General features: G+C 39.8%; 1 protein-coding gene across 1 annotated transcript; it reads right to left on the reverse strand.

The window, feature by feature from the left end:
- Positions 1–138,648: 138,648 nt before the first annotated feature.
- LOC149199600 (uncharacterized) lies at positions 138,649–365,251 on the reverse strand. The gene is given in 9 exon segments (XM_089402501.1): positions 138,649–139,375; positions 175,251–177,253; positions 177,256–177,384; positions 177,494–177,697; positions 179,258–179,365; positions 232,020–232,205; positions 323,625–324,073; positions 364,716–364,802; positions 365,119–365,251. Coding segments are annotated over 8 exon segments (3,729 nt in total). The 5' UTR covers positions 364,792–364,802; positions 365,119–365,251; the 3' UTR covers positions 138,649–138,801.
- Positions 365,252–485,056: the final 119,805 nt, after the last annotated feature.

Genomic DNA, 485,056 nt, shown 5'->3' on the forward strand with positions numbered 1-485,056 from the left:
CCTGGAGTTGGACACTTGATGTATGGCTATTTGCAATCTGATTGAAAGCATTAAAGTAAAGCATCTTTTGGCTTTGTTGAAGCCTGGATAGAGTAGTTCTGAGACATGAAGAGGGAATAATGTGCTAATTGATGATAAAGCATCAATCCTTCTATCTTGAGTAAATAGAAGAAGAGCACCATGACAGGGGGAGTCACAGACCCATGAAGATCTACCATTCATGAAGAATGGAAGCAGTTTAATAGGGGGAGTCCTAGAGCACTCCTTTGCCATTGATGTCAAAGGGGGAGAGAAGAAGAATATTGCCATTAATAACAAAGTGGGAGCTTATTGACCTAGGTTGTCATTGATGTCAATATGGCAATATTCTAGATACTAGATGACGATATGAAACCAAGGGGAAGTAGAGTAGATCCATGAAGAGACAGGAGCAAGGCCATCAGGATAGCCAAGCCATAATCAAGAGGAGTTACCAAAGGAGGCAGATCAAAGAATATCACAGGATATCAGAGCAAGAGAGGCATTCATATATGCAAGTAGGTCTTTGAAAGACACTTCCAAGCCAGAGGAGCCACATTGGAGCAAGACGAGCTACAGGAAGAGCCATATATATATATATGTTATATATATGCCAAAACTGAGTTCTTAGAGCTACAAGAGCAAACAGAGTGAGCAGAACAGAGCATATATATATGCCATATATATGCCAAAGAAGAGGAGCAAATAGAGCAAACAAAGCAAATGGAGGAGCCATATATATATAACATATATATATATATGTGCCAAAATAGAGCCATCAGAGCAAGTGGATCACACAATCGAGAGCTATCAGAGGCCAAAACCCATATATATATATGCCTTAACAGCTATCAGAGCAAAAATGCCAAAGGAAGAACTATTAGAGGAGTAGAGCTATTGCATATGCCAAGAGTAAGTTGCTTAAGAGGAGGAGCATATAAATAGATTTAAAACAGCGGAGCAATATATATATAAACAAAGTTAAAGGAGCGAAGTATATTGATTGCGATAATACATGTGGACCCGCGGCCTTATTATATCGCACCTATTGTAATATCGCGTTTGTTGCTATATCACAAGCCGTAAAGCCTTGCCACATGAAAGCACCGATTGCGATAGAGCTGTGGACCCGACAGACCTATTATAAACAGTTTAATATAATATCGCATCCAGTATCATCCATCGGCCATCAACAATGTTTTAGGCTCGACTTATAGAAGAACCTCCGAAAGTGGTGATTGCAATAATGTATGCGGACCCAATGGTCCTATTATATAGCACCCTATTATTATATCACGTCTGTAGCAGGATCGGCCCGTTGGCCATCGGCGATGTCATGAGGTCGCTATATAAAGAACTCTTGGAAGCCTTGAGCGCCGATTGCGACATACACTGCGGATCTAATATAGGAATAGTTGTGGGTTAATTAAAATTGAAGTCCGCCCTTAGTGTTTCACTTGTGTTTTTTTCTTATTTTCCTGTGTTTCTGATATTTTCCATGCATGGGCCTTTGAGGCAGAAATGAAATACAATAATTCTCCCAATAGTTCAAGACCCTTGAACTATAATTCAGGAGGCTGAATCAAGCCGATTGCGATTGTGATTGGGACGTGGTTGTCTATTAAAAAATGTCGTCTCTGTGTATGCCTGTAATTATTGTAAAAAGGAGCGATGTTACAATTTAATGTAAGACATGACTTCTCTTTTCATTTTTGGACCTCTCTTAAGAACCAACGTGTCTCAAGAATGCTGGCGAGCACGAAGAGATAGAGGAAACCACAAAGACCGAGGAGGAAGCCAAAGGGCCAATGAAGAGAGGAAACCGACAGACAGAGGCATGAGGAATGAATAAAAGATAGGAAAAGAAGAGAACGCTATTTTTTTATGTTATTAGTGTCGTTGAAGGTTGTTGAATGCTGTGAAAGATAAGCTGGAGGAGACAGAGGCAGTGAGAGGATCCAACATAACAGAAAGAGGGCCGAAGGGCCAATAGGGCAGCAGATAGTCGAAGGGGAGAAGTAGCCAGCAAAGAACATAAGCTTGAACAGAAAGTTGTTCTTTATGTAGAGCTTAGTGCAGCTAACAGTAGACTGACTAAAGCTGTGTGAAGACATTATCAGAAGTCATGAAGGGTACTAGACACTTTGTGTGGGCAGTATGAAGAATTGGGAAGACTTCTTCATAAAAAGACTCGGTGTCATTGATGATGTAGCTTGGAGACTGCAGTGAAGCTATAATTAGATAGAACTCAGTAGAGAAGAGTTCTGAGAGCAGAACATTACTATCAAATGAACCTTGATAAGATTGGGTCAGAACCCTTGAGGTTGGTGCCTCAGAAGTAAGTAGGATTGGAGTCCTTGGGGTTGGTGCCTTAGAAGCAAGAAGGATAGGAGTCCTTGGGGCTGGTGCCCTCAGAAATAAGAAGGATTGGAATCCTTGGGGTTGATGCCTCAGAAGTAGGAAGGATAGGTGTCTTTGGGACTGGTGTCTCAGGAAATGGAAGGATTGAATTCCTTGGGAGTTGGTGCTCCTAAGTCCAAGATTGGTGTCTTGAAAAAATAGAGTTGGTGCTCAGGAGGTTGGAGCCTCACCAAAGTCTGAGTTGGAGCTTGGAAAATGATTGCAACCACTTATATATTGTATCTATTTTACTGCAAAGATTATATTAATAAAAGCATTTATTATTGTTGTTCATCTTGTGTTCTGAATATAAATTGTTTAACTAGTAAAACAATAGTAAGAAAAAGAAATACTGATTCACCCCCCCTCTCAGTATTTCCAACAGCTTCCTATCCATGATTGTTCAAGAGTTTGGATGTCATGGTGAGGACGCACAATATCTCTTCAATTAGTTCCCTCACCCAAGACATTAAGAAGAACCAAGTCTAGTTGTAGGTTGACAGGTACATTAACCAATTGATGTGAGAGGCCACCAACAATGACTTGCATTTGAGCACAGAAAACATGCAGAGGTACATTGGTGGTCCGGGCACACTTAGGACAATGTTGTGCATGCATCAATATGATTTGGACAAAGGTTCCATAACCATATACCTAGAAGCCATGGAGGCAAGAGTCCGTTTCTAGAAAGGCATCACCAAATAGTATGGGGAAACCATAGCGCAGTACCAAGCTTTGTATCAGTTCGTTTCCCAAGACCGTCAAGAGGATGTTGTCGATTTGGTCTTTCCCCAAGCTTCTAAGTGATGGTGTTTGGCTTATTAGGCTCATCTCAAGCCTATTTTGTCCCACATGGGTATATGTGGAAATTGTATATTATTTGTAAACATATTGTAAGTGAATTTGAAGTGTCATTAGTGGAATGTGAATAGTCACTATGTAATGTAAAGAGTTATTTATAAAGGAGTTGAAGAGTCATGAGGGTAGTCAAATATTCAAAAGGGAATGTCAAGGGTCAACCCACCCTTTGTTATATATATAACTTGATAACTCATAGTAGAGGCTTTTGGGAACCAAGATTTTGGCTAGGCATTTCTTAGAGAAGGCTTGGGAGTATTGTGACAAGCCTTGGCTTCTCCACAACATACAGAGAGTACACTTCTTTGGAGGAGTAGGTGGTGTTGACTATAATTTTCCACTATTGGGGCTAGTAGCTGTCAATGGTGTATGTGTGGATGGAACTTTCACTTTATAATATAACTGAGGAAACACATTTTCATGCATATGTTGTTATTGTAGTTGGGCTATTCTAGTTGCTTTAGCAATATATGTTGTTTAACTGACGCATTTGTGCATGAACTATTTTGTATGAAATTGTATGAATCTTGTTGAAGGCGTGTTGGTGGATTAACCTATTACTTTGGTTTGTGGACTATTCCACTTCCAACTTGTGATGTCATTCCACTCAGGTGTTTCTTTCATGTTCTGTGCTATTATAGGTTTTTAAGGAACACACTTCCTTTTCCCCTTTGTGTGTTAGAACCCTCCATTCATCTTCCTTAACTCGCTACAAGGTCACACACTTTCTTCTGACCAAAGCTATCATACTTATCTATGCGCACTACCGTGGTCAAGGCACCACATTACCACCCACTGCTAGGAATCCTACTCCAAACTGTGTGAGGTCTAGTTGGGACTTCTTACCGGGGAGTTCCCCTCAACACCTCGGTATGACACTTGTACACCCCTTGGTTAGGTGAGAAAAAGGGGATGTGTATTGAATATCTCTCACCTTGGGGACTCCACTATTTAAATTCTCGTTTGATCACCCTTGCTTTCAAAAGGCCTCATACTCATTCTGGCACTTCTCAACAGAAAACTTCCCTTGTATTTGACCCTGATTTTTTTTATCCATGAGAGTTTGGAAAGATAGGACTCCCATTACTACAAATCATGGGATCTCTTTTCTCGAAGTGTCAACTTCTAACTCTCAAAAGGTCGAGATAAACTACTCTGAATCCTATTCCAAAGTTTTGGAATATTCAGAAGAATGTTTCCCACTATTTACCTCATTCTCCTCAAGAGTCAAATCTGAAGAAGCTTCTATCAGTTCACCTCCTTTCACATTCCATACCTTCCCAAAATTTGAAGAGGTCAAATATATCCTTATTACTAGTTTGACTTTAAAAACTAGTAACACTTCATCTCAGCTTCAGGCAGTCATAATCCATACAGCTCCTCAACCAAGCCCTGTGATAAATCTTCTACCACCTCCATTACAAAACATGGTTGTCCCTGATTTTCTACTTGATAAATATTCTCCACTCAACTTGCAACAACCCCTAAATGGGATGCCAGAGATTACCTTAAATTCCTACCAAGGTTCACTGAAGAGGATGATATTCCAGCCTAAAAGCATATAGAAAAATTTTGTGCATTTTTTGAGAATCTAAATGTCGAACATCTGGATGTTGTACTAAGACCTTTTGTTCAGTATTTGGATGGAGAGGCCAAGAAATGGTTCAATATTCTACCTAATGCTTCAATTAATATCTGGGGGGAGATGGAGAACTCTTTCATGCAGAAATGGGGGGATAAAAGGGACCATGGGTATATTCTTACAGATCTTGGTGCAATTAAAAAAAATACTAATGAAAATGTCTCATAATTTATAAAGAGGTTTAACAAAGTGTATAACAGTGTTCTTGCCAAAATTAAACCTCCATAGGCTGCTACCAAAGTTGTTTTTATCGGAGCCTTTGAACCAGATTTTGGGTTTACCATCAAAGAAATAAAGTCTTGTTCTCTGGTTCAAATCCAAACAGATGCCCTGGAAGTTGAAGAAAATTTCATATCAACTGGAAAATAGAAAGGTAAGGATGAATATGGTGATAGGAGGAGGGGAAAGGAAGAATCCAACTCTTCGAGTCGTGTAAAGGAAACCCAAGGATAGAAATTAGATGAGATGAACAAGATGATAGTGATTTTATCTAACAAGCACGTAAAACTAGAGTTGGAAAGCAAAAACCCTCCTTGACAAAGTCAACCAACTCCTAATAGAAATTTTAATCCCCAATACATGAATCCACCCTTGCAGCTCTTGTAAAGGAAGAGAAAGGATCAACCAGATCATATTCAACCTCCGTTGTATCTAGAAAATGATCTTGAGGAGAATGCTGAAGAAACTATAGAGGTTCAGTAAAACTAGTTCTCTTCTCTTTCTGAGGAAGAAAATGAAATAGAAGCACATTAAGGAGAAATAGATGATTTGGATGCCACACTGGATGATGATGAGATTGATAATTATGTAAACAATTTGCTAACTTCATGCAGGCGCAATTATACAAGAAATATGATCTCAGGTCATCTTGGAAAAGGTCTAGAATGCAATATCAAAATGAGGAAATGCTTCACCCAAGTCCCCCTAAGAAAATAGATAAAGGGAAGAAATCACTCAACCTTGTCCCACCAACCAGAAAACAATCCTTGAATCCCATTCTCAATGAGTCTGAAGCCTCCAAAATAGAGAAATTTCCACCGCAAATGAATCCAATCTGCAATGAGGGAAAATAACCTACTGAGATTGTTAAAAATTGATAGGAATCCCTCTACCTTCAATCTTCAAAAATACCTAGAGAAAGTCAAGATAATTATCCCTTTGATCGAATTATTGAAACAAATAATTTATAAAGCTCAAGTGTCTCAATTTATGAACTCACCCACCACTACCCTCCTTCATGATAGACTTAACCTACAAGAAGAAAGGTCCATGGTTGTATTTGGACGACATGTGTGATGAAAAAGTGACTGAACTAAGATGGGGGTGAATTAGTTTAGTATATTCATGGACATTAAAGTTCTTTTCATTAAAATCATTAACTGAAACATTACACGAAAAACTTAAGAAATAATGACTAACAGATTGAATATGTGAACAACAAGTAATAAGCAAACCAAAACATCACATCAGCACATAATAACAACACATATTGACACTAGATATATGTGAAAACCCATAAAGGGAGAAAACCATGATTTTATTATTGTTGTGATGCAAAGGCAAGCTCCTACTCCTTATTACATCTCAACTCTCACACACTCTCCCATTCTCTAACCTATCGTTTGCTTCCAAAAATAACATCTTTTATAAAGATAATTTATTGGTTGTTTGTATTACACATAAGAATATGAAGTGAACAAGCTTGACTCTATTGGAAATACTGGGGGGGGTGAATAAATATTCCTTAGAAATTATCATTTTTAAATATTTTCAGAGAATTAGTTAATCTTCAATTATTAATAATGTTTATGCAGTAATAACAGTAAATAAAAGAACACACTAGACACAAGAATTTTAGGTGGAAAACCACCTCTGGGTCAAAAACCACTGAACGCTTTTCTAATAAATTCTTTAATCTTCAACGCCAACTGACATGAGAGAAACAACTTCCTAGAATTCTAGAAAATATTCTTCTCCAGATCCCACTGGAAGAACACCCCAACACCCTGGTCTCTTCAATGGTCGATTGAATGGATGCCCCAACATCCTAGACCAACCTACCACCCTGATGTGTTCACAGGCTCCAACCTATAGACGACTTCATGCACCAGCCTAGCACCTCCCTGCCACCCTATAATGGCTGAAATGAGACAAGAGTGTGGATTCCCATACCAGGGACAATGATCCACGATAAATATGATTTACAATTATTTTGACTGAACGCCCAATCACACTATGACCTGCAACCCAACCATGACATAATCCTAATAGAGACTCATATACCCTCCAATAATACCTTTTCGACTCTAGGAAGATTAACTCTTTTACAATAATGAATATTCCAATGATGACACTTTTACAAATGACTCTCTTACAACTTTACAGTGATGACTCTTGGCCTTGACACTTCTTCACAATATACAGATGGCTATCATGTCTTCAAAGGATGTTCCATTGCAATGCTTCCTTTGATTTGATATTTCTTAAATTGAATTCTTGCTTGAATTTTTACTTGAATATTCTTCTACCTGCATGCAAAATTTTCCTGGTGAAACTAATCTCAAAACAAAACAAAATACCCTTCAACTTACCTCTGCTTGCAAAACACATGTAAGTGCACAATAATGAATAAATACAAATTAAAAATTACAATGCGTACCTGAAGTGTGCTTGTCACTTTTGTTGTTTCCTTGTTGCAGCAATAGACAAAGACTCCCACTCTTGATATAGGCCTAGAATCCATGCAATACTATATCCAAAACTAACCTAAAGATATATACAATAAAAACTGATGACAAACCCTAGACTTGTGATGGACCAAGTTCTAAGTACAACAACAAAGACCATTCTATCAACTATGACAAGACAAGTAACATGAACTTACAACACCATATAGATTTACCAGACTTGGTGTAGCATTAAGAATATGTAGCATCAAATGTGTAGTATCAAGAATGGGACATCCAAAATGTGGTACCAAAACTAACTGTGACACATAGAGACATAGAGATATAACCGAGACCATGTATGTACTTATGTTGTCCTCCAAAAACATATGTCAAAGATGATACTTATATTTCAAATGTAAACACTAATCATACATACCTTGTTGTAGGAGACTTACCCTTGACTGTTGATGTGTGGTCCTTACTGCAATGATCCTTGAATGCATGCTTTTTCTTGCCTTCTAGGAGCTTGATATTGAAACTGTTGTATCTATGTAATTTTGGATCTCCAGGGACTGAAATGTCATCCTGCTGTATTCCTTTGAGTCCTATTTCCAACCCCACAGGTCTGATAAAGATTGGATTCTTCAAGAAAGAGTTATACCAAATCTCCCACAATGACCTGATTATACATTGGTTCAATAGAGTGAAATTGTACGAAGTGCCACGTGTCATTGTTGTGACCTTAGCCTTGAAAACGGTCCTCAACAAACTAAAGTCTGTCCTATTTCTACGACTATATACAAATTTTGAATCCAATGCTTAGAGATAAAGTTATGACGATTTTCCCAATGTCACCTGTTTGACATAGAATTCGAGGGCCTACAAACATCCTAACTTCCTAACATCATATCTCCAAACATATAGCAAACCAAGCTCTGAAATTTGGTCATACGATTCATCAACAGCTCGGAACAAATGGCTTTTAGTTTTATCTTCTGAAGCTTCACATAAAAATAGTTATAGCGAAACTTCCATGATGACTTGTTGGAAGCCACAAAATCCCTACTAGAGGAGGATATGAGGGTCATTATTTATATGAATGTCTTCAGTTGAGAGGGTCCTCAACAAGTGAACGTGGGAGGGATTTTAGGAGAAAAAAATATTTATTAATTATTGATTATTCAATGACCACAACCAATTATGAGTTCCATGCCACAACCCCATAGGCTTTATCCCACTAATTGGGGTTACTACAAACATGAATATCTCTCAAACTGTGAAAAATTACTTGGCATGCCATATATGAATGGAAATATCTCGATGAGTAGAATCCATCTAGAAGATCATTGACTCAAAATAGAGTAAGTTGTCAAGTCAAAATTCCCTTGCAAGATTTGGGTAGCCCCTGGTACTACTTTGGTTGACATCAATGACAACCACTGATCAACAATCTCCCCCTTTGGCATTGATGGAAACACAAGTACTCCCCCTGCGATCATGAAACCTCTTCCTACTACCTTCTCTCCCCATTTGTCATCAATGGAAAAGGGTAACTCCCCCTGACAATCATCCATCCTGCAGACCTGTACACACTTCCACTCCCCCTTTCTACTCGAGTGGATAAGAGAAAGAGTCTAATGAAAACTTGGGAGAATCCCAAGCTTTTGGTGAATATAATCAAATGGTTCATGAGGTAATGTTTTGTTAAATATGTCAGTAATTTTTTCCTTTGTGCGAACATATTCAACCTTGATATTCTTTTTGGAGACCTTCTCTCTAATGAAATGATATTTAATCTGAATGTGCTTTGTTTTGGAATGCATCATATGATTCTTGGAGATAATAATGGCACTGGTGTTACCACAAAACATAGGAATAGGCTCATCAAACTTGACTTGAAGATCTTGAAAAAAAAAATTCATCCAGAGAACTTGTGTACAACAAGTTGTTTCCGTGATATATTCTGCTTCTACTGTGGATAAAAAGATTGAAGACTTCTTTTTACTTAAGCATGAAACAAGACAACCACCTACATAGAATGCTGCTCCACTGGTACTCTTACGATCATCAACACTTCCTCCCCAATATGCATTTGTATAAGCTTGTATAACATGATCATTTCCTTTGGGATACCATAGACCATATTCCATTGTGCCCTTAAGATATCGAAGAATTCTTTTGACAACAATAATATGAGATTCTTTTGGTGCTGCTTGGAATCTTGCTACTTGTCCAACTGCCTGCATCACATCAGGCCATGAGGTTGTCACATATAGGAGACTACCAATCATGGATCTATACAACCTTTGGTCCACATCCTTTGACGAATCTTCTAAGCTTAACTTGAAACTTGTTATCATGGGGGTAAGGATTGGCTTGCAATCTTCCATCTCGATTTTTTTGAGAATTTCCTTGATGCACTTGGATTGATATATGAATATTCCTTTATCCTACTAATAAATATGAAGCCCCAAAAAGTATGTCAGCTCACTAAGCATAGACATTTCAAACTCACTTTGCATTTTTGTGGCAAAGTCTATACTTAATCTATCGTCATTTCTTCCAAATATTATATCATCCACATATACCTCGATAATCGTTAGGTTATCTTGATCCACTTTCACATAGAGATTGTTGTTAGCGCTTCCTTTCTTGAATCCTGTTGATGTAGCTATCCATCAAGATGATCATACAAATCCCTAAGAGCTTTCTTGAGACCATATAGAGCCTTCATTAATCTGCAGACATAGTCTTCTTTGTCAGAGAGCAAAAAACCTTAGGGTTGTTCAATGTAAACTTATTCCTCCAATTCACCATTTATAAAAGATAACTTAACATCCATGTGGTAGACCTTGATTTTTCTCAAGCAAGCATAAGCGAGAAACATCCTGATAGCTTCCATTTTGGCAACGGGAGCAAATGTTTCTTCAAAACCGATTCCTTCAACTTGTGCATATCCTTTGTAGACTAATCTTGCCTTGTTCCTGGTAACCTGTAATCCTTCAACTATTTTTCTCCCCCTAAACTTGTAATGAAACTGCCATCTTGTTGAAACTACCTTCCTATCAATTGTAGACTTGTGCCATATACTGTTGCATAGACTCCTCCTCTACAAACATTAAGAAGTCAACAAGCCAGATTGTTCAAAATAGTGAGTCACCTAATGGGCCATCTTGACTTGAGTCATTATCTGAAGCAAGTGCTAATTCCTGATGACATTTTGATTTTACAAATCTCGAAAGCATAACTGTTGAAACCTTGTTATTTGCTTTGTCTTCCTGTACCTATTTCATTTTCCAGACCTTCTTATTCCTGCAATCTCGAGCCATGTGCCCATAGTTATGACACTTGAAGCATTCAATGTTGTCCATAGGTGATTCCATCTGATATCTGCAATCGCGAGTGCTATGGCCATAGTTATGGCATTTGAAACATTCAATGTTTAGCCCATCTAGCACATATTATCTTCTGAAAAAATCATTGTGGGACCCATCTCATGATCCTGCAAACTTGCTTCTAGGGTTTTGCAAATAATGATTGTACATGTCATAAACTTCACAATCCCTAGCCATATGTCCATAGTTAGAACATAAAAAGCAATAACCATTAAATAAATGTGTGTACTTGAATGGTTCATTTGAATGCGATGGTCCTTGATAGTTGTACCTATCAATAACTTTACAATCCTTGGCCATATGTCCATAGTTAGCGCATGAAAAACAATAACCATTAAATAAACAAACATACCTGGAAAATTTTTCATCCTTCTTTGGAGGTGGTGTTCTAGTTTTTTGTGGTCCTTTGTTCTTGATTTCTTTGGTATTTTTCTTTGGAGTTGCAACATTCTGCTTTGGATTTTCACTTTGATCAACATCCTTCTTAGAATCATCCTGTGAAGATGTGGAGCTTGTACCTTCATCAACTGGAGCTTTACCATCTTTAATTGCCTTCATTTTTGCTTCTTCATCTGTCTTATCTTGTCTGTGTTATTTTTGCGGTCCCTTTACTTTTTTGATCTCATTATGGGTTGCATCAATTTCTTCTTTCTTTTGAGCAAGATCTTCTTGAAACCATCTTTTCAAGATCTTCCTTCTTTTTTCTGCCTCCTCAACCTGTAGCTTGAGAAGAGTGTTCTTCTCTACTTCTCTGTTAAGAACCTGTATTTTTTCCTTTTGCTTCTCATTTTCAATCCCGAGTCTACTTATTTCTATTGAAGATGTTTCTAATTCCTTTTTCTTTTGGTCAACAATGGATATGTATCTTTGATCATATTCATTCCTTTCAATTTCTGCTTCCTACATCTATTGTGTGATCCTTCTAATCTTTGCAAATGATGTGTCGAGTTCTTGTTGCTTCTGTTGGACTTCTCTCTTGAGGTCTCGTGTCCCTGTATTCTTGATTTCCTCCAATTGAGTTCAAATACTACTTATCATCTTCTCAGACTCTTCATTTTCTTTGATGAGTTATTTTTTTGTCTTCAATTCTGCTTCCAAAATTTTTGTCTTTTCCTTTTGACTTTTGAGTTCCTTTATCACCTTTATCACTTGATTTTGAAACTTTGTTTTACTCATTTCTCCCATTTCTTCATCAAAATCAGAAGGATCTGGATTTTAAATAACATCTTGACCTGATTGCTTTGTTGAATAGAGATTATGAAGCTTCTTTTCCGAAAGAGCTTTAGCTGTTGAACATTGACCAATTTTTGTTTTCACAAAATTTGGAAAAACATTCAAAATTACATTCATGGCCTTTGAATTGTACCTTTTAGCTTCATTAGTATATGTGTCTCCAGAAACAATTGATTCCCATACCCCATGTACCTGCAAATGTATTCCATCCTAGATTCCCATATCTAGTAATTATATGCATCAAAATCAGGGGTTGGTACATAATAATCACTTTCTTCATATTTTGTTGTACATGTACCTTCCTTTGAAATCCTTGTAACCTGCTTCTTTGACTTTCCCATATCTATGCTCTGAAAACTGACTTCCAGAGATCAATCTGTTACTGAAGGAACCAAGCTCTAAAACCCATTGTTGGAAATACTGAGAGGGGGGTGTGAATCGATATTCCTTAGCAATTAGCACTTCTAAATATTTTCAGAGCATTAGTTAATCTTCAATTGTTATTAATTTTTATGCAGTAATAACAGTAAATAAATGAACACCATAGACACAAGAAATTTAGGTGGAAAACCCCCTTCGGGTCAAAAATCACCAAACGCTTTCTAATAAATTATTTAATCTTCAACCCCAACTGAAATGAAAGCAACAACTTCCTATAATTCTAGAAAATCATTCTTCTCTAGCTCCCACTAGAAGGACACCCTAATGCCTTGGTTTCTTTAGTAGTCAATTGAATGGATGCCCCCACATCCTATGTAAAACTACCACCCTAAAGTTTTCACAGGCTCCAACCTGTAGGCAACTTCAAGCACCAGTCTAGAACCTCCCTGCCACCCTATAATGATTGAAATGAGACAAGAGTGTGGATTCTCGTACGAGGGACAATGATCCATAATACAATATGATTTACAATGATTTTTACCGAACACTCAATCACACTATGACCTGCAACCCAACCATGACTTCATCCCAACAGAGACTCCTATACCTCCCAATAATGCCTTTTCGCCTCTAGGCATATTGACTCTTTTACAATAATGACTCTTCCAATGATGAAACTTTTACAAATGACTCTTTTACAACTTTACAATGATGACTCTTGGCCTTGACACTTCTTCACAATATACGGATGGTTGTCATGTCTTCAAATGATGTCCCGCTGCAATGATTCCTTTGATTTGATACTTTTGCTCTTTAATTCTTTCTTGAAGTTGTACTTTAATATTCTTCTACTTGCATGCAAAATTTTTCCTGGCGAAACCAATCCCAAAACAAAACAAAATACCCTTCAACTCACCACTGCTTGCAAAACACATGTACGTGCATACTAATGAATAAATACAAATTAAAAATTACAATGCGTACCTGAAGTGTGCTTCTCAATTTTGTTGTTTCCTTGTTTCAACAATAGAAAAAGACTCCCACTCTTGATATAGGCATGGACTCTATGCAAGACTATATCCAAAACTGACCTAAAGATATATACAATAAAAACTCATGACAGACCCTAGACATGTGATGGACCAAGTTCTAAGTACAACAATAGAGACCATTCTATCAACTATGACAAGACAAGTAACGTGAACGTACAACATCATATAGATTTAGCCTAATTTGTGTAGCATCAAGAATATGTAGCATCAAATGTGTAGTATCAAGAATAGGACACCCGAAATGTGGTATCAAAACTAACTATGACATATAGAGACATAGAGATATAATTGAGACATTGTATATACTTACGTTAAGTCAGAGATGATACTCATATTTGAAATGTAAACACTGATCATACATATGTTTCTGTGGGAGACTTACCCTTGACTGTTGATCCTTTCTGTAGTGATCCTTGAATGCATGCTTTTTCTTTCCTTCTAGGAGATAGATATTGAATCTTTTATATCTATATACTTTCGAATCTCCAGGGTCTAAAATATCATCCTGTGGTAGCTCTCTGAGTCCTCTTTCCAACCCCATAGGTCTGATCAAGAATGGATTCTTCAAGAAAGAGTTATGCCCAATCTCCCATGATGACTTAATTATAGACTAGTTCAGTAGAGCGAACGTGTACGAAGTACCACAAGTCACTGTTGCAACCTTCGGCCCTAAAACTGCTACTAAATAAGCTACAATCTGTCATCTTTCTGTGACTATTTACAAAATTTTAATCCAATGCTCAGAGAGAAAGTTATGGTGATTTCCCAACATCACCTATTTGACATGGAATTCAAGAGCCTGCAAAAACCCTAACTTCCTCAGATCATATCTCTAAAAATATAGTGAACGAAGATCTAAAATTCGGTCACGAGATTCATCAAGATTGTGGCTCAAATAGGTTTTAATTTAAGCTTCTGAATCTTCTCCGAAATTTTTTTTATAGCACAAATTCCGCGATGACCTGTTTGAAGCCACAAAATCCCTACTAGAGGAGGATATGACAGTCATTATTTATATGAATGTCTTGATTTGAGAGGGTCCTAAACAAGTGAAAGTTGGAGGGATTTGAGGAGAAAAATATAATTATTGACTATTCGGTTACCACAACTAATTATCAGTGCCATGCCACAAACCCATAGGTATTTATCACACTTACTAGGTTTACTAACTTCAAACATGAATATCTCTCAAACTGTGAAGAATTACTTGGTATGCGATATATCAGCAGAAACGTCTCGACGAGTAGAATCAATCTAGGGGATACTTGACTAAAAATAGAGTAAGTTGTGAAGTCAAAATTCCCTTGCAAGATCAAGGTAGCCCCTAGTGCTGCTTGGGTTGACATCAATGACAACCACTGATCAACTATCTACCCCTTTGGGATTGATGGAAACACAGGTACACCTCCTGCAATCATGACACCTCTTCCTATTGCCTTCTCTCCCCCTTTGTCATAATGGAAAAGGGTAACTGTTAATTTTAGGTATGTTCTATGCCGAGAGCAAATTTACTTCAATTTTCCATATTAGCTCAATACCAATTCCATATTAGCAATCAAATTTAGCATGATAGTAAAATGCAGATAGAACATAAAAATAAACCATAGAAGACAAGCCAAGACAAGAGGACATAAGGTGTGGTGCTAGCCAGGGACAAACCCCAATGTGGGGAAACCCTTGATCAATTCTTCTTATGTTCTTCAATAGTTCAGCAGAGAGAGATAATACATATACATCAAAAGTCAACATTTTGACTTGACAAAATAAAAGCAGAGATCTTCACTAAGAAGATAACACATGAGATAGCTGATGTGAACACATGTGGTTCCATCACTGTGTTGCACCCATCACTGTGTTGCACTTCATTGCACCATGTTGCACTATGCTGCACCATTCATGCTGCATTATGTTGCCCCATTCATGATCACTATGTTGTACCCAACAATGTGCTACATTAACCATGTTGCATCCAATAGTTTGCTGCATTCATTGTCACTATGTTGAACCCAACAGTTAATGCATTCATCAATGCATTAATTGTCCATGTTGCATCCATCCAAGCTGCACCCAACACCAAGTTGCACCCAACATTGTGCTAAATGGATGATCTAAACAAACTCCAAACAATCTTAAGACAACAACCCCAAGGTAGTCTTAGCTATGGTGTTATGTCTTGCGGTCTAGCACATAGCAATGCTGAAGAGAGTGACTTTAAAACATCACCAATGCATGTGATACTATTTCCTCTCATTGCACACAAACCATGAAGAAGCACGAATACACATATGTATACTGAGACCTATTGTGATATCACTGATATACATATTGTTATCACCCCAAGAAACTCACCTAGGTTGTATATCAGTGATGCTTGGGAACATTACAAACTCCACAAAAATGTTGGAAAAATGGTGGATGAATGAAAGAAATGCTACATATTCAAGCCAGATAACCACTCCTACTATGCTTAACCCCAGACATGGGTGAACGCCCCCAGACTACAAGGCTTTTAACCACCAATTACTCACAGTTTTAGAGAAAATGTGATGATGGAGAATGCTAATCACACCAGCAGATGGACAGGACCCTGTGATGGCCAACTGCAACTAGTTAATAGGTCTGTAAATCTATTCTCTAATGCATAGACAGGATGACAGCTCTCTGGCATTAAAACAATAGAAACTTGCATACAAATTCAATAATACTAGCTAGATCTTAACAGAGAGGTGGGATGATAGCCCCTCTACTGCTAAACATCAAGAGCAAATGAAAATATGCATACAAGCATAGCCTGGAACAAAGAAGAAGTGGAAAATGATAAATTGACAGCAAAAGAAGCTTATATTAGTTGGAAATGAAGACCAGAAGCTGCAGGTCTCATAGTAGTTACAGTCTCCAGAAGTTAAAGCTTACAACAGAATAACACTCATCTAACATTCATCAACCCTATTACATCTTGTTTTTCAGTATATATAGAATCTATTTACAAAAAATCTCAGCTATCCTATGCGTGGAGGGGTCATAACTGACCACCAACCACATTTACAATTAGATATGGGTCTTCTGCTATAATCTGAATGTTTTAATGAACAAAATGGCCTTCTTGCTGCTCTGGTGTACTCCTTGAACAGGTGGAATGTTTCCTGCATAAATGTTCATAACTTCTGAATGAATTCAATTGCTCGAGGAAATACTTTATCATCCTTGACCGTGATATTCTTGAATGCAGGTAGCTGAGGATTGAATGCACTAAAAACTGGATCATCTCTTGCTTCTTCGCGCGCCCAAAACTAGCCAAAAAATACAACAATATACATTAAGAACGGACGAAGGGCCGAGGAGGAACACTGGCCGTTGGATGGCAAAAAGGACGGCCAAGATCTGTTTGAAGTGGCTTACTAGGAGTATACGGGAGCGGAGCATCACGGAACATCGGATCATACATATGGATGGACAAGATTAGCTTATGGAGGCTATCGGGAGATGGATAATTGTGTTAAATGAGGGCCGTCGGATCATGATCGAGGAGATCCGACGGTTGATGGGAGATAGAGATGTGAGCGTGTTAATCAGCGGGGGAAGGGTACGGCGGCGGTAAGTGGTTTCCCCGCACCGCTTACCCGGGCTCGGATGTTTTCGTAACGGGCAGTGCGATGGAATGAAAATGTGACGCGTATTTGACGGGATGGTGGGGAAACCACTTTCCCCGAGAGTTATATAACGAGTAGGTTCGCAGAGCGAGGAGAGCATATATCGTCGGATTACACAATGGGTGTGATCAGACGGTTGAGGTGAAAAACATGTGCTCCGGGGTTGATGTGACAGGTAAGGGGCGGGCCCGGGATTTTATTAAAGCTTAGGGTTGTGAAATTTATGATATGCGCGGGTTATAATAATTTTATTATATGCGCACAGGAATTAAACACAAAAACGGTTTATACAAGGCTTTAAAGAGCTTTCGGCCTTTTATAAAGGGTTAGCTGGTTTATAATATTAAAACAAGAGAAATGCCCAAACAACCTTTAAACAAGGTTTAAAGGGGTTAATAACATTGCAAGCAAAAAGCGCTCGAGAGGTTAGAGGGGCATGGGTTTAGGGGTTTTGGAACCAAAACAGAGAGAAACAAGGTGGCGGGAGTTATAAGGATATACAACAAATGAAGGGGAAAAGATTAAATGAACTGTTGCTAGCCCCTCCTTGCAGAAAACACCATGGCCAAGCTGTCCTTGACCCTCAAAAATGCTCAAACATGTAGCAGTGCTAACATTTGGCTCCTTCTGGGGATGAGATCCTCCCTATGAGGTCTCAAGAACCTGCAGAACAATGTCTTTCTAGTTGAAAACCAATTAACCAAAATTCCTAGTGTTCCATTGGGCATGGAGTCTACTTTGCCTGCACAAAACTGATAAACACAAAATATTTACAACCTTTAAGGCCAAAAGACCTTAAACAACATAAACTTTCAAAAACTGCCCATTAACTAGGCCATCAAAAACTGTCTCTCCTCCCACACTTTTTAGTATGAAGGTGTTGTTCCGTTGAATCTGTGAAATAATGAAAGGCCCTGTCCAGAAAGCATCAAATTTCCCATGGTTGCCTTTCTTTTCCTTCAGTGCATCCCATTTCAAAACCAGGTCACCAACCTAAAAATTATTTATTTTTGCCTTCTTGTCAAAGGCTTCCTTAATCCTTCTCTGATGTGCTGCATCTTTTTCAACCAGTTGTTCTCTAATCTGATGTATTTCTGCTAAATCGGTCATTCTTCTTGCCATGTCTTCTTCCTCATTCTGCTCTTCTTGAAGGAATTTTGCCACAGGGAGAGTTAATTGAATTGGGAATACAGTCTCAGTGCCATACACCAGCTTGAAGGGAGAACTCCCTGTGGATCTCTTAATGGTCACTCTGTCAGCCCACAATGCATACTTGAGCTTTGAACCCCAATTTCTTTTATTGTCCTCTAACAATTTTTTAATTATCCTGATCAGACTTTTATTAGAGGATTCTGCTAGACCATTTCCTTGTGGATAATATGAGGTAGAATGAAAAAGTTTGATACCCATTGAATCACACATTTCCACCAGTTCTTTTGCCCTTAAAGCTGCTGCATTATCTGTTATTAATTTATGTGGACAACCAAATCTGCTGAAGATATTCTCTATTAAAAACTTCATGACCACATTATGATTAGCCTACCTAGTAGGGACTGCTTCAATCCACTTTGTAAAATAATCAGTGGCTACTAATATCCATCTATGATGTCCACTAGAATGTAGATTGATTTCACCAATGAAATACAAACCCCATTGCTGAAAAGGTCTTTTTGCCTGAATTGGTTTTAGGGGCAAGGATTTCAGTTGTTGTTTTCCTTCAAATCTTTGGCACCTGTCACAAGATTTAAAAAAACAAGTACATCAGAAAATAAAGTGGGCCAATAGTACCCAGCTCTGAGAATTTTATGGGCTGTAGTCTTCCAATAATGGTGCCCTCCACACATACTGTTATGAAATTGCTGCATAACTTCTTTTGACTATTCCTTGTCCAAACACCTTAAAAATATTCCAGATGGATCACTCTAGTAGAGCAGATTTTCCATAATGCAAAATTTTGCTGCTCTAAGGTTTAAAGTTCTCGCTTGACTTGTGCTTAAACCTGAAGGGATTTCTAGCTTCAACAAAAAATTAATTATTTCAGCATACCAGATACATGAAGCTAAATTCTCGGCCACTAATTACTTCCTCTTTGTTTCAGTTGTTTGTTCTTCTATACTTGTCTTTCCATCTTTTGCCATTGTGCACAAGAAATCAACATCTAAAGACCTACAATTTTCCTCAGCCAATAACTTGGCAAGACCCTGACCTCTGACTAGCTTGGTGGGCTTCAGCTCTATATTAAATTCTATCATTTTTGCAATCCACTTTGCCCTTCTTCCATTAGCATTAGGTTGTGTTAAGACATCTTTAATTGCAGCAGAGGGTACATATGCAATTATTTTGGAATGAAGGATATAAACTCTAAAAGATTTGAGGGATTTGATAAGAGCATATGCCTGTTTTTCTATAATATCATACCTTAGTTCAGCATCCCTCAAATTCTTGCTGAAAAATGCAACTAGATGTTCTAAACCTTCTTCATCCTGTTGCAATAAAACAGCTGCAATGGTGTCTTCATAGGCAAATGAGAAAATATGAAACTCCTTGTTGTAATCAAGACTCATAAATGTGGGAGCTTCCATAATTGCCTTTTTTATGGAATCAAATGATTTTCTTATTGTTTCATTCCATCTTACCTCTGCTCCTTTCTTCAACATGGAGGTAACATGCTTTACCAATTCTGCAAAATTTGGAATAAACCTCCTTACAAAGTTAATTTTTCCCAGAAAGGATTGAATATCTTTCTTTGATCTAGGAACAGACAAAGTCTGAATTGCTTTGACTCTTTCTGGGTCAATTTGAACACTTGCAGCAGACACAATATGTCCTAACAGCTTGCCTTATTGTAAAGAAAATTGATATTTTTTGGGATTGACTGATATTCCAAACCTCCTTCACTTCAGAAACACCTTTTCCAAATGCTGCAAATGATTTTGATGGCTGCTGGAGTAGACTGTTATATCATCAAGGTAGATAAGCACAAATTTTTCCTTCTCTCCCACAAATGCTATGTCCATATCTCTCTGAAAGGTAGCTCCAACATTCATCAATACAAATGGCATTTTGGCATACATAAAAGTGCCCCAAGGAGTGGTAAATGCAGTCTTTTCTTGATCATCTTGGTGCACAACAATCTGATTAAAGCCTGAAAATCCATCCAAAAATGACATGAATTTAGCACCTGAGACCTTTTGCAGCAAATGCTTCATCTTTGGCAGAGGATAGTTGTCTTTCTTGGAACATTTGTTCAAATTTCTGAAATCAACACACAATCTGATTTCACCACTTTTCTTCCTCACCACCACTAGATTGGCTACCCATTTTGAATATTTGAGAGGGACAATGATCTTGGCAGCCAGCAATTTTTTAATTTCTTTTTCAATCAGTGGAAGAAGCATAGGATTTATTGGTCTCAGCTTCTATTTGAAAGGTATTGTGTCTTTTTCCAGAGGGATTTTATGTTGTATTATGTTCTTGTCATATGTTTTCAGGTCACTATACTCCCAGGAAAACACATCATCAAATTGCCTCATTAAATTGCAGTACTCAGCACTTTGATCAGCAGACAAATGAGTGGACAAATTCACATACCTAGGCTGACCTGGACTTCCTATATCATGCTTACAGACTGCAGATTAGTCTTCTTTTTGGGCAGCTTTGTAAGGCACATCATTTTGATCAAACAATCTTTCAAGAGGAATTAGGCCTTTAGGAATATGGTTACTAGGAAGTTGGACAATGTTGTCTTTACCAATTTTATTTCTAAGCTGGGACTGGGGGTTTTCTACCAAGGCATCATTCTCTTGGTCAATTTTCATTTCGGAAAATTCATCAATGACTTGCAAGAACCTATTTATCTCATCATCATCTTCAAAAACCTTCCAATGGTGGACATTATCAGGCAAGGATGGTCTGTATTTCATTTGGACTTCATACACTGGTCTGGGAGGCAAAGGAGGGATAAATAGACTAGCAGAAACAGTAAGGGAATCAGCAAGCTGATTTTGGGCTCTAGGAATGTATGAAATACAGAAGAAATCAAAAGAATCTCTGATTCTCCATACCTCATCTCTATATGCTTTCAACCTTGGGTGATTTTCCTGAAATGTTTTATTTACTCGCTGTATAATCAGATCAGCATCTCCAAACACCTTTAAATTCTTGATTCCTCTGTCTTTTGCTGCATTAAGGCCCAACAGCAAAGCTTCATACTCTGCTATGTTGTTTGTTACTTGAAAAACCAGCTTAAAAGATAGCTGAATACTTTCTTGTTGTGGAGATACTAGCACCACCCCTGCTCCTGCAGTCTCCCTGGAACATGCTCCATCAAAAACATCTCCCAAATCTGACTTCCTTGCTCCTTCTCGGCTTGAACTGTTGGTTTTCTAATCTGCAATACGGCCTTATAAGATTCTTCTATTTGGAGAATACATGCTCCAAAATCGGTGTCCACTACATATATGGGATGATTTGTAGGATTCTTCTCATCACTAATGATATATGCCAACTGTGCTTCTCTATATAACCTCCTACTTTCTCCTCCAAAAATTGGGACTATTGCATAAGGAAGATCATTCTGTAAGGTCCCACCTAGTCTCTTAATCCAACCTATAGACAGTAACATACAAAACTTAGGAGGCACATTTGCTACCATAATATCCATCATCATACTCTTCATGGATAGCTGAGTTAAGGTAATGGCAAGATATTTAATCAATCCAAGACATTTCAACTTCCTTGAATCAAAAGAAAATAAATCATGATAGGGTCTAGTGATGTCAAGGCCTAACTCTTCCATGACAGCTTTAGGCATTAAATTGTGGCTGACCCCTGTGTCTAGCAGGCAATTGTGGATGATTTTGTCATGAATAGTCAATGAGACATAAAAATATGGAGAATTATTACCAGCAGGTTCAATCATGGCGCTGAGCACAATGGCAGGCTTGTCATCTTGCAAATTAACAGAGTTAGTGGAGGTTTGTTTGGATTCTATCTCAAGGGCTTCAAGAATAGGCTTTCTAAACACTTCACTCTTCACCAACTCAACCAGAGGCACAGATATTTTCAATTTCTGAACTTCTGACTCAAAGCTGAAAGAAGAAGATGATTTATCAGAACTTTTTACCTCTTGAACTAGAGCTTTGAGGATGACTAGATCAACCGCTGGTCTTCTATGTTTGATGTTCTGCGATTCTGTCCGGATAACAGGTCTTTGGGCAACATTTTCTTTGATATTCTTGGTATTGGATCTCAAATTATATCTCTGTTGGTCACCAGTTTGTAGAACAACTTCTCTGTCCCATTCTTGACTGTTTTGTTCTTGCAGCAATGATTCTTCATACTCAGCCAATGTCAAAAATGCAGCGCTGCCTTTATCTTCCATGTAGTGAATTTCATCCTCATCTTCTTCAAATTGTTCCTCCTCCATGACTACATTTTGGAAGGGAGCTTTAACCTTCTGATCTTCTTTTGAATCTTCACCCCTCTGCATTATTTGTTGCTGCTCATTTGCTCTTCTGAATGGATTGGGGTTTCTTGGAGCAAATGTGTTCTACTACCTTGTTTTCCTTGAATTCTACTCAACCTTCAGCTTAGAAATTTCAGCAGCCAATGACTCTATCATCTTGGTCATTTTATCTAATTTAGGCTCTGAAGATGAACTAGAGGAAGTAGAAGCCTGAGCTCTTTTCTTCCTTCTGTCAGCTTGATTTTTTAGTTTCTCTACAGCCAGGATATTAGACTCTACTTCTAAGGTTGCATCCTGCATGTCAGCTAGATTAGCACATATTCTTTCTCTCAATAACAGGCAGAAATTAGAGTCAAAAGCATTGGCATAAGTGATTTTGGCAGAGGTAGGAGTAGGCTTTACCTCAGCTAGTATCTTGCTATACATTCGATTGAATCTTTTATTAAAATCAGGCAAAGATTCACCATTTTCCCTCTTTATATTACCAAACTCTGTATGATAATACATCAAGTCCTTTTTATCTCCCCATTGCTTCAAAAATGCATCATCTAATGCTTCAATATCTGTTATTGATCTCTGGGGTAATTCTCTAAACCACTTTCTAGCCTCTCCATCAAGGCTCTGAACAAAAACTCTCATCCACACATCATTTTCACTTATGTATAAATTATCAACATAACTGTAAAAAGCTTCTAAGTGTTCTTCTTCTATTACTCCCTCTGTTCTAGTGAATTTAGGCATATATTTTTTATATTCTCCCACAGGCATAGGATTTAAAGGCACATGCAATACTAATGGTCCATATCTGGCAGCTACAATTCTCTCTATTCTCGTAGGTGCTTGCTTTCCTACCATAATTGGAATATTTGGAAGAATACTAGCAGATTGAATGGTAGGGAGTAATGTGATGGATGGTAGAGATAAAGGGATGTTTTGGACTGAGTGAGAACCTTTCTTTGGACTGAGATTCAAAGGGAAGCTAACTATACAAGGGGTTGAACTGATCTCTGAAGGTTCTTCCTTATTAACAGTGTTGATTTCTAAATCTTCAAACTATAAATCTTCAGCAACAACTTTACCTTTTAGAGATGAATTAGATTTCTTAGGCTTACCTGATCCTGATGCCCCTTTCTGTGAAGATTTCTTTGCTTTGACAATCCTCTCAGGTTCAGGCAATGGTTCAGCTGGAGACTTCTGAGGATTTCTTCGAGTGTGTCTCACAAACTAAGCCAGAACTTCAATGTGGAGTCGCCAAAGGTTGGTCTTCCTCCAATGGAGTTGCCAGACAGATGATTACAACCAGAAACTATGTTCAAACCTCATTTGGCATCAAAGCTTGAAGCTATATCGTTCTCCCAGGGAAGTTGAGCTTCAATTCTCCTCTCCCTGGCAACGGCGCCAATTAATGTTATCACCCCAAGAAACTCACCTAGGTTGTATATTAGTGATGCTCGGGAACATTACAAACTCAACAAAAATGTTGGAAAAATGGTGGATGAATGAAAGAAATGCTGCATATTCAAGCCAGATAACCACTCCTACTATGCTTAACCCCAGATATGGGTGAACACCCTCAGACTACAAGGCTTTTAACCACCAATTACTCACAATTTTAGAGAAAATGTGATGATGGAGAATGCTAATCACACCAGCAGATGCACAAGACCCTGTGATGGCCAGCTGCAACTAGTTAAGAGGTCTGTAAATCTATTCTCTAATGCATAGAAAGGATGACAGCTCTTTGGCATTAAAATAATAGAAACCTGCATACAAATTCAATAGTACTAGCTAGATCTTAACAGAGAGGTGGGATGACAGCCCCTCTACTGCTAAACATCAAGAGCAAATGAAAAAATGTATACAAGCATAGCCTGGAACAAAGAAGAAGTGGAAAATGAACAATTGACAGCAAAAGAAGCTTGTATTAGTTGGAAATGAAGACCAGAAGTTGCAGGTCTCATAGTAGTTACAGTCTCCAGAAGTTGAAGCTTACAATAGAATAACACTCATCTAACATTCATCAACCCTATTACATCTTGTTCTTCATTATATATAGAATATGTTTACAAAAAATCTCAGCTAGCCTATGCGTGGAGGGGTCATAACTGACCACCAACCACATTTACAGTTAGATGTGGGTCTTCTGCTACAATCTGAATGTTTTAATAAACAAAATGGCCTTTTTGCTGCTCTGGTGTACTCCTTGAACAGGTGGAATGTTTCCTGCATAAATGTTCATAACTGCTGAATGAATTCAACTGCTTGAGGTAGTACTTTCTCGTCCTTGACCGTGCTGTTCTTGAATGCAGGTAGCTGAGGATTGAATGCACTGAAAACCAGATCATCTCTTGCTTCTTCGCGCGCCCAAAATTGGCTAAAAAACACAGCAATATACATCAAGAGTGGATGAAGGGCCGAGGAGGAACACTAGCCGTTGGATGGAAAAAAGGACGGCCAAGATCTATTTGGAGTGGCTTACCAAGAGTATACGGGAGCGGAGCATCGTGGAACGTCAGATCATACATATGGATAGATGAGATTAGCTTATGGAGGCTATCGGGAGATGGACGATCATGTTAAATGAGGGCCGTCGGATCATGATTAGGGAAATCTGACAGTTGACGGGAGACAGAGATGCGAGCGTGTTAATCAGTGGGGGAAGGGTACGATGGCAATAAGCAGTTTCCCCACACTGCTTACCTGGGCTCGGCAGTTTTCGTAACGGGTAGTGCGATGGAATGAAAATATGATGCATGTTTGACGGGACGGCGGGGAAACCGCTTTCCCCAGGAGTTATATAACGAGCAGGTTTGTGAAGCGGGGAGAGCGTATATCATCGGATGACACAGTAGGCACGATCAGATGGTTGAGGTGACAAAAATGTGCTCTGTGGTTGATGTGACAGGTAAGGGGCGAGCCCGGGCTTTTATTAAAGCTTAGGGTTGTGAACTTTACGATATGCATAGGTTATAATAATTTTATTATATGCACACAGGAATTAAACACAAAAAATGTTTATACATGGCTTTAAAGAGCTTTCGGGCTTTTATAAATGGTTAGCTGGTTTATAATATTAAAACAAGAGAAATGCCCAAACAGCCTTTAAACAAGGTTTAAAGCGATTAATAACATTACAAGCAAAAAGTGCCGAAAAGGTTAGAGGGGCATGGGTTTAGGGGTTTTGGAATCAAAACAGAGAGAAACAAGGTGGAGGGAGTTATAAAGATATACAAAAAATGAAGGGGAAAAATTAAATGAACTAATGTTAGCCCCTCCTTGCAGAAAACACCACAGCCAAGCTGTCCTTGACCCTAAAAAATGCTCAAACATGTAGCAGTGCTAACACATATTAATATAGCAAGGAGGTAGATCCATATACTATGAGATAAAGCTCTATACAAAGAAATGTTGAGATTGATATCATAGAAATTGTGATTACGTCATTCATATTAATACAGTGCCTTTTTTCTGCTCCGTCGATCTGAAGACTATCTTGACTACGTCTTTAATTTACAGGTGTGTCGAGAATGATACAAGCACATACCTGCTTATGTCCTTCTACCATGAGACTAACCTGTGGTGCAGATCTGGGTCTTCCGCTTCCTGCATTTGAGAGTCTCTTATAACAGTGAGTAGACATCTCCTTAGAACTGCATATGGGTTCCTTTATTCATGCCTGCGTTAAGCCTTCTTCTATGACTATGATAGGGCTATCTCCATGATAGAATTTAGGTTCACTTCTATGACAACGTTAGGGCTTGTCTTTAGTCCTCCTTTATACAGTCATTAGCCCTCCTATTCTCTGCAGCTAGGGCATATTCTGACCCTCCTAAATCTGCATCTAGATGACCATGTTTAGGAAATATAATGGCAGTCTCTTAGGGTCTGTGTTTAGGGAACATGGATTGTGCTATGAAAGCCTCCTTTATGACTCTTTTAAGGTCATCTCCTATGATAGCATTAGGCTTCTCCATGACAACGTTAAGCTTATCCATGAAAACGTAGAGCCTTATCCATGACAGCATTAAGTTTCTCCACTTAGGGTAGCGTATCATCTTAAGATCTCTCCTCCCATCAAAATCCAAAGACAAGTGGAGAGGAAGAGATCACAAGAGGTGTGTGTCAAATGACTTGCAAGAAACCTCTTTTTATAGTAAGACGTTGAGGATAGATGGGGGCAATTTGGTTGCTAGTCGACCTTGACGAATTGTCCCATAACACAAATAAATTCATATCTCCATGAATACATGTCGGAATTGGATGATCTTTAGATCAATCCTACACTTATCGACGAGAGGAATCCAAGAAAAATATCAGCTGCCATAAATAAGTAGACCCACATGGAATTTGGCCCTAGTTTCCAATTTTAACACATCCTCTCAACTAGGGGGAACTCCATCTACTAACCCATCTGCCAGACTTTGCTATCTTTGCCATTAGTTCCCTGCACTGCTCTGCTGAACTATGAAGAAGAAGAAGTTATCGAGAATGTATCATACCATCCTCTACTGACCCGAAGTCAATCCCATATAAATGAGAGTGTCTCATACCACTCTTACTAACCTGAAGTCAGTTCCAATAAAGAGAGTGATTTATATCACTCTTACTGACCCAAAGTCAGTTCCAATTGATCCTAGATCAATATCATCCTAGCATAGGGAGTACGGTAGTAACACGATGTGTCCGTCAATACTACTATGGTCCCTATCCTCATTTCCCTACTCATTGGCCAGATGAGAGGTACTTCCCATGAGTCCCAGATTGCATGGGTAGGATGTCTCAGCAGGAGAAGGATGAACCAATCATCCTTCCTACATGTCGCCAAGGGTATCCTAGGGGAAGGCTGAACCAATCACTCTATGACTATGTCTCAATAGGAGAAGGATGAACCACTCATCCTGCCTACATAGCAGACCACTAGGGGAAGGATGAACCACTCACCCTATGGTTGCGCATCACTCCAAGATGTACCCTCAAGCCCCCCTGGAGCTCGCAAAGCTCAATATCCATATCATATAGGAATATTAGGAGATATTCTCTCCACGAATCCTATTTGTTCTCAGAAAGTCAAGAATTTGACCTTTCCTAGGGGATTCGACAGAATATCAGTGACCTGCACATCAGTCCCAATGCGATGGAGCCTTCTTGCTCCTTGATGTACCATATCTTAGATAAAGTGGTACATGATGTCTATATGCTTGGAGTGATAATAGAACATAGGATTCCTCACAAATTGAATCCCCTTCTCGTTGTCACAAAATATCACGACAGTATCCAGTACGCATCCAAACAGCTCACTAAAGAGCTTCTTCAACCGAGGAGATTCACACGAGGTCATACTCGTAACTATGTATTTGGCCTCAGTGGTGCTCAAAGCAACCGACTTCTACTTCCTTATCATCTTGATATCAAAGCAGAACTCAAGGAGAACCAACACCCATAAGTGCTCTTGTGATCCTCCACACTGCCTACCTAATCAACATCAGAATAGTCATGTAGCTTCACATTTTTGGTAGTGTATCTCATTCCATTAGAGGTTGTGCCCTAAAGATATTTCAAATGATTCTTGGCACTAATCTAGTGAGGCTCAACCATATATGATCTCAACATGCTAACTGCAAAACATATATCCAGACGAAATTCAACAAGAACATCAATGCTAGTATGAGTTTATGAAACTCAGAGTCATCTCTCAAATCAGGTTCGGCATCACTACTGAATAACTTCTTAAATTTAGGCTTCATCGAGGTAGTCACGGGCTTGCAGTTCATCATTCCAAATCTGGAATCCAACCCCCTCTTACTTTTGTAAATGTGAGGGTCTGTACCTGCCAGAAAGAGATTGTCCACATAAGGCACCAATATGAGAGGTCTATCATCCACAACCTTAAAGAAATGGTTTGGATCGGGTTCACTTCTACTGAATCTCAGCTTCATTGGATAGTTGTCAATCCTCTCATACCAAGCTTGAGTTGTTGGCTTTAAATCATAGAGATATTTCCTTCACTTGCATACATCAGATTCCTGATCATGAATCTCAAACCCCTCGGGTTGTTCCACATCCATGGTCTTTCTATTACATGAGGGGAATGGTCCCCTTTTAATTTTTCATTCAGTACATCTTGGACATGTACCTTCATGCTCTTCTTTGAATTCAGGCATCCCTGTCACCATATGTCTCACATCAGGTAGGGCCCCACAATGAAGATGGGTAGACCTCCAGTGCTATAGAAGAGATGTGTCAACCGACATGGTCCCCAATGGACTTCCTGCAACTAGATACAAATTTCCAACCTTGAACTCAAGAGTAAAAGCATCTTGAAAAATTCCCTTTTCAAACACGTACCTTTCCATCGATAAATGCCACCTTGAAACCTTTGACTTCCATTGCCGAAATGGACACCAGGTTCTTCTTGATATCAGGTACATAAATAACTTCTTGTAAATGAATTGTGATACTCTCATTCAATTGAAGGGTAGCATTCCCTACACCCTTTCGAGGATAGGTGGCATCATCTCTAAGAATAATCTCCATGATTGTATCATTCTCTATCAAATTAGAGAGAGATTCCTTGTATCCGATGAAGTGCCTTGAAGCACCACTATCAATATACCACTTTTTCAAAGTGTCCAGAGGAGAGGTAGTGAAGAGGGTTGATCTCCTTTTGCTTATCTGAAACAACATTAGATTCTTGGTACCTTGAGATCCTTGCTTTCTTGAAGAGATGGTCATTTCCTTGATGACCTGCATTCCTTCTATTCCTTTGCCATTGTACCTGTCATTCCTTTGATCATTGAAGATTCCCCTGGAATGATTGTTATCATCATAAAGAGATGTGTCCCTTCTATTTGTACACTTCCTTGCATAATGGCCAAAATTATTGCAAGCAAGGAATTTGCCTTTCCTTCCATTCTTAGATCTAGACTTCCCATTAAAGTGACTTGTACATAGGCCACTAGATTCTTTCACTGTGCCACATTGATAATCTTATTTGCTTCGACTTCACCCTTGGTGAGTTTCAAGAGGGATGAGGAACCCTTTGAGCCTTTTCGTCCTTTCCAACTGTCTTTGGTGATTTCTCTTTCACTCTTGCTTGGGGCTTCGTCTTTACCTCAGGTCTGATACCATGTTACTTTTAGGAATGTTCTATGCTGAGAGAAAATTTACTTCAATTTTCCATATTAGCTCAATATCAATTATAGATTAGCAATCACATTTAGCATGACAGTAAAGTGCAGATAGAACATAAACATAAATAGAAAAGGACAAACCAATACAAGAGGACACAAGATGTGGCACTAGCCAAGGACAAATCCCAATGTGGGGAAACTCTTGATCAATTCTTCTTATGTTCTTCAATAGTTCAACAAAGAGAGAGATAGTACATATACATCAGAAGTTAACATTTTGACTTGACAAAATAAGAGAAGAGATCTTCACTAAGAAGATAACACATGAGGTAGCTGATCTAAACACAGGTGATTCCATCACCATGCTGTACCCATCATTGTGCTATACCCATCACTGTACTGCACCAATCACTGTGCTACACTTCATTACACCATGCTACACTATGTTGCACCATTCATGCTACACTATGTTGCACCATTCATGACCACTATGTTGCACCCAACAATGTGTTGCATTAACCATGCTGCATCCAACAATGTGCTACATTCATTGTCACCATGTTGCACCCAACAGTTAATGCATTCATTGTCCATGTTGCATCCATCCAAGCTACACCTAACACCAAGCTGCTTCCAACACTGTGCTAAATGGCTGATCTAAACAAACTCCAAACAATCCTAAGACAACAGTCCCAAGGTAGTTTTAGCTATGGTGATATGGCTTGCGGCCTATCACATAGAAATGTTGAAGAGAGTGACTTCAAAACATCACCAATGCATGTGATACTATTTCCTCTCATTGCACACAAACCATGAAGGAGCACAGATACACATACGTATATATATTGAGACCTATTGTGATATCACTGATATACATATTAATATAGCAAGGAGGCAGATCCATATACTGTGAGATAAAGCTCTATAAATAGAAATGGTCAAATTGATATCACATAAATTGTGACTACGTCATTCATATTAATACAGTGCCTCTTTTCTACTCCATCCATCTGAAGACTATCTTGACTACGTATTTAATTTACAGTTGTGTCGAGAATGATACAAGCACATAACTACCTACATCCTTCTACCATGAGACTAACCTATGGTGCAGATCTGGGTCTTCCTCTTGCTGCATTTGAGAGTCTCTTGTAACAGTGAGTAGACCTCTCCTTAGAAATACATATGGGTGCCTTTATTCATGCATGCGTTAAGCCTTCTTCCATGACTGTGATAGGGATATCTCCATGATAGCGTTTAGGTTCAATTCTATGATAGCGTTAGGGCCTGTCTTTAGTCCTCCTTTATACAATCATTAGCCCTCTTATTTTCTATGGCTAGGGCATAATATGACCCTCCTAACTCTATGTCTAGATGACTGTGTTTAGGACATATAATGGCAACGTCTTAGGGTCTGTATTTATGGAACATAGATTGTGCTATGAAAACCTCCTTTATGATTTTGTTAAGGTCATATCCTATGACAAAGTTAGGCTTCTCCATGATAGCGTTAATCTTATCCATGACAACGTAGAGCCTTCTCCATGACAAAGTTAAGTTTCTCCACTTGGGGCAGTGTATCATCTTAAGATCTCTCCTCCCACCAAAACCCAAAGATAAGTGGAGAGGAAGAGATCACAAGAGGTGTGTGTCAAATGACTTGCAAGCCACCTCTTTTTATAGTAAGACGTTGAGGATAGATGGGGGAAATTTGGTTGTTAGCTGACCTTAACGAATTGTCCCATAACACAAATAAATTCATATCACCATGAATACATGTTGGAATCAGATGATCTTTAGATCAATCCTACACCTCTCAACGAGAGGAATCCAAGAAAAATATCAGCTGCCATAAAGAACCACATGGAGTTTAGCCCTAGTTGCCAATTTTAACAGTGACTCCCCCTGACAAACAACCATCCTATGGACCTATACACACCTCCACTCCCCCTTTCTACTCGAGTAGATAAGAGAAAGAGTCTAATGAAAACTTGGGAGAATCCAAAGCTTTTGGAGAAGATACTCAAATGCATCACGAGGTAATGGCTTGGTAAAGATGTCAACAATTTGTTCCTTTGTGCCAACATATTCAAGCTTGATATTATTTTCGAGGACATGGTCTCTAACGAAATGATATTTAATCGGAATGTGCTTTGTTTTGGAATGCATCACAGGATTCTTGGAGATACTGATGGCACTAGTGTTATCGCAAAACATGGGAATAGGCTCATCAAACTTGACTGGAAGATCTTGCAAAGTTTGCTTCATTGAGAGAACTTGTGTACAACAAGTTGTTGCCGTGATATATTCTGCTTCTTCTATGGATAACGAGATTGAAGACTTCCTTTTAGTTAACCATGAAACAAGACAACCACCTAGATAGAATGTTGCTCCACTAGTACTCTTACGATCATCAACACTTCCATCCCAATCTGCATCTATAGAAGCTTGGATAACTAGATCATTTCCTTTGGGATACCATAGACCATATTCCATCGTGCCCTTAAGATATCGAAGAATTATTTTGACGACAATAATATGAGATTCTTTTGGTGCTGCTTGGAATCTTGCTACTTCTCCAACTCCTTGCATCACATCAGGATGGGAGGCTGTCACATATAGGAGACTACCAATCATGAATCTATACAACCTTTGGTCCACATCCTTTAACGAATATTCAAATCTTAACTTGCAACCTATTATCACGGGGGTAAGTACTGGCTTGAAATATTCTGTCTGGAATTTTTTGAGCATTTCCTTGATGTACTTGGTTTGATATATGCATATTCATTTATCCTGCTGAGAAACCTGAAGCCCCAAAAGTATTTCAGCTCGCCAAGCATATACATTTCAAACTCACTTTTCATTTTTGTGGCAAATTCTTTACTTAATCTGTCATCATTACTTCCAAATATTATATCATCCACATGTACCTCGATAATTGTTAATTTATATTGATCCACTTTCACATAGAGATTGATGTCAGCGCTTCCTTTCTTGAATCCCTTTTGATGTAGATTTCCATTAAGATGAGCATACCAAGCCCTAGTAGCTTTCTTGATACCATATAGAGCCTTCTTTAATCTACAGACATAGTCTTCTTTGTTAGAGAGAAGAAAACCTTTGGGCTGTTCAGTGTAAACTTCTTCCTCCAATTCACCATTTTGAAAAGCTAACTTAACATCCATTTGGTATACCTTCATTTTTCTCAAGCAAGCATAAGCGAGAAACATCCTGATAGCTTCCATTCTGGAAATGGGAGAAAATGTTTCATCAAAATCGATTCCTTCAACCTGTGCATATCCTTTATATACTAATCTTGCCTTGTTCCTAGTGCCTTCTTCCTAGTAACCTGTAATCCTTTAACTACTTTGCTTCCCCTGAACCTATAATGAAACTGCCATCTTGTTCAAACTACCTTCCTATCAATCGTAGACTTGTGCCATATACTACTGCATAGACTCCTCCTCTAGAAACATGAGTGATTCAACAAGCCAAATTGTTCAAAATAGCGAGTCATCTAATAGGCCATCTTGAATTGAGTCATTATCTGAAGCAATTGCTAATACCTCATGACCTTTTGATTTTACAAATCATGAAAGCATAACTGCTAAAACCTTGTTATCTGCTTTGTCTTCCTGTATCGGTTTCCTTTTCTAGACCTTCATATTCTTGCAATATCGAGCCATGTGCCCATAGTTATGACACTTGAAGCAATCAATGTTGTCCATAGGTGATTCCATATGATATCTACAACGCGAGTGCTATGGCCATAGTTATGGCATTTGAAACATTCAATGTTTGGCCCATCTAGCACGTATTCCCTTTTGACAAAATCATCGTGGAACCTATCTCGTGATCTTGTAAACTTTTTTCTAGGGTTTTGCAGATAATGATTGTACATGTCAAAAACTTCACAATCCCTAGCCATATGTCTATAGTTAGCTCATAAAAAACAATAACCATTAAATAAATGTGCGTACCTAAATGGTTCATTTAGATGCGAAGGTCTTTGATAGTTGTACCTATCAATAACTTTACAATCCTTAGCCATATGTCCATAGTTAGTGCATGAAAAATAATGACCATTAAATAAACGAACATACCTGGAAGATTTTTCATTCTTCTTTGGAGGCGATGTTATAGCTTGTTGTGGTCCTTTGTTCTTGATTTCTTTGGTATTGTTCTTTGGAGTTGCAACATTATTATTATTTGGCTTTTCACTTTGATCAACTTCATCCTGCAAAGATGTGGTGCTTGTACCTTCAGTAACTCGAGCTTTACCATCTATAATTGCCTTCATTTTTGCTTCTTCATCTGTCTTATCTTGTAAGTGTTTTTTTTGTGATCCCTTGAGTTTGTTGATCTCATCACGGGTTGCATCAAGTTCTTCTTGATTTTGAGCAATATCTTCTTGAAACCATGTTTTCAAGAGCTTCCTTCTTTTTTCTGCCTCCTCAACCTATAGCTTGAGAAGATTGGTCTTCTCTACTTCTCTGTTGAGAACCTGTACTATTCCTTTTTCTTCTCATTTTCAATCCTGAGCCTACTTATTTCTACTTAAGATGTTTCTAATTCCTTTTGCTTTTGGTCAATAGTGGATATGTATCTTTGATAAGATTCCTTCTTTTCAATTTCTGCTTCCTGCATCTATTGTGTGGTCCTGCTAATCTCTGCAAATGTTGTGTCAAGTTCATGTTGCTTTTGTTGGACTTCTCTCTTGATGTCTCGTGTCACTGCGTTCTTGATTTCTTCCAATTGAGTTCTAAGACTACTAATCATCTTCTTAGAATCTTCATTTTCTTTGATGAGTTCTTTTTCTATCTTCATTTCTGCTTCCAAAAGTCTTGTCTTTTCCATTTGACTTTTTAGTTCCTTTATCACCTTGATCACTTGATTTTGAAACTTTGTTTTACTCATTTCTCCCATTTCTTCATCATAATCAGAAGGATCTGAATTTTCAATAACATCTTGACCTTATTGCTTTGTTGAATAGAGATTATGAAGCTTTTCCCAAAGAGCTTTAGCTGTTGAACATTGACCAACTTTTGTTTTCACAGAATTTGGTAAAAATTTCAAAATTACATTCGTGGGCTTTGAATTGTACCTTTTAGCTTTATTGGTAGATGTGTCTCCAGAAACAATTGATTCCCATATTCCATGTGCCTGCAAATGTACTTCCATCCTGGATTCCCATATCCAGTAATTATCTGCATCAAAATCTACATAATACTCACTTCCTTCATATTTTGTTGTACTTGTACCTTCCTTTGAAATCCTTCTAACCTGCTTCTTTGACTTTCCCATATCTATAATCTGAAAACTGACTTCCAGTGGTTAAGTTGTTACTGAAGGAACCAAGCTCTGAAACCAATTGTTGGAAATACTGAGTGGGGGGGGGGGGGGGTGTGAATCAGTATTCCTCAGCAATTAGCACTTTTAAATCTTTTCAGAGAATTAGTTAATATTAAATTATTATTAGTGTTTATGCAGTAATAAAAATAAATAAAAGAACACAGTAGACACAAGAATTTTAGGTGGAAAACCCCCTCTGGGTCAAAAACCACCGAAGGATTTTCTAATAAATTCTTTAATCTTCAGCCCCAAATGAAATGAAAGCAACAACTTCGTAGAATTATAGAAAAACATTCTTCTCCAGCTACTACTAGAAGGACACCCCAATGCCCTGGTTTCTTCAGTAGTCAACTGAATGAATGCCCCAACATCCTATACCAACTTACCACCCTGAAATGTTGGGTGTGGAGCCTGATTATCTTTTGTATTCAAAGGTTTCAGCCAGATGTATACCCCAGGAATACTATACACCCCTCCATGCAGGGGGGTACAGGGGGACTTGTCCCCCTTGTAGGGGTTCGGGGGGGTTAATCCTCCCCCCCCCCCCGCCTAGGGGGTCCAGGGGCGAGCGGTCCCCCGACAGGGTTTCAGGGGCAGCGTCCTCAAAGTTAAAAATAGATGTAAAATTGACTTGTAAAATTATAGTAATTTCTAGTCAATCTGGGCCGTTCATTAGGCGGATGATCTGATGGTAGAAGTTATGCTTAATTTAGGGATTTTTTCCCTAGAAGGAAACCCTTCGCTATATATGAGGGAATTGTATTGCGTCTACATATACCTGTATTTTGGGGTGATGAAAAGAGATGAGATTGAGAGCGAAGAGGGAGTTACAACAGATTTGTTGTAGGTTGTATCTCTTCAGTTTGCTGGATAATATAATAAAAGAATGACTGGCTGTTTCTCCGTGGACGTAGCCCAAACTGGGTGAACCACGTATATCTGTGTCTCTCTTGTTTTATGTGTTTTCTATGTTTATATTTATGCAATATTTTATGTGTTCCATTGCTTTGTAATATATAATTTTCTAACAATTGGTATCAGAGCCGAAGGTCTATTTGGTTGATAAACTCGCAGGAGAGAAGGGTTCCTGGTTCGAGTGGGAGCAATGACAAAAGATGGTAGGTTTAGGGTCGAAAAATTCAACGGCCAAAACTGCCAACTGTGGAAGATGCAGATGGAAGATTATCTGTATCAGAGAGGTTTGTACCTACCATTGAGTGGAAAAACAAAAAAGCCGATGAGTATGACAGACACAGAATGGAATATTCTCTACAGAAAGGCACTTGGAACAATACAGCTGTGCCTAGCAGCGTCGATAACACTTAATATTTCAAAGGAAACGACAACAGAGGGTTTAATGTTGGCATTGGCCAAACTATATGAAAAACCCTCAACCTCAAATAAGGTATTTCTTATGAAGCATTTATTTAATATCAAGATGTCAGAAGGTGGATCTGTTGCAAACCATTTAAATGATTTTAATACAGTTACAAGTCAGTTAAGTTCTGTAGGGGTAAATTTTGATGATGAAGTTAGGGCTCTTAATTATTGTGCTCATTGCTAAAAGGTTGGAATGGTTTAGTTATGGCCATCAGTAACTCTGTCTCTGGATCTAGTACTTTAAATTTTGATGATGTTGTTGGTGCAATCCTTAGCGAGGAAATGCGACGGAAAATCTTCTGTGAGACATCAGGTAATGCTTTGACTGCAGAGACTAGGGGAAGAAAAATGGAAAGAGGAAAGAGTTGTGAGTATCACAGTAAGTCAGGAAAAGGTAGATCCAAGTCCAAATCGGGGATAGTGTGCTGGAAATGCGGGAAGAAAAGACACCTGAAGAAAGACTGCAAGTCTCGGAAGGGAAAAGAAGGAGATGCGCAGCAAAAAACTAATCATGAAGCAAATGTATCAGGTGATGTGTTGCAATATGCTTTGATTCTTTCTTTATAAAATATTAATGGTGCCTGAGTGGTAGATTCAGGGGCCTCATTCCATGCCACACCTGATAAGAAACATTTTCATGATTATGTTCAAGGATATTTTGGACAGGTTCAATTGGGTGATGATAAACCCTGTAAAATCGTTGGAATGGGTACAGTTTTCATAAAACATCAAAATGGAAAAAGTGGCTATTGAAGGAGGTAAGGCATGTTCTAGATCTGAAGAAAAATATGATTTCAACAAGGCAATTAGGAGGTGAAGGTCGCGTAACTACTTTCACAGATAAAACCTGGAAGGTCACTAAAGGATCCCTGGTAATAGTGAAAGGAGCAAAGGTTGGTACATTGTATTTATGCAATGGTATTTCTAATTTTTTTAATGCTTTAACCTCTACAGGAGAAGATACGACATTGTGGCATCATAGGATCAAGCACATGAGTGAGAAGGGGATGCAGATTCTTCACTCAAGAAATTTGTTGCCAGGTTTGAAGCATGTTGATTTAAAATTCTGTGAGAATTGTGTTTATGGAAAACAGAAGAGAGTCAGGTTCCTTAGAGTTGGGAAAGAAAAGAAGAGCGAAAAATTAGAGCTTGTGCATACAGATGTATGGGGACCTGCTTAAGTATCATCTCTTGGTGGCTTTCATTATTATGTTACTTTTATTGATGATGCAATCAGAAAAAATTAGATTTATTGTATTTGAAATAAATTTGATGTATTTGATACTTTCAAGAAATGGAAAGCTTTGGTTGAAAATGAGACAGGGAAAAGGTTGAAGTGTCTCAGATTAGATAATGGAGGTGAATATTGCAGCAAAGAGTTTGATAGGTGTTAACACCCAGGTTGTTCCCTATGACTCCCAAGGGAATACGGCCGGGGTAACCACTAACCAATCTTTGGATCACTGTTTCTAGCCAAACTGTGATCAGAGAGGGCTCTCTCTTTATGATTTGTAACTGTTTATGATAGGGTTTTAGGCTAGCTATTATGCACTGGTTTTGTTTATGTTTTGGTTGATGAAACTCCTTTTAGATTCCAGTGATGTAGTTTTCAGAGAGGTTGAGTACCATTGGGCAATGGAGTCTGTGGCTATATGTGTTTGAAACTTTGAGATGAAAGATGGAACTTACAGGGCCATTTGAGTGCTTAATAGAACAGGTTTTTTGATTAAATGACTGGAAACAGGTAACACAAACAGTGAAAGCATTTAAGAATTTTCACTTATTGTCTATATATTCCCAACAGACAACTTTAAGAGGAAAAGACAGAGGTCTCAGGGGCAAAAATTGAATCCCTGAGAATGCCTATCACAGTAAAAGACACAGTTTTGAAATGCAGCAATTAAGAATTACAATTCTGTCACTGTATCTGAGGAAAACATGTATAATAGCTCAGTTTGAGTCCAGGGTAATCATGGTTAAATCCTGGGACTATCCTTTCACCTTGCTATCAAGTGTAAAACATTCGAACAACAATAGAGAACAAAAGACTCGAAAAACGTATAACAAAGAGATTTGAGAATACTTATTGTTTTATGCAACACCCTGGAATCCTGTAACATTCATCTTTCACCACAATACATCAAAGAACACCAAGCCTTGGAAATTCCATTCTTCCTTTGTATTACTTCTCTGAAAATATTACAACGAGCGAGAGCTCTTCAAAAGAAAATTGCAACCACCCTTTTCAACTGCTGTGAAGGGTGAATATATACTTGCGGTGATTTACAAAAAATCTGAGTTCTGAGTTATCTCAGATCTTACATTCTTACCAGCTACTTAAGATATTATGACCAAAATTTAATGCAGCATTGATTACAGAGTACAGGCATTTTAATGCTCTGTCAGAAGATATTTTAGCCTTTGGGAACAGCTAAGTCGGTCGAGATATTCTGAATAAATGCTGGAAGACCTGTCTTTAAGGCTTGTACGCTGTATCCTGGACTTGTCAGCTGTGATTGTGACTGCTGCTTGTGGTGAGTCAATGGTCCTGCTGAGTTGGCTCAGCTTCTGCCTCGTCCTTGTAGATATCTTTCTTCAAAATTGTGCCTGCGCATGTATGCTCATTTGCCTGGAGAATTGGCGCTACTGATTCTGGCCTGACAAAACTGTCTGTGTCAAATTTCTCCAGGCATCCTGTGTGGGCAGTTGGTGTGCTAAGATTGCCCCTAGAGTTTCATCTGCTTCTGTGAATTTGAAGAAGTTAGGTGGTGTATCAAACAGATGCTCAACTTCATTCATGAGGAAAAACAGGTTCTCCACCCTGTCATACATACTCTGCCCGGTGGCTGGCCCTGGCTCTGCTGAAGTGCTGGGCGGTGTTGCAATCTCTGCTACTGCATGGGCATCAATTCTCTTATTGTAATTGTCTAGGGTGAGCAGTCTTCCTACACTGCTTAAAATGCTGGGGAGGCCTCTGTTCTGTAGTGCCACGAATTTTTCCAGGAATCTGTTGATTTCAGTCTGCATATCCTGTGTCCTCCTCTCCAGTGTTCCAACCAAGTTCCTCAATGTTATGACTCTTTTGGCTACAGCAATTGTTTCTGTCCTGTTGGTGATTCCCATGACAGCTAATTGAGAGCTAGTCTTATAGTTCAGAATATTGATCATCCTAGTAGCAGCTTCTGGCATGTGTCCAAGGCTTGCCCTGGCTCTCTGTATTTCTCTGTTTGCTTTAGTGATGAGCACCATTTGCTCATCCATGGTCTCAATATATTGCCACTGGTTGGCAATGGACCGCCCAATGTTGCTCCATAGCACTGCTTTCATTTCAGCTGTCACTTTTTCTAGTGCAAGCTCTTTCTCTAGTTCAGCAATTCTCCTCTTAAGAGCTTTTACCTCTCTCTCCTTGGCTGCCTCATTCTGTTTGCTCTTGTCAAACTTTTCATTTACCTTAGTCAAGGTTTTCTTAAGTTCATCCAGCTCTTTCATTTGAGATTCCATGGCTTGGATCTCAGCTTGCAGCTTTTGCATGTCTAAACTAGTAGCCTGTTCCGCTATTGTAGTTGTTGTTGCTGTGGATGGCGCTGTAGTTGGTGCTATAGCTTCAGTTTGCTGAGGAGGAGGAGTAGTCTTTGGAGGGATTTCCTCAAGATTTATTATCACAGGAGGAGGCTGGGAGGGTTGGCCCTCTTCTCTTTGTTTCAGTGTTTCTTGTAGTGCTGCCTTTGCAGCTTCAGTTTGTCCTAGCTGGTCCTGAGTCCTAACCAGCTCTTTGTATAGGGATACCAGCAGATCTGTAGCATCCTTTTCTTGCCTTTGCTGGGCAACTTCATCTGTCTGTGGATGGATGGTGGCCGGGAGTTTGATTTTCTTTCTTAGGGCCGCCATGTCTGCATCCCTTATCTTCAGGAGTTCTTGGATGCCTTTGACATCTTTAGGATCATGCCCTATCTCTATAATTACCTCTTCCAAGGACTTGATCCTATTGTCCTTGGCTTGTGATGATGCTCTTTCTAATTCCAGCTGAGAAGCTGTGTTATCCAGGCTGCTCTTTAGTTTATAGTTCTCCAATGTCTCATCTGCCAGGGAGGCATACACCATTTCACCAGTTTGCTTATGTAATTCAATCTTGTCCATGGGGTGTATGTCTTTGGCAAGAACCTCCATGTTGGTTCTTAGATAGTCCGAGGTGGACTGAGGCTGCAAAGTTGTGGGCATGAAGTGGCTCATTATCATTTTGCCTTCGCTCACATCGAAAGCAGACATGAGTCTCTGCTGGTTGCTAGGAGCTAGGTTTAATAAGTGATCATACAGCTGCACTTTTATGGGATCACTCCTCCTTTTGATGTCAATGAATTGCTGCTTTATACTTGACTGCCCTTTTCTATGTTGACCGGAGGAGCTGACCTCTCCTCCCATAGTCATGTCATGTCCACGCTGAGATGAGCTGGCCGAAAGTTCTCCACTGGGTGGGCCCATGCCCATGGCTTGCCTTACTGCTATGTCCTCCTCTTGGGAGTCATTCAGTCTTTGTCTCTTCTCTCCTCTGATGAAGGATGAGGTGTGGGGGGTCTCTCTCTCCCTTTTCCTGGTCACGTCCTCCTTCTGTGGTGTTTGGAGGACTGAGGTGTCTACATTGGTGTCTGTCCTGGGAGGCACCTCTGTTTGGGGCTGCTGCTCAGTGTAACTAGGTTGATCTGTCCCCTTTTCCTGCTGCAAGGGCTACTGTTCACTGGACTGTGCTTTTTCTTGTTGCTGCCCCAGTTCTTGCTGTTCCATTTCTTCTTGCTGCTGTAGCAAGGTGTCAACTTGTTCTTCTGTCAATATAGGTGGTTGTTCCACCTGTTTTCCTTTGTCTTTGCTAGCTGCCTGGGATGTCTTCTCAGTAGTTTGCTGCTGTGCTGCTGAAGATCTAGCAGCTGTTCCAATTTGCTTTCTGTAGGAGAGGGGCACCTGTCCACAAGTTTCCAAGTCAGTTTCTTTTTGTACATTCCTAGCTTCTTTCTCAAGTAGTTCTACCTCAGTGACTTGTTCTACTAGTGTACCCTCTTCCCAATCTAGTGCATTGGCATACTTTTCAATTTCAGGTTGTCTTTTATGCGCATAGTTGCCCAGTCTGTATCTAATTCTCCTGAGGGAGATAGTATGATTGGGGTCATAGGGAATCCATTCAAAACTGGTCTGCAATCTGAGGCCTTCCAGGATGCTGTGTGCCTCTTTCCACCCTTCCTCTTTCTTGTTATATAGGAAGGAACCTAGCTGGCTTCTTACCTTCAATTGTGACTTCTTGTTTCTACTCTGAAAGTGAAGGTAATCTGAGTTCCCAAACTGCCTGAAATACTCTAAGGCAAAAAGCCTCATGGGGACATACTTTGGCAACCTAAATGGGTTCAATTCATAGCCATATATCCTAATGACTGTGTGGTTCTGGTAGAAGTACAAGTTGCCAATATTGTAAGATTTGTTCAAATGTAGAATCCTCTTCATATCATCGGTTAATCTAGGAGGAGGAGTACCTTGCAGAGCTGTTAGGGCCGGATGAACAAATAAATCAATAAACTCACAGTATGTGTAGGGTGATACTGAGGTAAAATGAAAAACCGAGGTCCAGAAAACAACTGATCTTGGGCTTCCTTGGGCATTGAGTGGCCTCAAAGGAACAGAGAAGGTAGCTGGCTGATAGAAAAGGAATAAGTGATATATATAGGAGGAGTACCTGAACAGTCTCTCCCTTTTCAAGTTCATGAACTGATCATGGATTTTCTCTGCTATGTAAGTTGCATAATCATACTGCACAGCTGGAGGCTTACCAGGGGCAAATATAGACAGCATTGCCATTATGCTTTCATCTACATCTTCCAGCCCCCTGAATCCTAGGACATAGCCAATTAGATCCACCAACATTCTGCCCAACTCATTTAGATATTGGTACCCAATAGGAGGGGTTCTGACTGTTTCAGAACCTGGTGTGACAAACAGTTGGTTAATTTTGACAATCTGGTCACTGGACAGCTTGATCCCTTTGTTAATCAGATTCTGCATGGATAGAGGGGTCAATTTCTTGGCTGTTTTGAAGCACAGCATCTGGTTTATGCTCTCTGGGGTGATCTGGAACAGGACTAGGCCTGTGGGGCTCATGACTGCCCTTTGGCTGGGGTCATAGCATTCCTGGCAGCTATAAATGAGCTCTGGCATAGGATTGACTTGGGGAAGGTTGTATATGGGCAAATTTGACTCCCAAATCCCCAAGATATCTGCCCCACTGAGGTGCTGGGCTCTTAATTCATTCAACATTAGAACATTGTACTTGGTTCCCATGGGGAACCAATCCAGCATTTGGTAGTCCATGTCTCCCAGGGCTTTCCATGCTAATTCCTGGTGAGGAGCATTGATGGGCTTAATATTCAGTGCAATAGGGGTCTCCATAGCTCTTCAAGTTGCAAGAATTGTAGGTAGACAGGTGAAATGGTAAAAACACAGTCTGGAGGCAGTCCTCTGTGGAAACAGTTGATGTTTTGAGTATCCAAGGGGAATTCTCTCAATAGCAATTGAAATACTACTGGAGTCTAGTGACAGAACTTCTCTGTGGTCTAACTGAACTCTCCAATCGGGTGAATTATGTCTATTAGGAGCTCTGCCGGGAAAACGCAGAATTACAGAGGTTTTATGTGAATTGCAGGTTTCTAAAGCTCTGCAGGTACTTCTTGGCCCTCACAATGACAATGGTGGATGAACAAATGGAAATGAACGGTGCAAATACTGTTTTTATGGTTCTACTATCCCTCTGAGCAATTTCAAGCTTAATGAAGGTCGTATGGAGGGCGAAACGGTCTAAATACCTGTAATTCGATGAGCAGAGGTTGAAGCAAAGGTGCACAGTTGCTGCTTGAGGAGGTCGCCCGGGCTAATAGACTGGTTGGCGAAAATTGGAGTTCAAACGGTCATGCAGAGCATTCGGCAGAAATAACAGTGAAAGTGGTAAAAACACGGGAAAATTGGTAAATATGGGTTATTTTACCAATTTGGCGCTTTTTTCTGCTGACGTCAGCATGACGTCATTGGTGGGTCATGGTGAGGTGACGTCAGCTGACGTCATCGGGCGACGTGGCAGTGGGTGACTGGTCAAAGGGGCGGCGAGGTGGCAACCCAGTCAGCAGTGAGGTGGACCAATAAGAGAGGCAGGTACGAGCAGATAAGGACGTGGCGGCGAGTCAGCGGCGGGTAGGTGGCAGTCAAACTGCAGCGGTTACGGTTAAAGCCTTAACCGCCGCGGTTTCTCGAGGCGGTTTAGGTACGGCGCAGAGGCTGTCAGAGTGGGCTCCGAGATGGTTCATCGGTTGACGCGTGGAGGAGGCGTGACAAGGCGCAACGTCACTTTCCCGGAGGTTAAAGTGCCGCCATAGGATGCGCTCCGATATTGATGTGGACCGTCGGATCTGATGGGCTTGATCCGACGGCTGGCGGAGGGGAAAGACGCGCGTTTAATACTGCGGGCGGAAAAGATTAAAGTTTGTGGGTTTTATGGGTTTTTTCAAATGTTTTGGCTTAACCCACAATGTGGTAGGATTGGGAAACGTGCCAGAGGCGGGTATTAACCTTTGCAAAGGTTTTTATAGGCAAAAGGGGTTTGGAGAGGGGGTTTTATCAATGCAGAGGTGATTTGAGGGTAAATAAACTTGCAGCAAAGGGGAAATAGGGTGGAATAGGTTCACCAAAGTGGCCAGATGCCATTTGGTCCCTTTTGAAAAATACACGGCTATTATGCCTAGGGGAGGGAATATACATAAGATTTGGGGTTTTATACACCTTAGTGTTAATATTATTAGGGGTGGGGGTAAGATAGGGGAGGTTATATAGTAGAATTAGGAGTTAATATGAATGAAGGAGGGGAATTAGAAAGGGGGTGTTAGTGATGGACTAGAGAGGGAAAAGAAAAGAAGTTAGTGATCCTCTTTGCTGTGAGTTCATGGAATTCACCACTTTGTTTGCTGATAGATTTATTGCCTTGGCAAGAGACCTATTGATGCCTGTGTAATGGTGATCATATTCTTTCTGCAACCACAACTGCCTACCCAACTATTTTGCCTAGCATTTTTTGTTTCTTCTTGGAGGGGCACTTGGACTTGCAACCCTCAATTGCCTTTTCTTTTCTTTGGCTTTTTCCTTTTCTCTCTATCTACTTCTACCCTTATGTCTTCCAAGGTCCCAGATTAAACTTTTGGGAACCTTTGCTTCTCTACCTGAACTACTTGTCTGCCAAGATTAAGCTGTTTGGACAGACCTCTTTCTCTATTCTACAACTCAAAATTGAAACATGGCATGATCCAGTTTAGACTGTTGAATCATCCACAAAATTTGAAATAAGGTCCTCAATACTTAAAACACTTTACCCAGCTCTTGCTTTCTAGGAAATATGGGATCTTTGGGATACCAGAGCAGAGCATATTTGGCTTTTCTCTTGCCAATCATGAAATATGAAACCTATTACTATAGGTATCCAACAGTGGCTCCACATGGGGATGGTTTTTCTTTTGAAAGACCAAGAACAGCAGGTCAGATTGCCTTGTTCCTTGACTGCCCATCTTTGTCTTTGAAATCTGCTGCATGAATGTGTCAAAATAGTGTGCTTCTTTCTTGGAGAACCTCTGATTCTATCTGCCTGTTGCTGCTAGGTGCAGCATTTGGGAAAACCTCTTTTTACATTCTAAAATAGAAGATAATATGTAAGGCTGCATATATACAATGAACCTCTGAATTTCTATCATAGTGAACAGTCAAAATAGTGCTTCAGCATCCTGCCATTGACAGGACCTTCATCCATTTCAGTTACAGTCAAACTTTTTAGGAAGTAGGTGTTATTACCTTGTACTGCTTGGACAGAAAATGGTCCTTTCCATAAAGAATCAAACTTCCCATGTTTTCCTTTCTCTTCTCTTCTTGCATCCCACTTTAAAACTTTGTCCCCTACATTGAAATCTTCTGCTTTAGTTCTTCTATCAAAGGCCTTTTTCAGTTTCTCTTGTAGTATCTGCACTCTGCTGAAAACTTGTTCTCTGGTCTGCTGTAGACAAATTATCTGGTTAATCCTTCTTTGCATGTCATTTGGCTCTGCTTGGCTTTCTTGTAGGAGTTTCATAACCGGCACTCCTAGTGATGAAGGAAATCTGGCCTCTAATCCATAGACTAACTCATATGGGCTGGTCCCAATTGATCTTTTAGTGGTTAATCTGTCTGCCCATAAAGCATTTACTAGTTTCTTATGCCAGTTCTTTTTGTTCTCTTCCAGCACTTTCTTTATGATGTTTATCAGGCTTTTGTTTGATGATTCAGCAAGACCATTTCCTTGAGGATAGTAAGCTGTAGAATGGCCCAGGGTAATGTGAAATTTATGGCAGAAGTTCACCATTTTCTTGGATCTGAAGGCAGCAGCATTGTCTGTTATTATCTTGTCTGGGCAGCCAAATCTAGCCAGTATATTGTTCTCCAAAAATTGAATGATTACTGAATCATTTGCTTGTCTGCATGGGGAAGCTTCAATCCACTTGGTGAAGTAGTCTGTTGCTGTTAGAATCCATCTGTGTTGTCCTGAAGATGAGGGGTGAATTTCTCCAATGAAATCCAAGCCCCATTGTTGAAAAGGTCTCTCTGTTGCAATGGGCCTCAAAGGAAGTGGCAGCAACTGTCTTTTGCCTTCAAACAGTTGGCACTTGTGGCATGATGTTGTGAATTTCTTCACATCAGAGAACATAGTGGGCCAGTAATAACCAGCCCTTAATATCTTGTCCACAGTGGACTTCCAGTACAAATGTCCACCACAGTCTCCAGCATGGAATTCTTGCATGATATTGTCAGTTTCACTCTCAAGAAGACAGTGCAGCAAAATACCTTCATGGTTTTTCCAGAGTAGATTCTCATCTATCACACAAAATTTAGATGTTTTCATTTTTAGGAACCTAGACTTAGTTCTGGACAGTCCTGGGGGAGCACACAGGTTTTGTAACACATAACAGATATCAGAGTACCATGGAGATTGTTCAAAGGCTACATTGATCTTTGGAGTCGCCAGCTCTGTTTCACTGTCCAGTTGGTTGATATCTAAGGCTTGGAAATTTGCTTCTGTCATTAACTTGGCCAAACCTTGCCCTTTTATCAGCTTTGTAGGCTTTATTTCAATGTCAAATTCAAGTATGTTTGCAATCCATTTTCCTCTTCTACCCTCTAAGTTTTCTTGTGTGAGAATGTCTTTGACAATAGGACTTGGTACATAAGCCACAACATGGGAGTAAAGGATGTAAATCCTAAAGTCTTTGATAGCTTTGATCAAGGCATAGGCTTGTTTCTCCATTATTTGGTACTTTAGGGGGGCATCTCTAAGAGCTCTGCTGAAAAAAGCAATGGGCTTTTCATTCCCTTGGTCATCTTTCTGTAATAAAACAGCAGCAATAGTATGTTGGGAAGCAAAGGAGAAAATGATGAAGTCTCTGTCAAACTGAGGGTTAGTTAACACTGGGGTTTGAGTCAAGGCCAATTTTATACTTTCAAAAGCTTGTTTTGCTTCAACAGTCCATTTGACCTTTGAATCTTTCTTTAGCATATTGTTTAGTAATCTGATTAACTCTGCTAAATTTGGGATAAACCTTCTCAAAAAGTTGATTTTTCCTAAGAATCCTTGCAGCTCCTTGACATTCCTTGGGTGAGGCATTTGTAGGATAGCTTGTATCCTATCTGGATCAATTCTTATGCCATCTTTCGAAATGATGTGTCCTAAAAGTTTCCCTTCTTCCAAGCCAAATAATGACTTCTTGGGGTTTAAGGAAATACCATATTTCCTGCATGTTATGAAAATTTGTCTCAGATGTTTCAAGTGTTCTTGGTCAGATTTTGAAAAGGGTGTAAGATCATCTAAGTAAATGACCAAGAAATCATGAATTTCCTTTGCAAAAGCAATGTCCATTGCTCTCTGAAATGTTGCCCCTGCATTTTTCAATCCAAAGGGCATCTTTACATACTTGAAAGTGCCCCATGGGGTAGTAAATGCAGTCTTGTCTTGATCATCAGGGTGTACCAGGATTTGATTGAAACCTGAGAAACCATCCAACAATGATATTCTTGAGGCTCCTACTACTCTTTGAAGAATGTGGTCCATTTTGGGTAAGGGGTAGTTGTCTTTGAGTGACACTAGGTTCAAATTCCTTAAGTCTACACAAAGTCTAATCTCACCAGTTTTCTTTCTTGTAGGGACCAAATTTGAAATCCACTCAGAAAACCTGATTGGTGCTATGATACCAGCTTTGAACATTTTTTGTAATTCCTTTTCAATGGAAGGAAGAAGCACAGGATTGATTCTTCTCAATTTCTGTTTGAATGGTTTTTGATTAGGTTTGAGGGGAATGGTGTGCTGGATAACAGAGGTATCATAAGACTTCAAGTCTTCATAACCCCAGGCAAAGACATCTTGGAACTCTTTAAAGAGATCAATATATTTGGGTTTTTGGTCAGGGGGCAAAGCAGCAGATAGCTTTATTATTTTAGGCTTGTCAGTGGTACCAATGTTACATTCTTCAATTGTTGCATCTAATGGCTGCATCTTTGGTTTCCTGGGGACATCATTTGAGTCAAAAATATCCTCTAGTGGGGTAAGCCCTGTTGGAAGAAGATTGTCTTTGAGTTGTATGATTTCATCTTCAGCGTTGCTCAGCTCTTCACAGTCAATTTGGTGAATTTGCTGAATGTTTTCTTTGTTGAAAATGGTTGGACTGAGTAATTGTTTGGCTGTTCTAGGTGACATTGGGTGGGCAGACTGTTGAAACTGTAATTGTGATTGACTTGCTCCATCAACTATTTGAGATTGATTTGCTGTCTCAAGGTCAATATTTAATCCTGTAAACTCTTGTTGCAAGGTTAAAAAGTTGTTTATTTGCCTGTCATTCTCAAATACTTGCCACTCTTTGACATTGTTTGGAATAGAAGGCCTATATTTGACCTCTGCTGTGAAACAATTGTTGGGTTGTAGTGGGAATTTGAAGGTGCTGGCAAATGTTGCCAAGCTGTGAGCATGGAGATTGTGGCCCCTTGGAATCTTTGTGATAACAAACTCGGAGAAAGTTTCTAGTATTTCAATTACAGCAGACCTATAGGACCTTAATCTTTTGTCATTGGTGACAAAATCCCCTTTTACTTGTTGAATTACTAGATCAGAGTCCCCCATGATTGAGAGGCTATGTGCTTGTAATGATTTTGCAATCTTGAGGCCTAGTAGCAGAGCTTCATATTCTGCCATGTTGTTAGTGCATTTAAAGTTCAATCTATAAGCCCGGCCTTCTGCACAGCCTTTCTCTTTGTTATGTATCCATACTCCAGCTCCTGCCCCTAACTTGTTAACTGAGCCATCAAACTCTAGGACCCACAGACTATCTTGCTGAATAGGAGATTTAACATTCTTTTCATGGGATGGCAATGTGAGCATGAGTTGAGGTTTCTTTTCCCATTTGTCTCCTAGGATAATTTCATCATTTGTTTGACAATCTTTGACAACTAAAGGAGGGTTAATGGGTATTGTTGGGCTAATTGAAATTTGGCAGGTGCTACTTGTTTGATCAATGTTTTGTTCTTGTATGAGTGTCTTGGTCTTAATGTCATTGTTTGGGATGCCTGCACTGTCATTAAAGAGGATGAAGGAGTCTATGTCCGAATGGACAGCATATATTGGAAAATTTTGAGGCTTTTCTTCACTGCTGACCATATATTTCATGAGTGTTTCCCTATAAAGTCTCTTTGGTTGTCCAAAGACAGAGATGGTTGCATATGACATGTCTAATTGCAGGGAGCCTTGGAGCTTGGCTCCCCATGATCTTGATAAGAGCATCCCATATTTGGGTGGGATATCAGCAACAACAACATCCATTAAAATGGTTTTGTTGGGAAATTGAACCAGGGACACACATAAATCTTTTATTAGGCCCAAGCATTTGACTTGACTAGAATCAAAAGAAAACAGGTCTTTGTATGGTCTTGTTATATCCAAGTTTAATCTTTCCATGACAGCTTTTGGCATAAGGTTGTGAGATGCACCTGAGTCAAACATTGCATTATGCAGTATTTTATCATGAACATGCAAGCTGACATAAAAAGGTAAAACCCCTGTGACTACTGTTTTTCCATCTACCTCTGGGCCAAACAGTAATTCTGGAGTGTCATCTAGCACATTTACATCATCTTTGTTGTTGGTGAGCTGAAGGGATTTTTTGATCTGTTGCTTATATATGTCATGCTTGGCTAGCTCTGACAGGGGAATTGCTATCTTTAACTTGCCAATCTCTGTTCCTAGGTCAAAGGGTTTATCCACCTGAATTTTAGAGTCACGGATAGCAGTCCTTTCTCTGTTCATTGAATCTTCTTGTTGGGTTTCATCTTGATTTTGGAACCTGCCCCTCATGTTGATGTCTTGAGGGGTAATGTTCGGATTTGGGTGGGAGGATGAGGTTGCCGTGGGCTGTTGTGGTGTGGACAGTAATTCAGTGACCTCCTCAACCACTACTTCCTTTGTAGGCAAGTTTGTTTTGTCATTAGGTTCAGTGACTAAGGTTTCTTTAGATTGCTGTTTCTCCTTTACCTTCTCAGGCTGATTTGCATTTACAGTCCGACTTCTTAGTTTGTATTGTTTATGGACTTCATAGACAGCAGTATCATACCCTTGTTTAAAGTCAAAAGATTCTCCTGATTGTGTTTGGAATGTTTTGTTTTCATCCTCCTCATGGTCTTCTTGTGTTAAGAAAACATGGCTTTTACCATCCAGACCTATTAAGTTGATCTCAGGATCTTCATTGAGCTGATTAGCTGAGGAAGTTTCTGCATAATTTTCTTGAAAAGGGGGTCTGATATCTTGGTCAGCACCTGTTTTTCCTATATTGGGGTTCTGTGTTCTCCTAAAATTTGGGTTTCTAGGAGGATTGTTTTGTGGTGCCTCCCATGATGATTTCCTTTCTACTGATTCCACTCTCTCACCTAGTCTTTTCATGCTGTTTAGTATTACATCCAACTTTTGATCAAAGCCTGAGGGTTCTTCTTTGAAACCAACCTTCTTTTCAAGCTTTGCCCTGTTTCTTTTGGCAATTAGGTTGGCCTCTACAGTGACTGCAACCCTTTGAGCTTCTGCAAGGGTTGGAGGGTCTCTTTCTCTCAACTGATAGGCCATATCAGAATCAAAACCATCAGGGAAGTTATAAAGGGCCAAATCAGGAGGGGGCCTTAAGTTCTGGGGGATAGCATTGTATATGTTGTTAAACCTAGCACAATACTCCAAAACCGTTTCTTGGGGACCTCTTTTAATAGTGTTATATTCACCAAGTATATGGTGCGGATCTCTCTTTTTCTCCCATCTGTTGGTAAATTCCTGGTATAGAACTTCAGGGGTTGCAATGGAATTTGCATTTAAGGATCTAAACCAAGTTCTGACATCCCCGTTAAGCTTTGGACAAAAATTCTCATCCTAACACTGTCATCATCTATTTCAAAGGTCTCAAAGTGATCTTGCATCTTCTTAGCATGCTGGGTAGCTGTCAAAGGGCCCTGGGAGTCAAAAAATGAGAGTCTAGTTTGGTAGTCTTGGGGTAGAGCTGGAGCATTGGCTGGTATCTGCAGAGGTGCATATCTGTTAGCCATGTTTATGGGATTTATAGGGTTAATAGGAACAAATGGGACAGCTGGGATCACAGGTATAACAGGGGTAACAAGCGGGAAACTGGTTGAAAGAGTATGTGCAGATGGTGAAGATGGGAGAGGAGGGCTTTGAGGTGTTGATGATGAACTAGGGGAATTAGGTGTGGAACGGAAAAGGACTTTACAAGGAGTTGGAATGAGGATAGGTTGGTATGAACTTATATCTGAATCAGCAGGCTTCTCCTGCTTTTGCCGTCTCCTTATGTTTTTTGGAATGATATTTGGATTATCAACAATGATGGGTTGATCAGGGTCAGGGTTTGCCCTAGTGTGCCTTGGGTTTCTTTTGGGAGCCAGCTTCTAAGTATTCTTTTAGAACTTTATACAGAGGTTTTGTATGTACAAGGACTGAACAAGCATTCTGGAATGACTATATATTTTTCAAAGCTAGGATGAAGATTCCCTAGTTAGCTCTTCCCTAAAGCTGTCCCTGTGTTTACAGAAACAGTCCTAAGGCCTCTTCGCTAGTTTCAGGCTTGATGGTAGCTTTTGGAAATAGATAGTAATTGAAAAAATCTTAAGTCCCCAGTGGAGTCGCCATTTATGTTAACACCCAGGTTGTTCCCTATGACTCCCAAGGGAATACGGCCGGGGTAACCACTAACCAATCTTTGGATCACTGTTTCTAGCCAAACTGTGATCAGAGAGGGCTCTCTCTTTATGATTTGTAACTGTTTATGATAGGGTTTTAGGCTAGCTATTATGCACTGGTTTTGTTTATGTTTTGGTTGATGAAACTCCTTTTAGATTCCAGTGATGTAGTTTTCAGAGAGGTTGAGTACCATTGGGCAATGGAGTCTATGGCTATATGTGTTTGAAACTTTGAGATGAAAGATGGAACTTACAGGGCCATTTGAGTGCTTAATAGAACAGATTTTTGATTAAATGACTGGAAACAGGTAACACAAACAGTGAAAGCATTTAAGAATTTTCACTTATTGTCTATATATTCCCAACAGACAACTTTAAGAGGAAAAGACAGAGGTCTCAGGGGCAAAAATTGAATCCCTGAGAATGCCTATCACAGTAAAAGACACAGTTTTGAAATGCAGCAATTAAGAATTACAATTCTGTCACTGTATCTGAGGAAAACATGTATAATAGCTCAGTTTGAGTCCAGGGTAATCATGGTTAAATCCTGGAACTATCCTTTCACCTTGCTATCAAGTGTAAAACATTCGAACAACAAAAGAGAACAAAAGACTCGAAAAACGTATAACAAAGAGATTTGAGAATACTTATTGTTTTATGCAACACCCTGGAATCCTGTAACATTCATCTTTCACCACAATACATCAAAGAACACCAAGCCTTGGAAATTCCATTCTTCCTTTGTATTACTTCTCTGAAAATATTACAACGAGCGAGAGCTCTTCAAAAGAAAATTGCAACCACCCTTTCAACTGCTGTGAAGGGTGAATATATACTTGCGGTGATTTACAAAAAATCTGAGTTCTGAGTTATCTCAGATCTTACATTCTTACCAGCTACTTAAGATATTATGACCAAAATTTAATGCAGCATTGATTACAGAGTACAGGCATTTTAATGCTCTGTCAGAAGATATTTTAGCCTTTGGGAAAAGCTAAGTCGGTCGAGATATTCTGAATAAATGCTGGAAGACCTGTCTTTAAGGCTTCTACGCTGTATCCTGGACTTGTCAGCTGTGATTGTGACTGTTGTTTGTGGTGAGTCAATGGTCCTGCTGAGTTGGCTCAGCTTCTGCCTCGTCCTTGTAGATATCTTTCTTCAAAATTGTGCCTGCGCATGTATGCTCATTTGCCTGGAGAATTGGCGCTACTGATTCTGGCCTGACAAAACTGTCTGTGTCAAATTTCTCCAGGCATCCTGTGTGGGCAGTTGGTGTGCTAAGATTGCCCCTAGAGTTTCATCTGCTTCTGTGAATTTGAAGAAGTTAGGTGGTGTATCAAACAGATGCTCAACTTCATTCATGAGGAAAAACAGGTTCTCCACCCTGTCATACATACTCTGCCCGGTGGCTGGCCCTGGCTCTGCTGAAGTGCTGGGCGGTGTTGCAATCTCTGCTACTGCATGGGCATCAATTCTCTTATTGTAATTGTCTAGGGTGAGCAGTCTTCCTACACTGCTTAAAATGCTGGGGAGGCCTCTGTTCTGTAGTGCCACGAATTTTTCCAGGAATCTGTTGATTTCAGTCTGCATATCCTGTGTCCTCCTCTCCAGTGTTCCAACCAAGTTCCTCAATGTTATGACTCTTTTGGCTACAGCAATTGTTTCTGTCCTGTTGGTGATTCCCATGACAGCTAATTGAGAGCTAGTCTTATAGTTCAGAATATTGATCATCCTAGTAGCAGCTTCTGGCATGTGTCCAAGGCTTGCCCTGGCTCTCTGTATTTCTCTGTTTTCTTTAGTGATGAGCACCATTTGCTCATCCATGGTCTCAATATATTGCCACTGGTTGGCAATGGACCGCCCAATGTTGCTCCATAGCACTGCTTTCATTTCAGCTGTCACTTTTTCTAGTGCAAGCTCTTTCTCTAGTTCAGCAATTCTCCTCTTAAGAGCTTTTACCTCTCTCTCCTTGGCTGCCTCATTCTGTTTGCTCTTGTCAAACTTTTCATTTACCTTAGTCAAGGTTTTCTTAAGTTCATCCAGCTCTTTCATTTGAGATTCCATGGCTTGGATCTCAGCTTGCAGCTTTTGCATGTCTAAACTAGTAGCCTGTTCCGCTGTTGTAGTTGTTGTTGCTGTGGATGGCGCTGTAGTTGGTGCTGTAGCTTCAGTTTGCTGAGGAGGAGGAGTAGTCTTTGGAGGGATTTCCTCAAGATTTATTATCACAGGAGGAGGTTGGGAGGGTTGGCCCTCTTCTCTTTGTTTCAGTGTTTCTTGTAGTGCTGCCTTTGCAGCTTCAGTTTGTCCTAGCTGGTCCTGAGTCCTAACCAGCTCTTTGTATAGGGATACCAGCAGATCTGTAGCATCCTTTTCTTGCCTTTGCTGGGCAACTTCATCTGTCTGTGGATGGATGGTGGCCGGGAGTTTGATTTTCTTTCTTAGGGCCGCCATGTCTGCATCCCTTATCTTCAGGAGTTCTTGGATGCCTTTGACATCTTTAGGATCATGCCCTATCTCTATAATTACCTCTTCCAAGGACTTGATCCTATTGTCCTTGGCTTGTGATGATGCTCTTTCTAATTCCAGCTGAGAAGCTGTGTTATCCAGGCTGCTCTTTAGTTTATAGTTCTCCAATGTCTCATCTGCCAGGGAGGCATACACCATTTCACCAGTTTGCTTATGTAATTCAATCTTGTCCATGGGGTGTATGTCTTTGGCAAGAACCTCCATGTTGGTTCTTAGATAGTCCGAGGTGGACTGAGGCTGCAAAGTTGTGGGCATGAAGTGGCTCATTATCATTTTGCCTTCCCTCACATCGAAAGCAGACATGAGTCTCTGCTGGTTGCTAGGAGCTAGGTTTAATAAGTGATCATACAGCTGCACTTTTATGGGATCACTCCTCCTTTTGATGTCAATGAATTGCTGCTTTATACTTGACTGCCCTTTTCTATGTTGACCGGAGGAGCTGACCTCTCCTCCCATAGTCATGTCATGTCCACGCTGAGATGAGCTGGCCGAAAGTTCTCCACTGGGTGGGCCCATGCCCATGGCTTGCCTTACTGCTATGTCCTCCTCTTGGGAGTCATTCAGTCTTTGTCTCTTCTCTCCTCTGATGAAGGATGAGGTGTGGGGGGTCTCTCTCTCCCTTTTCCTGGTCACGTCCTCCTTCTGTGGTGTTTGGAGGACTGAGGTGTCTACATTGGTGTCTGTCCTGGGAGGCACCTCTGTTTGGGGCTGCTGCTCAGTGTAACTAGGTTGATCTGTCCCCTTTTCCTGCTGCAAGGGCTGCTGTTCACTGGACTGTGCTTTTTCTTGTTGCTGCCCCAGTTCTTGCTGTTCCATTTCTTCTTGCTGCTGTAGCAAGGTGTCAACTTGTTCTTCTGTCAATATAGGTGGCTGTTCCACCTGTTTTCCTTTGTCTTTGCTTGCTGCCTGGGATGTCTTCTCAGTAGTTTGCTGCTGTGCTGCTGAAGATCTAGCAGCTGTTCCAATTTGCTTTCTGTAGGAGAGGGGCACCTGTCCACAAGTTTCCAAGTCAGTTTCTTTTTGTACATTCCTAGCTTCTTTCTCAAGTAGTTCTACCTCAGTGACTTGTTCTACTAGTGTACCCTCTTCCCAATCTAGTGCATTGGCATACTTTTCAATTTCAGGTTGTCTTTTATGCGCATAGTTGCCCAGTCTGTATCTAATTCTCCTGAGGGAGATAGTATGATTGGGGTCATAGGGAATCCATTCAAAACTGGTCTGCAATCTGAGGCCTTCCAGGATGCTGTGTGCCTCTTTCCACCCTTCCTCTTTCTTGTTATATAGGAAGGAACCTAGCTGGCTTCTTACCTTCAATTGTGACTTCTTGTTTCTACTCTGAAAGTGAAGGTAATCTGAGTTCCCAAACTGCCTGAAATACTCTAAGGCAAAAAGCCTCATGGGGACATACTTTGGCAACCTAAATGGGTTCAATTCACAGCCATATATCCTAATGACTGTGTGGTTCTGGTAGAAGTACCAGTTGCCAATATTGTAAGATTTGTTCAAATGTAGAATCCTCTTCATATCATCGGTTAATCTAGGAGGAGGAGTACCTTGCAGAGCTGTTAGGGCCGGATGAACAAATAAATCAATAAACTCACAGTATGTGTAGGGTGATACTGAGGTAAAATGAAAAACCGAGGTCCAGAAAACAACTGATCTTGGGCTTCCTTGGGCATTGAGTGGCCTCAAAGGAACAGAGAAGGTAGCTGGCTGATAGAAAAGGAATAAGTGATATATATAGGAGGAGTACCTGAACAGTCTCTCCCTTTTCAAGTTCATGAACTGATCATGGATTTTCTCTGCTATGTAAGTTGCATAATCATACTGCACAGCTGGAGGCTTACCAGGGGCAAATATAGACAGCATTGCCATTATGCTTTCATCTACATCTTCTAGCCCCCTGAATCCTAGGACATAGCCAATTAGATCCACCAACATTCTGCCCAACTCATTTAGATATTGGTACCCAATAGGAGGGGTTCTGACTGTTTCAGAACCTGGTGTGACAAACAGTTGGTTAATTTTGATAATCTGGTCACTGGACAGCTTGATCCCTTTGTTAATCAGATTCTGCATGGATAGAGGGGTCAATTTCTTGGCTGTTTTGAAGCACAGCATCTGGTTTATGCTCTCTGGGGTGATCTGGAACAGGACTAGGCCTGTGGGGCTCATGACTGCCCTTTGGCTGGGGTCATAGCATTCCTGGCAGCTATAAATGAGCTCTGGCATAGGATTGACTTGGGGAAGGTTGTATATGGGCAAATTTGACTCCCAAATCCCCAAGATATCTGCCCCACTGAGGTGCTGGGCTCTTAATTCATTCAACATTAGAACATTGTACTTGGTTCCCATGGGGAACCAATCCAGCATTTGGTAGTCCATGTCTCCCAGGGCTTTCCATGCTAATTCCTGGTGAGGAGCATTGATGGGCTTAATATTCAGTGCAATAGGGGTCTCCATAGCTCTTCAAGTTGCAAGAATTGTAGGTAGACAGGTGAAATGGTAAAAACACAGTCTGGAGGCAGTCCTCTGTGGAAACAGTTGATGTTTTGAGTATCCAAGGGGAATTCTCTCAATAGCAATTGAAATACTACTGGAGTCTAGTGACAGAACTTCTCTGTGGTCTAACTGAACTCTCCAATCGGGTGAATTATGTCTATTAGGAGCTCTGCCGGGAAAACGCAGAATTACAGAGGTTTTATGTGAATTGCAGGTTTCTAAAGCTCTACAGGTACTTCTTGGCCCTCACAATGACAAAGGTGGATGAACAAATGGAAATGAACGGTGCAAATACTGTTTTTATGGTTCTACTTTCCCTCTGAGCAATTTCAAGCTTAATGAAGGTCGTATGGAGGGCGAAACGGTCTAAATACCTGTAATTCGATGAGCAGAGGTTGAAGCAAAGGTGCACAGTTGCTGCTTGAGGAGGTCGCCCGGGCTAATAGACTGGTTGGCGAAAATTGGAGTTCAAACGGTCATGCAGAGCATTCGGCAGAAATAACAGTGAAAGTGGTAAAAACACGGGAAAATTGGTAAATATGGGTTATTTTACCAAGTTGGCGCTTTTTTCTGCTGACGTCAGCATGACGTCATTGGTGGGTCATGGTGAAGTGACGTCAGCTGACGTCATCGGGCGACGTGGCAGTGGGTGACTGGTCAAAGGGGCGGTGAGGTGGCAACCCAGTTAGCAGTGAAGCGGACCAATAAGAGAGGCAGGTACGAGCAGATAAGGACGTGGCGGCGAGTCAGCGGCGGGTAGGTGGTCAGTCAAACTGCAGCGGTTACGGTTAAAGCCTTAACCGCCGCGGTTTCTCGGGGCGGTTTAGGTACGGCGCAGAGGCTGTCAGAGTGGGCTCCGAGATGGTTCATCGGTTGACGCGTGGAGGAGGCGTGACAAGGCGCAACGTCACTTTCCCGGAGGTTAAAATGCCGCCATAGGATGCGCTCCGATATTGATGTGGACCGTCGGATCTGATGGGCCTGATCCGACGGCTGGCGGAGGGGAAAGACGCGCGTTTAATACTGCGGGCGGAAAAGATTAAAGTTTGTGGGTTTTATGGGTTTTTTCAAATGTTTTGGCTTAACCCACAATGTGGTAGGATTGGGAAACGTGCCAGAGGCGGGTATTAACCTTTGCAAAGGTTTTTATAGGCAAAAGGGGTTTGGAGAGGGGGTTTTATCAATGCAGAGGTGATTTGAGGGTAAATAAACTTGCAGCAAAGGGGAAATAGGGTGGAATAGGTTCACCAAAGTGGCCAGATGCCATTTGGTCCCTTTTGAAAAATACACGGCTATTATGCCTAGGGGAGGGAATATACATAAGATTTGGGGTTTTATACACCTTAGTGTTAATATTATTAGGGGTGGGGGTAAGATAGGGGAGGTTATATAGTAGAATTAGGAGTTAATATGAATGAAGGAGGGGAATTAGAAAGGGGGTGTTAGTGATGGACTAGAGAGGGAAAAGAAAAGAAGTTAGTGATCCTCTTTGCTGTGAGTTCATGGAATTCACCACTTTGTTTGCTGATAGATTTATTGCCTTGGCAAGAGACCTATTGATGCCTGTGTAATGGTGATCATATTCTTTCTGCAACCACAACTGCCTACCCAACTATTTTGCCTAGCATTTTTTGTTTCTTCTTGGAGGGGCACTTGGACTTGCAACCCTCAATTGCCTTTTCTTTTCTTTGGCTTTTTCCTTTTCTCTCTATCTACTTCTACCCTTATGTCTTCCAAGGTCCCAGATTAAACTTTTGGGAACCTTTGCTTCTCTACCTGAACTACTTGTCTGCCAAGATTAAGCTGTTTGGACAGACCTCTTTCTCTATTCTACAACTCAAAATTGAAACATGGCATGATCCAGTTTAGACTGTTGAATCATTCACAAAATTTGAAATAAGGTCCTCAATACTTAAAACACTTTACCCAGCTCTTGCTTTCTAGGAAATATGGGATCTTTGGGATACCAGAGCAGAGCATATTTGGATTATCTCTTGCCAATCATGAAATATGAAACCTATTACTATAGGTATCCAACAATAGGTACTGTTCAAAGAATGGAATTCGCAAAGAGAAGACAGTTCTAGGAACACCACAAGAAAATGGTGTGTCAAAAAGGATGAACAGGACAATCATGGAGCATGCAAGGTGCATGAGATTGCATGCAGGATTGCCTTTACAATTTTGGATAGATGTTGTAGACACTGATGTTTATCTAATAAATAGAGGGCCTTCAAGTTCCTTGGATGATGGTATTCCAGAGGAGGCATGGACAGGTGAAAAGGTAAACTACTTTTTTTTGAAGACTTTTGGTTGTGAAGCCTTTGTCCACATTAATAAAGAAAATAGAACAAAGCTTGAGACAAAATCAAAGAAATCTACCTTTATTGGATATGGTGTTAATGATTTTGGTTATCACTTATATGATTATGAAAATTACAAAATCATTAGGAGCAGAGATGTAATATTCAATGAAAAGGTCTTGTATAAGAATTAGTTGCAGGAAAAGAAACAGGAAAAAGAAAAAAGAGAATACAAAGTGCTTGACAATATCACAGGAAAAGTGATGGTGCCTGAAAATCATAATGATCAATAGCTAGAACAACAACCACAATAGCAAAAAGCACCTCAAACACCTGAGAGTGGTGTTAGAAGATCTACCAGGATAAGTGGACCCCCTGAACGATACTCTCCTTCATTATATTATGTATTGTTGACTGATTCTGGTGAACCAGAATGTTATGAAGAAGTCGTGCAAGTAGAAACCAGGAAGAAGTGGGAGCAAGCCATGAAGGAAGAGATGAACTCCTTAGCACATAACCAGACTTCGGACTTAGTTAGGTTGCCTACAGGTAAAACAACATTGCAGAATAAATGGGTTTACAAGTTGAAGGAAGAAGATGGAGGTAGAAAAAGGTACAAAGCTAGATTTGTGGTGAAGGGGTTTGCACAGAAGAAAGGTATTGATTTTTATGAATATTTTCTCCTGTTGTGAAAATGACTTCAATCAGAACTATTCTAAGTCTAGTAGCAGTTGAAGATTTTCATCTTGAGCAGTTAGATGTAAAGACAACTTTTATCCATGGGGATTTTGAGGAAGAGATATATATGCAGCAGCCACAAGGATATGAGGTAAAAGAGAAGGAGAAACTAGTGTGCAGGTTGAAGAAGATATTTTATGGCTTAAAATAGGCTCCGAGGCAGTGGTATCTAAAATTTGACAGGTTTATGTCTGAACAAGGTTATACTAGATGTCACTCTAACCATTGTGTTTATCTCAAAAGGAAAAATGATGGTAGCTATATTATATTGTTATTGTATGTAGATGACATGCTTGTTGTAGGTTCTAACATGCAGGAAATAAATGTGCTCAAAAGGAAATTGACAAACTCATTTGCAATGAAGGATTTGGGTGCTGCAAAACAAATCCTTGGTATGAGAATAACTAGAGATATGAAGAATCGCAAATTAACATTGTCTCAAAGTGAGTACATAGAAAAGGTGTTGAAAAGGTTTAATATGCAGAATGAAAAACCAGTTGGTATACCTTTGGCTAGCCATTTCAAATTAAGTAAGGAGGCGTGTCCCAATACTTAGGAAGAAATGGCTCATATGTCTAAAGTTCCATATGCATCAACAGTTGGAATCTTAATGTATGCAAGGGTTTGCACAAGGCATGATATTGCACATGTAGTGGGAGTTGTAAGCAGGTACATGAACAATCTAGGAAAAGAACATTGGATGGCTATGAAGTGGATTCTCAAGTATTTGGGGAAAACTAGTGCAGCAGTTCTAAGAGTTTTATTATCAAGTAGCTTTTCTTTAGTACATTGGGTGTCAAACTGGCTCACTCGACAAAGATAAATAATTTGGCAGTAATACCTCCCTTCGGAAGTAGATATTTTGAAATTATACTCCACGAAACCCTCTCTAGCACAATCTGAAGCACTGCGTCAGCCCTCCTGGCCTCTGTGTTAGCCCTCCTGGCCTCTGCGACAACCCTTTGAGGCTCTGCGTAGCCTCTCTGGCTCTGTGTTGGTCTTCTAGCACTATCTTTTCTTCTTTGCCTCATACTCACTGCCCCTCGCTACAACTCTGATCACTGATTTGATTTCTCTTAGCAAACCCCACTTTAGAGAATCGAATGACTAATCACTCTTGTGTGTCTCCAACTTACCCTCAAGCCTCTTCTTATACTTTTTCTGTTGAGTCTTCAACGACTGAGATTACATCTCTAATCAACAACTAAGATTAGATTTGGCTTGATCCATGTCATTTAGAACCTTCTAACCTAGTTTTATATTAATACCCATTAATATTTTTTATTTTCCGAAGTTTAAACTTAAGAACCCATTAAAAATATTAATTATTTTAATATCTCATTCACCGGGAAGAACCCCAAACCATTTATGAGTCTTGGAGTTATCATTTGCTTTAGCCTCTCCACCAATTTTAATGGCTAGATCACATCCGATGCTATCCCAAATCAACATTTTGATGGACCCTGCTACACGTAAAATGAGAAATACATGAAAAAACGTGATTGCAGTCCATTTTTCATGTATTTCTCATTTTTTGTGTAGTAGGGTCGATTGAAAATACACAACATGGATACTCCTTGGATGAGAAATCAAATTCTACATCCAATGAGTGTTTCCGCTCGAAATTTGAGTAAACCCATAGGGAACTAAGTTGAAAATACAAGTTGAAAAAATAGTTTTTCATTTTTTCCCTCAAAAAATTGATGATGTAATCTAATCTTATTTTATTATTTCCACTATTATTTTATAATTTCCTTAGGAGGCCCATTTTAGACCTCAAAATTCCCCTAAAATCCCTGTCCAAGTTTAGTCTTCCAACAAGTATCAAATTATGCTTCAAGGTGTTGCTATATGCTCATGGAGATCTTCAAGTGATGCTCACCTACAACTCTTCATGTTTGTTATATTCTTCTCCAAAGATGTCACTGTAGGTCTATAATTGAAGTGCTTGGACGTCTTCTCAACTCTGTAAGAATGTCACTGTAAGTCTGCAATAGAAGTGCTTGGATGCCTTCTCAAGTCTGCAATCTAAGCCAAGTTCTACACTTAAAATATTCCTACAAATTATGCATTGATTTAGCCTTACAAGATCTTCAATTATCAGCAACATGGCCTGCAACTTAGTCTTCAATTTGGTTTTGTTTACTACTCCACTTTTTCTTGGTAGCTGTGCACTTTTCTGATTTTATGACAGACCTGGTTAGGGCACATGTCAGCCCTATTTTATTACTGCAAACCTCTATATTTACCCTTCAAAACAATCCTAGATACTTTGTTGCTCCTCCCTGTGTATGCAGCCTAGACTGGGGTGATTTCTATGCCTTTCGGCCTCCACAAAACAGAGATCTTAACCCTGAAATCTCCACAGAGGATCTGCAGCCTGTAACAGAAGATAAGTGTACCTCAGAACATAACCTAATCTGCCCAGATTTCTTCCCTATAGCCTTGACTTCAGTTCTCCTTATTTCTTCTTCACTTTGCCTATGAAATATTCACAAAAAATTATGCCTAAAATGAAGTGTCTGAACTCATATTAATATTTGTTTGACGTTTAAGATGAATGGATGTGTCTTATGGAGGGAGGCCGACATGACAGGCCTAGCACAAGTCGGCTCAAGGACCAGATTAATATTCCTAACTTAAAATATTAATATCTCCCAAACTATTTGGATTTTTGGGCCAAGTAATAGCTTATTGGAAAGCTAAAAATATGCTCTAAAGGATGGTGAAGGTCTCATAGAGAAATTTTGCCTCTAAAGTAGTAAAAAATAATTTTTAATGTGACTAGTCATTTATTGGTGCAAGATTGGAGGTAGGGTCATTTGCCTTCTTCAACATGTCCTTTCTTTCTTCATCATAGGGTCACCATATCATAAATGATATGTCATCAAACATATGCTACATCATGTAGTCTTCCATTATTAATATCACTAGAGGTAAGGTAATCAAGGATTATGGCTTCACATTATCAAAGGTTTGTCATGTCATCATGTGTTTTTCATCAAGATCATCGGAGGTAGGACATGTCATCATGTGTATGTCACATAAGTCATCAAGAGTTTCTAGATCATCAAGGTGTCTTGACATCTTTATCAAACATGAGTTATAGTCGTCCTCTGGCATGTCAAGAATATTTGTCAATGCCAAACTCACATCAATGAAAACCTAGATTAACACAACTTCGTCACTATTAAAGCGTTTCCCTACAAGATTTTGGAGGGTCTCCAATTTGCCAATTGGCCTTCGGCCATAAAATAAATAAAATATAGAAAAGATAAATAAATAAAATGAAAAAAATATATGAATTCATATTAAAAAAATTTAAAACAAAAAAATATTGAATAAAAAAGAAGTAAAATTAAAAATTAAAAAAAAAAAAAAAGAATAGCCAATATATGCAATACAAAAAGAAAAATAATAAAAATAAAAATAAAAATAAAGACAAAAAATGTGAACGTACATGCTGCTAATGTCGTCATGCTAGCCACAACCAAGTCATCCATGAATATTCGTTGTTCCTATATCTGTCTAATGTTGTTGCACCCAATCGACCACCAACTTGTTCCATCCAACAACGTTGGCGCAAGATTTAAAATTCAAAATTCAAAGATTTAAAATTAAAAAAAAAACAAAACAAAACAAAAAATTACCCTGGTCATCACATGAGTCGTCTAGATTCGTTGTTGGGCTTTCCACAGCACCATTGCAGACCATTAGTCTGACGTAGCAATAACAGACATCGTTGAGCTACCCATTGTAGGGCCACCACCAACCATCCATAGCTCCATTGGAAAACGAATTCTACCACCACATGATTTCGCTCGTAACTCTTGCTCAAATTGTAGTCGACGTAATTACAAGGGAAAAAACGACCATCCTCCATTGCCCGACTCACTGCCACTGTCTGCTGCCGCTGACCCTATTTGTTGGTTCTACCTGGTTCCACCATTCGATAATTTACGAATTCAACCAAACCCTCCTTAGATCGACACACCCTCCTCCACCTCCATCGTGTCCCCAATTGTGTAGTCGTTTTTTCTCGGTTAGCGTTTTGAAATTCCATTTCATTGGTAAAGAAAAATATTACACATTTAATTAATTAATTATATAAATAAATTAACTTCAAAAATAGATTATATTTATATAGTTAATTAAAAAAAATCATATATATATATATATATATATATATATATTAAATAGAAAAAAAAATGGGGTATTAAAAAAACCTAAAATTATAAAAAGTTTAAAGATTAAGTGAAATATGAATTTTGGTGAACATGGTAAAGTATTATTCGACGAAAAATTATCAAGAACATGAGGTCCAAGTCGAAACTGAAGGAAGCATGATTTTCTTATAAAGGTCTTTCAGTTATGGATTACAAATTAATTAAATTGGAAGGAAGTATCCAAGGAAAAAAAAATATTATCGCTATTAGCACAAGCAACGAGGAAAATTACATCAACATTTGGCCAATGAACGATTAATTCTAGAGCCAAACATTGGTGAAAGGAAAAATATTTTTGGTCAAAAAGAGTATAAAATTAGTGATTTACAAGTGACAATAGATCATTATGAGTACATATCTCAATTTCGTGTTGTAACTATGGATAATAGAGAGGTTGACATGATTCTTGGTCAACCTTGGTTTAAAAAATTGGGTGCGTTCATGTTAAACATAGAGAAAAATGTTTTGATGTTTTCTTATAAAGGGAAGATGATCACATTTCAGGACATGACAATGAAGTCAAAATCGATAATGTCATCATTAGAAGATTTTAAAGATGTTACGAAATTAATACCTCCAAGGAATCAAAACTCAATATTGGAAAATAAAAAAGTGCTTGAGGCCATATCCAGTAAAAATGATGAAAATTATTGTTTAAAAGGTCATATCCAGAAACTACTTGCACAATTCAAAAAGTGTAAAACTAAGAAGCAAAAGTTAGAACAAGAAAAAGAAAGTTTTGACGAGAAGCTCAACGAAAGTTTATCAAAGAAGGATGATGAAAATTTACAATTAAAGAACCTTAATAAAAAATTATTAGAACAAATCGAGTTCTTAAAAGACAAGAATATTGAATGCCAAAATGAAGTTGACTCAGAAAATGATGAACTCTTACGTCTCAAAAATCATAATCAAAGTCTACTCACTCAAATTAAGAAACTTAAAAATGATAAGAAATGATTAAACAACAAATTAGAATAATTTCTCACAAAGGAAGTATCAAAGTAGTCAGATGTAATAGTTCAAGTTGAAAATAAAGGAACAAATAATGATTCCATCAATATCATAACTCAAGAAGATGAGAAACCAAAGAAAGTTAAAACTTATGCAGATGTTGCAGTTCAAACAATGGAAATTCCAAATGATGATGCCAACTCAACAATGGCATGCCTTGAAGGAAATTAGGAAGTTGCCAAAATGATAAAGGAAAATCAAATCAGAAGAACTATTTATCAACATCTGAGTCATAAGAGCAGACTTTCCAATCAATCTATGTACCAGCATCACTCAAAACACAAGCAAAAATGTATGTTTCAAAGAATACCAAAGTTTGTAAAATCCAATTCTATGATAACTATCCATCAAAAAATTCCAGGGATCAAAAGATTCCACAAAAGGTTAATTTAGGATGGTCAGATCCTTCCTCTATGCAACAATTTTATTTGTTACTCAAAGGATCATATCAACTTGTATCGACAAAGATGATTGTCCTGAGACAAGAAGACGTTCGTAGTAGAAAAAGGAGATCAAGCTTTGAGGACAACATTTTGAAGGGCAAGGCAATGTTATGAATATAATTCATATAGAAATAATAATAAATATAAATATAATAATAAGTAATAAGTAATTAGCTAATGGTTAGTTAGTAATGAAAAGACATGTCTTAGAGACATGACTATTCGTGGAAGGGCACTTGCCTAGGGTATATAAGCAAGCTCTCATTCTCATTTGTACTCATCCTATATCAATTCTTCTATACAATATACAATTTATAATTACTATCTTACAATAGTTGTCTTTGTCTTCAAAGAATTTTAAATATTTCCGTTGCATATACGACTTTTGGTCATTACAGCCTATTTGCAGCAGGAGGAATTGAGATGAGATTTGTTGAAGAGCTCAATCAGTGGCAGCAGTAGCAACGAACCGAAGGTGGTGAAGGAGGAGGAGAATGTGGCCCTCACACCAAAGGGTCCTAGTCAAGGGAAAGGGGAACAAAGAAAGAAGAAGGACCTGTCAAAGGTCAAGTGCTTCAGATGTGGTGACCTTAGTCACTACAGCAAGCAGTGTCCTCTCGAAAAGAAGGACAAGTCAAAGAAGCAGGATCAGCAGGCAATGTCAGCTGAGATAGAAAAGTTGTCCTCCAAGTTGGAGGAGTACTTCACGATGTTGGAAGCCATACCTCCAAGAGTGAGGTGGGGTGACTTGGAATTGTAGCCACAATGAGAGACAAAGATTGGGTGGATCTTTGAGGAGTCCACCTCATGGATCATTACCTTGCTACAGGGGCCCACAATATTCAGTAGCAAGATGGATCAATGGAAGTTGATGCAGTCAGTACCAGAGTGAATGTTGCAGACTGGTAGCAGCCAAAGGCTGCGGAGCGTAGCGCGGTGTTGATAGTAGAGAAGGTGGCTCAGTGCAGAGTTGGAAGCAGTGCAGATTCTTCAGTGACAGTGCAAATGCTAGTAGCAGTGAGAGGCTTGGGAGACATATGCATCATACTAAACACAAATGATAAAGTATTTTGGATGTTTTTTCAGTTGTAGTAGTAGCATTTGCAATAGAAACACATGAAAAGGATTTGCAGTGCAGATGAATTGTTGGCAACAGTATGCCAATGTCAGGTGCGGCACAGATGCAACATCAAAGTTTCACAATAGTTGGTGGGCAGCAGCAACAAAACCTCAGCAGTGTGACAGAGGTGATAAAAAAATAGGGTGTTGTAAAAGTAGAATGCAGCAGATTGCAACATGATTTGTTGAGCACTAGTTGTAGAGAACACAGTCCTTGCAAAGAGGGAGTGTTAGTTTTTGTAACATCAGATGTATTCTACCATGAAATTTGGTGGAAATTCCAACTAGAAGTGTATCAATTAGATTATTAGTCCTTTTTTAAATATTTACTAAGTCTAAACTTAGGGAATATGGTTAATTAATTAGTATTAATTGAGATAAAGTGAGAGTCATCTCAAAATTCACACAGATCGACTCCAAGATGATCTTATCCATTGATTAAGTTTTAATCTTAGTCGTTGATGCTCCCAACATTAGATTATAATAAGAATTCGATGGGCACTTGGAGAAGACACTTGTGAACTTCAATTTTCTTGGCAGATCAATTTCCAGAGAGTAGCAACAGTTATCAGAGAGCCAAAGATCGAAGCAGGGTCAATAAAGGGCAGAGACAGTGATCTGGAAGATATTTTCCAGATCCAGAGAGGTAGTAGTAAGGGGTCAAGTTATTCCTAGTGAGGTGGCACAAAGGACTATGCAGTTGCTTCAAAAAAAAATTGATTTTGCTGGAGAGAAATTTGTTTTCAATTTCAGAGGCCGACAAGAGGGTCTAGAGTGTCGGAGAGATGATTTCCTCAGCATAGAAAGGAAGAACGAACTCATCAGAGGTAGTTCAGAGGCTTGAAGTCATAGGGGTGCGCAATGTAGCGCAGAAGTTGACACAGAGGGTCCAGAAGGACGAGTTTCTGAAGAGAATTTGTGTCGGGGTTGCTTGTGGAAGAAGGGTAATTTCCCTTAAATAATTTTGGGAATATTTACTTGTTGTTTGGATTGCCAGTTGGGCATCCATAGATTGTACTCATAATTTCACTACTGCATAATAATAAAACCCTTATTTGCTGCATTGGTTTTCCCGCATTGGGTTTTTCGGCAGACAATTGTCCAAAAATAACGGTGTCATTTTTATTGTGTGTGGTAGAATTTTATCAGTTTCCAACGCTATTATTTCTGCAATATTTTATTTGTGAAGGTTGCAGTGTGTTTATTTTGATGTTGTCATAACAATAAACTGAATAATTAATTTATTAGTTAGAAAAAATAATACCAGGTGTTGCAAAGGATTTCAGTTGTAGGACTTTTCACATATTGATGAGAACCTTTGTGAAGTAACCAAAGCTTTGTGGAAATACTATTTCTAAAGAAGGAAAAAGGCAAAATTCTATCCAGACCTAATCAGACACTTCAGTGGGAAAAATTATGACTTGACTAGGAGGATGGACCAGGTTTGACCTAGTTGATAGAGCTCTTCGATTGCACTTGAAAGTCAAATCATTATGATTATCATCACAGTGAGATGAATTGATGAAAACGTCACATCGGGTTTTGTCACCCCAACTCCTCTGCCCAATTCGGGAATGTCTCTGACAACAAAAAGATTGTGCCTTCACTATCGCTATTGTCTTACAACTGATAGTCCTACTGAACTTGTTATCACCCTAAGAAACTCTCCTAGGTTGTAGCTCGGAGACACCTAGGAACATATAAATTCAACTTATTGTTGCAAATGGATGAATGGAAGGAATGATGCTTGTTCAAGCCAGATAACCACTTCTACTTTGTTTAACTCTAGACATGCATGAACACCCCAGACTACAAGGCTTTAGACCACCAATTAATCATAGTTTAAGAATTGAGTGAATATGGAGAATACTGACCACACCAGCAGATGCACAAGACCATGTGATGGCCGGCTGCAACCAGTAAAGAAGTCTGCAAATCTAATTCCTTAATGCATAGACAGGATGACAGCTCTCTGGCACTAGGTGAAAAGAAACCTGAATAACTCATTCACTGATACATACAAGACTTTAACACAGAAATAGGATGACAGCTATTCTAATGCTAAACATTAAGAGTTCAGGAATACAGCATATCAAGCACAGCTTAGAAGAGGAAAGGAATGGAAAGTGAGCAATTAATAGCAAAAGAAGCTTGTATTAGCTGAAAATGAAGACGAGACGCTGCAAGTATCAAAATAGTTACAGTCTCCAGAAGTTGAACCTTACATCAAAACATCAACCATCAACCCTGATTACATCTTGTTTGTGGGTATATATAGAGTTTCATTACAAAGGCACTTGGCCATTCTAGGTATGGAGGGGTCATAATTGACCACCAACTACATTTAACTACCAGATGGAGTCTCTGAGCGCATTTACTTGTCTCAGTGAGTGAATTTGATCTCCTCGGGTGCTCTGTTGTCCTCTTGGGCAGGTGGAGTGTCGTATAAGATGGAGTTCCATAACTGTTAAATGCAGTTATCTGCTTGAGCTCTGTCATTTTCCTTCTCGGCCATATTTTTTGTTAAATATGGTTGTTGAGGAGTAGCTGCAACTGTTACTGGTGAGCCAGTCGCCTTCGTCCTTCGGGCACATGGAATGGTCAAGGGACGTGGATTGCATAGCGAGTGGATGAGTCAGACAAAGGAGCAAGATTGGCCGTCGGATCGGGAGGATAGACGGCAGAGATGGCTTGGCGGGGGCTATCAGAAAAAACAGGGGCAAAATGAATGTGGATCATTGGATCTCAAACGGACAAATCCAACGGTGATCAGGTGGTGAAGGTGTGCGGCGGTTATCGGGTGGGGACGGAGGACCGGGCGGTAAGCGGTATTGATCGCACCGGCTTTGGGCAGTTGGGCGGTAAAGGGCGATGGCGTGTGATCCCATTCAGCGTGCGACGCATGGTAATGGGGAGAGAGGAAAACCACCCTCCATCGCGTGTTAACGTGCCGTCACTTCATGGACGCGGGGAGAGCGAACGCCATCCGATCGTGGCGGAGATGATTGGACGGTGGGAAATCAATTGCACAAGTTTTCATCAGGCACGACGGAGAGTCGTTGGATCGGGAGGCGGAGATCGACGGCTGAGGATTACGGGCGAAGAGTTTGCGGAGGTGCAAGGTCGTATGGGGCGCAGTTTTATGGGGTTTTGGGTTTTAACGCCCGGGGCTTAAGAAACAGGGGTTTTAATAAGGTTTTTAGTTGAAAAGCACAGGAAAGGGAGAGAAAAGGTAAGAATTACCGTTTGGAGCTCGTTTGAAACATAACTGAACCAACCAAGCTTATTTCTGATCCTCCAATATCAAAGATATGTAGCAGAGCTAACACTGGCTCCTTCTGGGGATGAGATCCTCCCTGTGAGGTCTCAAGAACTGTAGGCCAATGCCTTTCCTATCAAAACCAGATGAACAAAATTTCCTAGTGCTCCATTGGGCATGGAGTCTAATTAAGCTTACACTAAAACTGATAAAACAACATATTTACAACTTTAAGGCCTAAAGACCCTAAACAACATAAATTTTCAAAAATCGCCCATTAACTGGGCCATCAAAAACTGTCTCCCCTTCCATACTTTTCAACATGAAAGTATTGTTCCCCTGGATCTGAGTGATGACAAAAGGTCCCGTCCATAGGGCATCAAACTTCCCATGGTTTCCTTTCTTCTATTTCAGTGCATCCCACTTAAGAACCAAGTCTCCAACCTGAAAATTATTTGTTTTTTCCCTCCTGTCAAAGGCTGCCTTGATCCTCTTTTGATGTGCTACAAACTTCTCAACCAGCTGTTCTCTGATTTGATGTACCTCTGCTAAATCAGTGATCCTTTTTGCCATGTCCTCCTTCTCATTCTATTATTCTTGCAAGAACTTTGCCACAGGGAGGGTTAACTGAATTGGGAATACAGCGTCAGTGCCATATACCAGCTTGAATGGAGAATTCCCTTTGGATTTCTTAGTGGTTACTTTGTCGGCCCACAGTACATACTTGAGCTTAGAATCCCAATCCTTTTTTTTGTCTTCCAACAACTTTTAATTATCTTTATCAGACTCTTGTTGGAAGCTTCTGCTAGACCATTGCCTTGAGGGTGATATGAGGTGGAATGAACTAGCTTAATGCCCATTGAGTCAGACATGTCCACCAATTATTTTTCCCTGAAGGTTGCTGCATTGTCTGTAACTAATTTATGTGGACAACCAAATCTGGTGAAGATATTCTCTGTTAAGAACCTCATGACCACATGACGATCAGCCTTTCTGGTAGGGATTGCTTCAATCTATTTAGTGAAGTAATCTATGGCTACTAAGATCCATCTGCACTGGCCACTGGAATGTGGATTGATTTCTCCGATGAAATCCAAGCCCCACTGCTGAAAAGGTCCACTAGCATGTATGGGTTTTAAGGGCAGGGACTTCAATTACTGTTTCCCTTCAAATCTTTGGCACCTGTCCCAAGATTTAACAAAATAAAAGACATCAGAGAATAAGGTGGGCCAATAGTACCTAGCTCTGAGGATCTTATAGGCTGTAGTTTTCCAATAGTGATGTCCTCCACATACGCTGGAATGAAACTGTTGCATAAACTCCATGGATTGTTCCTTGTCCAAACATCTCAATGGAATTCTAGAGGGATCCCTCCAATAGAGTAGATTTTCATGAATGCAGTATTTCGCTGCCCTGAGCTTGATAGTTCTGGCTTGGCTTGAACTAAGGCCTGGAGGAACTTCTAGCTTCAGCAAGAATTGAGCTATTGTAGAATACCATTCAGAAGAAGTTAGATTTTCTGCCAATGACTGATTTTGCCCTGGTTCAACTATCTCCTCTTCTGTTTGACCACCCTCTGAATTCGTGCTTATCAAATTCATGTCCAACATTCTGCAATTTTCTTCAGCCATTAATCTAGCAAGGCCCTAGCCTCTGACAAGCTTGGTGGGCTTCAGTTCTATGCTAAATTCAATCAGCTTTGCAATCCATTTAGCCCTTCTTCCATCAGCATCTGGCTGCGTTAGGACATCTTTTACTGAAGCAGAGGGCACATATGCAATTACCTTGGAATGCAGAATGTAAATTCTGAAGGCTTTCAAAGATTTGATAAGGGCATATGCCTGCTTTTCAATGATATCATACCTCAGCTCAGCATCTCTTAAGGTTTTGCTAAAGAATGCCACTGGATGTTCTGAACCTTCCTCATCTGCTTGCAACAAAACTGTTGCGAGGGTATCATCAGAGGCAAACGAAAATATATGGAACTCCTTGCTGTACTCTAGGCTGATCAAAGTAGGAGCTTCCATAATAGCTCTCTTGATGGATTCAAAAGATCTTCTTGTTGCTTCGGTCCATTTGATTTCTGACCCCTTTTTCAACATGGAGGTAATGTGTTTTACAAGTTCTGAAAAATTTGGGATAAACCTCCTTACAAAATTTATCTTGCCCAGAAAGGACTGGATATCCTTATTTGATCTCGAGATAGACAAAGTTTGTATTGCTCTTACTCTTTCTGGGAAGATTCTAACACCTGCAGCAGAAACAACATGTCCTAACAACTTGCCTTCCTCTAAAGCAAACTGTGACTTTTTAGGATTAACTGAAATCCCAAACCTTCTGCACTTCAAAAACACTTTCTTCAAATGCTGCAAATGGTCATAATGGCTGCTGGAGTACACAATTATATCATCTAGGTAGATAAGGACAAACTTATCCTTCTCTCCTACAAACGCTATATCCATAGCTCTCTGAAAGGTGGCTCCAGCATTCATCAGCCCAAAAGGCATCTTGGAATACATAAAAGTGCCCCAAGGAGTGCTGAATACAGTATTCTCTTGGTCATCTGGATGTACAACAACCTGGTTATACCCTGAAAATCCATCTAGGAAGGACATCACTTTGGCTCCTGAGACTTTCTACAGCAAATGCTCCATCTTGGGTAGAAGATAATTGTCTTTCTTATAGCATTTGTTTCTGAAATCAACGCAGAGCCTGATTTCTCCACTTTTCTTCCTTACCACTACCAAATTGGCTACCCATTTTGAATATCTGAGAGGGACTATGATTTTGGCAGCCAGTAACTTCTTGATTTCCTTTTCAATTAGAGGAAGGAGCAAGGGATTTATGGGCCTCAGCTTCTACTTAAAAGGGATGGTGTCTTTCTCTAAAGGGATTTTATGCTGGATGATATTTTTGTCATATGTTTTTAGGTCACTATATTCCCAAGCAAAAACATCATCAAATTGCTTCATTAAATTGCAGTACTGAGAACTTTGGGCAGCAGATAGATGGGTGGACAGATTTATGTATCTTGGATGCTCTGGACTCCCTATGTTATGCTTATAGATTGCATATTGCTCTTCTTTTTTGGCGGCCTTATAAGGCACATCATTCTAGTCAAACAGCTTTTCTAAGGGAACTAGACCTTTAGGTATCTGATTGCTGGGCAGTTGGATAATGCTATCTTTGCCAATTTTGTTTCTAAGCCAGGGTTGGGGACTTTCCTCCAAGGCTTCGTTCTCTTGGTCAATTTGCATTTCAGAGAATTCATCAATGACTTGAAGAAACCTATTTACCTCATCATCATCCTCAAAAAATGTCCAATGCTGGACATTATCAGGCAAGGATGGTCTATATTTCATCTGGACTTCATGAACTAGTCTGGGAGGCATGGGAGGGATAAACATGCTAGCAAACATAGCAAGGGAATCAACAAGCTGATTTTTTACTCTAGGGATATATGAGATACAAAAATTATCAAAAGAATCATTGAGTCTCCATACCTCATCTCTATATGCTTTCAGCCTTGGGTGCTTTGCTTGAAAGGTTTTTTTCACTTGCTGAATGATAAGATCAACATCTCCAAACACCTCTATGTTTATGATTCCTCTGTCTTTAGTTGCGTTAAGACCTAATATCAAAGCCTCATACTCTGCTATATTTTTGGTGACTTGGAAAGCCAGCTTAAAAGACAGATGTGTGCTTACTTGTTTTGGAGATATCAACGCCACCCCTACTCCTGTAGTTTCCCTTGAACATGCTCCATCGAAAAACATCTCCCAAACCTGACTTCCTTACTCTCCCAGGGCATGGAGGCCTTCTTAGATTCTTCTATTTGGATAATACATGTTCCAAAGTTAGTGTCCACAATGTAGATAGGATGATTAGAAGGATTCTTCTCATCACTAATGATGTAGGCCAGCTGTGCTTCTCTGTACAATCTCCTGCTTTCTCCAGAGACTGGGACAGTGGCATAAGATAAGTCATTTTTTAATGTCCACCTAGTCTCGTAATCCATCCTCTGGACAGCAGCATGCCAAACTTGGGAGGGACATCTGCTACCACAATTTCCATCATCATGCTCTTCATGGGCAGCTGAGTTAGGGTAATAGCTAAATCTTTGATTAATCCGAGACATTTGACTTTTCTTGAATCAAATGAAAATAGATCATGATACGATATGGTAATATCAAGGCCTAACTCTTCCATGATAGCTTTGGGCATCAAATTGTGGCTAGCCCGTGTGTCCAATAGGCAATTGTGGAGGATTTTGTCATGAATGGTCAAGGACACATAAAATGATGGAGAATTATCATCAGCAGGTTCAGTCATTGGGCTAAGGATAGCTACAGGCTTATCATCTTGCGAATTGATGTAGTCATTGGAGGCTTGTGAGGCTTTCAGCTCAAGAGCATCAAGGATAAGCTTTCTAAAAACTTCACTCTTTGCAAGTTCTATTAGAGGCACAGATATTTTTAACTTTTGGACTTCTGATTCAAAGCTGAAAGGGGAAGGAGACTTATCAGGACCTCTTACCTCTTGAGTTGGTGCTTTGAGGATGACTGGGTCTGCTACTGACCTTTTATGTTTGGCGTTCTAATGCTCTGTGGGGACAGCAGCTCTTTGGATAGGATTCTCCTTGACAATGCTTGTTCTTGATCTCAGATTATATCTTTGTTGTTCATCAGTTTGTAGAATAGCCTCTCTGTCCCATTCTTGACTAGTTTGGTCCTGGAGTAATGATTCTTCATAGGCAGCCAATGTCAAGAAGGCAGCACTACCCTTATCTTCCATGCAATGAATTTCATCCTCTTATTCAAACTGCTCCTCCTCCATGACTATGTTTTGGAAAGGAGCCTTAACCTTTTCTTCACCAGCTTCTTTACCCCTCTAAATGATTTGCATTAGTTAATTTGCTCTTCTAAATGGATTTGGATTTCTTGGAGCAAATGTGTTTTGAAGCCTTACCTTCCCTGAACTCTGCTCAACCTTCAACTTAGATATCCTAGCAACCAATGACTCTATTATTTTAGTCATTTTGTCCAACTTAAGTTCTCAAGATGAAGCAGAGGAAGAAGAAGCCTCACCTCTCTGCCTCCTTCTATCAGCATGACCTTTGAGCTTTTCTGCGGCCATGATATTAGATTCTACCTCTAGGGTTTCATCCTGCATTTCAGCTAAAGTGGCACATCTTCTTTCTCTCAAAAGTAGGCAGAAATCAAAGTCAAAAGCATTGGCATAGGTGAGTTTGGCAGAGGTGTGGGTAGGCTTTAGTTCAGCTGGTATCTTACTATACATACAATTGAATCTTTTATTGAAATCAGTCAATAGTTCCCCATTTTCCCTCTTCAGGTTACCAAACTCAATATGATAATAAAGCAGGTCTTTCTTATCCCCCCAATGCTTCAAAAATGCATCATCTAATGCTTCAATGTCTGTTATAGACCTAGGGGCCAGTTCTCTGAACCATTTCCTAGCCTCTCCATCAAGGCTTTGGACAAATACTCTCATCCACACATCATCCTCACTGATATCTAGGTTATCAGTATAACTATAAAAAGATTCAAGGTGTTCTTCAGCTGTTACTCCCTTTGTACCAGTGAATTTAGGCATGTATTTCTGGTATTCTCCTGTAGGCATGGCATTCAAAGGAACAGGAAGGACCAGGGATCCATACCTAGCAGCTATAATTCTTTCCATCTTTGTGGGAGCTTGTTGGCCTGCCATGACTGGGGCAGGTGGATGGATACTAGCACTTTGAAAGGTAGGGAGCTATGAAATGAATGACAGAGATGAAGGAAAATGATGGACTATGTGGGAGGTTGTCTTTGGACTGAGATCCAAAGGGGAACTTATTGAACAAGGAGCTTTATGAATCTTTGGAAGGATTTCTTCGCTAACAATGCTAGGCTCTATACTCTCAACACATACATGCTCAGCTACAAGCCTTTCTTGCAGAGATACATAAGCTTTTTTAGACTTACCTGATCCTGATGCTCCCTTCTGTGATGTTCTTCTTTGCTTAACAATATTCTCAGGGTCAAGCACTGGGTCAGCTGGTGATTTATGAGGATTTCTTCGAGTATGCCGCACAAACAGAGCCAGAACTATAATGTGGAGTTGCCACTAGGTTGGTTCTCCAGTAGAGTCGCCAGATAGATGATTACAACCAGAAAGGTGTCTAGATTTTGTCTATCATCAAAGCTGAAACTGTGTCATTCTCCCAGGGAAGTTGAGCTTCAATCTCCTCTCCCCAACAACGGCACCAATTAATGTTATCACCCCAAGAAACTCTCCTAGGTTGTAGCTCGGAGACGCTTGGGAACATATAAATTAAACTTATTGTTGCAAATGGATGAATGGAAGGAATGATGCTTGTTCAAGCCAGATAACCACTTCTACTTTGCTTAACTCCAGATATGCGTGAACACCCCCAGACTACAAGGCTTTAGACCACCAATTACTCACAGTTTAAGGATTGGGTGAATATGGAGAATATTGACCACACCAGCAGATGCACAAAACCCTGTGATGGCCGGCTGCAACCAGTAAAGAAGTCTACAAATCTAATTCCTTAATGCATAGATAGGATGACAGCTCTCTGGCACTAGGTGAAAAAAAACTTGAATAACTCATTCACTGATACATACAAGACTTTAACACAGAAATAGGATGACAGTTATTCTAATGCTAAACATCAAGAGTTCAGGAATACAGCATATCAGGCACAGCTTAGAAGAGGAAAGGAATGGAAAGTGAGCAATTAACAGCAAAAGAAGCTTGTATTAGCTGAAAATGAAGACGAGACGCTGCAAGTATCAAAATAGTTACAGTCTCCAGAAGTTGAACCTTACATCAAAACATCAACCATCAACCCTAATTACATCTTGTTTGTGGGTATATATAGAGTTTCATTACAAATGAACTTGGTCATTCTAGGTATGGAGGGGTCATAATTGACCACCAACTACATTTAACTAATAGATGGAGTCTCTCAGTGCGTTTACTTGTCTCAGTGAGTGAATTTGATCTCCTCGGGTGCTCTGTTGTCCTCTTAGGCAGGTGGAGTGTCGTATAGGATGGAGTTCCATAACTGTTAAATGCAGTTATCTGCTCGAGCTCTGTCCTTTTCCTTCTCGGCCATATTGTTTGTTAAATATGGTTGTTGAGGAGCAGCTGCAACTGGTACTGGTGAGCCGGTCGCCTTCATCCTTCAGGCACATGGAATGGTCAAGGGACGTGGATTGCATAGCGAGTGGACGAGTCAGATAAAGGAGCAAGATTGGTCGTCGGATCGGGAGGATAGACGACGGAGATGGCTTGGCGGGGGCTATCGGAAAAAGCGGGGGCGAAATGAACATGGGTCGTTGGATCTCAAGCGGACAGATCCAACGGTGATCGAGTGGTGAAGGTGCGCAGTGGTTATCGGGCGGGGATGGAGGACTGGGCAGTAAGCGGTATTGATCGCACCAGCTTTGGGGAGTTGGGCGGTAAAGGGCGATGGTGTGCGATCCCATTCAGCGCGCTATGTGTGGTGGCGGGGAGAGAGGAAAACCACCCTCCATCGCACGTTAACGTGTCATCACTTCGTGGATGTGGGGAGAGCGAATGCCGTCCGATCATGGCGGAGATGATCAGACGGTGGGGAATCAATTGCACAGGTTTTCATCAGGCGCGATGGAGAGCCGTTGGATCGGGAGGCGGAGATCGACTACTAAGGATTACGGGCAAAGAGTTTGCGGAGACGCAAGGTCGTATGTGGCGCGGTGTTATGGGGTTTTGGGTTTTAACGCCCAAGGCTTAAGAAACAAGGGTTTTAATATGGTTTTTTAGTTGAAAAGCATGGGAAAGGGAGAGAAAAGGTAAGAATGACCGTTTGGAGCTCGTTTGAAACATAACCAAACCAACCAAGCTTATTTCTAATCCTCCAATATCAACGATATGTAGCAGAGCTAACAAAACTCAAAGAGGATGGACCCGGTTTGACCTAGTTGTTGACTATGATGTATCTTTGTTGAATTGAAGATTTCTTATTGAAAAGGTTGTTGGGTTTTACCCCATGTGGGTTTTCCCAAAGTAAAATGTTGTTTTTTTGTGTGCTTCTCTTTATGATCCTCTAGCATTTTGGTTGATGTCTCTTATGTAATTGCTTAATGATGTTAGGATATTCTGACACATAGGAAATAGTTAAGTATAACTTGGTTTAGTGTATAGTTAGGTAAAGTGCGTTTCTTTACCATGTACTTTTTGTAACTTACAATCCTACAGTCATGATATGTTCTAAACATGAAATGATCTGACGGTTCATTCTCTCCTCAGTGTCACCGACACTTGATCTGTGGCTTGACCCCTGATTGGTCCATGATCTCTATTTAAATAACATGGAGGGTCATTTGTAAGGTGACCATTCATGAGAGAAGATTATGTAAATTTTCTTTCTTTTATAGTAATAAATTGTCTAAAGTCATTGCGTTAGCTCAGGCCATGGACTGTTTCCCTCTTTGAGGGTTTTAACCACATCAAGAATACTGGTGTACTGATCTATGATCTGTTTGTGAGTGGTGTCCTTTGGTGTTCTATCTAAGGAACTTACCCTATAAATTTCTACATGGTATCAAAACTATTTAAGGGTCGCATCTGTTGGTGATCCAAATCCGAAGCCACTACAACTGCTTTCGATTGTCATTTCCTAGATCTATTGTTTATGATCGTTCGAGCTGAGAGGACTACTATATTATGTTAGGAGCATTTGTTCCAGTGAGAAACCCCTTTCATCTCATGTGAAAAATTTTATGGTAGCTCTAGCTACATCATTTTTAAGATCTGGAGGTATACAATCTTTATCTGCATTTTTTACTTATTTATCTCTCTGTTTATTTCCTTTTACTTATCTCTCTGTTTTTTTATTACCAGATCTATACCTTTCATTTCTATGTATGTTCTTTTCCCTGTGACTCTGTGCGATCTAGGCAAATCAGAAACAGAAAGAAATGATTTATTTCCCATGTGTATGCTCTTTTCTGCGCACCTTAGTGTGATCTTGGAAACCAGAAACATTGAGGGAAATATATAGTTCCCAGCCAAATCTAACTTTAAGCTGTAAGGCTTGGATTACTTTTGTGTATTCATTTTGGTTTGTGTAGTTTCTTTGTTTATTTTGTAGGCAAAAAGGGGTTTTTCAAGTAAACATGCACTCCAAACCTTCAGAGGTTTACAAAAACAAAAACAAAAAAATCCTTTTTCTTTTCCAAAAATTACTAACCTTTTAAACTAGCTCAATTGGTCCAAAGTTACTTTATGAAAATAGAGGTCTTCAATTCAAGTCTTTATTTTTGTTAAGTTATTTTTTCAAAAAAACATGTAACTTATGTTTTAAAGTTACTTTATGTAAAAGTGTTTTCACCCATTATAAAAATGAGTCACTTATAATTCTAAAGTGACTTTATCTTTTATTTAAGTTACAATTTGGTGGATAGTTCATAAAGTACCATTGTAAAAGTGACGTTCACTTATTTATAAAAGTGGGTCACATAAAGTAATAATTTTTTTTTTAAAGTGAGCTAATTAGATTAAGTTTGGAAAGGGGATTTTTTTTTAAATATAACATTATCCTCCCAACACTCACGTGATTCGTCGGCATCTTCAACAACTTTTCTTCAAGAAGCCATAACTTCTTCATCCGGAAGCCATTTTCATAGCCATTTTTTTTAATTGGCTTAATTTTTCGAGATCTTTCCATTAGAACCCTTAGTTTCAGCATCCTCAGCTTTAGTTTCTTTTAAAATGGAAATTTCATTCATATTTCTTCTTAACAACACCAACTACTTCCAATGGCTATCCTACATTGTGGATTTACTTAGAAGTAAAGGTCTTTATAGAACAACCTCAAGCCAAAAATCTAAACCTAAAGATGAAGATAAGCTAGCCAAATGATAAAATAAGCAAGATCAAGCACATGGGTTGATAGGGGTGTCTACTTCTCCAGACATTAGATTCCATATCACAGAACTTGATACCCCTGATGAAGCAATGAAACAACTCAATAAAGTTTTTGGAATTAAAAATGAGATTAAAGCTATCAACTCGAAAATGAGTTGCTTACGTTGGACCCTAATAATTTTTCTTCCATTGAATATTTTTTTTCCAAGTTCAAGAACCTTAGACTTCTCTTAGAAGGTGTTAAGGTTAAGAAAGAAGATCGTAGCCTTATCTATTCCATTATTACTAAGTTAGGACAAGCCTACTCTATATTTGTTTCCACCTTCCATTCTACAAGAGAAGCCTTTATTTCTAAAAAACAAGCCTACAAGTCTCGCTCTTTTGATGCCTTTTGTGACTCTTTTATATGAGAACAAGAAAAACTATTACATATTGGTCTTCTTAATACTGGAAACTTTTTTAAGAAAACCTTAGCAGCTCAAAAGCAACCAAATTCAAAGAATCCTAAGAAGCAACATCCTAAAAAAAAGGGTCCTAAAAAAAACATGGGTCCTAAGCAATTTCAGTCTCAAAATGAAAAATCAATTCAACAAAATGATAAAGCAAATAAAAACAAAGGGAAGAAGATTGATAGACATTGCAACTTTTGCAATCGTGATGGCCACTTAGAATCCAAATTCTTTAAGAAGATGGAAGTTTTGGAAGCAGCAATGAAGAAGCATAACATCCATTTAGAGCACTCTTCAACTTCAACTTCATCTTCAGGAATAACACTTTTTGCATGTGGTTGTCAAGCATCTTGGTCTGGTTATGCAATACATGTATCTTCTTCTTCTCATTCTCATGAGTGGGTCATTGATTCTGGAGCTTCTTATCACATGGCCAAAAACAAAACCATGTTTTCTTCTTTAAATGATTGTAACACCAAAAATATATATGTTGATGATGATAGATCTCTTAGTGTTGTAGGGACTGGAACTATTCATCTAGACAATGGTCAATTTAATGATGTATTATGTGTTCCTACCTTATCCTGCAACCTTTTATCTGTATACCAGATAATTCATTCAAGTGAAGGTAAAATCGTGGAATTTTCAACTCATGATGTTGTAATTAAGGACCTAGGAGATCCTAAACAGATTTTAGCTACTAGCATTGCTGATGATTCTACAAGGTTGTATAAGTTTAACAAATTTGGGTCATCAACTCTTCCCTCGGTATTTTTTGCTCATAATGATGAAGTGAGCAAACTTTGGAATGAATGATTTGGTCACTTAAACTATCACTCCCTTCAAAATCTATGTAAAGAAAATATGTTGACAGGGCTTCCTATGGTATCTTACAGAGATGGTGTTTATTCTGGATGTGTACTCAGAAAACATCATTGGGATAGTTTTGAAAAACTTGCCTCTTGGCATGCCTCAGCCCCTTTATAACTTGTGCATAGTGATTTATGTGCTTCCAGTTGTTTCATTCTCTCGCTACAAGTATTTCTAGACTTTCATTGATGATTTCTCCAGAGTATACTTCTTAAAACTTAAGAGTGAAGTATTTAACATGTTCTTGGCCTTTAAGGCGTTTGTTGAGAAACAATCTGGACATCAAATTCTTAAGCCAAGATCTGATAATGGCAAAGAATATGTTAACAACAAATTCAACAACTTTTTCACTAAGCATGGAATTCAATTGCAACATACTGTTCCATATACTCCACAACAAAATGGTGTAGTTGAAAGGAAGAATCGCATCTTAAAGTAAATAGTTAATTGTATGCTTAAACCTAAAGGACTTAGTCTTAATTTTTGGGCAGAAGCAATTAGCTGTGAAAATTACATATTAAATCCCACTCCTACTAAGGTTTTAAAGAATATCACTCTAGAAGAAGCACGAAGCTCAATTAAACCAGATGTAAGTCACTTTCGTGTTTTTGGAAGTGAAGCATGAGCTCATATTCCAGATGAGAAACATAAAGCATTAGAACCTAAGACTGAAAAATGTATTTTGTTGGATATTCTGAAGATGTCAAAGGATATAGACTTCTTCAACCTAAATCCAAAAATTTTATCATTAGAACAAATGTAAATTTTGCTGAAAATATATCGGCCTACGAGCCTAGTTCGGCGGATGTGACACCTCTCTCTATCCCTTCTACTTCTAAAAATATTTCTTCTTCAGATGATGACAGAGGGGATGAAAATCCTCCCCCACCTTCTTGGGATCCTCCTTCAACTCCTCAGCTGCCAAAATGGGTCCGTGCTACTCGGGATGCATCAGGTGCTCTTGTAGGTGATCCTACACATCAATGTCGTACATGTTCTCAGTTTGATAAAGTCTCTTCTTTATTGGCTCAAGCTTCAACGAATTATGATCTTGACACCTTTACAAAAGCTTCAGACCATACAGATTGGGACACAGATATCAATGAATAATATCGTTCATTATTGGAAAATGATACATGGAACCTTGTTACTCTTCCATAGAGATGAAAACTTGTTAGATGCAAATGGGTTTACAGAACCAAGTTTGGACTAGATGGAAAAGTTGATAAACATAAAGCTTGTTTTTTTTCTAAGGGTTTTTCACAAGTTGAAGGCATTGGCTATACTGAAACCTTCTCCCCTGTTGCCAAAATGAACTCTATTTTCCTTGTTCTTTCCCTTGTTTCCTATTTCAAATGGGAAGTACATTAGATGGATGTTAAATCTATCTTATTGCATGGGGACTTGCATGAAGAAATCTATATGGAACAACTTCCTAGATTTATACAAACAGACTCTGGCCTTGTATGTCGGCTTAAGAAATCCCTTTATGGTCTCAAGCAAGCCCCTTGGGCTTGGTATACCAAAATGGATAACTTTCTTTTGGATACTGGCTTTTCTAGGTGTCATTCTAACAATACTGTCTACACCAAGAAAGTGGGTAAGTCTCTTATCATTCTTGTTCTTTATGTTGATGATCTTATCCTTACTAGTAGTGATCCCAACCTTATAAACCATGTGAATTCTAGCCTTAAAAAGTAGTTTGAAATGACAAAACTAGGACACTTGCATTATTTTCTTGGTCTTCAAGTCTTGCAATCCAAAGAAGGTATTTCCTTTTCCCAATCCAAGTATGCCTATGATCTTCTACGCCACTTTCACATTGAAGATTGTAAGCCATCCCCTTCTCCCTTTCAGTCTAGAGCCAAACTTTTAGTCACTTTACTTCCCCTGAAGTTAATGCTACCTTATACCGTCATCTTGTTGGAAAACATTTGTATCTGACCCATACCCGTCCTGACCTTTCCTTTATTGTTGGCCTTATTGCTCGGTTTATGAAAAACCCACATCAAAGTCATTGGAAAGTAGCTAAAAGAATACTTCGTTATGTCCGAGGTACAATTCAGTTTGGGATTCATTAGAGTACAAGAGCATCTCCTCTATTGGTTGGTTTCACTGATTCTGATTGGTCTGGTGACCCTAATGATCAGAAGTCTACTGCAGGTTATGTCATCACTTTTGGCTTTGGACCTATTACATGGCCTTGCAAGAAACAAAGTGCCATTTCTCTTTCTTTGGCAGAAATAGAGTATCGTGGCACCGTAGAAGCTAGTAAGGAATCCTCGTGGTTTCATCAAACCCTGTCAAAGTTTGGTTTTCAACAGCAGCATCCGACTACACTTTGGTGTGATAATCAAAGTGTCATTCAACTATGCAAAGATCCAATCCAACATCAGCGCAACAAACAAATTGAACTACACATGCACTTCATCAAAAAGCTCATTCATGACCATGTTCTTGAAGTGCAATATTGCTCAACCGATGATCAACTTGCATACATCTTTACAAAGGTTCTCACAGAGGTGAAGTTAACTAAACTTTGAATTATGGTTGGAGTTTAGGAGTTGTCACTAAGGGGGGATGGGCTCTAATGCCTCCTTCCTTCTCCTATTCTGTCATCATTTTACATCCTTCAATCTTATCCCAAATTGTTCTTAGGGGGGGAAGTTAGGATATTCCGACACATAGGAAATAGTTAAGTATAACTTGGTCTTGTGTATAGTTAGTTAAAGTGTGTTTCTTTACTATGTACTTTTTGTAACTTACAATCTGACAGTCATGATATGTTCTAGACATGAAGTGATCCAACGGTTCATTCTCTCCTCGGTATCATCGACACTTGATTCATGGCTTAACACTCGATTGTTCCATGATCTCTATTTAAAGAGCATGAAGGGTTGTTTGTAAGGTGACTGTTCATGAGAGAAGCTTATGTATATTTTCTTTCTTTTACATTAATAAATTGCCTGAAGTGGCCGCGTTGGCTCCAACCATGGATTGTTTCCCTCTTTGAGAGTTTTAAACACGTCAAGAATACTGGTGTACTAATTCTGATATGTTTGTGAGCAGTGTCCTTTGCTGTTCTATCTAAGGAACTTACCCTATAAATTCCTACAAATGAAATCAAAGATAAAAATACGTAAAAAGAATTAAATTCATTAGAATCAATTATCATAATAAAAGACTATAAAATCAACAAGAGGGAGGGTATCATGACAAGGTGTTTGCTCCAGTTGTGAGGTACACTTCTATTAGAACTATTATCATTGCTTTGAAATCGCACGAGGTGGATACAAAGATCATTTTTATCAATAAAGAGGAAGAAGTGTACATAGAAGGCTTTGAAGTACATCATAAGAAATTTCATGATTGAAGAAGGATTTGTACTATCACAATCAGACATGTTGGGCTTGGTATTCTTGGATTGATGGATATCTGATAAGTCTTGGTTGATCTTATTTGTCTCTGATGGAAGTAGAAGGACTGATGTCTCAGAGGAAGCAGTTGTGGCATAAAGAAATTCTTTTATAATAGAGGAAACAGTGATAGAGACTTGCTTTAGCTTTAGAGGGAGTTTACCTCTCAGTTCTAAATGATTGACTAGCATCAACATTGTCAAGCTAGATAGTTGATATGCTAGAAAGCAGCAGTGGCAGAGTGAACATCCAAGATTGCCAAAGCAAAAGTTGTTTCAACACCCAATTAGGGTAACCAAAAAGTAGCCGATCAGTTTATGGTTAAAGCAAGCCATGTGGCTCAACATGTGTTGAAGTACCAATAGGATACAATTATGACACATTCAGTCATGGTTTGAGATATGTCTCAAACAATGAAGTACAACAGTACTGATTCACAAATTCAGATTGGCTAGAGAATGCAAAGACATAAAGAGTTCATCAAGATATTGCTTCAGTTTGAGCTCCATTATGATTTCTTGGATGAGAAGGAAGCAGACATCCATTGCACTTAGTATTGTGAAGGACGAGTATATTATAGCTGGATTAGCAAGTTGAGCAGTATGGCTTCAGAGGCTACTTGTCGTACTATCTTGATTAGGTGCAGGTGACGACCATGATGGTAGGTCAAAGCATAGTGAGATCTAGTACCAAAACATGGTATAAAAGGAAGCAGTGTGGCTTCAATATTATTCTACAGTCCCAAGAGGAAGTCTACTTTGAGGATGAGCTTGGAGTGATTGAGCATGTCCCTATCAGCAAGAGGGAGTGATGAAATTGCAGCCTCAAGGATAGACATTTTTCCGGTGTCAAGTATGAATATATTAGGGAAAATAGTCCAGTGTATTGATAGCACCATGGACTGACATTCACCTTGTGTCAAATATATTGACCTGAATTAGGAAGAATGGTCTGGCAGAGGATGGTCATTTTTCATGTGTCAAGTATTTTGATTCGAACAAGGAAGAATGGTCCTGGAGCATCAAGCTCATTTAGCATTAGGCTCTAAATTACTAATATAGAGTAATTAAGAGCCTAATGTGTCAAAAATATTGACCGAAATGATGGTGAACCAAGACTAGTTTGTATACCATGCGTCAAACAAACCAGAATTATGGTGACTAGTTGATGCTAAATGATGTACCATATGTTAGGAGTACCGACTAGGATTATGGTGAGAATACACCATAGGTTAGAGGTACCGACCGAAATTACGATAACGTGTTGATGTTGTTGGCTTATCATGTGTCATAGTTGTTGACCAAATTGTTAATTTTTGGTATGTTCTATGCTAGAGAAATTTATTTAAATTTTCACGGTTAGCTTAATATCTTTTCCTGATCAGCAATCACATCAGCATTAAAGTAAACTGCAGATAGAACATAAATATAAATCACAGAAGACAAGCCAAGACAAGAGGACACAAGATGTGGCACTAGTCAGAGACAAACCCCCATGTGGGGAAACCCTTGATCAATTCTTCCTTTATGTTCTTCAAAGTTCAGTAGAGAAAGAGAGAGAGAGAGAGATAGTACATTTACAATAGAAGTCAAAACTTTTACTTTTGATATCTGCATGAGATCAGTTGAAGACATATTGCTTCAACTGATTCTCTAAGGTGACTCCTTCACCTATCAGAGTGTTGCCTTTTGTCCATTTGCAGCACATAACCATGTGACACCATGCTGTACTGTCACATGTGTTGGACCTTGATGACTAAGCTGCTCTCATCTTCATGCTACATCTTCCATGGTCTTATTCATCATCAAGTTGCCCATGCTTATATCATCATGCATCTCATAATGTTGCCCAGACATCATGCTGCTCATGATCTCATTATGTTGCTCATGATCTCATACATCATGCTGCTCATAATGCCATACATCATGCTACCCTTGCTATCCTCTTGTTGCTTCATTATTTAGTTCATATACATATCAACCTTAGCTGCTTGCTATGGCTTGCAGCCTAGCAAAGCAGCTAGGCTATCGTTCCAGTATTCTACACAAACATGCTGTCATCAGCTTCCTTGCACACAGTCCTATTATGCCCAAACAATCCTTGAATAGGCTACGCTGTCACCTACAGCAATGTGGTAACAGGTCTCTTAGGGCTACGTATTAACAGTAGCTCTAATACCTTTTCATGACAGTGTTTGAGGCTTCTTCAGGCAGCATATAGGTCTGTGTATAAATCTTCTTGAGTGTGGTGGATTAGGGCTCCTCAACAGCGGATAGGTGAGGTCTCTTGTGACTATGTTTCATGCCTTCTCCATCCCAGCGACACTGTAATTGGACTGCGTATCATGCCTTCTCTTTATTACGGCGGCCACCATCTACTGTGGGATTATGACTATGGCTCTTTCTCCTACAGCTACCCTTCACTGTGTTTAGAACCTTATATGATTGCGGCTGTCAGACTTCATGAACAGTGTAGGACTGTCTCTATGATCAGCGTAGATATGTCTCTATGACCTGTCTTCATCAGTATCCATGAGCAACGTATATATGTCATCATGATCTGCATATCACTGTCTCCATGACTGCGTGATAGGGTTTCATTTGCTTGTAAATAGATATCTCTATGACTTGCGTATACGTCACCATTGCCTGTGTGTAAGTAACTCTATGCCCTGCGTATGAAAATCTCCAAGACAGTAATTGAAAGACTGCATTTATTCCTTCCCTTATTGCGGCTTGGTGTCTCCATTACAGCATATAAATTAGGGTTGCGTATAAGGCCTTCATCACTATGTTTAGGGCATTATCCAGCGTATATTCTTGGTGTCCCTCCTCCTCCAAAAACCCAAGGCGTGGAGAGGAGGAGAACACATGAAGAGGATGTGTATTCCAAATGATTTCAAGTCCTCTATATTTATAATAAAACGTAGTTGATGAATAGGCATGACTATTGGGCTTCTGAGCCTACTCAAGTTGCTGGTCGGCTTGATAATAATTTCATAATCAAAATAAATTCATATCTCTATAAATACTTATCGGAATCGGATGATCTTTAGATCAATCCTACACCTCTCAACGAGAGGGATCCAATAAAAATATCAACTACCGTAAATAAGCTGACCCACATGGAGTTTGGCCCTAGTTTCCAATTTAACACTCCCTCTCAACTAGGGAGAACTCCATCCGCTGATCCATATGTCTGACTGTACTATCTCTGCCATTAGTGCCCTGCACTGCTTTGCCCAACTCTGCTCAGCTATGCTCAATTCTGCTCAGCTCGGCTGGCTCTGCTCTGCTCTGCTTAGCTCTTCTCTGTTGAACCATGAAGAAGAAGAATTGATCGAGAATGTCTCATACCATTCTCCACTGACCTAAATTCAGTCTCAGAGTGTGTACCACTGGTCCCAGACCACTCTCAACCGAACCAAAGTCAGCGTCATAGTGGGTACCACTCCTACCACTCGTCGTAGACCAGTATTATCAGTCTTAGAGAGTGTACCACTAGTCCCAGACCAATCTCAACCGACCAGAAGTCATCATAGTATGTACCACTCTCACTGGTCTAGAGCAGTCCTGCACTGACCCAAGGTCAGTCTCAGAGTATGTACCACTAGTCCCAGACCAGTCTCAACCGACCCGAAGTCAACGTCATAGTAGGTACAACTCCTACCACTGGTCCCAGACCAGTATCATTGATCCCATATCAATGAAGGTCATCCTAGCATAGGGAGTACAGTAGATACAGCGATGCGTCCATCGGTACTACTATGGTCCCTATCTTCATTTCCCTGCTCATTGATCAGATGAGAGGTACTTCCCATGAGTCCCTGACTGCATGGGTAGGATGCCTTGACAGGAGAACTTAATCAATCCCGTCCTCATAGGAGAACTAATCATCCTGCTACAATTGTCATGGAGAACACATCATCCAGACCTCACAGGAGAACTAATCATCCTGCTACATTTTTTCATGGAGAACACATCATCCAGACCTCACAGGAGAACTAATCATCCTGCTACATAGGAGAGCGAATCATCCTGTCCCACAAGAGAGCGAATCATCTTGTTCTAGTGCGCACCACCAGGGGAGGGTGAGTCACCATGTGGCCGTATGTTGTTCCAGTAAGAATCGCAAGCCCCTAGAGCTCCCAGAGCTCAATGTATGCAACATGCAGGACCCTTTTACAAGGGTCGCTCGATGACTCCAAGTCGTACGGGAAAGTCACAGATTTGATCTTTTCCCGGGGCTTTGTCAAAATGTTAGTGACCTGTACATCAGTCTCAATGCTATGGAGCCTCCTTGCTCATCGACTTACCATATCCCATATAAGGAAGCATCTAATTTTTATCTGCGGGAGCAATCATCGAATACGGGATTCCTCTATAATCGAATCCCACCTCTGGTTGTCACAGAGAATCACAGTGGTATTCATCATGTGTACAAACAGCTCACTAAAGAGCTCCCGCAACCAGACTGCCTCTTAGGTAGCCATGCTAGCAGCAATATACTCTGTCTTGCATCAGCGATGTTCAAAGCCACTGACTTCTGCTTCCAGCTCAACCAGGATATCAAAGCAGATCCCAAGGAGAACCAACACTGAGAAGTGCTCTAGTGATCCTCCACACTACCTGCCCACTCAGCATTTGAAATATTTCGTCAGTGTTTATTAATCCATGAGAGACTGTGCCTTGAAGATATCTCACAAGATTCTATGCACCAATCTAGTGAAGCTCAACCAAATATGAGCTCACCCTGCAAAACATATGTTAGGACGAAGGTTCACCAAGAACATTAATGCGAATGAGTTTTATGAAACTCAGAGGCATTTCCCAAATCTAGTCCGACATCACTACCATATAACTTCTGAAAGTTAACTCCCTCTGTCTTCTACAAATGAGAGGGTCTGCACCTGTCAAACATAGGTGCCAGTATGAGAGGTCTATCATCCACAAACTTTGAGTAATGGTTTGGATCGGTTTTACTCCTAGTGAATCTCAACTTCATTAGACAGCTATCAATCCTCTCATACTACGGCCGAGGTGTTTTTCATCAAGCCATAGAGGGTTTTCTTCCACCCGTATACATGAGATTCCCGATCATGAATCTCAAACTCCTCGGGTTGTTTCAAACCTGTGGACCTGCTGCATGAGGGGAATGGTCCCCCTTATATGATTTTCCCTCAATACATTTCAGACATGTACCTTCATGCTCCTTTTGAATTCAAGAATCCCTGTCATTATCGTCCCAAAACTGATAGTAAAAGTTTTAAATGCAGATGTGGGTCCACAGTGACCAGCCGCTCTCTGGCCTTACGAGAGGAAACAACCAGTTGCAGCCGCGCCAGCCCCACAGGACGAATCAGCAGAGGTTTTGGCCAAGTTGGAGGGTCATCTAGAGCGCTTGACAGGAGATATTTCGGAGACCACCACAGATGACATCCCTCGTCGACTTCAGCGCTATGTGATTGGGGTCCCAGGACCTTTTAGGAGGTTCCTTTGCAAGGTGGCCCGTGTAGTGGTTTCTTATCGAGATCATCACCAGTGATAGGATGATCGCCTATTGTGGGCACATATGACATTTGTTTTTTGTACTTATCATTTTTGCCGATCATAAGGTGTTTTTCAACCTATGATCAAGGACGATGTATTTTTTGACACACTCCTATATATATATATATATATATATTACTATTACTATTACTATTACCGGCTTATCTTGTAAATCATGTTATGGAATGATTTTAAATTTACATGTATGATTATTGCAAATGTCTATTTAACATTCGAGAAGCAATTGCATCTGCTAATGTATTTAAAGATCTTGGAATACGCTGATACTCAATATAATCAAATTCACGTTCCAAGACACGCACTCTAAAAAATAATCTTAATAACACTGGATTTCTAATGGCATACACTTTATTAAGTTGTAATACAACGAGTTTAGAATCTAACCTCACTATCAAACTCTGAATCCCAAATGAAATAGATTCAGATAATAAATCAATCACTGCACTATACTCGGCAATGTTGTTCGTTGTTTGACCGAGGCTTACCCCATGCATAGATACTAACTCGTCAGAGGGCGAATTGATAACCCAAGCTGCGGAAGAAATGTTCCGTGTATTACGACAAGCACCATCAGCGAAACCAATGTATGTTTGGAGTGGCATCGACATCTGCAATATCAAGAGTAAAACCAAGATAAGCAGGAATAATAACAAAAAAACACTCTCTAAGCTAAGCACACTGTTTAAGCTAAAACACACCAGCTAGAAAGAAAAGCTATCCTAACTAAAAATCTCCATATCCATTCTTTAAGCATAATACCTCTTCAGGTAAAGACCATTTCTGGGTTTACCCAAAGAGTCCCCGTCAAAGTCTACCAATTCATAGGCCCCTTTTGCTAGCTTTCGCTTGACAACATAGGGACCATGCCACATAGGAACGAATTTTAAAGCGCCTAATTTATCATTAGCTTGATCGTAAACTAAGACTAGATCTCCTTCCGAAAAATTTCGAGGAGTCACATTTCGATCATACTGAGCTTTCATACGTTTTGCGTGAGTCTCGATCGCCAATGCAGCATCACGTCGATTCTCATCTAATTGAGCCAAGTATAACAAATGCTTTTCCTCTTCGGAAGTGGCTGGAAGTAACTCAATGGCCATTTGCAGTGACAGGATTTCGCATTCAATGGGTAACACAACTTCCAGACCATAAACTAGTTGGAAAGGAGTGAACCCTGTTGATGTTTTTACTGAAGTACGATATGCCCAAAGCGCTGAAAATAGCATGTTATGCCAATTCAACCGATGAATGCCAATGATTCGTCGGATCATGATGACTAAAACTTTGTTGATGGATTCAACCAGACCATTAGCTTGTGGATAATAAGGAGTTGAACTATCGTGACGCAAACCAAGCTGGCCTGTAAGTTCGGTCATCATAACGTTTCGAAAATGATGCCCATGATCAGTGATTATCGCTTGTGGGACACCAAACCTAGCAATTATATGATTGAACACGAAAATTGCAGCTATCTTGCCATCTGCCTCAAAAGTAGGCATCGCCTCGGCCCACTTAGTAAAATAATCTACCGCAAGGATGATATACGCATGCCCCCCGGCCGAGTGAGGGTTACATTTGGCGAAAGGACCAACGGCAATTATAGGGTGGAGAGGAGCAGGTGGAGCGCGCATTTTTCGATCAAAAATTTGGCAGTTGTAGCATTTTCGGACCGCAGTAATACAATCTTTAAACAAAGACGGCCAAAAGTAACCAGTGCGCAATATATTTTGGGTTGTGGCATACCCAGACATATGACCGCCACACGCTCCAGAGTGACAGTCATTTAGAACCCTTTCAGCTTCCTCGTGAGTTAAACAACGTCGAAAAACAGAGCCCGCCCCACAGCGATAAAGAGTATCTCCAATAATCCTGAATTGTTGGGACTGGAATCGTATTTTCCGACGTTCTGACCTTGAAATTTCTGGCCGAAAGGATTGGGTCTGGAGATAACGATGATATCCCCATACCACGGATCTAAAGTGCTGATTAGAAACAAGGATTCGTCCGCAATGGGCTCCTCCGCCATAGTTTCCGTATCAGTATGCGGGAAATCACACATTAACTCCACAAAGACTAAAGATTTCTTAGACTTAGATTTTTCAAATTCCAAGTCGAACTCCTGTAGGATAACGATCTATTTTGAGTACTTGCCACCTAGCAATTGCTTGGTCAAAATGTAGATCATAGGGTTGCAATCCGAAATTACTGTAGTTTTACATAGTAAAATGTAGTGACGAAAACGTTGGACAGCTTGAACAGCTGCCAATGCCAATTTCTCCACATGTGAGTATTTTAGCTCAGTTGGATTTAAAGTTCGACTAAGGTAATATATCACATGCTCAGTTCCGAATTCATCTTCCTGAACTAAGACCATTCCAATGGTGGAATGAGAGGCGGCGATATACAAGAAGTAATCCTGGTTGTAGTTGGGAGGATGCAATAACGGTGCATGGGTCAACGCGTGTTTTAGTGCATCAAAAGATTTCTGAGCTATCTCATCCCACTAGAATGGAGTATTCTGTTTCAACAACCGGGTAAAACCCTTTGTAACCTCGACGTAGTTAGGAATGAATCGTCGTAAAAAGTTTGCTTTCCCTTGCAAACTTTGGAGTTGGCGAAGACTCGAAGGAGGAGGCAATTTGACAATAGCTTCGACCTTTGAAGGATCGACGCGAATGCCGGCTTTCGAAACTACAAACCCCAGCAATCGACATGTTTCTATACAGAAGACACATTTGTGTGGGTTCAACCGAATCCGATAATGCCTACACCTCATAAAGATTGCTCGTAAATGGACGAGGTGATCAGCTTGATGTAATGAATGAGCAGGCAAGTCATCGAGATAGGATTGCACAATGTGCTTGATGTCATGAAACGCATAAGACATGGCCCTTTGAAAAGTTGCTCCAGCATTCTTGAGCCCAAAAGGTAACTTGCAATAAGCAAATGTCCCCCATGGACAAATGAAAGCCGTTTTTGGTTGATCGGTAGGTAGAATATTGATTTGATTGTATCCGGAAAAACCATCCATGAACGAGAATATTTCGTTGTCGGCACAATCATCAATGATTTGATCGATATAGGGAATTGGGTAATTGTCCTTTGGACAAGCTCGATTAATGTCCCTATAATCAATACATATTCTTATTGTCCCTTGCTTTTTGTTAACCGGAACAATATTCGATACCCAATCTGTTAACGGGATCGAATAAATGAAACCTGCTTTGAGTAATTTTTCAACTTCTACTTTAATTGCAGCAGCTTTTCTTGGGTGAATCTAACGCAAACGTTGCCGGACGGGTTTAGCGTCCGGGTAAGTCTTTATTTCATGAACAACAATCGCGGGATCAATTCCTGGCATTTCCTCATAGGACCAGGCAAACACGTCACGGAATTCCTGAAATAGGGCCTTATATATTTGAATTTCGTCATATGTACACAAGGCACCTATATGAATGTTCTCAACAATTCCAAGTTTAACCGAAATGTCAATAGGAATAGTTCGAGAGATGTTTCCCAAATTTAACTCCGAATCAGGATGTTTCATTGGATTCTGAAGTTCCTTGACATATTCAGTCGTAAATATTGATGAAAAATCATTTTCAAAACGATCATTCTCGGGTAAAAACGAAGATCTGTGATGGAGATCTTCCCATGGTAAATCATCTACACATAGGATTTCACGAATTTGCTCATTAGAGTGAACAAGTTCAGAAAACGTGCTTGAATCCGATCTTGATGTGAAAAGTGATTCTTCACGGACCACATTCATTAAGTCAATTTCGGTTGAAGATGGGTCGGTAAACGATTGCACGGCCTCATACGCAATTTCATATGGACTCAAAGGCATGACATCACCAAATGAGTCTATCTCAGATTCAGAAGGAATGATCCAAGGATCATCATAAACAATGGTGTCTGACGTAATCATATGAATGGTTGCAAATGAAGACGATGCGTTGATCGGAGGAAAAGGAAAAGTTCCCAGCAAACCGGCATCTTTAACTAGTCCTACTCCAACATCCTTATACGGGATAGTCGTTTTACCGACACGCTGAATACTTTCAGAAGAGGCTGTGTTGGGTCCCTATAATACTAGTGATTACCCCATTACTATTGTAGTTATACCCCTTATTTATATTGATGTACCCATGTAGTGCCCATATTGTTACTATTGTGCCACATAGAAGCCCACTATTGTTATTGTTGTGCCCTACAATATTATTGTTATGTAGGCTCTGATTGTATTGGGACCACTTAGACTCCTATATATAGAAAGGAGGTATTTTCATTTGTATCATCCAAGAATTGTTCATTTATGTAATGTAAAGGAGGTTGCCCCCTCGAAGAGGCTGAATTCTAAGTCGTGGATCTCTCTTTTCTATCTTTCTGTGAGCTGGTTTCATAACATTTGGTATCAGAGCTTTGGATTCTAGGGTTTCGCTGCTCCAAACAGGTCATCGTGGCATTTTCGCTATAACTTTTTTTCTGGGACGTTTCAGAAGTCGCAAAAAAAAACCCATTTGAGAAGAATTGGCGCTGAACCTTGGGTCCGAATTTCAGAGCTTTTCTCGCGATAGGTTCGGAGATATGATCTGAGGAAGTTGGTCTTTTGGCAGACTCCTGAATTACATTCAAAACAGGTGACCTGGGGAAAATCGTCATAACTCTCTCTCTGAGGATCGGATTGAAATTTCGTAAAAAGGTACAGAAAGAGGACGGACTGTAGTTTCTTGTGCATGTGGTTCAGATTCAAAGGTTGAAACAGTGACTCGTGGCACGTCGTACAAGTTCGCTCTACTAAACCAGTCTAAAAGCAAGTAACTGTGGGAGATTTTACATAACTCTTCCTTGGAGAATCCAATTTGGCTCAGACTTGTGGCATTGGAAAGAGGACGCAGAAGGCTACTACAGGTAGCAATTTCAGAATTGGATGATCCAAAATTACAGAGATACATCAGATTCAATATCAGGCTTCTATAAAGTGAAAAAAGGTGTGTAGTTTTTTTTTTAATTTTTGTGTAAGCTTGGTTTAACGGAATTCAAAGGGCATAGTAAAACTTTATTATCGGTAACTGATGCCCCGAGGAAAGAAAATGCAAACACCTAGTAAGGAACCTGAAAGCTCTAGCATGACTCATGAAGAAGAGGAAGAAATGCTACATGATATATCAAAATTACAAGAACAAGTGCAACAAATGTCACGCTCACAAAAGCTAACAGAAGCTAAGATAAGTGGCGTGGAATCTAAGGTAAATGGCGTGGAATCTAAGATAAAGGGAATGGAAGCTAAGATGGATGGCATGGAAGCTAAGATTGATGCTAAATTTGATGGCATGGATGATAAGATGGATGAATTGAAGAAGTTGCTACAAGAAAGGGTCACTAATGGTGAAAAGGTAGTAAAGGAAACTCATGATGAGAACAAAAGAAATGTTAATCATGATACCATAGATGCTAATGTTGGATCGAAGACTCATCATGTTCCAAAAATCGATATGAGGAAGTTTGATGGCAAGGATCCCGCCACATGGATATTACAGATGGAGCAATTCTTCGATCTCAATAATGTGCAAAACACACAAAAGGTACGTATGGCAACTTTATATTTGGAACCAAATCAGTTTGTATGGTATCAATGGCTTTGTTCTCGTAAACAATTTATCACTTGGGCAATTTTTACGGAAGAATTGATAGCACATTATGAGGATACAAAAAGCAACACTTTTTTTAGCCAATTGATAAGTCTCAAACAAAAGGGTTCAATAATGGAGCACATTGAGGAGTTCCAAAAATTGAACATAAGGGTAAAAGATATTCCAGAGGAGCATAGGATTGATGTGTTCATAGGGTCTTTAAAGGATAATATCCAACATGATGTGCGCCTTTGGGAACCTGATTCATTAGAGAAGGCATTCAGGTTAGCAAGAAAAATGGAAAGCAAAATTATGGCAACTAGGAAGCATACCATTCACAACTATAAAGAAGGAAGTGTTGTTGCCCATAGTCTTCCACAACCTACAAGGTTGACACCACAACAATTGGAAGAAAAAAGAGCAAAAGGGCTTTGTTACAATTGTGATAGCAAATACACAAAAGGTCATAAGTGTGCTGAGAAGAAATTATTCTACATAGATTGTGAAGAGGAAGAAGAAAAGGAGCAAGAAAGGTCAAAAGAAGAGGATATATTCCAGGAACAAAGCCTAGATGAAGAACAAATAAATCCGACCATATCTTGTAATGCATTGGCAGGAATTACCACTCCTCAAACCATCAAGATAGAAGGACAAATCAAGAAGAAAAAGGTAATAGTGTTGATTGATTCAGGAAGCACCCACAATTTTATTCATTGTAGGGTAGCAAAAGAATTGAATTGCTTCCTATATCCAGCACCAGAGTGTCAAGTGATGATTGCAAATGGAGGAACAATAAATTGTTCTGGAAAGTGCCATAATATCAAGCTATCCATGGGAGAATATGTATTGACTAGCCCAATGCTTTCCATTCCAATGGGAGGTGCTGATGTTGTACTAGGAGTCCAATGGCTACAATCCTTGGGTACAATAGCTTTTAATTTTCAAGAACTTTTCATGAAATTTTCTGTGGAAGGAAAGGAAGTTGAATTAAGGGGTATTGCAGGGAAACCAGGAAAGATAATCAGCTCTAATGGATGACAAAGCTTCTAAAAAAGGAGCAAAGAGGTGTAATTGCACAATTATGTTCGCTAGATGTTTCCACATTGGAATCATCTATTTCTCCAGATCTCCAAAAAGTCCTGGACAATCATTCCAAGGTATTTGAGACTCCCAAAGGTCTCCCACCTATGCGTGATCATGATCATGCTATTCATCTGATTCCAGGAAGTGTTCCTCCAAACATCAGGCCGTACAGATATCCATATGTCCAAAAAAGTGAAATTGAACGTATGGTTGCAGAAATGCTAGAGGCTGGTATAATTCAACCGAGTCAAAGTTCTTTCTCAGCTCCAGTAGTATTGGTGCACAAGAAGGATGGATCATGGCGCATGTGTCCAGATTATAGGGAGCTCAACAAGCTCACTATTAAAGATAAGTTCCCCATTCCTGTTATTGATGAATTACTGGATGAATTGCATGGATCAATTTACTTCACCAAGTTGGATCTTCGTTCGGGATATCATCAAATCAGAATGAAGATTGAAGACATTCCGAAAACAGCATTTAGAACTCATGAGGGTCATTATGAATTTTTGGTCATGCCTTTTGGCCTTACCAATGCACCTTCAACATTTCAAGGTTTGATGAATTCAATTTTCAAACCATTCCTTAGAAAATTTGTGTTAGTATTTTTTGATGATATACTAATCTACAGCAAGTCTTGGAAGGATCATGTTGAACATGTTGACAGGGTGCTACAACTATTGGAGGAGAAACAATTATATGCAAAAAGATCCAAATGTTTCTTTGGAGTCCAGGAGGTGGAATATTTGGGTCATATTGTATCTCATGAAGGAGTTAAGGTAGACCCTAGCAAAATTAAAGCCATTAAGGAATGGAAAATCCCCACATCCATAAAGCATCTGCGAGGATTTCTTGGGTTGACAGGGTATTATCGCAAGTTTGTTAAGAATTATGGGAGAATAGCAGCACCTCTAACAACATTATTGAAGAAAGATTCATTTTCATGGACTTCGGAAGCAACAAAGGCCTTTGAACATCTTAAAGAGGCAATGTGCCAAGCACCGGTCTTAGCTACACCGGACTTCACAAAAACCTTTATTGTGGAATGTGATGCTTCAGGAAATGGAATTGGTGCTGTTCTAATGCAAGATGAAAGACCCATTGCTTTTGAAAGTCGTCCAATCAAGGGAAAGTTTTTAAGAAAAGCTATTTATGAGAAGGAAATGTTGGCAATACTCCATGCACTTAAGAAATGGCGACCCTACCTAATGGGAAGACACTTCAAGGTAAAAACGGATCATGATAGCCTTAAATACTTTTTAGAACAAAGATTATCCTCTGAAGAGCAACAAAAGTGGGTCACAAAGATGTTGGGTTATGACTTTGAAATCATCTACAAAAAAGGGAAGCAAAATGTGGTGGCAGATGCACTCTCAAGAAAGGATGAGGATGTGGAAGCATTGTTGTGTGCCATTTCTATTATCCAACCAGATTGGATAAACGAAGCAAGGGAGGAATGGAAGAATGACGAAGAAGTGTGGGCACTTATTCAAAAGCTACAACAAGATTCCAGTACTTCTGATACATTTAGCTGGAAAAATGATTCGTTATGGTACAAAGATCGCTTATACCTCTGTAAGAATTCCCAGCTAAAACAAAAGATTCTTATGGAATTGCACACTTCTCCCTTAGGAGGGCACTCAGGATTTTTAAAAACTTACCACAGGGTTAAGAAGGAATTTTTTTGGGATGGCCTTAAATCAGATATTCAAAAGTTTGTGGCGGAATGTTTGGTTTGCCAGCAAAATAAAGTTGAAACAATTAAGACACCGGGTCTATTACAACCTTTATCCATTCCAAGCCAACGTTGGGAGGAGGTTTCAATGGATTTTATCACAGGTTTACCCAAGTCTGAGGGAAAGAGTGTCATCATGGTGGTAGTTGACAGACTTACCAAGTATGCACACTTTTGTGCATTATCACATCCATTTAAAGCCAGTACAGTTTCTACTGCATTTATGGAAACAGTTCAAAAGCTACATGGAAACCCAAAGATTATTGTAAGTGACAGAGATCCCATTTTCACTGGAAATTTTTGGACAGAATTATTTTCTTGTCTTGGTACTCAGTTAGCTCATAGCTCATCTTATCATCCTCAATCTGATGGGCAAACTGAGATAGTAAACAAATGTTTGGAAGGATATCTTCGTTGCTTTGTATCTGATAAACAGACACAATGGGTCAAATGGTTGCCTCTGGCTGAATGGTGGTATAACACTTCCTTCATACAGCAACAAAAATGACCCCATTTATGGCACTTTATGGGTATCAACCACCATCCATCACATCATATTTAAGAGAAAATTCTAAGGTTCAGGCAGTGGAACATCACATCGAACATCAACAACAAGTCCTCCAACTCTTAAAGGATAACCTCGTGTTGGCACAGAATAGAATGAAACAACAGGCAGATCAACATCGCAGTGAAAGAAGTTTTGATGTAGGTGATTGGGTATTCCTACGGCTACAACCATATAAGCAAATGTCCCTCAAGCAAGCTAAGAAGGATAATAAATTATCACCAAAGTATTATGGTCCGTACAAGGTGTTGCAAAAGATTGGTACTATGGCATACAAATTGGAGCTTCCTGCAGCTTCTCGATTGCACCCAGTTTTCCATGTTTCATGCTTAAAGAAGGTTATAGGCGACAAGCTCCCAGTTCAAACAATATTGCCAGAACTTGACGAAGAAGGAAAAATTATATTGGAACCGGAAGCAGTTATAGAAACAAGAACTCGACAGCTACGAAATCGATCAATTTCAGAGTACCTTATCAAGTGGAAGAACTTATCCGCTGAAGATTCCACATGGGAGGATGAGAATTTTATGCAGAAGTATCCTGAACTACTCAAGCGTTGAGGACAACACTTTTTTGAAGGAGAGGGGCATGTTGGGTCCCTATAATACTAGTGATTACCCCATTACTATTGTAGTTATACCCCTTATTTATATTGATGTACCCATGTAGTGCCCATATTGTTACTATTGTGCCACATAGAAGCCCACTATTGTTATTGTTGTGCCCTACAATATTATTGTTATGTAGGCTCTGATTGTATTGGGACCACTTAGACTCCTATATATAGAAAGGAGGTATTTTCATTTGTATCATCCAAGAATTGTTCATTTATGTAATGTAAAGGAGGTTGCCCCCTCGAAGAGGCTGAATTCTAAGTCGTGGATCTCTCTTTTCTATCTTTCTGTGAGCTGGTTTCATAACAGGCTGGGTCTGATGAAAAGTAATCCAGCTGGTCTATTGTTATGATCTTTCCATTATGAGGAAACTTTATAACCCGAAAGACTGATGAAACGACCGCTGTCATAGCGTAAGACCAACTTCGACCCAAGAGAAGGTTGTAATCTAGAGGGGCATCAACCACCTCCACATCTAGATTAACGGTTTTCCTTCAACCCATATAGGAAAATCATGTAGAATGCCAAAAGGATGAAACCCACGGCCATCAAAGGCCTTTAGAATCATCGGGGATTGATTTAGCGAAGGAGAACCAAGAGATCTCCAACACTGTATCGACATAATACACATTGAGGCTCCCTCATCAATCACAGTCCGATGAATAGACCTGTTTTTTACTATCACTGGAATCTGGAAAGCCATTTGATGAGGTAAACGCGGTGTACTATTTTCTAGATCGAAAATTATTAGGTTCGAGTTCTGAACGTCAACAGCTCCTATAGCCGACAAAAGTAATTTACGCTGTGCTAGACATGATTGCAGCACTTCCAAAGCCGACATTGCTGAGGGTGAAACAGCTAAATCCTCAACAATGTTATAGTTCTGAGCCGCTCTCGCATGTGGATTGAAAGCTGACTTTCGAAATATACCCTTGGCGGGCAGTTTGATTACCAAGTCTGGATTAGGTTTCTCGATCTGTAGTGGATCGGAACCGGGAGCTAAGGTTGATGGATTAGAATTAGATGACTTTGCTTCTTTACCATCAACAGGACTTTTACTACCATAATCATGCGATCGAGTCGCAATCCTAACATGATACATCATCAGTATGGGTTCTTCATTGGAACTTGAGGAAGAACCTATCATCTTACTGTCTTGATCTGGAAAAGGATCCTTCAAAACAGCAGGCGTTTGGGAATCTTTGACAATCTTCGCAACCTCTGCACGATGAGGGCAATCTCTTGTAAAATGTTCATCGTCACAAATGAGACAAGGATAACGAGGTTTGCGTTTTTCATCATTGGATTCCGATTTTTCAGGTTTCTCCTTTGAATTTTTGTCCATTTTATTCTTCTTCTTTCCTTTCTTCTTTCCACCGAATTTTGATTTGGCTGTAGATGACTCTACAACTTGAATATCGGCGGAAATCTCTGCGGAAGAATCTCCTGTCGGGGAATCAGGCAAGGTTATGATAGGAGAAGAATTCTTGGAAGACTTCTTCTTACTCTTAGTGTTAACCGTACCAATCATACCATCGGCGGCATGAGATCCCAAAGGAGCTGCAGCGATTTGATTTTGCTTGGGAAGATCGAGGATTTTCTCGTGTAACGTACCTGACTGAGTATAGACCAAGTCAAGGTACTATGCTTGAGCAATTACTTGCTCCTCAGTAACAACTCCGGCTTTAGCTACATCTTCAGTGATTTTTGGCAACAAAGACTTTACAAACCATTCAGCCAAGATTTGATCCGGAATAAAAACCTTCACTAAACGCCGTCGACGTCTCCACTCATGAATATGATCTGAAATGTAAGTGGACATTGATTGTTTTAACGAAGTTAGTAATTCCGTGCCATTGTCATATCTGACCGGCAACTGAAAATGAGTTAAAAACGAGGTAGCTAACTGACTAAAATTATAAAAAATGCCTCGCGGTAACTCAATGTACCACTTGGCCGCAAGACCAATTAGAGTGCGCTGGAAAAGTCTTAGACGGATTAAATCATCTGAAATGGAGTTAGACGCACACCAGAGGTGATAAGTCATCACATGGTTCGACAGGTCCTCTCCTGATTTGCCTTCGAACTTAGGAATATCACTAGGCAACTTATTCGGCATTGGCGGCCAAAACAGAAGATAATTAATGGGATCGTTTGTTAGGCGCGACAAGTCAGGCAAGTCCAAAGTTGCGATAAACGGTAACTGACGATTAGGGTCCCTAAAACTCTGGGTCATGAAACCAGCCCCAGGAGGAGGATATCCAGGATAACTAGAAATAGGAATTGCATTTGGGATATTGTATCCTCCCGGAAAACCAGGATTAACCGGACCGTACTGTGGTTGTTGAGGTTGTTGATAAGTGTACCCAGGGTACGGTTGATACTGATAAACTGGCTGCTGCACAGCAGGACCAAATTGGTATTGTCCCTGGTACGGTTGATAAGTAAATTGTGGTTGACTTGTGACAACCGTACTTGAACCAGGTTGTCCTATAGGCATCTGAACTAAAGTTTGAATCGTAGATCCAGACAGTGGTAAAGATGTCTGAGGAGTAGATACAGGAACAGTAGAAACCGGAGCTGTTGATACTCCGGAAGTAGGTGGGGTAGATTGAACAGATGTTGCGGCAGTTGCAGCAGTCGTTTGAGGCGGAGTACGAGGCGTACTAGGCCCAGGCTGAGAAACTGCCGAAGGTACAGAAGTTTGAATATTAGACTGGACAGGTTGCTGGGGTGTACCAGAAACTAAGGGTTGTCCAGTTTGAGATGACCACTGTACATTTGGCTGCAACACCTATTGAGTTTGCGATGGATCCCACACTAAATTCATTCCGGGGTACTGACCCATAACAGGTTGAGAATATTGAGGACCATAACCGGGTTGAGGGTAGGATTGATAATGCAAAACTATATTTCTCGTTCCTTGAACATATGATTGACCGGAGGGTGGTTGGAAACCTTGGTTCGAGTACTGACCTTGGGGTTGATACCCTTGAGGCACGCATTGATACTGGGGTTGACCTTGGGGTACATATTGAGTCTGGGGTTGACCTTGAGGAACGTACTGTCCTGTAGGTATGTACTGTCCTTGAGGTTGCCCCCCAGATGCAAATTGGGTACCTTGAGGTTGCCCCCCAGGTGATAATTGAGGCTGCCCCCCAGGCGGTAACTGGCCACCTTGAGGTTGAGGATTGGGAATAGAACCTGACATCATGAGAATATCTTCTACGCTCACCGGCTTAGTACTGTTGCTTCCAGTTAATAACCCTTGTTCAATGGGTTGAGGAGATGCTCCCGAAAAAGTACCAGAAAGTGACTGATACCCAGAGGGAACAGAAGGACCGCTGTACAAAAAGGATTCTGGCGATTGAGTAAACATGGACGACTGTCTTGACATATTTAACGGAGGATAATAACCTCTAGGTGTTGGGTGATAAGGAACACAAGGTGGTGAAAAACTTAACCCTGGGTTTTCTAAAAAATTAGTGAAAGAAAGATACCAAGTACTACTCCTTGGTGGACTGTAAAAAATTGATTCACACTCCCTTAGCTCAATAACAGGTTGATTTTCAGGGATAGGGATGCCTACTTCTTCTTCCGGAGTAGCAAGTTCTTCGATAGCTATAAGTCCATAAGGAAGATCTTGGGTGATTATTCTTTCTACCCTAGGTGAACCAGGACCACTAGAAGCTGGAGAAGCAAACCCCGATGTCAGAGTAGCAGCAAATTCACTTTCAGGTTCGGATATTTCAGGTTCCTCACCTATATCACTAGTAGATGAAAAACTACCAGTAACTTCGGAAACAGACACTGATTGTGGATTATAATCTGCTACTAAAGCTTGAAAATCAGGATGTACCACCAAAGAAGATTCTCTTTCTTCAGGTGACCGAACTCTACTATCTCTAGGAGTTACGAGGACTTTCAACCCTTCAGGATGGCTCGGTGAAAACTCAGGAGGTTGGCCCCAAAGTCTACGGGACTTCCTCGGTAATTCAGCCACGGTTAAAAACTTTTAACTACTTCACACGCAAACAAAGTAAAATCTCAATGAAAACCACCTAAAGCCTCTAAAGAACCAAACAAATTTGAATCACACGCCTAAAGAATCTAGGAGATCAAACACACACAAACAGTAACTTTCCGTACTGAAAACACTAGTTGGTGATGAAATCCAACGTCGCGGAGTTCAATACAGAAATGGTGGTTGGAACAGTTACCCCGGCAACCTGCTTAATGAATATACTGGCACAAGTTCCTCCACTTAACCGTCTCGAGTGAAGAGAACCTCCCAGAAAATCCAAATGAGTCTAGCCGACGTCTGCTCCAGGTACAGTGGGATCTTCCCACCACTGTCACCTTAGGAAGAATCCTAAAGAATATGGCCACTAAGGTTACCAACTGAAACAAATATACCTGGGGGAACAGTCTACGATCCGATACGCACACAAGGGAAGAGTAGCAAGCTCAATCCCCTTGAAGGCTCCTTGACATAATCCAAGGTTTACCAACAAGTGACCCCAGGCTCCTCGACAATGGTTAATACGAGGTTTACCGTTTTTAATACGTGAATATCTGGCGTCGTTCCCAATGAGGAAGGATTGATTCCCACACTGGTTCGGACACGATCTCGTGCTTCTCTTTTAAGAGGAGCTATCCCAGAGCATAAATGCAACAATTAGATTTCTTCTCTACCACAAGATATAGCTACTTGTTTGTTTTTACTGTCTTGGAGAGTTAATTACTCTCCTACTCCAAGACACTAGCCTAAGCTATGTTGGTGTATCAGAGCCCTAGAAATAAAAATGTTGCTAGATGAATTTTACTTTAAGCATTATTTTTATTGGTTTTTGTTTAAGTCAAAAGGTGCGGAGATGAAACTCGTGATATGAAGACTCGACTCAAAATCACTAAAAATGCACCTAAGGTGATTTCAACAATCTTTTCTCTTCGATGAACTTCTAGCTAGGAAAGAGTTTGAGAATGCAAAATACTTTGTAAACACAAATCTTTCTTAACACACAAATTAAAAGAAGAGCTTTTGTCCTTTCCAATGCACTCAAAACGAGGCAACTAGTTATTTCACAAAAATTTCCTTTTTCTTTTCAAAGCACTCAACCACTACAAAAACAAACTTTTTCCAAAAGAGATTTTTTTTATTTTTTATAAAACACTCAAAACTATGGAAATGACTAACCTTGAGATCTATAAATTATAAAACCCTATTTGAAGTCAAAGCCTACAAGATGTATTTTTAAGGATGTTTTACTTAGCTAGATGTAAGCTAAAGACTAATTTATGCAGAATCACAAATCAGTAAAAAACAATCAATTTTGTTTTCTTTTTAAAAATGAAAATCCAAACTTTAAACACAAGCTTTTCGAAGTTTTGTAAAGAGAAAACACAAAGCGGATTCCTCAACAAGGGTAGATTTCATTAATGGTCAGACTCATAAGAAGGCTGGTAGACACCAAGGTGATCTGAGGTCCCTACAGCTTCTAAGCTCAGAGCTACTACAAGACCAAAACGAAAAACAAACCCAACAAGCAAAACTCCTAGGAATTTCACCTAAAACCCTAACACCAATGAAATCAACCTAAGGAAAGCTTCTGACAGGTTATATGCAGGTCTGGGCAGTGGATAATAACTTCTAAACAAAAACTAAGCTAACTAACAGAGGAAATCTTAGGTTTTTCAAAATTTTGACAGGGTCCACAGGCCCACAGTTAACACAGGTGCGGTACCGCTCTGTGCTAAAAGCAAAAGTGCGGATAAGTACACACTGTGTCAAAAGGCTAGGGTGTGGTCCTCTCCCAAAGCTATGAAAAACAAAAAATAACCCTGGATCTACAATTTCCACCCAATTCCACACACAACAGGCCAAAAACAGAAACAAAAACACAGTTTCTCTGGTCAAAGTAAAAACAAGGAAAAAATCAAGTCTCCAGTATGGTCGCCATTTTGTCACATGGCATAAGTCGATCTTGCAGACAAAATGGACCTTCCTAGAATCTAAAGAAGACCTAATGACAAGCAAACCAATCACACACTATCTTTCTCTAAATATGCTTTTATAAACAAAAGCAATCAAGTGTTTTAGGCCTACCTTAGGTCCAACGCAAGTTTGTGGAAGCCTTCGCTCCTTTGATCCAAATGAGCTCCCTTGTCGCGAATCTGCAAACACAAACAAGCAAACAAATTAAATAGCACCTGAAAAACCAATATCATAAAACATATTTAACATGAAAGTCAAGGAATTCATGAAACAAATGACATAGGACAATTTGTTGAGAAAAATGAGTTTGATTGTATTAATTCAAATCAAGAAGAACTTTACAACCTGTGCATTGACACTGTACAAGCTCCTCCCAGGGTCCAGCAAGAAGTCTCCTCTACTTTAACAAGTTTCACACTCTTCCCAATGAAGCCAAAAAGGTATGTGATCTCTCCTCTTTAGCCCAACTAGGAAGTCTTAATTTCACCAGCATTTACCCTCAAAAATGTTCAGCTTCTAACCTCCTCAACAACTAGCCCAATGCCTGAATTTATAGTGCAATGGAGAGAAGTTACTAGGTCCTCCTTCAAAGGGATAAAGCCCTCATTCAAAGGGTTAGCTCCTCTCATCAGGGGATTAGCTCCTTCTCTTTTGGGATGCATGAACCACCTAAGAGCGGCCAATCCACGTCAAAATTCCTTCTAGAATCATCTAGAATTAACCCAAAGTGAGTTTTTTAAAATAAACTTGCGCCTTTTTTACTTTCACAGGGGTCCGCACCCACACCTTTAGGGACAGAGCGGGCAGGTCCGCAGTTTTTGTAAACAGAAGGTGCGGGACCGCAGGTATTAGTGAGAGAAAGTGCGGAACCAGAGTTTTATTGATTTTCAATGTCTTTCTCTCATTTTCAAAGCTTGACTTGAAGAGCTGAGGTCTGAGACTTGCTTAGGAGGACAGTACAAGTGATGATAGACCCATACTGACTGCAAATAATCATGGTGACGATATTTTTGTGTAACAGTCATCATCTGACTCACAAACCTCCAGTGCTATGTCAATGGATGTGGTCCCCAGTGGACTTCCGGCAACTTGATACAACCCTGAACTCAAAAACATCTTTGAAAAATCTATTTTCAAACACGTACCTTTCCATCGATGAGTGCCACCCTGTAACCTTTGACTTTAATTACTGAAATGGACATCAAGTTCCTCTTGCGATCAGGGACATAAAAGAGATTTTGTAAGTGAATCGAGTTACCCTCATTCAGTTGACGGATAACATTCCCAACATCCTTTCCGAGATAGGTGGCATCGGCTCCGAGTACAATCCCACGATTGTTTCCATCTCTACCGAATTAGAGAGTGTACCCATCTATCCGATGGAGTGCCTTGAAGCACTACAATCAATAAGCTAGATTCCCAAAGAATCTGAAGGAGAGTGCCAATACAAGATAACGCTTCTTTATCTTATCAGAAACAACATTTGATTCTTCATACCTGGGGTTCCTTGCCTTCTCTGAAGAGTCGACCGTGTCCTTGATTACTTGCATTACTTATCAATCCTCTGATCATTGAAGATGTCCTTGGAATGATTATTATCTTCATCAAGAGATGTGTCTCTGCCATTCGAACACTATTTCGCATAATGGCCGAACTTATTGCAGCCAAGGCATCCGCCTTTCCTTCCACCCTTAGATCCGAACTTCCCAAAGAAGTGATCTTTAGGTAGGCCATCAGAAACTTCCATTGCGTTATTCTAATAACATTCTCTGCTTTGACTTCACCCTTGGTGAATTAGAAGAGGGATGAGGAACCCATTGATCCTTTTGTCTTGTCCCAACTGTCTTCGGTGATTTCTCTTTCACTCTTGCTTGGGCATTGTCTTCACCTCAACGTTGATACCATGTTAATTTTTGGTATGTTATATGCCAAAGCAATTTATTTAAATTTTCACAGTTAGCTCAATATCTTTTCCTGATCAGCAATAACATCAACATTAAAGTAAATTGCAGATAGAATATAAATATAAATCGCAGAAGACAAGCCAAGACAAGAGGACACAAGATGTGGCGCTAGCCAGGGACAAACCCCAATGTGGGGAAACCCTTGATCAATTCTTCATTTATGTTCTTCAAAGTTCAGCAGAGAAAGAGAGAGAGAGAGATAGTACATTTACAATAGAAGTCAATACTTTGACTTTTGATATCTGCATGAGATCAATTGAAGACACATTGCTTCAACTGATTCTCTAAGGTGACTCCTTCACCTATAAGAGTGTTGTCTTTCGTCCATTTGCAGCACTTACCGTGTGACACCATGTTGTACAATCACATGTGTTGAACCTTGATGACTGAGTTGCTCTCATCTCCATGTTGCTCATCATGCTACATCTTCCATGGTCTTATTCATCATCAAGTTTCCCATGCTTATATCATCATGCATCTCATAATGCGGCCCAGACATCATGCTACTCATGATCTCATTACGTTGTTCATGATCTCATACATCATGCTGCTCATAATGCCATACATCATACTGCCCTTGCTATCCTCCTGTTGCTTCATTATTTAGTTCATATACATATCAACCTTAGCTGCTTGCTATGGCTTGCAGCCTAGAAAAGCAGCCAGGCTATTGTTCCAGTATTCTACACATACATGTTGTCATCAGCTTCCTTGCACACAGTCCTATTATGTCCAAACAATCCTTGAATAGGCTACGCTGTCACCTACAACAATGTGGTAGCAGGTCTCTTAGGGCTGCATATAACAGTACCTCTAATACCTTTTCATGACAGCGTTTGAGGCTTCTTCAGGCAGCATATAGGTCTGCGTATAAATCTTCTTGAGTGTGGCAGATTAGGGCTCCTCAACAGCGGATAGGTGAGGTCTCTTGTGACTGCGTTTCATGCCTTCTCCATCCCAGCGTTTAGGGCATTTACGTGACTATAATTGCACTGCATATCATGCCTTCTCTTTATTACGGCAGCCACCATCTATGTGGCTACCATCTACTGTGGGATTATGACTGTGGCTCTTTCTACTACAGCTACCCTTCACTACGTTTAGAACCTTATATGACTGCGGTTGTTCCTTATATGACTGCGGCTATCAAACTTCATGAACAGTGTAGGACTATCTCTATGACCAGTGTAGATATGTCTCTATGACCTGTGTACATCAGTCTCCATGAGCAACATATATATGTCACCATGATCTGCGTATCACTGTCTCCATGACTGTGTGATAGGGTGTCTTCATTTGCCTGCAGATAGATATCTTTATGACCTGCGTATATGTCACCATTGCCTGTGTGTAAGTAACTCTATGCCCTGCGTATGAAAGTCTCCAAGACAGTGAGTGAGAGACTGCATTTATTCCTTCCCTTACTACGGCTTGGTGTCTCCATTACAGCATATAAATTAGGGCTGCGTATAAGGCCTTCATCACTACGTTTAGGGCATCATCCAGCGTATATTCTTGGTGTCCCTCCTCCAAAAACCCAAGACGTGGAGAGGAGGAGAACACATGAAGAGGATGTGTATTCCAAATGATTTCAAGTCCTCTATATTTATACTAAAACGTAGATGATGAATAGGCATGACTATTGGGCTTCTGAGCCTACTCAAGTTGCTGGTCGGCTTGATAATAATTTCATAATCAAAATAAATTCATATCTCCATAAATACTTATCGGAATCGGATGATCTTTAGATCAATCCTACACCTCTCGACGAGAGGGATCCAATAAAAATATCAGCTGCTATAAATAAGATGACCCGCATGGAGTTTGGCCCTAGTTTCCAATTTAACACAGATTATGGCAACCTATTAATGTTATTGGTTTACCGTGTGTTACAGTTGTTGACCAAATTACGGTAACTTGTTTTACCATGTGTTAAAACTATTGACCAAATTATGGTAATTGGATTTGTTATAACCTTTTTTTAGAGGAATTTGTCAACGTGAGAACATCTAGATAGTCATTATGAATACATCCCTAGCTAAGAGGGAGTGTTGAATTTTGTAGCTATGGTCAGTTTTCATAATTAATATTTTAGCCCTCAATGTATTTGTAAAGTTATTGTCAAAAGAAATATAATATACGACATGTTTCATGTCGACCTCAAAAGAGGGAAATTTAAATTTCAAATTATATAAAATCTACCTTCAAAATGTAAAGTCGACATCCAAAACGACGAGTTAGCTTGTCCCTATGGTCACACCCATTCGCCCTCCTAGACTAGTATAAATAAAGGCTTCGACCTCCACCAAAAGCATAACTCATTCATCATCTATACAGAAGTCATTCATATCATCTAAGGAAAAGGATAAGGACGAACCATGAGGAAAACATGCTAGCTTTTGTAGCATCAGAGGTGTTCTAGTCTCGAAATTTTGTGGAGGCTAAAACACAAGAGTTCTCCATAACCTAGAAATCATTTCTAGAAATTCCACCTAAAAGCGTCTCAATTAGATGATTAGCTTATTTTTAATTATTTCCTAAGTCTAAACTTAGGAAAAGTAGTTAATTAATTAGAATTAATTGAGATAAGGTGTGAATCATCTAAAAACTCACACAAAACGACAGAGAATTAATTTGGGCCCTTAATTAAGTTTTAGTCTTGGTCGTTGGAGATCCAACATAATATTATAAGAAAAAGTTGATGGGTAGACGGAGAAAACACTTGTGGAGACACAAAGATTGATTTCCTTTGGCAGTTCGATTTTCCAGAGGCAGTAGTCGAAAGAGTTTGAGCTTCAAAAGGATGCAGATATAGAGAGGGGCAGGGGTAGTAAAGCCGGAGGAAGATTTCAAAATACAATGAGTGCATTTGCTGACCGAAATTTCTCCAAGAAGTTGCACAGAGGCAACGCAAAAGCTTCAAAGGGAAGTGCAAATTTCTGAAGGAAGAAGACGTTTTCAGTTCCAGAGGTCTGGAGAAGCATTTTCCCAGTCAGTAGCAAGCAAGACGACTTTCTTTTCAGTTGTTCCAAGCATCCCGAGTGCAGGCAGTGTCAGTGCGGGCTGAGCATGTAGCAGACTACGTTAGGGTGACGCAAAAGTTGCCCAAGACTAGTTGAGCGACTTGATTTTGAGTGGAATTCAAGTGTCAGGATTGCTCAGAATGAGGGTAATTTCCCTCAAGATATTTTTTCCAATATTTTCTCTGCAAGATTGCCAATTTTCGTCATCCAGATTCTACTCAAAATTTCACTATTGCTTAATAATATATAAACCCTCAGATGATGCATCGGTTTTCCCAAGTTGGGTTTTCTCAGGGACTTGTCCAAACTTAATTGTCATATTTCATGTGCGTGTGTTATCATTTCTCAGTTTCCAGCGCTATTATTTTTCCCAACATTTTTTTTTCAAGGTTGCAGTGTGACTTATTTGATATTTTCGTAGCAAATAAATTATTAATTAATTAACAATTAGAAGAATTAATTCCAGTTGGTACAATAGGATTTCATACTTGAAATTTTCACATGGTATCAGAGCATGATTGATCAGACAGGGAAGCTTAAAGGCGGAAGAAAAAAATTTCGTTGTTCAGAGGAGGAACAAGCCGAAATTTTTAGGGGTTGCATAGTGTCTAGCCAAGCAGTGCAAATTGTTGGGAAAGGGTTTGATTTTTCAGTTTCACTTGCAAGAAAATTTGATTTGTCTAGAAAAGTGATTCCAGCAGACAAAGGGAGCAGCAATAGCTCAACATTTTCACTGAGCAAATATCTTGTTTGGGACCAGGAGTTTTGGCAACAATTTTCTACAACAGAATCTGTGTCGGCTAGAAAGAGAAAGAGCACACACAAGGCGAAATTTCTCTCTAGGGATCTCAAGTTTTAGAGATCTAATTTTTCTAGTTGCAGATTAGTAGTTGCTGTGAGTAGAATTTCTCACTACAGAAGGGAGTGTGTGTAGCATATCCAATGGCCGAGTAGAGGGAAAAAGGGAGAATTTTTAGAAGATTCAGAGATGGCCACAGTTGGGCTTACAGATCAGGATAGTTTGGAGGGAGCCTCCAACTATGTCATCTATAAGACTATGATGCCCTTCTTTCTAGGTTAATATGGTTTGAAAGCCTATGAGGAGAATGTGGTAGCAGTACCCCAGGATGTTGATCAACTCAAGGAGTACAAGAAAGAAATGGTGAAGGTGAAGCAGGTGATTTTAGATGGAGTCTGAGATCATCTAGCCTCACATGTGGTGAAAAAAGGCATGACCAAGGAGATGTGGGATGCCCTCTCTGAGCTATTTCAGTGTTCTTCGGAGCAACGAAAGATGTTTCTCCAGGAGAAGTTGAGGAGCATCAGGATGCAAAAGGGTGAAAGCATAGATGGCTTCCTCACCAGGATTCAGGAAGTCCGAGATTAGCTATCAGTCATTGGGGAGGCACCCCAACCCACAGAGCATGTACGGTTTGCACTAAATAGTGTCTAAAGAGAATGTAAGGTGTTTGACCAAAGTATCTTGGACAGAGACACATTGCCAAAATGGGACAGGATGTGGTCCAATCTATAGCAAGAGGAGTTGAGGTGGGCTCTAGTAAAGAGTACCATCAGCGGTAGTAGCAGCAAGGGCATGAAGGGTGAGAAGGAAGAAGAAAATGTGGCCCTAGCATCTAAGGGTCCCAGTCAGGGGCAGGGGAAAAAGAAGAAGAAGAAGGACCTGTCAAAGGTCAAGTGCTTCAGATGTGGTGAGTTCAACCACTACAGTACGCAGTGTCCTCTCAAGAAGAAGGACAAGCAGGAGAAGCAGGACCAGGCAGCAGTGTCCGCTGAGATTGATAAGTTGTCCTCCAGGTTGGAGGAAGATTTCGCAATGTTTGCAGTTATACCTCCAGGAGAGAGGTGGGGCGATCTAGAGCTATAGTCCCAGAGCAGTGCAGACATGGGCAGGGTCCATTGAGGTGTCCTCCTCATGGATCATTACCTTGCTATAGGGGCCCACAGTATTCAGTAGCAGAATGGATCAATGTTAGTTTATGTAGTCAAATTCTGGGGTGACAGTTGCAGACTAGTAGCAGTGAGATGTTATGGAGCGCAGTGCAGTGTTGATAATAGTGCAGAGTGGCACAGTGCAAAGTCAATAGCGACATAGATTCTCAAGTGGACAGTGCAATAGCTAGTAGCAGTCAAGGCTCGGGAGACAGATGCATCATACTAAACATAGTTGATTCAGTATTTAGGATGTTTCTTAGTTGCAATAGTTTCATTTGTAGCAGCAACAGTTGAGAGAGAGTTGTAGTGCAGATGCAGGGTTGGCAACAGTATGGCAATGTTAGTAGCAACACAAATACAGCGTCAGAGTTGCGGAGTGGTTGGTAGGTAATAACATGACAAAGGGTGGTACAGAGGCAGGGTGTTGTGGCCACGGGAGCTTCACTAGGGGAGAAATACCATACCACATGCATTCATATTGGGGGATATATATTGAGGAAAAAATGACATAATATATTGAACATATAATAGGGGGTAAAGGGTTTTAATATTGGAAGGTATAAAAATGAAGCTCAAAGTTAATGAAAAATATAAAGAGATATAAAAAAATGTTGAAGAAAAATGGATACCTACAATATCTAAATAAAGTAGGGGTTTTTTAAAATGGGAAGTTGTATTGGATTCGTATTGTTAGGGGGTTAAATAATGTGATTTTTAGAGGTATTTTCCAATATCTAGTCAAATTAAGGGCATTTTTTGGTATGTCAGGAATGCACGTGATATGTCATAGGTTCATTGAGTGAAGCCCCCATGGTTGTGGCAGAATGTGCAGCACCAAAGAGAACACCTTCCTCGCTAAGAGGGAGTGTTAGTTTCTGTAGCATCGAAGGTGTTTTAGTCTCGAAATTTTGTGGAGAGGCCAAAACACATAAGTTTTCCATAACCCATAAATCGTTTCAGGAAATTCCACGTAGAAGTGTCTCAATTAGATTATTAGCCTATTTTTAATTATTTCTTAAGTCTAAACTTGGGAAAAGTGGTTAATTAATCAAAATTAACTAACCTAAGATGTGAATCATCAAGAAACTCACACAGATCAACAGAGAATTAATATAGGCCCTTGATTACGTTTTAATCTTGGTCGTTGGAGGTCCAACACAAGATTATAAGAAGAATTCAATGGGTAGATGGAGAACACACTTGTGGAGACACAGAGATCGATTTCCTTGCACAATTCGATTTTCCAGATGTAGTAGCTGGAAGAGTTCCAACTTCAGAAGGAAGCAGAGATAGAGAGGGGTAGGGATAGTGAAGTTGGAGGAAGATCTCTGGAGATTCCAGTGAGTGCATTTGCAAAGAGGCCAAAATTTCTCCAGGAAGTTGTGTAGAGGCAACGCAGAAGCTTCAAAGGGTAGTTCAATTTGTTGAAGGAAGAAGACGTTTTCAGTTCCAGAGGTCGGGCAAAGGTTCTAGAGGGCTGAAGAAGTGTTTTCCCAGTCAATAGCAGGCAGAATGGCTTGTTTTTCAGTTGTTCCGTGTAGCGCAAGTGCAAACTGAGCGTGTAGCAAACTATGCTAGGGTGACGCAAAAGCTGCAGAAGGCTAGGTGAACGGTTTGATTTTCAGTGGCAGTGAAGTGTCAAGATTGCTCGGAGTGAGGGTAATTTCCCTCAAGATATTTTTGCTAGTATTTTCTCTATAGAATTGCTAGTTTTTGGCATCCAGATTGTACTCAGAATTTCACTGTTGCTTAATAATATAAAACCCTCATGTTGTTGCACTAGTTTTCCCAAGTTGGGTTTTTCCGGGGACTTTTATCCAAAAATAATTGTGTCATATTTCATGTTTGTGTGCTAGCATTTCTTAGTTTCCAGCGCTATTATTTTCTGCAACATCTTTTTGTGAAGGTTGCAATGTGATTTATTCAATATTTTTCGTAGCAAATAAATTGTTGATTAATTAACAATTAGAATAATTAATTCTAGTTGGCGCAATAAGGTTTCAAACTTGAAATTTTCACAAAACAAGTTCTTGGGAAGAATATTGAATTAGCACAAAATGACTAATTATGGGAAGATTCATCTTGGGCAGCGAAACAAATTCTGGAATAGACTAAATTCCTGAGGAAAGACCAAATCTCTAAGGCATACTTCTCTCTGTGGCACAAGTCCAAATCCTAAGGCAGGCAAATTGGTCAAATTCTGAAGCAAACCAAACATAATTGTTTGAAGAAGATATTGACTTGTCTAAGAGGTCAGTTTGATCAGGTGTGGCCAGGGCCATGCTACTAGTTACTTTGACATTATGACTTGATGTATCTCTATTTAACTTAATGATTTCTCTATGAAAAAGGTTATTGGGTTTTTTACCCATATGGGTTTTCCCAGGGTAATACGCTTTGTGTTTCTTATGTGGTTGTCTCTTTATGATCCTATCATACTTTGTCTATTGTTGATGATCTTTTGTATAATTGTTTAATGATAAATGTGAATACAAGTGAAATTAAATGAATATCATTAGCAATAATTATCAGTTAAGAAGACCACGAAAAATCAACACTTCATAGGTACGTTGTTCCTTTATACAAAGAGTCGTGCTTGGTTCCAAGCAAGAAGTACTTAAATCAAGCATCCTTTACATCACCTTGATCCTATTGACTTATAATACTCTTAGGTGATATATATTGGGAAGCCTCCCATGTGGAGAAATTCCACTAAAGTGTAGGAGGTGGAGTGCTAAGTTAGCAATGGTAGCCACCTCATTGTTGCAATATGGTCTAGCCCTTGCCTTGTGAGGTCTCTCAGAAGGCCTACTAGATTTTGAGGAGACAATACTCACAATTCAGTGTTCCTTCACTCTTTCATATTTTCAAATATTTCAATTTCCTATTTCCCAAGTTCCATTCACCTTTCCTCACTTTGATTGCCTTTCGATCCTTTGTATCCCGATCTCCCTTTCACGCTTATTAACATTGACATCCCAAAGCAATGCTTAGAGCCTTTTCTTAAATAATTTCCCCATTCTAAATTTCATTAGTTCATTTCCATCACAAATTCCTATCATCTTGTTCAGTTTCAAGCTCCCCTTTGTTAAACTAATTAATTAAGGTTGAAGTAGGTTTGAGCAATACTTTGAACTTATTCATCACCACACATTTCAATCACCATTGTCCAATCTAACTAAATAAAATTTACACTTGCAACTACTCCTTTGTCCAACTTGAATGAATTTCCATATGGCGAAGGCTCCAAATATGAAGAATATCACTTTCCATGAAGAAAGGAATGACATAACGAACGAAGGAGGAAAGTGATCGATGGTTGTGGCCCTACAAGGAAGAAGCTCCACTGAATTTCATGACATCAAGAAGAGAAGTTGATCAACCAGCTAAGGGACACATGAAGAAGAAGTTGTTGATGTATAGAAGAGTCCCTAACTGAGAGGGAGCTTTGAAAAGTTCCTGATTAAAAGGGAGCTTGGGCAAGTTTCTAATCAAAGGAAACTTAGGCATATCTTCCCTAGTTGAGAGGGAGAGATAGAGACAACATTCTTGTATTCACTTTGGAAGAAAGAATGTAGGATTGGGTAATCATTTGGCATCCAATGCTATTTGAGGCTGTGTAGGGCATCCAAGGCAAGAGCAAGCAAGAGGACCAATATTCTTTGAGGGTGGGAACCCAAGATAAGAATAGTCCTAGAAGGTTATACTCAATGAACACCCGGGTGGGTATGTACCTTGAGAGACAATGATGAAGGTGTTTATAGTCATTGGTCTCGCCAACGTTGTGCTATGATCTAATGAGAGATATAGTTGTCAGTGAAGGCCTTGATGTGGAAACAATGTTGGTTACTATGATGTTATACAGATGGGTTACCAATCTTATTCTTCTTATGAGAAATTATTCAAATTGAGAATGACCAAGTACCATTATAGATACCTCCCTAGTTAAGAGTGCTAAAATTTGGGTACCAGAGGACAAGTGGTTCCCTAAGGCTTTTGATCTTTGGACTAGGGAAAAGTGTCCAAATTTATTTTTTTACTTTTCTCCTAAAATGACTCTATAAGTGGTAAAGTCAATTTGATTTAAAAGTGACTTTGTAAGTGGTAAAGTTATATTCTAATTTAAAAGTGACTTTATAAGTGGTAAAGTTACATTCTAATTTAAAGGTGACTTTATTAAAGTCAATGAAGAATTAGAAAGTGAAAAGTGACTATGGAAATAAAAAGCTAAGTGGGTCTTTATTTAAGTGGGTGAGTTAAAAAATAGAAAGTGAGAATTAAATACACATTTATTATCATCCCTAGTTCTAAATGAATCTTAGCCATTAGATCTTAGGGTAACCCAAAAGGTCATTTGGAGATTAAAAGGAAAAGAGAAGAGGAAAAGATCAATCCATTCTTTCATGAGCATTTAAGAAAAAGAAAAGAGAGAGCAAAGAGAAAATTTCTGAGTAGTGAGGAAGTGAAGGAGAGCAACAAGAAAACATTTCAGCAAATTTGGGAAGCATCATTTATTGGCACGCATCCTAAGAAAAAATCGTACAACAAGAGAGGCATAGAAATCGAGGAAGAGGGACAGCAAGTTCTGGGCATGTTTTTCAAGGCTGGCCGTATAACATTTAATGTTGTTTTATTGCTATAAAAATTTATGTTTTGGCTATTTGCTAATTGGCACGATTTTTTAGGTGGATTTCAAGCACGGAAATCGAGATAAGTTGTAATTTGTGGTTGATGGAATTTTCACCGTGTATTTCAATTTCTCTGTAAACGCATTTTCAAAAATAAAGAAGAGCTTTCAAACTAGTTTTCTCGAAGAGTTGTAGGGGGTGTTTCCAGGGTCACATTGACCAAAATTCACTGTGTTATTTTCTATGTGTGGCTGTCATAATTTCGTTGTGTTTTATTTCTGCAATTTCAACTATTGTAAAATCTCTAAATTTGTGTTTTTAGTCAAAAAAAAAAATTATCATTTCCATATTTTAGAATTTTTATCATGCTTGGATTTAAAACTAAATGCATGAAGTGATAAAGAAAACTGATAACCGAAATGGGGGTTGAAATTTCTTCATGGTATTAGAGCTTGGTTGGCAAAAAAGTGCAGTTTGGGATAGCAAAGTGAAAATTACAACAGACTGATTTTTACACAGAAAACTGAAACCTTTACCACAGATTTGAAAATTTCAATTTGATAGAACAATATTTCTTTGGGTTTGAGAGTTGAAGACAGGTTGGATGGGCATAACAACTATAGTGCCTGGAAGAAGATAATCCAAAGCATCTTTGAGGAAGAAGAAGTTTGGGGCATTATAGTAAATACCACACAGAACCCAGTAGCAGTACCTGCTGACCCTATACAGTTGGCAGAGTTTAACAAAAAAAATGCTAAGGAAAAAAGAATGATTCTAGAAGGAATCAAAGATCATGTCATTCCTCATGTGAGAAGAAAGACTTATGCACATAAGATGTGGACAGCCTTGACCAGTATTTACTAGAGCTCAAATGAAAACAGAAAAATGGTCCTAAAGGAGAAACAAAAGGCCATTAAAATAGCTAAGACTGACAGTGCTACAACATACCTCACAAAGATCACTTCAGTGAGAGATGCATTGGCAGCCGTAGGTCAGATCATTGCACCCACTGAGTTGGTGAGGATTGCTTTGAATGGTCTTCCCAAGACTTGGGAGAATTTTGTGGATGGCATTGTTGCACAGGAAAACCTTCCCAATTGGGAGAGGTTGTGGGATAATTGCATTCAGAATGAGATCAGAAGGAACCATCTTGGAGCAGCCAAACAGGGGGAAGAGGATGAAAATGTGGCATTGTTAGCAAGAGGCAAGAAGGGCATAGCAAAGAAGCAAGCTTCCAACAGTGGAGGAAAAAGCAATGGTAAAGGCAAGCAGCAGAACAAGGAGAAGGGGAAGAAAAACAAGAAAGGGAAAGACAAACCCATGGCAGCTTCTGCAGAGATAGCGAGGTTCTCAGAGAGCTTTTATCGGGAGTTTGGGTTCATAGCTTGTGAGGCCATTAGTGCAGGATCACCTGCCATACAGGTTCAGAGCGAGTATGCATTCCCCACTACTAGCAGAGCATCTTCTAGCATTTGGTATGTTGACAGTGGTGCTTCCCGCCACATGACAGGAGTCAGAGAGTACTTCTCAAAGATTTCATAGGGTGATACTGATATGGAGGTAGTACTTGGTGATGACGGCATTGTTAGAGCAGTTGGTGTGGGGACATTGACATTTGATAGGGGAACCAAACCTCCCTTGAAAGTTTGAGATGTTCTATATTGTTAGGATATTCCGACACATAGGAAATAGTTAAGTACAACTTGGTCTAGTGTAGAGTTAGGTAAAGTGTGTTTCTTTACCGTTGTAAATTTTGTAACTTACAATCCGACGGTCACGATATGTAGTGATCCGACGGTTCATTCTCTCCTCGGTATTACCGACACTTGATCTGTGGCTTGACACCCGATTGGTCCATGAATTCTATTTAAAGCGCATGGAGGGTCATTTGTAAGGTAATCCGTGCATGAGAGAAACATATGTAAATTTTCATTCTTTTATTAATAAATTGCCTGAAGTGGCCGCGTTGGCTCAGGCCGTGGACTGTTTCCCTCTTTGAGGGTTTTAACCACGTCAAAATACTGGTGTATTGATCTGCGATCTGGTTGTGAGCGGTGTCTTTTTGGTGTTCTGTCTGAGGAACTTACCCTGTAAATTCCTACATGGTATCAGAGCTATTTGAGGGCCGCGTCCGTTGGTGATCCAAATCTGAAGCCGGTAGAACTGCATCCGACTGTTGTTTCCTAGATCTGTTGTTTCTGACTGCTTTCGGGCCGAGAGGAATGCTCTGTTGTGTTGGGAGCATCTGTTCCAGTGAGGAACCCCTTTCGTTTCACGCGAAAAGGTTTCCGGTAGCCCTAGCTGTGTCATTTTTAAGATCTGGAGGTATACAGTGTTTATTTGCAATTTACTGTTATTTTCTCTCTACTTATTTCGGTTTCGGTTTATTTAGCTTTTTTTTAACAGGATCTATACCTTTCATTTCTGCGTATGCTCTTTGCCCTGCGACTCTAAGCGATCTGGGCAAATCAGAAACAGAAAGGAAGGATTTTTCGCATGCGTATGCTATTTTCCCTGCACCTTAGTGTGATCTCGGAAAATCAGAAACATTGAGAAAAATATTTAGTTTTTCGGCTAAAGCTAACTTTGAGCCGCAAGGTTCATTTTTGAAAATATTTAGTTTTTCGGCTAAAGCTAACTTCGAGCCATAAGGTTTGTTTTCTTTGCATGTCCGTGTTGGGTTTTGTGTTTTTTGTTTTGTAGGGAAAAAGAGCTTTCTCAAGGCAAGCACGCAACCCAAACCACCCCCCTTCTCTCTCTCTCTCTCAAATTTTTTGTATAGATCAATTGGTTCAAAGCTATTTTAAGAGAGTAGAGGTCTTGGGTTCAAGTTTCCATTTTGTGGGGGCGGACTTTTTCATTTCCGCACATTCCCGCACTTCGTCGGCAACTTCAACAACTTTTTTTCAAAAAGCCATAACTTCTTCATCTGGAAGCCGTTTTCAGAGCCGTTTTTTTAAAACCAGCCTAATTTTTCGAGATCTATCCATTGCAGCACTTATTTTCAGCATCTTTAGCTTCAGTTTCCATTGAAATGGAAAGTCAATACCAAGTTACCCTTGACAGCACCAACTACTTCCAATGGTTGGCTTACATTGAGGATTTACTTAGAAGTAAAGGTCTCTACAGAATAGCCTTAGGCCAAGAAAAGAAACCGAAGGATGAAGATAAGGCTGCTAAATGGGAAAATAGGCAAGATCAAGCACGTGGATTGATAGGGATGTCTATTTCTCCCGATCTTAGATTCCATATTGTAGAAATTGATTCTCCTGATGAAGCAATGAAACAAATCAATAAAATTTTTGGGATTAAAAATGAAATTAGAGCCCATCAACTTGAAAATGAGTTGCTTACATTGGACCCTAATAATTTTTCTTGCATTGAAGATTTCTTGTCCAAGTTCAAGACCCTTAGATATCTTTTGGAATGTGTTAAAGTTAAGAAAGAAGATAGTAACCTTATCTATTCCATTCTTACAAAGTTGAGATCAGCCTACTCTGTATTTGTTTCACCTTCCATTCTACAAGAGAAGCCTTCATTTCTCAAGGAACAGACTACAAATCCCCTTCCTTTGACTCTTTTTGTGATTCTTTAATAAGAGAACAATAAAAACTCTTACACCTTGGTCTTCTTAATCTTGGAAACTCTTCCAAGAAAGCGTTAGCCGCCCAGCAGCAACCAAATTCAAAGAATCCTAAGAAGTCATATCCTAAAAAGAATGGTCCTAAACCAAACAAGGGTCCTAAGCAATTTCAGCCCCAAAATGAAAAATCATTTCAACAAAATGATAAGACAAATAAAAACAAAGGGAAGAAGACCGATAGACATTGCAATTTTTGTAATCGAGATGGCCACTTAGAATCAAAATGCTTTAAGAAGATGGAAGCCTTGGAAGCAGCAATGAAGAAGCATAACATCCATTTGGGGCAATCTTCAACTTCAACTTCATCTTCAGGAATGGCACTTTCTGCATGTGGTTGTCAAGCATCTCGGTCTGGCTATGCATTAAATGTATCTTCTTCTTCTCATTCTCATGAGTGGCTCATTGATTCTGGAGCTTCTTATCACATGGCCAAAAACAAAGCCATGTTTTCTTCTTTAAATGATTGTAACACCAAAAATATATATGTTGGTGATGATAGATCTCTTAATTTTGTAGGGACTGGAACTGTTCATCTAGACAATGGTCAGTTTAATGATGTATTATGTGTTCCAACCTTATCCTGCAACCTTCTATCTGTATATCAGATAACTCATTCAGGTGAAGGTAAAATCGTTGAATTTTCACCTCATGATGTTGTAATCAAGGACTTAAGAGATCCTAAACAGATTTTGGCTACTGGCATTGCTGATGATTCTACAAGGTTGTATAAGTTTCACAACTTTGGGTCATCAAACTTTCCCTCAGTATTTGTTGCTCATAACGATGAAGTGAGCAAACTTTGGCATGAGCGATTTGGTCACTTAAACTATCGCTCCCTTCAGCATCTATGTAAAGAAAATATGCTGACAGGTCTTCCTATGGTATCTTGCAGAGATGGTGTTTGTTCCGGATGTGTACTCGGAAAACACCATCGGGACAGTTTTGAAAAACGTGCCTCTTGGCACGCCTCAGCCCCTTTACAGCTTGTGCATAGTGATTTATGTGGTCCACTTCCTGTTGTTTCATTCTCTGGCTGCAAGTATTTCTTAACTTTCATTGATGATTTCTCCAGACGCACTTGGGTATACTTCTTAAACTCAAGAGTGAAGTATTTAACACATTCTTGGCCTTCAAAGCCTTTGTTGAAAAACAATCTAGACATCAAATTCTTAAGTTAAGATCTGATAATGGCGAAGAATATGTTAAAAACACATTCATCAACTATTGCACTGAGAATGGAATTCAAATGCAACATACTATTCCATATACTCCACAACAAAATGGTGTAGCTGAAAGGAAGAATCGCACCTTAAAGGAAATGGCTAATTGTATGCTACAATCTAAAGGACTTGGTCTTAGTTTTTGGGCAGAAGCAATTAACTGTGCAAATTACATAATAAATCGCACTCCTACTAAGGCTTTAAAGAATATCACTCCAGAAGAAGCATGGAGCTCAATCAAACCAGATGTAAGTCACTTTCGTGTTTTTGGAAGTGAAGCGTGGGCCCATATTCCAGATGAAAAGCATAAAGCTTTAGAACCTAAGAGTGAAAAATGTACTTTTGTTGGATATTCTGAAGATGTCAAAGGCTATAGACTTATTCCATTTAAGTCCAAAAATGTTATCATTAGAAGAGATGTAAAATTTGATGAAAATATATCGGCCTGCGAGCCTAGTCCGGCGGATGTGCCACCTCTCCCTATCTCTTCTACCTTTGAAAACATTTCTTCTTCAGATGATGAAAGTGAGGATGACAATCCTCCCCCACCATCTCAGGATCCTCCTTCAGCTCCTGAGCTTCCAAAATGGGTTCGTGCTACTCGAGATGCAGCAGGTGATCTTGTCAGTGATCCTACAGATCAGCGACGTACACGTTCTCAGTTCGAGAGAGCCTCTTCTTTACTGGCTCAAGCTCCAGTAAATTATGATCCTGGCACCTTTGCAGAAGCTTCAGGCCATCCAGATTGGGAAGCAGCTATGAATGAAGAATATCATTCATTATTGGCAAATGATACATGGGATCTTGTTCCTCTACCAAAGGGACGAAAACTTGTTAGATGCAAATGGGTTTACAGAACCAAGTATGGACCAGATGGGAAAGTTGATAAACATAAAGCTCGTCTTGTTGCTAAAGGTTTTTCACAGGTTGAAGGCATTGACTACACTGAAACCTTCTCCCCTGTTGCCAAAATGAACTTTATCCGCCTTGTCCTTTCCCTTGCTGCCTCTTTCAAATGGGAAGTCCATCAGATGGATGTTAAATCTGCCTTCTTGCATGGGGACTTGCATGAAGAAATCTATATGGAACAACCCATTGGCTTCATACAAATAGACTCCAGCCTTGTATGTCGACTTAAGAAATCCCTTTATGGTCTCAAGCAAGCTCCTCGGGCTTGGTATGCCAAAATGGATAGCTTTCTTTTAGAATCTGGCTTTTCTAGGTGTCATTCTGACAATACTGTCTACACCAAGAAAGTGGGAAACTCTCTTATCATCCTTGTTCTTTATGTTGATGATCTTATGCTTACTAGTAGTGATCCCAACCTTATAAACCACGTGAAGTCTAGCCTTAAAAGGAAATTTGAAATGACAGACTTAGGACACTTACACTATTTTCTCGGTCTTCAAGTCTTGCAATCCAAGGAGGGTATTTCCCTTTCCCAGTCCAAGTATGCTTGTGATATTCTACGTCACTTTCACATGGAAGACTGTAAACCAGCCCCTTCTCCCTTTCAGTCTGGAGTCAAACTTTCAGTCACTTGTACTTCTCCTGAAGTTCATGCTACCTTATACCGTCAACTTGTAGGAAAACTTTTGCATCTAACCCATACTCGTCCTGACCTTTCCTTTGTTGTTGACCTTGTTGCTCGGTTCATGCAAAACCCCCGTGAAAGTCATTGGAAAGTAGCTAAAAGAATACTTCGTTATGTTCGAGGTACAGTTCAGTTTGGGATTCATTACAGTGCCGAAGCATCTCCTCTATTGGTTGGTTTCACTGATTCCGATTGGGCTGGTGACCCTGATGATCGGAAGTCTACTGTCGGTTATGTGTTCACTCTTGGTTCAGGACCTATTACATGGGCTTGCAAGAAACAAGGTGCCATTTCTATTTCATCAGCAGAAGCAGAGTATCATGGTGCCGTAGAAGCTAGTAAGGAAGCCTTGTGGCTTCGTCAAATCCTGTCAGAGTTTGGCCTTCAGCAGCAGCATCCGACTACACTTTGGTGTGATAATCAAAGTGCCATTCAGCTATGCAAAGATCCAGTCCAACATCAGCGCAGCAAACACATTGAACTGCACATGCACTTCATCAGAAAGCTCATTCACGACCATGTTCTTGAAGTGCAATATTGTTCAACAGATGATCAAGTTGCAGACATCTTCACAAAGGCTCTCACATAGGCGAAGTTCACTAAACTTCGATTTATGGTTGGAAATCAGCTAAGGGGGGATAGGCTCTAGTACCTCCTTCCTTCTCCTATTGTGTCATATTTGTAAATCCTTCAATCCTATCCCAAGTTGTTCTTAAGGGGGGATGTTAGGATATTCCGACACATAGGAAATAGTTAAGTACAACTTGGTCTAGTGTAGAGTTAGGTATAGAGTTAGGTAAAGTGTGTTTCTTTACCGTTGTACATTTTGTAACTTACAATCCGACGGTCACGATATGTAGTGATCCGACGGTTCATTCTCTCCTTGGTATTACCGACACTTGATCCGTGGCTTGACACCCGATTGGTCCATGAATTCTATTTAAAGCGCATGGAGGGTCATTTGTAGGGTAATCTGTGCATGAGAGAAACATATGTAAATTTTCATTCTTTTATTAATAAATTGCCTGAAGTGGCCACATTGGCTCAAGCCATGGACTGTTTCCCTCTTTGAGGATTTTAACCACGTCAAAATACTGGTGTATTGATCTGCGATCTGGTTGTGAGCGGTGTCCTTTTGGTGTTCTGTCTGAGGAACTTACCCTGTAAATTCCTACATATATGTTCCTGGAATAAAGAAGAACTTGATATCCGTCTTAGTACTTGAGGATAGAGGGTATGATGTGTTGTCCAAGAGAGGGCAGGTGCTTATATATCCTAGGGGAACTCCAGATTCTTCAACTAGAGAGATTGGTGTGTGTTATGCCAAGGTGTACAAGTTCTCATTCCAACCCTTGATGGCATTGAGTAGCAACACCCGAGACATGACCAACAACAGATCTAGTAGTTCAGAGTTGTGTGATATTTGGCACCGCAAAATGGGGCACATGTATCATGGGGCCTTGAGTACATTGCGGGAGATCACCACTAGTGTGCCAGATTTCAGTTCTGATCACCTTGATGTATGTAGAGGATGTGCTATGGGGAAGTTTGCAAGATCCCCTTTTCCCAACAGTGACAGTAGAGCGACCAAGATCCTTGACTCGATTCATACCGATATGAGTGGTCGGATGTCTCATGTATCCTTGACTGGCTATCAATACTATGTTTTATTCATTGATGACCACTCCAGGAAGACATGGATTTATTTCTTGAAGACCAAGAGTGAGGTCTTCAAGCGATTTCAAGAGTTCAAAGCTCTTGTGGAGACCCAGACAGGTAGGAAGATCAAGGTCCTCAAGTCAAACAATGGAGGGGAATATACGCTTGGAGAGTTTGTTGATTTTTGTGTTGAGGCAGGCATTAGGAGGGAGTTCACAGTTCCTTACTACCCCCATGAGAATGGGGTTGCAGAGAGGAAGAACAGATCCAAGGGGCTGCCAAAGCCATGCTTCATGATTAGGGGTTACCTTTATTTTTGTGGGTAGAGGCCTGCAACACTGTTGTGTACTTGCAAAACAAGAGTCGACATCGTGCCGTGGGGAATGTGACTCCAGAGGAGGCTTTTTCTGGGAAGAAGCCTAATGTTGGGCACTTCCGTATCTTTGGGTGCCTTACATATTCCTATGTCCCCAAGGAGAACAGGACGAAGCTAGAGCCCACTACAGACAAGGGCATCTTTGTGGGTTATAACAAGACCTTGAAAGCTTATCGGATTTATATTCATGCGCAAAGGAAAGTGGTTGTCAGGTGAGATGTGAAGTTCGAGGAGGAGAGAGCTTTCAAGAGGTCATGGGAGTTAGAGTATCCAGAGTCACCAGACCCTCGAGAGTAGTTGAGTCAATCACAGGGATCCAGTGGTCAGGGATCAAGAGGTACAACGATTACAATGTCGGGTCCATCAGTGAGCAATGGCTCTTGGATACATTGCGCGAGGCCACATCAGTTGTTGGGCCAAAGAGACAAGTTAGAGAGAGTAAACCAACTTAGCGGTTCTGTAGTTACATGGCATTGGTAACAAGCATTGTTGACTCCAAGCCTTCTAGTTATGAGGAGGTAGCCAGCCAACAGGTTTGGAGAGAGGCCATGATGGAGGAGCATTCTTCTATTATGAAGAACGATGTTTGGGAGGTGGTGTCGAAGCCTGAAGGTAAATCATTTGTTACTTCCAGATGGCTCTACAAGATAAAGCATGTTGCAGATGGTAGCATCGAGAAGTTCAAGGCTCGATTTGTGGCGAGAGGGTTCTCACAGGTAGAGGGAGTTGACTATGAGGAGACCTTCGCTCATGTAGCTCGGTATACATCTATTTGCTCCATTATATCGGTTGCAACAGAGGTGGGTTGGGAGATCCACCAGATGGATGTGAAGACTGCATTTCTCAAATGCTTCATTTAGGAGAAGGTTTATATTGAGAAGCTGCAGGGCTTTGAGGTGCATGGGAAGGAGTCCCATGTATGCAGATTGAAAAAGGCACTCTATGACCTAAAGCAAGCTCCTAGAGCTTGGTACTCGAGGATTGATACATACTTGCATCAGTTGGGTTTCACAAAGAGTGAGGCTGATCTGAACCTATACTTCATTGCAGTGAGTGAGGAGCCTCTCATTTTGGTGTTGTATGTTGATGACTTGATCATCACGGGGGCAGAGAGACTCACTGAGGGCTGCAAGAGAGATCTTGCTTTAGAGTTTGAGATGAACGATATTGGCTTGATGCATTATTTTATGGGATTGGAGGTGTGGCAGGAGGAGGGGCATTTCTTCCTAGGACAAGGGAAGTACATTGTGGATATTCTTAGCAGATTTCACATGGAGGACTGCAAACCCATGTCTACACCTATGATCACTAATTGGAAGAAGCTTCACACTTCCGATTCCCAGTTGGTGGATCCTACTCTATACAGACAGTTGATTGGTTGTTTCGTATATTTGGTCAACACTCGACGAGATATATGTTTTGAAGTTAACACTATGAGTCAGTTCATGTGTGAGCCCAGGAGAGTGCACTGGGTGGCTGCAAAATACATTCTTCGTTACTTGCAGGGGACTGTGGATTTTGGTCTAGATTATAGAGAGGGTGATGGAGTGAGACTAGAAGGGTACACGGATTCAGATTGGATAGGTTGTGCTTTAGATAGGAAGAGTACTTCCGAGTGTTGTTTTGGGTTGGGTTAGGCAGTTGTGTCGTGGATCAGCTGGAAGCAACAATCAGTTGCATTGAGCTCAGCTGAGGCAAAGTATATGGCTGCTAGTTTGGCTATTTGTGAGGCCATATGGCTTCGCAAGATGTCGTTTGGTCTTTTTGGTCAGGCATTAAGACCTTTAGTAATTTACTGTGATGATTAGAGTTGCATAAAACTCACGGAGAATCCAGTTTTTCATGACAAGTCAAAGCTTATTGAGATCAAGTATCACTTCAATAGAGACTATGTCCAAAAGGGAGCTGTCAAGCTTGAGCACATTTCCACAAATGAGCAGGTAGCAAACATTTTCACCAAAGCCTTACTATGGGGCAAGCATGTCTACTTCAGAGACAAGATGGGAGTGGTGAGGAACATTTTCCTCAGTACGAGGGAGTGTTAAAATTTGGATACCAGAGGACAAGTGGTTCCCTAAAGCTTTTGATCTTTGGCCTAGGGAAAAGTGTCCAAATTTATCTTTTTACTTTTCTCCTAAAATGAATTTATAAGTGGTAAAGTCAATTTAATTTAAAAGTGACTTTATAAGTGGTAAAGTTACATTTAATTTAAAAGTGACTTTATAAGTGGTAAAGTTACATTCTAATTTAAAGGTGACTTTATTAAAGTCAATGAAGAATTAGAAAGTGAAAAGTGACTATGGAAAGAAAAGGCTAAGTGGGTATTTACTTAAGTGAATGAGTTAAAAAATAGAAAGTGAGAATTAAATGCACATTTATTCTCATCCCTAGATCTAAATGAATCTCAACCATTAGATCTTAGGGTAACCCAAAAGGTCATTTGGAGATTAAAAGGATAAGAGGAGAGGAAAAGATCAATTCATTCTTTCATGAACATTTGAGAGAAAGAGAAGAGAGAGCAAGGAGAAAATTTCTAAGCAGTGAGGAAGTGAAGGAGAGCAGCAAGAAGGCATTTCAGCAAATCTGGGCAACAGCATTTATTGGCACGCATCCCAAGGAAAAATCATACAACAGGAGAAAGGCACAGAAATTGAGGAAGAGGGACAACAAGTTTTGGACACGTTTTCCGAGACTGGCCATACAAAATTTAATGTTGTTTTATTGCTATAAAAATTTATGTTTTGGTTGTTCCCTGATTGGCACAATTTTCGAGGCGGAGTTCAAGCACGGAAATCGAAAGAAGTTGTAATTTGTGATTGTTGGAATTTTTACTATGTATTTCAGTTTCTCTGTAAAAGCATTTTCAAAATTAAAGAAGAGCTCTCAAACTGGCTTTCCCCAAGAGTTGTATGGGGTTTTTCCAAGGTCACATTGACCAAAAATTACTCTGTTATTTTCTGTGTGTGGCTGTCATAATTTTGATGTGTTTTATTTCTGCAATTTTAGCGATTGTGAAATCTCTAAATTTGTGTTTTCAGAAAAATATTGTCATTTCCAGATTTTAGAATTTTTATCATACTTAGATTTAAAACTAAATGCATGGAGTGATAAGGAAAACTGATAATCAGAGTGGCGGTTGAAATTTCTTCAAAGAGAGAGTGTTGAAGAAAGTGTAACTAGGTTCGGTATTTACAGATGTAATTTTGATCTTTGTACTTGTAAAGAAAAAGAATTATTATTTTTGTCATTCATAAAAATGAGTTTTTTGCTCATTGAATAGGTCAAGCACATAGTTAAGTGCTATAGGAAAGTCAAAGAATCAATGTCATGTAAAGAAGCTCTTCTTGAGCCTATGTTCTATGTATTTGAGTCTATAACAATGTCAGGTAGCCCTCCAAATGACAAGCACAATCCTCTTCGTCATGTCGATCTGCAAATCGAATTAATAACAGTCATGTCAGCTCAAAATTAGGAGACACAACTCTTCACTATCATGTCGGCTTATTATGGAGACATAACGACTATATATACCCAGCTAGGGTCTGCGCAAAATAGAGACACAGAAATTCAAACTCTGTGATTTTCGTATGGGGACAAGCCTGAGATCCACATTACAGGAGGACTATCATAGGAAGACTTTCAGATAGCACTTAGGAAGTCTGTCACAAGGATAGCTCTGCAACTTCATAAAGAAGAAACCTTGGCCTACTATGTCTCGATAATCACGGTCCTTGTGATTATAGTTTCAACCTCCTCTCTCGAGACTATTGTCTCGGCCTCCTTACAGTCTCGGCCTACTCTGAAGCAGCACTACAGTGATGACAATCTCGGCATACAAATGATGTTGATCTCGGTACTAAGAGGAACGCAGTCACATACTCCTGTATGGAGAAACACACTCTCAACTTACTAACAGTCTCAAACAATGAAGACCTTGATGCAAGGAAGGATCACAATCATTATGTTTGCAATGATAATGATCTATGTCTCGGCATAACTGTGATATCACAGTAACACACTCTCGACATACTTTGTCTCGGTATATTCAAGATTTCACAGTGACTCATCTCAACATAGTACCAATTATGATCTTTGTATAGATATGGTCTCGACCTTGATGGAAACATAGTCACAAGATTATGATATCGGTGAAGTTGCAACAATGGTGGTGTAGCAGTGATGAAGATCTCTATGATGCAAAAATGATGGCCTCAGTGGTGCAACAATTATGATGATCTCAACAGTGACAAAGGAGAGGATTGGTGTCTTGGCCTTGGAGTGGCGTAATAGGTCAAGGGTCATGGTCTTGGTATTCGTCAATTGGGATCTCTATAAGAAGAATTTTGTGGAATCTCTGCTTGTGATGTCTTTTATTTTCTTGAGTTAACTGTTGAAGAATCTAGGGCAAATTATTATTAATGATTCTTCCATAGTCATTGACAAATGTTGGTAATGTCTTTTTCTTTTAGTTAACTTCTTTATGTTTGCTTGTCCTTCAATCATCAAACAGTGATCAAAGCACGAAAATCAACAAAATACAAGTACACAAGATGTTGGCTCCAAGTCAGGGAAAACCTCTCCTCTTGAGAGTAAACCCTTGAATATCTTCTTATAGATGTTTAGATGAAGAATACCAATACCCTTGACAAAATAGACACCAAGTTACTTCCAAGACGATTGTCACTATCCTCTGCTCTGTTGAGTTCACAATTCCCTGCTCTCCTTCTCCTTATGTTCACTATCCTCGATTCCTCCTTTTCTCGACTGCCACAGTCCTTTATTTATGTTGATATCTTGGGATAGACTTGCATACTCTTTGTTGGGTTATGTTACTGTTTAGATTTACCACCACCGATAACTATATCTTCTACTGAGAGTTGTAGATACCATCGAGAGCTTTTGTATATGTGCCACCATTGAGAACTGTGTCTTCTACTGAGAGTTGTAGATACCACTGAGAGCTTCTGTATATGTGCCACCACCGAGAACTGTGTCTACCAGCGAGCACTGTAGTCACAGTATATGTGTTCACCGAGAGATGTTGCTACATATATCTACACAAGTAATCATTATATATATATATATATATATATATATACGCAATCTTTGAATACCTTCAGAGAGCTATCACAGCGTATCGATCTCAGAACAACCTCCGAGATATATATTACAGACTTCTGAGATGAGAGATACCGTATATTTATGTATTGCAGACTTTCGATATACTTCGTTTACTGTGTATGCGTTTTTTTCATTGACTATGCTTAGAACTTATCTGAAGACTTGACCCATTGATTCCACGTTACTCCTTGTATATATATGAGTCAACAATGGACCTTTGAGCCGACATGATAGCCTTGTATTCAAGTTGACATATCATCAAGGAGATTCCTTCATTTTCGTAGAGCGGATTTGCATGAGGATAGTGACACATCTCTTGGAGTATTAGCCTTTGACCTTATGACTTTCATAATACATATGATGTAACATAAAAACCTAAAGACATCAAGAATTCTTTTAACCTAAGGCGACCACATCTTTCTCATGAAACCCATGATGCAAGGAATAACAATTTGTTCTTCATAATATTATAGTTACAAGTCATCATGAAAACCGAACCTAGTTACTTTTCCTTCAACACTAACTTCTTTATGTTTGCTTGTCCTTTAATCATCAAACATTTATCAAAATAAGAAAAACAACAAAGTACACGTACACAAAATATTGGGTCCAAGCTAGGGAAAAACCTCTCCTCTTGAGAGTAAAACTGTTGAATCTCTTCTTATAGATATTTAGATGTTGAATACCAAGACCCTTGACAAAATTGACACCAGATTACCTCCAAGATGTTTGTCAATATCCTCTACACTGTTTGGCCTATAATCCAGTCTATAGACTTGATATCACTATACTCCTTCAGTTCTTGGTCTCCTTATACCTTCGTTGTCTAGTCACTGTCCTTGGTTCCTTCTTTATCGACTGCCAAAATTATCTACTCAAGAATAGATTACTTTGTTCATGAGACAATGATTCATGCTCTTTGTTTATGATAATGGTCAAACATGTCACCACCGAGAACTATACCGAAAGAGGTCATTGTATATATATATATATATATATATATATATATACTTCCGAGAGTTCTGTATAGACTTCTGAGATCTTGACACGATATATATGTAGAGACTTCACTGAGATATTACCCTTGCTCATTGTGTATGTATATCTTCTTCGCTGATTGTATTATCAATTTATCCGAAGACTTGTTTATTGACTCAACGTTTCTCCTTATATATATCAATCAGCTATGGTACATTAAGCCGACTTGAGTGCCTTAACGCTAGGCCAACATATCATCAAGGAGATCATTGTCTTTTTGTAGAGCCGACTTGCACGAGGATACTGACACTTGTTCTTGGAGCGTAATCCTTTGACCCTATGACTTTTATAATACTTATGATGAGACATAAAATCCTAAAGACATCAAGAAGAAGTCTTTGACCTACAATAAACACATCGTGCTCATGAAACCCATGATGCAAGGAGTAACAATTTTCTTCTTTTACATAATATTATAGTTACAAGTTATAATAAAAACCGAACCTAGTTACATTTTCTACAACACTCCCTCTTAACTAGGGAGGTATTCATTAAATGGCACAAAGCTATTCAACACTAAAGAGATCGGATAAAAAGAGTAGGACTAGTAATCCATCTATATAACATCATTATAACCAACATTGTCACATTGCAAGGCCTTGACTAACAACTCTATCTCTTAATAGATCAAAGCACAATGTTGGCGAGACTAGTGATGGTAGACACCTTCACCATTGTCTCTCAAGGTACATACCCACTTGGGTGTTCACTAAGTATGACCTTCTAGGACTATTCTTGTCTTGGGTTCCCAATTCTCAATGAATATCGGTCCTCTTGCCTAATCTTATCTTGTATGCCCTACACATCCTCAAAGAGTACCGGCCTCAAAATATATATTAATGTCAATTCAGCTCAAATAATAGACACATCCTTTCACTGTAACACGTCGCCTTATTTAGGGAGACAGAACCACTATAAATACCTCGCTAAGGTCACCATAAGAAATACAGAAAAATTCGGACAAGTCTCTGTAATTTCAGATGGGTGCATGCAACTCAGAATCTCGGACAAGGTACAATGGTATAGGACACTCGGATAAGGGTAACAGTTCAGCATTTCGTATGGACGAGGATTACTATAGCTTTCAAATGAGTATCATAGAGATATCTTCGCATATATTCCTAATATCTCGGACTAGTTAAAAAGGTCGCAACCACACAGTCTCAGCACAATTGCAACAGATCTCGGTGCAAGGAGGGCATACCTATAGTCTTGGTGAAGAGCACAGTGCAAAAGTATACACAGTCATAGTCTCGACATACATAATCTTATCTCGGCATACACAGTCGTGATGCAATCATGATCTTGGTGGGGTATTTCAATGAAGATATCAGTGGTGCAACTATGATACAACAGTGATCTCAGTGCAGCTCTCATTCGTGCATATAAAGATCTCGTTGTGATGTTGAAAAGCTCGATGAAGGAACAGTCATGGAGCAGCAAGAATGAAGATCTCAGTGGTAAAGTAGTAATGGCTTCAATGGTGCAGCATAATGATGATCTCAGCAGTGACAACGAAGAGGGTTGATGTCTTGGTCTTGGAGTGGCATAGTAGGTCAAGGGTCATGGTCTTGGTATTCGTCAATTGGAATCTCTATAGCAAAAAAAAAATTGTGCAGGTTTTCCTCTCCAAGAGGGAGGGGTTTTGGCCTTGGCAGAAAGCTAACATCATGTGTTCTTGTCTCTTTGCTTTGGTAGCTATTTGATGAAGTAAGAAATACGCACACTAATGATATCAAGAAAAGGGTGTGTTAATAAGCTAAAGATAAAATACCTCACAAATAGTTATCATGCTAAGAAGAATCTCATTAACTATAATTGCCCCAGATTCTTCAACACCACAAACACTACCAACTCTATATTCTCTTAACCTTCTAAGAAAACCATTTCATTCACATGTATGACAAGCACATGAGTGACCTACATACGACATAAAAAATAATGATTGGCACTGTGACACCATACAAGTGACCAACATATAGTTAAGTCCAAAATGAGAACTATTTGCGTTCATATTATATGAATGATCATAATCATGCTAGAGTGTGGAGCCATAAATTTGTGAGCCAAGACCTTATGAACTTTAGTCACATCGATGATGGTGATGAATGTCAAGTGGTGTTAACCATGTGAGAAGTATTGTTGCAAAAAGCATTTATTGATGAGCACGCTCCATCCCCTCAATGAAGTTTGTCATATAATGGATGATCACCAATTACCCTAAGTTGCATGAAACAGAGAAACGGGTAGGACCTCAAGAAGATGATGGGCCAATTCCACTTTCAGGTTGGACCTCAATGTTCAGGGAAGCAAGAGAGAGATCCAAATCAAGACTTTCTGCATCCACATCCCATTCATTAGAAGGACCACTGTTGTATTCTGGACCCCTACGAGATGCAAGGCGAAGGTTGGATTGCACATAAACAAGGTCCTCTGCCTTCTGTGAGCCCAACCTATTGCGCTTCACAGAATGAATAAAACCATAAGTGCTCCAATTCCTTTCTGCTGATGAAGAGCTTGCCACTTGTGAAAAAATACGAATGGCAAGGTTTTGCAAATGTACACCATTTGCTCCATGACAAATCCACCACCTAACTGGATTCATGATGCTTCTCTCCTTCAAAGCTAATATATTTGCATAATCATCTATTCCTGCAGCAAAACTGGCAAATTCTTCCTTTATCTCTCTGTGTAGATGAGAAGGAAACATTCTCATAAGGGCCTTTTTCACCCAATTAGCCACCTCTATCTTTATGGGGTGCCTTCCTCTTCCCATTGCTTTGAGCAATAAGCTCCTCATCATAAAATTTGGGGTTCAAGGCATGTGCTAAAGTGTGCAATGGAGTGTTGAAATTGTTCCACCTATCAACAATGATTTTCTTGACTAAACCAGCAAAATGATTATCAACAAACAAAAGTTGTGGAGACTCTTGCGAAATGATTTCCATAGTTTTCTCAACCATGGAATCCATGCCATCATATACCTCTCCTAAGAAAGGTTGGTTAGTGTTAGCACTCCAAAGAAGCTCAAATGCAGGGGTTGTGAACTTTAGCAAGAAATCTACCTTGCTCCACCAATCCTCATCAAGGCACTATCTACGCACCATATATCCTAGCTCTGAATCTGCTTATCTCCACTCAATCCAAAGTTGACTCGCCACCATAGAAACTAATGCATGCTTAACCTCAACAAGGCGGTGCAACATCATAAAGTTTGAGGCATATCTTGTCTCAACAACTTTTAACAACTCCAATTTGGAGTACTCTCGAAATATGGCCTAAGATTGGTGGTGGTTGGTGATGAATTTGACAATCTCCCTTGCTTCCCCTGTGATTTCCTTTATCCATGAAACTTTGTTGTCGATCTCCTCTAAGATCAAATTCAGATTATGGACAGTGCATGGTGTCCAAAAGATGTGGTCATACCTCCCCTCAATAATTAAACCTACAACTTTGCAAACTAGCGCATTATCTGTGATAACTTGCACCACCTTGTTAGGCCCTATTTGTTCAATAGCTTTTATAATAACATCAGCAATGAACTGTTCATCTTCTACCTCTCCTGAGCAATCTTCCACCCTGATAAACATTGCTCCTTTGGGGGAAGTGGCAATGATATTTATAAATGGTTTGCGCCTTGTATCTGTCCATCCATCTAAGACTATGGTAACCCCAGAGCTACTCCAAGAAGAACGAATTGGTGATAAAATATCCTCCACAAACTCCTCATTTTTGAGAAGTTGAGTTCTGACTTTCTCATAGTTGGGCCCCTTGTACCCTTGAGGAACTTTGCTAATTCCCCTTATCATATCTTGCCAGTAAGGAGGGCGAACAACATTGAATGGGATACCACATGCATAAATGCACTTAGCCACTCTGGAATCAGTTTCTTCTCTCGCTTGGGCATTCACCAATTTAGCAATTATGTTATCCTGAACTGAAGGGGATGCCCCTCTGGTATTTTTGGGCGCTGGTTGTTCATGTTGTTGAGTGGCACTGGCTCTCCTCTTTCCTGCTTCAACTACAATCTTTGGCTCAATGTTAGATGAAGCTTGAGGAGTAGCTTGACTAAACTCATCATGCCTTCTCTTAATAACATTTGCCTCATCTTGCACTCTTTGATATGCCCTCCTTGCCAATGGGTCTGCCGTTTTTGTGCAACCTACAATCCCATGTCCTCTTCCATGCAAAAGATGTGCCTTTACACTTGGGTAGGAGCCCTTGTACGAATTATTGCAAAGATTGCATCGCCATTCCCATGAGCCACCACCTCCACATTTTTGAAGCTTCTGAACATGCCTCCAAAGAGGATAATATTCAGCCCTTGGGTTGGCCCTAGGGCTTGAACTTGCAGCTGCACTCTGGTTGGAAGCCATTGCTGCAAAAATAAATAAATAAAACAAATCTGTAAATAAAAAACGTTTTTCATATTTTTGGTAGCATAAACCCTCGAAAAATTGAAGAAATAGTAGGAAAAAAACTAAGAAAATGAATGTTGCTTACTCAAATTAATTTTCTGTAGCTGAAGCTACCCCAAAATTCCAAAAAAGACGAGAAATATGGCTATAGCTGAGCCAAAAAGCCAAGAATGCCATAGCCGGAAACTTTGCACTCCTAATATGCTGTTGAAATCTTTTTCTCTTGCTGCTGAAATCTCCTTTGCTCACTGTTGAAAACACCCTAGCTGAAATCACTGCTCTCTTCCTCTCTTCTCCTTTGCTAAAATTTTTAGTCTCTAAGAGAAATGACTTGCTCAATTGTGTGATGAGAGAATGAGGCAAAGGTCACTTTTATAACTTGAAAGAGGCATCTAGAAGCAACTAGAAGCCACTTTAGTTGCCCAATTAAAAAATAGAAAACAAAATAATAATAAAAAAATAAGAAAAAGTGAATTTGCGTGGGGAAACTCCACTGTACGGCCCGGAAACTCGTTTCCGGCTGTACTGGCCACGTTTCCTCCTCGAGAAACAGGCCAGTACAACCGGAAACGAGTTTCCAAGTTGTACCGTACGGATTTCCCCATTTCCAGTTCGTTTCCATACGGAAACGGACCCTAGACCCATGTTTCCTGCAACTTAGCAATTACCAATAGAGTTTTAATTACATTCCATGCCCTCTTTCTCTCTTTCAGAGGTGCACGAAGAGTTTGTGGGAGAACTCAGGCAAGGAAAAGGTAGGTTTTTACTCTCTCTCTCTCTCTCTCTCTCTCTCTCTCTCTCTCTCTCTATATATATATATATATATATATTCTCTGGGCCAATATGTTGGCAAGGTCATGAAAGAGAACCATCATATACACAAAGAAAATGGGCATTGATGGACAGGATATGAAGTCAATGCACATGATGGAAAGAAATACCATCCTATCAAGGAAGCAATTCACCTCTCCTTTCAGAAAGATGGCAAAAAGATACATAAATTGTATGACAGTGAAGATATAAATCAAGTTCCACCCCATCCAACACCGTTCGTAGCCTCAATGGAGCAGTAAACAAAACAGAAAATAGTTGGCATGGATGGAATCAAAATTGTTACACTCAAACCCTGAGTCCACTTATAGCCCAACCACTAGCATGCTGGAACTAAACCCCCCAATGAAGGCAGCAACATGGTGATACTGGAGGAACAGTTTAACTTCCATAAGCGCAGCAACAAAGAACTATGGCAAAATCACTACAACAACCTAAGCATCATCAAAACCCTAAAGTTCCGGGTAGGGAAACCCAAGATGGACAACCATAAACCAAGGATCCAAAATGTAATTACGAAAGAAGCTAACTTATACCATGGAATGCCACCTAGAAGAAATTTAGAAATGAAACAAACACTTACTGGAAAACATAAAACAATTAGAAGAGAAGCTGCTTTGAAGGTAGGGAAGGCCTTACCAGAAAAAGGCAACATCAACCAAGAAATAGGAACACCAGGAGATGAAACCAACATCAGTCACGTGAACGAAGCAGAAATAGAAATCAAAGAACACGTAAAAAACTCAAATATTGGCATAGATAACGGGGGAGACAACTGAGAACAGAGGATTCTAACAAGTTAAGAGCATAGTGTTGGAGTAGGAGAGACAAATCAAACTCATCATTGTCAATGTTAAAGGCGTAAAATAAGAGGCAGATGAAGACCCTTTCGAGATCACAAGAAGCTTCCTCATCGAAGAATTGAGATGGCCAGGATCATTCAGATCAGCTGAAGGAATCAGAAAAAGTCACAACCAGTCAAATAAGGACTACCCCCCTAAAAATCATCTCGTGATGCATCCAGGACAGAAATCATACTCTTAAGAGGAAAAGGACATCTGAAAGGAACGTTGACCAAGACCTAACCCCCAAACAACAAGATAGGCAATAAATAAATCTTAAATTTGCAACAACTTAAACATAGCCGTACAAATAAATTGTTTGTTCTTAAGATTCTATGATATATATTAAGCCTCGGAGATATATGGACAATGCCACACTTGTTTTGCAATTTGACCATGTCAAACTCACTCTTTGAAGTTTTAATTTTATTGAGCTTCTATTTGGAACCAAACAGCTCCATAATTTTACTATGTGAGTGATATTAGAATAAAACAGATCTTGAATGCAAAGAAATGCTTCTAACTTTTAAGATAATCCCTGCCCTTAAGGCTAGGGCTTGATGCTGAATACAGGACCGGCATTTAAAGATGGCAAGTTCCAAAAATCACCTTTGTTGTCAAGACATGCACAGAGCCATAATGTTTTATATAATCCACATGGTAAACCTGAAACATCTAATAAACACATAGCGAATCCTTGTCCCCTCTTATCCACTTCAAATGTAACAAATGCCTTTCCTGTCTGTTGAGTGTTTTCAAAATTTGGGCCTCTGAATTGACATTTATCTAGCTCAAAATTAGCAAGTTTTGTTCCAGATCGTATCAACCTCATCTTAACAAACAACTCCTCAGTCAGGTTTAATATTTTCTCCGTTTCCTCCCCACTCCAACCTAGCCTCCAACCAGCATCATATTCTTCTGCAGTTCCTCCATGTGAATCAACTGATGGTTGAGCTAATAAGATACAACAGATCCTCCTCACTTTACGGGAGCTAGTGGGTAAAATGTTTTTGACCTGTATACAAAGGCTTAAGGGCAGTTGGAAGCCCTGTTGAATTGATATTCCATTCAGCTGGTTCTTCTTGTCCATGTTTGCAGCAAAAAGCTCCGCACCAATGTGAACCCTGAAAGGCATTGAAACAAACTTCAGCAGAGTAGAATCATTTAGATGCCACCAATCATATCTATTCTTTTATTAGATTACAACACGGCAATATTGTAAGCAGATACAGAATAATATATAACATATCTGGAAAAGCACCAGAAAACATAAATTTGCAGAGTTCAGTTGCTGTAAAATACGATGGTAAAGAATGCACTTGCCTAGATAACTTCAACAAAGAACATGAAAGAACAAATCCAAGTCTTCATTTCAGTACAACGGATATAGCTATTATGATTCCAACATTAAGTTCCATTTAGTTCTTAACTAACAATAGCTTATCTAAGTAAAAATCTAAATAAATTTGGCATGTAGTAGGATGTTCCTATAAAGTTTATGATTGCAAATAACTCCATAGCCATTTATGCTTTTATGGTTGCTCAAAGTGCTAATTTGATGTTTTCAATAAAACTTGATGTAATACTCAATGACCCTTTTGCCGTGTTGAGATTGATAAATGTATCAAAGTTCCCTTCACTCTTAATGTGATTTCGTGAGGAGCTATATGCTAGCAATGCACAAACTTGAGTTTGACTGTTTTTTCATGCAATTGACAGTAATGTAAACTGTTGACACCTCTGATCTGACTGAGAATAACTGCTTCAACCTAAATGCTCACACAGATGGCCAGCGTGATTAAAATGAAAAGACAAAACATGTCCAATCTTACTTGACAAAATATAATGATGTATGGATTGTTACTTGATAACATGCCCAATTGTGAATTTTTACCTTATTTATAATCATTTAAAAATACAAATAAATAAAACCTTGGAAATAAATCCCTCAAAAACTTCCAGGCACTTTCCCTCGTTTTAAAGATTGTACCCAATGCAATATGGGCAGTGTAGGCTTAATGCACCTGCCTAATGCAAATTAAACGAGACCTGCACAGCATTGAAAATATGTAGCTGCAGTCGATATTTTTGTCAACAAATTCAAAGGAAAAATTACTATTATTATGCTGTTCATGTCGGCCCCAGTTTGACAGGTTGGCCCCACCTCATGGAAGGTTTGACCCTTGTTCAAAACCCACTTGTTTGAACATGTATATATTGACAAGTGATCCTCCTCATTTGGCATCCAACACAACAAAAATTTGGACCTGTTCTAAGTGTCATCCGTTCACACACGCGAAGGAGAGAGAGAAGTTGACCAGCAAAGTTTGACCAAGACTTTTCTCTGTTTGACCAGCATTGACCTTGACCTTGTGGACTTGCTATTGACTGAATCTTTGACTGGATAGAAGGCCGAATATTCTAAGAATATTTGACTGGACATTTGTTAGTTTTTGTAGCATCGGATGTGTTCTAGCCTTGAAATTTTGTGGAGAGGCTTGAATACATGAGATCTCCAAAACCCAAAAATTGTTTCTGGAAATTCTGCCTAGAATGACTTAATCAAATTATTAACCAGTTTTTAAATATTTCCTAAGTCTAAACTTAGGGAATATGGTTAATTAATCAGTATTAATTAAGTCAAGGCGTGAACGATCTAGAAACTCACATGAACAGACTTCAAGATGATCCTGACCATCGATTAAGATTTAATCTTGGCCTTTGGAGTCCCAACAGAGGATTACAAGAAGAAGTCTATGGGCACTTGGATAAGACACTTGAGCAGCTCGACTTCTGAGCAAATCGATTTCCAAAGTAGCAGCAAACAATTGTCAGAGAGAGAGCCTGAGATTGAAGCAATAAGAGAGGAGCAGAGACAGTGACGCCGGAACAAGGATTCCAGATCCGGTGAGTGCATTTTCAGAGAGGTAGAAGAGCCACAGAGAGGCTGACACTGGGGCAGCGCAGTAGCCTCTAGAGGCAAAGTCAATTTGCTAAGGGAGATTGACGTTTTCAGTTCCAGAGACCGGGAAGGAGTCCCAAAGTGCCGAAGAAGCGTCCTTCCAGTTAGTAGAAGGAAAAACTACTTCATCAGAGTCCAGTTCGAGGCTAGACGTCTAGCCAGCTATGCAAAGAAGCTCAGAGGGTTGAAATTCTAAAGGTAAGTTGTGTCGAGAGATCGCCTGTGGGGTGAGTAAAATTCCTCACTAGATTTTTGCCAGTATTTCTCTGTAGGATTGCCAGTTTCAACATCCAGTTGTACTCAGGTTATTTCACTGTTGCATAATAACAAAACCCTCGGTTGTTGCTCCGGTTTTCCCAAGTTGGGTTTTTCCGAGGATTTTTGTCCAAAAATAACTATGTTATTTTATGTGTGTGTTAGCATTTCTTCCAGCATTTATTCTTCTGCAGTTTTATTTGTGTAAGTTGCAAACTGAATTATTAAGTATTTGTTGTAGCAAACAGTAAATAAATTGTTAAATTAAATTAACAATTAGGAGAATAATTTCTAGTCGTTGCAATAGGATTCCAGCTTGGAATTTTCACATGGCATCAGAGCGCAATTGATCAATCGGATAGCTCAAAGGCAGAAAGAGAAGGAATTTTGCTGCTCATTGTTGGCAGCAGGCCAAAATTCCTAGGAGCAACGCAGTCACTTTGGCAAGAGGTCGCGTTACTTGAGGAGATTCGATTTTTCTAAGGGGCAAAAAAATTCGATCTCTCCAGATTGAGTGATTCCAGAGGCAGAGGGAGCAACTCAGTATTTTCGCAGAGTAGATCTCTAGCTGGGCGCAGTGGTTTTGCAACAGTTTGCTAGAGAAGAGCTAGCGTCGAGTGGAAGGAAGAAGAGCACACATTGAGAGAAAATTTTCCTTAGGGAACTTATAGTCTCAAGAAGTTTGATTTTCCCTTGCAGATCAGCAATCATTGTGAACAAATCTTCTCACCCCAAAAGGGATTGTGAATAGCTAAATAGAAGGAAAGAGGAGGTTTTCAACATTTTGTTGAGATGGCCACTACTTGTGAAAATTCCTAAATAGAAATCCTACTGCAGTGATTAATATTATTTCTTCTACTTATTATCTCAGAAATAAGTTATTTACAGCAAATATCGAAACATATTCTACTACAGCCTTCACAGTTAAACCATTGCAGAAAGTAAATGTAAGGAAAAGTACTGGCACAAATACAATCACAATGACAGTTATTTTTGGACAATCGTCCTCGAAAAAACCCAATGTGGGAAAAACGGTGTAGCAGATGAGGGCTTCTTTATTATTCTTCAGCAAATTCTCATGTACAAATTACAACCAGCAAAATAGGGGTGAGAAATTTTACAGATGCTTCCTGACAAATTTATTATCTAGGTGAAGTACTCCTCTTCCCTAGAATCCTTCTGCGTTCTTCTGCGTCAAACTTCTCACACTGGCCCAGCGTCTAGTTTCCCACGCAAGCTCTGCGTCAATCTGCCTCTACATTGCCCCTTTTTGTGTCACCCTATTCCTGCTCTACGTCTTGCTACCTTGCACTCTTGAAAGATGTTGATGCCCTCTCTTCCTTTCTCACCTGTAACTCTCCCTCTAATTCAATTTTCTCTTGTCAAACTTCGACCAGCGAGAAAATCGAACTTACTCAGGTACCTGAGTATCTACCTTCAGTGTGTTCTCCACGTGCTCATCAAGTCTCCTCTTATAATCCTCTCGTTGATCAATCAACAACCCAGATTAGATTCTAATCACTGGCTAGGATCATATTGGCCTGATCTTCGCCTTCTTCTAGAATAATTAATTATTACCAATTAATTATTTTAATTTCCTAAGTTTAGACTTAAGGTCCCATCAAAAATAATTAATTATTTTAATAAAAGTGTCTCCAAGTGGAATTTCCCAAAACAATTTTTGGGAATTGGAGAATGCATCTGTCTAAGCCTCCCTGCAAATTTTGAGACTTAGAGCACATCCGATGCTACTAGAAATCAGCGCTCCCTCTTAGCGAGGAATGTGCTCTAACAATGTAACCTATTGAAGCATCACTTTGTTCTATACATAGTTTTAAAACTCCGACTCCGACTCCGACTCGGCCGAGGATCGACTTCGACTCCGCCTTCGACTCGGCCGAGGATCGACTCCGACTCCGACTCCGAAACGGTAATGACCCGGCCGGCTCGATTTCAATGACTCGGTCGTTGTAAAAAATACATTAAATATTTATTTTTTTATAAAAAAACATAATTTTAAAGATTTTAAACATAATTTTAAAGATTTTCATTCATGTTTCCAAACACACAGCATTATAATATAGATGGAAGACAACATATGATCAAAGTAGGCTCATGAACCAATCCATTATATCAAAATGGTACCCAATGGCAATACATAGTCAACTGTCATACATGATCAAAGACTCAAAACAAAAAACACATAACCAAGGAGGCTAGAAATGGCCTCTACAACAAAAGTAAACTGTGACGGTGACCAGACTCCAGTACTAGTACTACAGTACTACTAGCTAGTAGCTACTTCCAGAGGAGCCAAGATCATGTCGATCAATCTCTGGATCATCATTATCAGAATCAAACAGGGGGCCCCATGGCTCCTCCTCATCATCATCATCTCCAACTACAACTGTAGAAGTGGTACCACTAGCAGGCTGTGCAACTACAGTAGATGCAAGCTGAGATAGAGTAGATATGCGGCTGCGCTTCTGTCGTGGCTGAGCAGAGGAAGCACCTACAACTGGAGTCCTTGCTGGCTGTGAGACTGAGGCTGGTGGATTGGGATCTGCATTCAACTGAACAGGCTGAAGTTGAACAACATGTTCAAGTTCAACTGATGTCTCCATATCTAAATCTAAATCAAGATCCTCATCAGGATCAAACTCTGCTGGACGACTCTCCACTACCCAATCTGATGTTGGATCAATGTCTTCCAACACAATGGGATCTGAATCAGGTCTTTTGTTCAGCAAATGGTTTCGTCTGAGCCGAAGGTTGTATTGGACATAAACTAGATCATTTAACCGTTTTTGATTGAAACGGTTTCTCTTCTTTGTGTGAATCCTCTCAAAGACAGACCAATTGCGCTCACACCCAGATGCACTGCAAGTTTGACTCAAAATACGAATTGCAAACCTTTGCAATTCAGGACAATGGCCACCAAAGGCCTCCCACCATTGTGCTGCAAAACACATAGGAGTGTAATGAGTTAGCTCAACAAAATTACAAATTATATCTAACTTTCAAATTATAAACGATTTAACAAACTTTAAAAAAAAAAAGTAAAACTATTAAGAATTTGAAAATTGAAATTTTTGTTTACCTGGCTCATCTGCTTCTCTTGCAATCTTTGCTAGGTTCTTCCCAAAGGTACCTGAAGCATTGCTGAAGATTGTGGCCTGTCGGTGTATCTCCAGCTGATCAGACTCCAATGGGATCATGCGATCAATGCAATCAATCAGTCCATCTCTGACCTCCCCCCTCAAAGCTCCTGACTCCTTAGCTTTATAATGATATCGCGGGTTCAAAAAATACCCAGCTGCATGTATAGGGCGATGGAGTTGATTGTTCCATCTTTCATCAATGATTGCCCAAATGGGCCCATACTTTGCCACTCTATCCTTGTATACCGTCTTTATTTGCTCCTTTGCTTGATCCATAGCCTCATAAATGAAGCCCATAGCCAACCTTTCCCCATCCACCAACCACAACACCTTAACTAGTGGCTTAGCAAGCTTCACAATCTCTGCTGCCTTTCTCCAAAAAGTTTCTTCATAGACTTTCCTTTTCAATTCTTTGCCTTCCGGTTTGTTAGACCAATTGCTTTGATTCCATTCATCACTGGAAAACATATTTTGCAAGTTTCTATGTTGGGAAAGCATAGATTGCAATGTCAAAAAATGTGTAGCAAATCTAGTGATGGCAGGCCTAATAATATCCTTGCGCCCAGTGTGTTTCCTCATGAGGCTCAAAATCAATGTATGATTGTCGATAAATTTTGTTACGCTTTTGGCATGATCTATAGTGTTTTTGACAAAAAACACTCTCTAAGCTTTCTAGATATGCACCTAAAATTTACTAAGCAAAAACAGATTTATAGAGGTGAAAAAAAATACCTCCAGGCACAAACTGCCTCCTCAAGCTTGCTCCAAGAATCAGCTCCTCAATGCTGCTCCAAATGGCTGCCCAAGAAGCTCCTCACTCCAGCTACAATGCTCCTCCAAGACTCCTCACTGCTGCTCCAAAACAAGCTCAAGAACTGCTCACTAACTCTCAAAGAAGACTCTCACTCAAATGCATAAGATTGTTGTGAGAGAATGAGAGCACTTGGGTGTGTTAAATAGGGTTTGGGAGGGGGAAATGGACCCCAAAAGTCATTTAGCAAATTCATATAACTGCTTGGAGTCCAAACCAACCAAAAAACACTTTAAAAATCCATTAAAATTTTATTAAATCGCAGTTTGACGTGTGCCTGGGCGTTTTTTTGTGACTCGGCCGAGTCATAACGGAAACGGCCGAGTTGGCCGAGTCATGGCTGACTCGGCCAGTCGAACCGTTCCAAGGGTCGGGTCACAGCAGAGGGTAATGGCTCGGATCAACCCGACCGTTTCGGTATCGAAACAACCGTTTCTTAAAACACTGGTTCTATAGCATCTCCCTCTGCGTTGTTGATGTCTGTCATGTTATCCACCAACCTTTGCGCAAATGTTGCATCTGTACTATTGTTGACCTTGCCAATGTCAACATTGCATCCGTACTACAACTCCCTCTAAATTTCTACATCTGTGTTGTTGCTGGCACTGCCACTGCCAACCAACCCTGCGCTGCAAACTATTGTTGCTACTGAAACAGATTTTCTACCATACCCATATGCTCTCTGAATTGAGCGAACTTAACTCTTCTGAGAGCCTTTGTGAGTATATCGCTACCTGCTCTCCTGTGGGGATTGTACTGCACCACGCTGAACATAGTCTCTGATAAAGTGACATCGGATATCTATGTGTTTTAACCGATCATGAAACGTTGGATTCTCAAAGAGTTTGATACAACTCTGATTATCACAATAAACCATGGTCGCCTCCATCCCCTTTCTGAACAAGCTCACAAGCAATTTTCTAAGCCATATAGCTTCGCACGTAGCTGTGTTGGCTGCCATATATTCTGCTTCTACTGAGCTCAAAGCTACTGATTTCAGCTTCCTACTACACCAAGATATCATCCCTGATCCAACCTAAAGCAGTATCCTGAGGTACTTTTTCGATCTACTAAACTACCTCCCCAATCTGCATCCGTGAACCCATTCAATCTGATGTCCTCCCCTCAGGAGTATTTCAACCCATATTCCACTGTTCCGCACACATACCTAAGGACGTGCCTAGCTGCTGCGCAATGCACCTTTTTTGATTCTACCATGAACTGACTAAGAGTGTTGACAGCAAAGCAAATGTTCGGCCTAGTGTTGACTAGATACATGAGCAACCTGTTGTCACACAAAGTGTCTAGGCATCACGACATCTCAGAATAAGGGTTGTCACTCTAATCCTTACTCACTTCGTTTAAACTCTCTCCTAGACAAGTCAAAGGGGGTAGTCCCTAAGGTGAATGAGTGAGAATAGCCTGTGGAACATAGGCTCTAGGAGACTTAAAGATGGACAACTTGACAAATGTAAATGAGTCCTGGTTAATTGAGATAAATAGATCAAACACTAACATGACCAAGCCAGAACCACAAGATAGAAATGATTATAGACTAGTGCCTTTATATTCAATTAACCAAGGACTAAATAAAAGCAAGTTACCTAGAGCAATTTATAATGTGGCAAAGCGACGATCATGAACAATTAAGTGTGTGAATTCTCAAAACTTTAACATGCAATTAAGTATGAATTCTCAAAACTTTAACATGCAAGAAATTCCAGATTTAAGATCATTTTCATTAAGAACTCAAATCTAGGATCATTTATCATTTTCCAATAGGCAATATCATTTGCACTTGCCAATAGAGAAATCAATACCACAAAAATTAAAATTTTACATTTAACACCAATGACACCAAGGTACTTTAAATTTGAATTTTAATCATCCCTTAGGCAATCAATTTAATGTGGTAAATGAAGAAATCAATATTTTTTATGTGACAAAAGTAAAACAAATCAAAAGGGTTAGTAAATTGAAATTTTAATGGGCCATAGGCCACATTAAAAAAATTTAATGTGAAAGCGCAAATCCTCTTTTGATTGAATTCTTTTAGGAATTCTAGAGTCACCAAAAAATTTTAATATTTTTTAATGTTTTTTAAATTTTTTTAGATTTTTTAAATTTTAGAAACTTTTTAGGTTTTTTAATGTTTTAATGCTTTTCTTATGAGAATAAAAAAAAAATCAAAATCATAAGTTAAAAATAAAAAATAAAAAAAGTAAAACAGAAATCAAATCAAAAAATCAAAAATAAAAAGAAAAAGGAAATCAAGAAAATATATATAAATAAAAAATCAAATGAAAACAAATTGAAATGAAAAATAAAAAAATCAAGACAAAATCAAATTTCAAATGAAAATGAAAACATACATAAACCCTGACCCCTAACGCATATACATATTAAAAATAAAATGAGAAATTAAACTAACCTAATGCATATACAATGCAAATGAAAAAATTAAAAAGTCGAATGAGTAAAATGAAACTAACCCTAACACATTATATGAAATCAAAGGTGTGTTTCAGTGTGCAGGTTTGCAACGCCGTAAAGATGGAGGAGGTGGACTCGCACAGGTTTACAGGTCGAGGAGCCTAGGCAGAGGAGTGAAGAGTTGTGAATGCAAGGGAGAATGATGTAGGTTTGGGGAGGAGAAGAAGGTTGCAAGCATGGGAGATAGATAAAGGAAGGCCGCAGGAGGAGAGGGAGCAGAAACGGCGGAGGAAAACTGGACGCGGGAGGTCGAATGGAGGATGTGGATTGTTTGCAGGTTGGAGGGGAGGGTTGCGGACAGGTCGACGGGAGGAGAAAGGACCTGCAGCGATGGGAGATCATGCAACAACAAGAATAAAGCAAGTATGTAGTGAGCGCAACGGTTTTCGAAGAGGCAGCAGACTGGCAGAAGAGAGTTGGGTGCGGGAGGTTGAGGGAGATGTGCGAAATGGAGCTGCAAGTATGGAGGGTAACGCAATAGCAAGGAGAAGTCGTGGATGGGAGAAGAATACTATGGGAGAAGAATGGAGGACGCAGCAGACGAAAAAGACACGGACAGGCAGCGTGAGGGGTTTGTAGATTTAATGGAGAATGTAGGCAGCAGCAAAAGGCTATGGGCCTTCTTAAAAAAAAAATCGAAAATTCTGCAGTAAGAAGAATAAAAGGAAGAACCCAGGTAGAATTTCCAGGCAACCAATGGTAGCCTCAAGAAACCCAACATAAACCCAGAAAATCGAATTCCATGTCAATATATTTTTTATGCTTCAGATTTAGCCTTGAAAACTTAATGAAGGTTTCCAGATCTAAAAAAATTTTAAACCCTTGAACTATAACAAAATTGAATAATATCCACAGAGATCCAAATCTTACCCTCCAGGGCCTAGATCTGGACTCTACACAAATTTCCTCCTTGGATTTGTAGCTGCACGACAACAAGAAAACACCCAAACGATATAGACAATGATAAAAACTAAAACCCATAAAAACCCATGTTATAAAAAATTAAAATAATTATAGAATTTACAAACTGCACAAGAATGATAGATCTATCAGATCTGAGAAGTATGAGTCCAACTCCACTCCCAGATCTGATAATCTAAGGCTCTCAACAGCCATATCTATCAATTTCCCACATACAAAATTAATTTTTTAAATTTTAAAGAGGTGCTAACTCGAAACCCTTCATGCATCACCAACAAAAAAAATCTTATGCTAAGCCCAGGATTAATTTTACTGAGTTCCATAGAAAACATAGATCGGGAGATGGCTGGTCCAACTAAAAACTTCGCCTAACGTCTGAGGATCTAAAATCAAGATTTTCCTGCAAAACTCAATCCAACCATTAAAAATAGAGCAAAAAAATAATAATAAAACTCAGACAAATAGTGATACCTGCTATTACGTTCAAAATTTAGATTATTATTCAAACCCCAGCAACTGAGCAAGATACATGTACTCACGTCACTCTTTAGAACCTATCATCAATGGCTTTAGAAAAAATTATGCATGAAAACAACACAATTTACAGTTTTCCCATGAAAAGTAACACCAGCAAAACTTAACCCCAAAGTATTTCTTTATTATTTGAAAAAATATTACACAAGAGCTTCTTGCTAAGCACACGACTCAAAGGTCGAATGAATTGGCTGATGAATGACTTCCTATTTAAAGATAAATCCTCCAACGGCTAGTTCGAGTGATCCTCGTCAAAGCAATCTCGATTGTTGATGAAGATTAAAATTCCTTTTAATCTCATCCGTCGAAATATTTAAATATTTGGGGAAATTCGAATTTTTCAATTAAATGCATTTTAATTAACTCAAAAATTAAATTTTTGAGTTAATTTCCCCAAAATTTTGACTTTGACTTAACCCCAGGGATCAAAGGTTTAAAATTTATCAAAATAATTAATTTACCTTAGTCCCTGGGCCTCTTAAAATTTAATTTTTAAGGACCAACGAATTTTGCCTTTGGAGAATTTAAATTTACCTAGGACCTAGAATTAATTAAATTTCTGGCTTAGGATTTTAATTAATTTTTTGCTAGAAAATTTAATTAATTAACCTATGAGGGGATAAATTATTTTTCCAACCCTCAGGACACTTTATATCATGATTTTCATATTTTTTTACATCATAAGGTGGAAAACCCATTTGTAATATACCCTCACAGACTACCCATTTTTGCGACACAAATATAATCCAGCAGACCATGCAATTTGTAATAAAATAACCTAATGAAATAGTTAAGATTATTTCCAAATCTCTTTTACATAGACTCGATCTAGAACACTAGGACTCGCCTAAGATCTCAGTGACAAAATCCATTTTGACTTTGGGGTAAAACTGAAGGAAAACTCTGCCGACCATCCGAGAATGGATCGGTGAGACAAAAAAACTCCCCGAATGTAGATCGTCACCAAGAAAGTAGGTTTACCTAGGCAATTACATATATGACACGGATCTGCTGAGATTATTTACATCATATATATTCAGAGTGGGTTCACATTATAAGATGACGATGAGGCTGATGATGATAGCTGAATGGCATGGACACATCGATCAAGCACTATCCCTTTTGCGAAAAAAGCGGGTGTACTGCTATGGGTCGTTGACACGTAGTGGTCAACACGACTCAATCAGTTGCGTGTACAAGGTGGGGTCTACTTCCTTATCTCCTAATACATCTATTTTCTTCCAGTTGGTGATCATGGGAGTAGCCATGGGTTGAAAATCCTGCATTCTAAATCTCTTCAGAATTTTTGTAGCATATCTTCCTTGTCCAAGGAAGATCTCCCCATTCTTCTGCCAAACTTCCAACCCTAAAAAATAATGCACCAACTCCATGTTCTTCATGTCGAAATTAGCTTCAAGATTCTTCTTGCAATCCTGTATGAGCCTGGATGACCCAATTAGGAGCAAGTCATCTACATATAATACCAGAATCAATGGTTCATTCTCTACCATCAAATAGTAGAGATTGGGATCAACATCACTCTTGATAAATCCCAACTGCTGCAAGTAACTATCAATCCGACCATACCATGCTCTAGGTGCCTGCTTGAGCCCATACAGGGCTTTCTTTAATCTACAAACATGAGTTTTCTTCTCATGAGTTTCGAAGCCTTTGGCTTGTTCAATATACACCTCCTCTTATATCATTCCATTCAAGAATGTTGCCTTGACATCCATTTGGTGAATCTCCCATCCCATTTGCGCTGCTACAGATATAACAGATCTGATAGAGGTGTATCGAGCAACTAGGGCAAAGGTCTCTTCATAGTCTATTCTTTGTTTCTGAGCATACCCCTTTGCCATGAACCTTGCCTTGTACTTCTCTATACTGCCATCTGCAGCATACTTGATCTTGTAGATCCATCGTGATCCTACAACTGATCTATCTTCTGGTCTAGGTACTACTTCCCAAACATCATTCGTCATGATAGAGTTGTATTCTTCTACCATGGCATCCACCCATACTTTGTGTTGAACAGCTTCTTGAAAGCTAGAGGGTTCTTCAACCTAAGCTACCAATGCGTAGTATCTATCAAGTTGTCTACGCTGCCTTTTCTCATTTCTAGAAGCTCTAACAAACTCCTATGCGTCCCTCAGTGTCTGTCGTAATTCCTTGTTGGTTTTACCAGTGGTGGTGGGAGCCTCAACTAACTCCTCCTCCTGATCTTGTCGTTCCATCTGCTGAGAACTATCTGCATTTCCTCCTTCTGAGGCGATACTAGTGTTGGTCACTGTACTCAACAAGGTGTCTGTCCTCCTGCCTGTCCTCCTTGCTACCCCTGCTGCTCTTGGACTAATGGAACATCTCTCACTGATCCTCTGCAGGCATCTCACGAGATTTCCTAAAAGCTCTGTCGTCCATGAACTTTGCATCCAGTCTTACTAGAATCTCCCTGCTACTAGGAATGTAGATTTTGTATTGCTTTGAGGTCTCATTGTATCCTATGAGATACCCTTTCTCTGCAGTCTGATCCAGTTTACTGCGCTTCTTGTCTGGAACATGACAATAAGCCACACTTCTGAATTTCCTGAGATGACTGACTTTCGGCTTCTTCCCTATGAAGACCCCTTCGGGTGTTTTCTTCCTCAATGCTCTATGAGGAGTTCTATTTTGGATATACTCTGTTGTATTACAAGATTTTTTTCCATAGATACCTAGGTAGATCCTGATCATACAACATAGCTTTGGCTACCCCAACAATATTTCTAGTTTTCCGTTTTGCTACTTCATTTTGCTCCAGATTATATGGAGTTGTCCACTCTCTTTTGATGCTCTCCTTTGTGCAGAAATCTGTGAAGTCTTTGTTTGTATATTCTCTACCATTATCTAAACACAATACCTTTATCTTTTTCTTTGTCATATTTTCAACAAGAGCTTTAAACTCTAAGAAATGATCAAAGACCTCATCTTTGGTCTTTAAGAAGTAGATCCAAGTTTTTTTTGGAGTAATCATCGATAAAGGTGACAAAGTATTCACCACCACTATGAGCTCTTGTGAACATAGGACCATAGATATCTGAGTGTATCAATCCTAATACACATTCTGCTCTATTGTTACTTCTAGAAAAAGTTGCTTTAACGTACTTCCCTAGTCCACATCCTCTGCGTAAGTCATCATGTTCACTACTAAGGATTGGTACTACTATAACAGTGTCTCAGAGCATCCTCAGTGCTCCATGGTGTAAATGCCCCATTCACCTGTGCCATAATTCATTTCGCTCCTTCTCACCATTATAGTTGCTACCTATCAGTGCCATTGGTGACTCAAGCTGCAATCTATACAACTTGTTGCTTCGAATCCCAATTTGCTTTTTCTTTTTCCAACTTGCATGCTTGACGTATACTTTCTTTCCCATGAAGTATACATCGTATCCCTTGTCGTGTAACTGGGACAATGAAATCAAGTTCATTCCTAATCCTGGCACATGCAGAACATTGGTGGCTTGGATGTTGGTCCCTGCTTCTGCCTGAAATGCTATGGTGCCTCTCCCTATTGGAGTACATTTCATTCTATTTCCCATAGTAATTTGGAAGTCCATTTGTTCTTCTTGATAGCTCGAGAAATGTTCTCATACTCCAGTCATATGAGTTGAAGCCTCGCTATCAATGTACCAAACATCTGTTGATGCTGAATTTGCTAGGCATGTGAATTCTTCCTCTAATCTAGTAGATAACTTTAAGACATTTTGAATATCCATATTGTGCCAATTTCCAATGCTAACCTATCTCAACAACTGCAGCAGGAAAAACTACGTCCCACCTAAGACAACCCCTCTTGCTGAATCTTTTGTTGTGTTGTTCCTTCTACCACTAACAAATTTTGATCGGAAAGACTTACCTCTCTGTCGACTCACTCAAAGAGAGTTTTCCCACGAAATCTAATCCTCTTGGCTTTGAACTACGCAAGCCCCTTGGAGATTCTAATTTCTGGCCCTGCAAGAATTTCGAATTCCTTTCTTCCTTCAACGTTGGGTCTTCCAACTTCTTCCTTCTGCTTTCCTTACCTCCGATACCATGTGAAATTTCCTAAATAAAAATCCTACTGCACTGATTAATATTATTTCTTCTACTTATTATCTCATAAATAAGTTATTTGCAACAAATATCAAAATATATTCTACTGCAGCCTTCACAATTAAAATATTGCAGAAAGTAAATGTAAGGAAAAATACTGGCACAAATACAATCACAATGACAGTTATTTTTGGACAATCATCCCCGAAAAAACCCAATGTGGGAAAACCGGTGCAACAGATGAGGGTTTCTTTATTATTCTTCAGCAAATTCTCATGTACAAATTACAACCAGCAAAACAGGAGTGAGAAATTTTACAGACGCTTCCTGACAAATTTCTGATCCAAGTGAAGTACTCCTCTTCCCTGGAATCCTTCTGCGTCCCTCTGCGTCAAACTTCTCACACTAGCCCAACATCTAGCTGCCCACGCAAGCTTTGCGTCAATCTGCCTCTGCACTGCCTCTTTCTACATCACCCTATTCCTACTCTACGTCTTGTTGCTTTGCACTCTTGAAAGATGTTGACACCCTCTCTTCCTTTCTCCCCTGCAACTCTCCCTATAATTCGATTTTCTTTCATCGAACTTCGACCAATGAGAAATCGAACTTACTCGGGTAACTGAATATTTGCCTTTGGTGTGTTCTCCAAGTGCTCATCAAGCCTCCTCTTATAATCCTCTCATTGATCAATCAACAGCCCAGACTAGATTCTAATCAATGGCTAGGATCATATTGACTTGACTTGATCTCTGCCTTCTTCTAGAAGTTTCACCCACAGTTTAAATTAATACCCATTAATTATTTTAATTTCCTAAGTTTAGACTTAGGGTCCCATTAAAAATAATTAATTATTTTAATAAAACTGTTTCCAGGTGGAATTTCCCACAACAATTTTTGGGTATTGGTGAATGCATGTGTCTAAGCCTCCTTGCAAATTTTGAGACTTGGAACACATCCGATGCTACCAAAAATCAACATTGTTGGGCTTCGTGATCAGGACAGGTTGGATGGGGCTTCCAACTATGTCATCTGGAAGGCAAGGATGTCCTTCCTTTTGGATGAGTTTGGCCTGAAAATGTATATTTATGCAGTGGTAGTAGTACCACAGGATGAAAATCAGCTAAAGGAGTACAGGAAGGAGATGGCACGAGCGAAACAATTGATCCTAGAAGGTGCCTAGTATCATGTTGTTTCACACATAGCTGGCAAATACACTGCCAAATAGATGTGGGATGCTCTCTCTACACTGTACCAGGGTACTTCCGAGTAGTGGAAGATGTACCTAGAGGAGAAGTTGAGGTGTGTCCGGATGCAAAAGGGGAAAGGCATAAACCCCTTCCTTGCCAACATTCAGGAGATCCAGGACTAGCTTGCAATTGTTGCGACAGCGCCTCAACCCACAGAGCTAGTGCAATTGGCACTCAATAGTGTATCAGAGGAGTGGCAAGTATTCGTCCAAAGTATCTTGGCCAGAGATACCTTGCCGAGCTGGGACAGGATGTGGGCCGATTTACAGCAGGAGGAGTTGAGACGAGTTCTATTGAAGAGCTCCATCAGTGGCAGTAGCAGCGGATTGAAGGTGGTGAAGGAGGAGGAGAATGTGGCCCTCGCATCGAAGGGTCCCAATCAGGGACAGGGAGAGAACAATGAAGAAGAAGAACCTGTCAAAGGTCAAGTGCTTCAGGTGTGGTGAGCTTGGTCACTACAGTACACAGTGTCCTCTCAGGAAGAAGGACAAGGAGGAGAAGCAGGACCAACAAGCGAGTTCAACAAGGATTGATAGACTATCCTTCAAGCTGGAGGAAGACTTCACCATGTTTGCTTATATACTTCCAAAAGTGAGGTGGGGAGATTCGGTGTTGTAGTCCCAGAGTGCTACAAATGGGCAGGATCCTTGAAGAATCCACCTCATGGATCAATACATGTGGATTTGGGTAGCATCGGATGTGCTCTAGCCACGAAATTTGGTGGAGAGGTTGGAGCACATGAGATCTCCAATACCAGAAAGTGTTTGGGAAGATTCTAAACAGATTAGGAGATATTAAAATAATTAATAATTTTTAATGGAGTCCCTAAGTCTAAACTTAGGGAAAATAAAATATTAATGTGTAGTAATATGAATCTGTGTTAGAATGGTCCAAAAGACATGGATCAAGCCAGATCTAATCTTAGCCATTGATTAGAGACTTAATCTCGGCCATTGATATATCAGCAGGAAAAGTATAAGAGGAGGCTTGAGGGTCACTTGGAGAATACACCAAAGTGATCAGTCATTCTATTCTCTAGAGCGGGGTTTGCTAAGAGAGATAGAATTAGTGATCGAGAGATGTAGCTGAGGAGCATTTGAGTACAGAGAGGCACAGATAGTGTAGGGAGAGAAGCGCAGTAGCCAAGGAGAGCGACGCAGAGCCAGCCAGGGCCACGCAGAGGCAGCCGGGAGCTGTGCAAAGCCTCAGAGAGGCTAGCGTTGTTGACGCAGAGGGCCAGAGGGCTGACACAGGGCATCCCAGGGCTGACGCAGACCCATCCGGGGTGACGCACGGCCAACGTGAGGCAGAGAGGGGCTGACGCAGTCCAGAGAGAGGCTGACATTAGGGTTTCTGGGGTAGATTGGTGCTAAGTACCTGCCAGAAGGATTATCTGAGGTTTCAGCTAGTAGATTTGTCAGAAACTGAGAGGTATTACTGCAAAGAAAATTCTTTGTTGAGTAGGCCAGTTTCGGCACCCAGATTGTACTCTAATATTGCTTAATAAGCAAACTCTCAAATCACTGCACCGGTTTTCCCACATTGGGTTTTCCTGGGGACATTACTCCAAAAATAATGGTGTCATATGGTGTGTTTGTTTTTGTTTCTGTTTCTTTTAGTTGCGGAGCTGTAATATGTTGAGCATGCACTAGTGTTTATTTTCAGTATTTACATTGTAAATAACTTGTTAAGGAAAATAACAAGTAGGTAGGAATAAATCAGATAAAGTGCATGGAGCGTTTCTAACTAAGTAAACTTAGAAATTTCAACAATACATTGCTATGGGGGCCCACAGTATTTAGTAGCAAGATGGATCAATGACAGTTGGAGTAAACAAATGCCAGAGTGACAATTGCAGAGACAAGTAGTAGTCAAATGTTGAGGAGTGCAGTGAAGAGTTGGCAGCAGTGTAGTTGGTACAGTGCAGAGTAGCAACATCGCAGACTCTTTAGTGACAGTGCAGATACTAGTAGTAGTCAAAGACTCGGGTGACGGATGCATTATACTTATCACAGTTGATTCAGTATATTGGATGCTTTTCAGTCGCAGATGTTGCAATTGCAACAGCGACAGATGAGAGGTAGTTGCAGTGCAGATGCAGTGTTGCCAACAACGTCAGCAGTAGCACAGATGCAGCATATATTAGAGTTGCGCAGTGGTTGGTGGGCAAGTTGGCTTGACATCAGCAACGTGACAGGAGATGATGCAGAGACAAGGTGTTACTACAGGATGTGCAGTAGCACTAGAACACATTCCTCGCTAAGAGGGAGTGTTCATTTTTGTAGCATCGCATATGTTATAGCCTTGAAATTTTGTGGAGAGGCTAGAATACATGAGATCTCCAAAACCCAGATATCATTTCTGGAAATTCCGCATAGAAATAACCTAATTAAATTATTAACCAATTTTCAAATATTTCCTAAGTCTTAACTTGGGGAATATGGTTAATTAATCAGTATTAATTAATTCAATGCGTGAATGATCTAGAAACTCACAAGGATCAACTTCAAGATGATCCTAACCATCGATTAAAATTTAATCTTGGTCGTTGGAATCCCAACCAAGGATTATAAGAAGAAGTCGATGGGCACTTGGAGAAGACACTTGAGCAGTTCAATTTCTGAGCAGATCGATTTCCAAAGTAGCAACAACTAGTTGTCGGAGAGAGATCATGAGATCGAAGCAATGAAAGAGGTGCAGAAATAGTGAAGTTGGAGGAAGGATTCCAGATCCGGTGAGTGCATTTGCAAAGAGGCAAAAGAACCACAAAGAGGCTGACACTGGGGCACCATAGTAGCCTCTAGAGGAAAAGTCGATTTGCTGAGGGAGATTGACGTTTTCAATTCCAGAGGCCGAGAAGATGTCCCAGAGTGCCAAAGAAGCGTCTTTCCAATCAGCAGAAGGCAGAACGACTTCATCAGAGTGCAATTCAAGGCTATACAACCAGCCAACTACGCAAAGAAGCGCAGAGGCTGACGCAAAGGCTCAGAGGGCCGAAATTCTGAAGGCAAGTTGTGCCAGGAGATTGCCTGTAGGACGAGGAAAATTCCTCACTGGATTTTTGCCAGTATTTCTCTGTATGATTGTTAGTTCCGGCATCCAATTATACTCAGATCATTTCATTATTGCTTAATAATAAAACCTTCAGCGATTGCACCGGTTTTCCCAAGTTGGGTTTTTCCAAGGACTTTTGTCCAAAAATAACTGTGTTATTTTATGTGTGTGTGCTAGCATTTCTTCCAACATTTATTCTTCCGCAATTTTATTTGTGTAGGTTGTAGAGTGATTTCTTCAATATTTGTTGTAGCAAACAGTAAATAAATTCTTAAATTAAATTAACAATTAGGAGAATAATTTCCAGTTGCTACAATAGGATTCCAGTTTGGAATTTTCACAACGTTGACCAAACTTCGGGGCAGATTTTATGAGTTTGATCGGGCCTACTTTGGCCAATGTTGACTGCAAGTCAACTGTATCAGTTTGACTAAAAAATTCAAAGGAGTTGCCGGGCCAAAATTCATACCCTTTGACTGCAATTGACTAGAATCAGAGGAAGACCAAAATTTGGCCTGTTGACCAAGTTTGACCTTTCAATCATAAGTTTGACTTTCTTTCTCCTTGACCAGATTTGAATTGGAAAGTGGTATGGTTATTTTGACTATGTTTGACTGGGAATTTAGATGTAAAAATTGATTGAATTGAACAATTTCTCCTAAGAAAAGGCCGTTGGGTTTTCTCACTGGTTTGGGGTTTTCCCAAGGTAAATTTTGTGTCTCTTGTGAATTTTTATTTTATTGTGATCTCTACTGCCCTACTGTATTTATGGTCGACATTTTGAAGTGTAATTGCTTAATGATTTGAATGTGCTAAGAAGATAAATTGTATCATTGGAAGTAACTATCTGGCACAAAATTGTGCTATCTTAATTTGTAAGATTCGAGAAACAAATTTTCCCAAATATTCACTAAATTTCCCAAGTTTCCTATGTTAATCTGTGTGTGTGTTATTTTTGTCAGTCCCCTCAAATTACACTGTTGTAGCTACAATTTAGTTTTCTATCTCCCATATAACATGCACAGTGATAAAATGAACAAGGACCAGGCTTATTGTCAAACATTGTTGATTATTTTAATACTCAGGAATAAGAGATAGCATGGACATATATTGTCATTAAAATGAGTTTTTTATAAGATATATATATATATATATATATATATATATTGTAAAAAATTTATATCAATAAATAACTCATAACAAGTAGTAACTCATTAAACAAGCAAATACATCATTAGAATGCAAAGAGGAACTTGGTTTCCTATAGCAGCTAGAATGGGTTCCTAGAAAGGATTACACCAGCTGCTGATACCCCTTCCAGAAAGAATTAAATACACTGAGGTATCATATTAAGTTTCTTTAAGCACGTCCAGCAATGAGATGAAGGATAGCGTGGGCCCTCTAGAGTCCAAACAACCAATAGTCAAGCATCCAACAATTCGTGGTCTCCACAATATCTCCTCTACGCAAAAAAGGTTGTCCAAATCACGTATAGCAGCCACAATACAGATTTACCCACAATCCAAATGACATTCACAAACAACCTAAGGAGACAATAACCTTCAGCCAAGTAATACGCCCTCCCAAAAGTTATACGTGATGAACCCTGGTATTGCACCAAGGATGTTGTAACTCCCAAGGGCTTCTCAACTTAAATTATCAACCTAGGGTTTGTACAAACTTAGAGGTGACAGTGCTATATGCATAGTAGGTTTGGTTCTACTCATCTCACCCTTAGTCATGAAATCAAATCAAGGTGTTCAGAGACCACTCCTTCAGCTAACTATAAAGAGAAAAGCATGTCATAATTGCAAGGAGATGAACATGATTCTAGCTACAGAAATGAAAATGTTAATCTTTCAATGTAAATGCTGAATTGAAATTGCATAAAAAGGGAAAGAGCTAGTCTAGTTGCAAGAAGTCAACCATGCTATTATATTTGCATTCTTAATCAAATCAACAGCCTACTTGCATGAATCAATTATCTATTTGCAACTTGCTTGGAAATAAGAAATTCAACTTTCAACACAATTAAAAAAAAATGTTAATTCTAATTCTATTTGTTGTCCTATGGTTGCAGTGAGGAAAGGATGGGGTTGGAGTGGTCTTAAAATCTTCCCTAATCATGAAATCAAGGCTTGTGGGCCATTATTCAACTTCAATACTCAAGGGTCGAAATATGGAACAAATTTGGCTGAAGAAAACGATGTTACAGTTCTACTACAGGAAGAGCTACAGGATGCTTTGTATTGCTACAGGAGGCCCTGTTTTGCTACAGGAGGAGGCTCCGAGAGCTTTTTGAGGATAGAAATGGTGTCTTTAAGGTAGAAGAAGGTGGATGAAGGTAGAAGGTAAAGGAAGGGTGTGGGAGCCCCTTGGCCAATCCTAGTACCCCTCAAAGGTCTATCTTGCACCAAAGTTTGTACCCACAGTGTTCTCCATTTACCTTAGCAGAGTGGTCTCAGTGGAAGAGTTTGGAAGCAATGTGAGGTGTCTAGAAGGGAGATGGAGTGGCATAGGTGGATGTAGAAAGGTGTGCCCACCCCTGCAGGTCAACCCAGTACCTGCAAACCAATCAAACACATGCATCAAATGATCACTATTACAGCAAATTAAATTAACATGGAAAAGATAAGTTGAATTTTATTGAAATCTATTCTAACCTACAACACAACTTCTAATTGCCAAACCAATGCTACTAACTCCTAAAGTTTAGAAACTAAACATGCAAAAGGATTATAGTCCCACACTTGACAATTTCCAAGAAATCATAAACAAATATTTTTTTGGTTGTTATTGTACATCTTCCAATCACTCTTCCCACAAGAAAGGTCATAGGCAAACCTGCAACTACGAACTTTGTAATATAACACCTACTGAGACAAGAGAAGCATTGCTTGAGCAGGAACAAGAAAGAAATACAAGAGAGGGACTAAACCCTCTGGTTTGGACCCAAACCCAAGGGTTTCAACCCTCCAAAACTACTTAAGATGCAGACCAATAGTGAACTTCCCATTAACAGAAAATAAAAGTCACATACATCATATGAAAGATGGTAATATTGTCAAGCACTATGCCCTCATTAGCTCCTAGCTGCAACAAAAATTTGAATCCTAATGCGCCTTTTGTCTGGTTTATTTATACACAAAGTCGCTGAGGGCAGCTCCCTTGAGTGATTCCCCCCAAAATCTCGAGATTTGTGGATCTGGTTCCCCTTGGTCTTCACATGGATTGGAGTTCCTTGATTGCTAGTGAATTTGAGCTATTGGTGAAGATTCTTGATCTCAAACCGAGTTGGAGAGTTAATGAGGTAGACAAGCCTCCTATATTCTCTCTAGTTATCTCCATCAACCCCCTGCATAGTAAATATCTCCAAAAATGCTTCTTTTTCCTGCATATTAATCACATTAGGCCATGCAATATGACAAACACCCTTTAGTCTTCCTACTAAGCATATTATGGCTAAAAATGTGAATTAATGTGAGAAAATGAGAGTTTTAAGGGTTGGAGGATAGCACAATGAACCTCAAAATATACCTATTGATGGGCCCCATCATTACCCCCTGTTGAAGGTGTTGCTCACCCTTTGAGAAACTCAGTCACTGATATGAAGCTCATTCATGGCCCTGGTGGCCTCTCTGACATCCCAAGGCACCTCAGATGGTGTGCCTTCCTGTGGATAGAAACCTGCATTTGCTTCTATGTCTATCCATTCCTTTTGTTCTTCTACCTGGTTTCTTCTCTCTTGTAGGCCCAACAGTAAGGGAGGATTGAGTTTGAGTCCTATCCACTTGATCTTTAGCCTTTGCATAATCCTTTTGTATAGTGGGGTTCTCTCCAAGGCATTCCTTAGTCTTTCTGGAGAGTGATATTCTCTAATTTGCAAACTGTGAGGTAGGGCATGCCATCTTCTTTGGCAAGCCTGCAAACTTTCTATCCCCAACATCCTAAAGGTGTCCTCAAAATGTAGGATGGATTGTTCTTGGGTTGCCATATACCTAGGTGCCAATTCAGGATCAGAGGAGATGAGGTTGTGGTTGCTGATGACAACCTTTGGGCTCACCAATTCTACTCTGATGTATAAGGGCTCATTTTCTTCCTTTTCCATCACCCTTTTCACTTCTTCAGCCCTTGTTTCCTCATGGGTCAACCAAGAGGCTAATGCCATCAGTTGCATGTCTCCCAATCTTGAGTTGGGGTCCCAAAAATTCATGTCTGTGAGGATCAAATTGTGCATGTAAAACTCAGCTAGTTTGGCTCTGTCCTCCATACTTGCCTTTTTGCAAAATTCAATGAACTGTTTATAGTCTTGGAAAGGTAAGGAGCCATACTGTGCTAGTGTCTTTATCTGGAATTGCAGCCACTGCTCCTTGAGGAAAATGGCATAGGATTTGGATGGTTGCTTGCATTTTATGGCTTCCATAGATAAACTTGCATGTGGCAATTTGTGTCTCATTTTCTTGTAGTTGCTCTCTTAGCCTTGTGTTTTCTGCCTATAGTTTCTCCCTCATGACTGACTCCCTTAATCTCAAGTCATTCAATTCCTTGCCCATTTCATTGACTTTCTCCTCCATGAGGCCCACATCTTCCACCTTTTTGGATTTTGCAATTTGCATCCATCTGCGTGTTCTGCCTCTTTCCTTCTCCAATTCAAAGAAGTGTGGGCTAGCAAATTTCTTCGGTATAATGCTACCTCCCTCAATAAATTTGTAGTAGGATATTAGGTTAGGTTGTGGATGAGGCTCCTGGAGCTCTTGGGTGCCTTTTTTCTCTTCATTTGGAGTCTTCCTGTAGCACCCCCTATTGCTCCTATAGCAGCTGTTCGAATTTCTAAGTCTAACTATTAGAAACCATTCATGTACATTTCTGATTTATTTCTTCCTACTTGTTCTGATTAATTAACAAGTTATTTACCATGTAAATACTGAAAATAAATACAAGTACATGCTCAACACATTACAGATCATCAACTGAAGGAAACAAAACAAGCACACAAGTGACATCGTTGTTTTTGGACCAATGTGCCTAGAAAAAACCAATGCGAGAAAACAAGTGCAGCTATCTGAGGGTTTAAATTATTAAGCAGTTTCAGAATACAATCTGGGTGCCAAAACTGTCTCACCCAACAGAGAATAATCTCGGTAGTAGTACCTCTCAGTGGGAGACAAATGTTTCGACTGAAACCCCGAATAAAGACTCCGAAAGCTCTCAGCTCCAATCTGCCCCACGAAAACCCCAGCGTTAACCTCTAGGGACTGCATCAGCCCTTTCTGGCCCAGCGTTACCCTAGGTCGCCCTGCATCGACCTCTGGAGGCACTATGTCAGCCCTTAAAGCCTCTGTGTCACCCACGCTGGCTCTCTGAGGCACTCTGCAGCTCCTAGCTGCCTCTGCGTGAGCCCTGGCTGGCTCTATATGAACCTTTGGCTGGCTCTGTGTCCCTCTCTCTCGGCTTCTGCGCTGATCCTCCGGGTACTATCTCTACCTCTCTGCTTTTGTATTCACTGCCCCTCAGCTACAACTCTGATCACTCTTTCAACTTCCTCAGCAAACCCTACCCCAAAAAATCGAAATCATGATCAACTCGGTGTATTCTCCAAGTGACCCTCAAGCCTCCTCTTATACTTTTCTCATTGACAAATCAACAGCTGAGATTAAGTCCCTAATCAACGGCTAAGATTAACTCTAGCTTGATCCATGACTTTTGGACCTTTCTAACACAGTTTTATATTAATTCACATTAATATTTTATTTTCCCTAAGTTTAGACTTAGGGACTCCATTAAAAATATTAATTATTTTAATATCTCCCAAATTGTTTAGAATCTACCCAAACCATTTTTGGGTATTAGAGATCTCATGTGCTTTAGCCTCTCCACTAATTTTCGTGGCTAGGGCACATTTGATGCTACCGCAAATCAACACTCCCTCTTAGAGAGGACTATGCTCTATAATACTCCTCCCTAAGCATCAACTTGAGCATCCGGCATCGGTCCCTATGCCGATGCTAGCCCTGCTGCCCAACATCCTCTGCACTGTTGCATCATGTACTGCTACCCATGGCCCTGCCATTGCCACTGTTGCATCTGTACGACAACCCCTCTCATCATGTTGCATCGTGGGAGAACAGATAGACACCTTCCTCGGTCGATTAAAGGAGATCCGGGATCAGCTGACTTCCATAGGGGCTGCGCTGGATGAGGACATGTTGGTGAGGACCACATTAAACGCAGTCTCGGAGGATTGGGAGGATTTGTCCAGAGCATAATAGGCAGGTCGACCCTTCCAGATTGGGAGGAACTGTGGGCGACGCTTCGTCAAGAAGAGATCATAAGGATAACCAAGGCAGGAAGCAGCAGCAAGGGAGTGAGAATCAAGAAGGAGGAAGAGGATGATGCTGCCCTAGCATCTGAGGGAAAGTTGGAGAAACAAAAGAAGGACCTATCTAAGATCAAATGCTTTCTATGTGGGGAACTGGGTCACTATGCGAGCCATTGTCAGAGGAAGAAGGGCAAGGGAGAGGCTTCTAAGACCAAGGCTGTGCCAGCAAGGGCGAAGAAAGAAGTGGAGACAGATGATGATTGTGCCATGAGTGCTCATGCGCCACTTGAAAGGAAGTGGAGAGACATCAAGTTGTAGTCAAATGGACTATAGGTGATCAGGGGCAGGATCCTCGAGGTACCCAACCTCTTGGATTATACCTTGCTATGAGAGCCCCGAAGAGGAGTAGCAGGACTAGTGGATGTCGATAGAGACAAATGCGGATGAAGCAACATAGGGAGCTACAGTGCAGGAGTCCCAGGACAGCGTGAGGCAACAGTGCAAGATGCACAGAGTAGTTGCTGCAGTGCAGAGGTTAGAGAGGGAGCACTTGTCAATGACAGAGGAAGCTTCAGCATCGGGAGTGTTTTTAGCCTGACGAAGATGTCAGTTGGGAGATCAATTACTTACTTCTGAGTAACTAAGTTGCAGTGTATGTAAAAAATTTCTCATTTCCCACCCCGGTTTTCAGTTTCACCTTATTTCTCCAAAATAGTTAAATGCCCTTTCCCATAGCCATACATTCAACAACTGAAAATTAAATTTTGCTGAAAACACAAATTCTGGAAATTTTACAGAATGCTGGAAAATGTAGAAATATAAAAATCAACACATAAACAGCCATTCAACACATTTAAACACAGTGATTTTTGGTCAAGGTGACTCTGGAAAAACCCCTTACAACTCTTGGGGAAAACCAGTTCGAAAGCTTCTTCTTATTTCTGGAAAATGCCTTTTACAATGAGAGAAAATATTCAGCAAAAATCAGCAAGCAAATTTTACAACTTATCTCGTTTTCCATGCCTCACAGCCAATTGGAAACACTTGCAACAGCAAAACAGAACATCAATAAATGTTGTACGGCCTCCTAGAAAAGCGTGCCAAATTTCAGCGTGAAATTCTGTTATACAGCCTGCCTAAAAACTACTGTACGGACTGCTAAAAACTGTTGTACGGCCTGCTAAAACGTTGTACAGCCTGCTCAAAAAAACGTTGTACGACCATTCTAGAAAATCGTGCCAAAAACCTGCGTTTCATTGTGTGCTTACTCAACTGTACGGATTTGCTAAAATGTTGCCTTGGAATGTGTGCCAAGTTGCTACCTCCTCCTCCTCCCTATCCAAAAATCTCCCTTGCTCTCTTGCTCTCCTTCTCTCAATCTACCCATGAAAGAATGAATGACCTTTTCTTCCTTTTCCTCCCTTAATCTAACCCTAAGTGACTTTTGGGGAATCCCTAAATCCAATGGCTGAAATAGATTGAGATCTAGCGCTGAGATTAAATGCTCATTTAAATCTCACTTTTTATTTTTTAATTCACCCCACTTTAATAAAGACCCACTTAGTCATTTATTTCCAAAGTCACTTTTCCTTTCTAACTTTTCATTGACTTTATTAAAGTCACTTTAAAATTAGACTTTAGTAACTTTATCACTTAAAGTCACTTTTACATTAGATTTGACTTTATAAAAATTATAAAGTCACTTTAGGAGAAAAATTAAATTCTTTTGGACACTTTTCCCTAGGCCAAAGATCAAAGCCTTAGAGAACCACCTGTCCTCCGGTACCAAATTTCAACACTCCCTCTTATCGAGGAAGGTGTTCCTCACCACACCCATCTTGTCTCTGAAGTAGTCATACTTGCCCCGTGGTAGGGCTTTGGTAAGAATATCTGCAACCTGCTCATCAGTGGGAATATACTCAAGCTTCACAGCGCCCTTCTGAACACAGTCTCTGATGAAATGATATTTGATCCTGATATGCTTTGACCTGTCATGAAATACTGGATTCTCCGAGAGTTTAATGCAACTCTGATTATCATAGTAAATCACTGAAGGTCTCAACGGCTGACCAAATAAGCCAAACAACATCTTGCTAAGCCAGATGGCCTCACAACTAGCTAGACTGGCTGCCATATATTCTGCTTCCGTTGAACTCAATGCTACTGACTGCTGCTTCCGGCTGAACCATGACACTACTGCCGAACCCAACCCAAAACAGCACCTTGAAGTGCTCTTCCTATCAAAAGCACAACCTGCCCAATCAGAATCAGTATAACCTGCCAGTCTCACTCCATCCCCCTGCCTGTAGTCCAGACCATAATCCACTGTCCCCTGCAAGTACCGCAAAATGTGTTTTGCAGCCACCCAATGAACCTTCCTAGGTTCACACATAAACTGACTCATCGTGTTGACTAAAAAACAAATATTTGGTCTAGTGTTGACCAAATACATCAAGGAACCAATCAGCTGACTGTACAATGTGGGATCCACCAACTCGGAATCCGAAGCATGAAGCTTCTTCCAGTTGGTGATCATCGGTGTCGACATGGGTTTACAACCCTCCATGTGGAATCTGCCAAGGATGTCCACAATATACTTCCCTCACCCCAGGAAGAAATGCCCCTCCTCCTACCACACCTCCAAACCCAAAAAATAATGCATCAAGCCGATGTCCTTCATCTCAAACTCCGTCGCAAGATCTCTCTTGCAGTGCTCTATGAGTCTCTCTGCACCTGTAATGACCAAGTCATCCACATACAGCACCAGAATGAGAGGCTCCTCACCGATCACAATAAAGTAAAGGTTCGGATCTGCCTCACTCTTTGTGAAACCCATCCCCTGCAAATATGTATCTATCCTGGAGTACCAAGCTCTGGGAGCTTGCCTCAGGCCATAAAGGGCCTTCTTCAATCTGCACACATGGGACTCCTTCCCATGCACCTCAAAGCCCTGTGGCTGCTCAATGTACACCTCCTCCTGTATGAAGCCATTGAGAAATGCAATCTTCACATCCTTCTGGTGGATCTTCCAACCCATCTCTGCTGCTATCGATATAATGGAGCGGATCGAAGTATATCGAGCCACGGGAGCGAAGGTCTCCTCATAATCAACTCCCTCTACCTGGGAGAACCCTCTAGCCACAAAACTTGCTTTGAATTTCTCAATGCTGCCATCTACAGCATGCTTTACCTTGTAAAGCCATCTAGAAGTAACCACGGATTTGCCCTCAGGCCTCAGCACCACCTCCCAAACATCATTCTTCATGATAGAAGAATACTCCTCCTGCATGGCCTCTCTCCAGAACTGCTGGCTAGCTGCCTCCTCATATCTAGAAGGCTCAGAGTCAAGGATGCTGGTAGCCATTGCCATATAGCTACAAAACCTCTCAGGTGGTCTACTCTCTCTTACGGGCCTCTTAGGCTCAGCAACAGATGTGGCATCTCTCAAGGTGTCCTAAAGCCACTTGGGCTTCTTCTTCCCTGAGTGCACTTCTCCCATAGGAGAATGAAACTCCTCCTCCCCATCATCATCAAGAGCCTGAACTCCTGACTGTCTGTCTGTTGTCCTCCTGCCTGCACCTGAACCTGTAGAAGCTGAGGTACCGTGTGAACTGTCCATCAGTGGACTCCCTAGTGAACTGCTCTGTGAACTACTCTGCATGCTGCCCGGAGCACCACCCCTCTGGCTCGGTGAGCCACTGCTCATTGACGAACCTGACATCCTCATAGATGTACCTCCGGATCCTCCTAATCCCTGCCCACTGGATCCCTGCGACTGACTCAACTGCTGCTGAGGGTCTGGCTGATCCAAATACTCTAACTCCCGTGATCTCCTAAAGGCCCTGTCCTCCTCGAACTTCACATTCCATCTGACAACAACTTTCCTCTGTGCAGGAATGTAAATCCGAAAGGCCTTTGAGGTCTCACTATAGCCCACAAAGATACCCTTCTCTGCAATGGGCTCTAGTTTGGTCCTCTTCTCCTTGGGTATGTAGGAGTATGTAATGCACCCAAAGATACGAAGATGACCAATATCAGGCTTCTTCCCAGAAAAAGCCTCCTCCGAAGTCATGTTCCCCAAGGCACGATGCAGACTCCTGTTCTGCAAATAGACAGTTGTGTTTCAGGCCTCTGCCCACAAGAACAATGGCAACCCCTGATCATGTAACATGGCTTTGGCAGCCCCTACGATGGATCCGTTCTTCCTCATCGCAACCCCTTTCTATTGGGGGTTGTAAGGAATAGTGAACTCCCTCCTATGCCTGCCTCCGCACAATAGTCAACAAACTCTCCAAGGGTGTACTCTCCCCCATTGTCCGACCTCAGGGACTTGATTTTCTGACCTGTCTGTGTCTCCACAAGAGCTCTGAACTCCTGAAACCGCTTGAAAACCTCACTCTTGGTCCTCAAGAAATAAATCCAGGTCCTCCTAGAGTGATCATCAATGAATAAAACATAGTACTCATATCCACTCAAGGAAACATGAGACATCCGACCGCTCACATCAGAATGAATCAAATCAAGTATCCCAGTCGCTCTTTTGGCAAACTTGCCCATCGCACATCCTCTGCAAGTATCAAAGTGATCAATACTGAAATCTGGCACACCAGTAGTGATCTCCTGCAAGGTCCTCAAGGCTCCATAATACATATGACCCATCCTATGGTGCCAAATCTCACACTGCTCAGAACTGCTAGCTCTGCTGTCGGTACTACTGCTCAATGCCAAAAGGGGCTGGAATGCAAACTTGTACACCTTTGCATGGCATACACCTATCACTCTAGCTGAATCAGCTGGAGTGCCCCTGGGATACATCAACACCTGTCCTCCCCTAAACAGTACCTCAGATCCTCTGTCCTCCAAAGCTAAGACGGATATGAGGTTCTTCCTCATCCCTAGCACATAAAGAACATCTGTCACCTTCAAGAGAGGTTTGGACTCCCTTTGAAATGTCAGTGTCCCCACCCCGACTGCTCTAACAACTCTGTCATCACCGAGTACTACCTCTATATTAGTGCCACTCTCTGGAAGCTCTGAGGAGTACTCACGGACTCTGTCATGTGACGTGAAGCCCCACTGTCCACATACCAGATACCCGAAGATGCTCCGCTAATCAAGGGAAAAGCATGCTCCCTCTGAACCTGTGTGGCAGGTGATCCTGCACTAGAGGACTTACACGCAGTGAACGCAAACTCCCGGTCAAAACGATCTGCAAAGTCCTCAACCTCTGCTGAAGCTGCCATGCTCTGGTTCTTCCCCTTCTTCTTCTTCTTCTCCGGACACACAACTGCATAGTGTCCCATCTTTTGACAATTCCAACACTTCACCTTGGAATAGTCCTTCTGTGTGTTATCATGTTTACCTTTACCTTTGCCTTTTCCCCCACCATTGCTTGTGGAAGCTTGCTTCTTCCCTTTGCCTTTCTTGCCTTCTACCAACAGTGCTACATCCTCATCCTGCTCAACTGGCTTGGCTGCCCCAAGCTGACCTTTCCTGATCTTTGTCTGAATGCAATCATCCCAAAACCTCTCCCATGTGGGAAGGGTCTCACGTTCACAAACCCCATCAACAGAGTTCATCCATGAACGGGGGAGGCCATTCACTGCAATCCGCACCAACTCAGTGGGTGGAATGACCTCTCCAACTGCTGCCAACTCATCTCTCACATTAGTAATCTTTGTGAGATATCCAGCTGCACTATCATTACCCATCTTAATGGTCTTCAGCTTCTCCTTCAGGACCATTTTCCGGTTCTCATTGGTACTCTGGTAGAGATTGGACAATGCTGTCCACATTTCATGGGCATTTCTCTTTCCTCTCACATGAGGAATACAATGGTCTTTGACTCCGTCTAGAATCAGTCTCTTACCCTTGTTGTTCTTTTTATTATACTCAGCCAACTGAGTAGGCATCAGTAGGCACAACAACAGGGTTCTGTGTGGTATGCACCATGATGTCCCAAACTTCTGCCTCCTCAAAGATACTCTGCATTCTCTCCTTCCAAACGCTGTAATTGCTATGCCCATCCAACCTATCCTCCACCCTCAATCCCAATGACATCCTGTTGTCCTAATACTAAAAAATAGCACTGTTGTAGTAAGGATAAAACTGTTGTTTGTGAAAAATCAGCTCGCTGGAATTTTCTGAGTGAAAAATCAGCAAGCTGTAATTTTCTTCCTTGCTATCCCAAACTGCACTTCAGCACTCATGCTCTGATACCATGTAAAAAATATCTCATTTCCCACCCCGGTTTTCAGTTTCACCTTATTTCTCCAAAATAGTTAAATGCCCTTTCCCATAGCCATACATTCAACAACTGAAAAATAAATTTTGCTAAAAACACAAATTCTGGAAATTTTACAAAATGCTGGAAAATGCAGAAATATAAAAATCAGCACATATAAACAGCCATTCAACACATTTAAACATAGTGATTTTTGGTCAAGGTGACCCTGGAAAAACACCCTACAACTCTTGGGGAAAACCAGTTCGAAAGCTTCTTATTTCTGGAAAATGCCTTTTACAATGAGAGAAAATATTCAGCAAAAATCAGCAAGCAAATTTTACAACTTATCTCGTTTTCCATGCCTTAGCCAACTGGAAACACTTGCAACAGCAAAATAGAACAGCAATAAATGTTGTACGTCCTCCTAGAAAAGCATGCCAAATTTCAGCGTGAAATTCTGCTGTACGGCCTTCCTGGAAATTGCTATACGGACTACTGAAAACTACTGTACGGCCTACTCCAAAAACGCTATACGGCCTTTTTAGAAAATCGTGCCAAAAACCTGCCTTTCATTGTCTGCTAACTCAGCTGTAGGGATTTGCTAAAATGCTGCCTTGGAATGTGTGCCAAGCTACTGCCTCCTTCTCCTCCCTGTCCAGAAATCTCCCTTGCTCTCTTGCTCTCCTTTTCTCAATCTGCTCATGGAAAAATGAATGACATTTTCTTCCTTTTCCTCCCTTAATCTAACCCTAAGTGACTTTTGGGGAATCCCTAAATCCAATGGCTGAAATAGATTGAGATCTAAGGCTGAGATTAAATGCTCATTTAAATCTCACCTTTTATTTTTTAATTCACCCCACTTTAATAAAGACCCACTTAGTCATTTATTTCCAAATTCACTTTTCCTTTCTAGTTTTTCATTGACTTTATTAAAGTCACTTTAAAATTAGACTTTAGTAACTTTATCATTTAAAGTCACTTTTAAATTAGATTTGACTTTATAAAAATTACAAAGTCACTTTAGGAGAAAAATTAAATTCTTTTGGACACTTTACCCTAGGCCAAAAGTCAAAGCCTTAGAGAACCACTTGTCCTCCGGTACCAAATTTCAACAGTGTAGCAGTTAGCAATGGCAGTGCTATGGGCAGCGCAATGCAGCATGATGAGAGGGGTTGCAGTGCAGATGCAGCAGTGGCAATGGCAGTGGCAGGGCCATGGGCAGCAGCACGGATGGAGAGGGAGTTGTCATATAGATGCAACAGTGGCAGTGGCAAGGCCATGGGTAGCAGTACATGATGCAGCAGTGCAGAGGATGTTGGGCAGCAGGCCTAGCATCAGCGCAGGGACCGATCTCTGATGATCAGGGTGATGCTCAGAAAAGAGTATTACTAGAGCACAGTCTTTGCTAAGAGGGAGTGTTGATTTGGGGTAGTATCGGATGTGCTCTAGCCACGAAAATTGGTGGAGAGGCTAAAGCACATGAGATCTCCAATACCCAGAAACGGTTTGGGCAGAATCTAACTAGTTTGGGAGATATTAAAATAATTAATATTTTTAATGGAGTCCTTAAGTCTAAACTTCGGGAAAATAAAATATTAATGTGAATTAATATAGAACTGAGTTAGAATGGTCCAAAAGTCATGGATCAAGCCAGATCTAATCTTAACCATTGATTAGGGACTTAATCTCGACCGTTGAATTGTCAACGAGAAAAGTATAAGAGGAGGCTTGAGGGTCAATTGGAGAATACACCGAGTTGATCAAGAATTCGATTTTCTGGGGCAGGACTTGCTAAGGAAATCGAAAGAGTGATCAGAGTTGCCGCAGAGGGGCAATGAATGCAGTAGCAAAGAGGCGGAGATAGTACCGGGAGCATCAGCGCAGAAGTCGGGAGAGGGTTAACGCAGAGCCAGCTAGAGGCCACACAGAAGCAGCCAGAGGCCACGCAGAGGCAGCCAGGAGCTGCGCAGAGCCTGAGGAGGGCCAGTGTGGGAGACGCAGAGGCTGATGCAGAGCCCAAAGAGGTTGACGCTAGGCCAGAGAGGCTGACACTAGGCAAACGTTGGGCCAGAGAGGTTGATGCTGGGAGATTTCGTGGGGCAGATTGGGGCAAATGTCTGTCTCCGACTGAGAGGTACTACCGCTGAGGGCATTCTCTGTTGGGTGATCCATTTATGGCACCCAGATTGTACTCTAAAACTGCTTAATAATAAAACGCTCAGATAGTTGCACCAGTTTTCCCGCATTGGGCCTTTCCAGGGACATTGATCCAAAAATAACAGTGTCACTTGTGTGCTTGTTTTTCCTTCAGTTGATGATCTGTATGTGTTGAGACTGTACTTATATTTATTTTCAGTATTTACATGGTAAATAACTTGTTAATTAAAAGAACAAGTAGGAAGAAATAAATCAAAAAGTACATGAAGGATTTCTAACAGTTAGGATTAGAAATTCCAACACAAACGCTTTCTAAATTCTGGGTTTTTGTGGGTATTGGGAGGAGTTTGTAGCTATAGTTTCATATTTTCTAGTAGTGTACAGGGCAGAATCCTCAGTTTCAGTGGGCAGCCAGCAGCAAAATTTTTGGGCAGTGCGTATTTCCAGTTTGGAGCCATTTCAGCGCTTGGGTCAGCGAGATTCAACCTGAGTTTTGCATAGCTTGCTCAGCAAGCCTAGGTTCCATTCTTCCTACCCATTTCTATGTACTCAAATTCCCCATAATTCATAAAATGGCTTAGTTGTTTTGCCCTATTTTGTTGGCGTTTTGATTTATGTGCTTGGGTTTTAATTCTGCATTGTTGTTCCTAGTTCATAGTTCTGTTATTCACTGTTAATTTCCTAGTAGGAATATTACACTCCACCTAAAACAAGAGTAATGAAGTAGACTAGTGCACTGACCATCCCGCCAACACTTGTGTGGTCTTTATTAATTGTGAAAATTTTCATTATGAGCCATGTTAACACAGAATCTAGTAGGCATAGTTCGAATCCTCACTAAGCAACTGAGGTTTAATGGCAACAATGAGATTAGCCACCACAACCACCTCCTATCTCTTAAGGGTATTCACCTAAGGTAATTGAAAGTTTAAGGGACTTTTGAATAATATCACCCAACAAGATCTTCAATAAAATAAGGGCTCTATTTAATTTTTGTAGCTATGGTCGGTCTTCATAATATATGTAATCATAAATTCAAAAGACATCTTCATGTCATTTTTAAAAGAAAGAATTTGAATATTTAATTTTAAGTATTTTGGCATCAAGAAAGTCAAGTCGGCCCTCCTCATGATCAAGTTGGCCCAACCTTAATGTGGCACCCATTTGGCCTCCCAAGAAAGCTATATATACGTCATTCGAACTCCTCTTAGCACTATTCGACCTCACAAGAAAAGAACATCTTCTGATCCAAGCAAAGGCATAAAAGGACAAAAAGATGAAGACAAATTCAGAATCTTCTCTCTCTGTGTTTGACTTCACATGTGTCTTTCTCTCTCTGTTGACTTCGCACGTGTGACGAATTCCTGGGTATATCTGGCAGCAGGTCTGCGTTTTTCTAGGTTTTGGAGGAGGCTGAAATCCCACCCTAACACAGCAGATCGGGCCCCGTCTTTTGGGCAGCATCTTGACTTGATAAGAAGACACTTTGACCAGGTTTGACCTGCATTCTCTTGCCGGCCTGTTTGACTTTCTTTTGATTAGGAAAGATCAGTTGTATCTCTTGTTAAATTGAAGAATTTCTCTAAGGAAAAGGTTGTTGGCTTTTTTCCCCAAGTGGATTTTCCTATGGTAAATCTTCTGTTGTCTATATGTATCACTGTTTCATTGTGATCTCTATTGTCCTACTGCTTTTATGGTTCAATTTCTGAAGTGTAATAGCTTAATGATAAATTGGAAGTGCTAAAATAATATCTAGATTCTACATCATTGGAAGTAGTTATCAGTTTTCAGAAATTAGTGTTTGAACTTTGTATCTATTGCACTTGAAAAATCAACAAGCTCAAGGGTGTCAAAGGTCTAATAGTTATGGGGGAAACTGAAAAGTATCGGTAGGGCATTGATGGCCATGATAGTGATACAAGCAATCAAGCACACTTTTCACCAACGCCCATAGACTATAATAGGGCTGTTATAAGCTAGGGCAGATTAATAGTTGTACAGTGTGAGGGGTTTTCCAAAATCCTGAGAAACTTGTTGATCTCCCAAGCAGTAGAAGATAATATGTTTTTTGTATGCATTCAGAAATTCCAGACTTGATATCGAGAATATCAGTCGGTGGACAGTTATTGTATATATTTTTTCTCATAAATATATACAGTTTTTTTCTTTGAAAAACAAAATAAAGAAAAGAAATATATATGTATATATGTAGTCCCTCTCAATCATTTATTTCTCTTCCAGTGTTGCACGACTCTTATAAGATCAGTGAGTACCCGCAGGTCTTGACGGGTTCTATAGCAAGATGGGTCACTCGCATCGGACCCGTTGTCTCTACCCGTACTCGTCCGAACCCGCATAGAGCCCATCTACTCATATTGAACCCATGAAGAACCACAAGTGACCCACATAAGACACATAGACCCACTCAAAATTTGTATTCTTTTAATTTTTTTATTTTTTTTGGAGATCATATTTTTTTAAAGTTTTTTTGTATTTTTCCGAGTCTTATACGGGTCGTCAAGTCAATAGCAGACCAGTCTTATATGAGTACGAGTTGTGCAACATTGTTCTCTTCTTTAAACATGGCTATTGCAAGCAAAGTGAGGCATCAAGGTAGAATGCAAGCAAAGTTCAACACTTCTAACAGCAGTTTCTTTCCATTTCATTGGAAGTTCTATATTCATTTTTCAAACTTTGAGATGGACAAGGCATAGAAGAAGTATTACAAAATTTATTACTTGTTAGAGACAAATATTATAATTCATGATTGAAGCAGGGTCCATACCTTGTTTGAAAGTAGTATTTAGGCATCAGTGAAGGAAGGTGAAACCACTTCAGGATCACATTTCCCAAAAGCTTCAGTCCACTCTGCCATATTCTGTATTGTTCAACTTCATGTTTCATCATCTTTGCTTGCTTCTGCAGGTTCAGAACCCCAGATATCGCCAGTGTACACAGCTTTATTATCGCTCTCTCTTGATGTCCAGATCCAGACATACATGTCATTACCACCGAAAAGTTAGTTATATCTCCAATTTCACCAGAGAAGGACTCGAGCTCCTCCCAGATCTTACCATCCATTTTCCGTAATCGTTGACTTAGATCCTGAATAACTGCAGAACATAACTGAGTCTCAAAATCACTTGATTTCGGATTTGGTTTATGTTGACCATATGCTGGCTTTGGAAAATGAACTACAAACAGGGTGCAAAAAGACAGTAAGGAACAACAAAGTGCAACACCAGAGATGCTCAAGAAGCTTTTCGAATCAATATCCATAAAAGAAGTATTAAGAAGATCAAACTCCTTTGTCAATGTCCTGAATTCAAAACAAATATTACGCAACAAAGCTTTCAGTGACTCAAATTTTTGCATCTTCCACTTCCAGCCATTATAAAGACTTCCTTCAATATTAGGATTTGCTTCTTCTTGGTTCAATCCATTTTCAATCATATGTGAATGCCTATTCAACAATCCCAACAGTTCTGCAACATTTTTTATCACTTTGCCCCTGAGATTCAAAAACCACCTTTGAAATTCAAATGTTCTATCTAGATTAACAGCAGCTGAAAGACTGTTTGTAGCAGCATAATTAAGATTAAGGGCCTCAGCCATAATTTCACCAAATCTAGCAAGGATATCAAAGATTCCAGAGTTGTACAACTTGTTGTTAGTGTTATTTGAATCTTGTTTTCTGTTGTCATAACTTACTTTGCACTCAGCTAAACTGTCTAGACCATGTGATTTAATCAACACAACATGTAATTTATTTTCAGCCTCAGCAGACAGTGCTACTGATTTTAACCAGAAATAGCTGGCCTCTGATTGCACATTATTGACTAGATGCTTAAATACACAGCTGGCTGCAACCCAAGCACCATGACAAGCAGCACCAATACCAATTTTGTAGGCTCCCCATAAATTCCTTTTCTTCATCATGTCATTGGCAACATCCAAAGTTAAATTTTCATTTTGAGCCCAAAAGTGATCTTGAAATAGACAGAAATCTATCTCCGTATTTGTGTCTGTGACATGTGTAGTAGCATCTGTATCATTAATCACTTTGCAACCATCTAACAGTCCAAATCGATAAGCATGACATGACTTCAATAAAGCTGGAATTAGATAGTATAGAACGTAACTGGAAGAATCTAGCTGTATTACATATTTAGTCATTTGCTTCACTTTATTATACACTCTGCTATCAAGATCTCCCTCCACGTCAAGCTTATCCAGACACACCCACAAACAATGACAGAGAGACACCATGAGCCTGGAGACATAACAACCCTGCTTATTCAACTCACAATGATCAAGCCGACCTTCACCGCATGAAGGCATTTCAGTATCGATGCCCGTACCCAATTGCAAGTCCTCTACAGTATTTTGTGTGCCTTTAGACACATGAAGGCTTTCTCTTTTCAACACAACTTCAAGCATACCTTTGATACAGTCTATCACTGTCAAACACACAGTACAACAATCTTCTATCAAATTTAAAATGAGACTGAATAAGGAGTAGCTTAATTCTGTTAAAGTGTCCAACCTTGTACTGAATACTAGAGAAGAGTGTTTTGTCCCTTCCACACCGAAGGCTCTTTCTATTGGGCACTTGAATGCTAAAGCTAATTGATCAAAAATCAGAAAAGTTGCTCGTACTGGAAGGTCCATCTGACAATATTCTTTTCTAGCTGCATTTGTATTCCTACATGAATCCTCTGGAAGCACATCTGCTGCTGACTGATGTCTAGGTATCTCATTCCACACCCCTTTTCGCAGTCTCTCAATGATAGATCCACTAATAGCGAAAGTGCGGCATATCTTTTTGACCAATCTGGGTGCAGACAACTTATTTCTGTGAGGGAAACCAATTCCAGTAGCTGACAAGCATCCACATAAATCACATAATGACTGCAAAGCTGCAAAGCATATACACAATTGCTCATTATGATTACAAAGCATATAAATTTAAGACAAGAAAGATTGTTGGAATGACTATGACATGTTTAGAACAGCAAAAAATTCCACCTTGCTTAGAATTCGTAAAGCATGACAGTGCAGACTTGTTGGCAAACTAATATCTTTCAGTATAGTGAGCAAGGTCGTAAACAATTTTCCTTGAAAAGGCATACATCTACTTGCTTTAGCAGAGAGTTTGTTGAGACATTTCAATGACATTGCACGCACAATGTATCGGGGGTCAGAGCTTAGATACGAGGACAGCACATCCACCTGTGTAGACCAAATGAGGTTTGTGTTAATAATCATATGAACCCAATGCTCAATTAGTCAGAGACTCTGCATAAAAGAATAAAGAATATAAACCTCTAAAATTACAACTCCTAATTTCTGGAAACTGACATACAACAATGACAAACTAAACCAAAGCAATATGTATAAATCATTTGTCAGAGAGGCCTGATAAGATGCCTCTTGCCAAAGGGGTAACATATGATAAAATATTTTATCAATGTCCACAAATGACCAAGGAATAGGTTAATGGGACTAGAAAGAATTATAGTGACAACCAAATGCCTTTTATCTGTAACAGGTTTCACTTTGAGATGTCAAGGAAACATGTGTCTTATCTGTGAGCACAGTGGCTACACGAGCATTAACAAATTCCGGCAAAGCATTTCTCACCTGTGATTAATATTTAGCTTGGAACTGGTGAATTCAATGCCAATAAAAGTTATGTGATGCCTACTTGTAGCTGTGTCGTAACTATGCAAGGATGAAGTATTTATCAACCTTTAACAGTATTTAAATTTTTTGGTATAGCTTTTCACATGCCATGCATTCTTGTACATTTTTTATTTGACTTGGACTTCAAATACAAAAGAATAATGCTTTGTATGAATATATATATATATATATATAATGCTTTGTATGAATATAATGAGAAGCAGCGTTCTCAGATGGCTAGCTTAGCATTATTCTTTTATATTTGAAGTACAAGTCAAATAAAAAAGCTACAAGGCTGCATGGCATTTCAAATTCAATACCAAAAAACTTAGATACTGTTAAAGGTCAATATATACTTCATCCTTGTATAGATACGACACAGCTACAAGAAGGCATTATATACATATCAGAAAGATATAAATGTCCAAGTATAGTCCTATTGCACAATAATAATCACAAATGCAGTCAGAGATGCTAAAATTGGAAATCTCATATGTAGTTCATTTTGAGCATTCACCATTTACTAAGTAAATTAGTAGATCTGTCGGTCTAATTACATAACTTCAATTGAATGATATTTTGATCTTCCAGTTGATTCAGAAAAAGGATTTTAGTTCCTTCCATTAAGTTCATTAAAGCATATGCATGCTGAGTCCCAGACACTCTATCAGAGAACCAGGCACCCCCTATTAGATAAAGCAAACTGAACTTGAAGCAACAATACCAATGAAAACCCTAATTGGATTATTTTATTCACCATTAAATGTGAGTTAATCTTTAACCAAGCTATATTTTATATTATCCATTCGAGTCAAACTTGGGCTATTTAGTTGATCCATAGAGTTTGTGAATCAATATTCAACCATGTTATCTATCGTTGGAAATTTGATTTGAAAGAACTTAAAGATAGGGCAGAAGATAATGCCTTTTAACTTCAAGTGAAAATGGAAATATTAATACACCAATGGTATTTTATTGAGTGAAATTGTGCAATGATGAAAAATGCTACAATTACAACCACAATTGTTCACAACCTTCCAAAGAAAATTCTAATATCCTTGCATGCAACAACAAATTTAACAAACAAGGGAGCCTAAAAAAGCCTACCTGGTCTGGCAATGTTACTACTGATCCAAATGCAAGTTTTGAGAGTGATAACAGTGTAGATGTCACAATCTCATCAGTCGGTAGTTTCAACATCAAACCTTTGCCAGCCTGCATCAAAAAGGATAATATGATGTTGTACCTTAAGCCATGTTTTCACAACATGCCAATCAAAATAGAAAAACATTTATACCAACTAATAACAAGTAAATATAAAAAACGGCAATTTATTGCAGACGACTTGAAGAGTGCAAACCAATAAAGAGTACTTAAGTAACGAGACAAAGTGGCTAACTAATTAATTAGCACAGCCAACATTAGCAATGATAGATAAATAGCTGAAATATGTAAGTAATATCTGATGTGTTAACAGGTTAAATTGGACCCAACATTTAATCTTTGATGTTAATGAGGTGATTTAGGCTCTTGCAATATTATCAGACTGAACCAGTTGACCCCAAAAACCAAAACTGAACTGGAATCAGTAAAAAGGCCAGAAAAACAACAGTTGACCATTTGGAAAATGGAACAACACTACCAAAATCGGGGTTTCCCAAGTAGTACCTGTTGTCACCCAGATTGTACAAGCACCGTGACAACCGCTCAGGGTGGCGGTTGTCACTCTGATCCCTGTCCACTCCGTTCTGGTTGTCTCCCAACAACTAGGTATGGGGGGTACTCCCTATGGAATGAGATGACGGAAAACAAGTTGGGAACCAACTTGCTTGGGAGACACAGATAAGTGGCCTAGCTACTTGGTAAAATTTTAGCAAGATTAATGATTGGATTAGATTAGATTTTTAAATATGAGATCAATGCCTTATGGAGTCACAATTTGTGCTTATTATAAATTGAAACCAAGTAACCGGATGGACACCCTAGACATTCCTATATGACATGCAATTCCTAAGAGCTAGGTGTGTTGCAAGGATGTTGGTTCTTTTTTAGATTAAATTCCTAATCTAAATACAATCTTTCTGTTATGAACATAGATTATGTAAAAATAAATAAAAATAGATAATAAATAAGAATCATAATAATATAAATATAATAATAAATAATAAGTAACTTAACTAATGGTTAGTTAGTTAATAATGAAAAGGCATGTCTTAGAGACATGCTTGTTCGTGAAAGGGTACTTACCTGGATATATATACAGGACCCTCATTTTCATTTGTACTTATCCTACATCAATTCTTTATATAATATACAATTTACACTTACTATCCTACGATGGATGTATTTGTCTATGAAGTACTTTAATATTTCCGTTGCGTATACAACTAGTGGTCGTTACACTTTCCCTTAACTGTTTTGAGAAACAGTCTTCAGAGTAGGTTGTGAAATGGAAGTCAACGGGAAGTAGGAAAGGCCCAATTAATGATACCTCCCACTGTGTTCCACCCAACCAGTGTCTCTGGCGCTGTAGAGATTGTGGCTCTGATGTCTGCAACGTCACTGTGTTAACCACTAAGAAGAGTAGAATCCATCAAGCTAATTGGAAAAGAGTGCTCTAGATCTCTATTAACCTGGCTTACGCTAGGAGGTAAATTTTAATGCAAGCTAAAACTAGGATGCTTGTGCAAAGATTATGAATGATACTTTTAGGTGAGATTACTTAAATGTTCTTTTAAGTACTTAGTTGTATTTTACCCCAGTTATGATGTTAAGTACTTCACAATGTTTAGAAAAGATAATCTCAACCAAAAGACAAGTGTTAGATTTCAACAGTGCCAACAAAAGATAAAGATATCCACAAGATGTGATTGCTCAAAAATATAGATCCACAATAGATAAACAATAGAGCAACAGTTAACCAATGATTCAGTATGATAAGCCAATGACCATTATCCATAAAAGACAATAAGTGTCCTTAGCCAATATTCTTCAACACAATGTGATTTAACAATTTTCAAGTTAAGAACACTTAATTGCAATCTAGATTACCACCAATTGGATTAGAGAGACTCAAGGACAATTTATGTAACTTAAACCAAAGATTTGAAATGTGCTTAGAGAGTGAGCTTATTAGATGTGAATTTCAAACTTTATAGCATATAAACTCACAATGAAGACACAATGTTAGCTACTTCCACAATGTCAATGCTAGGAACAAGATATAGAATTATGAAAACACTTATACACTTTATGTTCCAATGACCCTTTTATGAGCAAATAGTGACTTATTTAAAAGTGGTAAGAAATCTATGACAGCAGTAAGTAAATATCAATTCCACAATGCATATGCTTGCCCAATGTCACAAAGAATAGCCCAACTACCAAGTAAACTTAGCTAACTCAAAAATTAGATGTATTAGCCCTTTTAAGATGTATTTTTCAGAGAGATTCCAGATCTGATCTATTTATTACAGCAGTAAATAAACCACAGATCAGCAAGCTAATGATGTTAGAAACAATGCCCAATATGCCCAAAAATAGGAAAATTTCACTGAAACTGAAAAAATCAATATTTTTAACCCTCTTTAAGTGGGTGATTTAGATTTGGCTTGATCCATGTCATTTAGAACCTTCTAACTCAGTTTTATATTAATACGCATTAATATTTTATTTTCCTAAGTTTAGACTTAGGAACCCATTAAAAATATTTATTATTTTAATATCTCCTTAACCGGGTAGAATTTCCCCAAACCATTTCTGGATCTTGGAGATCTCATGTTCTTTAGCCTCTCCACCAATTTTCATGGTTAGAACACATCTGATGCTACCGCAAATCAACACTCCCTCTTAGCGAGGAATGTGCTCTAGTAATACTCCACAACTTAGCATCACCCTGATCATCCGACAACAATACCTGTGTTGATGCTAGGCCTTCCTACCCAACATCCTTTGCATTGCTGCATATTGTACTACTGCCCATGGCCCTACCACTGCCACTGCTACATCTGTACGGCAGCTCCCTCTGCATCCGTGTTGTGTTGGTCCTTTCTCCCAACACTGCATCTGTACTGCAGTTCTCTCTCATGTTGCATCGTGCTACTGCTATTGCTACTACACCGCAACTCTGTTACTGAGAAGTAATTGTTCCACCCAACTACTGACTTCATTGTCAAGCTAGAAGCCCTTCTGATGTTGAAGCTCTCTTTGTCACTATTATGTGCTCCCTCTCCTACCTCTGCGTTGCTGCAACAACTAAGTGCCTCTTGCACCGCTGCAAACTTCTCTGTGTCATCCTACACTGCTGCAACCTCCTTTGTGCCTCTCGCACTATTGCAAGCCTCTCTGCGTTGCCAAGGACTACTCCACTCTTAACACTCTTCGTCGCTTCATCCGCATCCGCTTCTACCAACATCCTCCATCCCGTAGCCGGATATGATCCAAGAGTTTGGGTACCTCAAGGATCCTACCCCACATCTCCTATCGTCCTCCTGACTACAGCTCTATGTCTCCCCACATCTTTTCTAGAGGTACATGAGCACTCATGGCACAATCGCCATCTTCCTCTACCTCCTTTTCCGCCTTCACTGGCATTGCCTTAGAGTCAGACGCCTCTCCCTTATTCTTCTTCCTCGAACACTAGTTTGCATAAAGCCCCAGTTCCCCACAATTGAAGCACTTTATCTTGGAGAGGTTCTTTTTCTTCTTCTTCCCCTTCTCCCCCACAAATGCCAGAGATGCATCCTCTTCCTCCTCTTTCTTGACCCAGGCTCCTTTGTTGCTATTTCTCATCTTCGTTAGTCGTCTGATCTCTTCTTAGCGAAGAGCTTCCCACAATTCTTCCCAATCTGGAAGATTCACTCTGCCCAAAATGCTCTGGACGAATGTCTCCCACTCCTCAGAGACTGCGTTTAGGGCGGTCCTCACCATCAACTCCTGAGCAGGCATGGCCCCTATGCAAGTCAGTTGGTCTGGGATCTCCTACAACCTGCTGAGAAAGTGATCTACCTACTCCCCCTTCTGCATCTGGTACAACCGCAGTTGATTCTCCAGTAGCATCTTCCTCTGCACGGAAGTGCCTTGATACAATGTCTTCAAGGTATCCCACATTTCCTTTGTCGTCTCCTTCTCGGCAATATGTTGGACCACATGATCCTTGACCCCATCAAGGATTATGCATTTTGCCTTGGTCATCGCATCCTCATACTTTTCGTTGTTAGCTGGGTCGGCTGGGATAGCCACAGTTCTCAAGGCAAAGGCCTTGATGCGATGTCTATCTAGAACAGACAAGATCCTGGCCTTCCAGATGACAAAGTTGGACACCCCATCCAGCCTGTCCTGATCCCTCGGTCCATTCATGGCCATCTCTTTGCTCTTCTTTTCGACTCCTCTAAGTCTCTACTTCCCTCTTGGAAGTTCTCTCTTCGACTCCCTCTAAGTCTCTACTTCCCTCCTGGAAGTTCTCTACTAGACTCCCTCTGAGTCTCAATTTCCCTTCTAGAAATCCTCCTGCCAACCGTTGAATAGACCTCTCCAATCTCCTATGCACCTGCAACACTAATCTGGTTTTCTTGGCTAGAAATCTGCCTAGGTAGTGACTCCCTCTACCTTGGTTCTGTCCCGTTTGGTAATGTTCTGCCTCAACAACAACAACACCCCACCAGCTTCACTCTCCACAATCTGCCCATAGCTTCCTATGCCCCATCAACTGAAAATCGAGCCTCTAGGCTATGCGCAATCCCAAGAAGGTTGATTTGCTCCCTTGGCCAACTGCGCCAACCCTACTGGTCTCTGTGTTGCTCTTCGTGAACCTCTTTTGCCCCCTCCTTCCTTTGCGTTGGCCTCTCTCTGGCTCCAACTGATGACGCAAGCCCTCTGCGTCAACCCTCCACTGCCGCTTTCTGCCTAGGAACAACATCTGTCACTCGAGACAGTTGTTTCTGCTGCAAATTCTCTAATTCAGTTGGCGCCTTCAGCTCTCCTGTGACCTGCAACCCTCTGATACCATGTTAAAATTTATGAGTATTACCCGTTAGAAATTTTATCTGTATTCTTTGGTTTATTATGCCTTCTTGTTTAATTACTAACAAGTTATTTAACCCGTCTAGTCTATCCCGATCCCTTAGTCCATTTATGGCCATCTCCATCTCATTACTCTTCTTTTCAACTCCTCTAAGTCTCTACTTCCCTCCTAGAAGTTCTCTCTTCGACTCCCTCTGAGTCTTGATTTCCCTTCTAGAAATCCTCCTGCCAACCGTCGAATAGCACCTCTCCAATCTCCTATGCACCTGCAACACTGATATGGATTTCTTGGCTAGAAATCTGCCTAGGAAGCGCTCCCTCAACATTAGTTTTGTCTTGTTAGGTAATGTTCTGCCTCAACAGCAACAGCACCCCACCAGCCTGACTCTCTGCAATCTACCCACAGCGTCCTACACCCCAGCAACTGAAAAATCGAGCCTCTGGGGTCTGCGCAATCTCGGGAAGGCCGATTTGCTCCCTTGGCCAACTGCGTCAACCCTCCTGGTCTCTACGTGCCTCTTCGTGAGCCTCTTCTGCCTCCTCCTTCCTTTGCGCTGGCCTCTCTCTGGTTCGAACTGATGACGCAAGCCCTCTGCGTCAACCCTTCTCTGCTGCTTTCTGCCTAGAAACAGTGTCTGTCACTCAAGACAACTGTTTCTGCTACAAATTCTCTGATTTAGTTGGCGCCTTCAACTCTCCTATGACTTGCAACTCTCTGATACCATGTTGAAATGTCTAAGTATTACCCGTTAGAAATTTTATCTATATTCTTTGGCTTATTTCGCCTACTTGTTTAATTACTAACGAGTTATTTAACCATATAAACACTGAAATAAACACAATACAGTCTCAACCATCTACTGATCAACAGCTGAAAGAAATAGACAAACACACAAGGGGCACCGTTATTGTTGGACAATCGTCCCCAGAAAAACCCAACTTGGGAAAACTGGTGCAGCAGTTCTGAGGGTTTATTATTAAGCAGCTTTTCTTGAGTACACTAGGTGCCAAACTGGCTCACCCGACAGAGATAAATAATCTGGCAATAATACCTCTCTTCGGAAGCAGATATCCTGAAAGTCTGCCCCACGAAACCCTCTTCAGCACAATCTGAAGCACTGCGTCAGCCCTCCTGACCTCTACGTCATCCTGAAACCCTTTGCGTCAGCCTTTTAAGGCTTTGCGCAGCCTCTCTGGCCCTCTGCGTCAATTCTGCAGCCTCTGCGTGGGTGACGCAAGCCCTTCTAGCCTCTGCGTAGTCACTGTTGGCCTCTATGTGGCTCCCTTTGGCTCTGCATCTGCCTCTTTGCTTCTGCACTAGTCTTCCAGCACTATCTTTGCCTCTCTGCCTCGTACTCACTACCTCTCACTACAACTTTGATCTCTGATTTGATTTCTCTTAGCAAACCCCATTCTAAAAAATCGAATGACTGATCCCTCCGGTGTATCTCCAACTAACCCTCAAGCCTCCTCTTATAATTTGTTGAGTCTTCAACGGCCAAGATTACATCTCTAATCAACCGCTAAGAATAGATTTGGCTTGATCCATGTCATTTAGAACCTTCTAACCCTATTTTATATTAATACCCATTAATATTTTTATTTTCCTAAGTTTAGACTTAGGAACCCAATAAAAATATTAATTATTTTAATATCTCTTTAACCAAGTAGAATTTCCCCAAAACATTTTTGGGTCTTGGAGATCTCATGTGCTTTAGCCTCTCCACCAATTTTCATGGCTAGAGCACATCTGATGCTACCCCAAATCAACACCTAAAAGGGACCCCTAAAGGGACAACTGTTAGGTCAAGAGCAACAATGGAGACTTAGCCCACTGTCACCTCAGCTAAGACTCCCTACTCTTTACGGACTTTCACCAATGGGAGGAGACCCGATATATAGGAAGTCACTAGTGAAGGATGAATCAGCAAATGGATGTGAAGTGACCTTAATGATCTTTTTCCTAGAAGGAGGTTAAGAATGGAGCTTGCTTACTTTTCAGGCATGGTACAAAGCTTTCTACGAGAAGGAAGTGACAATTTAAGGGCTAAGTTAAAGGAATATGCCTTGTAAAGGAGTTTCCCAATCCCTAAAATCCTTATTGAACTTGATTTCCCAAGTAATTCTTGAAGAATTGACTTTTCAAAGGTATGGAACCACACGGGACCAAGTGGACCCAAGTTAGGTTAAGGGGAGGGAGTTTAACAACCAATGACGATCTTAACCTAAACAAGGAAGGGGAAAGGATCAAAACAAGAATTTTCACTTAGAGGTCTCAAATTGATCCTATGAGGTACTAGCCTAAGGAACACCCAAGCAAAGTTTGGTCTCAAGGCTAGGGCTTGGGATATCTCGCAATCTTACCATCAGAATTTCTTGAAATTTGGAGGAAACCTTGATGACACACCAACGCAGGAAAGGCCATGAGATTGAAATTTTTCAATGGCTACTTTGTTGGGAAAATGATGCCCTAGGTGGCCCACTGTGGCTAAACCTAGAAAAGTGGGGGAAAAGGTGAAGAAAAAGAGGTTTTAAGGTGATCACCTTATGGTGGATCAATGCCAAATTCCTTTAGGGATATGGAGTCAAGAAGAATTATGAGAATGGATCTTGTTTCTAGTTCAAGGAAGCTTTAAGGACAACTTTGTTTAACATTAGGGCAAAGAAAGTGAGTGACCTTAAAGCGTTCATACTTTATTTGCAAAGCAAGATGGCTTATCAAGATAACTTCGATCTATAGGAAAATTCATTCAACAAACATGGCCCATGCATAGAGATATGCTATATAGAAACATAATTCTACAACGAAGTAGTAAATGCATGCAGCAATTAACCCAAAAATAGCGAAAATCCCATGATCAATGTATGTGACAAAGTAAAAGAAAATATCATCAAGATTGTACTTACATGTAAGAGAATATATCAAATGTTATGTAATTAATTAATATGTAATTGGGGCATGATCAAAGTCATGCCCCTTCATGTACAAGTGCCCAAGGGATTATTTAAGCCAAGGCCCTGCCTGTAAAACAAGACATCATTCAATAATATATATATATATATATATATATATATTCATTTTATCTGAGTTTGTGCGTTCCACATGGTATCAGAGCGAGTTTGCTCCTTGGACTCTGTTGTTGTTAGACTCTGTTGTTGTACCCAATTCCATCGCTGCTCCACAATTACACACACAGCCACATGTTCTTTCCACCTCCTTCTCCGCCGTCAAAACCGCATTTGTTCCCACGCCCTCTTCTCCGTCGTCGAACCCTTTCGTTGTTCTGCTACGATTCATAGGACCAACGCCGCCTATCACGGACCACCAAACGGTCACAATTCGAATCGTGGGTCTTGATATAAGTTGCGGTTCGTTGATATCGTGGGTCGTTAGTTGTTGGTTCGAGGATCATATTTAATTATCGTCTAGTATATATAGTTATATAATAACAATATATACTATATAGTTAATTAATTTATATTATTACAAGAAAAAATAATAATACGTAGTATTTAATAAATATTTAAATATATATATATATATAATAAAGAGTAAAATTAGAATCAAGTTGAGAATTTTTTTGTTTTTAAGCTAGATAAATATACACCACCACAGACCCGATCATTGTCGTAGTCAATTTCAATGGCAAATTTTAGTAAAAAATTGATTAATCTTGAGAATAAGGTTACTAGGCATTCCAATGAAATCAAGGAGCTCCAGGATATATCAAAGAGGATAGATAGTCAACTCGAGCAGAACCATAATGAATTTAAAAGAAAGCATGCAATCCTTTCAAATACGATGAATCTAAATCATAATACCCCAGAATAATGAAGCTACTCAACACTATTGATTTCTGGTCGCATCGAATGTGCTCTAAGTCTCAAATTTTGCAGGGAGGCTTGGGTACATGTATTCCAAAGAACCCAGAAAGTGTTTTGGGAAATTCCACACAGTAACAGTTTTATTAAAATAATTAATTATTTTTAATGGGACCCTAAGTCTAAACATAGGAAAATAAAATAATGTTGGAAATACTGAGAAGGGGGTGAATCAGTATTTCTTTTCAATTGTTACTTTTACCAGTTAGATCACTTATATTTAGAACACAAAATGAACAATAGAAGTAAATGTTTTTATTAATATAATATTTATAATGAATCAAGTACAATATGGGTAGGGGTCCAACCCTTGATGAAGACACCCAGGCTCCAACCTAGGATGTGCCAAGTACCTACTTGGACTTTTGTAAGGCTCCAACCTCTGGGGCACTGACCCTATCTTCTCAAGGTACCAACCTTGCGTTTAGAGGCTCCAACTCCTAGGGAACAATCCTTTCTCTGGTACAGACTCTGATCTGGTTTCTTGAGGACTCCAATCTTCTAGGGCTCCAACCCTATCTTATCCAACGCACTAGCCTTGAGTTTAGGAGCCCCAACTCCAAGGACACCAATCTTATATTTGCCAAGCACCAACTTGGACTTCCTAAGGCACCAACCCTAAGGACTCCAACCCTATAACTTCACTTTGTCAAGGTATGTTTGGTTGTTCTTCACGGCGCCCAAAGTCTTCTTCACTGAGCCCTGTCAACCTTCAGCTTCACCGTAGTCTCCACGTCATATCATCAATGACAACCTTGTCTTACAAAAGGTGTCACCATTGCTCTTCATGTCACCAAACAAAATATTCAAGGTCACCTCATGATGGCTAATGCATCATGGTCTCCAAGAATCTCTACGAATCTTCAATATGTTGTTTTACCAAGACTTCAAATATCCTTCAATAATGCTTTGGTGATGTGTCAAGCAAAGCCCAAATTGTCTTCAGATGTCTGCTCCAAAGTACTCTCCAAGGTATGCTCAAGGATATCTTCACAAAGTGTCTTCAACGGTGCTCCAAGAGAAAACTTCCGAAGATGGTTCAAAATCTCTTTAAAAACACTTCTACGTTTGGTCCAATGTTTGCTTAAAAAGGGAATTCAAGACTATTCCAGAAATCTTCTAGGAACACTTCCATAATATTGCCTTTACACAACAATTCTCCTCCACCAAGTCCTCACACAATCCCTTAGCGTTCTTCAAAATCATTGTTCTAGGACACACTTAGCAGCGTCGTGACAGTGGTATTCACTCTCCAATATCACAGATAACTGAGCCACTGCATTGCTACAGGTCTGAGCTCATTAAAGTGACTGTCCTTAAGGTTGCAGCTTCTCCACAGGTGGGGATCTGATGTATAGGTGCTAAGTCCGAAATATCTATGGTTAGGTAAGGTAGCAAAGAATATCCAACAGGTTTGAATCCTAAACCCGAGCCTCTTATTTTCTCCACAGAATTGTCCTTCTGCAATCCAATTTATTCAAATACTTCTTCACAACTAGGTCTGAAGCCAGCACTTCTTCAACAAGACCAAGATTCTAATCTTCAACAAGGGTTGCAATCCAAGCCTCAAAAAATTGTTTGTTCACTAGTCCAGGATCTACAAATTGAGCCTTTTATCACAGGTCTGAGAAAGTGAAACTATAGATGCACAGGTGTAGGAGCTTCTAGGTGAATGTTTGTTGTCCAAGCTTCTAAAGGTGACAATCCATCACAGGTTCGTGCTCCATTAGCCTTCACACAAGTGTATACTGCTACATAGACTGAGTTTCTGAGCTTAAAAGATATCCTTCCACAGTTCTAAGCCTTGTAACAGTGGATCTGAGTTTCTTAAATACCACACAGGAGACTGACTGAGCTATTATGACTACCCACAAGTTTAACTCACCACAAATCCAAGGTATTGTAATAGTGAGTTGTAGATCCGAGCGTAAATATGTCATTGTTTTCCTAAGTCACAGGACACGTCCTCCAAGGTCCCGTGTCCCGTATTTTACGTGTCGGACACGAAAACAGCGCTAAAACGTGTCGAAAACGTTTTTCATCATGTCCTGTAAAATGTAAAACGTATTCGCCGGTTTTCGTCGTGTCTTGCATCTGGAAAACGAGTATTCCGTTGATAGAAAACGTTCCCTGCATAAGTTGCAATTTTTTTTTAAAGAAACAAATAATTTTTGAGTGGGGCAGCTTAATGATCAAGTCTAGGCCCTAGTATTGATATGCTATTGTAAATGACATTACGACTTATGATATGAGATACATTATTATATTTTTTGTTGATATTTTGAGGTTGAGTTGGGACTCAGGACATACTATTCAGGGCATGATTCATTGTTATGTGTAATGTAGCACTAGAAATGATTTTACACATCTTATATATTAGTTCTTCTATCATATGTATGTGTCAATGCATTTATTTATGTTATAGATACTTTAGATATTAAAATATTTGAAGAAAAGTGAATATTTTTGTATTTGCCGATCTTTTCGCAATTTTTCCGACTTTTTCCCCTCGCTGATTTAATCCTGATCGCAATGTTCGCAACATTGATCAAAATATAACAAATATATATATATATATATATAATCGCTCCCTGAATGAGACCCGAGACACAAATGTGCTAAAGGGAAAGAAACCAAGAACTTATATACATGTGAAGCAACTAATGATTCAAACAATGAAGAATCAGACGAAGAAGAAATTGAAGATTCTCCACAAATTTCTCCAGAACCAGATGATGAAAGTATTCCGCAAGTATCATTATCGGCCATGACGGGTATATCACAACCCCAGACATTAAAATTAAAAGGACATATCAAGAAGAACAATGTAATGGTCCTAATCGATACTGGTAGCACCCACAATTTTTTGGACTCAACCATGGCGAAGAGACTGAACATTTTCACATTTCCCATGCCCAACATGAAGGTTATGGTAACTGACAAGCGAGAAAATTGAAAAGGTAGGGAAATGCCATAAAGTCAAATTGCAGATTCAAGACTATAATCTAGAATCTCTGTTCTACACTGTGCCATTAGGAGGAGTGGATGTGGTCTTAGGTATCCAATGGTTACAAACCCTAGGCACTTATTCTGCCAACCATCAAAAGCAATTTATAAGATTTAAATGGGAAGGGAAAAAGTACAAGTTATATGGATTCCAGCCACTTGAGAATCAAGTTGTATCGTCATCCCAAATGATGAAAATGATTCGGAAGGGAGCACCAACTTATGTAGTACAGTGTCATCAATTAGAAATGTTAACTTCGAATCTGGTCAACGAAGAAGCACCAGAAGTCCAAGAGCTAATTCAAAAGCACGAAAAAGTCTTCCAAGACCTTCCAATGAAGATGCCTCCTAAAAGAGAAATCGAGCATACAATAGAAGTCAAAGCAGGATCAAATCCCATCAACATCAAACTGTATCGATATCCACATCATCAAAAAATTGAAATTGAGAGATTAGTCCAAGATCTTTTAAAGTGTGGCATCATCACAAAAAGTAAAAGTTTGTATGCTGCTCCAGTTGTACTAGTTCGAAAGAAAGATGGATCATTCAGATTATGCGTCGATTATCAAGGACTAAACAAAATAACAATTAAAAACAAGTTCCCAATTCCTTTTATCGATGAAATGTTGGATGAACTACATGGCGCTAAATACTTCTCAAAATTGGACTTAAGGTCAGGGTATTACCAAATCAAAATAAGGTTGGAAGACATAGCAAAAACTGTGTTCTGAACACATGAAGGTGATTACAAATTTAAAGTAATGCCTTTTGATTTAACCAATGCACCAACAACATTCCAAGCTGCCATGAACGAGTTATTCCATCCATATCTAAGGAAGTTTGTCTTAGTATTCTTTGATGACATTTTAATTTATAGTAAAACAAGGAAGGAGCACTTACAACAATTGGAACAAGTTCTTACTGTATTAGAAAAACATCAGTTCTATGCCAAGAAGTCCAAATGCACTTTTGGGAAGGAAGAAGTAGAATATCTCGGACATATAATATCCAAGGAAGGAGTAAAAGTAGATCCTAATAAGATCAAGGCTATAAGGGAATGGCCCATACCAGTGAATATCTCCAAGCTAAGAGGATTCTTACGATTGACCGTTATTATCGAAGATTTATTAAAAACTATGCCCATACTAAGTTGCACGAAACGCCCCAATGTTTCAGAGTTTCTGAAATAGGTATATTTAGAAAGGTCACCTCCAAAAAATGGAGCCAAAACGTTTTCCGAAACATCATATATGTACATACAAAATATATATAAATATATATATATATATATATATATATATATATATATATATATATATAAGTGAATACCACATTATCTTGCAAGAAAGAAGGGAATAAGACCCATAGATGACAATTTAGAAGGAAAAACAAGTATATATTAACTCTAATAGATGATTACATGATGGTCGAGTTTTGGTCGAGTTTTGTTCGAGTTTCGGAGTTTCGGGTACAGGTACGGCCCGAAACGTCAGGTTCCTTGAAGTTTCGTGCAAAATAGTGCCCATATCACTGCACCCCTAACGAACCTTCTAAAGAAGAACTCATTTTGATGGAATGATGAAGTAGAAAAGTGTTTTGAACACTTGAAGGAAGTTATGTCTAATGCCCATGTATTGGCAACTCCAGACTTCTCAAAACCATTTGTAATTGAGTGTGATGCTTCAGGTTTTGGCTTAGGAGCAGTACTAATGCAGGATGGACACCAAGTCGCATTTTAGAGCAAGAAGCTCAGCAAGCAAGAACATCTCAAGTCTACATACAACAAGGAAATGGTTGCTATTATCCACACATTAGCCAAATGGAGACAATATCTTTTGGGACGTAAGTTCTTAATACAAACAAATCATAATAGTCTTCAACATCTCCTCCAGTAGAAAACGCTATCTACAAAACAACAAAAATGGATCGAAAAAATCGTTGCCTTCGACATGGATATATTACATAAAAAAGGGAAAGATAATGTAGTAGTTGATGCTCTGTCTAGGAAAGACGAAGAACCATCATTACTTGTAGTTTCAGTTGTTGTTCCTGATTGGCTTAATGAGATTCGAAGTGAATATGCTAAAGATCCCGAAACAAGTGCTATAATTAATAACCTTCCTCAGAATTCAAAATTTGAATGGAAAAACGATATTCTATGATACAAGGGAAGAATTTATTTGGGTTCAAATTCCAAATTTAAAGCCAAGATTCTCAAAGAGTCGCATGATTCACTGTTAGCCGAACATGTAGGATTCTTTAAAACCTACTATAATGCACGCCAGTCATTCTTTTGGAAGGGAATGAATAGTGATATTCAAAAATATGTAGCAGAATGTGATCAATGTCAGCGAAATAAAAGTGAGAACATTAGGACCCCAGGGTTGCTCGAACCCTTAAATATCCCAAACCAAATAGTGATGAAATATCAATGGAATTTATTGAATTATTACCCATGTCAGACGAGAAAGATAAAATTCTTGTAGTAGTAGACAAAATCACAAAGTATGCACACTTCATAGGAATGAAGAAATCAGATTCAGCAAAAGAGATCACGAGATATGTTGCAAGAATGTCTACAAATTACATGGATTCCCTAAAGTCATTGTTAGTGATAGAGATCCGCAAACAGCCGATCAGACAAAAATTGTCAATAAGTGCTTAGAAGCTTACTTTCGTTGTTATGCAGCAGGAAAGCAAAATATGTGGGCTCAGTACTTACATCTCACTTAATGGTGGTACAATTCAACTTATCACACTTCCGCAAAGATGACCCCATTTCAAGCTCTGTACAGATATGAACCTCCCAAATGGAAGGATTTGGCCATTTCCAAGACAAAAGTTCCAGCAGTAAAGGAGAAATTAGAAGAAACCCAAAAAAAAATTCAAACATTAAAAGAAAATATAAGTATTGCAAGAAATCGCATGAAGCAGCAGGCCGACCGACACAGAACAGAGAGAGAATTTGAAGTTGGAGAATGGGTATTTGTTAAACTTCAGCCTTACAAGCAATTATCCCTAAAACAAAAAGGGAAAAACAAATTGGCACCAAAGTTTTATGGACCATATCAGATTAACAAAAAGATCAACCAAGTAGCATACAGCTTAAGCCTTCCAAACAAAAGTCGAGTTCACAATGTTTTCCATGTATCTTGTCTTAAAAAAGCATTGGGCAAACACCAATCAGCACAGACAACGCTTCCGATATTAGATGATGAAGGAAAGTTCATCTTAGAACCAGAAGGAATTGTTACCACTAGGGAAAGGAAGTTGCGATCTCGAGTAATTAAAGAATACCTTATCAAGTGGAAGAATCTACCAGAAGAAGAAGCCTCATGGGAGACAGAAACTTTTTGCCAAAAACACCCATCGTTGCGTATGCTTTGAGGACAAAGCATATTTTCAAGAGGAAGGCAATGTTATGTAATTAATTAATATGTAATTGGGGCACGATCAAAGATCATGCCCCTTCCCGTATAGGTGCCCAAGGGCTTATTTAAGCCAGGGCCCTGCCTGTAAAACAAATACATCATTCAATAATATATATATATATATATATATATATATATATATATATATATATATATATATATTCATTTTATCTGAGTTTGTGCGCTCCAAGGGAAAAGTTGAAGAAAAAGAGGTTTTAAGGTGATCACCTTAGGGTGGATCAATGCCTAATTCCTTTGGGGATATGGAGTCAAGAAGAATTATGAGAATGGATCTCGTTTCTAGTTCAAGGAGGCTTTAAGGGCAACTTTGTTTAGCGTTAGGGAAAAGAAAGAGAGTGACCTTAAAGCATTCATACTTCGTTTGCAAAGCAAGATGGCTTATCAAGATAACTTCAATCTCTAGGAAAATTCATTCAACAAACATAGCCCATGCATAGATATATGCAATATAGAAAAATAATTCTACAATGAAGCAGTGAATTTATGCAGCTATTAGCCCTAAAATAGCGAAAATCCCATGACAAAGTAAAAGAAAATAGCATCAAGATTGTACTTACATGTAAGAGAATATATCTAACCATCAATACCATTGCCAATTAAGAAGCTCCAAGATAAGAAAATGCAATCCAAACATCATAATTCATCCATGCTCCAATTTCATCCACCAAGAAAGAAGTGCGAAAATCTCAAGAGAGAGAATGATCCAATCCAAGTGATGATACAAAATGAATTCATGTCTCTCCTATTTATACACTCATTAGGAGTTCAAATTACCTAATTTGAGCCTACATTAGCCCATCAACTAAAAATAATGTGCAAATAACTATCTATTGGTGACAAGCCCACCAAACTAGCTCATAAACAAAATAACAAGCCTCCCAAGAGGTTGAATAATCAATAATGCATGTCGTTGGGCTCTCTAAGAGGCCTGATGAAGTCCATAAGTGCCAAAATGATGAATTGGACTTCCAAAAGTAATGGACAAGGGGTTGGCCCCTTGTTCTCCACATAATAAACCTGTGGTGCTCCCAATGGCTATGAGGGCACACAAGTGACCTCATGGATCTCGAAGTAAGCCGAAGATGTCTGCAGACCATTTGTAAGGGCTTAGATGATGATGTAAGTGATGCCAAATCAACATACAAGTCTTGGGTCATCTGCCAAGTGCATGGTACAACTGTAGGGTTGGTTGGGCAAAGGTGAACCAGGTGCATCTTTCTCGTCCAATAGGCAAATCTCAAGCAACTTCTGAACATCTCTGGGGATCCATGGAGTGTTGTCTATTGCTATGGAGACCCACGGCTCTCAACACACACCCTACATGTGCCAATGTAGCCATTTGGAGGGTTAGAACCCCATATAGGGAGACCAAACCCAAGATGGAGACCACCTACAATCTTGCATAAGATCCAAGGTGTTGATTTGGGGTAGCATCGGATGTGCTCTAGCCATGAAAATTGGTGGAGATGCTAAAGCACATGAGATCTCCAAGACCCAGAAATGGTTTGGGCAGATTCTAACCAGTTTTAAAATAATTAATATTTTATATGCGGCTCCTAAGTCTAAACTTAGGAAAAACAAAATATTAATGGGTATTAATATAAAACTAGGATAGAATGGTCCAAAAATCATTGATCAAGCTAAATCTAATCTTAGCCTTTGATTAGAGATTTAATTTCGATCATTGATGAACCAACGAGAAAAGTATAAGAGGAGGCTTGAGGATCAGTTGGAGGACACATGGAGAGAGATCAAGAACTCAATTTGCTGGGGCAGGGTTTGCTGAGGAAATTGAGTGAAGTGATCTGAGTTGCAGTTGAGGGGCAGTGAATACATAGCAGAGAGGCAGAGTGAGTACCAGGAGGATCAGTGCAGAAGCCGGGAGAGGTTTACACAAAGCCGGCTAGAGGCCACGCTAAGGAAGCCAGAGGCCACGCACAGGCAGTCAAAGGCCACGCACAGACAGCCAAGAGCTGCGCAGAGACAGTGAAGGCCAATGTGTGAGACGCAGAGGCTCTAGAGGCTAATCCAGAGCCCCGACAAGCTGACGTTGAGCCAGATAGGCTGACGCTGGGCCAGAGAGGCTAACACGGGCCTTAGAGGCAGCACTGGGAGATTTTCGTGGGACAGATTGGAGCTAGAGAGCTGGATAGGGTGACGCAGTCCCTATTGGGGTGAAGCAGATCAGAAGAAGTTGTATTGTTGTTGTGGGATTGTTCATCCGATGATTTAGCCGAAATATCTATCTCTGACTGAGAGGTACTACTGCCAAGGGCATTCTCTGTTGGGTGAGCCATTTCTAGCACCCTGGTTGTATTCTAAAACTACATAATAATAAAACCCTCTTAATAGTTGCACCAGTTTTCCCGCATTGGGTTTTTCCAAGAACAATAGTCCAAAAACAACAGTGTCACTTGTGTGCTTATTTATTTCAGTTGATGATCTGTATGTGTTGATATTGTACTTGTATTTATTTTCAGTATTTACATGGTAAATAACTTGTTAAGTAATTGAACAAGTAGGAAGAAATAAATCAAATAGTACAGGAAGAATTTCTAATGGGTTAAACTTAGAAATTCCAACATGGTATCAGAGCGTGGTTGCAGATCACAAGATAACTGAAGGCATCAGCCGAGCAGAGCAACAGCAGCAGAAACAGTTGTCTCGAGTGACAGAAGTTGTTCCTAGCAGAAAGCAGCAAGGAAGGGGTGACGCAGAGAGCCTGCGTCATCAGTTCGAGCCAGGAGGAGGATCAGCGCTGAGGCAGAGAGGAGCAGACCTGACCTACGTAGTGCCCGGTCATCTTTCTCAATCAAGTTGGAACGACGCTGTGGCTAGGAGGTGCATATTTTGCTAGTGTCGAGATTGCGCAGAGCCTAGAGGCTCAGACTTTCAGGTTGCTGAGGCATAGGAGGTTGTGGGTGAGTTGCGAAGCGAAGCTAGTGGGGTATTATGGTCAAAACAATACCTAACAAGGCAAGACCAAGGAGGAGGGAGTTGCTGCCAAGGATTTCTAGCCAAGAAATCTGGATTAGTGGTGCAGTTGCACAAACAATCAAAGTGGAGCATCTCGACATTGACAGAGGGGTCTCCACAAGGGAAATCGAGGCCCAAAGTGAGTCAAACCAAGAACTTCTAGACGGGAAGTTGAGAGACTCGAAAGAGTCGAAAGAGGAGCAGCAAAATGGCAGTGAATGGGATGAGAGATCAGGATAGACTGGACGAAGCTTCCAACTTCGTAGTCTGGAAGGACAGGATCTTGTCCATTCTAGACAGGGATCGCATCAAACACTTCGCCTTGAAAACAATAGCGATCCCAGCTGACCCGACTGAAAATGAGAAGTACGAGGAGGCAATGGCCAAGGCTAAGTGCATCACTATTGATGGAGTCAAGGATCATGTGGTACCAAATATTGTCGAGAAGGGCACAGCAAATGAGATGTGGGATGCCCTGAAGAAGTTGTATCAGCATACTTTTGTGCAGAGAAAGATGCTTCTAGAAAATTAGTTGTGGTCATACCAGATGCAGAGGGGCAAGCAGATAGATATCTTCCTCGGTAGATTGATGGAGATCCAGGATCAGCTAACTTCCATAGGGGCCACGCCGGGTGAGGAAACGTTAGTGAGGACCGCACTGAATGCAGTCTCAAAGAATTGGGAGGTATTTGTCCAGAGCTTACTGGGCAGGGCGAGCCTTCCAGATTGGAAGGAACTGTGGACGGGTCTTTGACAAGAAGAGATAAGAAGGCTGACCAAGGCGGGAAGCAGCGAAAAGGGAGTCAGAATCAAAAAGGACAAAGAGGACGATGTTGCCCTCGCATCTGCGGGAAAGCAGGAGAAACGGAAGAAGAAGGACCTCTCCAAGGTCAAATGCTTCCACTATGGGGAACTGGGTCACTATGCGAACCAGTGTCCGAGGAAGAAGAGCAAGGGAGAGGCTTCTGAGACCAAGGCAGCACCAGCGAGGGCGGAGAAAGAAGTGGAGACAGATGACGATTGTGCCATGAGTGCTCATGCGCCACTTGAGAGGAAGTGGGGAGACATCGAGCTGTAGTCAAACAGGCTACAGACGATGAGGGGCGAGATCCTTGAAGTACCCAACCTCTTGGATTATACCTTGCTACGAGAGCCCCAAAGAGGAGTACCAGCACTGGAAGATGTCAGTAGAGATGGGTGCGGATGGAGCAACAGAGCATGCTACAGAGCAGGAGTCATGGGACAACGTGAGGCAACAGTGCAAGATGCATGGAGTTGTTGCAACAGCACGGAGTTCAGTAGAGTGAGAACTTGTCAGCCACAGAGGGAGCTTCAGCATCCGGAGTATTTCCAGCCTGACAGAGGTGTCAAAATTGGGAGGATCAGTTACTTACTTCTCAGTAACTCAGTTGCAATGCAGCAGTTAGCAGTGGTAGTGCTATGGGCAAAATGATGCAGCATGATGAGAGGGGATACAGTGCAAATGCAACAGTGGCAGTGGCAGGACCATGGGAAGCAGCACGGATGCAAAGGGAGTTGTCATACAGATGCAGCAATGGCAGTGGCAGGGCCATGGGCAACAGTACAAGATGCAGCAGTTCAAAGGATGTTGGGTGGGGAGTTCTAGCATCAGCACAGGGACCCATGCTAGATGATCAGGGTGATACTCAGTGAGGAGTATTACTAGAGCACAATCCTCGCTAAGAGGGAGTGTTGATTTGGGGTAACATCGGATGTGCTCTAGCCATGAAAATTGGTGGAGAGGCTAAAGCACATGAGATCTCCAAGACGCAGAAATGGTTTTGGCAGTTTCTAACTAGTTTTAAAATAATTAATATTTTTAATGGAGTTCCTAAGTCTAAACTTGAGAAAAATAAAATATTAATAGGTATTAATATAAAACTGGGTTAGAATGGTCCAAAAGTCATGGATCAAGCCAAATCTAATCTTAGCCGTTGATTAGAGATTTAATCTCGATTGCTGATGGACCAACGAGAAAAGTATAAGAGGAGGTTTGAGAGTCAGTTGGAGGACACACCAAAAGAGATCAAGAACTCGATTTTCTGGGACAAGGTTTGCTGAGGAAATTGAGTGAAGTGATCTGAGTTGCAGCTGAGGGGCAGTGAATACATAGCAGAGAGGCAGAGTGCGTACCGGGAGGATCAGCGCAGAAGCCACGAGAGGTTGATGCAGAGCCAGCTAGAGGCCACGAAGTGGCAGCCAAGAGTTGCGCAGAGCCAGTGATGGTTAGCATGTGAGACGCAGAGGCTCTAGAGGCTGACGCAGAGCCCCGAGAGGTTGATGCTAGGCCAGATAGGCTGACGCTATGCCAGAGAGGTTGATGCAAGCCTTAGAGGCAGCGCTGGGAGATTTTCATGGGACAGATTGGAGCTGGAGAGCTAGATAGGGTGACGCAGAGCAGTAGAAGTTGCATTGTTGTGGGATTGTTCATCCGATGATTTAGCTGGAATATCTGTCTCTGACTGAGAGGTACTACTGCCGAGGGCATTCTCTGTTGGGTGAGCCATTTCTAGCACCCTGTTGTATTCTGAAACTGCATAATAATAAAACCTTCTGAATAGCTGCATCGGTTTTCCCGCATTGGGTTTTTCCGGGGACATAAGTCCAAAAACAACGGTGTCACTTGTGTGCTTGTTTCTTTCAGTTGATGATCTATATGTGTTAATATTGTACTTGTATTTATTTTCAGTATTTACATGGTAAATAACTTGTTAAGTAAATGAACAAGTAGGAAGAAATAAATCAGATAGTACAAGAAGAATTTCTAACGGGTTAAACTTAGAAATTCCAACACAAGGTGTCCCCTAGCCTCCCAGTACAACAAGTCATCAAGGAAATCGAGTAAAAAGGCTTTCAAATCATAGACAACAGGCAGGGACTTCATAATGGCATGCCCTTCCATAAGGAGCTTTGGCATGTGCTAATTTCTACAAGCTCCAAAAGGGGCTTACCAAGTATCCTATTTGGTGATTTCTACTTCTAAAGGGGATAATATGTCCAAGGTACATCCTTCAAAAGGTGGTGGCATGTGGTAGAAGGATGAATGGAGTAGGGAATGAAAATGGGCAGCCTTGGGCCACATGCTGGGGTACAAGGGTAGCTAGTAAAAGGGAAGCCCACACTTGGGTATATAATGTATAGGAGGGAGCAATCATGGTACATGAGATGCCATGGCTTTGATTTTTCCACCCTTCTTTAAATGCCACTTGCCTTTTATGATTTTTCTTTAATTAACTGCTCAGGGCTCAAGGTGTAAGAGCATGATGTGTGAGATATAGCAGTGGATACCCCTTTTAAGGTAGGTGGTTCATTGCCCACTAGGAGTTTGGGACAATCATGGGTTCCTAAATGATAAGCGAGGCTCATCTAGGGCCTGTAGGAACTAGAGTGATGGCCATGATGATGGGGTAAAGCTCATGTATTGGCTTTTTCCCAAGTGATAAATGTGTTTGTCCTAACCATTTTTTGCATTTTGTGGTACATTTTCCTATTGAATGTGGCCATTTATGCTTTTGCTTTTCTTCTCAACTGTATCAACCTCCAGGGCATCATTCCAGGCCTGACCCAAGGTGCGGGCAAGGGGAAGGGGAATGCTAACCCTATGTGGACCCAGTGAAGGAATGTGGGCCCAGGTGGGAGAAATGATGTATGGGGTTACAATGAGTGGAAAGGAGACAATATATGTGGCAGAGGGAGCGGGACCACGCAACCAAAATCAGGGTTTCCCATGAAGTACCATCCCTAACGCCAAAGGGTCAGTAAAACAAATCCCACGGGACTAGAATCCAAGGTTAACATCCAAAAGGGGTCTAGGGGACAAGAGCACAGACCTAACCCATTATTTTCGTTGAATCCCCCCATTATTTTCGTTGAATTGTCCAAGATAAGAAAACTACAAACTCAATTACTAAATGACAAGGCATAGCTTTAGATTCGGGAAGCCCACCTTCAAACATACGATCATGATAGATGGGTGAGGAACCACATGGCTAGCTCAGGTAGCGGAGAAATGGCACAACGAGCTAGTTGGTGGCTGTAAGGGGTTGTTGGCTGCTGGTTGAGGACCATCTTGGAGAAAAATTTTCTCCTAGGGATATCACCCACAAAATGTTAGGTAACAAGATCTAGGCTAGATCTAAGGTGCCCAAGTGGCCAAAACTTAAGAAAATGAAAATTTTGTAATTTTGACCAAATTTTACCAATTTGCATGTGATTTTAGGGCTTAATTATCATTGTTTTGGCCGTTGTAGTAAAACAGATAGAAAGTAAGGGTTATAGGTCAAACCCAAGGCCCAAGGCCTTGTAGATGCAGTTCCCGGCCCAAAATGTTAGAATGGAGATGCCACCTGAAAATCAATATTTTGGAGACCAAACACCTGCAAAACCACCAAGGAATTAGTCTTGAAAAATTCAGAGGAGGGATTAGGGAAACTAAGGCAAAAAAAGGCCATGGAAAGCCAATGCTAGGCTAAGGAAGGTTAGCATTGAGGGCAGAGGAGCCTAGTAGGGAAGATCAGGGGGCAAAGAGGTGAGAGAAGGTCAGAAAGAGGTAACGTTGAGGAGAGAGAGGGCCCAAAGGCTGGACGCTGGCCAAAAAGGGCTGAAAGGTTGGGTTTAAGGGCTTAAAAGCCCACGGCCTACCCTAAGGCAACCGTCAAGGACTCCATAAGGATGCCGAGGCCCTTTTGGGCCATGGCTAGGCCAAATTAGGCCTTAAACCCTTAGCGCATGGCTTAGGAGAGGAGGTCGGGGCCTCTAGGGCTCACATCCTAGGTTAAAAGGGTAGAAAAAGGATGACACAGGGGTCAAAACGCTAACGCAGGGGCCTTAAAGGTTGACAATGGCCTTGGAGAGGCCGAATCTGGTCCCGGGACGACCAGAAACTAAAACCCTTGTCTCAAAAAAAAATCTCTTTTAAATCTGAATTTTGCTGTAGAATCTTCAGTGAATAGCCCTGCAAAATTTTCTAGAGACTAGATCTTACCCGCAAGGGCCTAGATCTAGCTCTTCTTCAACTTGATCTCTTAATCCAACTTGCAAAAATGAAAATAAAAATACCCAAACCCCAAATATATACAAAATACTTAAAACCCCAAAACCCAAGTTAGAAAAAATAATTTACAAATTAGATTTACAAATTATTTACAAGATCTACAAATATAAAAGGCTTTTGAAAAAAATTTAAAATTTGAGAAAAATTATGGTTTTTCTTTGATGAATGGCTAAAAATATTTTAGAAACCCCAATGTATACTATAGCCTTAGCGAAGATTTAATCCCAAGGCTTGCACCTTTGTTGAACTTTCCATTGAATGAGCTACCTTTCCTCACTTCAAACCTATGACAAAGACATTGATCAAAGTGAGTAGTACTAGGACTCCCCCATCAATGAAAATTTGAGAAGAGCAAGGGACTTAGGTTGTGGTGATAGTGGGCCTCTATCCTAGGTGTTGTTGTTCCCTCTAGCTTTCTCCTCTTCACAAGGCCTGCTAGTTTGTGTAGCAATAGGAAGCAAACAAGCCCCGATGCAATCTAAGCCAATAACCTCCATGCATTTCTCCAAATCCCATGGTTGTCTCGGTCGAAACCCATGACCTAAGGAGATTCTCCGCCCCTAGATGCTATGACATCAACAATCCCCTCAATCAAGGGAAACATTCTCAATCACTCCAAGCTTGTCCCAAAAGTACACCAAATTCATGCAAGGACAGAGGCATTATGAGAATTTCAGCAACTAGCTCAACCATAGAAATACATAGGAGCCTCACTTCTCTTTTTGTACCATGCGCTATGACCTATCATCATTGCTCCTTTTGTACAATCTTGAAGCTACCCTGCTTCACAACTTGCCAAACAAACTACAATATATATTCAATCTGAATATGTTATATATCTTCATTAGAATCCTTCCAAGAAAGGACTCTTCCTCTTACTCACGGTGTTCTTCTTCAACTTCTTCAACACACTCAATGAGCCCTTACTTCTAGAGGGTTATATCCAAGTTTTGACAGCCTTCCTTAGTAGTTTGAAAACTTCTTCCTTTGTACTTTAGGAATTATCCAATCAATATAGAGAAAGAAGGAATGCTTTTCGGCCCCATTAATTATCAAGCCAATCTATGTGCCTAGATCTGATAGACATGATAAACAACTCAATGAGAACATCTTGATGAACCACATTGACCCTTGAAGCATACTTGATGAATTTAGCTAAATGATTAGCTGTTGCAGATGGATCACCATCAAATTTTGGCAAACCTCCCAAATAATTCCACTCGAGATTATTTAGATATCCAGGGATTCATGCAATATTCAAAGTCGGGTATATTCTTCCAAACCCCATGGGGCCATCGCTTTGAGTTTTGCATATCAACCATAAGACGAGTTGTGAGTGTAAATTTTAACATCACTTTAGAGATGCTTGCTTCACCATACAAGCACTAAAAATGGAGTTCAATGAAGAACAAGGGCTTCGTTCCGGTTAAATTTTAGGGCTAGATTGTTCTCTCCTGTATATAATTGCATTTTTTGAATTTTTCATCATTTACATATTACATTCACCCCATAGCATCATATCATCATTGGCAATTATGTAAGAGAGAACAATAGCATCAACAATGAAGTAGAACAATAAAGAACAACAGAAGAAAATCATGCACAATAGAGACACCAGGATTTAGGTCAGAGACTAGGGCAAAACCCCACAAGGGGGAAAACTCAACCAGAGTCTTCTTCTATTAGATATTCATCAAATGCTCAACTGAGATATAAAGTACAAAAAGAATGAGATACATCAAACCACATCAAGCCTCCTAGGGCCAACCCAAGTCAATTCACAACTACAATTGTGAACTGAATGATTTGATCTCTGATATTCAAACAAGACCATGGAGAATTGTTGTCATATCACTGTGTCAACTAGCATCAGCCATCTCAGTGCAATAAATGTCATCAATACTGTCATGTATCATAAGAGTAAGATCATTGTCATCATAAGAGTGTGACCACTGTCATCATGGTCACTATCATCATATATCAGACCAATGCCACTGACATCATGGAACAAGGTCACTGCTACTATCATTGTCAGTGATCAACAAGGGTCATTGTCATAGTTAGGCTTACTGCAATACATCAAAGGATTACTGTAACATACATCTATGTCATTGTTATAGTCATAAAAATCCAAATCACAGTCCTTTATCAAAGACTACTATCATAGACATACAAATCCAAGTCAATATCCTATAGGCTCACATCACTATTATAGTCATACAAATCTAGATCATTGTCGTATATATATGTCACTGTGATTGTCATATGCCTCCAAGACATTATCAAGTTGTTATCCAAGGATTCATTTGTGAATTACAAAGATATAATAGTGAATCAAACAGAGATAAGAAAGCGAACCAATGCAAGCCATACAGTATCATATAATCTACAGAGAAATATAGATTGCAAATCATTGTCTAGGATGCGAGCTTCCACAGAAAATATGAGTCCTGGTAACCAGAGATGTGATGCTACTGTCATTAAATGTAATGCTACGATATCACTGCAGTGCAATGTCACTTGTGTATAATATGATGTCGCAAACCAAGTGCAAGCCGTAGAATATAATATGTGTGCCACTATGTGTGTGTTAAGTTTAGGTATGTTCTATGTTGATAGCAAATTTACTTCAATTTTCCATATTAGCTCAATATCAATTCCAAATTAGCAATCACATTTAGCATGATAATAAAATACAGATAGAACATAAACCTAAATCGCAGAAAATAAGCCAAGACAAGAGGACACAAGATGTGGCGCCAGCCAGGGACAAACCCCAATGTGGGGAAACCATTGATCCATTCTTCTTATATGTTCTTCAATAGTTCAGTAAAGAGTGAGATAGTACATATACATCAGAAGTCAACCTTTTGACTTATCTAAATAAGAGCAGAGATCTTCTCTAAGAAGATAGCATATGAGGTAGTTGATCTGAGTTGAGTTGAAGGCATACTGCTTCCACTGATCCAAGGTGACTCCATCACCATGCTACACCTCATTGTGTTGCACCTCATTGTGCTACACCCAATCATCATGCTGGACCTCATTACCATGCTGCACACACCATACTGTTGCACCTTATCATCATGTTGCACTTCCCTATGTTGCATCATCAAGTTGTACCTTATTGAGCCCATCATGCTACATCTCATTGCAGTATTCATTAAGATATACCTTACTGTGCCCACCATGTTGCATCTCATTGCAGCATTCATTATCATAGTGCTGCACTTTGATACACTTGTGTTGCACACATCATACTACCCTACACTTCATCAATATGCCCATCATCATGCAGCAACATTCAACATCATGCTGCACCTTATCTTGCACTACATTAGTTCACTGTTAGGATCTCTATTTGTTGCATTGCATGACATTATAATAGTAGATAGGGCAGCCTTCATCATGGACTGGTTAGGCCATCAAGACAATCCTACCAACCCTCACATCTAGGCAACAACATCAAACTGATCCATGCTACTCCAACCTTGTTTGCTATCACTGTTTGTAACTCTCTGGTTAGGGCATATTGTTGTAGCCTTAGACTTTTCCCACAAACTCCCAAACAGCCCTTGAAAGATTGTGGCATACTTTAGGATAGCCCCTCCTTTGCTACATTGCTTCCTTTGGGCATATGCCAATCCTTAGCCGCCCTATGCAAGCCCAGCTGAGATGCTATTGCCTGCAGCCTAGCACAATAACAATCCCATTTGGATGATCCAGGTGGATGTTGGGGGCCACCCACCTATCCCATTTGGACCCCCACAACTGTCTCTTTCAGTTCTTCAGTTTCCATAATTGTAGCACAATTTAATATTTTTAGCAGTTTTTCAGGTCCTGAACTTCCGAAGCCGTTTTGAGGCCCTAAACAACGTTTTTTGGGAAATATGGGAGCAACATGTGACCATATTCCCAATGTTGTAGTGCTCGGATAGATCTTTCTAACGAGCTATTGTGCGTGTCAAATGAAGATCAGGTGCCAAAGTTATGACCTCGGGAAGTTGATGTACCAACTTACCCAAAACGAGGCCCACAATTTGGCGTTTCATCTTCTAGGGTTAGGTTTTGGGATGTTAACGGTTTTCCATTGTTTCTCAACAATAAATAGGCCTTTGAACCTCATCGTAACACAGTTCAGAGGCATGTAGCCACCACATCTCTTCACAGAGATAAGCTAACACCGCCCTAGCTAGTTTATTTCCATTTCTGTTTGTAAGCATATTTCAGTATTTTACATTAATGAAATGAAGTATTATTTCCACTGCATCTCAGTGTTTATGTTTACCTCAGTAATTTGTTGCATTCCTGTTTAAATCCGGATCAATGGTATCAGAGCAGTCACTTTTTCTTTGTTTTTCTTTGCATGTCCCCAACGAGGTAGGGATATAAGGAGTTAGGGCTTGAACAGGTCGAACCTTTGCAAGACCAGCCTCGCAAATCCCGACGACCTCCCATGGCAGATGAAAAGAAAGATGAGGGGGCAGGAGATCCTATCAAAATCTTGCTCGAAGAAGCCCTCAAGCAACAAAGGAACGTGATGATGGACAGCTTTGCCCAGATCCTTCAGCGGCTACCCAGAGGCGACGCATCAGCTTCCAGCAACAACTCTAGAAACACCATGCCCTTTAAGGTACAAGTTAATTTTGAAATCCCCATATTCGAGGGTCAAATAGATGCAGATGTCGTAGATAAATAGTTAAAATCTACTAGAGGGTTATTTTTCTGTTCATGAATTTTCGAGTTGGGAAAATATTGTTTTCGCTCTTCTCAAAGCAGCCCCCCACGTCAAGGACTGGTGGGAAACCTACTGCGAGCAGAAGGATGAAAGTACGGACCCACTATTCTCAGTCGCACCCACTTGGAATTCCTTCTGGGATGCCATCCAGGAGCAGTACTACCCTATCAAAAGCTATGAGGACAAATACATAAAGTGGACCACGCTGCGACAAGGACGAGACCAAGATGTCTCGGAGTTCACAAAAAATTTTCATACCCTTTGCACACAGTTGGGTATCAAAGATTCTGAGCTGCATCTGGTACTCAAATACCACGACTGCCTACACAAATACATCCAGGAAGAGATAGAGTTCCTGAACATCTCCTCGCTCGGCACAGCATACCGATACGATATCAAAATCGAGCAAAAGTTCAAACAGAAGAAGAGAGACTTTGGATCTGTGAATCTGAAGACCAAAGGACAAAGCCAAGGCAAGGTGACCCAAGACAATACGTCGAAACCACAAGAAAAGAACAACACTACGAAGTCAAAAAAGGACATAGGAAGGTGGTGTGAGTTCCATAAGAGCCCCACTCACAACACAAGTGAGTGTCGGACCAAGCAGTCGATGGTGGTAGAATTGAAGGCTTCAGAATCAGATGCACGTTCCGACCCTGAGTTAGAACCCGACAAGGGGAATGGCAAAGGGAGCTAGATCATTGATGCAGAGCCCAGCACCACTGTTTCCACCGCCAAGATCCAGAAGAATGAGCCCGAAGATCCAAAGGACAGGGAGCATCTTTTCCACTCACAGATGTGGGTGAAGGGTTCGCCACTGCAATTCATTGTCGACAGTGGCAGCCAAAAGAACCTCATTTCAGCAAAGGTCGTGAAGCAGTTGGGCCTACCGACTACACACCTGCAGCCGTACAGTATCGGGTGGCTTCACCAAGGATGAGATCTCCCAGTTCGCCAACAGTGCCGCCTTCCCTACAGCATCAAACCCTTCACAGACGAGGTATTGTGTGATGTTACACCTCTAGATGTTTTTAATGTATTATTAGGCCAACCATACTTGTGGAGGCGACATGTCGTGTATGAGTCAAGGCCTCACACTGTCATTATTTCTTTGTGTAATTCATTATACAGGATACTAGAGGTAGCCTCACCTACCGCCACCTCTTTGATCACTGCTAAGAAAGGCAGCAAGCTCATCTCCCAGACTAGGAAATTCATTTTCTGCCTCATTCGCTCCCAAAGTAAGGGGAAGAGCGTCGCCACATCCATGATCTCCGTGAAGGGTTCCTCTACGCAGCAGCAGCAACAAAGGGATACAGTCATGACAGAACACAGGAACAACTTCTCCTCACCCACATGGGTACCACAAAAGTTTCAGGTGGGCAACAAAGTCTTGTTGCATCTGCAAAAAGAACGCCTGACAAGAGCCCATCAAAAGCTCCAACCACTCTGACATGGTCCTTACACCAGTACCAAGGCTACGGGGAATAATTCTTTGGAGCACAGCATTCCTCCATTCCTTTGCCTACACCAAGTGTTCAATGTGTACTGCCCTCGACCATGCTTCCCACCATTACTGGGCACATCCGAGATTGCAGAACAGCTCACCAGGGACCAAGTTCAACAGATGGAGGAACTCAACGCAATGGGGACCATTGCTTCCTAAGGGGGGAGGAATGATCTAGGTAGATGTTGGTGGCCACCCACCTATTCCATTTGGACCCCCACACTGTCTCTTTCAATTTTTCAGTTTCCATAATTGTAGCGCAATTTACTATTTTTAGCAGTTTTTTGGGTCCTGAACTTCCGGAGACATTTTGAGGCCCTAAACGACATTTTTTCGGAAATCTAGGAGCAACGTGGGTTCATCGACCGATGTTGCTCTTCCCAAAGTTGTAGTGCTCAGATAGATCTTTCTAACGAGCTATTGTACGCATCAAACGAAGATCGGGTGCCAATGTTACGACCTCGGGAAGTTGATGTACCAACTTACCCAAAACGAGGCCCACAATTTGGCGTTTCATCTTCTAGGGTTAGGTTTTGGGATGCTAACAGTTTTCCATTGTTTCTCAACAATAAATAGGCCTTCGAGCCTCATTGTAACACAGTTCAGAGGCATGTAGCCACCACATCTCTTCTCAGAGATAAGCTACCATCGCCCTAGCTAGTTTATTTCCATTTCTATTTGTAAGCATATTTCAATATTTTACATTAATGAAATGAAGTATTATTTCCGTTGCATCTCTGTGTTTATGGTTACCTCTGTAATTTGTTGCGTTCCTGTTTAAATCCGGATCAGGCATATTGTTGTAGCCTTAGACTTTTCCAACAGGCTCCCAAACAGCCCTTGAAAGATTGCGGCATACTTTAGGATAGCCCCTCCTTTGCTACACTGCTTCCTTTGGGCATATGACAGTCCTTAGCTGCCCTACGTAAGCCCAGCTGAGATGCTATGGCTTGCAGCCTAGCACAATAGCAACTTGTGGCTTACAGTAACATTTCCAAAACAACAACATTTAGCCTTCCTACTACAGCGCTACAGCCCACACAAACACATAGATAACCCACCTTAAAACTGCCCCACAGACCTGCATTATCCTCTGTTGAAACTGAGCCCTCAAGCCAACTCTTCAGCCATCTAACAACAGCTCGGATATCCTTCAATAAGCACTAAACAGTCCCCAAACTACCTCGTTGTCTTTGCCTCTTTGTTGCATCTAAGGGTTGTCCTCCATGACAGCGTAGATTATTAGGAACCCTTCCATAACAGCGCATAGGATTAGGGCATTCCTTCCATGACTGTGTTTTAGGTGACATCTTCATGACTGCGTTTTAAGGCATAATCTCCAAGCCTGCGTTTAGCTAGGGCATCCTCTCCATAGTTGCGTTTTGGAGCATCATCTCCATGAATACTTATCAGAATCGGATGATCTTTAGATCAATCCTACACCTCTCAACAAGAGGAATCCAAGAAAAATATCAGCTGCCATAAATAAGATGACCCACATGGAGTTTGGCCCTAGTTGCCAATTTTAACACTCCCTCTCAACGAGGGAGAACTCCATCCACTGATCCATCTGCGAGACTGTGCTATCTCTGCCATCAGTGCCCTGCACTGCTCTGCTATGCTCTGATGAACCATGAAGAAGAAGAATTGATCGAGAATGTCTCATACCATTCTCCATTGACCTGAAGTCAGTCCTATATGAAGAGAGTGTCTCATACCACTCTTACTGATCCGAAATCAATTCCAAAAGACATTGAGTTATATCACTCTTATTGATCCGAAATCAATTCCAAAAGAGAGTGAGTTATATCACTCTTACTGACCCCAAGTCAATTCCAAAAGAGAGTGTCTCAAACCACTCATACTAACCGGAAGACAGTTTCATTGATCCCAGATCAATATCATCCTAGCATAGGGAGTACGGTAGTTACACAATGTGTCCATCAGTACTACTATGGTCCCTATCCTCATTTCCCTGCTCATTGCCCAGATGAGAGGTACTTCCCATAAGTCCCACACTGCATGGGTAGGATGTCTCGACAGGAGAAGGATGAACCACTCATCCTGCCTACATGTCGCGAGGGGTATCCCAGGGAAGGCTAAACCACTCACCCTATACACAACAGATCACTAGGGGAAGGCTGAACCACTCACCCTATGACTGTGTCTCAGTAGGAGAAGGATGAACCACTCATCCTGCCTACAAAGCAAACCATTGGGGGAAGGCTTGAACCACTCACCCTATGGTTGCTCATCGCTTCAAGATGTACTCCCATGCCCCCAGAGCTCCCAAAGCTCAATGTCCATATCATATAGGACCCTTAGGAGAGAGTCTCTCCACAACTCCTAGTCATTCTCGAAAAGTCACAAATTTGACCTTTCCCAGGGGCTTCGACAAAATGTCGGCGACCTACACATTAGTCCCAATGCAATGGAGCCTTCTTGCTCATCGATGTACCATATCCCAGATAAAGTGGTACCTGATGTCTATATGCTTGGAGCGATCATAGAATACGGCATTCCTCAACAACGAATCCCCCTCTGGTTATCACAGAAGATTACGGTGGTATCCAGCATGTGTCCAAACAGCTCACTGAAGAGCTTCTTCAACCAGAGAGCTTTACCCGAGGTCATACTCGTAGCTATGTATTCGGTGTCAATGGTGCTCAAAGCAACCAACTTCTGCTTCCTACTCATCTAGGATATCGTAGCAAAACCCAAAGATAACCAACACCCAGAAGTGCTCTTGCAATCCTCCACACTGCCTATCCAATTAGCATTCGAACACATTTCCGACAGTGTATCTCAATCCATGAGAGATTGTGCCCCAAAGATATCTCAGAAGATTCTTGGCACCAAACTAGTGAGGCTCAACCATATATGAGCTCAGCATGCTAACTGCAAAACATATATCCGAACAGGAGTTCACCTAGAACATCAATGCTAGTATGAGTTTATGGAACTCAGAGGCATTTCCCAAATTAGGTTCGGCATCACTACCCCATAACTGCTTAAAGTTATGGCTTCATCGAGGTAGTCACAGGCTTGCAGTTCACCATTCCAAATCTAGGATCCAACTCCCTCTTACTTTTGCAAATGAGAGGGTCTGCACCTGTCAGAAAGAGGTCGCCCTCATAACGTGCCAATGTGAGAGGTCTAACATCCACAACCTTCAAGCAATGGTTTGGATCGGCTTCACTCCTAGTGAATCTCAGCTTCATCAGACAGTTATCAATCCTCTCATATCAAGTCCGGGATGTTAGCTCTAAATCATAGAGAGCTTTCTTCAACCTGCATACATGAATCTCAAACCCCTCAGGTTGTTCCACATCTAAGGTCTTGCTACATGAGGGGAATGGTCCCCTTGTAAGATTTTCCTTCAGTACATCTCGGACATGTGCCTTCATGCTCTTCTTGAATTCAGGCAACCCTGTCACCATCTTTTCACCGATGAACACCATCTTGAAACCTTTGATTTCCATTGCCAAAATGGACAACAGGATCTTCTTAAGATTAGTTCGTGTTACCCTCATTCAATTGAGCGGTAACATTCCCTACAACCTTTCCAAGATAGGTGGCGTTAACTCCAAGTGTAATCCCCACAATTGCTTCCATCTCTACCAAATTAGAGAGAGCTTCCTTCTATCCGATGAAGTGCCTTGAAGCACTACTATCAATAAGCCAGATTCCCAAAGAGTCTAGAGGAGAAACAGTGGAGAGGGCCAATATAAGATAGCACTCCTTTACCTTATCAGAAACAACATTTGATTCTTCATACCTGGGGTTCCTTGCTTTCTTTGAAGAGTCGGCCATTTCCTTGATGACCTGCATTACCTGTCATTCCTCTGATAATTGAAGATGTCCCTAGAATGATTGTTATCATCATCAAGTGATGTGTCCCTACCATTCAGACACTCCTTCGCATAATGGCCAAACTTACTGCAAGCAAGGCATCTGCCTCTCCTTCCACCCTTAGATCAGGACTTCCCATTGAAGTGATCATTAGGTAGGCCATCAAATGCTTCTGCTACACCACTTGGATAATATTCTCTGCATCGACTTCACCCTTGGTGAATTTGAAGAGGGATGAGGAACCCATTGACCCTTTTTGTCCTTTCCAACTGTCTTCGGTGATTGCTCTTTCACTCTTGCTTTGGCTTTGTCTTCACCTCAACTCTGATACCATGTCAATTTTAGGTATGTTCTGTTAGCGCTTGAAATTTCACCTCAGGCTGAGAAAGGTAAACCTCAAGGCCACATCAAACCATTTAGCCTCGTAGCTAGCCCTACGGGGCAGGAGAAGGCTCTCTCCAGTCTATCTCGGTAAAATCTTCAATGGATGAGATGACCAATATGGTAACACTGATTTTAGGCTAGTAAACTAATCAGAAAGGTTGTTTTGGGGTTTTTAGGGTTTTTGGTGGCAAATTGAGGAGAGGGCAGTTTTGGGTGCGGGGATTGGACACAGTTTCTGCAGGGGGTTCCTTGGGGCGAGGTAGAAAACAGTATTGATGCCTTAAATTGAGATGGATGATCGGGAATGAAAGATGAGGAGCTAAAGAGAGCAAACAATGACTTTGAATTCTCTTTAGACAGTAGAAAACATTGAAATTAAACAAATTTAAAAGCAGAGCATGGCAAGCATGAATTCTTACTTTAACACTTCATTTGTTTAATGTGCAGAAGCAAAAAAAAGGAAATGATTCACATAAACACACTTACAAGAACATTGAGAAACACACCATCAACACATGAGTCCACAAGAATCCCAAAGAGGACTGCAAAACCCTGGTCTTCCTTAGCCAAAAATTGCAGAGATACAATGAAATAATACAATGATAGCTTCTCCCTCAAGAGTCCAACCATGAAAATGAGCAAGAAAGTACATAATATAGATGATCTAACCTCTTTCCCTGCCTCCATGGGTCGAGCTCACTATCCTAGGAGCTGTTTCAACCACTTCTAAACTAAGCACTACAAACTAGGCAGTCAAAACAACTTGCCTCTATAAACTTGGAAACCAATTCATTCATTTAATATTTACCCTTTTCATGAATGAATGTTCTAGAAGTGTTACATAAGAGTAAAAGTGTCTAAAAAGTACAATAATTACATCAAAGAGGATCACATTTCATCCCAAAAAGTCAAACTGAGTCAAATCTGCGTTTTCTAGGCTGTATAGTGCATTTCTGGACAAAACTGCGTGACAGGTCGCGCGCCCCTGCCTGACGGGTCGCGCGCCTTTGGAGCCATGTTTGGGGCACTTGCAGGTGGCCAAATTGAGCAAAAGTGGGCTTGTTGGAAAGGTCTGTGAGTCTACTTTCCAACCCAACTGGAATTTCTGAATTTGGAGTTCATTTGCCCTGTCAAAACTCAAAACTCCCAAGACTGCTTTCTACAATTAAAAAAAGTGGCAGAAAGTCAATTTTTGCATGTATTTTGACTTTCTGGAGGCCTAAAACTTCACCAAATCTCAAGTCCATCCATGAGCATATGTAACTTTGCATGACAAATCTGGAAATGTTGAGTTTTGGTCAAAAGGAGTTGCCCTGATGTAGCGTCGCGCGGGGGTGAGACCCGTTAATGGGAAAAACCTGCAAATTGCCAAAAAATGCCAAAATTCTCAAAATTTCTTGGGATTTGTGTTGTGGCTGGGCTATTTAGTGCCTTGATCCTTGAGTGAAGCCTCAGCCAAGATACGGAGGGGATTTGGCCTCTTTCTCCTTTTCAGTGCCTCGGTCAACCGCCTTTGAAACATTTTCATCTTTGCCTTGCACACATGCATTCTTGCCCAGTAATGGTTCTTCATGTTCCTTAGCAATCTCTTCTCTTGGTTGGCCTTAGCCAACAGCCTCTCCAAGTGTGCATTGACCCGGATGAGCATGGACTCCCTCTCAGCAGGCAATAGGTCACCGGGCCTCCTTCTGTTCAAGTTTCGGTCTCCTCTAATCCTCCATAGCTCATCAAGGACTTTCTCATCCTCCAACTGTTTGTTGCGCTGCTCCAGGTATGAGATTGTCCATTGTGCTCCCTCTAACTTCCTCTGCAAGGCATCATTTTCAGCTCTGAGATGCTGAATGATCTCCTTTGCCTCTTGGCTAGGAGAACTGGTCTCAAGATCCACAAGCTCAATATCTGGAACTCCTGATGGCCCCTCATGACTCATGGGCTGCTTGCCCCTCCCTGGTACCTGTGCTGGTGAAGAAAGCGAGGCCCCTTCCACCTGATGTGGAGATAACACTTGCTGAGCTGATGATGAAGGCGAGACCCCTTCCACCTGCTGTGGAGATAGTACTCGCCGAGCTGCTGCAAATAACGCCCTTGGGCCTTTCTGATAGGTAACCAGAGGTGAGGAGCTAACATGTCTAGTGACAGGGATGTCATGCTGCTGAGATGGTCCTCCCTCCTCGTGAACAACCTCAGGATGTGGCAAGAGTGGTGCTGTGAAAAACTCATGAGAGATGAACTCCTCCCATGAGATGCCCTGCTGAGTCAACTGATGCAATACTACAAGCTGAATCAAACCATAATGGTATAGGCTCCTATACTGCTGTGCCGGGCTCTTCCTCTGCAACATGGGCACCATCCTCTGAATGTTCTGATAGAAGAAAACCGGGATGTTCATCATCCTCACTCGGGTGAAGTGCATCATGAGGCGAATATGATATGAATATACCTGTGAAAATCTGCCCTCACAGGTAAAATAGTGCATAATGAGCCTCATCATGGGAGCATACTCGCTCCTGAGAAACCTGAACGGAAACACACCTTCCAAATGTCTCATGAATGGTGGCCGGACAAAAGGCTCAAAATGAACATAATCTAGCACCTTGCGCTTGTTCCACACCTCCCCAACATTAGGTATCCCTGTAGCATGTGAGATCACCTCAGGTGTCAATGTAAAGTTTACCCCTGCAAGGTTGACATGTCCATCATGCAAGTGTAAGACAAATAGGCGAGCCAACTCTCTATGGTGCTGAATCCGTGAGATCCTCTCACAAAACTCATAGCAAGACATATACTGAAAACATGTGACTGCCATAGGACAAGCCTGTAACTCTGCTAAAGAAGTGGGCTCCTCTCTCTTATGATGTCCACCCTTACCACCCTTATGAGGCCTCCTCTGTACCTCAATCTCTGAAGCTGATGACTGGTCATCACTTTGCTCATAGGTTTCGGTTTCTGACATGTTTAAAAGAGCAAAGTGGACAAAATGTACTGCTGCTTTTGCTTTATAAAATGCTGATTTCTATGCTGTTTCAAGGGGACAAGGACATGAGGGAAATGTTAGGGGAGGGACCTTTTTACAAGGAATTGGGAATATATGAATATAACAGGGAATTTAAGGAAAACATTGCAAACAATTATTGCATATAGGAATACATGTTTATAATCAGGAATATTGGGAAATCATTTGCAAAAATCACTGCATATGGGAATATGAATACATGCATTAACAGGGGAAGATAGGGAAACATATTTACAAAACTCTTTACATATTCACCAACAAATTCTTGTGTTTACACATGCATATGGTGCAGCAAGATTAGGGTTTGAGTTTTTTGATGCTTTGGGAGAGGGGTAGGGTTTGCATTTTTAGTGATTAGGGAGAGGGGAGGGTTTGCATTTTATTTATAAAATAGTATGGGAAAATAGATATAAATACAAATGTGAGTGGAAAGGGGAAGGAGGGAAACAATTACAAAGGGAAAAAACCTTGAAACAACACAAACCCTAGCACATTTTAACCATTAATATTGCAGTCATATGAAGCCTCTTCCACTTGCACAATTTGATTCTTAAACACAAGCATGAGGGCCTTCAATCATAACCAACAACCAAATTGAAGTGTAGAGGGCCTACCTCAAACAACTTGAAGATTTGGAGGGAGTTTGAGCGATTTTGAGTTGAGTTTGCAGGGGAAACATTGACGGGTCGCGCGCCTTACCCAACGGGTCGCGCGCGCTTGACGGGTCGCGCCCGTTACAAAACAACACTGCTGGATGCTCGCTGACGGGTCGCGCGCCTGGCCTGACGGGTCGCGCGCCTGTCTTGAGCCCGAATTTGACCAGATTTTGCCCAAAGCTCTTGGATACTTGCTCACTCGCACTTGCCAATGCCTTGGATGCATAATGAAAGTAAAAGGAGGGAGATTGGGGTTTTTATAAACTCCATTTGAAAAAATTTCATGCTCAAACCCACTTTCTAAAGTTTCTCATCGACACTTTACAAAACTGACTTTTTGGCTTCCTTTGTCCTGAAATTGACTCATTTAGTGCTTTGACTTGATTCTTTTTGCGGGTAGATCATCTGAGGGATCTAGGCAAGGGGACCAGGGTTGCATTTTGTTCGCTGAACACTTTTGAAATTTCATCAATTTTTACAAAAATTTAAAATGACCTTGGCTTTAAAAACAGAGTTTTTAAATCCAAGGTTAAAATTAACTGTACAATATTGAAATTTGTGAAGAAACACTTTTAAAATCATCCCTCTGGCTTGCTGGGCACCATTTGACCTTCAGAGACATGACCTTGTAAACCATCTTGACCAAAACCCTAGACCTAGGAATTTGACCTTATGACAAAACAAGACAAGCTTTGAGAGAGCTTAATGACTAAAATGACCTGATCCAGCAATGCCAGGAGGGGGACAAAGAGACCAGCTCCTCCATCAAGGTTATGGCATGCCTAATGGGATGCAAAAATTAACACTGATGAGACACCTACCTATGCAAATGCAAAGAGTTTTGATCTCTGATGGAGGGCTCAAGACCGACTCTAACATGTTCTATGCTGATAGAAAATTTACTTCAATTTTCCATATTAGCTCAATATCAATTCCAGATTAGCAATCACATTTAGCATGTTAGTAAAAGGCAGACAGAACATAAACAAAAATCGCAGAAAACAAGCCAGGACAAGAGGACACAAGATGTGGCACCAGCTAGGGACAAACCCCAATGTGGGGAAACCCTTGATCAATTCTTCTTATATGTTCTTCAATAGTTCAGCAGAGAGAGATAGCACATATACATCAAAAGTCAACCTTTTGACTTATCTAAATAAGAACAGAGATCTTCTCTAAGAAGATAGCATATGAGGTAGCTGATCTGAGCTGAGTTGAAGGTATACTGCTTCCACTAATCCAAGGTGACTCCATCACCATGTTGCACCTCACTGTGCTACACCCAATCATCATGTTGGACCTCATTACCATGTTGCACGCATCATACTGTTGCACCTTATCATCATGTTGCACTTCCCTGCGCTACATCATCAAGTTGTACCTTACTGAGCCCATCATGCTGCATCTCATTGCAGCATTCATTAAGTTGTACCTCACTGTGCCCATCATGTTGCATCTCATTGCAGCATTCATTATCACAGTGCTACACTTTGATACATGTGTTGCACACATCATGCTACCCTACACTTCATCAATATGCCCATCATCATGCAGCAACATTCAACATCATGTTGCACCTTATCTTGCACTACATTAGTTCACTATTAGGATCTCTATTTGCTGCATTGGACGACATTCTAACAGTAGATAGGGCAGCCTTCATCTTGGGCTGGCTAGGCCATCAAGACAGTCCTACCAACCCTCACACCTAGGCAGCAACATCAAATTGATCCATGCTGCTCCAACCTTGTTTGCTATCACTGTTTGTAACTGTCTGGATAGGGCATATTGTTGTAGCCTTAGACTTTTCCAACAGACTTCCAAACAGTCCTTTAAAGACTGCAGCATACTTTAGGATAGCCCCTCCTTTTCTACGTTGCTTCCTTTGGGCATATGGCAGTCCTTAGTTGCCCTACGCAAGCCCAGTTGTGGTGCTATGGCCTACGGCCTAGCACAATAGCAACTTGTGGCTTTCTGTAACATGTCCAAAACAACAGCGCTTAGCCTTCCTACTATAGCTCTCCTCCTGTACCTACAGCCCACACAAACACATAGATAACCCACCTTAAAACTGCCCCACAGACCTACGTTATCCTTTGTTGAAACTCGACCCTCAAGCCAGCTCTTCAACCATCTAACAGCAGCTGGGATCATAGTTTTAAAAACCGGCCACAAAAACCGGTAACCGGTCTAACCGGCCGGTTAGAGGCCTGGCCGGTCCGAACCGGCCTAAAAACCGGGTTAGATGCCTCATGTGACCGAAATCTGGCCCTAACCGGTCAAAACCGGCCGGTTTAGGGCGGAACCGGCCGGTTTGTAGCAAACCGGCCGGTTCTGTCCTAAACCGGCCGGTTTATGGACAGCCCACCGAATTATGACAAAAAGCATTGTGCTTTTGTGGTTTAGGGGTTTTGGGGGTGAGGGAAAGGTATTTTCCCTCCAAAAGCACCCTCACACTTGCTATAAGAGACCCCTCTCACTCTCATTTGTCTCACACAACTGATTTGGAGTGTTTGTGAGCTTGGAGAGTGTGGAGTTTTTGCTGAAGTAGTCATCTTGGAGTTGGAGTTGGAGCTATTTTGGAGATAGTGTGTAGCTGTCAGTGGAGTTGCCATCTTCAAGAGGAGGCTAAGGGAGCTAGTTTGCATTTCCAGGTAAGGATTTGCACTTGATAATTCCTCATTTGAGTCTGCTGTCCATGATTTTTTTTTTTGTGTTATAAACTTCTCACTTCTATGATCTACCATCCAGGGAGTCATCATGCCTCCAAAAGCCGAAGATACTGCATGGGCTCATTGTGATATGATTGATGGCAAAATGATCTGCAAATATTGCCAAAAATCCATTCAAGGAGGGGGTATTAACAGGTTCAAGCAACACTTGGCTGGGATAGGAGGCCATGTAAAGCCATGTGGAGCACCAAATGAAATAATAGGGCATATTAGGGCAGAATACCTTCAGAAGTTTGAGACTCAAGTCACTGAACCAATAGAGAAGTTTGTGGCTACACAGTTTGGGAGTCGAGACTCAACCAACTGAGTTTGATCATGATGACTGAGACTCATGAGAAGTTTCAACTTCAAGTGATAATGTTGATCACTATTATAGTATTACTATTATCATATATGTAGAGTCTAGACTGAAGTATTGTAGTAGGCCACTGACCCCATAGTTTGTAGGCTTTATTTTTGCACTCTAGTGGCCATTTAGAGCCTCATTGCTTATGTATTTTGTCGATGATATGTATTGCACTCGGTGCCATTTTGAAATATTCAACTTTAAGGCTTTACATGGTATATCAATGAACAATCTTTGCATATTTTGTCTCTATTGGCTTGGAATCATGGTTTTAAATCTTAAAAATAGTTTTTTTCATTAAAAAATAATTATTTAATGTATTTTTCTAAAACCGGTTCGTTTAGACCAAACCAGTCCCGGTTAGACCGGTTCCGGTCGGTAAACCGGTTCATTAGGTGGACCGGTCCGGTCACCGGTTCCGGTTTTAAAAACTATGGCTGGGATATACTTCAATGAGAACTAAAACAGTCCCCAAACTGCCTCGCTGTCTTTGCCTCTTTGTTGCGTCTAAGGGCTATCCTCCATGATAGCGTAGAGTATTAAAAACCCTTCCATAACAACATATAGGATTAGGGCATTCCTTCCATGACTGTGTTTTAGGTGGCATCTTCATGACTGCGTTTTAGGGCATCATCTCCAAGACTGTGTTTAGCTAGGGCATCCTCTCCATAGTTGCGTTTTAGGGCATCATCTCCATGAATACTTGTCAGAACCGGATGATCTTTAGATCAATCCTACACCTCTTGACGAGAGGAATCCAAGAAAAATATGAGTTGCCAAAAATAAGATGACCCACATGACGTTTGGCCCTATTTGCCAATTTTAACAGTATGTCAATGAAACAATGTGCAAGCCTTATAATCAACGCAAGCCATGAGCCATCATAGACAATAGCGATGCCAAGAAGTCACAGAAAATAATGATACCAGAATAAGGCGATGCCACTAAGCATCATATAGAATGAACCACAAGATAGAGTTACTGACCATCTGTGGATCATTACAAAGTACTCAGGCCACTATAAATATTAACCACAAGCCACACAGAGTCTCAGAAGATAAAGTGATCCTTAGAGAAGTTCGATCAACTAAGAATGAGAGCCTCAAATAGTACAGCGAGCCACCAAGAGTAATGCGAACTTTAGAAAAATAACGAGCCATAGTATAGGAAACAATCCACTGTAAAGAAAACGAGCCATTGAAAAGAAACGAGCCACATGTATAAGGTATACAAACCAAAGATATAATCGATCTCCATATGATGATATGAGCCATTATAGTGATGCGATTTTCAATAGATACGAGTCACCTTATTACCCCAGAGATTTAAAGATTATCCATATGGATGATTGTACCTCTAATGAGCCATACCATAACCTTATTATATAGGCATTTGATAGGTGACATAGATTCTCCAAAACTGGAGCCAACTTTACAGACATGGAGGGAAATGTAATTCAAGCCACATTAAATAAACAAATTAATAATTTCCTTTGATCAATTTGAACTCTTCTTTGGGGCAAGATGGGTTTTCTTTGGGGCAGCCGAGATTCCATTTGGAGAAATTCATCCCGAAGCTGCCTAAATTTCAACATTCCCTCTCAACTGTGATTTTGGGTAGCATCAAATGTGCTCTAGCTCCGAAATTTTGTGAAGGAGCTAGAATACATAAGATCTCCAAGACCCAGAAATCGTTTGGAGAAATTCCACCCGGATTGTGAGTTATTAAAATAATTAATATTTTTAATGGGGTTCCTAAGTCTAAACTTAAGAAAATAAAAATATTAATGGGTATTAATAAAAATATGGGTGAGAAGCTTCTAAGATATGATGATCAAGTCTGTTTTAATCTTAGCCGTTGATTAGGGACTTAATCTCGACCGTTGATTTGTCAACAGGAAAAGCATAAGAGGGGGCTTGAGGGTCAGTTGGAGACACACTATATTAATCAATGAGTTCGATTTTTCTGGGGCGAGGTTCGCTAAGAAAATCAAATAGGTAATTTGAGTTGCAGTGAGAGGGGCATAAGCATAGAGTTGGATCGGAAAGGAGTTCTGAGCCAAGGAGTACCAGACAGAGAGGCAATAGTAGCATCAGAAAGGCAGTGCAGAGACCCAGGCAACCCAGGAAGGGGCTCACGCAGAGCTGACATAGGCAAGAGGGTCTCCTGCAGTGGCAGAGCAGGACAGTCATTATAAGTTCGAGATTTTGCTGGGAGTTCCATGTTCTGAGCCGAGAGGGTTGAAGTCGAAGCTTCTAAGAGCAAATTGATCCACAAGGAGTGATGCAGTCTCCCAAAGGCAAGACGTTGGCCCACGCAAAGCAGATTGTGCTGGCATGTTCGCAGTGTTTGTCGGAGTCAACCACTCAGTGGATCAGTTGTGACTTCAAGAACGAGGTAAACCCTCGTATGTATTTCTTCCTGCCGAGATTTCTCTGAAAGGTTAGCCGGTGTGAGAGGCAACCTGTTGTACTCATATTTTGCTTCCTTAATAATACAAACCATCTATATGATGCACCTGTTTTCCCGCATTGGGTTTTTCCAGGGATGTTTGTCCAAAAATAACGGTCTCCCTTGTGTGTTTGTCTCGTATCTATTTCAGTTTATGATATGCATGTTAGTGTAGTCTGCAGTAGTGTTTTTCACCAGTGCTTAAATAATTAAATAACTTGTTGAATGTAAAAACAAGTAGGAGATGATAAACCAGTGATTGCACTAGGATTTCTGATGTGAAGATTCAGAAATTTTCACATCAACTAGGGAAGAATTTACATCTACATCGTAAGTCGCATCTTGGATGTCTCATCATTGTTACATCATATCTCATCTCGTCTCATCTTGTCATATCTTGACTCATCGAAGAAGAATAATCCACAACCGATGGTGGGGGAGATCGATTAGGTCCTCCAAACCCTACTGGACTCCAAGTCAAGTTCCATGACCTCATCACAGTTGCATCAACAAGTCATCCATTTCATCACATCTCATTTCGACTTGTCTCTCCTTTGATCATCAGTTGAACAATGATGCCTTTATATAAAGAAGAAGAAGAATCATAGGGGAGCTCCGACTTCAACCCTAATCCATGAAAAATAGGGGAGATTAATTTGCCACACTATATCCAATCGATAATAGGCAAGATACGACTTACCATGAAAGGTAAGGATCATAGTTATCCTATTGTCTGCTAATCTTCCCACCCAAGTGGTAGAACACCTGCATCCTCTAGCTTGGGAGCAGATACCACTTACCACATCTGGTAAGGATCAGCCCAAACCCAAGTCCTCCTCACCCACTGGCTAGATGGGTGGCAATCCTAACAAGCTCAACTTGTGGGTTGGATGCATACTAGGGTACACTCTGTCAAGTCCCATACTTGATAGTATGGGAAGATACCCAACTTGTCATAAATGACAAGCTAAGTTACCTAACATGGGGACACGAGACACACAAGACACGCAAATTTGAGTGTCCAACATGGGGCATGTAGACCCCTAGGAACAAGACACGTAGGACACATTATATATATATATATATAATACTAAATAGATATTTCAATGATTTCATATTACACAAATTCTCATTCATGATACAAATTCAGACATAGATCTAGATTCTACGTTGTAAATTTATAAGTTGTAACATTATGCAAACATATTACAAATACAATCGTGACAAATTCATCAATGATACAATAGGAGAAAGACAAGAAACTACATTTTTCTCATAAAGTCATCTCTTATGACATACCTCCACAATGGATATTTACTTTCTTGAGCCTGTTGTTTTTCTAAATGTATTCTGCCTTCAACATTTGAAGTTGTTGTTGCAACCCCACTTGCAACAAAGGGAACATTTGCAAACCCTTATGAAACTGGAACAGGAGGGGCATCACTAATGGGGACATTCTTCCCCTTTTTTTGCCCCTTACCTGATGCCCTTGATTGAGGCATGAATGTTGTAAAAAATAAAGAAAAAATGCACTAGCATGTAAACATAATGGATAAGCAAACTTCTGTAGCAAAAATGGAAAAAAAGTGGAAGCAAAATGCACTTATCGGCTGCTTGAATCACCTCCAATACAGTCCTAAACCCTTTGCTACTCGCTCCCACACACCCACAGCAAGAGAGAGACACAAGAATGAGGAGAAAGTGGCCCAAATCAAGCCTAAAAAGACTCGTGACACACTTTTCTAGAGAGACATGTCTCCCAAAATCGAGATACGCTCGGATACATGAATCCCACGTGTTCGGACACGCTCAAGCCACGAATCGAGTACGTGTCCCTCGAGATTGTGTCCTACACGTTGGATTCGGGACACGGGGGGGAGGACGAATCTAGTTTCTTAGATGACAAGGATCACACACACCCTATAGTGACAATAGATAGGATACTACTTGCCATGAGAGGTAAGGATCGCAGCTATCCTATTGTCAGACAATAGGTAGGATACTACTTACCATGCGCATTAAGGATCACAGCTATCCTATTGACCAGAGTTCCCTCAACCCCAAGAGCTCTCCAATTCAATTCCTCGCCCTAGGAGCTCAAAAATGGAGGAAGAGCATAGCTCAGTGTCCTCAATTAGTCATGACCCTTTCCCAAGAGGTTCACATCCACTAGTCCAAGCTGCTCTTTGGAGACCAAGAACTTCCCTTTCGGCAAAGTCTTCATGAGAATGACAGCAACTTGCTCATCTCTTGAAGCCTCATTGCTTCAAAAAATCAATGTCAGAGCCTCATTGCTCCCTCTGCACCATAGTGGTATCTAGTCTCAAAATGCTTGGATTGATCATAAAACACAGAGTACTCTGAATGTTGGATCCCACTCTTAATATCGCAGTATATCACATTCGTGCCTGGCGCATCCTCAAACAGCTCTCCAAAGAACTTTCTTAATCACACTGCCTTGCAACTAGCCATGCTAGCAATAATTTGCTTTGCCTAAGCGATACTCAAATCTACATTTATTTCCAGCTAATTTAGTAAATCATGGCAGACCCCAAGCTATAGCAGCACCCAGATGTGCTTTTCCTATCAACAACATTTTCCAGTCTCAGTCATCATTGGTGTATCCATCAAGTTTCTGGCAGTGTGTCTCAGTCCATGAATAATAGTTTCATGTAGATATCCCAATACATATCTAGGCTTAGTCTGACTCAGAGTATATGAAGCAAATCAAGTATCCATCTGGTTGTTGACTCATCATAGGATCCATCAAATTAGTAAAAGAAGAGGAGCTCCCTCAACTACTTCAGTGTGAATCATCATGCCAAGTCTCAGGAAGCGTTCTTCTCTTAACAAGGAAGCCCTCATCACCAATCTCAAGATGTTGATTATCTAGGCTCAGAGGTCAACTCCCTCTATCATTGAACACTAAGATGATTCGAGCCTATCAGGAATAAATTGTTAGTATCAAATCAAATATCAAAGACATACCTTTAGGCTTTAACCCTGAAGAGAGGTTGGGGTCTGCATCAAATCTCCATCAATCCAGACATTCTAGGTCTAGGGGACTAACTTGAGTCCATATGGGACTTTCTTCAATCTATAATCATGAATCTCATCTTATGTGCCTCAAAGCCTTTGAGGTAACCCTAAGTATAGCTCCTTCCTTAAGGACATCATGCAGGATGCTAACTTCACATACATTTGATAATAGTGCGTCTAGCAATAGGATCTATAATCTTATCATAGTCCTCTCCCTCTGAGAGTATCTTATCATTGTTAAACATGTCATTGTTGCATTTTGTCATCTAGAATGGTCCTTGCATGGACATTTTGCTTTCATCATCTCACCAGACTATTTGCATTCAACCTGACAGTCTACTCTCTCTGAATAGGAAGCCTCTTCAGCCATAGTCATTAACTTGGGAGACTCCAATCCTTCCTCTGAGATTTGGGCTCTTGTCCAACTTTCAAATGCTTATTCCAATCATAAGATGGCTCTGCATTCTTTTCAATCCCAATTTAAAGTAAATAAACATACTAAAAGTGTACCTGATGATGACGTGTTAATTTTAGGCAACAATGGTATGTTCTATGCTTTAGAGCAATTTTATTTCAATTTCTTTATTAGCCCAGTATCAATATTCAGCTTAGCAATCACATCAACATGATAGTAAAATGCGGATAGAACATAAACATAAAGAGTAGAAGACAAGCCAAGACAAGAGGACACAAGATGTGGCACCAACTAGGGACAAGCCCCAATGTGGGGAAACCCTTGATCAAATCTTCTTTTAGTTTTCAATAGTTCAGCAAAGAGAGATAGTACAATTTACAAATCTGATAATTTATAACAACAGCAAAAGAGCCCTAACCAGAAAAGTCAACACTGGTCAACAGGGCAGATTTGACCCTCAGCAAAACCGTCAACTTCAGCCTCCAAACAACAAAATAAAACAGCCCTCAAAACAATCAAATTCAACCCAGTCAAAGTCTAGTCAAACAGCCAACCTGCGATCAGTACTAGCTGCAGTCAACGTTGCTCAACAGTCAACGTTTAGCGTTGATTTCTATGCCCAGAAATGCAGCCTGCCCAAACAAAGAGAGCCCTCACAAAAACGCAGTCAAAGGAGGTCAACGCATGTTGGTCACCACTTGGTCAAGCTTTCCAGAACTTTTGTCTCCTGAAATTTCGGCCTCTTGAAATTTCGCTCTCCTAAAATTTCGGACGTGTGGAGAGAGAGAAGTGTGAAGATGAGTGTGTCCGAATGAGGCTAAATCACCTTCTATTTATATGCAACGTTGAGGATGAATAGACGTGGCTGCTGGACTTTTAAGCCTACATAAGTTTGTTGGCCGACCTTGACGATTTGACCATAATCAAAATAAATTCATAACTTCATTTGTACATGTCAGAACCGAATGATCTTTAGATCAATCCTATACCTCTCTAAGAGAGGAATCCAAGAAAAATATCAGTTGTCATAAATAAGATGACCCATGTGGAGTTTGGCCTTACTTGCCACTTTTAACACTCCCTCAAAACTAGGGAGAACTCCATTTGCTAACCCATCTGCCAATCTGTACTATATTTGCCATCAATGCACTGCTCTGCTCTGCTGAACTATGAAGAAGAAGAAGTGATCGAGAATGTATCATACCATTCTCTATTGACCCGAAGTCAGTTCTAATCAAAGGAGAGTGTGTCATACTACTCTTACTGACCCAAAGTCAGTTCCAAGTGATCCTAGATCAATATTGGTCATCCTAGCATAGGGAGTATGGTAGTAAACGATGCATCCATCAATAGTACTATGGTCCCTATTGTCATTTCCCTACTCATTAGCCAGATGAGAGGTACTTCCCATGAGTCCCAAACTGCAGAGGTAGGATGTCTCAGCAGGAGAAGGATGAACCACTCATCCTGCCTACATGTCGCCAAGGGGTATCGCAAGGAAGGCTAAACCACTCACCCTGTACATAGCAAACCACTAGGGGAAGGTTCAACCACTCACCCAATGGTTGCTCATCACTCCAAGAAGTACCCCAAGCCCCCCGGAGCTCCCATAGCTCAATGTCCATCTTCATACAAGACCCTCATAAGAGGGTCTCTCAGCGACTCCAAGTCGTTCTTGGAAGGTTAAGAACTTGACCTTCCCTAGGGGCTTTGTCAGAATATTAGTGACCTACTCATCAGTCCCAATGTGATGGAGCCTTATTGCTCCTCGTTGTACCAAATCCCGAATAAAGTGGATCTTCTTTTAACATATTCCGAAATTCTGATAATTTCTTTTGATGTACATCTTCTTTTAACATATTCCAAAATGTCATCCAGCAATTATACTTTAGAAATTCAACCATAAAGAACAGTGTTACAGTAAAGACCACAACGCACAAAAGAAGACAAGATTTACCCTGGGAAAACCCACAAAGAGGAAAAACCCAGCAACCTTTTTCAATAGAGAATTTCTTCTTGTTTAATGAGAGACACACCAACCATAGTTACAAATTCAACACACACATCATAATGCTCAGTATTGAACTCAGGTAAACTTGTAACCATCTCCCTCAGCATCCTAAATGCTCCATGGTGCAAGTGGGACATCCTCTTGTGCCATATCTCGCACAACTCACTATTGTTGGTCTGCGCCACTAAGGCTCTAGTAGGCTGAAACATAAACTTGTAGAGTCTCCCACTGCGGACTCCAATCACTCTAGCAGACTCGATATTGGATCCCCTTGGATATATGAGCACCTATCCTCCTCGGAACACCACCTCATATCCCCTGTCCTCAATACTAGAGACTGAAATCAAGTTCTTCTTCAGCCTTGGAACATAAAGAACATCTGTCACTTTCAAAGGAAGTGATGACTCCCTCTGAAAGGATATTGTCCCCACTCCTGCTGCTCTAACCTTGGAGTTATTTCCAAGCACAACCTCCAAGTCAATATCATCCTTTGTGAGACTCATGGAGTGCTCCCTCACTCCAGTCATATGGTGGGAAGCTCCACTGTCTACAAACCACACACCAGAAGATGTGACACTAGTGGCAAGGCTCACCACTAAGGCAAAATCCGTGTCAAATCTAGAGGCGAACTCATCCACCTCTGTCGAAGCTACTACACCTTCTTCTTTTCTTCTTGTTGGGAAACTAAATAGCATAGTGACCCAACTTCCTACAAGCAAAGCATTTCACTTTGCTCGTGTCCTTCTCCTTGGCCTTTTGCTTCCCCTTCTGCTGCTTGGATCCACTAGAAGATCCCTTCTTGGCTTTCTACTTGTTGTTACTACAAGGGAAACATTCTCGTCCTCAGCTACCCCACCACCATGGCTGCCACTCTTGGCACTCCTCTTGGTTTCCTCCTGGATGAAATCATCCCACATCCTCCTCCAGTCTAGAAAATTCTCTCTGGCCACAATGCCATATATGAACCCATCCCACTGCCTCCTCCAGTCTAGAAAATTCTCTCTGGCCACAATGCCATATATGAACCCATCCCACTGCTTGGTGAAACCAGCTAGTGCTATCCAACAACTGGTCCTCAAGGATAGCCTCTCCCACTACAACCAACTGATCTCTCAGTTGTGTGATCTTGGTGATGTATGAAGTCACATTGTCAGCCTTGGTCATCTTGGTGTTTCTTAGCTTCTGCCTCAACACCATATTCCTATTCTCATTAGAGCTTTGGTGTAGTGTGACAAGGGAATCCCACATCTCGTAGGCAAACTTCATTCCTGTCACATGAGGGAATAGGTGGTCTTTGATGGCATCAAGAATGATTCTCCTTGCTTTCACATTCTTCTTGTTGAATTCCACCAACTAAGTTGGATCAGTTGGAGGTTGCACAGGACTCTCCACTATATCCCACACTTCAACTTCCTCAAGCAGTAGCATCATCCTCTCCTTCCAGGGGCCAAAATTATCAGCCCCACTCAATCTATCCTCCACCCTCAAACCAGTTGCCATGACCCTCACAACCAACACTAAATCTCAAATCTGTTACTTCGCAAGCTGCCTCCCTCTCAACCACTGAATACTGGGTATCTGAAGGTAGCTTTTGTCCAGTTGTCCACAATTTTAGTAGAATTTTTGCTTGTTTGGTTTATCATATTAGCTGAAGAAATTCTTATATTTGAATATTTGCAAGCTCTGATACCATGTAGAAAATTGTTGACCTGTAGCCCTCCCAATTTCAAGTGTTTTGCATATAGTTTAATGCCCTCAGACCCAACCTTATAGCTGATATAAAACTTGTAATGCTAATTAATTTGAAACATTCAGGACTACTCTACACTTTTCATTTTAATTTGAAAATAATGGCAAGCACACAGAATTTAATACCACTTTTACACACTGATTTTTGGTCAACAATGACCCTGGGAAAATCCACAAGCGGAAAACCAGTCTTAAGGAAGATTTAGTATTAGCTTCTAAGGAAATTATTTACAGAGATAATAACAACAAAAATGTACTTATCTCTCCCTTCTGAAGAGTGTCACTGTAAGCCCACTTTCAGATTGAATTTTGAACCATAGATAGTGCTTCTTGTTAAGACTTCTGGCTGCTTTTCTCTCACAGGAAATCCGGGCCTTAAGAGAGACTTTGAATGCCTAGAGACTCGAGTCAGTCAACCTGCTATTTTATCCTTGATTTGTGTGCAGACTGTCTCTTTGCAACTATCCCAAAAAACGCGTTGACCATTATAGGAGTGACATCAAAAATTGTGTAGATTGCCTCTAGAAATGTATCCAGCCTGTAGCTTTTCTCTGCCAGGAAAATCCTTCAACCAGACCTCAATTTCTACCTTAAACTCTGTGCAAAAATGCTCTGGCTGCCTCCTGGATTTTCATGCTCCCTCTTTGGGCTTCAACTCAGTCTCCTAGAAACTCGAGCCTGTTGTAGCTTCTCTTTGTTTTATTTGTTATAAACTCTTCTCCTTCAGCTTGATTCCTCCTCTTCTCCTTGCTCCTTCTCTTCTCCAAATGCTCATGTGAAGAATGAATGAGCTTTTCTTGCCTTTACTCCCTTTTTGTTTCTCAATAGATAGGAGAAGCCTAACCCTATTTATGAAGGGTTGAGATTAGATCTCAGCCCATGAGATCAATGATGGAGATCGTTTCCTCACTTGACCCACTGTATCATATGGTCCCCCTCATTTAATGAATTCCTAGTCACTTTAATATGTTTTGTACCTTGTACCCCTTTCTCCTAATAAAGTCAACTTAAAAATATAAAGTGACTTTGCCTCTAGGAATGCGTGCAGCCTATAGCTTTTCTGTCAGGAAAATCCTTCAACCAGACCTCAATTTCTACCTCAAACAATGTGCAAAAATGCTCTGGCTGCCTCCTTGATTTTCATGCTCCCTCCTTGCGCTTAAACTCGGCATCCTAGGAGCTCGGGCCTGCTATAGCTTCTCTTTGTTTTCTCTATTATAAACTCTTCTCCTTCAGTTGTATTCCTCCTCTTCTCCTTGCTCCCTCTCTTCTCCAAATGCTCATGTGATGAATGAATGAGCTTCACTTACCTTTTCTCCCTTTTTGTTTCTCATTAGATAGGAGGAACCTAGCCCTATTGATCAAGGGCTGAGATTAGATCTCAGCCCATCAGATCAATGGTGGAGATCATTTCCCTCACTTCACCCCCTCTCTCATATGGTCCCCCTCATTTAATGAACTCCTAGTCACTTTAATATGTTTTGTACCTTGTACCCTTTTTATCTTAATAAAGTCAACTTAAAAATATAAAGTGACTTTAATATTATAAGGTACTTTAGTACTTTTCCTCATAAAGTGACATTTGTATAAAATACCTAGTACATGTACCACATAAAGTGATTTTTCACCGTCACTTTAATATAACGTATAAAGTCATATGCCAAAAAGGTAATTAAAGTGTCTTCTTAGGCCAAAAGGCTAATGCACTAGGAAACACCCCCTTGGTACCCTTATTATTTTTTATAGTGACCACTGACACCCCTAGTTTATTGTGCATTCTCCTTATCTGGGGAAGGCTTTGAAGTTTACACCAGGGTGCATGAATTTGCAGCAAAAGGTCCTTTGAACTGGTTACCTTATCTCACCTGGAGCCTTTCTTTATTGACATTATCCTTGGGTGTTTTTTTTAGTGGAACCCTTGGAGGGTACCTAACCTGGCAGTTATTGGGTTATCTAATCTCCAAGAGCCATTGGGGAAGCCTCCTTTGTGGGGATTGTATCCATCCACAGAATAGCAAAGTTACTAAGGTGATAGTGGTTGTTGATCCCATTGTTTCCCTTAAACTAGAGTTCTTAGTGGGGCTTCGCAGTAAGGTGCTAGATTTTGCAATAACAATGACCATTATAGCATATAAAGTTTATAAACTCTATCAAGTTTGTCATAAATATCAAGGCCAAGGTTTTTCAGGCAGAAAAAGTGTCTACTATTCTTCCATGCCTTAAACAAGCTCATTGGGAAAGATGTCATTCTTTATCAATAAGAACCATTTATCTTTAAATTGGAGATAGATGTGGAGCATTTTAAAAGCCATATCATGGGCGGCATAGAACAACTTACTTGGTGTATAATGTAATAGGTAGAATGTAATGTAACTTTTCTAAACCATAGAAATGATCTGTTTTTCTTGTAACAAACAAATTTTTCCAACAGCCTCTAGTTAGTTCAAAAGCTCGATATTAGCACGTAAACCTCCTTTTCATGAATTTGCCAAAGAATATTTGATAACCAAGAATTCAAGTGCCTAGGCATTTTGGAAATAACTGGAGGAATGGAAAAGGAAAAACCTCTTGGGCTGCACGTGCAAGTGTAGTTGAGTGGCCCATCTTTGCAAATAGGTGTACAGCTCCAACCTTTATTTCTGGTACAGTTTTCATAGCATTCGCCACTCTAATTGCTTTCTCCAAAACAATTGATGAAAAGTCTTTTGAAAACTTGCAAAGACAGCCTGCAGCGAATAGTGCTGCATTTACCTGCAATGTTCCTTATAAGACCACAGATAAAAACAGAAAAAATATGCATTGCATATTCACATAGTGTTATTGTAACATCTGCACTTAAACATAAAAAGATTTCAGGTACTTAGAATCAAACATATACAAGCATCCCCCCAGTCAATGGACTATGAAATAAAGCAAAACCTGCAGACATGCATTTATGATGCACTAACAAGCCAACTCCCTTATCCTATTATAGCGCTAAAGAGCATATGTCCTTTTTTGGCATGACTCTACAAAACTTGGTCTTGGCATGTCCTTTTTAGTTTTTCAATTTGAAATAATCATAACACAAAAGAATTACTGTTGTAGAAAACCAGAAAAGTAGGAACAATGCTTCTCACAAACTAATCCACAATGATGATTCTCCTGTAGATTGTATCTCTGAAATTGTGCAGAGATAAGGATTCTAACACTTGATTGAATCCCCTTAGGTCCTTTTGATAGCCATGATTATGATCTGAAATTATTCACACCTTGTACTTGACAGGTTTGTTCTATGCAACAAGAAGTTATTATTTTTCTTGGTAAATGGTGAACACTTGATTGTGTGATAATTATTTCATTTGATTGTTCTCATTTTGTATGGATGATTGTGTGATAATTCTTTCATTTGATTGTTCACATATGATTATGTATCCATATTGGAAATTCTTCCATCAGAAAGATTCAATGTTATAATTGCCATGCTGATATTCAATCTACTTCATTCATTCTTCTTTTTTCATGCACAATGGACATGCCAATCACTTGAAAATCAAACTTGATTGTTATTGCATTTTAAATTTTGGAGCTGCTCTCAAACAATTTATTTGCAGATATAAAGAATCTGATTTTCAGATCTACACTGATTAATTGCAGATCTGAAAAGTTGTCTTGTTGACTTGAAGTAAAAGTTGCAGATATTTTGAAACTGATGCTTCAAGAGAACTAAGAAACAATATTGAAGAAGCAAAAAGAGCTTGAAGAAATCATATCCAACAAAAACGAAGAAAATTCACATTTGAAGGATCATAGTCAGAAACTACTAGCACAAATCAGAAAGTGTAAAACTAAGAAGCAGAAATTAGAACAAGAACAGGAAAATTCCGAGAAGAAACTCAACGAAAGTCTATCAGAGAAAGAAGAAGAATAATTGTGCTTACAAAACCTTTATCAAAAGTTATTAGAACAAATCATAGATTTAAAAAACGAGAAGCTTAAGTATCAAAATGAAGTTGAATCAGAAGTTGAATAACTTTCTCGTTTAAGAAATCATAATCAAAGTCTACTAAAATTAAGAAACTTAAAATTGATAAGAAATCTTTGAAAAACAAATTAAAAGAACTTATCACGAAAGAAGTATCGAATTCTTCACACATAGCAATCCAAGTCGAAGAAAAAGGAACAAATATTGATCCTGTCAATATAACAACTCAAGAAAATGAAAAACTAGTTGAGGTAAAAACATACACAGATGTTGCATTTCAGATGATAAAAATTCCAAGTGAAAATTCTATAACCAACTCAACAACATCAATACCTGAAGTAAATTAGGAATTTGCCAAACACATGATAAGGGAAAATCAAATCACAAGAAGTCCTTATCGACATCCGAACCACAACAACAAACATCTCAATCAATCTGCGTATCTTTATCACTCAAAAAAGGAACAACAGACTTATGTTCCGAAGAATAATGATGTCAGCACAATCCAGTCTTACGATAACAATTTATCCCAGCTATCAAGTAATTGCAAAGCTCCACAAAAGATTGATTTAGGATGGTCAAATCCCTTTTCAGTTCGACAATAATGTTTACCACTCAGAGGATCTTATCATCTTGTATCATCGAAGATGCCAGCTCGAAGAACTTCGAAAGATACAAATAGATTACAAGACAAAGAAACAGATGACACGTCTTATCAAAAATAAACTTTAAGGACAGCGCTTTCTAAAGAGTTAGGCAATTTTATGAATATAATTTATATAAAAATAATATAAATATAAATAATAATCATAATAATGATTAACTACATATTGATTAGTATACTGAACAGGCATGTCTCTAGGGACATGACCGTTCATGAAAGGGCACCTGCCTAGATATATAAGTGGGCCCTCATTTGTAATCATAAACATCTCATATCTCTTGTATTCAAGCATTCTTATATAAATATATTACTCATCCCATGAGGGACATTCTTATATTCCAGATATTCTGAATATTTTGTTGCATATTCTGAATATTCCTAACCAAAACTATTATAAGGTGACCCCTTCACTACTTTTGTGGGGCATCTATTGAGAAAATATGTAGTAGTATATACTTCTTTAGCACAATCCATATTTGAACCACCCCAGTCTTCAATATACCCCTCGTCATATCAAGAATTGTGTGGTTTGTAACTTTGTCCTTCCAACAATCACATTCTCTTGGAGAATGTATTTAGACAATTACTTCTAGATATCTTCTTTCTTACAAAAATCAACAAGATCATTTCAAAAGAATTAACTCCATTATCTGTTTGAAGGATCTTAAAAACTTTACCAAACATTTATTTACTAATCCATTAAAATAACTAAACCCAAAAATCATTTGATTTCTTTCTAAGAAAACAAACTCACATTTTCCTAGAGAAATCATCAAGAAGACACAAAAAGCATCTTGCACCGGCCATAGAAAAGAATATCCAAAGGATGGCCTATTATATTGGAGGATGGCCTCAAGAGATGTCCAAGTTGGAAAGGAATGATGAGATTAGCAGTGTACCCTCATAAAGGTGGCCTAGGAAGATGTTCTACATAGATTTGAAGGAGATGACACAAGAACAAATTACCTTAGTCGATGATAGCCTAGGAAAATGTCCATACTTGAGGATGGTGTTCATGAGGATGTGAAGTCGGATTACGCCACTCAAGAATGACCTAGGAAGAGGTTGATTGCATTTATACGAGTACATCCTATCCCAATATAGGGCAGCCTAGGGAGGCATCCAACAATAAAAGAGGTGATTACAGTGATGTTACAACATCTAACATTAATAGAGAATGAACTTAAAGAACGTCCAACATAGATTTTGATACAACGATGAAATTAGAAATGTTATTTTTTCTTATCCAAGCAAACCAACAAATAGTTCCGACCAGATTTACGTCTACTAAATAAAAGCACTAGCTAGGGTATTAACAAAATAAATTCAATGGAAATCAAATTTACCAATCTCAATCACAAAAATGACACAAATTCTACCCAATCATAGTTCTACAATAAAATTTTGAACTTACTCGGGATCCCTTCTTGGGAAAATGGCCCAAGTGAGGAATTACATACAACATGGACTAATCCACCTAATCAAACCCTTCATGGTTGATACAGATCTCTTTGTTTCCCCTTCCTCTAACCCAATACACTTATTGAGATGCCTCTCTCAATCTCCTGTTGTTGTACAGTGTGTCTTCTCCTTCTCCTTAACATTGCTTTTACTTTACATTCATCTAAATCCCTAACCCTAATGTTCAGAGTGATTGACAGCCAAGATTAGATCTTGCCTCACTCAAGATTAAGTGTTGGGCTTAAAATATATGCACTAAAGTAATTTATTTTACTTTTCCTAAGTTTACTTTAAATCAATAACTCAACATAATACTCATGTTCTTTTCCTAAGTTTACTTTAAATCAATAACTCAACATAATACTCATGTTCTTTTCCTAAGTCTAACTTAGGCTATGTTACAAAAACACCTTGCTCACACTAGAGAAAGTGTCTAAGTAGACTTTGGGCGACCTCTACATGCCTAGACACTTATGCCTATGTAGAAGTACATGCCCGAGCTACAAACATCAACACTCCCTCGGAGCAAGGGAGGAGCTTTTGCCACCTAGAACTAACTTCGATCCCAAAATTGCATTTGTTGCCTTGGCCCTCTAAATTGAAGCCTTCCCTATCATCCGGTTTGGACACATCCTCGAAATCTTGTTGTGCTTGGCTTGGTTCCTAGAAGCCTCCCGCTCTTGAACATCGTATAAGATTATCTCACACCAAAAGACCTTCTTGACAAATTTGGAGGAATCTTTCCACTACTCTCATTTTGAACTTGAAAGATAACTCCCTCTGAGTTGCTCAACCATCAAAGTTACCTACTCCTTGTTCTCTATCACTCCTTTGCTTCGTACCTATTGTTTCTTTGTAGACAGTTCTAGGTTGGGAACTGTGCCAAAGCATCTAAGTAAGGTTTTAATTGAATTGGATGAACAATGTACTAAACCCTTAACACTTACAAAATCCAAATATTTCTGAGAACCTCAAAGGCATGACTTTCGTTCATAACAGGAATAAATCTTTAAATCAAGTTTGAATGTAGAATTAAGGAAAATATGTGATAATCAAACATCAATATTGAATATTTAACCAACCAAATACGGTTGATGCATGCAGGAAAAAATCTACAGCCAAACATAATACATTCAAGAGATGACAGAAAGCAACAATTAAAGATATAGAGGAACTAACTAAGACAGACTGTTTTAGTTAATTAATCTCTTCAATGATTATTGCTTTGTAGTGGGTTGTGAGGGAGATCGATACTCAATCTAGCCTTACCCTAACTCCTATGTTACCTTGAACATATATAGAATTAAATTATGAAAAACATAAATGAATAACAGGAAAAACTCACATGGACACAAAAGTCATTAAGAATGAATCTAGAATCCTTTGATTAGCTTCAGAAATATTTCAGAGTATTACAAGGGTGTCACTGGATTATCACAAGGGTTCAACCATTCCTTCTTCGAAATACAAATATTTATAGAGTGTAGTTGAAAAATATCTAGATCTGAAATAAATTTATTACAAAATTAAATACTATCCAAAACTGATTTGGATATTACAACAATAGAACACAAAAATAGCTATTCTAAACTGATTTAAACGATCAACACACAATTCGAGACTACTGTTTGGTGACTGTTGCTGGAAACTGAATTTTCTACTTTCTGCACCTTCTTTCTTGCTTTCTGCTCCTTTCTCTGCAACTTGTTACTGAATCTGTGCATTATGTTTTACTCAATGAGTTCAAGTAACGTATCCCATCTTTTATCATTTGGGATAGAAAATTTTGTTACTTTCCTATATGCCTCATCGACTTTTGTGTATTTCTCAAAGGTTGGCCTAGTAATAAATAAGTGTTGAATTTCATGTTGAATGAAAAGATCAAATTCAAGGCCTTCAAAGAATGCTTTATCACTTATCATCCCTTTAACTTTTGCAAAATTGGTTCTATCTGCTGCTATCTCATGCAATCCGTGCTGGTAATTTTCTAGTGGAATCAATTGGCCACTAGAATCTCGCAGAGCTAGAAGTCCTTTCTAAAAACATTGAAATTTTTATGAAACTTTTTAACCTGCACGTCCAAATTTGACATTTGTTTTCTAATTGTAACATTAAGTTTCTTTTTGTCAAAACCCTTCTTACAAGGACTATCTTGGTCCTGTATTCAATCCCAAACTCCTCCAGTTCTTCTCTTGTTTTAGAATTTAGCACTTTGATTATTTAGGTAGCTTCCCCTAGCTTGTGATCTAAATCTTCTTTAATCTCTGTAATGGTTGCCTTTGACTTCTACACTAATCCCTCCTTTTCAAAAATGATTTCAATGGATGTCCAAAGTTCAGTTATGGTTGAATTTATATCAATCCATATCTTTTCTTTAGCTTCTCATAAGGTTTGTGCAATGACTGATTCATTTTCATATTTCTTTAGTTGCTTGATTAACCTGTAATTTTTGTGTACTTCGGCCAGATATGCATCATCAGCATTTATCTTATTGTCTTGAGACTTCTCCAACTCGACTCTGAGGTTTCCAATCTCCATATCCTTTAATGATAAGTCTCCCATAGATTTATATAATTGTTCTGTTGGATTTTGACTAGTAGACTCTATTTCTATTGTGGACATTATTGTTGTAGATGTTGCTGCTGTAGATGTTCCTACTCCAGTGTTGATTTGGAGCTCTCTTTCCTTAATCAATTTTTCCATCTCTGCCTCCATCTTCTGTATTTGAATATTTTGCTCTACAATCATCCGAAGCATGTTTTATTTTTCCTTCTCCAGCTAACTTACTTCTTGTGCTTGAGGATGTTCAGTAGTTGGTAATTTCAGTTGCTTCCTTAGTGATTGTATATCTGCATTTTTGCTTTTAATTATTTCTTCAGCTACCTTGACATCTTTAGGACCCAATCCTAATTTAAAAACTAGATCCTCCAATCCCTTAATTTTTGTATCCTTTCGTAGAAAAGACATCTTTTCGAGCTTCAATTGAGAATGAATATTATTGGGAGATGCTTGTAGCTTAGAAGCTACCATGGCCGAACTTGTAAAAGATGTATATATCATTTCTCCTGCTTGCTTGTGAAGATCGATTTGACCAATAGGATGTATCTATTTGGTGTCAAATGATAACACAAAGGTTTTGTAGTCCTCCACACTCTTCGGCACCTTTGGTTCCAAAAATGCTAATTGGAATTGTCCTCTTTCACTGTCTAAGACAAAAAGTAACCTAGTCTGAGTTGTGGAAGGCTGTTTCCAAAACTCAGCATATGTAGAAGTTTTTAGTGCTTCATTTGTCTTCTTCATCTCTAAGAACCTTATAAAAATACTTTGTTCCCTTGAAGAAGGAGAAGAAGGACAATCTGCTGAAATGAAAATGCAGATTCTCCTAAAAGTATAACTATAGTAGGTTCCTTAGAAGTTTGAGCTTTTGAGGATTCTTCTTCAACATTTATGGTTTTCCTCCTCTTAAACACCTTGAATGTTTCCTTCTGTAACTCAGATCCTGCTAGAGATAGACTGTCTCTTGGTCTCTTCAATTACTTTTCTAGCATCCTTGGAGTTTCCAGTGTTGTTTGACTAGAAACTAACTCTTCAACTTCCTGTAGTGTATTCTCTTCCCATTCTTATTTGTTGGCATATTGTTCAATCTCCGGTTTGGTAATGTGCACATATGGTGCAGACTTCTAACCAACTCTCATTGATGATATAATCCTAATGGATCATATGACCAACATAAACTTAATCTAAACTTCATCTACTTCAATAACACATTGACTTATTTCTCTGCAGCTTTGGTGTTGACTATGAATGCGCCAACTTGGGCCTTTAGTTTGAATTGAGCCTTTTGTTTTCTAGAAAAAATATGAACATCATCCATGTTCATCATCTTCCTGATATTTTCAAGTGCAAAAATCCTCATGGGGAGGAACACCGACAATTTGTAAGGTGGAAGCTTGCAGCCATAAATCTTGATTTCTGTGAAATTCTGGTACAAATACCAGTCTCCAACTTTAGACTGCTCACTCAAATGCAAAATCCTCTTGATTTCTATTGAAACTCTGGGAACTGCATCACTATTTAATAAAAATATAGCCATACACAAAAATTGATTGATAAAATCATTGAAAGAAAATTCTTTAGAGGTTTTCCTCACTAATGAGGTCCAATGAATCATTGACTGTGGTTTGCCTTCAACATCCAATTTCTGCAAGGGAAACTTGAACCTTTCTTACTGATGATATAAGAATAGGTAAATCAAAATTGATTGGTGCTTGAATGAACCTTCGGCACTGAACTTTAAAAATCGATCATGAATTGTATCGAACAGAAACCGACTGTAATTGAACATAAAAGATGGTATTTTACTAGAAGAAAAGAGATCAAAAACCCAAAATGACCTCATCTACCTATTGATCATTGGGATATCCTAACAGAGAAGAAACTAGGGAAATGACTTGCCTACAAAATTCAGGGAACATTGCAAAGGGATAAGGTGGGTTTGTTCTAGGTTATTCTGAGTTTTTTCGTAAAAATGACTCAAAAATATGTGCTCTTTGTGAAAAAGAGAGTCTCTGGTAGATCTCCAATAAAAGATTAGTGGAAAAAGGGTGAAGGGAGTCTTGAGGATTTAATTGGAGGACCTGGCAGATTGACTTAGGGGTTATATAAAACAAAGTTTCATTATTTTGTGCAGTAACAGCGCTTTGGGTAGGAAGATATCGAGCTCCATACCAAGTACCAAATTCGGGAAAATGAAATGTCTGAGGGAAACAAAATTCGAGTAACAGTGATTCCTAAAAGGAGAATTCGTCACTGGCGTCTTGATACTTCTGATAAACCCAATTGTGAAGTTCATATAAGTCAAACTCACAATTGGTCTCAGCAATTTTGAAATGGATATCAATCAAGGGCAATTCATCTAAATTAACTACAGGGGGCAAGATAGGATTGTCTATAGTCATCTTAGATTTTCCTTTATGAGAAGCCATTGGGGATGAAACAGAACTATTGGGAACAATTAAATAGTTACCTGGATATAGAAATGGTCAAGTGTTGGAGAGCGCAGAAATTTTCTTGTAGTCTTGTACTAGAACTTCAGTTGCAAGCAGAAATGGTGAAAGAATGTAAATTGGATAGGGGAGCAGCTTTTATTCAGGCATTTATAGCAGCTCGCACTTACAATTAACCGTTAATGGCGCGGAGAAATAAATGTTTGAACGTTGGCGGGAGGATTTAATGGTTAACGGTCACCTGCAGGTTGCAACATTTATTGGAAATGTTGGTGACGACTCAGTGTAGTGGAAAGATAGCGATGGGTGGAATAAGCAAGAGATTTGGCGAGAGGAGTGAGTGGGAGCAATGAGTCGAAGGAACGACAGTTTGTGGGCAAGGGGTGGAAGCAGTTTGTGGTTTTGTGAGGAAGGAGGCCGCAATGATTAGGAAAGTGCCATGTAACAAAGGCAAGGTTGGGTAAAACAGTGTTGTGGACCCCCCCCCCTTCCGTTAACTTCCGATAATGCGGGGATCCTGCAATGTATCGGGGATCATTTGATCTCGGTGAGCCCGATCTCATCCGCTCGAAGTTGTATGAATATTAATTGCTTGACGGCAACCAATCACATTATATTATCACAATAAAATAATTTATTTATGTAGAGAAAAATGCTAAGGATAATAAAAACATAAATGTGGCATTTAAATGTGCTCGCTACTGTTAGGGATATTATATTTTTTTTTCTTTTATTCTTTTCTCCCTTTTATTTTCATTTCTTTCTTTGATTTTTTTCTCTTTTCTTTTCTAGTTCTTTTTTCTTATTTTTCTTTTTCTCTTTCTTTTTTTTCTTTTTTTTTTTCAAATGAAGGAAAAACTACTAGGGTAAAAATAAGTTACAAAATCGGCTCCATCTGGGGGCAGCTTCCCCCTGCAAGATGCAGAGAACATGCAGATCCATGTGCCTTCTCCTCGGGCTATGGAGTCTTTGTTGTGAAAATCACACTTGCTTGGAATTTTAAAGAAAAACCGGAAATTTACAATGATGATGATTAAAAACACTCAATACTGAATATAATGCTTGAGGTATTGCCCATTGACTGGCAATGAGAAATATTCTCCTTCCAGATTGCGTAAAATGAATGTATTATTTCCTTTAACTTCTACAATGCTGAAAGGTCCCAACCATAAGTTATCAAACTTCCCATGTTTGCCTCTTTCTTCTCTTCTTGCATCCCATCTAAGAACTAAATCTCCTTGTCTGAAATCTCTTTCTCTAGCCTTCCTGTCAAATAAACTCTTCATCTTGTCTTTATATTGTCGAGGTTTATGTTGAATTTCATCTTTGTTAAGTTATGGTATGTTCTATGCTTATAACAGTTTACTTCTTTTCCTTATTATATTCCAAAGATTAGCAATCACACGTACATAAAGTAGAGTGCAGATAGAACATTAAACGATCGACAAAAAACAAGCCAAGACAAGAGACACAAGATGTGGCGGCTAGCCAAGCACAAACCCCACAATGTGTGGGGAAACCCTTTGATCAAATCTTCTTTTATCTTCAATAATTCAGCACAGAGAAATACTACAATAAATCTGATTCATATCAGCAGTAGCAAACCCTAAATCAATAGCATCAGCATTAGCGGCTTCATTATCAAACTAGGGCAGACGATATCTTGCAAACCGTTCGTCAGATTGACTTCATTCCACCACCAAAAGTTGCAGCTTTCAGAGGAGGTTCAGATGAACCTATAGTGCAGTTCCAAAGAGGAGATCTTCTAGGCCACGCAGGTCAATCTTTACTTCTGCAGTTGCAGCTTCAGTTTCAGCAGTTTCCGGCTTCAAACTAGGGCAGTCGATGTCTTGCAAACCGTTCATCGGATTGACTTCATTCCACCACCAAAAGTTGCGGCTTTCAGAGGAGGTTCAGATGAACCTACAGCGCAGTTCCAAAGAGGAGATCTTCTAGGCCACGCAAGTCAATCTTTACTTCTGCAGTTGCAGCTTCAGTTTCAGCAGTTTCCAGCTTCAAATGTGTGAGAGAGAGACCCATTTCTGCGTAGTAGAGAGAGAGAGATGTGATGAGATGAGTGAGTCCAAATGAGGAAAAGTCCTCTTATATTTATACACAACGTTGGTGGGTGAATAGATGCGATTGTTGGGCTTCTGAGCCTACATGAGTTGTAGGTCGGCTTGATAATAATTCCATAATCAAAATAAATTCATATCTCCATGAATACTTATCGGAATCGGATGATCTTTATATCAATCCTACACCTCTCGACGAGAGGAATCTAATAAAAATATTATCAACCATGAATAAGATGACCCACATGAAGTTTTGCCCTGGTTGCCAATTTTAACACTCCCTCTCAACCATGGAGAACTTCATCTGCAATCTGTCTATCGGTCGTTACTATTCATCCATCAAATGCACTGCCCTGTACAGCCTGACCCTTGCCCTGCTCTGCTCTATTCTTCCTGTTCTGCTTTGTCTTGTTCTGCCCTGCACTAATCTGTACTGTTTTGCTCTGTTCTGCTCTGCTTTTGTCCGAATTATGAAGAAGAAGAAATGATCGAGGATGTATCATACTGACTCAAAGTCAGTCTCAGAGTATGTACCACTAGTCCCGGACCAGTCTCAACCAACCTGAAGTCAGCATCATAGTGAGTACAACTCCACTGGTCCTAGACCAGTATCATCCTCCACTGATTCAAAGTCAGTCTCAGAATGCATACCACTGGTCCCAGACCAGTATCGCAGTCTCAGAGAGTGTACCACTGGTCCCAGACCAGTACTACAATGACACGAAATCAGTCTCGGAGTATGTACCACTGGTCCCAGACCAGTCTCAACCGACCCGAAGTCAGCGTCATAGTATGGTACAACTCCTACCACTGGTCCCAGACCAGTATCGCAGTCTCAGAGAGTGTACCACTGGTCCTAGACCAGTCTCAACCGACCCGAAGTCAGCGTCATAGTATGTACCACTCTCACTGGTCCCAGACCAGTACTGCATTGACACGAAGTCAGTCTCGGAGTATGTACCACTGGTCCCAGACCAGTCTCAACCGACCCGAAGTCAGCGTCATAGTATGGTACAACTCCTACCACTGGTCCCAGACCAGTGTTGCTGTCTCAGAGAGTGTACCACTGGTCCCAGACCAGTCTCAACCGACCCGAAGTCAGCGTCATAGTATGTACCACTCTCACTGGTCCCAGACCAGTACTGCACTGACACGAAGTCAGTCTCGGAGTATGTAACACTGGTCCCAGACCAGTCCAACCGACCCGAAGTCAGCGTCATAGTATGGTACAACTCCTACCACTGGTCCCAGACCAGTAACATTGATCCCAGATCACTGGAGGTCATCCTAGCGTAGGGAGTACGGTAGATACAACAATGCGTCCATCGGTACTACTATGGTCCCTAACTTCATTTCCCTGCTCATTGATCAGATGAGAGGTACTTCCCATGAGTCCCAGACTGCATGGATAGGATGCCTTGACAGGAGAACTAATCAATCCTGTCCTCACAAAAGAACACATCAATCCTGCTACAATCGCCGTGGAGAACACATCAATCCAGGCTGCCATGGAGAACACATCAATCCAGGCCTCACAGGAGAACTTAATCATCCTGCTACACAGGAGAGCGAATCATCCTGTTCCACAAGAGAGCAAATCATCTTGTCCCACAAGAGAGCGAACCATCTTGTTCCAGTGCGCACCACCAGGGGAGGGTGAGTCACCCTGTGGTCATATGTTGCTCCAGTAGGAACCGCAAGCCCTCAGAGCTCCCAGAGCTCAATGTATGCAACATGCAGGACCCTTGTACAAGGGTTTCTTGCCGACTCCAAGTCGTTTGGGAAAATTACAGATTATATCTTTCCTCGGGGCTTTGACAAGGTGTATCAACCTGTACATCATCTTAATGTGATGGAGCTTCCTTGCTCATCGACTTACCATATCCCAGATGATGTCTATCTGCTGGAGCAATTGACGGGATTCCTCAATAATCGAATCCCACCTCTGGTTGTTACAGAGAATCACAGTGGTATCCAATGTAAATCCAAACAGCTCACTGAAGAGCTTTCGCAACCAGACTGCCTCACACGAGGTTATGCTAGCAACAATATATCCTGCTTCGGCGGTGCTCAAAGCCACCGACTTCTGCTTCCTGCTCATCCAGGATATTGAAGCAGATCCCAAGGTGAAACAGTATCCGGAAGTGCTCTTACGGTCCACCAAACTGCCTACCCAATCAACATCAGTATATCCAAGTAGTCTCACATCTTCGGCAGTGTATCTTAATCCATGAGAGATTGTGTCCTCAAGACATCTCAGAAGATTCTTGGCATCAATCCAGTGAGAGTCAACCAAATATGAGCTCACAATGCTAACTGCAAAACATATGTTTGGACGGAGGTTCACCAAGAACATCAATGCGAATGAGTTTTTGAAACTCAGAGGCATTTCCCAAGTCTGGTCCAACATCACTACCATATAACTTCTAAAAGTTAAGATCCTGGAGGTAGTCACAGGCTTGCAGTCCATCATACCGAATCTTTCCAATATATTTACCACATATTTTCCTTGAGATAGGAAAATTTCCCTTGGCTTCTGCCACACTTCAAGTCCTTGGTCCTTCATTTCAAATTCAGAAGCCATCTCCCTCCTACATTTGTGAATGAGAGGGTTTGCACCTGTTAGAAAGAGGTCATCCACATACAACACCAGTATGAGAGGCTTATCATCTTCAACCTTAAAGTAAAGGTTAGGATCAGCTTCACTCCTAGTGAATCCCAGCTTCATCAAGTAGCTATCGATCCTCTCATACCATGCTCAGGGTGCTTGCTTTAGCCCATAGAGATCCTTCTTCAACCTGCATACATGAGATTTTCAATCATAAATCTCAAATCCTTCAGGTTGCTCCACATAGACCTCTTCTTTGATAGAACCATGCAAGAACGCGGTCTTAACATCCATCTGATGTAGGTTCCATCCTTGTGAAGCCACAAGGGCTATGATCAAGCGGATGGTCGTATATCTGGCAACATGTGCAAATATCATAGTCTATACCTCCCTTCTGGGATAAACCACGAGCAACAAAATGAACCTTATACTTTTCCATACTTCCATTTGCTACAAGCTTTATCTTGTAAAGCCATTTTGAAGTAACAATTGTCTTGTCCGAGATCTGGGAACTACTTCCCAGACATCATTCTCCATAATAGACTCATATTCTATGGTCATAGCATCCTTCCATAGTTAATGCTTGATGACATCTGAGAATGATGAAGGTTCATTTTGTATGATCGTGCTCATGATGGTCAGGTATCCCTGATACCTGTTAAGTTTCTTACTTTGATGGAAGGTTCCTCAGGGTGCAGCATGTCCTTTAGCATCATCAAGTATCCCCCTAAGCCATGAAGGCCTCTTCCTAGAAGAGGAAGGCTCATGTGGATGAGGATCAATCGGATCCATGGGTTCTTCTACATCAGGCATTGATTCATCATCCTTTTCTTTCGATTCCCTGGTGTCAGCTTCTTGAGAGCTACTCAAAGTCAGCAGATTGTCCACCTTGCTGAGAGCCATATCTTTGTCAAAGGTGACATCATGACTAATCACGACTTCCCTTTGACCGGTGGTGAACATTTCTTTAGGAGTTTAGGAACCCAATGCTTGATGAGGGCATCGATTTTGTGCATATACGACGGTGATTGTAGTTTCAGCCCATAGAAACTTTGGAAGTCTTTGATCATGTAGCATGGCCCGGACAACTTCCATCATCGTGTGGTTCTTCCTTCCCACCACACCATTCTGCCCAGGAGTATGTGGTGTAGTAGTCTCCCTCTTAATGCCAACCTCAGGTATGCCTGAGTAAACCAATTGTAATATATCGGAGGTCTTGCTTTGGCTTGAGGGGAATGGTCCCCTTTTGAGCTTTCCTTTGGCACATCCTAGACATACACCTTCTTTCTCTACTTGGAATTCGGGCATCCCTGTTACCATCTGTCTTACATCGGGTAGAGCTTTATAATGAAGGTGGGCAAACCTCCGATGCTAAAGTTCGGACTAAAGAGTTGTGTCACAAGACATGACACCTAGCGGACTTCCATCGACCGATATAATGAATCAACACTAAACCCAAGAGTTAAGGCATCTTTAACATTATTTTTCCATATACATACCTTGCCATTGCTGAAGGTTACCTTGTAGCCTCTGTCTTCCATTGCCAAGATGGACACTAGGTTCCTTTTGAGGTCAGGTGCATTTAATACATCCTAGAATTTCTAGCCTTCTTGAATGCTTGTCCTCTTCCTTGATTCCCAGCTCTCCTCTTACCTTTGTTATTGAATTTGACATTCCTTTGATTGCCATCAGAGGGATTTCGAGTTGCACCACTGCATACTGTGTTAGTGTCAGTCTTTCCAGCCTTCCTCCAGTGATCAAATATGCTCTTACAAAGTGATCTCAGAGTGTCAAGGTCAAATTTTGTTATTTCAGTGAGTCTTCAAGTAAAATTTGGTTACTAGGCATTAGGTCTAGGGTTTGCTTTCACTCTTTTCAAAATTGCCCAAATGCCTATCCATGTCATCATTCTGCTGAGTTTATCATCTTTCATTGGGTTTTCATTATCATGTCAGTGTCTAATGAGTCATTTTACATCTTGTTCATGCTTCAGTTGCGCCTAGGCAGGGTCATTTCCCTCTCCTAAGGTTTTGAAAGCTAATTTCTCTTGGACGGTCAAATCATCGGCAAAACTTGTATCCAGATGTTCATACACCTTCCCCTATCCTTAAAGTACCTTATCAAACACTTCCCACCCCTTAGATCCGCCAAATTCCTCATTTTTGCACAAACCCTAGTTTCTAGCTACAACCTGCCAATTTTCTAGGTTTGGCCTGTGTTTTGCCCTTTTGGACCCCTTCCCCTCGCTCAATCTCTGAGATTTCACTTTCCCCTGCTTCCTAACATCCCTCCCTACTCCCAAAAATTTCCTCAAGAATTTAGAAGCCCCTGATCCCCTTCATTTCGCTTCATTTCGACAAAATCCCTTGTTCCACACATCGGGATACGTTGCACTCAAATGATGTTTCAGAGCAATAGAAGATAAATTTTGGAAAACTGAGAGAGATTTTTGTCCACAACATGCCAAGGAAGAAAAACCTCCTTCACTTTTTGCACAGGTGTCATGATTTGAGAGAAATGTCAAGAATACCGTTGCCTCAGGAGAATCAAAGACACCTCTGAAGTGACCTTGGGAAAATCAAGTTTTCTCCTAGCTTGGTTGGCCAAATTGATGGATAAAATGATAACTAGACACAAAGAGCTTTCCAATGAGCTATCATGAGCTCAATTTGGGGTTGAGAAAGGCATTCAAAAGTTGACTGCAACAGCACTCTTCCTTGAGGCAGCCTCATTTGGCACTTTTTGACCAGTCTTGGGAGATCTGATTTTTGACAGGGCAAATGAACTCCAAATTGAAAAATTCCAGTTGTGTTGGAAAGTAGACTCAAAGACCTTTCCAACGAGCTATCCTGCACCCGATTCCAACACCGGGAAGGCCTCCAAAAGCCTCCTAAAAAAGCGCGACCCGTTGAAGACGCGCGACCCGTCAGGGCACCTCCAGCAGTGTAAAAACTACACAGGCGCGACCCGTTGGGCAGTGCGCGCGACCCGTCAGGGTTTCCTCCACAAAAAATTACCAGCAAGCTGCCAAGTGACCACAAATTGTTCAAGCTTGTAAGGTAGGCCTTCAATCATATAAATTATGGTTTGCTAAAGCCTGAGAAAATCATGATAATTGTTTTGAAAGTCTTCATTTGCAAGTAAAAGTCTCCATTGTGCTTTTGGGCTTGAAGTTGTCAAAATTGCTAGGGTTTATTATGCTGTTTTGAGGTATCCCTTTTCTTTCCTATTGTCCACCTCCCATTACATATTCCTTATCATTTTATTTAATTTCCCTACCAAAAATACTTAAAAGCCCTAAAACCCTACCCCTATTCCTAAAAAGTCAAGAATCAAGCCCTAAAACCCTACCTCCCATAACATCCTTGCAAATGAAATTGTATGATGTTGTATATGTCATGATTCCTTCCCTTAATTCCCTTTTCATGTATTTTCCCTAATTCCCCTTAGAAGTCTCCCTTCCCTAACATCTCCCTAGTGTTATTTGTCCCCTTGAAACAGCATTTCAAACAGAGTAAAACAGCAGGTCATTTGAGCAGAAGCAGTAGTACATTTCAGCCACTTTTCTCTTGAAACCATGTCAGAAACCGAAACCGACTATGAGCAAAGTGATGACCGTGAGTCAACACCAGAAGTTGAGATACAAAGGAGGCCTCACAGGGGTGGTAAGAGTGGTCACCATTTGAGAGATGAGCACACTCTTGATGAGTTGCGGAGGATTCGTGAAGACCGCATCTTGAATAGAAGAAGACCCGGTGATCTATTGCCCGCTGAGCGAGAGTCCATGCTCATCCGGGTCAATGCACACTTGGAGAGGCTGTTGGCTAGGGCCAACCAAGAGAAGAAATTGCTGAGGATAATGAAGAACCATTATTGGGCGAGAATGCACGTGTGCAAGGCAAAGATGAAGATGTTCCAAAGGCGATTGGCCAAGGCACAAAAAAGGAGAAAGAGGCCTGATCCCCTTCATATCTTGGCCGAGGCTTCACTGAAGGACCAAGGCACTAAATAGCCTAGCCACAGCACAAATCCCAAAAAAATTTGAGCATTTTGGGTAAATTTTGGTTTTTTCAGGCAATTACAGGTTTTCTCCATTAACGGGTCTCACCCCCCGCGCGACCCTTCATCCCGGCAACTCCATTTTGCAAAAACTCAGCATTTCCATATTTGTCATGAGAAGTTACATATGCTCATCAATGGACTTGAGATTTTATGAAGTTTTGGGCCTCCAGAAAGTCAAAAAAGGAGCAAAAAATGACTTTCTGCCACATTTTTGAGTTGCAGAAAGCAGTCTTGGGAGATTGCAATTTTGGAGGGGCAAATGACCACCAAATTCAGAAATTCCAGTTGGGTTGAAAAGTAGACTCACAGACCTTTCCAACAAGCCTACTCTTGCTCAATTTGGCCACCTGGAAGTGCCCCAAATGTGGTCCCAGAGGCGCGCGACCCGTCAGGCAAACTTCTCCAGATTTCAGTGTACAGCTCAGAAAAACGCAGTTTGACCCTGTTTGACTTTTTGGGGTGGATTATTATCCTATTTGATGTAATTAATGTACTTTTATGACACTTTTACTCTTATGTACCTACTCTAGAAGATTCATTCATAAAAAAGGTGAAAATTAAATGAATGAATTGGTTTCCTAGCTTATAGAGGCAAGTTGTTTTGACTGCCTAATTTGTAGTGCTTAGTTTAGAAGTGGTTGAAACAGCTCCTAGGATAGTGAGCTCGACCCATGGAGGCAGGGAAAGAGGTTAGATGATCTATATTATGTACTTTCTTGCTCATTTTCATGGTTGGACTCTTGAGGGAGAAGCTATCATTGTATTATTCACTATATCTCTGCAATTTTTGGCAAAGGAAGACCAGGGTTTTGCAGTCATTTTTGGGATTCTTGTGGTCACATGTATTGATGATGTGTTTCTCTTTGTACTTGTAAGTGTGTTATGTGAATCATTTCCTTACTTTTCCTTCTGCACATTAGGCAAATGAAGTGTTAAAGTAGAACTCATGACTGTCATGCTCTGCTTTTAAGTTTGCTTAATATCAATGTTTTCGACTGTTTAAAGGGAATTCAAGGTTATTGCTTGCTCTCTTTAACTCCTCACCGGTCATTCTCATCCATCCATCTCTATTAAAGGCATCAATACTGTTTCCTACCTCGCCCCAAAGAACCTCTTGTGAAAACTGTGTCCAATCCCCGCACCTAAAATTGCCATTTCCCCAATTTTCCACCAAAAACCCTAAAAATTCCAAATCAACCCTTTTGATCAGTGTACTAGCCTAAAATCAGTGTTACCCTATTGGTTATCTCGCTCATTGAAGATCTTTATCGAGATAGACCGGAGAGAGCCCTCTCCTGCCCCGTAGGGCTAGCTACGAGGCTAAGTGGTTTGATGTTGCCTTGAGGTTTACCTTTCTCAGCCTGAGGTGAAATTTCAAGCGCTAACATACTGGCGACCATACTGGGGAGAACAAACTTGTTCGTGGATTGATGTGTTTGTTTCATAAGTCTTAGACGGAGCCTGAAGTTATGCCAGGTAGCCTTCGAAACGCTTTTGCTTTGCATCAGCGCAAGTAGATAAATGCTGCTTCAATCAATCTCCGTGAGCTTGTGAATACAGCACTTCATTTGTATATTACCCCAGTACATGCATCAAGTTCAGATCTAATTGTTGATAGTGGACAACGATCAAACACTCGAAACGCTGAAATCATTCACTTGGCGACTCTAAATCAGTTTTGAGATCAGATCCAAAGACTCCACTGGAGGATGATCTCGACCAGCAGAAACATGAAAGGACAACATGGACAAATCAGGTACTCAAGTTGGAATTTCATCCAAGACATTTTGTTCTTTGTCATAAATTATTTCTTCTCTTTTCCCAAGAATGTCAAGACTGTGTTGCAAAGTATACTATGTTTGAGAAGAGATCCCAGGCTTGCAGTTGATTCTTTCCCGTCAAAGATTGTGAATACCAAAGATTTGCATACCTTTGAGCTTGATCAAGATCCTTTTACCGAATTTTGTGATGATCATCTTCAAATTGATGAGCCCCAAGCAACCAAGACTGATTTTATACCTGCTGTACATACCCATACACCTTGTAAACTTCCAGATCGGTATAAACCTCTTGTTTTACCCTCTATTCTCCATGCTTTCCCCAAAAACTATGATCTGTACTTGGCGAGGTTTGACGGTGAATGTAAGAATGTCACCGTTGAGAAACATGTGCATAATTTTGAGAATTTTCTAGATCTTTTTGAAGTCGATGAAGAAGATGTCAGTATAAAGCTTTTTGCTCTTTCCTTGCAAGCCAAAGTGAAGAGTTGGTTCAAAACCCTACCTGATGCGAGCATTTCAGATTTCTAGCAGTTTGTCAAAGTTTTTCTCGACAGGTGGATGATCGGACAAAACCTTTTCTTGATTGTAGAAGAGTATAACCAGCTGAAAAGATTGCCAGGGGAGACAGTACAACAGTTTTCAGCCAGATTTAACCAAGTTTATTATTCAATGCCAGTTGATATAAGGCCTCCTCCTAGATCTGCTCTCTTGCACTATCCGGGTGCCTTTGATCCGGAAATGGAGTTTCAGCTGAGAGAAAAAGATATTGCAACACTTCACGAGATGCAAAACAGTGCAGTAAGTGTAGAGGCTCATCTGCTGATACGAAGGGCAAGGATGAAGGAAGAAGAGATGAAAAACATAGATCCGGAAAAATCAACATCTCTAGAGGTGAAGCTTGACATTTTGGTAAGTGCAGTGGAAAAGATGATGGACAAGATCAACGTGAGGAATGCTTATGATGTTCAAGCTCATGGCTTGCTGATTGAAGAAGAACAAGTTGCTGATCCAAAACATTTTGTTTCTTATCCTAGTTGTCATAGATCTGATAATGATTGTCTTGTAGATCACCTTGGCGAAGAAAGCACTGTTGATATGACCTGCATGCTTGATGATATGTTTTATACTGATGATTTGCCTCAGTTTGATCAGTATGATGATGATTATGTTCTCCAAAGAGAAGCTAATCTTGCAGACAAATTAGCAGCTAGTTTGTGGGAGGAAAAAGTTCATTTTCAGCAGCTTGAATACAATGTTCAGCCATCACATATCAGCTATGACATTGACGAGGAAAGTGCATCAAAATTTGAAGTGAAGGATCTTTGCCTTTTTGTTTTGATTCGTTTCAGTTCATCAGAGATAACTACCATGCAATTAGAAATCAAATATCAACAAGTCTTGATTTGAATCATCTTGAGAGCAATGAAAATTTTGTTCAAGACTTCTCATATTCAGATTTGCAACCCCCGAAAGCCATTGATTATCAAGTTGCAGCTGAAGACTTGGAAGTGGACACACATGATTTAATGATTCAAGGTGACTCCGTACCATTCTGTTTTGAATCATTTCAGTTTTTGAAGGGTAGATTGCATAGTAGATCTTCAAATGAACAGCCTATAACAAATCAGCAATCTCTCAGTGTTAATGTTGAGGATGAGACAGATAACAAAATTCTTGAGCAGCCTGTAGCATCCGATTTGCAGCCACCGAATGAAATTGAAGGGCAGATTACAGATGAAGTTGTGGAAGATGATTTGATGATGCCGGAAGATTCTATACCCTTTTGTTTCGAAACATTTCAGTTTATAAGGCAGAATCTTCGTAAAATCTCTCAAGAAAAAGATGAATAGCTAGAAGGATGTCATACATTTTCAATGGATACATTACAGCAGTCTTTTCAAGTTTTTCATGATCCAATCGCTGATGTTTTGGATGAGGTTTGCAGCCAAAGTCTTTCTCCATTGACTACATGTGAGCTTGAAACATGTGCTAATATGAATTTGATCCGGCAGCAAGTTTCTTTCTTATTTTCAGCAGAGGTCTCGTCACAAGGCTCAGATCAAAGTTTGCATTCATGGTATGAGGAGAAGACAAGTAATCCATTGGATGAGCTAAATCCCTGTGTGCATGAATTTCAAGATCCTTATGCAGTGTTTTTGGAGGCAGATAGAGAATTCATATCATTCAACGGATCTGTTTCTAAGTTGACATGGGAGTTGCCTTTCAGTAGTTCTCTCTTGTTGTTCATAAGTGAGCACTTGCAGAGAATTCGAACAGCAGATGGGATACTTACTTGGTTGCATTGGTTGTTTCATTTCACTTGATCAGGTGATGAATGAAACTGTTAGAGTAGGTTTTGATGAATAAGCTCCACTTTGAGCATCATTTCCAGTTTGTCAGTTGTGTTTAAGTATTGAGTCAGTTTTTAGTTGAGTGAGAGTCAATTTGTGTTGTCAAGTCATCAGTTTTCAGTCATGTTGGTTCGATAATTGTGTCGGCTTGAGTCAGGTTTCAGTCAATAAATGAGTCAAAGAATTGTATTGTTTGTCAAATAATGACTCCATTGCCCAATGATTATAAAGCACTGGTCTGCTCTCCCAGAGGTCTAAGGTTCTTGGCACCTCCAAGGAGCTACCATCCCCATTGGAGCCAATGTTAGTGTCAGTCTTTCCAGCCTTCCTCCAGTGATCAAATATGCTCTTACAAAGTGATCTCAGAGTGTCAAGGTCAAATTTTGTTATTTCAGTGAGTCTTCAAGTAAAATTTGGTTACTAGGCATTAGGTCTAGGGTTTGCTTTCACTCCTTTCAAAATTGCCCAAATGCCTATCCATGTCATCATTCTGCTGAGTTTATCATCTTTCATTGGGTTTTCATTATCATGTCAGTGTCTAATGAGTCATTTTACATCTTGTTCATGCTTCAGTTGCGCCTAGGCAGGGTCATTTCTCTCTCCTAGGGTTTTGAAAGCTAATTTCTCTTGGACGGTCAAATCATCGGCAAAACTTGTATCCAGATGTTCATACACCTTCCCCTATCCTTAAAGTACCTTATCAAACACTTCCCACCCCTTAGATCCGCCAAATTCCTCATTTTTGCACAAACCCTAGTTTCTAGCTACAACTTGGCAATTTTCTAGGTTTGGCCTGTGTTTTGCTCTTTTGGACCCCTTCCCCTCGCTCAATCTCTGAGATTTCACTTTCCCCTGCTTCCTAACATCCCTCCCTACTCCCAAAAATTTCCTCAAGAATTTAGAAGCCCCTGATCCTCTTCATTTCGCTTCATTTCGACAAAATCCCTTGTTCCACACATCGGGATACGTTGCACTCAAATGATGTTTCAGAGCAATAGAAAATGAATTTTGGAAAACTGAGAGAAGTTTTTGTCCACAACATGCCAAGGAAGAAAAACCTCCTTCACTTTTTGCACAGGTGTCATGATTTGAGAGAAATGTCAAGAATACCGTTGCCTCAGGAGAATCAAAGACACCTCTGAAGTGACCTTGGGAAAATCAAGTTTTCTCCTAGCTTGGTTGGCCAAATGATTTGCTTGATGGGTAAAATGATAACTAGACACAGAGCTTTCCAATGAGCTATCATGAGCTCAATTTGGGGTTGAGGAAGGCATTCAAAAGTTGACTGCAACAGCGCTCTTCCTTGAGGCAGCCTCATTTGGCACTTTTTGACCAGTCTTGAGAGATTTGATTTTTGACAGGGCAAATGAACTCCAAATTGAAAAATTCCAGTTGTGTTGGAAAGTAGACTCAAAGACCTTTCCAACGAGCTATCCTGCACCCGATTCCGACACCGGGAAGGCCTCCAAAAGCCTCCTGAAAAAGCGCGACCCGTTGAGACTGGCGCGCGACCCGTTGAAGACGCGCGACCCGTTGAGGGCGCGCGACCCATTGGGCAGTGCGCGCAACCCGTCAGGGTTTCCTCCACAAAAAATTACCAGCAAGCTGCCAAATGACCACAAATTGTTCAAGCTTGTAAGGTAGGCCTTCAATCATATAAATTATGGTTTGCTAAAGCCTGAGAAAATCATGATAATTGTTTTGAAAGTCTTCATTTGCAAGTAAAAGTCTCCATTGTGCTTTTGGGCTTGAAGTTGTCAAAATTGCTAGGGTTTATTATGCTGTTTTGAGGTATCCCTTTTCTTTCCTATTGTCCACCTCCCATTACATATTCCTTATCATTTTATTTAATTTCCCTACCAAAAATACTAAAAAGCCCTAAAACCCTACCCCTATTCCTAAAAAGTCAAGAATCAAGCCCTAAAACCCTACCTCCCATAACATCCTTGCAAATGAAATTGTATGATGTTGTATATGTCATGATTCCTTCCCTTAATTCCCTTTTCATGTATTTTCCCTAATTCCCCTTAGAAGTCTCCCTTCCCTAACATCTCCCTAGTGTTATTTGTCCCCTTGAAACAGCATTTCAAACAGGGTAAAACAGCAGGTCATTTGAGCAGAAGCAGCAGTACATTTCAGCCACTTTGCTCTTGAAACCATGTCAGAAACCGAAACCGACTATGAGCAAAGTGATGACCGTGAGTCAACACCAGAAGTTGAGATACAAAGGAGGCCTCACAGGGGTGGTAAGAGTGGTCACCATTTGAGAGATGAGCACACTCTTGATGAGTTGCGGAGGATTCGTGGAGACCGCATCTTGAATAGAAGAAGACCCGGTGATCTATTGCCTGCTGAGCGAGAGTCCATGCTCATCCGGGTCAATGCACACTTGGAGAGGCTGTTGGCTAGGGCCAACCAAGAGAAGAAATTGCTCAGGAACATGAAGAACCATTATTGGGCGAGAATGCACGTGTGCAAGGCAAAGATGAAGATGTTCCAAAGGCAGTTGGCCAAGGCACAAAAAAGGAGAAAGAGGCCTGATCCCCTTCATATCTTGGCCGAGGCTTCACTGAAGGACCAAGGCACTAAATAGCCTAGCCACAGCACAAATCCCAAAAAAATTTGAGCATTTTGGGTAAATTTTGGTTTTTTCAGGCAATTACAGGTTTTCTCCATTAACGGGTCTCACCCCCTGCGCGACCCTTCATCCCGGCAACTCCATTTTGCAAAAACTCAGCATTTCCAGATTTTTCATGAGAAGTTACATATGCTCATCAATGGACTTGAGATTTTATGAAGTTTTGGGCCTCCAGAAAGTCAAAAAAGGAGCAAAAAATGACTTTCTGCCACATTTTTGAGTTGCAGAAAGCAGTCTTGGGAGATTGCAATTTTGGAGGGGCAAATGACCACCAAATTCAGAAATTCCAGTTGGGTTGGAAAGTAGACTCACAGACCTTTCCAACAAGCCTACTCTTGCTCAATTTGGCCACCTGGAAGTGCCCCAAATGTGGTCCCAAAGGCGCGCGACCCGTCAGGCAAACTTCTCCAGATTTCAGTGTACAGCTCAGAAAAACGCAGTTTGACCCTGTTTGACTTTTTGGGGTGGATTATTATCCTATTTGATGTAATTAATGTACTTTTATGACACTTTTACTCTTATGTACCTCTTCTAGAAGATTCATTCATAAAAAAGGTGAAAATTAAATGAATGAATTGGTTTCCTAGCTTATAGAGGCAAGTTGTTTTGACTGCCTAATTTGTAGTGCTTAGTTTAGAAGTGGTTGAAACAGCTCCTAGGATAGTGAGCTCGACCCATGGAGGCAGGGAAAGAGGTTAGATGATCTATATTATGTACTTTCTTGCTCATTTTCATGGTTGGACTCTTGAGGGAGAAGCTATCATTGTATTATTCACTGTATCTCTGCAATTTTTGGCAAAGGAAGACCAGGGTTTTGCAGTCCGTTTTGGGATTCTTGTGGTCACATGTATTGATGATGTGTTTCTCTTTGTACTTGTAAGTGTGTTATGTGAATCATTTCCTTACTTTTCCTTCTGCACATTAGGCAAATGAAGTGTTAAAGTAGAACTCATGACTGTCATGCTCTGCTTTTAAGTTTGCTTAATATCAATGTTTTCGACTGTTTAAAGGGAATTCAAGGTTATTGCTTGCTCTCTTTAACTCCTCACCGGTCATTCTCATCCATCCATCTCTATTAAAGGCATCAATACTGTTTCCTACCTCGCCCCAAAGAACCCCCTGCGAAAACTGTGTCCAATCCCCGCACCTAAAATTGCCGTTTCCCCAATTTTCCACCAAAAACTCTAAAAATTACAAATCAACCCTTTTGATCAGTTTACTAGCCTAAAATCAGTGTTACCCTATTGGTTATCTCGCTCATTGAAGATCTTTATCGAGATAGACCGGAGAGAGCCCTCTCCTGCCCCGTAGGGCTAGCTACGAGGCTAAGTGGTTTGATGTTGCCTTGAGGTTTACCTTTCTCAGCCTGAGGTGAAATTTCAAGCGCTAACATACTGTACCATGCTTCTCTAATCACGATTATCATCATGCTGCCCATGTCCATGATTTTATCCATCATAATGCTGCTCAAACTAGTGTGCATCATCATCATGCTATCCTATATGTCCATGATCTCATGTTGCCCTTTATGTCCATGATCTCATTCATCATGATGCTCATGATCCCATACATAGTGACTTGCTTTATCGCAAATGTAACATCGTCATTTTCTTCTAGCCTTAGGTCCAGCCTTTCCTTTTGATTTAGTCCCGGAATTATTTCTTTTCTTTGCATGAGAAGAAAAGGCAACAAGAGGACCTTTAGGCATGGGCATTTCTTGCACTTCTTCCCTTGTTTCTTCTTGAATGCATCTAGCCATTAATTCCTCGAAACCAGGAATTACATTATAGTTCAAAAGAGTAGTCCTGAACACATACCATTCAAATGGCAATCCTCCAAGAGTTGTGAGTGCCATTTCTCTGTCAGTAATAGTTTCCCCAATAGATAGGAGATCGTTCTTGATCTCGATGATTATTAAGAAGTATGCTTGCATACTTTCATCTTTACCCTTCTTGATTTCCCTCAGCTTATTTCTAAGAAACAAAACTTGATTTGCATCATTAACTTTAAATAAACTCACCAGTCTATCGTAGATTTCCTTGGAGGTGTCCAGTTCAGAGATGTAAGCCACCAAGTGCTTGTCGATAGAGTCCCGGATGATCTTCTATTGTTTTGACTTCTCCATTTTTTCATGTGTTCCAGGCAGCAGCGGATGCATTTGATGGAGGCTCAACAATATTGCCTCTCACATGATCCAACACTCCTTGATTCTCAAGGGTTAGATCGATAGACATCTTCCATCCGTGATAGTCAGCTTTCTCACGGAGCTTGTCTTCAGCAGGAAAGAGTGTTGAGGACCCCATAGTTCTTTTAGGATAGCCTTGCCAATATTCTCTTCGATGATTGCTCTTGCTCTTGCTCGGGCTTTGTCTTCACCTCAGCTCTGATACCATGTTAAGTTATGGTATGTTCTATGCTTATAACAGTTTACTTCTTTTTCTTATTATATTCCAAAGATTAGCAATCACACGTACATAAAGTAAAGTGCAGATAGAACATTAAACGATCGACAGAAAACAAGCCAAGACAAGAGACACAAGATGTGGCGGCTAGCCAGGGACAAGCCCCACAATGTGTGGGGAAACCCTTTGATCAAATCTTCTTTTATCTTCAATAATTCAGTAGAGAGAAATAGTACAATAAATCTGATTCATATCAGCAGTAGCAAACCATAGATCAATAGCATCAGCATTAGCGGCTTCATTATCAAATTAGGGCAGACGATATCTTGCAAACCGTTCGTCGGATTGACTTCATTCCACCACCAAAAGTTGCGGCTTTCAGAGGAGGTTCAGATGAACCTACAGTGCAGTTCCAAAGAGGAGATCTTCTAGGCCACACAGGTCAATCTTTACTTTTGCAGTTGCAGCTTCAGTTTCAGCAGTTTCTGGCTTCAAACTAGGGCAGTCGATATCTTGCAAACCGTTCATCGGATTGACTTCATTCCACCACCAAAAGTTGCGGCTTTCAGAGGAGGTTCAGATGAACCTACAGCGCAATTCCAAAGAGGAGATCTTCTAGGCCACGCAAGTCAATCTTTACTTCTGTAGTTACAGCTTCAGTTTCAGCAGTTTCCGGCTTCAAATGTGTGAGAGAGAGAGACCCATTTCAGCGCAGTAGAGAAGAGACTCATTTCTGCGTAGTAGAGAGAGAGAGATGTGATGAGATGAGTGAGTCCACATGAGGAAAAGTCCTCTTATATTTATACACAACGTTGGTGGGTGAATAGATGCGACTGTTGGGCTTCTGAGCCTACATGAGTTGTAGGTCGGCTTGATAATAATTCCATAATCAAAATAAATTCATATTTCCATGAATACTTATCGGAATCGGATGATCTTTATATCAATCCTACACCTTTCAACGAGAAGAATCTAATAAAATATTATCAGCCATGAATAAGATGACCCACATGAAGTTTTGCCCTGGTTGCCAATTTTAACAATCTTTGTCCTGATTTAGCTCAATGATTTGATTGATCCTTCTTGAAAAATCATTTGCTTCTTCATATGACTCCTGCAAAAACTTCATCACTGGAAATGCTAACTGTGGAGGGAAGATAGCTTATGTTCCATAAACAAGTTGAAAAGGAGATTTACTAGTAGATCTTTTTGGTGAAACCCTGTTTGCCCACACTACATATTTGAGATGATTGTCCCGGCGTCTTTTGTGATATGCTAACACTTTCTTAATAACTTTAATCAGACTTTTATTTGATGATTATGCCATCCCATTACCCTATGGATAATAAGGTGTAGAATGATGTAAAGTAATCTGATATTTTTGACAAAATTCTATCATCTTTATGCTACTGAAAGCTTGAGCATTATCTATAACAATTTGTCTAGGACAACCAAATCTGGACAAAATGTTTTCTTCAATGAATTTTATCACCACTGTATCAATTGCATTCTTAACAGGAATTGTTTCTACCCACTTTGTGAAATAATCAGTGGCTATTAATATCCATATGTGTTGATTGTTGGAAGTTGGAACTATTTCACCAATGAAATCTAACCCCCACTGCGAGAAAGGGGCTTTTACTGAAACTGGGAAAAGGGGAAGTGTGTGTAGCTAATCTCTGTTTCCCTGCAAATATATGACATGCGATGCAACTCCTCAACTTCATTCCAACTTGTGCGAACAATTTTGGCCAATAGAAACCTGCTCTCAGTATCTTATATGCAGTTACCTTCCAAGTATAATGTCCTCCACAAATTCCTTCACGAAACTGCTCAATTACTCCATATGTCTCACTCTCGGCCAAACATAGTAAGAGAATATTTAGAGGGTCTTTCCAATACAAATTTGCATTTACTATACAGTACTTCATGGCCTTGAGTATGAGGGATCTACATTGATTCTTTGTGAAGTCAAAAGTGTTAAAATTGCCAACTAGGGCCAAACTCCACATGGCTCATCTTATTTATGACAGCTGATATTTTTCTTGGATTCCTCTCTCCGATAGGTGTAGGATTGATCTAAAGATCATCCGATTCTGACATGTACAAATGAAGTTATGAATTTATTTTGATTATGGTCAAACTGTCAAGGTCGGCCAACAAACTTATGTAGGCTCAGAAGTCCAACAGTCACGTCTATTCATCCTCAACATTGCATATAAATAGAAGGTGACTTAGCCTCATTTGGATACACTCATCTTCACACTTCTCTCTCTCTTTCCTCATTGATTGGGTATGGATTTCTGGGCCTCTCTCTCTCCACACATCCGAAATTTCAGGAGTGAAATTTCAGGAGGCTGAAATTTCAAAAGACCGAATTTCTGGACAGTTTGACCAAGCATTGACCAGCATGTGTTGACCTCATTTGACTGCATTTTTTTGAGGGCTATCTCTATTTGGGCAAGTCACATTTCAAGGCACAGAAATTGAGGCTAAACGCTAACTGTAGCTAGACCTTACCGCAAGTGGACTATTTGACTAGACTTGGACTAGGCTAAATTTCACTGTTTTGAGGGTTGTTTTATCTTGTTGTTTGGAGGCTAAAGTTGACTGAAGTTGATCAATTTGTTGAGGGTCAAATCTGCCCTGTTCACCAACATTGACTTTTCTGGTTAGGGCTCTTTTGCTACTGTTATAAATTATCAAATTTGTAAATGGTACTATCTCTCTCTACTGAACTATTGAAGACTAAAAGAAGATTGGATCAAGGGTTTCCCCACATTGGAGTTTGTCCCTGGCTGGTGCCACATCTTGTGTCCTCTTGTCTTGGCTTGTCTTCTACTGTTTATGTTTATGTTCTATCTGCATTTTACTAATCTGAATATTGATACTAGGCTCATAAAAAAATTGATGTAAAATTGTTCTAAAGCATAGAACATATACCATTGTTGCCTCAAATTAACAAAAAGGGAATTCAAAATCACGTAGAAAATGCACTATGTCTTTGTACCAATCTCCTAGTAAAAACTTTTCATCAATGTGTAAAGGAAGACGAATATGAACTGCACTGGAAGAAGGTTCTTGTGGATTCTTCTCACCCGAAATCTGAGAAGGTTCTTGTGGATTCTTCTCACTTGAAATCTGCATAATAGTATTAATACCAAGTATTTTGCAGTTTGATTCAGCTAAATGTTTAGCTAAACACTGTCCTTTCACCAAGTTTGTAGGTTTGATGTCTAAATCAAACTCAAGTATTTTAGCAATCCATCTTCCCCTCTTTCCATCTGTATCAGGCTAAGTCAACATTGTTTTCATTGCATTGTCAGGAACATAAGCAATTATAGGAGAGTGTAAAACATAAATCCTAAATGATTTCAAAGCTTGTACCAAGGCATAAGCTTGTTTCTCTATGATGTGATATCTCAGTTCAGCATCTCTCATAACCTTACTAAAGAATGCAATCAGTTGTTCCTGTTGATCATCATTTTTCTACAATAAAACAACCGCTATAGTGGTATCTGAGGCAAAGGAGAAAATACTAAACAGTTTTGTATAATCTGGGTTGGCTAACACCAGGGCTTTTGAAATTGCCTTTTCGATCTACGAAAAGGAATATCTAGCTTGGATGGTCCATTTAACTTCCTTGTCTTTCTTGAGCATGTTAGTGACATCTTTCACAATTTCAGCATAATTAGGTATAAACCTCCTTAAAAAAATATTTTTCCTAAGAATGACTGAATCTCTTTTTTATTTATAGGCAAATTGATTATCTGAATTGCTAAAACTCTCTTAGGGTCAATGACTCAATCATAACTCCTTTTGAAATTATGTGTCCCAACAATCTTCCTTCCCTCATTGCAAAAAGTGACTTCTTAGGATTAAGATAAATCCCAAATTTTCTGCATCTTTCAAAAACTTTTCTCAAGTGTTTAATGTGTTTAGCATTAGAATTAGAAAACATTGTCAAATCATCAAGGTAAATAACTATGAATTTATTTACCTTACCAACAAATGCCAGATCCATGGCCCTTTGAAATGTTGCTCCAACATTGATTAAACCAAATGGCATCTTGGCATACATGAAAGTGCCCCAAGGAGTTGTGAATGCAGTCTTCTCTCTGTCTTCTTGACTAACCAGAATCTGGTTGTATCCAGAAAAACCATCTAACATTGAGATCCTATCAGAACCTGATACTCTTTGAAGCAATTGATCCATTTTTGGTAACAGATAATTATCTTTCAGGGATAATTTGTTCAAGTTCCTAAAATCAACACAGAGTCTAATTTCCCCATTTTTCTTCCTAACAAGTACCAGATTAGCTATCCATTCAAAGTATCTTAAGGGAACAATTATTTTAGCATCCAACAGTTTTCTCACTTCTTTCTCTATGATAGGAAGTAAGACTGGGTTAATTCTCCTTAATTTTTGTTGAAATGGCTTAGCTTCTAGTTTAAGAGGAATTTTGTGCTCAATAATAGTTGTGTCATAGGTTTTCAATTATTCATATGACCATGCAAACACATCTTTGTATTGCTTAAACAAATTGACATATTTTTCTTTTATGTCCTAAGGCAAAGAAGATGAGATTTTGACATTTCTGATTTCTTTTGTAGTACCAATATTACAATCCTATACATCTTCCTGTTGTGAACTTAGCAATGAATTTTTTGATACATCATTCTAATCAAAAAGTTTTTCAATGGGAACCAATCCCTTTGGAATATAATTATTTGATAACTAAATGATATCATGATCAACAATTTTCTGTTTCAAATTTGGATCTAAATCACCATCATTTGATTTCATTTCAGCATTGTTTTCTTCCTCAACATGTAAACCAGAAAATTCATTAATTGCCTATAAGAAATTTTTTAACTGCTCATCATCTTCAAAAAATTGCCAATGTCTCAAATTATCTGGGATGGAAGATTTGTACTTTACTTCAATATGATAATGTAACTGCAAAGGAACGGGCGTTTTAAAAGAACTTGCAGATGTTGCCAAAGAATCTGCATGGATGTCATCTTCTCTTGGAATCGATGAGATTGTTGGAATTATTGAGAGGGGGGTGAATCAATATTTCTTTTCAATTGTTCTTTTTACCAGTTAGATTCTTCACAATTATAATAAGAAAAATGAATAATAATAGTTTTATTAAGAACAAGGGAGGACTCCAATCCTCTTTTCAAATAATTGAGTACAATAATAATTTGAGGGCACCAACCCTTCAATTTTCCAAGCACCAACTTGGACTTTAGTGAGGCTCCAACCTCTAGGGCTTTGACCCTATCCTTCTCAAGGCTCCAACCTTGTGTTTAGAGGCACCAACCCCTAGGACACCAATCCTTAGTCTTCTTTTGATAGAAAATAAGTGATGTACTTACTTATATGTCTTCAAACAGATTCTTCACCATTCAACTCTTCACATGTTCAATTAGTTCCATAAATTGTGCTTGACTGTCCTTTATTTAACAATGATCACTATAGGTCTGAGTGTTAATGTTGTTCCAAGTCCAAGGTTAACAATGCTTCCAGTGCTTCCACAGTCCAAGCTCAATGATGCTCAATCCGAGGTGAATAATACTTCCACAGTTAGTACGAGGGCGAAAGATGTGAAGCTGCACCGAGTGATGATCTTAGTTAGGGTTGTGATGTTCACTGTGTCACAGTTCTGTGGATAATTTGTGGGAAGATAGCCCGAGCTTGAGGTAGAACAGTTCTGTGTATGATAAGTGCACCAAATTTTGTGTTTATGATGAGGATCTGACCCATTGTTCCTGAGTATGAGGTAATTGCCACAAGAACGAGCTTTAAACAGCCACCCAAATCCAAGTTAGATTGCCACTAGGACAATCCACACCGAGGCACTGTACAGTACAGGAAAAGGGAGTCTAAGGCACTGAGCCAATGCTACACCAATCCGAGTTACACCAAGCAAAAATTGCTGCACCAACCAATGTCAAGATATGTTACTACAATTCGAGAGAATCTGAGAAGAATGTTAATTTTAGCTATGATCTATGCTGATAGCAAATTTACTTCAATTTTCCATATTAGCTTAATATCAATTCCAGATTAGCAATCACATTTAGCATGATAGTAAAATGCAGATAGAACATAAACATAAATTGCAAAAGACAAGCCAAGACAAGAGGACACAAGATGTAGCGCCAGCCAGGGACAAACCCCAATGTGGGGAAACCCTTGATCAATTCTTCTTATGTGTTCTTCAATAGTTCAGCAGAGAGAGAGATAGTACATATACATCGGAAGTAACATTTTGACTTATCAAAAATAAGAGATAGTACATATACATCGGAAGTCAACATTTTGACTTATCAAAAATAAGAGGAGAGATCTTCTCTAAGAAGATGTCACATGAGGTCGCTGATCTAGACTCAGGTGATTCCATCACCTTGTTGTACCTATCACTGTGTTGCACCATGCTGCAGCACCATACCATGTCCATCATCACTGTGTTGCACCATGATGCACTATGCATGACTGTGTTGCACCATGTTGCACTATGCATCACTATGTTGTACCACCATCACTATGCACTATGTTGCACCATCACCATGTCCATCATCACTGTGTTGCACCACGCTGCACTATGCATCACTGTGTTGCACCACCGTTACTGTGCACTATGTTGCACCATCACCATGTCCATCATCACTGTGTTGTAGCATCGTTACTGTGCACTATGTTGCACCATCACCATGTCCATCATCACTATCCTGCACCATGCTGCACCTTCACCATGTCCATCATCATTGTGCTGCACCATCACCATGTCCGTCATCACTGTGATGCACCACTGTCACTGTGCACCATCATTGAGATCATGATCTTCAACTCCAAGATTATATCTTGTGCCTGTGTCTTACTGTAGAGTGAGACGATGTATTGTATCAAGGCTAAGGTTGTTACTATTCTTGGAAGTACATCAAGACTGCATCATACTAGATCCGAATGATACCTCTTGAGACTATCTGTCTCCATTCATAGGTATGCCTAAGATCTCTTGTACATCTCCGAGACCTATTACACGTTTAGAGTTATGGCAAGGCTATAATACATATACATATACATAGTCTGTTGTTCACTGTCTAGTCTTCACCATGATCAACGTATGTCATGACCACTGTTAGATCATTGTTATACTGAGATAGATATGTCGAGAACATCAACCTATTTCTGCATCCTTACACATGGTCATGACTGCACCTAAGCCCAAGACATTGGTGCTTTCAATACCCTTCCGCGGATCTTTGTTTTTAAGACAGTGTATAGACTTCTTTTGGACAGACTTTAAGGCTTGCTAGAACACCATCTCATGACAGTGTATAAATCCTTATTAACTACGGATTGGAGACTGTGTTTAGGACAATGTAAAGTTTAGGCATCCCTTCCATGACAGCGTATAGGATTTAGGCTTCCTTAACATGACAGCAGATAGGATTAGGCTTCCTTAATAGCGTGTAGGAATATGCTTCCATAACATGACAGTATATAGGATTAGGCTTCCATAACAGCGTGTAGGAATAGCCTTCTACAACATTACAGTATATAGGTTTAGGCTTCCATAACAGCGTGTAGGAATAGGCTTCCATAACATGACAACGTATAGGAATAGGCTTCCATAACATGACAGTGTATAGGATTAGGCTTCCATAACAGCGTATAGGAATAGGCTTCCATAACAGCATATATTCTTAGTGACTTTTCCTTCCACCAAAACCCAAATGAGTGGAGAGGAAAAGATCACATGAGTTGAGTGACAAATGACTTGCAAGCCACCTCCTTTTATAGTAAAACGTTGAGCACATGTGGGGTTTATTTGGTTGCTGGCCAACCTTGACGAATTGTCTTATAACACAAATAAATTCATAACTCCATGAATACTTAACGGAATCGGATGATCTTTAGATCAATCCTACACCTCTCGATGAGAGGGATCCAAGAAAAATATCAGCTGCCATAGATAAGATGACCCACATGGAGTTTGGCCCTAGTTGCCAATTTTAACAGAGAAGCTACTGCAATCCGAGGAGAAAAGAGTCACCACTACAAAGGTATGTTATAGTCCGTGCAAAGAGATTGCAATCTGAGCCCTAATCCAAGCCCATTAAACAAGAATCCGAGCTACTTAAGCTTGTTGTTGCAAAGAAAGGAACTTGTCAAGATGTCTCATCACTTTCGGAGAGTATTTTGTTGTCACAGGTCCGAAGGCTTATTATAAATTTTAACCCAAACAAAAACAGCCTTCAAAATGTTCCTCAGCGGTCTAGTTCATGAGTTGTGAACTCTGTTTCTTCTCTCTATCTTTTGTTCACCAAAAAGATGATTGAAAAATGAATATCGGACTATGTATTAACAGGTTTCTTGTAAGGAGGAATGAAGAGACACGCCCCTTCAAGCAGGCTGACATGAGTAGGCCAGGTATAGGTCGGCTCATAAAATAATATAATTTTTATATCTTAAAAAATCATTTTCTCATCAACCATTTGGAGTTTCGGGGCAAGTAATGGCTCATTGGAAAGAGGAAAAAATCCTTTTTCAGATGGTATGGAAATCATTATGAAGAGATGCCTCTAAGGTGGTGAGAAACATTCTTCTTTGCGACTGCCCTTGAATTTTTTAATGCAAAAGATGATTTGGAAAGTATGGCTTCGTCATAGGAATCATGTCATCATGAAACTAGTGCAGTGATGGTATAGTAATCAATAGGAGAGCTCAACAGGTATATATTTCATCAATGACAATTATTGACCAACAATCTCCCCCTTTGTCATTGATGGAAATATTCCACCATTCTCTCCCCCTTTGACATCAATGGCAAATGGGGTGCCCAAGTACTCCCCCTATCAAACTGTTTCCTTTGTCATGTTGCTCCCCCTGTCATGTTGCTCCTACTCTTGTGAAAGTGATTACTTAATGTGATGCAAGAGCAATAACCCCCATCTTTTGGCAAAGATGTTCAAATGCTTCTCATGGAAGGGGTTTTGTGAAGATATCTGCAATTTGCTCCTTTGTATTGATGTATTCCAACTTGATGTTTTGTTCAATAACCTGTTCATGCAGGAAAGTGATATTTGATTGGAATATGTTTGGTCTTTGAGTGCATCACTGGATTCTTTGAGAGACTGATGGCACTAGTGTTGTCACAATAGATGGTGATTGGTTGTTTAGTTTCTATGTTGACATCCTTCAAAGATTCCTTCATCCATAGTATTTGTGTACAACAATCTGCAGCAACTATATATTCGGCTTCAGCTGTGGAAAGAGATATAGATGATTGCTTTTTGCTGAGCCAAGATACTAGACAATCTCCCATGAAGAATGCATTTCTGCTGGTACTTTTTCGATCATCCACGCTTCTAGCCCAATCAACATCGGAGTAAGTTGTCACAATAAGAGTTGAGCTTTTGGGATACCAAAGACCAAAATCAGAAGTACCTTTCAAGTATCTGAGAATTCTCTTCACAGCTGCTAGATGGGATTGTTTAGGAGTTGATTGAAATCTTGCCACCATTCCCACTGCTTGCATAATATCTGGCCTTGTAGCAGTTAAGTATAGGAGAGCTCCAATTATTGACCTGTAAAGAGTTGCATCTACAGAGGGAGAATCATCATCTTTGCTCAATTTGCAACCTGTGGTCATTGGTGTGCTCATGGGTGCACATTCTTCCATCCCATATCTTTTAAGCATGTCTTTAAGATATTTTGCTTGAGATATAAACATGCCTGTTGTGGTTTGAGATACTTGTAGTCCAAGGAAGTAAGATAACTCACCAATCATCGACATTTTGAACCATTTTGACATATTTTAAGCAAATTCATGGCTCATCTCATCATCATTGCTGGCAAAAATCAGATCATCAACGTATACAAGAGTGACCAGTAATTTATCCTTGTCCACCTTCATGTAGAGATTACTTCCTGCCACCCCCTTTTTGAAACCTTGTTGTTGTAGATAGTGATCCAATTTTGCGTACCAAGCTCTAGGAGCTTGTTTCAATCCATACAATGCCTTTTCAACTTGCATACAAAGTCTTCTCCTTCAACTAGGTCAAACCCTTCTGATTGCTCCATGTAGACTTCTTCCTTGAGTTCTCCACTCAGAAATGCTGATTTTACGTCCATTTGATAGACTTTGACCCCATCTGGGCAAGAAAATGCCAAAAACATCCATATGGCTTCCAATCGGGCTACTAGCTAAGTCACCAGGTTCGTGTTCGTGTTCGAGTTCGGCGACCTTGAAATTGGAATAAAGTTCGGCACCTGAAATTTTGCTGATAAAGTTCAGCATAAAATTCAACAGATAGAAATTTGAAAAAAAAATGTATATATATAAAAAAAAATCAATTTAAAGTCAAATTCAAAGTCCATAACGCACACTAATGAATTTCAAAATGATTTTCAAACGAATTTTAACGAATTTCAAAACGAAATTGAACGATTTTCAACGATTAAATTCACCTTGAAATTTGAATTCGTTTCAAGTTCGAGTTCGCCATTTTGTACGGCGAACTTGAACGAATAAATTCTAATTCATTTGAAGTTCGGCAAATTTCAAATTTTTTCGTTCAAAACCCGGTGACTAAGGCTACTAATGCAAAGGTTTCTTCAAAGTCAATTCCTTCAATTTGTGAGTATCCCTGGAAAACGAGTCTTGCTTTATTTCTGATTATTTGTCCATCCTCATTCATTTTGTTTTTGAACACCTATTTGGTTCCAATTATATTTTTATCTTTCGGACGAGGTACCAACTCCCATGTCTCATTCTTCTCGATTTGAGACATTTTTTATGCCGTAGTCTTTAACGCGACTTTTTGAAAGCCTTTCCGGCGATTTTTTCCGGTGAAAATCCGGCAGTAATTTATTGAAATCCAAGTTTGATAACTAGTTTCTGCACAATGAAAGCGTCCCAGGGGTTTTTCAGGGTGCTGAATCCGAATATGCAGTTAAAAAACCATTTTAACTGCAACAAATCATGATTTCATCTCCATTTCTTCCGCCGGAATCTCAAAAAGTCGCATTATAGACAACTCCATTTTTTATTCCATGGCTTTTACCTCATGAGGATCCTTGCTTGAGTAAAATTTTCTAGTTCTATCATAAATAAGAGAGCAACATCATCTTTCCTTGGTGTACTTGTCATCCTTCTTCGGGTTTGTATTCCCTCATCTACATTGCTAATAATCTCTTCTTCAAGATGATGTTTTTTGGAGGAATTTCACTTTTGAAGGAGTTTGAGATGGTTCTTTTTAATTTCTTGATCTTTTTCCTCTTTTCCTAGCTTTTCTTCGAATTCTTCAAGGATAGGATCTTCTTCATGGACTTCAATTTCTTTTTCTGGAAGAGCTTCATCAATTTTTGCATCAATGCTTTCTACTACCTTTCGTAGTCGATTATTGTAGCATTTGTAAGCTTTCATTCCTATAGAATATCCAAGGAATATTCCTTCATCAACCCGAGAATCAAATTTTCCGAGTGAGTCATCATTGATCTTCATAAAACATTTGCTTCCAAAGATTCTAAAGTACTTTATTGAATCAAGTCTTCCTTTCAATAGTCATATGGTGTCTTGTCGTTATTTGGTCTTAGTTGAGTTCGATTCAAGGTATAAATTGTTGTCCCGACTGCTTCTTTCCAAAACTTGGGCTGCAAATCAACTGCTAGTAGCATTGTTCTTGCCATCTCTTGTACAGTTCGGTTTCTTCTTTCTACTACTCCATTTTGTTTGGGAGTTCTAGCAACAGAGAGCTCTCTTTTGATTCCATGCACTTTACAAAATTCATCAAATTCTTTTGAAGTAAATTCTCCTCCTCTATCTATTCTAAGGCATTTAATCTTTGATTCTTTCTCATTCTCTACTAGAGCTTTAAAATTCTTGAAACATTCAAATGCTTCGGATTTGAATTTTATAAAGTATACCCACATCATTCTAGTATAGTCATCAACAAATAAAGCAAAATACCTTTCGCCTTGTAGAGCTAGAGTTCTGGTTGGTCCACATAAATCTGCATGTATGATCTCCAAAGGTTTTGATGTTGAGAACTCCTTAGTTTTGAAACAGGTTCTAGTTTGCTTTCCATGTTGACATGGGCCACACACAACTTGATCTGGCTTGATAATTTTTGGAATGTCCCTTACTGCATTAGTTTTGCTGATATTAATCAAGTTATCAAAGCTTAGATGCCCCAATCGTTTGTGCCATAACCAACTTTCATCTGTTCGACTTATATAGCATTTGTCTTCTTGAATTTTGCTCAAAATGTATACATTGTCTGGTGTTCTTACTCCTTTTGCTATACATTGTATAGTGTTCTTACAGTGACTATGGAAATAAAAGGCTAAGTGGGTCTTTATTTAAGTGGGTGAGTTAAAAAATAAAAAGTGAGAATTAAATGCACACTTATTCTCATCCCTAGATCTAAATGAATCCCAACCATTAGATATTACAGTAACCCAAAAGGTCATTTAGAGAGTAAAAGGAAAAGAGAAGAGAAAAAAGATCAATTCATTCTTTCATGAGCATTTGAGAGAAAAAGAAAAAAGAGCAAGGAGAAAATTTCTGAGCAGTGAGGAAGTGAAGGAGAGCAGCAAGAGGACATTTCAGCAAATCTGGGCAGCAATGTTTATCAGCACGCATCCCAAGGAAAAACCATACAGCAAGAGAAATGCATAGAAATCGAGGAAGAGGTACAGCAACAAGGGCATGAATTTCAAGGCAGATTTTGGGCACAATTTTCGAGGCAGCCATACTGCTGAAATCCATACGGCCGGTACAATCCGTACAGCAAGTTCCAAGCACAATTTTCGAGGCAATCCATACAACATTTAATGCTATTTTATTGCTGGAAAATTTTCTGTTTTGGCAGTTTGTTGATTGGAACGATTTTTTGAGCCGGAGTTCAAACATGAAAATCGGGATAAGTTGTAATTTGTGGTTGCTAGAATTTTTACTACGTATTTCAGTTTCTCTGTAAAAGCATTTTCAGAAATAAGGAAGAGCTCTCAAACTAGTTTTCCCCAAGAGTTGTAGGGGTTTTTTTCCAAGGTCACATTGACCAAAAATCACTGTGTTATTTTCTGTGTGGCTATCATAACTTTGCTATGTTTTATTTCTGCAATTTCAGTAGTTGTGAAATCTATAAATTTGTGTTTTCAAAAAGATATTGTCATTTCTAAATTTTAGAATTTTTATCATGCTTGCATTTAAAACTAAATGCATGGAGTGATAAGGAAAACTGATAACCGGAGTGGAGGTTGAAATTCTTCATGGTAACAGAGTTTGGTTGGCTAAAAAGTGCAGTTTGGGACAGTAAGCTGATTTTTACACAGAAAACAGAAACCTTTACCACAGATTTGAAAATTTCAGTTTGGTAGGACAGTGAAAGATGCCTTTGGGTTTGAGAGTTGAAGACAAGTTGGATGGGTAGAACAACTACAGTGCATTGAGAGAATCCAAAGCATCTTTGAGGAAGCAGAAGTCTGCGACATTATGGTAAATACCACATAGAACCCATTAGTAGTACCTACTGACCCTGTACAGTTGGTAGAGTTTAACAAAAAGAATCTTAAGGCAAAAAGATTGATTTTGGAAGGAGTCAACGATCATGTCATTCTTCATGTGAGAGGAAAGACTTATGCACATGAGATGTGGACAGCCTTGACCAGTCTTGACAAGAGCTCAAATGAAGACAGAAAAATGGTCCTAAAGGAGAAACTGAAGGCCATTAAAATGGCTAAGACTAACAGTGCTATAGCATACCTCACAAAGATCACTTCAGTGAGAGATGAATTGGCAGCCGTAGGTGAAATCATTTGTTAAATTATGGTATGTTCTATGCTTAGAGAAGTTTACTTATTTTTCTTCTTATTAGCCACAGATTAGCAATCACATATACATTAAGTAAAGTGTAGATAGAACATTAAATGATCAACAGAAAACAAGCCAAGACGAGACACAAGATGTGGCGGCTAGTCAGGGACAAACCCCAATGTAGGTAAACCCTTTGATCAAATCTTCTTTTATCTTCAATAGTTCAGCAGAGAGAAATAGTACAAAATCTGAATTCTGTAATTTTATATCAGCAGCAACAAACCCTAGATCAACAAAGTCAAACTTGGTCAAACTAGCTGAAATTGACCTCTAAAATGCTTGGTCAATTTCCGGTCAACTTGTCCTTGAACAGCCTGAAGAAACAGCCCTTGAACAGCCCCAAAAGTTCAGTCAATTTGTAGATTTCTGAAGTCAACTGCAGCCCTAAACTAGGGCAGTCAATACCGGTCAAACTAGAGGTCAGATCACCTCGATTTTCGTGCCAAAAATTGCAGCCTGCCTAGGAGAGGCAACCACACCCAATCCGCACTTCTGGAACGTCAACAGTTGGTCAACGTTGGACAAAGAGATGACCTACTACCCTAGCATCCTTCTTTCTGCGTCTTCCTTGCCCTAGAGCGTCTTCCTTTCAGCGACACGTGTGAGAAAGAGACAGGCTCCTTTTATGCGTAGGAGAGAGAGAGAAGATGAGTGAATTGAATTGTCCAAATGAGGAGAATGCTCCTTGTATTTATATGCAAACGTTGAGGTTCAATAGACATCACTGTTGGGCTTTTGAGCCTACATAAGTTTGTTGGCCGACCTTGACAATATGTCCATAACCAAAATAAATTCATATCTCCATCAATACGTATTGGAATCGGGTGATCTTTAGATCAATCCTACACCTCTTGATGAGAGGAATCTAGGAAAAATATCAGAAGCCATAAATAAGGTGATCCACATGGAGTTTGGCCCTAGTTGCCAATTTTAATATCATTGCACCCACTGAATTGGTGAGGATTGCTTTGAATGGTGTTCCCAAGACTTGGGAGAGTTTTGTGGATGGCATTTTTGCATGGAAAACCTTCCCGATTGGGATAGGTTGTGAGATGATTGCATTCAGAATAAGATCAGAAAGAACCTAAGTTGCACAAAACGGGGAAATGGGTACGAGTTTCCGAAACGGGCACGGGTACGAAACGTGACCCCCCCAAATTTTGGAAACGGGGAAACGCAATATATATATATATATATAGTAGGACATTTAAGAAATATGTGCAATCATAAAGCATATATGATACATTCTAATTTATTACATTATGATTAAATTGTCAATTGTTAATGCATAAACTATAAGTCTCTAAATTTACATCACATTTACTCATGAATGATCACATAATGAAAATAGCAATATCCAAAATTAGCCACGAGAAATTTCTAATTTCTTGTCTCGTGCTTGATTGGGAGTCTCCTCCTACATAGTCGAACGACCTTAGTGCTCTTGATTAAATACAAGTTCCATACCCTAGTACCCTACGTGCTCTTGATTATTGGGAGTCTCCCCTGCATAGAGGGCTTGGTTCTCTTGATTAAATACAAGTTCCATACCCTAGTACATGACAAAATCTAATGGAAACATTGCAATCCCCCCAATCCTGAAATCTTGAAAAACAGATAAATCTGTTGGATTTTGAGTGAGATCTAAAATTCTACTTTCTCCATATGAAATCCAATGAGGGCGAAACCACTCTCAAACATCCTAAGTCATTTCATGCTAATGTTAAAAATTTAAGTACAAGGATGAAAATGAAAAATAAAGGAGAATGACACCTTTACTTTAAGAATTTAACATTACCATGAATTGCATATCAACACTAGGGCCATAGGCTTGAACATTAGGCTACCCCACTCAAAAACATCCTCTTTTTTATAACTTGAGAGGCATCTAGAACTATCCAAAAGATATTTTAATCGCCCAATAAAAAATTAGAAGCGGAAAAAAAAATACAAGAAAAAGTCAAGTTAGAAGAGGAAACTCCGCCATACGGCCTAGAAACTCGTTTCCGGCCATACTGGCCATGTTTCCTCCTCGATAATCGGGCCAGTATGGCTAAAAACGCGTTTCCAGGTCGTACGGTATGAGTTTCCTCGTTTCCATTTCATTTCCGGCCGAAAACGAACCCTTCTCCAACGTTTCCTGCAACTTAGGAAAGAACCATCTTCGGGCAGCCAAACAGGTGGAGGAAGATGACAATGTGGCATTGTTAGCAAGAGGCAAGAAGGGCAGAGCAAAGAAGCAAGCTTCCATCAGTGGAGACAAAGGCAAAGGTAAAGGCAAGCAGCAAAACACGGAGAAGGACTATTCCAAAGTCAAATGTTGGAATTGTCGTTGGGACACTATGTTGTTGTGTGTCTGGAGAAGAAGAACAAGAAAGGGAGAGACAAACCCATGGCAGCTTTTGCACAGATAGAGAGCTACTCAGAGAACTTTGATCGAGAGTTTGGGTCCATAGCTTGTGAGGCCACTAGTGCAAGATCATCTGCCATACAGGAGGGAGTGTGCACTCCCCAGTACTAGCAGAGCATTTTCTAGCATTTGGTATGTTGATAGTGGTGCTTCCCGCCACATGATAGGAGTTAGAGTAATTCTCAGAGCTTTCAGAGGATGATACTGATATGGAGGTAGTACTTGGTGATGACAGCATTGTTAGAGCAATCGGTGTGAGGACATTGACATTTGATAAGGGACCCAAACCTCCCTTGAAAGTGTCAGATGTTCTATATGTTCCTGGACAGAAGAACTTGATATCTGTCTCAGCACTTGAGGACAGAGGGTATGATGTGTTGTTCAGGAGAGGGTCAGTGCTTATATATCCCAGGGTAACTCCAGCTTGTTCAGCTAGAGTGATTGGTGTCAGCTATGCCAAGGTGTACAAGTTCTCATTCCAGCCCCTGATGGCATTGAGTAGCAGCACCCGAGACATGACCGACAACAGATCTAGCAGTTCCGAGTTGTGTGAGATTTAGCACCACACAATGGGGCACATGTATCATGGGGCCTTGAGTACATTGCGAGAGATCACCACTGGTGTGCCAAATTTCAGTTCTGATCACCTTGATGTATGCAGAGGATGTGCTATGGGGAAGTTTGCTAGATCCCCTTTTCCCAGCAGTGACAGCAGAGCGACCGGGATCCTTGACTTGATTCATACCGATGTGAGTGGTCAGATGTCTCATGTATCCTTGAGTGGCTATGAGTACTATGTTTTATTCATTGATGACCACTCTAGGAAGACCTGGATTTATTTCTTGAAGACCAAGAGTGAGGTCTTCAAGCGGTTTCAAGAGTTCAAAGCTCTTGTGGAGACCCAGACAGGTAGGAAGATCAAGGTCCTCAGGTCGGACAATGGAGGGGAGTATACCCTTGGTGAGTTTGTTGATTTTTGTGTTGAGGCAGGCATTAGGAGGGAGTTCACAATTCCTTACAACCCCCAGCAGAATGGGGTTGCGGAGAGGAAGAATAGATCCATTGTAGGGGTTGCCAAAGCCATGCTTCATGATCAGGGGTTACCTTTATTTTTGTGGGCAGAGGCCTGCAACACTGTTGTGTACTTGCAAAACAGGAGTCCACATCGTGCCTTAGGGAATGTGACTCCAAAGGAGGCTTTTTCTAGGAAGAAGCCTGATGTTGGGCACTTTCGTATCTTTGGGTGCCTTACATATTCTTATGTCCCCAAGGAGAATAGGACCAAGCTAGAGCCCACTGCAGACAAGGGCATCTTTGTGGGTTATAGCAAGACCTTGAAAGCTTATTGGATTTATATTCCTACGTAGAGGAAAGTAGTTGTCAGGTGGGATCTGAAGTTCGAGGAGGATAGAGCTTTCAGGACGTCACGAGAGTTAGAGTATCTAGAGTCACCAGACCCGCAAGAGCAACTAAGTTAGTCACAGGGATCCAGTGGTCAGGGATCAGTAGGTACATCGATTACAGTGTCAGGTCCATCAGTGAGCAGTGGATCTCAGAGTGAGGTGGTTGGTTCTTTGGACAACATGCAAGGCAGTCCGCAGAGCAGTTCATAGGGTAGTCCACTAATGGACAGTTCACACAGTACTTCAACATCTACAAGCACAGATTCAAGCATGACATCAGTTGGCAGTCCTTCAGGAGTTCAGGCTTCTAATGATGATGAGGATTCTTTCACCCCAATGGGAGAAGTATGCTCAGGGAAGAGGAAGCCCAAGTGGCTTCAAGATACTTTGCGCGAGGCCACATCAGTTGCTGGGACAAAGAGACTGGTTAGAGAGAGTAAACCACCTGAGCGGTTCTGTAGTTACATGGAATTGGTAACAAGCATTGTTGACTCTGAGCTTTCTAGTTATGAGGCGGCAGCCAGCCAGCAGGTCTGGAGAGAGGCCATGATGGAGGAGTATTCTTCTATTATGAAGAATGATGTTTGGGAGGTAGTGCCGAGGCCTGAAGGTAAATCAGTGGTTACTTCCAGATGGCTCTACAAGATAAAGCATGCTACAGATGGCAGCATCGAGAAGTTCAAGGCTCGATTTGTGGCGAGAGGGTTCTCACAGGTAGCGGAAGTTGACTATGAGGAGAGCTTCGCTCTCGTAGCTTGGTATACATCTATTCGCTCCATTATATCGATTGCAGCAGAGATGGATTGGAAGATCCACCAGTTGGATGTGAAGATCGCATTTCTCAATGGCTTCATTCAGGATGAGGTTTATACTAAGCAGTCGCAAGGCTTTGAGGTGCATGGGAAGGAGTCCCATGTATGCAGATTGAAAAAGACACTCTATGGCCTGAAGCAAGCTCCTAGAGCTTGGTACTCGAGGATTGATACATACTTGCAGCAGTTGGGTTTCACAAAGAGTGAGGTTGATCCGAACCTATACTTCATTGTGGTGGGTGAGGAGCCTCTCGTTTTGGTGTTATATGTTGATGACTTAATCATCACTGGTGTAGAGAGACTCATTGAGGGCTGCAAGAGAGATCTTGCTTTAGAGTTTGACATGAAGGATATCAGCTTGATGCATTATTTTCTGGGATTGGAGGTGTGGCAGGACGAGGGGCATTTCTTCCTGGGACAAGGGAAGTACATTGTGGATATTCTCAGCAGATTTCACATGGAGGATTGCAAACCCATGTCTACACCTATGATCACTAACTGGAGGAAGCTTCACGCTTATGATTTCGAGTTGGTGGATCCTACTCTATATAGACAGTTGATTCGTAGATTGATGTATTTGGTCAAAACTCGACCAGATATATGTTTTGCAGTTAACACTATGAGTCAGTTCATGTGTGAGCCCAGGAGAGTGCACTGGGTGGCTGCAAAACACATTCTTCATTACTTGCAGGGGACTGTGGATTTTGGTCTAGATTATATAGACAGGGTGATGGAGTGAGACTGGCAGGATACACAGATTCAGATTGGGCAGGTTGTGCTTCAAATAGGAAGAGTACTTTCGGCTCTGTTTTGGGTTGGGTTCGGCAGTTGTGTCGTGGATCAGTCATAAACAACAGTCAGTTGCATTGAGCTCAGCTGAGGCAGAGTATATGGCTACTAGTTTGGCTAGTTGTGCGGCCATATGGCTTCGCAAGATGTTATTTGATCTATTTGGTCAGGCATTGAGACCTTCAGTAATTTACTGTGATAATCAGAGTTGCATAAAACTCACGGAGAATCCAGTTTTTCATGACAGGTCAAAGCATATTGAGATCAAGTATCACTTCAACAGAGACTATGTCCAAAAGGGAGTTGTCAAGCTTGAGTACATTTCCACAAATGAGTAGGTAGCGAACATTTTCTCCAAAGCCTTACCATGGGGCAAGCATGTCTACTTCAGAGACAAGATGGGAGTGGTGAGGAACACTTTCCTCAGTAAGAGGGAGTGTTAAAATTTGGGTCCTAGAGGACAAGTGGTTCCCTAAGGCTTTGATCTTTGGCCTCGGGAAAAGTGTCCAAATTTACTTGTACTTTTCTCCTAAAGTGACTTTATAATTGGTAAAGTCAATTTAATTTAAAAGTGACTTTATAAGTGGTAAAGTTACATTCTAATATAAAGGTGACTTTATTAAAGCCAATGAAGAATTAGAAAGTGAAAAAAAGTGACTATGGAAATAAAAGGCTAAGTGGGTCTTTATTTAAGTGGGTGAGTTAAAAAATAGAAAGTGAGAATTAAATGCACATTTATTCTCATCCCTAGATCTAAATGAATCTCAGCCATTAGATCTTAGGGTAACCCAAAAGGTCATTTAGAAAGTAAAAGGAGAAGAGGAGAAAAAAGAACAATTCATTCTTTCATGCGCATTTGAGAGAAAGAGAAGAGAGAGCAAAGAGAAAATTTCTAAGCCATGAAGAAGTGAAGGAGAGCAGCAAGAAAACATTTTAGCAAATCTAGGCAGCACCATTTATTGGCACGCATCCCAAGGAAAAACTGTACAGCAGGAGAAAGGCATAGAAATTGAGGAAGAGGAACAATAGCAAGAGCACAATTTTCGAGGCAATCGTACTGCTAAAATCCGTACAGTCCATACAACATGTTCTAGGCACAATTTTCGAGGCGGGCCATACAACATTTAATGATGTTTTATTGCTAAAAAAAATTTTGTTTTGGCAATTTGCTAATTGGCACGATTTTTCGAGACGAAGTTCAAACACAAAAATTGAGATAAGTTGTAATTTGTGGTCGTTGGAATTTTACTGTGTATTTCAATTTCTCTATAAAAGCATTTTCAAAAATAAAGAAGAGCTCTCAAACTAGTTTTCCCCACGAGTTGTAAGGGGTTTTTTCGAGGGTCACATTGACCAAAAATCACTGTGTTATTTTCTGTGTGCCGCTGTCATAATTTTGTTGTGTTTTATTTCTGTGATTTCAGCAGTTGTGAAATCTCTAAATTTGTGTTTTCAGAAAAATATTGTCATTTCCAGATTTTAGATTTTTTTATCATGCTTGGATTTAAAACTAAATGCATGGAGTGATAAGGAACACTGATAACCGAAGTGAGGGTTGAAATTCTTCAGATTTACCCTTGTTCTTTGAGGTCAAGTGGCTTGCTTTGTTGATTCTTATACCTTGAAGCATTCTCCTTATGAGCCTTGCAATGCTTGGCTTGATGAACAAAATTTTTACAATAAAAACAATAACCAAGAAAGATTGTTTGGTACCTGTTAGAATAGCCTTGACTTGAAGTAGTATTCTTCCTTGGAGTTGTCCTTCATTCCTTGGATTGATAAAGGTGGACCTTTTTTCATGTTGGGATGACTTCTCTTCTTTTGGATGACTAGAAAGAATGTCAGCATAGCTTCTTTGGATTTCCTCATTCACATTCTCCTTTGAAACCAATCCCGGATTTGTCACATTGAGGTCTTTGAGTATTAAGGATGTTATCAAGTGTTTGAGAGCTTTGCCAACTCTTTTTAACTTGATCCAATTCTTTTCTCAGGGAAACAATTTCAGCTTCACGTTTTTTGCAAATTTCTTCTTTCTCTTTTAGTTTATTGTTCAAGAAGTCTTCCCTCCTTTTTGCTTCCTCCTTTTCTACTTTGAGTGAAAAGATATTCTTTCGTAATTTCTCATTTTCTTCAATGGCACTTATTAGTAACTCGTCCATACTTCCTTCGCCTTCTTGTTCAGAGTCATCGTCATTTATAAATGCCACAAATAATACTTCTCTGTTTCCATCATAGTCATTTTCCTCATCTAACTCATCATCATTTCTTTTGTGCAAAGTGATATTTTTAGTTGATTTCTTCTTGGTGATCACGAATTCATCTTCATCAGAATCGTCTTGTTTGGAGAAGAAGTTCTTCTTATCAGATCCTTTCTTTTCGAACACCCCCTTTTTATATTCCTCGTCATCATCACTATCATATTTATGAGGACATTTTGCAACATAATGACCTATCCTTCCACATTTAAACAAATGAAAGGATACTTACCTTTTAGCTTGGATCCTTTTCCTAGCTTTCATACAAATTGTGCCAGTTCAAATTCAATGGCTGAGTCATCACTGTTGGTATTCCAATTCTTCCCCTTTTTTGTTGATTTTGAAGCTTTGAATGTTGCTTCCTTGGAATTTGGGATCCCTTTCCTCATTTCATAAGCAATAAGAATTCCATGAAGTTCATCCATTGTTAAAGTATCCAAATCCTTCATTTCTTCAATGGCACTTACTTTGGAATCAAATCTTTCTAGAAGAGATCTCGACACTATTTGAACAATTGTGCTTTCTTCAATATTTTCTTCTAAGCCTTTAAGTGAATTGACGACTTCAGCCACTCGGAGAAAGAATGATGCAATATCTTCTTCGTCATCCATTTTAAGACACCCAAATTGCCTTCTATGAGTTTGGAGCTTTCTTAACTTTGGAGTCCCCACGATATAAAGCAATGAGTTTGTCCCACATTTTTTTGCAGAATCACAGCTCATGACTTTTGTGAGTTCAGAGTCAGTGATTACACTAGTTATGGAATTTAGTGATTTAGCATTTGCAAAGTAAGTTTTCCTTCCATCTTGATCAGTCGGAAGAGTGGGAGGAGCTTTGTACTCATCCAAAACAGATTGCCATACTTCGGGTCCAAGGGGCATTAAATAGTAGGACATCCTCTTCTTCCAGAAGCCAAAGTTTGTACCATCAAACAGGGAAATCTATCCTGTCATATCCTAATTCTTCATTGTGACCTAAGAATCCTTCTTCCAATTGTTAGGCTGATAATGAAGAAGTTGGCTTTGATGCCAATTGTTGGAAATATTGAGAGGGGGGTGAATCAATATTTCTTTTCAATTGTTCTTTTTACTAGTTAGATTCTTCACAATTATAATAAGAAAGAAATGAATAATAATAACTTTATTAAGAACAAGGGAGGACTCCAATCCTCTTTTCAAATAATTGAGTACAATAATAATTTGAGGGCACCAACCTGTTACCAAGGAACAACTTGGACTTTAATGAGGTTCCAACCTCTAGGGCTTGACCCTATCCTTCTCAAGGCTCCAACCTTGTGTTTAGAGGCACCAACCCCTAGGACACCAATCTTTTAGTCTTATTTTGATAGAAAATAAGTGATGTACTTACTTGTATGTCTTCGAACAGATTCTTCACCATTCAATTCTTCACATGTTGAATTAGCTCCATAAATTGTGCTTGATTGTCCTTTATTTAACAATGATCACTATAGGTCTGAGTGTTAACATTGCTCCAAGTCCAAGGTTAACGATGCTTCTAGTGCTTCCACAGTCCAAGGTCAATGATGCTCAATCTGAGGTGAATAATACTTCCCCAATTAGTCCAACGGCTAAAGATGTGAGGTTGCACCGAGTGATGATCTTAGTTACGGTTGCGATGTTCACTGTGTCACAGTTCTGTGGATAATTTGTGGGAAGATAGCCCGAGCTTGAGGTAGAACAGTTCTATGTATGATAAGTGCACTGAATTTTGTGTGTATGATGAGGATCTGACCCACTATTCCTGAGTGTGACGAAATTGCCACAAGAACGAGCTTTGAACAACCACCCAAATCTGAGTTAGATTGCCACTAGGACAGTCCACACCGAGGCACTGTACAGTCCAAGAAAAGAGAATCTGAGGCACTAAGCCAATGCTACACCAATCCGAGCTACACCAAGCAAAACTGTTGCACCAACCACTGTCAAGATATGTTACTATAGTCCAAGAGAATATAAGGAGAAGCTACTATAGTCCGAGGAGAAAAGAGTCACCGCTACAAAGGTATGTTACAGTCCATGCAAAGAGATTGCAATCCGAGCCCTAATCCAAGCCCATTAAACAGGAATCTGAGCTACTTAAGCTTGTTGTTGCACAAAACGAAGCCTGTCACGATGTCTCATCACTGCCCGAGAGTATTTTGTTGTCACAGGTCCGAAGGGTTATTACGAGTTTTAACCCAAACAAAAACAGCCTTCAAAATGCTCCTCGGTGGTCTAGTTCACGAGTTGTGAACAGTGTTCCTCTTCTCTATCTTTTGTTGACGAAGAAGATGGTTGAAAAATGAATCTTGGACTAATAATTAATAGGCTTCTTGTAAGGAGGAACAAAGGGACACGTCCCTTCAAGCAGGTTGACATGAATAGGCGAGGTATAGGTCGGCTCATAAAAAAATATAATTTTTATATCTTGAAAATGCATTTTCTCATCAACCATTTGGAGTTTCAGGGCAAGTAAAAGCTCATTGGAAGGAGAAATGAATCCTTTTTCAGATGGTATGGAGATCATTATCAAGAGATGCCTCTAAGGTGTTGAAAATCATTTTTCTTTGTGACTGCCCTTGAATTATTTAGTGCAGAAGATGATTAGGACAGTATGGCTTCTCTTGGAACAGTACGGCTTCGTCATAGGAGTCATGTCATCATGAAACTAGTGCAGTGATGGTGTAGTAATCAATAGGAGAGCTCAACAGGTATATATTTCATCAATGACAATTATTGACCAACAGAAATGTTAAAGGCCTGAAAATAATTTTCCACATAATTTCATACTTCATTCCTATAAGCTCTAAGTCTAAGGTGCTTGGTTTGACAGAGATTTCTGATCTGTTTTACAATTAATTCTGAATCACCATAAACTGTCGGGCTTTGTACTTTCAGACTTTTAGCTAATTCCAATCCTAAAATTAAGGCTTCACATTCTGCCACATTATTTGTGACTTCAAAATCTAATTTAAAGGATTGGGCTATATTTTTCCTCTCAGGAGAAATGAGTACAATTCCTGCACCAACTCCATCTTTAGAAAATGCCCGATCAAAATACAGTTTCCAAATATTAATATCCGAAAATTGAAGTATATTGACAGTATCTTCAATTTTGTTTTGAGGATTAGAGGGATCATTTGCAGTGAAAGTAAAGCATCCAAAATCTTAATCAATAGCATAAATTGGATGATTTATTGCTTGATCAACTTTACAGACAATATTAATGAATCAATCTTCTTTGTACAGTATTAAATGTTCTCCTCCATAAACTGGGATTGTAGCATAGGACATGTACATCTGCACGCTTCCTCCAAACTTAGCACAGCAAGATCTTAACAACAGCATGCCAAATTTTGGTGGAATTTTTGTAACAACTATATTCAATACTATACTTTTCACAGGGATTTGAGCAAGTGTAACAACTAAATCTTTGATTAATCCCAGCCAAGGAAATTTCTTTGAATCAAAAGTATATAGATCATGATATGGTCTAGTGATTTGGTCCATGATAACTTTAGGCATCAGACTATGGGAGGCACCAGAATATAAAATACAATTTGTTCTCTCTGTGTGTAATTTTGAATGAACCCCAAGCCTCTTTCTTATACTTTTCTCATTGAGACTTCAACGGCCGAGATTAAGTCTCTAATCAATGGTTAAGATTAAAACTTGACTTGATCCGCTTTTTAGAACATTCTCACCCATATTTTGATTAATACTCATTAATACTTTAATTTTCCTAAGTTTAGACTTAGGAACCCCATTGAAAATATTAACTATTTTAATAAAATACAATCTAGGGGGAATTTCACAAACAGTTTCTGGGTTCTTTAGAACTCATGTGCCTTAGCCTCTCCACCAACTTTCATGGCTAGAGCACATCCGATGCTACCAAAAACTAACACTCCCATGACACTACCACTGCCACTATTGCATCTGTACTATAGCTCCCTCTGCATCTGCTGCTAACACTGCCACTGCTAACTCTGCACTGTGTCATTTTCCAATTGCTGATGCTCAGCAACAGAAAAGCATCCCAAATTTCTGAACTAACAGTGTTCAGCATAATACCATCTGAATGTTGGAATCTGATCGCTACTAGTCTCTGACTCTCTAAATCTCCTGCACTGCTGCTGACTTCTTCATTGTGCCATCTGCACTACTGCCAACCTTGCTCTGCGCTGATCAGTCCCTAGTCTTAGGCTACTACATTTGTCTCTCCAATAAACCCACTGCATCATCTGACACTAAGTCCATCTCGCTACTACTGAATCTTGGGATCCCGTAGCAAGGAATTGATCTAAGAGGTGGACTCCTCAAGGATCCTGCCCACATGTAGTCCTCCTGACTACAGTTCCATATCACCCCATTTCCCTCCTGGAGATGCGTGGGCACTCGTGGCAAACTCATCTTCGTCAATTTTTGCCGGAGTAGCCTTAGGATCATGTTTCTCATCCTTATCCTTTTCCTTCAAAGGACACTGGGATGCAAAGTCGCCAATCTCACCACATCTGAAACATTTCACCTTCGAAATGTCCTCCTTCCACTTCTGCTTCTGTTGTCCCTTTGATGTTAAAGTTGCGTTCTCCTCCTCCTCCTTGATCTTCATGCCACTCCCATTGCTGCCATTGAGGTTGACCTTAACTAGATCCCTCCTTAATTCTTCTTGTTGAAGGGCTACCCACATCTCCTCCCATGAAGGTAGTCTTTCCCTACCTAATATACTTTGGACGAAGACTTTCCATTCATCTGAGACTCCATTCCGGGTTGTCCTTACCATCGTGGTAGACTAAGGAGTAGACCCCACTACAGCAAGTTGGTCTCTGGTGTCCTAAAGACGTTGAAGATAGGAATTGACTCCTTCTCCCTTCTGCGTCAATGTCCACTGCAAATTTTGTTCTAAGTAAATCTTCCACTGTTCAGAAGAACCTTCATACAATGAAGACAAAGCTTCCCACATTTCTCGGGCTATATCTTTGCCCTGCAAGTGTGAGACAACATGATCTCGAACTCCATCGAGTATGAACCTCTTCGCCTTCACCTGCTCAGCCTTGTACTTCTTCTTCTGATCATTGTCTGCGAGAACAACAACAACACTCTTGACGTAGGCTTCAAGATCGTACTCCTCCAGAACAGCTAAGATTTTGGTCTTCCATATGACATAGTTGGAAGCTTCTTCTCCAAACTGTCCTGATCTCTGAGCTCATGTGATGCCATCTCACCCAAACTATCGAATTGACTCCTCTAGACTATGCTCAGGATTGATCTGTTGTCCGACAAGTGAAGAATTCAGACTTTTGGTGAGAAAAGTCCTCTGAGGAGAAAATTCCCCTTCTATGTGTCTTCACTCTTTTCTGACAGATTTCTGCCACAGCAAAAACTGTGTCCTTCAAGCACTGCATTGAGACTCTGCGTCACTCCTTCTACCTATGCAAGCTCACAATCTGGAAATCGCACCTCTCTGTCAACTCTCTTAGAGAGATTTCACAGGAATCTCTGCTTCCCGGCAAGGACTGTGCAATCCCATCAAGGGGATTCGAATTGCTGCCAAATGCAGCTATTGGCCCCTCTGCTCAGCATTCGATCTGCTCTTCCTGTTTCAAATCAATGCTCTGATACCATGTGAAAATTCCTATCCTCAAGGAACCCCTACTGCAACAAGATTGAATTTACTTCTCCTACTTAATTTTAATATACATTATCAAGTTATTTTCTGAAAAATACTGAAGTAAATTACTTCTACAGCCTACTCCAATTTAATTTGATTCCATGAAACAAGAAACTGAGCAAAGAACAAGATACATAGGACACAATTATTTGTGGACAAAATAGTCCTTGGAAAAACCCAATGCGAGAAAACCGGTGCAGCAGCTCTGAGGGTTTTATATTATTAAGCAATAGAAATGAATACAATTTTGTATGCCCTCCCGGCAATCTAGTGACAGAGGAAAATATAATGGCAGAAAACTAAGTGAGATTACCTCACTCCACCGATCAGTTTCCGACTGATCCGACAGCAAAACTGGATAACCCCGGCTATCTCTGCTGTGGCCTTGCGTCAGCTCTGCACTGTCTCTTCTGCCTCTTGGAGTTTCTACGTCAACCTCTCCTGGCTGTTTTGGCAGTTTCCGGCTTTCTACGTGAGGGCCGTCTCACTTCTATGCCCTTTTGGCTCTGCATCAGGCATGCATTGGCCCACACTAGCCCAACGCCAGTCCTTCTAGTTCTTGCGTTGCCTTCACTAGTGGCTCTCCATCTCTCTGTCCAGTATTCCCGAACTATCCCTACCCCTCTGCTTGAGAATGATCACCTAGTTCGAATTTCTCAGCTTCCTAGCCCCAGAAATCAAACTCTAGATCAATTCGTTCTCTCCGTGTGTATTTTTGAATGAATCCCAAGCCTCCTTCTTATACTTTTCTCGTTGAGACTTCAACAACCGAGATTAAGTCTCTAATCAACGACTACAATTAAAACTTGACTTGATTCGCTTTCTAGAACATTCTCACCCATATTTTGATTAATACCCATTAATACTTTAATTTTCCTAAGTTTAGACTGAGGAACCCCATTAAAAATAATAATTATTTTAATAAAATACAATCCGAGTGGAATTTCACCAAACGGTTTATGGGTTCTTTAGAACTCGCCTTAGCCTCTCCACCAATTTTCATGGCTAGAGCACATCCAATGCTACCAAAAACTAACAAGGCCAATATAAGTCCTTTGTGTGCCAAGATGAAAAAGAGGGCCCTCAAAGTGATGACCAAGGGGGTGGCCCCTTGGTTTCCAAGCAAAACATCTATGGTGCTCTCAAGTGGCTAACAGGCACAATGAATGGTCTCATGGATCTCCAACTGGATCAAACATGTGATGTTCCATAAATAAGGGCTAGAATGATAATACGAGTCCTCCCATGTTCCATAAATAAGGGCTAGAGAAGATGCTAGAAGGTCAAAGTTTGTTGCTAGAAAGAAAGCTCATCAAGAAGGAAGGATGACTTGGTCTTGGAGGGTCTTGGTCAAGGGTCATAGGTCTTGGAATTCATTAATTGAAGTTCTATAAGAAGAGAAGGATTCTGGTGGGTTTTCCTCTCAATTGGAGAGGTTTTGGCCCTGGTTGATCACCTATATCTTGTGTCCTATTGTCTCATTGTTCTTTATGATTTGGTAGTTGTTTGATGATAGAGAACACTAATAATAATAAAGGAAAGAAGAAGTTAATCAAGTAAAGTAAAAATACATCACAAGCAGTTATCAAAGTAAGAGAAATCACCTACACTTGTTGCCCCCCTAGATTTCTCAACATGGTATCAGAGCTAAGGTGACTACATCAAGGAAGGGCAACACGAAGAAGGATACTCTAGGGCCGAAGTATAAAGAGATCATCTTGGAAACATCAAGAGCATCAAAAAAGACCTCAAAACCCTAGCTCATCCAAAGAAGGGTTCCACACTTGAAGCGTTCTTGGGAAACTCACATATTCTACAATCATTATCACAAGGAAGGAAGAGCAAAGTACTTCTGGGTCTGTTTTTTTTGGGCCATATTCTCTACAGATGTGAAGTGTTGAGACATCCTTCTACAGCAGCAAGTATCAAATTGCATCCACCATTAGGGATCAAGTTTTGCACTAAGAAAGATCTCCTTTGCAAGCCGAAATAACAAGAAAAATAAGTCAAGTCAAGCGAAGTAGAAAGGAGGCAAATTTGTCCATCTTCTAGACACACATGTGAACTAGGGTTATTGCAAAAAGGTTGAAATTGCAAAACTGCTACATCAAGCCGAAATTTCAATGAAGGGCCAAAATTTAAGGTTGTGAAACAAGTTTAACAAGTGTTGTCATCACCATCAAGGAATCAACGTGATCTCCGTTTGAGCCAAGGATCACTTTTGAAGAAAGACATCTTCTATTATGTACATCATCATCAAAATCAAAAAGGTATCAAGTTGAAGATTTCATTATCTAGGAGTATCTTCACTTGACAAGTAAGTATTTTTATATCTATATTTGAATATGTCAAAATGACTTCATATTGCAAAGAGAGCAACAAATTGGTTGGGTCATCAAACTTTCTTGCATGGAAGAAGAGGATAGATTTGATCGTCATAGAAAATGAATTTGTTGGCCATGTTAAGGGTGTAATTGTCGAACCATCGAAAGAAGAAGCTCAAGCTCTACAAGATGAAGATATCAAAAGAAGAAGAAATAGCCTCATATTTTATAAGGGTGTCAAAAATAAGAGACCAACTCCAACTGTTGGGAGACATAATGTCTGACAAAGAAATGACTACCATAGTGCTCAATGCACTACCAGAGGAATGGGGCAAATTCACATCAAGCATCTATGGGAAGAAGGAAGCTACTCCATTCAATGAACTATGGTCATTGTGCAAAATCGAAGAAAACGGGTTGAAGGCAAATATAGATGTAGGATCAAGTGAGCAAGCTCAAGCATTCACTGCCATGGCTAGAAGAAAAGGGAAGCTTGGGAAGCTTGGTCCTTAGAAAAAGAAGAAGAACATGTCAAGAGAGATTGTCCAAAGCTCAAGAAGGACAACAACAAAAGAGGAAGGGAAGAAGCCCATATCACTAAAGAAGTGGAAGAAGCTGAAAAGAAGAAATCCAAGAAGGAGGAAGTAAAAGATCTCTACTATGATTGAGATAGTCTTCCTCACCTAGTTCTTTTCAAGTTTCTGTTTCAAGTTTTTTGTTGTAAAGTATAACTATCATGGTAGAAATCATTAGAAGCATGATAGGATGCATCATGTTAAAAGATGGCATCATAGAAGCATACGATTGAAAGCAAGAGCTCGTGACATCATCATAAAGAAGAATGAAAATAGCTGAAATATAAGTCTATAGCTATCACCTATAGAAGGATGTAGCTCTTGGTAACCTCATTAGAAGCATAAGTAGTACTTATGGGAAAAAGAAAGTCATCTAGTATAGAGCTCATCATACATCATTCAAAAAGGAGCATTTGCAGGATGAGGATGATCAAGATCCTTTGTTGGAATCTTCATCGGAAGGTTCACCAAATAGAAGAAGCGTGTCGCCGAGAATTCCACCTTGTATGGGATTCATGGAATGATGGTATGAGTCAAGGTGATTGAAGTTCTTTTAATCAAGGAAGTTGTTGAAGGAAGAGATGAGGTATGTATGCTTGTATTTGATAAAATTGAGCCATGTCATATAGTTGCAGATAGCATGGATAAATGCTCCACCTCATGAGCATGATCAAGAGAAAGGGATCTCCTCCTTTGGAAAGATGCATAAAGGCATGGTTCACATATTGACTAGATGAAATCAACATAATAAGTCCTCATGACATATTTGATGTGGTTGATAATAAAAAAATGACGAAACTATGAATGGAAGTTCATGGGAAGCAATATGTGAAGAAAGTGAGGAGAGATCGTGCAAGATGCGACCACTGTCACATAGGAAAGGAAATCAACATTTGATGACTAGAAAAATTGACCGTGTCATCTCCATTGAAATGGTATGAAGACTCCAAAGAAGTCTGGAAAGGAAGATGAACCTTGACATTTAATATCTTTTTGGAGATGTGTCAATATCAATGTAGGATGTTGATACAACAAGCAGATGTCATGATGTAAGACCATCACAAAGATAATTTAATGTTTATTTTTTATTTTTGAACAATATCTGGATGGGCTAATGCAGAGCTAGCAAAGGAAGAGTTGTAGGCGTCATCTACAATTGATACTCATGTGGTGGAATGATAAGATCCTGCAGAAAACATGATGTGGAGAAGATAGTTGTATGAAGGAAAGCCAAATATGGATTAGTCAATCACTTTCCGATGAAAGAAAGGTTGACATGACTAACATGATTCATGAATGAAAGTGATGGATGGTTGATGCCCTATGAAGAAGTCCCAAAAGATGTAGGCTCCATAACAAAGAAGAAATTCATGACATTGAAAGAGGGAGCCCTACAAGCAGCTAGTTGTCCCATGATCTCCACCTAGATAGTTGCTGGAAGCAAGTCCCTAGTTAAGGGTAGGCTTGGTCAAGCCCTTGGTTAAGAGGGAGCTTGGGTACATCCCTTTTATAGGAATGGGTATATCCTCCCTAGTTGAGAGGGAGAGGTAGACACATCATTCTTGTTTTCACTTGGGAAGAAAGAATGGAGGATTGGGTAAGCATCTGGCATCTGATACTCTTTGAGGATGTGGTACGGCATCCAAGATAAGAGTAGTCGTAGAGGAAAGATATTCTTTGAGGACTGGGAATCCAAGATAAGAATAGTCCTGGTCGAACATACTTTGAGAGAACTTGGGTGGGGTATGTTCCGAGAAAGACATTGATGAGTGTGTCTATAAATCATTGTTCTAGCCAGAATTGTGCTCTGATCTTGTGGAGAGATAGAGTTGTTATTCAAGGCCTTGTTATGTGACATTGTTGCATTATATGATGCTATACAAATGGGTTACCAATCTGACTCTTCTTATGAGAATTCTTCAGATTAAGAATGTCCAAGTACCTTGTATGGATTATGAATAACTCCGTAATTAAGAGGGAGTGTTGAAATATGTAACTAGGTTCGGTCTTCATAAAGGCATATGTAATCGTGATTCTATGAATTTAATGAAAAGAGAAAAATAAATTTATTATTTGTGTTCTTGAGGCATGGGTTTCATGCTTAAGGGAAATTTATTTTTAGGTCAACCAGCCATTGAGTGCTTCTAGGTTTGTCATAAAGTCAATTGAGTCATTGTCATGTATTGAAGACCCATTTGGGCATGTTACGTACTATAAAGAAAATTTTATTGAATCCAAATAGAGTCAAAAGACCCTCCAAGACCTTGTCATGGCACAAAGATCAAGTCGGCCTACATGAAGGGACAAGTCGGCCTCAAGATAGCAATTTGTACCCCTCACAAGCCTATAAATAAGAAGGAATTCGACCTCATTTGTACACTCACTCAAGAAAGTTCGATCTCCTCAAGATAGAAGCTAGAAAAGGACAAAGAAGAAGGTCTTTTGGGCCTCTCTCTCTCTCTTTTTTGTTAGGGTTTATACAGTTTATGGGCTAGACGAAATTTTGAAGCTGCATCAAAGTTGTGAAGCTGCAAGGTCGAAGTTGTGAAGTTGCAAGGTCAAAGCTATGAATTTGCCTCTAGATCGAAGTTGTGAAGTTGCTACGTTGATGTTGCTGAAGCTGCATCAAGGTCGACGCTGAGAAGTTGCTAGGCTGAAGTTGCTGAAGTTGTTAGGTCAAAGTTGCAGAAATTGTTGTTGGGGTCAAAGTTGTTGGAGAAGTTGTTGGAAGGTCGAAGTTTGTTGTTGGAAAGAAAGCTCATCAAGAAGGAAGGATGACTTGATCTTGGACGGTCTTGGTCAAGGGTCATAGGTCTTGGAATTCGTCAATTGAAGCTCTCTAAGAAGAGAGGGATTTTGGTGGGTTTTCCTCTCAGTTGAAGAGGTTTTGGCCCTAGATGATTGTCTATATCTTGTGTCCTAATGTCTCATTGTTCTTTATGATTTAACAGTTGTTTGATAGAGAACACTAATAAAAATAAAGGAAAGAAGAATTTATCAAGTAAAGTAAAAATACATCACAAGCAGTTATCAAAGTAAGATAAATCATCTACACTTGTTTCCCCCTTGATTTATCAACACCGTCACATGGCAGTGTCATGTAAAATGATTGTGGAACAGAGTGGGGCAATAGGGAAGGCTCCAAACCGAATGCCATAGTACAATGGTAGCTATAATGAGGGAAGCCCACACATGGGTGTATAGATGTAGGAGGGAGCAATCATGGTACATGAGTTACCCAGGCCTTTGTTTCTCCACCCTTCTTCATATGCCTTTTGCCTTTTATTGATTTTTCTTTCTTCTAATTGCTCAAGGCTCCAAGGAATGAGAGCATGATGCGCATGATAAAGCAGTGATTAACCCCTAAAGGTTGGGCAGTTCATCACACACCAAGGGTTGGGACAATCATGGATTCCTTAATGAAGCAGGGGGCACACATAGGGGCCATAGGAACCAAGGTGATGGTCATAACGATAAGGGATAGAGATCATGTTGCCCAAGCGCCAAATTTTTATGTCCTGGCTATCTTTTGCATTTTGTGGTACATTTACTGTTGTAAATGGCCAAATTATGCTTTTAACTTTCTTTTAGCTACATCAACCATCGGGGCATCGTTCCAGGCCCAACCCAAAGTGTGGATAAGGGGAGGGGGAAGGCTAACTCCTTATGGACCCAATGGACAAATGTGGACTCAGATGGGAAAATGTGAAAAGGGGCTATAATGAGCGGAGGGAAGTGATGTCTATAGTGTTAGGAAGTGGAACCATGCAACCAAAATTAGGGTTTCCCAAGCAGTGCCACTCCTAAAGCTAGTAGCCAATAAAGGAGATCCCACGAGTCTAGGATACAAGGTTAACCACGAAGTTGGCACAACGGAAGAAAAGTACAATCCAAGTCCATTCTTTCATCCGAATCCCCTCACTTTTCCCAGGCCCAACCCAAAGTGTGGACAAGGGGAGGGGGAAGGCTAACTCCTTGTGGACCCAATGGACAAATGTAGACTCGGATGGGAAAAGTGTGAAAAGGGGTTATAATGAGCAGAGGGGAGTGATCTCTATGGTGTTAGGAAGTGGGACCATGCAACCAAAATCAAGGTTCCCCAAGCAGTGCCACTCCTAAAGCTAGTAGCCAATAAAGGAGATCCCACGAGACTAGGATACAAGGTTAACCACGAAGTTGGCACAACGGAACAAAAGTACAATCCAAGTACATTCTTTCTGCCGAATCCCCTCACTAATCCATGTCCAAATGTGTCCAAGGAAAGCAAGCAAAAACACCCAATTGCATAATGAAAAGCCATATCTTCGAGGTTGGAAGGCCCACCTTCAAACATACGATCATAACATATGGGTGAAGGCACATCTTGGCTGGCTCAAGTGGCAAAGAAGGGTGGCACATCAAGCTATCTAGTGGTTGTAAGGGGCTGTTGGTTGCTGACTGAAGACAGGTTTAGGAGAAAAAATTATCCTATAGGTGTCACCCACTGGTGGTGGGTAATAAGGCCGACTTGATCTTGGAGGAATAAATGGCTTTTTCTTGAAAAAAAATAAATATCTTTTTTGTTACAACAAATCCAAATGGGACTACAATACATGACATGAATTCTTCCTTGACCTAGAAAGACCTAGAACCACGAAGAACATGCTTTTAACCTAGACTTGTGCAAGAAACCCATGCTTTGAATAAAATAAAATTATTTTTCTTTCTTTTTCTTTCTTTATACAAATATATACAATGTCATGTTTACAAAAGGTCATTATGAAGACCAAAGCTAGCAACAATTTCTAACATTCCCTCCTAACTAGAGAGGTATTCATAATCCCATCATGAAGTACAAGGAATCTCAATCTTGAAGCATTCTCATAAGAAGAGTCGGATTGATAAGCCACCTATCAAGCATATGTCTCATAGCCAGCATTGTAATTGAAGACCTTAACAAGACATGATCCTGGGAGGCTTTACATGAGCTGCCACACTACCTCTAAGGCACATACCCCTTCCGGATGTTCACCGGGTATGTCTTTTTAGGACTATTCTTTTATTGGATTTCCAATCCTGAATCTTACAAGAATATCAGTCCTCTTTAACTACTCTTATCTTGGATGCCCTACCTTATCGTCAAAGAGTATCAGTCTACAACTTCTTTCCTGGATTTTGTAATCCATAAGAAGTTCCAATCTTAGATGCTTATACAATCCTCCAGACTCCATTGTTTCCTTACGGCCTTCACTAAGACTTACGGTTGTTAGTCCTAGTCTAGTGCATGACCCATAAAGATAAGAACTATCTAACATCACTCCCTCTCAGTTAGGGTGGAGATGTCCACTAAACCAAGCTTACCACTCACTTACTCCAAATTCTTGTTTAGTAACGTTTTAGTCAGAATATCTACTACTCGTTCATCTATAGGTAGATAATGCAGCTCTAAAACCCCATCTCATACCAAGCTTCTGATGTAGTGGTACTTATTATTTATATGCTTCGTCCTAGTAGGAAACATAGAGTCTTCAATCAGTCTTATGCAACTTTCATTATGACAATCTATGCATGTAGGGCTAAGCAATCCTTCAAACAAATTTGATAATAACTTCGTGATCCAAACAACTTCCCGACATACTTTGCTTGCAGCACTATACTCAGCTTTAGCACTACTCAAAGTAATTGTATCTTGCTTTCTACTCATCCATGAGACCATGGAAGATCCTAAGCTGAAGCATCCACCTGTTGTGCTTCTTCCATCTGTCTCACTACCACCCCAATCGAAATCTGTATATCCCATGAGTTGAATCTCATTACCATTATAACGAAGGCAGTGATGTATAGTTCCATGCAAATATCTTAGGATGTGCTTGGCTACAATCTAATGATCATGTTTTGGCTCCATCTAGTACTGTCTGAGGGCATTTACTACAAAACAAATGTTTGGTCTAGTGTTTACCAAATACATCAAGGACCCAATCAATTGTCTGTAGCAAGTAGGATCCACTGGACTAGAATATGAACTCCTCAACTTCTTTAGATTGGTAATCATAGGAGTCATCATAGGCTTGCTATCCATCATGCTAAATTTATAAAGAATCTTGATCACATATTTCCCTTGACTAAGATATATTTCACCCGACTTCTACCAAACTTCTAGTTCCAAGTAATAATGCATAATCCAAAGATCTTTCATATCAAACTTGGCTACTAACTGCTTCTTGCATTCCTGAATTTGATACTCTACACCTGTAACAAGTAAATCATCCACATACAAGAGTATGATAACTGGTTCACCCTGGACTACTGTGATGTATAGGTTAGCATCTGCAGAACTCTTGGTAAAACCAAGTCTCAATAGGTATGCATCCATTCATGCATACCAAGTTCTCGGTGCCTGCTTTAAGCCATATAGACCTTTATTCAATTGCAGACATGAGTCTACCTCTGATTTATTTCAAATCCTTGAGGTTGCTCAATGAAAACCTCTTCATCAATAGTCACATTCAAAATGATGTCTTAACATCCATTTGATGGATGTTCCATCCCATTGTAGCAACCAAAGAAATAAGTGATCTAATTGTTGTATATCTAGTTGTAGGAGCAAAGGTTTCTTCGTAATCAATACCTTCTTTCTGTGAGAAGCCTCTTGCTACAAACCTTGCTTTATATTTATCATTGCTCCCATCTACAGCATGCTTTATCGTATATATCCATTTTGAAGTGACTATCGATTTGTCACTTGGCCTAGGAACGATTTCCCAGACATCATTCTTCATAATTGATTGGTATTCTTCCTACATCACGTTCCTCCACTCTTGATATTTAGCTGCATCTTCATAGGAGGAAGGTTTAGCTTCATTGAGCTTCGTCACATATGCTGCATATCTAGAATATCTTGTCGATCTTTTACTCTCCCTAAAGGTCCCCTTCGTTGTGTGTCCTTCTACTTCTTGTAGAGTAGTTCTCAATCAAGCCAGCCTTTTTCGATTTTCACGAACAATCACTTGTTGCATAGGCTCACTAGGACCTTCAAAATCTTCTTGTGTTGACGTCAAATCTTGACCATTATTGCTTCTCGAGATATCCTCAAAGATAGGTGTCTCTTCTTCATCAGAATTGACTGGAACATCTTTCGATTTGTTGTAAGGTATACTTTCGTCAAAGATGACATCCCTACTTACCTTGATCTGGTGATCCTCCTCAATATAGATTTTGTAAGCTTTTGATGAAGCACTATACCCAACAAAGATGCCCTTCATATCGATAGGATCCAACTTCTTCCTTTTGTCCTTTGGTATATATATATATAGGACACCCAAATTTTCGAAGATGATCCACACTTGGCTTCTTTCTTGTAAATGCTTCTTCTGGAGTCATGTTGTTGAGAAACTTGTGAGGACTTCGGTTATGCAAGTAAACAGTTGTCACACATGCTTCTCCCCATAGGAATTGAGGGAAATCTTAATCATGTAGCATGGCCCTAACACATTCTTCAATTGTTTTGTTCTTCCTTTCGACCACACCATTTTATTCAAGATAGTAAGGAACAATGAGCTCCCTCTTAATCCCTGCTTCCTTGCAAAAATCTATGAGTTCTTTGGAGGTATATTCTCCACCATTGTCAGACCTTAGAATCTTGATCTTTCTTTTAGTTAGATTCTCCACTTCATTCTTGAATTCTTGAAACTTCTCGAATACCTCGTCTTTGTTCTTAAGAAGGTATAACCAAGTTTTCCTTGAGAAATCATCAATGAAGGTCACATAATATTGATGCCCACCAAGATATTTTACTTCCATAGGACCACATACATCAGAGTGTATGAGATCCAAAACTTCCTTAGATCTAGTATCACTTCTTGCAAATGGTTTCTTCATGTTCTTGCCTAGAGCACAACCCTTACAGGTCTCTTCATGTTCTTCCTTCAATTTGGGGATGTCATTCACCATTTGATTTAGAGATGGTAAACTCTTAAAATGAAGATGTCCATACCTTTTATGGCATAGTTCGAAGGTTTCACATCTAAGTGAACTAGGGTTGAGCAAGAGGTGTAAACAGTCTATATAATGTCCCCTCGCGAATCCCAATTACCTTAGCATTAGCAATACTAGAGTCCTAGCCCCAAACCAAAACCTTTCCATCAACAAAAGCAATTCTATCACCCTTATCCTCTAGACAAGAAATAGAAAGTAAGTTTTTCTTCAAACCTAGAACATATAGGATGTTGTTGAGGTGAATACTTCCACCAAATTCGAGCTCCAACAAAGTAGATCCAATCCCTTTCACTGGATATCTCTTCTTGTCTCCAAGTTCAATTGAGTGAGAGGAGGTTCCTTTTGACAAAGTCTGGAGTTGGTTGCATTCTCCCATCATATCTCTAGAAGCACCATTGTCAATAACCCATACATTCTCGTCTTTGAAAGTCCCAGACAAAGTGGAAAATAAACTTCCATACATTACTTCTAGCTTGGAAATGATCTTCAAGATGTAACCCTTGATTGATGTAGCGAGATTTCTAAGAAGCTTGAAACACTTTTTCATAACCCTTGTCATATTGCCAACAAGGATGTGATCTTCAGTCTCCTTCTTGCACCTTAGCTCTTATACCATGTTGGAAAATCAAGAGACTTGTAGATTATGGATAATTTTCCTTAATTTGATAATTACTTGTGATGTTAGCTGACCTTTTATTACTTCTTTAGTTCTTTTTCATCAAGCAATTACCAAAACAATAAAGATCACAGAGAGACAAAGTACACCAGATATAGGTTCCAAGCTAGGGAAAAACCCCTCCAAGGGGAAAACCCAAAAAGAAAGCTTCTCTTCTTATAGAATCTTCTTACTGTTGATTTGGGGTAGCATTGGATGTGCTCTAGCCACCAAATTTGGTGAAGAGGTTGGGGCACATGAGATCTCCAATACCCAAAAAGGGTTTGGGCAAATTCTAAACAGTTCAGGAGATATTAAAATAATTAATATTTTTAATGGAGTCCCTAAATCTAAACTTAAGGAAAATAAAATATTAAAGTGTATTAATATGAAACTGTGTTAGAATGGTCCAAAAGACATGGATCAAGCCAGATATAATCTTAGTCGTTGATTAGGGACTTAATCTCGACCGTTGATATGTCAATAGTAAAAGTATAAGAGGAGGCTTGAGGGTCACTTGGAGGACACACCAGAGTGATCAGTCATTCTATTCTCTAGAGCGGGCTTTGCTAAGAGAGATAGAATCAGTGATCGGAGTTGCAACTGAGGGGCATTGAGTACAGAGAGACAGAGAGGCAGAGATAGTGTCGAGAGAGCAGCGCAGTAGCTAGGCAGAGTGATGCAGAACCAGCCAGGGCTCACACAGGGCCACGTAGAGGTAGCCGGGAGCTGGGCAGAGCCTCAGAGAGGCCCGCGTCGCTGACGTAGAGGGCCAGAGGGCTGACGCAGGGCCTCCTAAGGTTGGCGTAGGCCCATACGGGGTGACGAAAGGCCAGCACTAGGCAGAGAGGGGCTGACACAGTCCAGAAAAGGTTGACACTGGGGTTTCTAGGGCAGATTGGCGCCGGAAGGATTATCCGAGGTTTTAGTCAGGAGAATTGTCTCAAACTGAGAGGTATTACTACCAAGGAAATTCTCTGTTGGGTAGGCCAATTTCGACACCCAAATTGTACTCTGATATTGCTTAATAAGAAAACCCTCAGATAATTGCACCGGTTTTCCCACATTGTGTTTTTCTAGGGACATTGGTCCAAAAATAATGGTGTCATATGGTGTGGTTGTTTTTGTTTCCTTTAGTTGTTGATCTGTAATATGTTGAGCATGCACTAGTGTTTATCTTCAGTATTTACATTGTAAATAACTTGTTAAGAAAAATAACAAGTATGTAGGAATAAATCAGATAAAGTGCATGGAGGGTTTCTAACTAAGTAAACTTAGAAACTTCAACATGGTATTAAAGAGTGATTGCAGATCATAAAAGGACTAAGGACATCAGCCAAGCGAGCAATAGTAGCAGAAAATAGTTGTCCCGAGGTGGCAGAAGCTGTTTCTAACAGAGCAACAACAAGGAAGGGTGGCGCAGTGCCTGCGTCAAAAAGGGTGAGCCGGGAAGAGGCAGCGTAGAGGCTAAGGAAGGCGAAGGGAGCCTCACATAGAGCCACATAGAAGCTGGCAGGGCTGACGCAGTTGGCTGAGGAGGCCAGGTTGCTAGTGCCACGATTGCGTAGAGCCTAGGAACTCTCACCTTCAGGTTGCTGGGGTTTAAAAGGCTGTGGGAATATTGTAGAGTGGAGTTGGTGAGGTACTGTAGTCAGAATAGTACCTGACAAAGCAAGGCCAAGAGGAGGGAGTTGCTACCGAGGGTTTCTAGTCAAGGAACCCGGATCAGTGGTGTGGTTGCATAAGACGATCAGAGTAGGGGGCATCTCGACAACGGCAGAAGGATTCCCAGGAGGGAAATCAGGACTCAGAGGGAGCCCAGAAGAGAAGTAGAGACTCAGAGGAGTCAAATAAAGAACTTCCATGAGGGAAGTAGAAGAGCATCATGGCACTGCACGGAGTAAGAGACCAGGATAGACTGGACTGAGCGTCGAACTTCGCAGTCTGGAAGGCCAGAATCTTATCTGTACTTGACAGAAATTGTGTCAAGAACTTCGCCTTGAAGGTAATATCTATCCTAGTCGACCCCAATGATAACGACAAGTATGAGGAGGCAATGGCGAGGGCCAAGAGCATCATCCTTGACGAGGTCAAGGATCATGTAATACCACACATTGCTGACAAAGAAACGACATATGAGATGTGGGAGGCTCTCAAGAAGTTGTACCAACATACTTCTGTGCAGAGAAGAATGCTACTTGAGAATCAGTTGAGGTCGTATCAGATGAAGAAGGGAGAACTGATTGACACCTTCCTCGGAGGACTGAATGAGATCCGAGATCAGTTGACTGCTATAGAAGCCACGCCGGATCAGGAGTTGATGGTGAGGACAACCCTGAATGTTGTCTCAGAAGACTAGGAGGTATTTGTCCAGAGTATACTGGGCAGAGGGACTCTCCCACCTTGGGACGAGATGTGGGCGGCTCTTCGCCAGGAAGAGATCAAACAGCAGTCGAAGACAAGTAGCAGCAACAAGGGGATCAAAGTCAAGCAGGAGGAGGTAGATGTTGCCTTAGCATCTGAGGGAAAGCAGGAAAAATCGAAAGAAGAAGGATCACTCCAAGATCAAGTGCTTCCACTGGGAGGAGTTGGGTATTATGCGACCCAGTGTCGAAGGAAGAAGAGTAAGGGAGAGTCTTCCGAGACTAAGGCAGCACCAGCACGGGCAGAGAAGGAAGTGTTGACAGACGATGACTGTGCCATGAGCGCACACGCGCCACTTGAGAAAAAGTGGGGAGACATCGAGCTGTATTCAAGCGGACTACAGGCGATGAGGGGCAGGATCCTCGAGGTACCCAGCCTCTTGGATTAGACCTTCCTACGGGAGCCTCGAAGAGGAGTAGCAGGACTGGCTAAGTCGGGTAGAGATGAATGCGGATGGAGCAGTAGAGAGAGCTACAATGCAGGAGTCCTGAAACAACGCAAGGCTAGCAAGCTGCAACAATGCGAGAGGCACGGAAGTGTTGCACCAGTGCAGGATGGCACAGAGAGGTGTGCAACAGTGCGAGATGCAGGGAGTTGTTGCAGCAACGCAGAGGTTAGAGAGGGAGCACTTGTCAGCGGCAAAGGGAGATTCAGCATTAGGAGGGTCTCTAGCCCACCAGAGAGGTCAAATTGAGAGATCAGTTACTTACTTCTCAGTAACTGAGTTGCAGTGCAGCAGTGGGGGCAGCACGATGCAACATGATGAGAGGAGGTGCAGTGCGGATGCAGTGTTGGGAGAAAGGACCAATAGTAGCACGGATGCAGAGGGAGTTGTCGTACAGATGCAGCAGTGGTAGTGGCAGAAGCATGGGCAGCAGTGCAGAGGATGGTGGGCAGCAGGCCTAGCATCAGCATAAGGACCGATGCTGGATGATCAAAGTAATACTCAGTGAAGAGTATTGCTAGAGTACAGTCCTCGCTAAGAGGGAGTGTTGATTTCGGGTAGCATCGGATGTGCCCAAGCCACGAAATTTGGTGGAGAGGTTGGGGCACATGAGATCTCCAATACCCAGAAAGGGTTTGGGAATATTTTAAATAGTTCAGGAGATATTAAAATAATTAATATTTTTAATGGAGTCCCCAAGTCTAAACTTAGGGCAAATAAAATATTAATGTGTATTAATATGAAACTGTGTTAGAATGGTCCAAAAGACATGGATCAAGCCAGATCTAATCTTAGTCGTTGATTAGGGACTTAATCTCGGTCGTTGATATGTCAATAGGAAAAGTATAAGAGGAGGCTTGAGGGTCACTTGGAGGACACACCAGAGTGATCAGTCATTCTATTCTCTAGAGCGGGGTTTGCTAAGAGAGATAGAATCAATGATCAGAGTTGCAGCTGAGGGGCATTGAGTACAGAGAGACAGAGAGGCAGAGATAGTCCGGGAGAGCAGCGAAGTAGCCGGGGAGAGTGACGCAGAGCCAGCTACCGGGAGTTGCGCAGAGCCTCAGAGTGGCTAGTGTTGCTGACGCAGAGGGCCAGAGGTCTGACGCAAGGCCTCCTAAGGCTGACGCAGACCCATCCGGAGTGACACAAGACCAACGTTTGGCAGAGGGGCTAACGCTGGGGTTTCTGGGGCAGATTGGTGCTGAGCTGTCGGAAGGTTTATTCGGGATTTTAGCCAGGAGATTTGTCTCAAACTGAGAGGTATTACTACCAAGGAAATTCTCTGTTGGGTAGGCCAGTTTCGGCACCCAGATTGCACTCTGATATTTCTTAATAAGAAAACCCTCAAATAGCTGCACCGATTTTCCCACATTGGGTTTTTCCGGGGACATTGGTCCAAATGTAATGGTGCCATATGGTGTGATTGTTTCTATTTCTTTCAGTTGTTGATTTGTAATATGTTGAGCATGCACTAGTGTTTATTTTTAGTATTTACATTGTAAATAACTTGTTAAGTAACGGAACATGTAGGTAGGAATAAATCAGATAAAGTGCATGGAGGGTTTCTAACTAAGTAGACTTAGAAACTTCAACACTTACAATGAGACTTCCAAGACCCAATGACCAAAGCCCAAAATTCCTCCCAACCACCGAGTAAGCGCCCCAGCAAGATCTTCTCCAAGGCAACTTCAAGACTTCGACCTTCTGCAGTTTCACTCTAGAATTTCAACCTTGCAACTTCTCAAAATTTTGGCCCCACAAATTGTTGATTTGTGGTAGCATCGGATGTGCTCTAGCCATGAAAATTGGTCGAGAGGCTAAGGCACATGAGATCTCCAATAAGTTTGGGCAGATTCTAAACAGTTTGGGAGATATTAAAATAATTAATATTTTTAATGGAGTACCTAAGTCTAAACTTAGGGAAAATAAAATATTAATGTGAATTAATATAAAACTGTTTTAGAATAGTCCAAAAGACATGGATCAAGCCAAATCTAATCTTAGCCATTGATTAGGGACTTAATCTCGGTCGCCGACTTGTCAACGAAAAAAGTGTAAGAGGAGGCTTGAGGGTCACTTGGTGAACAAACCAAGAGATCAAGATTTCGACTTTCTGGGGCTGGGTTTCCTGAGAAAGCTGAGAGAGTGATCAGAGTTGCAGCTGAGGGGCAGTGAATACAGAAGCAGAGAGGCAGAGATAGCACCAGGAGGATCAATGCAATAGCCAGAGAGAAGGACGCAGAAGCAGCCAAGGGTTCACGCAGAGCCAGCCAGGAGCTGTGCAGTGCCTCAGAGGGCCAACATGGGTGACGCAAAGGGCCAAAGGGCTGACGCAGTGCCTCCAGAGGCTGACACATGCCAAGCCGAAGTGATGTTGTGCTAACACTGGGCCAAAGAGAGGTTGACGCAGTCCCTAGAGGATGACGTTGGGGTTTCGTGTGGCAAATTGGAGCTGTAGAGCTGCTGGAGTGTTTATCTGGGGTTTCAGCTAGAATATCTGCTTCTCAGTAGACAGGTACTATTGCCGAGATTTTTGTCTGTTGGGTGAGCCGGATTTGGAACCCAGATTGTATTCTGAAACTGCTTAATAAATCAAACCCTCAGATAGCTACACTGATTTTCCCGCATTGGGTTTTTTAGGGGACATTAGTCCAAAAATAAAGGTGTCACTTGTGTGCTTGTTTCTATTTCCTTCAGTTGATGATCTATAATGTGTTGAGCATGTACTTGTATTTATTTCCAGTATTTACATGGTAAAGAACTTGTTAATTAACAATACAAGTAGGTAGGAATAAATCAGTAAAGTGCATGAAGGGTTTCTAACATGTTAGACTTAGAAATTCCAACACAAATTTTGCCTCTTGCAACTAGTAGCTACACAGAAACCTTAGCAGCTTCACACATGTGGACAGAAAAAGAGATAAAAACCAAGAGACTTCGCTTTCTTCTTCCTTCCTTCGTCTTTCCAGCTCTTTCTTCTCCTTCACTATTGCAGATTGAGCTTGTCTTGGATGTGTTTCTCAAATGAGTCGAGCTCCTTCTATTTATAGCCTTCTTCAGGAGTCGAATAGCCTTCCTTAAGGCTGACTTCACCTTGACTGGGGTCGACTTGGTATTGGAGGAATAAATGGCTATAATGAGTCCAAATGGGACTATAATACATAACATAAATTCTTATTTGGCCTAGAAATACCTAAAAGCACGAAGAACATGCTTTTGACCTAGATTTGAGCATGAAATCCATGCTTTGAATAAAATAAAATTATTTTTCTTTCTTTATATAAAATATACAATTTCTTGTTTACAAAAGGTCATTATGAAGACCGAACCTAGTTACAATTTCCAACAAAGTCCTTCTTCGACTGTGAGGTTGACTCCTCACTTCTGCTCGAACTCTTTCCTTTTCCCTTTGTTATCAGAGCCATGTTCTCGTCATCTTCTTGCTTGCTAAATTTTCCCTTTGAATGTAACCTAATTTCCTCTTGTATACAATCATCCCTTAGTCTATCAAATGTGGGTATTTTATCTCAAGCACAAACTCCTTTGATGAGCAAATCCCATACTCTTGACAACCCATTCAACACCACATTTACTAGTTCTGAGTCTTCTATCGTTTACCCCATTATTGCAAGTTGATCGTGAATCTGCATGATCTTCATCAAATAAATCATCACTGAGTCAAATTTGGTCATCTACGTAGTTGGACGCATATTGTCTTGCTCTGGTATAATTCTACCAAGGCTTCAAACATCTTCTTAACTATCTTCTTCTCGATTAAGTGAGGTATCAAATGATCCTTCACGACATCCAAGAGTACTCTATGCACCTTTATCTCCTCCTTTGCTAGGATGACCTTCTCCTAAGGATTTGAGAGCTCCAGAATCTCAGTCTCAATAATCTCCTTGAGATTATTTTCCTTGAGAACCAAGGTGACCCTGGCCTTCCAAGGTAGGAAGTTTGACGCTTCCTCTAAACTATCTTTGTACCGAAGACCCACTGTAGTCATTTTGCCAAATATCGTCGAAAAATTTATAAAGAAAAAGAAAATAATTATTATTTATGTTGGTTGCAAGTCTACAGCCACAACCCTAGCCCGAGCTTTTTACGTCTCGTGTTCTGTCAATGTTGCGACTTTTACTATGGCAACAGCGGGTTATCTCTAGTGGCTTGAGCCAATTCCTTGACTTCACCCAGCAAACTTGTGACCCATTCCCACGACCTGCTTCTTTGGCCGACAATTGTCATTGTCGTCTACCCAACTCCCGACCATCTGCTCGAACTTGTCGTGTTTTTTTATAGCTAATAGATTTGTCTATTATCTCATCAGCAATTGTTGTATTGCCCCTGGCTACCTGCCTGCCACTCCACAAACCCTTCACGTGCAACTCCTTCCAACTGTCCAACACTAAGTTGCACAAAATGCTGAAACGTTTGTAAGTTTCCGAAATAGGTACGGCTGGAAACATAACCCCCCAAAAATAGAAATGTCAGGAGAAACGTTTTGTGTGTGTGTGTGTATTTTACAAATAAGTTAATAATGCATCTTGCAAGAAAAAAAGAATGAGACACATAAATGACATTTTAGAAGGAAAGCTCAATCTATGTTAACTCGCATAGATGATTACATGATTCAAAATCCAAAATTATCCTTTATAAATGAGGTTGTACATCCAAGATTCGAAAATCAGCTTTTATACACAAGGCTTTACATCCAAAATCAACATTTATACATTGCTATATATGTTGGAAATGAAATATAACATGAGCTAATGACAAATGCAATTACATATCTTATAATCCTAATCTTCATCTTCATTAACAAAAATAAAACAAGTTGTTTTTTAGCAGAACTAGAGTGTGGATTGATTATAGATAAATTAGTGTGTGGAGTGACTAGAAATAAAATTGAGTGTTCTATTAAAATTATTTTGGCCATAGAAGGGCCCCACAACCTTCTTGGGTGCTTTAGTGGACTTGCAAAAGAAAAGAAGTCATGGAAACAAGGCAAAAGTGGGTGGAAACAAGGCAGATTTGGGCCGAAACACCCTTGAAACATTTCAGTGGCGTTTCCAAATCAGGGAACGCCACCAAGACATTCCACTCGCGTTTCCGTCACGTTTCGGCGGTGTTTCGGTGTTTCGGGTATGGGTACGCCACCTTAGGGGGCATTTCCTGAACATAGGTCCAACATGTCACCTTGACTTCTTCACTGCTCCTTGCGTCTATGCTCTACTGTGTGCCTTCATGGTAGTTGTTGGTTGTTTCCTCTACCTTGACTAGATTACTAGGTGCTTCACATCACAACCAACCATCCGCACTCACTTTCATTTGGCTACTACCCTAGCACCATTCTTTGTACCCGTTGCAGCTATTGGCAACTAGCTATCAGGCCTCCTCCTATGCAATTGTCACTCAGATTGCCTCTATGGCTAGTAGGCCACAAACTTTCTCTACAGGTAACTGTCAGAGCCGATAGCCTGACCTCCCTTTTTTTTGGGTCATTGTTAACCCAGGCCCCCCCCCCCCCCACAATTTTTTTCTTTTCTTTAACTCAGCCAAAAAAAGATTTTCGGACCACAAAAAAAAAGAGTCCATGGCACTGTACGGTTGATTTCTTCTGTCTTTCTTAAAAAAAATCCGCTCATATGATCACAACCAAATCTAGCCACAACAATCCAGTACAAACTAGGCAATTCAAAGATTGGGTTTCTTCAGAGTTTACACTCAAGCACCATGTTGATTTTTCTTACACTAGCAACCCAACAATTAGTTCCCAACATATTTACATCTAGTAAATAAAAGTACCAGTTACGGTACTAATAAAATAAATTTAGCAGAAAGCAAAATTACTAATCTCGATCACAAAAATGAAAGGGAATCTACCCAATCACAATTCTTCTTTAAACTTTTGAACTTACTTGGACTCCCTTCCTGGGAAAATGGCCCAATTGAAGAATTACAAAAAACATTGAATTTGATTCAGTTGATCAAACCTTTCTTGCTTGATTTAGATCTCTTTTTTGCCCCTTCCTTGGACCCAACACACTCACTCAGATGTCTCTCCCAATCTTGTGTTGTTGTATGGTCACTAGTGTGTCTTGTCCTTCTCCTTAGCCTTGCTTTTATAACTTTACATTGAGCTAAATTCCTAACCCTATTATCCAAAGTTATTGACGGTCAAGATTAGATCTCGCCTCACTTGAGATCAAGAGCTAAGATTAAACCATATTTACTAAAGTATTTTACTTTACTTTTCCTACGTTTACTTTAGCTCTATAAGCCAACATAATATTCATGTTTTTCCCAAGTCAAATTTAGGCTAGTCACAAAAACACCTTGCTCACACTAGAGCAAGTGTCTAAGAAGACTTTGGGCGACTTCTACACGCCTAGACACCTAGGCCTATGCAGAGGTTAGATACATGACAGCAATGATGACTTCAAGGTATGAGAGCAATGAAACAATTATTAAGAGGATGTTGTGCTAAAGTAGAGGAAAGCCTACAAGAATCTCCCATTATGGAACAAGTAAAGTGATTCTTCAAAAGATGTCCTGCCCTGGCAAGGGATGACTTAAAGAGATGTTCAAATACAAAGATATATATGTGATCCTAAAGAGATGTTGAAGACCAGAAAGAGATGTTGAAATGTAAAAATACACACATATCCCCAAAGAGATGTTCAAATGCAAAGATATGTATGTGATTAAAAGAGATATTCTAAGGATTTTATTTTTATAGATGGATCATACAACCTTGTAGGGTTTATGGTAAACACCTTGTATGATTTTTTCAAGTGGCAGATGCTTTAGACGCCCCTGATATTTTTGTACATTTTACTTTCAGGTCCCATTGACCTATTTTGGTTATTCATGTACATTAAAATAATTTCTTTCATTTTTTCCTCCTTTGTGAATTGTACAAAGGGGCCATTAATATAAGTCAAGAGGTTGATAATATGAATTCTTCATTGGATAGTCCTAATTAATTGGGTTAACAGTTGCATATACAACCAACTTAAAATTATTATTCAATCTGCCAAACAGTTTGAGATCACCAACATGTCACGTGGATTGGCACAAGTCCAACATGAACATACCACTGTTGTACATGCATGAAGGGAAAGGAAGTGACCAGGATTGGAGAGAGGAATGTATGCATAGCACATTGATGCAGAGTCCCAGACATTACCACAGCAGAATATACTACATACCCCAATAATGATGATTTACATTTTATGAAGTAGTGGTCATTCATAGTCACTGCTATTCCTCCTCACACAAGGAACGACTGTAACAGTCCATTCATTGCCTAATCCAAGACAAATATATATGAATTATGCATTAACTTCACCATGCAAATGTATATGTCAAATAAAAATGTTTAATATGCAGAGTCATGCTCCCCATACATAAAAGAAAATATATCTTAACGTCAGCATTCTTTGAAAGAAGCATGGCAGATGTTTGATCACTTTACCCACATTGAAATCTAGCGGAAATGGAGAACAGAAGGTTGTTTTGTGTCATTTTTAGTATATTACAGCATTAAGATTTGGTAGACATCATTTTCTGGGAATGTACAAAAAGGCATTCATTATGGAAGCTTTCCTGACATATATTTGGTATAGTCAGCAGATACAACATGATTGACACTAAAATTAGCACGAGTGTTTTAAATTTACCAAAACAGAATGGACCTATGCTGTACCAGCAGTTTGTATCTAAAATATATTGCTGATGTTTATTTGGCACCTTGCAGCTATAAGAAATTATAGCAAATATGAAAGCAATTTGGAAAGAGAAAATTCCAAAAGACACCCTCTTACATTTAACACAACGTCTTAGTTGTATATTCACAATTGTCCATTGAGGGTGAAAGTTCCATTGTTTTAAGAAACGGCCGTTTCGAAACCGAAACGGCCTGGTTGATCCGAGTCAATAGCAAAAATGATGACCCGGCCCTTGAAACGGTTCAGTTGGCCGAGTCACCCATGACTCGGCCGAGTCATGGGTGACTCGGCCAACTCGGCCGTTTCCGTTATGACTCGGCCGAGTCATGGGTGACTCGGCCAACTCGGCCGTTTCCGTTATGACTCGGCCGAGTCACAAACAAACGGCCCAGGCACACGTAAACAGCGTTTTATTATTTTTTTAATGGATTTTTTTGGTGTTTTTTGATTGGTTTGGATGTCAAGTAGTTATATGAATTTGCTAAATGATTTTTGGGGTCCATTCCCCCCCCCCCCAAACCCTATTTAACACACCCAAGTGCTCTCATTCACTCACAGCAATCTTATGCATTTGAGTGAGAGTCTTCTTTGAGAGTTAGTGAGCAGTTCTTGAGCTTGTTTTGGAGCAGCAGTGAGGAGTCTTGGAGGAGCATTGTAGCTGGAGTGAGGAGCTTCTTGGGCAGCCATTTGGAGCAGCATTGAGGAGCTGATTCTTGGAGCAAGCTTGAGGAGGCAGTTTGTGCCTGGAGGTATTTTTTTTCACCTCTATAAATCTGTTTTTGCTTAGTAAATTTTAGGTGCATATCTAGAAATCTTAGAGAGTGTTTTTTGTCAAATAAATTAACATTGAATCAAGGTTTTTTTTTTTTTTTCATTTTCAGATTGTTTGCTTTCATTTCCTAGTCAAAAAATTGCACCTAGAGCAAGAGATCCTGCTTGGGCATATGTTGAAATGGTTGATAGTCAAATGCAATGCAAATTTTGCCATAGGAAAATTAAGGAAGGTCCTGGGGGCATTAATAGGCTGAAACAACACTTGGCAGGGATTAGAGGCCAAATTACCCCATGTACCTCACCAGAAATTGGGGAGATTAGGAAGAATTTGTTGGCCAGCTTTGAGAAATTTAAAGAAGATAAGGCTAGGCAAAGAGACATACAGGCTGAAATTGGGAGGAAGAGGGAGATACAAAAAATGATGGCTGCCAACCCCCATTATGATTTTGAGGGTTCTTCCTCTATCCCTCAAACTGATACATCCAACCCTTTCCGATATGTTCCTCCCTCTTTTGGTTCTGTTCAAGATAAGGGAAAGGGTAGAATGAAAAAGGGTGATGTGACTATCAAAAGTTATTTCACTCCCTCCTCTCCATCAAATGCACATGGTCCTGAAGTTAGTAAAACTCAAATGCAGCCCACTTTAGATGACCATTGGAAGAAAGAATTGAGGGAGACTGCTTGTGAGTACATAGCTAGATGGTGGTATGATGCTGATATCCCCTTTAATGCTGCTCGTTCACCATATTATGAGCCTATGTTTGATGCCATACATGTTGCTGGAAAAGGCTTCAAAGGCCCTACTATGCATGAGCTAAGGGGGTTTCGTTTGCAAAAAGAAATTCAATCCATTAATGAGTATTTGCAAGAGTTCAGGGACTCATGGGCAAGAACAGGGTGTACCATCATGTCAGATGGATGGACTGATCAAAGAAACCGTACCATCATAAACTTTCTTGTCTTCTGCCACAGGGAACCATGTTTTTAAAATCAGTTGATGCATCTGATAAGGTAAAAGATGGCCACTTGTTGTTTCAGCTATTGGATCAGGTTGTTGAGGAGGTGGGGGTGGCTAATGTTGTTCAACTCATCATAGATAATGCCTGTAACTATGTTCTTGCTGGTAAACTGTTAGAGGAAAAACACAAGACCATCTTTTGGACCCCATGCGCTGCACATTGCATAGACCTCATGATTGAGGATATTGGAAAATTAGATTGGGTCAAAAACACTATAGATCATGCCAAAAGCGTAACAAAATTTATCTACAATCATACATTGATTTTGACCCAATGACAGATTACAAGAGAGCTTCTTCAGCACAAGACTCCAAGATCGAATGATCTCAAATGACCCCTAGCACCCTATTTAAAGGAAAAGATCCCAACAGCTAGTTCAAGTGATCCATGTCAAGATGATCTCGACCGTCGATGAGGATCAAGATATCTCTTAATCTCATCCGTCGAATTTTTAATGCACTAAAAAATTGAAATTCTGCATTTATTTACTCAAAATATTATTATTTTATTATTTTTTAGTTTTTACTTTATTTTATTATTATTATTATTAATTTTTTTTTTTTAAATGGATCCTTGAACTTAGCTTTTGGGAAAATTTACCTAGGACCTAGGACTTAGGACTTATGAGGGGATTAAAACATTTCTTAACCCTCAAGACACTTTACATCATGACTTTTACAACTTTACATCCAAAGGGGGGAGAAACCCATCTGACATAGACCCTCATAAACCACCCAGTTCTGCGACACAACTATAATCTAGCAGATTAACACACTAGGATTCTCCTAAGATTCTAATGACAAAATCCATCCCGGCTTTGGGGTTAGGTTGAAGGAAAACTCTGTCGATCATGGATCGGTGAGACGAAAAACCTTCCGGAACGTAGATTATCACTTAGAAAATTAGGTCCACCTAGGCAATTTACAGACATGACCCATATCCGCTAAGATTATTTACAATTTATACATGCAGACTGGGTTTACAACATAAATTGATCAAGCTGTCGATGACTGTAGAATGGCATGGATATGTCGATCAAGCGCTACCCTTTTTACAAAAAAAAAGGGGGTGTACTGCTGTGGGCAGTTGACCGGTAGTGGTCAACATCTAGCTCTACTTGGGGACACGTTGCTGCACTGTAGGAATGTGAAAATCCAGAATCTGCATCCACGCAACACACAACAGAAATAAGTAGCGTCCATTCAAAAATAATCATATAACATTTAAGCACATAAAAGATAGAAGCTCTTTAACTATGAAAAGTAAATCTAATCTAAAACAGAAATGAAATGCTGAAATGACAAGGAATAGGGATAGAAATACAATACAAAGGATGCCTTATGGCATCAGATATCATCTCTGAAGAACAGCTTGAGCATTTGGCCATTCGCTGGTAGATCAAGTGGTTCGCCATCCAGTCTGCTCAAGTGGAATGAGTTTGGTCCAGCTATATCTCGAATGATGTAAGGTCCCAGCCACAAACTGTCAAACTTCTTATGTTTTCCTGGTTTCTCATTCTTGCGGTCCCAAAGCAATACCATATCTCCCACCTGCAAAGATCTAGATCGAGAAAATTTATCAAAGCTTTTCTTAATGTTAGATTGATTTTTACATATGGCATCAAAAGCTGTCCTACGAGTTTCATCTAACTCCACAATCTGATCTATTCTATTCTGAACAACATCTTTATTAGTAGAAAAATTCTGGAGGAGCTGATAAGCTGGCAATTTGAGGTGCACAGGTAAAGTTACATCCAAGCCATAAACTAATTCAAAGGGAGATTTACCAGTAGCTTTCTTCTTAGTGATTCTATCTGCCCATAAAGCATACTTGATTTTGTTGTCCCATGATCTCTTATTATCTCCTACTATCTTCTTGATAATGGTTATGAGATTCTTGTTACTTGATTCAGCTAGACCATTACCCTGAGGATAGTAATTTGACGAATGAGATAAGACAATGCCATACTTGAAACAAAAAGATGAAAACTCTAAAGAACTAAAAGCTTTGGCATTGTCAGTAGTGATCTTAGCGGGGACACCAAATCTAGTAATGATATTATTTTCAATGAAATCCATAATAAACTTTTCAGTGGCATTCTTAGCAGGAATGGCTTCAACCCATTTAGTAAAATAATCCATAGCAGTCAAAATCCATGAGTAGCCATTGCTAGAATTTTCATGGAACTTCCCTATGAAGTCCAGACCCCAATGCTGAAAAGGTGCCTCTACAATGACAGGTTGTAGAGGCAGGGCAGCAAGCTTCTGTTTCCCAGTGAATAGTTGACAAGCTTGACAGGCTCTAACAAACTTGTGCACATCAGAAAAGATTGAAGGCCAATAATAGCCAGCTCTCAGGATTTTGTGGGCGGTAGTTCTAACAACATAATGACCACCACAAAATCCTGAATGAAACTCAGAGATTAATTTCTTGGACTCAACGTTGTCAACACACCTAAGCACTATACCCTCAGAATTTCTCCATCCAAGGCCATCCTTCATAAGGCAATACTTAGTGGCTTTTAGTCTAAGAGCCCTTCTCTTATGAGCGACTAAATGGTTAGGACATGCAAGATTCATCAAGTAATAAACTATGTCCTTGTACCACTCATGCTCTCCTAATCTTTGCAACTCCGGCGAAGATAGATCGCTAAGACAGAACAAACCAAGAGTCTTTTCGTTACCTTCAGTTAACATCTGAGCTAAACCTTGGCCTTTGACCAGCTTGGTGGGTCTGATCTCTAAATCATATTCCTGTATTTTAGTAACCCACCTAGCGCGAGTCCCTAAGCAATCGGTTTGAGTTAATATATCCTTAACAGCAGAATGTGGGACGAAAGCAATGATTTTAGAATAACCCACATAAGTTTTAAAGTGCTTAAGAGACTTGACCAGGGCATAAGCCTGCTTTTCCATGGTATTGTACTTCAATTCGGAATTTTGAAGTGCTCTACTCATGAAAGCAATAGGCTGCTCGTGACCATCTTTATTCTTTTGAAGCAGGACACCAGCAATGGTATCTTCGGAAGCGAAAGAAAAAATCATGAAATCCTTGGAATAATCGGGACTAACTAAGACAGGAGCTCTTGCGATAGCACATTTGATTTCTTGGAAAGCCTTTTTGCCATCTTCTTGCCAAACAAATTTCGCATCTTTCTTTAGAAGATTTTGAATAGGCTTAGCTATTTCTGCGTAATTTGGAATAAACCTTCTAATAAAATTTATCTTTCCGAGGAAAGACTGAAGGGATTTAAGATTATGAGGGAGAGGAATCTTTTGGATTGCTTCAATCCTTTCAAGATCAATTTTGATTCCTTCTTTAGAAATGATATGGCTGAGTAATTTCCCTTCCATTACTCCAAAAACAGACTTAGCTGGATTCAAAGAAATCTCGTATTCTCTACATCTATCGAAAACCTGCCTAAGATGATTTACATGACTGATACCATCTTTAGAGAAAACAGTAAGATCATCTTGGTAAATTTCAATAAATTTCCCGATTAACCCTTTGAAGGCATAATCCATAGCCCTTTGGAATGTAGCCCCAGCGTTTGTTAATCCAAAAGGCATTCTGATGTATTCAAAGGTACCCCATGGTGTGGTGAACGTGATTTTATGACGATCTTCCTTCTTAACCCATACCTGATTTTACCCAGAAAAACCATCTAGCAGCGACATCATTCCAGAACCGGTTACTCTTTGCAACAAAGTCTCCATGTTCGGCAAAGGGTAATTATCTTTCTTGCATGCTAGATTGAGGTTTCGAAAATCGACACACAGCCTTATCGTAATATTCTTTTTCCTAACAATCACCAGATTCGAACACCATGTCGAATGCCTTGTTTGAGCGATAATCCCTACTGCAAGCATTTTCGCAAGTTCTTTCTGAACCAAGGGGGCTAATTTAGGATTAATTTGCCTAAGTTTTTGATGAAAGGGTTTAGCATTTTCATCCTTTAAGGGAATAGTATGTTCCATGACATCTTCCCTATAGCCCTTTAATTCGTCATAAGAAAAGGCTAAAATATCTCGATATTCGCGAAGTAAATCAATTAACCTTTTTCTTTCCTCCACACTAGTACCTCTACCAATTTTAACGATCTTTGGGTTTTCAGAAGTACCAATGTTTATCTCGAGATATTCGCCTGGGTCCATCTTATTTTCTTCTCTCAGCTTCGTGGCATCATGCCGATCAAAATGTTGCTCTAAGGCAACCACATTCCTAGGAGTAGGATTTATGATATGCTCATGATTTAAAGATCCATCCTCCTCAGAAACTATCCGAAAATCCTCAAACTCATCCAAACTATTAAGAAAACGAATGACTTGTTTTTCATCATTGAAGACCTGCCAATGCTCTGAGTTATCTGGAACAGATGGTCTGAATATTACTTCCATTTTAATCTTATCGTTAATTAATTCATCAGTCAACTGGAAAGTAGTAGCAGCTACGACAAGTTCATCTGCCAAACTATTTTGCTCTCTTGGAATTGCTTCGAGGTCAAGAGCATCAAAATGCTCCATAGTATCCCACACAGCATTTCTATAGTTTCTTAATCTTTGATTTCTACATGTGAATTTACTTTTAAGCTGCATGATAACTAAATCAGAATCCCCTTTAATGCTAAGCAATTTAACGTTCAAGGACTTGGCCAACTCAAGCCCCAACAATATAGCCTCATATTCAGCGACATTGTTGGTTGCTTCAAATTCTAATCGATAGGCAAACTTGAAAATGTGACCAAGGGGAGATTTAAGCACTATCCCAGCACCTTTACCAGCCCTAGATGATGCACCATCGAAGTACATATACCAAACTTTATCCTTGAGACCCCTAATCTTATCATCGGGAGGAATTATAAAATTAGACATGATAGCATAGTTCCCAATGTCAGATTGCTCTTTGATTATTTTGTTGTGAGGTCTCTTAGGATCTTCAACATGAAATTTTCTTTCGGGCTCTCTATTTAGTCTTACAAAACCATCACCCCTAGGAGAAGGAATCATGGCATATGACCAATTCATTTGAATACTTCCTCCTAGATCAGAGGCCCACTTTCTAGATAACAGCATACCCCAGGCATCAAGCACATCCACAACAACAATATCCATGACAACCATGATGTCTAGGTAAACTGAAAGATGAACTTGTAAATCTTTGATTAAACCATGCACTTCGATTTTCTTAGAATCCATGGCGCATATATTATAGTAGGGTCTAGAAACTCTTAAGTTAAGCTGTTCCATGACCCTTTTAGTCATTACAAAAGCTGATGCACCAGAATCCAACATGCAATTATTCAATTTATACCCATTAACTAATAAGGTGATAAAGAAAGGTTGATGATCTTTGTTATCAGCATCTAAGCTTTGCAGATATATAGGAGCATCATGATAGTCAACTTCCCGAGTCTTCTTTCGAGAAGTTTTGACTTGAGGACCTTGAATCGCTTTTAGTAACTTGTCTCTTTGGGAAGGGATTTTAGCAATCTCGGAGACAGGAACCCAGATTTTAGCATTGTTATACCAACTTCCCAAATCGACATCTATTCCAGAGTTTACACCAAGGTTAAAAGTTCGAAGGGGAATTTGATTCCCGCTTTGATCTTTATCCCTTCTCTGATAGGTCAAACCCTTATCTCTAGCAATTTCCAAAATTTGTTGGGGAGAGGGCTTTTCACCATATAACCTAGCCAAAATATCATCTTCATTTTCAAGGTTATTTATACTAAAAGCTGATGAAGGATTCTCAACATCACGACTTTTTTCCTTGACCTCTATCCAATCATCCATAGACAAAGGAAACTTGCTGCCTACTACATTTATTTGATCACCCATTCCAAACATTCCATTATCTAAAATTCTTCTAACGATGGGACAAGTGGCCTCTTCATGAAGAGCATCACAAATCCGACAATAAGGAGGAGCATTATCAACCAAATTATTTAGCGGATTAGGAGGTCTCTGCTCACTAGATTGACCCTTCCTTTGCCAATTGTTATTTCTATTATTATTATTTCGAGGTTGAAAATTCTGCGTTTGCGATCTTTCCATTTGGATCAACCTATTCTGCAAAGTGGTTATCTCCTTATTATGATTAATTTCCATAGTTTCAATTTTTTGAAGCAATTTGAGAACAAGCTCACTTTCAGGTTCTTGAACTGCTTTTCCTTTAGGTTCTTTTAGTTTCGTAGCAGCCCTATCGAAACCTGGGATCTCAGACTTCCCAGATGCGGCCTTGTCCTTTTCAAGCTCTATAGCTAAGGCTTGGCAATCTCTATAATCATTAAGTTTAGCACGCCTTAATTCATAAGATGGCTCAGGACTAAAGGCATCAATGTAAAAATCTTGGAGAGTTTTATCTGTAGGTTTATAGTCTTGAGGTAATTCTCTAACAATACCATTAAACCTTTTATTAAATTCTTCAACAGTTTCATCCTCTCTCTTTTTTATTAGGCTAATAGCTTTTACGAGGTGTCTTCCTTCTCTCTTATCTCCATATTTTTCTTTAAATGCATTAATGATCGATTGTAAGGAGTTAAACGAATTCTGAGGCTTTTCTGCAAACCAATCATAGGCATCACCTCCTAGAGTTAAGACGAAAAGAGTCATTCTGACATCCTCATGATCGAAATCAGCAGATCTTACGTACTTAGCCATCCATATGCTAAAATCTCGCAAATGAGAGTTAGCACTAATCGCATTATTTCCTTGAAAGTTAGGCAATTTATCGATCCCAATAGATGGAATATCGTTGGGATATCCTGGAATGTTAGAAAAATCACAAGGGGCATACATATCCATGATGTTGTGCCTAACTTGACCTTTAAAAAGCAAATGAATATCAGAGAGGGCTTCTTGTCCAAGGTTTACAAGAAGTGTACGAGAAGCGAGTTTGTGTAAACGTACCTTGAGGACCTTTTCAAGATCAGGAGTAGGATTGCACAGACTGCTTGGATGTCTTCTAGTGTACACTCTCGAAGATAATATATGAAGTGGAGTCGCCACCTGAACAAGAAGTAAAACACGAAAAAGCTTGAGATGAAAGAACCAAGGACAGAAAAACTCTATCCCAAGGCAACGGCGCCAAAAAATGTTGTCGCGCAGATTGACACGACAACCCTCAGACCGGGAGCTGTCACTCTGATCCCCGATCCCTCCGTTTAAGCCTGTCTCCCGCGGCTAAGGGGGGTAGACCCTATGAGATGATGAAAACCAACTGTGAACCAGTTGGGTTGGGAGACACGAAAGGAAACCAGCACTAAATAGATTTTATTAATTTAATGGACCAGTGCCTTATGGGTTTGATGTTTAAACGATTGCTTACTAGATATTGCAGATATGTAAACCATGTACGACAATCATTTATCATCCAATAACTTGAACAATGCAAGATATTCAGTAAAATCACAAAGTTCTTATAATGATTAAAGCTCAATAACGATATCCAGTAATTAAAAATTTCGAAAAGATAAATGCTTTAAACAACCACGCAATTATGAATCATTAACCAGATATCATATTCATGCAGCTAAATCTTCAAGATGATCATTCATGTGCAGACTCGCATAAAATGATAAATATCGAAAATTTGAATCTCAGCAGGAGAGAATAGAACGTGATAAGTTCCCGAGACAAAAAACTGAATCTGGCAAAAATTTTCTACAATATTTTTTTTTATGATTTTTAATTAATAAAATCTAACTATTTAGCCAAATTAATAAAATCAAACTAAACTAAATCAAAGATTAAATTTCTAAACTTAAACAAAACTTTTTAAAATCCTAAAAAGGTCTATTCTAATATTAAAATTAAACTAAAAGCTAAACCACTACGTCTAAACTAAAAAAAGGGGGGCGAAACTTAAATTAACACAAACGATTCTTTTTTTCTTTTTTTTTGGAGACCTTTTATTTCTTTTTTTCTTTTTTTTAAACAAATGAAATACGAGCTGATCTAAAGACTAAAATAAAAATAAAAAAAAGAGAAACGAAAACCTTACCTAAGGAGAAATACGATTTCCATATACGCTTCAATACCTGACATCAGAAACTAGCAGCAACCATTCTGGGGATCCCTGTCCGAAAGAAGAAAGAAAAACGAAGGCAGAGGCTTACTGTTGGCTCTTCACGCATACATGCACCCAAAGAATCATTACACAAATTTGCAGACATTGAGAACGCTGAGGATTGCGTGAGGCTGTGTTTTACGATGGACACAGCGGATCGATTCTTGGCGTATTATTTCGGTTTTGCTATTCAACGCAGCGATTTGAGACTGGCAGGAGATTTCAATGGTGGATGGACAGGTATACGTAGCAGAGTTTAAAACAAAACTTCGACGCATCAAATCACCCACGCCTTCTTTGATATCTCCTTTCGGGCCAGGTTCGCCAGTACGTGGAGTTCTTCAAGTGAACGGTGGCTCGACGGGCAGATGCAGCGAGGATTGGAGACGGAAAATTTAAATGAAAAACGCGTGAAGAGGTTGGAGGGTAATGCGTTGATGAGGAAGGCTTTGCAGGCAGAAAGGATATGGGAGCAGTGAAGCTATGCGTATAGGTTGATTGAAACAGTGAAGAAAAAGGGATAACGTGAGGAAAATTGGCGCGGCTGAAGGAGTATATGGGGATGAGCAGGGAACGTGCAAGTGAATGGGGCTGCCGTGAGCGTTTGAAGCAGAAATAGATTTCTGAAGGTCGCCAATGGAAGTGCTGCGTTTGCTGATGAGAAAGAAAGGGCTGATCTGAAGCAGCTTTGAAAAGATGGCAGCAGGATGATGAAGAGGGAACAGCCCAGAAGCTATTTCCTGAAAAAAATGCACCTGTAACCTGGAAACAAAAAACCCGGAAGATAATATATGCATAAAACAAAATTTGAAACCCCAGATCGGCTAAACAAAATTACAGCGTTTGACTCTTTTAATAGCCAGATTTAGCAATAACAGCAGAAATATTATCGAAAGTTTCAGATTTTACTATGAAGAACTTCAGAAAATCTCTCATGCAAATTTAGAAAAGTAAACTAAATGATTAACCCAGGGTAAAAACTGGCTGGGCTCTGCAAGGAAAAGCTTGCGGGAGTTGGCTGGTTCAGCCGAGAACTTCCCCAAACACCCGCTAATCTTCTTCAATAAGGGTTTTCTGCACAGCTCACTTCAACCATCAGTAAAGAGAGAGAAAATAATACTAGATCTCAAAAAGCAATGGAGATACCTGCCATTACTTAAGAAACCCTAATACCATTCAAACCCTAGCAAGTGAACAAGATACCTGTGCTCACAATACTCTATAATAAGCTATTATTAATGGCTGAAAAATAAAATATGCAGAAAATAAAACAGCTCACAGCACTTCCAGAGAGTAACACCAGCAAGATTTGAACCCCAAAGTCTTCTTTTATTAACCAGAAACAGATTACAAGAGAGCTTCTTCAGCACAAGACTCCAAGATCGAATGATCTCAAATGACCCCTAGCACCCTATTTAAAGGAAAAGATCCCAACAGCTAGTTCAAGTGATCCATGTCAAGATGATCTCGACCGTCGATGAGGATCAAGATATCTCTTAATCTCATCCGTCGAATTTTTAATGCATTAAAAATTGAAATTCTGCATTTATTTACTCAAAATATTATTATTTTATTATTTTTTAGTTTTCACTTTATTTTATTATTTTATTATTTTTATTTTATTTTTTTTTTTTTATTTTTTTTTTTTTTTTTTTAAAATGGATCCTTGAACTTAGCTTTTGGGAAAATTTACCTAGGACCTAGGACTTAGGACTTATGAGGGGATTAAAACATTTCTTAACCCTCAAGACACTTTACATCATGACTTTTACAACTTTACATCCAAAGGGGGGAAAAACTCATCTGACATAGACCCTCATAAACCACCCAGTTCTGTGACACAACTATAATCTAGCAGATTAACACACCAGGATTCTCCTAAGATTCTAATGACAAAAAATATCCTGGCTTTGGGGTTAGGTTGAAGGAAAACTCTGCCGATCATGGATCGGTGAGACGAAAAACCTTCCGGGACGTAGATTATCACTTAGAAAATTAGGTCCACCTAGGCAATTTACAGACATGACTCATATCTGCTAAGATTATTTACAATTTATACATGCAGACTGGGTTTACAACATAAATTGATCAAGCTGTCGATGACTGTAGAATGGCATGGATATGTCGATCAAGCGCTACCCTTTTTGCAAAGAAAAAGGGGGTGTACTGTTGTGGGCAGTTGACCGGTAGTGATCAACAGGCCCATTTGGGCAATAATTGATGAAAGATGGAACAATCAACTCCATCGCCCTATACATGCAGCTGGGTATTTTTTGAACCCACGGTATCATTATAAAGCTAAGGAGTCAGGAGCTTTGAGGGGGGAGGTCAGAGATGGACTGGTTGATTGCATTGAACGCATGATCCCATTGGAGTCTGATCAGCTGGAGATACACCGACAGGCCAATATCTTCAGCAATGCAGCAAGTACCTTTGGCAAGAACCTAGCAAAGATTGCAAGAGAAGCAGATGAGCCAGGTAAACAAAAATTTCAATTTTCAAATTCTTAATAGTTTTACTTCTTTTTTTAAAGTTTGTTAAATCGTTTATAATTTGAAAGTTAGATATAATTTGTAATTTTGTTGAGCTAACTCATTACACTCCTATGTTTTTTGCAGCACAATGGTGGGAGGCCTTTGGTGGCCATTGTCCTGAATTGCAAAGGTTTGCAATTCGTATTTTGAGTCAAACTTGCAGTGCATCTGGGTGTGAGCGCAATTGGTCTGTCTTTGAGAGGATTCACACAAAGAAGAGAAACCGTTTGGATCAAAAACGGTTAAATGATCTAGTTTATGTCCAATACAACCTTCGGCTCAGACGAAACCATTTGTTGAACAAAAGACCTGATTCAGATCCCATTGTGTTGGAAGACATTGATCCAACATCAGATTGGGTAGTGGAGAGTCGTCTAGCAGAGTTTGATCCTGATGAGGATCTTGATGTAGATTTAGATATGGAGACATCAGTTGAACTTGAACATGTTGTTCAACTTCAGCCTGTTCAGTTGAATGCAGATCCCAATCCACCAGCCTCAGTCTCACAGCCAGCAAGGACTCCAGTTGTAGGTGCTTCCTCTGCTCAGCCACGACAGAAGCGCAGTCGCATATCTACTCTATCTCAGCTTGCATCTGCTGCAGTTGCACAGCCTGCTAGTGGTACCACTTCTACAGTTGCAGTTGGAGATGATGATGATGAGGAGGAGCCATGGGGCCCCCTGTCTGACTCTGATGATGATGATCCAGAGATTGATCGACATGATCTTGGCTCCTCTGACAGTAGCTACTAGCCAGTAGTACTGGAGTCTGGTCACCGTCACAGTTTACTTTTGTTGTAGAGGCCATTTCTAGCCTCCTTGGTTATGTGTTTTTTGTTTTGAGTCTTTGATCATGTATGACAGTTGACTATGTATTGCCATTGGGTACCATTTTGATATAATGGATTGGTTCATGAGCCTACTTTGATCATATGTTGTCTTCCATCTATATTATAATGCTGTGTGTTTGGAAACATGAATGAAAATCTTTAAAATTATGTTTTTTTATAAAAAAAAAAAAATATTTAATGTATTTTTTACAACGACCGAGTCATTACCGTTTCGGAGTCGGAGTCGGAGTCGATCCTCGGCCGAGTCGGAGTCGGAGTCGGAGTCGATCCTCGGCCGAGTCGGAGTCGGAGTCGGAGTCTTAAAACTATGGGTGAAACATGCTGGAAGAAATTGCCATTGATATCAAAGGGTGAATGGGCCAGCACTTGTTTGATAATATGCGTGCACAAGTTAGTAAATTTGAATGCAAGAACACTTCAGTTTGGTAGCCCTTGTCTCGCCATTTTGTTTGATAGGTGGTATGCTTCGTGGGTCTGCCTGGTTGGAAAGGTATTAGAGTTTAAAGTTTGTTGCCTCAAACAGATGGGTATATCACCAGCTCTTGCCCCACAAATTCATGGCCTTAATATTTCATTGCTGCCCCTAGAAGGAGATCAAAGTTGTAATTTAAATTGGCCTATGTTCACTAACTGAGACAGCCCTGAAAGAGAGCATCTTGAAGAACAAAAAATAATTTTTTAGTGATATAAGCCTCCTCTTAACAGGTCAGCTTGATGGCAAACATCTTGTATTTTCTTATGGGCAAGTCAGCCCTAATTGGTTCAGGTCGGCTCCAGTGAAAGTCTTGTCTTTTAAAGGATCAAATCGGCCCCATAATAGGCCTCTTCAATCTGTATATATGTTGCCTAGTTGTGGAAATCAAAGGGCAGAAGATCAAGCATCGTTTCACAAAAAAATCTTCTGTTTTAGCACAGGCCAAGCCCTAGAATGAAGTATCAGAAGAAGGCCACATTTGAGACACCTCTTCTAGAGCAAGTTCCGGAGTACTTCTCTGTATGGTGTTTCTCTGACAAGACTATTTTGAGAAGCTGTGTGAAGGAAATTCGAGGCACATTTCTGAGAAATTTTTCAGCCTATCTATGTCACAATTTGGCCTCCCTGAGGCACAAATTTCGGCCTTCCTGAGGCCTGATTTGAAGACTTATGCACCAAATTTCTGAGGCTTGCTTCTGAGACCGCGTGGAGGAGGCCCCCAATTAGGGTCTGTTGAGACCATAGGTCTGTGGAAAACTCGATCTTGACTAAAGCCTGTTCTGAGGTTTTCAGAGGCAGACCCAAGCTCCTAGACAGATCAAATTCTGAAGTTTTTTAAGGCAGAGGCAGATCCAAGTTTCCTGACGCAGAACTAGGCCTCCCTTGAATCTGTTCGTTCGGCCTGTTTTGAGATGAGGCAAGCATTAAGGCTGATTATAGAAGGTATGACTTTTCTTTTGGACAGTATTGAGAATTAGAAGTCAAAGTAACAGCAGTATATAATTTGGAGATTCAAGGAGCAGACCTAATGTTGTAAATAACTTAGAAGAAATAGCAGTGTTTGCAAGTTATTGTAATTGGGTCATTATCCCTGGTATGGGAGCCAAAGAGTTTTTGTTCTATCTTTTATTATAAAGGGTGGCAAGGTGGTGCTAGGCAAGGAAGTTGTAGCTTCCTTCAGGAGGTTGTCGCCACCTTCCGATAGGGGCTGGTAAACCAAGGGTTGTAGCCCTTCCAGTTGTCACTAGTAAACCGGAAGTTGTAGCTTCCCTCGAGAAATAAATAAATTGTTTATATATTTATATATATATAAAGCCCCAAGGGACAGCTCAGTTGGTCGAGTCCCTGTTGCTAAGCACCTCACTTATCGGGAGGTCACGGGGTCAAATCTCCTCGACACCCTTGGGGTTAGGTCTTGCTAGTTTGGCCAATGGGTAGATCCCTTCGGGTTGATCTAGCTGGATTTTCCCGTGGATGTAGTGGCCATTCAGTGTCTGTGAACCACCCTTGAAAAATATATATATATATATATATATATCTTGTGTTCCTTGATGTGATGTTATCGGTTAATGCTTTATGATATTAAATTGTAAGAAAAAGTGAAATACTGATTCAGCCTCCACCCCCTCCCACTCTTGGTATTTCCAACAAAACAATCAATATAGGCTCAACAGAGAGTCTTTGACTTGAAATGTGAAGATGACAACCTTTTAAGATGAATCAGCTATATGTTTGCAGTGCAATTTGTTCTCATCCAACAAACCAGCTTATTTTCATAAAGCTTGGATGTAAGTAATTAACGCATCAGCATTACTTCAATATGTCAATACCCTGTCATATGACTATAAAGAAGAATTCAGTCCCGAGTATCCTACCAAACAACAAGGGTGGGTTCTAAAATAGCATATTGCACAAGAAATGGTCTAGTGAGCTTCAATCGCATTAACCTCTTATCACTGCAAGTATCTCAAAATAAAAGATAAAATTAACTGTTTGCCTAGATAGCCATGAACAAAGCCTGGGATATCAGTATACACAAGCATGCACCCGTTAAAAATTATGTTTCTTATGCTCACCTCCAACAAATAAGGAGAATCCATTGCATCTATTATTAGTCTGTGTATGTCTGCCCTATCTTTTGCAAGATCAGCCAGGCAACCAAGCACTCGTAGAGCTAAGGCCCTGGCCACAACATCACCACTATTAACAACTTCTTTAATTCTCCTCAACATTTCCAGATGATTAGGCATTCTCTCTTTTGTAAGAATACCTTTATATTTATCACCAGTTTCACTATAGCAATGGCTCTTAAATTCAAGAAACAAAGCCTTCTCAATACACAGTCTTGTGAAGTTATTTCCAGTTCTAAAGGCATCTGCAAGGCGAAGAAGGATTGAATTTGCAAAGGCTCTATCTTGCCCAGCATCCAACTTAAAAAGACTTGCTGTCAATGCTGTGACAACAGGCTCTTCACTCCACTTCTGGAGCCTTGGCCCCATCTTCATAATAGCTTCTACATGTGCACCTGAAACATAAGCAAACAAATATTATGAAACATATACAAGGAAACTATAAAAAAAATATATTTAAAGCATTAACCAAACATGTTTGAGAATAATGACGAAACAAAGAAAAAAATATTTGCAGGGAAAAGATATTGAATGAAAAACTACAAAGAAAGTTGAAATGGAACAACAGGAAGCTGGCCTCCCTCAGTGATTGAACCTCGTATTTCCACCAAAGTCGAATATATTATTCCATTGATATTGCTGAAACTACCCAAGTAGACATGTCCAATGTGAGATCTACTAGGCTAGATCTAAGGAGATAGTAAATATTATTGAATGAGATGATTGATGATGCTTCCTCTATAAAAGAGGAAACTCCTTTCGTTTCAATTTGTTGTTGTTATTGTTGGCAACTTTTGAGCATACAACTTTCTTGAAGGTGTTGTCTTTAAAGAGACTTTTTGGAAGCTTTTCCGGTGGGTTTTTCTGGTCAAAATCCGGCAACAATTTATTGAAATCATAAGTTTGATAGCTAATTTCTGCACAATCAAAGCGTGTCAGGGGTTTTTCACGGTGCTGAATCCAAATATGCAGTTAAAAAACCATTTTAAATAATACAAATCAAGATTTAACCTCAATTTTTTCCACCGGATTCCGTCACCGGAATCTCCAAAAAGTCGCACTAAAGACAACTCCTTTCTTGAATAGCTACCTATTGAGGTGTTGACATTAATTCCTAAAGCTTTTCTAAGTTGGCTTTCTACTTTGGCGCATTAAAGGTTGACTGTGAAAGGTTATATCCTTCAATTCCAATGCAATGTTGTGCAACGATGCAAGAAAAATGTACGAGATACAATACAAGGCTATTTCAAGAGCTCTTCTTGCAATATATCACTGTCATAGATCAGCCCACAAATTGCATAATAGCAGTCCCATAATCCACTTGAAAACAATCACTATTCCAATGGCAAAAACTTTAAACAATCATGAAGTGACTTTTAGGCTTATGAGGCTTATTAGATTTAAGTCCTAGACAATTGCTTCAAATCTGATCAGACTTCCTTTACAATGATATCAATCCAATATTTCAATTTCAAATGAGGTAAAACAGTGATATATTTACTCTTAAGTTATTTAGTGAATCACTTTTAGGATCTTGAGATTATTTAGATTAGATTTAGGACCTTTTTTTAGTGATTATATGCCACCACTTATGTCATTTAGACCACTGTTGTTAATACTTCAGATCTGATGTAAACTCTAACAGTGAAAAGAGAGGGATGGAGATGCAAACCCTTAGTAGCCTATGCCAAGCTTGGGGATTACCCAAGAGAGAGAACACTCCTCCAATGCCTGCACTCACAAGAGGTTAGCTTGAAACACAAGGAACAGACTTCTTAGAACACTGCAACCACAAATTGTTAGCCCAAATACATATGCAAATAATGGATCAGACTTGTACAACACTAGATAACAAGACTAGGTCTTGGAAATTTTGATATCTTGGCCTTGTAACCCTTCAAAAAGACCTGCAACACCAATGGATCAGCCTTAAAACAAATATGTATGATGGATCTAGCTCTCCAAGTGCTACGGCTAGGGCTAGGAAGCCCAATGAGGCTTGCAGCCTAGTAGGAAAGAGGCTCTAGGCCTCATGGCTAGGGCTAGATGGCCTTAGATGGTTGAGGTATGATGAGATCAGCCCTCTAACCCTTCTTCAAAGTGAATTAGGGCCTGCAAAAACAAAAAGTTAGCCACAAAAAATAATTCTACTTCGGGCCCTAATGACTAAGAAAATGTTGAAGAATCAAGGGCAATGGTGTATATTAGGATTCTTCTTGACTTGATAACCATTTGTCAAGCACTTTTACAATTATCTTAGCTGGATCTTCTTCTTATTATTATAGTGTGTGTTTCATCAAACTGCTACCAAAAACATAAAGACAAGAACACAAATGTTGGCTCTCTGCCAGGGCCAAGGCCCAAAACCTCTCTCTCTTAGAGAAGAAAAACCTTTGGTAAGTTTCTCTTATTGAAGGTTCTTTATTGATCAATGCCAAACCCTAGACCCTTGACTAGGATGTCCTCCAAGCACAAGACAAGTCCTTCCTCTTTCTGCACTTTGTTCTCCGGCATTAGTCTTCTTTCTTCTGGCACTTTGCTCCCCAGCACATTGACCTTCTTCTCCATTCCTTGTCTAGAGATAGACCTTGCTTATGTGAGCTTCTAGATGAGATGTTCCTTCTTCAATTCTTGGTGATGTCCTTTGCTTATGGAGACACCCTTTTCTTGCTCCAATGAAATACTTCTTGAGATATGTATGCAAACTGATATGACTGTACAGCAGCCCTAAATTCTCAGACATGTGATAGGTTAGCTTGTACTTTAGGCTCATTTTATCTTCGCTTGAGAGAGGGACATCTTCGCTTAAGTGAGAGGCCTCGTAGGCCTAAGATCTAGCCCAAACAAAGATGGATACTTGACTCTTATGTTACTGCTGTTATACCCGCATACAGTGCTCTTTTTCTTTGCACGTGTGATTGTTTCTAGCCCTATAGCCCTAGAAACAGTCCAAAGCTTTGCTCTTCTTCCCTTCTTCTTTGCTACACTTGGAGACCCTTAGACTTTCCTTGGTGGTACCCTTTACTCATCCTCTACCTCGCTGATTTCGGAGATGATGATCTTCTATGCTGACGAGGGTTTATCCGGGGTTTCAACCGGGACATTTGTCTCAGACTGAGAGGTACTACTGCCAAGGGAATTCTCTGTTGGGTAAGCCGGATTTGGCACCCAGATTGTACTCTGAAATTGCTTAATAAGAAAACCCTCAGATAGTTGCACCGATTTTCCCGCATTGGGTTTTTCCGGGGACATTGGTCCAAAAATAACGGTGTCATTTTGTGTGCTTGTTTCTGTTTCCTTCAATTGATGATCTGTAATATGTTGAGCATGCACTAGTGTTTATTTTCAATATTTACATTGTAAATAACTTGTTAAGTAACGGAACAAGTAGGTAGGAATAAATCAGTAAAGTGCATGGAGGGTTTCTAACTGGTAGACTTAGAAACTTCAACATGGTATCAGAGCGTGGTTGCAGATCACAGGAGAATTGAGGACATCAACCGAGCAGAGCAATAGCAACAGAAAACAGTTGTCCCGAGTGACAAAAGTTGTTCCTAGGAGAGCAGCAACAAGGGAAGGATGACGCAGTGCCCGCGTCATCAAGGGTGAGCCACGAAGAGGCAGCGCAATGGCTAAGGGAGGCAAAGGGAGGCTCACGCAAAGCCACGCAGAAGCTAGGAGGGCTGATGCAATTCGCTGAGGAGGTCGAGTTGTTGGTGCCGGGATTGCGCAGAGCCTAAGAGCTCTCACCTTCAGGTTGTTGGGGTTTAGGAGGATGTGGGAAAGTTGCAGAGTGGAGTTGGTGGGGTACTGTAGTCAGAACAGTACCTAACAGGGCAAGGCCAAGGAGGAGGGAGTTGCTACCAAGGGTTTCTAGCCAAGAAATCTGGATCAGTGGTGCAGTTGCACAGACGATCAGAGTAGGGGGCATCTTGACATCGGCAGAAGGGTTTCCAGGAGGGAAATCAAGGCTCAGAGGGAGTCATATCGAGAACTTCCAGGAGGGAAGTAGAAGAGCAACATGGCACTACACGAAGTAAGAGACCAAGACAGACTAAACAGAGCCTCAAACATTGCAATCTGGAAGGCCAAAATCTTATCCGTACTTGACAGAAATTGTGTCAAGCACTTCGCCTTGAGGACGATAACGATACCAGTTGACCCAGCTAATAACAATAAGTACAAGGAGGCAATGGCAAGGGCCAAGAACATCATCCTTGACAGGGTCAAGGACCATGTAGTACCACAGACTGCCAAGAAGGAAACGGCAAATGAGATGTCGGAGGACCTAAAGAAATTGTACCAGCATACTTCTGTGCAGAGAAGGATGCTACAAGAAAATCGGATGAGGTCATATCAAATGAAGGGAGAACCGATCGACACCTTCCTCGGAGGACTGAATGAGATCCGAGATCAGTTGACTTCCATAGGAGCCACGTTGGATCGGGACTTGATGGTGAGGACAGCCCTGAATGCAGTCTCAGAAGACTGGGAGGTATTTGTCCAGAGTATACTAGGCAGAGGGACCCTTCCACCTTGGGAGGAGATGTGGGCGGCTCTTCGCCAAGAAGAGATCAAACGGTAGACCAAGGCGGGAAGCAGCAGTAAGGGGATCAGAGTCAAAAAGGAGGAGGAGGAAGATGTTGCCCTAGCATCTGAGGGAAAGCAAGAAAAACGGAAGAAGAAGGATCTCTCCAAGATCAAGTGCTTCCACTGTGGGGAGCTGGGTCATTATGCGACCCAGTGTCCAAGGAAGAAGAGTAAGGGAGAGTCTTCCGAGCCTAAGGCAACACTAGCAAGCGCAAAGAAGGAAGTGGAGACAGATGATGACTGCGCCATGAGTGCACACACGCCACTTGAGCGAAAGTGGGGAGACATCGAGCTGTAGTCAGACGTACTACAGGTGATGAGGGGCAGGATCCTCGAGAAGTACCCAGCCTCTTGGATTAGACCATGCTATGGGAGCCCCGAAGAGGAGTAGCAGGACTGGCTGATGTGGGTAGAGATGGATGCGGATGGAGCAACAAAGAGAGATATAGTGCAGGAGTCCCAAAACAACACGAGGCTAGTAGGCTGCAGCAATGTGAGAGGCACGGGAGTGTTGCACCAGTGCAGGATGGCACAAAGAGGTGTGCAACGGTGCAAGATGTAGGGAGTTGTTGCAGCAACGCAGGGGTCAGAGAGGGAGCACTTGTCAGCGGCAGAGGGAGCTTCAGCATCAAGAGGGTCTCTAGCCCAACAGAGAGGTCGGAGTTAGGAGATCAGTTACTTAGTTCTCAGTGACTGAGTTTCAGTGCAACAGTGGGCAGCATGATGAGAGGAGATGCAGTGTAGATGCAGCAGTGGCAGTGGCAAAGCCATGGGCAGCAGCACTGGTGCAGAGGGAGTTGTCGTACAGATGCAGCAGTGGCAATGGCAAATCCATGGGCAGCAATACAGGATAAAGCAGTGCAGAGGATGGTGGGCAGCAAGCCTAGCATCAGCGCAGGGACCGATGTCGGATGATCAGAGTAATACTCAGTGAGGAGTATTGCTAGAGCACAGTCCTCGCTAAGAGGGAGTATTGATTTGTGGTAGCATCGGATGTGCTCTAGCCACGAAATTTGGTGGAGAGGTTGGGGCACATGAGATCTCCAATACCCAGAAAGGGTTTGGGCAGATTCTAAACAGTTTAGGAGATATTAAAATAATTAATATTTGTAATGGAGTCACGAAGTCTAAACTTAGGGAAAATATCCGTTCAACTTGATAATATGTGTTCACAATCTAGCGTTTTATCCAACGGACGAGTGTACAAACTTCAATGCTTCAATAGAGAATTAATGCACAGTTGAGGAGATATTCTACGTTCCAGTTTAGAGGTAATAGAGCTACTGCTTAACAACTCTAATGTATCAGAGTATTTAACAACTCTAATGCATTATCAAGTCTAGTCATTTTCTTCATTATCAAACTTACACTTTAAAGAAACCGATCACAACTATTAACCAATGAGGAAGAAGCAACAGTCACTCACAATTCAATGTTACTGCAATATCCTCTGTTCTAGAAAGTCGCATAATAGTTCTTACTGCTTTTGTGCTCTTACATCGATAACCTACCTCTACCTTTGTTCAACTGGATGGAAGTCGACTTTGTAATATCCTTCTTAGCCAAAGATAGAATCAACCAGAACAATTTGTTGTCCTCGTTCGAGATATTCCTCCTATACCGACTGGAATAACACGCAAAGAACAAGTGGACTCTTTCTTCAGGAGGTTGTACCCGAAAACTTATGAAGGATCTGTGATTGTCACTGACATAGCAGAGGTATTTGAAATTTCAGACAATCTTATCCTTCTCATTGATGTTCTTGCTAACAGTTTTCAGAGAGGCCAGAAATTATTTTTCTACTGTGTAGTGTATGGTTGAATGAAATAGACTTTTGTACATTAGTGAAGGGGTCCACAGAATGTTCGGTCGAGTCCGGCTCTATTCGAGGACCCGAATCGTTCTTGGCCAAATAAACTCCACGGAAGCCCACACTTAAACCTTACCTTTCTTCCATTCCACAAACCTTTGCACATATATCGATGCTCTCCTTAGCGCATTAAATCTTCGTCGTCGATCTCATTCCTCAATCCGATGGTTATCGCGCAATAACTCGCGCCAACTAGCCTCAACCTCCAATTTTAGTTATTCTGCTAAAATAGCAGAACTATTTAATTTACCCGGTATATGGCAAACCTTCAAATTTTCCACGAAACCGAAAGGAATTAAAACCCCAGTTCATAACCTTATCGCGTCCGAAATTTAAATTAACTCACATGCATCTTCCGACGCGATCACCATCAGATCTGACCCGTCTAATCGAACGGCTATCGCGTCACCCGCTCGCCAACTAGCTTGGCCGATCTCCACTGTCGATCAATCCCGCTTGATCCAACGGCTATCGCGTAATCTCGCATGAAATCTTGCACGATGCATAACAAGTCGAGAGCGCGCGAGAAAAGTGGTTTTCCCGTGCTACATGTCAACCCCTCAGGTTAATCACGTGAATTTGCAAAATACCATTTACAGCTTTTAGGGCGCGCGAGATACTGCTTACCGCCTACGAAGACCACTCCATTATTCTGCACGTTTTCCACCCTTCTGTCGACACATGCCTTGATGTGATCCATCCATTTCTTAACTTAATCTCCTGTGATAAGATCTTCGTCGCTCATCTTCCATTAACCCTGTCCATTGATCCGACTGATCCAACAGTTACTGTGTACTGTCGCCTGATTCGCTGGACCTCGAGCTGGAAGGATTTCCAGCCTCCAGCAAAGTATCAATTTCGCCTGTTCAGCTTCCTGGCCCGCTTAAGGGTTTCGGTCTTGGCTTCAAGCTTCTTGGGAAGTCACCTGTGGACGAGAAAGTCGCAGTCCATAGATCCTCTAATGTGGCAGCAGGGGCAACGTTCATATAACTGGACGGTGTATATACTAATATGATTCAAGGCAACCATAGTCACTATGTACAATCGTGGTGTACATGCCAACACAATTTCACTAATAATTTCACTGACACAGAGGAGGTATTATGGTGCAGAGTCAGGAGTATTAACACGGAAGGAGAGGCGTTAACCAAGAAACAGTCATGGTAATGCAGTATTATGAACATAGTAATACCGCATGACAATCACTCCATGTCAAGCAACACAATGTTCATCCAAAACGCAGTCAACACATTACCATTCAACATAGAATACCATTCAATGCAGAATATGTATTGAATATTTATGGTTGCAATACATACTTACTTCACTCATGGCACTCACCACGGTCATCTCAGTCTTCCACGCAACACAGACTTTAAAGGTCGTTCGATTTTCTATCAAACGCAGAGCATTTAGGTGCAGAGTCCATGTTGAAGTTTCTAAGTTTACTTAGTTTAGAAACCCTTCATGCACTTTTTCTGATTTATTCCTACCTACTTGTTATTTTTCTTTAACAAGTTATTTACAAAGTAAATACTGAAAATAAACACCAGTGCATGCTCAACATGTTACAGATCGGCAACTAAAATAAACAAGAACAAACACACCACATGACACCATTATTTTTGGACCAATTTCCCCGGAAAAACCCAATGCGGAAAAACCACTACAACGATCTGAGGGTTTTCTTATTAAGCAATATCAAAGTACAATCCGGGTGTCGAAACTACCTACCCAACAAAGAATTTCCTTAGCAGCTACAGCTCACAGTTTGAGAGAAATCTCATGGCTAAAACCCCGGAAAAAACCTTCCGGCATCTCCTCAGCACAAAACTGCTCTGCAACCCCAACGTCTGCCGAAACTGGATTGCGTCAGCCCCTCTCTATCTCACGTTGGCCCTGCGTAAGCCTTTCTAGGCCTGCGTTAGCCCCAGGAGGCCCTGCATCAGCTCTGGGAGCCTCTACGTCAGCTGCGCTGGCCCCTCTGGTGCTCTGCGCAGCACTTGGCTGCCTCTGCGTGGCTTTGCGTGAGCCCTCGTTGGCTTTGCGTCACCCTCCTTCGCTGTTGTGCTGCTCTACCAGCACAATCTCTGCCTTCTTTGTTTCTCTGTACTCAATGCCCCTCAGCTGCTCTCCCGATCATTGATTCTATCTCTCTTAGCAAACCCCGCTTTAGAAAATAGAATGATTGATCATCTAGTGTACTTCTCCAAGTGACCCTCAAGCTTCTTCTTATACTTTTCTTGTTGATATCTCAACAGCCGAGATTAAGTCCCTAATCAACAGCTAAGATTAGATCTGGCTTGATCCATGTCTTTTGGACCACTATAACACAAATTCATATTAATACACATTAATATTTTATTTTCCCTAAGTTTAGACTTAGAGACTCCATTAAAAATATTAATTATTTTAATATCTCCTGATCTGTTTATAATCTGCCCAAACCCTTTCTGGGTATTGGAAATCTCATGTGCCCTAACCTCTCCACCAAATTTCGTGGCTAGAGCACATTCGATGCTACCCCAAATCAACACTCCCTCTTAGTGAGGATTGTGCTCTAGCAATACTCCTCACTGAGTATTACTCTGATCATCCGGCATCAGTACCTGTGCTAATGCTATGCCTTCCTGCCCAACATCCTCTACACTGTTGCCCATGGTTCTGCCACTACCACTACTACATCTGTATGACAGCTCCCTCTGCAGCTGTGTTGTTGCTGGTCCTTTCTCCCAGCACTGCATCCGCACTGCACCTCCTCTCATCATGCTGCATCGTGCTGCCTACTGCTATACTGCAACTTAGTTACCGAGAAGTAAGTAACTGATCTCCCAACTGACCTCCCTATTGGGCTAGAAACACCCACTAATGTTGAAGCTCCCTCTGCCGCTGACAAGTGCTCCCTCTCTGACCTCTGCGCTGCTGCAACTCCCCGCATCTCGCACCGTTGCACACCTCTCTATACCTTCCTGCACTGGTGCAACACTCCTGTGCCTCTTGCACTATTGCAACCTGCTAGCCTTGTGTTGTCTCGGGACTCCTACACTGTAGCACTCTCTGCCGCTCCATTCGCATCCGTCTCTAACCACTAAGCCAGTTTTGCTACTCCTCGACGGGGCTCCTGTAGCAAGGTCTAATCCAAGAGGTTGGGTACCTCAAGGATCCTGCTCCTCATCGCCTGTAGTCTTCCTGACTACAGCGCGATGTCTCCTCACTTCCGCTCAAGTGGTGCGTGTGCACTCATGGCACAGTCATCGTTTGTCAAAACTTCCTTCTCTGCCCGTGCTAGCGCTACTTTAGTTTCGAAAGACTCTCCCATACTCTTCTTCCTTGGGCACTGGGTCGCATAATGACCCATCTACCCACAATGGAAGCACTTAATCTTGGAGAGATCTTACTTCTTCCACTTCTCTTGCTTTCCCTCAGATGCTAGGGCCACATCGTCCTCCTCCTGCTTGACCTTGATCCCTTTGTTGTTGCTACCTATCTTCGACTGTCGTCTGATCTCTTCCTGGCGAAGAGCTGCCCATATCTCGTACCAAGGTGGGAGAGTCCCTCTACCCAAGATACTATCGACAAATACTTCCCAATCTTTTGAGACAGCATTCAAGGTTGTCCTCACCATAAGTTCCTGATCCAGTGTCACTCCTATAGCAGTCAACTGGTCTCGGATCTCATTCAGTCCTCCGAGGAAGGTGTCAATCGATTGACCCTTCTTCATCTGATACGACCTCATCTGGTTCTCGAGTAGCATTCTTCTCTGCACAAAAGTATGCTAGTACAGGTTCTTGAGAGCCTCCCACATCTCAACTGCCATTTCCTTCTCGGTTATATGTGGTACCACATGATCCTTGACCCCGTCAAGGATAATGCACTTGGCCCTCGCCATCGCCTCTTCGTCCTTGTTGTTATCATTGGGGTCGACTAGGATAGCTATAACCTTCAAGGCGAAGCTCTTGACACAATTCCTGTCAAGCACTGATAAGATTTTGGCCTTCCAGACTGCGAAGTTCGATGCTCCGTCCAGCCTATCCTGGTCTCTTACCCCGTGTAGTGCCATGATGTTCCTCTACTTCCCTCTAGGAAGTTCTTTGTTTGACTCCTCTGAGTCTTTACTTCCCGTCTGGAAGTTCACTTCTGGACTCCCTCTGAGACCTGATTTCCCTCCTGGAAATCCTTCTGCCACTTGTCGAGATGTCCCCTACTCTGATCGCCTTGTGCAACTGCATTGCTGATCCAAGTTCCTCTGCTAGAAACCCTCAGTAACAACTCCTCTGGCCCTGCTCTGTCAGGCACTGTTCTGACTACAGTACCTCACCAGCTCCACTCTGCAATATTTCTGCAGCCTTCTAAACTCCAGCAACTGCCTCTCTGTGAACTGCGTCAGCCCCTCTCTGCCCCATGTTGGCTCTGCATCAACCCTAGGATGCCCTGCGTCAGCCCTCTGGCCCTCTGCGTCAACAACGTTGGCCTCTCTGAGGCTCTGCGCAGCTCCCAGCTTCTTCCCTGTGGCTCTGGCTGGCTCTACATCACACTTCCTTTGCCTCTGCGCTGCTAGAAACAACTTCTGTCACCTCGGGACAGTTGTTTTCTATTGCTATTGCTCCGCTCGGCTGATGTCTTTTAGAGCCAGCCGGAGGATAAAAGTCCACCCAAAACATAGTTTTAATTTAAAGTCAAGTCAATTTTATTTTAAATAACGTCTGTGGTTGAATTGAATCATTTTATGATGTTCATAAGAGCTTGTGGTTTGAGTGACCACTTACTATTATTTAATTTATATGTTGATTACGTTGTTATAGATTTTCAATAAGAAATTTATTGTTATGTGATTTATTGTCTTCTCAAAAGTATAGTGAGATTATTCACTTTTAAGTTATTAATAAACTGACGATGAATAATTATTTAAATTTATTATTTATAATAATTTATTTATAATAATAATTTATTTATTTACTATTTTAAATCATCAACACCCCATCATCCTTAAACTTCGAATCTTATAAATTTATAATAATTTATTTATAATTTAACCAAGTGAACGTTGCATGTACAAAAAAAATAATAATAATAATAATAATAATTAATTATGCTGAGCTTGGGAGGTCCAACCTTGGAACCTGCCCAAGACCTATTAAAATAGGTGAAGATTATTTAACACCTCCCCAGTACCTACCATAATTTTTAGGTAAACATTTTGAATTTCTTTATGAAATTGTAACGAATGTGTTCTAATTGATATTCCGATAAGTATACATCTAAGTAACATATTCCACATTATAGCTATGTGTGCCCTTCTTTAGAAGTAAGAGTCAGTTTGAGGTATGATGGGTATGTCGCTGATGTTCATTATAATGAGGCATTCAATATTTTCATTTTATGAATGTTGCTTAGAAACTAAGGGTGGATGATCCGCCTTAGGAATTAATAACCATACGCTTCTGCATTATTTCATATTAGGATAGAATACCCTGCATTAGGACAAGAAGGTCGCGAGACCACCCTCCTTGACCTCGGTACTAGTAAAAACTACCTAGCAGATAAAAATAGCAAAAAAACTATACCCGTTTATGAATGTGAAATTGCAACAAAAAAAAAAACTATATGTTAAATTCGAATGTCTATCTCAAATTTTTATAGAATTTTATTATGTACACAGGAAACATTACAATGGTAAAGACATATGAGCGACGACGACGTGATCGGGCAGCATCACCGTCATTAATGCCACCACCGTCGCCATCATCATCCCCATCGCCACCACTATCACCATCATCTCCACCAAGACCATTATCAACATCAATCGCTCCAGCACCAGAGTTGACCGTGATAATGAACTCATTGGAAGCCTTATTGGAGACATTAAAAGAATCAACTAAGGCTAAGACCAAAGAAAAACTTCAACTCTTAACTACCAGTTCAGCGAAACCAAAGAATTTTGAGCACAAAAGATCAAAAGAAGATATTTCTAGGGAGCTTCAGAAAATTAAACTCCCAGAATTTTCAGGAGGTCGAGCAGGTGAACGCACTGAGGCATGGTTAGAAGGAATGAATAGATGCTTTAGATTAAGAGAATATTCTTCTTCGGCTAAAACAAAAATTGTTGTATTTCAATTAAAAGAAAGTGCCTTGATTTGGTGGGGAAATCTAGAAAAGCAACTGCACCTTACATCGGATAATATTCCTTGGGAACTATTTGAGGAAAGATTCCGCGCAAAGTATTTACCTCCATACTTTCAACAACAGCAAGCCAAAGCCTTCCATACCTTAGTTCAGGGTAATAAAACAGTGGAAGAGTACGAGATAAGGTTTATGGAGCTTGTAAAATACATTCACTACTTAGATTTTGATGAACGTCAAGCTGAACGCTTCATATTTGGGTTAAATCCTCGCATCAGAGCCTTAGTGAGCATGTGGAAACCATCATCAGTAGCTGAGGCGATAGAATGTGGTCGTTATGCAGAAGAGCACCTAGGAATCAGAAAAGATGTAGGGCGAGCAGAACTTTTACAATCAGGATTTCCAAGAAAAACTCCTCGAAATTTCTTCAAAGGAGGTAGCTCGAGGCCACCTTACGGTAATAGATTTACCCCAAGAAATATAGGAACAAGAGCTCCCATGGCAGTAAACACTACAGCCGCAAAAACATCAAACACTAGTCCATGGACATCTCGTGGAACTGCCAGTAGAGGAAGAAATTCGAGAGGAATCAACATGAGAGGATGAAGCTCTTTATCTAGAAATTCACGCCCTGATTCAAGAGGATCAACGCAGCTTAATTGTTGGAGATGTGGAGGACCGCATTTTCAATGTGATTGCCCGAAGCTTCGTCAAATATATTGCATAGGACTGAAAAGGAACCAATATCAAACAATCAAGGTAATCATAGAATTCATGCAGTAGTCAGCAACGACCAAGCAACGCATCAATCCATTGTAGTGGAATCTTCAGGTATTATAAATGGTATAAAACTCAAAATCTTATTTGATACTGGTGCCACAGATAGTTTCATTTCGTCATATGCATTAAACAAATGTGGGTTGGCAACTCGCAAACAAAATGATTTCAAACAACTGTAAATGGCCTCAGGAGGACTCCAATCCGTGGGCTTAAGTGTGGATCAATGCAAAATTGACCTAGGGGTCTGTATGACTAAACTAAAAGTTTATGTCACAGCCTTGGGAACTTATGATCTTATCATAGTATGGATTGGCTAAAAGCTCATCAAGCTTGGGTAGACTGTTATAGGAAAAGAATTCTAGGTATAAATGATGAAGGAGAAGTAATCCAAATTCAAGGAATCAAGAGAAAAGTATCTTTACACTACATATCAGCAATGAAAATGAAGCGTTGTTTAAGGAAAGGTTGTCAGGCATATGTAATTTAAGAAGTAAGCAAAGAAAAAGGACCATCCTTAGAACAATATCCGGTGTTAGCCGAATTTCCAGATATATTTCCAAAAGAACTACTAGGGTTACCCCTTGTAAGATAGTGGGATCTCACTATTGAATTAAAACCTGGTACCCAACCGATCTCTAAAACACCTTATAGAATGACAGCTCTAGAACCTCAAGAATTGCAAATTCAATTGAAGGAACTACTGGATATAGGACATATTCGACCCAGTATATCACCTTGGGGCACTCCTGTAATTTTTGTGAAGAAAAAAGATGGATCTTTAAGATTATGCATAGATTATCGAGACTTGAATCGAGCTACAGTAAAGAATCAATATCCTATGCCTCGAATCGATGATCTTTTCGATCTAATGAAAGACGCTGCTGTCTTTTCAAAAATTGATCTTCGATCAGGATATCATCAGCTAAGGATTTCTGAAAGCAATATTTCTAAGACTGCATTTCGGACACGTTTTGGACATTATGAATTTACTGTGGTACCATTTGGATTAACAAATGCACCAGCAGTATTCATGAATCTTATGAACAGTGTTTTCCGTGAATATCTTGATCAATTTGTACAAGTCTTTTTAGATGATATTCTCATCTATTCCAAGAATAAGAAAGAGCATGAAGATCATTTACGGACAGTATTGTCCTGCCTTAGAAAACATCAGTTGTATGGAAAATTATCCAAGTGTTCATTCTTTCAGGAAAAGATTCATTACTTAGGTCATATCATATCAGGTGAAGGGATTTCAGTAGACCCTGAGAAGGTAAAAGCAATCATGGAATGGCCAATACCGAAAAACGCACATGAAATACGAAGCTTTATGGGTTTAGCCAGTTACTACCAAAGATTTGTGGAAGGATTCTCCAAAATTGCAAAGCCGATTACAACCCTTCAGCGTAAAGGTGTTAAGTGTGAATGGGCTGAGGAATGTAATAAAGCATTCTCTGAACTCAAAATACTACTCACCAGTGCACCAATCCTAAGAGTCCCTGATATGGACAAAGATTTTACGGTATGTACTGATGCATCCAAACAAGGGTTGGGTGCAATATTGATGCAGGATAGAGGAGTGATAGCATATGCTTCCAGAAAGTTAAAACCTCATGAAGAACTCTATGCTACTCACGATTTAGAGTTAGCCGCTGTAGTACTAGCTTTAAAGATCTGGAGACATTATCTAGTGGGGCAAAGTTTTACACTTAAAAGCGACCATCAAAGTCTACAATATTTGTTCACCCAAAGACAAAGGCGATGGAGTGAATTCCTAAGTGAATATGACTTTGGAATATCATACATTAAGGGAAAAGAAAATGTAGTAGCAGATGCTTTAAGCAGAAGACCACGGATATTCTCTCTCATACCTATCAAAGTAGGTGTAAAGCAACGAATACTAGAATATCTCATAAAAGATAGCTGGTATTTAAAGGTAAGATCTGGTCTTGAGGGTAAAAAGCCAAAAGAATCTAAGTTTGAAGGATATGAACTAGAAAAATATGGAATCTTACGATTCCATGGGAGGATTTATATTCTTAATAATAAGGATCTTCGAAACACTATCCTTAGGGAAGCCCACAGAGCAGTATATTGTGCACACGCTGGAATCGGGAAAATGTATGCGAATACTAAGAAACTCTTATTCTGGTCAAGAATGAAATGTGATATCACTCAATTTGTTGCAAAATGTTTGGAATGTCAACAAGTAAAAGCAGATCATTGTCACCCAGCAGGTCTCTTGCAACCTCACGACATTCCTATGACCAAATGGGAGATTATCTCTATGGATTTTATCACTGGGCTACCTCTTACTTCTCAAAGACACAATGCCATTCTGGTAGTAGTGGATAGGTTAACGAAAAGCGCACATTTCATTCCCGTAAGAGATACTTACAAAGTTGTTGACGTAGCTAGAGTATTCTTAAATGAAATTATCAGATTTCATGGAGTACTTAAAAAAATTATATCCTATAGAGATTCACGATTCATTTCAAGATTCTGGACTTGCATGCAGTCAGCCTTAGGAACTCAACTAAATTTAAGCACTGCTTACCATCCTGAGACTGATGGGCAAACAAAAAGGGTAAATCAAGTACTTGAAGACATGTTGAGAATGTATGTTATGGATCAGCAATCACACTGGGAAAAGTATTTACCCTTAGTCGAATTCGCATACCATAATAGTTACCACAGTTCGATTGAAATGTCTCCCTTTGAAGCACTATACGGCAGACCTTGCAGAACACCGTTAAGTTGGGACAGGTTAGAAGATCGAGTGATAACAAGACCAGAATTAATCCATAAAATGGAAGAGCAGGTAAGACACATTAGACAACGATTAAAGGAAGCACAGGATAGACAAAAGAGTTATGCTGATGCTCACAGAACTTATAGGAAGTATGAAGTAGGGGATCAGGTTTTCATCTGCATCAAACCAAAAAAAAGTACTATTCAATTCGGAAAAGGGACAAAGTTGTCACCTCGATTTATTAGACCATTTAAAGTCACGGAAAGAGTTGGACCTATTGCCTATCGTCTTGCCTTGCCACCTCACTTGCATAAAATTCATAATGTATTTCATGTATCTGTATTAAGACATTATATAGTTGATCAATCTCATAACCTTCAATGGAAAGAATTGCAGGTATCGGACGAGGGAATCGTATCGGTCGAACCATTACGTATACTGGAACATAAGGTTCGACAACTCAGGAATCGCCTGGTAGACCAAGTTAAGGTCCAATGGGACAAGTATAGTCCTGGATCAACTACTTGGGAAGATACAGTGGACATATGTCAAAAATACCCTAATCTGTGTCAATTTTGAAGAACTTTAAACTATGTTTAGCATATATTTACTTCACTGCAAATCAGAGACTCAGAACCATTTTGAATGATTATATATAAACGTGTAATTTTGTGACACAATATATATGTTTAAATTCTGTTGGTACATGGATACCAAAACGAAATATGTTGTTGATCTTACTAAATTATAGTAGTCAAAATAAAGTTTAAGACAATTAAATGATTTTACTTCTGATAAGAATTAAGATATTATAAATCTGTTTTATTTAAACATTTCAATATGATCGATGGAATCGAAATCAAGGAATAATTACATTTTAAATGAAAGTCAATGACATGAATAGAATATGGCAAAATATGTTATACTGTAGTTGACATATGTGAATTATACATAAGTTATTTTGAATATGCTAATGCACATTTTATAAATGCATGGATAAGTGTATGATTGCAGATAATAAACAGTTATCAAAATGACCACATAATGACAGAACCTCAGAACAATTAAGGCTCAAAGAGATTCTATGATAGGGTATTAACCCTAATTCTACTGGGAGGGGTGGAGGTGTTGCCCACCGTTTATCCTCTGAACCCTAGAGTCATGGGAGGACTGTGAGAATCACGCTCCCCTAAACGTGTGATGATCACTGTCGGATGCCTACTAGGAATCAGGTCGGTATAACCGACGCTATCACCCTTAGAGTTTATGAATGGTTAGATTAGTAAAACTGACGCCATGGCATACTCCAGTAGAGGACGGATAGGATGGGAGCGGAAGAGATTAGGAAGGATAGGATGATTTTAGAATAGCTTAGGAACCTTGTTAGAGCAAGGCATGACCATTAAAATCATAAACCTAAAAATATTCAAAACACCAATTTTATAGTCCCCTTATGTTAAATAAGAATTTAACCTCGGTTTACAATCCTAAGAAGAATGTACTAATTGCTATCATAAGTAATCAGATAAGATAAAACCCTAACTTCGGGACGAAGTTTTCTGAAGGGGGAGTGTATGTAACGACCTATCTCTTAATAAAAATAAATTATATTAATTAATAAAATGATTTAAAATACATATATATATATATATAAGAAATTAATATAATGTTATAATCTTAATAATATTTTAATAAATCATAAAGTGATATCTTTAATTAAATTTGAAATACTTATATACGTGACCATAACAGTGTGATAGAGGAGGCGGGACATGGAAGGTGTCACCCGCAGATTAAGCGGTGGGCTGCTGATGGAAGGGCGGCCACCGCCAAGAAACCTGATAAAACCACCGAGCAGAAGGTTACGGAGGGGGGGGAAGGAAGGAAAAGAACAGGGGAAGAAAATCTGAAGGAGGAGGAACATCATCTGAGGAAATTACCCACAGGAAGAACTTGAGTTGTTCTGAGGTTCTGGGCACGGGGGAACAGTCGGCTTCTATTAAGAAGCTTACTGGATTGAGCAGCCAGGTTCTGCTCAGTTTGGCTGGGTGGATTCGGTCATTTGGTAACTGTAGCAGCGCAGCTGGAGGCATCTTCAACGGCAGGGACACAGCTTATTCAACCGCAGCGGCACAGGTAGGTACCTCAGCAGTTCTGTTAATTGATTTTGTCAAATTTCAGGAAATTGTTTACAGGTTCATGATAAATCCCTTACTGTTGTTTTTACATCTGTTACAGTCTTTAGTATTTACATCATTGCAACATTCATCATCATTGTGTTGCACTTTGTTACACTAATGTTGCACACATCATGCTATGCTACACTTAATCACTATGCCCATCATCATGCAGCACCATTCAGCATCATGTTGCACCTTATTACAATGTTGTCACATCTTATCATATCATGCTGCTGCATACATTAGTTCATTCTTAGGGGATTCTCTGTTTACTGCATTGTTGGATGACATTCTAACAGCGGATTGGACAGCCTTCACAATGTGGTCATGGACAAGTTAGGGCATCAATCACTGTCCTACCAGCCCTCACATATCAGTTGCAACATCCCTCCCAAGGCTACGATCACCCTTCTCTAGCATTCCTAAACCCCACGTTGGCTTGTCATACCCCAACAATCACAACCAGGCCTATGGTTGCTCATCACTCCAATGTGTGCCCCCAAGCCCCCCGGATCTCCCCAAGCTCAATGTCCATATCATACAGGACCCTAAGGAGAGAGTCTCTCCACGACTCCTAGTCGTTTGGAAAGTCAAGAATTTGACATTTCCCAGGGGCTTCGACAGAATATCAGCGACCTGCACATCAGTCCCAATGCGATGGAGCCTTCTTGCTCCTCGATGTACCATATCCCAGATAAAGTGGTACCTAATGTTTATATGCTTGGAGCGATCATAGAACACGGGATTCCTTAACAATTAAATTCTCCTCTGGTTGTCACAGAAGATCACGATGATATCCAACATGTGTCCAAACAGCGCGCTGAAGAGCTTCCACAACCAGACAACTTTGCACGAGGTCATACTCGCAGCTATGTATCCGGCCTTAGCGGTGATCAAAACAACTGTCTTCTGCTTCCTGCTCATCCAGGATATCAAAGCAAAACCAAAGGAGAACCAGCACTCAGAAGTGCTCTTGTGATCCTCCACACTGCCTGCTTAATCAGCATCAAAATAATCATGCAGCTTCATATTTCCGGCAGTGTATCTCAATCCATGAGAGATTGTGCCCCGAAGATATCTCAGAAGATTCTTGGCACCAATCTAGTGAGGCTCACCCATATATGAGCCCAACATGCTAACTGCAAAACATATATCCGGACGGGAGTTCACCAACAACATCAATGCGAATGAGTTTATGAAACTCAGGGCATTTCCCAAATCAGGTCCGGCATCACTACCACATAACTTCTTAAAGTTAAGCTCCATCGAGGTAGTCACGAGCTTGCAGTTCACCATTCCAAATTTGGAATCCAACTCCCTCTTACTTTTGCAAATGAGAGGGTCTGCACCTGTTAGAAAGATTTCGTCCACATAAGGTGCCAATATGAGAGGTCTATCATCCACAACATTCAAGCAATGGTTTGGATCGGCTTCACTCCTAGTGAATCTCAGCTCCATCAAATAGTTGTTTTATCCTTCCATACCAAGCCCGAGGTGCTTGCTTCAAGCCATAGAGAGCTTTCTTCCACCTGCATACATGAGATTCCTGATCATGAATCTCAAAACCCTCGGGTTGTTCCAAATCTAAGGTCTTGCTACTTGAGGGGAATGGTCCCCTTGTAAGTTTTCCTTCAGTACATCTCGGACATGTACCTCCATGCTCTTCTTGAATTCAAGCATCCCTTTCACCATCTAACTCACATCAGGTAGGGCCCCATAATGAGCAGACCTCCAGTGCTATAGAAGAGATGTGTCAACTGACATGGTCCCCAATGGACTTCCTGCAACTTGATACAATTGCCAACCCTAAATTCAAAAGCATCTTTTAAAATTCCTTATCCACACATGTACCTTTCCATTGATGAATGCCACCTTGAAACCTTTGACTTCCATTGTTGAAATGGACACCAGGTTCTTCTTGGGATCAGGTACATAAAGAACTTCTTGTAAATGAATCGTGTTACCCTCATTCAATTGAGGGGTAACATTCCCTACACCCTTTCCGGGATAGGTGGCATCGTCTCCAAGAATAATCTCCATGATTGTCTCCTTCTCTATCAAATTAGAGAGAGCTTCCTTGTATCTGATGAAGTGCCTTGAAGCACTACTATCAATAAGCCAAATTCCCAAAGAGTCTGGAGAGAGTCGACATAAGATAATACTCAGAAGCAACATTTGATTCTTCATACCTAGAGTTCCTTACTTTCTTGAAGAGTCGACCATTTCCTTGATGACCTGCATTCCTATTTCCTTTGCCATTGTACTTGTCATTCCTTCAATCATTGAAGATGCCCCTAGAATGATTGTTATCATCATCAAGTGATGTGTCCCTTCTATTTGGACACCCCTTCGCATAATGGCCAAACTTATTGCAAGCGAGGCATCTGCCCTTACTTCTTCTTAGATACAGACTTCCCATTGAAGTGACCTGTAGGTAGGCCACCAGATGCTTCCGCTGCGCGATTCTGATAATCCTCTTTGATTCAACTTCAGCCTTGGTGAATTTGAAGTGGGATGAGGAACCCATTGAGTCTTTTGACCTTGTCCAACTGTCTTCGGTGATTTCTCTTTCACACTTGCTTGGGCTTTGTCTTCACCTTAGCTCTGATACCATGTTAAATTTTAGGTATGTTCTATGCTGAGAGCAATTTACTTCAATTTTTCACATTAACTCAATATCAATTCCAAATTGGCAATCACATTTAGCATGATAGTAAAATGCAGATAGAACATAAACACAAATCGCAGAAGACAAGCCAAGACAAGATGACACAAGATGTGGCACCAGCCAGGGACAAACCCCAATGTGGGGAAACCCTTGATCAATTCTTCTTATGTTCTTCAATAGTTCAGCAGAGAGAGAGAGATAGTACATACACATCAGAAGTCAACATTTTGACTTGTCATAATAAGAGCAGAGATCTTCACTAAGAAGATGAACACATGAGGTAGTTGATCTGAACTTAGGTGAAGGCATACTGCTTCAACTGATCCTCCAAGGTGACTCCATCACCATGCTGCACCTCACTGTGTTGCACCCAATCATCATGTTGGACCTCATTACTATGCTGCACTCATCATACCGTTGCACCTCATTGTGCTGCATCATCATGTTGCACCTCATTGTGCTGCATCATCATGTTGCACCTTACTGTGCCCATCATGCTGCATCTCATTATAGCATTCATCATCATTGTGTTGCACTTTGTTACACTTGTGTTGCACACATCATGCAATGCTACACTTCATCACTATGCCCATCATCATGCAACAACATTCAACGTCACGTTGCACCTTATTACAATGTTGTCACATTCATGCTACTGCACTATATTAGTTCACTGTTAGGGGATTCTATGTTTGCTGCATTGTTGAACAGCATTCTAACAGCAGATTGGACAGCCTTCACAATGTGGTCATGGACTGGTTAGGGCATCAATGACAGTCCTACCAGCCCTCACACATCAGCTGCAACATCCCTCCCAAGGCTACGGTCACCCTTCTCCAGCACTCCTAAACCCCACGTTGGCTTGTCATACCCCAGCAGTCACAACCAGGCCTTACGCCCTCCTTGTTGGCCTTAACGTAGACCTGTAGGTGTATAAGGGGTTGCGGCTTGCTACAGCAAGCCTATCCCTTGTTGCGGTAGCCCTTTCCAAGGGTTCTAACCCCATGAAACAACTCCTCATGCCTTTGGCCCTCAAGAACAGCCTACGGCATCCAAGACAGCCTCTTGGCCTCCATCAAAGTGACCCAAAAACAAACCATTGCTCCAGCGATTAACTCGGCCTCCCATGAGAAAATCAGGCCTCCTCCACGCTGTCTTAGAGCCTCCCTCTTTTGTTGTGGCTAGGGCAATTTCTGAGCTTTCATTATGATTGCTATTAGTGTTGTTGTAGGATCTTCAAGAGGACCTTTTTCCTCCATGTTTAGGGCTTCTTCTAGACTGGAATAAGGTCTTCACCATGACTATGTTTAGGGCAGCTTCATCTCAGCGTTGAAAGCTATTGCAACCAACATATTCTAGTCACTTGCTTGACTGCGTCCTAGTCCCTTTGACTGCATCCTAGTCCCTTGTGTGACTGCGTCTTAGTCACTTTCAGTTTAGGGCATGGCAGACCTCTTCTGGATAGCGTATCCTCTTAGGGACTTTCCCTTCCACTAAAACCCTAAATAGTGGAGAGAAGATATCTCAATAGGTGAGTTACAAATGACTTTCAAGGCACCTCTATTTATACTAAAACGTGGAGGACAAATGGGAGTTATCTGGTTGTTGGCCAACCTTGACGAATTGTCACATAACACAAATAAATTCATATCTCCATGAATACTTGTCGGAATCAGATGATCTTTAGATCAATCCTACACCTCTCGACGAGAGGAATCCAAGAAAAATATCAGCTGCCATAAATAAGATGACCCACATGGATTTTGGCCCTAGTTGCCAATTTTAACACAAAATCCATTCCGGCTTTGGGGTAAGACTGAAGCAAAACTCTATCGACGATTCGAAAATGGATTGGTGAGACAAAAAACCTCCCAGAATGTAGATCGTCACCAGAAAAGTAGGTTTACCTAGGCAATTACATACATGACACAGATCTGCTGAGATTATTTACATTATACACATGTAAAAAGGGTTTACATAACATCTTGGAAGTCAGGCTGATGATGATAGCTGGACGGCACGGATACGTTGATCAAGTGCTATCCCTTTTGCGAGAAAAGGGGGTGTAATGTTATGGGTCATTGACACGTAGTGGTCAACACACCTCTTTAATGCATAAGTTACACTTCTCTCTTAAATGCATAAATTTACACTCCTCTCCTTTATGCCATAAGTTGCACTCCTATTTTGGCATATGTAACTCCTCCTCAAGGCATAGGAGTTACTCCCCCATGAATTTGACCTCTTTTCTCTTCTGCTATATTTGTGCCTCTCATCCTCACTTGACACACTTACTTGTGCTTGTGAAAGGAGAATTCGAACTTGAGAAAAAGAGAGTTTGAGAGTCTAGAGAGAGAGAGAGAGAGAGTCTAGAAGAGCAAGAGCAAATCTTGGAGAGCCAAAGTGATTCAGCGTTTGCATAATTGCTGCTATCAGAGATCTTCTTCAAATTTGGGTGAACTTCTTCATTCTCTCATTGTACTTTGTATCTCTGTTGAACAATTGATTTCTAATAGAAGAAGAATTTGGTTGGATTTTACCTTTGTGGGTTTTGCCCAGGTCATTGACCTAACTTCTTTGTGTCTCATTGAGTTCTTAACTGTCTTCCATTGTGCATATGGTTTATATGGTTTATGTTCTATCTACAATTACTTAACATATTTTGCAGCATAGAGAAGTTCTGGATTTAACTGATTGTAACAACATAGAACATCAAAATTTCAACAAGGTCAGGATAACTCGTGTACCACGATTGCTCCCTCCTACATTCATATACCCAAAGTGTGGGCTTTCCTCGTCATAGCTACCCTTGTACCATGGCATGTGGCTTGGAGCCTTCCCTTTGCCCCACTCCATTCCATTATTATTTCACGTGACACCTACCATTTGAAGGGTGTACCTTGGACCTGTCATTCCCTTAAACGCTAAAACCACCTAATAGGGTCCCTCATTAACCTCTTCTACCCAGAAAGGTAACACTAGTACATGTTCAAAGCCCCAAATTTGGAAGGGGGACCCATTATGAAGTGTCCACTTATGCCCTTGATTAGCAAGCTTACTTACTCAATTGCACTAATGAATCATTGTATTGGAAGGTGAGGAGACGCATTGGATCTTATACAAGATTGCAGAACTTGGCCTCCCTATACAGGATCCAAGCCCTTCAAAGGATCACATTGGCATTTGCAGGGTGAGCATTGAGAGCCATGGGCCTCCATCCATGCAAAGCATTGATTGTCACACCATGGGCTTCTTCAGCACCACCATTTGCTTGCTTGTGCCCCAGTTATTCAGAGATGATGATGCACTTGGACCACGTTGCCCAGCCAGCTACACAATGCACCCGACACTTGGCAGTTGTTCCAAGGCCCAGAGGAGGTTATGTCTTTTCCTCGGAAGACATGGGAGGGCATGTGTCATCTTCTAGCCCTCATTGATGGAGCATCGACCTAATCTTGAACCACTTGGAGACCCATGAGACCCATTTGGAGCCCACAAAGCCCAAATAAAGGTTTGGAGATGTTTTGCAGCATAAGGAGGGCATGACCTTCTTCATAAATATTTTTAAGGCCCCCACACACATTTTTAGCACATGAAGCCTCCACGCATGCATGATGTCATCCTTGCGTGGGCCTAGGTGGGAAATTAGATTTGATTTTTGAGCGACCATGGTTGGCTTGTAACCATGGGTGGATTACTTAGCATATTAGGCATATGGAGGGGCTTTGTCTTTCATAATTCGAACTCATAACTCTTGTATAAATAGGAGAGACCTAGTCTCATCCTAGCATCATCACTTGGATTTTCAGCCTAGAAAAATAATTAGAACCTACAATTTGTGGAGTGTTTTCGAAATTTTTTGGATCAATTTTTATGTTAATATCTTTCTTGGAGCTTCTAAATGGCATTGTTATGGATGGATATGTTCTTCACTGTCTTGTCACTGCTATTTGATGATAAATTTTTGAATTTTGTAATGTTTAATGCATGGAATATTATCTCATAGTTATTTAATGTGCCCTAGTTATTGAAATATTGTTCAAAGATTGTAACTATTGAGAAATTTTGCATGTGTTACTCATAGATAGTGAATGAATGAATGTTCCTAGGGGAATTAATGCATTTTATTCCTTGAAACTCCATTGGCAAGTGTCTAAAGAAGTATAAATATCTAAAGGGTAGCGAAAGCCTATACCTTTAGGTCTCCTTGAAGAGCGAAGTGTCTATATTGAAATCTTTCATGACTCCTAACCTCCCAATGGCCAGACACTAGTCTTGAATCCTTGGTGATCACTTGAAACTCGAAGATTATCTTTCTTTTCACCTCTATTTTTCGTCCCTTTAAGTATAAGGAGGCCTCCCTAGGGCTTGGTGCAAAATTCTTTGGAGGAGGTATTTTTTTAATTCCGTTTGGACAAGATTCTTCTTTAGTGTCTCCTTTAGGGATCTTCAAGTTTTGGTGGAATTTCCTGAAATTTGATGCCCTAGTCATCACATCAAGAGGGAGCCCTAGAAGATAATCCTTCAACTTGGGGATCCTTTGAAGACATGTGCTTTAGTACTTGTTGAAGTAAATCTTACATTGCCTTTTCTCTTGTCTATCTTGACCTTGGATGCACTCGTATCTCATCATACATCTCAACCCTAGGTCTCGTGTGGCCATCTTTCAAAGGGGTTTTTCATGGAAGTGTTGAAGTTTCTAAGTTTACTTAGTTAGAAACCCTCCATGCACTTTATCTGATTTATTCCTACCTACTTGTTATTTTGCTTAACAAGTTATTTACAATGTAAATACTAAAGATAAACACTAGTGCATGTTCAACATATTACAGATCAACAACTAAAGGAAACAGAAACAATCACACCATATGACACCATTATTTTTGGACCAATGTCCCCAGAAAAACCCAATGTGGGAAAACTAGTGCAGCTATCTGAGGGTTTTCTTATTAAGCAATATCATAGTACAATCTGGGTGTCGAAACTAGCCTATCCAACAGAGAATTTCCTTGGCAATAATACCTCCCAATTTGAGACAAATCTCCTGGATGAAACCCTGGATAATCCTTCCGAAAGCTCCTCAGCACCAATCTGCCCCAGAAACCCCAGCGTCAGCCAATCTCTAGACTGCATCAGCCCCTCTCTACCCAGCGCTGGCCCTGTGTCACCCGAGATGGGTCTGCGTCAACCCTCTGGCCCTCTGTGTCAACAACGTTGGGCTCTCAGAGGCTCTGCACAACTCCTGGCTGGCTCTGTGTCACACTCCCCGATTACTGCGCTGCTCTCCCGGCACTATCTCTACCTCTGTGTCTCTCTATACTCACTGCCTCGCACTTGCAACTCCCGATCACTAATTCTATCTCTCTTAGCAAACCCCGCTCTAGAGAATAGAATGACTGATCACTCTGGTGTATTCTCCAAGTGACCCTCAAACCTCCTCTTATACATTTCTTGTTGACATATCAACAGTCGAGATTAAGTCCCTAATCAACGGCTAAGATTAGATCTAGCTTGATCCATGTCTTTTGGACCATTCTAACACAGTTTCATATTAATACATATTAATATTTTATTTTCCCTAAGTTTAGACTTAGGGACTCCATTAAAAATATTAATTATTTTAATATCTCATGTGCCCCAACCTCTCCACCAAATTTCGTGGCTAGAGCACATCCAATGCTACCCCAAATCAATACTCCCTCTTAGCGAGGACTGTGCCCTAGCAATACTCCTTACTGAGTATTACTCTGATCATCCGGCATCGGTCCCTATGTTGATGCTAGGCCTACTGCCCACCATCCTCTGCACTGTTGTATCCTGTACTGTTGCCCACCATCCTCTGCACTATTGTATCCTATACTGCTGCCCATGGTTCTGCCACTGCTGCATCTATACGACAGCTCCCTCTGCATCCATGCTGCTGCTGGTCCTTTCTCCCAGCACTACATCCGCACTGCACCTCCTCTCATCATGTTGCATCGAGCTGCCCATTGTTGCACTGCAACTCAATTACTAAGAAGTAAGTAATTGATCTCCAAACTCTGACCTCTCTGTTGGGCTAGAGACCCTCTTGATGTTGAAGCTCCCTCTGCTGCTAACAAGTGCTCCCTCTCTGACCTTTGCGATGTTACAACAACTCCCTGCATCTCGCATCGTTGCACACCTCACTGTGCCATCCTGAACTGGTTCAACACTCCCGTGCCTCTCGCACTGTTGCAACCTGCTGACCTCGCGCTGTCTCGGGACTCCTGCATTGTAGCTCTCTCTGCCGCTTCATCCACATCTGTCTCTACCTACATCAGCCAGTCCTGCTACTCCTCTTTGGGGCTCTCGTAGCAAGGTCTAATCCAAGAGGTCGGGTACCTCTAGGATCCTACCCCTCATCACCTGTAGTCTGCCTGACTATAGCGCGATGTCTCCCCACTTCTGCTCAAGTGGTGCATGTACACTCATGGCACAGTCATCGTCTGTCAAAACTTCCTTCTCTGCCCATGCTGGCGCTGCCTTAGTCTCGGAAGACTCTCCCTTACTCTTCTTCCTTGGACACTGGGTCGCATAATTACCCAGCTCCCCGTGGTGGAAGCACTTGATCTTGGAGAGATCCTTCTTCTTCCACTTTTCCTGCTTTCCCTCAAATGCTAGGGCAACATCTTCCTCCACCTGTTTGACTTTGATTCCCTTGCTGCTGCTACCCGTCTTCGAGTGTCGTCTGATCTCTTCCTGGCAAAGAGTCGCCCATATCTTGTCCCAAGGTGGGAGAGTCCCTCCGCTCAGTATACTCTGGACAAATACCTCCGAGTCTTCTGAGACAGCATTCAGAGCTGTCCTCACCATCAACTCCTGATTCGTCGTGACTTCTATAGCAGTCAACTGATCTCGGATCTCATTCAGTCCTCCGAGGAAGGTGTCAATCGGTTCTCCCTTCTTCATCTGATACGACCTCAACTGATTCTCAAGCAGCATTCTTCTCTGCACAGAAGTATGCTGCTACAACTTCTTGAGAGCCTCCCACATCTCATATGTCGTTTCCTTCTCAGCAATGTGTGGTATTACATGATCCTTAACCCCGTCAAGGATGATGCTCTTGGCCCTCGCCATTGCCTCCTAGTACTTGTCGTTATCATTGGGGTCGACTAGGATAGTTATTACCTTCAAGGCGAAGTTCTTGACACGATTTCTGTCAAGTACGGATAAGATTCTAGCCTTCCAGACTGCGAAGTTCGATGCTCCGTCCAGTCTATCCTAGTCTCTTACTCTGTGCAGTGCCATGATGCTCTTCTACTTCCCTCCTGGAAGTTCTCTATTCGGCTCCTCCGAGTCTCTACTTCCTGTTTGGAAGTTCTCTTCTGGACTCCCTCCGAGTCCCGATTTCCCTCCTGGAAATCCTTCTCCCGCTATCGAGATGCCCCTACTCTGATCGTCTTGTGCAACCGCACACTTGATCCAGGTTCCTCGCCTAGAAACCCTCGGCAGCAACTCCCTCCTCTTGGCCTTGCTCTGTCAGGTACTGTTCTGACTATAGTACCACACCAGCTCCACTCTGTAATATTCCCACAACCTTCTAAACCCCAGCAACCTGAAGGTGAGAGTTCCTAGGCTCTCCGCAATCCTGGCACCAACAACCTGACCTCCTCAGCCAACTGCGTCAGCCCTCCCAGCTTCTATGTGGCTCTGCGTGAGGCTCTTTTTGCCTTCCTTAGCCTCTACACTGCCTCTTCCTAGCTCACCCCTGATGACGCATTCACTGCGTCACCCACCCTTGTTGTTGCTCTGCTAGAAACAGCTTCTGCCACCTCGGGACAGCTGTTTTCTGTTGTTATTGCTCGCTCGGCTAATGTCCTTAGTCCTCTTATGATCTGCAATCACGCTCTGATACCATGTTGAAGTTTCTAAGTTTACTTCGTTAGAAACCCTCCATGCACTTTATCTAATTTATTCCTATATACTTGTTATTTTTCTTAACAAGTTATTTACAATGTAAATACTGAAGATAAACACTAGTGCATGCTCAACATATTACAGATCAACAACTAAAGGAAACAAAAACAATCACACCATATGACACCATTATTTTTGGACCAATGTCCCCATAAAAACACAATGTGGGAAAACCGGTGCAGCTATCTGAGGGTTTTCTTATTAAGCAATATCAGAGTACAATCTAGGAGCCGAAACTAGCCTACCCAACGAAGAATTTCCTTAGCAGTAACACCTCTCAGTTTGAGACAAATCTCCTGGCTGAAACCTCGGATAATCCTTCCGACAGCTCCTCAGCACCAATCTGCCCCAGAAACCCCAGCATCAGCCTCTCTTTGGACTGCGTCAGCCCCTCTCTGCCCAGCACTAGCCCTGCGTCACCCTGGATGGGTCTGCGTCAGCCTTAGGAGGCCCTGCGTCAAACCTCTGGCCCTCTGCATCAGCAACGCTGGCCTCTCTGAGGCTCTGCATAGCTACCAGCTGCCTCTGCATGACCCTGCGTGAGCCCTAGCTGGCTCTGCGTCACACTCCCCAGCTACTGCGCTACTCTCCCGGCACTATCTCTGCCTCTCTGTCTCTCTGTACTCAATGCCCCTCAACTGCAACTCTAGATCACTAATTCTATCTCTCTTAGTAAACCCCGCTCTAGAGAATAGAATGACTGATCGCTCTGGTGTATTCTCCAAGTTACCCTCAAACCTCCCTTTATACTTTTCCTGTTGACATATCAACTGCTGAGATTAAGTCCCTAATCAACAGCTAAGATTAGATCTGGCTTGATCCATGTCTTTTGGACCATTCTAACACAGATTCATATTAATACATATTAATATTTTATTTTCCCTAAGTTTAGACTTAGGGACTCCATTAAAAATATTAATTATTTTAATATCTCCTGAACAGTTTAGAATCTGCCCAAACCTTTTCAAGGTACTGGAGATCTCATGTGCTCCAACCTCTCCACCAAATTTCGTGGCTAGAGCACATTCGATGCTACCCCAAATCAACAAGAAGTTCTTACTAGCCTCTCACAAAGCTCGTGCCTTTGTTGAACCCTTCCATTGAATGAGACACCTTCCTTGTTAATTTTTGGTATGTTCTATGCTTAAGAGCAATTAACTTCAATTTTCTTATTAGCCCAATATCAATATCCATATTAGCAATCACATCAGCATGATAGTAAAATGCAGATAAAACATAAACATAAACAATAGAAGACAAGCCAAGACAAGAGGACACAAGATGTGGCACCAGCCAGGGGCAAACCCCAATGTGGGGAAACCCTTCATCAATTCTTCTTATATTCTTCAATAGTTCAGTAGAGAGAGAGATAGTACAAATATACAAAACTGATATTTTATGACAGTAATAGTAAAGACTTGACCAGAGAAGTCATTGTTGGTCAAACATGGCATAATTCTACCTCTAGGTAGCTTGATCAAACCTAGGCAACTTTAGGTTGCAACTATAAATACAATCAGCACAAACACTATTGATAAATATGATTTCATTCTGCAGTAGATAGTTGTTCTGATTAGGGTACTTGCAGCAACCCTAAGCTTCCTTGACAGTATTGATTTGTTGATCTGGTTAGGGCACTTGAATAAGTCCTTCCATGAAATTGTGGCACTTCCTTGACTGCCCTTAGCAGCCCTCACTATGGTGTTATGGCCTGCGGCCTAGCACATAGCAACCGTCTCCAAACTAGTATCCAACCACCCTTAACGCAGTAGCATTTAGTCTATAAGAATGCCAACACTTTAACTTGCTGCAATGCTGCAATTCTGGGACTAGTTAGGGCACTAACCACAATCCCTAACAGCCCATCAAACTGCCCAGAATTGCTCCTATTGATTGCGACTGTCCTCCAATGGGATGTTGCCCTCCACACTGCTCCTTTGGGGCAGTTTCAAGCCCAACACATAGACCTATCTCTCTAACATAGTTGTGGCACCCAAGCAGTCACCCAAATAGCCTCTCTTTCCCACGTTGTACCTATAGCACCCATGCTGCTTCTAGGGCTTCTTTTGCTCGATCTTATGACTTCTCTTAGTTGTGGATTAGGGCTCCTTCTAGCTATGTATAAGAGCCTTCTTTTGTTGTGGCTTAGGGTCTCTCCTTAGCTGCGTATTAGACCTCTTCTTGAACTGCAGATTATGGCCTCCCTCTAGCTACGAATTACGGCCTCCTTTGTTATGGATAGGCCTCTTCTTGACAGTGTCTAAATCTCTCTTGACTGCGGCTAGATCTTGCTTTTGCTGCGGATTAGGAGCCTCTCTTGACTGCGGCTAGGGCACATATGATCTGCGGCTAGGACTCTCTTTGATGACTCTTTCCACAACATCTTCCTTGAGAGAAAAACCCAAAAAATGTAGAGAGAGAGATCATGAGATAATGTGTGCCTCAAATGACTTGAGGTCTCTTCTATTTAAATGCAACATTGAGGTTGAGCTGGGGGTAATTTGCTTGCTGACCGACCTTGACAATTTGTCAAATAATAAATAAATTCGTATCTCCATAAATACATGTCAAGATCGGATGATCTTTAGATCAAGCTTACACCTCTCAGAGGAAGGAATCCAAGAAAAATAGCAGCTACCATAAATAAGATGACCCACATGGAGTTTGGCCCTAGTTGCCCAATTTTAACACTCCCTCTCAACTAGGAAGAACTCCATCTACTAATCCATCTACCAGATTGTATTATCTTTGCCATCAATGCAGTGCCTTGCACTGCTCTGCTGAACTATGAAGAAGAAGAAGTGATCGAGAATGTATCATACCATTCTCCACTGACCCGAAGTCAGTCCCATATAAAGAGAGTGTCTCATACGACTCTTACTGATCCAAAATCAGTTCCAAATAAAGAGAGTATCTCACACCACTCTTACTGACCCGAAGTCAATTCGATTGATCCTAGATCAATATTGGTCATCCTAGCATAGGGAGTACGGTAGTATACAATGCGTCCATCGGTAGTACCATGGTCCTTATCCTCATTTCCCTTCTCATTGGCCAGATGAGAGGTACTTCCCATGAGTCCCACACTGCATGGGTAGGATGTCTCAGTAGGAGAAGGATGAACCACTCATCTTGCCTACATGTCACTAGGGGTATCGCAAGGGAAGGCTGAACCACTCATCCTGTACACAACAAATCACTAGGGGAAGGTTTGACCACTCACCCTATGATTGTGTCTCAACAGGAGAGGGATGAACCATGCATCCTGCCTACATAGCAGACCACTAGGACAAGGCTGAACCACTCACCCTATGGTTGCTCATCGCTCCAAGAAGTACACCCAAGCCCCCTGGAGCTCCCAGAGCTCAATATCCACATCATACAGGACCCTCATAAGAGGGTCTCTCCACAACTCCTAGTCTTTCTCGGAAAGTCAAGAATTTGACCTCTCCCAGGGGCTTCGTCAAAATATCGGCAGCCTACTCATCAGTCCCAATGTGTTGAAGCCTTATTGCTCCTCGTTGTACCATATCCCGTATAAAGTGGTACCTGATGTCTATATGCTTGAAGCGATCATGAAACACAGGATTCTCTAATAATCGGATCCCACTCTAGTTGTCGCAGAGGATCACGGTGGTATCCAGCACGTGTCCAAACAGCATAATGAAGAGCTTCCTCAATCAGATAGCTTCACAAGAGGACATACTCGCAGCTATGTATTCAGCCTCAATGGTGCTTAAAGCAACCGACTTTTGCTTCCTGCTCATCCAGGATATCGAAGCAGAACCCAAAGAGAAACAACACCCAGAAATTCTCTTGCGATCCATCACACTGCCTGCCCAATCAACATTAGAATAACCATGCAGCCTCACATCTTCGGCAGTGTTTTTTAGTCCATGAGTGATTGTGCTCCGAAGATATCTCAGAAGATTCTTAGCACCAATCCAATGTGAGTAATGAGGCTCAACCATATATTGGCTCAACGTGTTAACAGCAAAACAAATATCCGGACGGGAGTTCACCAAGAACAGCGATGCTCCTATGAGTTGACGATACTCAAAGGCATCTCCTAATTCAGGTCTGGCAGAACTACCACATAACTTCTTGAAGTTAAGCTCCATCGAGGTAGTCACAAGCTTGCATTCCACCATCCCAAATTCGGAATCCAACTCCCTCTTACGTTTGTGAATGAGAGGGTCTGCACCTGTCAAAAACAGGTCATCCGCATAAAGTACCAGTATGAGAGGTCTATCATCCACAACCTTAAAGCAAAGGTTTGGATCGGCCTCACTCCTAGTAAATCTCAACGTCATCAGATTGTTGTCAATCCTCTTACAGCAAGCCCGGGGTGCTTGCTTCGAACCATAGAGAGCTTTCTTCAACCTGTATACATGAGATTCCCAATCATGAACCTCAAACCCCTTAGGTTGTTCCACATCTATGGTCTTTCTATAACTGGAGGGGAATGGGCCCCTTGTAAGTTTTCCCTCGGTACATCCTGAACATATGCCTTCATGCTCTTCTTTGAATTTAGGCATCCCTGTCACCATCTATCTCACATTGGGCGAGGCCTTATAATGAAGATGGGCAAACCTCTGGTGCCATAGTTTAAATTGTAGAGATGTGTTGCAAGACATGGCCCCCAATGGACTTCCTGCAACTTGATACAACGTGCCAACCCTGAACCCAAGAGTAAAAGCATCTTTAAAATTTCTTTTCCAAACACATACCTTTCCATTGGATGAATGCCACCTTGTAACCTTTGTCTTCCATTGCCGAAATGGACACCAAGTTCTTCTTGAGATCAGGTACATAAAGAACTTCTTGTAAATGAATCGTGTTACCCTGATTCAATTGAAGAGTAACATTCCCTACACCCTTTACGGGATAGGTGGCATCGTCTCCAAGAATAATCTCCAAGTTTGTTTCCTTCTCTATCAGATTAGAGAGCGCTTCCTTGTATAAGGTGAAGTGCCTCCAAGCACCATTATCAATAAGCCAATTTCACAAAGTGTCCAGAGGAGAAGTAGAGGAGAGGGTCGGTAAAAGATAATACTCCTTTTGCTTATTGTTAACAACATTCGATTCTTCATACCTGAAGTTCCTTGCTTTCTTGGAGGCTCGACCATTTCCTTGATGTCCCGCATTCCTTTCTCCTTTGCCATTGTACCTGTCATTCCTTCAATCATTGTCGTTGAAGTTGCCTCTGGAATGATTGTGATCATCATCATGTGATGTGTCCCTTCTATTTGGACACTCCCTTGCATAGTGGCCAAACTTATTGCAAGCAAAGCATCTGCCTTTCCTTCCACCCTTAGATCTGGGCTTTCTATTGAAATGACCTTTAGACCCTACATCTTTTCTCCTTTTCGCATGAATGGAGAAAGCAGTGGGGTTACCTTTATTAGAAGGCTTTTCTTGCTCCACCATTCTTGTTTCTTCCTGAATGCATCTTGACATCAATTATTCAAATCCCGGAATTCAATCATTATTGAGAATAGTGGTTCTAAATATATACCACTCGGGTGGGAGCCCTCCAAGGGTAGTGATAGTAAGTTCCCTATCAGGAATGACTTCTCCAATCGATAGAAGATCATTCTTGATCTCAGTGATCCTTAAGAAGTAGGATTGAATATCCTCGTCCTTGCCCTTCTTAATATCCTTCAACTTATTTTTGAGAAATAAAATTTGATTTGCATCACTAACCTTGAACATGCTTACCAATCTGTCATAGATCTCCTTGGAGCTGTTCAAATCGAAGATGTAGGCCATCAGACGCTTGTCAATGGAATCTGATAATCTTCTTCGCTTTGACTTCACACTTGGTGTACTTGTTCTTTGTAGCAGTCGGTGCATTTGATGGAGGCTCAGGGATTTTACCCTTCACGTAATCCAACACTTCTTGTTCTTCCAATGTCAGATCAAGAGACATCTTCCATCGGTGATAGTATGACTTTTCATGGAGCTTGTCTTCAGCCGGGAAGTGGGATGAGGAACCCATTAAGCCTTTTGTCCTTTCCAACTGTCTTCAATGATTGCTCTTTCACTCTTGCTTAGGCTTTGTCTTCACCTCAGCGTCGATACCATGTTAATTTTTGGTATGTTTTATGCTGAAGAGAAATTTACTTCAATTTTTTTATTAGCCCAATATCAATATCCATATTAGAAATCACATCAGCATGATAGTAAAATGCAGATAGAACATAAACATAAACAGTAGAAGACAATCCAAGACAAGAGGACACAAGATGTGGCACCAACCAGGGACAAACCCCAATGTGAGGAAACCCTTGATCAATTCTTCTTATATTCTTCAATAGTTCGGCAAAGAGAGAGAGTACAAATATACAAAACTGATCTTTTATGACAGTAGTAGTAAAGCCTTGACCAGAGAAGTCACTACTGGTCAAACATGGCAGAATTCTACCTCTAGGTAGCTTGATCAAACCTAGGCAACTTTGGCTTGCAACTATAAATACAATCAGCCCAAACACTGTTGATAAATCTGATTTCATTCTGCAATAGATAGTTGTTCTGATTAGGGTACTTGCAGCAGCCCTAAGCTTCCTTAACAGTATTGATTTGTTGATCTGGTTAGGGCACTTGAATGAGTCCTTCCATGAAACTATGGCACATCCTTGACTGCCCTTAGCAGCCCTCACTATGGTGTTATGGCCTGCGGCCTAGCACATAGAAACCGTCTCCAAACTAGTGTTCAACCACCCTTAACGCAGCAACATTTAGTCTATAAGAATGCCAACACTTTAACTTGCTACAATGCTGCAATTCTGGGACTAGTTAGGGCACTAACCACAGTCCCTAACAGCCCATCAAACTGGCTCAGAATTGCTCCTATTGACTGCAGTTGTCCTCCAATGGGATGATGCCCTCCACGCTGCTCCTTTAGGGCAATTTCAAGCCCAACACATAGACCTATCTCTCTAACACAGTTGTGGCACCCAAGCAGTCACCCAAACAACCTCTCTTTCCCACGTTGTACCAATAGCATCCACGATGCTTCTAGGGCTTCTTTTGCTCGATCTTATGACTTCTCTTAGCTGTGGATTGGGGCTCCTTCTAGCTGTGTATAAAAGCCTTCTTTCGCTGCAGCTTAGGGTCTCTCCTTAGCTGCGTATTAGACCTCTTCTTGAACTGTGGATTATGGCCTCCCTCTAGCTACGGATTAGGGCCTCCTTTGCTGTGGATAGGCCTCTTCTTGACAGCGTCTAAATCTCTCTTCACTGCGGCTAGAGGACCTTAGATGACTGTGGCTATATCTTGCTTTTTCTGCAGATTAGAAGCCTCTCTTGACTGCGGCTAGGGCACATCTGATATGTGGCTAGGACTCCCTTTGATGACTCTTTCCACAACATCTTCCTTAAGAGAGGACAAACCCAAAACATGTGGAGAGAGAGATGATGAGATAATTTGTGCCTCCAATGACTTGAGGTCTCTTCTATTTAAATGCAACATTGAGGTTGAGCTAGGGGTAATTTGCTTGCTAGCCAACCATGACAATTTGTCAAATAATAAATAATTCCATATCTCCATAAATACATGTCGGAATCGGATGATCTTTAGATCAATCCTATACCTCTCATAGAGAGGAATAAATAAATTCATATCTCCATAAATACATGTCAGAATCGGATGATCTTTAGATCAATCCTACACCTCTCATAGAGGGGAATCCAAAAAAAATATCAACTGCCATAAATAAGATGACCCACATGGAGTTTGGCCCTAGTTGCCAATTTTAACATTCCCTCACTCCAAACCTATTATAGATATACATCTATCACAAGTGAGTACTAGTGGGACTCCTCTTGTTGGTGAAAATCCGAGAAGAGTAGGGTACTTAGGTTGTGGTGACAATGGGCCTTTTTCCCAAGTGTTGGTGCCCTCTAGCTTTTGCCTATCCACTAGACCTGCTAGTTTGTGCAATAACAAGCCTGATGGAATTTTTGTCGGCCAAGGCAAATACATTATTTCAATCCTTCAGAGATTTGGCATGTTGGACTGCAAGTCCATGGAGAATCATATCGTGACAAATTTGAAAAAGATTTGAGACTATGATTCTTATTTGATTGATCCCTTTATGTATCGCAAACTGATTGGCTCATTGAACTATCTTGTGAGCACTAGACCTAATATTTGTTATGTCGTGAACATGTTGAGCCAATTCTTGGTTGAGCACTAACATGTGCATTGGGTTGCAACAAAACATATTCTGAGATACTTGCATGGTATTATTGAAAATGGTTGTAGATATGCTTCTAATGGAGAATGGAAACTGCATGGATTTACTAGTGTTGATTGGGATGTAAGCTCTAATGATAGAAAGAACAATTCTAGATTTTGTTTTGGTTTGGGTTCTGCTATGATTTCATGGTCTAGTAGAAAGCAAACTTTTGTTGCTTTGAGTACGGTTGAACTTGAGTATATAGTTGCATGTTCAACCTGTTGTGAAGTTGTGTGGCTTCGGAAATTGTTTGTTGGTTTGTTTGATCAAGTGTTGGAATCAACCATTATATATTGTGATAATCAAAGTTGTGTGAAGCTTTCTGAGAACCCGATGTTTCATGACAGGTCGAAGCACATTGAGATCAAGTATCATTACATCTGGAATATTGTCCAGAGGGGAGTTTGAGGCTCGAGTATGTCCCTACTGATGAGCAAGTTGTTGATGTGTTGACAAAGCCATTGTCCCAAATGAAGTTTGCATATTTTAGAGAAAAACTTGGAGTTGTTGAGAACCCCTCTCTGAGAGAGAGGGAGCATTGATTGTACAACATCATATGATGGACAATCTTCCTTAGGCTGCGGTCGGGAGACCTATGGATTGGTCGGGAAGATTGTCACTCCATTAGGTCAAGTGATCGGGAGGAGTCTGGTCGAGGAGATTAGTTCTAAGGCATGGAGTGATCCCTTAGGTTTTTACGGGGAGATCAAATTGGTCGGGGATATTCATTTTGTGATCTCTCCCTTAGGAAATGGCCGAGAGACCTATGGATTGGTCGAGGAGATTGATCTTGAGTTTCCTCCCTTAGGTCATAGACCGGGAAACCTATGGATTGGTCAGGGAGATGTATCTTGTGCATATGATTGGTTTGGCTTTATTGATTGATTCCCTTAGGCTGTGGGCCAGGAGACCTATGGATTGGTTGGGGAGATTGATCTTGATAGAGAGAGAGACTTGTGCTTATCCCTTAGGCTATGAGCTAGGAGACCTGTCAATTGGTTAGGGAAATTGATTTTGAGAGAGAATGGAAAGTACCTCCCTAGCTAAGAGGGAGTGTTGAAAAATTAGGTAGCCACAGTCGGTATTTTCATTGGAAAATAATGAAGACAATTCATATTTTCAACTTTGACCAAGTGGCCTCAAAAAGGTCAAGTCGGCCCCACATGTGCGAGAAGTCACCTCCTCAACCACATATATATATGACTTCGTTGGAGCTCATTTTGGCATCTCATCGTCACACAATTCAATCTAAAAATTGCAGAGGTTAATCCACACTTGCAAAGGAATCAAGGAGACATTTCAGACCAGCGTTGACCAGCTTCGTTCTATTTGTTTGACTTGCGTTGACTTGGGCTATTGGCATCTGTTTGACTAAAGTTTTGACTATCAATGAGTGCCGAAGATTGCAGACGATTGTTGACTTGACTTGACCAAGATTCTGACCTGTTTCTGAGCTCATTGACATGGGTTGACCGCAGGCTTGACTGAGAATTTGACCGAACTGGTTTAGAGGTTTGCTGACTCAAGCGTTGACCGAATTTCGGCCTCCTATTCAAAGCTTCCACAGGCCAAAATTCGGCCCTATTGTTGCAGACCTATACTTTGACCAGAGTTTCTCTCTCATCATTGACTGGTTTTGACTTGGATAAATTGAGGTCAGATTTGGAATCTTGTTGGAATTATTTTGATGAACAAAATTTCTCTCTCATAAGAAAAGATTGGTTGGGTTTTGCCTTGGCTGTAAGCCTAATTTCTGGTGTCTCTTGTCCCTTGTTTACTGTTCATTGTGATCTCCATTGCTCTATTGATGAAATTGAATGGTTGAAGTTTTTCATGTATAACTGCTTAATGATTGGAATACTAGAAGAAATCTAATTATATCATTGAACTATACTAGTCTTGATTGCACTAGAAAATCAACACATATAAGGTCCAGCAATTCAATAGCAAGCCACCTCCACATGTGCATGTCCATCACAAAACAACCATGCGATTATCCATACAACATGCACCCCACATCACATGAAGCACCCCTAAGCATAGTGTAAACACCTTCAACTAACCCCAAAAGCTAACAATGGCCATCAAAGAGTCTTGGAAAATCACTGCATACTATCATAACTAGAATCATGGAAGACCCATAGTAGATTTAAGATTCTGTACGCAATCTGCCTTTGTGAATGATTTGACAGTGTGAGTAATCACACAAGAAAAAAAGAAGAAAATTGTTGTCAAATAAGCATTTTTATTTGACATGTTCTCTTTTCCTTCAAAGGTTTTATGTAGAAATAATATGCATTGCCTGAGGATGTTGCGTACCAATATATTTGTAAAAAATAGTATTATCATTGTGTATTTACATTTGATAGATGTGACTCTTGTTATGAGGCATGAACAGATTTATTATAAGCCTCGATGTTCTTGTATTCAAAATCAACCATTCAAAGTTCAATGAACATTGAACAATAGCCCCAAGGGTTGGCTCAATCAGTTTGTGCCACTGTTGCCAAGACGTTGTAGATAATTCGACTCCCTGTGTAGGTCCCTAGTTCAGTTCACATGGGGTCAAACGCACTAAGTCTATGCCACCTGATTTATGCTTGGTACCATCCTCAAATCAGGACGAAGTGCCCGAGAGTTTCCAGTGGAGTTATTTCCAAGGAAAAAATAAACATTGAATGATCTCACAATATTTTACATATTTAATGTCCAATGAACACTTTAAGATACAAGGCCATATCAAAACTAGATTGAAAATACTTTTCTATTTGGCTAGGTTCAACTTGTATTTTGTTAGACACCTCTCATGTTTGATTTGATCATCTACCATATCAAACCCAAATTAGACAAGGCACTTCTCTTTTTATATATAGTTCTCAAATAAGCAATGTAACCAAAAGATTTTCCCTTTCAAATCCATGTCACCTATCAAAAGTCTCCGAAGCCAAAATGTTGAAGTTCATATTAAAGGTTTATTCCAAACTAGACAAGGCATTTCTCTCTTAATAAATAGTTCTCAAATAGGCAATATAACCAAAAGACTTTCCCATTCAAATCCATGTCACCTATCAAAAGACTCCAAAGACAAATTGTTGAAGTAGGTATTAAAGGATTATTCGAGTTAGTGTTTATTTTCCCCTATTCTTTTTAGGGCAGAGGGAGGTTGATAGGCAGAATAAATTTTTTATATAATATAAGCATAGCATGGGTACACGTGCACAGGTTAAATTCCTTGTACACGTGCCAGGTTGAACTCCTCATACACGAACCAGGTAACATACACACATACCCAAAACTTACCTGTACGCATACCTTACCACAGCCCATTTGACACAGCAACACCTTTGCACACCCCATGATATCCCAAAGGAATTTCGAGATGCACCCCAATTTCAGGTATGCCAGCGCTGATCTCAACATGGACAAAAAAAAATGTTTTTTTAATAACTAAAAAACCTCGCTTAGGCTGCATTTAGGATGAACCCAACGGGAAACCCTAAAAAACTAAGTGTTACATTGTGTTGTGCCAAAAAACCCTATTTTCATGCTCCGCTTGCATTTTCACATTGGTTGGGTGAGCTTGGAACAGACAAACAGACAAGAAGAGATGAAGTAGGCCATTTTCCATTGTTTTTTACCTGTGATTATTCCCAAAAAACTGGAGACAATTATTTTTTTGAAAATTCAGTTAAAAAGGGTGAACCCCATTCCTCCCAATTCTTCAAAAAAAATTACTGTAAAGCTTGAAAATTTCAGGTGTTTTTTATGTTATAGCGTTACATGATTATTGTATCATGCTTCAAATAATTTCTGAAGCTTACGCGAGAAACTAAAATCTTATGTTCAGTGAACGAAGCATCTGTAACTTAAAAGGTTAGAGATTAAGTTACGTCATACCAGTCTTATTAGAACGCAGGCCTCGTTCTAATTCGACGTTCCATTGCATTGCCTGGGCTGCAGCTATTTCCTCCATCCGTTTTGACCCTACGATCGTTCGTGCAAAGTCAATTTCAGTATGAGATTTTGCTGAAGAAAAACACTGTAATTAAACCCTACGCCCATAGGGTATAACTCGTGACCAATTGCCAAATCACAGCAGTGACTACTTACAACGCTAATTCAATCGTCTTTCAAATTGAAACTACAGCTCTAAAATAGGCAGAAGAATTTATAGCACCATTCCATTGTTTTACGAATTTAAATTAGAGCGCTGATTTTATCGATTTACAGATTTAAACTACACTACCAAAAAAGGCAACGTAATTTTTTATAGCAGAGCCATGAAATATTTGAAGGCAACCTGTTTCAAGCTCACCGCTCCCAGCATCCCAACCGCAAAAGCATAGTCGATTGTAACTATTTTATTTCGTGGTGCAACTCTATGCGATCACAAGGTTTTTCAGTCGATAACGATGAGAAGATTTGAATTTGGGTGAAAGAGGTTAATTTAAATTTTATTGAAATTTATTAAATTTGTTTTTATTGAAGATTTGAATTTTATCTTATTAAATATAATGCAAATTTAAATTTTATTAAATTGTTTTTTAATAAATTTGAATAAATATAAATTATGTTAATTTTTTTAAATAAATTTGAAGAAATGTAAATTATATTATAAGTTGAGTATTTATTGGAGTGGATTCATATTGAGCACCGATGGCAAGGTCGCAAGTCTTCCCGATGTTATTGACGAGGGAAATAAGGTAAGCGGTGCACCCAAATGGAGAGAGTTTCAGATCACAGTTTGGGAAGGAGAGAATGGAGTGTGTGTGATGAGTTACAGTTTTTTCTCATTACAAAATCTTTGATGGTGTCACCATAGGCCATGAGTTTGTGATTCACAAAAGAGGCGGGCATCAAATTGAAGAAGTCAATCCCATCTCTCTTTAAGACAATGTATACTGGCAACTTAGGACTTGGGTTTTTGAGGAATTTTTTACCTCCTCTAACAGCTTACCAAAAGCCTCCACGAATGGACAATGGCTTCGTCCATCAATCTCTCTATTCTTATGGGTTCAAGGTGTGTCTAAAGCCAAGGTACGAAACCTTTCTGGTCTTCCAAAGGCTCGATGCCATGGTTGGGGTTTGTTCTATCTAGTCCCCCATGTGTGTTACAATGACATATCTTTGGCCCGTGAATGAGTGTGGAATGTGTACAAAGGAGTGTTGTTTTCGCAAGGAGATATGCCCCATCCACTAGATCTAAGTTGATCGAAAGAAAGGGAGAGATGGATCTGAAATGCCTCCAAATCTCTAGGGAGGTTTTTCATATTTTCGTCAATGCCCTTAGCGAGAGTTCGGTCCTCTTATGGGTGACCGGATTTGATCTTGTGAGGGATGTTAAACAGAATATAGAGTATCAAATGGGGATCCCTATGATAGTGCAACACTTAATACATGAAGAAAGACAGTTAATGGATTTGTCATTGCTGCATGGATATGGTATTACAAAAGATTCCACCATTGTTATGCTTGCGAGACTGTGTGGTGGAGCTATGGGTAATAGGAAACCCGACACCCCAGTTTCATATAAGGATGTTGCTTGCTCTAGAAACTCCAATGGGTCTACATCATTCAAGAAAACGTGCAAGGGTGTGCACACATTCCATCGTATCAAATCCAAAACAATCCAAGACCCCACATCATACAACAACTGGAGAAAGCACCAACCATGGAAGTTAATCACCCCAAGGTAAATTCTCTTTTTACCAATTTACAATCCAAGGCTATTATATGTTGACTTAATGGTTTTTGGCCCAAATCTAATGCTTACACCAGTTGGTTTTCTCTACTTGGACACCCAATTGTGATCTTTATTTGTGTACCAAAGGTTTCTTCATTATTCATTTTGACACATGGAAAGATATGGAGTATGTCCTAAATGAGGAGCCATGGTTTCTTCATTGTTCATTTTGACACATGGAAAGATATGGAGTATGTCCTAAATGAGGAGCCATGGTTTTGGGTTAGAGTTGGGTTCTTCATAACCCCATGGCTCCAAGATTTTGATGCTACAAATATGGTAATGTCTACAATGTTACTATGGATGAGACTACCCAACCTCCCTCTACCTTCCTAGCACCATTAGATCACAGAGGAAATACTCTGGGAAAATTCAAAAAGATGGACATAGATAGAAGAGAAAAAGGTATCTTTATGTTCACCAGAATATGTGTAAAGATAGATCTTAGCAAAGGTCTACTTGATCGCATACAACTAAAACATAAAAGCTTCCAATGGACCCAAGTTTTAGTTTACAAGAACAAGACATTTAGATGCCAAATCTATTTTCAAATTGGGCACTTGCATAATACACGCCCACGAGCAAAACAAATCTCGAAAAAAGAAAAAGAGGTTGGCTAAAACGCCAAAGGGATGGCAAGTATCTAACCCTCAACTTTGAGAAGAAGAAGAAGAAGAAACCATGGATCACCATCAAAATACGGAAGCACAGGCTAAACAAGGCAACGAAACAAATGAAGGTGTATTGCATTAGTCTGGAACCGCAACCCACATCCAAAAGGGGGTTGAACATACAAAGATCCAAGCATTAGAGCAACAAACAAAATAAACACGCAAAGAAAAGGGTATGGGAGGTATAAAGAGAAATCATGTCTCCAAGAGCTCGGATTCGAACAAAGAAGTTCCCATGAAAACAACTGGAAATGAATTAGCACTAGTAATAACTAAGCACAACTTTGGGGTTTGGCAAAAAGTTTAAAAAAGGTAAGGCAAAAAGGAGAAGTTGATTTCTATGACACTTAATTTCAGCAAAATTTATGTAATTTTTACAGTTTTTATTGTTTATTTCTCATCGGCCAAAAGGTTGATATGATTGAATGTTTACAACATCTACAAAATGTAATTTTTTCCCTTGTTTAAAGTTGAAAAAAAAATCCTCAGGAAATAAAAAAATAAAAAATAAATAGTGTGTGTATATATATATATAGACATGCACACACACACACTTAAAATTTGCATAGCTAAATTAAATTCTTAAATTCTCCAATTGGGTATTGGGACATTGGAGGTGGGGCAGGGAAAGATCGTCTCCCATTACATTTAAGAGGGGGAGGTGGTGTGGCCAACCCACCCCATGCAACACATATGCAAACAACATTTACCACCCTTCATCCTTATGATGACCGACATTATGCTTGAACACTCTAGGATGAGAGACCTCATTGTCCAGCTTTTTTGGTGTGTCGAGACCTTACCTCCATTGCAGGTGGGACAATTCCTTTGGGAGATTGACAGTGGAGGACTTACATTCGGCAGAGAAAATGCAAGGCTATGGTGGGTTTTGTGGTTTTCCCTTATGTCTTAAGCGATGGCCTTTTGTCGAGGCCACAGATTGACATGCATCGATTTTTGTGGTGGCTTGGCTTTCAGGACTGAGACTCTTTTGACCACGCATTGGTCACTGCACAATGATAAGGGAAGAGCCACAAGCATGCAGTGGATTAAACTTGTGGGGCGTTGACAATAACCAAGGAGCTTATGACTACAGGAGCGAGATGCGATGGCAATCTACGAGCTCTCATGACCACACAAGCTCTAGTATGGCATGTCAATTAGTACTGGGTTATTTTCTATATTTCCAACTCCGTTGGTTTTTCCAATTCCTTCTTTGGCTCTACTTTTAATTGGTGGGAGTTAACATGCAATGTTCAGAGTTCAATGGAGGTGAGTTGTTGTTTAAATATTGTTGACCCCCAATGGTTGTTGGACCTTGTCTGGAGCTTCTTATTTGCCCTCCCCTACCAGTTGTTTTCTTTTGGTAGTCAATGCAGACCTTTGCGGCATTCTAGGTTCTTTGGATTTTCCTTCTACTTGATCCCTTTTTCTCCAACTCATGGGGATTATGGGCATTATGGGCAACAACTCTATCCTAACCATTATTTTGTCGATGCAATATGCCCTAATGAAGGTGTTGCAGATCAGTTTGGAAACACAACCCACATCCAAAAAGGGGTCGAACATACATATATCTAAGCATTATAGCAAAAAACAAAAGAAACACATAAAGAAAAGGGCATGGGAGGTATAAAGAGAAATAATGTCTTTGAGAGCTCAGATTCAGACAAAGAAATTCCCATGTAGACAACTGGAAACGAATTAGTATTGGTAAGAGCTAAGCACAACTCTGGGGCTTGTAAAAGAAAGGAAAAAACAGGAAGTTAAGTGATTTTTATCACACTTAATTTCAGCCAAAATAATGTATTTTTTACAATTTTTACTTTTTATTTCTCATCGGCCAAAAGGTTGAAATGATTGAATGCTTACAACTTCTTTAAAATGTAATTTTGTTCCTCGTTTAAAGTTGAAAAAAAGTACATTCTTTTCCTTGGGAAAATAAATAAATAAATACACACACACACACTTACAATTTGCATAGTTGAAGTAAATTTTCCAATTCTCCAATTGGGGTGTTGGAAGTTGGGACGTTGGAGGTGGGGTACCGAACCGTCATCTTCGATTGCATTTAAGAGGGGGAGGTGGCATGGCCAACCCGCCCCATGCAACATATATGCGAACAACATTTACCACCCTTCATCCTTATGATGATCGACATTATGCTTGAACACTCTAGGATGAGAGACCTCGCTCTCCAATTTTTTTGGTGTGTCGAGACCTCACCTCCGTTGCAGTGGGATAATTCCTTTTGGAGACTAACAATGGAGGGCTTGCATTCGGCGGAGAAAACACAAGGATATGGTGGGTTTTTTGGCTTTCCCTTTTGGTTCAAGCAATGGCCTTTTGTCGAGGCCATGGAGTGACATGCACTGGTTTTTGTGGTGACTTGGCTTTCTGGACTGAGATTGTTCTGCCCAAGCATTGGTCGTTGCACAATGATTAGGGGAAGAGCCACAAGCATGCAGTGGGTTAAACTTGTGGGGAATTGACGAAAACCAAGGAGCTTATCACTACAGGAGCAGGATGCGGTGGAAAGCTATGAGTTCTCATGACTACACAAGCTCTAGTCTAGCAAGTCAACTAGTATTGAGTAATTTGTTTTTCCAATTCCTTCTCTAGCTCTGTTTTAATTTGGTGAGAGTTAACATGCAATGTTATGAGTTTAATGGAAGTGAGTTGTTGTTTAAATATTGTTGACCCCCAGTGGTTGTTGGACCCTGTTAGGAGCTTCTTACCTGCCCTTCCTTACCAGTTGTTTTCTTTGGTAGTCAACATAGACCTTTGTGTCATTATGGGGTTCTTTGGATTTTCCTTCTACTTGGTCCCTTCTTCTCCAACTCTTGGGGTTTCTATGCATTGTGGGCAAGAACTCTATCTTATCCATTGTTTTTTTGGCGCAATATGCCCCGACAACGAATGTGTTGTCATTGAGGGTCTTGGGGCAGGGGCCCTGATGGCCTTCCGTGCTCCCAAGCCCAAGCCCAAGTCGTTGCAGTTATTTTCCACTCTGCCTCCAAGATTCAAGAGGAAATCTACCAACTCGAATCCTTGACCACCATTGATTGACAAGCCCATTTCGACTTAGAAATTCAAGTTGAGGTAGCCAATTAGGTTCCTAACCCTAGAGACGCTAAGAGAAAGTGGAGCCAATACCTGAACTCCATCAACCTCCACTGGCAAATGAAGTCACTCTTGGGTAGGGTCCTGAAGTAGAAACATGAAGATTGCAATAATATATTTTTTTCTCTGAATGAAATCAAGTGAGTGCAACATTACCAATGCTTATGTCTTGCTAGTCTCGATGCTCAACTTGCTCACCCTGAAAGTCATCTACAATGTGAACTGAAACCCCTAGCACTAGTTGGAACAAGTTTTCAAGATCCAGCCCGAGTTGCTTCATCTGAATTTTGATGTTATGCTTCACCACTTGTTAATTATTTTCACTTTTTATAGTTCAGTTTATGGTCGTTGGTAGTAGTTTCTCAGTGTTAGTTGTTATCATTTTATATTATCCAAACTCTTAATTATGGTCAACAAATCTGATTTCCCTTGAAGTAAATTGAGACCAAACATTACATGACCAGTAATATTTTATTTAATATAAGAAAGAATTTTGGAAGAAAAAACAAAAACAAATTTAAATATGAATTAAAATTTGTAAAAAAAAACAATTAATAATATATTTTTAAAATAAAGTTTATGAATAGGTTTCAAATTATAATATTTACATATTTAAATCTTTTAAATTTCATTTATATTTCAAAAGTTTAAATCATTATTTTAATGTATTTAAAAAATAATTTAAAATAAGGAAGTTGATGGAGACAACTCCTCACTTTTCATCATTAGTCCCAAGCTCATATAAATTCTTAAATATTAAATTAAATTAAATTAAATTTTTAAATATTTGTATCACTGTTTTAAAGTGTAAATTAAAATTTTGTGAAAGTAAAAATTAATCAAGGCCGCTTAGCTAGCGTTCCTTGCCGCTTAGTTTAGTTATTGAATTTTGAAAGGTATAAAATAATTGACACCTTTGAATAGGGCTACATTGTAGATACTCTTGCTTAGTTTAAGTATAGTTAAGTTGGCATCAAAGACATACATGAATGGGCAAACAAAGTGTTCTTTAATAGTCCTACAACACTGCTGATGACCTAGGACTAGGAATAATACCTCTAACAAGTAGAGTGATGTGGATCAGAAATAGTACCTCTAACAACTAAAGTAGTGTGGAAAAAATTTAACAATAACTAGAAACAAATAAGATTGATGCACTAGTATTAGACAAAATCTATTGGTAAAATATATTTTTAATATAAAAATATTTAATATTTAAATGATAACTAAAAATAAATATAAAAATATATAATATATATATATATATATATATATATATATATATATATATATGTGATAAATAAAAATATAATATATATATATATATGATAAATAAAAATAAATACAAAATACAATAATGATGACAACTTCGAAAAAATAATCCAAAAACATTTAGTTAAAAAGTGGTACTATACTAACAAAATAAGTATGAATAATCTATGTTATAGAACGAAATTGTATAGGTCTACGTTTGAAGGAAAATGTGATAAGTTAGATATAAATAAGATATATAAACATCCTGTTGACTAAATAAACTATATAAGTGTTATCCAATAAATATTTGTTTGGATAAACTATATAAACGCTTTGTTGATTAAATAGTGGAATTCATGGTAAAAGGCCTTAGAAGGAAAGAATATTCTTCACCCACACAGATTTGTTCGTTTATAGGCATAAAATCCCAACGACAGTAGCATTGGAGAGACAAAGGTTATCGTGGATGTTTTGTGCAAATTGAATCGTATTTATAAGGTTATTATATTTTTCAGAGTTATTATAAGTTATTTAAATTTGGTCAAATTTTTAAAATTAAAAGAGGTTTTAGGGAAAGAATTTACAGTTGTTTTGAGTCTATAATGGGTGAATTGTAATTAAAAGATAGTTATATTATTTAGAATTATTAAAATATATAAATATTTTAAAATAAAAAATTAAATAAAATAACCCAAATGTATTGTTATATATATATACTAAAATTTTCAGTATTGAATATTTTTTCACCTAATTTTTTCTATTTTATATTAGATTAAAAGTATTCAAATTAAAACTTGATAACTCTGCCTTAATCTGAGGGTGGAGTTCGATAGTTTCCGTGGCCACACGGCATGCATGGACCTTGATGAGACTCATCATTGGGTAACTATATGGACCTTAATACACCTCCAAGCTTATTTAAATAAACTCTTCTCATAATTCCTTACATATTTTGATTATATTTTGCTTAATGAGATGAGTGAAAGTGAGATGTTATGTCTAGTGGACTAATGTGCATTGATGGCAAGTTTTGAGAGCAAATCATGGCAATTTTGGTTAATCAAGGGCAGAAACTCGAATGAGACAAGGAGGAGAGATTGTAGGAGATAGATCCTCCTCATTTAATCCTCACTCATTCGAATATTCCTCCATCAAATATGTTATAGCTTTGATACCACTTGTTATAGATCTAATATGAAAATATAAGACAATACAAATAAACCCAAGAAATAACAAGATCTGAATATAGATATAAATTCTTCTTTATTGATATCAAACCCTTAAGGTAGGGCAACACCATACATTCACTCCCTAAGGAAGGAGAACACTCCACAAGTCATATGCTTGTTCATACAATAATCCTTGACATCTCCCAATGGGGAGTCTCTAGCCTCTATATAGGCCTCATACATACAACACCATGGGTCATTACCATGGTTCCCTCAATACCATCTATCTAATACTATGGGCTTACTACATTATTGCTAACTACTTGTGGTCCCTTACATGATACAGATTAATCACCTTATTTATTATTATGACCCATCCCATTATTACATTATTCCCTTGGGTACCTCCCATTGTACCCCTTATTATCCCCCCTAGGTAAGGAGGAGAGATTGTAGGAGATAGATCCTCCTCATTTAATCCTCACTCATTCGAATATTCCTCCATCAAATCACACTAGCTCGGAGTTGCAAGCAGCCGAGTCATGAAGATCAAAAGGCAGCTGAGCTAGTGACAGTTAAAGAGCCAGTTCATCTTGAGTTTGGGAGTCAAGCCTCCCTAGATTTAATGAAAGCGTTGGAGACTTCAATTGTATAAATAAAGAGGCCTAGAGCCTCATTAGGATTCAGATTTTTGATGTAAAAGCACTAAGCATTTTCAAGTTCAAGACTTGTGGAAGACATTGTTATGTAATTTTCTGATATGATAATGAGAATGAGCATTTCCTTGATCCAGCATTGAGTTGACTTAGAGGGCTAAAGCTCTTGGGTTAGGGCCCAATCCTAGTAGCAAAGGCTCCTCTTCTTGCATTTGTATGCTTAGTTGATTTCATAGATTAATGGTTGAATTGGTTTTAGCATTATTTCATTGCAAGTAGTTGTGGATTTGATTAGTTTGCTTCCATTTGTGCATTGCTTTAGCAATAGCTTAGAAGGATAAAGGGATACCAAAAAGCTATTAGTAGGTGGATTTGGCCTCACTCCTCCCTTCAGGGACCATGGTTTGAGGAAAGAACTCCTATGCAGCCTAAAAAAGATAGAATTTTGATTTCTTATGGAATTTAGGGTTTTCTGCTACTTAGGCCAGCATTTTGTCAGTTTTCAAGAATAGGATTCAATTGTCATTTCTAATATCTTCGGCCTTGTACTAGATCTCATAAGTGTTTCACATCATTCTGCAAGTAATGCCATGCATGAACTAGGTAATGAAATTTTGTTTTCTTTAGTTGATTGAAAATATTTCTTGCTTGACATGATTTATGGATAAATGCCAATGATTGATGTAGTGCAGGAGTTCCAACAGTGCAGGGGGATTTCATGACCAACAACCCCATCCTAACCTCATCCATCCATGATTATCACTTTTTCCACTAAGTCCCTCACCAAATTCATCATTCCATAAGAACACTTCTCCAAGTTTGTTGAGCAAATCCAACCATATCACAAACTCTGTTTTGAGCTTTGAAGGAGTCCTAGCCACTCCCTTGCCTCATTTATCCCACCATTCACCTTCCCTAATCCCTTCACCACCTTCCAAATCACTCCTATTGCTCTCGGCCAGATCCTGTAGGAATACAGGGGATCTTGTAGGAGCATTAGGACATCCTGTAGGAGGCATTAAGACATCCTGTAGAACGACCTGTAGTGGCCTGTTTTGAGGCCGAATTGTGGAAAAAGCACTTAGGAAGATAGGAGAAGACCCCTACTTGCCTCCCAAGCCATCTGACCATTCACCATCATCCCTAATCCACCTGCCACATCACCAAGAGGATTTAGCATTCACATTTTCACACAAAAAAATACAAAAAGGAAAAAAGAGTTATTGTGTTCATTTACATGCACAACAGTAGAATGTTTGGTTATTTCAGATTGCATGCCTAGGACAATAGGATTACACACATGTTAACTTAGCATTATTTTGTAGCAAATCCTCTTAGCAGTAGTTAGATGAATGGTGTGTTTAAGCATTTGATCTCAGTTTTTCCTTACTACAGTAGACAAGATTTCAGTTAGTGTAAATTTCCCTTTTCCTCATTGGTAATCAAGCTTCTTCTGAATCAATAGAAGGCTGGTTTGAGAAACCATAGTGGTCTATCACTAGCTTAGCAGTGACAAAGAGCAGACCCATCACATCTGCTTGTGTATACAACACTGTCACCTCCAAGTTTGTACAAACCCTGGGTTGATAAAGTAAAGTTGGTAGCCCCAAGAGTTGCAAAATTCTTGCTGCAATACTGGGTGTTCATCATACATGTCCCCCATTTTTATTGATCAACCGACTCAGACATGCCTGCGACCAAATGGTTTCTCAACTCATGTAATCAAACTCTTTACTAGGACAACCTCTAAGAGGGTAGTGTTGTTGGGTTTGAAAAAAAGATAATGATGGATAATTATTGGTTAGAGAAATTAAAGGATCATGATGGATATACAAGAGAAATTGAAGCACCGTGATGGAGACACAAGGCGTGATCTTGAACCATAATACCTATGGTAAACTTCAGAGCATGAATTTGAAAACGATAGTCATTAAATTAAATTTCGTTGTTTAATTTACAAAACCCAACACTACTTATATATAATGGATTATTTATCATAAATATCATACATATATTTATACATATATTTATTTATGTTTAATAAATATTTTTTAAATGATAATTATTTTAGTTCCATGACCATTTTCCATCCCTATTATCACTTTTAACAACGACTAACAAAAATATACATTGTAGAAACTTCGAATTAGACTATGGTGACGATTTTATGAGTAAACATATAGTTGAGTGATGTCACAACATGCAAGTAGCAGTAGAAGTTCGTCTACTTTTCGAAATTATCAAAACCTATGTTCAAATTTAAACTAGCATTTGCACCAAATGTTGCAAAAGAAACGCCGCAAGGCATAAATTGAGGAACAATCACTACATGGGAATGGGCAAATCTAAATGAGATGCAAATATGTAGCAGAAATGAAATTCTAATGTTATATAAACAAAAGTTGATTTAGGGTGCCTCACACTATTTTTTTATTAATTATTGAATTAATATTGCATATAAATCTCATAAAATTCAATCAACTTATAATTTAAGGCTCTGATCTAAATTTGATTTTGGGTCATTAACATGGTGATGCCGTGTCTCAACTACTTAACCACTAAACCACAAGCCAACAAAGAAAAGACTGCAAAATGTTATAGCCATTACCATAGTAAACCCAATGACTCTACACACAAGAATTTTGGGGGAGGGTGTTATTGGAATTAATAAATGGCATAACAGGAGTAGAACCCTTGTCTTGCTTCCAATCCTCGTTTACAAAAGAAAGCTCATTCTGAATGATATATCTTAGGTTTGGATCGGAAGGCAGAGCTGAAGCCTCTGATAAAAAAGAGCGACATTTTTCCTTCACTTCATTAAAGCGACTGTAAGTGGGAGTGGGAATATAATTTTTGTTAGTTTTGAAGGTAGATGGAGCATCGAATTTCAGTAATTTGTAAGGGGATGAACTGGCCTCATTGCAGTTGTTGTGGTCTAAAGTGGTTGTTAGCTATTTTTGTGGTTGATGTGAGTAGTTTTGTGAGTGTGGCCTCAATGTAGAGTGTTCTTTGTCTTCTGTGCTTCTATTGCATTGTCTACAAACTCATTCTGGTGAAAATTGGGCTGGCTAGGAATTTAATGCAGGACCTGCTCTACCAATGAGCTACCTGCCCTTTTGATGATGGGCATCTTTACTGGTTTGATATCAAGGTGTGAATTGGTACCTCCAGCATTCCATTGGGTTAATGCCAAATGGTGTAGTAGCACATAGGTAACTTTTGCAGTGACGTTTCGGGGGAGTAGTTCAAGTTTTGTTGATATTCACCTTCTTCTGCTAGCTAAAAACATGTTTTAGGTATGGTTACTCAAGGTTGAAGTTATGATAATGAGAAAGATCAAGGCCTAGGTTTTGGGTTGAGTTCTTTGTATGTTTAATCTGCTACATGTGCCTCTAGTTAGAGTTCCTTCTTGAATACTTACTTGAGTTGGTGGAACTCAGAGTTCATAACACTTTCCAGCTTATTTCAAAATTCATTCCATATTTTCATGCAGCATTGCCTCAAAGTTTCCATGGCGGAATGGATGTCGGCACTGGTTGCCTTTTCTCCAGACGAATCCCGGTTCAATTATGCAAGTACTCTTCTTAATAGCATATGCTGTGTTGGGTGCCAAATTATACATTTCTGTTATTGAAATTCAACTCGAGAATATGGTAATATGGTCATATGGTCATATGTTTATTGTGTTTTCTATTTTCTAGTTTTGGTCTGCCAATCATGTACACGAGCTTTTTTTTCTTATCTTCACAAGATAAGATAATGCATGCTATGTACGTTTAGGAACATTTGAAATCTTCTCAGAATTGATGGAAACAATAGATGTTACTATGGAAAAATCAGATGAGTCCAAATTAATATCACATGGATCTTTTGATGAACTAGTAGTTGTACCTAAGCTAACCTTAACTGACAACACCTACAAGTCATTACCAACTCCCGTGTTTTATGATGCTAAAAAATAACTTATAGCCTTATATGTTACAAAAATGGTTCTCCATCAACAAAAGGAGCATTCTACATCTGCAAGTGAATGGATTTATTTGGATTTCCATCACTCACAGGGAGGGGACTGCAACAATCATAGTTGTTTTTCTCTTCAGAAAAATATACAAGATGAAGACAACTGCAAATTGATTAATTTTACAGATCCTTCTTTGAAAGTGACTTCAACTTTTTTGAATATAATGGAGTATTTTGATAAGCACCAGGATAATCAACCTGAAAATAATGGTCCAGAGCTCTCTGAAAGTGTTGGTATATCAGATATTCCAAGGTTCAAGTCTGAGACTATTCTGGGTGGGGTACCTGACAACATTGACATGAAAACACAGGATAATCTGCAAAATGCACTTCAGTCAAGAACTAAGAAGGTCTCTTTATTGTTCAACTCTATGTTTGTATCCAGTGATCTGTCATTTTACTTGAATGTGAAAAGAAGTTTTGTAAGATGTGGAGATCCTTCAGCAAAAGAAACAAGTAGCATGCAAAATTCTTTGCATACCGATCTCAGTGAATTCTCAAATACTATTTCATTCAATTTTTATTGTCAAAAGAACATGATATAACTTCATCATATTGAGATGTCCAAATCTGTCATAGACATTATTGATTGCATTCGAACGGATTTTGAAATGGTTCATGAGTTAGATAATGAGCTAAAAAGAATAGTACATACATTTCCAGACCTAAAAAAGCTTTGTATTCCACATGTTAATTAGGTAGATCTAATGAGTTTGATCAAGGACAGGGTTTCCCAAATAGGTTCCTTGAAATATGATACAACTTTGAGAGGACTAGGCACTATGCATATATTATAGAAGACAACTTTTGATGTTTGTTTCTAGGTGTTCAAGTAGCATATCTGTATTTGATAGAGTTGGTTCAAAGCATAGAGTTTTTGGAAGATTCTATAAAACTGCCCTATTCTTTGCTTAAATATGCCTTTCTTGACCATCAATAAGCACTTTGGATGTAACAACACCAAAACAAAGAACTTTTGGAGGAGAGTCTACCATGGACTTCATTTCCATTTTCTTATACATTTGGTTAGATGTACCTAATTTGTTTAACACATATATAATTTTTTCTAAGTTCCAATATGATGCTCACTAAAAACAAACAGATAAATCTGACGCATCCTTGCACTAATAAGTAAACGGTGTAACGTTTCAATTTAAAACAGCAGCATTGGTCCACAGGAAAAAAGCCTTCAAGAGCCATCCATTTCCTCCAACTGGCTACCTCGAACATCTTATCAAGTGATATGATACAACCTTGGATTTTACACCAACAGGTATAACGATGTAATCATTCAGTTAAAACAGTAGAACTTGTGCACAGTAAGACAGTAATGAAGGGTTATCTACTTTCACGAATTGGCTACACCATTTTTTTAGCTGTTGAAAATGCATCATATACCACATTAAAAATTAAAGAGATCTGGTGATTGACAAAATATTTTGTAAAAAAAATACTTGTTTAGATTATAACAAGCAGATCATTGTTTACACAATGGATCACAAAAAGTCCATTTGTAAGGGAATAATAATCCGTTAACTTGATCAAACAAGGGAAAGGGTATAGCGTCGTAGAACATGTGGATTCAAGCTGCTGCTGTAACGTTTTTGAGTAACCCACTTATTTTGATGATGTTTTTTGGTTTTGTCCATATATTTTTCCATGAACAGGATAAAAATTTGCTATAGTGTTTTTTTAAAACATTTGTTAAATAAAATGCTATAGTACTCCATGCACCTGCCATGCACCTCGGTTTTTAAAAACTAACTTGTACTTGGATGTAACAGGCTGTAAATCAGAATTGGAAGACAAAAGGATAGTGTGTGAAAAAGGTGAAATAGAGAAAACAAAAATAAACTTTCCTGTAAGCCGCGTACCATGCCACAGAATGGGCCTTACTGCAAATGGACAAAGCCTCTAAGTCTGTGTTTCAGCACATTGGACATTGGGATTTTTCTCTCCCCTTGCACGCAGTTATGATATATAAGGGGGCTTCTATCTTTATTTCGATTAACATGTTGACTTTGTTCCATCTGCATCTATGTTCCAGATTTATTTGCTTTTTAATCAGGCCATCAATAGGGGCTTATAATTTTTCATGCATTGTTGCCAGCAGGACAGTTGCTATTGCAGTATAGTTCTCATGCTAGATGGCCAACTTTCTTCTTTATCTATCCATATCTAGTTATCAAAAACACAGATTTTGAGTGCCTACTTTAATGAAGTCTCCACCAGTGGATGAGTCACACTGTCTGTACAACATTCTTGAAGGAAATCGGATGAGAAATGGAAAGAGGACCTTAAAGTAGTGCAAGAGCAATGCAATGGTATTTTGTATTCCTAAGCCTATTCAGACAATGAATAATGCAGTGTGGAGAATGTGATTCCAACCTTCCCGATGATCTTTTGTATAGAATTCCTAATTATTGTGAATTGCAAGTGTTTTCCAGATAGGAATAGCTTGTAAAAGATAAAATTCCATCACACAGTCAAGGAAACTCATTTGGTAGTGGTCTAAAGTACCTTCACAAAGGCCCTGGTACTTCATGAATTCAGAGGATGCATCTGGGTTTGCATGTGATCATGTTCTAGCGAAATGTTACAATTTGTTTTAAATATTTAAACCAAAACAAAAATCTTTCATTGCATTCAGAAGTACAACTCACTTGGCCGAGGGAAGTAGTTAGAAAGTTTAAGGAGGTCAACTTCCACTATGTAAAGAGATAAGGAAATATGGTAGTAGACCTATTGGCTAATATTGCAATAGAGGAGGAATAGAAGGATCATACCTAAACACAAAATCACTGAACTTAGCTAAAGGGGAGTGGACTTCAAGCTTCAAAAATTGGTCCAATCAAATTGCAATGATCTTTAGGAAGTATTTTATTTAAAGTTCATTTGTCTTGTTTCAATCCCCTAATTTCAGAGGCATTTCAAAGGCCCAGTATTCCCCAACATTACTATGGGTTACAGCCCAATCATGTAAGCTTTTTTAGAAGGACCTGTTTTAATTTGAGAATTTATGAGAGAGATACCACAGAGAATTCCAAGGTTGAAAGTAGATCAGCTTAATAATTTCAAAGGGTGGAAAAAGCCATGCAAGGCTATAAATTTAATAAGAATACTCTTGGCCAACTCAAAGAGGGAGAAATCTTGTTGCACAGGAATTGTAAAGCCATGAGGAGGAATTTAGAAGGACCTGTTTTAATTTGAGAATTTATGAGAGAGATACCACATAGAATTCCAAGGTTGAAAGTAGATCAGCTTAATAATTTCAAAGGGTGGAAAAAGCCATGCAAGGCTATAAATTTAATAAGAATACTCCTGGCCAGCTCAAAGAGGGAGAAATCTTGTTGCGCAGGAATTGTAAATTGTTCAACTCTATGTTTGTATCCAGTGATCTGTCATTTTACTTGAATGTGAAAAGAAGTTTTGTAAGATGTGGAGATCCTTCAGCAAAAGAAACAAGTAGCATGCAAAATTCTTTGCATACCGATCTCAATGAATTCTCAAATACTATTTCATCCATTTTTATTGTCAAAAGAACATGATACAACTTCATCATATTGAGATGTCCAAATCTATCATAGACGTTATTGATTGCATTCGAACGGATTCTGAAATGGTTTATGAGTTAGATAATGAGCTAAAAAGAATAGTACATACATTTCCAGACCTGAAAAAGCTTTGTATTCTACATGTTAATCAGGTAGATCTAATGAGTTTGATCAAGGACAGGGTTTCCCAAATAGGTTCCTTGAAATATGATACAACTTTGAGAGGACTAGGCACTATGCATATATTATAGAAGACAACTTTTGATGTTTGTTTCTAAGTGTTAAGGTAGCATATCTGTATTTGATAGAGTTGGTTCAAAGCATAGAGTTTTTGGAAGATTCTATAAAACTGCCCTATTCTTTGCTTAAATATGCCTTTCTTGACCATCAATAAGCACTTTGGATGTAACAACACCAAAACAGAGAACTTTTGGAGGAGAGTCTACCATGGACTTCATTTCCATTTTCTTATACATTTGGTTAGATGTACCTAATTTGTTTAACGCATATATAATTTTTTCTGAGTTCCAATATGATGCTCACTAAAAACAAACAGATAAATCTGATGCAGCCTTGCACCAATAAGTATCTGATCTGATGCAGCCTTGCACCAATAAGTAAATGGTGTAACGTTTCAATTTAAAACAACAGCATTGGTCCACAGTAAAAAAGCCTTCAAGAGCCATCCATTTCCTCCAACTAGCTACCTCGAACATCTTATCAAGTGATATGATACAACCTTGGCTTTTACACCAACAGGTATAATGATGTAATCATTCAGTTAAAACAATAGAACTTGTGCACAATAAGACAGTAATGAAGGGTTATCTACTTTCTCAAATTGGCTACACCATTTTTTTAGCTGTTGAAAATGCATCATATACCACATTAAAAATCAAAGAGATCTGGTGATTGACAAAATATTTTGTAAAAAAATTACTTGTTTAGATTATAACAAGCAGATCATTGTTTACACAATGGATCACAAAAAGTCCATTTGTAAGGGAATAATAATCCGTTAACTTGATCAAACAAGGGAAAGGGTACAGGGTCGTAGAAAATGTGGATTCAAGCTGCTGCTGTAACGTTTTTGAGTAACCCACTTATTTTGATGATGTTTTTTGGTTTTGTCCAGATATTTTTCCATGAACAGGATAAAAAGTTGCTATAGTATTTTTTTTAAACATTTGTTAAATAAAATGCTATAGTACTCCATGCACCTGCCATGCACCTCAGTTTTTTAAAACTAACTTGTACTTGGATGTAATAGGCTGTAAATCAGAATTGGAAGACAAAAGGATAGTGTGTGAAAAAGTTGAAATACAGAAAACAAAAATAGAAGTAAATCAATTTTTCACATCATATGTAAAAGAACTTATATTCAGATCTAAATGAAACATCCAGCTCCCCCATAAACTTTATGTAATGGATGAGCTCGTATACTCCCTGTCATTAAAGGACAAGTAATGATTTTTGTCATGGATGCCCCCCATATAATTTAAAGGTTCTCCCATTGAGATTTCCGCAAATGGATGGGCTCTCAAACACTCTGCCATTAAAAGACAAGCAAACCATTTATATTAAAAATAAGATTATATGAGTCAAAAAAATACTTATTAGGATAACAGTGATGTGGTACTTATTAGGATAAAAGCCTGGCAAACCATTTATATTAAAAATAATGTCGTATTGAAGAGACTATATCGAAGCGAGCTCTGCTCTGGCTCTTGCTTGTTATTCCAGATGAAGCAGCCTTCAACAGGATGAATCATCTGCTTTAGCATCCAACATGAATTGTTTATAGGTATTGATTGGACAACTTTCCTTCCTTCACAATATAATTCTGTGAAGGGAAATATTTGTGAGCCAACTTCATGCATCAATAGCCACAAAGGACTAAAGCACTGACTTCACTCTATCTTAGATTTTTTTTATTTTTTTTTTCAAAATTACTAACCTATAAAATCAATAAGATGGAATGAGCTTCATGCTAATCTTTTATCATTCATTCCTACGTAATGCTTTGAACCATCATTGGTCTTAGGAATGTATTTGAGAGTCCAATATTTGATGCATTGTTTTATTTGAGAGAAGCGAGCTCTTCTCTGGCTCTTACTTGTTATTCCAGATAAAGTAGCCTTCAACAAGATGAATCATTTGCTTTAGCATCCAACATGAATTGTTTATAGGTATTGATTGGCCAGCTTTCTTTCCTTCACAATATAATTTTGTGAAGGAAAATCTTCTCCCTTGAAGTATCTGTCTAGAATATCCTACGTTCCAGCTGCATACATTATCTGAAGTAGAGATTTTATGAACAATTAGTGAGAAAACTCTCAAGAATATCTCTGTACTTTTTATGATTCCTATTTTCTGCTTCCAAAGATGACAAAAATGATGAATTAATGACAGCATTAAAGCTTTGTGCAATGGACCATGATGCAATATAATTAACTTTTTCAATTATTTATGAGGTACGTTTGTCAATCAAAGAAATTGCTAGAAACAAAGGGGTGAAATTGGATGAAATATGACACCTAGCCATCTATTGTAGTCCCAGAGATATGGGGAGTCATAGCATGGTTTGGCATGGAGCACCATGGATGATCTTTTGGAGCAGGTTGAGCAAACCAAGAGTTAGCAATGTACCTATTTCCATCACTGCAATTAGCAGTTAGCAATGTGGCTGTTTCCATCACTGAAATTGGCAAGCTAACTTGTTATAACAAACAAGAACATAGTTTAGAAATTTATAACACAGAAGAACGATTCATTGTCTTTTAGTTGCCTCCAAGAATGACAAAAAGACTGCCAAAGCATAAAAATACAGTTACATTATTTTATTAGCAACATATCATCATGCTCTTTCTAAATCTGAGATAAATGTTTGATGATGGGACTTGTATGTCCATTATTGACATTGGGAAGTAAGAATTACATGGTGTTCTACCTCCTTTCACATGGTCTAATATAGAAGTCCACAAATGAAGTGGAAGCCCATTTACCAGAGATTTACCCAAATACTATATATTCACCAAATCAGACAAACAATGACTTGAGTATGGCTATAATCAAGAGAAACTTCAATAATGCTTTCCCACATAATGCTTTCCTCAATAATGCTTTGTCTTCAGAAAATCTTCGTCCATGACTCTAGTCATTAATTAGGATTTTCAATTCATGTATATTCAAATTGGAGCCAGCTTTAATCAACCATCTAAGCATGCAAACATTGGCATAAAAAAGAAGACGAGCTTCTGCCAGAGAAAAGGAGATCTCGAAGCATACGAGTCATTATTATCTCAAAGCTGCTTGTGACTCAACAATAGCAGACTTCTAGGCCCCAGGGGTTAGACTGAGAGGACAAAGCTCAGGGGGTTAATGCTCCCGCCTCAATTTGAATTCACAGACTTAACTGTTCTGTGTGGCTGGGCCTCTCCATGGGACCTAGGGTTTATAGTGGCAGCCCAATGGACTCAAACCCATGCCTAGCGGGTATGAATCCACTCAGTTATTGATTCCCTTAATAGAAATAAAAACAACAGACTTTCCTGCAAGCCTCGTACCATGCCACAGAATGGGCCTTACTGCAAATGGCCAAAGCCTCTAAGTCTATGTTTCAGCGCATTGGACATTGGGATTTTTCTCTCCCCTTGCACACAGTTATGATATATAAGGGGGCTTCTATCTTTATTGCGATTAACATGTTGACTTTGTTCCATCTGCATCTATGTTCCAGATTTATTTGCTTTTTAATCAAGCCATCAGTAGGGGCTTATAAATTTTCATGCATTGTTGTCAGCAGGACAATTGCTATTGCAATATAGTTCTCATGCTAGATGGCCTACTTTCTTCTTTATCTATCCATATCTAGTTATCAAAAACACGGATTTCGAGTGCCTACTTTAATGAAGTCTCCACTAGTGGATAAGTCACACTGTCTGCACAACATTCTTGAAGGAAATCGGATGAGAAATGGAAAGAGGACCTTAAGTAGTGCAAGAGCAATGCAATGGTATTTTGTATTCCTAAGCCTATTTAGACAATGAATAATGCAGTGTGGAGAATGTGATTCCAACCTTCCTGATGATCTTTTGTATAGAATTCCTAATTATTGTGAATTGCAAGTGTTTTCCAGACATGAATAGCTTGTAAAAGATAAAATTCCATCACACAGTCAAGGAAACTCATCTGGTAGTGGTCCAAAGTACCTTCACAAAGGCCCTGGTACTTCATGAATTTAGAGGATGCATCTGGGTTTGTATGTGATCATGTTCTAGCGAAATGTTACAATTTGTTTTAAAAATTTAAACCAAAAAAAAAATCTTGCACTGCATTCAAAAGTACAACTCACTTGGCCAAGGGAAGCAGTTAGAAAGTTTAAGGAGGTCAGCTTCCAGTATGTAAAGAGATAAGGAAATGTGGTAGGAGACCTATTGGCTAATATTGCAATAGAGGAGGAATAGAAGGATCAGACCTAAACACAAATTCACTATTTCAAAGGGTGGAAAAAGCCATGCAAGGCTATAAATTTAATAAGAATACTCCTGGCCAGCTCAAAGAGGGAGAAATCTTGTTGCGTAGGAATTGTAAAGCCATGAGGAGGAATTTAGAAGGACCTGTTTTAATTTGAGAATTTATGAGAGAGATACCACATAGAATTCCAAGGTTGAAAGTAGTTTAGCTTAATAATTTCAAAGGGTGGAAAAAGCCATGCAAGGCTATAAATTTAATAAGAATACTCCTGGCCAGCTCAAAGAGGGAGAAATCTTGTTGCGCAGGAATTGTAAAGCCATGAGGAGGAATTGTCATGAGAGCCAAGGAATTTGCTGAGAAGTGCAAATTGGTGGGGAGAAGAAATGCATATGTAAATGCCCAAATAATAGTAAAGCACAGAAGACACCAGAGGTAGGAAGGGACCTAAGAGAATGATCAAACAGGGGACAAAGAGGAAGCACCAAAGGAGCAATCTATCTTTCCCAATTTTGGAGTATCAATGCAACATGGCCCGTCAAGAGAGGCTTGTGGAATAAACTTCCAGGTTCCAGGAGGAGAGATTCTCTAGAAAAATTAAGGAGGCAAGGCAAGTTGTTTAGGCAACCTGGAGCTGTAAGACCTGGGACAGTCCAGGCCACAAAGAAATACCTTCTTGATGGTGCAGGATGAAACAGGAGGTGCAGTCTTTGGCTGGAAAGGGATTTGACCTGGAAGACAAGGAGAAAAGGAATGTGAATAAGTATTTTTCACCCTGTTCAGTTCTTCATGGATTGCTGAACCAGTCGATTAAGTCATACCTTTAAACAAAGTCGATATTGCAAGGAGATGAGACTCCACTCTGCCCCGGCGTCCACAGCCTGCCGCCCTCCGTTGCCAAGTTGTGCTGAGCTGTGCGGCCGGGGTCACCAGATTGAAAGTAGGCAAGGAAGGCCCCACTCAAGGGAACACCATCATCCAAATACAACCCATCCTACCTCTATGCGCTCCGGTTGGTTTGCATCCCTGCACAAACAAGAAAACCAGTAAAAAAAGATAACCCTAAAAACAGAACAGAAGCAAAAGCAAGAAACCTGGCCTGGCGCTCCTCCTCCTGCAGAAAAATCTCGTGCAACACACGACGGACTGGCTAGGTAGACAGACAGGCTGGGTTGGGTTTAATTAATTTTTTAACTAATAACTGTTTTTTAATGTTTTCTTTGGACGACAGAGAATTGTTGAATCGTCTAACAATAGATCTAACAGTTAAGATTAGGACAGAAAGACATTTAGGGGAGTTCATTTCAGAGGGAAACGCCTTACGGCGTAACTAGTTAATCGGTGTTATCTCAAAACAGGCAGAAAATAAAGCAAGCCATGGCCTTAAAGAGATAAACGGCGTTTCATCTTTTACTTGGGAGGTGGGAAGGAAACAATCATCATTTCAAGAAAGGGCAATTTTGGAAACCAATATCCCGAATTGAAATGTAATTTGCCAAAATCAACTCCCAAGCCAACCAGGAGAAGCAATCAAAGGTGAAACTGCTCACAAGATTATCCCTTCTACTGCAATCACATACTTGGTAACTCATTTCCACAAAATACCACATCCATATGCTCGATGGTTACTAAAACCAAACCATTTGCATCGGTATGTGTGGCTAGCTTCCATCCCAGAGAAGAAAAAGACTAATCAATATTTTGTTTGTGGCATTACTGAAAATTGATAGACGCATGGGCATTTTCCTGTAGTTTTTGCCATCCGTAGACAGGAAGGGCACTGCAAATTATTGGCCTACATGTACATTTTTTGCGGAAAGCAGGGTAGGACATCAAATTTCTAGCCTGTTGTGTGGTGGTTTATTGGGGGAAAGCAAACATGCAACAGAGGAAGTACCATCCATATAATAGATCAAATCCTCTGCATCTACTGAAGTAAAAGAAGACTCACCATTTGTATCTCAGGTAATAGCCATCTGTAGGAGTCTCATCAGTAATGATGTTATTGTCAGAACGCTGCAATTGCACATATGGATTTAACTCGCAGCCTACCACAGGAATATCAGAAGGAAGGTGCATTCTGAACACGCTCAACATCGTTTCAGGTCTCCGGTATGCAGTCAACGAATTGGTGAATGGAAATGATACTGCCAGTAACAGTAGTAGTATTATAGATGCCGGTACTCCACTTTTCTCTGTAAATATCAAAGGGGTAAGCACAGGAGCCGCGAGGCCGATCCGCCATCAGACACCTTTATAGTCCGCCAGCGTTACTGACCCAATATAAGATCCATCCACTTTTAATTCAAAGGCCTGCGAAGAACCCAACTTTTTATTGTTTAATTTATTAAATTGTCAATGTGACCGACCACTCACGGGCACTTTCCCAGATACCAAGCATCGCTGAGGACTCATTGGGTGTCATTGTATACCAGGGGATTTCGTATGGGCTGTCTGTTAGAATCAGGTGTTGAGCCCTAGAACTGTAAAACATAGCCGAAGACCACCAAAAAGAGAATTCCTTCAAATGCGAACCCAAATCTAGGACGCAACTCCTCATTCATCCTTATTATCGGTAGCTGAAATAGGGGGGAGATTACCTTGTTCATTCAAGGAAAGCTGAGAACGACGAGAGCTTACCTTGTTCGTTCAAGGAAAGCCGAGAAGAAAGAGGGTTTGGCGGGGGACATTCGAACTGCACTAGGTAGACGGACTGGCTAGGTAGACAGATGGGCTGGGCTGGGTTTAATTAATGTTTTAACTAATAACTGTTTTTTAATGTTTTTTTTGGACGACAGAGAATTTTTGAATCAATTAACAATAGATCTAACAGTGAAGATTAGGACAGAAAGACATTTAGGGGAGTTCATTTAAGAGGGAAACGCCTTACGACGTAAATATTGTCCATTATCATTAAAATTATAAGCGGCTATTAATATATTAGTGGAAAGTAATTTCAACTACTCTCCTTGAATTCAGAGAGTTGTTCATCATCCACAAAAATGTATTTAATTTGTCAATCATTTTCATGGTTAAAAAAAAATGTTGGGGGCTTTGAGGACCACATGCGTCCTCCATTGCATTGCGCTACTCTATGTGTGTCACATTCAAAGAAAACACTTGCTGAAGTACTATTGGACCACGTGTCCAGAGCAACGCAATTCGGCACAATTAAAGATAGCAACTTTGTGAGTGGCCGATGCTCGCCACTTGGCATTCTACCTAATTAAGAATGCATTCCCATTGCCCATAGTTGTACTGGGTTTTATTACTTACCGGATGAATTCATACACTAGTTGTGCTCGTCCTGATGAGATGAGACCTCAATCCAATTAACGGCGCGAAGTATAATTACACAATAAGACTTCAAGAGAAATAATCAATCAGAAGCTTAAGAAATAAATAAATAAAAATTGTTTTATAAGGTTAACCTTATAACATAGTTGTTTAATTTTTGGTCAGCCCTCCAACTAATTGAATGTCAACGCATTATCGAATGCATATATCCACTGCCGCGACATGGATAATAATAATATATGTTTAAAGTAAAGTTTATGAATATATTTTAAATTATAATATTAACATATTTTAATCTTTAAGTTTCACTTTTACTTTAAAAGCTTAAATAATATTTTAAAGTATTTAATAAAACTTTTAAAAGTAAAAATTTGATGGTGAGTATCACTGCTCATTATTGGTCTAATCCTATTACCAACATAGATTCATCTTAATTCTGGATCTACCCAGGGCTGAGAGGGATCAAATCTCTTTTCACTCTAAAAGAGGTTTGCATATCAAGAGATTTGATCCCTCTTGGTGCTTGGTAGATCGGAGAGGATAAATGTATAGAAATTGGTCCCAAGCTTATTATAGATTGTTTCCTAACCCATGTAGGAAAATACAAAGAACATGGCTAAGGGGCTCCTTCTTGATTACAATCTCAAGGTTTGATTGAAAATTAAGCATGGGTATAGGGGTGGCAGGAGGGGGAGGGGTTCTATACAACCCCAAAGGAAACTTAGTTAAGAAGTATGCATGAGGATTGGGTCAAAAAACAAATAACCAAGTAGAAATGTATCGATTGTTACAAGGAGTTACACTAGCCAAAAATTCATAGGTAACAAACATCAAAATCCTAAGGGACTCGCTCATCATCATCCAACACTTGTGCAAAGAAATTTTGCCTAAGGCCAAGCATCTAGAGAACCTTCTGAAAAGAATAAGAAGTATCTTGGAGGCCATACCACAAAATAAAAAAAAGTACTTCCACATCCTTAGAAATAAAAATGAAGAAGTTGACATATGTGTTAATCAAGCCCGTCAGCTTCAGGAAGAGCAACTAGAACTGAATGGGAAATTGGGATGGTGATTCAAACTCTGCCACAAAAGGAAACCATGATAATGGTTGACATAACAACATAACATTATAATAAGGTTAAGGGAAATATGTAAAGTTCTCAGAACAAGGGGATGTCTAGGGGCTTAATATCAAAATGGAAGTGGGGGCCTGATGAATGTTGTGCCACCTCATGTAAGATCAACGCATGCAAACAATACCTCATACAATCACTACCGAAACCACAGAATGTGAAGGACACAACGCGATCTTGTAACAGACCTCTCGCACATGGAAATGATCACATCTCTATCAATGGCACTAATGAAGAGTTATGCTAGTCACCTGTTGGACGTATGTGGGATCAAGAGTCTGCAATATGGAATGTCAAAGTTGTTTCACACTTCATGGTATGCTTTGCCAATTTGGGAACTTAATTGGGCCAAAAAAGCAGAGGACTCTGCCAACGAATTTGGCAAGTCTTGTGGAGTGACTTCATCTAAGCTTAAATTCTAATTCTCTTCCATGTTACAAGTAAGTGATTATCTTTGTTTAAAATTTTTCATTTACTGGGGTCCTTGGACTAGGGGAGGGAGCGAGGAAGTTATTGAATATGTAGTTAGAAGAAGTGTCTTTATTCCTTATGATCTGATTCGACCCTCGAAGGGTGAATTTGGAAGAAACTCAATAAACAAAGGGGTTGTGGTCTGTGTAAGGTTCGTGGTCCTCTTAGCAACTATTTCCCTAAGCAGGTTCATGGAAGGTTTGACCCAAAGCTATTGCATAAAATTGGGAGGCATGTTAGGTTGAAGGCTCACCCAGGGCTCAATTTAAGTGAGTACAAGCAGGATCTTGAAGGTATAAATATAGCCAAACATCTAAAGCTAGGCCATCTAGTAGAATGGGAATGCGACAATAGTTGGAAAATAAGGAAATATCATGGGAAAGGGAGGGTTCTAAGAAGAAAAAAGGTACGTTCCTGTTTACTCTTGCTTACACGATCCAAGACGCAGTATGACAAAGACCGAGAACTTGGCACCAACAACAAAGATAAGTGCACTAAATGCAAATTTAGAGAGAAATGCCTACTGATCCTGGGAAAAATGGATGCAATGCAACTAGATATGCTTGTCATGAATATGAAGCAACAAGAGTAGCTAACAAATATTTCTAATCTAATAAAGTAAGTCCAAGACTTGAAGGGAAAGTTGGTTAGACAAATGGATGAAATAGAGGCACTATGTGCATAAGTTTGTGGCATTGCAAGACCAAATCTACACTTTGACGACGATTAAACGAGCGGCATTGCCACCCCATTAGGAAATGGGGTCTAACTCTGAATAAAGAAGATAATCAGGCTCCACACCCAACATAAGCAAGCAGTGGGATCGCTCTCAAACCTCAATTGGCCATTGGAAGAGGGAAGTAATAACATGCACTGATGTATGCTTGTTGCAAATTTTATGTTTTGTTAGGAAATTATTGTAGAATGTACTCCTGTAGGCATAAAATAAAATTTGAAGCACTATGCAGTCCCTCAGATGTATAAGAAATTACCACACAGGTACAAGTTGTCAGATGAACAAATGTAGCAAATTTTCTTGGGTATTTGTTGTGACCATGCACATACTTAATATAAAAACTATACTCATTCCTATTAAAAAAAAGGCATGGGTACACCTTCTAATAGAGGCTTCAGTGCTACCTCGAGGCATAATCGTGGCGAAGGATTTAGTAGTCAAGATACTAGGATGTATTTATGACTTGAAATTAATAATGAATAAAATGGTAGGTAAGGTTGTTACTTTCTCATTAGTTATTTAAACTTTACGAAAAAAAACTCACATCTTTGAAAATTTAAATAATATTGTGAACGATCTTGTAAATAAAGGTGTAGATTTGGATGAAGGGTGATAATATAGAAGTGGGAAATATTTCATGATGTTAGGTAGTGAAATAGTGTATGTTCATTTAATTATAAATTTATCAAATAATGAGAGGGTTTTGAAAAATTAATGTAAACTTTTTAAATATGTTAAAAAATTGAGTTAAATGGATTTAGTATTTAAAATTTCCAGGTTAAATGGATCTACAATGTTTTGAGTGTGTATATTTTCTCTTTTTTCTTTTTCTTTTTCTTTTTTAAGTTACGGTGAATCAAAAATTTATTGGAGTAATTTATGCGATACCTAAGATCAAATTTAGTGGTTGCCACTATAACACTAAGAATATATCCAATAGCCCACAAGCTAGATATACAAGGAACTTATGACTTAGCAACAACCAAGACTCCATGGAGGATGGGGGGAGCCTACTCCTTGAGCCTTATCACAATGAGCCAAACATGTCCCTCGTTGGAATTAAAAATGGGTGGAGGGGATCACAACCAACGTTTTTTCCTTTTTTGGAAGGTAAGTTAGACTACAAGAAATATCTAATAATACTAGATAAAACACGATCTCATAGACACAAATAATGTAGGGAGGGAAACCAAAATGTTAGTACATGTATAATAAGAGTACAATAGACAAATATACATTAAAGTGTTTAGAATTTTCCTTTGATCCCTTGCTCCTCAGCCTCCCTTGACTAACTCATAAACTGGTCTCATTCATGCAGCAAGTGGGGGCCTAGTTTAGAGGTATGTTTGTAGCATGACAAGGTAATCTAACTATTTTTTCCTCCCTTGCACCCCTGAGAGAGTCTAGTTATATGGGATTTTCGTAGATTTGTGAGGATGTATCTAGCCACTTAGGGCTAAGAGAAGTTATACTTGATGGCATGTGAACCAAGCAATTACAAGTCATGCATAAGTTTAATGCTCAATTATGTGTTTTTCCCAACTCACTATGAACTTTCTTCTCAATTATGAAATAATTATTATTTCATAATTATGAAATTATGACAAAATAATTATGAGAAATTACTCAATTATGTAATTTCATCCCTATAACATCTAATAACTTCCTTGTAAGACCTATACGAGAAAAAACAAGTGTGAAAGGGGATGCATTCTCGCCAGCAACTAAGGTAGGTTGAACTAGGTTCTCTCTCCTAAAATGAAGTGGCAAATAGAGATAATATTTTCCCCTAAATCAATTAGAACATTTGGAGCAAGAATACCATTAATATGAACTAAAATATTTGGGTTGCCAAGATCCATGTATTTTTTCTATGAATTTTTTTCCTGGTCTGATTTTTGTTGATTCCCCAATGAATTAAATAGTTTTTGGTAATATTTTCATCCTATTAGGTTTCTTCAAGCAAAGTTCCCTAACAATATTGGCATACATTAGGATGTCTTTGACGAATTGTAATTAGGGAACTTTTATACAAATATTCTTTAATTCTATAATCAAATCAAATTTACAATGGACAATTGGTTTTTCCAAGCTTAGCCTCTCTAGATAGGGAGGTAGACTAGATGATTGGGGAAGCTCTAAATATGGAGAATTATGTTTTATTTTAATATCATTTTTTATTTGATCTAGAGTTGTCTCCTTTGATTCTACTTCTTGAATGATTACGAGAGAGTTCTTATTTTTACTAAGCACCTTTCTTTATCTTAATTGAATATCTTGTAATTCCATAAGAGTAAACAAATATATAGGAAAGGGTTGTAACTCAATATTAAAAAAAAGTGAGCTACCTTATTATTTAGGTTAGGGATTGGCTAGAAAGGTAATTGTGTAAGCCTTGGAGGTTGATGATCTAGGTGGATATTGGTGGCCACCCACTATTCCACCTAGACCTCCAGTCGGTTTTATCAGTTTCCTTGTTTATAGTAGCATTTACTATTTTTAGCAGTTTTTCGTCTTTTGAACTTCTGGAGCAATTTTGACCCCCTAAACGATGTTTTTTTAGGTTCACAAGAAACTTATATCTTCTATGGAAAATCTTGTAGTACTCGAAGAGATCTTTCCAATGAGGTATCATACACGCCAAATGAAGATAATATGACCAAGTTACGACCCCGGGAAGTTGGCTGCCCAACTAACCCCAACGGGGCCCACAAACTCTTGGTGTTCCATCTCATGGGGTTAGGGTTTTGGTTGTTTAGGGTTTTCCCTTGTTGTTCAATAATAAAAGGGCCCTTGAGCCTCATTGTAACACGGCCCAGTTGCATGTAGCCGCCACAACTCTTCTCAGAGATAAGCTACCATTGCCCGAGCTAGTTTATTTCCATTTATGTTGTAGGAATTTACAGGGTAAGTTCCTCAGATAGAACACCAGAGGACACTGCTCAAAAACAGATCATAGATCAATACACCAGTATTCTTGACGTGGTTAAAACCCTTAAAGAGGGAAACAGTCCACGACCTGAGCCAACGCGGCCACTTCAGGAAATTTATTAATAAAAGAATGAAAATTTACATAAGCTTATCTCATGAACGATTACCCTACAAATGACCCTCCATGCTCTTTAAATAGAGATCATGGACCGATCAGGTGTTAAGCCACGGATCATGTTGAGAATAAAAAAAAGAAATGCTAAAAATAACATTCAAAATATTCCAATTTTAATAGTCTTACCAGTTGTTTGAAAAATAATTAATTAATTCATCTTGGATTAATTAGTTGGAGAAATTGAAGCTAGAAGTCTTTGTGAAGTCATGCAACAGTTATCCCTTAAATTAAGAATATTAACCCTTAATTAAGGAGATAACGATGAGTTATAATTGAGTTGTAATTAGTTAGCTCAGCTAACTGAGTTATGTCTAGTTAAATTAGTTCCAAACAGTTTGAGGAACTAATTGTGAGTTCAGTCAGTTAATGCATGCATGCATCAAACTAGTGTACCCCAGATAATTGAAGATTCTCTCATCATTAACTCATGCATGTCTATTTAGAGAAAGTCCCAGATGAGATTAAAGACAAGGACAGTGTACTATCAGTTGCATGAGTTTTCCTATAAAGGAAACTCATCCATGCAGAAGGAAGAAGGTTCCTTGAGGATTGCGTAGTTTTACAAGGTGTGAGATCAGTGTTACACTTGGTAACAGTAGGATCACCCAGGAGAAATAGCGCAAGGAAATAGGAGGCTTGGAGGGTAGAGGAGAAGGTTTGTGAGAAGCCTTGTTTTCCTGTGAGCATCTAGGAGGATTGTACTGAGAGCTGGCTAGCTGTGAGAGCTAAGGCTTTGTATAATTATGATGTATTTCCACCTTGTATGATAATACAGCTAGTAGGGTTTTTAGCTGAGGCTTTCCCCTGAGTATTTTCTGTGTTTCATGTGCATTAATTCTTCTTCTTATGGTTATATGTGTTCAGCTTTGATTCGGCTCGATCTTTATGCTTCCACAAGTTTGATAGTAGAAGTAGATTATTGTATTTTGCTTTGGTGTATTGCATTATCGAGTTAATCTACAGTCAGGTTTTCTATAGAGATCTCAGAGGTAGATTTTTAGAGAATTTGCAGGAAATTCTACATGGTATCAGAGCAAAGGTGATCGAAGCTATGAACAGTATATTGAGAAGAGAATTTGAAGTTTGAAGTTCAGTGTTGCAGATGCAAATCGAATTCATATCATACTTCAATCGAAATGGGACATTATGCGACTAATTGCCCATTGAAGAAGTCTAAGAAGGGATCCTCAGAAGGATCGGAAGGTGAGGCATTAACCTCTCAGTTCGAAATGGATTTTACCCTCATCGCATACATGGGGTCATCGATGATGGATTGTGTTTGGTATCTTGACAGTGGAGCCTCATTCCACATCACCAACGATAAAAGATTATTCAGTACCTTAGAGGAGAAATACCTCAAGAGGCGCATAAATATGGGTGACGATGAAAGGTATAGTGTTTTAGGAGTGGGCACGGTTGCTTTTCAGAGGGAGCATGGAGCTCTTATCACCTTGACTGGTATGAAGTATGTTCCTGGACTGAAGAAGAGTTTGGTATCGATCGCGATGTTGGAGGACAAAGGCTACGATGTTATCTTCAGTAAGGGAAAGGTTTTCCTTAGACACATCACCACGAGACAAGTGAAACAGATCGGTTCACGAGTCAATAACCTATATGCTCTTGAAGTTCAAGATGAATGCAAAGCCTTGAGGAGCAAGGAAAATGTTAGAGACTTGGCGGTTGAGAGGGAGAGTAAATTACCTCTCAACATGCAGCCCCAAAAGAAATCTCAGACAATTGTGGAGAAGCCTCAATTAGAGATGCTAAAAGGAGACCAAGTGGAGGCATCCACTCTTGCAGAGACCTCCAGTAGGGGGGAATTTCAAGCGAAGTTGGCAGAGGGATCACATGCAGCCATACCTCCAGGTGTGAGGTGGGGCGATGTGAAGTGATAGTCCTAAGAAGGCTGAAAATGGGCACGATTCATTGAGCGGCTTTATCTCATGGATCGTACCTTGATACGGGAGCCCAAAGTAAATAGTAGCGGGAGGAATCAGTAGGATTGATGCAATGAGAGACTTTGATGACAGATGCATCATATTGATTCAAGTTGGATATTTTTTTGTTTCTAGAGTTGCTGGAGCAACAACACTAGGGAGAAGTGTTGCATGCAGAACATTCCAAAGGTTCAGGATCGGGATCGAGTTGAATTCCTTTCTTGTTGAGAGGGAGTGTTGAGAATAGCAACAAGAAATGATAAAAATAGAAATGGTAAAAATAACATTCATAATATTCCAATTTTAATTTGTCCTTGAATTAAAATTGAGAATTAAAATTCGAATTTAGTCTCACTAGTTGTTTGAAAAATAAATAATTAATTCATCTTGGATTAATTAGTTGGAGAAATTCAAGCTAGAAGTCTTTGTGAAGTCATGCAACAGGTATCCCTTAAATTAAGGAGATTATCCCTTAATTAAGGAGATAAGGTTGAGTTGTAATTAGTTAGCTCAGTTAACAGAGTTATGTCCAGTTAAATTAGTTCCAAATAGTTTGAGGAATTAATTCTGAGTTCAGTTAGTTAATGCATGCATGCATCAAACTAGTGTACTCCAGATAACTGAAGGTTCTCTCATCAATAACTCATGCATGACTATTCAGAGAAAGACCCAGTTCAGATTAAAGATAGGGACAGTGTACTATCAGTTGCATGAGTTTTCCTATAAAGGAAACTCATCCATGCAGAAGGAAGAAGGTTCCTTGAGGATTGTGCAGTTTTACCGGGTGTGAGATCAATGTTACACTTGGTAACAGTAGGATCACCCAGGAGAAACATCGCAAGGAAATAGGAGGCTTGGAGGGCAGAAGAAAAGGTTTGTGAGAAGCCTTGTTTGCCTGTGAGCATCTAGGAGGATTGTACTGAGAGTTGACTAGCTGTGAGAGCTAAGGCTTTGTATAATTCTGATGTATTTCCACCTTGCATGATAATGCAAATAGTGGGGTTTTTAGTTGAAGCTTTCCCCTAAGTATTTTCTGTGTTTCATGTGCATTGATTCTTCTTCTTATGGTTATATGTGTTTAGCTCCGATTCAACTTGATCTTTAAGCTTCCGCAAGTTTGATAGTATAAGTAGATTATTGTATTTTTCTTTGATATATTGCATTATCGAGTTAATCTACAGTAAGATTTTCTATAGAGATCTCAGAGGTAGATTTGTAGAGAATTTGCAGGAAATTCTATAGATCAAGTGTCGGTAATACCGAGGAGAGAATGAATCGTCAGATCACTTCATGTCTAGAACATATCGTGACTGTTAGATTATAAGTTACAAATGTACATAGTAAAGAAACACACTTTACCTAACTCTAAACTAGACCAAGTTATACTTAATTATTTCCTATGTGTCAGAATATTGTAACACTCCCCCTTAAGAACAACTTGGGATAGGATTGAAGGATGTACAAATATGACACAATAGGAGAAGGAAGGAGGCATTAGAGCCTATCCCCCCTTAGTGACAACTTCCTGAACTCCAACCATAAATCGAAGTTTAGTAAACTTCGCCTCTGTGAGAGCCTTTGTAAAGATGTTTGCAACTTGATCATCAGTTGAACAATATTGCACTTCAAGAACATGGTCATGAATGAGCTTTCTAATGAAGTGCATGTGTAGTTCAATGTGTTTGTTGCGTTGATGTTGGATTGGATATTTGCATAGTTGAATGGCACTTTGATTATCACACCAAAGTGTAGTTGGATGTTGCTGCTGAAAAACCAAACTCTGACAGGATTTGAGGAAGCCACAGGGCTTCCTTACTAGCTTCTATGGTGCCACGATACTCTGCTTCTGCTAAAGAAAGAGAAACGACACTTTGATTCTTGCAAGCCCATGTAATAGGTCCAAAAACAAGAGTGAAGACATAACCTGCAGTAGACTTTCGATCATCAAGGTCACCAGCCCAATTAGAATCAACGAAACCAACCAATAGAGGAGATGCTTCTACACTGTAATGAATCCCAAGCTAAACTATACCTCGAGCATAATGAAGTATTCTTTTAGCTGCTTTCCAATGACTTTCATGTGGATTTTGCATAAACCGAGCAATAAGGCCAACAACAAAGGAAAGGTCAGGACGAGTATGGGTCAGATACAAAAGTTTTCCTACAAGCTGACAGTATAAGGTAGCATCAACTTCAGGGGAAGTACAAGTGACTGAAAGGGAGAAGGGGCTGGCTTACAGTCTTCCATGTGAAAGTGGCATAGAATATCACATGCATACTTGGATTGGGAAAGGAAAATACCTTCCTTGGATTGCAAGACTTGAAGACCAAGAAAATAATGCAATTGTCCTAAGTCTGTCATTTCAAACTTCTTTTTAAGGTTGGACTTCACATGGTTTATAAGGTTGGGATCACTACTAGTAAGGATAAGATCATCAACATAAAGAACAAGAATGATAAGAGACTTACCCACTTTCTTGGTGTAAACAATATTGTCAGAATGACACCTAGAAAAGCCAGTATCTAAAAGAAAGCTATCCATTTTGGCATACCAAGCCCGAGGGGCTTGCTTGAGACCATAAAGGGATTTCTTAAGCCGACATATAAGGCTGGAGTTTGTTTGTATAAATTCAGTAGGTTGTCCCATATAGATTTCTTCATGCAAGTCCCCATGCAAGAAGGCAGATTTAACATCCATCTGATGGACTTCCCATTTGAAAGAGGCAGCAAGGGAAAGAACAAGGTGGATAGAGTTCATTTTTGCAACATGGGAGAAGGTTTTAGTATAGTCAATGCCTTCAACTTGTGAAAAACCCTTAGCAACAGGATGAGCTTTATGTTTATAAACTTTTCCATTTGGTCCATACTTGGTTATGTAAACCCATTTGCATCTAACAAGTTTTCATCCCTTTGGAAGAGGAATAAGATCCCATGTATCATTTTCCAATAATGAACGATATTCTTCATTCATAGTTGTGTCCCAATCTGGATGGCCTGAAGCTTCTGCAAAGTTGTCAGGATCATAATTCCCTGGAGATTGAGCCAGTAAAGAAGAGGCTCTATCGCACTGAGAACATGTACGTCGCTGATCTGTAGGATTACCTGGAAGAGCACCTGCTGCATCCCGAGTAGCACAGACCCATTTTGGAAGTTGAGGATCTGAAGGAGGATCCTGATGAGGTGGGGGAGGATTGTCATCCTCACTGTCATCATCTGAAGAAGAAATATTTTTAGAAGTAGAAGGGATAGAGAGAGGTGACACATCCGCCAAACTAGGCTCGTAGGCCGATATATTTTCAGCAAACTTTACATCTCTTCTAATGATAACATTTTTGGACTTAAGTGGAATAAGTCTATATCCTTTAACATCTTCAGAATATCCAACACAAACACATTTTTCACTCTTAGGTTCTAAATCTTTATGTTTCTCATCTGGAATATGGGCCCATGCTTCACTTCCAAAAACACGAAAGTGACTTACATCTGGTTTAATCGAGCTCCATGCTTCTTCTGGAGTGATATTCTTTAAAACCTTAGTAGGAGTGCGATTTATTATGTAATTTGCATAGTTAATTGCTTCTGCCCAAAAATTTAAGACTAAGTCCTTTAGATTGAAGCATACAATTAGCCATTTCTTTTAAGGTGTGATTCTTCCTTTCAACTACACCATTTTGTTGTGGAGTATATGGAACAATATGTTGCATTTGAATTCCATTCTTAGTGCAAAAGTTGATGAATTTGTTGTTAACATATTCTCCACCATTATCAGATCTTAACTTAAGAATTTGATGTCTAGATTGTTTCTCAACAAAGGCCTTAAAGGCCAAGAACATGTTAAAGACTTCACTCTTGAGTTTTAATAAGTATACCCAAGTGCGTCTAGAGAAATCATTAATGAAAGTTAAGAAATACTTGTAGCCAGAGAATGAAACAATTGGAAGTGGACCACATAAACCACTATACACAAGTTTTAAAGGGGCTGAGGCGTGCCAAGAGGTACGTTTTTCAAAACTATCCCGATGATGTTTTCCAAGTACACATCCGGAACAAACACCATCTCTGCAAGATACCATAGGAAGACTTGTCACCATATTTTCTTTACATAGGTTTTGAAGGGAGCGATAGTTTAAGTGACCAAATTGCTCATGCCAAAGTTTGCTCCCTTCATCGTTATCAGCAACAAATACCGAGGGAGGCGTTGATGACCCAAAGTTGTTGTAGAATCATCAACAATGCCAGTAGCTAAAATCTGTCTAGGATCTCCTAGGTCCTTAATTACAACATCGTGACGTGAAAATTCAACGATTTACCTTCACCTGAATGAGTTATCTGATATACAGATAAAAGGTTGCAGGATAAGGTTGGAACACATAATACATCATTAAATTGACCATTGTCTAGATGAATAGTTCCAGTCCCTACAACACTAAGAGATCTATCATCACCAACATATATATTTTTGGTGTTACAATCATTTCAAGAAGAAAACATGGCTTTGTTTTTGGCCATGTGATAAGAAGCTCTAGAATCAATGAGCCGCTCATGAGAATGAGAAGAAGAAGATACATTTAGTGCATAACCAAACCGAGATGCTTGACACCCACACGTAGAAAGTATTATTCCTAAAGATGAAGTTAAAGTTGAAGAGTGCTCCAAATGGATGTTATGCTTCTTCATTGCTGCTTCCAAGGCTTCCATCTTCTTAAAGCATTTGGATTCTATGTGGCCATCTCGATTAGAAAAGTTGCAATGTCTATCAGTCTTTTGCCCTTTGTTTTTATTTGCCTTATCATTTTGTTGAAATGAATTTTCATTTTGAAACTAAAATTGCTTTGGACCCTTGTTTGGTTTAGGACCATTCTTTTTAGTAACTGCTTCTTTGGATTCTTTGAATTTGGTTGCTGCTGGGCGGCTAAGGCTTTCTTAGAAGAGTTTCCAAGATTAAGAAGACCAAGATGTAAGAGTTTTTCATGTTCTCTTATTAAAGAATCACAAAAGGCATCAAAAGAGGGGGACTTGTAGTCTTGTCCTTGAGAAATAAATGCTTCTCTAGTAGAATGGAAGGTGGAAACAAACACAGAGTAGGTTGGTCCCAACTTAGTAAGAATGGAATAGATAAGGCTACCATCTTCTTTCTTAACCTTAACACCTTCTAAGAGAAGTCTAAGGGTCTTGAACTTGGACAAAAAATCTTCAATGGAAGAAAAATTATTGGGGCCCAACGTAAGCAACTCATTTTTGAGTTGATGGGCTCTAATTTCATTTTTAATTCCAAAAACTTTAGTGAGTTGTTTCATTGCTTCATTAGGGGTATCAAGTTCTGCGATATGGAATATAAGGTCTGGAGAAATAGACATCTGTATCAACTGACGTGCTTGATCTTGTCTATTTTCCCATTTGGCTGCCTTATCTTCATCTTAGGTTTAGTTTCTTGGCCCGAGACTATTCTCTAAAGACCTTTACTTCTAAGTAAATCCACAATGTAGGACCACCATTGGAAGTAGTTGGTGCTATCAAGAATAACATGGCATGGACTTTCAATTTTAACAGAAACTGAAGCTGTAGATGCTGAAACTAAGTGTTACAATGGAAAGATCTCGAAAAATTAGGCTAATTAAAAAAACAGCTTTGAAAACGGATTCTGGATGAAGAAGTTATGGCTTTTTGAAAAAAAGTTGTTGATGATGCCGACGAAGTGTGTGAATGTGCGGAAATGAATGATAATGTTATATTTAAAAAAAAAAAGTCACCCCACCTCCCCCTTCCAAACTTAATCTAATTAGCTCACTTTAAAAAAAAAAAATTTATGTGACTCACTTTTATAAATAAGTGAAAGTCACTTTTACAATGGTATTTTATGAGCTACCCACTAAATTGTAACTTAAATAAATGATAAAGAGACTTTAGAATTGTAAGTGACTCATTTTTTATAATGGGTGAGAACACGTTTACATAAAGTAACTTTAAAACATAAGTTTCATGTGTTTTTTGAAAAAGTAACTCAACAAAAAGAAAGACTTGAACAGAAGACCTCTATTCTCATAAAGTAACTTTGGACCAAGCCAGCTAGTTTAAAATGTTAGTAATTTCTAGAAAACAGGAAGGGTTTCTTTTTAGTCACTGAAGCTTTGGGTTGTGTGCTTACTTGAAAAAGCGTTTTTTGCCTATAAAACAAAAAACCACACAACCCAACACGGACATGCAAAAAACCAAACCTTATGGCTTGAAGTTAGCTTTCGCCAAAAACTAAATATTTTCCTCAATGTTTCTGATTTTCCTAGATCATACTAAGGTGCGATAGAAAAGAGCATATGCATGAGAAAAATCCTTCATTTTTTTAGATATCATTTTGGGATTCAACTGCGTTAAGTAAGTCATTAACGTATGACCATTTCCATGAGAGGTAGTCGTAACTGACTAATTTCTCATGATTTTTGAAGAGTTCACTTAGCACTCATTGCATCGGGTGATGCTCACAGGGGTGAAGAAATGGGATTGAAACTAGTGAAATGAATCACATAGCATCAATCATCATTTCCGGGGCTTGCACCCGGTAACCAGGACTTCCTAGGAAGTCACCCATCCCAGAACTCCTCTGGCTCAAGCGCGCTTAACTGTGGAGTTTTCCCCACAATCAAGCCCACTTAGCTTGCTACCCCATTTGCAAAACCTTAGCAAGTATTGTGCCTCATGAACCATTCAAGTAGAGATCCCTTGACTCTTTTTGAATTTAAGTATGGGGGTTTACGCAGTGCATTATATTAGATATCATTTTGGGATTCAACTGCGTTAAGTAAGTCATTTTTGTTTATGATTTACCCATATCGCACAGAGTTGCAGGGCAAAGAGCATACGTAGAAATGAAAGTTATAGATCCGGTAATAAAAAATAGAGAGATAAATAAATTGAAATAAATAGAGAGATAAATAGTTAAAACTACAAATAAAGATTGTATATCTCCAGATCTTAAAAATGATGTAGCTAGAGCTACCGGAAACCTTTTCGCGTGAAACGAAAGGGGTTCCTCACTGGAACAGATGCTCCTAACACAATAGAGCAGTTCTGTCAACCCAAAAGCGGTCAAAAATAGTAGATCTAGGAAATGACAGTTGGATGCAGTTGTACCGGCTTTGGATTTGGATCACCAATGGATGCGGCCCTCAAAAAGCTTTGATACCATGTAGGAATTTACAAGGTAAGTTCCTCAGATAGAACACTAAAGGACAACGCTCACAAATATATCACAGACCAATACACCAGTACTCTTGACATGTTTAAAACCCTTAAAGATGGAAACAGTCCACGGCCTGAGCTGACGCGGCCACTTCAAACAATTTATTAATAAAAGAATGAAAATTTACATAAGCTTCTCTCATGAACGGTTACCCTACAAATGACCCTCCATGCTCTTTGAATAGAGATCATGGACCAATCGGGTGTTAAGCCACGGATCAAGTGTTGGTAATACCGAGGAGAGAATGAACAGTCGGATCACTTCATGTTTAGAACATATCATGACCGTCGGATTGTAAGTTACAAATGTACATAGTAAAGAAACACACTTTACTTAACTCTAAACTAGACCAAGTTATACTTAACTATTTCCTATGTGTTGGAATATCCTAACATCTGTATGTAAGCGTCAATTCTTTGATATCAATGAAATGAAGTTTTATTGCTACTGCATCTATGTGTTTATGTGTATATCTATATTTGGTTGCGTTCCTACATAAGTCTGTATTAGTGGTATCATATCAATCTTCTCTTTCTTTGTTTTTCTTTGCATGTCCCCAATGAGGTCAAGGTATAAGGAGTTAGGGCTCAAACTGGTTGAACCTTTGCAAGACCAGCCTCGCAAACCCCGACGACCTCCCATAGTGGAAGAAAAGAAAGATGAGGGGGTAAGAGATCCTTTCAAAATATTGCTCGAGGAAGCCCTTGAGCGATAGAGGAATGCGATGATGGATAAATTTTCCCAGATCCTTTGGCGACTACCCATAAGCAATGCATCTTCATCCAGTAGCCACTTTGGAGGCGCCACTCCTTTTAAGGTACAAGTTAACTTTGACATTCCCATATTTGAAGGCCAGATAGATGCAGACATCGTAGATAGATGGTTAAATCTGTTGAAAGGATATTTTTCAGTTCATGACTTTTCCAATCGAGAAAATATTACTTTTTCACTCCTTAAAGTTGCCCCATATGTCAAGGACTGGTGGGAAACATACTGTGAAAAAAGGACGAGAGGGAATCCTCACTATTTTCAGCCGCACCCACTTGGAATTCTTTCCTAGACGCCATCAAGGAATAATATTACCTTGTCGAGAGCTATGAAGATAAATACATAAAGTGGACCACACTGCTGCAGGGAAGGGACCAAGATGTACCAGAGTTTACAAATGTTTTCCATACCCTTCACATGAAGCTGGGTATCAAGGATTTTGAGCGGTATTTGGTACTCAAGTATCGTGTTTGTCTACATAAGTACATCCAAGATGAGATGGAGTTCCTGGACATCTCCTTGCTTGGAGTTGCCTATCGCTATGCTGTCAAGATCGAGCAGAAATTTAAATAAAAGAAGCGATACTTTGGATTTGTGAATACGAAACAAGGGAAAGGCACCTCCAAACCGCAGAACAAAGGACAAATCCAAGGTGGGGCAACCCAAGACAACCCACTGAAGTTGCAAGCAAAGAAAAACACCACGAAGACAAAGAAGGACATAGGGAAATGGTGTGAGTTCTATGAGAGCCCCACTCACAACACAAGTGAGTGTTGAGCTAAGCAGTCATTGGTGGCCGAACTAAAGTCGTCTGAATCAGATGCATATTCTCACTCTTAGTTAGAAACTGGCAAGGGGAATGATAAAGGGAAGCATATTATCGATGCTGAGCCTAGTGCCACCATTTCCACCACCAAGATCTAGAAGGATGAGCCCGAAGATCTAGACAAGGGGGGGGGGGGGGGGGCGACTATTCCACTCATAGATGTGGGTGACGGGTTCTCCGCTGCAGTTCATTGTCGATAGTGGGAGCCAAAAGAACCTCATTTCAGGAGAGTTTGTGAAGCAGCTGGGCCTACCAACCACACCACACCTATAGCCGTACATCATCCAGTGGCTTCACCAAGGGAGAGATCTCTGCGTCAGCCAATAGTGCCTTCCCTACAACATCAAGGCCTTCATAGATGAGGTATTGTGTGATGTTGCTCCTCTTGTAGTTTGTGATGTGTTACTAGGCCAACCATACTTATGGAAGTGACATGTTGTGTATGAGTCTAGGCCTCGCCCTGTGACTATTACTTTGGGCAATAAGTTGTACAGGATACCAGAGGTAGCACCGCCTACTACCATTTCTTTGATCACTACGAAACAATGCAGTAAGATCATTTCCCAAATAGGGAAATTTGTTTTCCTTATGATTCGCCCTTAGGGCAAGAAGAAGATTGTGGTCATGGCCTCCAGATAGGGCTCCTCCGCACGACAACAACAGATGGACAAGGTTGTGGAGGAGTACAGGGACATATTCACCTCACCCACAGGGGTACCTCTACACTGTTAGGTCAAACACTCCATCAATCTGACCCCGGGCATGCCGCTACCCAATGGATTGATCTATCGACGCTCTGTTCTGGAGAACGATGAAATCAAGAGGCAGATTCAGGAGTTGTTGCAGAAAGGGAACATCAGGCCAAGTTCATCACCCTATGGGAGCCCGATCGTGTTGGTATAGAAGAAGGATGGGACCTAGAGACTCTGTATTGACTATCAGGCATTGAACAAGATCATTGTCCAGAATAGGTATCCAATCCCACAAATTGATGAACTTTGGGACTAGATGAAGGGGGTCAAATATTTCAGCAAGGTTGATTTGAAGTCCAACTATCACCAAGTACCGATCAAACCCTACGATGTGTGGAAGACTGCCTTCAAATTCAAGGAGGGTCTTTTCGAATGGCCAGTCATGCCTTTCAGGTTGACGAATTCCCCCACAACCTTCATGAGGTTGATGGAAGACATCTTGCGACCCTTCACCAACTCATTTGTGGTGGTGTATTTGGATGACATTCTGATCTTCAACCAGAGTTGGGAAGAGCACCTCCACCATATTCAACAAGTCCTCCAAACCCTGCGGCAACACAAGTTGTGTGCCAATTTGGAGAAATGCACTTTTGGTATGACTTAGGTTCAATATCTGGGGTACATAATTGATGAGCGAGGTGTGCATGTGGACCCAACCAAGATACAAGTCATTTAGGATTGGCCAACCCCAACCACTCTAATAGAGCTCTGCAACTTTCTAGGTCTTGCCAACTTCTACCGTAGGTTCATGTTGGGGTTCTCTCATATCACTTGGCCTTTGAGTCAAGTCACCAAGGGAGAAGCGAAAGCAAAGTTCATTTGGTCTAAATCCAAATAGAAGGCGTTTTTCAAGTTGAAGCATTGCCTCTGCTCCGCACCAATACTCACATTACAGGACCTGAAATAACCATTTGAGATTAACACAAATGGCTCCAACTATGGTATTGGTGCAGTTCTTACTCAACAGGGGCATCCAATGGCATATCACAATGAGGCACTTTCAGACAAAGAGATGTTGATGAGCCTCATCATTGGGTAATTATATGGGCCTTAATTGGCCTTAATTCACCTTCTAGCTTAGTCAAACCAACTATTCTCACAACTTATTGCATACTTTTGGTTATATTTTGTTTATGAGATGAATTAGAGTTGGATATTTTGCTTTGTGGTCAAATGTGCATGTAATGCAAGAATAAAGGATAAAAGCAAGGAAAAATGTAGGAATAAAGGATAAAAGCAAGGAAATGGGGCAAAGACCTTGGTAAAACCTCAAATGGGACAAGGGAGAGGAATTATAGGAGGTAAATCCTCCTCATTTACTACCCATCCATTCGAATATTCCTCCATCAGCTTGGAGTGCAAACAACCAAATCATGAGGACTAAAAGACAGCCGAGCAAGTGAAAGTGATAGAAACCAATTTATCTTGAGTGGGGAGCCAAGCCTCCCTAATGGGAAGGAAGTCATTGGAGATTTCAGATGTATAAGTAGAGAGGCTTAGGACCTTAGGAGGATATTCAGATTCTTATTGTAAAACTCTACTTTATTTCTGAGCTGCAAGACTTGTGACAGTTTGTTATGTAATCCATGGTTTTTATAATAAAGATGAGTTCTGTTTTGAGCCAGCACTAAGTTAACTCAGAGGGTTGAAGCTCTTGGGTTAGGGCCCAACCCGAGCAGCCAAAGCTCCTCTTTATTGTACATATATGCTAGCATAGATTTCTAGTTCTGTTCATTTGCTTAAGTAGCTTCCTGGTTTTCTGTTCATTTGCTTAAGTAGTTGCACTTCCATTACATCAGTATATCATAGCTTCCTAGTTTTCTATTCATTTGCTTAAGTAAATGCATTCCCATTACAGTAGTGTAGATTAGATCGGTTGTGTTTTAGTTTACTTCCATTTATGTTTTTTTCAATTCACAGATTAGCTAGGAGAAAAGATCACCATAAGGTTGTTTGCAGGTGTCTCAGCCTCACCTCCTCCCTCTAGGACCATGACTTGAGGAAGAGACCCTTCAGCAACCCCAAAAACATAGGTTTCTAGTTCTTTCATGAGCTTTGGAGTTTGTTGTTTGATGCAGTTACTTGTTTCATTTCATTATCACCATTTTCCCTCACTCTCGGTCCACCCTCACCCTCATTGGTTTTTCTGTTTTTTTTTTTTTTTCATTTGAAACCTCCTTTAGCATGTTCTTCATGCATCATTTCCTCACCGTCTGATCCAAAACAAACCTGACCAATCACCATTCTATTCATTAGTTTACCCAATAGCCATCGCACGCAAAGTCTTCCACCTACTTTATGCACTCTAATCTCCACCGTCGATTTGTCTCTTGATCCAACGACTATCGCGTCACCTCAATACTTTATGCACCCCAATCTCCACTGTCGATTTTTCTAGCCTGATCCGATGGTTATCACGTCATCTGCTTGCCAATTAGCTTGGACAATCTCCACCATTGATCTGTCTAGCCTGATCCGATGGCTATCGTGCACTCTTGCGCGGATTCTTGCACGACCGTTATCCACTTGAGAGCACGCAAAAAAAGTGGTTTTACCGTGCTATGTGTCACCCAGTTAGGCTAATCGCGTGAAATTTCAAAATACAACTTATAGCTTTGAGGGCATGCAAGAAACTGCTTACCGCCTCCGAAAAATCGCTCCATCATTTTTGCACGTTTCTTTTGCGATAAGATCTCCGCCATTCATCTGCTTCGTTACCTTGTTCATCCATCCATTCACTTAATTCCTAGTGATAAGATCTCTGTCGTTCATCTGCTTCGTTACCCAGTTCGTTAACCTATTCACTAAATCACCTGCGATAAGATCTTCGTCGTTCATCCTGTTTGTTAACCCTGTTCATCCATCTATTCACTTAAGCCCCTGTGATAAGATCTCTGCCGTCCATCTTCTATTCGTTGATCGATCCAATGGTCCCTATGCACTACTGCGTCCTTATGTCCTCCTTTCACCAATTTCGATCTTCGACTGCTCTTCCGCTTGAAAACATAATTAGTTCAATTCCTTTGCTTACACCTTAGTATAGTTTAATGCTCTTTACCTCTGCAACTTAGATAGCAGCATTAGGTTAGTGTTGATTTAACAATTATGTTTAACATAGCTGTTTAGATGGTTAGTTAGGTTATGGTGTGGTTTAGCATTACATACTGTTTTCTTTATTACTGTAGTAGAGTAGCTCTCTCTTAGAATAGATTTGCTCTTTTTCCATCAAAGAATTAAGCTTCTTCTGACCCTATAGAAGTATGGCTTGGAACCCCATGGGGTCTCTTTCCAGATGAGCAATGACAACAAGCAGGACCTTCACTTTTACTTGTGCATATAGCACTGTCACCTCCAAGATTGTACGAACCCCGGGTTGATAAGTAAAGTTGGTAGCCCTAGGAGTTGCAACATTCTTCGTGCAATACCTAGGCTCATCACTTTTCCTTCCTAGATGGATTCAGTGGGTACAACCAAATCCAAATTTGTCGAGAAGACCAAGATAAGACCACATTCACCTGTCCTTGGGGTACTTTTTCCTATAGTGTCCTTCCTTTTGGCCTATGCAATGCTCCTACCACTTTCCAGAGAGCAGCCTTGAGTATTTTTGCTGAATTAGTACATGATGCTGTGGAAATCTATATGGATGACTTTACACCTTATGGATGTGATTTTCAAGAAGCCCTGACTAACCTAGGAAAAGTATTGCACAAATGCATTGAAATGAACCTGTCTCTCAGTCCAGAAAAATGTGAATTCTTAATGACTGAAGGGACCGTGCTAGGTCATTCAATATCTCAGCAAGGACTACAGGTGGACCCAAACAAAATAGCAATCATCCAAAGGGTCCAACCCCCACAAAAGCAGAGAGATGTCAGGGGTTTCTTGGTGTTAGCTGGATACTACCGAAGGTTCATAAAGGACTTCAACAAGTTGGCCTCTCCTTTGTTTGGGTTGTTGGCCAAAGATTTCGAGTTTATATGGTCAAAGAGCTGTCAAGAGGCCTTAGACATTATAAAGGGTAAGTTAACCACTACACCAATCTTTAGAGGCCTAAACTAGGCCCTCCCTTTTCATATTCATGCTGATGCCTCACACAAAGCCATAGGAGCAACCTTAGGTCAGGAAGAGGAGAAATTTCCCTATGCCATCTATTTTATCAGTAAGAACTTATCAAAGGCTGAGCTAAACTATACTGTGACCGAAAAGGAACTCCTGGCAGTTGTGCATTAATTAAACAAATTTAGGCATTACATTACATGATATCAAGCATTTGTGCATACTGATCATGATGCAATCAAATATTTAATGAACAAACTAGATGTGAATGCTAGAATTATAAGATGGTTGCTTTTATTACAACAGTTTGATCTAACTATTGTTGATAAGCTTGGTAAGGAAAATGTTGTTGTAGACTTTCTATCTAGGATGAATCTACCTATAGGTGAAGAAGGAATGGTGGATGACCAGTTACCAGATGAGCATTTGTTTGCTATTTCAGTTCTCTCCCCATGGTTTGATGATATAGCAAACTATTTGGTATCAGCACAGTTCCCACCAAACTTGCCCTCCAAAGAAAAGAGAAAGATAGTCAGGAAAAGCGCCCCCTTCACCTGGATTGGGGGCAATCTGTTCAAACTTGGCCCAGATCAAATCTTGAGAAGGTGTGTAAGGGAAGAGGAAGTTTTTGACATCCTTCTGACCTGTCATGATGGGCCTTGTGGAGGTCACTTTGCAGCAAAGAGGACAACATTCAAAGTGTTGCAAGTGAGATATTATTGGCCTACTCTTCATCAGGATGTGAAAAAGTACATTAGTCAGTGTGATCGGTGCCAGAGGATGGGAAAGCCTACTCCAAGAGATGAAATGCCCCTACAACCTCAAGTGACTTTCGAGCCATTTGACAAGTGGGGCATGGACTTCATTGGGCCTATCAACCCTCCTTCAAAGCGAAAACAATACATCATTGTGTGCACTGGTTATTTGACTAAGTGGGATGAAACCAAGGAAATTAAGGCAGCAACAAAAGAGAAGGTGGCTGAGTTCCTAAGGGAGAATATATTCTACAACTTTGGGTACCTTAGAGAGCTAGTCACAGACCAATGCAGCTAGCTTACCTCCAACATGATTGAAGAACTGCTCAGCCATCACAAAATCAAGAATAGGACCTCCACTCCTTATCATCCACAAGTTAATAGGCCAGTGGAGGTGACCAATAGGGCACTAGAGAACATCTTAACCAAGGTAGTGAGCAGCAGCAGGAAGGATTGGGCAGAGAGACTAGTTGAGGCCACCTGGGCCTATAATACAACATGGAAGACCACCACTGGATTTACACCCTATGAGTTGGTCTATAGGAAAAAGGATTTGCTGTCCATTGAGTTTAAATATAACACATTGAGGATGACAGCCCAACTATATTTGGATCTCAGTCATGCATATAAAGAAAGATTGTTCCACTTGAATGGCTTGGATGAATTCAGAATGCAGGCCCTCCTACATACAGAGATAGTTCAACTTCAGAGGAAGATCTGGCATGACAAATATATTAAGGAGAAGCAATTTCAAGAGGGAGACTGGGCATTGTTATATGATTCTAGGTATAAAGACTTCAAGGGCAAGCTAAGGACAAGATGGCTCAGACCTTATGTGGTGGAAAGATGCCATGATAATGGTTCAGTGCAAATCAAAACTATAGATGGAGAAGCCATTCCATTGCTTGTTAATGGACACCGATTGAGAATTTACAAGAGGCCTTTATCAAAACAAGAGTTCATTGACAATATCAATAAGACAATGATGATGGTGGAGCAAGTTCCATCTCCTCCCTCATCAGGGCACTGAAAAAAGAGAAAAAAGAATAAGGATTCAGGTGAAAACCTCCATGAGGCGCCTTAGTCCCATCTTTGGGTTGAAAACCTCGTGAGGTAGCCCAAGGATGAGAAAAAATGAAAAAGAATAAGAAGATCCCTGGGTGAAAACCTTCCTTGAGGTGCCCAGGGTAAATATCTAGGGTGAAAACCTCTCTAAGGTAGCCTAGGTGTTTTTCAAAAAAAATATATATATATAATAATAAAAGAAAAAAAGAAAAAAGACATAATTGTTATTTGCAGGTGGGTGAGAAAGACAATCAAGGAGCAAAGAGAAGATCCAAAGGGAACCCTGCCTCACATATATTCATCTCCTCCACTCCTTACCATGCATCCCTCCATCAACTCCATTATTTTTCACTTCATTGCTTCAATTCAGGTAAAGATTGTGTTTTCTACATGATCCCTTGAATGGTAGATTATCTAGTTCCCCAAAATTCATACTAGACATGATCTAATCGATCACCTCAACCATTACCATCACCCTATCCCACAGAATATCAATCATCAGCTACAAAGTCTTCACTAGGATGATCCAGGAGCTGCACAACAGCTTCATCATCAGATCTTCAGTCACAGACACCTGCAAAAGCCAATAAACCATTAGTAGGCAACAAAGGAAGAAGAATAATGACCATGCAACAAATGAACAACGCATCACCTCTGATCCTCGATAAACTGTAGCATGGCATTGAGACTGTTAGAGTCGGTCTTGAGCCCTCCATCAGTGATCAAAACTCTTTGCATTTGCATAGGTAGGTGTCTCATCAGTGTCAATTTTTGCATCCCATTAGGCATGCCATAACCCTGATGGAGGAGCTGGTGTCTTTGTCCCCCTCTTGGCATTGCTGGATCAAGTCATTGCAGTCCTTAGTCACTTTCAAGCTTGTCTCGTTTTGTCTTGAGGTCAAATTCCTAGGTTTAGGGTTTTGGTCAAATTTGTTTCCAAGGTCATATCTATGAAGGTCAAATGGTGCCCAGCAAGCCAGAGGGATGATTTTAAAAGTGTTTCTTCGCAAATTTCAATCTTGTACAGTAAATTTTCACCTTGGATTTAAAAACTCTGTTTTTTAAAGCCAAGGTCATTTTTCAAATTTTTGTAAAAAGTGAAGAAATTTCAAAAAGCTTCCACGGACAGTATGAAACCCTGGCTCCCTTGCCAAGATCCCTCAGATGCTATCCCTGCAAAAAGAATTGAGCAAAAGCATTAAATCAGTCAATTTCAGGACAAAGGAAACCAAGAAAAGTCAGTTTTATAAAGTGTCAAAGCAAAACATTATAAAGTGGGTTTGGACATGAAATTTATTCAAATGAAAGCTATAAAAGCTCAATCTCCCTCCATTTACCCTCATTATGCATTCAAGACATTTGCAAAAGAGTTTGGGCGAGTGATTGAGTGAAAGTCGAGCGAATTCGGGAGTTTGACAGGCGCGCGACCCGTCAGGCTAGGTGCGCGACCTGTCAGAGGCGCGCGACCCGTCCAGCGCGTTCCCACAGTTCATTTCTTCAACGGGCGCGACCCGTCAGTGGCGCGCGACCCGTTGGGTGAGGTGCGCGACCCGTCAGCGCCCTGCTTCCCAAAACAACTGCAAATTCACCCAAGGAGCTATCAAACCGCCGATTTGTTTGAGGTAGGCCCTCCAAACTCAAAATTGGTTGCTTGTTATGTTTGAAGGACATCATGAAAGTGTTTTTAAAGATCAAATTGTGCAAGAGAAAAAGCTCCATATGGCTGCATATTAAATTTGTAAAAATTTGCTAGGGTTTTATGCTGTTTCAATGGTTTTTCCCTTGTAATCATTTCTCCTCATTCCCATTTCATTTTCCTTGTATTTCCATGTAAATTTTCCTTTTAAATTTGTAATGAAGAAAATAAACCCTACCCCTTTTCCCTAAAAAGTAAAAAAAAGCCCTAACCCTACCCCTCATAATACCCATGTAAACACATGTATTTAATGATGCATATGCAGTGATGTTTGCAGTGTTTTTCCCTAAATTCCCTGTTGTATACATGCATTCCCATTTTCCTTTTAAAAAAATGTCCCTCCCCTAACATTCCCCTCATGTTCCTTGTCCCCTTGAAACAACATATAAATCAGCATTTTATTAAGCAGAAGCAGCAGTACATTTTGTCCACTCTGCTCCTTAAACAATGTCAGAAACTGAAACCTATGAGCAGAGTGATGACCAGGCATCAGCTTCAGAGATTGAGATACAGAGGAGGCCTCATAAGGGTGGAAAGGGTGGCCATCACAGGAGAGAGGAGCCCACTTCTTTGACAAGTTTACAAGCTTGTCCTATGGCAGTCTCATGTTTCCAGTACATGTCTTGTTATGAGTTTTGTGAGAGGATCTCTCGGATTCATCACCACAGAGAGTTGGCTCGCCTGTTTGTTTTACACTTGCATGATAGACATGTCAACCTTGCCGGGGTGGACTTCACTTTCACACCCGAGGTGATTGCACAGGCTACATGGATACCAAATATCGGGGAGATATGGAATAAGCGCAAGGTGCTGGACAATGTTCATTTTGAGCCTTTTGTTAGACCAGCACTCATGAGACACTTGACAGGAGTGTTTCCCTTCAGATTTATCAGGAGTGAGTATGCTCCCATCATGAGGCTCATCATGCTCTATTTTACCTGTGAGGGCAGATTTTCACAGGTATACTCATACCATATTCGCCTCTTGATGCACTTCACCCGAGTGAGGATGATGAACATCCCTGTTTTCTTCTATCAGAACATTGAGAAGATGGTGTCTATGATGCAGAGGAAGAGCCCGGCACAGCAGTACAGGAGCCTTTACCATTATGGTTTGATTCAGCTAGTGGTGTTACATCAGTTGGCTCAGCAGGGCATCTCATGGGAGGAGTTCATCTCTCGTGAGTTTTTCACAACACCATCATCACCACATCCTGAGGTTATTCATGAGGAGGGAGGACCTTCACAGCAGCATGACATCCCCGTCACCAGACATGTCAGCTCCTCACCTATGGTTACTTATCAGAGAGGCCAGAGGGCCTTATTTGCAGCAGCTCGGCGAGTACTTTCTCCATAGCATGTGGAAGGGGTCTCGCCTTCTTCATCGACTCAGCGAGTGTTATCTCCACATCATGTGGAAGGGGCCTCGCTTTCTTCACCATCACAGGTACCAGGGAGGGGCAAACAACCCAATATTGATGAGGGACCATCAGGTGCTCCGGACATAGAGTTTATTGATCTTGATGTTAGTTCTCCTAGTCGAGAGTCAAAGGATATCATTCAGCACCTTAGAGCTGAAAATGATGCCTTGCAGAGGAGATTAGAGGGGGCACAATGGACTATCACATATCTTGAGCAGCGCAACAAACAATTGGAGGAAGAACAAGCTCTTGATGAGATGTGGAGGATTCGTAGTGACCGCATTTTGAACCGGAGGAGACCCGGTGATCTATTGCCTGCTGAGCGAGAGTCCATGCTCATCCGGGTAAATGCACACTTGGAGAGGCTGTTGGCTAGGGCCAACCAAGAGAAGAAGTTGCTGAGGAACATGAAGAACCATTATTGGGCAAGAATGCATGTGTGCAAGGCAAAAATGAAGATGTTCCAAAGGCGGTTGGCAAAGGCACAAAAAGGGAGAAAGAGGCCTGATCCCCTTCATATCTTGGCCGAGGCATCACTGAAGGACCAAGGCACTAAATAACTCAGCCTCAGTACAAATCCCAAAAAATTTTGAGCATTTTGGACAAATTTTGGTTTTTTCAGGCATTTACAGGTTTTTCCCCATTAAAGGGTCACCCCCCGCGCGACCCTACATCATGGCAACTCCATTTTGCAAAAAATCAGCATTTCCAGATTTGTCATGATAAGTTACATATGCTCATTAATGGATTTGAGATTTTATGAAGTTTTGGGCCACCAGAAAGTCAAAAAACATGCAAAATTTGACTTTCTGCCACATTTTTGAGTTGCAGAAAGCAGTCTTGGGAGATTGCAATTTTGGAGGGGCAAATGACCACCAAATTCAAAAATTCCAGTTGGGTTGGAAAGTAGACTCACAGACCTTTCCAACAAGCCTACTCTTGCTCAATTTGGCCACCTGAAAGTGCCCAAAAAGTGGCTCCAAATGCGCGCGACCCGTCAGGCAGGGGCGCGTGACCCGTCAGGCAGTTTTTTCCAAAATGCACTGTACAGCTCAGAAAAACGCAGTTTGACTCAGTTTGACTTTTTGGGGTGAATTATGATTATCTTTGATGTAATTATTGTACTTGAAAGACACTTTTACTCTTATGTAACACTTCTAGAAGATTCATTCATGAAAAGGGTAAATATTAAATGAATGAATTGGTTTCCTAGCTTATAGAGGCAAGTTGTTTTGACTGCCTAGTTTGTAGTGCTTAGTTTAGAAGTGGTTGAAACAGCTCCTAGGATAGTGAGCTCGACCCATGGAGGCAGGGAAAGAGGTTAGATCATCTATATTATGTACTTTCTTGCTCATTTTCATGGTTGGACTCTTGAGGGAGAAGCTATCATTGTATTATTCACTGTATTTCTGCAATTTTTGGCTAAGGAAGACCAGGGTTTTGCAGTCCTTTTTGGGATTCTTGTGGACTCATGTGTTGATGGTGTGTTTCTCAATGTACTTGTAAGTGTGTTATGTGAATCATTTCCTTTCTTTTACTTCTGCACATTAAACAAATGAAGTGCTAAAGTAAGAATTCATGCCTGCCATGCTCTGCTTTTAAGTTTGTTTAATTTCAATGTTTTCTACTGTCTAAGGGGAATTCAAAGTTATTGTTTGCTCTCCTTGGCTTCTCACCTGTCATTCCTGATCATCCACCTCAATCAAAGGCATCAATACTGTCTCCTACCTCGCCCCAAAGAACCCCCTGCAGAAACTGTGTCCAATCCCCGCACCCAAAATTGCCATCCCCTCAATTTGCCACCGAAAACCCTAAAAACCCCAAATCAACCTTTCTGATCAGTTTACTAGCCTAAAATCAGTGTTACCTTATTGGTCATCTCATCCATTGAAGATTTTACCGAGATAGACCGGAGGGAGCCCTCTCCAGCCCCGTAGGGCTAGCTACGAGGCTAAGTGGTTTGATGTGGCCTTGAGGTTTACCTTTCTCAGCCTGAGGTGAAATTTCAAGCGCTAACAGAGACCACAGGTAAGTATCCCACTCACTCACTCATATGCATCATTTGATCAAAAGTTGTAAAGGTTACGAGGTAGTTGGTTTGTAAGTGAAAAGGTGGCCAGTTAACTTGGCCACCTTCGTTCAGTCATCACATACAAAGTAGGGTGTCCTCTCACACATGGCTGCAGTCAACTCAAAGAATAGAGGAGGAGTAGGACAAGAAGTGGTTAACTATGGATTTAACAACTGTGGGAGCTGATTACAAGGAGTGGGAATGATGAGGTGGTATAAAGGGAAACAAAACATCATTTGCATGCATTCATGCATTCCACCTCCTTGAAACTCCCTCACTCAAGTAGCTCTCATAACTCTGGCCACCCACTGGAAGCAAGGATCCATCGTTCTGCAAGAGAATTCCTACAAGAACAGTCTACAGGAGCAGTCTACAGGATACACAAAGGCAGTCTACAGGATAGGAAGAGAGGGGTTCAAGAGGGAATATCAAGAGAATTGTCCACTGCCACCATTCTAAAGAGGTAGGATCTAAAAATCCATCCCCATTTACAAGAAAATGAACTAGAAGTCCTCTAAAAATCTAGTGGATTACATACACAGGAAACTCTGTTTTCTCAAGAATTTGCTCATTCCCTCACTCCACACAGTAGAATCCATGCCACTGTTATAGTTAGAGGGCTCACTATAGATCTCACCCCAGAGTTCATCAGTAGGGTCACCACACTTCCCCTAGGAATTGCATGGAGAAAAAAAGACAAAGCAAACAGTTAGGTGGAAAAAAGGAAATTCTTTTTAGAAGGTGAAGAACCCACAGAGGATAAAAATGGAGTAAGGAGGGATAGTCTGCCATACCCATGGAGTGTGGTAGGCTACTAAATCATCAAATATATCTCATATGAGGGTAGATATAGTGTTGTTTATGGCTACCATTTTAGGATGCTTGAAGAACTAAGATTTGGGGTAGAAACACTAGTTCACCAAAGACTCAACATACCTTATTTCTTGATGAAATCACTCATAGACTCTAGCAACAAGGTAAAGGAAGGGAATTCCCAATAGTTGGCTCACCATGGTTTGATTAGAATCCTCATTAAGGATGCCCTCCAAAACCTCAGGATTCCTATAAAATGGTCTGTCTTCAGAGACTTACCAGCAAAGGATGACATCAAAACCCTCATCTATGATGTTAGTCCTTCTGTCAGAGAGGAAGAAGGCATTGAAACAGAAGGGGAAGAACACAAGGAGGAGTCACCTAGGGTGTCTCCAGAGGCCGCTGAGAGGACAACTACAGGAAAAGGAAAACCAACTAGCATGTATGGCCAACCTCTCCTTGGAGGCCATCCAGCGTAGGCTATGCTTGGAGGCCATCTAGCGTAGGCTATGCTCTTTACCTCAGAGAAAAATGGCTGCAATTTTAGATTAAAACACTAGCACAAAGGGGCACCATCTCATTTCAAGACTGCAAGCAGTTTATTGATCTTTGTGATCAAAGTGCACTAGAGGATAGGGCCAAAATGGCTGAGTTTTACTTGCACAACATGGCCCTCACAGACATGAATATTTGGGATCCTAATGCAGAGCTAGGAGATCTAAAATTAATGGCTTTGGCATCATTGATGAACCATGAGAAGTCAAGGGCTGCAGAGATGAAAAGAATATTGGCCAGAGAGCAAAATGAACCTCTTTTCATCAGAGTTGAACAATCAAATCCCATGGTCGTAATCAACCCCCATAATCTATTTGCAAGTGATCCTCAATTGGCACCTAGATATCTTGCTGCCCAAGAGCAAGAAATTTCACATTTTGAGGATATGTTTAGGCTGCTAAGAGATGATAATATACATCCCTGGTAAAGGAGATGGAAAACACTGCCACACAGCTTGAAGATCAGAGAATATCACTCCCCTCAAAGGTTGAGAGAGGCACTCAACATGACACCTATGTATAAGCAATCAATGCAAAGGTTGAAGGTCAATTGAATAGGCCTAAAACTCAGTCCACCACTACTCCTAGGGATGCTAAAAGGGAGAAAAGAAGAAGAAGAAAAGATGCAGTGGGAAGAAGTAGAAAGGAAAGCATGCTTCTATAAACAAGAAGAAGAGACCACAACATAAGCATGGGATGTCAGAGAGGCTACCAGAGCCATGAAGGACATGGACATTGACTAAGTTTCCTAGAGGATGAGCAACACTTTCAGTAGAGGGTGATGATGAGTCTCATCATTGGGTAATTATATGTGCCTTAATTGGCCTTAATTCACCTCCTAGATTCAAACCAATTATTCTCACAACTTATTGCATACTTTTGATTATATTTTGTTTATGAGATGAGTTAGAGTTGGATATTTTTCTTTGTGGTCTAATGTGCATGTAATGCAGGAATAAAGGATAAAAGCAAGGAAAAATGCAGGAATAAAAGATAAAAGCAAGGAACTGTGGCAAAGACCTTGGTCAAAACTAGAATGCGACAAGGGAGAGCAATTATAGGAGGTAAATCCTCCTCATTTACTACCCCTCCATTCGAATATTCCTCCATCAACTCGGAGTGCAAACAACCAAATCATGAGGACTAAAAGACAGCCAAGCAAGTGAAAGTGACAGAAACTAGCTTATCTTGAGTGGGGAGCCAAGCCTCCTTAATGGGAAGGAATTCATTGGAGACATCAGATGTATAAGTAGAGAGGCTTAGGACCTCAGGAGGATATTCAAATTATTATTATAGAACTCTCCTTTATTTTTGAGCTGTAAGACTTGTGACAGAGTGTTATGTAATCCATGGTTTTTATAATAAAGATGAGTTCTATTTTGAGCCAACACTGAGTTAACTCAGAGGGCCGAAGCTCTTGGGTTAGGGCCCAACCCGAGCAGCCAAAGCTCCTCTTTATTGTACATGTATGCTAGCATAGATTTCTGATTCTGTTCATTTGCTTAAGTAGCTTCCTGGTTTTCTGTTCATTTGCTTAAGTAGCTGCACTTCCATTACAATAGTATAACATAGCTTCATGGTTTTCTGTTCATTTGCTTAAGTAGCTGCATTCCCATTACAGTAGTGTAGAGTAGATTGGTTGTGCTTTAGTTTACTTCCATTTGTGTTTTTTTCAATTTGCAGGTTAGCTAGGAGAAAAAGATCACCATAAGGTTTTCCGCAGGCCTCTCGGCCTCACCTCCTCTCTCTGGGACCGTGACTTGAGGAAGAGACCCTTCAAAAACCCAAAAAACACAGGTTTCTAGTTCTTGCATGAGCTTTGGAGTTTGTTGTTTGATGCAGTTACTTGTTTCATTTCATTATCATCGTTTTCCCTCACTCTTGGTCCACCCTCACCCTCACTGGTTTTTCTATCGTTTTCATTTGAAACCTCCTTCAGCACGTTCTTCATGCATTTTTTCCTCACCGTTCTATCCACAACAAACCTGACCAATCATCATTTGATTCATTTGTTTACCGAATGGCCATTGCGCGCGAAGTCTTCCACCTACTTTATGCGCTCTAATCTCCACTATTGATCTGTCTCTTGATCCAACGGCTATCACATCACCTCAATACTTTATGCGCCCCAATCTCCACTGTCGATCTATCTAGCCTGATCCGACGGCTATCGCACAATCTTACGTGGATTCTTGCACGACCGTTATCTACCCGAGAGCACGCGAGAAAAGTGGTTTTCCCGTGCTACGTGTCACCCAGTTAGGCTAATCGTGTGAAATTTCAAAATACAACTTACAGCTTTGAGGGCGCGTGAGAAACTGCTTACTGCCTCTGAAAACCCGCTCCATCATTTCCACATGTTTCTTTCGCGATAAGATCTCCGCCATTCATCTGCTTCGTTACCCTGTTTGTCCATCCATTCACTTAATTCCTCGCGATAAGATCTTCATCGTTCATCTGCTTCATTACCCTGTTCGTTCACCTATTCACTAAATCATCCGCGATAAGATCTCCGTCGTTCATCTTGTTCGTTAACCCTGTTCATCCATCTATTCACTTAAGCCCCCGCGATAAGATCTCCACCATCCATCTTCTGTTCGTTGATCGATCCAACGGTCCCTATGCACTACTGCGTCCTTACGTCCTCCTTTCACCAATTTCGATCTCCGACTGCTCTTCCGCTTGAAAACATATTTAGTTTAGTTCCTTTGCTTACACCTTAGTATAGTTTAATGCTCTTTACCTCTGCAACTTAGATAGTAGCATTAGGTTAGTGTTGATTTAGCAATTTTGTTTAACATAACTGTTTAGATGGTTAGTTAGGTTATGGTATGGTTTAGCATTACATGTTGTTTTCTTCATTACTGCAGTAGAGTAGCTCTCTCTTAGAATATATTTTCTCTTCTTCCATCAAAGAGTTAAGCTTATTCTAACCCTATAGAAGTCTGGCTTGGAACCCCTGGGGTCACTTTCTAGATGAGCAGTGACAACAAGCATGACCTTCACTTTTACTTATGCATATAGCACTGTCACCTCTAAGTTTGTATGAACCCCGGGTTGATAAGTAAAGCTGGTAGCCTTGGGAGTTGCAACATTCTTGTTGTAATACCTAGGCTCATCAGATGTATTCCATTATGTAGGCCTGCCTACAATAGAAGCATTACATTATGGGGAAGGAAACGATCATCCACATAGACCACCGACCCTAGTAATTCATATAGACACAAGGGAAGTTGTAGAACAATCGCCATCATAAATGGTCCACATACCTGCAACAGTTCCATATGAACATTAAGTATAAGAAGGGAAGCACCAAAAATGTCATAGACTGCCTCAGCCAACCACCAGTCATGGCGTTGATCACTGTGCTCAACTCTTGTGGGCACGAGACTATGGAGTGGTCGCATATTTACAAGAGCGATCCAAAATTTAACAATACATGCAAGACGCTCCTGGAAGGCAAGCAAGTTCCAAAATTTCACCTCCAGGATACACTGCTATGCCACCTAGGACACCTTTGTGTTCCTTCAAGCGAGCATGCCAAGATGATTTGGGAGGCGCACTATAGTTGAGTCGTTGGACATTTCAGGGTAGAGAAAACAATCGTAGTGCTATAGAAGTATTTTTATTTGCCGAACCTTTGACAGGATGTTGGGAAGTACATCAGATCCTGCATTGCCTACGCCATTGCCAAACTGACAATCAAGAAGCAAGGCCTATATACTCCTCTCCCTACCCCTAGTCTACCTTGGGAATCCATCTCAATGGATTACATGTCAGACCTTCCTTCTACTAAGCATGGTGACGACTCTTTTTTTGTGGTCATCGACGGATTCTCTAAGATGACCATTCTGGCACCTTGCCAGAAGAGTATCACAACAGAAGCCACTGTTAAGATCTTCTTTGAACGAGTGTGGGTACATTTTGGGATCCCACAATCCATTATCTCAGATCAGGAAAGCAGGTTCCTAAATACATTTTGGTCAAGTCTCTGGTCGATGTTGGATACCAAGCTCACTAAGTCCATGACTTTCCACCCCCAAAATGATTTCCTAACAGAGGTTGTCAACAAGATGATTGTACACATTTTGCACATGTACAACTCGAAACATCTACACACATGGGATGAAAGCCTCCCCTATATCCAACATAACTACAAGAGAGCTCTCCATGGCTCAACTGGCCATATCCGTTTTCAGGTGGGATTGGGATTCCAACCACTATATCCCATGGATGTGGCCATACCATTTACAACTACTTAGGAAGATTCGACCCATATCCAGTTTGAAGCTGACAGGGCTAATAACTTCATTGAGTGCATTCAACACATCCGCCAGTAGGTCCATGACATATTGGACAGAGCCAATGCTAAGTACATGCAATGACATGATTAGCATCAGGGGCCACGCAAGTTCTGATGGGTGACAAAGTTTGGCTACATCTGCAAAACGAACGCCTCGCTGAACCCCACCGCAAGATTCGCCCACTCTGAAATGGGTTGTACACCATCACAAAGGATGTAGGGGACAACTACTTCGAGCTCAACATTCCATTGTTCCTTGGCCTACACCCAGTATTCAATGTAGACCGCCTTCGGCCATACTTTCCAACATTGCTCGACACATCCGACATTGTAGAACAACGCACACTAGCGGAGTTAAAACCAGATTGCATGGAACACACCATAATTGATCGGATCATGGACACGCAGATTAAGAACACTTTCCAACAGAGGATCCAATTATATTGAGTTGTCAAAGTGGGCCAACTCCTTCACCAGGGACTAGGCTCAACAGAAATTTCCTCACCTCATGGAGGCTCTACATGCATTGGGGACCATTGCTTCCCAAGGAGGGAGGACTGATGCAGGTAGATATTGGTGGCCACTCAGCTATTCCACCTATACCTCAAGTGGGTTTCATCATTTTCCTTGTTTATAGCAGCATTTACTATTTTTAGTAGTTTTTTCGGGTCTTGAACTTTTGTAGCAATTTTGACCCCCTAAACGACGTTTTTTGAGGTTCGCAACAATGCCCTTGGCTACTATGGAAAATCATGTAGTAATTGGAGAGAAATTTCCAAGAAGTTATCTTATGCACCAAACAAAGATAATATGACCAAGTTACGACCCCAAGAAGTTGGCTACCCAACTAACCCCAATGGGGCCCACAAACTCTTGGCGTTCCATCTCCTGGGGTTAGGGTTTTGTTTGTTTAGGGTTTTCCCTTGTTGTTCAATAATAAAAAGCCCCTTGAGACTCATTGTAACACAGTGCAGAGGCATGTAGCCACAACATCTCTTCTTAGAGACAAGCTACCATCCCCCGAGCTAGTTTATTTCCATTTTGGTATGCAAGCATATTTTAGTTCTTTGATATTAATTATGAAATTTTATTGCTGCTGAATCTTTGTGTTTGTATGTATATCGATATTTGGTTGTGTTTCTGCATATTTTTGGATCTATTAAGAAAGTGGAAACTATAATTTTTGAGGCTATGTAGGTTGTTGTTGCAAAGTTTATGATAGTGTAGGATATGGGTGTTGAAATTGTGGGGGATATAATGGTTGTGGTGATTGTGTATCGTATGCTTTTTATGATTCCACGGGGTAAGGATAAGTAGGCATGTTCCATAATTGGGACCTTCCCATCCTTATTTTGAAGGAAAATTTTAGACCTTCTATGGAGGGAATGCTTGCCAATACATAGTAGAATTCAAAAATTGTGGTGAAAATTGTTGACTAGAATAATATGAAGTAAATTGAGATGTCAGATAAGAAGGCATACATGATGCTCTTTATTGCCAAGGTATCTTTTGTGAAAGCACACATAGGTTCTCTGTTGCTTGATTCTCCCCTTACTAAACCTCTTGCATATAGAGAAAGGAGGGGTATTGTTCCTTCGAATACTCTCTTGCACTAATGGTGCAAATTCCAATACCATTATAAGACGTTTTCTTATTTAGTGTCTTTTTCTACATCTAGATAAAAAAATAGAAAGAGTTACTTTTTGATCTTCTTTCTTCTTTTTAAATTACAGAGAATCTAATTACAAATTGAGAATTCCTAGAAGACTAGTCTTATTTTTTTCTAAAAAACATGTTAATTCATCCTTGGTCACATCATTTGTTGTAGATTTGGTAGCTTTAGAAAAATTGTCTCTAATCCCCTTTCTAGATCTATTTTGACTTCAAGAATACCTCCTACAAAGTTCATTGATTTATACAGAGGTTAATTATGAAACACCTCTCTCTCTCTCTCTCTTATTGATCAGTGGTTGTCATTGATGTCAATCCAAGCATCACTAGGGGCTACCCCGATCTTTCAAGGGAATTTTGACTTGACAAATCACTCTATTTTGAGTTAAGGATCTTCTAGATGGATTCTACTCGTTGAGATGTTTTCGTTGATATATGGCATGCCAAGTAATTCTTCGCGATTTGAGAGATATTCATGTTTGAAGTTAGTAACACCAGTTAGTGGGCTAAAACCCTATGGGGTTGTGGTCATTGAATAGTCAATAATAAATAAATATTTTTTGCTCCTAAAATCCTTCTAACGTTCGCTTGTTGAGGACTATCTCAACTCAAGACATTCATATAAATAATGACCCTCATGTCCTCCGCTAGTAGGGATTTTGTGGCTTCAAACAGGTCATCCCGGATTTATTTATTATTATTATTATTATTATTTTTAATTTTAATTTTAATTAATTAATTTTATTTTTTATTTATTTAATTTTATTCTTTTATGTAAAGCTTCAGAAGATGAAATTAAAACCAATTTGAGCCGAAATCTTGATGAACCTCGTGACAAAATTTCATATCTTGTTCGCTATATTTTCGAAGATATGATCTGAGGAAGTTAGGTTTTTGCAGGCTCCCGAATTCCATGTCAAACAGGTGATGTTGGGAAAATTGTCATAACTTTCTCTCTGAGCATTGGATTCAAATTTTGTAAATAGTCACAGAAATAGGACAAACTTTAGTTTGTTGAGTAGTGTTTTCGGGGCTAAAGGTCACAACAGTGACACGTGGAACTTCGTACAAGTTCGCTCTACTAAACTAGTCTATAATCAGGCTATCATGGGAGATTGAGCATAAATTTTTCTTGAAGAATCCAATCTTGATCAAACCTGTGGGTTTGGAAAGAGGACTCAGAGGGATACCATAGGACGAAATTTCAAACCATGCAGATCTGAAATTACATAGATACAATAGATTCAATATCGAGCTCCTAGAAGGCAAGACATACATCCAAGGATCATTGCAGTAAGGACCACACATCAACAGTCAAGGGTAAGTCTCCTATAGCAAGGTAAGTATGATTCGTGTTTACATTTAAAATATGAGTATCATCTCTGCCATATGGTTTTGCAAGACAACGTAAGTACATACAGGGTCTCGGTTATATCTCTATGTCTCTAAATGTCAGAGTTAGTGTTGATACCACATTTCAAATTTCCTATTCTTGATACTACACATTTGATGCTACACCAAGTCTGCTAAATATATATGATGTTCTAAGTTCATGTTAGTTGTCTTGTCATAGTTGATAGGATGGTCTTTGTTGTTGTACTTAGAATTTGGTCCATCACAAGTCTAGGGCTCGTCATCAGTTTTTATTGTATATATCTTTAGGTCAGTTTTGGATATAGTCTTGCATAGAGTCTAGGCCTATATCAAGAGTGGGAGTCTTTGTCTACTGCTCCAACAAGTCAACAACAAAAGTGACAAGCACACTTTAGGTACACATTGTAATTTTAATTTGTATTTGTTCATTATTAAGCACTTACATGTGTTTTGTAGGCAGAGGTAAGTTGAAGGGTATTTTGTTTTGTTTTGGGATTGGTTTCGCAGACAAATTTTGCATGTAGGTAGAAGAAGATTCAAGTACAACTTCAAGAAAGAATTCAAGAGCATAAGTATCAAATCAAAGGAAGCATTGCAGCGGAACATCCTTTGAAGACATGACATCCATCCGTATATTGTGAAGAAGTGTCAAGGCCAAGAGTCATTATTGTAAAGTTGTAAAAGAGCCATTTGCAAAAGAGTCATTATTGTAAAGATTGTAAAAGAGTCAATTTTCCTAGAGTTGAAGAGGAAGTGTTGGGAGGTATAGGAGTCACTGTTGGGATAATGTCATGGTTGAGTTGTAGGTAATAGAGTGATTGGGTATTTGGTCAAGTACACTGAAATTATTGTACATCTTAAAGTATTGTGGATTGTTGCCCCTGGTTTGGGAATCCATAGTCTTGTCTTATTTAAGTCATTAGAGGGTGGCAGGGACGTGCTAGGAAGGTGTATGAAGCGCCTACATGTTGGGGCCTATGAACACTTCAGGGTGGTAGGGTGGTGCTAGGGTGAGTTGCGGCTCGCTAGGGTGTTGGGGCATCCGTTCACTATAGAAACTAGGGCGTTGGGGCATCCTTCAAGTGGGAGCTGGAGAAGAATGCTTTTCTAGAATTATAGATAGTTTTTGCTTTCATTTCAATTGGGGTGAAGATTAAAGAATTTATTAGAAAAGCGTTCGGCGGTTTTTGACCCAAAGGGGGTTTTCCACCTAAAATTCTTGTGCCTATTGTATTTTTTTATTTACTGTTATTACTGCATAAACATTAATAATAATTTAAGATTAACTAATGCTTTGAAAAGATTTAAAAGTGCTAATTGCTAAGGAATACTGATTCACACCCCCCCCAGTGTTTCCAACAATTGGCTTCAGAGCTTGGTTCCTTCAATAATAGTCTAACAACTGGAAGGAGATCATGGATTTTACTAAGAATAGAGTTCCTTTGTTCAATGGAAATAACTATGCACTTTGGAGTGGAAGAATGCAGGTTCATTTGCTGGTGCTAGGACACGAAGTATGGGAAATTGTTAGCAAAGGCTTCACACTGACCCAGGATGAATAGGCTAAGAAAAATATGGTATATGATACAAAGTCTAAAGATCTTATTATCAATGGAGTTATTGAATCTGTTTATCTTAAGGTATTAAGTTGCAAAACTGCTAAAGAGGTATGGGGCAAGCTTGAAAATATATATGCGGGTGATTCAAAGGTGAAAGAAGCAAAGCTTCAAATTTTCAAGGAAAAATTTGAGCAACTCAAAATGAGGGAAGATGAAGATATTGCTGCATACTTTTAGTGTGTTGATGAAACAACAAATACATTGGAAGGTTTGGGAGAACTTGTTGAAACAAAAATTGTTGTTCGAAAGATCCTCATAACCTTGCTAGCAAGATTTAACCCTAAGGTATCTGTCTTGGAAGATAGATTGAATCTGACCAATCTCAGCATAGATGAATTTCATGGAATTCTTACGACATATGAAATGAGGATTGAAGAAGAGGATGGCACATCTCACTTAGAAACATCATTTTCCACATCCAAGAAGAATAGTAAGGACAAGAAGACTCAGAAAGCAAAAAATTGCAGTTGTAAGGATGAAGAAAAGGAAGAAGAGGAAGAAGAATTCTCAAATAAAGAATCACCTATTTCACTCGGAAAATGAGAACGGGTATGGGAAAATTCAAAGGTAAACTTCCATTAATATGTTTTGATTGTGGTGAGGTTAGGCATTTTGCATCCAAATGTCCTCACAAAAATGAGTCTGTTATGAATGGAAAGAAAGGTCCTAGGAAATTCAACAAGCAAGGCAAGAAGAAATGGTTTAAGAAAAGTTTTTTCACCAAAGAAGATAGTTCCTCATCCGAAGAAGACAGTGCCAATGAAGAAGAATTCAATAGAGGAGTATTGTTTATGGCCAAGCACAATAAGTAAGAGGCACCTGACAAAGAATGAGAAAAAGAAGAAGAAATGACTGAGGTTGAATTTCAAAACGAAGTGATAAGGGTTATTAAAGAGCTCAAAGTCGAGAAGAAGCATGTCAACACTCTTGAAGATGAATTGAAGGCAGAAAGAGAACATGTCCTCAACCTTAAAATCAAGGTTGAAGAATACAAGTGAATTGAAGAATCTCGCAGGAAAAAATTAAAGGAAAAAAAAAAAGGAAAGAGAAGAAAATGGAAAAAAAAAAAACAAAACTACGCCAACAGTTCAAAGATTTTGGATGAACTCATCAACAACCAACAATCATACAGCGACAAGATTGGCCTTGGTTACAAAGAAAAATTTGAAAAGAAGTCGAGTCCTTCTATGACAATTAAAGAAGATGGATATGCAAAATCTACCAAGCAGATAGATCTCTCACCTAAATCAAGAGATCAAGACTCGCAGGAAGAACCTTGGAAGACAATTCCTCAAAGAAGATTTCCTCCTAGGTACCAACCTATCTTTTATGGTCATTGTTATTCATGTGGAAGGTTTGGACATAGAGCTGCAGAATGTCGCATGTATGTTTGGAATGAATATAATTCCAGGAGATCCTTCAAAAATGGATATTCCAAAACTCAACATAATATCAAAAAATTTGATCATTTGAGTGATGATGTCAAATGTTACAAATGTAACAATTTTGGACAGAAGGCTAGGGATTTTGAAGTTCCAGACATGTACAACTATTATCGGCAAAACCCTAGAAGCAATTTTGTAGGATCACGAGATAGACACCATACAAATCTTCTATGAATAACATCTAATGTTACAAATTCATAACTATGGACACATAGTTCGTAGTTGTAGGCACAATATGGAATCAACCATGAATGAAAGGCTTAACAACGAGAATAAGAATGTTTGGAAAGGAAACTAGGTACACTATGAACAAGTACAAGATGAGCAAGAAGGCAATAAGTTCCCAACAATTATGCTTTCACGATTCGTAATGGATTGTGAGGAATCAACAACTGCTTTGGTTAATGACTCGAGTCAAGATGGTTTGTTAAATGACACACTATTCTGAACAATTCAGCTTATCGACTCCTAGAAATTTGAAGATGAGGAGTCTATGCAACAGTATATGACACAAGTCTGCATTTGACAGACAGGTAGTTTGAACAAGATGGAAGTTTCATTACAGGAGAAGAATAGTTGAAGTATTACAAATTCAAGAAAGGAAGTACTGACAAGCAATCTCTATGTGAAATTGGATCAAGACAATTTAATGATTATCAAGATATCTCAACAGGATAAAGGAATATTCATATTTCAAATCAAATACATTAAGGAAATGCTCAAGAAATTCAAGATGGAAGATTGCAAGCCTATCCTTACCCCCATGGCAACAGGTTACAAGAAGATCCATCAACAGATTGTGGACCAAAGGTTGTATAGATCCATTATTGGTAGTTTCCTATATGTGACAACCTACCGACCTAGTGTGATGTAGGTAGTTGGACAAGTACCAAGATTCCAAGCAGCACCAAAAGAATCTCATATTATTGTCGTCGAAAGAATTCTTCGATATCTTAAGGGCACAACGGAATATGGTCTATGGTATCCCAAAGGAAATGATCTAGTTATCCAAGCTTATAAAGATGCAGATTTGGTAGGAAGTGTTGACAATCGTAAGAGTACCAGTGGAGTAGCATTATATCTAGGTGGTTGTCTTGTTTCATGGTTAAGTAAAAAGCAGTCTTCAATCTCGTTATCCACAACAGAAGCAGAATATATCCCGACAACAACTTGTTGTACACAAGTTCTATGGATGAAGTAAACTTTGCAAGATCTTCAAGTCAAGTTTTATGAACTTATTCCCATGTTTTGCGATAACACCAGTGCCATTAGTATCTCCAAGAATCATGTGATGCATTCCAAAATGAAGCACATTATGATTAAATATCATTTCGTTAGAGAGAAGGTCGTCGAAAAGAATATGAAGCTTGAATATGTTGGCACAAAGGAACAAATTGTTGGAATATTTACCAAACCATTACCTCGTGAAGCATTTGTCTATCTTCGCTAAAAGCTTAGGATTCTCCCAAGTTTTCATTAGACTCTTTTTCTTATCTACTCGAGTAGAAAAAGGGAGTGGAGGTGTGTACAGGTCCACAAGATGGTTGTTTGTCAGGGGGAGTTACCCTTTTCCATTGATGACAAATGGGGAGAGAAGGAAGTAGGAAGAGGTTTCATGATCATAGGGGGAGTACTTGTGTTGCCATCAATGCCAAAGGGGGAGATTGTTGATCAATGGTTGTCATTGATGTCAACCCAAGCAACACCAGGGGCTACCCTGATCTTGCAAGGGAATTTTGACTTCAAAAATTACTCTATTTTGAGTCAAGGATATTCTATATGGATTCTACTCGTTGATATGTTTCTGTTTATATATGGCATGCCAAGTAATTCTTCATGGTTTGAGAGATATTCATGTTTGAAGTTAGTAACCCCAGTTAGTGGGCTAAAACCCTATGGGGTTATGGCATGGCACTCATAATTGGTTGTGGTCATTAAATAGTCAATAATAAATAAATATGTTTTTCTCCTAAAATCCCTCCAACGTTCACTTTTTGAGGACCCTCTCAACTCAAGACATTCATATAAATAATGACCCTCATATCCTCCTCTAGTAGGGATTTTGTGGCTTCAAACAAGTCATCGTGGAATTTTCACTATAACTTTTTTTCTGCGAAGCTTCAGAAGCTAAAAGTAAAACCTATTTGAGAAGAAATCTTGATGAACCGCGTGACCAAATTTCAGATCTTGTTTCACTATATTTTTGGAGATATGATATGAGGAAGTTAGGTTTTTGCAGGCTCTCGAATTCCATGTCAAACAAGTGATGTTGGGAAAATCATCATAACTTTCTCTCTGAGCATTGAATTCAAATTTAGTAAATAGTTACAGAAAGAGGACGAACTGTAGTTATTTTATTAGTATTTTTAGGGCTGACAATCACAACAGTGACACGTGGCACTTCGTACAAGTTCGCTCTATTGAACCAGTCTATAATCAGGCCATCGTGGGAGATTGGGCATAACTCTTTCTTGAAGAATCCAATCTTGATCAGACCTATCAGGTTGGAAAGAGGACTCAGAGGGATACCATAGGACGAAATGTTAGGCCCGGGATATCTGAAATTACATAGATGCAACAAATTCAATATCGAGCTCCTAGAAGGCAAGAAAAGACATGCATTCAAGGATCACTGCAGTAAGGACCACACATCAACATTCAAGGGTAAGTCTCCTACAACAAGGTATGTATGATTAGTGTTTACATTTTAAATATGAGTATCATCTTTGACACATGTTTTTGCAAGACAACGTAAGTACATACAGGGTCTCAGTTATATCTTTATGTCTCTAAATGTTAGAGTTAGTTTTGATACCACATTTCAGATGTCCTATTCTTGATACTACACATTTGATGCTACATATTCCTGATGCTACACCAAGTCTGCTAAATCTATATGATGTTGTAAGTTCATGTTACTTGTCTTGTCATAGTTTATATAATGGTCCTTGTTGTTGTACTTAGAACTTGGTCCATCAAAAGTCTAGGGCTTGTCATCAGTTTTTATTGTATATATCTTTAGGTTAGTTTTGGATATAGTCTTGCATAGATTCCAGGCCTATATCAAGAGTGGGAGTCTTTGTCTACTGCTACAACAAGTCAACAACAAAAGTGACAAGCACACTTCAGGTATGCAGTGTAATGTTAATTTGTATTTATTCATTATTATACACTTACATGTGTTTTGCAGGCAGAGGTAAGTTGAAGGGTATTTTGTTTTGTTTTGGGATTGGTTTCACTGGGAAAATTTTGCATGCAGGTAGAAGAAGATTCAAGTACAACTTTAAGCAAGAATTCAAGAGTAGAAGTATCAAATCAAAGGAAGCATTTCAGCAGGACATCCTTTGCAGACATGCCAACCATCCATATATTGTGAAGAAGTGTCAAGCCCAAGAGTCATCATTGTAAAGATTGTAAAAGAGTCATTTTGCCTAGAGTTGAAGAGGCAATGTTGGGAGGTATAGGAGTCACTGTTGGGATGATGTCATGATTGAGTTTCAGGTCATAGAGTGATTGGGTATTTGGTCAAGTACACGAAAATTATTGTACATCTTAAAGTATTGTGGATTGTTGTCCCTGGTTTGGGAATCGGCAATCTTGTCTTATTTCAGTCATTATAGGGTGGCTGTGGTGTGCTAGGAAGGTGTATGAAGTCGCCTACAAGTTGGGGCCTGTGAACACTTCAGGGTGGTAGGGTGGTGCTAGGGCGATTTTTGGCTCGCTAGGGTGTTGGGGCATCCATTCAGTTGATTATTGAAGAAACCAGGGCATTGGGGCATCCTTTTAGTGGGAGATGGAGAAGAATGCTTTTCTAGAATTCTAGAGATTTGTTTCTTTCATTTTAGTTGGGGCTGAAGGTTAAAGAATTTATTAGAAAAGCGTTTGGTGGTTTTTGACCCGCAGGGGGTTTTCCACCTAAAATTCTTGTAACTACTGTGTTCTTTTATTTACTGTTATTACTGCGTAAACATTAATAATAATTGAAGATTAACTAATGATCTGAAAAGATTTAAAAGTGCTAATTGCTAAGGAATATTGATTCACCCCCCCCTCAGTATTTCCAACATCTCTCCCCCTTTTGTGGTAGTTGTTGAAGAAAGTGTAACTAGGTTCGGTCTTCATAATGACATGTAATTATTACTGATGTAAATGATGTAATAAATAAAACAAAAATTATTTTTTGTATGCCTTGCTACATGGGTTTCATGAGCAAGAGGTTTATTTATTAATGGCTCCCATTGAGAGCCTTAGGATTTATTAGTAAGTCAAAGAGCCAATTTCATGTATGAAGAACTCTTCTTGAGCCTATGTTCGATGTATACAAGTCTAGATAATGTCTAACAACCCTCCAAAGACAAGCACAATCCCTCTTGAAGAAGTCGACCAACAATTTGAAATAAATACACTCATGTCGGCTTGCATAAAAGGACACATCTCTTCACATTGTCATGTCAGCTCAATATGTGGGTCGAACTACTATAAATACCCACCTAGGGTCTTCGCAAAAATAAAAAAGCTACAGAGCTCGGATTCTCTACAATCTTCAGATGGATACAAGGTCTGAGATCCGCATTACAGGAGTATAGATCTCGGATGTCTCTGCAACTGAGATAGGTAATTACAGTGACAAGTATCTCTATGTCTCGACCTCCTCATGATCACTATCTCAGCAGACTAAATGCAGTCATTGTCTCGGTGATCTCTCAGTAATACATTCTCGGCATACTATCTAGGCACAGTTACAGTCTCGACATAATTATGATGAAGAGGATCTCGATGATCCCACAGTAGCACACTCAGTCTCGGCATATCTGTGATGAACAGATCTCACAGTGACATGCTTTGGCTCGGCATACAATCTGGATGCAATCATGATCTCGGTCTCAATCATGAGTTTGATGAAGACAGAGTTACAAAGTCTTGATTAGGAAAAGGATCTCAGTGCAGCTCTCATATACATATACATATCTTAATATTATTGTGATGATCTCAGTGAAGGTGCAAAGATAATATCAGTGAATGCACAATGATGATCTCAGTGAATGTACAATAATGATTTCGGTGATCGTGCAACAATGATGACCTCAATGGTGCAATAATAATGACCTTGGTGTAGCAGCAATGATGATATGATCATAACAATGACAAAGAAGATGGTTGGTGTCTTGGTCTTGGAGTGGCTTAGTAGGTTAAGGGTCATGGTCTTGGTATTCTTGAATTGGAATCTCTATAAGAATAATTTTGTGTGGGTTTTCCTCTCAAAGAGTGAGAGGTTTTGGCCCTGGCAGAAAGCCAACATCTTGTGTTCTTGTCTCTTTTTTTTTTTTTTTGGTAACTATTTGAAGAACTAAGAAGGCACACTCTAATAATAAGAGAAGATTGTACTAATAAGGAAAATTTAAAAGAACCTCACAAATAGTTATCATGACGAAAACAATCTCATTAACCCCATTTTCCCTAGATTCTTCAACATGGTATGCGAGCTAAGGTGTTGAAGTCAAAGGAAGGGTAGCAAAGAGACATTCAAGGATCAAGCTTCAAGAAGGATATCAAAGCAGGTTGAAGGATATCAAAGAAAAAGGATCAAGATCTACATTGAAGGATCAAGCCCTAGATCAAAGAAGTAGTCTACAACAACAAGAACTTTTGTCTCCACAGTCATCATCAAAAGGCCACCAAGACTCTCATCAAGATGTCTACAAAGCAAGGTAACTCAAAGGACCTCAAAATCGAAGATCACATCATCTTGGAACAGGTTGAAACCCTAGAAGCAGTCCTGATCTACACTACAAAAGAAGGCAAAGCATATTGAAGGCAAGAAGGCATTGTCATCTTCAAGGTTATAAAAACAAGCAAGGATCATCTCCTTGCCCTAGAAGAAGATCATCCGAGGAAGCAACAAATCATCCTCATCAAAAGGAGAAAACTTTTCTATTGAGGAAAGGATCTCTCATTTGAAAGAAGATCATCCAATAAGAAGCCCTAATACATCTTCTTCAACCATCATCAAAGTGATCAAGTGTAAGACTTCATCTTCACTTGTCAAGTAAGTATCTTTTCATTCTATAATCAAGTTTGGTTAAATTACTTCGTGTTTACAAGGAGATATATAAATCGATTGGGTCATCAATATTCCTTGCATAATAAAGGAGGATAGATATATTCCCTGGAAGAGAAGTCACATGAAATCAATCCCAGGTCCTCTCATCCCTATGTAGCAGGAGAGGTGACATAAAAGAGAGAGATTAAATGCTAGAAGATATACTCTCTGAAATACAATGAAGAAGGTCATATCACTTAGACTTGATTGAAGGTATATAAGAACAAAGGAATATCTTCATAAGATCTTAAATGGGAGATGAAGATAATCATCATTGTTCTAACTGATAGGCAAGGTAACAAATGTCCATGACCAAAAAGGTTACCTCATTCATCAATTTGTGGTCTCTATGCTAGATAGAGAAAGACAAGTTGATGTCAAAAGTATTGAAGGTTAAAGTACTCAAACATTTGCAGAAAGGAAAGGGAAGTTTGGTCCTCAAACAAGACAGAATAGTATAGATAAGATTTAATGCTATGGAAATATTATGGAAAGAAACTCATATCACTGGAAATATGGACGAAGCTGAAGAAAAGGGCCAAGGAAAGAAGGAGTAACAGATTTCTACTATGATCGAGATGGTATCCCTCACAAAAGGGTCTTATCAAAAGCTCCTAAATCTTTTAGATATGATCATGATAATAAGATGCATTGTGGAAGCATTAGAAACAAGATCTCGTGACATAACCATGGGAATCATGAAGGACAAAATCCATGGCAAACATACATGAAGGATATAGCTCTTGGGAACCTCATTGGACATTGAAGGAAAGGAAGAAGTCATCCAGGATAAGTCTCATCGTACATCAAGTAAAAAAGGAAACATTTTCCAGATGGGGATATGCAAGATCCTCAAGATTCTCTGATGGAATCCTCATCGGAGGGTTCACTAATCTAGAGAGGAGGAAAGTGTTTCATCAGAAACTCCAACTTGTGGAATTCATGGATGATGTTACGATGACATAAGAGAAGAAGCAGGTCAAGGGGTTGAAGACACTTCAATCAAGGAAGTTGTTGGAAGAAGTCAAATGCCATAAAGGTAAACTTAGGTACTTGTGTTTAATATTATAATGTCATGCCGTATGGTTGCAAGTAACATGGATCACAACTTTTATCTTGAGAAGCATGATCAAGGAAAAAGGATCTTCTCCTCTGAAAGGATGTCGGAAGGCATAAGTCACACTAGATGAAATCAACGTAATATTTCCTCATATGAAGTATGAGGTGGTTGACTACAATTAATGAACTTTGATTGGAAGCTCCTGGGAATGGGAATGTGTAAGGAAGGAAGAGATCGTGAGATATGCAACCATGATGAAGACAATCAACATCTAAAAGACCGAGAAGATTTGACTAGGAAATATCCCAGAAAGATATGAAGACCCTGATGAATGTCTGAAAAAGACGAAGACCCTTGACAATGGATATCTTTCAGAGATGTGTCAACATGTATGCAGGACGTTGATACCTACAGAAAGATGTCATGATGAAGAGCCATTTTTAAAGGTACACTTTGATTTAATGTTATATTTTGATTTCTTGAATAATATCTGGATGAGTTCATGCAAGGCTACTAGCACAAGAGTTGTAAGTATAAGTACAACTAGTATTCATGTGGTGGATGGAAATTCTTGAAAGAAACATGATGAGGAAGAAGTAGCCATATGACGAAGGTTCTAGATATGTATCAAGAAGGCCACTTTCAATGAAGAAAGGAATGACATGATGAACCAAGAAGGAAAGTGATGGATTGCTAATGCCTTACGAGGAAGAAGCTTGACTAAATTTCATGACATCAAGCAAAGAAATTCATCAAGCAGCTGAAGGACCCACAAAGAAGAAGCTGCTGATGAAAAGGATAGTCCCTTGTTAAGAGGGAGCTCCGACAGGTTCCCGATCAAGAGGAAGCTTGGATTGAGTCACCCCTTATTAAGAAGGAGTGATAGTTGTGTATTTCTATTTCATTTGTCATGCACTACAACATGACTAACAACCGTAAGTCTTAGTGAAGGACATGAAGAGGAATGTAGACACATGATGGATGTATCCTCCCTAATTGAGAGGGATAGATAGACACAACATTATTGTCTTCACTTTGGAAGAAAGAATGGAGGATTGGGTAATCATTTGGCATCTGATGCTCTTTGAGGATGTGTAGGGCATCCAAGATAAGAGTAGGCAAGAGGACTAATATTCTTTGAGTGCTGGGAACCCAAGATAAGAATAGTCCTAGAAGGTCATACTCAATGAACACTCGGGTGGGTATGTACCTTGAGAGACAATGATGAAGGTGTCTATAGTCATTGGTCTCATTAGGCAATGCAGCTCATGGTCTCATGGAGAGATGGATCTGTTAGTCAAGGCCTTGCACTGTGACAATGCTAGTTGATATGATGCTATACAGATGGGTTACCAATCTGATTCTTCTTATGAGAAATTCTTCAAATTGAGAATGATCAAGTACCATTATGAATACCACCCTAGTTAAGAGCGAGTGTTGAAGAAAGTGTAACTAGGTCCAGTCTTCATAATGACATGTAATTATGATTGATGTAAATGATGTAATAAATAAAACAAAAAATACTTTTTGTATGCCTTGCTACATGGGTTTCATTAGCAAGAGATTTATTTATTAATGGCTCCCATTGAGAGCCTTAGGATTTATTAGTAAGTCAAAGAGTCAATGTCATGTATGAAGAGCTCTTCTTGAGCCTATGTTCAATGTATACAAGTCTATATAAATGTCTAACAACCCTCAAAAGACAAGCACAATCCCTCTTGAAGAAGTTGGCCAACAAATCGAATTAAATACACTGATGTCGGCTTGCATAAAAGGACACATCTCTTCACATTATCATGTCGGCTCAATATGTGGGTTGAACTACTATAAATACTTACCTAGGGTCTTCGCAAAAAATAAAAAAGCTATAGAGCTCGAATTCTCTGCAATCTTCGGATAGATACAAGGTATGAGATCTGTATTACAAAAGTATAGATTTCGGATGTCTGTGCAACTGAGATAGGTAGTTATAGTGACAAGTATATTTGTGTCTCAGCCTCCTCATAATCACTATCTCGACAAACTAAATGCAGTCACTGTCTTGGTGATCTCTCAGTAATGCACTCTTGGCATACTATCTAGGCACAATTACAGTCTTAACAAAATTATGATGAAGGGGATCTCGATGATCCCAAAGTAGCACACTTAGTCTCAACATATCTGTGATGAACATATGTCACAGTGACACACTTTGGCTTGACATACAATCTGGACACAGTCATGATCCTGGTCTCAGTCATGAGTTTGATGAAGACAAAGTTACAAAGTCTTGACTAGGAAAAGGATCTCAGTGTAGCTCTCATATACATATACATATCTCAATATTATAGTGATGATATAAGTGAAGGTGTAGAGATAATCTCAGTGAATGCACAGTGATAATCTCAGTGAATGTACAATAATGATTCCAGTGATGGTGCAACTATGATGACCTCAACGGTGCAATAATAATGACCTTGGTTTAGCAGCAGTGATGATGATGATCACAATAGTGACAAAGAAGAGGGTTGGTGTCTTTGTATTGGAGTGGCTTAGTATGTCATGGGTCATGGTCTTGGTATTCGTCAATTGGAATCTCTATAAGAATAATTTTGTGTGGGTTTTCCTCTCAAAGAGTGAGAGTTTTTGGCCCTGGCAGAAAGCCAACATCTTGTGTTCTTGTCTCTTTTGTTTTTGGTAACTATTTGATGAACTAAGTAGACACACTCTAATAATAAGAGAAGATTGTACTAATAAGGAAAAGTTAAAAGAACCTCACAAATAGTTATCATGACGAGAATAATCTCATTAACCCCATTTGCCTTAGATTCTTCAACAGTAGTTTTAGAAAAAGTGTCTCTAATCCCCTTTCTAGATCTAGTTTGACTTCAAGAATACCTCCTACAAAGTTCATTGATTTATACAAAGGTTAATTATGAAAAATATCTCTCTCTCTCTCTCGCGTGCGCACTCTCTCTCTCACTCCCTTTTGTTGTAGATTTGGTAGCTTTAGAAAAAAGTCTCTAATCCCCTTCTAGATCTAGTTTGACTTCAATAATACCTTCTATAAATTTCATTGGTTCATACAAAGGTTAATTGTGAAACATCTCTCTCTCTCTCTCTCTCTCTCTCTCTCACACACACACACACACACACACACACACAATATGTATAGGAATTGACAACTAGGTCGAGCTCGTACTTGCGTGACGCAGGGTTGTTGATTCCTACTGTTACCACTATACCTCTATAACAAACCCCCTTATCCTCTCTCTCTCTCTCTCTCCCTCTTTTGTTGTAGCTTTAGAAAAGTGTCTCTAATCCCCTTTCTAATTCAAGAATACCTCCTACAAAATTCATTGATTTATACAAAGGTTAATTGTGAAACGTCTCTCTCTCTCTCTCTCTCTAGGTCAATCTCGTACTTGAGTGACACAGGGTTGTTGATTCCTACTATTACCACTATACCTCTATAGCACACCCTCTTACCTTCTCAATAACCAAAGGTGGTTACTATTCTCTCTCTCTCTCTCTCTCAGTATGTAGAGGAATTGATAGCTAGGTCGAGCTCGTACTTGCATGACATAGGGTTGTTGATTCCCACTGTTACCACTATACCTCTATAACACACCCTCTTACCTTCTCGATAACCATAGGTGGTTACTATGCCAACCTGAAGCTCAATGTGTAGTTATGAGAATCGGATTTAAAAAAAATCCTCTTCTCTTCTCTTTTAACAATAAAACAAACTAATTCATGATGTCCATCATGTTGAGACTTTTCCAATGATATATTTTTTTCCCCAATTGGGGTCCAAAAACTATGCAAAGGTGCTTTGTCATGCCACGTGGCAATATCACCCTAATTCCACATCACACTATGGTAGTCTAAGTGGTTCGTGCCACCTTCTTGTCACCAATGCGTAAGTCCTATACTCGTTGTAGGGATTGATCCTTGTATGGTTGTTCCTCGCCTTTTATATAAGTCTAAGAGGTCCACTCGATATATAATTCTATTTCTACCTCCAAGGATTAGATATGTAGAATGCAATTAGTCTCTTACTAGCTAGGATGTATTCCTCTAAAAGCATGCTCTTTTCCTGATATAATCCTCCTAGTCAATCATCTAGCACCGGTAAAAAGATTTATACTGAAAATAGGTCTCATGCTCCCATAAAAACTCTCTTCAACTTTAGTAGGAATAAAGGACCCTATGTTTAAGGTAAACTTGTAAATATTACAAAACAAATATGTCACCAAAACATATTCATCAACAATATGAGATGGCAGGAAAAAGAGAGTTTACAAAAGTTCTACCAGTATACATAGGTCAACATCACCTATTCCAATCAAACATTTGGGTGCGATGCTTCCGGTGACTACCATTAACAATAAATCCAAATAGGTCAATTATATAATGCAAGAGAGGATATTAGTAATGTCATAATATAAATTTTTGCAATCTGGATACAGTGGATGAAGATGCATAATTTATTTAAAATATAGACACGGATGGAATCTAGTCATCCTGTTTAAAGTAACTAATACTATTACATCCCATATTACACTTACTAAATTTAGCAACGACTCAATACAATAGAAACTGTAGCCGTGTACAAGTATAATAGTGTAGGTGGGGATGATATCTTCCACCATTTTGACCAAGAAGATGAGAACATAAATATAGGTATAATGCACAAAGTATCATTAAGAATCGACTCTAGTCTATTTGTTTTTCAATCTCCAAATTCCAACTCAATGCTTCAAAAGGGAATATTACTCCACCAAGGCCTTCCCTTACCTAGAAAGGAAAACCCTAATTTGCATAATATGCATGGGCATGTATCTAAAATATTATAATGCACCATTTCCTATAGTCATCTTATCTAACAATAATAGTCCATGGGTTTACATAGAGGAGGTCAATGTTTCTAGCACAATACCCAGCTTAGGTTACTCCAAGTATTCTTGCCAACTATTTGCAATAAATTTGGGTTTCATATCTAAAATAATGAAATGAAAAAAATTCTAAAACACTTTAAAAACACACACTCAATTACTCTCCTTTCGCCAAAATGGTTGAGAACACATTATCCAAGGGTTTCCAACTAAAAGAATCCAAAAAGTTGAAACCAAATATATACACATATTAGTGTACTTGACTCCACTAAAGGCCCTAGAGTGATTCATCCCAATCAACATGGACCATAGCTCATATGGGAATGCTACTTTATTATACATGATTTGAAGTCTGATCTAGTTATTTTTTGTGGTTGTGTGACTTGAGTTCTCATATGCTTGGACTTAAACCTATATCGAGATCACATCGAGATATATCATTTGCTATAGTTGGAAAATAATGTTACAAACTTTGAAGTCATAGAGGACGTGATTAGAGTCTGAAAATATAACTGGTAGCAACTTGCAAATGGAAATGTCAAATTTTAACATATGGCTTAATTGTTGAGTTTGTATATAAGGAGGATGACTGTGCCGATGACAAATATGTGCAAATTGTATATCACTGACAATTAGCTCCTCATAAAAATACCAGGTATAATTATTTACACATGAGAAAGCATCAAACATATTAGGATATAAATAATAATGGATTTTGAAAATCAAAGAGTGATGAGTTTCTCTGCCAAGATTCTCCTCAAAAGAGATATCCTTTCCTAAACCATTATTAGTTGTTAATGCATCATTCAAAAGCTTTGATCTATGAAATATATTAACATCATCAACCTTATAAAAAATAGTTGTACTTTCTTCTAAACAAGACAAAAAATGCTTAATATCATGTATATTTTATATAACTTCTTTTTCTAATTGAATAATGTTTGTATTATTATCTCTTAATACATTGGGACTCAAAATATTATCTATGTCAAGATTCAAATTCACAAGTAATTGAAGAGCATACATGCATATCATCAAATTTTCAAAATAAGAAGCTACAAAAAACATCTAGAAGAGACACTCATCAAAGACGTTCATGAGTGTAACTTATAAAATTTCATCTTCACTTAAAAAAATAAAAAATTATGAATGACAATGTTGATTACAAGAAAATCATTTTCCCTCTATATATTCCCAAATGACTGTTAGAACTTCAAAAGGGTGACATCTTTCTTAGTTCTTTAGGTAGAGATTCCTCCTCCTCCTCCTTCCCCTCTAATATTATAGATAAAGGTTAATGATGAGATCATAACATAACCATTGGTTGGAACTAAAATGTCTTATCATCAATAGGGATTACTTTCCACAACTAGTTCTTCAAGAGGGATCTAAACAAACAAGTAGCTCAAACTTTCTACATAAGAGACATTATGTTTATCAGTAGGAAATGTAGGTGGAAAAATAAGATAAGAACTCTCTTTTGAATCACATATGACTTCATCCTTAGCATCAAAATATGATATCAAATCAACAATATCTAACTGGTCTTGTTAAAAAGGGAGAGAGAATTAAGATGTAGAAAATGATCAACAGGTTGAATAAGAGAAATTTTATTAGTTAAAGAAAATCCATGATAATTGATAGAAAATCTTTAGTTGATTCATCTTCTCTTTTTTAAAGATCTCGATTGCGTTATGAAGATTTATCAAGATAGATTGTACCTGCATATTTACAAAAGATATTAAAACATAAACATGTTGAATTTATTAAAATAAGTAATTGATCTACTCCTAAATCTATTCTACGTTATAATGACTAAAATGAATTAGGTGAAATGATAATGCCAATGTAGCCATCCAAATAATTTCTAGTTTGTAATCATGTGTACATCAAAAGCTATTATTAGCATAAGTGGGGTTATCTAACATCAAGAAATAAAATAGTATGATTACCCAGTTTTGTATCCATCTTGTGCAAAACAACACAAACATTATTTTTAAGGAATTATACCTAGAAAGATTCATCCAACCATGTTTCAATTCTATCATGAAATTTATTTTGATAAACAGGAAGTTGTTGAAAGCAAAATATAGATGGATTGGAGATCGACTGAGAATCATCTAGTGTTTTCCAACACTATACTTTGTAGAAGCATGTTAGTATTTATGGTATTTACATCAAGCAAAGTATTAACATTATTATACAACGGAAACTTCTTTCATAATGGTTTTTCAAACCAAATTTCAACTCGGTCATCAAAATTAATTTGAAAATTTATTACTAATTGTGAAAATTTCATGGATGGATATTATAGATGATAAGGATTATGTAAAGCAATTTTGAGTACTGGAGCTTGTGAAATATTATTAAAGTTGATGGTATTATTATTTTTTAAATACAAAGAAAGGTGATGAAGCATAATCATTGTTTGAGATTGCAACATTTTACTTTCTTAATAGATCCTACGGTGTTCATATTTCAAATTTCCATCAATTTGAAAAAAATCAATTGGATTGAATAATCTATATTCTTCAACTAATTCATAAGGTAAATCATCGGTACTGAAATAATTAGAATACCAACATAAATGATTAAATAGTTGAAATACTACAGTCATATATACGTTAAAAATAATTAATAAAATTTAATTATTAAACAATTAAATTGGCATCAGCTATCCGACACTTTGGTTCTCATCAACTCGTCACTTGAATTCTATCGAATAGTTGACACTTTAGTTAATGTTTCCTATTCGACGGTAGAGATGTCAATTATCCAACACAAAAAATGGTCTAAATTTTCATTGAAAATAAACGTTTTTAAGTCAGTTTATGATGTTATAACTCATCGGATATTTGACGCACGAAACATCGAATATCTGAAAGGTCCCGCAATATACAATTTGCACATATTTTCCATTGGCACAATCATCCTCCATATATCCAAACTCATCAATTAAGCCATATGTTATATTTTCAAACTTTGGTCATGTCCTCTATGACTTCAAAGTTTATAACATCATTTTCCAACTGCAGCAATGATATATATCGATGTGATCTTGATATAGGTTTAAGCCCAAGCATATGAGAACTTAGAACACACAACCGAAAAGATAACTAGATCAGACTTCAAATCATGTATAATACAATAACATTCCCATATGAGCTATGGGCCATATTGATAGGGATGAATCACTCTCGGGCCTTTAATGGAGTCAAGTACACTAATATGTGTATATATTTGGTTTCAACGTTTTGGATGCTTTTAGGTGGAAACCCTGGGATAATTTGTTATCAACCATTATGGTGAAAGGAGAGTAATTGATTGTGCTTTTAAAGTGTTTAGAATCTTGTTCATTTCATTATTTTAGATATGAAACCCAAATTTATTGCAAACAGTTGGCAAGAATTCTTAGAGTAACCTAAGCTAGGTATTGTGCTGGACACAACGACCTCTTGCATGTAAACCCATGGACTATTATTTTCAGATAGGATGACTAAAGGAAATGATGCATTATAATATTTTAGATACATGCCCATGCATATTATGCAAATTATGACAACAATTAATATTTTTAATGTTATAAATTAATTAATGAAGCAATGAAATACACAAAATATTGCGAAAATACAAATATAGAAATGCATAGAACAAGAGAGACACAAATATACGTGCTTCACCCAATTTGGACTATGTCCACGAAGAAACAACCAATCCTTCCTTTTATATTATCCATCAAAATGAAGAGATGCAACCTACAACAAATATGTTGTAATTTCCTCTTGCTCTCACATAGTCTCCTCTCTCTTTCTCGCTCAGAATAATAATCCACATTTGCAATACAATTCCTTCATATAACCCGAGGGGTTTCCTTCTAGGGAAAAAAACCCTAAATTAAACATAACTTCTATCGTCATATCATCCACTTAATGAACAGTCCAGATTGACTATGAAATTACAGTATTTTACACGACAATTTTTCATCTATTTTTAGCTTCGGGGGCGCTGCTCCTGAACCCCCGCCAGGGTGGTGGGGCTCCAAACATGCAATCACTCCCTCGACACTCGAGGATTGCGATCCAAATGTGGCTCAAATAAGACCTCTGAATTAGGAAGATAATCAGGCTCCACATCTAACAATCTCCCACTTGGATACCGATTATATCAACTCCATCACTACTTTACTTGCTGGACAATGCTTCCACTTTGGGCTTGGTTATTTCTCATCTTCACCATCATACATAGAGACCAATTAAAACTTAACAAAATCCTAGTTTCACCCTGGTTATAACTTTTTTTAACATATTTGCAGGATTCTAGCTAGTGTGTATCTTTTCCAACTTCAACTATCCATCTTCAAACACTGCCTGTATGAAATGGTACTTGAGTTGTATATGTTTAGTCTTGGAATGAAATGTTGAGTTCTTTGCAAGATGAGTGACACTTCGGCTGTCACTGTATAGCCTGCCTATCTCCTGATTCTTGCTCAATTCATCCATAAACCTTTGTAACCAAATCATTTCTTTACTAGCTTCTGTAGCAGCGACACACTTTGTTTCCGTTGTTGAAAGTGAAACAACATTTTGAAATTTTGAAACCCAACTGGAAGATGTTCCACCTACAATAAACACTTATCCTATGGTGCTCCTCCTGTTATCTCTATCACCTGCCATATCCACATCGACATATCCATGTAGAGCAATGTTTGAACCATCAAAGCACAATGCTTGATTCGTGGGACCTCTCAAATACCTGAGAATCCACTTTATTGTCATCCAATGCTATTTTCTTGGATTGTTCATAAACCTGCTTACAACTCCCACTGCATGTGCAATATCAGACCTTGTGCAGACCATTTCATACATTAAGCTTCCAACTGTTGATGCATTTGGAACTTTACACATATAATCCATCTCTTCCCAAGTCTTGGAACGATGTTTTGGTTTTGCATTATGCATACTCAATCTTTCCAAAACCTTTTCTATGTCATCACTCTGAGACAATGTTAATATGTGATTTTTTTGTCTCTAGTTATTCACATACCAAGGATTTGTTTTGCAGCACCCAAATCTTTCATTGCAAATGAATTTTCCAATTTTCCTTTGAGCACATTTATTTCCTGCATGTTAGACCTTGAAAAAATCATGTCATCTACATACAATAACAATATAATATATCTGCCATAATTTTGCTTTTTAAGACAAACATAATGGTCAAAGTGACATTTAGTATAACCATGTTCAAACATAAACCTGTTCAATTTTAGATACCACTACCTTGGAGCCTTTTTTAAGCCATACAAGCTCTTCTTCAATTTGTACACTAACTTCTCCTTCCCTTTTACCTCATACCATTGTGGTTATTGCATATATATTTCTTCCTCCAAATTCCCATGGAGAAAGGTTGTCTGTACATCTAATTGCTCAATATGCAAATATTCTGTTGCCACTAGACTTAAAATAGTTTTGATTGAAGTCATTTAGTAATAGGAGAAACAATTTCATCAAAGCTTGTATCTTTCTTTTTTGCAAACCCCTTCACCACAAGTCTAGACTTATACCTCTATTTACCTCCATCTTCTTACTTCAACCTGTAAACCCATTTATTCTGCAATGTTATTTTACTTGCAAGAAACTTGACTAAGTCCCAAGTATGGTTATGCATCAAGGAGTCCATCTCTTCTTCCATGCCTTACTCCCACTTCTTCCTAGTTTCTACCTACATTTCTCTTCATATCTTTCCGGTTCTCCATAACCAATCAACAATACATAATATAATGAAGGATAGTATCATTCAAGGGGTCTACTTATCATGGTAGATCTTCTAACACCACTTTTAGGCTTTTGAGGTGCCTGCTGCTATTGTGGTTGTTGTTGTTGTTGTGGCCGTTGATAATTATGTTTTTTCAGGCCCCTTTACTTTTTCTGTGATCTCATCAAGCACTGTGTATACTTTATTTTCTTTTTCCTGTTTCTTTCCCCACATTTGATCCTTAAACAAGATCTTTTCATTGAGTATGATATCTTTGCTCCTAATGATTTTGTGATTTTCGTAATCATATAAGCAGTAACCAAAATCATTTACACCATATCCAATAAAGTTACATTTCTTTGATTTTGCCTCAAGCTTTGTTCTATTTTCTTTATTGATGTGGACAAAGGCGTCACAACCGAAATTCTTTAAAAATGAGTAGTTTACCTATTCATGCCTCCTCTGGAATACCACCATACAAGGAACTTGAAGGCCCTCTGTTTATTAGATAAACAATAGTATCTACAACATCCGCCCAAAATTGTAAGGGAAATATTGCATGCAATATCATGTGCCTTTCATGCTCCATGATTGCCCTATTCATCCTTTATGACACACCATTGTCATGTTGTGTTCCCGAAACTGTCTTCTCTATGTGAATTCCATGCTCTGAATAATAATTATCAAACTCTTTGTTGCAGTATTCACCTCCATTGTATTATCTAAGACACTTCAACTTCTTTCCTGTCTCATTCTCAATTAAAGCTTTCCATTTCTTGAAAGTATTAAATACATCATATTTATTTCAAAGACAATAAATCCAAGTTTTCCTAGTTGCATCATAAAAAAAACTAACATAATAGTGAGAGCCACCGAGAGCTGATACCTAAGAAGGTCCCCATACATCTATATGCATGAGCTTTATTTTTTCACTCTTCTTTTCCTTCCCAAATCTGATAAATCTGATTCTCTTTTGTTTTCCATAAACACAATTTTCACAAAAATCCAAATCAGCATGCTTCAAACCTGGCAACAAATTTCTTGAGTTTAGAATCTGCATCCCCTTCTCACTCATGTGCTTGAGCCTATGATGCTAGAGTGTTGTATCTTCTCTTGTGGAGGTTAAATCATTGACAAAATTAGAAATACTATTGCATAAATACAATGTACCAACCTTTTCTCCTTTTTCTATTACCAGAGCTCCTTTAGTGACCTTCCAGGTTTTGTCTGTAAAAGTAGTTACACAACCTTCACCTCCCAACTGCTCTGTTGAAATTAGATTTTTCTTTAGATCTAGAACAAGCCTTACCTCCTTCAATAGCCATTGGTTTCCATTCTATTGCTTTGTAAAAACCTTACTGATTCCAACACTTTTATAGGGTTTATCATCACCCAAATGAACTTGTCCAAAATCTCCTTAAACATAGTCATGAAAATGTTTCCTATCAGGTGTGGCATGGAATGAGGCCCTTGAATCTACCACCTAGACATCAATAATATTCTCTAATGAAAGAATCAAAGCATCTTGCAACACATCACCTATCACATTCACTTCATGATTGTTCTCTTACTGTCCATCTCCTTCTTTTCCCTTCCGAGATTTACAATATTTCTTTAGGTGTCCTTTCTTCCCACATTTCCAGCACACTATCCCTGATCTGGATTTGGATCTGCCTTTTCTTGACTTATTGTGATTTCTTGGGCTCCTTCCTATTTCCATTTTTCTTCCCCTGGTCTCTGTAGTCAAAGCATTACCTAATGTCTCATCGAAGCTTTTCCATCGCATTTCCTCGTTACGGATGTTACCAACAACATCATCAAACTTTAAATTACTAGATCCAGAGACAAAGTTATTAATAGCCATAACTAGACCATTCCAACTTTCTGGAAATGAGAACAAAAATAACAAAGCCTTAACTTCATCATTGAAATTCAACCCTACAGAACTTAACTAACTAGTAATCGTGTTAAATTCATTTAAATGTTCAACAACAGATCCACCTTATGACATCTTCATATTAAATAAACGCTTCATAAGAAATACCTTATTTGAGGTCGAGGGTTTTTCATATAGTTTTGCCAATGCTGTCATTAAACCTTGTGTTGTCGTTTCCTTTGAAATGTTGAATGCCACTGACACTGCCAAACACAACCATATTGTTCCTAGTGCCTTTCTGTCTAGAATCTCCCATTCTGCATTCGTCATAATCATCGACTTCATTAATTTTCCGTTCAATGGTAGGTACAAATATTTTTGCTACAAATAATATTCCATCTGCATCTTCCATATTTGGTAGTTTTGGTTGTTAAATTTCTCGACCCTAAACCTACCATCTTCTGCCATTGCTCCCACTCGAATGAGAAACCCTTCTATCCTGCGAGTTTATCAGCCAAATAAACCTTCGATTCTGATACTAGTTGTTAAAAATGAATTAATGGAGCAATGAAATACACAAAATGTTGGAAAACACAAATACATAAATGCATAGAACAAGAGAGACACAGATATACATGGTACACCAAATTTGGGCTATGTCCACGGAGAAACAACCAATCCTTCTTGTTATATTATCCAGAAAAATGAAGAGATACAACCTACAACAGATCCACTGTAATTTCTTCTTCACTCTCACATAGTCTCCTCTCTCTTTCTCACTTAGAATAATAATACACATCCGTAATAAAAATCCCTCATACAAACTGATGGGTTACATTATAGGGAAAAAACCTAAATTAAACATAACTTCTACCATTAGATCATCCACCTAATGAACAACCCAGATTGACTACGAAATTACAATATTTTACAAGGTAATTTTTCATCTATTTTTAGCTTAAGGGCGCTTCCCCCAAACGCCCCCTGGGGGGGGGGGTGTTCCAAACATGCATTCTTCCCCCCTAGATCCCCCAGACAATAATAGTGGGTGGGAAAGCCCCCCCAAACACCCCCTTGAGATTGGCATCTAAACACAGCTGAAACAAAACCTCTGAATAAGGAAGATAATTAGGCTGCACATCCAACAATCTCTCAGTTGGAGATTGATTATATCAACTTCATCGCTACTTCACTTGCTGGACAATGCTTCCACTTTGGGCCTCATTATTTCTCATCGTCACCATCATACTTGAAGACTTATTAAAACTGAGCATAATCTCAGTTTCTTCGTGGTTATAACTTTTGTTAACATATTCGCAGGATTCTGGCTAGTATGTTTCTTTTCCAACTTCAACTATCCACCCTCCAACATTGACTGTATGAAATGGTACTTGAGCTGTATATGTTTAGTCTTGGAATGAAATGCTGAGTTCTTTGCAAGATGAATGGCACTCTGGTGGTCACTGTATAACCTGCCTATATCTTGCTTCTTGCCCAATTCATCCATAAACCTTTGAACCAAATCATTTCTTTACTATCCTTTGTAGCAACAACATACTCTGCTTCTGTTGTTGAAAGTGAAACAATGTTTTGGAAATTTGAAACCTAACTGGCAAATGTTCCACCTACAATAAACACATACCCTATGGTGCTCCTCCTGTTATCTTTATCACTTGCTAAATCAACATCAACATATCCTTGTAGAGACATGTTTGAACCATCAAGGCACAATGCTCAAGTCCTGCTCATATCAAAATGGTAGAATTTAGTCCATCTAAAACCTTGAAAATCAACCCCTCTCTCTCAGCCCACTAGGAAGAGAAGTTGTGCAACATGCTGAGAGAGAACTTGGATGATTCTGACTGGAGCTATAAGGAAATGAAGGGAGTGCACCCTTCAGTGTGTACTCACCACATCTACATCAAGGAACGCTGCAAACCAGTGCACCAACCTTAGAAGAGAATGAACCCAAACCTCAAAGACATAGGCAAAGAAGAACTGTAGAAGTTGTTGGATGCGGGCTTCATTTACCCCATCTCAGATAGTTAGTGGGTGTCTCCTCTAGTTCTGGTCCCAAAGAAGAATGGAAAATGGAGGATCTGTATGGATTACAGAGAGTTAAATAAAGCCACTAAAAAAGACCATTTCCCTCTCCCTTTCATTGATCAAGTCTTGGATGGTCTTGCAGGGAAGAAGTTATTCTCTTTCTTGGATGGATTTAATGGTTACAATCAGATCCAGATCAGTGTAGATGACCAAGATAAAACCACATTCACTTGTCCTTAGGGTATCTTTGCTTATAGGCTCCTTCCTGTTGGATTATGTAATTCCCTTGCCACTTTTCAAAGGGAATTTCAGAGCATCTTTGCTGAGCTAGTCCATGAATCTATAGAAATCTATATGGATGATTTCACTCCCTATGGATGTGATTTCTTGGAGGCTCTCTCTAACTTGGGGAAAGTATTAAATAAGTGCATTGAAATGAACCTATCTCTTTGTCCTGAGAAGTGTGAGTTCTTAATGAATGCAGGGACTGTTCTAGGTCACTCAATATGCTAGGAAGGACTACAAGTGGGCCCAAATAAAATTGCTATCATAAAAAGGGTCCTTAATTTTCAAAAATAGAGGGATGTTGGGAGTTTCTTGGAATTAGTTGGATACTATAGGAGATTTATCAAAGACTTCAACAAAGTAGCCTCACCATTGTTTGGACTACTAGCCAAGGGCTCTAAATTTTGCTGGTCAGAAAGTTGTGAAGAGGCCCTAGAATTCTTGAAGGACAAGTTGGGTACTGCACCCATACTTAGAGGCCCAAATTGGGCTCCTGCTTTCCACATCCATGCTGATGCATCTGAAAAATATATAGGAGTAGCTCTAGGGCAGATAGATGACAAGTTGCCTTATGCCATTTACTTCATTAGAAAAAAATTGTCTAAGGTTGAATTGAACTACACTGTGACTGAAAAGGAACTCCTTGTTGTTGTCCACTCCCTGAACAAATTCAGACACTACATCACTCGTTATCAAACCTTTGTGCATAATGAACATGCTGCCATCAAATACTTAATGAACAAACCTAATGTAAATGCTAGAATTGTTAGATGATTGCTTTTATTACAGTAGTTTGATTTAATTATCATTGATATGCCAGGTAGGGAAAATGTAGTTGCAAATTTTCTATCTAGACTTGTTTTACGTACAGGTGAGAAAGGAAGGGTTGATGATCAACTGCTAGATGAGAATTTATTTTCTATTTCAATTCTCTCCCCATGGTTTGTTGACATAGCCAAATACCTAGTTGTTGCACAGTTCCCTCCAAATCTGCCATCTAAGGAAAAGAGCAGAATGGTAAGGAAGAGCCCCCCATTCACTTGGATTTGGGGCAATCTCTTCAAGTTAGGCCCAGATAAAATTTTGAGGAGATGTGTTAGGGAGGAAGAAGTCTTTGACATCCTTCTAACCTATCATGATGGGCCTTGTGGAGGTCAGTTTGCAGCAAAGAGGACAAATTTCAAGGTACTGCAAGCTGGCTACTATTGGCCCACTCTCGACCAAGATGCAAGAAGATACACCAGTCGATGTGATTAGTGCTAGAGAATGGGGAAACCTACTCCCAAGGATGAAATTCCCTTGCAGCCTCAGGTGGCTCTATAGCCATTTGACAAGTGGGGCATGGATTTCATTGGCCCATTGATCCACCATCAGAGCAAAAAAAGTACATAATTGTATGCACTGATTATTTTACAAAGTGGACTGAAACCAAGGATGTCAAGGTAGAAACAGAAGAGAAGGTGGTTGAGTTCTTAAGGGATAATGTATTTTACAAGTTTGGGTACCCTAGAGAACTAGTCACTGATCAAGGAGCTCATTTCACATCACATATGATCAAGAATATGTTGAGGTAGCATAAGATAAAATAAAGGAAGTCAACTTCCTATCATCATTAGGAAAATGGAACAATAGAGGTCACTAATAGAGCATTGGAAGGCATCCTCACCTAGGTTGTGAGCAACAACAGAAAAGATTGGGTTGATAGATTAGTGGAGGCCACTTGGGCCTATAATACAACTTGGAAGACAACCACTTGCTTCACCCCTTATGACTTGGTGTATGGAAAGAAGGCTCTGCTCTCCATTGAGTTTGAGTACAACACTTTGATAATGGTAGCACAGTTGGATTTGGATGTTACAAAGGCACATCAACAGAGGCTGCTCGAGCTCAATGGTTTGGATGAATTCAGAATGTAGGCCCTCCTACACACTAAAGTTATTCAAGTACAAAGGTTGGTTTGGCGTGACAAGAACATCAAGGACAAGGTTTTGAAGAAGGGGATTGGGCTCTGCTATATGACTCTAGGTTCAAGGACTTCAAAGGAAAATTGATGACTAGGTGGCTGGGCCCATATCTGATAGAGAAGTGCCATGACAATGGGGCTGTGCAAATAAGGACCACTGATGAGGAAGCTAGTCCCTTGCTTATTAATGGACACATATTGAAAGCCTATAAGAGACCTCTATCCAGTGAAGAGTTCATCAATACCATTAGTAAGGAGGTAAATGTGATTGGAAGTGTCTTAGCTTCCAGGTCACACAATTCTTGAAGATTGTTTTTATTTTTGTGAAAAAAAAGAAAAAAGAGAAAAAACAATAAGGGGCCTAGATGAAAACCTCTATGAGGCATCTGAGGCCAACTCTTGGGTTGAAAACCTCCTTGAGGCAACCCAGGAGTGAAAAAAGAGCATAAATAAAAAGATCCTTTGGTGAAAAACTCCTTTGATGTGCCTAGGATAGGCAGGGAGGCTGAATACCTCTTATGGGGTAGCTTGTGTGTCTTTGAAAAAAAAGATAAAAAACCAAAAAATACCATGGCAGGGTCCTCAAATCTGCCCACTCATGAATTTTGTGATTTTGCAGGTTTTTGAAGGCAATAGAAGACTTAGAGCTACATGGACAACGTGCCAAGAATCATCTCATTTTTCCTCCATCCACTTCATCTCTTTCATGCCACCATTTCCCCATCACTCATCTCTATTTTTAAGCATCACAAATCATATTTTTTGACATTTTCTAGCTTGCTACAGGATATCCTGAAATGCTATAGGAAAGGGATACCGATAGGAAAATCACTCTGCATGCCTATTCCAGCTTGATTTGGGACCCTACACCTCATCATACCTCATCCACCATCAATGTTCCAAGCCATCATATCCATACCTAGCTTTGTGTCATTCAAAAAAAAAACACAGGAAAATGAAAAAAATAAAAATAAAAAAAGGAGGCATAAAGGACATGTCCTCCCTTGACTAATCCATTCACCACTCCATCTAAGCCTTCATCATCATTCTCCAACCCCTACACCACTACCCAACCTCCCTCTAAGGAATAAAACACTGAAAATAGGAAGAAAAAGGCAGCTACAGGATCTCCTGTAGCAGCCCGTGCCATCACTACAACCAGCTTGAGCCTAAATTCTCCTTCACCATGAGAGCAGAGGGGAGCACCAGCATCTTTGAAGACCTTATTTATCCTAGCTAGATCTCCACAACAATAATAACAAGAAGGATGTATGAAGCACATGCACAAATGGAACAACATGTAGTGAGCTACATAAGCAGAAGGGAATGAACAAGAATGACAAAAATGAACACTTACTTGAGCAAAAACACAATTGGCCAATCCTCTAGCATGCATTGATCATCATAGGTAGGCATAGGTATGGTCACTTGTACAACTCTTCCCCGAGTATGATACGATGAAAATGTATAAATGTTTAAAAAAGTTTTTTATAAGTTGGAGGTGGCAAGTTAACTTGGCCACCCTCAACTCATGATCAAAAAGTGAACTCCTAGTCAGCATGCCATGTTGAAGTGTCATATAAATAGGGAATCAGTCAAAAAGGTGGTCAATTCAGTTATGTGAGAGTGGGTGATGATTACGAGGGGAAAGTGCATGATCACTAGTGGTGGGCCAACGATCCCAATGAGGAAATCCCATACCACTGCTAGCTAGCACAACGCTCCAAGCCTTGACCATAAATAGCATAAAATTCCAAACTTTCATGCACTTGTTTCTCATTTCAAAATCAGAGAGACTGGGACCAACTAAGAATCCATCAGAGAGTCGAACCTTGTTTTGGCCACCCTATAGGAAACAAAGCTACAAGAAGCTACAAGAAACTCAGAAAGCTACAAGAAGCACTGGAATTCCACAAGAAGTCTGCAAGGGGGTGCCTAGGGTCAAATTGGTAAGAAATTCTCATAATCCCAAGCATCACAGTGAAAAGTAAGTGGCCCATCTCTCCTGTGTTCATGATTTGATAACTAAAAAGGAAAAAAGGAAAAGACTCTGCAATCTTCTAGTAATTACAGTGGGTTGGAGAATTAGATAGAATTTTGGGAAATTTAAGGGAATTGTGTGGATATAGAAAAGGGTATACATTGCAGTCATCTACCAAAAACATTTTAAGCTCTCAGCCACCCTGAAACTCATACTGAAGCTAGCCTACAAAACCTCCTACATTTAGCTATAACCAGAGAAGAGAAATGGGAGGGGGATTCAATAGAAGAGAACCCACATATACATCAAGGATTCACCTTCATCCCCTGTGGTAGATATATTTAGGAGGCATCACTAGTTGGGCTTCTTTGAGTTGCTCAGAGGGTATGATGATGATATAGCCCATGAGTTTTCCATGACACTCAACCCTCAAGAAATAACGAGTGCTACCACTATGGTGAGAGGATTGTCCATCATAATCAACCCTGAGGTGATCAACAAAGTAACCACACTTCCTCAAGGGGTAAAATGGAGGAGGGATGACAAGGCTAGGAACACCTTTTCTAAGAAAAACTTCTTCCTAAATGATGAAGAGCCAATTGAAGACAAAAATGGGGTCAAGAGGGAGAGCCTTCCCTATCCTTGGGATGAGGTGAGTTACAACATCCTCAAATACATTTCTTGTGAAGGGAGGCTCAGTGTAGTCTATGGCTACCAATTCAGACTCCTCCATGAGTTGAGGTTAGAAGATGATTTACCCATAAACCAAAGGCTCAGTGTGCCTTATTTCCTTTTGCAGTCAATTATAGACATGAGCCAGAAGGTGCAAGAAGGGAAACACCAACAATTAACACATCATGGACTCATTAAGATGATAATGGAGGATGCCTTGAGCCAATTGAGAATTCTTGTTCTTTGGTCCACATTTAGAGACATGGACAGAGAGGTTGTCCTTGAAATCAAAGCCCTTGAATATGGTGGTACCCCAACCTATAGTGATGAAGAGTAAGCAAAAGAAGAGGAAGAAGAGGAAGCAGAAGAAGAAGAGAAGGCAGAAACAGACAAAACAGAGAAAGAAGGAGAAGAAGAAGAAAAAGAAGGAGAAGAAGAAGAAAAATAAGAAGAGAAAGAAGAAGAGGAGGAGTAGAAGGCAGAGACTAGCCTTGAGAAACATACTAAAGAAGGGGAGAGATCTCCAAGATTGTCTCTTGAGCCCACTGAAAAGGAGGCAATTGTTGCTTTGGCTGCCTTGAGCACACCCATCAAGTCCAAGAGGAAAAGATAGAGGCATACTCCCCTCTATTTTAAAACAAGAAGAAGCACCAGGATCAAGCAGGGGAAGCCACAAACACCTACAAGAACTCCCATCCTAATTGAAGAGTCACCAAACAAGCAGGAAGAGCTAGGTTCCTTGGGAATGAAGAGTGAGGAAGGAACATCACAACAAGAAACCCCAAAGGCTCCCATCACCTATGTTAGGAAGCTTGTCACCAGGTTAGCATCAACAAAGCAAACCAAGGCACTTGTGATCCATCTTACAAAAAGGAAAAATTCAGCTACATGATCCTCAGACAGTGCTACAGGAAACACTGTCAGTGCTACAGGAAACACAGAAAAAGCTACAGGAAGGACAACAGGGGTAGAGAGAAGGCAGGGAAGCAACACCACAGGTGCAGGAGGGGGCAACTTCTCCAAAAGCATCTGAGGGAGATTTTCCAGAGTTGCAAGAGCCTAGCCCACAACCAAATCTGAGTTCTTACTACAAGTTCATTGAGGGAGGTAGAGTAATACCACAAAAATTTGCAATCCCTCTCTTCTTTGAGCTTGAAAAAGAAAGGGCAAGAACACATCACTGGATGCAAATTTCCAAGTCAAAGAAAGTAGAAGATGTGGGCCATATGGAAGAAAAACTCCTAGAGATGGGAAGGGATTTGAGTGAGTTGAGAGACAGAGAACACATCATGAGATCTCAATTACAGGTAGAAAACACATGGCTGAGGAGGTAGTTCAAGAAAAGGAGAGCCAATTGGCCACCATGGCAAGCCTCTCCATGGAGGCACTTCAGTGCAGGATTCCATCCAAATCATATGCACTATACCTCAAGGATCAATGGTTGCAATTTCAAATTAAGACATTAGCACAACAGGGGACCATGCCATTCCAAGACTATAGAAAATTCATAGAGCTATGTGATAAGAGCACCCTGGAAGACAAGGCCAAAATATTTGAATTTTACCTACATAACTTTTCCTTGACAGATTTGAATGTGTGGGACCCTAATGCAAAGTTGGGGGACTTGTAGTTGATGGCCCTTACATCATGGATGGGTCATGAGAAGGCCAGGGCTGAGGAAGTGAAGAGAATAGTAGAAAAAGAGGAAATAGAGCCCCTCTACATCAAAGAAGAACAGATAAATTCCATGGTTGTCATTAGTAACCACAACATCATTTCCAATGATGCCCAACTTGCACCAAGATACCTGGCTACACAAGAGCAGGCCATCTCCCATTTTGAGAACACTTTAAGATTGCTAGGGAGTGAAATCCAGCAAGCATGCCAGAGGAGATGGAGCAACCTACCACACTATCTAAGGATTAGAGAGTACCACACCCTTGAGAGGTTGAGAAATGCATTGGAAAGGACCCCTCTGTATAAGAATTCCATGCAAAGACTAAAGATCAATTAGATTGGACTAAAAATCAATCCACCCTTGCCGTTGGGTTTGTTAGAAGGTAGGAAGGAAGAAGAGGAAAGAAAGCAGTGGGAAGAGATAGAGGAAAATGTAGGGTTCTATCCTTAAGAGGAAACTCCATCAACAGAGGCCTGTGATGCTAGAGAGGCCATAAGAGTTATGAAAGATATGGATATAGAATCCTCTGAGCAACACTTTTAGTAGGGGGGTGATTATGAGGCTTATCGATAAGTAAACTATATGGGTCACAATGCCACTCTCCATCTTATTAAAATTGACTTTTCTCACATTTATTTACATATTTTGTTATATTTTGCTTAGTGGGAAGGGTGAAGGTGAGTTACTATGTCATGTGGCCTAATATGTATTAAATGCAGGAATTGGAGTAATTTTGGATTGACTTAAGTGCAGGAACTCGAAGTGGGCAAGAAAGAGATATTTTAGGAGATTTGTCTCCCTCCTTAACTCCTCAAATCATTCAAATATTCCTTCACCATGTCTCATTAGGTCGGAGTTACTAGCAGCCAAGCAAGCCGAGTCCATTGGCAGCCAAGTCAGTGACAGTTAAGAAAGAGTCATTCTCGAGTTAGGGAGACAAGTCTCCATATTTTATAGGGAGAAATTGGGAGCTCCAGTTTTTTATAAATAAGAGAGCCAAGGACTCATTAGGATTGAATTTTTTGTTGTAGCCAAGAGGCCATTTCGAGCAAAAACATTGTGACTATTATTGTTATGTTGTATTTGACATTTTGATGATAATGAGAAATTCTACCTTGATCCAACACTCAGTTGAATCAGAGGGCTGAAGCTCTTGGGTTAGGGCCCAACCCTAGTAGTAGAATTTCCTCTTTTTGTATCTGTATTCTTAAACTAAAATGTAGTTAGTTGTTGAAGTTTATTTATGTTTTGTTTAGCTTAACAAGTATTTGAATTATTGCTTAACCTAGTTTCCATTAGTCTGAGGAGGTAGATCAATGGTGTAGTAGTGAAGGAAAGTACTTCAGAAATGCTTGTGACAGTGGCCTCTATCTCATCTCTCTCATGGGATCATGATTAGAGGCCCCCACTCTCACAACCCCAAAAACAGAGTTTGTCTTCTGGTGATTGCATAGCTTAGGGTTCATTCTTAGCTATATCACTATTCATGATTTCTTGGAAGCACCTACAGTTGTTATCCTGTTTCCTTAAGTTTGTTGTAGCTTAAAAGGCATTCCATTTCATAGATCTAGTCCTTAACAATAGATATATCATCTTTCTCAAATTCAATTCTTCTTTTACATGTTGGCATGTAGTGATGCATAAATGAAAAGAAAAACATGTTTTATTGCAGGGATTGTTGATCTACAGGGAGGAACTCATCCAACAATTCACCTAGGTCCTCTCCACCTTCTTCCAAGACATATCAGCCCATAGTCCGAACCTCTGTTTTGCAGACACCGTGAGCAAGCCACCTTAGGAAAATCCAACCTCCTTGGAGTGCTTGGCTTAGTCTTGGGTAACGTGAACCTTCCCTACACCTTCTATCACCATCATACATCTCTCCAACACCACATCTTACTTTTCTTCCCCCCTAATCCCTTCAAATAACTTCTTGTAGCAAACTAGGACATCATGCAGCAGATCAGGACATCCTATAACAGTTTCCTGTAGCAGCTACATGATCTCCTGTGGCAGCATGTTTGACCCTATTTTGACCAAATATGGTAGTATAAGAGCATGTTAGTCCATCATCTTGGATTTCATGCCCATAAATGCCACTTAGACCAACCTTCCCATTCCTTTTCCTCCTGCAAGATCAGACAAAATAACATAGCATTTATATTTATGAATTTAGCAATTAAAAGAAGCTTTTTCTGCAAATGTAAAATGAGATAGTTAGTGCATGTATGTATGAGTCCTAGAATGATAGAACAAATTTCCATTTCCAAACAGTCCTAATAGCTAGAGGATAAATTGCAAGGTTAGCATAGTTATTTGTTGCAAGTAATTTGTCATTTCCTAGCTAGATGATTTATGGCATTTCATAGCATTTATCATTCCATAACTTTTGTTTCCTAAATAGGCAAGCATTTACTTTCCTCCATTATAACTAACTGTACATTCACTGTCAGTAGTCAGACTCCTTCTAGTCAATAGAAGACTGGTATGGAACTCTAGTGGTTCGGCGCCTCAACTGAGAAGTGACATGAGTAGAATGTTGCATCTGCTGTCTATATAGCACTGTCACCTCCAAGTTTGTATGAAACGTTGGATTGATAAAGTAAAGTTGGTAGCCCTAGGAGTTGCGACATCCTTGCTGCAACACTGAGGCTCATCAATTATTATGATAGACAGGTTGGTAATGATGAAGTATAAAGTGGTTTCTCATTAAGAGGGAGACTCTTCATGATATCCCTACACCTATTATCATTTTCATTTAATATATGGAAGATTCTTAATTGTTGAAATACATTTTTTGGACATAAATAGACAAATATATGACATTGTTGGCCTGCAACAATTGCTGGTTTGACAAGAAAGGTTTTCCCTTAGTCTAAGCCCCAACCACATGGAAGCAAGCTTAAAGGTGTGATTTTAGCCTCTCAACCACATGTAAGAAAGCTTATGGGTGTGGTTATGCCTATAGGTCACAAAAAATGAAGCTTTATGCATAAAATAAAAAGTGCACCTAGAGTATGATAGTCCTACTGTTATCACTCAGGTTGTCCCCCAGGTTGGAGTGAAGGGATACGGCCGAGGTAACCACAAACCAACTTTGGACTGCAGGTTCTAGCCCACTTGCAGTCAGAGAGGGCTCTCTCTTTATGATTTAGCTTTGTTGATGATGATTTTAGGCTAGCTATTGAGTTCAGGGATTTTTGTTTGTGTTTTGTTTGTGTTTTGGTGGGAAGATTGATGTTTTCAGGTAAAGAGGCAGGTGTAGTGTGAAAGTTTCAAACCATTGGGCATGGAGTCAAGGACTAAGACTGCTGGTGCGTTTTCTTGGTCACAAGAGGAATAAGGAGCAAGGTAGCTGCACATGGAACAATTTTCCAAGTTTAAAGGATGGAAAGAATGCTAAGGAAGGAGAGGTAATTAAGAATCTCTTAGTCATCTTAACAGAGAAAAGTGGATGAGCTCTATCTAAGGGCAGTAAAGAATCCCTAGATAACTGTCAAACACATGTGAATTAGAGTAAATATGAGCCGCAAGGAATTCATATTCATGTCCAGTTCATTTCAGATGAAAGAAACATAAAGAAATAGTAGAAATTGAGCCTAGGGTGCAGTTGAACAAGTTTTAAGCTAATCTTTATTTTTGCTATTTAGATGGTGAAAAATGAAAAAACAAAGGTAAGAGGCACTTATTGATTCATGTTACAGCACAAGAATTCCATCATTCAGTCTCCAGAGACCATTGACAACACATCAGGCAGTCATTCCTCCAATCTCTTCAGCAATCTTTGATTAAAGAAAAGTATCAGACATGCAGCGCGAATCTCTAATGAAAAGTTATCAATCAACCAACCCTTGAAACAATATAGAGGGTAGTATATATAGGGAAAATTCTCCAAAATTGTTTATTACAGTTGTGACCTAAACAGGTCTGAAAGTAAATGATTACTTTAACCTAAACTTATCAGAAATAAATGCAAGAAAATATATATGGGCTGCGCTGAGGGCAGCCGTATCAAAACTGAATCAATGCATTGTCCTCGGTGGCTTGGTGCAGTGCTTCTGCAATAACTGCGCATGGAATTTTGCTCCATTGTAGTTCGGTGGCTTTAAGTGCTTTAACTGTGATTTGAGAGCTGGGATGTGCTTACACCTCCCGATTTGACTCTGCTGGAGGCCAATCAATGCTGACCTGCTTTGGGAACTGAAGATTTCCATTAAAAAATTTAACTGATACTCTTTGTCGCTTCATCTCTCCTCTGATACTCTTTGACAAGTGAATTGGGCTGGTTTCTCTCTCGCTGCGGGTCAAATCAAAACTTAATGGCCGCTGTTTCGGCCCTCTGTTTCCTTTCGAATTGTCTTTTTCTCCTTTCTGCATGCCTCGCGAAGAAAAATGGGTCATTCGGCGCCTTTCGGGCTTGCTGGGGGCTGCGCAATGAGGGGTTTTCCATTTCGGCCCTTTTCCCGTAGCCATGCGCGATTAGCGCGCATGAAAAACTGCCTCGGAATTTGAATTCGGGCTTCCTAAGCACGATTTTCGCCTTTCGCCTCAAAAATTGATGATGACGTCAGCATGACGTCAGCGGGTGGGACCATGGTACGGTGGATGACGTGGCAGGATGACGTCAGCAGGGTGACGTCAGCATGTACGGTGGATGACGTGGCAGGGGTGACTCGGCAGGAGGCCGATGTTGTGCAGGTGATGTGGCATGGTGACGAGGCAGACACGTAGAACAGGATAGGTGACATGGGACGCGTATACAGAAAGCGGAAAGCGGTTTCATCGGACTGCTTTCTGTACGGGGGCGGTATCCGTCAGAGCCCCTCCGATGCAATAGAAGGCGGACAAGTGTCTTTGGTACGGCGGAGAAACCGCCTCGCCATCGGAAGCTAACGTCTGAGCAGCGGGGCACCTCCGAAATCGCCGAGAGCCGTCGGATGGGGAGGGCCCGATCCGACGGTGGACGGAGCGCGGAGCTGGCGGGGGAATAATGGACGGACGCGCGAATATTCAGATTTTGATATAGCGCGGTGGGGAGGGTAAAAACTTAGGAAATGCAGGTTTTCGTGGGTGTTAAATGAGCGGGGGTTGAATGTATATGAACAAAACTTTAGGATAAGGGCGAAGAAGTGGGTTTTGTAGGTTTAGGGTTAGGGGAAAAGGTTGTTAACATGACCAGGTGTCACACTAACTCCTGTTAGGACACGGATGGGTTCATGATAGTCCCAGGTGGACTATTATGTCCCAGAACTGATAAATACATAGCTATAGTGCTAGAGGGTGGGGTATGTATATAGGGGAGTTATTTAGCATAGATTTAGTAGGGGAAGGGGAAATAGATAGGGGGCTATATAATATAGTCAGGAGTTAATATGGAGATGATGAGAAAGCGCTAAGGTAAGGAACCTTAGGCCATTTTGGGGGAATAGAACTTTGTAACAGAAGAATGGAAATCCTTGAGTGAGGCAGATCTTCACCAAGGCCAATGATGTGGAAAATGATGACTAAGAGGCATCAAGCAGATCTTGATCTCTTCAAGGAAGTTAGTGAGTGATTTGGGGAATAAGAGGAAGGGGGAGTTAGTTATGTCCAGCTTGACTTCCTCCAGATGAAAAACTGCATCATGACTGTGATCTGAAAAGATATAACACTTAGAAACACAAAATTGATCATGAATCATCATTCTGCAACCTCAAAAACTACCTACCCAGCCTACCTTCCTAACATTTTTTCTTCTCTTTGGTTTGGGTGCACTTAGACTTGCAGACCCAGCTTTACAATTTTTTTCTTTTTTCTATTCTCCTATCTAAGTCTACACTTATTTCTGTCAAGGGCCCAGATTAAGGAGTTGGGCTCCTTTGATTCTCTACCTATCTTTAAATTTGCCAAGATTAAGCTGTTTGGACAGATATCATTCTCTATATTCTAAAACAGGAAATTAAAACCTAGGGAGACCAAGGTTAAGCTGTTTGGCCCTCCCTTTTATAGAACATTCTTTTAAAAATGGTTAAGTCATCAAAATTGGAATTCAGCAGTGGCATTTGGATTGGCACACTTTCACAGTATCTTCTTTGACCTCTTTTGGAAATATGGAACACTACAACATGCAAAGTATGACATATTTGGCATGTAAAATGTCAATCATGAAAAATGAACACCTGTTGCAACAGGAGGCTAACAGTGGCTCCACTTGGGGATGGCTTTTCCTTGTGAAAAGCCAAGAACAGCTGGTCAGACTGCCTTGATCTTCTGTGGTTGCTGTGGATTGAAGGAACTTCTTTGTGCTGGCTGTTAGATAATTGAAACTTTGTAATATAAACAACCTCCTCCTCAACTGAAATATTGTGAAATGCATAGCACTGCCTGCTTTCTTCTGCGTGCTTGCTATTATGTAGAATGTTGCTTGAGCTTAGTACCTTTGAAACATTTTCACAACATGGATCAAAACTGATATGTTTGCCTTGTTTTTGCTTTGAGCAAGGGTGCTGATATGAACTGAAAATACTGCTATGTTTTGCTACTTTTGACTGTAGACCGCAAACTGCTCCCCTTTGCCATGATTTGCTTGATGTAACTGTGCCATTCTTGCTGTTTTGTTGAGGTTAGTGTAGAGACAGAGCTTTTAAAACTGGAACACTTGTATTGGCTGTGTCTTCTCAAAATTTACTGCTGCTCCCTTGACAATTGCTTTGCTTATATAAAAATGAAAACAAAGTGATGATATATACAAATATCACTGTACAAAAGATATATACAAAGCTGCACTGTATCCCTTAAAAGGGATCATGGTAATGTTTCAGCATACGGCCATTGACAGGGCCTTCTTCAACAGAACTATCCTCTACAGACTTGAGAAAATAAGTGTTATTTCCCTGAACAACAGAAATAACGAATGGTCCCTTCCATAAAAAATCAAACTTTGCATGCTTGCCCTTGTCTTCTCTTCTTGAGTCCCACCTTAGAACTTTGTCACCAATGTAGAAATCCTCAACTTTAACTCTCTTATCAAACATCTTTTTGAGTTTTTCTTGCAAAATTTGAGCTCTGTCATAAACTTTTTCTCTGGTTTGCTGAAGATGAATGGTCTGATTTATCCTTCTTTGAATGTCATTTGGTTCAGCCTGGATTTCCTGTAACAGTCTGATAGTAGGAATGCCCAGGGATGATGGAAATCTGGCCTCCATGCCATATACCAGCTCATAAGGGCTCATTCCAATGGATTTCTTGCTTGAAAGTCTGTCTGCCCATAGGGCATTTACCAGCTTTTTGTGCCAGTTCTTCTTGTTCTCTTCCAACACTTTCTTTATGATGTTGATGAGGCTCTTGTTGGATGATTCGGCCAAGCCATTACCTTGGGGGTAGTAAGCTGTAGAATGGCCCAAGGTAATATGAAATTGGTGGCAAAAATTGATCATCTTTTTGGACTTAAAGGCAGCGGCATTGTCAGTGATGATTTTCTCAGGGCAGCCAAATCTGGAAAGGATATTGCACTCAAGAAATTGGATGATGATGGTGTCATTGGCTTGCCTGCAGGGAATGGCTTCAACCCACTTAGTGAAATAGTCGGTGGCTGTTAGGATCCATTTGTGCTGGCCTGAGGAAGAGGGATGGATTTCTCCAATGAAGTCAAGACCCCATTGTTGAAAAGGCTTCTCGGTTGATATGGGTTTCAGGGGCAAAGGTAATAGCTTTCTCTTGCCCTCAAAGATTTGGCATTTGTGGCATGACATGGTAAACTTCTTTACATCTGCAAAAAGAGAGGGCCAATAAAAACCAGCCCTTAAAATTTTATCAGCAGTGGACTTCCAATATAGATGTCCTCCACAGTCACCTGCATGGAATTCTTTCATGACATTGTTAGTTTCGTTCATGGTTAGACAGTTAAGCAATATACCTTCATGATTTCTCCAGAAAAATGCACCATCTATGACACAAAACTTTAAAGCTTTCATTTTCAAAAATCTTTTCTTGGTTTTGGACAATCTTGGGGAGCAAACAGGTTTAACAATACAAAACATATATCAACATACCAGGGAGATTGCAAAAAGGTCTCACTGATCTGTGGAGTCGCCAGCTCCTGTTCATTGTCCAGTTGGTTAATGTCTAAGGCTTGAAAGTTTGTTTCGGACATCAGTTTGGCTAAACCTTGTCCCTTTATCAGCTTGGTTGGTTTTATTTCTATGTCATACTCAAGGATGTTTGCTATCCACTTGCCTCTTTTTCCTTCTAATCCCTCTTGGGTCAATATGTCTTTTATAGCAGCGTGTGGGACATAGGCAATCACATGGGAATATAAAATGTACACTCTGAAATCCTTGATGGCCTTAACAAGTGCATAGGCCTGCTTTTCCATGATTGGGTACTTCAAAGGGGCATCTCTTAAAGCTCGGCTGAAAAATGCAATCGGCTTTTCAGCTCCCTGTTCATCCTTTTGCAAAAGGACAACAGCTATAGTATGATCAGATGCAAAAGAAAAAATGATAAAATCTTTGTCAAATTGTGGGCTGGTGAGGACAGGGGTTTGCGTTAAGGCGGATTTGATACTCTCAAATGCCTGTTTGGTTTTGAAAGACCATTTTACCTTGGCATCCTTTTTTAACATGTTGCTTAATAATCTTATCAGCTCGGCTAGATTTGGGATGAATCTCCTTAGGAAATTGATCTTTCCAAGGAATGCTTGCAGCTCTTTTATGTTTCTTGGATATGGGATTTGGAGGATGGCTTGGATTCTTTCAGGATCAATTCTAATCCCATCTTTTGATATGATGTGGCCAAGTAGTTTGCCTTCTTCAAGGCCAAAGAGGGATTTCTTGGGATTCAAGGAAATGCCATATTTCCTGCATGTGATGAATATTTGCCTAAGGTGCTTGAGGTGCTCTTCGTTAGATTTGGAAAAAGGGGTTAAGTCATCAAGGTAGACAACTAGGAAATCATGTATTTCTTTGGCAAATGCAATATCCATTGCTCGTTGAAAGGTTGCACCAGCGTTTTTAAGTCCGAATGGCATCTTAACATACTTAAATGTTCCCCACGGTGTGGTAAAGGCTGTCTTGTCTTGGTCATCAGGGTGAACAAGTATTTGATTGAAACCTGAAAAGCCATCTAGCAAAGAGATCCTAGATGACCCCACTACTCTTTGTAGGATGTGGTCCATCTTGGGCAAAGGATAATGGTCTTTTAGGGAGACTTGGTTTAAATTTCTCAGATCTACACAAAGTCTAATTTCACCTGTCTTTTTTCTTGTAGGAACGAGGTTGGATACCCATTCAGAAAATCTGATGGGTGCTATTATGCCTGCTTCAAACATCCTCTTTACTTCCTTCTCAATCATGGGAAGAAGCATAGGGTTAATTCTCCTAAGTTTCTGTTTGAAAGGTTTCTGGTTTGGTTTTAAGGGAATTGTGTGTTGGATCACCGAGGTGTCATAGGATTTCAAATCCTCATAACTCCAAGCAAATACATCTTGGAATTCTTTGAACAAATCAATGTACTTGGGCTTTTGATCAGGTGGTAAATTTCTGGACAATTTGATCATTTTGGGATTCTCTGCTGTCCCAATGTTGTGTTCTTCTATAGCAGTGTTCAATGGTTGTAATTTTGGCTTTCTGGGAACATCATTAGCGTCAAACATGTCTTCTAATGGGGTTAGGCCAGCAGGCAGAAAATTATCCTTCAGGTCAATGATCTCTGCCTCTGTTTTGGAAATTTCCTCCAAATGCATTTGTTTCAGCTGTTCTATGTTTGTTTTGTCAAAAACAGTGGGGTTTAGGATTTGTTTGGCTGTTGCAGTTGTTACAGCCTGCTGGTTTTCATTTGTTTGCTGTTGGACATCGTTCATAGCATCCATGTCAATGTTGATATTAGAGAACTCCTGCTCAAGGGTGAGGAAATTGTTGATCTGGGCGTCATTTTCAAAAACTTGCCAATCTTTAACGTTATTTGGGACAGCAGGCCTATGTTTTATTTCAGCAGTAAAGTGATGGCCTGGCTCAAAAGGAAGCTTACATGTACTAGCAAAGGTGGCTAGGCTGTGTGCATGAATATTATGCTCTCTTGAAATCTTGGCCAGTTTGAATTCAGTGAATGCATTGAGTATATTAGTGGCAGCAGTCCTATAGGCCCTCATTCTATTGTCATTGGTAACAAAATTACCTTTCATCTGTTGTATGATTAGATCAGAGTCACCTAAAATGGACACTTTTGCAGCTCCTAAAGCTTTGAGCAGTTTAAGGCCTAAAAGCAGAGCCTCATACTCTGCCATGTTATTTGTGCATTTGAAATTCAGTCTGTAGGCATGACCTTCCGCATGATTGTTATGTGTATTGTGAATCCACACACCTGCCCCTGCTCCTAACTTGTTGACAGAGCCATCAAACTCTAAATACCATGTGATTTCTTGCTTGTGGTTTATGCTAAGAGTTTCAGCTATGTTAGGATTGGGCAGAGTTGAAATTTCTATTTGGGGAGTTTCTTGTAGCATGCTGGTTGCATTAATTGTTGTGCCAGTCTCATGGGTATATGCAACTGATTCTTCATTGATTTGTGCTCGTTGTTCTAGAGCCAAAGGCTCATCCTTAGTTGGAGAATTTGTATCATCATTAAACAAAATAAAGGAATCCATATCAGAATGGATTGAGTAAATGGGAAAATTTTCAGGCTTACTCTCACTACTTACCACATATTTCATGAGTGTTTCTCTGTACAATCTCTTTGGTTGTCCAAAGACTGAAATAGTGGCATAGGAGAGGTCTAGTTGAAGGGATCCTTGGAGCTTTGCTCTCCATGATCTTGACAGGAGCATACCATATTTTGGTGGGATGTCAGCCACCACCACATCCATGAGGATGGTCTTATTGGGATATTGAACTAAGGAGACACACAAGTCTTTGATGAGGCCTAAACACTTGACTTGACTTGAGTCAAATGAGTACAAATCTTTGTAGGGTCTTGTAATATCAAGGTTCAACTTTTCCATAACTGCTTTGGGCATCAGATTGTGTGATGCTCCTGAGTCAAACATAGCGTTGTGCAGAACTTTGTCATGTATATGCAAACTGACATAAAAGGGTGGAATAGGTCCATATGTTGATTTTCCATTAACTTCTAGGCCAAACAACAGTTTAGGGGTATCATCCAGAACATTTACATCGTCCTTATTCTCTGGTATTTGAAGTGATCTTTGAATTTGTTGCCTATATGCATCATGTTTGGCAAGTTCTGAGAGGGGGATGGATATTTCAACTTGGCTATTTCTGCCTCTAAATTAAATGGCTTTTCCAATGGAGTCTTGGTGTTGATAATGGTAGTTTTTTCTATTTCATTTGAATTATCAGTGTTTTGCTCTTTTTTATCAGCGTTATGGGAATTGATTGCTTGCGGTTTTTTAACTTCAGGAAGGCTTTTTGGAACGATGTTCGAGTTTTTCTCAGGGGAAGAAGGTGGCAAAAGCTGATCTACAGAAGGCTGCGCTTCTGTAATGTCTTCTACAGTTACTTGATGCGGATTTGGGACAGTTGTATTAGCTGGTTCTGTTATGACAGCCTTGCTCTTAATCTTGTTGGGCTGTTTGCCATCCTTTGTTTTGTTAGGTTCAGAAATGTCAATGGTCCTAATTCTCAGCTTATATTGTTTGTGTACTTCATACACAACAGTATCATATCCTTGTTTAAAATCAAAAGACTCACCAGACTTAGTCTAAAATTTACTAAAGTTATGCTCATCTTGGTCTTCTTGGCTCAGAAAAGTTTGATGCTCGCCCTTTAGATCCATCAGATTCATATGAGTGCCTTCTGTTTGCTCATTGGATGTAGATCCTTCAACATAATTATCTTGAAAAGGGGGTCTTATGTCATGGTCTGGGCTTGACCTACCAACATTTGTGTTCTGCTTTTTCCTAAAATTTGGGTTCCTTATGGTATTGGACTGTTGTCCTTCCCATGATGATCTTCTCTCAACACTTTCTACTCTTTCTCCCAACCTTTGTAGGCCACTGATAATAGCATCAAGCTTTTGATCAAAGGCCGAGGGTTCTTCCTTAAAGGTGGTTCTTCTTTCCATTCTGGCTCTGTTTCTTTTGGCAATTAGGTTGGCCTCTACGCTGACAGCAACATTTTGCATGTCTGCAAGGGTCTGAGGAGCTCTTTCTTTCAACTGGTATGCCATATCCGGATCGAATCCATCAGGGAATTTATACAAGGCAAGGTCAGGTGGGGGTCTTAAGTTCTGTGGTATTGCATTATAGACATTGTTGAACCTTGCACAGTACTCCAAGACAGTCTCCTGAGGACCTCTTTTAATTGTATCATATTCAGCTAGTATGTGCAAGGGGTCTTTCTTTTTCTCCCATCTGTTGGTAAAGGATTGGTAAAGCTCATCCGGAGTAGTTATGGAATTTGCAGCAAGTGATCTAAACCAAGTTCTTACATCACCGGTTAAACTTTGAACAAAAATTCTCATTCTCATGCTATCATCGTCTATCTCGTAGTTTTCAAAATAGTCTTGCATCTTTTTGGTATGCTGAAGGGCTGTGAAAGGACCGGTACTGTCAAAATAGGTAATTTTAGATTGGTACTCCTGAGGTAAAGCCCAGGATTAGCAGGCAATTGCAGGGGTGCATATCTATTAGCCATATTGGCAGGGATAAGTGGGACAATGGGGATAAATGGAACAATAGGGATAATAGGGATAACGGAAGTAACTGGAATAACAGTTGTGGTATTTGTAGTATGTGCAGTGAATAGAGGTGTGGATGGAGTGCTTTGAGATGTGGATGATGAACAAGGGGAAGTAGGGTTTGAATGAAATAAAACCTTAACAAGAGTTGGAACACAACTTGGGAGAGCTGCTTCAGGACTCAAATCAGCAAAATCTTGTCTTTGCTCTTGCTTCCTGAGGATCTTTGGGATTAGGTTCGGATTTTCAAAAGCAGCTGGGGAATTTGGGTCTGGGTGTGACCTTGTATATCGTGGATTCCTTTTAGGAGCCAGCTTCCGAATTTGTTTTTTTGTATTTTTCTGGGAATGTTTTTAGAATTAGCAAGGAACTGATCGGATTTTGAAATGGCTGTGTATAGCTTAAAACTAGCATGAAGATTGACTGAAGCAGCTTTTATTTGCTTCTGTTAATGTAAAACAGGAACAGTTTCAAAGGCTTCCTGGCTGACATTCAGGCTTCATCTGTAGTTTTAAGGGATATACAAAAATTAGAAAATCGATTTGTTTAGTGGATTTTTCCAACCTTCTTAGTGAAATTAACGGAGGATGTTCCCCAGCGGAGTCGCCATTATGTCATCACTCAGGTTGTCCCCCAGGTTGGAGTGAAGGGATACGGCCGAGGTAACCACAAACCAACTTTGGACTGCAGGTTCTAGCCCACTTGCAGTCAGAGAGGGCTCTCTCTTTATGATTTAGCTTTGTTGATGATGATTTTAGGCTAGCTATTGAGTTCAGGGATTTTTGTTTGTGTTTTGTTTGTGTTTTGGTGGGAAGATTGATGTTTTCAGGTAAAGAGGCAGGTGTAGTGTGAAAGTTTCAAACCATTGGGCATGGAGTCAAGGAGTAAGACTGCTGGTACGTTTTCTTCGTCACAAGGGGAATAAGGAGCAAGGTAGCTGCACATGGAACAATTTTCCAAGTTTAAAGGATGGAAAGAATGCTAAGGAAGGAGAGGCAATTAAGAATCTCTCAGTCAGCTTAACAGAGAAAAGTGGATGAGCTCTATCTAAGGGCAGTAAAGAATCCCTAGATAACTGTCAAACACATGTGAATTAGAGTAAATATGAGCCGCAAGGAATTCATATTCATGTCCAGTTCATTTCAGATGAAAGAAACATAAAGAAATAGCAGAAATTGAGCCTAGGGTGCAGTTGAACAAGTTCTAAGCTAATCTTTCTTTTTGCTATTTAGATGGTGAAAAATGAAAAAATAAAGGTAAGAGGCACTTATTGATTCATGTTACAGCACAAGAATTCCATCATTCAGTCTCCAGAGACCATTGACAACACATCAGGCAGTCATTCCTCCAATCTCTTCAGCAATCTTTGATTAAAGAAAAGTATCAGACATACAGCGCGAATCTCTAATGAAAAGTTATCAATCAACCAACCCTTGAAACAATATAGAGGGTGGTATATATAGGGAAAATTCTCCAAAATTGTTTATTACAACTGTGACCTAAACAGGTCTGAAAGTAAATGATTACTTTAACCTAAACTTATTAGAAATAAATGCAAGAAAATATCTATGGGTTGCGCTGAGGGCAGCCGTATCAAAACTGAATCAATGCGTTGTCCTCGGTGGCTTGGTGCAGTGCTTCTGCAATAACTGCGCATGGACTTCTGCTCCATTGTAGTTCGGTGGCTTTAAGTGCTTTAACTGTGATTTGAGAGCTGGGATGTGCTTACACCTCCCGTTTTGACTCTGCTGGAGGCCAATCAATGCTGACCTGCTTTGGGAACTGAAGATTTCCATTAAAAAATTTAACTGATACTCTTTGTCGCTTCATCTCTCCTCTGATACTCTTTGACAAGTGAATTGGGCTGGTTTCTCTCTCGCTGCGGGTCAAATCAAAACTTAATGGCCGCTGTTTCGGCCCTCTGTTTCCTTTCGAATTGTCTTTTGCTCCTTTTTGCATGCCTCGCGAAGAAAAATGGGTCATTCGACGCCTTTCGGGCTTGCTGGGGGCTGCGCAATGAGGGGTTTTCCATTTCGGCCCTTTTCCCGTAGCCATGAAAAACTGCCTCGGAATTTGAATCCGGGCTTCCTAAGCACGATTTTCGCCTTTCGCCTCAAAAATTGATGATGACGTCAGCATGACGTCAGCAGGTGGGACCATGGTACGGTGGATGACGTGGCAGGATGACGTCAGCAGGGTGACGTCAGCATGTACGGTGGATGACGTGGCAGGGGTGACTCGGCAGGAGGCCGATGTTGTGCAGGTGATGTGGCATGGTGACAAGGCAGACACGTAGAACAGGATAGGTGACATGGGGCACGTGTACAGAAGGCGGAAAGCGGTTTCATCGGACCGCTTTCTGTACGGGGGCGGTATCTGTCAGAGCCCCTCCGATGCAATAGAAGGCGGACAAGTGTCTTTGGTACGGCGGAGAAACTGCCTCGCCATCGGAAGCTAACGTTCGAGCAGCGGGGCAACTCCGAAATTGCTGAGAGCCGTTGGATGGGGAGGGCCCGATCCAACGGTGGATGGAGCGCGGAGCTGGCGGGGGAATAATGGACGGACGCGCGAATATTTGGATTTTGATATAGCGCAGTGGGGAGGGTAAAAACTTAGGAAATGTGGGTTTTCGTGGGTGTTAAACGAGCGGGGGTTGAATGTATATGAACAAAACTTTAGGATAAGGGCGAAGAAGTGGGTTTTGTAGGTTTATGGTTAGGAGAAAAGGTTGTTAACATGACCAGGTGTCACACTAACTCCTGTTAGGAAACGGATGGGTTCATGATAGTCCCAGGTGGACTATTATGTCCTAGAACTGATAAATACATAGCTATAGTGCTAGAGGGTGGGGTATGTATATAGGGGAGTTATTTAGCATAGATTTAGTAGGGGAAGGGGAAATAGATAGGGGGCTATATAATATAGTCATGAGTTAATATGGAGATGATGAGAAAGCGCTAAGGTAAGGAACCTTAGGCCATTTTGGGGGAATAGAACTTTGTAACAGAAGAATGGAAATCCTTGAGTGAGGCAGATCTTCACCAAGGCCAATGATGTGGAAAATGATGACTAAGAGGCATCAAGCAGATCTTGATCTCTTCAAGGAAGTTAGTGAGTGATTTGGGGAATAAGAGGAAGGGGGAGTTAGTTATGTCCAGCTTGACTTCCTCCAGATGAAAAACTGCATCATGACTGTGATCTGAAAAGATATAACACTTAGAAACACAAAATTGATCATGAATCATCATTCTGCAACCTCAAAAACTACCTACCCAGCCTACCTTCCTAACATTTTTTCTTCTCTTTGGTTTGGGTGCACTTAGACTTGCAGACCCAACTTTACAATTTTTTTCTTTTTTCTGTTCTCCTATCTAAGTCTACACTTATTTCTGTCAAGGGCCCAGATTAAGCAGTTGGGCTCCTTTGATTCTCTACCTATCTACAAATCTGCCAAGCTTAAGCTGTTTGGACAGATATCATTCTCTATATTCTAAAACAGGAAATTGAAACCTAGGGAGACCAAGGTTAAGCTGTTTGGCCCTCCCTTTTATAGAACATTCTTTTAAAAATGGTTAAGTCATCAAAATTGGAATTCAGCAGTGGCATTTGGATTGGCACACTTTCACAGTATCTTCTTTGACCTCTTTTGGAAATATGGAACACTGCAGCATGCAAAGTATGACATATTTGGCATGTAAAATGTCAATCATGAAAAATGAACACCTGTTGCAACAGGAGGCTAACACCTACAAACATGGAGCAGATAATAGAATGTCCTATGAGTAGGGAAGTTTGAATATTTTACTTGCTAAAGAGAATGTGAATGTGTTGAGTAAACTTTTGTTTGCAGGTGACTAGAATATCCATATCAATATGTTATTATGATTTAACCATTGAAGCTAGTGTATGACAATATTTGGTAACAATTGCAAGGGTATGATAAGATTTGCTTGATTGGTATAGATGAGCAATATTTGGAGTTTTGACATAATGCTTGATAGTTCATAGAGATGCTTTAGAACTTTGAATTGATGCTTATATATGTTTTGGGTTATGGGTTAATTGAACTCACTATGATAATAAATTTAGGTTTTGACTTGATGTCTAATGATTTGACTTCATATCTGATGATTTGCCTTGATGACAGTGCTATGTGAGCATAGTAACTTTCAGTGACTAATATGGGTATTAAATAATGCTTTTGTATTGACTCTCATTGTCTTTGGCAAAATGGCTGAAGTATAAACAAGTGTAACTCAATATGTAGTAATCTCACAATGAATGGATGGAAATTGTATGACTCATTTCTTGGTATATGCATAAAAATTATATGACTTGTCCCTGATGTATCAATTCATATTTAGTGGAAGAAATGATTCATGCCATAATCATGAGGATGGCTTGATAAATTTAGATTGGATAATGTTTAGTTAATAAAAGGTTGTTTAACTTGGTTTTTGAATGTGAGCTCCACCTCACATTTGGTCTGAAAAGTTTGTCATAGGGATATTGGCATAAACTTTTATGATTTTGATGTTAGTTTTGATCTGACATCTAAGGTTTGATAAGATAACTTGGTCGATTTGATTGCGAAATATTGATTTGTGTAAGGCTAAGCATACTGGTTTGGTCAAGTGTTATGTTTATTGGAAACAAAGACAATATTGAGGGGGGGGGGGTGAGTTAGTATTGTAGCAATTTTACCAATTCAAAATTTCTTTTTACTTTGTGTGAGAACAATAAGATAGTAAAGAGAACTTTCAACAATAAATATGATAAACAACTACTTCAAAAATCAATGGAATATTCAAGGAACAAATAACTTCATAAACTGCTTCTCCATTTTATTAATAGGGAAAGCTACAACTTGAAAATAAATGTTCTAGCTACAACCAGTAGGAAGCTACAACTTCCTACTTTATCATCTGCAACTGAGTGAAGCCACAACCACACTATTCTCCAGTACCCACTGGAAGGAGAACCAACCCCTGATCAACAAGCTATAACTTTCTTTGACATTCATTGTTCCATCTTTCATCTATTTTCACTCTAGGATCAATGACTACCTTCTCTACTTTCAAAAAAATCAAATCTCTATCACTACTTCAAAAAAAAAAAAAACACCTACAACAATCTCTGATTACTACGAAAACACCAACAATTTCACCTTACCCACAATTCTTCTTATAAACTCTCGTGATCTCTTTTTAAAACTGTTTACATAAGCCTGCTTATAAAGAAATTTTGGCTTTCTAATTTTGCCATGCATCTTGCATTAGATATATGCATGTGCCTTTAATATTTTTATTTTTCATTGTTTAGATTTGTCCGTTAGACTTGTTTTGCAAGTTATCTGACCTCAACAACCATTCTCTGCAAGTCAAACTAAATTTTTCCGCAGTTTTTAGCTAATTTCGACTTTTACAAGTTTTGGCAGTGCTTTTTTCTATCTTTATCTACAATTAAGTAGGATTAACTACCAAATTTACTGCTAAACTGTCAGTTCCACTGAATTTGGGGATAATCCCCCTTCATTAGCTCCTTTTCCTGCTTCTTAGCCATAATACTAGTCTTTGCAACCATCGACTTAGATCCTGGGCGCTAAGCCCTTTTAAATCTTTTCGGGGCATTGTTTCCTTTGTTAACGGTTCTCGGCTCCCGACTCTTCTTTTTAATTCAATTCTTTAAGAGTTACAGGATTTCAGGATCTAGGATGAGCTAGTTGGTAGGGTCTGCCAAACCTTCTGTTAATTTCTTACTGCTCTATCCACTTCTACCGTGTCTTGGTACTCTACAACTCGTCGCTGCCATCAATCTTCCAGGCTGATCCCTCTGGGATGAATTCATGCTGACATCATCAGGGACACCTGGCGCCTCCAAAGTGGTGACACATGTCACCTGGAAAAATCCCACTTAGGTGCCAAAAAATTTGATATATACATGCCATGTTTCCACCTCTTATTGACTGGTGATTACATCATCCTTTGTTGTCTACCGAGCCAATCGCAAGGTGCCACTTGCCCTTTTGGAGGAGAGAGAAAATATCCTTTGGGGTCTTGTTTTGCGACAATTTCCTTTGTTATTATAAAAAACCACTGAGTTCAAAAAACTGTCCTCGACACCACTCCTGAGTAGATTTTGGTTTTGGAAGGGGTGTCATAAGGGTAGATCTCCGTCGTTGATGTTACATGATCAACTATGCATAAAACCACCTCCCATGATCACTTCCTCTCTCGAAAGCGCTGACTTTAAGTGTTGTCAGAACGTCGCCACATGGCTCAACTCCACTTACTCTGTTACATCTGGGATTTCTGGGATTCCACTACTACGTGGGCTCCACTTTCCTGCCAACATTCTGCTGCCATGTTTACACGGAGCTCTCGCTTAGAGGCTCTTCCAGTCTTGGCTATTGTGCCAACTTTGGTTGTGTTCTAAACATCCACCAAAAGCTCTACTAACTCTGTTATTTTGAACTCGGGGTGATAGATATTTGACTGGCTCTAACTTTTGATACAGGAGGCCATTTTCATACTTCCTTATATTGTTGGAAATCTCTTTAAGAGTACTTTCCAGTTGAGTGGGTCCGATGTGGCCTTTGAGCTCATATACTGCATTAAAAAATTGCTTCAAACTCTATGTTATTTTTTGCACCTAGATATTTCTTCTTGTGCCTGGAACCTACTCCATCTTTGACACTTGTGCCTCCTACTACCACATACTGACACTTGTTGACGTCAATGACACATATTTCCAATATTCTCCCCCTTTAGCATTCACGACAACACCGAAATCAAATAAAAAACAATTTTCTCTTCTGGGAACACCCTTAGAAAAACATGAGTGTTTCTCTCCCTGAGTTAAACTTCTACTGATGTGCTTAACAGATTTCTCCCACTTTAGATTTCTCCTTCCATATATCTCTCCCTCAGTTTTAATTTTGTTTGATTTCACTAGATCTCTCCCCCTTTGAAATCAATGGAAAATACACCAACATGCTCCCCCTGTCACCATGCTTCTCTGGTAAATAAATATTCCTCTGTGATGTTGATTGTTGTGGACTTGGAAGATTTACTTTGATACGCTGAAAAAATATACCAACTTCCTTGCTTCCTCTTGGAGGAGGAGCTAGTGGAGGGAGGAAAAATGAATGACTCCTAATATTTGCCTCACATACCGAAACTATTATCTAGGAAGTGGCTTAGTGAAGATATCAGTAACTTGCTCTTTGGTAGGTGCATACTCAAGTTTCACAATTCGAGTTGCAACTTGATCTCTCAAGAAATGATACTTGATGGGGATATTCTTGGTCTTAGAGTGAAAGACTGGATTCTTTGAAATGTTGATTGCACTTGCGTTGTCACAAATAATGGGGATTGTTTGATCATAAAACACTTATACATCTTGCAAAGTTTTCTTCATCCAAAAAAGCTGAGCCCAACAAGACGCTGCTACAATATATTCAGCTTCAACTATATATAAAGAGATGGATGCTTTCTTCTTGCTCAGCCATGAAACTAGACTTTCTCCAAGAAAGAAAGCACCATCACTTGTGCTCTTTTGATAATTTATATCACTTGCCCAATCAACATCAATATAAATAGTAAATGAAAAATCATTACCTCTTGGGTACCATAGTCCATAGTCCATTGTTGCTATGAGATATCTGAGAATTCTTTTGGCTACAAGGAGATGGATTTTTCTAGGAGTTTCTTGAAATATTCCAACTATTGCAACAACTTGCATGATGTCTAGCCTTGAAGCTGTCAAATACAAAAGGCTTCCAATGATGGATCTATATAAGGTCTGGTCCAGTTCTGTAGATTCATCCATCTTACTAAAACTGCAAGTTGTCACCATTGGAGTGCTCACTAAAGAGCATTATTCCATTCCAAATTTGTTTAGCACTTCCTTTAGATGCTTTCCTTGAGAAATAAAAATGCCTTTAGGGGTCTGCGCTATCTGCAATCCAAGGAAATATGATAGCTCTCCAAGCATGGACATCTCAAATTCTGCCTTCATATCAGCTACAAATTCATTATTCAACAAATATGAATTACTTGCAAATATGATATCATCAACATATACTACCACCACAATGAGTTTTCCATCCTTTTCTTTGACATATAAATTGTTGTCAACTTCTCCTCTTTTAAATCCACACTTGATCAGGTAGTTGTCTAGCTTGGAATACCAAACTCGAGGGGCTTGCTTAAGGCCATCCAATCCTTCTTATGTCTGCAAACATAATATGGGTTGTATGTCAAATGAAATCCTTTTGGATGCTCTATGTGAACTTCTTCCTATAGCTCTCCATTAAGAAAAGAAGATTTGACATCCATTTGATAGATTTTGAATTTCTTGAAACAAGCATATGCCAAAAAAATTCTTATTGCTTCTAATCTAGCAACAAGAGCAAAAGTCTCATCAAAATCCAATCCTTCTACTTGAGCATAGCCTTTGCATACCAATCTGGCCTTATTCCTTACCACTTTTCCACAATCATTTAACTTATTTATGAAAACCCTCTTTGTGCCAATGACATTCTTGTTTGCAGGTCTTGGAACAAGTTCCCAAGTCTGATTTTTCTCTATCTAGTCCATTCTTCATTCATGGCCTTTAGCCAATGTTGATATTGACTGGCTTGAACAATATTCCTTGGTTCCTCCATGGACAACAATTATTAGGTGCCTATAATAATAGTGTATCAAATTTAATGTTATTGTTAGTGTAGTCCCCTATTGTTATTGTTATCCCATGTATCCCCCATATTGTTAATGTTCTTCCCCATAGAAGCCCACTATTGTTGTGCCCTTACATTATTATTTTTTATGTAGGATCTAATTATATTGTGACCCCTTAAACTCTTATATATACGAAGGAGGTCTTATCATTTGTATCATCCAAGAATTGTTCATTTATGTGATGTAAAGGAGGTTTCCCCATTGAAGAGGATATTTATTAAGTAGTCGATCTATATTTTATTTTATTTTATGAGCTGGTTGCATAACATTTGGTATCAGAGCTTTTAATTCTAGTGTTTCGCTTCTTCAAATAGGCCATCTTGGAATTTTCACTGTAACTTTTCTTATACGAGGCTTTTGAAGCTAACATTTGGATCAAGTGGAGCCGAAATCATGGTGAATGTTGTGTAACAATTTTAGATCTTGTTTCTTTATATTTGTGGAGATATGATCCAAGGAAGTTAGGCTTTTTGTAGGCTCTAGAATTTAGTCTCAAATAGGTGACCCAGGGGAAATCATTATAACTTTCTCTATGAGCATCAATTGAATTTCATTAGAAGTGGCTAAAATTGTGCATAATTTAGTTTGTTTTGTATCATTTTCAGAGTCATAGGTTGAAACAGTGACACATGGAATTCTGTACAAGTTCGCTCTACTAAACCGTCTATAATCAGGTCATCATGGGAGATTGGGCATAACTATCTCTTAAAGAATCCAATCTCAGTATGACTTGTGGAGTTGGAAAGAAGACTTAGAGGGTTACCACAACATAAAAGTTTAGACCTTGTAGATCTGAAATTACAAAGCTACAACAGATTTAATATCAAGCTCCTACAAAGCAAGAAAAATGTGTTTATTTTTTTAAAATTTGCATACGTTTTGTTTGAAAAATTAGTTTGAAGTGGTTCAAGGGGCATAGTGAAGCATAAATTTCATTGTTTGATTCCAAAATGACTCGAAGCAAGAAAATGGAAATACCTAGTAAGCAACTAGAAATATCTACTATGATGCATGAAGAAGAGGAAGAAATGCAACATGATATATCAAAATTACGACACCAAGCGCAACAAATTTCACTCTCTCTGTTATGAAACCAGCTCACAAAAAGATAGAAAAGATAGATCAACGACTTAGAAACCAGCCTCTTCGAGGGGGCAACCTCCTTTACATTACACAAATGAAAAATTCTTGTATGATACAAATGACAAGACCTCCTTTCTATATATAGTAGTCTAAGGGGTCATAATATAATAGGACCCGACATAACAATAATAATGTAAGGGCACAATAATAACAATAGTGGGCTTCTATGGGGCACAATAATAATAATATGGGGACTACATGGCACAACAATATAATAAGGGAGTTGTACTAATAACAATAAGGGGTTATGGATTTAAGACCTCTGTGGTTAATATCTTGTAACTTAGAAATCGGAGAGAACCCATAGTAAAAACCATTTTTACGTCAACGTTTCAAATCCCAACAGGGATCCATCATCAGGTTTTGAATGTTGATAGTAGAAGAGCTCAGTTGCGAGATTTAAATAGTTATGATAATTGAAGGTTTGCAGCTCTTCTTGCTATCTTCACCCTAAATTTTTCGAGTAAAATGATTTTATTGTGGGTTCTTCGATTTCTAATAAGGGGTTACATTAGTAGTATAGGGACCTAACATGCCCCTCTCCTTCAAAAAGTGTTGTCCTCAATGCTTGAGTAGTTCTTGATGCTACTGTATAAATTCTTGTCCTCCCATGTGGAATCTTCAGCGGGTAAGTTCTTCCACTTGATGAGATACTCTGAAATTGATTGATTTCATAGCTGTCGGGTTCTTGTTTCTGTGACTTCTCCAAGTTCCAATATGATTTTTCGTTCCTTGTTAAGTTTTGGTAATATTGTTTGAACTGGGATCTTCTGCAACTTTTTAATGAGTGACCACTTCTTCATCCTTCTTCATTCATCCCTTGCTTCGTTTATCCAATCTAATTGGATAATAGAAATAGCACAAAAGAATGCTTCACATCCTCATCCTTTCTTGAGAGTGCATCTACAACAACAATTTTTTCTTTTTTGTAGATGGTTTCAAAGTCATAAACCAACAAATTTTTGACCCATTTTTTCTGTTCTTCTAAAGATAATCTTTGTTCTAGAAATTATTTAAGACTATCATGATCCATTTTTACCTTGAAGTGTTCCCATTAGGTAAGGTCGCCATTTTTAAGTGCATGTAGTATTTCCAACATTTTTCTTCTCATAAATAGCTTGCTTGAGATGTAGCCCTAAAAATACCCAATCGCCTACATCAAAAATTCACTGCAATGTTGATCTGCTGTTTTTCATTCGATTCTGCACTAAAGTGGCATTATCCTTTAAAAGTTGGAGAACTTGTTGTTGATGCTCGACATGATATTTCACTGCTTGAATCTTTTTCTTCTTGATATGTCCTTCTATCTTTAGAGTTTGAGAAGTGGTAATTTCTTCCAATGCATTACAAGATATGGTCGGATTCATTTCTTGATGCTCGATGTGATCTTTCACTTCTTGAACATTTTTCTTCTTGATATGTCTTTCTATCTTCATAGTTTGAGGAGTGGTAATTCCGGCGAATGCATTATAATATATGGTCGGATTCATTTCTTCTTTCTCGATGTGATCTTTCACTTCTTGAACCTTTTTCTTCTTGATATGTCCTTCTATCTTGAGAGTTTGAAGAGTGGTAATTCTTGCCAATGCTTTACAAGATATGATCAGATTCATTGATTCTTTCTCTGGGGTTGGTTCCTGGTGTATATCCTCTTATTTTGATGTTTCTTGATCCCTTTATTCCTCCTCTCCATAATCAATGTAAAATAATTTCTTCTCAACACACTTATGACCTTTAATGTATTTGGTATCACAATTGTAACAAAGTCCTTTTGCTCTTTTTGCTTCCAATTGTTGTGGTGTCAATATTGTAGGTTGTGGAAGGCTAGGAGAAACAACACTTATATCTTTGTAGTTGTGAGGGGTAGAATTCCTTGTTGCCATAATTTTGCTTTCCACTTTTCTTGCCAACCTGAATGCCTTCTCCAATGAATCAGGTTACCAACGGAACCTCATGTTGAATGTTATCCTTTAAAGTCCCTATGGAGACGTCAATCCTCTGCTTCTCTAGAATATCATTTTCCCTTATATTCAATTTTTGAAAGTCCTCAATGTTCTCTGCCATTAAACACTTTTGTTTGAGATTTATCAATTGGTTAAAAAAGGTGTTTCTCTTTGTATCCTCATAATGTGCTTTCTTCCTCCATGAAAATTGACCACGTAACAAGTGGTTTACGAGAACAAAGCCCTTTATACCACAAAAATTGATCCATTTCTAAATATGAAGATGCAATACGTACCTTTTTTAACAGTTGCACCTCATGTAGATCAAAATATTGCTTCATATGTAGTATCCAATTTACCGGATCCTTGCCATAAATCTTCCTCATATTGCCTTTCTTGATTTTAGGAGCTCAATCTTGAAATGACTGTAACTCTGTAATTTTAGATCTTCCAGTTCTAAAATTTCTACCTGTAGTCCTATAAGTCCTGTTTCTAATGCCACCAGTTTGATCAAAATTGGATTCTCCAAGAAAGAGTTATGCACAATCTCCCAAGATGACTTGATTATATACTTTTTAGAAGAGCGAACTTGTATGAAGTTCCACGTGTCACTGTTTTGACCTTTGGATCTGAAAAATATACAAATAAAACTACAGTGTGTCCTCTTTCTGTAACTTCTCACGCAATTTCAATATGATGCTCAGAGAGACAGTTATGATGCTTTTTCCCAGGTCACCTGTTTGGGATGTAATTCGGGAGCGTGCAAAAACCCTAAATGTCTTGGACTGTATCCCAAAAAATATAGCGAAACAAGATCTGAAATTTAGGCCCGAGGTTTCACGATTTCTTCTCAAATGGGCTTTAATTTTAGAGTCTGAACCTTCGTAGAAAACAAATTATAGCGAAAATTCCACGATGACTGTTTTAGATGAAATTCTGGAGCTTTCAAAAACCCTAACTTTCTCAGATCATATTTCTGAAAATATAGTGAGACAAGATCTGAAATTGGACCCGAGGTTCAGAATGAATTTTCTCAAATGGGTTTTCGTTTTAGCTTCTGAAACTTAGTAGCAAAAAATTATATCAAAAATTCCACGATGACTTGTTTGGAGCAGCGAAACCCTAGAATCCAAAGCCCTAATACCAAATGTTATTAAACCAGCTCACAAAAGATAGAAAGATAGATCAACGACTTAGAAACCAGGCTCTTCAAGGGGGAAACCTCTTTACATTACACAAATGAACAATTCTTGTATGATACAAATGACAAGACTTCCTTTCTATATATAGTAGTCTAAGGGGTCATAATATAATCAGAGCCGACATAAACAATAATAATGTAAGGGCACAATAATAACAATAGTGGGCTTCTATGGGGCACAATAATAACAATATGGGGACTACATGGGCACAAAAATATAATAAAGAGGTTGTACTAATAACTAAGGGGTTACACTAGTAGTATAGGGACCTAACACTCTCAAAGAGTAACCAAAAATGAAATGGAAGCTAAGATGGATGGTTTGAAGAATGGTTGAAAATCAAACATGAAAGTTTTGTAGGATGGATTAAAAGTAGACATGGAAGTCTTGAAGGATGGATTAAAAGCAGACGTAGAAGGCTTGAAGGATGGATTAAATGTAGATGTAGAAGCTTTGAAGAATGGATTAAAAGCAGACATGGAAGCCTAGATGGAAGGTTTGACCAAGTTGCTACAATAAATGCTTCTAAATGGAGAAAAGGTATTTGATGAAACTCATGATGAGAACAAAAGGAATGTTAATCATGATTTCAGAGACTCTAAATTTGGATTGAAGACCCACCATATTCCAAAGATCGATATGAGGAAGTTTGATGGCAAGGATCCGGTAACATGGATACTACAAATGGAAAAATACTTTTATCTCCATATTTGCAAACACACACAAAAGTTACGCATTACATCTTTATATTTAGGACCTAATCAATTTGTATGGTATTGATGGCTTTTTTCTGTAACCACTTATCACTGGTCAAATTTTACGAAGGAACTGATATCACATTATGAGGATACAAAGAGAAACACCTTGTTTAGCCAATTGATAAATCTCAAACAAAAGGATTCAATGGAAGAGCACATTGAGGACTTCCAAAAATTGAATATCAGGGTAAATTATATTCCAGAGGAGCATAAGATTGATGTATTCACAGGGACTTTAAAGGATAACATCCAACATGACATTTGCGTTTGGGAACCTGATTCATTGGAGAAGGCATTCAGGGTGGCAAGAAAAGTTGAAAGAAAAATTATGGCAACAAGGAAGTTTACCACTCACAACTATAAATATGGAAGTGTTGCTTCTCCTAGCCTTCCACAATGTACAAGGTTGACGCTGTGCAACAATTGGAGGAAAAAAGAGAAAAAGGGATTTGTTACAGTTGTGATAGAAAATACACTAAAGGTCATAAGTGTGTTGAGAATAAATTATTTTACATAGATTGTGAAGAGGAGGAAGAAAAGGAACAAGAAATGTCAAAATAAGAGGATATACACCAGGAACCAACCCTAGAGAAAGAAGAAATGAATCCGACCATATCTTGTAATGCATTGGCAGGAATTACCACTCCTCAAACTCTCAAGATAAAAGACATTCAAGAAGAAAATGGTAATAGTGGTGATTGTTTTGGGCAGTCCCCATAATTTTATTCATTGTAAGATAGCCAAGGAATTGAATTACCTCCTATATTTAGCACCAGAGTGTCAAGTGATGGTTTCAAATGGAGGAACTATAAGTTTCTCTGGAAAGTGTCAAAATATCAAACTAACCATAGGGGAATATGTATTGAATAGTCCAATTCTTTCCATTCCAATGGTGGTTCTGATGTTGTACTAAGAGTCCACTGGTTAGAACTTTTCTTGAATTTATTTTGGGAAGGAAAGGAAGTTGAATTAAGGGGTATCATAGGGAACCAGAAAAGATAATCATCTCTAATGGCATGAAAAAGCTTCTAAAGAAATAACAATAGGGCATAATTGCATAATTATGCTCATTGGAGGTTCAAATATAAAAATCATCTATTTCTCCAGATCTCCAAAAAGTCTTAGAAAATATTCCAAGGTATTTGAGACTCCCGAAGGCCTCCCACCTATTCATGATCATGATCATGCTATTCATTTGATTCCAGGAAGTGTTCCTCCAAACATCAGCCTTACATATATCTTATGCCCAAAAGAGTGAAATTGAATGTATGGTTGCAGAAATGCTAGAGGTCGGTATAATTCAACCCAATCAAGTTTCTTTGTCTACTCAGTAGTATTGGTGCATAAGAAGGATGGATCATGGCGCATGTGTCCGGATTATAGTGAGTCAACAAGCTCATTATTAAAGAAAAATTTCCATTCCTGCCATCGATGAATTGTTGGATTAATTGCATGGAGCAATTTACTTCACCAAGTTATATCTTCGTTCAGGATATCATCAAAGTAGAATGAATACTGAAGGCATTCTGAAAAAAAAAAAAAAAAAACATTTAGAACTATGAGGGTCATTATGAGTTTTTTTTCATGCCTTTTGGCCTTACCAACTCACCTTCCACATTTCAAGGTTTGATGAATTCCATTTTCAAACCCTTCCTTAGAAAATTTTTGTTAGTATTTTTTGATATACTAATCTACACCAAGTCTTGGAAGGATCATGTTAACCAT

The sequence above is a fragment of the Pinus tabuliformis genome, chromosome 2_1 (genome assembly GCF_031772625.1).
Source record: "Pinus tabuliformis cultivar Carrire ecotype Pingquan chromosome 2_1, CPIR1, whole genome shotgun sequence".
Classification (NCBI taxonomy): Eukaryota; Viridiplantae; Streptophyta; class Pinopsida; order Pinales; family Pinaceae; genus Pinus; species Pinus tabuliformis.